General features: G+C 37.3%; 2 protein-coding genes across 11 annotated transcripts; one reads left to right on the top strand and one right to left on the bottom strand.

The window, feature by feature from the left end:
* The first annotated feature begins 57,454 nt into the window (after window positions 1-57,454).
* Window positions 57,455-286,559, top strand: GRM3 (glutamate metabotropic receptor 3). 2 transcript variants are annotated; one of them, XM_017956995.3, is made up of 7 exons: window positions 57,690-57,773; window positions 110,047-110,116; window positions 184,432-185,039; window positions 208,042-208,897; window positions 260,212-261,278; window positions 271,892-272,066; window positions 285,997-286,559. In XM_017956995.3, exons 3-7 carry the CDS (start codon window positions 184,572-184,574, stop codon window positions 286,068-286,070), a joined length of 2,640 nt encoding a protein of 879 aa, XP_017812484.1. In that variant the 5' UTR covers window positions 57,690-57,773; window positions 110,047-110,116; window positions 184,432-184,571; the 3' UTR covers window positions 286,071-286,559. The 2 variants fall into 2 exon arrangements, with proteins under 2 accessions (XP_003896429.1, XP_017812484.1); XM_003896380.5 differs by lacking the exon at window positions 110,047-110,116 and having other exon boundaries at window positions 57,455-57,773.
* KIAA1324L (KIAA1324 like) lies at window positions 208,918-485,771 on the bottom strand. Of its 9 annotated transcripts, XM_031665965.1 has the most exons (25): window positions 485,404-485,767; window positions 403,495-403,615; window positions 379,148-379,343; window positions 376,326-376,473; window positions 373,365-373,451; window positions 371,347-371,452; window positions 370,165-370,317; window positions 369,485-369,573; window positions 357,210-357,390; window positions 355,993-356,121; window positions 349,347-349,437; window positions 348,530-348,632; window positions 344,735-344,872; window positions 342,625-342,888; window positions 341,735-341,908; window positions 338,097-338,286; window positions 336,727-336,823; window positions 335,988-336,089; window positions 326,013-326,139; window positions 321,461-321,639; window positions 320,237-320,402; window positions 224,864-224,984; window positions 215,737-215,839; window positions 213,563-213,651; window positions 208,930-209,317 (listed from the first exon to the last, which is right to left on the bottom strand). In XM_031665965.1, exons 1-25 carry the CDS (start codon window positions 485,590-485,592, stop codon window positions 209,238-209,240), a joined length of 3,423 nt encoding a protein of 1,140 aa, XP_031521825.1. In that variant the 5' UTR covers window positions 485,593-485,767; the 3' UTR covers window positions 208,930-209,237. The 9 variants fall into 9 exon arrangements, with proteins under 9 accessions (XP_031521827.1, XP_031521830.1, XP_031521824.1 ...); XM_031665964.1 differs by having other exon boundaries at window positions 208,919-213,651; XM_031665966.1 differs by having other exon boundaries at window positions 208,919-213,651; window positions 485,569-485,686.
* Between the last annotated feature and the right edge of the window lie 60,835 nt (window positions 485,772-546,606).

Consider the following 546,606-nt stretch of genomic DNA (forward strand, 5'->3'; position numbering starts at 1 on the left):
ACGATTTCAGGCCCAGGAACTAGGGACCAGAAGAAGTCACTGTACTTATTGAAGGTGGCAGTAACGATGGTAATGGTGGGGTGTGTGTGTGTGTGTGTGTGTGTGTGTGTGTGTGTGCAGGCGTGTGTGTGTGTGTGTTTGTTTTGTCTCCATGGCAATTTGTTTAAATATTCCAACTGTATGAAGAGAAATCATCCCAAATGAAATTATTTTTAAAAGAAAAACAAAGTGTTACAATTTTTCACATGCCTCTATAATTTTCATTCAAATTGTCATTGATCATCACTCCTTAATCAGCTATAAATATGTAAATATTGATAATAGTATTATCTAACTCAAATTTAAATATTTTAACCTTAAGAAATTTATAGAAAACATTTGTCAAAGGCTTTACTGAAAAGTAATCTATGTCATGAAATCCCCATGATTTCGTATTCTACCAATTATTTTTGAAAAATACATTATCTTTTTATTTACATATTCTTTTATAATTATTTACACTTGTCATTTCAGTAATACTTTCCAGTATTTCACCAGAAACTGGAACTTACTGGTTTTGTTTTATCTAGTACTTGCTATCTCCTCCTACCACATGTAAACACACTGGGGTATTTAAGACAAATTGAAGCTAAGACATATTATAAAGAACTATAATGAACCCACCTCTTGTCTACTTGTCACCCAAGATATTTAGAAATTATTAAACTGACAAAATTCAACTAAAAAGTATATTTTATAGGTACTAAGTCCTGGTAAAGGAGAAAGCCCTAGAATAGAAATCAAAAGGAAGACTTTTAGTTCTGGCTCTGACACAAATTAGCTACATGGTCTTCAGTATGCCTTAAATTTTTTTGTTTCTTCATCTGTAAGATGGATTAAGAAAAGATCCATCTTTTAATAACTCCAATTGGTGGAGTTATTTTGCATTTTTATTGAAGTTAATACATATGGAAATCTTTGGAAATATAAAAAATGTTCTCAAATTTTATGGTCTATCATTACATCAATTCTACTTAAATTTACTTATATATTGATCTTCTACTATGTTTTAATTTCTGTGCCACTTTCAGTTATAATTAGATTTACAATAATTTCAACCAATGAATGTGGGGTCAAGGCAAGATTATGACCATAAAACTGACAAAAATTCTGATGTTTTTGAAAAATCTAGTTTTCTTCCACCCTACTCCACAGAATCAGCCTGTGTGTGTGTGCATATATAAGTGGGGGGAGGGGGTGGGGTTTATTTTGGGAGGAGTACACTGAGAAATTACAGAATAAGGATCTACTTAACTTCTGTTACTGACAATGCTGGAGCATGCCCCCAGAAAGAGGTACTAGACTCAAGTCACCAACTATTATGACTCACTTTGTTCACAACCATATCACCAACTTAATCACAGCAACCAGAAGCAATTCATTAAAAGCTACATGGTGGTCGTGATGTCTGGCTATAACAAGTTTTTTTGTTTGTTTCCTAGTTTAAAAAATAATTAGAGTACCTTAACAAAAGCAAGTCACTTAGTAGTCCAAAACATACCACCACACTCATAACTGTTAGACAAGATAATGATTTGTGTTTCTCTAAAGACCAGTGATGATGACATTTTTTCATATGTTTATTGGCTGCATAAATGTCTAACAAACCTACATGTTCTGAACATGTACCCCAGAACTTAAAGTATAATTTAAAAAATAATAATACAAGATAATGCCATATATGCTGCTAGTAAACTATAATTAATTCTGGATAATAATCAAGAATATTAATGATGTTCCAGTTAAACACTGGCTCATATAATACTGTTTTTGAGTTTATTTCTGGTTTGTAGAGGACTAATGATCTGTATATGAATACAAGACTAAAATTTAGGATGAAAATGTCCCACTAAGACTAAAGACTAGTATCTGAAACAGGCTTTAGAATTTAAAATTGCATTGCTACATTCAGCAGTATCTGCTAAAGTGCAATTCTTTATTAATATCCACAATCCATACACACTTGCTTCCAAGAATACCCAATACCAAATAAAATTAGCCATCAATAAGTCTTCTTCTATTAAATTATATGCTAAACTCCTCTGATCCATGCTAAAATCCATGATCCCTAAAATCCTTTTCAAATGTGACCTGCTCACGTGGGCTGCTCACATTTGTCATCAGTAAGTTTTATTTAATAAAAGAAATTTTCTTAACACCTTTTGACTGCTCAGAAATAGATATGTATATCAGCGTTAGGTAGGTATTAGTAACCCTGTTCACTAGGCATAGAGCCTTAGACAAATTCAGAGAGATGGCAAAATTTTGGTATTTTTCTCCAGTAACATTGAATCCAAGAGGAAGGCAATATACAAGAAAATTACCTCTGACTGAGTCCAGACAGGGTTATCCATAGCTACACATTACTAATATTTTACAGTTTCATATCTATAAGGTTAGAGAAAAAACAAAGTGATCAATTAGAGAAATTTTGTCTTATAATTTAATATAATCAACATTTACCTCTCACAAAAAGTATTCACTGGGTTGTTTATAATGGTGGCTTTATTATGGCCCATCTGCTTTATTTGCAGCCTGGGTGACCAGATGGCTGGGTCAAGAGAGCTTCATCTTTCTTGCCTAAATACAAAGAACATTTAAAATAGATTGTAGTATGTGTGATCAGAAACTAGTTTACTGCTGACCATTATCTATGTATAATCAGTTTATTTAAATGTAATTATTGTAAAAGTAAAATACATGTCTTACGCATATATATTCCTAATTTAGCATTGCACTGAGCACACTGAAGCCATGCGCTAAATATTTACTTATTGTTGATTGTAAGGAGCAAACTTAGTACAATCCACCCAGTAATATTTACGTATGCATTTATTTATTTGAGATGGAGTTTTGCTTTTTCGCCCAGCCTGGAGTGAAATGGTGCCATCTTGGCTCACTGCAACCTCCACTCCCCTTATTACCTCCCCCAGCTGGGGTTCAAGTGATTCTCCTGTCTCAGCCTCCCAATTGGGACAATTGGCACCCGCCACCATGCCAGGCTAATTTTCATATTTTTAGTAGAGACAGGATTTTGCCATGTTTTCCAGGCTGATCTCAAACTCCTGACTTCAAGTGGTCCACCCACCTCGGCCTTCCAAAGTGCTAGGATTACTGGTGTAAGCCACTGCACATGGCCCCCAGTAATATTTAAATAACACCCAGTGGCCCAAGAAAAATCTTGCCACAGGCTCAATAATATGTATAACTATTGGTAACTCTTTTATAAATATTGTATAACTCTTTTATAAAAAAACAGCACTGATTTTTTACCCACTACTGCTATACCACTTAAGGCAATTAAGGGCCTGAAAAAGCACCCAAATTATTTCAAGAACTAATTTATAAACTAAGAATTTGTGTGATTAAGGAAATTTTATTTTGACCATACTTTCTTTTTAAAATTACCAATAGGTAACATATTAGAGAAACAAAAATGTCCAAGATGTGTTTGTGTATGGTGGTTAAATAATAAACACTAATAGACAAAATGCGGTAGTACAACAGGAATAATTGCCAGGTTATTTACAAAAGCTCATCAGATTGAGATCATAATTATAGTACTGCTTCAAGGTATAGACAGGAATCCTCATAAAGATGCATGTTTTAAATGGTGACAGTTATACTTAGTATAGATATACATTTTTATGATGTCCCATTTATTTTCAAAGCAATAGAAAATTTCTGTCTTCTTAAATGATCTCCTTCTCTCTCTCCCTCACTCTCTCCCTCCTCTCTCCTCTCACTCACTTTCAATTTAAGAAATAAAAGAGATCTTTGCTGTAAGCAAAAGCACAGACTAATAATTACATTCAGATTACATTTAGAGATTTCAATTTGTTTTCAAATTTAGCTAGTTCTCTTCCTTCCTATTTACTCTTGGAATGCAAATTAACACATGAGGGGGGCAAATATCTCTTCATAAATGTAGGTATCTCTGATTTATTAGCAATCTGATTATTGGTAAAATTTACCTTATTTAGTATCAGGAGTGCATTGCACTGACTTTTTCATCCCCTTTACTTATTTTCTTATACAAATTCAATATTTGAAACATCTTAACTTTTGTATAAAGTTTTATAAAAGTAGTCATTGTATATTTTAAGATTATACTGCTAAAGAAATTATCTTTTTTTATAGTAAAGACAAATAGGAGAAATAGCATTTACACATATGATACCAAAACAATTATTTGAAAACTGAAAAAATAAATCATTAGCATTTTAAATAATTTTTATATATAAAGTTGCTCAATTTAAAATACCAAGATATGGGTAGTGCTGAATATGTTATCATCTACTTGGGGTACTTTCAGAATGGCTACATTTAACAGAAAATGTGTTAGCTAAATGAAAATGGAATTTATTTAGTGGTTTTTATCTCAAAAAAAAAAAAAAAGGACAGAAGGAAAACACCTTTTGAATATTGCCCTTCTCCCGCCTCTGTAATAGGATTTTGCTTAAATTATCTAATTTAAATCTCACATACACCCTACGAAAAAATACTGGAATAATTATCCACATTTTGTATATGAGGAAACTGATATTTTCAGAAGCCAGGTAATTTTCTTGGGGTAATTTCTGCTGTTGTTCTATTGTTATTCATACACTAATTTTTTCCAATAAATTTAATAAATCTCATTAGGATACATAAATGTGGCAAGCTAAATTAAATTTAGAGTAAGTGAGGTTGAGGTATAGAAAAACTAAGTGAAGCCGGGCGCGGTGGCTCAAGCCTGTAATCCCAGCACTTTGGGAGGCTGAGGCGGGCGGATCACGAGGTCAGGAGATCAAGACCATCCTGGCTAACACGGTGAAACCCCGTCTCTACTAAAAAAAAATACAAAAAACTAGCCGGGCGAGGTGGCGGGCGCCTGTAGTCCCAGCTACTCGGGAGGCTGAGGCCGGAGAATGGCGTAAACCCGGGAGGCGGGGCTTGCAGTGAGCTGAGATCCGGCCACTGAACTCCAGCCTGGGCGACAGAGCGACACTCCGTCTCGAGAAAAAAAAAAAAAAAGAAAAACTAAGTGAAGTTATATATAGCTTCTAATGATAGATCACAACTTTAAGCATGCTAGCAGATAAAATTTAAAATATAGTTAATATGATATGTACTATCCACAAGTTAAAAACAAGCATTTGCTTAGGAAATTACCTTTTTTTTTTTTTTTTTTTTTTTGGTAAATTCATGCATGGTACAATTACTGTCACATGGGGAGTTTTATAAAACTATTTCTTAAAGCTCATGTAACTTTATTATATTACATTGTCCTGGGACAAAGAATGCGTAGTTCATCAGCGATCTATTGCTGGACATTGAAAGAAGAGGTGTTTCCTTTAGGAGAGTACTTTATAGCCATTCAAAATAACGTTTTTGAAAAATATTTATTACCATGGATATTGGTCACAATACATTGTTAAATAAAATATATAAACATACAAAAATAAAAATTTCTATTCTCATACCCTTACCATGTTTAAGTTTTTCCATATTTTCTCTTCAGTTCTAACATAAGTGCTTCCAATTTGTTACTACTAGGAACAGAAGTAATATTTTTAATTATTAAGTAGTAATCGGATCATACTTCTTTCTGATAGTAACCATCAAATGCTAAATAACATTTTTAAAATACCACCAAATATAAAAATATATTAAGGTAAGATAAACACTTTTAACAATTCTCTTTCCAGTGTAAGTGTTCTGTATTTTTTATTGCACCAAGAGAATAAAGTTGGCAATTAACCTGTTGTCATGGGATCTAAATTCAAACTTGTCTTAATAGCACATGACCTTAAAATGCACAATAGCATATTCTATCTTAAGGTAATGTATGTGTGCATAAATAAAAACAAAAATTTAGTAGAGTATGGAACACACCCTTCTACTCATTACTGTTTTTCTGACAGGTTAACTAGCTTCAGGCCAAAATAATTTATTTCAGGTCAACAAACTAACAATTTCCAGTTTCCAGTTCTCTAGTAAAAAGAATCAACACATTCCAGAAAACATAAAAATACCTTCAAAACATTTTGGAACCTGCAAAGATATAAACCAATCTTTTCATTCGTGCTATAACATTTAATGACACTTTCACTTATAAATGACTTTTTTTTTTAATTCGGGATTACATTATGTGGCTTCTATGTCTTTCTCAACTTTTATCTCTTCTCCACAGCTCATTAGGCAAAGAAGGAAGAAAATAGGAACACAAATTACATGGCTTTATTGTTGGTCCTTTAGGCATGATACACATCTATGCCCCTTAGAGAGTTACCTATATTCCAAAGATCAGTAGGAGTTCTTTCTAAGTTGTTTTCCATTCTACAGTATATTTAATATTTCCTAGTGTCCTTGATAAATCTTTCTTGGATAAGTACTATAGAACTTTTAGCTAATTACATGCTAACAGAAGAAAGGTTGACAAACACAAAAACTGTATCACCACTGCAAAACTTTAATGTATATCTCTTATTCTATGTAGGTTACAACATATGTATTTTAAAAGTTATTTTATATTATATAAAACAGTCTTGTAGCACTTCCTCAATTCTAGCAATGCATTCTGCAAACAAATTTTAATAGCTAAATATTTCATCATCTTGGTGTATTGTCATTTACTAAACAACTTCAAGGTTATATCCACTTTTTGCTATTGAAAGGAAAGCTGAGGAAGAGTCCGAGATGGCAGACTAGAAGCAGCTAACATGTGTTGGCTCTCAGAAAGAGAAACGGAAGGGGTGAGTAAATATAGCACCTCCAACAGCAACAATCAGGTACTTGCATTGGGACTAATCAAGGAAATGACTTGACCCATGGAGACAGAGAAAAGCAAGGCAGGACAATGGCCCACCTGGGGGCAACAAGGAGCGAAGGGAGCCTCCCTGCCCAAGGAAGTGGTGAGCGAACATGCAAGGCCGGGACCCATGATTCTCCCATGTATCTTTGCAACCCCTGGGTCAGGAGAACCCCTTATGAACCCACTCCACCAGGGCCTTCAGTATGACACACAGAGCTACCTGCAGTCTTGGCACAGCAGCCGCTCAGGCACACATGGAGACCAGGAAGACTTAGATACTCAGGCTTTCTGAGCTTCCTGGCAAAAGTAGCCGTGACTCTGGCAAAGTGGGAGGTTGGATCCCCACACATACCCCTAAAAAGGAGGCTGACTCCGCGGGGCTGAGCAGCGACCATCTGCAGACCCCACTTCCCTGGCACCTCATGGGATAAGACCCACTGGCTTGAAATTCCAGCCAGTCACTGGTAGCAGTGTTACACCTCTCTGAGATGGTGCCCCTGGAGGTGGGGGAGTGGGGGCACCATCTTTGCTGTTTGAGTGACTTAGCCATTCCAGCCTTCAGGCTTTGGAGTGTCTGAGCTGACTGAGCGCTCAGGCAGTGCCCCAGCACCGCACAGCTGCTCTACCAAATCATGCCCAGACTGATTTATCAAGCAGGTCCCTGATCTCATTCCTCTTCACTGGCTGAGACCTCCCAGCTGGAGTCTTCAGCCACCCTCACCAGTGATCTCCGCCTGATGCAGTTTTTTTGTTGTGTTTCTTTTTGTTTGTTTGCTTTTTGAGACTGAGTCTCACTCTGTCTCCCAGGTTGGAGTGCAGTGGTGCGATCTTGGCTCACTGCAACCTCCACTTTCCAGGTTCAAGCAATTCTCATGCCTCAGCCTCCTGAGTACCTGGGATTACAGGCACCCATCATGACACCCAGCCAATTTTTGTATTTTTAGTAGAGACGGGGGTTTCACCATGTTGGCCAAGCTGGTCTCAAACTCCTGACCTCAAGTAATCTGCCTGTCGCGGCCTCCCAAAGTGCTGGGATTACAGGTGTGAGCCACCACGCCTGACCTGATGCAGTTTTGAAACCTCCCTGGGATGGAGCACCCAGAGAGAGAGGCAGGCCACCATCCTAGCTGTTTGGGAGACAGCTTTTCCAGCCTTTGGGCTTTGGAGTGTCCAAGGTGACCGAGGGTTGAAGTAGACCCCCAGCACAGTACAGCTGTTCTATGAAAATGTGGCCAGACTGCTTTTTTAAATGGGTCCCAATGTCATTCCTCATAACTGGGAGAGATCTCCCAACGAGGGTCTCCAGCCACCTCCTACAGGTGCATTCAGTCTGGAAACAGGCCCATACATCCCTGGGACAGAGCTTCCAGAGGGAGGGTTAGGCTGCCATCTTTGCTGTTTCAGTTTCAGACAACTGAGAGCCTCTCTGCTACTGCCTTTGCGGTGAAACTGTCCTTGCTACCCTCAAACTAATAAAGGAGCAAAGACCTTAAGTGCCTTATCCACACCTTCAACAAGTTGAAGCTGACCCAAGGAGAGGAGGCCAGTCTGTCTCTCATGGAACCACACAACCCCAACTGCCTGTAGCCATACAGGGAGCCCCTGGCTTGAGTCCACAGCACAGACCCCCCAGTCCTGGCCTGAGTGCACTGAGCAATTGCTGACCTGCATCTCTCTGGGGTAGAGCCCCCAAGAGACAAGCATAGTGGTGGGGCAGTAAGCCAGCTGATGTTGAGTCCAGAGGGTTTGGTGCGGGAGCATCTGTAGCCGAGTATGGCCAGGGACGGCCATTCCTCAAGGCTACATTTGCTCCCATAAGAGACTTCAGTCCTAAGGGAGCTGTCAGACCTTATCTCTTCAGGGTGGCCTTGAACATCAGTAGGGCTACTCCAACCTGGGCACTCCTTGGTCAGCTGGCCTCTCATGGAGCCCCAGCCTGGACACACCTGCTTACAGGGCAGTCTTGGGTGCCCTGGGGACCCATGCCATAGCTTCTGTGCTGGCAGACCGTACCTGAATGATGGAGAGCTCCAGTGAGGCAGCCCCTATTACCACATACCAGCCCACACATTCCCTCTGCATACTGCAGCTTCCCCTGAGCCCACAGCAACTCCTCACACCACTTTACTGATGCATGTCTACACAGGTGGGTTTTGCTTTACTTGCCCCACTAACAGGCAGGAATGCATTACACTCTTCCCACCCCTGCTGACCGTCATTGCAGATGAAGCGTTGACAGGAGCAGAGCCAGCCAGCCTTCCAGCATCCCACCCATGCACTAATACTGTGCAGAGAACAGGGGATCCTCCCACACCCTAACTGATCACTCCTGCCTACAGAGCACAGAGAAGGCACCCAAACCTGCACTAGTCAGCACACTGCCCTAAGCCAACACCACCCCTAGTGCAACAGCACACACAGCTTCCAGCAGGGGCCTCCCACTCCCTACCAGCTGCCTTGCCTCTGCTACTGTGGTGAATGCCCACAGGGAGGCAGGCACCCTGGGATCCACTAGCACTCGGCTGCAGCTGCTGCTCCTCAGCCCCACCAGCACAGTGGACTCCAAACCCCAAGGAGATAGAGAACAAAGTTGGGGCCCAATACCAGTCCCCCCAAGGGAGAGCATACAGTCTAGGAGTTGGGAGCTGAGCGCTGGTCTAAAGCCTCCCAGAAACAAAGCCAGTCATCTGAGTCCACCTTATACCACAATCAAATCCTTAATGTCATCAAATCAGATAAAAGGAAAACAATCCAAAGATCAGCAACCTCAAAAAGTAAGGGTATGTAAATCCACAATAATGAGAAATAATTAGCATGAGAACACTGACAACTCAAAAAGCCAAAGTGCCCTTTTTCTTCCAAATGACTGCATCACTTCTCCAGCAAGGGTTTAGAACCAAGCTGAGGCTGAGATAGCTGAAATGACAAAGTAGAATTCAGCATATGGATAGGTACAAACCTCATTGAGCTAAAGGAGTATATTGTAGCACAATTCAGGGAAGCTAAAAATCATGATAAAACATTGCAGGGGCTGACAGACAAAACAGCCATTATCGAGAAGACCATAACTGACTTGAGAGCTGAAAAACACACTACAAGAATTTCACAATGTAATCACAAGTATTAATGCAGAATAGACCAAGCAGAGAAAGTAATCTCATCTCTTAAACACTGGCTTTCTGAAATAAGACAGGCAGACAAGAATAGAGAAAAAGAATGAAAATGAATTGACAAAACCTCCAAGAAAAGTCAGATTATGTAAAGAGATTGAATCCATAGCTGATTGGCATACCTGAAAGAGATGGGGAGAATGGAACAAACTTGGAAATCATATTTTAGGATGTTAGCCATGAGAACTTCCCCAACCTAGCTGGAGAGGTCAATATTCAAACACCGGAAATGCAGAGAACCTTAGTAAGATACTTCACAAGAAGACTATCTCCAACACACATAATTATTAGATTCCCTAAGGTGGAAATGAAAGAAAAAGAAATTAAAAAGAGCTAGAAATGTTAGGCTACATACAAAGGGAAGCCCATCAAACTAACTGCAGACTTCTCAGCTGAAATCCTAAAGCCAAAAGAGATTGGCAGCCAATCTTCAACATTCTTTAAAAAAAATTCCAACCTGGCAAAACTAAGCTTCATAACCAAAGGAGAAATAAGATCATTTTCAGACAAGCAAATGGTAAGGGAATGTGTTATTACCACACCTTCCTTACAAGAGCTACTAAAGGAAAAACTAAATATGGAAAAGAAAGCCCCTGCAAAAACACACTGAAGTACAAAGACCAGTCACACTATGAAGCAACCATATAAAGTCTGCAAAACAGCCAGTTTAACTTCATGATTACAAGATAAAAATCCATACACATCAATGCTAACCTTCAATGTAAATAGGCTAAATGTCCCAATTAAAAGACGTAGAATGAAAAGCTGGATAAAAAATCAAGACCCGTTGGAATGCTGTCTTCAAGAGACCCATCTCACATGCAATGACACACATAGGCTCAAAATAAAGGGATGGAGAAAAACAGAAAAAACGTAGGGGTTCCAATCCTAGTTTCTGATGAAACAGACTTAAAAGCGACAAAGGTCAGAAAAGACAAGGGCATTACATAATCATAAAGGATTCAATACAAGAAGATCTAACTCTCCTAAGTATATACGCACCCAACATAGGAGACCCAGATTCATAAAACAAGTTCTTAGAGACCTTCAGAGAGACTTAGACTGTGCACCTCTATGTACATAAACTAGAAAATCTAGAAGAGATGGATAAAATTCCTGGACACATACACCCTCCCAAAACTGAACCAGGAAAAAATGGAATCCCTGAACATACTATTAATGAGCTCTAAAATCGGGACAGTAATAAATGGCCTACCAACAGTAAAAGGCCTAGGACCAGACAGATTCACAATTGAATTCTACCAGATGTGCAAAGAAGAACTGATACCATTTCTACTGAAACTATTCCAAAAATTAAGGAGAGGGACTCCTCCCTAACTCTATGAAGCTAGCATCACCATGATACAAAATCCTGGCAGAGATACAAAACAAAATAAAAGAAAACTTCAGGCTAATATCCTTGCTGAACATTGATGGAGAGATCCTCAACAAAATTCTGGCAAAGTGAATCCAGCAGCACAATGAAAAGCTTATCCACCACGATCAAGTAGGCTTTATCCCTGGGATGCAAGCTTAGTTCAACACACACAAATCAATAAATGTGATTCATTACGTAAACCAGAATTAAATACAAAAACAACACTATTATTTCAATAGATGCAGAAAAGGCTTTTGATAAAATTCAACATTCATTCATGTTTTAAAAAACTCTTAATAAACTATGTATTGAAAGAACATACCTCAAAATAATAAGAGTCACATATGACAAACCCACAGCCACCATTATACTAAATGGGTGAAACCTGGAAGCATTCCCCTTGAAAACTGGCACAAGACAAGGATGTAATCTCTCACCACTCCATTCAACATAGTATTGGAAGTTCTGACCAGGGCAATCAGGCAAGAGGAAGAAATAAAGGGCTTCCAAAAAGGAAGAGGGGAAATCAAAAGATCCCTGTTTACAAAGTGATCTTATATATAGAAAACCCTATAGTCTCATCCCAAAAGCTTATTAAGCTGAAAACAATTTCAGCAAATTGTCAGGATACAAAATTAATGTGCAGAAATCACTAGCATTCCTATACACCAACAACAGTCAAGCCAAGAGTAAAATTAGAAACACATTCCCATTCATAACTGCCACAAAATAATAAAATACCTAGGAATACCACTAACCAGGGATTTGAATTATCTCTACAAAGAGAACTATAAATCACTGCTCAAAACAATCAGAGATAATACAAACAAATGAAAAAACACTTCATCCACATTGATAAGAAGAATCAATATCATGAAAATGGACATACTGACCAAAGCAATTTACAGATTCAATGCTGTTCCTCTTAAACTACCATTGTGATTCTTCACCGAACTAGAATAAACTATTTTAAAATTCACATGGAAGCAAAAAAGAGCCTGAATAGCCAAAGCAATTCTAATCAAAAAGAAGAAAGCTAGAAGCATCACACTACCTGACTTCAAACTATCCTACAGGAATACAGTAACCAAAACAGTCTGGTATTGGTACAAAAATACAGATAAAAACCAATGGAAAAGAATAGAAAACAGAGAAATAAGACCACACACCTACAACTATCTGATCTTTGACAAACTTGACAAAAACAGGCAATGGAGAAAGGATTCCCTATTCAATAAATGATGCTGGGTAACTGGTTAGCCATGTGCAGAAGACTGAAAACGGACCTCTTTCTTACTCCATATATAAAAATTAACTCAAGATGGATTAAAGACTTACTTAAATGTAAAAGCTGAAACTATTAAAGCTCTGGAAGACATCCTAGACAATACCATTCTGGCCATAGGCACAGGCAAAAATTTTATGATGAAAATACCAAAAACAATTGCATCAAAAGCAAAATTTGACAAATGGGACCTAATTAAAGAGCTTCTGTGCAGCAAAACTATCATCATATTAAGCAGACAACCTAGAGAATGGGAGAAAATTTTTGGAAACTATGTATCTAACAAAGGTCTAATATTCAGCATCTATAAAGAACTTAAGCAAATTTACAATAAAAAACAATCCTATTAAAAAGTGGGCAAAGGATACTATAAGACTCTTTTCAAAGGAAGACATACATGCAGCCAACAAGGATATGAAAGAAAGCCCAACATAACTGATCATTAGGAAAATACAAATCAAAACCACAATGAGATACCATTTCACACCAGTCAGAATGGCTGTCATTAAAAGTCAAAAAAAAGAAAAAAACAGATGCTTGTGAGGTTGTGGAGAAAAAGGAACACTTATACACTGTTGGTGGTAGTGTAAATTAGTTCAACCATTGTGGGAGACAGCATGTGATTCCTCACAGACCTAAAGACAGAAATACCATTCAAACCAGCAGTCTCATTACTGGGTATATACCTAAAGGAATATAAATCATTCTATTATAAAGATACAGGCACACATATACGGAACATAGCAAAGTGAAGCACTATTCACTATAACAAAGACATGGAATGCCCATCAGTGATAGCTTGAATAAGGAACTGTGGTACATATACACCATGGAATACTGTGCAGCCATATGAAAAATAATGAGATCATGTCCTTTGCAGGCACTTGGATGGAGCTGGCGGCCATTATCCTTAGCAAACCAACATAGGAACAGAAAACGAAATACTGCAAGTTTTCACTTAAAAGTGGGAGTTGAATTATGAAACAAATGGACACATAGAGAGAAACAACATACACTGAGGCCTATCAGAGGCAGAAGGGAAAAGATCAGGAAAAATAAATAATGGGTACTAGGCTTAATACCTGGGTAATGAAATAATCTATACAACAAACCCCATGACACAGGTTTACCCATGTAACAAACGTTTATATGTATCTCAGAACTTAAAATTTAAAAAAAGAAGATTCACTACAAAACAAAAAAAGAAAAGAAAGCTGCAATGTGTACCCTTGTAGATACACCTTTACACACATTTAAATGTTCTTATAAATTCCAGAGTTTTAATATTTAAGACAGAAGATAAGGTTTTTTTGTTCGTTTTTTTTGGAGACAGAGTCTCGCTCTGTTGCCCTGGCTGGAGTGCTATGGTGCAATTTCGGCTCACTGCAACCTCTATTTCCTGGTTCAAACAATTCTCCTGCCTCAGCCTCCCAAGTAGCTGAGACTATAGGTGCATGCCACCACGCCTGGCTCATTTTTTTGTATTTTAGTAGAGATGGGGTTTCACCATGTTTCCTAGGCTGGTCTCGAACTCCTGAGTTAAGGCAATCCACCCACCTCGGCCTCCCAAAGTACTAGGATTACAGGCGTGAGCCACCGCACCCAATCTGACATTTTTAATTTGATTTGTGTAGTTCTACCATTTTTCTACTCCTTATAGAAGTGTGAGAGTGCCCATTTCCAAGAAACCTGTGAAACAATATATATATTTTTTTACTTTGTCAGTTTTGTGGGTAAACATTTCAACTCATTAATCATTTTTAGAGAGTAAAAACCTGAAAGAATTGATCTCTACTATAAAAAAATTAAAAGAATTTCTATAGGTCAAAAGATAATAATATCACATAGAAACCTAGTTTATAAGAATGGAGAACAGCATAAAAAGTAAATTGGTCAGTAATCATTAGGAGCTGTTGAAATTATTTTTTCTATACTTATACATATTTTGTTGTCTTCTTAAAGACAATTAACATTTAAATAAAAAATAATAAAAAATATGTTTATAGAATATTTAGAAGTAAAATATCTGACAGTTGAAAAATATATTGTAAATTTCTATGACATAATAAGATTTTTTAATGTAGACTGTGAAAAATTATAAATGCATATTTGTTATCTAAAGAAACAACACTGGAAAACAGAAACAGGAATGACTAAAATGAGATAAAATGGAATACTAAAAATATATTTAATCCACCTCCAGAGACAGACAGAATATAACTAAGGAATAATGAACAAAAAAGACAAAAAAGAAATCAAATATCTGTATAATAGTTTTAAGTTCAAGCATGTGAATAATTATATTCAAATTTTAAAAACAAAACATTTCCATTAGATATACAAACTGTGAACCTGGATTTAAATTCCCAACTGTGTACTTAAAAAATTAAATATAAACATTAAAGCACAAAAAGTTTGAAAGCCTAAAGGATTTTTTTAAAAAGATTCATTATGTAAACATTAAGTATAAAAATACTGGTATAACTATAATAATACCTATCAAAAAACTTGAGGATAAATAGTATTACCTAGAAACTAGAAAACATATTTAATTGGATGATAATAAATACACAGCAAATTAAAATTAGTGAAATGCATCTAACTCAATTCTTAAAGGAAATGTATAGTTTTAAATGTAACATTAGATAAGTAGAAAGATGTAAAGCAATGACTTTTGTTTCCAAGTCTAGAATCTTAGAACAGTAAAAATAGAACCTAAAATAAACATAATAAACAAAATAATAAAATTAAAATATAAAAAAGAAACAGAAAAATAATAGAGAAAAATCGACAAAACCAGAAGTTAATTCTTTGATAAAATTAATGAAACTAATAAATCACTAGAACGACTTTTAATAAAAGAGACAGAGAGAGAAAAGAGCCAATCTAACACAAGGAATGAAAAGAGGAACTTCCTCAGAGATGCTGCTAATACTAAGAGTCTAATAATGGAATATCATGAACAACTTTATCCAAGTAAGTTTAACAACTTAGATTAAATGGAAAAAATTATTAAAGGCACAAATCACCAAAACTGATTGAAGAAAAAATAGAAATGTGAAATAGCCATATAGTCAATAAATAAACTCAATTATAATTAAACAAATATCCTCAGCTCCCCTACACACACACATACACAAATACACAGAGGAATAAACAAAAAATACTTTAGGCCCAGGCAGCATCACCAGTAAATCTCAATAAACATTTAAATAATAACCTATACTAATTTTATACAAAAATTTCAGAAAATACAGAAGAAAGAACGTTAACAACTCATTTACTCATCTTATGAGGCCAGTATTTCTCATTATCAATACAAGAACATCATAAGAAAATATATTATAGACAGATTTTTTTTGAAAAACATATTCAGAAATTCTTAAAAGTATAAATCAACTCCAACAATATTTAGAGCTCAGATACCATAATCAAGTTTAGTATATCACAGCAACTCAAGATTAGTTTAACATATGATTATCTATTGATATAATTTACTACTTTTGTGGTTTAAGGCCAAAAATGTTATATAAATGTTTAATAGATGAAATTGGCACTTGACAAAAAAAGCCCCTATAATTTCCAAGCCTCTTAGTAAACTAGGAACAGAAGGAAATTTCTTCAATGTGATAAGTGACAGTCTACACAAATTCACATTTAATATATTTAACAGTGAACTATTAGATATTTTCCTTCTAAGATGATATAAAGGGGAAAGAGGTCTGACCTAGTGACACCTACTGAACATGGCAGTGATTTCCTAGTCAGTGAAAGAATGCAAGCTGGTGAGGAAGGTAACCAGATATCAAAGAAAGTAACAAAAATGTCAGTATTTTCAGTTGACATAATTGTGCATATAAAAATTCCTGAGAAATTAGCAAAAAAATATTGCCACTAGAAAAGTTACAGAATCTTTGGGGTGTCGTTTCTCTGGTCAGAAACCTCTGTGGCCAGTAGCATCTTTGCCCAAGTTTGGTTCAGGCATGGTGGGTTCATTGTTTCCCTGGTAGGTCGTGCTCAGCTCATGCTACCAGCCTGGGTCCCACACCTGCCAAGGGCAAGTCAGTTATGGAACAGCAAGGGATGTATGAGCAAGCATGGGGTCCAGCCACTATGCACAGTCAAACATACCAGCTGCTACAGCAGGGTAAGCAGCTCCAGGTGCTGGTTTGGGTGCTGGTTCTCTGAGAGCCTATGACCAGACCAGGGGAACTGCAAGCAGCTTCCACAGCTGGCACCAGGGAACACAGTGGCACCCAGGAGCTTGAAGACACCAGGAACCACAGGGCCCCATAGAGGGAGTCACAGCCCTGGTTTGGGTAGCTACCAGGTCTGGGCTCCCCAAAGGGCCACAGATCTTTCCTTTTCACCTGCAATGTAATAAGCAAGGGGCATATCTCAGCCCTGCTAGTGTTCCAGCTTTTAGCTTTGCCATTCAGTGTTTTCCATGTTCTTGTCCTGCAACCAGGAAGAATGAGGTATGCAGACAAGTGCAGTGTGAGCAAGATGAAGAGGGGCTTTATTGAGTGATAGAACAGCTAGAGGAAACTCACAAAGGGTTCTGTTCACAGTCAGAATGTCCTGACATGTGTTCAGCTCCTAGCAGGGAGGGTTACTCCTCTCTGCTAGGCAAGTCATCCTGACAAGTACATAGCAATCAGCTATGAACAGAGAGGGTAGCTCCTCTGCAGCTGGTCATCTCATCATCTAAACAGCTCTCAGCAGAGAAGAGGCCTTAGAGTGGGTGGCTTGTCCCTGCAAGCAGGTCATCCTGTCATCTCTACCACTCTCAGCAGAGAGGAGGCCCTAGAGTGGGTTGCACCTCTCTGCAGCTGGTCATCCTGACACCTAGTCAGCTCTGGCTGAGCCAGTGGCTTTTATGGGCCTCAGAGGGGAGGAAGTGCACACCAATTGGTCCATGGGTGGCCATGGGCGGGCCCTGAAAAGGCACCACAAGTTCCCACTCTGCTCTACTGGACTGGCAGCCTGGCCCCCAGCCTTCAGGCCCTCCCTGGCCTGAAGTTGTAGCCTCACTGGGGACCTGCCCTTTCCTCCCAGGAACCTATCTGCCTTCTGCTGCTGTTCATGATGTCCATGCTGTAGATGCCAAGGGGTGCCTGCAGGCCAGTGCTGAGCTGTCCTCAGCAACCCTGTGGCTTCCCTCCTGTGCTCATTGGTGCCCACATTCTGGAGAAGGCTGAGGTGGCAGGAAGCTGGCATGTTAGCACTACCCCAAGCATGTGCACACCCAGCCCAGCTATGACAGCACCCGGGCTTGGCCTCAACTTTGCTCTGAGATCAGAATGGGTGCTGATAGCAGGGAGAAGTCAGGCAATGGGAGCAGGCACTTTCAAGTCTGTGAGGGCAGGGGGGGCCTTCCCGGGCTCCCAGGAGTGCAGAGATGCCTGGGTCCACAGCCTCGGTTTGGGAGATTGCAGCTGTTCTGGGGGTGGGGGAGCACCTCCTGCCTCCTCTGTGGAGTGGGAGGCCCAGGTCTGTAGCATTGGTTTGTAGTGGCTGTAGCTACAACTAGGAGGGCAGGGCTCCTGTCTGCTCTGGGCTTCCCCAAGAGCACATGGAGGCCCGGGAGCCACAACTTGGGCAGCTAAAGCTGCACCCAGGTTGGCAGGGCTCCTGCCTGCTTCATGGAGAAGGAGGCCTGGGTCCACAACTGTGACTTGGGAGGCTGCAGCTGCGTCCAGGAGGGTGGGAATCCAGCATGCTCCCAGCCTGAGAGCACAGAGATGCCCGAGTCTGCAGCCATGGCTTGAGCAGCTGCAGTAGCACCCAGGGAGCTCCTGCTCCAACTTGACAGGGATGGGGCTCCCGCTTGTCCCCAGCCTCCACCAGCTCCATGAAGCATGCAGCCCTGGCCACACCACCCTGCTGCAGTCGGTGTGATGGCAGTGGCCACTCCAAATGGCCCACTGCTGCCATCACTAATGTTGCAAGATATAGAATTAATAGAAAAAAATACAAATTCTATTATTAATATATTAACAATAAGTCTTTAAAAACAAAATTTTAAAATACTCAGGGATAAATTTAACAAAAAGAGATACAAACCTATATACTAAAAGTGTATAACAATGCTGAGAGCAATAAAAGATACCAAGATTAGTGATTAAATAAACTATTTTCACCAATAAAAAAACCAAGTGCTGTAAAGAATACCAATTCTCCCAAAATGTATCTATAGAATAAATGTGATCCCAATAAAAATTCTGCCATGTTTCTTCCTAGAAATTGACAAGGTAATTTTAAATTGTGTTTGGCAAAGCAAAGGATCTATGATAGCTAAACTATGTTGGAAAAAGAAAACTCAAGTTTTCAGAACTTTCTATAAAGCTACAATAATCAATACAGTGTGGTTATGTTGAAGAATAAACAAATGGATCAATGAAACAGAATAATATGTTCAAAAATAGATCTCACGTATGCAGTAAATTTACAACAACACAAGAGAAATTCAACCAGAAAAGGAAAGTCTCCTCCAATAATGGTACTGGAACAACTCAATATCCATATAGGACAAAAAAAACAAGTCAATAACAAGCATGCATAAAAATAGAAGGGGGATAAGATAATAGTGTGTGTCAAGTAGTTAACTATTTTAAAATTTTATTAATTTCTATATTTTATTTTTTATTGCTTAATATTGTTTCCCAGCTTTTTAAATTTGTAGCATTTTGTGATAGATTTTCTCATTCTCAACAAATACCATTTTGATAACAATTTTTTTTAAATGTTGTATTATTTTTTCTTAGAGTTCCAGGTCTCATAAAACTAATCTGCCCAGGTCCGAAATTCACCATGTATTCTACTGTAAAATTCACAGTCCAAAATTGGCTCTGTTTGCTGGAATACAAAGCCTAGTTACAATATCCTATTTGCCTGTTTATTAATTAAGAAACACACATCTTTGAAATATGATCCTTTCATAAAGGATGATTCACTGCAGTATTGTTCATTCTGTATTTTTACCTTTTCAAATCTTGAAGTGTTTTCTAGGAAAAGAAATGCATAGACATTAAATTAAATAATTTTGGTAACCAAAAAATTATAGTAGTTGTTGAGTCTGATATTTCTCAAGAAAAAAATATGGATGATAAAGATTTTATATGGGTGATAATGTCACATTTTAAAAGTATCATTCACATATTATCAACTTCTCTAATAATAAAAATGTGTCTCATGATAAGAATCATGAGTAATCTGAAGAAATATCACCTAAATATTTCCATGAAAAAATTAAGGACTCTACATATAATGTTTACTTATGTCATCACTACTATGATATTTTCTGATAAGTAAAAATATTTTTTAATTATACTTTAAGTTCTGGGGTACATGGGCACAAGGGACATATATCAATATATTCTAAGCCATAAAACAAGTCTCAATAAATGTAAAAGGATACAAGTCATGCAATGTTCTCTGACCACAAAGGAATCAAACTAGTAACCAGTAACTGAAAACACTTTAAAAAATCTCCAAATATTAGGGGTGAGGGTACGGAATGCCACATTTCTAAATAATTCACGAGTAAAATAATAAATTTAAAAAGGAAAGGAATTAGAAAACATTTTGAACTGAATGAAAATTTAAAAAAAACTATCAGAATTGACAGTATTTTGCTAAAGAGAAATAAGAAAATTATAGCAATAAATGCAGAAAAATAATAAAGATTTCAAATCAATGCCCTTATTATTCACCTAAAGAAACTAGAAAAAGCAAAGAAACCCCAACTTACGCAAAAAAAAAAGCAAAAATAAAGATCAGAGTGGTAGCCAACAAAGGGGAAATAAGAAAATAATAGAAAAATCCAATTAAAACTTTGAGAACACCAACAAAATTGAAGACCCTCTTGTCAGACTAATTATGAAAAAAATAAAACACAAATAACAATGTGAAGAATGAGAGCGGTGACATCACTAAATTTTTTCTAAATTTTAAATGGCAATCAAGGAATATTATGAATAGCTTTGTGCCAATAAATTCAAGAAAGTTGATGAAATTAACAAATTCCTTGACAAACTCAAATTTCCAAAGCTTGGTCAAGAACAAATAAATAACTTTAAAAGCCCTATATCAATTAACTATTTGAATTTGTACTTAAAAATATTTTCACAAAAAACACCTTAAGCCCCACAAAACTTCAATGGTGAATGCTAGCAGAAACTTATGAAAAAATACCAATCCCAAAAATTGAAATTTAAGTTAAAACTAAAATTTAAAGAGGAAGAAATTACTTTCCAACTTATTCTTTGATCCAGCATTACTCATTCCAAATCCAAAGTAACTACAAAACAAAACTTCATGCCAACATCCCTTTTTTAAAAGAAACAATACACCATGACCAGGTGCAGGAATAAACAACTGCTTTAACATTTAGAAATTAATCAATATATAATTCACCCTATTAAGAGACTTTAAAAAAAAAACCCAAGTAATAATATCAATAATTAAAGACAAAGCTTTGGACAACATCTCACAGACCTAATAAAACTCTCAATGAACTAGGCATATAAGGAAATTTTCTGAACCTGATAAAGTGCATATACAAAAAAATTTATTGTTTACATCACATTCACTTATTGTGAAAATTAAACACTATTTCTCTATGAACCAGATAAGGAGACTCACTTTTGCTAGCCTGAGCAATGAGACATAAAAAGGAATCAAAATTAGACATATTGGTGAGAAAGAAAGAAAAATGCTCATATTAGGAAGTGATCTGATTATCTATGCAAAAATCCTATGAAATCTATGAAAAAAAACTATTAGAATAAAGGAATTTAGCAAGATCAGTATATAAAAAGTATATTTCTATCTACTATCCATGAAAAATTAGAAATAGAAATTAAAAATCAGTAACAAGTAGCATCAAAATTATGAAATACTTAGGAGTAAATCTGACAAATAAATGGAAAGCCTATATTATAAACTATAAAACTATAAAACATTGTTGAGAGAAATAAAAACATAAACAAATGAAGAGACGTAGTGTGCTTATAAATTGGAAGTTCAAATATTGTTAATGTCGATGTCGACCCCCAAAAACTTGATCTATAGATTCAGCACCATTCCGATCACAATTCCAGTTAGCCTTTTTTGTAGAAAGTAACATTTATTCTGAAAATTAGGCACATATTATTTATCAAAGAACATGTATGAAGAGCAAATATGCTCATGAAAATTTGCTTAACTTCATTAGTGATTAGAGAAATGCGATCAAAACCCAAAAAGATACACTATTACACACTACTAGAATACCTGAATTTGAAAAGACTGACTATATCAAGTTCTGTAAAAGATGCAAGAAAACTAGAACTTTCATACTCATAACCACTTTGGAAAACTATTTGACAGCTTCTAAAAACTGAATACATTTACCTACCACATGACCAGACGTTCCACTTCTAGGTGTTTACTCAAAAGAAATGAAAGTATGTGTATACACACACTTAAACGAAATATTCATAGCTTCTATAAAACTGAAAACTGAAAATAATACAAATGTCCATCATCAAGTGGATGGATAAACAATTGTGATATATCCATACAATGAAATTCTACTCATCATTAAAAAGCAATGTCCCAGTGATATGCACATGAACATTCAAGAATTTTAGAATAATTATGCTGAGATCACAAAGTGAAATGAGAAAACTTTACAGTGAATGATACTTTTAACTTCTTGATTGTAGTGATGATTTCACAAGAGTCACAACTTAGCAAATTACACACTTTAAACTTGTGCAACTTATTATTTCAATTGTACCTTAATAAAGTTGTTAAAAACTAAAAGAAGATAGATAAGTACTAATATGAGTAGATGTATAAGAAATATCAAATAAAAAATATCAGGGGACAGCTACTCGGGAGGCTGAGGCAGGAGAATGGCGTGAACCCGGGAGGCGGAGCTTGCAGTGAGCCGAGATCGCGCCACTGCACTCCAGCCTGGGCGACTAAGCGAGACTCTGTCTCAAAAAAAAAAAAAAAAAATCAGGGGAATAATATATATATATTATAATCCTAATTTTGTACAAAAATGATACATATTTGTATAAAACTAAAAAAAATCTAAAAATAGAAATTTACACTCACAGTGGGCCACATAAGAGCGGTAGAGAAGGATTAGGGAATAGCAGTAACTAGGTTTTTTGCTTTATACATAACACATTTTCACAAAAGGCAAACTATTAAGTTGACATTTAATTTATATAAATAATGGCCTTAAAGGAATTAGGACTCCCTCATATATATATGTTTTAACTCGTTCTGTCCCATTCCTGATTTGTATTTCACCAAGAAAAAATATATTTTTATTTCAAGATGTGTAGCACAAAGCGAGTGTTTGCCTTTTCTAAGGTTATTTTTTAAATTTTAGAGTTTAGTCTTGTAGTCTTGACTACTCCAATACATGTATAGAGATATAGATAGATATATATTTAAATTTAAAAAAAGCTTTTGAACATCAGGTAAATAAAACCAAAATTTAAAATGATGATAAACTAAATCTCTATAGAAATATGTTTTCCATTCCAACTAGTAGTAAATTAAAATCTTGGTTAAATATTCAGACCCTGGTATATCTACAGATGGTCTCTCTGTGTGAGTGAAATCTAAAATAAACAGAAGAAAATAGCTAAAACAGTCAAAGTGGCAAACTTAGGACTCAGAAATCTGGCTGCCTCTAGGGTATGATTGCATTTCTTTCCAGGTAACCTCTCACCTTGAATTAATGAGAACATTTAGATATTGTTTAAAAACTTTATCTCTATTTTCTTAGTAATAGATCAAAAGAAAAGAAACCACCAAAAAAATACTCTCTGAATCTTTACCCATAACAATCCTAGACTGAACATTTTCAGAGATAGGTCAGTTTAAGGACACAACAAATTCTTTACATCTAAATAGCCAACATTTCAAATGGCTTACAGCCTGACAATGTTATATAATTCTTATAAATTAATAATGAGATTTAAATGTCAAAACACCCTATAGTCAATAAAAGAAACCTATGATAAAGAAACCTATAATTCCTGCCTAGACATGTTGTTATAGAAATCATTTTTTACTTAAAATAACCTTGCAACATGGTAAACTGCCAACTTAACAAATGGTTTGTAACAAATAGTTTTTGTTCTAAAAATTCATTTGCAAATCTTAGTATTTGGAAATTGAAATAATTTATTTGTTTAAAAAGCAATGGGGGATTTTGTTCCAGGCAAGATACTAAAGTTTAACATTACATAAAGTTTAAAATTACTAAGCTTATTTTAGTGCCTAACATATGTACAGCATATCCTATGATTACTAAGGAATAGAAACACCATTGCAAATATTGATTTTCATAAACAACATAATCCCTTGCTAAAGTGGTACTGAGGAGTTTCCATTTTCTACATATTCTTCTTTTTGATATGAAGCAGAATCAAAAACAAAACTATAAAATGCCTTTATAAAGCAAAACAAACTTCCTGTTCAAGATGGAAGACTGAACATATTCATTAATTTCATTGCCTTCAGAGATCTATTAAGATGAAAATAAGTTAAAAGAGCATTGACTCACTAATATTTCGATTTCAACAAAGCTCTGGAAAATGGGAAGAGGTTGAAGAGAAGTCAAGCAGAACAGAGGAAACATAAACTAGAATGCATGCTGTAGGAACTTCTTTTGAGTGAGGAGCCAAACTGTCTGCCAAACCCCGCAGAAGCTTTGGACTCAAAAATGGCGAAACACTGTAGATTGGAAATAAAAATTAGGACTGAAACATAGTTTATTTAAAATTCTGTGTACTGACATGCAACACTCACACAGAATGATGGACAACCAGGTATTTATTTTAAGCTAAAATTCAGGGGTTCTTTGTGCTGCGTAAAGTGGGTTAATTTGCAGTTAGATGAGAATAGCTCTGTGAGTATCTCCAGAATGCCTACCAGTGAGACATAAATGACGATTCATTAATTGCGCCATGGTTTCCCTGAAACCAAGATATCTTGTGCACATCTTGGTAGTTTGTAATGTGAAAATGAAGCATGTCCTGTAAAACTGAGAAAATATTCAAGTATTATGCACCTACAAATCTCAGACCTTTTGATAATTGCCTGCATTTTATCTCTTCTGTTATATGTAATTGCCTTTACTTTTATTAAAGCCTTACCTGAGTATACCTTGTGTAGTCTTAAGAGTCCTTTCAACTATCTGAACTTGAGCAGTCTCTGTATTTACTAAATGAATGGAATAAAATATATGGACAGAAGTTGGCACTTTACTAAGGGTATGGCATCCAAAGTGATGCACTCCAATTTTTACTGCTTAGTGTCTCATAAATTAATGTACACTCACTCTAAAGTAAAACCAACCAGTTTACAAATCCCTACTTATACAAAGCATATAATTCTTTCACTCTTAAATGAATTAGCAAAAAGGAATCTCCAGACATTTGCGGGGAAAATGTACTTGACTCGAAACACAAATAACAAGATAAATAAATAGGAAAACTGACCAAGAAGAAAACAGATATAACCTAAGAAAACAATATTTTTAAAAATCACCATTCTCAGTGAGACTCAAGAAAATACAATAAGTCAAATTATAATACTTTGTAATGAAGTCAAATGTTTGAAAATTAAAATTATTATTTGTACCCTAAAACATACTATTTCAGCAACAATTTACAGACATGTTTCCTTTGTGAAAAGTTCTGAAAATAATTGAAAGGCCTCTGTTCTTTAGAAGAATATGATACCACATTAACCAAAGATAGTAAAGAGATTCACATCTTCTTGCCAGAGTACCTGCCTGTGTCACAATGCCATGCATGCAGGAAGAGGTCTCCTAGCTCCAAGCTTCTCTGGGGTGAGGTGAAGACTTGCTTCACACATCCAGAGCCCCTACTTTTCTGAGAGAACTCTCAGAGGACTGGCTTCTGTATTGGCAATCTTGGAGCTCTAACAGTGATCGTACAATCTAGCTGCCTGAGAGAGAACGAAGACAACAGCTTGGGCTTGTAGACACTATAGGTCCTTTATCCTGCACAGCACAGAAAAATCAGAGAAAAAAAAAAAAAAAAAAAAAATATATATATATATATATATATATATATATATATATATATATATATCAGCTCTCAGCTTTCCCCCAGGGAGGGAAAGTATTGATCCATGTATCCAATAATCCCAACTTCTGTGGGATGCGTAGAAACCTAGCAACATACTTGTCATTCTTGAAACTCTGCTGGGTTCAGCACAGACTAACCACCTGGGAGAAAATGGAGATAATACCTTGGGATGGTGTATCCCATAGCTCTGCACCACTGGCTCAGTACAGAGTAAGCATGTTGATTTTGTATCCTGGCACTTTACTAAATGTGTCAACTCTAACAGCCATTTTATAGAGTCTTTAAGGTTTTGTGTATATATCTTTTGAAAACAGGAACAATTTATTTATTTTCAGTTTGGATACCTTTTATAATGCACTATAAATGAATTAACTGAATAGGAATTTTTTTTTAAAAAATCACATTTGTATTAGTACCAAAAAGAACAAAATACTAAGGAATAAGCTTAATCAAGGAAGTGAAAAACTTGTGTACTGAAAACTACAAAACATTAATGAAATAAATTAAAGAAGACAAAAAAATTAGAAAGAAATTATGTATTCATGAATGGAAGACTTAATATTTTTAAAATATCTATACTACTCAAAGGGATCTACAAATTCAATGAATTGTGTACTAAAATACCAATGACTTTTCTTTTTACAGAAATAGAAAATCAATTCTACTGTTCATATGTATTATAATCTGCTAGGGTTTGGCTGTGTCCCCACTCAAACCTCATAATGAATTGTAGTTCCCATAATCCCATGTGTTGTGGAAGGGACTCAATGGGAGGTAATTAAATCATAGGGGTGGTTTCCCCCATGCTGTTCTTATCAGAGTGAGTGAGTTCTCACAAGATCTGATGGTTTTATAAGAGGGTTTTCCCCACTTTGCTCAGCACTTCTCCTTCCTGCCACCATGTGAAGAAGGACATGTTTGCTCCCCCTTCCACCATGATTGTAAGTTTCCTGAGGCCTCCCCAGCCATGCTGAACTATGAGTCAATTAAACCTCTTCCCTCTATAAATTGCCCAGTTGTGGATATGTCTTTATTAGCAGTGTGAGAACAAACTAATACATAGTCTGAATGCTTATGTCCTCCCAAAATTCATGTTAAAACTAATCACTCATATGATGGCTTTAGGAGGAGGGGCTTTTTGGAGTTGAGGATGAAGGCTTCATCAATGGAATTAGTGCCTGATATGGTTTGGCTCTGTGTCCACACCCAAAATCTCATCTCAAATTGTAATCCCCACATGTCAAGGGAGGAACTTGGTGGGAAGTGATTAGATTATGAGAGTGGTTTCCCCCATGCTGTTCTTGTGACAATGAGTGAGAGCTCAAAAAATCTGGTGGTTTTAAAGTGTGGCACTTGCCCTTTGCTCGCTCTCTCTTCTGTCACCATGAAAGACTTGCCATGCTTCCCCCTTCAACTTCTGCCATGATTGTAAGTTTCCTGAGGCCTCCCCAGCCATGTGGAACTGTGATTCAATTAAACTTCTTTCCTTTATCAATTACCAAGTCTTAATAGCATCTTTATAGCAGTGTAAAAATGGACTAATACAGTGCCCTTATAAAATAGACCCATAGGAGCTTGTTCACCCCTCTCACCACATTAGCACATAACAAGAAGGTGACATAAATGAAGCAGGTTCTCACCAGACACCAGATTTGCCAGCAACTTGATCTTGTACTTCCCAGCCTCCATAACTGTGAAAAATAAATTTCTGCTGTTTATAAGTCACCCAGTCTATGATATTTTGTTATAACAACCTGAAAAGACTAAGACAATATGGAAATACAGAAGATCACGAATAGCCAAATCAATCCTGAGAAATAAGAACAAAGCTGGAGGCACCACAGTTTCTGATTTCAGGATATGTTAGAAACCTTCAGTAATTAAAACAGTGTGGTACTTGTTTAAATGCAGGCACACAGACTAGACTTATGTCATGGAATAGAAAGCCTAGAAATAAATCCAAATGTATACAGTCAATTAATCTTCAAAAAGTATGTCAAAAATACACAATGGGTGAATTATACTACCCTTGACAAATGGCATTGGGTAAACTGGAATATGCAAAATAAGAACACTGCATCCTGATTTTACCATTACAAAAAACTCAAAGTGGATTAAAGACTGAAATGTAAGACTAAAAATGTAAACTTCCCAGAAAAAAACATAAGGAAAATCTTTATGACATTGGCCTGGTTAATGATTTCATGAATATGACACCAAAAGCACAGTCAACAAAAACAAAAATAGACAAGTGAGACTACACGAAACTAAAAAGCTTCTTCACAGTAGAGGAAACAACCTACAGAGTAAAAAAACAACTGGTAAAATGAAAGAAAGTATTTCAAACCATATATCTAACAAGAGGTTAATCTTCAAAGTATATGAGGAATTTCTACAACTCAAGATCAAAAAACTTATAAACCAATTAAAAATGGGCTAAGGATGTGAAAAGATATTTCTCCAAATAAGTCATATAAATGACCAGCAGGTATATGAAACATGCTCAGTGACTAATAATTTAGGAAATAAAAGTTAAACTCACAATGATATATCACCTCAAACCTATCAGGAGGGTAAAAGACCATGTTGATGAAAATGAGAGAAAGTTAGAATCCTTGTACACTGATATAGTTTGGCTGTGTTCTTACCTAAATCTCATCTTGAATTGTAGTTCCCATAATCCCCATATGTAGTGGGAGGGACCAGGTGGAAATAATTGTAACATGGGGGCAGCTGCCCCATCCTGATCTCATGATAGTGAGTGAGTTTTCACAAGATCTGATGGTTTTATAAAGGGCTTCCCCCTTTGCTGGGCACTCATTCTTCTCTCTCCTGCCACCACGTGGAGAAGGACATGTTTGCTTCCCCTTTCACCATGATTGTAAGTTTCCTGAGGCCTCCCTAGCCATGCTGAATTTTGAGTCAATTAAACCTCTTTCCTTTATAAACTACCCAGCCTCAGGTATGTCTTCATTAGCAGCATAAGAATGAACTAATACAGTAAATTGGTACTGGGTAGTGGGGCACTGCTGTAAAGATATCCAAAAACGTGGAAGCAACTTTGAAACTGAGTAAGAGGCAGAGGCTGAAACAGTTTAGAATGCTCCGAAGAAGATAGGAGAATGTGAGAAAGTTTGGAAGTTGCTAGAAACTTGGAGGGCTCAGAAGACAGAAAGATGTGGGAAAGTTTGGAACTTCCTATAGACTAGTGGAAGGACTTTGACCAAAATGCTGATAGATAGTGATATGGACAATGAAGTCCAGGCTAAGGTGGTCTCAGATGGAGATGAGGAACTTGTTGGGAAATGGAGCAAAGGTAACTCTTACTGTGCTTTTGGAGACTGATGGGTTTTTGCCCTTTCCCTAGTACTTGGAAATTAAGGGAGATTATTTAGGGTATGTGGTGGAAGAAATTTTTGAGTAGCAAAACATTCAAGAGGAAGTAGAGCATAAAAGTTTGGAAAATTTGTAGCCTGATGATGCAATAACAAAGAAAAACCCATTTTCTGGGGAGAAATTTAGGCCAGTTGCAGAAATTTGCATAACTAATAAGGAGCCCAATGTTAATCACCAAGACAATAAGGAAAATTACTCCAGGGGATGTCAGAGACCACTGTGGCAATCCCTCCCATTACAGGCCCAGAGGCCTAGGAAGGAAAAATTGTTTCCTGGATCAGGTCCCCAGCCCTTCTGCTGTGTGCAGCCTCAGGACTGCCTCCTAGCAGCTTTAGTTATAGCTAAAATGAGCCAAGGTATAGCGTCACGGCTTGAGAGGGTGCAAGCCCCAAGCCTTGGCAGCTTCCATGTGGTGTTGAGACTGAGGGTACAGAGAAGTCAATAACTGAGGTCTGGGAACCTCCACCTAGTTTTCAGAGGATGTATGGAAATGCCTGGATTTCCAGAGAACCTCTCCTAGGGCAATGTGAAAGATAAATGTGGGGTCAGATCTCCCACATGGAGTCCCCACTGTGCCACTGCCTAGTGGAGCTGTGAGAAGAGCGCCACCATCCTCCAGACCCCAGAATGATAGATCCACTGACAGCTCACATGCCTGGAAAAGCTGCAGGCACTCAATGCCAGCCTGTGAAAGCAGCCAGGAGAGGGGCCATCCCTGAGAAGCCACAGGAGCAGAGCTGCCCAAGGCTATACAAGACCACATCCAGCGTGACCAGAATGTGAGGCACGGAGTCAAAGGAGATCATTTTGGAACTTTAAGGTTTAATGATTGCCCTATTGCATTTTGGCCTTCCATGGGCCTGTAGCTCTTTGTTTCGGACAATTTCTCCTATTTGGAATGGGAGTATTTACCAAATTTCTGTACCTCCATTGTATGTAGGAAGTAACTAATTTGCTTTGGATTTTACAGGTTCATAGGCAGAAGACACTTGCTTTGTCTCAGATGAGACTTTGGACTTGGACTTTTGAGTTAATGCTGGAATGAGTTAAGGCTTTGGTGGAATGTCGGAAGGGCATGATTGCATCTTGAATTGTGAGGACATGAGATTTGAGAGGGGCCAGGGACAGAATGATATGGTGACTGTGTCCCCATCCAAATCTCATCTTAAATTGTAGTTCCCATAATCTCTATGTGTCATGGGAGGGACCAGGTGGAGATAATTGAATCATGGGGGCAGTTTCTTCCATCCTGTTCTATGGTAGTGAGATAGTTCTCAAAAGATTGGGTGGTTTTATGAGGGGCTTCCCCCTTCGATGGGCAGTCATTATTTTATCTCCTTCTGCCATGTGAAGGATGTGCTTGTTTCCCCTTCAGTCATGATTGTACATTTTCTGAGGCCTCCCCCGCCATGCTGGACTGTGAGTCAATTAAACCTCTTTCTTTTATGAATTACCCAGTCTCAGGTATGTCTTTATTGCAGCAACTATGGAAAAATATATGGAGGTTCCTAAAAAATATTAAAATTGTCATACCATATGATCTAGCAAACCCACATCTAAGCATATATCCAAAATAATTGAAATCAATATCTTGAAGAGACATATGCATTTCTATGTTTATTGCAGCAATATTCACAATAACCAAGATGTGAAAACAACTTAATTGTATATCCACGGATGAAAGCAAATGTGAGATATACATTCAATGGAATACTATTTTGACTGTAAAGAAAGGAAATCTTGTCATTTGTGATAACATGGAACTTTGAGGACATTATGCTAATTGAAGTAAGCCAGTCACAAAAGACAAATACTATGAAGTATCTAACTAAAATAGTCAAATTCATAGAATCAAAGTGTGAAATAATGGTTCCCAGGGCTAAAGGGAGGGGAAAAATGGGGACTTATTAACCATTTTTTATTTATTTTTAATTGAAGCTAAAAAGTGTATATATTTAAGGTGTAAACATGATGTTTTCATATCTGTACGCATTGTAGAATAGCTAAATCAAGTTATTTAACATATGCATTACCTCACGTGCTTATTTTTTGTGGTGATTAAAATCTATTCTCTTAGGAATTTTTGAGTATACAATATAGCATTATCAACTGTGGTCAACATTTTATACCATAGATCTCTTGAACTTATTTCTGTCTAAATTAAATTTTGTTCAATAATAATTTTATTATTTTTTAATTAATAAAATCTTTTATGAATATCTCCCCACTCCCTCCACTCCCCACCCCCTAGTAACTATCACTTTACTCTCTGTTCCTAGGAGTTCAATTTTTTTAACACTCCACAATAAGTGTGATGTAGTATTTGTCTTTCTGTGCACCTCAGCCTCCCAAGTCACTGGGACCACAGACACATGCCAAATCCAGCATATATATATATATATATATCTGTAGAGCCTTGGCTTCCACAAGTGTTAGGATTACAGGCATGAGCCACTGCGCCCACCCCACTACGTTTTAACAAAACGTAATGTTCAGGTTTGTCCAGGTTGTCACAAATGACAGGTTTTCCTTCCTTTTTAAGACTGAATAGTAACTCATTTTGTATGTATTCCACATTTTAAAATCTATTTATCTGTTGATGGACACTGAGAATGATTCCATATCTTGGCTATTGTGATTAATGCTGCAGTGAACATGGGAGTCCAGATACCTCTTCCATATACCTATTTCATTTCCTTTAGATATATACCCAGTAGTAGAACTGTTGAATCACATAATAGTTCCATTTTTAATTTTTTTGAGGAATGTACATACTGTTTTCCATAATGGCTGTACTAATTTACTTTCCCACCAACAGTGTACAAGGATTTCCGTTTCTCCATATCCTCACCAACACTTGTTATTTTTCATCTTTTTGGTAATACTTATGCTAACAGGAGTGAGGCAATATCTCATTGTGATTTTGATTTACCTTTCCCAGATGATTAGTAATGCTGAGCATTTTTTCATAAACCTGATGGCTATTTGTATGTCTTTTTTACAGAAAGGCTTATTCTGTTTCTTTACCCATTTTTTAATTGGGTTGTTTTCTTGCTATTGAGTTGTTCGAATTACTTATCTTTCTTGGATATTAACCTCTTATCCAATGTACTACTTGCAAATATTTTCTCTCATTCTATAGGTTATCTCTTCATTCTGTTGATTGCTTCCTTTGCTATACAGAAGTTTTTAGTTTCATGTAATCTCATTTGCCCATTTTTGCTTTTGTTGCTCATGCTTTTGGGCCCATAGCCAAAACATCTTTGTCCAGACCAATATTATGGACTTTTTACCTTATGTTTCCTTTCTTTTTTATTCTATTTTTTTCAGAGGGAGTCTCACTCTGTCACCCAGGCTGGAGTACAGTGGCGACACAAACTCAGCTCAGTATAACCCCTACCTCCCAGGCTCAAGCAATCCTCCCACTTCAGCCTCCCAAATTCCTGGGACCACAGACATGTGCCACCAAGTCCAGCTAATTTTGTTGTTGTTGTTGTTAGAGATGGGGTTTCATCATGTTGCCCAGGCTGGTCTCGAACGCCTGAGCTTAAGCAATCTGCTCACCTTGGCTTTCACAAGTCTTGGGATTACAGGCATGAGTCACTGTGCCCACTCCCCCTATGTTTTCTTCTAGTAGTTTTACAGTTTCAGGTTTTGTGTTTAAGTCTTTAATTCATTTTGAGTTGATTTTTGTATATGGTGTGAAATGGGGGTCTAATTTTATTATTCTGCGTGTGGCTATCCAGTTTCCCTAACATGATTTATTGAACAGACTAACCTTTCTCCAGGAAATTGGGAGTTACTAATCAACAGGCATAAATTTTCAGTTAAGCAAGCAGAATAATCTCTAGAGATCTACTGCACAATATTGTACCTATACCTAATATAATAAAGTATACTTAACATTTTTTTAAGAAGGTATATCTCATTTTAAGTCTTCTTACCACAAGAAAGTAATACTTTTTGAAAAAAAATAAAATGTTCAATAGGAAGGGTAAAATAAAGATCTTTTTTAAATGAGAGAATTGATAGGATATCTAGTGGTTTAATCCAGGAGTTCAGCTACCTTGTTAATATTACTTTCAGGAAGGGAGAAGAAATTCAAACTCTTGGAGAAATCAAGCAAAGAAAAAAAGACAAAAAACATTTTGGAGCTAATTAGAGATGAGAATCTTCAAGATATAAATTCCAAATTCCAACAAGGATGGATTTTTAAACTCACCAAAATAAAGGTATTATTGTGAACTTTCAGACTACTAAGAATAACTAAAAGTTTTCAAAAACACAACAACAAACATTATAAAACAATGGATCACTCAAAGAATAAGGAGTTAGACTAGCATTCGAATTTTTTTCAGCAATATTAAAGGTCAGACAACAATTATACCAATTCCTTTAAAGGTCTATGGGAAAATAATTTTCAGTCTAGGATTCCAGTCATATTCATTAACAAGTATGAGGTTAAGATTAAAAACATTTTTATCAATAAAAATGATCAGATGTCTTTTTCTGCCATGCACTCTATATTGGGAGGCTATACCTGAGGATGTACAATGGCAATATTGGATTGGAAATCAAAAAAAGAAGAAATTATAGAATCTAGGAAACAGCCAAGCACACAATAGGGACAGTGAAGCGATACCCAGGATGGACAGGTTCTAAGCCACTTTAAATCACAATCTGTCCAGTACTGAGTAGAAACACTGAGTGAACTACAGAGGCAGTTCTCCACATAAAAAGAAAAGGGAAGTGTTTGAATGAGAAATTCTGATGTAAAAGATACAAAGTGAATGAGAAGCAATTAGAAACGGCAATAACTGGAATCTATACAGAAGCCAATGTACAAATATTAGGGAATGGTTTTAAATTAGATTTTAATTGAGAGGCTTTGATTGGGAGCCTGCCCAACTTGTGAATCATTAAGCCAGTGGACTTAAAAAAAAAAAAAAAAAAAAAATAGTTGCCAAGCATGGTGGCTTACAGTTGTAATCCCAGCACTTTGAGAGGCTGAGGCAAGAGGATCACTTGAGTTCAGACAAAGGTTGTAGTGAGCCATGATGTCACTGCACTCCAGCTGGGGAAACGGTGAGACATTGATTCAAAAAACATAACAAAACAAAACAAAACAAAAACTCACAGCTTCTAATTAACCCCATGTTATTTTAAGATACGTATTACATTTATTAAAGCAAACTAAATATAACCTGAGAAGGACTTCATACTTCTATATTTAAGTCCTTGTAGATGAACCATCACCTACCTTAATAGACAGACAATATTGAAAACCTAACTTAAGAGTATTTGCTTGTAACAATAGCTGAGTCTTGACCAATCCCAACAGCCAACCCCAAATACTCATACACTGCTGAGTGTTCAAACTGTGTTCAAATAAGGCAAACACCAATCTGTAACCCATCCAGCTATTTCTGTACTTCACTTCCAATTTCTGTATGTCACTTTCTTTTTTTTTTTTTTTTTTTTTTTTGTCTGTACATTTGTTCTGACCACAAGGTATATCTGGAGTCTCTCTGAATCTGCAGTGATTGGGAGGCTGCCCAACTCGCGAATCATTTTTTTCTTGCTCAATTAAACTCTATTACACTTAATTTGTCTGAAGTGTTATTTTAACACATTCAAGCTAAAAAGTTTCATGACTATATACATCTTTGTATTAAAAAATGTTTTAAGAAGTATTGCCAGAAATAATACTAGGTCAGAAAATATATTGTGACATTATCCACTTGCATGTTTATACCATTCATATCAGGATTCTTTAATCCTCATATTGAGGGGAAAAAAGGTGCAAAGTACAAAGAAAATACAAATAACTGAAAGATCAAAACCACAGATAGCATCTACAGGGTAAACTCAAGATCAGAGAATGGTTAATATCTTCAGTTTATTTTAACAAATATCCTTCGAAAGGGAACTACAATATACTATGATTTTACTTAAAATATAAGTAATTTTTAAAATATAAAATATAACTTTTAATCTGAATTATTCTACTTTTATAAAAATAAGATTTAAAATTTAATCCATTAAAATTATTGGCTTTGTTTTTTTAAAAGTTATTAACAAAATTTTATTCTAAGGAAAATATTTCTGGCCTCTTTCTTTCCCTTCCTGGTCTTTCAAAGCCAAATTCTCAAAGCCTAAATTATTTTCAAATAATTAATGAATTCTATCTTTTGAATGAAGATGGGAGTGAGTATCACTGGACTTCTCAAAAATTATAGCAATATCGCAGTTTCAACAACTAAGAGTCGTTAAAAATATATCATGAATCAAATGATTTAAAATCGTTTTTAATGGTTTGTGACTGAAAGTAGCAAAGTTACATTTATCTGCATTCCTAGCGTTCCTATAAACTACAAAACAAATGTTTAATGAGTTACCATAAGAGGAGAGGAGAAGGTCAGTCAAATTTAGATAAAGGGCTCTGACTTGGCTCTTAATAAACTTATTGTCTAGATCTTGATAAAAGATGGCACTCAGGCCAACATAACTAACAATGTTAAAGTGAGAGATGAAGTTTCAGTACGAACTCAATATTGAGGATAATGAGAGACTTTAGAAGTAAAAAGAGAGATTGTAGCTAAAGAGATACTCTTTAGAGACTATGACTCTACTTTTTAAAGTGCCTTGATATGAAAAATATTTTACAGATATTTTTATATATTTTAGTGTATATTTAATATATATAATTATGTGTCTAATATGTGTATTCTAGATTATATAAAAATAAACTTATTTCCTTTATTCCTACTTTCCCCATATATATTAAACAATATATTATTAAATTCCATCTTCAGTACTTCGTCATTTCCCACTAGGACAGAGTTGCTAGCTGCTCTGGTACTGGAACCCCAATTTGGCTGGGGGCTCCCAAAACACACCATCACTCCACTTCAGTTATTTTGAGATACTTAGGCATCCTGAGACCTGAGATCCTCAGGTCTTTGCAACTGTTATTCTCTTTGTCTTGGACATCACCTCCCACCCTCAGATTTCTTCATGACTTCATTCAAATCTTTACAATAAATTATCTGGATAAGCTATCTAAGACATCAATGCATTATCTCCATCTCTTGCTTTTATTCTTATTTCTAGTTATCTAATATACATGTAGTTTATTTACTTATTGATCGTCTTTATCTCTCAATAGAATGTAGGTTCCAGGAGGGCAGAGGGTTTGCTTGCATACTGTCAACTCTCTAGAATAGTGATTGACATATAATAGGCATATGGTAAACATCGTTTAATAAGTGGATGTTTGTAAAAATAATTCTGCTTTTATATACCCTTCCCTTTGTATCCATCCCAAGACATAGGTGCATAGGTGTTTAACCTGTTAATCAGAGACTTGGTTAATACTTGGTTCTAGTTTGCAATTCTAAAAGAACTGTCTGACCTAGGGTAAATAATATAGAGCTCAGGGATCAATAAATTCTGCATAGGTGTCTGAAAGCTGGAACTCTTATTTATCAGCAAGCAGGGTTTGGGACATAAGGGTAGATACTGGAGTGTCAGAAGCATGCACATTGAGCACCAAATTCCCCCAAGCTGAGAATTTTAAGGCCTTTATCTTCTGCTTCTCACAGAAAGTAGAGCTGATGCCTTCCAACAGTCCAAACACTGGGATACAATGATTCGTGTACTTTCAACACCAGGACAGGGAGTAATTCCCTATGGAATAATTGAGAGGTGGACATGTAGCACCTGGTATGCAATCAAGAAGACCATACTTCCAAAGAAGAACTTCCTGAAGGAAAAAAGCTGAATACTGCTAGTTGATTATCATATTCTCATCATAGGAGAGAGGCTGGAGCACCAAAGAACTGTGAGGAGATTGGCAGAGTACATGATGCAAAGGAGAGTGATGTGCTGGCTCAGGGCCCAAGAGAGGATGTGGTAGTACCCCAGGAACAAGACCACCGCAGATGCTGTTGGGAAGTACAGCACACACTGATAGTCAGTTGAAATGAGAAAATTTGGCCCTTAAAGTTTGTGATACAGTTGGTTGTGTCCTCTGAAAGTATATGGATCCCAGATAAGGAGCCTGAGGTCATTTTTCAAAATCAAAGCTAGGTCAGCAATAGAAACTAGAGGTCACATGGAAACACTTTTAGGCCTTGGTATAATGCATCTTTTTAGGTCTGGCTTTCAGAGGTATGGCTCTATTTCACAGCTGGGAGAGAAACACATGTTGGGAGGAAAACCTGACGTCAGGACATGTGACTTACATTCACACTAGGTCTGAGAACTGTTTATAAACACAATCACATGAGTATTGTAAATAGGGCTACCAAATGAAAGGCAGTAATTAGGGTGAGTGGGAACTTCGAGCAGTTGACAATTTGATTTGCCCTTTCTTATGCTTTTGTAAATTTAATTATTTTTACATGTATGCTGTCAAGAAGAGCACAGGTAAATTTTATTTAACAAATATTTATTAAAAACATACCATGTGCCAAGCACTGTATTCCTGTGCAGTACTTTGATTTGATTTTGATATAATTTTTTTTTCTTTTGGAAACAGGTTCTCACTCTGTTGCCCAGGCTGGAGTGCAGTGGTGTAATCACAGCTCATTGCAGCCTCAATCTCCCAGGCTCAAGTGACTCTCCTGCCTTGGTATCCCAAGTAGCTGGGACCACAGGTCCTCGTCATCATGTTCGACTAATTAAAAAAAAAAAAAAAAAGAATCTGTAGAGATAACGTCTCCCTATGTGTCCCAGACTGGTCTCCAAGTACCTGAATTTTAAAAATCCTATTTTTAAAATAAGGATAATGTATTGATGTCTTAGATAGCATATCCAGAGAATTTAATGTAAAGATTTGAAAGAAGAGAAGTAGGTGGTCATGCAGAAATGGGGGGGATCGTCCAAGGCAAAGAGAATAACAGTTGCAAAGACCTGATTATAGAGAATGCCTAAGCATCTCAAAAATAACTGAAGTGGAGTGATGGTGTGTTTTGGGAGACTCCAGCCAAACTGGGGTTCCAGTACCAGAGCAGCTAGCAACTCTTCCCTAGTGGGAAATGACAAAGTACTGAAGATGACTGTTTAGAGTAATCATGGGATACTTCTTTTGCCTTACAGACAAGCCTAATGTCTAGTTTCCTGGGGAAGAGGAGATAAAGGTAAACAGGGATCTCATTTACCCTTATGGCTCTTGACTGAGTCATGTCCAGTTTATGCCTGCCTGCTTGACCATCGCTTTGACACTGGGAACCCAACTTTGTTTTCCTCCATGAATCCAGGGGGAAACCCAGACTGGTGTAATTCCTGGTTATTCAGATGGAAGGCATAAATTTAATACATCACTGCAGAGAAGAAACAAGTTCAAAGATATTTAGTTATATAGATCCTGGTCAAAGGAGGGCATAATGAGTCAGGAGAGTAGTCATTCATCCCCAGGTCATGTGAAGCAGGAATGAAGAGTCAGGCAGAGAGAGAAGAGCACATGGCAGCTAGCAGTATGTGTAAGGGAATAGGGTGCGGGTCACTTTAAGTTCACAGGCAAATCCCTGAAATATCTCTTTGAAAAAATCAACAGCAGGAAAGCAGGGAGCCAGTTTGCTAGCCTGAAGAGATGCCTCAAATTCTTATTTCTGGCCACCAACTTTAGCCATTTGATATGATGTAGAACTGGAAACTGTTGAGGGTAACTGAGCCCTGCCTGTGGTATGAGAAAGTTAATCCTGCATTCAAAGATGGATACCGAGGCTATATAAACTTACAATCATTCACTACATGGTGGAAGGCAGTATTTAGAGTCAGAGAGATAATTTGGGGTGGTAGTGTAACTGGAAGGGTAAAAACAGGGCATACAGAGTCTTGTTGGCCATAGTTAAAACTTTAGGTTTTGCTCCAATTAAAGGAGAAACTTGGAGATTTTTGAGTGAAAGAATGACATAATGTGATCACACAGGGCACTGGATTGACATCATCTAAACATGGGCAAAAGCAGAAGCAGGGAGACCAGTGGTGACAATCAAAAGTGGCCAAATTCTGGTTTTACTTTAAAGATGGAACTGATAGGGGAGAAAGACAGGAGTCAAGTATTAAATCAAAATTTTCATAAAAACTGGAAGAATGAATTGCCATTTACTGAGATGTGGAAGACTCAAGGAGAAAAAGTAATGGAGGAGGCATGTCAAGAGCTCAGAAATACCTTTATAGAAAAATTATTTTTAGATAAAAACAGATCATATTCATATTTTTGCTATGGTGAAAATCTAGATTAAAATATTCTTCCCTATTTTGTTAGATAAAAACATAATCATTTTGAGATTTCTGAAATTACTAATAGAATCCATTTTTAGTCATTTGCTAGACCCATATCTGGAGTATTCTTCTGCTATCCAATATATGTATTACAGGAGAATATACCTGTAATTGAGTAATTAGGCCTGGAAATGAGCAGTTCATTTATTTTGGTCCTGAGAAAATATCATTAATCAAATTTATAAATGCAATGAAATCATTTATTTCATGTTTATTAAAAGACATTATGAAAATATTATCTCTAGTCTCAGCTGACAGTTTTAAACTTAATGTGACTTTTAATCAATGGCAACAAAATCAATTATGTCGCCACTGGGGGCACCTTAAGAAATGTAAATTACTACCAGTCAAAAAGTCTTTCCCTTTGGATTTATATCTTCACAGATTTTTTTTTTAAAAGAAAATTAGGAGCATAAAAAAGGAAACTAGGACCATGTGTTTCAAGGATGTAGTGCTGTGTGGTGGAAAGTGCCCTTGTTTAGGAGAGAAAAATCAGTTTGTGATTCATTGTCCATTGTATACTAGCAGTGCAATGTTAAAAAATTCAGCCGGGCGCGGTGGCTGACGTCTGTAATCCCAGCACTTTGGGAGGCCGAGGCAGGCGGATCACAAGGTCAGGAGATGGAGACCATCCTGGCTAACACAGTGAAACCCCATCTCTACTAAAAAAGACACAAAATTATCTGGGCGTGGTGGCGGGCAGCTGTAGTCCAAGCTACTCGGGACGCTGAGGCAGGAGAATGAGGTGAACCCGGGAGGCGGAGTTTGCAGTGAGCCGAGGTCACGCCACTGCACTCCAGCCTGGGCGACAGAGCAAGACTCCATAAAAAAAAAAAAAAAAAAAAAAAAAAAAAAGCCAGTGATTTTATTAAGTAGCAGATAGCACAATATAAATGTAAAATGGCATTGTTAATCTTTTCTTTTTTTTCTTTTTGAGCCGGAGTGCAGGCTGGAGTGCAGTGGCGCGATCTCAGCTCGCTGCAAGCTCCGCCTCCTGGGTTCACGCCATTCTTCTGCCTCAGCCTCCCTACTAGCTGGGACTACTACTACTCCGCCTGCTACCACACCCGGCTTTTTTTTTAATTTTTATTTATTTATTTATTTATTTATTTATTTTTGTATATTTAGTAGAGACAGGGTTTCACCGTGTTAGCCAGGATGGTCTCGATCTCCTGACCTCGTGATCCGCCCGCCTCGGCCTCCCAAAGTGCTGGGATTACAGGCGTGAGCCACCACGCCCGGCTGCGATTGTTAATCTTACGTTATATTTAAATAATGATTTGTGCTTATCACAGAACTCATTCATATTTTTACTCATTCAAATATTTCTTGCTTGCTCAGTGCCAATTAAAGCTTGAAGTAAGATCTTTATTTGCTTGGGAAACATAAGGCGTGTATTCAAGGCAAGCGAAGGATGGATGGTTGTGTGAATGAACAGACAGATAAATCAATCAAATGATAGTGTGCTTCATAAAATTTAAACAATCATTCCAATACTGACTTTTAATAGATGGGTAAAGTATCCACCTGCCATCATAATATACTTTCTTTTCTACACAATAATGGGAGATAATATATTTTGGATTTTAAATGTCTTGACAACGTTTTAATTTCAAGCCATATTGTCACCTTATGAGAAAATTTGGTACATTTTTCTATTCCCATCTCAAATGATATACAGACATGGTGTTTAGTACTTCTCATTAGAAGATCTACAATATGATTAAATGACATTAAGATGGTCTAATTATAAAATAGAACTACAGATATGTCCCAATCTAAATACAATGCTCAGTAAAATTTCTTAGTAGAAAATTACAGTATAAAAACAGAAATCTTCTTGTAACTTACGGTCAAAAGAAATTAAATTTTATTCATCCTTGTGAGTTAAAATCTCCACAAAATTAATAACCCAAAATGTATTATCCTCAATGTGTTATTCCCCTCATTCTCAACAGGGTGGATTCTTAATGCTGGGGAGAAGGAGCCTTCAGCAACTCCAGCCTTGGTAATTCTTTTGGTAACTTAAGACAGAATATACTTACTGGTAAGTCTCTCATGAGCTACATTTTTTAAAGATGAAAAACGTTAATAAGTTACACAAGATTATCACAGTATTTGCCCCATATCAATGGAACTTAGAAAACAAACCATTATTCAGCTCCTAAAAGTTATCACAGACAAAACTATGTTTTGAAACTCAACACAATAATGCCAGATATCACACAAGGTCTCAGAGATATCTGAGGGAAGGAAAGTGAACAGAAAGAATCTTGGTGTCAACCTTGCTAAGATGCCAATCAATCTGTGAGAGATGTGCCAAATCTTCAACCTGTGAGAATAAACTGAATTCCACAAATGAGATAATAGCAATAAGTTTATCAGTTTTGTACTGGACAGAAGAGTCACCAAATTATACCATTCCCTCCTCCATTTGCTTTTTCTGTGTGTTCTTATATTGTTTGAAAAATTGCAATAGTGGCTGGCTCAGTCATGGAAGGTATCTGTCCCATTTAACATATTCGAACGCTCTTAATTTTTATGTCTCCTTTGAGCCCTGAATTTCTGCCACCCTAGTGTTCAATTGTCAGCATTATTTAATGACACAACCTCCATAATGCTTGCAATGAATATTTTCAGTTCTATGGCACAGTCAATGAATATTTTCAGTTCTATGGCACAGTAACTATTTCTATTGCCTCTTCTTATAGGCTACTTTAAAATCTGTCCCTGAAAAAGAGGGTCGCATTTCCCACGGTTGTTTTAGATAAATAATCAACATCAGTGAACTTCCACATTATGGTTCCTATCAATACTTGTGCCCTGTCCTTCGCAGCCAACTGAGGACCAAGAGGGCTTCTCAAAACACTGTCATTCCTAACATTTCCCTTTGCAATTGCCCAAGGTCTTATCTTCTAACAATTCAATTGCTTTAAATAAACCTTTTTAATCTAGACTAGTTTGAGATTTAAAGTTGTAAAGATAGTACAGTTTCCATGTACCCATACCCAATTTCCCCTAATATTAAAATCTAACATTAATATGATACATTTGTCACAATTAATTAATCAGTACTAATACATTATCTAAAGTCCATGCTTTTTTACATGTTTAGTTTTTACCTAATGTCCTTTATCTGTTCCAGGCTCCCATTCAGGATATCGCATTACATTTAGTTGTGTTTCTTTAGGCTCCTCTTGGCTGTGACAGTTTTTTAGGATTTTCTTGTTTTGGATGACCTTGACTGTTTTAAGGAGTACTGGTAAAAATTTGATTTTTACTTCAGTTAATTTCTTTCTCTAGATGTAGGACTAGTGCTGTTTACTGAATTTCAGTGACTTCTGTTTGTTTTCGTTATGATTTTCTAGCCAAGAAGCTTGTTTTACTAATATACTTCTTTAGATTTTATCTTTTGGAAACTGACATAGTGAGAGAGATAAAACTAGTGAGTCTGGGTCTATCAAGAAAAAAATATTTATCTTCCCTTGTTGGTTAATCCCAATGTATAGAACATCCTCTTTAGACTGATGTAGAGATAAAGCCCCATTATATTATCATTCCACCTGCCTCATTTTGTTCCACCTTCCAGCAGAATGTGAATTCATAAATTCCTCAAGCATGTTCCCTCAGGACAATGGCAATATATGACTCCCCCCATAGTAACTGTCATTTTGAAACTCACTTACTAATGATTTATTTTGCAATGATCGTTCTAATTTTTCCCTTAAACGTGTCCAAGTTTTCTTGTAACCAAATGCCACAGACATCCTAATCTTCTAGATATATTTACTTAATTATTCTTACAAGGTATCTTCTATTTTCAGCTTTACAAAGACAACCTCCATAGTCATTTTTGGATCCTGGTTCCTTCCAGCACAGTTATTCAGTCCTGCTGTCTGAGACCCTGTGATTCTTTCTCTGTCAGAATTCTGAGTCCTAGTCATTATTTCTGTCTTAGCAACAACTAAACCAATCTCTCTCCTTTTCTTCTATCTCCTTTGAGCTGTTAGGCCTGGTTCAATTCTTTTTCCTTCTACATCTGACTAGTATTGTTTATCAGCTACAAAAGGAAATATTTGTCTAGTCTGCCAGCTAAAATATCAGTTTTTCCAATAAGCAACTCTCTTCGGCTTATTTAGCAGTCTTCTTTTATTTTGTTTTTAACTAATCATTCCAGTTGCTGTTCAATTTCCTGAAATAACTTGATTTCTCGAGTTAAAAATGTACAGGCTTTGTTTTGGCTAAGAATGTTTTCATTCTGTTTTTAAGTGATACATAATAATTGTTCACATTTATGGGACACTGTGTGATGTTTCAATACATGCATACATTGTATAATGATCAAATCAGAGCAATTAACATATCTTTCACAACAAACATTTATCATTTTTGTGGTGAGAACACTCAAAATCCTCTCTCGTAGCTATTTGAAATATACAATACAGTATTAATAACTATCATCCCACTACTGTACAAGAGAACACCAGAATTTGTTCTTCCTATCTAGCTGTAACTTTATACCTTTTGAACAACCTCTCCCCATTCCCCCTCCTCTATCCTCTTCAGCTTCTCATAACCACTGTTCTACTCTCAACTTCTGAGATCAAGTTTTATGGATTCCACATGAGTACGATTGTGCAATATTTGTCCTATGCTTGGCTTATTTCACTTAACGTAATGTCCCCTAGGTTCATCCATGTTGTGGAAAATGGCAGAATTTCATTCTTTTCATGGTTGAATAGTATTCCATTGTGTATATATACCATAATTTTTAATCCATTCATCTGTTAATGGACACTTAGGTTGATTCCATATCTTGGCTATTGTGAATAGTGATATAACAAACACAGAAGTTCAGATATCTTTCGACATTACTGATTTCATGTCTTTTGGATATATACCCAGTGTTAGGATTGTTGGATCATATGGTAGCTCTATTTTTAATTTTTTCAGGAACCTCCATATTATTTTCCATAATGTCTGATAGAGGACTTTTCAACTGCCTTGTTAGACTGGGTTTGCAACAACTCAACTTTGAGCTGTGTTTACTTCATCTCAAGAGGATAGCATATTCTGTTCATATAAGGGCTTTCATTCATTATTATTTATTTATAAAATTCTACCACACATCTCTGGGAAACCCATAACATGAGTCTCTGAAATTGGGATGGATAGCCAATGTTTAGTCACTTAATACAACTCAATCCAACTTGAGGCCACATAGTTTATTCCTTCTATACTTTTCTGTCTTTGTCTTAAAGACAGGTGACATGACATGAAGATGGACAGAATGTGAAGCAGCTGGTCTAGCACTACCTACAGAAACCTGGTACAAACTGCAAAGCCAGAACCTCACTAGTGTTCTATAGAACATGCAAAACTCGGCTGTCTTGCAGTTTAAAAGTAACAAATGTTATTCCTTACAAGTACTAAAAGGACTAATCTCAACTCAACTTTACCTAAAATACCAGGCCAAGCTGAGACTGTGAATTTTCAAGGTCTTGCTGTCACAGTCTCACCTAACGGTATCTGTATCCAAGATGCTGAGGTCACCTGTATGGCTAAAGTTTGTCTAAGGCACAGGTGCTTGCAGCCTTGCCTGAATAAAAACTGTCACTTTCCTGGGACAAAGTTAATATGCTCCAGTGACCCATCAAAGTCAAAATCCCACCTGGCCAATTTACTAAAGCCTGAGGCCTAATGCCACCCACCCAGGGTGCATGAACTAAAAAAAAAAAAAAAAGCAATAATAAATTGTAAAAAGTAGCCATATGGCATGCTATAGAAAGTTACCACCTACCAAAGTCAAAAAAAAAACATGACTCCCACCTCTATTCCTACTTGGTGAAACAAAACCCCAAGGCCATTCTTTTGGATCACTTAGGGTCTTGCTTCAACAGGATGCTTCAATCTCCACAGTTCCCTTTCTTACCAAATTCTGCTCCTTATCTATTGCCAAGTTGGCTAGTCCAATGTATGAGATTTGAGGGTTTAAAGATTTAATATACAACACTCTTCTCCTCCTGTTGAAGTTCAGAACCAACTGGTAGCTGATCAAATGAGTCAGAAGGATGGAGATGCCAGTTTTATTACTGAGGAAACTGTTGGTGTCATAGCCTAGATATGTAGCCAGAAAGCCTTCCTAATACAGCCCCCATAGTCAGATCATCTACAACATATTAGAGAAAAAAAACGAATATCATATTTTATCTAATAAATGACATCAGGTTCGTAAGACATGCCTTATTTTGTGCACCGAGGGAGATGAATCTTCCCTGTCATTTAAATTAGGACCTTCCATTAATCATAAGATACATGTTTTGTGTGGGCAGATCCCATGTGAAGTAAGTAAAGGGAAGCAGTTAAGTTGCACAAGCCCTGTTCCTTCTCCCATGTATGTTAGTTGTATGATAATTGACTCTTCTCCTGAGGAGCAGTGAATGAGAGGGCAAACAGGCCAGTTAGTGCTATGCTTATTCTTGAGTGTTCGGAAATATAAAACAAGGAAAAAAGAGATTCTTTCACACAATCAAACATTAATGTTGTATTTGAAAACAAAAAAGAATGCAACACTAGAGAAGATTATACTTCAAATAATCTCTAAACCTTTTTAATTGGAATAAAACCTTGTCTTTATAGAATAAAAGTTCCACAGAAAAAAATTCTAAGTATGAAGTAATATTTGTTTAAAAAATTTGAAAACCTTGTTACTGAAGGGGAACTTCAATTTTATGAGAATTAAAGCTAGTAAACATTTTGAAACTACAATATGCAATTTTCAGACATTGAATCAACATTTTATATAGTCAATGGGAATAGGATCTAGAACTTGATTTTACTGGAACAACACAATTTCATGTCTTGCCTAATAAGATTAATCAGTCTTGACTATTTATTTGTCCGAATTGTCTCATAGCACCTTTCCTTTTAGATCAGAGATATTACACTTTCAGTCTCTATAACAAAAGAAGATCACTCATTTTCTACTTTGTATTGACTTTTAAAAGCATGCTTACTTAGCATTGCGGACAAAAGGACATTCAAGGGCCCAGCAAAAATCAAAAACAAATTAGTAACCAAATGATGGAGACTGAAGGACTTGGCGGTATAATATAAAGGAAAGACCACAGCTGTTAAGGGCACCATCTTTGGAGTCACACAGACCTGAGCCTTAATCCTCTCCCAGCATTTATTAAGTGGGCAAGCTACTAAATTTCACTTCACTTCAATATTTTCATCTTTATAAAAGTAATAATAATAATCATAATACTTCCCTCCCAGGGTCATTGTATGAATTAATGAGCCAATATATGTAAGCCAATAACACAGTGCCTAATCCATAGAAAATGGTCAAATAATAGAAATGCTTATTTTTTCATTCTGGAATAATATATAACACAGAAACAGCTCCCACACAAGATGAACACACTTTTACCATTGTATCAATTCATTCGTGTTTTTCAACAGTTATTTCGGGCCCTATGTCTTCCAGACACAGCATAGGATTACACCTCTGACCTCTCCACCCACCTAATCCCCTGAGTGGTGGTTGCTGGAATTCATTATGCCATTGAGTTGTACATAGAATCTATGAGTGTTTCTTCCTGGAAAGAGCATTTAAGTGCTGATGTGAGATCCTGTATATCTTTCTTTCCCTTTGCCACAGCTGGCAACGTTTCAGATAGTGGCTGCTCCATCAGCCTGGGTCCCGGACAAAGAACAACATGAAACAGTGCTCCAGCAAACCCTCAATCAACAAGTAGCAGGAGTGTTGTTTTAAGACAAGAGATTTGTTTATTACCACAGCAGAATTTAGTCAGTTCTGACAGATACACCTAATCTCATCTCTAATACATAATTACATTATCACAATTTACATTTCAAACTTTATATGTTCTACGGGATCCATCTGTGGTGATAATCAAGCAGGGTATTGGCAATATTGTTGAAATTCACTCATTCAACAAATGTTTCAAATACTGCACTAAGTTCCAGGCAAAGAATATTGAAGAAATGGACATGATACCTTTCCTCCTAGTTTACTATGAGGTTGAGTAGAACATGAAGACAAGAAGATATTTCTCAGTAATGATATTACTACTTAAAGTTAAAACTAACCTTGGAGAGGTAACCATTATCTGGTTAAGTCCTTAGTAGAGATGAGTTTATTTGAAAACAATTTTCTTTTCACTTTATATGTTATCTTTTATTTTATTCTTTCCAACTTATTTTAGGTTCGGGGGTACACGTGCAGGTTTGTTACATGGGTAAATTATGTGATTACATTTTTAATATATTACAAAGCTACTAAAAATTAAGCCCTGTGGAAAAGATATGCTCAGCAGAATTCTGAAGCAGGGGGAGGTTTGGCTATAAAGAACAATCTAAATATAGAGTGCCCACAAACACAGAGTGGTTTTTAGTTGGGATAGATGCAGCTGAAAGGTATCATCCAGTGAACAGGGAGCAAGAGAGGTAGGGGGGAATATTGGAACACATAGTAGATTAAAAATCAATTCACTTGATTGAAGTTCTGGTTTGACTAACTTTGCTATATGACCTTAAAGTCATTTATTAAGCCACTTAATTTCTTTTAGCTTTAAATTCCTCATTTAGAAAATACATACAATATGATCTTGGCTCACTGCAACCTTCACCTCACAGGTTCAATTGATCCTCCCACCTCAGCCCCACAAGTTGCTGGGACCACCCCCATACCATGATCTGCTGCCTAATTTTTTTGTATTGTTAGAAGAGATAGTGTCTCACTATGCTGCCAGGCTGGTCTTGGACTCCTGAGTTCAAGCAATCTGCCCACATTTGCACCCAAAGTGCTAGGACTACAAACATGAGCCACTGTGCCTGGCCAATAGGATATGGATATGGAGATACATATATATGTATAAACTCAAGGAGTTTTGGTAAAATCTGTAAGTGAAAGCATTTTGAAAGCTGAAAAGTGCTATTCAAAGGAAGAATATTAATAATGTAAATACAGAAGTGTCTCTGAGGAAGACCATGAACTACAAATTTATCACAGCTATTCCTACAAGAAGAAAAAGCATGGAAGAAATTAGCATTTTTATTTTTTAATGAAGTGACAAGGCTTTTGAATGTTTTACTTTGCCTGAATGTTTTACTTTCTATGTAAACTAGCAGGGACACAAGGATGTTCCTAGAGGGAAGTTGCTCTTATTCACCTACATTTCAATATCCTCCTTTAGTAGCAAAAAGGAACAGAATTACAGATGACCATGGAATTTAAAATAACTGCAGATATACGTTTGGGAATGACTACATCATCTGCCATGGGTTCTGGGCAGAAAAAAAAGGCTGGGAGGCATTGTACTAGCTGACTTTTCCGTTCGCTGTTCATTGTTCTTATTCTGCAATTTTCTGATCCATACATGTTTCTCAAACATCAATTTATGAAATCGTACCCTTCTATAGAGATAGGATGGGTAAGAGCAACTTTATTATTGGAGAAGAAGGGCATTTGCATTTTCCTCCTTGCAAACCATAAGAAAGACAACTTCTCATTATACTCTAATCATTGTAACTAATAAGAGTATATTTATTCTGCAACTTTTAGAATCAAAATAATTATATTTTAGGAAAAATAATGAATCATTAAAATGAAGATGTGTGACTAACATATAATTTTAATAAATATTTCCCCAGAACTTCAGTCCAGTCCTTCTTTTCAGCCTGAGATATTCTAATTTGAGCAGTATGTATTTTTTTTCAAATTTTGTTGAGATAGTGGAACCATCATAAGTCGCTTCCAATTTGACACTATATCCAATTGAAGTATCATGCCCTCAGTGACTAAATATCCACTACTAAACTAAGCCAGACAATAGAAACAATTACATAATTAAATATTTTACTCAATTACTAAGATCATTTAAACTAAATATGTTTTTTCTGAGAAAAACACTTTCCTGAAATCTTGAATTTATTTTATTAAATTCTGGTCCAGAAATGATAGCAAATTCTAATGTCTCATATTTACATTTATATGATTTCTCCACCAAGAATCTTTCCTAAGATATCCTTGCACTAGACAAGAAAAAAATGTATTCATTATTAAAAACCTTGATTTTCCCTGTGGCAAAGATTTCCCAATTAGGTACATTCCCCTTCACATTGGAAAATAGATTCATTTATGAACCTAGAGAACTTATTAAATATTGTTTAAATATATGAAATGTTAAAGAAAGAAATGAGGAGATGGGGAACGGGAGATTTTTTGTTTGCTTTTGTTTTTAATGAAAAGAATATTTTCAAAGTACCAAAAAATATCAAAAAGCAGAATATTGTGAATTAGAGTAAAATTATCTGAAATACAAAACTAAGTGCTTGTGACATCTCCCAGTCATAAGGGCTGTGGTTGAAACATTTCTAAAATTAAAGTTCCATATTGATTGAAAACATTTTTCTGGCTGTATGTTCCATTACACCAAGAACTAATCTATCTTACATACCCAGAATATAGCACATTGCCTGGTACAGAGTAGGCCCTCAATAAGTATTTATTATTGAATGAAAACATAAGAACAAAACTAGCAGAGGTATCTCAGTGTGCAGTCATGCTTCAGACATCAATATCTAAGATATGAGCTAGAAAACTGTCTCCAGTATAGAAAAGGTATAAGAAGAGCTAAGTAGTGAGATTACTCCCTGAGTCAGACACTACTGGCTGTCTGGCTCAGCAGCCAATCCCATTTACTCTCTTCTTTGATGCCTTGAACTAAGAGGTTAAAACGCTATTTATACACTTTTCCAACCTAATTTGCAACTACAAGCAATCATATGAACTGATCTGGCCAGTGAGACATAAACAATACTATGCTACGTGGTTTTGAGAAAGATTATGCATTCTTGACACACAGGGCAAATATCGCTTACACGGCTGGTCCTGTTTATTTCTGTCTCCTGAAGTGATGTGCTAGCTGGACCTGTAGTAGCAATGCTGTGACATAAAGGAAAAGACAGAGATGCTGGCCTTGACAACACTGAGCCACTGAAGCAACCTCAAAATCTGCCTACTTTCATAGTCTTGGTCTGTGAAAATAAAGCTGGAAGACTACTATTTGTTTAAGTTATTGCTAGTTGGCTTATGTGTTACTTTCAGCCAAAAAGCCCTTCTAATCATACACTCCCTTTCTCAAATACACATATTTCAAAGTTGAGTCTTGAAGTAAAGCATTCATGAAACAGCAGACTCTTGCCTTGGGTCATCATAATTAAAGGCCTTTTGAGCTCAGGAGTTTGAGTTCTTTATAGTGGCCACTTGTACTAGGTCACTCTTCTTCATAAAGGACCTCTCTTATATATTTCATCATGTTATATTTTTAAAAAATTGTTGACATGTCTGCTTTGTATGATCAGAAGAGAAACCTTTGAGGGTAAAACTCTCCTCTTATCTCCCTGGTATTATCCCAGGTACTTGGCAGAGTGTTTGACCCATGACCATCTCTAATGACTGTTACTTGAATATATACACACATATCTAATCAGATATTACTTTGAGATGAGTGGCAGATTTAGAGATGATACAATTAGTAAACCATCACTTCTGGGTATGAAAAATAGATGTGAATTGTCAGGAAGAAAATAATCAATATAAGACCAAAATAAATACCATAAACATGTTATATCTAAAATATGCAATAAAAACCTATCCCGAAATCTCTGAGAATAAATTTGTGGGTGGAAAAGCAAACCCAGTTAACATGCTTTCCTGTCTTCTGAGCTCCTTCAGTGTTTGTACTCTGCATAATTTATTTACACTGGAGTCACAAACCCAAAGTAATAGCAGTGATTCTAACACACATCTGTATGAATTAACCCCTCTAAGCAAAAGACTGTGCTTAGAGAATTTGACTCCCCTACAATGCTGATAACCTTTATCAGATCATATTATTCCACCCCCAGTCCTTTAAAAAATTCTTTGAAAAACCTAAAACTAAAAAGAGTTTGCGTACTATGAATATACAGTTTGAGACAAAACCCCTAGAAGACCTTTCAGCCATTTAATCTTTCATTCATCAGATACCTACTGAGCTCTGCAGTTTTAGGCAGTCAAGATAGGTAGACGGGTAGCACAAACACACCCCTCCTCCTGAAGTTTACAGTCTGATGAACCAGACTGACACTTCTAAACTTCTCCTATATAGAAATTCAGAAATCCATGCTATGTCCACGATTCAGTTTCCTCAATAAAATATGTCAAGGTGAACTTTTAATCTTTAAAGTTTAACTCATTCACTCAACAAATGTCTACTGAGCAAGCTTTCCCTCCTCACCGCCATCCTCATCATTTCCATAAGCACAGGAATTATTAGGAAAAATATAACAGCCATAGTGCCTGCCCTTATGAAGCACCCGTATTATTTATAGAAGACAAATACACAAGTACTTCTATTACTGTTGATTCTTATTATCAAGTAATCCCTAAATTGTATTAATATTTATTTACATCTATTTTTATTCATATGTGTTTATAATCAAAAATTAAAATGTCCCAAAGCAACCATTTATGGGCTATAGGTACTTTAATATTTGAACATTCAAGTTTAGAACTAACCTTAATTCAGTTAACTGTACAATATGCAGAACAGAAAACAAAACAAACAGTAAATAGACAAGGACTACTCCTTTTATTTTTTCCTTGTGAGAATCAGGGGGAAAAATACAAAAGATCCAAAGCACTGATCAGAGCATTTATATACCTAACAACTGAGGCTCATAAAGCACCACAAAATAATTTTACTATTTCCCCCCATTTCCCCTGCATATCCAGCCTATAGGGATTGTCCATCTCTATACCCTTGGATATAACTCAAAATCAGTGACTTGACTTTCAGATTGTTCCCAGATAAAACATTCCTTCTTTCATTTCAGCAGGAAAAAAGAAAATGCTACAGACTCAAGTAAAATCGGGTCTAAGGCAGAGTAATAATTAAAACTCCAACATCTACCTGAGCTAACGCTTCTTCCCTCACCCAGCCTTGGAAGGCAGCCGGACGGCAGCCTGCAGAAGGACCTGGCTGGCAGGCTCTTCTTTCTGCCCAGCCAGCTTCCTCATCCTCATCCTCCCTCCACCTTAATCAGCAGCTGGAGCTTTTGATCTCTCTGAATTGAAGAGGTCAGACATAGAAGGTATAAGGAGACATGAAAAATCGTATTTGTCTAGCACTGATCTAGCATTCCATTTTCCTGGGCTTTGCAGGTGTTCAAAGTTGACTTTCCTGATCCCAATTTACTCAGTTCTTTGAAGACCCTCAGGTTCTGGGGATCTCTCACTGCAGACTCTGACCTGATTCTGGCAAGGCATTCATGACTGGCCACTGACTACCCTACCCAAAGCCTCTGGTTGTCTGCACTTCCCCTTCAGCCTTCTCCTACCACCCTTTATGTGAATTATAAAAAGGTGGCACCTCCAGATTGATAAAGTATAGACAGGTGCCCTCCCACCATGTTGATACAGCCCTACGCACGAGCCTGGGCAAGCAGCTCCCTCTCACCTCTCAGCCAGGAGCCTTTGTGCAGACCACAACCTACAAGGTGACATTACCACAGCTCTGTGCCCTTCACAGACTGTCTACTGGAATCACAGATTCTCCACCAAAGTACTTCTGTGTAGGGGCTAAGAAAACACATCTCCTGCTCTGTGCTCATTCTACCCACATACAGTATACAGGAAACCCATCCTTTTTGCCTGACATACAGGGAAGTGCAATTACGTGCCCTATTTTATTTTAATCCTCTGAAAGACAGATTCAGACAGTGTTTTACATTTCTCTGCTGTGAAGCAGTTCACTACATCACCCCAACTCCAACAGAACATAGCAATGGTTTTCCTATAGCAGCAGCACGCTTCATTAGAGTTGAAAAAGGAGAAAGTACACAAACCCTAACCCTGGGCTTGCATATTTAAAAGAACACCAAAAGCTCTCTATGCTTTTATTCCCTACCTTTCTCAGCTTCTTAGATTTTAACTCTCTTATATTCCACGTGGATTAGGGATACTCCACTCGAATCCAGCACAGGGGGTGTGACAACTCTCACTTTGGAATATGGAGTAATTGGCTCCTCTTTGCATGGAAGCTTCAGTCAAAATCAAGATTAGAATACATTTATTTTGATATAGTGCAACAGTAATTAAAATCAGAATTTACAGATGCTCTAAGGAGAAACATATTTTTGAAAGAAGTTGAAAAGTGAATGAGGGATGCTTATTAGCAAATTAAAGAGAATTTTAATATTACATATTTACAAGGACATATGTGTTGTAAGTCCCCAGAATAGATCAGTCAATCCTATTCTTTAAAAAATTATACAGAGGAATTTACAGTCACAGAGCAGATGAAGCAAGTAAAGGTTGAAGCAAGAGGTATGGCCAGATGACTAGAAGGTTTAGGCAGCCATATAATTTAATGACCGAACCTGACACTTTGAGAAATAAAATGAAGACTGTGAATACACTTAGACAACAGATGCAAACCAGAACTGTTCTGCATAAACTGGATGCCTGATCACCCTATGTGAGCAAAATAACAGTTCATTCCTGACTGGTAGTAGAAGCCAACAATGAAATTGATCTCTGAAGCAAAATGGAGGTTTTCTTCAAAGAGAATGCTAGTGAGAGTAAACTATGGATCAGAATGGGAACATGGAAGCCATTTTATTTGTAATTAATGATGACAGTACTTTCATTCTCAACGTTTATTCTGGATGAAAGATGGGACACTTTACCGGCCATATTTAATTGTTTTTTGTTTTTGTTTGAGGTGGAGTTTCACTCTTGTTGCCCAGGCTGGAGTGCAGTAGTGTGATCTCGGCTCACTGCAACCTCTGCCTCCAGGGTTCAAGTGATTCTCCTGCCTTGGCCTCCCTAATAGCTGGGATTACAGGCACCCACCACATGCTCGGCTAATTTTTTATATTTTTAATAGAGAGGGGGTTTCACCATGTTTGCCAGGCTGGTCCCAACTTTCTGGCCTCAGGTGATCCACCCACCACCTCAGCTTCCCAAATTGTTGGGATTACAGGCATGAGCCACCGCACCCAGCCTACAGGCCATATTTTTAAAATCACTATAAAGAAGTCCAAGTGTTAATGGTAAAGGGTCCTAAGAAAAAATATGATTTAGTCATTCAAACAAATATAGATGAATTAGTGAAGTTTAGACAAACTAATAAAAATATGAACTACAAGGGTGATCTAGATGACCAAATACATGTGTCTCACTTGAAAAATATTTGACAAACTTGCTACATCAGATGTAATTAAGAGAAGAAACTAGGATTGTTTAGAAATGGAGCCCAGCTAGAATACTTGGGGAGGGTGTGAAGAGAGAGAGAGAATGTAATCTCTTAATTGACATGTTATTTAGTCAGAGGTTTTCATTTAGACCTATCTCTTGAGGCTTTTAAAAGTAACTCAAACACACACACACACACAAACACACACACACACACACACACCCCAACAAATAAACATTAAAAGCTAATCTATATTCTCAATCAATGACGAATTTAAACAGTGAAGACTAATTGCTTTCAATTAAATATGCTCAACAATTAAAATACCATCAGTTAACTATTATATAAACCAGGGATTTATAATAGTAACTAATATTTATATGCTGCTTACATGGATTTACTACTCCTCAAAATAATTCTGAGGTATGACCAATTGTTATTCCCATTTTAAAGATGATGAAACTGAGATGTAAGGAGGTTAAGAAACTTGCCCATGTTCACACAGCTAGGAAGTGATGAAAATTCAGGATTCACATTGAGGTAATCTGTTTCTACCAGGCTGAGCAGTCCTTTCCTTCATTTCTTTGTGTGTATGGCATAGTGTGGGAGAGGAAAGAAGTGTCTCATCAGGCCATATCTGATAACAGGTTGATAATTTGCCTCAGCATTTCAGCCTCTACTCACCACAAGCCTTAGTTAACAGCTAGATATAGACTATGGAGATGCAGTTTATCAGCACTTTCCTTTGTGCAAACATTAGCTACTTTTGTGTGTGTGAGACAAAAACAACAGCTCTCTTCTGCTTCTCTCAATCCCAGCTAATTCTGATAAGGTCATGGAAGTGCAAAATGATGTCTTCTGGAATGTTCTGAAAGAGACCAAAATCTACCCACGCAGCTTCACGGGGATCTGAAGCACTGCAGTGTATAAATCTTTATCTTCCTCATGTTCATGTAATTGCCACTTGATATACAGTTGTCTATTGGGCAGACATTGTTAAAATTAAATAAATTCTTAAAATTAAAATTAAATTCCTATAAAGATCTTCTGGTGAACAATATATGCTAGAAAATACTAATGAAACACAAAGAACAGGAATTATGCTTGTATGTGGTCAATGCTATTGCATTCCAGAAAGAATAATGTTGAAAGGGGGACTTCTAAATTTTTAGCATTTTGCTATATAATAACACTTTAATTTTTAATATATTCAAATTTCTGGATTTTGTGCAGTTCACAATGAAATATATATATATATATATATATATAAGCACATGTGTCTTTTAAATATTGCTATCCCTCTAAGAGAATCAGTAGGTAAAACTATTTCTGTAGTTTAAAAGTTCTGGCTAGGTTACAAAAACAGCAATTGTTAAACAACTCAACATTAAATATTAAAGACTAAATGTAGCATTTAAAGCATTACGTTTAATTGTGTCTGGCTTCATATAATTCAGTCCTTGGTTAATACAAAGTTAGTATATTAGAGTACAAAAATTAATGAAGTTTCAATTTGGAAATTAAACAGTGTGTGTTTCTAGACATAGAGAGATGCCTGGAATTTTACCTTTAGGATTTTATCTGTAGCTTGCAGCCTATTAAAGCTATTTCCACGTGCCTTTTTCTCTTTTGTGCCTACGTCATCGATTTAAGGTTCCTATTTATTTATTTAATTTTAAGAAGAAAGAAGAGGTTCTGTAGGAAACATTGACTGTATCTGACAACCATAGTAGGACTAGAGAAGGACTAATGAGGGGGTGCTGGGGGTAGCTTTAAGAAGGCGAAGTGGTAGCACAAAAGGATAAGAAGATAATTCAGCAGTCCCCTATAATCTTATTCCACCCAAGAAATTTGGGAGAATGCGAAAAAGCAGCAGCCCAGCATTCCTGGATGGGCGTGGCTTCTCTCCAGGGGCTGTCCAATTGAATTCCTTCAGAGGAAGAAGATTGATAAGGGTTGCTAGGAAACAGGAGCGTCTCCCTCCCGCCTGACCCAGAGATTGTTCTGCACAAACCCTCTCCAGGGGCTCGCAGTGTGCAGCTGAGTCGCGAGTAGGGCTGAGCTGCGCACCGACCTCCCTGGCTCTCACACTCCCTCTCTGTTCCCGCTCTCCTAGTCCCCTCTGGCATGAGGTCAGCCCCCTGCCCAGGGACCACAGGAGAGTTCTTCTAAGGACTGACAGTTAGTCCCTGCTCATCTGAAAGCCAAGCGCTCTAGCAGAGCTTTAAAGTTGGAGCCGCCACCCTCCCTACCTCCCCATGCTCCTTTACCCCACTCGGAAATTCACCGACCTTTGCTTGCACTGCCTAAGGATTTCAGAGTGAGGCAAAGCAGTCGGCAAAGCTACCCTGGCTTTTCATATAAAAATCTTCTCATCTAGGTACCCTGGCTCATTGAAGATTCTGCAGATATACCCTTATAAAAGGAGGGTGGATGGGGGAGAGTGGGGGAGGGGGAGAGGGAAAAGAAGAGAGAGGGAGGAAAGAATGAAAAGGAGAGGATGCCAGGAGGTCCGTGCTTCTGCCGAGAGTCCCAAATAGATGCGACGGCTTCAGCCTGGTCAAGGTGAAGGAAAGTTGCTTCCGCGCCTAGGAAGTGGGTTTGCCTGATAAGAGAAGGAGGAGGGGACTCGGCTGGGAAGTGCTCCCCTCCCCTCCGCGGAAGACCACTGGGTCCCCCCTTTCCCCAACCTCCTCCATCTCTTCTACTCCACCCCTCCGTTTTCCCACTCCCCACTGACTCGAATGTCTGGATGCTCTGCCACCGGGCAGTGGTCCAGCGTGCAGCCGGGAGGGGGCGGGGGCAGGGGGCACTGTGACAGGAAGCTGCGCGCACAAGTTGGCCATTTCGAGGGCAAAATAAGTTCTCCCTTGGATTTGGAAAGGACAAAGCCAGCAAGCTACCTCTTTTGTGTCGGATGAGGAGGACCAACCATGAGCCAGAGCCCGGGTGCAGGCTCACCGCCGCCGCTGCCACCACGGTCAGCTCCAGTTCCTGCCAGGAGTTGTCGGTGCGAGGTAAGGGGCCCAGAGGAGGACGTGCCCCTCTGGAGGGTGCCCAGCCAGGGCGCGAAAGCTCGGGTGCCGCGTGGGGCAGGCGCAGCTGGGAAAGTTGAGGCAGAGCATGGACCAGTCCCTACAGTCCTGCCTGGAGTGGGAAGGGTGTAGGGCAGAGGCGATGTGGGTGTGCATGAGTGAGAGTCTGTGTGTGTGCGCCCACGTCTGTGTCTGGGAGGAGGGAGATTTCAGGGCACAGATCTGTGGTCAGGGTGCGAGAGGCGAAGGGACGAACTAGCACTGGCAGACCCCCAGAGAGACCAGTCTCATCAGCCAACCACCTCTATCTCAGCTCTGGGCTCAGAATTTGTTTCTGTTTGGGGGCTCCCTAAGGCTTTGTGCACAGGAATCCGTGCGATAACTGGCTGACATACGGGCGGTTTCATGTGGGTGTGGAGGTTGCCGGCAGAGGTGGGCAACGGTCAGCAGGACCTGGTCCGTGCAGCCCGGATAAGCTCCGAAGCCGGAGACGGCCAGAGGTTTGCCCTCCCGGGAGCACGGTTGGAAAGGAGCCTTAACTAGCTGCCCTTTGCTCCTTTTGACTTGAGTGAAAAATCGAAAAGCCAGACAGGGAGCATATCTTTTCATCAATCCTGTTCCATTTTCTTATCTGACAGTGAGATAACTCAGAGAGGGCGGGCGATTTGCGATCCAAAAATAGACTAGGTGATATATCCAATAAGCTTGTTTCTTAAGGATTTCATTTAAATTTCTTTGTAGTTATTCCTTGGGTTATCAAAGGTGGACAATTCTCAAAGGTATAACACTTTCAGGTAAATATATTAAGGAAGCATTCTCCCACTTTAAGTATTTTATATATTGTAAATTTTTAAAAACAAATAAAACTGTGCACCTCTAAAGATCTTTGGTTAAGGACTCAACTAATTTGCTTATAAAATATTTCTATTTGAACAGTAATAGATATGTTTTGGGTCTATATGTAGGTACGTATTGGAATATTCAAAGTTGAAGTTAATGTGAGTTGAGGTAGGTGTGAGTTAAGTACCAACAATAGTTCCTTAGAGTTTCTTTGCTTGAATTTCTTAGAACTGTCCAGCAGAGCTACAGTATGTTTCTTTGTGGTGGGTGGAGGGGAGGTTGGGGGGTGGAGTCTGCTTTGGTTTATCTGATCACACATTTTAAGATTCTTCTCTGAATTCTAATTGTTTGCAGAAGTATATTCAATATAGGCATTACTAAAATAATCTGCATTGCCACTATGCTAAACTATGGATAACAGTTCCTACCAAAGATGCTTAGGACACTCTAATGAATAACTATGATTCTATATTCCTATGTACCTTGTTTCTAAAAACAGCCCAAGAGAATTTGAATATATTTGGAAGCTATTGTACACCAGAAATTATTGTAATATTTTTCCTTTCACAATGGGTAGTGTTTTATATTTACACAGACTTCTCACACCTGTAGACTTTAGCTGTCCATCCTATTGGATTTTGATCACCCAGCAGTAGTACATAGATATTTAGAATAAACATGCCCAAAGGCTATCTTATGTTCAGAGTAACACAGGAGCTCAGGATGGAAAATGAGGAAAGGAAGTCTTGAAACCTATACTTTAACAAATAAAACAATGAAATTCCAGAATATCTACCTTTATTAGATGAAAAAGAATATGGCAACAATATCTTTTAGCATTGAAACCCCTCCTGCTCCTAGATATTATATATTTAGGTATAAAACTGTAGTTTTATGAGTTAGGCCCTTACCAATGAAATATGAAACCTAAATCATAGAAAATCATGCCAGCACAATGAATAGGCCACACTTTGGGGCTTGAAGGAAACAGATACCTTTCTATTTACTTAAATTGAATGGTATTTTTCAAACTTCAGGAATGATCAGTAACAAAATGTGTGGAAAGCCACACAAACAAAAAATATTATAAATAACTAAAATATACTCTGTGACCCACTCATTTTTGTACAATGGACTTTTTAAAAAGTTGTGGTATACATGTGAAAAGGAGTATAAATCAGATGATTTACTCCACAATTACACATATCAAAATGATGAGCTCATCTCGGATTTTATGTCACTGCAATTAAAATTGCTAAGTTGAATAAATGCAACTATAACATAAAATTAATTGATCTATGTTTAAGTTGAAATTAATATTTGTATTTAATAAAATAATGGGGATAATTGTCAAAAGGTCACTGCTTCACTTCTCTGTGACAGGTTATTAGCTGGAATCACACAATTGAAGATGGTCTTATTTTGAAAGACTCTCAGCAATAACATTTTTACAACTTCCCTGGGTACATTTTCCTCATTTTTATTTCATGTAATACTATCTTTTTTTCCAAATAAAACCGTTGTCTTTCTTGTCCATTCTTCTAATAGCGATCAGTCACAAAATGAAACATGATGTTTTTCCAGGATACTAGCTACCTCCTGCCAAAATGTAGCACATTGGCTTGGGGGTGAATTTTCCATTTGTTTTCCAGCACTAAACATCTCAATATTCCACTAAACAAAAGAAATGAAAATTAATACCTAATCACTATTGTAAAACAAGGAGGGCAGGATTCAGTTACACACATTGGAATGTGGCCAAAGTTCCAGCGTGAGACTTGTTTTCTCCAGGAGTAATTCTCAAAAACAAGAAGTACGTGTTTACTCACAGTTGTCTCACTTTGCTATTTTAAACTGAGTTTATTGTGCATTCTCACATCTTTTGAGACGCCACTAAATGGATCCAATACTGTATTAGATGAATTTGTTGAAATTGCTCCCGAGAAGGAGCATAAAATGATAGAAGATTATCTACCAAATCTGAACACATAAAATGAGTATCATCATAGTAATCACTGAGACGGCAAAAACGATTAGCTCATACCCCTCCTTCTACTTCTAATGTAGGCTTGGTCCCCATAGCCTACTCTATTTTGGAGTACTTCAGTCCAGTCTGACTTTAAATGGATCACGTAATGACTTCTTCCAGAGTCTTTGAAAGACTATTTCACAGTCTAATGGTTCTCCCTATTAAGAACTTTGTTGTGATATTCAGCTTAATTTTCCCCTGATTCTATTTTATCTTGTTACTTAATTCCTATTATAAGCCTTCTGGACTAGTTCATCCTCTTGTCTGATTCAGATTCTTCCTCCGACATTTCTTTAAGACTTATAAAATACAAAAGCTTCACACAGTTACAGGAGAGAACACAAAGATGGCAATTCTATGTCCAGACATCTTTGCTAAATGTTTAAGACATTTTTTTACACACTTACATGTGTGTATAACTATATGTTCCTAATAATTTACTAATGCAAGAGTTAAGAAATTACCTTCTCTGACATTAATGACCTATGTGAATATTAAGGTGATACCTTCTGAGTAATCTTCTATGTGGATGCACATTATAAGACATTTCCATTGCAAATTTGTTTGCAACAGAACCCTGTCAACGCCCACACTACAAGAGAATTTTGTGACATGCTGGTCCGATGCTCCACTGAACCCCAGAAGCTATTGTCATGTAAATTCCACTATTGAAATGAAAGTGATTTCCATAATTAATAGAATGTGCTAGGAATGTAATAGTGTACATAGTTTAGATGTGTATGTTAACACAACATAGTAATTCTGTTAGAATTGGCAATAGCCCCTTTATACTGAAACAATCTGAAAAACCCAGTAGAATTAAGGCCAAATTGTTCACCGTGCTGCATTATGAAAAGTAAGCTTACATCATGCATATATCAATGTGGAATGTATTTCGATATATATGGAGGTACCATATGTGAAGGTTACTTTAAAAATAGTAAAGCCTAAAAAAAACACATAAAAAAACAGGTTTTCACTTTGTTCATTTAAAATCTTGTTCCAAGACATCCGTGTGTAGGCTTCTTTAAGATTCTCAAGCAAATATCTTGGTAGACTCACCATCCCACTCAATTGTTTCTCCAAGTTCCAGGCATTGAAATACAAGTTCTGCTAGACAGTAGAGGAGTAAATGATATAAATCAGGAAATAAGTTCCTAGGTTACACTTAGCAAGTCAAGAAAATATAAAACTAAGAGGGAGGTGAATCAGCATCTAAAAACACCATTTAGTGCTGTCTTACTTACTGCTTGTTGAGCTTTCAACGGTATATAGAAACACTCATGTGGATAAGGTTAAAGAATCAATGAGGAGACAACTTTCTAAAACTTAATATATTTTTAAACAAATAAAATTAGACTGCATGAAATAAATAATTTTTAAACAAGTACTCTCCCTCCTGAGGTCCCAAAGTATTTTTATAGTGCTATTCATCACATAGTGGCGAGCAACCTCAAAATGATTTTCCTTAGAAACAAAAGGAAAATCAATTTTCTTGGTATAGAAAAGGTAGGCCATTAATATACCTATAGCTTCTCTCTGGAACAGCAAGGCATCCAAAGAATCTGTGCCTACACAGAATAAATATTTCCTCATCAAATTGAGCAATCTTTTTATGGAACTGGAAATTGTACACTGTACTTTAAGGAGAGAAATAAACTTGGAAAACATTCTGATATAATCTACGTAGGCATAGATTAAGGCAACAGTTTGAAAATAAAGCTATATATAGAGAAGTCACCTCCACAAAAAGCCCAAAGTAACTCTGATCTTTAATTCCTTATCAGATTTACTTCACTACCTCACTATCATTGACTGTACAACTACACACACACACACACACACATTTTAGCAAATTCAGTTGAAAGGGTACAGGTATCTAAACATAAATAATTCAAAACCATGATGCTAGATATATAGTTTGAAAAAAAACTTACAACCTATATATGTAGCATGGGAATATTCAAAGTATAAAATTTGAGAAGATTCCTCTAAGAAAGAGTCTATCATCAGAAAGAAAAGGTAGCTAATAGGGAAACAATTAGTCAATAAATATTTATTAAGTACCTAATTTGACCAAAACAAAATATAGGACATGCAGTGGGAACACACACACAAAAAAATGTTCACAAAGTTTCACAAATGTGTAAAGTTGAAAGTGCTGCAAAAATGAAACTTGAAATTTTTGACAAAATGTTACCAGAATTATCAACCAAATGAAACAGTCTGTTCCTTCATTTAACAGATGCATTCATATTTAGGATTTTAAATGTGTGTATATATTCTGATGCCTTGTGCAGACAGTGTTGTATGCTGTGAGGTGACAAAACTAATAATATATCAAAATAATAGATGATAATTATTAACCAACTACCCTGTGCTAAGAACTCTGCTATACAAGAACTCTGTGAAGTAGGTACTGGGATCCTTATTTTATACAGAAGAGGAGATCGAGGCCTAGCAAGATAAAGTAACTTGCCCAAGTTCAGGTAGTTAACAAGTCCGTAACTGGAATTCAAAACTTTCTTATTCTAAGACCTATTTTCTTTACTACCAATATTGCCTCACAATTTTATTTATTTTTATTTATTTATTTATTTTACCAGGCTTCATTGCATTCAACACGTATTTTCTGAGCTCCAAGTAGAGGGACATGCTTTGGTAAGGAAGGCAAACAATAATCAATGAAAGGGAGTCCAGAATAGACTTCCCCAGGCTCGAGGTCTTTCTCCACTCCACTGTCCCTTCTGAGAGGCAGAAACATGCAAATGGAAGAAATAAACTAAAACATTATTTATAATTGACTAGGACTAAGGACAAAATTTTAAAATAGAAAAGTCTATGAAGATTATAGATTAACAAGCTGAGAAATAAACACCAGGTCTGAAAATGTGAGGAAAATATATTTCTTGGAGTCTGATTTCAATGATGATTATCATCTGTAAAACTTAATACAGTGGCAAGAATATAGTCTCACAAAAAGCCAGGATAGAGGTGAAAAGGATTTCACCTGAGGCTAAAAATGCTGATGTTACTCTCCTCTTACAACCTACCTACTTCCCACCAGGAAAACAAGCTGTTAAAAAGGTTTCGTAGTCTAGTAAAATTTTCAAATTTCTTCACCCTGCTGAAGTAGTAATGGTTCATCTTTATGTTAGAAAACTCTCAGCATTTTACACATTGGGTCATTTATCCATAATATATACTACAGCATGAAACTCGAAGGAATCAGGGATTATGAATTTTAAACACACTAAGAATAGGAGATGCAAAGTGACCTGCTGGAGATTCCAAAGACTCAGTTTGTAGTGCTGCTCCAGGAAAACCCATATCTCATTATTCTCTGACCTCAGTGCCTTCCCACAGACAGGAAACCTGCTGTCTTAATTGCATGAACTTATACTTCTTTTCACACTTCTTTTCACACAACCAAAGGGCTGAAACAAGTCTTTCCTGGAGGGTCTTTCTCTGATTTGTGATATGTACTAGAGTAATTAATGGACATAAAAAAGGAACAGATATCACAGATCTGCCCCTCCATCTGGTGGAGCCTGTTTCTTTTGATTGTTAATACATAGCAGATAGATTATTAGTAATATTTGCTTAACAGTTTCAATGAACCATGTGTTGGTGAATACAACATAATGTAAGCTGCTTTTACAAAATATGTCAGAATACATGCCAATCTGAGAGATGGCACTACAAGGTCAAAAACAGTTGGAATTTATATCTGCCTCAAGGAGAAAATGATACTAGAGAATATAACTTTCTGTTTTGGAACATCTTGTTTTTCCTGAAAAAGCAGACCTTCTACCTGCTGATGCATTAATCCCAGTGATTTCTATGGAATCCACATCTATGGACTGCTAACCAGTCCATACTATGTTGGTCACTAGGACACTGGTAGCCAGACCATACCTAACTTCAAAATTGATTAGTAGGCAAGACATGAACTTAGATGTCTAACAAATCTCTTCCATAGATTTTGTTCAAGACTTCCCCTTGGAAAAAATGTTTTGAGGAATGCCAAAAGTCCCACTTCCCCCAACCCCCAAAATATATTTTTCACTACCTTTCTTGGTTCATAAAATATTCCAAATTTTAAACTGAAGTATTTCATCCAAGAAGTACTAAAGAACATATATTTCTAGAATCACATAGCGTACTAACCCTCCAACACATTCTGAATTTATAGGCTCATTTTTCAGAAAAGGTAACTTTACCAGTTTGGTAGGGAGTAGGCAAAATGAACCATTAATTTATTGAATTTTTACCTACTTCATGACTTTGTCGAAGACAAGCCCTTCCTTGGCTATGATTTCCTAAACACTCATAATGCAGTAATTTGAAAGGAAATAAGCCTTCTCTGTAGTTGTTGAACAAATGAAGCCCTGGTAGGAAAAAGATTGAAGTGTTAGAGTACTCACCCTCTCTTTTTTTTCTTCTAAGGTCCTAAATTTGTGTTTGTTGCTATGTGATATAACGAGACAGGAAGGAGGCTGATAATTTGGTTTTTGGGTTTTTTGTTGTTGTTGTTGTTGTTCTTTTTCTGAAATGGAGTCTAGCTCTGTTGCCCAGGCTGGAGTGCAGTGACACAATCTCAGCTCACTGCAACCTCCGCCTCCCAGATTCAAGCGATTTTCCTGCCTCAGACTCCCAAGTAGCTGGGATTACAGGCACCTGCCACCATGCTCAGCTAATTTTTGTATTTTTAGTAGAGACGGGGTTTCACCACGTTGGTCAGGCTAGTCTCGAACTCCTGACCTCATGATCCTCCCGCCTCAGCCTTGAAAAATGCTGGGATTACAAGTGTGAACCATGGCGCCTGGCCAGAAGCTGATAGTTTTAGGTCTGCTTCTTATATGGAAAAGGCTGGAACATTTGAAGTACGAAAGAGTAAGAAAATTGAAGAACAAAGAATAGTTAACCTCTCCCTTTCCTTTACACTCTCTCATGTATTGAACAACAACAACAAAAATCATCTACTTACCTCTGCTGTAAATAGTGTGTGAAATTATTGCCCAGAGAGTCTGCTTAGAATCACTTTGAAGTTTACTTAAAATGAAAAATGCTGGGACACATGCATCCCAGGCTAATTGAAACAAATACCATATAGATTGAAGTTTTGGAATCGGCATAGTAAATAAACTTCTTATTATTCTTGGTATTTGAGAAACATTGTTGTCTTAGTCTGCTCAGACGGCTATAACGAAATACCATAGATCGGGTAGCTTAAACAACAAACATTCATTTTTCACAGTTGTGGATGTTGTGAAGTCCATGATTAAGATGCCAGCAGATACAGTTCCTGGTGCGAGTCCTCTTCCCAGGCCTCTTTTTGCTCTGTGCTCCCATAGCTGGGAGGAAGAGAAGATGCTCTGGGCTCTCCTCCTCCTCTTATAAATACATAAATTCCATCATGAGGCCCAAACTCTGATGGCCTTTTGTAAACCTGATCATCTCCCAAAGGCCCTGTTAGTAATTACAATCACATCGGGAGCTAGGACTTCAGCACATGAATTTAGGAGCAACACAAATATTCAGTCCATGACCATTACATATAGAATAATGGTCATACACAGAATATCCAGTGAATTTCTTTTACCAAATTACTCTCCACAGCAAGTTCATTCTAATTGGATTAACCAGTTGTATAAAGTAAATTCTACAAGCCTGAGTACTAATTAAGCTCAACTAATAAGGCACAGTTTCTTTAAGTTGTATGAACAGATTTTCTAGAAATCTCATATTATCTTCGTTGTAAAGGAAGTTTTCCTCTGTTACCTATAGTAAGTTCCCATAAGATATGCAAACACATATAATAATACATATCTTTTGGAATATTCTTATTAGGAAACTTCTCATTTTTAATATTTTATCCTGTATTTTATCATTATATTAATATCAATATATTAGAAAGAGAAGTTACTGGTGTTTGAAGAAGTTACTGATATTAGAAAATCTTCTCATTTTAAATCTTTCATCCTGTATTTTGTCATTATATTAATATATTAGAAAGATAAGTTACTAGTGTTTGAAGAATATCAAATGAAAAGATTTCTTAGAAACTCTCCTCGATTTGGATAACTGCACTCTTAAAATTCTAATTGTCTTTATAGCTATGCCCTTATGAGCTATGGGATGTGGGAACACTTCTGTCACAACTCTCCCCCACTGCCCTCTAGATGTGCAGCGTGGGGGCAGGGGAAGGACCTCATTTGGCAACTTACACATTCTTCACTCAGCGTCCACTTCATTCAAGTGAATGGTTGCTTAGCTAAAGCTGGCAATCCTCACAAAAACTGCCAAAGATAGTTTCCTAAGCAGCGTTCAGAGCCACATGGGAAAAAATGCCGAAGAGGAAGTGAGGGACTGGCAGCAGGGAGGGGGAGGCTCAGCCTGGGCCACCAGCTTTACCTCCCAGGAGTTCTGTGCTCCCTCTTTGCCTTCACGGGAATGTCACACTTAGTAGCTGACTTCATGAAGAGAAAAGCAATAAAAAACAGAGCACACCCCACTCTCCCAAACATTTTAATGGTTTGAATTTTTTAAGACTCAGGCATCTGAGAGATGAAACTCTTAAATTGTTGAAAGTTACACCGTGTCTCAGCAGAGCCTGGCTTTTTTGACCACTCTGATGGTTACGGTACTTCTGCCTGAAGATGTCACTTCTACTGGACTGTCCCACTCACACAACAGTCTCTACATATCCAAAGCCAAAAGCCCACTGCCTCCCCCAACCAGCATCTTCCTTATTTTCTGATTCTAAGAGAAATATGATTATTTCTACATAAAATCATTCAAAATTTGGAACTGCCCATGACGTTTTTCTTCTGTTTAGTCCTCTGTTGATTCCTTCTTAAGTAATATGGCAACTTCTTTTCTCTCCTACCACTGCCAAAATCTTAGCCCAAGTTATCATCACTGTTCTCTCAATCTTTAACTGTTTGTCTCCTTCATTCTCTCTCTCCTTATACAATTACTTATTCATCAGAAATTTAATGAGTGCCTACTGTGTGTTCAGTCACTGTTCTAGAGATATTATAGCATGAACAACAATAATATAGAAAATGTTTTTATATTCAGCTTACACTACATAGATAATAAACAAGAGAACAAATAGGGTGTGAAGAAAATAGAATGAGGGATATACAAAAGTGAGAGAAGCTGGAAAAGTAAGTATTGCCACCAGGTTAAACTTGACAAATAACTGATATTTCCAGTCCATTCCCAGGTGTTAAAAGCATTAAATATAAATATCGCTTAAATGTAACTTCCCAGCTTGGCCATTAAGGCCTTTTACAACCAGGTCCCTGGTGTATCTTTCCAGTCTATCATCCTCAACATGAACACCTAGTCTACCCAGACCTTTCTGTTTGCACCAAATATACACCTAAGTATCTTTGTAGTCATGATTTCATTTAGAATGTGTTTCCTTCCTCCTTTCTACAAACCTATATTTAAGTCCAGCTTCAAAGTCCTGCTTAATCTAAGTTCATACTATGATTTTTTATCTGTTCTACCAAATAAATTTTTATTCACAACATACATGTGGTCCTTACTGTACGTAGGCCTAATTAGTAAAATATTGCTTTGGCGTAAGTAACAGGTAAGTAGAACAGTAACTTGTGGAATCAAATAAAAAAGCAAATTTATTTTTATTTCTCATAGCCCCTTTAAAAGGTATTCAGTAAAATATATTACATTTGCATAATAAAACAATAAACCTTAGCTTGCAAACAGTCTCAATTCAAAAATGAGTATGCCTAGACCAATATAATAATTGAAACTTTGAACACTAAAGTTGAATCTTTTCTCTATCCCCAGCAGGAGCCTCTTTCAGGTAAGAAGTTGAAAAAGAAAGCTTAAATGTCTTATGGGTTTCATCCACCCTTCTTTGTCACTCTTACTAACTCAAGTTCTGAATCCTCCGAAGTTACGAGTGGAAGGTAGGTTATAGGAAAAAAGTTCCTACCTGACAAACTTCACACTAGACTCCAAGATTTTTAAGGCTGTGTGTGTGTGTGTGTGTGTTTACTTCTCTCACTATTGCTGAGGGTCTGTCACCTCAGTTTCCTTGACACAAATTTTCTTTCACCTGACCACACCTCCTCAGTTCCCGCTCTTTCAGCAGCTCACTGCAACAGACTCTTACTTTTAGGGTCCCATTTCCCTTCCAGGCCTTTCAATTAGTTTGATTCCCTTCAGTAATGACTGACCTTCAGTCCACAGGAAACAGTGACATAATATTTCAGGAAAAAAATTCTAAGCATGTGGGCCAGTCCAATGCAGCAATCTCTCTTCTTCACTGCTCCCTGCCAAAGCATCAAAGCAGTTAGCTGGTCCTTCTCTCATCCTTTATTATTTCCTAGCCTGGAGTAAGGCCCAACCCATTTTGTGATGCTATGTGTTTTTGTTTTGTTTTGTTTTGTTTTTTTGAGACAGAGTCTTGCTGTGTTGCCCAGGCTGGAGTGCAGTGGCACGATCTCAGCTCACTGCTGCAACCTCTGCCTCCCAGGTTCAAGCAATTCTCATGCCTCAGCCTCCTGAGTAATTCAAATTACAGGCATGCACCACCACGGCTGGCTAGTTTTTGTATTTTTAGTAGAGATGGGGTTTCACCATGTTGGCCAGGCTGGTCTTGAACTCCTGGTTTCAGGTGATCCACCTGCCTTGGCCTCCCAAAGTGCTGGGATAACAGCCACCTTAACTGGGCTTTGTGATGCTATATGCTTTGGTACACATAATTATTTCCAATTTTTGTGAACATATTTGGACTACAGGACATATGAAATGTGATACACTCACTTGCTTAGATACCTGTTGTTTTCTACTTGACTAACACCAGGATTTAGCAAAGTACCTAGTTTCTAATACATTGATACTACACTCATATATTCAATGAGTAACCAATACAGCTTAAGTTTAAAAAATTACTTTTTATAACCAAGAAAAATGTTTCTATAGGGGGCTACCTGTATAAAGACTTATAGGAATCAATGTCTACATAATAATGTAAGATGTGGCTAAAACATTTACTGGTTTCTCTGACTAGAATTAGCTCCCAGTGAATAAAGATCTTGTCTGTCATTTTTAGCAGAGTCTACAACAGTGCATATAGCATAATATTTAACACATATTTAATGAGAAAACATAAATTATGTTAATATCTTCCATTAATATGTTGCACAATTTTTAAAAATTGTGATAATCTTAATTTTAATCCATAAATGGTACTATTTTCCTGAAGACATTTTCAATCTTAAATAGAACTTTATATAAAAATTTTAAAATTTATCTTTAAAAAGTGACATCAACTTAATGACATAAGTCCTTAATGATCATCTGCTACTTTCAAGGCACTAGGCAAGGTACTGAGGAGAACGAAGAAAAGAATAAGACACTGTGCCTGCCCTTAGAATGTAACATCTTACAGGAGAGATGAGATACGTGCATGTGTACCTACAGTAACAAGAAAATTCAGGGGCTTGGCTGTGAGACCCCTGAGTGGATAATAATACTTCTGTTTGACATAACTGTAGAAGGTATCATGAAAATTTACTTCTGACCTGGGCTCTAAAAATTTAAGATTTCAGGAAGTGGAGGATTTCATTCTAGACCTATGCAAAAGCAGAGAGCTAGAATGTGGGATTTAATTGAGGAGGATCATGTAACCTAGCTTAATTTAAGATTAGAGTGTATGGGGGTCAGGGCAGAAGATAAAGCTCTCAGAGCAGATACAATCATGGCTAACATTTCTCCTGTAAGCAGAGGAAAATCTCTGAAGGCATTTGAGCAGGGGACTCTGAAAGCACAATGTGAAGATAAATAGGAGGAAATAAAGGTTTGGGAGGCAGAGAGATGAGTTGGCAGGTTATGGCATCAGTCCAGGTGAGAGGTAATGATGGCCTAAACTAGGGCAGTGGCAATGGGAATAAGAAACATGGAATGAGTCTAACAGACATAAAGATGAATAGTGCCTGGTAGGTAGGAATTAGCTTCTGGGCAAAAAATACCAGCCAAAACAATTAAGCTAATCACTTTCCTTCTTCTACAATAGAAAAGGGCATGCTGCATAAAATCCTTAGTTTAATAATGGAAAATGTGGGAGCTGTCTTTCTTTTAAGCAATTTTTCACGAATTTGGGTCACAGGAAAATGTAACAATCAAAGTTCTAACTCTTTGAAAATAAGACTTAGAAATCAAATCAATATTTTCTATGTGGCTATGATTTGATTGCATTTATCTGTAGACGGGAGGTTAAGCCAACGTAGTCTCTCTCCAGGGCTCTGCAAGAGCCACCTACTGGCTTCGTTGACCCTCGTCTTACACCCACCTGTAAGTTCATCCACTTGGCTATAGTCAAAATTATCTTTAAGAAATACAAATCTAAGCATGTCATCCTTGCTTAAAACTCTCCAAAGATTTTTTCATTGCTCTTGCTATAATTGAAACATGGTTTACCTGGCCCACAGTGATCTGCACATGTGTGGAGATTCATGTCTCATCCCTTTTCCCTTATACTTCTTGTTCCATCTTTCCCTGTCACTCCCCAGGCCTTCCCATAGGCTGTGAAACTTCCCAGTGCACTAGTCCACTCCAAACCCTTCAGGGCTCAGCTTAAATTCTATACTACTTTTGATCTTCTATAGTAGGTTAATTCTTCTTGCTATGTACTCCCCTCTGTATTTTCCTTCATCACACTTTATTGTAATTGTCTGTCTCCCCACTATAGTCTATAAGGGCTGAAAAGACAGAAGCCATGCCTGCTCACTTACAGTTGTATATTACCCAGCAGAGTAAGTGCCACATACAGAAAATCAATAGCTATTTATGGGGTAAATTGAACAGGGGTTAATTAACTCACTCTGGAACAAATTTTCCTCATTTTTAAAACTGGGGTATTGTTTTTTATATTCCTTTTAGCCATATATTTTTATAAGTAAACTTAAAGATAAAATTCAGCATCCCAAGTCAGAATCAGTACCCTGTTATACTAAAAAAAAAAAAAAGTAATTAGGTCTTATTTATAAATTTAAATTTCTGTTTAATAGCAAGGTTTTTAATAATTTAATAATAATAATGCTAGAAATGTGTTTTGTTATTCCTCAACCTGTCCTCATTTTGGAAACATTTTATCTGTTCACCTTAAGTCATGTGGTATGAGTAAGAGGAAATAAACATAACCATAAAAACAGAGTTGAGTAAATGCCCCAAGAAAGTCAACTTTAAGGCAGATTTTGTCCTTTCTGAATTCTAATAAAAGAACATTTCAGCCACTTTCATGGAAGAGGATTCTTGAATACCATTTGTTAACACTAATTCCTACTAGTGCCAGTAAATAACACCCCAAGGTATTCCATTAAATGCAGTTTGTGGCAATATTTCTCAAAATGAATGTGATTAACACACATCCTCTACACCATTTTTAGAAGAATGAGAAGATGTTGTGAATAACAATTTTTATTGAAATGTTTACATATGCCAGGCACCGTTCCATTTGCTTTATCTATGTTAACTCATTTAATCTTCATGGTAGCCCTATGAGGATGATGCTATTATGATCCCTATTTTATGGAAGAGGAAAGTGAGGTACTAACACAAGGTAACACAGTAAGAGGACAGCCAGGATTTAGACCTGGCATTTGGCTCCAGAGCTCACGAATTTGACCAGTTGACTATATTTGCTTCTCTCAGGAAAGCATCCTAAAACGAAAATGTAAACTATGCAAAAAACAGTTGGAATAACCATCCTATATTCCTTGATTTGAAAATGAGAAACGGGTTAATGAAGTGACATTGAGCTCTTTTTTAGAAATGGAAATTAGTAGTATAGTTAAATATTGTATAGGTTGTTGATCAGAGTGTATCTAATTACTTATGCTTCTTATTTTAACATAAAATCATCTCATTTCTATAGCTGAAAGTCAGCTGTCATGATAATAATTATATTTTAAGGCTTTATTTCTTTACAAACTATTTGTTCTTTTGATCTCCAGAATTTGTCCACTCCTTGAAGATAATATTTTAATCTCCACATTAAAAGAGAACGGGGGGTCTGAATTTGAAGCAAAAAACAACAAAAAATCACTTTTCCCAGAAACAAAGTCTCAGATTCCTTTGTGTAAAACAAAAATAATTGACACATTGGTGAAAATCATTGGTCAGGAAGGAAAACTGTCCTACTTTATTCCTTTACCTGTCCATCTAGCTATCAGAATAGTATATTTGCATGTAGCTAATCCTCAAATTGATTAAGCTATGTTTACAAGTCAAAAAGAAAGAGGTCCTGAGGAGATAATTACAGGAATACAAATCAGGAGAGACAACTTTGAAAGAATAGTAATTTTGCTTCTTGAAACTGACCTTAAATCCCTAGGAGGAGAACAGAACAGCTTAAAGCAACCTTTTCTCTCTATTCAGAAATGATTGCGAATTAATTGTGCAGTTTAGCTGAACTTTGCCTTTCCTTGTATCCTAGGAGAAGATCTCTAATAGACTGGGAATTTTTGCTTGTTTGTAATGTAAACTCAATATCTAGAGATAGTTCTTAACACCACATGGGCTCTTTGGAAAACCCTAATTCCCAAAACAAAGAGGAAAAGGTGAGCAAAATAATCCACCAGCAAAAGGAAAACAAAAAAACAGAATGCTTGATAATCTTTATTTTGATAATTTGGTTTTAAATAATCCTAAAGAAAGATCCTTGGTGACATCAGAAGTCTGACTGCAATATCCAAACTTGCTCATCCATGAAGATGTGTAAGGCTTGTGGGTTACATGGATTCATTAGTTGCTTTAATGATAAAAAGCACTTAGTAAAAATTATTTCTATTTTGAATATCAACTAGGCTATGCAGTTCTAGCAAAGAGGCGGTTTGAGCATTTGCAGATTAATCATGATGCTAAGTATTGATTTTGATAGTAAGAATTAAAGCATACTCAAATTGGATATCCCCATGCACATATAAACTATTTCAGTTAGCTAGTTAATGTTGACCTAATGATCTTAATTAGCCATGCCATTTCTGATTCATTCATCCAACAGGTGTTAATTGAGCACACATATTAAATTTGGTATTATGCTAGACACTAAGTATAGAATGGCAAGCAGAAAACCAACAACAAATGAAAAATAATTCCTGTCCTCAAAGATCTTTCTTTACAGCTTTAAAACTCTACATTTGAAGATTAGAAAATGGAGTATAAACAGCATCATGGTCTCTTATCTAATATTTCAGGCAGAAATTAGTCAATAAAGTCTACAGGAGAATGGACTTCTTGGCTTCCCCGAGACCATGGACAGAGGCCTAAGAATCACCCAAACGAAGTACTTTTTCTATTCTCTTAGTAACTAGATTTGCTTAATGCTTTTTGAAAAAAAAAAAAAATATGATGCAATGTATGACACAATCATTATTATTTAGGGAATGCACTGGGAGTAGGCTACTTAACATCTTCATACATGTAAAAATGTCTTCATTTACTTTAACTTAGTATACTTTGGTACACCCGTCGATTCTTCCCAGAAACTTTTACTAAGCACTTTTTGTTTTGTTGGGCTATGTGTTAGGTGCTGGGGATCTGTCATTCTGTAGCTAATAGTTCTGTTGTACAGAACTTACAGAAAATAAGCTAGGTATAGTATTTAACTTATTAATGATCCTGTGCTTGGGATTTTAAAAAATTCACAAAGTACTCAATGGAATGCAGACTTAGAGAATCACATCTTCAATGTTCTTTTCCTAAGGTTAGAAAAATATATAATTATAGAAGCAAAACATTCTTGGATAATTTTTAGAATAAAAAAGTACTCTGAATCAAATGGCACTGGAAAATGTAGATGGAACCAATTCAATTTTAACAGAATAAAAAACATTTTTCCTGCCAATGTTGTTCTGAAATTAATTGCAAGATGTGTTTTTTAAATGACTTATCAAAAAACATGAAACCAATCAATAAGTCAAACAAGGCTAGAAACCACCATTAGCTAGTAAATTGATTTACTATCTATTATAATTCTTCCATAAAGCATAATAGGCACTTTACTTTCACAGTTTAATGCTTCTGTAATTGAGATATAATTCAATTTATTTGCACATCTTATATAATAATATTTTTTCCCAAAAAGCTACTCATATTTATGGTGAATCTTAAAATGAATGGTATCAGGGTTAAAAAACAAAACATATTAGTTGCAAGCACACAAACTGCCTATCTTATAAACTAAGTATTCCAAAAATAATTGCAAATGTCTTAACCAAATTTACTATTAAATGCTTTTTATTTTGCTACAAATGGATAGACAAACTCTCCTATTTCCTGTATTCTTTTAAGTTCAAAATCACATGCTTTGAAAACACCTCATTACCAGAATCACAAATTATCTTTCAATATTTTCATTATCCCTGCTTGAAAATAAGAAAGATATCTTATTAACCTCTGTACATTTACTGCAAGAATAGCCAAGTCCTGGTCATTTATTTATCACTGGAATCTATAATAGTGCCTTAAAAATAATGACTACTGAATGAATAAGTAAAATAATGGAAGAAAGAATGAAGGAATAAAGACCTTGGATACAATGAACTCTCAATAAATATTTATTAGATTATAATGAGCAGAGCATATTACCATAGTTCAGTGATAAAATTTTAATATACTTCTATAGTGTTTGCCTATCACCAAGAGGAAATTAATTTCAGAGATAATAAATTATTTTAATATTTGGTTTTATGTATATCTAAAGTCTGCATATTTTTAAGAGTCTTGTAATGTCAGTCATTGGCTCAAACATTTTTCTCATGTGACCAAATATTTTCATGATATGGCCTGTAATACATCCTTAATGCTTAACTTTTAGAGATCAATTTCTGAAGCTATGAACTTCATATGAAACACAACCTTCTTTAGTAATTTTTCCAAACATGTTCAAACTTTTGTGTATCCATGCCTTTATTCTTTAGCATCAGCATACCTAATTCCAAATACTGATGAGAGCCACCAAATGTAGCATGAGTTTTTAAAGTGAACTTCTCCATTTAGATCTTTTTTTTTTTTTTTTTTTTTTTTGGCTATAGCTTATTTCTCTTGTAGTCTTTTCTCTGATGAGTTAAAGCAGCACATTAAATTTTTTAAAAACTGCCCCAAATTTGAGGCCAGTATAAAGAAATATATCTTAATACAATTAATGAATATGAAACTTTTTTTGCAAATCCTGAATGATCTTTTACTAGAAATTCAAAATTATTTATAAACTATTATCTAGTAGCAGAGACCATTTTACTAGATCTCTCGGGGTATACATGAGAATAGAGAATCTCAAGCTGAGCCCTGGGGTACTTCTACTTATAGTTATGCCTAGAAGTTACAATCCAAAGAAACAGTAGTGGCCAATGAGATAAAAGGCAGGCCAAGAGAAAGTGGCATCATGCAAATAAAGAGAAGAAAGTTTTCCCAGAACAAGGCAGTGGTGAACTCTACTGATGCTGCGGAGGGCAAGTTAGATGAGAAAATTGATGATATCAGGCATTTAGAATCTTGATTCCAAAAACTGAGGTGGTCAATGTCTTTAACATCTTGTAAGCCATTGGAAGTTGCTATGTAGTAAGGAGGCAAGCTGTTTGGAGGTAACTGAGAAAACTGGATTCTAAGTAGAAATAGTGACTACTAATTTGTGTAGTTTTGCACTAATTGTGGCAAACCAATGGATTCTGCAGGAAAACTTGGGGCAAAAGAGAATCTATGATTATTTATTAAATTCAACTGAATTATGTCTTGCTTTTTTTTTTTTTTTTTTTTTTTTGAGATGAGACTGAAGAAGTAGTCTTGGGGGCAGATCAGAAGACTTTAGATACATTAAGAAGTTTGTAAGATTTTAGCTCAGAGCAATGCTAAGCCACTTAAGTCCCTGCCCGTGTGGAGCTCATCATCTTGTGAGGGAGACAGAATAATCATATGTCTCAAAGAAATATTAAATTAAACTTACGATACATGCTAAAGTTAAGAGATAATGTTGTGGGAACATAAAATAAGGAGTTTGATATCAGAGACATCAGGTTTTCATGGGAAAAATGACAACTAGAGGATAAGCAAACTAAGTGAAGAGAAGAAATCAAGAATGTATTCTTGAAATCAAGCTGTATTCAGTGAAATGAGCACAGATACTGTGAAAGAAGAGATAATGGCACGTATGAGCAACTGAAAGGTCAGTGTGGCTTGGAACCTTGAGAACAGTGAGCAGCACTATATTATGTCAAGGGTTGTTCTTATCCAAGAACAAAATAAAATCATTTTGGTACTTAAAGTAGAAATAAGAGCATCCATATTTTTTTTAATAAAAATAGACCCTCACTGGAATATGGAGAATGATGGGGGTTGAAGGTTCAGAATGGACCAGGTAGACCAGTTATGGGAATTTTTTGTATTGTCTACAAAAGATGGTAGCTTAGACAAAGATGGCAGACATTGAAATAACAGGTGAATAAAGAAAAATTTTAGTAGTTAAAAATTGCAAGGACTTGGTATATGGGTTAGGAATATTAGATACCATCTTGATGTGTTTACAGTTGCTCAGGACATATATAATGAATCAATTGAGGACTCAATAATAAGCATTTATTTTGAGTGCCTACTATTATGTCAATATATTCTTCCTTTTAGGGAAAGCTCAGAATTATTTATGTGTTAGAAGTAAAGATCAGATTCTAGACATTGTTTATCTCAATTGTTTTTAACACACTAAGAAAAACAAGCCAAGTGTTGATGAATTTCTATTGTATCCTAGGGATTTTGTAACAAAGAATCCATTCAGAAGCTACACTAGGCTCATCCAAAAGAGATGACAGAATTTTCTCTACCCAGTACAGCTTGCACAACACTGGTGCAAGCAGATGATAGTTATGTTTGGCTGAGAAGCCCATAGAGGGTGATTCACCAACACAACTGCAAGATTCAACTACATACCCACCTCCTCTTGACACATGTGTGCTAGTAAACCCAAAGTCAAACGTATCATTAATTTCACTCTTAATTAAACCTCCTAGGCCTAAAGGGTAGTGACAAACTTAAACTTGAGAAGTTCTGGCCAGTATTATTCAAACACCAGTGAGGAGATTGCTTTTAAGATACTATAAAGATGAACTTTCTTGTTTCTTTTTCTCAATTCTGAGGATAGCTAAGATAAATTTTAGTCTTGCAATACAATAATTTTATTGTAGCTATCATTATTGATTGTCGTAGCTGTGAAAGTCTGCTTAGAGAGATACAGTTTATTAGTCAAACTATTACCTGCTACATGAAGAAATCTATTCTTTTAGTTCCGTTTTATTCCACTGTTACCAAATTGAATATATTTGAAAATGAGGTAAAGTAGATGAACATCACACGTGCTCTAGGAGAACGTGTTATGAATTTCAATTCTATCACTTATAAGTTATACTATCCTGAAAGTCATATTAAATTTCTCCAGACTTCAATATACTATCTACCTGACAATGTTGCTCACATGAAAATATAAGTATAAAAATATATTTGTAATATGAACTACAGAAATACTAACTAGGCTCTGGCCCTTGATAGGTGCTCATTAAATATAAACTGAATTCTACCAATGCTAAACCAAATCTGCACCTAGAGTAATATCCACTGGCATAAATTTATTTTTCTTTGCCCTAGTAGTAACAATATCTTACTATCAATCTCATTAATTCAACTCTTTCATAATCCCCTGTGGATATTAAAATATATCCATTAATCAAATGCTTTCTACTTATTTTTATGGAATTTTCCTTATAGATCCTGCTACACATATTGTAGTCTTCTCTACAAACCATATGTTATACTTCTTCTGTTTATGAAGATTCTATGTGTGATCTAAAAGTAAGAAAATGAGAATTTTATATAAATTATCATGTGTTATAAGGAAGCCAAATAATGCAGAAAATTTCCTGGCTTCTTTTATGCTGAACTGTTGTAGCTTTAATAACTTCTGCACTGCAGTGATTATGAAACTAAAGCATATTTTTAAATGTTAACTCAGAGTGTCAGACGTTTACTTATATTAGGCAAAATCTTAGGAAGAACAAGTTTTAGGACTACACAATAATGTGGGCTGTTAGACACATTTTCTGTCATTCACATTTTGTGAATATTCTTACCCTCTAATCATTTTTATCTAAGTTATATTGTAATCATAACTTTCTGAGAGTCATGAAGTTAGAAATAAGATGTTAATCTTAATTACAGGAGCAAGTTGAAATGCATTTTAACAAAAGCATGAGCTATTGAAAGTCAAATAATCCTTTAGAGGTTTTAAGCTTCACTTAATAAGCAGAAGAATCTAGGATAAAATTTTTGGAATAACCCATTTTACAGAGGGAAAAAATGTTGAATCTCACTACAGAAAATGACCTCATTAGATTCCCTTTTCTCAATATTAACTTCGGAAAATAGCTTACTCATAGAAGCAAATGGAATGATACTTCAAGAAACCATGTTGCCTTTTTAACAGTCAAAAACTTGACTTCATCTACAAAGCATCACCTTTTTCAGGATTAACACACTTAACCTTAAAGATAAAATAGTCTTTTAGAATGAATATGTGGAATCATGAATATGTTTATGGTATTTTATCAACTAAAACCTGAGTGCTATTATGTAAGGGATTTTATATTTAAAAGTAGCTATCCCTCTCTGAAAGTTACATGAAACAGAACTTGATCTTTTAAAGCCAGATATTTTTTGTTACTGTTTATTGGTTTTCATTATTCAGATTCTCCAAATAGTTCTTCAAGTTTCAGAACCTTTTTTTTTTCCTAATGAATTATAGGATCCAAACTAGCTATTTTTTTTTAATAAGAAAATTGGCTTGTTTATGAAGCACATCTTACTAAAAAGATAGATTGAGGCACTGATGAGATTAATGATATTTTGTTTGGACAAATTAGGAAACTACTTCGAGATGCAGCCCCTGGTGAGCAGGTTCTTACCTATTCTCATGACTTCTGTTTATCCCATATGGATACCTGTTCCTGGCAAGTTATCCAGTTAGTGAATTTCTTGCCAAAATTTACATCAGATATTTTGTTGTATAACTTAACTACCCAGAATAAATCTTTGACGCTAAGGTTGTCATAGGCGACTATGAAATAATATGAGTAGGAACATTTATATAAAGCATATTTCTTTCCGGAAGTTTGATCTCATTTTCGAGCTCAGTACCTCTGACAGGAAGGAAGCAGCAGGAAGCAACTTATCAAATCAAAGACTTGTGGATCTTCTCTATTGCAAGTGTCAAAATCCCTGCAAATTATTTTGTAAAATGACTGATGTTCTACATAAACCAGGTAACTAACAATGCAGTACTTGCATATCTGACCTAAATAGTAGAGTTGCCTGACTGGCCCAGATTGTTACAGAATTAAGGGCATAGAATAGTGGATGATTCAATCAGGTCCCTAAAGCAGAGACAAGGGAAATACCTGTGGCTTAAGATATATGATATTATATATTGACTGCTTTGCTTTTAGTTAAGAAATAAAATTGTATATCACAGTAAGAATCTCAATTTATCCTTTAGAATTGTTTTTTAGCTCTGCATTTTTCTGATTTTATCAAGTAGAGTTAGGCTATTACAATAAACACTAAGCAAAGCTTTTACTCATATTATCTCTCTACTGACTAAGTTTTCAACATAGTCACAGCATCATATTCCAGCTACTCTTAGGAAGAATGGGGGATCACACTGCATTATTTTGTTCTCAAGATATTCCCTAGAGTGGGGATGGACAGCAAAGGTAAAACTGAGTGTGCTCTAGCAATAGAGCATAACTCTAGCAATAGAGCATAATAGGGCTAACAATCATTCTTGTGCATTGGCACCAATCTTTTATATTAGTCACCTTTGCCCGGGCCCAACCTCCAGGAAATTTTGAAGAACGTTTTCTGCTCTTCTAATGGTGTACTCTTGAGAAATGCTGGCTGGTGCACAAAGGCACAAAATCCTGTAATACCAACTGGCATTTCTTTTGGGTTGCAAGCCAATACAATTACCTACCAAGCCTTCTAGTCACTTTCACCCACTCAATGAACAGACGGCTCTTTAAGCAGACACTGGAGGGAGCCAAACTTTTGACTTAAAGGGAGATTTTGGGTAGCCAATCAAAGCTCTCTCCCGCTCTCCGTCCTACCCACTTCCACCCCAGTCTCCTGCAAGTCTGACCCTGTTTGGTGGGAAACTTTTGTCCAGTTTACGGATACAAATTAAAAGTGATTTCATTAGATTCTTAACTCAGGTGTGCCTAATCTTGTTGCTCTGTTTTTGAGTATCTTCATTATTTCAATTGTTACCACACTAGTAACAGTAGCGTGTTATAATAAACTGTTTCAGATATTCTCCTTAGCCTGCCCTGCTTCCTTAGGATTCTTCTGGTTTCCAAAGAACAGCTGAAATGTCAAAATATTTTTTTATTATTTAGGCCATCATTATGAACAAATTTAGGTAATCAAGTCTGTATTCACATGAAAACGTACATACATTCACTCACTTGCAGGCTAAATAACTACTAGGGAAATAATTATTCTTTCATTCACACTGGCTTTAAAGTGATTTAAATTAATTCTAACCACCCCCTCTCTCCACCCCATTGGACTGATTGAACACCCTTTGATGGTGTTGTTTGGGCTTTTCTCTCACATGCTAATGAGGCATTCTCTTCAGCTACCACAACTTCATATAATCCTTGGGCAATTCTCACACTTTCTAATGACCCTGTCTTTAGAGAGCAGGGAAACTTGGAGGGGAGAAGAGGGAAGTGAGTTACTGCCTAATACAGACTTACCATGAAAATACATTCTGAAAATAGAATTGTAGCTGACTGTTCCTACCCTGGAAGAGTAACTGTCACTGAGGAAGAGGCTCATTCCCACCTGCCATGCATAGACTGTCTACCCAACCAAAAGCAAACTATCATCCTTTTCTCTGCAGCTTGGTTGATCATCAGGTGGTGATTTTAGAAATGGGAGGAAGTCTATCTTCTGGGAGCCTTGCTTTATCCTTAGATTTCCCTTGGGCATGAAATTTACAACTGTCCAGAGAATAAGCTCCTGCTAGGGTTCGCTTTCTCATAACTGGGTGAAAAGCCTGGATTAAGCTGTTTAAAAGGAGAAATAAATGGAAAGTTCCTGTCTTACTATTCCAAGATAGTAAGTATTTCTCCATGGAGTCATCCAAGACTCAAGACTTTGGCTGGTGACCATGTCTTCCTCAAGCAACCTACAGAAACTAACTAGATGGAATGTGTAATCAAATCGAAGCCCAAAGTGAATGTGCTAAAACAGTGGTTCTCTACATTGGCTGCACATAACATTATCTTTAAAAACTTTCCATGCCCACACCTCACCCCACTCCAATTAAATCAGAATCACTAGGGCTGGGGCCCAGTCATCAGTACTTTTCAAATCTTCTCACATGATTGCAGGGGACAGCCAATTGAGAAACACCACACTAAGAACTAGGGAAAGATCGGGTGTTAAAAACTCTGAAATACAATACTTAGCTTCTGCTATCAAGAGTGCCTCTGCTCAGCAATGTCCATAATCATGTCTCTTTTTCTGTGACAAGATTTCAGCCAGATTTAAGACTGGAAAATCTTCACATTTGTCTGCTCTTCACACAGTACTATTTTTCACTGTTTTCTTATATCTCACAAGTAAATCCTTTTAAGACTTAGCTATGAGTTCCTGTCTTCATTGTAGAAGTGAGTATTTTGTTTTCCAAAAGTGCAACCATAGTTGGTAGTAACACTGAATGTGAAAATAATAACTGACATTTTGCAACAACTATTTTCTCTTATATATTTTGCTCCAAGTCCTTCTCTTCTGTCTAAAACCATGCCCAATATTTTAATTATGTAAAAAAAATCTTCCCAAGGCTGCATATTCCTTCAAATCTTCTTACCTTTATGATTAAGCTTAAGAACAGAATATACTTAGTCTCTCAATGTAATATCTCAACTTAGTCTCACAATCTATTTACTCCTTAATGCTCTCTGTAGTTTCATTTCTGTCCCCACCAGACTACTGAATATTTTCCTAGTCCTAGATCAGTAACACATTCCAAATCTAGTGATCACCAAATCCAACAACTTCTCCTCAGTTCTCAGACACTTGAAACACTCTGTAGCTCTAAATATTTCAAAGCATCTTCTAAAGCACCCTCATTACCCTGGTTTGTTTTCTATCACTGTGTCATCTTTTCCTAATTCTGTTTCCTTACTGTAAGTATTTTACAGTGTTCTTTTGTCAGCTCTCTTTTCTTTTGATACCAAGATATTTTAAACTAAGGCCTACAAAAATTTGTGCCTGTGTGTTTGCACATTTTCCTGGCAAGGAAATGCATAACTCTCATCATATTCACAAAAGAGTTCATAACTCAAATAGGGTAAAGAACTCATGATAAACTCAGATAGGAATCTTTCCTACTCATGTAGCTACATCTATCAACATCTAGGTAGGTAACTGATAGTGCTCTACCTCTAATCATCTTCCCAAATTCCAAGTTCACATTTCCAAACCCCTGTCAGGCAATTTCTTATGTCTTTTAATGGGACTCTCATTTTCTTATACATCCAGGAACATGACCTTGGAATGCCAAAAGAATTTCTGCCTGCACATCTCGAGTCCACAAATCCAACTGGTTCCATTTCCAAATGGCATTTTTGAATTTTCTCCTCTTTTCAATCCTCACATTCACCATCTTGCTTCAGAACTTGATTTCTTCTTGACTGTTGTATTACTGGAGTCTCTAATTGACTGATTTCCTTTTTTTTTTTCATCTTAATCATTTTGTACACATCAATCAGATCAATCGTCCTAGGCTTCCACTCTAAATTTGTTTTTCCTCTGCTTAAAACCTTCATAGTTGCCAATTTATTATTCAGGCTTTTAAGCTCCTTCACTGGGTGGCTCTAATTTACATTTTCAGGCTCATCTTCTAATTTCTTACACATTCTCTAAACTGAAAGCTGGACAACTCTCTATTCTTAGAAGATACACTGTGTTTTCTTGACCTTTAGATGTTGTTTATAGTACGTCCAAGACAAGGTATACTCTCTCCCATCAATTCCTTCAAAAATCCTGCTTGTCCTTGAAGGTATCTCAAATGTAGCTTTCATGAAATATGTTTGAACTACTAACTGAAATATGAAATATTTTTTGTTAGTTTGTTTTGGAGACAGTCTCATTCTGTCTCCCAGGCTGGAGTGCGATGGCACGATCTCCGCTCACTACAATCTCTGCCTCCCAGGTTCAAGTGATTCTCTTGCCTCAGCCTCCTGAGCAACTGGCACTACAGGTGCCTGACACCATGCCACCTAATCCGAGATAAGTTTTTTGTTTTCCCCAGTTTCATAGATGTGCTCTTCCATATATTTCTGCAACCATTTTAATAGCCCTACTTACCTCAGTGTATGGTAGTTATGTATTTCCATGTATGACTCTAATATGGTTTGGATGTCTGTCCTTTCTGTCGAAGTTTCAATATTCAAGGATAAGTAACTACTCTCTTTCATTCTTTGTACCGTGAAGTTAGCACAGCATCTAGCACATAGTAAAAGCACAATATTAAATGTCTCTCAATGATGTTATTTACCAATTTCTGTGCCCATATTTTGTTTCCAATAAAATGCATATGTATTCCCAACAAGCTATTTATGAGTAGGTTCCACCATCTTACCACATATCTATTAATATCTACTGAAATGAATTATATAAAGTTATTTGATAAAATTTAGGATGTGTCAACCTTGGAAATTGCTTTAATCTAGAGGTCTGACCACAACCTCCAGTGCTTTTGATTATCTCACTTTCTGGTTCTCATGTCAACTGCTCATCAACTACCTGGGCATTCCAACCCTTGATTCAATTCTCTCAGATAATTAGTCCTGCTTTGACCTCACATCATTTGATTCTTTACTCAATCTAAATTTTATCCTTAATTATCTGAACCATAGTTCTACTGGGACCCTTAATTCCCCAGTCTCCTTATCCGTTTACCGACCTTAACATTAAAAATCTCCATTGGACATCCAGTCAGTGTAGCGCTACTGGAAACCAACCAACCATAAAGAAGCCCACATTATTCTTTATTAAACAGGTTCAACTCAAAAAGAAATTAATTTGCCTGTTGCTGTCACTTCTCTGGGGGTTTTATTTTTATTGTTGCTTCCACTATTTTATTTTTTTCTACTCCTAAATAAAAACTCAGCCAAGTCACATAAATTAATCTCAGGTGATAAAAAGTCACTCCATTCTAAAGAGTATCCAGTCTAGTCTAGTGGGAAATCAGTTAGGCAAATGTAAAATTTTTTTGTTTTTGTTTTTCTCCAGATCAGGACTATTGGCTCTTAGGAGGCCTGTAGTGGAGAAGGGATTAAAACTAGCATCTTTCCCCACTTTGCCTTCTCCCCTATTCCATAGATACTGCTTTGGCCCCTCCACAATTGGGATAAGATAGGGAATATTGAGAAAAGAGATAAATGGGCAATAAAAGTATATCTTGACAGGCACAGTTGTGACTTTCCATCAGTTCCTTCTGTGCATAATACATATCCAAAGGCGACTTATGGGGCATGTTTATATTGTCTTCTTGCCTAACTTCCCCTCTCTTTGCAGTAAGAACATTTATAATTTTCTAGATATAGTAGTGTCTTTCGTCCAGATGCCACCTCATCTCAAGTGGTTGCCTGGGGCAGGGTTTTTTTCAGGAGACCATGGCTGGCTCCCTTGTGGAGGAACACATCTGGTGTGTGGGACACACCTTTACCCCCCCCCCAGTGGTAGATGCAACTAGATCCCAAAGCATCACATTGTCTTGTTGTTCTGCCAGCTCCAGCCAGAACCTTAACTTTTAACCATGTCCCCTAAACTTTAGAAGACTCATGTCAAGCTTTCCAGGTAGTTTTCACAAATGCTTTTCTCTGACTTTGCTAAAAATGCACAAAAGCATCCCCTCCCCTATGAGTGTGCAGAAAGGGGTGAACAGGTAGAAAACCAATGCTCTCTAAAAGAGTACCTCTTATTCAGTATCTTTTACATCAATATTAACTCCTCTCTATACCCAAAAAAGGTGATGAACTAAAGGTTGCAAAACAAATTTTACAATCTTTCAGTATGTCTTACATAGATAAGCTGTTATCTATGGGATTGTTATCAGGTTTAGGGCTCCAGGTGATCTGAAACAGAAAGATTCCCAAGTGTATATATTATCATATTTCCATACTGGTATCACTTATATCAAAGGCATGACTGAGCACTCAGCACAACCCATCCATTCCCTAATTGTCCTTGCTTACTTTGTTCCTCATTCTCCCCTTATAGCCAAAGACTTTCTCTCTACTCAACTGGCATCATCCTTATTTGTGGGGGAAGTAAGTACAGCAAGTGATCTTTCCTCCTATTACTTCATCTGGAAAACTAGAACTATCAAGAATGATTCCTCTCAATTATCCAATTATCTATCCACTTCAAAACTCACCAGAACACCCATTCTTTCCTCCTTCTCACCAGTGTCAGAGAAGGCAGTTTCCTATCTAATGCCTAAAACCAAGCCTTCTGTCTACACTTTCAAGTTTCTGTCACTGCCTATTCTAGTTTCCTTTATATCTTCCTGTTTATGCCAACTGCTTCCAGGTTGCTTCCTCAGACAACTGCTTTTCTCACTCTATATGCTTTCCCTAAATGATATATATGCTTATCATTTCAACTACCTCCTCTGTGCTGATGATTTCTTAATCCCTATCTCTTCATTGGTACATCTATTCAAGACATTTCACCTAGACATCTCAGAAAATTCAAACTGGATGTCCCAAACTGAATCCATTCTCTCTCCAATATGCTTCTCCTCAGGGCATCAGCAACACTCTCACCCTGGTTGCCCAAGTCAGAAACATGGGAATCAACATAGACTCCTTCCTCTATCTCCATATTTAATCATTCTCTAAGTCTGAGAAATTTTTGACTCCTACTCTTTTTATGTATCCTACCCACCTTTACCTACTCTAAACTAGACCTTCATGACTTTTAACCTCACCAACTATAGCAGGCTCCTAACTTATCTGCCTGCACTGAAGTCCTGTTCCCATCTAAAACCAGTATATTGGTTATCTACTGTTGTCTAACACATTGCACCAAAATGTAGCCATTTAAAACAAGCATTTATTATTCTTCCTCATGGTTTCTAATGATTAGGAATCCAGGCATAGCTTAGCTGGGTGGTACTGGCTCAGGTCTCTCCAAAGATTGCAGTCCAGCTGTTGGCTTTCTCTGATGTCATCTGGAGGCTTGACCAGGACCAAAAGTTTCACCCCCAAGATGTTTTCCTCATGTATCTACTGGTAGAAGGCCTCCATTCCTTCCACACAGGCCTCTCTACAGGTCTTCCTGAGTGTCCTTACATGGCAGCTGTCTCTCCCAGGGCCAGAGATCCAAGAGAAAGAGAACAAAGAAGAAGCCGCATGACTTCTGTGATCTAGTTTCTGAAGTTATACACTGTCACTTCATTTTATTCTCTTTGTTAGAAATGAGTCATTAGGTTTAGCCCACATTCAAGGGGAAGGAAATTCGGCTCTACCTTCTAAGAGAAGGAGTATCAAAGAACTTGCAAATAGATTAAAATCACCACAGCCACTATCCCTTTACAACTTTCAGAAAAATCTATTAAAGCTATAAATCTATTAATGTCATCTCACTTAATGAACACCTAAAAGATATCTCCCATTATCCACAGTTATAGTCAAAGTTTCTTTACATAGCCAGAAGACTCAGTAATCTGATCCCTGAGTATGTTTACAACTTTAAGTCCCCATCACTCTTTATCCATATATGATTTTCTAGAACACTAAACTGCTTATTATTCACTATATACTACTGTTTCTGGACCCCATGATTTTTCTCACACCTACACTTTCTGCATAGAATTTCTTGCTCTCTATGAGTGACTAAATTATATTCATCTATTAAGTCCCAATGCATTTATCACCTTTGCTTAACAAGATTTCTCAGAAATATGACTCCTAGCCCTAGGCCAAGGACTCATCTCCTCTTCCTTGCTTCCTAATGTATCTTTAAAATAACTTTTCTATTACAATAACTTGGACATATTCTCTTTATACAAATTGGCTGGAAGCTTACTGAGGGCAACATATTATTCATTTTGTATTCTTATATAAATTAGCATAACACTAGTTGTTATAATAGTGCCCCAAACTGGCCGGGTGCAGTGCCTCACGCCTGTAATCCTAGTACTTTGGGAGTCTGAGGAGGGTGGATCATGAGGTCAGGAGATCGAGACCATCTTGGCTAACACGATGAAACCCCGTCTCTACTAAAAATAAAAAATAAATAAAATTTTAAAAAATTAGCCAGCATGGTGGCGGGCACCTGTCGTCCCAGCTACTCGGGTGGCTGAGGCAGGAGAATGGCGTGAACCCAGGAGGCGGAGCTTGCAGTGAGCTGAGAGAACACCACTGCACTCTAGCCTAGGCGACAGAGTAAGACTCCATCTTAAAAAAAAAAAAAAAAAAAAAAAAAAGTGCCCCAAATCAAATTTCATATCTAAGTTTTCGTGACATATATGACATATTTCATGTTTAGGGTTTCTTGGAGAACCAGTAGTGTAATCAAGGTGGTCTGACAGTTGCTAGATACACTTTAGTTCTTTCTGGAAAGATACCACCATTTTTAAGTAGGATTTATAGACCCAGGACATCTTCCATAGCAGGTCAGAAGTGATAAGCTATGCTTAGTTATGTCTTTATGGAAAACACAGTATCCCTGCCTCCAAAGTATTCTGTGTCTGTTTTAGTTGGAAGCCTCAAGACAGCCAGAAATTAAAACTCAAGCAATCCTAGCCTGAGAACCAGCAAACAAAATCCAAGTACAGTGAGAGCAAAGAACCTACCAGTTGTCTTTAAAAAGTAACACTAACGCAGAGAATAAAGCTCCTAGTTCTATAGCCAGATCTGGACTTAACATGTTGTTGGTGAACTTGCAAATAGGGTTAAGAATGAAGGTGAACTATTGAAAGCAATGCTCTGAAACCATTATTCTAAAGAATTATACTGCAAGTAGAATATTGATCTGATTTATCTCTAGTCAAGTTTGTCTTCCCCATTTTCTAGGCAAAGACTTAAATCTGAAATAAAAATGAGGAAACCAAAATTCTTCTTGCTAAAAGAAGCATTGCATGTATTTTAAAATTTTCCATAGATTCAAATGTCTCAGAATTTTTTTCTCTGAAATATGTTCAAGAAATAAAAATACCAAGAATAATTCACAGTGTAGACTTTTTAAAGTATTTAAGTTCTCAATAACTTTAAAACTATCTTTATTCTGTTAATTCTTTCAATAATAAAGATGTGAGTGATAAGTGGTAAGAAACCCAAGCAAGAACAATAAATAAGGAAATAAATATCAAAAGAAGGAAATGATTGTATTCATCAGTGTATTGTCCCATAAGGGGAAAACAACAACAACAACAAAAAATACCTTAAGCCTTAGGCTTTTTTTTTCCCCCTCAAGCTAAAGCTCTTAGCAGAAGATACATGAATTTCATCAATATGTTTATATAATTCCAAGCCAAGAAATTCTATAAAGATTACCAAAGTATTTGATGTAGCTTCTGGCAAGGGATGAAGTACATCTCACAAGAACCTAGAAAAAATATCTGCTAGAAGAATTGCTGATCTGATCAAGAAGATTTTAGATTAAGATCAGAGGAAGACAAAAATATCTCAATAAAACTGTAAGACTGAATACCATGACAAACAATTCATTTATTAACAAAAAAATTAATAACAAAGGGAAATACCAAGTAATTCTCTGTAGAAAAACAGCAGGATATGAGGACTGTGAAAAATACATTCTCAAATTAATATACAGACAGAATATAGTCTAATAGACATAATAAATTGGTTTTTTTGTTTGTTTTTTGTTTTGTGGTTTTTGTTTTTTTTTTTTTTTTTTTTTGAGACGGAGTCTCACTCTGTCGCCCAGGCTGGAGTGCAGTGGCCGGATCTCAGCTCACTGCAAGCTTCGTCTCCCGGGTTTACACCATTCTCCTGCCTCAGCCTCCCGAGTAGCTGGGACTACAGGCGCCTGCCACCTTGCCTGGCTAGTTTTTTGTATTTTTTTAATAGAGACGGGGTTTCACCATGTTAGCCTGGATGGTCTCGATCTCCTGAACTCGTGATCCGCCCGTCTCGGCCTCCCAAAGTGCTGGGATTACAGGCTTGAGCCACCGCGCCCGGCCAATAAATTGTGTTTTAAGGCAGATATAATCTCATAAGTATGTTCTAATTTTAGTGGTATAATCAGTGACTAAAATATGTAAAAGTTATCTATGTTAAAACATTAAAATGGGCTCGATATTAGCCTCTGTTTTAAGAAAATGCAAATGATCACTAAAAATCATAAACATAACTACAGCAAATTTATTTGGTGGAAGAGTAGCAAAATTTGGGAGATAAGCATAAAGGAAAAAAAGCAGAAATACTGTGGGAAGTTGGGCAATCATGTAGGCCATATATGTAGATGAAGTATATGAATAAAGCTTTTCCAACAGACCCTTAAACAGAGGTGGGGTACAGTAATGGTATTTTTTTTTTATATATATACGCTTTTATTTTTGTTCTGCCATTATTTTCTCGTTTTTAAAAATAATTCATTGACAAATGAAAATTGTGTATATTTGAGGTATACAATGCAATGACATATGTATATCAATGCAGTGCAATGATATGTGTTTTGTATAATGGTAACCACTATCAAATTAATTAATACATCTATCACCATTCATGCTATATCTTAGATCCCCAGAACTTGTTAATCTTTTTTTTTTTTTAATTTATTTATTATTATTATACTTTAAGTTGTAGGGTACATGTGCATAACGTGCAGGTTTGTTACATATGTATACTTGTGCCATGTTGGTCTGCTGCACCCATCAACTCGTCATTTACATCAGGTATAACTCCCAAAGCAATCCCTCCCCCCTCCGCATGATAGGCCCCGGTGTGTGATGTTCCCCTTCCTGAGTCCAAGTGATCTCATTGTTCAGTTCCCACCTATGAGTGAGAACATGCGGTGTTTGGTTTTCTGTTCTTGTGATAGTTTGCTAAGAATGATGGTTTCCAGCTGCATCCATGTCCCTACAAAGGACACAAACTCATCCTTTTTGATGGCTGCATAGTATTCCATGGTGTATATGTGCCACATTTTCTTAATCCAATCTGTCACTGATGGACATTTGGGTTGATTCCAAGTCTTTGCTATTGTGAATAGTGCTGCGATAAACATACGTGTGCATGTGTCTTTATAGCAGCATAATTTATAATCCTTTGGGTATATCCCCAGTAATGGGATGGCTGGGTCATATGGTACTTCTAGTTCTAGATCCTTGAGGAATCGCCATACTGTTTTCCATAATGGTTGAACTAGTTTACAGTCCCACCAACAGTGTAAAAGTGTTCCTATTTCTCCACATCCTCTCCAGCACCTGTTGTTTCCTGACTTTTTAATGATCGCCATTCTAACTGGTGTGAGATGGTATCTCATTGTGGTTTTGATTTGCATTTCTCTGATGGCCAGTGATGATGAGCATTTTTTCATATGTCTGTTGGCTGTATGAATGTCTTCTTTTGAGAAATGTCTGTTCATATCCTTTGCCCACTTTTTGATGGGGTTCTTTGTTTTTTTCTTGTAAATTTGTTTGAGTTCTTTGGAGGTTCTGTATATTAGCCCTTTGTCAGATGAGTAGATTGCAAAAATTTTCTCCCATTCTGTAGGTTGCCTGTTCACTCTGATGGTAGTTTCTTTTGCTGTGCAGAAGCTCTTTAGTTTAATGAGATCCCATTTGTCAATTTTGGCTTTTGCTGCCGTTGCTTTTGGTGTTTTAGACATGAAGTCTTTGCCCATGCCTATGTCCTGAATGGTACTACCTAGGTTTTCCTCTAGGATTTTTATGGTATTAGGTCTAACATTTAAGTCTCTAATCCATCTTGAATTAATTTTCGTATAAGGAGTAAGGAAAGGATCCAGTTTCAGTTTTCTACTTATGGCTAGCCAATTTTCCCAGCACCATTTATTAAATAGGGAATCCTTTCCCCATTTCTTGTTTTTCTCAGGTTTGTCAAAGATCAGATGGCTGTAGATGTGTGGTATTATTTCTGAGGACTCTGTTCTGTTCCATTGGTCTATATCTCTGTTTTGGTACCAGTACCATGCTGTTTTGGTTACTGTAGCCTTGTAGTATAGTTTGAAGTCAGGTAGCGTGATGCCTCCAGCTTTGTTCTTTTGACTTAGGATTGTCTTGGAGATGCGGGCTCTTTTTTGGTTCCATATGAACTTTAAAGCAGTTTTTTCCAATTCTGTGAAGAAACTCATTGGTAGCTTGATGGGGATGGCATTGAATCTATAAATTACCTTGGGCATTATGGCCATTTTCACGATATTGATTCTTCCTATCCATGAGCATGGTATGTTCTTCCATTTGTTTGTGTCCTCTTTTATTTCACTGAGCAGTGGTTTGTAGTTCTCCTTGAAGAGGTCCTTTACATCCCTTGTAAGTTGGATTCCTAGGTATTTGATTCTCTTTGAAGCAATTGTGAATGGAAGTTCATTCATGATTTGGCTCTCTGTTTGTCTGTTATTGGTGTATAAGAATGCTTGTGATTTTTGCACATTAATTTTGTATCCTGAGACTTTGCTGAAGTTGCTTATCAGCTTAAGGAGATTTTGGGCTGAGACAATGGGGTTTTCTAAATATACAATCATGTCATCTGCAAACAGGGACAATTTGACTTCTTCTTTTCCTAACTGAATACCCCTGATTTCTTTCTCTTGCCTAATTGCCCTAGCCAGAACTTCCAACACTATGTTGAATAGGAGTGGTGAGAGAGGGCATCCCTGTCTTGTGCCAGTTTTCAAAGGGAATTTTTCCAGTTTTTGCCCATTCAGTATGATATTGGCTGTGGGTTTGTCATAAATAGCTCTTATTATTTTGAGGTACGTTCCATCAATACCGAACTTATTGAGCGTTTTTAGCATGAAGGGCTGTTGAATTTTGTCAAAAGCCTTTTCTGCATCTATTGAGATAATCATGTGGTTCTTGTCTTTGGTTCTGTTTATATGCTGGATTATGTTTATTGATTTGCGAATGTTGAACCAGCCTTGCATCCCAGGGATGAAGCCCACTTGATCATGGTGGATAAGCTTTTTGATGTGTTGTTGAATCTGGTTTGCCAGTATTTTATTGAGGATTTTTGCATCAATGTTCATCAGGGATATTGGTCTAAAATTCTCTTTTTTTGTTGTGTCTCTGCCAGGCTTTGGTATCAGGATGATGTTGGCCTCATAAAATGAGTTAGGGAGGATTCCCTCTTTTTCTATTGATTGGAATAGTTTCAGAAGGAATGGTACCAACTCCTCCTTATACCTCTGGTAGAATTCAGCTGTGAATCCATCTGGTCCTGACCTTTTTTTGGTTGGTAGGCTATTAATTATTGCCTCAATTTCAGAACCTACTATTGGTCTATTCAGGGATTCAACTTCTTCCTGGTTTAGTCTTGGAAGAGTGTAAGTGTCCAGGAAATTATCCATTTCTTCTAGGTTTTCCAGTTTATTTGCGTAGAGGTGTTTATAGTATTCTCTGATGGTAGTTTGTATTTCTGTGGGGTCGGTGGTGATATCCCCTTTATCATTTTTAATTGCGTCGATTTGATTCTTCTCTCTTTTCTTCTTTATTAGTCTTGCTAGTGGTCTGTCAATTTTGTTGATCTTTTCAAAAAACCAACTCCTGGATTCATTGATTTTTTGGAGGGTTTTTTGTGTCTCTATCTCCTTCAGTTCTGCTCTGATCTTAGTTATTTCTTGCCTTCTGCTAGCTTTGGAATGTGTTTGCTCTTGCTTCTCTAGTTCTTTTAATTGCGATGTTAGAGTGTCAATTTTTGATCTTTCCTGCTTTCTCTTGTGGGCATTTAGTGCTATAAATTTCCCTCTGCACACTGCTTTAAATGTGTCCCAGAGATTCTGGTATGTTGTATCTTTGTTCTCATTGGTTTCAAAGAACATCTTTATTTCTGCCTTCATTTCGTTATGTACCCAGTAGTCATTCAGGAGCAGGTTGTTCAGTTTCCATGTAGTTGAGTGGTTTTGATTGAGTTTCTTAGTCCTGAGTTCTAGTTTGATTGCACTGTGGTCTGAGAGACAGTTTGTTATAATTTCTGTTCTTGTACATTTGCTGAGGAGTGCTTTACTTCCAATTACGTGGTCAATTTTGGAGTAAGTACGATGTGGTGCTGAGAAGAATGTATATTCTGTTGATTTGGGGTGGAGAGTTCTATAGATGTCTATTAGGTCTGCTTGCTGCAGAGATGAGTTCAATTCCTGGATATCCTTGTTAACTTTCTGTCTCGTTGATCTGTCTAATGTTGACAGTGGAGTGTTGAAGTCTCCCATTATTATTGTATGGGAGTCTAAGTCTCTTTGTAAGTCTCTAAGGACTTGCTTTATGAATCTGGGTGCTCCTGTATTGGGTGCATATATATTTAGGATAGTTAGCTCTTCCTGTTGAATTGATCCCTTTACCATTATGTAATGGCCTTCTTCTTTGTCTCTTTTGATCTTTGATGGTTTAAAGTCTGTTTTATCAGAGACTAGGATTGCAACCCCTGCTTTTTTTTGTTCTCCATTTGCTTGGTAAATCTTCCTCCATCCCTTTATTTTGAGCCTATGTATGTCTCTGCGTGTGAGATGGGTCTCCTGAATACAGCAGACTGATGGGTCTTGACTCTTTATCCAGTTTGCCAGTCTGTGTCTCTTAATTGGAGCATTTAGTCCATTTACATTTAAGGTTAAGATTGTTATGTGTGAACTTGATCCTGCCATTATGATATTAACTGGTTATTTTGCTCGTTAGTTGATGCAGTTTCTTCCTAGCCTCGATGGTCTTTACATTTTGGCATGTTTTTGCAATGGCTGGTACCGGTTGTTCCTTTCCATGTTTAGTGCTTCCTTCAGGGTCTCTTGTAAGGCAGGCCTAGTGGTGACAAAATCTCTAAGTATTTGCTTATCTGTAAAGGATTTTATTTCTCCTTCACTTATGAAACTTAGTTTGGCTGGATATGAAATTCTGGGTTGAAAATTCTTTTCTTTAAGAATGTTGAATATTGGCCCCCACTCTCTTCTGGCTTGGAGAGTTTCTGCCGAGAGATCTGCTGTGAGTCTGATGGGCTTCCCTTTGTGGGTAACCCGACCTTTCTCTCTGGCTGCCCTTAAGATTTTTTCCTTCATTTCAACTTTGGTGAATCTGGCAATTATGTGTCTTGGAGTTGCTCTTCTTGAGGAGTATCTTTGTGGTTTTCTCTGTATTTCCTGGATTTGAATGTTGGCCTGCCCTACTAGGTTGGGGAAGTTCTCCTGGATGATATCCTGAAGAGTGTTTTCCAACTTGGTTCCATTTTCCCCCTCACTTTCAGGCACCCCAATCAGACGTAGATTTGGTCTTTTTACATAATCCCATACTTCTTGCAGGCTTTGTTCATTTCTTTTTCTTCTTTTTTCTTTTGGTTTCTCTTCTCGCTTCATTTCATTCATTTGATCCTCAATCGCTGATACTCTTTCTTCCAGTTGATCGAGTCGGTTACTGAAGCTTGTGCATTTGTCACGTATTTCTCGTGTCATGGTTTTCATCTCTTTCATTTCGTTTAGGACCTTCTCTGCATTAATTACTCTAGCCATCAATTCTTCCACTTTTTTTTCAAGATTTTTAGTTTCTTTGCGCTGGGTACGTAATTCCTCCTTTAGCTCTGAGAAATTTGATGGACTGAAGCCTTCTTCTCTCATCTCGTCAAAGTCATTCTCCGTCCAGCTTTGATCCGTTGCTGGCGATGAGCTGCGCTCCTTTGCCGGGGGAGATGCGCTCTTGTTTTTTGAATTTCCAGCTTTTCTGCCCTGCTTTTTCCCCATCTTTGTGGTTTTATCTGCCTCTGGTCTTTGATGATGGTGATGTACTGATGGGGTTTTGGTGTAGGTGTCCTTACTGTTTGATAGTTTTCCTTCTAACAGTCAGGACCCTCAGCTGTAGGTCTGTTGGAGATTGCTTGAGGTCCACTCCAGACCCTGTTTACCTGGGTATCAGCAGCAGAGGCTGCAGAAGATAGAATATTTCTGAACAGCGAGTGTACCTGTCTGATTCTTGCTTTGGAAGCTTCCTCTCAGGGGTGTACTCCACCCTATGAGGTGTGGGGTGTCAGACTGCCCCTAGTGGGGGATGTCTCCCAGTTAGGCTACTCAGGGGTCAGGGACCCACTTGAGCAGGCAGTCTGTCCCTTCTCAGATCTCAACCTCCGTGTTGGGAGATCCACTGCTCTCTTCAAAGCTGTCAGGCAGAGTCGTTTGCGTCTGCAGAGGTTTCTGCTGCTTTTTTGTTGTTGTTGTTGTTGTTGTTGTTGTGTAGCTGTGCCCTGTCCTCGGAGGTGGAGTCTACAGAGACAGGCAGGTTTCCTTGAGCTGCTGTGAGCTCCACCCAGTTGGAGCTTCCCAGCAGCTTTGTTTACCTACTTAAGCCTCAGCAATGGCGGGCGCCCCTCCCCCAGCCTCGCTGCTGCCTTGCCGGTAGATCACAGACTGCTGTGCTAGCAATGAGGGAGGCTCCGTGGGCGTGGGACCCTCCCGGCCAGGTGTGGGATATGATCTCCTGGTGTGCCTGTTTGCTTAAAGCGCAGTATTGGGGTGGGAGTTACCCGATTTTCCAGGTGTTGTGTGTCTCAGTTCCCCTGGCTAGGAAAAGGGATTCCCTTCCCCCTTGCGCTTCCCAGGTGAGGCGATGCCTTGCCCTGCTTCAGCTCTTGCTGGTCGGGCTGCAGCAGCTGACCAGCACCGATAGTCCGGCACTCCCCAGTGAGATGAACCCAGTACCTCAGTTGAAAATGCAGAAATCACCGGTCTTCTGTGTCGCTCGCGCTGGGAGTTGGAGACTGGAGCTGTTCCTATTCGGCCATCTTAAGTAATGGTATTTAACCATCTTTTCATCTGCTATTATAGAAACTTATTTTGGCCAAATTAGAGGATTTAATATAGTCATGCTTTGATTTTGGTTATTCCTACCTTTTCTCCAGTTTAGTCCTTTGCAACAGTAGGTGCCAAGTCCTTAAATCTGCATTCTAAGCCTTATATAGTCTTTAAGCCAATCTTAATTGAGGCACATCATGTATATTAAATACAAAGCCACCAGTAGCCCAAAGTCCTGTGTTGGTATAACTGGTTGGAGCCCTAGGCATCTGCCTGCTTTATTATCCCTGAGTCTTCACCAGCCTATTCTGCATTTTCTCATTTATATGACTTGACTTCCACTTAATTTCCATTTATCACTAAAGGCCTAATTAATTAGAACAAGATTCCTAGCTTAAGCACTAATCCACTTGGCACCTTGACACCTTTTTAAAAAGATGTCTGTTATGAGAAGTAGTTCCAGAACTCCAGATTTCCAGTTGCCAGCTGATGTCTTGCCTAAGTCTAATAAGCTGATCAGAATCATACTATTCTCCCTACCATCATCTTCTGGAGACCCTGTTCCCATCATCTGTCCAAATAATGCTTTCTACTTTCAGATTTCTCTTTGACCTGTTGGTCTTCTGCTGAGGTCAAGCATATTTGGTCACCAAACCTGTACAAGATATGTCACCATGCTGTTTCTTTGCTCTTTTAGAAGCCCACAGAAAGGTAACATTTACCTGAAAACAGGAGTATCATAAAAGAAAATTACGATTTTTATTAATTCTTAAAACTTTATTATTTTCAATTTCACTCTGGCTAAGAAGAACTTACTAGGAAATTGACAGGTGGTTTGGGAAAAGGTAAATATGCCTACCTAGCCAAATAAATAGAATCTAGCAAAGATTTCTCAAAGTTCAAAAAATAGGAAGGAGCCTTTAAGACAGGAGAAAATGGCCCCAAAAGAATGGGAAACTAAGATTAAATTATGGCTAATGATCATATGAGAAAGAATAATCAAAATAAATTATTGGAGCTGGTTAGAGGACCATCTGATAAGAAGATTTGAAGCATAAGACTATTCAACACAATTTTACTTGTAACAGCAAAAAAATTAGAAGAACCTAAATTTCCCAAAAAAGGAGACTAGCAAATAAATTGAAATGTAATGAAGTATTTTGAAATAATTAAAATGTTGTTGTATAAAAATATTGGATGTCATATGAAAAAATCTTACAAAGTAAAACTTCAGGATAGAAATATGAATATGGTTCTAACTTTAAAAAATATACCTGCATAAAAATGAAGTATATCAGACTATGAATAGTTATTTCTAAGTGATGGAATTTTTATTTTATTCTTTATACTCTGATCTCTGGTTTTCAAATTTTCTTTAGTAAATATATCTTTTATAAACAGAAAAAAGATTAAAAGTCACCTACAAAAGATACATAAAGGAGCACACAACTATGAATGTCAGAATTGCAGAAATAAGAACTCAGGATAATGAATAATGCTAAGAAAAAATGAAAATAATTTTTAAAGTTATGTTTAAAACAAGAAGAAAAGAATGGGCTGGGCTAACCCCCATTCCTGCAAGGAGAAAAAGTCATGTTAACACTGCCTCTCTTTTTCTGTCAGAGCAAATCACATTGGAAGTAGAACACATGTCTGAGGGTGATTCTAGGGTGTCTAAGAATATTGTAAAGGAGCATATAATTAGGTTAAATGATTTTATGTCTTTAAGCCCATGGTATTTATATGCTAGTGTCTGGAAGGAATTTACAGATATAATCATGGCATTTCAAACATGGTATCTGAGAAATCATAGCAATTAGGAAAGGTGAGGAAAATCTGCACATGGACAAGTAACGTATCCAATTTTCCAACAAGGACATAGAGATGTGTTAGTGAAACTAATCTGCTGATCCTAACATATTTCCAGAATGGACCTTTAAGGAAATTTTGATCCCTTAGAAGGTAATACAGAGCTCTTGAGTCAACATATTTGCAGTGTAAGGCATTTCTGCTTTCATAAGGTTAGTAGTTAGTACACCAATATTTTTTCCAAGGTGAGAAGGCTATGGTACATGGTTTTTAAGCTTCTAATTTTGAAATTTTGTGATAGCAAGGGTTTTTGTGATTTCACATCGTTTTTGGAAAAGTCTTTTATTATCACTATTGTCAAGATAGACTGTGTAGATTGATGAATAGAAGTACATATTAATAGCTAGGTAAATGGCCCATATCATATTGATTAACATGTCATGTAACCCTTGATTCATCTTTCTCTCTGCAGTGATTTGCCATGGAGCTGTAATCTCTTGTCTGACCATCTTATTAGTGATCACGATAATGAATACATAGGTGACAGGCATATTATATCTGTAGGTGTGATGAATGTGTAGAAGGAAAGATTTAAGTAAATGAATTTGGGTTATAAAAGATTTTGATAAGTTGTGTAATAAAACTGAATATACATACACAAATATATTTTGATTGAATATAGAGAACTACACTTTTAAAAGGAAAAAGTTTGACAAATACAGGATGAAGAAATCATTTCCTGTGGGGAAAAAAAAAGACCTATTAATTTTCATTATCTAAGTTCAATATAGCTAAAGTCATTCTGGGTGATCACACTGAGTTGTTCAGAGGAATCGAGGATAAAAGGGAATTAGCCACTTAGCCTAATCCTACTACATTCACATGGGCAAATAAAATTAAACACAGCAAACAGCCAATGTTTTAAAAAGGAAGAGAGATCTCTTTATTATGTACATCAGACTAGGAAGAAAATAGGGGTAACTTCATTGGTATCTGCCACCCACAACCCATTCCTATGCTCATTCCTCCTCATTCCCTTACTCATCCCCTTGATGATCTCCATCAGAAATGGAGTCTTTTCCCTCTGTCCTCTTTCCCTACAGCTTATACTTTATTGGGTCATTACTCCCAAAAACTGCCTGGGGAGGTTAGTTGCCTAAAAAAATAGGAATCAAATCATTTCAGTGGCTAGATCAAGATACCCAGTACAGAAAAATTTATCTCTAATCTGTTCACTCAGAGCCATGCATTTAAATAAAAATATATTCAACATGACCTTTGTTTTCTTTCTTGTTGTTTACAAATAAGACAATCACAATATTCTTTAGGAAATTCTCTATATTCCAACTGGAAAAATAAATCAAAATATAGACTTGGCCTTCACTAATTGAAATCAAGTGTACAGAACAAGGGATGTACCAGGTGGTCCGACTGTCCTTTGCAGTGTTCCAGCTTTGCTAGAGTGTGCTGAGAAGTTCAGCCTGTCACATTCTGAAGGGCACATGAGGTTCTAGAAATGAGCAATCATGATAAAATGCCTAGAAACCACAAAGCATGAGGATTACTGAAGGGACCAAGGGTAGTTTGAAAGAAAATATTTAAGAGGACTACTAAAATTGGAATAACATATTTTAAGACTCATGATGTGTATTTTTTAATGGCTTTAGTCACAATATTTCCAAAAAGATTAATTTGTGTTCAAGAACAAAACTCATAGGAAAGTTGTGAAGAACACTTTCAAACAATATGGCATACCTTAATGAAACTCAAATTTCTAAGATTTTGTCCTGTAGACACTGAGACCACTAACACTACTACCTCTGTCTTCTTAAGTTTTACCTTACCCTCAAAGTTCTTCACTATTGGTTGCCAGCTGCCTCTACTATGCAAGGGTTGGGTTTTCTCTCCCATTTCAATACCTCTCACTTTAATGTACAATACTGGACAAAATCTTTTGTTCTTAGTACCCTATAGAATAATTTAGACAAATTAAAGCTTTCAATAAGACTTTGTTAAATGCTAAATGATTGCAGGGGAAGAATGATCCCAGACAGTGCAAGAACTGTATAAAGAAGCCCAAGGTTTAGGGCTCACATAGTTGACTTGTTCTCAGTGCTCCCAGCCCCTTCCCATTTCACGTGCTCTCAGATATCAGCTACACTTTAGCCACCAAGGACAAACACAATTTCACAGGTGTCTCTTTTTGATCCCTCACAATTCCTAAATCCTGGCCTGCTCACATGTAATGTACTTTCCCCTTGGCAGCCCAAATCAAGAGAAACTAAGTTCTTTCTCTTCTCCAGCTAGAATCTCTCTTCCTACTCTCTGGTCCAATCTACAATATAGTTCAATGTTAATTATACCTTAAAGCAGCACAATTATCACAGCATTTCTATAGCAGAATTAGCAACATACCCACACAGTAAATAGGATGATTTTCTTCTCACAATATTTGCAAACACACGATGAGAATGTCTACTATCACTCCTTTTATTTAAACTTGTACTGTAAGTCCTGGCCAGCACAATAAGACAAGGAAAAGAAATAGGAAAAATGTTTTCAAACAATTAGAGCTGTAACAAAACTGATATAGCAACTTCATCAATGGAGTTTTTCAGCATAAGTGATGGAACCCACAATTCAGTGTCTCAGAGGGATTCTCCATACTGGCCAAGCGGGTTGGGCCATCTAGGTTAATTTTAATATGCCATCAGTTTCTAAGATTAATATACTATATCTCATTCACATTTTCTTTTTTCTCTATTTTCTATAACATGCCACTTTGATGAAATTAAATAGAATAAGATATTACTGTGTCCTAGCATTAATAAGGAATGAATATGCTCTTTTTTCAATGTGTCTACATTATTCATCAATGGCTCTGTTTTTAATTTAGCAAAGACTTTGGTGGCTGGGGGGTGAGGCAGGGTGTGGAATTCATGTCAACAGCAGCTGGCAATCATGAGCAGATGGAGCAACTATGCCTGAGGAAACAGTATAATGTCTCTGGTATATATTTGAATGCTGAGGTAACAGCTCACATATGGGTTTTCCTGGTTTGAACCCTATCATCTCTTCATACTCTTAGATTTCATCTTCATGATTTCAACAAGCACAGAAACACTGACAAAGATGAACTGCGTGTGGGACAAGTCTTGATTTTCAAAGAAATAATAATCCACTTAAAGTATAAACTTAGGTTGTATTCCTGAGAAAAAAAGTTCTTGTGATATGTGGGTGGTGTGTAATATTCACATTCCTGTGTTAGAAGTGAAGATTGACAGGTACTGACAAAGCAAGCTTTGTAGATCAGTTACATTGCCTAAAGTATATACCCTACACCTTCAGAAGTTAATTCATTAATTCTAACATGAGATTCCAGTGTTGGATTTTTCAAATAATCACATGGAGAGGTTAAACAATTCTTATCCTTAAACAGTGCATTTGGAAAGCAGAGAGGGAATAACACCACCAGATTAAATAGACAGATGATAGACCAACAGACATATTTATACAGGTTTTTCACAGTACAACCAAATTATGATTGTTTCCATAATTTTTCTTCTACAAAGGATCATAAGCATGTAAAATAAAAAATGTCCATAGAGCAGTATTTGATATTATCATAAAAATTACAGAAGTAAAATATAGTAGGTGTCATAATCTTATACATATATTAGCACTTGTATTTTGTGTGAATGCCACTGCAATACTAAATAATCCAGTTTGTAGGGTTCCAGGTCTATGTACCCAGTAAGATAAAAATAAATTACAAAGAAAGTGATGACCACTACATTCATGTTAGAACATACTTAAGAGAAATTCTGCATATTTATTATCATTGGTTTTACATTATGTTTTGGTTTACACTTGTATTATTTTTCGTTTGAAGATAATTCTGGCAGAGCAGTGATGAAAATTAAGGAACAGAAGGTGTATTGCCATGAAGTACAAAATCATCCAGCATGCCCTAAAACTTACCAATTTCAATTTTCACATTAAGAGAGGTGAATTATTTCTTTTCAGCCTTATTTTTAGTTACTTTTCAAGCATTTTTAATCTATTCATTCAGCAACTATTTATTGAGCTCTTGCAATGTGCCAGAGAATGAGATAGTCATTATGGTTCAGAGATAGAAAGCAAGATTTCTTTTTTCAAAATATTCATGTAAGAGTGAACATGCCAAGGAACAGAAAAGCACAATGCAATATGGACAGGCCATCGGTTTGAAACAAAGACAAGCAAGAGATAAAGTAGAGAAAAAGAGGCTGTCCATATTTGCCATGCTGAGGGACTTACTTGAATAAGAATTAAGAGCCAAGATATTGAAAGGGAGAACATTTTCAGATTTAAACTGAACAAATCATTCTGGACAGCAGTTTGAAAAAAACTGGATCACAAGAGAGCAAGCCTGAAGTCAAGGAGACTGTGAGGTGATCTAGATGAGACATGGTAGGTTTTGAACTCAAATAATGGCCATGAAAATTTATGGGAGCAAAGAAGTTGAAGAACTATCTCCTCGACTATGACAGAACTCCATGACTGAGTAGATGTAGATAAGCAAAGAGAGGAGAAGAAGAAAGAGTCAAGTGACCTGGGTATCTGGATGGTCCTGCTCTTAACATTCACTGAAACAGAACATGTAGAAGAGCTGAGAGTCTGGAGCAGAGGAAATAACAAGTTCAGTTTGAGACATGCTGACATTAGAGTGCCTGTGCACCACACAGATGGAGGTAGGTTGTACACACCAATTCAGAGCTCAGAAGAATCTGTTGATTGAAGAGGCATCAGCACATGGGCCATCACTGAAGTTAGGAGATTTCATGAAGTCCTTCAACAGGTGCTATGTGAGAGGCAGGTGCCAGGAGATTGAACATTAAGGACTCCACTTTCTTGCCTAAGAGAGCCTAAACAGTGTCCAGAGAGACTGAAAGTAGCCAGGATAGCATGACATCACCGACACCAAGGGAAAGGAGATCTTGAAAAGCCACTGCTATGTCACAGGCACCAAGTCAGACATGGTGGGGACCCATTAAGGAATATGTCTCCACCTTGAAGGAGGTCTTAGACAAAGCATATGCAAATTTAATCACAATATGAACTGGAAAGTGCCAGGTGCCTTTAATAAAAGGTTTAAATAAGAGTAGGAACAGCCATTTCCATATCCAGGACAAAAGTGATACTACAGTGACTATTATGTGACACATGATCATAGTGTATAGTTTACATGGTATCCTACAAGCCATAAATGACCACTTTCCAAGAACAGTTTTTTAATTATCACAACAGAAAGTAATCCCTCCCTCCTTTGAAGCTCTAAATATTATATCTCAATCAAGATTATGTATTGCATTCTTTTTACTATTAGATTTATATTTGCTGGGTTTGTTTTGTTTTGTTTTTTTAATCCCTCTATAAGATTGTAAAGCTCTTTGTGGTCTGAAACTGTTTCTCACCCTCTGGGAACTACCACTCCCTTCCCCAAGTCTTAGACCCACACCCTGCAACCTTATAGCCTTTCTCTTGGAGTCATTTAGTTTTCGACTCAAAGCCCATCTCAGCCACTTGCACAGCCGTTATCTCCCACAATGCACAAATTATCAATGCCCACTAACCCACACAGTTTTCTCAACTGAAAATAGGAGTAATAATACATTCCTCAGAGGGCTGTTGCATTAAATGTGATAATGTTTATAAAACTACCTAGTACATTATTTGGCACATGGTAAATATTCAATGGTTAGTTTTCTTTCAATGCACAATGTAGTAAATGTCTGCAGAATAAATGATTTAATGAATGATCAGATGGCAACCAGTCTGTTTCTAATTTTTAGACTTCTTTATAATTCTTGAAACTTTCACAACCTATATAACTAGTAATCTTCCATATCCATAATATCCCTCTTTCCCCTCAAAGCTTAAAATTCTAAGAAAATGTGTCTTCCATTATCCCTCTTGCTCTTTAGCAGTATCTGAAGAATATACTGCAAAGTGAACTTAGCAAAATTTCTAGCTAGTGTTAAAATCGAAAATATGGTAACTGTTTAATCACAGAATCAAGGAATAATGACATCCTAATCTTCAAGAATTCAGGTTAAGATTTCACTGAATATTAAATAAAGAGTTTAACAGCCAGATTTCAAATCTCATCTCTGCCACTTTCTAGCTTTGTGACCATGGGCAATTTATTAGACCTCCCTGTGCCTCAGTTTTCTCATCTGTTACATGTGGATAACAAGACGACCTGTATCAGAGAGATGGTATGAGGATTAATTGTTTAAAGTACTTATAGTAACTGAGATAAAGGGAGCATGCTATCCATGTTATCACTAATTACTTCCTATTTCTTTATTCAGACTGTTACTTTTGTTTTCTTATAGATTCAAAATTGTTTCTAGGTTCAATTTCTCATTATTTAAAATGTCTTAGTATCCTCATGTTTGCAGCATGCCTTCCAGCCTCAATTAATGAACTGCAAAAAATGAAATCGAAAACAATTAAAGATGTATTGAATTATCTGAAGGTTTTCAAATACCAATTAAAGCAGCAAAGACAGTTGGTATGGCATACATTGTTTCCTTAAAGGTATTCCTAAATAATGCTTTGAGAACATAGTAAGTTTTGTTTTTTGTGGTTTTTTTTTAACTGCTGTATCATATTATCAGTAAAACTTACAGATATCAGTTTCTAACCAGAAATAAAATAAGTCTATGTAGACAAGGCATCATCGATTAGAAAAAACAGAAAAGCAAGCCCTGGTGTCCTCGGTAAGAACCTGAAACAAGCTCTGACACCTGTGTGTGTGAGCAAGTGGGCTTTCTCTCTTGCTCAAGATAAAGGACATTCACTTTTGAAACAGCATGATGTCACCTCAGTGTCAGACAGATCTGGATAAGCAGCCAGTGGGACCTGGACTAGTACATTCTCCTTTCTCAGTTTCCTCATCTATAAAGCTACAAATGGGGGCCGGGCACAGTGGCTCACACCTGTAATCCCAGCACTTTGGGAGGCCGAAGCAGGCAGATCACGAGGTCAGGAGATAAAGACCATCCTGGACAGCATGGTGAAACCCCGTTTCTACTAAAAATACAAAAAATTAGTTGGGCATGGTGGGGCGCACCTGTAGTCCAAGCTACTCATGAGGCTGAGGCAGGAGAATCGCTTGAACCAGGAGGCGGAGGCTGCAGTGAGCTGAGATTGCACCACTACACTCCAGTCTGGGCAACAGAGCAAGCCTCTGTCTAAAAAAAAAAAAAAAAAAACCAATGACTACATCAAAGACCACTGTGGGAATTCAATGAGATAATACAATTAAATCATTGAGCACCATATCTGGCAAATAATGAATGCTTAATATATGTAGCTTAAAATAATAATCATCAGTTTAAATAATAAGCAAGGTAGAGTAGTTATGTCAGACTTTCACACTATAAACCATTAAACTCCTGGACAAAATATAAAAACTGAAACTGAAGTCCCTGAAGAACTATGAAAATAAGCAGCAAATTAAGGGGCTATGATCCTAAAGGGAGAGATATGCTTTAAGTGGGTATTTCTCTATAGACACTCTCCAGTTTGGCATGGGAGAATTGAGCTCAATCAGAATGAAAGCCTCTTGCTTCACTGAAGAGATAAATCTAAGAGTTTAGAGCTGCCAGAAAAGTGAGAAGGGGCAAAATTCAAGCAAGACGGTAGCCCCAGATGAGGGAACTCTAAAATATGGTTCCAAAATTTTTCTTATGTGATACACAGGGCAAAACTCCAAAAAAGAAACAATATAGATCACCAGGTGGTTGCAAAGATATTTCAGAGACGGTTTTAAGGAAAAATAGGTTAGTATTTGAGTGCCTCAAAATTACTTGGTAAAACTTCCAGCTTTCAGCTGAGAGCCTATAAAGTCTCACTCAAGAGTAAGGGCAAATATGATGTAATCAACCCTAACAAAGACTAAAAGCAATCAACTAAAAGATCAAGACAAACCATTACTGCTATAACTGACAAAAAACAAAAGAAAGCAAAACAAAAACTTGATGTTTAACTTGTTGTCTATAATGTGCACATTGATTCAAAACATACAAGGCTTGCTAAAAACAGAGACAAGTTCATCAGCAAAGAAAATAACACAAAAAATAGAAACAGATACCTAGGTATTTTAGATTAAAAAATTATAAAACAGATATTTTTAAATAGCTATGATTAATATATCCAAATGGAGAGAGGAAAGAATGAAAATTCAGTGGAAACCTGAAATTCATAAATGCATCACACTGAAATCCTGCAACTGAAAATATAAAAATTGAAATTAAGAATTGAGTAGATGGGCTTAATTACAGATTGGAAACATCAGAATAGATGATTTAGTGAACTAAAGACATGCCAATAAGAAGTGCCACGATTAATCCCTATAAAAGAAAAAGCAGAAAACCTAGGAAAAAAGTCAGGGAAATATAGGATTCCATGAAAAGTTCTGATATACATATAATCAGAGCACTAGAAGAGAAGATAGAATGCTACAACATAAATAATTGAAAAATACTGGTCAGAAATTCTTCAAAATTGATGAAAAGTATCTAATTTTATATACATAAGATCCAAAAACCTGTCCAAACACTAAGCACAACAAAGGTGAATAAAACCACACTTAGGTACATTATGGTAAAATTAGTTTAAAAAAAAAAAAAAAAAAAGCTAAGAGCATTTAAAAAGTGCCTGGGGTGTAGCCAGGGTACATGTTATCTTCAGTTTAAGAAATACTAATTTTGACAACCAATTCTTCAACAGAAAAATAGGGAAACAGGACAATGGATGCATATACTTAGATCCCTGAAAGAAAAAACTAATATTACCAACCTAGAATTCTGTACAAGTAAAAATGTTTTCAGAAAAATGAAAGCAAAATAGACATTTTCAGAAAAACAAAAGCCGAGAATGTTTTTGTGGGCAGACCTGCACTACAAGAAGTACTAAAGGGACTTCTTTAGGTTGAAGGGAAATTATCTCATAGAAATACAGAACTTCAGGAAACAGTGGAAAAGAAAGGATAAATTTTGGGGTAAACTTAATTGCATATAAGCTAGTAAAACAAAATATATAATGTCTTATAGAATTTACAACATATAGAAGTCTATATAAATAAAATATATTGTAAGACTAGTAGAAAAGGTCGAAAGGGAACAATGAAATTAAATGATGATTTGCATGTTTACATAGTACAAATTATTGTAATTAATAATGTAACACTGAAGAGCAATAAAATATAAAATTAAAATCTAAAGATTTTAAAATAAAAATGTCATAATGTTATGAATAAATAGGAAGCCAGAAAAGAGAAACAAAGGATAAAATAGTATAATAGTACTAATAGCAAGATAACATGTTTAAAAGAGTGGAATCAGTGATATTTAAAGTAAATGGACTCAACTCTCAAAATAAAAAAAAATCTGCGTTTCACTCAGTTTAAGTATATGAAAACATAACATTTTACACCTTGAATATAATTTGCCAATTACACCTCAAAATGGAAAGAGAATTCCAAGTAAAAAATAAAATTGTACCTAAAAACACAGAATTTGTCAGACTTGAAAAAAATGCAGTTTTATTCTGTTTACAAAAATAACAGTGTAAGCATATGTATGAACACATAGTTAAAGGTATAAAGACAAAAATAAGTCTACTATATATTAACAAAAAGAAAAATTATATGGTTAAATTAATAGTGAAAAAAGTAGATCTTAAGTAAAAGTGCAAGATATAAAGATGTACATTTCAAAGTCATAAAAGGGTTAAGACCATAGCAAGCTATAAAATCATAAAGTTTTCAATACCTAATTAGCACAAAATTTAATTGTATAAAGCAAAAGTTGAAAGAACTAAAGGAATCATATACAAATCTACAATCATAGGCTATGACTAATTTCAGTAACTAATAGGAAAAGCATACAAAAGAAAAGGACATAGAAGTTAAAATGACATTATTAACCAAATTGACCTAATTTGGCTTGTAGAACATTATATCCAACAACTGCAGAGTACTCTTTACCATGTATATATATCATATATATATATCACATATATATGATATATATATATATATATTCATGTGTTGATTTTTTAAGGGCTTTAAAATTAAAATGAAGATCCTAAGTCTTACATGTTCACAAAGTGTTAAGGAATACAAGTTTTAAGTCATTATTTTCAAGGCTGTGGTATCACGAGACATAGTCCTGATCAATTAATTTATTTTATATATAGAGAATTATACACTTATTATATATTCAAAACCATGAATTCTTAGGAAATAATTCTGAGTCATTGCCATTATCCTCATCCTGACAGAGTACATATTAGCTACACTATATAGAAAGTTGCCACAAACTACTAAGCTCCTGAGGTTAAAGTGTGGGGCAGCGAGCAGTAAATAGATAATTCATTTATTCAACAATTAGTACCATTTTCAGACAAATGTTATCCTGTTGTAAGATTAAAGTAATGAAATATAGCAGGAAAATTAATCATAAATAGTAAGAAGAGCCTAAGGATAAATTCCTAATGGAAAAAGGAGTAAGTTATTTCTCTTTATTCTCAAGAAAGTGTTTCCTTGCATTGTAACTTTATCTTTGAAGGTTTTGAAGCATAATAATGCTGCTGAACCAGCATAATGTTAATATTTTGCACTTATTTAGAGAAAAAGTTCAGGACAGATGTACTAAAATACAAATAGAATTTGAAGAAAATATAAGATACTGGCCAAGAATAATGTGAATAGCTATAAGAAGTAACTTTTGAATTAAAAGAAGGATACTGATAAGAAGTAAGAGCAGTAAGAATTATTTTACATGGGTGCCTTGATGGACTAAACATTACAATAGAAATTAGAAAATGTTGAAATTTAAATTTACTTAGCTTTCTCTAAGAAGTCCATCATTGGTCTATTAGATTTTCATAAAATCCCCTATATATTTGCTTATAAGTAAATTTTTGCTTATAAATAATTGTAATAATATCATTATGGACTATACCTTTCAAACACATCATCCATTCCTTCAGCAATCATTCACTAAGGGTCTTCCCTATTCTAGGACTGAACAAAAGGCTGGAAATAAAATGGTGAACTAGCTTTGCCAGTAAAGTAAATAAAATGAAAATAACAGAAATAGAAGGATAAAAAAGTTCCCACAACAAACTAACAATGGCAGGCAAGGGGCCTATTTTAGACAGATGGGTCCTAGGGGCCTTCACTTAGGAGGTGACATTTAAGTGAGAAGAGTATGGAGAGTTCCAATCAGAGGGATCAGGCCTGGAGTTAGGAGGGAAATTACAGGTTCCAAGAACTGAAAGAGACCTGTGGGACCTGAACATGTAGAAGCAAAAGAAGGAGTGGAACAGATGAATTCAGTGAGGAAGGTGAGGTCTTGATGCCAGGCTGAGGAGCTTAAATATTATCGTAAGTACAACAGATGGTTGTTGAAATGTTCTAAGAAGAGAACAGACATGATCTGCTTTATATTTTAGGATTTCTGCTGGTTAAATGAAGAGTGAATTTACAAGAGATAAGAGGTGAAGTGAGAAGATCAGTGAGAAGGTGAGAGATAATGCTTGCCTGGACCAGAGTGAGCCTTCACCATGAAATTAAAGCAAACATAGGTGAAATATAGAGGACGGAAATCTGCCTTACTGATGTATTGTATATAAAGGGTTCAGGGGCAAGGGAGAAATCAAGATGATCCCATAAGTCTATCTGGGTAGATAGTGACAACATTTACTGGGATTGAGAGTGCTAGCAGTGAGAGAACAAGAGAGAGGACAGCTCTGCCGAGTGGGAATCAAGAGTCTTGTTTTGGACATATTACACTTAAAATTTTGGAGAAAAATGTTAAATTTAAAAATGAAGAGGTTTGAGGGGGAAGATTGAAGAAGTTAACTGCACACATAAGATGAGAAATCATTCTAGGGATTTCAGAAGACATGATGTATAAACAGCATGTTCATAATTATAGATATTTGTTATATTTAAGATTTGCCTGGTTGTTGCAAAAATAAACATCTTTATTATAAGGAAATTTGCCAAAGAGGTATAAATTATGTCTAAAATTAACATATCCAAAACATATCTTTTAAGTTTCTTTAAAAATTCTGCTTTTCCTCTACCACCATTTCCTAGTTGCCCAAGCAGAAATCCTAGATTCTTCTCTGAATTTTCTCTGCATTTCACATTCCCTAGCCATTCAATCTTACATTCCCTAGTAATTTATCAGCAAGTCTTATCCTTACCTCCAAATCAAATATAAAATTTAATTTTCACAATCTCCACCACCACAACCTGCCCAGGCCATCTTGACCATTGCCACTGCCTGGATCTCTGTACTATCCTCCTCATTTGTCTTCCAGCTTCTACCTTGGCAAATTCTCCCTCATACTGTCACACATTGCATTCTCCATTCAGCAGCCAAAGTGGGCTTTTTTAGCATGTCAAGGCATATAATTTTCCAAATGCTAAAACCATAACTCTTATGTAAATACAGAAGACATGTCAAAAATGTTTAACTCATCAATGAGAGAACAACAAGGATTGTAAAACTAGTTCAAAGGATAATTAAAGAAATAGGGCATAGAGGAAAGGCATATTAAAATAAGTTTGTTGAGTGCTATGGTTGCATATGTCCTTCAAAACATGTTTTGCAAACTTAATCCCCAAAGCAACAGTGTTGGGAAGCAGGGCCTAATGAGAAGTAATTAGGTATTAGGGCTCTCGTGAACGGATTAATGCCTTTATCATGGGAGTAGATTTGTTATCACAGGAGTAGGTTCCTTATGAAAGGATAAGCTTGGCCTCCTTTTGACTCTCTTGCCCTCTCTTTGCCCTTCTGCCATGAAATGCCTTAGCAAGAAGACCCTTGTCAGATGCTGGCATCTTGATCTTGGACTTCCCAGCCTCCAGAACTGCGAGAAATAAATTTCTGTTTGTTAAAAATTAGCCAGTCTACGGTATTCTGTTATGGCAGCACAAAATGTACTAAGATGCTAAGAGACAAACTGATTAATGTCCTACAGGCAATAAAACTGTAACATTTGGAGTTATTTTTTTCTATCTTTTCTATAAGTTAGAAATGATTTGCCTTGCTAACAGACAAAATCTACAGGTTAACATGTGATTTCACAGACTCTGTGCCCGAATCAAAAATAAAGTGAATGTCAAACAAAGGTACTTTCCCCTAGAGAATTAAATAATCCTTGGAAGGGCCAATTAGACAATGTTCTAGTATAATAAAGGATGACACACATACCCGTACTTTGGGCTTGTTTCCAAGTACATAATTGTTCTCAACAAGCATAAGTCAGTTTCTAATCCTCTGTTTTCAAACATTTTTTCTCTTAGAATAACATACAAATTTCCTATCATAGACTATATATAGAGTCTGTCTACATAATTTGGCCCTTAATCATCTGACTATTTTTACTATCCTCGTCAATCATTATGATCCTACCACACTGATCTTGCTGTTCTTCAAACATTCAAGGTTCTCCTTCAGACCCGTTACTCTTTTCTCACTGCCTACTGCTATTATACCAGATTTAGCAATGACTTATGCCTTCACATCATTCAGTTATTTGCTCAAATCACACATATTCACCTATGCACCTGCCACATCTCTCTATCCCATCACTTTTCTTCATAGAGTTTATAGTATGACACAACAGTATTTCTTTATGTGTCTACTTGTTTTTATTGACCTCTTTTATTAAAATATTAATGAATTTTTACCTGTTTTATTCTTGAAGCTATCTCTGCTATTTTTAACAGTGCCTGGTACATAATAGGCACATAAAATATTTTTGAATTAATAATTGAAGTACATAAACACCAACATCTCAAAATGAAAATGTTGTTTTCTTAGAATAATTTCTGACTTTATTAGAGAAAAAAATTAAAGAAGTAATTCCAAAAACCAATAGTAGAGCAGGTGTCAGGTACGGGGCTCAGGATATGAAAAGACATTTTATTTGGGGGAGGAGGGGAAGGCAGCACATCAATTCCAGACCTACAGACTGGACAGATCCATTATGAAATGGCAGAAAATAAAGGCAGTTTTCAGATGCTGGTAATATGAGCAGGTCCAGATAGGTGGATTTTTATCATCAAGAAGGATGGTCTGGCAATAGGTAAGTAATGGATATCATCATAAAGGGTGAACATGGAATAAGGATAATTGAAGGGCAGACCACTATCATTCATTGATAGCTTGCTCTATGTGAGGCTCTATACCAGGCACTTTACCTATGTCATCTAATTTAATCCCAATCAAAACCCCTTGAGGTAAATAGTATAAGGCTTACTTTTAAATAAGGAGACCATTTCTTCAGGAAGTAGAAGTTGCATACAATTAGTAAGTGGCAAAGCCTACCTTAGGACATGGGTCAGTTAGAAGCCCATGTACTAATACTGATCTTTGCTGCTCCCCAATGCCTCCCCACACACAAACATAGCAGGAGACAGGTGCTCAAGTAGGAAGCTTTAACATGAGTAAGCCCACCTAAAGACTGCAGAAACAAAGACACACAGACCAGGATTCAATAGAAGAACTCAGTGAAACTGAGTGATTAAAAGAAAAAGGACAAGCTTCTAGCTACCAAAGTCATCAGGGCCAGGAGAAATGGCCAAATCATAGGAAAATAAGAAAACAGGATCTTAAATGGAGAGCAACATTTTTATGTTGTTAATCATAATGAACAACATAAAATCTCACTAACAAAAACCAACGCATGATGTTAGAGCAGAACCTTCTTGAAGCTAACATGCAATTGCAATTTAGAATTCCTGAAATATCTCACAACCATAACCAAGAATGATCCCTGGAGTGTCTCATGGTGTGAGAGAGACTATCTCAGGTAACAGAGATTATCTCAAAAAGAAAGAGTCCAAAAAGAGAGTTAGAGCAACTGTTATAGAAACTCAATTCATTGCAATGAGTATTTATTGAACACCTACTCTTTACAGGATACTGTGGTAGATCTGAAAGTACCAGAAAGTAAAAACTATCTCTTCTGAGTTCTTTGACCACAGCAAAGCTTTGAAGAGTAGAGCATTTAGTAACTGCATTGCCTACTTTCAACTCATTACACTGGAAATGAAAGATAATCTCCTTTTTACTACAATTTCATGTTTCACACAGGCAACTATGTATTAAGTTCATAAATCAGTTCCACACTATTAATTCCACAGTTTTTCATTAACACTGGGTTGTAGAAGACAACCCAACATTAACCCAGTATGGACTGTGGAGGTGAGAAGTTAATTGTTTGGATTGACACCAGAATTATTTCCCTCACTTAGATGCATACAGTTTTGAAAATAAGAATGGGAAGTCTCTCTAACAACTAACCAAATAACTCACTCAGAAATGAAGTACGAACTCATTGTTAAAAATCAAACAGAAAGGCCAGGCGCGGTGGCTCATGCCTATAATCCCAGCACTTTGGGAGGCTGAGGAGGGCAGATCATGAGGTCAGGAGATCGAGACCACGGTGAAACCCTGTCTCTACTAAAAATACAAAACATTTGCGAGGTGTTGTGGTGGGCGCCTGTAGTACCAGCCACTCAGGAGGCTGAGGCAGGAGAATGGTGTGAACCTGAGAGGTGGAGCTTGCAGTGAGCAGAGATCACGCCACTGCACTCCAGCCTGGGCAACAGAGCAAGACTCCGCCTCAAAAAATAAATAAATAAATAAAATAAAATCAAAGACAGAACCAAACCTCATTCTCATTTCTCTTAGAAGTTTGAGGGGGGAAAAAAATGACAAAGCATTTAATGGATTATATAAAAGGTATTAAGTACTAATCCATGGTATATTTATTTTAAACTATCTGGTTTCACTTAACAAGTGATGTTTTTATTTGGCCATGAAAGTTAGGTCATTTTTCAGGTTCTGCTCTTTTCCTGAGGAAAATTGCTAATGCCAAGACAGTACTCATTGTTTGACAAGCAACACAATGACTGGTGTTCTATGGATTGAAGGAGAAATAACTGTTATCTTCACTTCCTCACACATTAGGTTGTTCACAGTCTACTTTTATGTTAATTCTTTTCAGAGCACTTCTGTGGGGTAATGAAGGAAGATCAAGGGTTCCCTTTCATGGCTACAAAGTTAATTACTGCAATCAGAGAGCATTTGCAATAGTGGTTTGTACCAATGCTTATCAAGCCCTTAAAAGTAGTCATTTGCTTGATTCCTGGACAAATCACACGAAATAAAGAAGTCCATAAATGTACTTCAATTACCTTCCTGATTTATTTATCCCTTTCTTTCTCAACTGAAGTTCATTGAACTGTAGGCAAGAAAAGACAATGAACTTGTGGTAGATTAAAAATAGAGAAGTTGTCATGGAAAATGATCTATTTCTTTTCTCCTATAAATAGATTTAAGATTTTAGAAAGGTGTTCATTATGAAAAGAATATCTGATTTGATAGCTTTTTGAGCAGATTCTGCTTCAATTCTGAAAATTAAAGTTATATAAGACCTAGAATTAAAATCTTTCCATAATGTTCAGAATATGTAATATATAATATCTTTCCATAATGGTTTGAATATATATATTTCTTCTATCTGCTATAGTAACACCAATATAGGGAATAGGACAAAGAGGCCTAGAACCTAGTCCTGCTGTTATTTAATTAGCAACTTAATCTGTAACAAGTAAACGAGTCATCCACTCTATTAAGGTCAAACATTAAAGGAAGGGAAAGCTGAGCTTTGGCATCAGATACTACATGGCTTCAAAGCATGAACTCCCATTTACTTGCTATGAAACTGCAAGTAAGTTACTTAAGGCTTCTAAACTTTAGTTTCCTCAACAAAAAAGTAAGAGTAACAATGTCTACCTCAAATAACTATAAAGAATATTAAAGGAGATAACATCAATAATTTTCTAACACTTATTAGGCATTTTTAAAAGGTGGCTCGCTTCCCCTAGAACTCACAATATCTGGATTTACGGAAGATATCATTTAGACAATGATGGTGCCTTTTTAAGTTGTAGAAAAGCAAAAATGAAACTCCTAAGATAAACAGTGATAGCACTCATGATGAATAAAATTTTTCATATGAAAATATATTGTCTAGAAAAGTACAATTTGCCTTAGCTTTTACTGATAAATAACAAACCAGTTGGAGTAGGAGTTTACTTTGTTTCCTGTCAAAGCTGGCTAACCAATTCTTTCTGTAAACACTTGCTGTTCTTCTGCAAGTTAATTCCTGGCCTTCTATTGTTTTCTAAACATGCCTGTTTCCTTTGCACCAAAGAGCTCAGTCTGTCTGTGGAAGGCTGAATAATGCCCCTATAAAAGACATTCACCTCCTAATCCCCATAATCTGCAATTGTTACCTTCTCTGGCAAAAGAGACTTAGATATGATTAAATTAAGAAAGAGTGATGTGAGATTATCCTGCATTATCCAGGTGGGCTCACAGCAATTACAAGTTTCCTTATAAGAGAGGCACAGGAAGGTCAGAGGGTGGGGAAAACAATGTGACAATAGTAAAGATTGGGGGAATGAGGCCATAAACTAAGGAATCCCTAAAACCTCTAGAAGCTAGAAGAAAAATGAAACAAAGTTTCCCCAGTGCCTCCAGAAAAAGAGGATAGCCCCGCTGACATTGGTTTTAGCCCTGGACTTATTTCAGACTTATGACCTCTAGAACTGTAAGAGAATACCTTCATATAATAGCTTCTTACACCACTAAATTTGTGGTAATCTGTTAAAGCAGCAATAGCATACTAATATACCATCAGTACATTCTATGCTGTTGATAGCTCATCTGTTTTATAAAGCTGAAGAGTATTTTTTGCTTTTGGTTCCTCTGTAGTAATGGTAGTAGTAGTAACAGTGGTGGTGGTGGTGGTGGTGGTAGCAGCTCCTGCCTTTCTGTCAAACACTGGGTTAGATATCTTACCCACATTGTCTCTTGTACTTACACAATTCTATGCTATGAGGGAACCTCTCTTAAACCCATTGTACAGATGAGACAACTAAGACCAAGATTCCAACCCAAAACTATCTGTTGTCAAAGTCCATTGTCTTAATCACTCTGCTATTCTGACTCTCCTGACCCTATCCCATCTTTTCTCCCTTGTTCTCAGATTCCTATCCTATTGGGAATATGGGTGGTAAAAGATGCCTATTTCTTATAGTTTCTTACAAAGCAGGCTCTTCTAAAGAGAGAATGCTTTGACTTATAGGTATGTGTTTTAAAAAAATAAAGCTATTAAGAAACTGCCTACATAGAGAAGGAGAAGGGAAGTAGGAAAAAGAGAAAAAAATAGGGAGGGAATTAGAGAGAAGAATCTTTGAAACCACATACCCAAATTTGTTGTCTCCTCACATACAGGGGCTTTGAAAGTTGAGAACACCTTGAATAGAGGAAGAGAAGTAAGAACAATTATAGTATACAGTTAAACATAGGCCAAAAAAAAAAAAAGAAAATAATACAAAAGATACAAATATACATGGTTTGTATATATACAAATATACACAGAACCAGTGAAAAGAGCAGCCTGACCCAAGGATCAAATCTGAATTAGGAAAGGATGGAAAATATTTACAATAATAAAGCAAGGTCAGTTTTTGGAGATGCTTGACCGTCAGGGGGTGTTCAGCCCTGATTCGTCAGAGGATGGAAAGGCTTTGTTCCTTAAGAGAGAATTACGAAAAACAGACTTTTTTCTGAAATTTTTGCTTTCTTTCCCCACATTATCAATTTTCCTAAAAGTGTAAGCTTAGAATTAATTCCAAAATGAAGGTAATTTTCAGAAATGTTGACATAATTCAATAACCATTCTAAATTTTTAAGTTTATAACCTAGAGGTAATAAATATTACTAATTTTGAAATGATTTCCCTAAAAAAATTGAAATCCCTTGGCAAACTTACTTTCACAGACTATTTACAGTGTATTACATATTTACGCAGCTCTAAGAGGCAATAATTCCCTCCCTGGTGTTCCAAAGCTCTTCTAAAATAGATACCAAAACCCATCTCTGGTGTAAGAAATGTTTGAAGATGGACAAGCAAGGAACTGACCTGCTGACTCGAACTCTTTTAGCTACATTATCTCTGTCTTTTCATCAATCCTGAAAATGCTATGGGGTAATATTTTTAATCTCCATTTTATAGATGAAAACTCTAAGACTCATAAGACTTAAATAAGTTGACTGTTCTTATAGATAATAAATAGAAAAACGGTCTGAGCTACAATGTTGTCTATTCATTGGCAAGGAATTAAACTGAAACAGACATTTTAACAATAATATCCTTTAATCCATACATTTTCTATAGCAGCAAACATTTCAATTACATGGAAAAAGCAATTGAACTGGGGGATTTACCAAGGTTTCAATGGCCTCACCTCTTTGAACCAAGGATACCTTGACATTCTTATGACAAAGAACAACTGTGCCTGCATCACAATCTACTGTTAATACTCTGAGAGGAAAGGATGCCTCAAAGCACCCTTTCAGAGAAAGCTTATTAAAAGTCCCCTCCTGAAAAGGTAACTTAACTCCTTGTTTGGGGCTCAGTCCTTTGGATGTTAATCTGACTGGCCCGGTGCACCTAAATAATAAATATCTTCCTCAACCCCTCCCCCACCACCACAAATAAAAATGTCCCCTCTCTTTCTACAGTCCTTTTACCTGGTAAAAGAGTCCCATGTCTAAAAAGCCTTGAGACAGATAGATGTATAATACACACACACACACACACACACACACACACACACACACACAAAATAAATGCTTGGAACCCCAATGCACAAATGCACAACTTTCAAGTTCAATTTTCTATTTAAAAACTAGAAAAGTGGTGAATGTCTGCTGATGTGTTAATATCTAATACAGAGAACAAAACGAGTTACCCATGTGAATCTGAAAAGCCCTTAAGAACACTTTCCCAGAAAAGGGCCATGGTAGCAGTAGCTGCCTCATCTGAGTGTCGTAAGCCAGTTCCATTTCACATTCTGCCCTGTCTTCCTCATTAAACCACGTGTCTTAGACAATTTGAGGTTTAGAAAAACATGGCCCCACTAGCAGTATGTAGGAAGCTGTTCAGTTTTGCACACATGTTGAGGCTATACTCCAGAGAGGGGTAACTAATGAATTTTCCACAAGCCTCTGAAGATCTTAAATCACCTGTACAAAATCAGAGATTTTAAAGTAAAAAATTATAGTTTAACCATAAAAGCGAAATATAGGGAGAGAAGCCATTAGATTGTTTCAGGAGCAAGACCCTTGAGCTTATTAATTAGGAAAGGTTGAAATCCAGAAAGAGAAAATTCACTGAAATCAGATCAGCTACCTTAATAAAACAAATTCTCTCAATTTATTTTGAATAACAGAAGTTAACACCTACCAGCTTATATAGGAAATTAGAAACAATACGTATTAGCCTGAAATTTTTTCTATCCACCCCTTATGAGTTATAAGTCAATCCAGACACAGAATCTGGATGGTTCCTGCACTGTTTATTGTGGTAGTTAAATAACTTGGCAATTATTATTCTTAATGCCTATTCCTAAAACATCACCTTCTTTTCTAACTTTATTGTATTTCCCATTGATAGACAAAACACATTGATAAGAGTAATTAAACTTAACACTAGTCATAAGAAGCAAGCAATTTTCAAAAAAGCACCGAATACCTACAGGTCATGGTATTATAGGGAACTTGTGTTTTCCTAAAATATTCTTTGGTTTTCCACATTTTGAACATGGCTTATTTATTCAATCACAAAAAGTTTTACCATGAATATAACTTATACCTTCTATCATACACTGAAATAGAAAGCCAACAGATCTTGGTACAGATTTAGTTCATCCAGAAATTAACAAAATGGTTTTGAAATAACTTGGTCAAGAGGAAAGTTCATTGCAGAGAAAAAGTTATGCATCATGAGATGAGGAGAACTAGCTTTTCCCAGGAGATAAAGGGGAAATAAAAGGTCACACTTGTTATTACCATTATCCTTGCTCTGGGATAAGAAAAATTTGACCTGCATCCATGTAAATTTGAAAATTTTGAGAGACCTTAATGAATGTCTACTCTACAAAGATCTCTGGTTAATGAATCACACTAGTAACCCACACTAGGCTTCACAGCATGCTCTTCTTAAACTTTGTGAATTTTCCACACTCCAGAGGCTGGTAATATTCCTCAGATATTTCCAGCACACTGAGAACAGAACCATCTGTCTGTGAGATTGTCATTAACCAAGCTCATGAAACTGATATATAAAGGTCTGAATTCCATTTTATTGATTTGCAATAAGAAATATTATCTTGGAGGCAGGAATACCTAAATCTGCATAACTAGTCAACTATTTATTTTAGACGGATCTAAACAGGAAGCCAATTCATAATCAAAAAATAATTTGAAAAGCATGAAATTAGAACTGAGAGTTAAAATTAAGGGAATTCATTAAAAGGCAGTTGTCTAACACTCTCCAAAAGCCCTTTAGTTTCTGTTAAAGCATTCAATATGGGAGATTTTATTTCTGATTTTTAATTCTGAGGTGAAATGAGAGCCTACAATCTTACTTTCAAATTCTCAGAAGAAGCCTCACATCAGTCCCCAACCACTAACCGTGACTTTCATTTTTCACTGTAATTTGCACCGTATTTTAATTAACAACACTGCATCTGTCTTGGAAAGTGTTTTCTACCTTCTTTAGCAGGAGAAAAATTGCCCTACACTATTATTACCGAAGTCAGACAGTTATCTTAGTTATGTCCCAATATCTTGACCCAGAACACAATTAAGGAAGCCAGAAAGAGAAATACTGTGCCATATCAGGATATTATTCCTGATATTTTATAGAGAATACAAGTCATTTATATAAAAATGCAATGTGAATGGGGTCAGGTTAAAAGAAACCGTTTCTGCTGTCATGTGTTCTACTTGGTGGCTGGAAAAGATAAATACTAAAGTTCTGAGATACACTCATAAGCATTCAACTTATGTTAATAGCATCAAACCATTAACTTACCCTCTACTAATTTGAAACGTATCATTTCAAACAGATTAATTGAAGTTCATTGTAATTTTATTGAAAGTCTAAATGTAAATATTTTACACTTTTAAATTTTCATAATCCGAAACATAATCCAAATTAGCAAGGCTCTACTACTATTTAAACCACAATTGCATTCTGTTATCCAGAATTAAACTGGAAAACAGATTTTCATTAGTACTTTTTTTAAATAACAATAACCTGTAGCCTAATAAGAAACTAAATACAACCTGAAAAAGATAAACAATGTCCAACTGAAGAACATTTTATTACATTTTTATATATTGAATATCATGCATGGTAACTATTAACTAGATTATAATAACCAGAATAAACACCTACTAGTCTATTAAGCAAAAGAAACTTTACTGTACTTGAGAAGTTATTCAAAACAATAAATTTAGGGGTCTCAACACAGAGTCCTAATATTAAAGGTAAAAATCTAAGTTAATTTGAGAAAGTATGACAAATTCCTGCTGGCAGAGATATCAATAATGAAAAAGTTGAGAAATCTCTTCTGGTAGTTTTAAAGATTAAGGCAGTTTAAATTTTGTTTTATTATACAATATTGCTAAAACTGTTTCTCCTTTATTTTCAACATGTATTTCCTTTGTTTTAAACTAAATTGAAGTAATTCATTGTGAATCATCCATAATTTGCCCACCTATATTATCCTCTTGCTCTCTTTATTAAATCTAATTTATTCAAAGGGCACAAGACATCCAACTGTAACTACTCAAACTTATGTATTGACCTTCAAGTTTCAGACCCCAAAGGAATACTCTCATGGGAAATAAAAATTCATACATCTATAAATATTTCATAATTTCTAAGAGTGGCTTTTCTGAGGGTATTTAGGCAAAAGCTGAGGCAAGGCTGGGCTTCCCTGAATTTGAAAGTATTATTCATTTTATGTAAAACTGATACAATCTCATATTTCAGAATTTTCTATACATATGATTGTCACATCAGATCTTTACAACCATACTCTAAGGTAAGCATATTAGAGTCAATCTCTACTTCATTACACTAAGGAAGACACTAACAAGCACAGATTCAGGGCTTTGTCCTAAGACCACACGCCAGGAAATATTTGAGAGCCAAGACTAGACCTAGGTCATCTTAAGAAGCCCTTCTTAAAATTCTCATTCTAGTAAACAGAAGATACTAAGCTTACCTGAGTATAAATAAGTGTGAGGCCATATAATAACAGAAAATGAACAGGAGACAAATTCCTTCCTAGATTATCTGGGGATTATCTCAATCCTTCACTTTACAACTTGTCTGGAACATCATAGCCCTGTGGATCATCAGGGTTGATCAGCCTGGCTGGTTAGGCCTGCATCTCTTCATCCCTTGCTGCATCTTCTGTGGACACCGTGAATGATGTTCCTAAATCAGGCTTTCACATGTAGCTGCATATCCCCGCTAGATGCCCACAACAACCAGCTCTATTTAAAATCACAGAATACACAGAGCTATCACATTTTCAAGAATCTAAGACTCTAAAATAGTGCTTAAAAGAGTATATGGCTTATATTCCAATGAGGCTCTGATAAAGATCAGAAGTATGAGCTTCAGTTCAGCTCTAGAATCCCTAAAAGATCCAATTATGATTCCATCATTCTCGTTTTGTCCTTATTCTTTACAAAATTTTACCTTCTTTACATTGCAAATGAAAGACTAGGCAAGAGTAAACAAAAGGATCTCTATCTTCAGTTTACCTCATTTTTCTTTTTGTTGTTTTTAACATAGAATTTTGACCCTGGCAAACATTTGAGTACCTAGTAGTTCTAACACCTGAACACAGTTCTTGATTTGGACCAAGAGAAAGAACACAATGCCAGGTTCAACAGTGAGCCTGTGTGTCAAGAAGTAGCTGATCTTTGAGACATTAGAGTCACTCTTAACGAGAAAAAATAGGCAAAACAAACATAAAAGAAAACAAATCACCCATGTTGAGTCCTAGGAGATGATTTCCCACAAGCTGAATAAACTTTCTTCAGTTAAACAAATAATCCTAGAAATGAAGTTTTGTTTTCATACTTTGAGGACATATAGTAATGATTACCTGTGGTTTTTCTCACTGGAAACCCTGACAGTGAGACAAAATATTTTTTTTTCCATTTTTCCCAGATAAATGTCTTAAGACATTTCTAGAATATGAACACTTCTTAAGTCAACGTTTTACATTTAAATTTAAATTTTATAATCATCATATCTAACTTTATTCAAAGCACAAATCCTAGAGGCAGGCAAAGCTTTTGTTTATTAAGGACCATTTCACAATATCCCACTCACTAAGATCTCTTGCTTACTACCTCAAAGAGGTGGGGGAACCTTCCCTATATGAAATCTAGTGTGAAAGGTTCATGGAATTTCTATATATTCTGAGGACTTTTTTTTAGAAGGAACACCTTTGAAGTTCAATCTCAGGTAAGAGAGCAGAGAAATTGAGTAGACAGGAGAGAAGTGTACTAGAAGAAGTAGCTTACATTCAAAAGTCATTGAAACACATCAGAAGAGTGTGTTAGTGTCTAAGTAAGACCTTGGGCCTAAATCCATATGGATGTGTAAATGAGGATTATGTAATACTCATACCCTGTATTACAACTGCCAAAAGTATACAAGAAGGGAAATTTTCACTTTGTTCTCTAGGAACGTGTATTCATTCATTCACCCCATCTGCCTTTGACTAAACCAGAGCTCAGCCGAGTGGAATGATTCATCAAAAAAGAAATGGAAAGTTGATGGCACAGTCAGAACATCAGAGTTCCATTGAGTGTGTTCCACTGAAACACACAACCTGAGTCCCTTTTAATTAAAACAATTGAAACAGTAAAATGGGTTTATAACTTTTTAAGGTCCTTTCTAATAAACCTGTCCTAGACACCAGACATATGTTCAATGATCTTTAAAATTAAAATAAGCTTTGAGACGTCTATGGAATGCTGCCTCCCGTTCCCCAAAAAGTTTCAGATATGCCTCTATTAATACAGTTGCTTAATCCCATTATTTTATCTCTTTCTGTTGGTCTTCAATTATCTCTCTACTCACCTCAGGCAATGATTGAAGTTTTTTCTGTATTCCCTTAGTCTACTAATCCTGACCCTGCTAATATTTCACATGGCAGCCTCATTTAAACAGTAAAAGCAAGTATTTTCATATTATGTATTAATAAAAAGTACTAGCATTTTTCTCATTTCTTCATTGGCAGTCAAACATTTTTAAACTAAGCCTCTTCTTTATCAATAAGAAAAGTAGAATGAATTATTCTTAAGTTTTGATTACATGCTTTTTGGGTTAACTAGTTATCATAATTTATTCATAGGAATACATTAATAATCAATGATAGCAACACCAATATTGTTCCATTATCACCTGAATAATTCTTTAAAGATTCAGAACCTAACATTGGACCACAAAAGAAAATTGTCCTTTCTAATGCATTTTTTCTATGAACCAAAACATACTTAATATCTTCCTTTGTAAGTCCACTTCATATGGCAGTCTTTCAATACTGTTCACAAAGACAACATCAAACATTTGGAAGTTTGCAATACACCAAAGGAAAGAATGATGATTTATTCAACTTTAATCGGCTCAATATTAATTTCATGAATTTTATACCTAGAGGATTCTGATTGCTATAGTTCTTACCATGAATAAATTTTGCTCTTCGAAACTGGTAATTAATTCTTACACCTTGAAAGACTGAAAAACCTAGGCCTCTGAATACATTTACATGGAAATTAACATTCTTTTCTACTGTTTCTTTGAAATTTCTTTAGAGATTACCTTTTCTCATTCAGTTCAGACTGTATCAAACATCCATTAATATAGTTCCTTTTCCTTTAGATTCTCAAAGGCTTGGGGCTTAGAGAAACTTCAAGTGTACAAAAATCTAGAAACTAAGGACAAGTCAACCAATGTTAACTATGAACTAATTTCTTTAATCTTTAGAATGGTATGGAATGCTGTATCGTTAGGCAATACTGACATAGGCATCTAATTCACACATAGGTCTTCCCTCTATGATGTAGCATTTTTCTGAACAGTCAAAGGCAATTTTAATAAGGGAACTTATATATAAGATAGGTGATATTTTAATTTGAAAATAGAATCTGGTAGGTAATGCTAAAATATAAATGAATATTCTAAAACTATTCCAATGAGACATTTCCAACAGTTCTCCATTTTTTCCTTCCTTCTTTTAAATTACCTGCCTTTTTCTTTCAATGTCATTTATTTTTCAATCTTTAGACCACTTATTTTCCCATTAAAGTGAAACACAAAGAATGGCTTTCATTACAACTCAGAGAGGTGAAGTGCCAGTCAATTGGCACCAATATATAGGTTCCCTCACTGGAGAACTGAGAGAGTTATCTCTGTTTCTCAATTTTGAGACAGACTCTTCACAATGAATAAGTAATTTGAAAATCAAAAGGATATTTTGTTGAAAAAGGAAGCTGAGGCTAAACTACCTGCATGGTTTAAGTCATCCATATGCTGAGTTGTGAACAAGTAGACAAAGCTCTAGAAGCTTTTTAAAAAATTTTGTGAACATACTAACCCATGTATGCATACACTATAAAATCTGGCATTAAAAAGAACACAAGGGTCTTTTCCTTTGTTTTGCATACATAATTTTGAAAAGCACTTTTTTGGACATGCTGCAAACAAAAATAAAAATAAATAGAAACAGTTTAGTCAAGTTCTAATTTTTATTCTTGGGCTCTCTAATAATTTTATATCACCATGCTTATAGGATGTAAATGTTGCCGGAGCAGTCTCATCTCTCCCCTTTGGAAAAACTTGTCTTTGAACCACTAATTTTTATGTTATGTTTAAAGATCACAAAGTAAGATTATGCTGATGAAGTTTATTAAAAAATTTGGAAGGCAATTTCATAATAGCAAGTAAACACAAAAGTGTCAAAGCACCAGAAATGCTGCACCAGATTTTAGCCCATCTGCAGATAATCTGTCTAGGATGATAAAACTTGTGCTTTGTTTATACAAATCCATAGACTATTTGAATAGAAATTTTATAATATACACTACATTTCGAATTCTAAGGATAAATGAAAATTACTAACAGACACAATTTATAATGAATTCCTTGAAATATTAGACCATTTTCAATTCTGACTTTCCTATAGTTTGGAATATTCCCTTAGCCCTGAAGGTCAAGGCACAGTGTAGTGCTAAAAATATCCATTAGGATTTTAGAGTAGGGTGACCAGAGCCCCTCCTCTTTTACAACTTATTGTTATCTCCATAAACAAAGCTATATTGAGCATTTCCTCTGTTCCATAACAAAGCTATATTGAGAATTTGTACGGTATGATACAAGATGCTGAATTCAACAGAGACCAGAATCGCAGCTTTACAATCTAAAAGGACAGAGAGGATAGACACACAATAGGCCATATATGTCAAAAGGCAACTACAGATAATAAGCATTCAGAATAGGGGAGGTCACTTCCAGTTGGTGTTAGTCAAAACAGGCTTTATGAAAGGCTTTGTGGTGGGCAGTATGCTGATGTACAAGTGGTAAAACAGAGGACACTACAAATCAAGGAGATGACACTAATGGAAATGTAGAGTCAAAGGAGTGCAAGGCTCACATGGAAGCATATGGATCTGGGAGCTAAGAGCCAAGTGCACAGTTGAATGAGGGAGAGAGGAGAGGTTACTCTAGTATGCCAGGCACATGATCTTGAACTAGGAACACTGACCATAGGTTGATATTGACAAAATGGGCTGATTTTTTAAAGTTTACTTTAATTAGCAAAAAATAGCAATATTAAAATAAACATTTTATAATTCACAATTTCATCATATTAACAAAGCAAGTATTTTTATTACTTTGTATTTCCTTCCAGGGATTTGTCCATATGGCTGAATATTTTTACCTAGAAGTTGTCATACAATTTTGCACTTAGATATTTTTCAGTGAACATTATAACATTGAATATATCTCTGCTGCTTTTTAAAGTGTTCTTTGAGGAAATATACTTCCCTAGAAGACTGAATTAGACCGATAGCAAGAGTAGCTAAAAACAGAAGTAATTTCTTGTTGAGTTTTTATAAACACACTTATTTGGAAGGTCCTTAAGCATATCTACACTTGCTACATCTTGAATTTTCCAGACCAATCCTGATAACATTTTGTCCTATAGTCTTCCCCTCTCCACGACTGGTACACTCAGACATCAGATTTTTGTGATATATATTAATTTTATTCTGTAATTTTAGCAAACTGGTTTGGATCACAAATATCCTTCACTTACTTGCAAGTGTGAACTTAGGCAACTTGCTAAGTTCTCTAAATCTTAGTGTTGTCCTCTATAAAACGAGGCAAATAATGATTCCTCCTCCTAAGACTGCTGTGATGAATTAAGGAGGGCTTCCATGACAGACAGTATGGATTGTGGTTAAGAACAGAGACTCTGGGACCATTTTGGCTAAATTCAAAATTTAGTTCTACTCCTGGCTCTGGGACCTTGGGCAAGTTATCTAACATCAACTTGCTTCATGAGAACAATAGGGATGATGATAATAATGGACACATATGTACTCCTGTCAGGGTTGATGCAGGGAACAAAAGAGTAAAGTGGATAAAGTGGCTTGTAATTGTGCCTGGCAGATGCATGTGCTATGAACGGGTTCATTATTATTACATAAAATGGTTGGCATAATATTTAGATCATGGTACGCAGCCAGTAAGTGGTAATTATAGATATTACTTTTTACTCAAGCAGAATGCTTTTATCATCTCTCTTAATCAATGTTTGTTTTCATTCCACTAAACCTGGGAGACATAAACCTAGTTTATTTAACAAACAATTATGTAATATTTACCAAATGCCAGGCACTGGTGCAAGCACTTTACAAATAGTTCATTTAATTTTCATTAAGAACCCTATGAAAAAGGTACTGTGGTGATTCCCACTTTAAAAAATGAGCAGCGTGAATTACAAAAAGGTTATATAATTAGCCGAACGTCACTGAGAGACTATATGTCAATTAATCGACTCCGGTACTAACAGCAGATAGAACTGGGATTCTAAGCCAGGCTCTCTGGCTCTAGAGCCTACACTCTTAACTATGGTACTGTGTGGTTTCCAAGAAAGAAAAACTTTCAACCCATAAGCCCTTTACTCATTTATCTTCTGGGCCATATGCCAAGCACCATAAGCCCCCTTCTTGACACTTGAAGATCTATGGGAACAAGGCCTATAAACATTCAGGCTCCATGCCCAGTGGTCCCTACAGTTTGTATCACCAGTTTTCCAATCCCCCGCCTCCCCAACACATACCCTACAGTGGCCATACATAGAAGCCTAACAGTTCAGGAGATGTCTGGGAAATTCCAAAAACAGAAGGCAGATGAGAAGCAGCAGGGAGTTTTATCCATGAATGTCTTCACAAAAGAATCTAAATGCTGATTGAGGGCATGTTGCCCTCCATTGAGGAGAGACCAGCCCCTGCTGGCAGGAAGCTCAGCGTTGACAACAACCACTGAAAAGAAGGCGGAGAGCTTTGCCAGCTGGGGATAGACATCTGGCAAAGGATCAGAGGGATGCCACGTCAGCTAATCCACCCCAGAGCTGGATTTAAACACATTTCCCCTTGGTGCTATGCAAGAGCTTACTGAGTCCACTACTGGAAGAATAGAGCTAAAGAAATTCACCCAGAAGCAAATCAGTTTCAAAGTAATGAGGGCATAACTCCTAATTATGCATCATTAGAGAGGCCTCCTGACCAGAACATAACTGAGGCTGGCCAGAGTCTAGTCTGAGCATACCTTTAAAGTTTACAATATTGAGCAACTAGGTTTTATTTAAGATTCATGTCTCCATATAAGCAAGGTATAGGAGAGTTCCTTCACAATTAGCTAAGTAGCTCAAATCTCTGTCCTACACATACATACATACATACACACACACACACACACACACACACACAGTTAAAAAAATCTTAATTTTTAATCTCAGAAAAAGGTTATAGAGGCTATTTCACTTTGACACCTAAATTACAACCTACATACTCAAGGTCTCTTTCTTTCACTTACAGTCAAGTAATTACAAGCTTTGATTTCCAATGTGCCCCTGTTTGAGTGCATTTCAGTAGCAATGAGGGCTGAGTTTGGCCCTGAACTCGAAATTTCAGACCTTGAGTTTTTAATCTCAATTGTATTTTGCATTCCTAAATTTTTCAGTTATTCCAATTCTCTGCCTTCCTTAAGGTCCCTGTAACCACAATGAGTTCCCCTAATTCACCCAACTCTACCACACTGCTCCATGGCTCTCCCCAGACAACCTTACTCCCTACGCATCCTACCCCACTGCTTCATAATTCCCCCTCAGCCAGCTAATCACTGATCTTATAGGAGGCTGCTTCTGCACCCTCATTCTAATGACCCAAGTAAATTTTATTCCCTTGCATATGTACCTAACCAGGCTTCCCTTTGTCAGTTTTGTATGACCCCTTTATTTCAACATTCTCTCAACCTCAGGTAAGAAACGCCCCTTCTATCAGATCCAGCCTTGTGGTACCTTCAGGGGAGTAGGGGTGGCAAATGGAACCACTCGCCTCTCATCCCCAAAGATGGACACCTGAGATTCTCTGCTATTAGCTCACACCTGTCGGTGACCCAAGATTTCTTCTTTCCTGAGGGGTTACTTTAGACCTTGAAATGATATCTATTAGTATATACCAAAGTTCTATCAATTGTAGAGATCTAGGAATGCTAAAATTTATAAAATTAGGATACATATCTGAGTCTTACCATAAATGTCTGTAACTAAAAAAACCTATCAATGTATATAATAAGACTTAGTAGATGTAGGGAGACAAGAGTGGAAGAGAGGCATGCAAGAAGTATGAATTATCTTTGGATGACTTTAAGGAAACATTTGTTCTTGTAGGGACAGTTGCAAAGTTAAGCAATGGGAATAACCTATTTGAGGAACCAATATGATGGCATATCTTGCTATTAAAAAATGGAGCTAGCATTTCACATTACGCTCAAATTAAACCGAGCATTTTCTTCTATCTCAAAGCCAATTTTGAGTATGACTTTGTACCCATAGCCACACAATAATCAAGAGAATACTTGTTCATAATAAGGAGAATAGGCTGTAAATGTAACTTCTATTGTCTTATCTTTTCATTTTTTCATAATGCAAATATAACCAATTAAAAATATAAGTAATATAGTCCACTTATTTCTTTCCTATGAACTCCCTAATTTTGAATTTAGTTAAATTTAAAATGTCTAAATTTTTTTCATTTCAACTCTAGAATTCTTATGCTGTCTTCTGCCATTCTAAGTGGTTATTCCTCTTCATGTTTTTCCTAAGTCTTCAAATACAAATAGACTGTTATGCTGAAATTTCACATTTGAATAAATTACATTTATGTTTTATATTTACTGGCAAAGCAGATAGCCCAGGAAAAGTTAAAAAAAAACTTATATAAAATAACTATAGAAGATTGAAGTACTTGATGTGCTTTTCTGAATCTCTATGTCCAAAAGTAAACTGCTAGTACATGGGTGTGTGTGTGTGTGTGTGTGTGTGTGTGTGTGTGCGTGTGAGAGTGAGAATGAGAGAGAGAGAGAGAGAGAGAGAGAGAGAGAGAGAGAGAGAGAGATATTTCAATAACTTGGGGAAAGTCGTTTTAAAAACATACTAAATTTATAGTGGAATGAAGAAAGTCAAGTTTCTTTCTCTGTAATTCTCAACTCTAGTAAACAGTGTATTTTCTCAGAGTCCGTAGAAGACAATATAGCCCAGTGGCTAAAGTTTGTACCTTACAACTAGATAATATGTCTTTAAAGTGTTACCATGTGCCAGTCAAATATAACAATAAACCACAAGGTAGATTATTATTATTATTATCATCTGCATTTTACAGATAAGAAAACTCAGGCACAGAAAGGGTAATACACCAAAGTCACAGAGTTAGAAAAGTGTTAAAGCCCTTGTTCCTCCTATCCAGGTTGTCTGGCTCCATTATTCATGCTGTAAACCAGTCTTCATGTCGCCTTACTTAACCTGTAATCCTGGCCCTACCATAGTAGTTGTGTGGCCTTAGACAAGTACTCTCTCTGAGCCCCACTTTCCTCATCTATAAAGTAGGGACCATAATAAAATATATTTATTATAGTAGGGGCTCAGTAAATATGATTTGTCTTCTCAAAATTTAAAATGATAGAACAGTTGCCTGTAAAACATATATCACAGCTTTTGTGAACATTTAATAATGGACAACTTTGCAGAGCAAATCATAATGTGGCACAACAGATAACTGCATGCATATATGTACATAAATGTATATGCATATATTAGGCCATATTTTCCTGAGTTATTTTTGCAAAGTATTTCCACAATATTATTTGGTGGCACGTTAAATATACTAAGCACTTTTCTACCATTTTATATACTTTTCCAAAATACATTCCTTCATCATTTCCTTTTTACTTTCTCTTGTAGTCTCTGTTCCACTCCCATCATTGCACAACAACTACCCTATTCGTGATCATTGATATCCTTTAGTTGCCAAATATACTGGTCTCTATTGGTCTTCATCTGGCTTAGCTTTTCAGAGAAAGGAAGACAATGCATAATGGGTGCTCAATAACTATTCACCATCATCACAACTTATAGTTAATTAATTACACATACACTGTCCTAAGCCAGGCACTCTCTAAAGCTCTTTTTGGTTTTCTGGATTCCTCTTTTTCCACCTACCTCCATTACACATATAATTCCCCAAGGTTCTGTCCTCAGTCCTCTTTTCATTTCACTGTTTTATTTACACTTAGGGAGCCTAGATCCATCTCTTCTATTAGGGTACATATACCTTAAACCTGACGTAATCCTGAATTCTACACACTCAGTTCCAAACCTCTGGACATTTTACATGAATGTTGAGAAAATACCTGTAATTCAACATGTCAAAGCGGAATTCACCTCCTACAAAACCTGTTTCTACTTTTGTATGCTCTTTCTGTCAGATCTTCCAGAGAAAAACCTCAGAGGTAGTCTTAACTTGTCTCTCTCCTCAAAGTCTAGTCCTCAAATTCTGCTTACTTTACTTTGACTTGCCGCTTAACCTCCTCTTCACTCCTGCTCTTCTCTATAATTGGTTCTAATTACTTTTCATCTGAACCACTGTAGCTGTATTTGTAAGTCATTCTTCCTTCCTCCTGGCATCATTTTCAGTATATTCTGTTTGCTGCCATAGTGTTCTCTTCCTAAAACTCCTTTAGCGTTATGTCACTTCATCACTCCTCTACTTAAAAACCTTTAATAGTTGCATTTAAAATAAAGTATATTTGGGGGAAGATACATGAGATAATTTAAATCTTTCCAATAATGTACAAAGATCAAATCAGGGTAAACTGGCATATACATCACCTTGAATATTTGATTTTATGCCAGAAACATTTAAATTATTCCCTTCTAGGTATTTTGAAATGTACAATAGATTATTGTAAACTATAGTTACCCTACATATCTATAGAACCCTAGGTCCTACTTCTTTTTAAAACTGTACATTTGTATCCATCATCAACCTCTCTACATGGCCTTGCCCCTCTACTCTTCCCAGCCTCTGGGAACTGATCTACTCTCTATCTTCAGGAGATCCACTTTCTAGCTCCCACATATGAGCAAGAACATGTGATATTTGTCTTTGTGTGTTTGTCTTATTTTACTTAACATGATGATCTCCAGTTCTATCCATGTTGCTGCAAATAACAGAATTTCATTATTTTACATGCCTGAATAACATCTCATTGTTTACATAACATTTTCTTTATCAATTCACTCATTGATGCATACTTAGTTTATTTTATATTTTGGCTATTGTGAATAATGCTGCAATAAACAAACAAATGCAGATATCTTTGGTACACTGATTTCCTTCCTTTTGAATATATACCCAAGAGTGGAATTGCTGGATCAAATGGTAGTTCTATATTTAGCTTTTTGAGGAAAATCTATACTATTCTCCATAGCATCTGTACTAATTTACGTTTCCACCAGTAGTGTACAAGGGTTCTGCTTTTTATATGTCCTCATCAACATCTATTAGTTATTCCATGACTTTTTGATAAGAGTTGTTTTAACCGGAGTGAGATGACATCTCATTTTGGTTTCAATTTGCATTTCTTTGATGATTAGTGATGTATGTTTTTTCATATACCTGTTAGTCTTTTGTATGTCTTCTTTTGAGAAATATATATTCAGATATTTTGCTCATTTTAAAGTCAGATTATGTTTTTTGCTACTGAGTTATTTGAGCCCCTTGTAGTCTCATATTCAAAGTGCTCCACAGCTTAGCTCCTCTTTGTTAATCGTATTCAACTTTCAACCCATGTCTCATATAACTATCACCTTCTTCCACATATCCAGATATTCTGTGCTAACAGTTTCCCCCATGAAAGTCCCATCTTTTCTCCCTTCATATCATTGCTCATGTTATTGTCTCAGTCTGACACAACCTCCAGGCCACTCCCTAACCCCGTCAAACCTCACCTATCTTTCAAAGCAAAACGCAATTTAGAGCTTGTTTCCCTGTTCTTGTAGGATGCCTTTCTCTGTACTTCATTTGGTACAAAATATAGTCTCTTGTTTGAGTTACATGGCCAGGGCAGCAGAAATATGTCTTAACTCTCTTTATGTTTCTTACCACTTCTAGCAAAGTAGTTCTATGTATATAGAAAATGTCCAGATATTGAATAAATTAGTATATGTGACAACAATAAAAAAATGGGGCTCACAGACTTCCAAATACAAAGAACATAATTGACCAAGAGCCCCTACTACTGGGTTCAGAGCTCTATGCTGCATTTGTGCTGGGTCATGCCTCTTAGAACTCCTTCCAGCCCATAATGGGATGTGACAGGGACACTATGGCAGGTTCATTCCTAGGAGACAAGGGGACTTATCTGACAGACAACTCTGACACACAGCTGTGCTCTGACATCTCCTTACATCACACAAGAGTCAAGGGCACATCCACACGTCAGTCTCTCCTCTCCCTTACTGCTGCTCTTCCTATCAATGTCTGGCATCATTCTCATGCTCTCCTAGCTTTCTCCAGGTATCTCTCCATTTTTCTCACACAGATATTTCCCCTAATACTTACAAATTTAATCCCATTTTGGCTCTGCCTCTAAGGAGAGCAGGACTGACCCAATTTGACACAACTATACACTTTTTTTTGAATTTTTTAAAAACTTTGTGCTATGGAAACCTTGCCTTAGTCACTACTTTAACAACAAGCTCAAATAATAGTAATATTAATAGCAACAAGAATTAACCCTTTACTGTATGTGCACTTTCTCATTTGTCCACAATGAGAAAAATGTGACTATTATTCCCACCATACAAAATGAAAAAAGATTTAGAGAAGGTAACTTGCCCAAGTCACCCAGTTAATAAAACAATGGAGCCAGGACTTAAACCCATAAAACCTAAGTCCAGAATATAATACATCTTTTTAAACACTACACTATGCTGCTAAGTAATTGGCCTGCTAAATCAAATATGTTGATACAAGTTTGAAATCTTTGTATCCATTTAAAAAGTAATAAAGATTCAATTTATTATCTGCACAGCTAATCCCAAAGTGTCCCCAAACTCCCAAACAGTATAGGATAAGCATGGACATTATCCATAACTATGATTCAGGAAAATATTTTTGCTGCTACAGACATTCATTCATTTGTGAGTAACAACCTTGTGCCAGGCAATGGGTTATGATAATAAAGGGCACTATTCTCTCTTTAAAGAGGTGAAAATTATAAAAAGAAGAGTTCGATTTAAGCCAAGATCCAACTTCAAAATGATTCTGAACATCTGATGTGATTGTCACAAAACAACTCTTGAATAAAAATTTCACCTTTCTACTCATTCCTGTACATTTTTCTTGATTTAAAAGCATTGCTTTTAATGAGTGTCCCTCTGTCAGGACCCTTATGATTGTATTGGTCAGAAATGGCTAATTAGAACAGAAGGTCTCAAGCGTATCTCCACCTTCTGGCAGGTGTCATTCTATGTTTGTCAACACCCACATTAGGAAATGGAGTGGGTCATAATAAAGATCAAATATAAATGTGAAATGGCCAATTACCATTTCTTCATTACCTTGGTTGCACTCATGCACATATCAAAATATTCTATTAACTCATGAAGTAGCAGAGAATAGTGCAAAGATGGACTTTAACATAAGACATATTTGGGTTTACATCCTATGCTACCACTTACTGACTCAAACGATAGGCACGTTTCTTAACCTCCCTGAGCCTCTGTTTCCTTATTTGATATTTATTGAGAACTAAATGAGGCATTTTAAAGAAAGTTGCCTTGCATTATAAGTAGATGCTCAGTAAATGCCTTTTACTATCATTACAAGCCTATCTCCCTTGCCAGGCTGGCAGCTCCTTCCAGACTCATCTTAAGGCCATATATCCTCAGAACCTGACACAGTACCTAACACAAATAGATGTTTAATAATTATTAATATAATGAATTAATGAATTATTTGTGCTGTAGATAGTGGACTTTAAAGATACAAATTCACATGGGTAACCTTCTGGACCAAAACTACCTTAAGCCATATTCATAAAAGCAATTCTAATAACTCTTGAACCTAATTCCAAAATGCCGGCTTACTCTAAAAGGTCAATACATACAAGTTTAGAATACAAAGAGAAAATTTCTATCTGTCCTCTTGCAATGGCATTTAAACATGAAAGGCCTGGAAAGTAAGGGTGGGGTAGAGTATGACAATGGGAAAGCTAGAGAAATTATAAGAGACAAAATACGTGAAAGCAATGGTGATTTCATCTTTAGGAAATAACTCACCTGACGCACAGATTAATAAATGATAGTGGCAACCAGCTACATAGTACTCTTCATCTTCAAAGCTCTGGATCAACAATTAACATACCTTCTTTGCATGCAAATGAAGTACACAGATGTCATTTGACAGGTGGATGGTGGATAAGTAGAGATCGAGACCCTTAAATGTATTCCCAATGTCATCCAGAAAACTCCTAAGAAAGTCAAGGTGGGGCTCAGGGTTTATGGTCATCACACTTGACCTCTTTATTCATAAGATGATATAAAGAAAAAATTAATTATGTGACAGAATATGACAAAAAGATGGGACAGAGGAGAAAGATGAAGGAGAGATAAAAAGGAGTGAAAGAGAAGCAAACATTTACTGAGTTCTTATGTTACTTAGTATATGTATTATTCCACTTAATCCTCAAATCAATCCTTGGTTTGGATTTATCATAAGAAAACTAAGGATGAGAAATGCTAAGAAGTTTGTCCAAATCAGGCATCTGGTAAGTGAAAAACTTGGAATTTACACCCAGGTTTTACTGACTCTAGAGCTCAAGACATCCCAATATCCTTATCCACAAGATATCCACAAGGTAATGAAAGGAATCAGATGCCAGGAGGGAGTAAGTACATATGCAGGCATCTGCACACGTGAGTCAAACAAGATCATGGAAGGAAACACCAAGTGCAGTAACCCAATTGGCCACTATTCCAGTTTTTATATGTAAAAAAAAAAAAAAAAAAATTCGTTTCTGCTTGTTCTTTATTAATTACAGAATTATAAGCCCAATTTGAGTCTTATAATTTACATAAGATTATAAGAAAAACAATTTCCCTTGTTGGGATAGTTTGAACTATCGCAGGCAGGAAAAGTAAACATTTTGTTTCACCTTCATATCTTCAGTACTGTTAAAGGGATCAATGACTATTTCAGATTTATAGATTAAAGACTGATTTTTCCAGTGCAAGTAGACACCAGAACATAGTACTCTGGAGTTGGACTCCCCGGCTTCAAACTCTGACTCCTCTACTTATTAACTCTGTGTCCTTGAGCTAATCATTTGATACTTCCTGCCTCAGTTCCCTCATCTGTAAAATGGAGTATAATAGTAATATGTGTGTCAGGAGATAATAATGAAGATTGAGTGAGTCTAAGAATGTTCAAATATACAGCAAGTACAAAATAAATGTTAGCTATTTGTCTCATTACAAAATGCATCACTCAGTTTTTAAGTCTGGTTCTCTTATCACTGGACTGTGCTAACTGCCCATGCAGTCTTGTTCACAGAACAAATAGGATTCATTTTAGTTTTGATCAAAAAGAGATGCCATTGCCAAAGAAATGAACTTGATTGCTTTTAAATGTCATGTCCTCACAGTGAGATATACCAAATTGCTCCCTTTTACTTCCATTCAAGTATGTGTGAGCAATGACTTTTATTTAAATTCATAATGGCATTTACTACCTGCAATGTGATAGATATAGACAGAGCAGAATGATAATCAGCAAGTGGGTATCATTTGATCCTATTTTATTCTTCTGTTCACTTTTCTTCATCCATCTCTCTTTACAAACAAGAATCTTTGCCTTTGTCATTGATAAAAATTTATGAGACTATTACAAAGGTATTTTGAAGCTTTTATTGTATCTTTAAAATAATAAACAATAAAAAAGTATCAAATTCCCTAGAAATGATGCAAATTGTAGTATGTGGTTAGTCATTTTAAATGCCTTGCTCTAAAGGCAAACCACAGAAGTGGGAAATCCTCCGTGTTACTTGAAGACATGAAGCATAAGGGTTTGTCAAGGCTTACTAAACTCTAAGTGAAAAGATGGGCATCGAGGAAAGGGCTTTTGAAATATTAAAGAACAGGTAAATCTCTACAGCACTATTGATTTCAAAAGCACAAAGGGAATATTCAGAACGGGAAGAAAACATGAAAAAGTCATTGTGAAACATTGCGCATACAATCTCCACTGTCAGTGACTTTCAGTAGAAAATATGGTATCAGCTTTCAAAAAACAAATGCCTCACCAACGGTATTTTATTGATGTGTGTTCATTTGCTAGAGGCCTCTTAATTCTCATGGGTTCCTAAAACTGTCAGAAATCCTACAAGTGTGAATAGTGTTGTATAAGCAAAATTAATGTCTTCATTGCTGAATGTGATATTTTAGCCCTTAAATGTGCCTTATTAGCAGGGTTTTATAAAAATGGAAATGTAAATAAGTTACCATTTACATGCTTGAGCCTAGCTGACCTTAAGATATTATTTCAGTCTGGCATTTATCATGGTACCATAAAGCAAGCACTCTCATCCATGCATGAATTCCACATTACAATTTATCTAAACTAGCCACCACCTAAGATTTGAATGTAAAGACCTAGTCAATTAAATAAACACTGGAAAACAGGGCACTGTTTGCTTTCGGATTTATTATAATCTGACCCATTGAATAAGAATGATACATGTTGTATGTATATGTATGTGTATGAGAGAGAGAAAGGGAGGATTTGAAAGGACACTCTGCTTTTTCTTGGTTAATCTCAGATATCATTTCTACTAGAAATAGTCATTTTGTTTCCAAACACTTGAAGCTAATTGCTGGTTTGCTAGGGGAGGATAGGGGTGTTATTTCCAATGACACTGATGCTGAGCACAGTTGTTCCAATATTCTCTCACAGTCACCACCTGCCTCTGTAAGGCAAGTCCGCATAGTGGGAGAGATGGTGTAGAGAAAAGAATGTCAAACTAGAAATCACAACATGTGGGTGACAGTAGCATTAATGTTTATTACTTAATTTGTGGCCAAAGGCAACTCAACCCCTCAAAGCCTTGGCATCGTATATTAAATACAGAAAGTTGAAATAAACATTACTGAAAAAAACTTACAATTCTAAACTTCTCTGGTAAGAATAATGTGCTTGGCAGAAACAGTGAGGCCCACTTATATTTTATAAATGAGATTAAAACTGAGTCACCACTGCTTTTGAGCTCTGAATGACACTGACTGTCTGGCAAGGTAGAATTGAAAACATTTCTGAATTCATTCGGAAAGAAAACTAATATCCTGGACCTTGGAACAATATCTTTAATAAACAAGGCTGTTCTACTTTGGACTGACCAAGGAAAACATTTCAATAAACTACTCATCTATATAAAAGTTCTGATCCAAGCAATTCTGGGGGAAAAAAAATGCAGTGAAAAAAATACTTGCTTTCCTTATTTGTGGTAATACAAATATACAGAAAAAAAAAAATGAATTCCAGAAACAGAGGATAAGTACTTCTTTATTTAGTATAAAATCAAAGTCCCTAAATATTTTCAGTATCTTGAAAATTAAGAAACCAGTAGGCTACAAACAAAAAGTTTTTCTACTCTCCATTCTCAGGGAAATTTCTTCATATTATTTAGCCAAATTTTGATCATCTCAAATATTGCTGACACTGTACCAGGCATATAAAAATAAGTAACATGTGGACCTACTCCTAAAGAGCCAACAGTCCAAGAAAGCAGAACTGTGAAGAAATTATTATGCAATGTAATAAATGCTTTGATAGTCATTTATACAAAATGTAATGGAACACAAAGAATGGATTAAGGTGGGCTTATTGGGTCTGGAGTTCTCTAAACATGTAACATTTTATAACTTGAGAATAAATCATAAACAAATTGTGGAAGGAAGGAGAAGGGGATGCTATTCTTTCAGTACGACATAGCACTGACTATGTGTCAAGGAGTGAGGAAGACCAATACTGAGCAAGTAATTTAAGATTGATGAGTGAGGCAAAAGAGAAGTACGAAGTGATTGATAAAAGAGCATCTAACAGGACAATCTAGCTAGACTGGGAAATCATAGAGGACTATTCCATGAAACCTTTCAAGCTGCCTTAAGGAGGATGAGTAGGACTTAGCTGGTCATAAAGCCAATGACACTAGCATGACTGAGGTCATGAGGTGTGAGGAAGGATGGCTTGCTCACAAAACTCAATAAAGAATATGGTGGCTGTGGAGTAGATTACAAGGATAAAAGCAGTACAAACTATCAGAAAAGTCAACAAGCACCAGATCTGGAAAGATCTCATAGGCCACAGGAACATCCTACAGATAATAGATTGGGATAGAACAACCATGGAAAGAGATCAGTTATCACAATAGTCCAAAGGAGAGATGATGGTCTGGACTGAAATGGTAGAAACAAAGATAAGAAGATGATGATAAAGTCAAATAAGTCAGAAAATGGATTAAGCCTTGGTAGTTGAATGTGAGGGATAAAGAAAAAGGAGGCTATTCGGATAATTGCAGGGTTTCTTCAATGAGAATCTGGCAGGACACCGAGATAGAGACTATTGGAAGAAAACTAAAGATGAAAAGGAAGTAATATCAAGTGTACTACCATGTAGGGCATGTTGTATTTGAGGTGCCAGTGACACACTAAAATGAAGGTGCCATTGAGCAGTTAATTAAAATAGCTTTAGACATCAGAAAATGAATGAAAGTTGGAATAGAGATAAGTAAAGTCATGGGAATGGATAAGAGTGAACTTGAAACTGAAAGTGTAAAACACATTTACATACACTGATATAGAATACCAGGAAACTGGAGAAAGAGGCAATAGTCTGGATAACTTGGCCATGCCATGAGATATGTATGACAGAGCCCAGAGCCTCCTTCTGAATTCATCTACCCTATACCCTTACTACTTATCCCCTTCTCAATTTGCATCCTGCCAGAGAGCCCCACAGAGCAAAGCATCAAAGTAAATCAAATACGAACTAGCGCAGTGTATCACAGTGTAGATCACAAATATTCAATGCCTTAAATACGTCTACCCATTAGAATTTGTATGAAAGTGTTCACTCATTCATTTGTTCAACAAATATTAAGCACCTAACTATGGAGCAAGCACTGTTTTAAATACTAGAGATAGAAAAGTGAGCAAACTCTGCCTCTGAGAGTTTACATTGCGGTAGAGATAATCAGACAATAGTAAACAAACAAGAAACAGAGGATGAGAGTTCTCTGTGTGCCATGATAGAAATAAGTGAGGTAACAGGAGCAGACAGGAAGCTGATTTAGGTAGCTTGGTCAAGCCTTTGCTTGCCTCAGGCCCCAAAGGGAAACTAATACTCTACCATATCAGCTGCCTGGGCCACTAACACACACCTTGCTTATGCGATCTCATTCTTGCTCACTGGTGATAGAGACAGCTGTCCTCTCAAGAATCCCCATTGCTCAGAACCAAGTTGGTAACAAATTAATCTACTGAGCAGAAGAGTTCAAAAGGGGTTGCACAGGAGCATAGCATTTAACAGATGAAAGCTTTTAGCATCCCAGCCCTCACGCTGGTTTGTTGATGAGTTTTTAATTTCTTTCTCATGGCTTCTAGGATGAAATACCAAGTAAGAGAAAAAGCATTTGACCCCTAAAAACCTGGAAATTTTTACCCTTCTCTGACACAAATAAAGAAATTTCATCATATAATGCCTAAGTACTTCTATATCATATATTCTCCCATGGAAAGAATAACCTATTTCATAATAGATAATTGTATTATTGTTCTGGAATTCCAATTTGGTAATTCAGATCTTAGGCCACTGGATTAATCCTAAAGTTAAACATGAAAAAATATGTAAGTACTTGGGTTGGAGTCCAAGACTGTGCTTTAAAATAAGATCTGAGAGGAATCACAAAATCTCTCTATCATTGAGCCAAAGGGATTAAATGTTCACCACTAGACCTTTGTTTTAGTGTTATCTCCATAGGATCTCTATTAAAGTGTACTTGTTACCTTGTCAAGGGGATGACACTGAGCACCAATGCATTTTGAGGCAAAAATGAAAGGCTGAGAGAGCATTGGGAGGCACTTTATAGCAAGAACAGATTCAGGTAGCAAACGCCACAGACTGTGACAAGGCAGTGTGAGGTCATTGGCACCTTGAAGAAGGAATATCACTAGGAAGCATGGAAGATACCAGGAGTAACATGGACTCCTGGAAACTAGAATTGGCAGAACCTTAAAGTTCAGAAGGTCAAGGCTCTTTCTTGAGGAAAACTGGGTCCCTGGGAGAAAAGGTATTTTAGAACACAGAAACTGAAAACTGAAAGAAACTTTTGAGATTGGGCACAGTTCTCAATATTAGTCATAATAGACCCCAGAGAGGCTTCTGAAAAATACAGATTCCCAGCCCCTTCCCCTTCCCACCACCAGCAACTTTGATTCATTATATCTTGGGTTATTCTGAGAAAACTATTTTTAAAAAATGAAATACCATTTGACTCAGCAATCCCATTACTGGGAATATACCCAAAGAATTATAAATCATTCTACTATAAAGACACATGTGCACATATGTTTATTGTAGCACTGTTCACAATAGCAAAGACTTGGAAACAACCCAAATGCCTATAAATGATAGACAGGATAAAGAAAATGTGGCACATATACACCATGGAATACTATGCAGCCACACAAAAGGATGAGTTAATATCCTTTGCAGGACATGGATGAAGCTGGAAACCATCATTCTCAGCAAACTAACACAAAAACAGAAAACCAAATACTGCATGTTCTCACTCATAAGTAGGAGCTGAACAATGAGAACACATGGGCATGGAGGGCGGGTGGGGCATCACACACCAGGGACTATCGAGGGTTGGGGGGCTGGGGGAGGGATAGCATTAGGAGAAATACCTAATGTGGTTGATGGGTTCAGCAAACCGCCATTGCACCTGTATACCTATGTAACAAACCTGCATGTTCTGCACATGTATCCCAGAACTTAAAGTATAATTAAAAAAAAAAAAACCACATACAAGCAAAAAAAGAAAAATGACTTATCTAGCTAATTTGAGAACAATTCCTCTTTATGATGGAAGAATTCTATCTATTCAGTCCTTTATTCATCATGCAGCCTTTGGTAGTCTTAACATGCTAGTTCTAAGGTCACGAGCTCACTAATTAGAGGGCTGGAATTTCTGATCTTAATATAATGTATTTATTCCACCTTTTCACTCATTTCAAATATATCTGGAGTTGACCATTCTTAGTGCAGCCCTAATAGCCTCAAATGATATAACTAGTAATATTATTCATACTATAGAATTTGATTTTGTGCCTGGTACAATTTGTTTTTTTCAATGACAATTAGAATTAATAAATAATACAGAAACTGTGTTTCCTGAATGAATACCAAGAAGGTATTTCATTCCATTATTGTCCATATGGGCAGAACCCTAGGAATTATAACCTCTCCTCTTGAGTTCTACATCTATTAAAAAAGAAAAAAGAATATAGCTCAGGTGATAGATATAATGATGATTAAAAGGAAGGAGAATGACACCTGTGAGAAAAGGTAACAGAAATTGGAATTACCTACTCTAGACAAGGCTGGGAAATGATATTCTTCTAGTACATAGAGATATATTATACATAATGGTGACTGGCTGAGCCCGATTTTAACTGCCAGGAAAGTTTTTAAATGGGCCTGATACTCATTTCTTTCTCTGAGCTAAACTTAAAAAGAATTAAATTGATGGTAAGAAAATGTTGACAAACACATGATCTGATTAGCAAAGATGAATTGTCATCCACTAAATGATTTTTTAGCAAAGGAGTTAAAAAACAAGAACTAAACTAAAATATATTTGCAGCTCATTGTGATGATGTAGGTTGTGAGACTATTCAGTGGCTGAGGCCACGGGGCAGTTCTTTGAGGGAGTGTGATGGTGTTGCCTGGGACACTTAACAAAGCTAATTACAAAAATGTCATTTAATTAAGCAAAGAGAACTCTGAGGACTTTAAGAGTTTCTCTTCCCCTAGTTGCAGTCTTCACCTTGTTCCCCAGCTGCACCCTCATACTAATATGAATCACAGGAGGCACAGATTGTACTAAGCTGTAGTAGTTTGTTGAACCCTCCTGGCTGAAGCACAATGCAAGATCGGTGTTAAAGAACATGGTAGTAATGAATACATTTTAAATAATATATGTTTACAATTATAAACACTGCAGGCTCATTAACTATAAATGAGGTAAATCTGAGGAGAAATGCAGTCTTGTAGACCTCCTGGAAGAGGTGTTTTGGTGACCATTTCACAGGCTTTGCAGGTATTACTTAGAAGATAAAAGTGGGGTCACTAACATTTCAATTAACACTTTCCAATAACATGAGCGGACAGTCACTACTGTGTATAAATCAACTGTATGTAAGATGATGTGTAGATAAATAGGTTAAATAGAACATTCTTATCATTCCTGAAAATAAAATAGGATGGTTGCTGATTCCCTTTACAAACATGACATCTATAACTTTCTTCCTGAGGACTCCTCAATAGGAGTACCTGGGAAAGGGCTAGGAAATAACTTTCCAGGCAAGGCACTAATAGTAGAATTGAACTTTCATTAGTACAGACTGTAACCACAAGGCTTCAGCTCATGTTGTCTAACGTTACAGCTTCCAAAAGGCCTGAATTAAAGAATCAATTTCCATATTGTAGTCATTTTTCTAGGAGCTCTTTACATTACTTTTTTTTACAGTAATATACTGGGGAACTCAGTAGGAAGTAGACCAACTGTCCCATGGTTGGAAAGTTATCCTAAATGAGTACCAAAATCAGCTGAATCAGTGTTCCTCACATTCTAATGAACATCTGAAACACCTGGTAATATTGTTTAAACTATAGATTCTGATTCAATAGGCCTGGGATGGAGCCTGAGCATCTGTGTTTCTAGGAAATCCTAACTGATGTCTCTGCTGCTGATTCATAAATCACACTCTTGAGTGGGAAGGATTAGATCGTTTGCAAAAGCCTATTCAGTTTAGCACTCATTTAATGATCACTTATTCTTTGCCAAACACTCTGGGTGTGGTCTTCTAAAGTTGCCTCACTAAAAGACTACAATATTATTTATAGAATATACTTCAGTTTGTGTGGTGGAGTTTAATAGTGTTACTAAACTTCTCCATAAAACAACAACAACAACAAAAAATATCTCCTGAGGTTTATTTAGGGTGATTTTGTGGAATTAAGGTGGATCCTGGACATTAGCATTACCAGATAATTCTTATCATTAGCCTGGAAACACTTCTTAGTATTAACAGGGGTTATATGCATTGGAGTTGCCAAGACCTTGATTTGAATCCTCATTCTTTAACTTCATGGCTATAACTTTAGACAAATTTCTTAAGTTCTCTCTTCTTTGATTTTCTTATCTAGAAAACTGAAGAAACAGTACTAATCTTTAAGGATTGAGGATTCAGCAAAATAATGTACATAGAAGCCTAACCACAGTGCCTGACACATAGTAGGTGTTCCAGTTACTATTGCTGCACAAAGATCACCTCAATCTGAATGGTGTCAAATAACCAATCTCACAGTATGCCATGGATTCTGAGAGCCAGGAATTTGGAAAGGGCATGATAACCTCAGGGTAGTCAGACTTTTTATGTGGTACCTCAAGGCTTCAAGCAGGAGTATAACAACGCCAGAGGAAGGCTGCATCTTTCATAACCTAGCCTCAAAGGCCACATAGCATCACCCTCACCACATTCTGTTGGTTACAGCAAGCCCTCCTATAGTCAGGAGTAGGAGAATCAGACTCACTATCAACAGTACAGCAGCAAAGTCTCACTGTAGAAGAACATGTAGGACAGCCCTCTTTGGAAAACAAAGTCAGCCACAGTAGGCAATTTTCTCCTCCTTTTGGACTGAAAACTTTCTCTTAGTTGGCTTGGGCTGCTGTATTACTACAGACTGGGTAGCTTATACAACAGAAACTTATTTCTCATGGTTCTGAAGACTGGGGAGTCCGAGAATAAGGTGCCAGTCAATTAAAGTCCTTATAAGAGTCATCTTCCTGGTTATGTCCTCACATGGCAGAAGAAGGGGGAAGGGGGAAAAAGAGGAAGGGGAGAGGGAGGGATTGTTTCTTTCTCTTCTTAGAACACTAATCCCATTTCTAAGACACTGCCCTCGTGGCCTAATTACCTCCCAAAGGCCCCAACTCCAAATACCATCACACTGGGGATTAGGCTTCAGCCTGTGAGTTTTGGGGTCACAAACATTGAGACCATAGCATCTACCAAATAGTTGTGCGAGAGTGACATTGTTCACTATCTTTGCCTGGCAAAAACTATCTTGGGTCTTGGGTCCTCCAGAGGTCACTCTTTTTACTAATTGCATCTATGTCTAGCTCTTAATACAAGAACATCTCTACCAGGTCTTAGTTTACAATCATGACTAAGTATATTCACCGAGGTGTTGGCCCTCACCCCAAAGTGTGGGCAGAGGCCATCTCCTTCAGTCATGGGACCTTGTGATCATTACAGAGATTTTTTAAAGCAAACAACAGCTCTTCTTCCTGAGACTGAATACAATCTAATTTCTCTGGATAAGGGGAAATGATGGCAAGCTCCCTGATGGCAAGAGACCTAACTCTGATTATCCTCATTTCTAGATTGAAATTATATTGCAACATAGTTCAGAGTTAGTACTCAGTACTCTTTCATGAATTCAGTTCAGTCCTTTGTGTTCTCATACAACTTCCTTCCCACTCCAGATTCTTTTCTGAATCTGGTCCACTATCACTAACCATTTGCCCCATATTTCCCCCAGTTGGACCTTTAAAAGCCTATTTCCATGACTCAGAGCCATATAGAACACCACCAAAGAAGTACCACCTTTCACTCTTTTTCCTCACCTCAAATAGGTTACTTTTCAAGCACATAGTTAAAAATGAAAGCACTAGGCCATGCACAGTGGCTCACACCTGTAATCCCAGCACTTTGGGAGGCTGAGGCAGGTGGATCACGAGGTCAGGAGATCGAGACCATCCTGGCTAACTGGTGAAACCCCATCTCTACTAAAAACTACAAGAAATTAGCCAGGCATGGTGGCGGGCACCTGTAGTCCCAGCTACTGGTGAGGCTGAGGCAGGAGAATGGCGTGAACCTGGGAGGCAGAGCTTGCAGTGAGCCGAAATCGCGCCACTGTACCTCCAGTCTGGGTGGCAGAGCGAGACTCCCTCTCAAAAAACAAACAAAAAAAGCACTAAGAATTCCTTCAAAGTCCCATTAACTTTGTATTCACTGTTCACCTAATCTGAGAATCTATTGCCAATTAATGTAGTCAGTTCCTCTTGTAACACTATTCTTAACAGAACTGGTCAATCTCCATCATTCAAGAGTCATAACTATCTGTCAGGAGAGGTCTCAGTACTGGAAATAAGGAACAAGTGTGAAATGGACAACTTTGACGTTGCAGGCGGGATAGAGGCAGGGGGAGAAAAGATCCGAGTGATAATCAAATACAAGTAATAAGCAAGGTCCCAAGACCCAGCCAGGGATAGAAACTACAGATTAGGAGACAATTCAGGTTAGAATAAGACACAGTTCTCTTTCCAAGGGAAATTAAATAAAATGGGCAGGAGGAAGATAAATACAAGATAACTACAACAAAAGGCAGAAGATGATAGAGCACAAAAAGAGACAACAGATTCATAGGAAATTTGTGGAAGATCTTAATGGAAGAAATGTCATTTTAACCAAATATGACCCTATCCCTCAGGAGAAAAGCAAGCTCTTTAGAAAGATACACAAAGTCCATTATGGTTTAGTCCCTAGCCATAGCTCCTCTCCCAGTTCCCCCACCCCAGCCCCATTTGTATATGTTCCATCTGCTGTTTTCCCCTGGTTAACTCCCAAATCCCAAAAGTTCTTGAAGACACCCTTCAGTTGTCTCTTTCTCAGAAAAGGGAATTAGTGACTAAGTCTCTGTTTCTGTCAGCCTATTATAGCTGAACATAAAGCTCTTCTGGCACATAGTACAGAACATTTGTATTTATCATATATACTCATCTTCTTCACTAGCCAGTAAATTTCTTGAGGGCAGAAACCCTTTTTTATCTTTATCCTTGTATGTTTAGTACAATGCTTGACAGATTATAGCACTGGCCAAGTAGATGTTTAATATATGAATGAGAATCTGAAGTCAAATCAGAAGTCAGATCAAGTGAGAAATATTTTAAGAAAGAAGATTCAGTGAGAACTTACTGTTTTTCAGTCCCCATATGTATGAGTGTAAATGTGTATGAACTAAACCAGGAGTCCATAAACTTTGGCTTTTGTACCAAATCTGGTCCGCCACCTGCTTTTCTACACAAACTTGTAATGGAACACAGCTACACTCCTTTGTGTGTTTTCAATGGCAGCTTTCATACTACTAGGCCAGAGTTGAGTAGTTGATACAGAAACCATATGGCCTGCAAAACTTAGAATATTATCTGACCCATTACAGAAAGTTTGCCATGAGCTAAACATCAAGAGGTGGAATATTTAGAATAAAGTGTATTGTCGCTAAATAGTATATTATATTCTGTAGATAATTTATATTGGCTCAAAAAAGACCATTTTTTTCCTATGAATATCCCTCCATGTACTCTCTACTTTTTATTACCACATTAATACAAGGCTCAGCTCCATGCCTGTCTCCCCCATTGCTTAGTCTCTTACAACAGATGCTGTACAATAGCATGCACAGGAGCCTAGACTCTACCCTCTAGGAACCTAGAATTAAGACAACAATGTAATTGGTAGGAGCATTAACAGTCCCTCTTCATCATGTAAACCACAGACTATCAAAGACAGTATATGTGGCAGAGGGGCATAGCCTATGGAATATACAGAAACACATTACTCAAAGTCAGATATATTTGAACTATTCATAGTTTTGACCCATCATTTTCTTAGTCTCCTAGAAAGTTTGAACAAGCTTGACTGTCTTAAGAACTTAGTAAACTATAGTCAGCTCAGCCTCATCCCTTCCTTCTCCAGGCAATGGGGCTGTTAAGTAAATCAATGGATTAAACCAGGCAAATCAGGTATCAGATCTGAAGTCTTCCAAAGTCCTGGCATGGTGCCCTACAACTGAGTAACTGCCCTTCACCTCATCATCTTCCCTTCTCTTGACAGGCTCTGCTTGTCCTACCACTTTGGAGTACTCAGGTGTGACTTTCCCCATATATTTACTGTCCTTCATTTCCCACACACAGAGCAGGGCATCTATGTCCATATCTGATATGTTGGTTGGGATTTTATCATTTAGCTAGTGAGCAGGTAATGAAACTGGTAAAGCAACTGCAATGAAGTTGAAGCCTCCCACAGTGTAATGCAGTGGTAAAGATACACAATTGTCATTACAGGGCTTGTGGTGATATACGGTCCAGAGACACTTAATTCCTTTATTTCCAGGGGAGTTGTTGTTGATATACCAACTTTTGTTGGTATAAAGAAAGCACCTTCCAAGATAAGGAGTTTACACTTGACATGGTGAATTTATCCCCAAAGAAGGTGGCACTCTTTTGTCTACTCTGGTTCCACCTTTATAGAATGAGTCCAGATGCAGTCACCCCAAATCATTTCTGATTAGCTTCCTGTTGTGAGATACTTTCAAGCAGATTTCTTTTTTAAGTTGAAGAATGCTGATGACCCTTAGATGTAGCAGGGTGCAATGGTTAAGAGAAGGATTCCCAAGCTGGACTGTCTGTTCAAATTGCAGCTCTCCTGACTATAGCAAAGTAATCTCTTCTTATCTTTGTCATCTGTAAAGTGATGATGATAGTGTTTACTGCATGAGGATGTTAGAAGGATAAAGTGAATATATCTAATCTAACATTCTTAGAATAGTGCCTGGTGTATAACGTGTTCCATTTTTTTAAGAGAGTATTATTGTGCTACATATTATTCACCACAGAAGTGACACTGTCACTTCAGAAAAATATTTTTGAACAAAATGTTAGTTTATGCTTCTGATTCCAAACACATTTTTTACTAACATGGAGAAAAACTAAGATTTCTAAATTGTTAACTTCACCATTTTTCATTAGCAATAAAGGAAATATGACTTATGTATTGGTTGTAATTTAAAGAAAATTAATATGTGTATGAAATTATATATGTACATATATAAACTTTTCCAACAGAACCTGAGTGAATTCTTTGTATGTTACTATAGAGTAACAAATAATTTACAAATCACACAGAAAAAAGTCCCATATTTCTCTCATTGCTTTGATCATAAAGGATTAATTGCATTCTTTCAATAACCCAGCATATCTACATTGCTATTCAAAATGGCATAACTCGGCTGGGTACGGTGGCTCATGCCTGTAATCCCAGCACTTTGGGAGGCCAAGGCGGGCAGATCACGAGGTCAAGAGATCAAGACCATCCTGGCCAACATGGTGAAAGGCCGTTTCTACTAAAAATACAAAAAATTAGCCGGGTGGGGTGGCAGACTACTTGGGAGGCTGAGGCAGGAGAATCACTTGAACCCAGGAGACTGAGGTTGCAGTGAGCCACGATCTCACCATTGCACTCCAGCCTAGGCAAAAAGAGTGAAACTCTGTCTCAGGAAAAAAAAAAAAAAATGCCATAACTCAACCGGGAACAGTGGCTCACACCTGTAATCCCAGCACTTTGGGAGGCTGAGGTAGGCAGATCACTTGAGGTCAGGAGTTCGAGACCAGCCTGGCCAACATGGTGAAACCCCACCTCTACTGAAAATACAAAAATTAGCTGGACATGGTGGCACATGCCTGTAATCTCAGCTACTCAGAAGGCTGAGACAGGAGAACCACTTGAACCCAGCAGGCGGAAGTTGCAGTGAGCCAAGATTGTGCCATTGCACTCCAGCCTGGGTGTCAAGAGTGAAACTCCATCTCAAAAAAAAAAAAAAAAAAAAAAAACCAGTAACTGATAGCCATAGAGGAAAGCTATTAAGAAGTATACAGGGCTTCACTAGAAAGGATGGCCCGGCAGTTGACTTCTTAGGAGCTCATTTTTCCAGCATTGAACCTGTTACTTCATTTATTTTGTGCACATTCATAAGGAAAAGTAGCTTTTCAGAAACATATTCCCAAATTAACTTCCAAAATAATAACAAGTATTGGTCAGACCAACTTTCTTCCACCAGTTTTAGTCTCCTAGATCTTAAAAACAGGCCATTTTGCATGTCAACCTACATTCCTCGTTTTAACTCTTTCACCATTTATTTTCTAAACCTTAGCATTATGTTTTCCACTGCAACTAGTACACAGGGAAAAGGAAACTTTGAGGGTCACTTCTAATGTTCTACTTGCCAAATACTCACAAAATGGCATTTTCTCTTCCCTCGTTTTCACTGCATCTGCTAAGACAATTTAATAGTGTTAGCTATCACTATGTCTTGACAAACCTGCTTCTATGAGGACCCTTTTTTGAATGTCCCTGCTCTGCCTCCTAGCCTGGCTGTGTTTTCTGTATGTTTCCCTCAAATCTAGGCATTCTTAAGTTTCTATCCTTGGCTGCTATTGTAAAATGCCACCTTTCTCAATGAGCTCAATTAGTGCTACGATTTCAATCATTACGACAAGCTTGACTCCATTCCTAACCTCTTAGAGCTATGACCCATATCTCCAGCTACCTTTTGGATTCTTTTAATTGAATATTGGCTGCTCAAATTCTACTACTGAATTAATCATATTACCTTTCCTTTCTTAAATAAGCTCCTCCTCCTAACTTTCCACTTTCTTTAGTAGCTCTTTCTTTTAGTCACCTGGGTTTAAATCCTAGGAATCATCTTTGATTTTTCTCTCTCCCTAGTCATTATACAAAATCCATTACCAAATTATCTTGATTCTTCACATGAAGTGGCATTAAATTCTACCTACATGACTCTTTCCATGTCCCTGTGAAACTACATAGACCTTGTTTTTATTAAACCATATGAAAATAACAATATTCAACCAGTTTTGATGAATAAAAAAGTTAATTTTACATGGTTTAACCTAACATACTGCCTGATTATTTGGTGTTAGAGATTTGCCTTCTCATATGATCTTGGAAAAATTACTTTATCCCTTTAATTCTTAATTTTATTATTTGAAAATATTGTCAAATTGGGTTCTCTATACCTCCTAGGATTTTTGAATGTGCGGGAAATACGTTTGAGAGCGTAAAGGGTAACAGCATCATGTATGCTAGAATGCGAACATTTTGATGGTTACCTGTGTCATGTTCCAGGAATAATTCTTCAGCTGCCCCATAAGGAACATAATGGTATTCAAGTAACTAATAAATGACACTGACTGACTGAATGAGCACGTCTAAGAGTCTGAACCCACATCTTAATTTTTTTTAATCTTAAATGACCAAGGCTAGTGACTGAGTCTGCTTTTTATTTTTTTATCACGAAAGCCTAATACAATGGCTAGCTTATAGGAAATAATATTTGTTGAGCTTAATTTAACCGTATTTTTCTAAAGTATTGAGGATTGGTCATTTATAAATACTGAATGAACCTAGAAGTAGAAATAAAAACGTTTATTTCTAATAGCTACTTTGACTTGAAACACTGAGGGGTTAAATTTTATAGATGTGAATTATATTCTATATGGACTATCTTTTGGTTATTCAAAATATATGTATTAATAGCCTTCCACTTTTAAGAAATATTTGGAAACACAAGAGTATAAATGACAAGGTCTCTGGCTATAAAAAGCATATGAATTAGCAGAAGAGAAAAAAACAAGTTTTAACACAATGTGTACTAAGTGCTTTAAAAACAGAAATATCAAAGGCCTATATTGTCAGGACTCAAGCACATACAAGTAAGAGGCAGATCCAAGGTAGAGCAGAGGAAAAGTCTCAGACAGATTAGAATGGGGGCTGGAAAATGAACCTGGCTATACAGGCAGTTGTTAGTGTTCAAAAACAGTATAGCAAGTTCAGATATGATTCAAGCAGAGATTTTAGTTCAGAGACTAAGGTTCAACCAATACAACATAGTAATAATGGTGTTAAGAACAAAAACATAAAACAGCTAATATTTTTGAGCATTTACTATGTGGTAGGCAATGTTCCAAGGATTAACTAAGTTCATCTTCACAACAGTCCTATGGACTAGATATTAACACTATGCCAATTTCCACACAAGGAACGTAAGGCTTAAAAAGATCCAATAACTTTCCAGTGGTCATACGGGTAGCAAATGGGGAATAAGTGATAGCTGGAGACTAGGAATTAAAGTTAAGTGGAAAATAATTCTGGAAGATCATTTATTTCACAGAAGAAGAGAGAGAGAGAGAAAAATACATTTAGCACCGCACACAGCAAGACCAGGGGACTGACATGATCGAGATCAGTTCTACAGACTCCAAACATAGTGTTGGAATACAAATCCAGCAGGAAAGTAAAAATTCTAAGCAGTAAAACTGAGGCAGAAAAGTGTTATATATAAACAGAGACACTGTGGGGGAAGAAGTGATGGGGACATAAAAAAGGTTGAGGTGGCTGGGCGCGGGGGTTCACGTCTGTAATCCCAGCATTTGGGGAGGCCAAGGAGGACGGAGCACGAGGTCAGGAGATTGAGACCATCCTGGCTAACACGGTGAAACCCTGTCTCTACTAAGAATACAAAAAATTAGCCAGGAGTGGTGGCAGGTGCCTGTAGCCCCAGCTACTAGGGAGGCTTAGGCAGGAGAATGGCGTGAACCCAGGAGGTGGAACTTGCAGTGAGTCGAGATCACACCACTGCACTCCAGCTTGGGCTACAGAGCAAGACTCCATCTCAAAAAAAAAAGAAAGGCTGAGATGTAGAAGCTCTCCGTAGACTACTGGATTCCCACTGATGAAAGAAGGGCTGAGCTTAGACTCAGGAAATGATGGGTTTGAGGCTCTTGTCATTCTTCCTTCCTGAAAGTACCAGGAAGACTGGGCATGAAATTGGGAATACCTGTAACTCCAAAAGGGATGGGCCAACTCCGAAATTTAAGAGTGGACAAATGTTGAAGTATAAGAGGACTTCATGGAGAAGATAAGAGTTGATTTGAGTCTTCAAGGAGTAGGAAGACTTACAAGGACAGGGAAAAAGATTTTTGATGAAGCAAAGATGCAGCAGCAAAATAGGGAGTTTCAGGTTCTAACTGAGATCTGGGGGGAGTTAGTGGGTGAGTGGCAGATAGCTGGAAAAACACTTGAATCGTAGACAGTTTTGACATGACTTTACCCTCTCTCTGGGCACAACTGAGCCTAGGTGTGAGTAAACCCAGACAAAAGCCTGGGCACAAGTTGTATGTACAGTGTTAGCAGAGTAATTATACCTTTTACCTACAACAGTGGCTCCGAGTCAAGCACGAGCTCACATGGGTGATCATCTAATACGCCTCAAGTGGCATGGTTACATAATGAGCAGAGCTGTGTGCCTGTACTCCAAACTCGCTGAGTCATGCTGAACCAGATGTCTGCCTTGGCCTATTCTTGACCGCAGGGCATCCATTTTCCTTACAGGGAGTATCCAGTTTTACTGAGACTGTATTTATTTAGGAAAGTAGCCAAAGAAAGTAGGGGGAAACAAAGACATCAGATTGGGGACTCCAAAGAATACTTGATACAATATAAGGATCCATATTTAGTCCTGAGACAGTGGGAAGGTATTTTCCTCTACTTCTAACTGTCCAAGTTTGAAAAAAGAGTGGGTCGAAAATCAGTTAAGCATCAATATACCATGTATATTGTTCTAAGCCCTTTTGAACCCTCCATCATCCCCACTGCTGATTTTGGCCATTCATTATTGAATTAGTACCTTTTCTGGGAGATGTATTAGGCAACACTCAGTCCGTCAGTTCTGCTACTTATTAGCAATTCTGCCATTTGAAACTATAGGTTAAAATGAAATTTGGAGATTACTTCTGGATCCCATCTCTCTTCCCTATTTCTGCCCTTCAATAACATAGAATTAGTCATAAGCCACTAATCTCTTCAGACATGTTAGGGTTAGATAATCCAAATATTTACTCGTAAAGAAAAATATCCTCGTATTCCCATAAATGTCACACAGGAAGTCTCTCAGCATGCAGCCTTAAACCAAGCAAAGGCCTCTGGCAACATAAATGTCCTTCACAAACATACGCACAGACAGATGTATTTCCATTCCCTGCTAGTTTTAGAAACCTGATGAAACCCTTATTACCCTTGTCCTATTTTCCTGTATCTTTCTCTGGCCTATCATTTTTATTTTCATTTCCACTTCCATAGTCCCCTCCTCCTCCTGCTCATTCGCCCTTCATCACATATACCAGCTTAGTCAAATGAAGTCACAATTTTCTTTTATACACACACCCCAACTTTTTCCACTGTAGTTGGTAGAGAATAATATGTAAATATTGTAAAAACTCTTTTCTCAAATTTAAAATGTGTGAAGGCTTGTCGTTATTACTATTAGTAATGGTCTCACACATTTTGTTAAAATGGTTGGAGGGAAGGCAATAAATGGGGCAAGGAGAATGGTCTTTATTTGCATATGAAGCTGGATAAAAGTTTAAATGTGATAGTTAAACTTAATCCACAAGAGACCATGCGTTTGAAGAGACTGTCTTAAAATAGCTGGAATGGGAAAGAGCGACTAGATGTGGTTAATGATAACAGGATCTTCTTTGCTGTTATCCTGCTACTTCAGCCTTCAGTCCTCACTTATCAACAGCAGATATACCTGCTGTAGATCCCCACACTCCCCAGTACAAGTAAATGCTCTATGCAACACATTTGTTCTAGACCTCACATAGAATTTGTAACATCAAGTAGAAATTTTTGAAGTCAGACAAAAAAAAATCCCACTTGTTGGCATTATACTTTTTAAGAAGCTTTATCTAACCTCCAATTGACTGTTATTTCTAATTCTTCATTATTAAGTTTGTCTACTCCCTTATCTCCATTGTTAAATATTTGCTAATATGCATGCAAACAGTTAAAAATACTGGAATGATCTGACCAGCAAGTTTTTTAAAATATATTAAATTTTTCAGTGCTCCATTTACAGGCACTCATGTGGTTCTCATAACAACTCTAACGTGGGTACTATTGTCCTACACTTATAAATAAAACCACCATGTAAAGGAGCTACTAGTTCATACAACTACAAGTGGATGAAAGATCAAATAAAGCTGTCTACCAATTTGTTTTAATACACAACGCTGTGTTTCACAAACAAAAAGAAGCCTTTTATAATGAGACTAAGTACCGTTTTACCATAAAGACTTCAATATTCACATTATTAGTTTACATAAAGTTATAATACACTGCAGAGCACTTTCTAATTTAAAAACACTCAGATTGTATGTCTATCCTCAAAGCATTTGAGAGAAGCAGCACAGGAATTAATCACATTCTGCAGATGAGAAAACTGAGTTCAAGTGAAATGTAGACTTGCCCAAGGCTGTATGGTCATTAAGCAATGAGACCAGAACTAACCCCGGGTCTTTCCAGCTGACTTTTACCACTGTATTTGAAGCAGTCAACTTTGAGTGCTGAACTGTGTTTCAAATTATGTCTGAAATGTACTGACTACTACATACAGAAAAATATTCATATGGTACCAGAGACAGCTGGTGTAGGGGAGAAAAGCTAATGGATACATGGTGATTGTTGGGGAAGGTGTGTCAATATCCTCACAGGAAGGCAGGTAGGCAAAGGAGGAAAAGATCCAAGGTGATCTTCAGGGGCCAGATGCTGGTTCATTCTTCCTGCAGGTGGTGTGCCTTAACTCAAAGTGGGTGAAAAAGGCAAGAAGTACTTATTCAATTAAATGTCAATGTGATTAATGTAGCTGCCAAAGTTCATGAAACATTTCTCTATTGGTTTGTAACAAACAAATCCCAGAAGAAATAATGTCTCAACACAAAAGAAAGTTACATTTTGCTCAAGCAGATTCCACCTGGGATTTTGTTTTGTTTTGTTTTTCGAGACAGAGTCTTGCTCTATTGCCCAGGCTGGAGTGCCACTTGGGTATTTTTAAGGGAAAACTAGCAATTCTTCAGGCATAATCCAAAGAGACCAGGTACTTTCCATCTATGACTCTGCCATCTTCCACATGTGGTTTCCAAGGCCTTCCGCTTGTCAGCAGTTCAGTCAGGAAAGAAAAAGAGCAAAGAAACCTTCCGGGGAAGGTTTACATGAGACATATTCCGCTCATATCCCACTGGCAGAATCAGGCCACATCTCTTCGTAAAGAAGGCAATGAACTATGATCTTGCTGCATGCACTGAAGAAGAGAAACCAGATTTAGTGAAGATCTAACACTCTCCCACAGCTCTGCTCATAGTGCTCTCTTTTGTAAACTAAAATTTGCAGATGTGTGTTTCCTTAAAAGTTAACCCATATCTAACGAGATTCTCCAGACAGGCTCATCAAAAAAAAAAAAATATTTTTACCATTGTGTCAGAAGTCCTACATCACCAGTCCTAGGGGCCATAAAGGAAAGAAACCATCCAACCCCACTTCAGAAATGATCATTGGTGTGATTGCTTCATAAATGGCCAAACTTAGCTGCTAGGCAAGATTTTAATTCAGCATGAAAACAGAAATAAGCAAAACCTTGAGCTTGAGGGGATGGACATAGGAGATAAAGATCCAGGTCTGAATCCTCACTGTGTCTTTTGTTAGTGATAGCTAATGTTTAATAAGTGCTTTCTAAGGGCCAAAACCCAATGTTTGCCCTTCATATACACTATCATAGTTAACCTTCAGAAACTCACTTTGAGAGTGAATTTTATGAGTGAGGAAATAGGTTTAACATTTGTTTCACTTCCAAGAACACAAGAGGTTACAGAAGTAGACTCTGACCTAGGTCTGATATTCCAGTGCTATGCTGTTTCTGGCACTGACTGAATCTCTCTGAACACTGGCTACTGTATTTGTAAAACATGAATTGTACCTTTCAGATTTGTTGCAAGCAGTAAATGACAGCATGAATGAAAGGTAACACAGTGCCAGGCACATAATGAAGTACTCAATTTGTTATGGTTATTATTAAACATATTAAATATCTATTTTCTCAATATGAGCTTTAGTCCACCATAGTTTACCTCCAAAAAATACATCTGAAAAAAATAAAAATACTGTTTGCCACACATCCATTTTGGACACATATCTCCAGAAATTTACCAAAGGCCGGCATTGCTAGTGATTAATAAGGATTTATATAGCCTCTGCAGGGGCAGAGTCTAATACAAAATAAATATGATCTGTAAAGCAGCAAAAAAAAGGAATGAAATATAATGGCAAATTCATAATGAAAAATCCCATCTGTCAATCTATAAGGTGGCAGACAAGAAGGATAAATACTTATTATGATTTTAGCATGCCCCAATTAGATCTATGTGAAATCTATTGTGCACATTCCCTTCACCATTTAGATGTTCCTTTGCCAGATTTGACATGAGAGCATTTGCCAGATTTAGAGGTTTCACTCTGCTGGGGACATTTTGTAGGCAGCAGCGTGGCCACACAGTTACCGGCCCTGGTTGAAGGACAAGGAGAGACAGGCAGGAAGGGGCCATGTATTTATTTCTTTGGGATGCTCCATGCCCACCATAGGGATGAACCGCAAACAGTGATTCAGGAACTAGTGATTTAATGATTTAACATAGGCCGTGTATCCACAGTCATCTCCCCTCTTCAACTAACTCCTCTGCTCCCAGAAAGAACAGAAAATGGAGCTATACTGGAAGATGTCAGATTCACACATGGCTCAGCAAGTAAAATGCATGGATGCTTTTGAGCAAAGTCAAGGAGAACAGAATGGCATATTCACAGGATTGTGAGGAATAAAGTCTAACAGAGACGGAAGTCCCTTTGGAGGATGTGAGATATAAAACTGAATTAATTGTGACGGCCAGATATTGACAGCACTTGGAAGTCAAATATAAAGCCATATTCTACTCTTTAATACATTATCTCACTTAACTTATTTAATCTTCACAAGTTTCCTGTGAAGCAGATGCCATTTCCTCATGTTACAAATGAGGAAACTGACACTTAGGCAAGTTAAATGACAAGCCAAAGATCACACACTTTTTGAACATCAAAGCTCAAATCATTTTTGCCCTGAATCAATTCTCCTGATACAGTAGATATTGGGATGCAATGGAAGGTTTTTGAACTAGTACTGACTTGATGAAAAGAGATACTTGTATAGCGAAAATGAAATTGAAGTTTAAACCCAAGTAATTATTTTTTAATTGATAAATATTATGCACAATATATAGTTTTGAAATACGTATACACTGTGAAATGACCAGATAGAGATAATTAACATATCCATTACCTCATATACCTGGTTTTTTGTGGTGAGAACACTTAAAGTCTACTTTGTTCTCAATTCAATAACACAATACATTGCTATTAACCATAATCACCATGTTGTACAACAGGTCTCTTTTTGTTCTGAGAGAGTCTCACTCACTCTGTCACCCAGGCTGGAGTGCAGTGGTGCCATCTCGGCTCCCTGCAACCTCTGCCTCCTGGGTTTAAGCAATTCTCCTGCCTCAGTCTCCCAAGTAGCTGGGACTACAGGCACCGCCATTATGCCTGGCTAAGTTTTGTATTTTTAGTAGAGACGGGGTTTCACCATGTTGGTCAGGTTTCTCAAACTCCTGACGTCAGGTGATCTGCACACCTTGGTCTCCCGAAGTGCTATGATTACAGGTATGAGCCACCGCACCAAGCCTACAACAGGTCTCTGGAAATTATTCCTTCTACCTAACTGAAATTTTGTAGCCCTTGACCAGCACCTTCCCAACCTTTGTACCCCTCCCTCCAGCAACCACCATTCTACTCTCTGCTTCTGTGAATTCTACGTTTTTAGATTCCACATATGGATAAGATTATTTGTATTTCTGTGCCTGATTGATATATATAAACTTGTTACTTTTGGATGGAATTAGCTACGTAGAAAGGCCTTACCTCTACCTGAAGGGAATGAACTAAATCAGTGGTTCTCAGAATTGTTCCAGACCAGCAGCATTCACATCAGCTGGGAACTTGCTGGAAATGCAAATTTATAAAGCCCGCCCCAATCTCCTTAATTAGAAACTCTGTGGGTGGAGCCCACCAATTCGTAGTTGAACAAGCCTTCCAGGTGATTCTAATCCTGCTTAAGTTTGAGAGCTATTGTAATAAGACAACCTGAATGTACCTTTTAGAAACTTAAGAGAAGTAAAATGAGAGAAAATGTCCATTTGGAAGACAGGAAAGAAAGATTATCTGAGGCTCAAGAGTAAAATAATTAAGCCCTTTCTACCAGTTTTGTAATCTTCAGCAACTTACTGATCCTCACTTTTTCCTTCAGTTTCCTCATCTCTAAAATGTAAATAGTATCTTCTAGCTCACTGGGATATTGCAAGGATTAAAGAAAATAGAGCTTGTGTTAATAAGATGTGCGTGATACAATTGTGAGCATTCAAAAACATTAGCTACTATAAATTTAACACCAAAGGCAAAGCTCAACAAAATGCCGAAAGCAATAATTGAACTTAAGAAAACTTACAAATCAGAAGAAAAACCAACCAAATATAAACTAGGAAGAACAGCGAACCAAATGTAAATGAGAATATTTACTAAATGGAAAAAAAAAATTCCATTTGTGATGTAATTAACAACAGAGGTAGTTAATGAAATCAGATTACTATTCCATATGTCCAACTTCCATTTTGAGGAGGAACAAGTAAATGTATCTAGTCCTTAGAGTAACGCATTCTGGGGATAATGTGTGTTCCCTTAATCCGGAAAATCTGGAAAAGTCAAGGCTGGGGAGAAAACTGTGACATAACAAGAAGCCCAAAGCAATACTTCCTTAATTCAAAAAATGGCAACTAAGTCAATTTAAAAGACAACTGTTTGACAAAAGAAACATTTCAAAGAACAAGTTTGGCTACCAGTAAGAAAATGTAAAATAAGCCTAACCAAAATAAAAAGATTAACTTCTTTGCCAATTCAAAACATAATTTCAGGAGAATGTAAACCCAAAACCAACTAAATTTTTAAAAATCCATAAGAAATTCTCAAGAAAATATTGAAGATTTAAAAGTCTAATTATGGTAAGAGACAGGCTGAGAGATAATTTCTGTGAGTCAAGACCCTCTTAATTAAAACTCTTGAGTCATTTCAAAAATTAATCTGATAACTTGTTGAAGACTAAAGCAGAAAGAGGCCCTTGGCAAGGGCTTCCAACTCACTCACTTCATTGCAAACAAAACCTGCCTTGGTTGGTCTGTCATCTTCCTACCAGAGTAATGGAAATGATTTTCACCATATCCATTTTTTCCTGCGGTGGTCTATTCTTTAGCACATTGCAGAGCACGTCTGCTGAAGATGTAGAGATTAACCTGTATGCTTTATGTCAAATTCAACCTTTGCAGATAGATAAAGGAAGAACCACATATATGTGTGGATCAACCTTCGCAGGCAGGCAAAGAGAAAACAGTCGTCTCTCTCCCACCATGTTGTCCTATATAAAATGTTTTCCTGGACCGTCTCCACCCAGACCTTATGAAAGCATGGAGACATTTTAACTTTAAAAAAATAGAGTCCCTGTTTTGGGATGTTGTGTTTGGCCTCAACTAACTCCAATATGGAGGGTACTAGGTTCAAGAGGCTGAAGAAGAAACCTGGAGCCAGTGAATGAAACATAGGGTTTATAGAGGGGAACTTACGTACAGGGCATTCCAGTGACAGTGGGCCGGCCGTACAGGAAAACCACGACTGCTTGTAAACAGCATTCAGTTTATATAGCACTTTCATTTAGCACTCTCCCCCAGCAACCTCCACATGGCAACTTTAATTTGTTAAGTTATTGCTCTCAGGTGCATGTTCCACTGTGCTAATTTGCTTTGCTACACAAAACAAGTCAATTCCTGCCTCTGGGTCCTTCTCCGCATCTTTAAGGTTAAAAGATTAAACTTATCAGATATTTCCAAAATGCTCGGACATCACTCTAGAACTTTTAATCAGAATCTCAAGAAATAGGGTCTAACATATCTGTTTTCAAAAAATTCAACTCTGGAATAGTTCGTAAATTGCTGGATTAGATGATTGCTAAGGACCACTTCTTGCATATGGTTTTTACCTAGCATTGATATTTTATTTACATAAAGAACAGAGAATGTATGGTTTTTAGCCTTAAAAAACTTTAAAATATAAATGGAAAGTAGTACTTCTCAGTCATTCCAGTTGTTTATTGCTTAGTAACATACCACACCAAAATTTAATGGCTTAAAATGATAACATTAATTTTCTCGTGAATCTGCAATTCAGGTAGGGCTTGGTGGAGACAACTCATCTCTAGCCCACTCATCATCACCTGGGGCAGCTCAAGACTGGAGGCTGGAATCATCTAAAGGCTTGTTCACTAGCATGTTTAGTGATTGATGCTGGATGTCTGACGGAACCTCAGCTAGTGCTGCTGGCTAAAACTTTTATATGTGCCTCTCTATGTGGTTGCTTAGTTTCTTCAAGGCATTTTGGTTCCAAAGGTGAGCATCTTTAGAAAGAAGCAGCAGGAGCAGGAAGCCTCACCGCTTTTGACAACCTGGGGTCACTAGTTCACATTCAGCTGGCACTTCTACTTCCTTCTATTCATGAGGAAATCAAAAGTCCTGTCCACTTTCAAGGGGAAGGAAAATATACTCTATCTCTTTTTTAACTGCTTTATTGAGGCATAGTTGACAATTTAAAATTATATATATTTAAGATGTACAACCACTTCTCTTTAAGAGCGTGAAAAGGTCCTGAAAGAACATGTGGAATGAGAAATATTTTTGGAAATTACAATCTGCCATACCAAGAAATAAAATAGAAGATGTAAGAGGAAGGATAATGGAGATAGTAAGAAATTGGGCTAGATTGGTACAGTTTACAAGATTGTAAAAGAACTTGAAAGTCGGGCAGAAGAGTTTAGATATATTTAGGTAGGCAATCGAGCCATTGAACGGTTTCGCATAAAGATTTTTCTTAGCAAAAATTCTTATTGAATCATATCTCAATAAGAAGTATATTGTGATTAAAGGTGACCTTTGCAAAGCACTTTAGGGAAAGTACTTCACAGGCCTGTAGCACTGAGCTCTAATTCTTCTCTGTGACATTTTCACATTTTCTATAGTTATAAATTTTAAAACAAGGATAATGAAAGCACTTTGAGGTATTTACTATATGTGACCTGGGTTTTTAGTTCATTATTTTATTTAAGCATCATAAGAACAATAGGAGATTCTTATTATTATTCTCGCTTTACAGAGGTGGAGACTGAGGCTCAGAAGTATTACATAATTGCCTCAAAGTCAAATATCATATAATGCACAAAGCTATTATTAAAACCCAAGTCTATCTGATTATAAAGCAAGGACTGTTCTCGCTATGTTATATTACATGAGCATATCACTTTGAAGATGAAAACTATATAGCATGTTTTATGCAAAAATACAAATAATGTAGTAATCACTCAATATATATAGGTTTCAATATCAGGTACGGAGAATGGAAGCAACAGTTAAGATTCAGATAATACTGTCTGATTTAAACTTGCAATAAGGACTTTTTGGGAGAAATTGGAACATTGGCAGCTATATCCCATGATATCACAATATATCCTACCCCAGCCACACACAGAAACATACCTAAACAACACAATAAACATAGTCTCTGAAGAACTGAAAGAAAACCTCAATAAAGTGGGAAAAATGTATGGAGATTTTACGGCCCTTCCTTCTTCCCTCTCTATTTTAAAACATTTATCTATAAGGGTCCATGGTTTATATTTCTTCTCTCTTGCAGCTGCATATATTGTCCTTATTCTGAGATTTAATCTGAAACCCTAGCCCAACTCTATCCCTGTGACCGGGGAAAAATTGTGAGAATGACAAAATAGGTTTTTATACCTCCTAGATTCTAGTGTCCTATATTGATTGAAATAAAAAAGTTTCTGACATTATACTTGTCAGAGGAGTTTACATTACAACAAGGGCCTCATGGATATAAAGAAGAGTAGGATTGCAAACCTAGTGAATGGCTGGAGAGCAATATCCCTGTGGGCTAGGAAAGAGTATCCAGCCCCTCCTCCAAATCTATCATGTATACACTAATGCACTAATTTCAAGTCTGACTCAAACCACTTCCATATGTAATTCCTCAAGAAGAGAGCTGTGTGAGACTATGATAATAAGATATTACACTGAAAGGTTTTATATCCTTTACAAAGCACATTCACAAGCATGATCTCATCTAGGTTCACAAATGACATTCTGGGGTAGGTATTATTAGCATCATCTTACAGATAAGAAAATGGAGACACAAAGAGCTGTTCAAGACCCTAAAGCAAATAGGCAATGTTACCTCTCTAATCTAGCTCTTCTCCTTATAAATCCACTATACGAAGTATCCCCCACCCAGCTCTGGGCATTGCTCTCTTTTGTCTGACCATCAGTATAACTCACACTCCCCTCTGAGAGGATACTTATGACAGGCTAATGCAAGCACCACGTTAGAGAATGTGGAAGCTTTTCATGAAAGAGTGCACAGCAGATAGGCAATGCCAGAAACACTTGCCCTCATGAGTGACAGATATAGTGGAGATCATGAAGAACTTTCCAAGACTAGGCCCCACCAAGAGGAAATACTGTCCACAGGAGCATGAGGTTCAAGGCAGGAGTAGCAAAGATTCCCCAACAGGCCACATGCCATGGGTCTCCCCTTGGGTGTCAGGGAAGCTTACAACCTTTTGCTGGCATATCTACAATGTGAGGTTAGTGTGGGTGAGCACCACCATCTCAGAGGTAAGAATAAACTGCTACTATATATACCAGGCAGTCTGTCAGCATTCCGATGCGTGAACAGGTGAATAAGGAGCTGAATATACAAAAATACCGTTAAGAAACTTACAGGAAGTCCAGCATGGTGTGACTAAAACCAGTGCTGAGATAGATTCTCTACCGCACAAAATATGATATGCCTGCCTTACAAAAGATACATGAAAAGCACTCCTGGAAATATGTAGAAAGGCACCATCAGAAGCAGACATGGGCTTTCCTTTATTCCTCATACCCAGGCCCTTCGACTCCTAGCCAACTGCCCATGCTGGTTCCCTTTGCTGTGGTCAAATCTAGGTACCTTGTTGTCTCAGCATTTCATGATCCAGTGTGATAAATGGTTGATTTACAATGTGAAAGAAAGTTGGGCTTTCACATTTACATATTTTACCTTATGGAAATTTCCCTTCCATCTCATAACTCCCAGAGCTGGCATGTGGGTCATTTTCTTCTCCAGTTGGCTTTGTTAAACAGCAGCAAAATGTCTGGGCGTTTGGCCACAGCGGAGGGGCAGGCAATGCTTGACTGAGATAAAGCCTATTTGACTTGGCACATGTGCCAGAAACCCCTGAGGGCAATGGGAGGTATGCTTTATCTAATTATTCACAGCCGTGCTGCTGAGTGGAATGTGACATTGGCTAAAGGATAGGGATAGCAGCCTGTCTCATCTTAGCATAGCCCACCTTGGAAAAGGAAGGCTCGGGTTTGGAATATCACCTTCCAAATCTAGAAACATGGTCATCAATAAAATCTTACTTAAACAGTTGGGAAGATGAAAACAATATAAGTAGAAATCTTCTCTGGTCACCTTCAGATAGCTTGGATTCAGGGCTCAAGGCCACCTCACTCACTGACCTTGGAGAAGTCACATAGTCTCGCTAAGCCTCTGATTACAACATAATGTGAATGACTTCCTGCAGAGCTGCTCACCAAGAGCTTAGGAGACTAAGAAATTGGGCTTTGGGCTTTTGGAGTGAAAAAATTTTAGGTGGATTACGCTATATTACCATTATAGTAAAATGTATACATTCCTAATTTTTCTGTCATTCATGGCTAGGACAAATTTTTAAAAGAAGGGCCACATCACCAGAGTTTCTAAAAGAAATCTAAAGCTTTACAAAACCATGGGAATTTCTTTCATCTGAAGTTGAAGATAAAGTATCTACCTGATTAAACAAGCTCACTGAGGACAAAGACTACATCTGTCTCATTCACCTCTGTATCTTGAGTGTCTGGCATGTAAGTGTACAGATTAATATTTGTTTTAATGAGGTAATGATGGAGAGAACAGAATTAAAACTAAACAGATGTGTCTAGTCGCATACCTAGAACAAAATAGGTTCTTGATAAGTACTTTGTTTCCCCTTTTCTCCCCCCTTCCTTTTTATCCAACTTTGCCAAAGATACAAAGCTTCTTTCAGATAAGCATCAAGCATTAAATATCTTTCAATAGCATTAACTTCCTAAGCAGATTTTTCTAACGTTTTCCTCATCTGGTTCTATAATCTTTATTTTGCGAGTACTTTGTTGATGTTCTATTCTTAAGTGGAGGCAGGGAGTGGAAAAGTCAGAAAGAATGGCAGGATAGGTCAAATATATCCCTACCACTGAGAAACAAAACTCAATATATGATTAATAGAGGGTCAATCATGTTATGAAATATATATGTGTGTATATATATAATCACTTCAATAGAATTCTATGCTGCATTTAAGAGGAGACAGGAGTGTTTTGAACTTAAGTGGATAGACTGCTAGAATTCCAGAAATATTTGTCAATACTGAAATTAGAATGAAAAAAAAAAAAAAATGTACAAGTTAGCGGATGCCTTAGAGATCATTCAGCTCAATGCCTTTACAAATCAAAAAACTAAAGCTCAGGGACATTCAAAGGCCACATAGCTCAGCAGAATCCAGCCATGGCCTTCATCACCTCTGTCTCACCTTTTAAAATTCCATAAATTCCTAGTCCGATGCATTGCTAATGCCAAAATTCAAGAAAGCTGATTTCACAGGGTTTATATATCACTTCACTCAGAAGAAATATTGGACAGAGATGCAGTGGTATTTTTAGTGACTCTTGGGTACAGCAGCCCATTTGGAATCAGCTTTTTTGAATAATAGAGTTGGCAAATACCACTATGGGCTGATAAAAAGTAGAAGAAGCCAAGGGCCTCATACTGGCTTCAGATTTGAAAGTCAGCTCTGATTTTGCAGATCATGTGTAGCAAAGATGATTGACACCTTTCAGTATGGACAATATGTTCAAAGAGGATTTGGGAATCACATACTTAGCTCTAGTTCTGGCTCTTGACCTGGTAATCAAGTGACTTAAAGATGTAGACAAGGCTATTCACTACTGTAAGCACTCATAGGAATTGGAAGAGACATTTTATAAATTCCCTTCCATATATAAGTGTCCATGATCCCATTATACATTTAATTAGCCTGAGAGAAATTTAAGCAGAGAAGCCTTGAGCCATGCAGCGAAAAGTTAGCTGACACATCAGCTTTACTATGTTTCAGTATACTCAACAAAGCAATGTTTTATCTGTAAAATGTGTTTTTCATTGCAGTTTCTAAACCCTCACTAACATGTATCAAAACAGAAGTGATAATAGACTTTCTAATATCTTCAGGGTAACAGGGATTTCAAAGTCATTATTTTAGGAGAAAATTGATGAGATTTATCTTTTACATTTTAAGCCATATTTTCTATAAGCTCATTTTATTTTATAAAAAGGCTATTACACGGGCAATGGAGATATTTAATATCTTTAATCTTCTACATAAATCAAAGCCTTTGTTCTCCTTATAGGTTTTATATTTTCTCTAAGCTTCTGCCTAAAATACATTCAACAGATTCCAGTTATAATCTTCACCAGAAGTACACAAACAGATCAATAAAGACCTTGGGAAGACTCAATTGGGATACCTTGGCACCATCAGTTCTGGTTGCCTGTTTGACTGAACCCATTTCCTGCTTCTGCATCCTTACACTGGTAAACATCCAAAATGGTTAAGATCTAAAATACCAACAAAGTAAATGTAACTATAATCAGCTGTTTTTATTAATGATTTCTTCAAGAACACATCACAGTCCAATAAACATGGAGTTGTTCAATGTGGTTGTTCTAAAAGCGGCTAATAGCAGGATGTAATTTGAAGCAGCTTCGGCTCACTTACAGAACCCTTGCTCTGTTAATTGTGATTTCACACCCCACTAAACAGCACAGCCTGGAGCTAACATTTGTGCAGGGAACAGTTAGTATTCTGTAGTTCAGTTCTCTCCACTGTTGTTTTTTCTGTCTCCCTGTGGTTAACTTCTTCTTTTTTCAAAAGCTCAGTGGACTAAAGTTGTTCCCTTTCACAAGGAAACATTCTTTTTTTTCCCTTCACCTGGCAGGAGATAGCCTGTGGATATACCTATTATTTTGCTTTTCACTTTTGTTTTAATCTTTCACTTTTTCACCATTGTTCTCAGAGCATGCGGCTGATATATACTTTATGTTTTCTACAGCTGACCGTCAATCCCTGTTATTAAACAATGGAATATATATATTTTTTGTTTTGGCTCATCCACACCAGTACCCTTGACTCTTTATTTAACTAACTGTCCTTCTCAGGAAGTAAGAATATTGTCTGATGAAAGGAAAATGGCTGCAGGAATTCGAAGTCATTTGGAGGCAAGTAACAAGTCTCTGACTAGAAGAAAAATATATATTGGAAGAACCAAGCACAATATGTTACATCCACAGATGTTCCCAAATAGGCATCACATACAGACTAGATTTCATCCAGGGCAAAAGCTTTTAAATAAATTTTTAGCAAGACCCTAAAATAGAAATACTGAATAATCTCCTTCCCCAGGGACTTAATTCATAAGAAAATTAAGAAGATCAGGGGTCAGCCTGGATGATACCAGAGGCTTTCTTACTGAACCATTTTATAATCTATAAATACCCATATTTTAAACACAAAAATTTAGTCACAGTGAGGGGAGAGTGGCTATTTAGAGAGCGGAACAGTGGAACTATTACATGGAAAGGTATACTGTGAAATTTTTCATAAATTAGGGCTACTGTTCTGTTGTTCACTGATGGTCATGAAATTAACTCAAAGTCCTCAAAAGAATACTTATCTTCTCCTTTTGGCTCACTCGTGTCAAAGATAGTGTCATTGTTCTTGACATTCCATGTGCTAAGCCTCCGCAGTTGATAATAGTGAATTCCAAGACAGAGGTCCAGGATAAGTGCTGAAGAAGAATTCGTTTAAATCAATACCCAAAGATCATTCAAAACACACCCAGATGCTAACATCATAGTAAGATATTTTATGCAAAGTTGAGGCAACATTAGAAATATTTAAAGAAATTTTTGTGCTTATTCTTTGTACAGTTTAAAATAAAATATAAGGTGATATTTCACATGTAAAAATCAGGGCTTATTTCCTAATTCTTACTACTGGCATAGATTTTCTAGCTAATAAAAATAGCTTTTAAACAAAATCTGCTTTTCCCCTGATCTTCAGCTTTTCTCGGGGTGTCATGTGAAACACCATCCTTTGGGTGACATCTTGTGTGCCCCACCACAGGTCCTATAAAGTGGCAGCCCTCCCATGGTGAAATGGGTTTCTGGTAGGCTGTGAGAAGGATGCTTGGGTAGTTTAGCATCTACACTACTGAGATAATTTTGGCTACGTTTTGCAGGAATTGCAGTTCAGGGCTTTTGAAATTCCCCAAGGTTATTACCCCATATGTATGCTAAACAGCAAAGTGTAAATGTCTTGTGCTAAGCCACAAGTAAAAGAAACATCTGGACAGTGGATAGAATCAGCACCAAACACGGCCTTGATGAGAAGGCTAATGGATGCCAGATGTGGAAACAAATTCATGTTCAAAGGTCCCCTCTCTAGGCAGGATCATTTCCAAGTGTCGTGACCTAGAAGAAAAGTTCTCCTGAAACTAAAATGGAGCATGTATAGACTTCAGAAAAAAATATTTTTGAGGCAATAATAATGTAGAAATTTAAATTAAGCCAACACAAATATGTTCGAGGAAAGAGAAGCACCAGATAGACAAACAAGCCGCTGGAGGTGTCTAGATTGTTACACCTTCTCTGAGACGTTAGGACACAATTCTCAACAGATGGGAGTTATCAAAGGAGTTATCCCAGTCAAAAGCTGGGAATCAGATAATTCTATTCCACTACCCAGTGACTGAGGAGTCCTGAGCAAGTAGTGCTTAAGTTTGCCCCTAAGCTAGTCTTACTCATCTATTTATAACAGAAATCTTGGAAAGAGTAAATGAGCATATGTAAAGCAACTTGCATACAAGTTCAAAAAAATACTGCTTACTTTTCCCATTCGACAATGAAGAAACTAGTGAAAAAGAAAGCTGAGATTTATTGTAAAGTGATAAAAGGAGAAAATATGTATTCATTAATTTAGTCAACAAATATTTATTGCACATTTAATATATGCCTGGCAATGCATTATACATCAAAAAGAAAGATCATGCTAATCTACACAGAATTGCTGCAGCTCACAAGTTTAGCTATGCTGACTAATTTACACAAAGCTTGTCAGGTAACTTGCACTTACAGTTTACTTTGTGACCAATAGCATGCTTGTGTAATACAGACTATGACCAAATATGTAACACCAGTTTTCTCTAGAATAATGCAACTTGGACAAATCAAATGATGTAGGCTTTACTAGTTCTATGGGCTAACTAACTGAATTAGCTTGCCCAGACTTGGAAACATATGCTGTGTTAGGAATGAAAAGAAAAAGCACGAGGAGTTATCTTAGTGTTTCCTAGCCACTAAAGAAATTGGGCCATAAAAGAGAAAAGAAGTGAATGGATAAAATCATTGAAACTGCTGCTGCTAAGATGAAATTTAGAGTAACAAGAGATATTTGCATCTGTTCAAGTGACCACAGGTGAAGAATACAAGTTTAGAGCAATATCTTTAAAATAGACTAAGGTAGATTTAAAAAAAAAAAAAAAAGTGTGTGAAATCTGAATGGAAGAAGGTTGCAGCAATCAGAAACAAAGATTGATAAAAGATTGGTGTTATCTAAAAAATAGCAACAGAGAAAAGAAAGTCAAATTTGGAGCTAATGTGAGCAAAATAGCAACTAGGACTTGGTGAAAGCTGGAGTACAGAGAAAAGAATGTATACCTAAAATGTCGGGATAGAGAGGATAATTTAAACCAACTTTCAATACAATATTTGCGAACATTTTAAATATGAGAGTCCACTGTAACTAGAAATACAGGGCAAAAGGAAAATAATAGAAGTAGATATATGAAATATATTCTCATGGTTGCCACCTATTGATATTTTCATCTTAGAGTTGATCTCTGCTGTCATCAATTTCCCCGTTGTCTGAAATGGCATCAGGTATCACAGTGGGCAAGATAGCTGCACTCAAAGGTTAACTGCATCTGGAAAGAGCAGTAGTAATCCGAAACTCTTAAGCTCTGCCATGCAGTTTGCCCATCCAATTGGAAATGTAATCTATCCCAACCTTCAGGCTAGAAGCAACCAATTACGGCAATGAAGGAGGAGTCTTTGGCCCTCTTCAGATGTGTCACACTGGTGTGTGCTGCCAAAATAAATCTGAGTTATGTTTTGTTTAGCGTTAATTGTTATCAGAGTCCCAACGAATCTCATTTACTGTATTTTGCAGAGATGCTGTCCTACTGCTCCTTGTTATCTTTAGAACCTACCACAGGGCCTGGCACATAATAGACATAATAAGCAATTTTGTTTAAATCATTGAACAGATTTTTTTGAACACTGGAACATAATAAAACCACAGGATAATTTTGGTCACTTTTCAGAACTCAAACTGTGAAAGTAACAGTTGCCTGACTTAGAATCTTCCGATTGAAACTCACTCTTCACCTTTCTCTTCCCATGCAGCCTAAACTGTAAAGTTGCAAGTTCCAAATGTCAGGCAGTGTGTCACTGGTGGTATTTGTCATTTACACCCAGACTCATGGCTTCTGCTTGTGTACAGAAAGGATAACAAAGTGGCTGACTTGCTATTATAATGAGAAGGAGGCCTCTGTATGCCCATCACTCACTTGCGATGAGATCGGCATCTCATCTTCCACTAGGACTTCTCACCAGGCATTGCAGGATTCTCTCATCAGAGTTAGTGTTGTTAGTAAGCCCACAGTTGCAAATTCATGTCAATACCCCTGTGACCAATTTGCTATATACTGTCATTTTTTAAAAATGCACAGCCACACTAGCCATTCTTTTTCACTTCAGTCCTTTTTTTTCATTTTAAATTTTCACTGAAGTGTAATATACATACAGAAAAATGTATTGTCATAATTGTGAAGCTTTATGACTTCTCACAAACTGAACACACCTCATGAAACAAAAATCTGGATCAAGAAACACAAATTTACCAGCACTCAAGAAACCCTCTCAGGCTTCCTACAAGTCAGTAACGCCTCACATTCACAAGAGTAAAATCTCTCCGACCTTACAATACCAAAGATAACTTTGATATGGTTTAGGCTTTTATATAAATGGATTCATGCAATACGCACTCTTTCATGCCTAGCTCTGCCTTTATTACTCGGGGAAATGGGCCCTTGTGTAACATACGCATGCCATAATTTTATGGCCATAATTTGGGTATAACACTAAGAAAGGAAAGCAAACCTAGAAGCTGTGTTATATGAGGGCTTTGTGTTAGTCTTTTTAAAGCACAGGTAAAATCAGAACCAGTTTAAAAGTTGAAAGTTATACAAGAGATACTTTAGTCTTGTTAACTGAAAATCTGTCTCAAGTTAACAGCTACATGTTGGGAGCTTCCTACATTAGAATGTGTACAACAAGATAGTAGGGGTCAATATTCCCTGAAACTCATGAAGGACATGGACAAGAGGGCAGAAGGCAGCCCAGACTTACTGTCACAGGCACAGTAGTTGCCATGGAATTTAAAGACTAATAATTGTTATAAAGGACCCAAACCCTCTGTAACTAAGGCCTCTAATGTGATGGGATAGTGAAAATTAAAGTCAGAAACAACTTGGACACAAGAATTTTAGGAAATATTCTTCTTTTGACATTAAGAGCCAGTTAATGTCCTAGTCCAGACTGATTCAGGATAAGAGGTGCTCAGCCCCCTCCTAACAAAACTCAGTACAACAGGAGAAGATCAAGGGAGTAAGGATGCTAACATTTTCTGGAGAAACAGAATATATCAACTAGGTGTGAGCACATGTGTCTTTTTGCAGAGAAGGAGATGATGACTTTCCATCTTCTCCTGGCATATTATGGTATTTAGCACCCATAAACACTGAACAATCCAGAATTTACTAGACATCTTGGAACTTTGATTCCCTCCTTGTATCATCCGCACAGCCAGCAGTTCCCCAATATCACACATCACCTTACACCTCAATGAGAAGAAAGGCAGAATGCTAGCTGATGGGGATCACGTGGAGAGTACAGAACACCCCCAATTTCACTGGAGTCATTGATAAATTATCCTCTCTCCAACAATTTTAATAATAGCTGACAGTTACGGAGCTAATGTTATATTTTGTTTCATTTAATCCTAAAAAGCCATAAAATAGGTATTATTCTTGTCTTCATTTTACACGTATATAAAATGAGACACAAAGAGGTGGCCATGTGCTGATGTCATGAAGTAGATTCAAACATTTCACTAAAGAGGCCACACCCTAACACAGTGGCTTTCAAAATGTTTTTTTAACATGTCCCAGTGAGAAATTATTTTACATTGTAACCCAGAATAAATATTCATATACACATACATACACACCAAAATGTTTTAGAAAATAATATTCACCCTTTCTACATAAATGCCTTATATTCATATTTTGATATTTTTATCATATTTTAAACTCTTCTATTTCCTTTTAAAATGCTCATTGCAATTTGCTAATATGGATCATGACACTTGAATAGGTTGTGAAAATTTGATCTGCAGTTAGAAAATCTCTGATCTAAGGCATTATACCATATTGCTTTCCCAGGCTATTTCTATTTGATTTTCTAGGAATAGATTTTATAAGAGCATTGTTAAATTTACCACCAGTGGTGTGCTGGTAAATATTTAACAATCAAACCTTGAGAACTTATGGAGGGACTGATTTTTAGTGTTTGCTGATTTCTGTGATGTAAACGCTCTCACCATGGCCAATTTTAAGCTGCCAGCATGGTGACACTGAACACAGACTTGGGAAGAGATATGTGTAATTGGGTTTTGAGAGATCATACCAGCCAACTACAGCATACTAATGATTGTCCACAAAGTGTTCCAGCTAGGCAGAACTGAAAACATATTTTCTAAGGTCACTTAAATGATAGGAGAGTTCCATTATGCCAGGTTTAACTTATCAATGGCATTTAATTGTCTATCTGATGCGATCAGGATTATTCTAAGCCTGAAATCTCATAGTATCTGATATGTACAAGTTGACTTCTATTTGAGTATGGGGTACATATGTGCTATAACTTGAAGAACATCAATTAGGCCTTGATACTTTACCATCTGTACACAAAGGTATCGAAAATTCCGTGATTAAAAATGTTTCTCTCTTTATTGTTTTAACCCTGTGTTTTAGGCCACTCAAAAATTTGATCATCCCTAAGTGGATAACAAATTAACTTGCATTAATGTGCCATAACTGATGGTTTAATATATCAGGTGACTTGATTGTGGTAAGAGAATTGAGAAGATGGGACTCCTGATAATAGCATAAAGAAAAGATGACTCTGGAGTCATTGTATTTCTGGAAAGACCTGTCATTAATACAGTAGCACAGTGGGAGCCATCATGAAGCCTGTGGCCATCTGAGATGGCATCTGTGTAAGGGTATAAATGGGATAAAAGTTATGGGATTAAATAAAATAATCTATGTAGAACATTAACCATAGCTTTAGCACATAGTAGGTGCCCAATAAATTTTATTATCTTTAATGTGAAGGGTATTGGAAAGACAGAGAGAGGTTATTTAGGAATCTTTTAATGCAAGTTATATAAAACCAATTTCAAACTGACTTTAGCAAAACAAAAAGGGAATTTATTATCTCATGTTACTGGGAAATTTTAGCTGGATTAAGCAGCGCGGATCTCACTATATTCACATTCCTTGACTCTGCAATTCTGTGTGTTTATTCTCAGACAGGCATTTGTCTCATGGTGGTAAGATGGCCACTAGCAGCTCCCATACTTACAAGAGCTTACATGCATTCTTTTAAGCCACTCTACCAGAGAGAGGATGTTTTTCTCCTGGTAGTTCTGAAAAATGTTCTTAAATCATCCTTCTTGGCAATGATTTGGTGACAGGCTCATTCCTTAATCAACTGCAATAGCCAGGGACACTTGACTCTGTTTATCAGGTGTGTCGCCAAGCCACCCATCAAGCCAGGAATGAATTCACCTCACTTTAGAAACATATGTGTTGGTTCCCAAAGAATAACTGTGGTGTGGTTTCCAGGAACAACAAAAAAAAAAGGAAATGGATGCTTATCTTCAGACCAAAAGGGAAAATTCAACTCTGTTTTAGCTGATTGGGATTTTGCTTAAAAGTGAAACTTTTCCCAAGTGTTGAACATCTTATTTAGCAAGTCAATCCAGGGATGATATTCAAAAGGCATAACAACTACTATCAAGTTATCCGAATGGGCAGTAATCATAACCGTGGAAGTGGAACCTAAAGACCCTACTGTGCCAGAATCTAACACTTTAGTTGCTGGGTCATGAGGAAATTTGGTGGCTAAGGATGGGAGAGGGTAGGTGGAGATATGCCAGAGAGAGGACCAGAATAGCCAGGAAGGTGGAGGAATGCTCAAAGGGCTCGGTAGAACTGGCTATTCACCAACTGGAAGGAAACATTTAAATATTTTAACAACTGGTATGGCTGTACCAGTGTGTGCCAGCTAGGTTTAAGCTTTGACTAAATCTATTAGCAGCAATAAAGTTAAAGAAAAATATTCTCTCAAATGCTACTTTCAGAAACATAGCTGTTGAATTATGGGGATGGCTCTTTTGGTAGAAGTTTCTAGAAGGCCCAAGGGGGTTTCCAGCAAACAGGATATAGGATGAAGGCAAACATATGTACATAGAGAGAAGTGAAATCAAACCATAAAATAAATAAAATGGTAGTGGAACTTTTCTTTTAAAAAAAAATTGTGACAAATATAGCTTTTATGAAATTAAGCTAACAATATCTAATGTCTAGACTTACAGATTTTCTTTTATATTAACCCACATATTGGCCATTTTGGTACTGTTCATTCCTTCTCATAGGTTTGATTTTCCATCTGGTGTTGTTTCCTCTTACTTTGAAGTAATTCCTGTAGCATTTCTTTTGTTTGTTTGTTTGTTTTTGGTTTTTGAGATGGAGTTTCACTTCTGTGGCCCTGGACTGGAGTCCAATGGTGCGATCTTGGCTCACTGCAACCTGCACCTCCTGTGTTCAAGTGATTCCCCTGCCTCGGCCTCCTAAGTAGCCCACCACCAGCTAATTTTTGTATTTTTTAGTAAAGACGGGGTTTCACCATGTTGGCCAAGCTGGTCTCGAACTCCTGACCTCAAGTGATCCACCCACCTTGGCCTCCCAAAGTGCTGGGATTACAGACATGAGCCACCGCGCCCGGCCCTCCTCTAGCATTTCTGATTGTGTAAGTCTACTAATTATGAAATGTCTGTTCTAATTGTCTTTAAAAAGTCTTTATTTCACCTTCTTAAAGTGTAGCTTAACTGGATAGAGAATTCTGTGATGCTTGACCAATTTTTCCACAGAACTTCAAAGATGCCATTTCATTAACTTATGGCTGTTATTTTTTCCGATAATAAGTCAGCTATCATTCATATTGTGGTCACATTACATATATGTGCTGCTTTATTCTGATTGTTTTCAAGGGTTTTCCTTTACCTTTGGTTTTATCAATTTGGGTATGATTTAACTACATATGGTTTTATTTATATTTATCCTGCTTAAGAATTGCTGAGCTCCTTGGTTGTGTAATCTTATGTTTATCACCAAATTTGGGGGATTTTCTGGCCATTACTTCAAGTATTTTCTTTCATTCTTTCTTCTCTCCTTCTGAAACATTAAATTTACATGTGTTAGACTACTAAATATTGTCCAACTGTACACTGAAGATTTGTTGAATTTCTTTTCCATCTCTTTTTCTCTCTGATTGGATTGGATAATTTCTTTTGGTCCATTTTTACGTTTATTATTTTGCCTCTCCAATCTGTTGCCTCCTAAATCTTTATTTTAATATTGTACTTCTGAGTTCTAGAATCTCCATATAGTATTTTTATAGTTTCCTTTCTCTGCTGAGATTCCCCATCTATTCATTCATTTTCTTATGTTTTCTAACATATTTATAATAGTCCAAGTTCTTGTCTGTTAATTCCAAAATGTGCACCATTTCAGGTCTTATTTCAAATAATGCTTTCTCTCTTTACTCTGAGTGCTGTTTTTCTGTTTTCTTATATGTCAAGCAATTTATACATGTATGCTGGTTATTATAGAATGTAGGCATTCTGAATTATGTCATCTTTCTTTAAGAGTTTGAGTTTTGTCCTAAGTGGCACGTAAATAAATACTGGTGGATCATTTTACTTTTGTTAGACTTAATTTCTTTCTTTATAAGGGCAGGTCTGTTTTATACTTAGTCCTGTGACATGCCCCTAATTCCAGAGCTTGGCCTTTACTAATAGAATAGAGCCAGTCTTTCTAACATTTTAATAAAAAAGCACAAAGTGCCTAGTTTGATCTCTGCACTCTGGCTGGCCTGGAACTCTAATCTCTTTCAGATATGTCTGCCAGGCCTCACTGAGTCTCACCCTGTGGATAACCACTCAGATCTGCCCACCAACTCCATGCAGCTCACTGCCCCACAAATAGCGACCACTTTAGCAGCTTAGAATTCTATTAAATAATCCCTGCCTCCTCAAGTCAGAAAGACTGCCACTGCTCCATGGCAGGAAAGTACCCTGTGCAGAATACTGGGGAATCTATGGGGTAACCATGGGGTTTCCCTCATGTGTTTTTTTTTTTTCTCTCAAAGATCATAGTTTGCTTCATATTTTTTCTCCAATTTTCTAGTTATTTTCAGCAGGAGGGTAAATCCAGTAACAGTCTATTATCTGTACCTGACTTCTCCTAGTGACCATGTCATAGGAATAGTCACCAGGAATATGTGAATGATAAAAGTGATATTTTGGTAAAGATGTGTGTGACATGTGTTCTGTTTTGTAGACTTGTTTGAGCAATAATGGTAAAGTCTTCCTAAATCCCAATTCTATATTTATTACTACCAACTACCATCTTGAGCAATTTGCTTTACTCTTTCTCTCTCTCTCAGTCCCTCTCTCACTCTCTACTTAGCAATAGATGATATAGTTCTTTCTCACCAGGAAATAGAAGAGTTAATTCACTATGCAGAATACTCTGAAATTATATAAAAAAGGCACTGCATACATCTAGGAAATTATTAATAATAGCCACTTGATGGGTCATATTGCCAGTCAGTAAAAATATCCTCCTAAAAATGGTATTCCTCCATTTCTACCCCTTCACCATTTCTTTGTCAAAAGAAAGCTTTTGACAAACCCAGTTTCTACATTCTGTTTATGTGACAAACTCGAAACTTCTATTAGATTTTGCAGCTTTGAAGAGGTAAAGGACAAAGCTGGATCACAGGGAATTTGGGGAGGCTCTAATTCAGAGGCTTTGTAATGAGGGTAAGGAACTTGAGGATACTAAAGCAGCTGAAATGGCAACACACACATGTGCACATGCACACACAGACACACACATACCATGAAAATCCTGTGCACTTTGATGCTTAGGAGAATAAAGATTGACTTTGAAGGGAAGCAAATAAATCTTCAATATATTCTATATTGAGTCACTCAACCAAGTGAATACTGTTGATGGGAAGTAAATTACTAGCAATCACCAAAGTTTAACATAATCTGTTTGCCTACCTCATAAAAATCATTTTCCTCTACATTCAGAAGATAAAGAAAATAGGAGATGAATAGGAGATGTGATTTTTATTTTTTAATTTACCTTACTTAGTTTTTTTGGTCCGAGGTCAAATAGTGAAGTGGGCCCTTCTCCTTTTGGCCTCATCACCATCCGTTTCTCAGCTCCAACATGCCAACTGGCAATGTCCCTCTCTTCATCATAGTTACTCGGGGTTCTTGGGTGTTTTCATTTTATCTATTAACAAAATAGGTTTATATAAGAGGGTCTTATCAATTAATTCCCACTATTTGACCTAAAGTTTTGGTTGTTTAAAATTTCACACACATTGTGGGATTTCAAAAAGCCTTAAACTCAGAAAATTTGAAGGAAAGAAGAACTCTTCTCCTTAACTTTAAATCTTAGTGCATAAGTCTGGCCTCCTCTATTCTGCCCCGTCCTTCATGCTTTGAAGGAACTTAACCTGTCATTTGATGTGTTGTTTTCCATTCCTCCAAATCCCTCTCAGACCCATAACATGTATTCTAATTATTTTTTCTCTAAATGCTCTCAAATTTTCCAGTTTTAATTTATGTTTTTCTTCCTGTAAAAAATCAACCAACAATTCAGCATCACAAAGTCAGATCAGAGATATTTGAGTGAAATTTATTTAGGGCCGAAGTTGAATTTTGACCTAGTATAGTATCATCTTGAAAATGACAGATTTTTTTGGCGATCTTTGTTCTCTGAATGAAATTTCCAAATTATGTTTTCAATCTCCTTATCAATCTTTCTAAAACTTGCATGCTACTTGGAATTTATTATTTAACCAACTTTTGACAACTGTGTCTGAGGCACTGTGGAACATACAACAATATCTAGAATATGGTCCTTGATATATAGTAGTTTACAAACTAATAGGAAAGTAAGAATAATTTTCAATTTAAACTTTGCAAGTAAAACACAAGACAAAATATGATCCTCATGATAAACATAGCACAAAGTATATGGGAATTTAGCAAATGAAGGAACCCCTTACAGTGGAGTAACATGGAAGGCTACAAGGAAAATAAATTTTAAGGTAGATCCACTAAAAATGATTGGGTTTGAAATGATGAGCTACTCATAATAGCTTCCTAAGACTTGTGGGGGAAAATACCCTTTTTCTCTAGTAAAAGAATTACAGTCATGCAATGGCATATCTCCTACCAAAAATGCCAATATAGCTACAGCTTCTGTTTGTTTACCCAACTGAAAATGGCAATCTAAGAGCAAGGGTTATGCCTTTTGTTGCCTATAATACTGACAGCTGAAAAATTACAGAATCATAATCAAATTGCACACACTAGGACTAACCCTAACTTTGCTCCAGATTCATTGAGTGTGCAGGATTTGAGCACTCTCCAAAACCCTTCAGTAACTTAAGGATTTATTTCTGGGAAAGAGTATGTATGGTTTCTGGCATTTTATCTCCCAGATAGACCCTTTCCTTTCCCTGGGTAAACTACTTTTACGACTAAAAGTGCATTTCATTTCCAACACCAAGTCCCCGAGCAAAGAGTGGACGAAAATACATATTAGCATATGCAGAGTACAGAAATGCTTTGAGTTCAAATATTCCAGGGATTATATTCACAGCAAACCTCTGAGATTCTATTAATGCATCGATTAATAAAACATTGGTGAGCAGGTTGCCTACGGAGAGGGTTACACATGCTTGTTTATAGTTGACACATCACTCATCATCCCTGAATGGAGAACTTTGACTGTAGAGATGCAATTCTCCAGCTGCATATGAATGTGGCTGCAGTAGGGAGCCTGTTTATCTGAGGAATGTGCTGGTGATTTATAATGAAAAGAACCTGAAAAGAGGTGGTTGGTGCCCTTTCACACAATCCGATAAACTGTTACAAAGAGATAACAGTGGCATTGAATTAAACATGTTTGTCTATTTTTCAATGTTACTTTTTTTTTCTACTTTCTTAGGGCTTCATTTTAAATAATGCTAATTGTCTCTGAATCATGCATAGTGCTACAGTATTAATCATTGTAAGTTCTGCTATAAAGAAAAAGTAAATAAAAATACAAAGATAGTGTATTTAAACATTAATTGATTTTTGATTTGTAATTCTCTAGGAAGACATTAAATGTTACTTAGATATGCCCTGTCAGAGAGCTATAAGGAAAAAATATTTTACATGACATTATCATCAGCCAACTTATTTTTATGGTCTGCATATCTAATTTTTAAATTTATATAACACAAGCAATATGAATAAATCAGTTTTTGAGTATAGCACTTAACAATTATGTTGAAGGAAACCAATGGTCTACAAACTTTCAATATTTTCACTAATGATGAAAATAGTTGGTAAAAACAGAGATCCTTACTTTTCTATCACTCTTTATATAAAAATGTGTAAGCATTGAGAATGTTATTTGACAGCAGGGATGATGTTCATTTGTTTACAACTAAAGTATATATCCTGGGTATCCAACTCGTAGCCTAGTGCACACATAGTAGGTGTTCAATAAATATTTCATAAGTGAATGCATCTCTGAGGCTTTGAGATAGAAGAATGTGCATGTTCCTTATTTAGTATTCTCCTGACCAAAAACTTAAGCAGTAAATGTAAGTCAGTTCAGGTCTACATCTCTCCTGGCTTCCTAGATGCCAATCTCCGTTGCAATATTCAAGTACAAAGGCAGTATTTTTTCTTGCATAATACAAAGTCATTACTATATGTATACCTGTTGGTGATCCTACCATCAAAGAGTGCAATAGGGGAAAAGCATCTGATGTGACCAGGTAGGTAATGAAGCAAAAATAATGCATTTTCTTATTTAATTCCCATTTCCCATGCCATAAATAAAATAGTAAAGAGTCATGTGCAAACATAGATAACATGTCTATATTCCTTCAAAAAACATTCATTGAATTCTTCTACTGTGCCAGAACATAGACAAACAAAGAGAAATAAAACACAGTCTTTACCTGTGAAACAGGTAGACTGATAGACACTGTTGCTTTCTTTATCATTTTTGTTCATACAATTTTTATCTCTTTATGAATTCTGTGACAGGCTCTATTAATCTGTTCCTTCCCTATTTGAAGGACAGGCCAAAGATCCCGTTTGGACATGAAAGACTGTTACTTTCAGTGTAATGCAGTGTTTTATTTGAAGTCTTTTCTGGCTAAGAGCCCTTTCCCAATAGAGAATTAAGCTTTCTATAGACTAAAAGGTAATCTTTACTCTTTGAGTAGCCAGACTTTCTTTACATTCAAAAGATGTCTACACTTTTTGCAAAGATACATGGTAAGCCTGTGTTGATGGCCTTCTTTTAATTAGCCATTCTCTTTAACTAAGCACATAAAACAATTATTTTATAGAGAAATTTCAGCATCTTTATCATTAGCGATAATGATCACAGTGTCTTTTGCCTTCCATGGCAGTTTTGCTTCAAAGGGAATTGCGCATAAAGATCAAAGAGACCAGAAATTGATATGAAACAAAAAAATTCTACTACAGTATCAACTTTTTAAAAAAAATATTAATATTAGACTTTCTGTTGCCCTGTGGCAGATCTCCCAGGGAGGCTCTGAGTTAATCCTGAGCATTCCAATGGCTGCTGCCATCAGTGCTGAGATTCACACTTAAACAAACAGACAAAACATACCCCAGCTGACAGTGTGGCTCAGGAAAACAGCCCATCATTCGCTGCATGTGAAAGGAACAGAAAGCAAGTGGAAATCTGGGTTTTAAAGGGCACTGCTAATATGAAAAGGGAGAAATGTCAAAAATGTTGAAGTAAATACTGGACTAGCTCCTGTCTTGCTTGTTTCATTGAGAGTTTTTTTCTTCCTTGGCACCTGAAAAATTCTAAATGCTGTGCCATTTCATTAATTCCCAATGAGCACAGAAGAAAACAAATATAAATCAAAATAGCCATAGAAAACATTTCTTGAACAAACTACAATAGGAATATAAAGCCAGAAGTCAACAATTTGATTGGGGAAGGGAGATAAGACAGAATACTTGATCTTTCCTGGCAGTAACTGTTGAGTCTTGAATCATAAGTGGCTGTTTGCTGGAGAAATTGGTATAGAAGGACATTCTTGGCAAAAGGGAACAGCATGAGCAAAAGCAAGGGGTCATCAACATCCTAAACACCTACTGAGTGCACATAGTTCAATATATCTGCAGCTTAAGATCTGAAGGCAAAGGTAGGCCTACGCAGATGAGCATGGTGAGCAGTAAGGCTTTAGAGCTAGCCAGGGACAAGATCATAAAGCACTGAGAAGAGATTTATAATGAGTTAATTCTTAAACCTGTGGGCAAGAGAAAGTCAGTGTACATTGACAGAAGATGGGCTACTCTGAATAGTAATTGAGATTGTGCCTTAGAGGGTCTTCCCCAATGAGACATCATTCAAAGTGCTAACATTTGCTAATTTATCTGAGAGCACATGGATGACGTGGCTTTCAGGCATCTTTATTGAGTCTTGGACGAGCTAGGAGAGCCCTTCCTTCATAAAACCCTTCCAACACACAATCATGCGTGAAAGTTGAAGAGAAGACAGGCATGCTCAACTGCACACACAAGGGCATGTGGCTGCAACCTGTCAGAAGGATGCTCCAAGAGCCTGATGTGGTCACATCTCTCACTTGACTCTGAAAATAATAAGTTCATCTTATCTAGGGGGATAGAAGTAAGCAAGCAGGGTGAATGTGCTGACCAAGTGTTTGTTCTAGTGCTAGAAAGCTGAGTGTCAAAGAATTCAACAACAGGTACAGGGGTTCATGCGTGCATGCAACTAGACTGTTCCACACCAGAGTTTTGGAAAGCTCTCTAGAAAGATCCCAGACTACTGTCAAAAACATGATCCTCACAGCAAGGCTTTGCCTGATTCTCAATAGATTCATGTGTTCTAGCCTAGAATGTAAAAAGATGCTCAATTCACAGTAGCTAGAGTCTACTGTGTACACCCCAGCACTAGCATTCATTGCACTACCTGAGATGTGAGGACAAAATGAGGAGTTGCCTCACTCTGGATAGGGGAGGCAGCCACCAGCAATCACACTTGCCCCATCATCTATAGTTGTATTGGTTATACAACAATAAGTTGAGAAATTGTGTACTTTTAAAGGGGGTATCCTTTTCTAATGTTCAAAACGGTGCTTTGTGAGGTGGTAGCAGCTCTCTAGGAATTTATTGCTAGGGTCCTGCTACAAATTACAAGAGCTCAGCATAGTGGGGATAAGGAAGAATTGGTTGCTTTGGGAGATGCTACGTGGTTAGATTCTGCAGGGCATAGTGGCTAATTGAAAGACGGTAGCAGTGGGTTAAGTGGAGAAGACTCTTGGGTGCAGATTTCTGGCTTGAGAGCCTGGAAACAGAGAAGATCCATTCACAGCCACATAGATTTTGAGGTGTCTGAGGGATGTACGGGAAAAGCTGTTTAGCAGGCAGTTGACCTAAGAAGTATGGAGCTCATTTAAGGGTAGCTGAAACTATGAAAATAGATGAGTTGGCCCAGGAAGAGGTAGAGGGAGGATGAGGGAAGGCAGGTGTTAAACAGTGGAATTTGAGATGTTGTCAAGATGAAGCATGAGAACAGAAACTAGGAAGTTGTAATAGGTAGGAATAGTCAAGATTTCAATTAAGGTCAAGTAAAGTGAGGACTACAGTGAGTTTATAGTTTATTCAATTTAGAAACTAGTAGCAGCTTTTTCCACAACCCTTTTGTTAGAGCAGTCGAGGCAGAATCTTAACCTCAATGGGCTAGGAGAGTTCATCTGTTAAGGGCGGGACAGAGATGCTGTGGTAGAAATGTAGAAATTGTAACAGAGTTCATTGTGTTTTGTTGTGTTTAAAATGGAAAGGGGAAGAATCCATTAAAAAGGTAAGTTTACAAATGCAGCTTAAAGAGAAGGGATATAAACTCATATCCACATTACTGACCTACCAAAAACAAAGTAAATGACTCAGTAGAGAGAGTACTGGATTTGGCTTTAAAAAGAAAAAAAAAATTGGAGTCCAAATCCAACCTGCAGTAAGTACACTTTGTAAGGTCACCTCCTTGACCCTCTGTGCCTGTTTCTGTGAGATGGGACCACTAGGAACTACATCATAGAGAGTGTAAGGATGGGGTGAGAATACCTGTGGGAGAGTGCCTGGTGCTGTGGTGTACTGTGTGTTTGGTAAATGGTTTTCTGAGTCATCCCATTAAAGGTCTGATAGGGCATGATCGATGTAATCACTGTTGCTTTCTTTACCATTTTTGTTCATATAATTTTTATCTCTTTAGGAATTTGATGACAGGCTCTGTTAGTCTGTTCCTCCCTTATTTGAAGGACAGGCCAAAGATCCAGTTTGGAAATGAGAGAGGACTAGCATGACACATTGGCTCCACCATTGATATCTCCCAGAGGTACAGAAACAGGATTCATGAAGATGTTGACAAGACTCCAAGTTCTTACCTTAGCTTTGTTTTCAAAGGGATTTTTACTCTCTTTAGGGGACCATAACTTTCTAAGGAGAGAGATTAAAATAGAAGGTGACCTTGTTTTAGGGGGCCTATTTCCTATTAATGAAAAAGGAACTGGAACTGAAGAATGTGGGCGAATCAATGAAGACCGAGGGATTCAACGCTTGGAAGCCATGTTGTTTGCTATCGATGAAATCAACAAAGATGATTACTTGCTACCAGGAGTGAAGCTGGGTGTTCACATTTTGGATACGTGTTCAAGGGATACCTATGCATTAGAGCAATCACTGGAGTTTGTCAGGGCATCTTTGACAAAAGTGGATGAAGCTGAGTATATGTGTCCTGATGGATCCTATGCCATTCAAGAAAACATCCCACTTCTCATTGCAGGGGTCATTGGTGGCTCTTACAGCAGTGTTTCCATACAGGTAAGATTAGCTAATGCTATTGCTAAAAGGCTATGTCTCTTTGCTTTTACGTTTTGGGGGAACAAAAGGGAAATATCGTAATAACTTCATCAATAGATTATATCAACAATGCAATTATCATTTTTTCTGGTTATAATTTGATAATATAGGTTTGCAGGCAGAAAATTTTTCTACCAATGAAAATTGTTTAGAATCATATCAGGTTGCTATTGCAACATTAAATGGAGGCTGGGTTTCACTGGGAGCAGCTATGGTTGTCTCTTATCCTCCTCCTGGAATCGATCATCTATAGAGCCCAGGAATGTTCTCTGAGTGATGGCAGAGGTGCAAGAGAATGCAAACTCAGCTGTACAAAACTCCTTCAAGTTTCTGCTTGCTTCACACCTGCTAACATCCCATTAGCCAAAGCAACTCACAGGGCTCAACCCAGAGTGAAGAAGCTGGTAAGTATGCCCTGCCCACAGGACAAATGCTGCAGCTACATAACAGACTGTCAAGGTAAAATGAAATAATAATTTGAAGCCACTGATACAATCAAACACAAGAAGGCATAATGTCATGGAACTCCATTTTTCCCATTAAATTTTTACTAAAGCATTTTTTTGTTCAGAGATAAAATATAAATAATTCATCAGGATATAAACCTAAAATGTATGCAGAGAAGCCAGAGGATGCTACCATTAAAAAAAAAAAAAGAAACATTTAACACATAACTTAAACTAGATATAAAGCTAATAATTGGCTGTCATAATTTTGTTGGAAAGAAGAAATATACAAACTCTTGCAATCCTTACTTACAAGGTTATACATTTTATAGAAGGAAATAAGTGAGAAATCATCTAGCTCAACTTTGTCATTTTCCCAATCCCCAGAAAGATTGGTTTCATGAAAACTCCCACTGGTAGAAAGTACAAGAACTAGAACTCAGACAGATCTTTTGTACTTCTGTGCTCTTTTAACTACCCCATGTGATATTTATATGTTACTTTAAGTTTAGTATTTTTTCTGATGAGAGCACTAATGTCACAGTAATAAAAGTCCATGATTCTAAGAGTCATACACTTCGCCTCCCACCAAATTACTATAACCAAACCTCAAGCACTAAAAGAAACTATACTACACTCATGTTATCTTTTTATGTCAAGAACCACTTAAATTGACTATATTTGCACTGGAATAACCTTCTTTCTCTAGTTCACATTTGTGGCATCTAAAATTCTAGGTATAGGCTGGGAGCTATGGCTAATGCCTGTAATCCCAGCACTTTTGGGAGGCTGAGGCAGGCAGATCACCTGAGGTCAGGAGTTTGGGACCAGCCTGGCAAACATGGTGAAACCCTGCCTCTACCAAAATACAAAACATTAGCAGGACATAGTGGGACACACCTGTGTTCCCAGCTACTCGGGAGGCTGAGGCAGGAGAATCACTTGAACCCAGGGGGCGGAGGTTTCAGTGAGCCAAGATCAGGCCACTGGCCTCTAGCCTGGAGCAACTGAGCAAGACTTCATCTCAAAAAAAAAAAAAAAAAAAAAATGTAAATAATAATAAATACATAGATACATAAAATAAAATTCTAGGTATAATTCTGTGTGATTCTCTATGAGCTATGTGAAATTTATTTCCTTCTTCAGATTACACCATCATATTATGAGTAATTAGGATAACTGGTTTTAAATAAACATCCTTACATTTCACTAGATGGATAGAAAATATTGCACATATGAAAGCACATCATATTAGTTTTGCCACTCTTTCTATACTTGGATCAAGAGAGATGAAAAATGTTATTTTATTTGAGAAAAGAGAATATATATATATATGAAGTATGACAGATTTCATATATGTGTATATATAGTCTGTCATACTTCAATCATAATTTCCCGATGAATGCCAGTCATTTCACAAATTTGTATTATACTCAATATTACCACTAGTAAGGGTTTATATATATATATATATGCTTTTTCTCACCTTAGTTTCTCCTAGTGCAATAAATGGTACTCTACAGCAGATGTGTAAATATCCCACTTATCCAAAGTAATTGAGAAACTGTGCCCTGCAAATGGCCTTTTTACAATCTAATTTTACTCTTTTACTACCTATGTATTCCCTGAAAGAAGACAGACCAGTTTAGAGGGAAAAATGTGGGCTACTAAAACCCTGTACTAGTTAGTTCCCAAGGGCAGAAGCCACTTCGTCCTCATTGAAAGACCTATCTCATTATTTCATTTATCTGGTCAATATCACCATAAAGTCACAAATGTTGATAAAGTTCTTATCTTCACAGCATAAATAAAAAACCCCAGACTATCATGCTATAATTGAAAGAGTATAGATTTTGGCACCAGAAAGACCTGTGTTTGATTTCCAACTCCACCGTTTACTGGTAAATCTGTAAAACGAAGAAAATATTGTCTACCTCAAAAAGTTAGAGAGGGGATAAATTAAGAAAATCTATGGAAATGCCTCACCAAAAACTGACAGATTCAATAAATGGTAACTTTATGTCCCTAAAGTTATAGGACGGGTCAGTGGAAAGCCATATCTAAAGCCAATTATGTGGACTTCTCTGGTGCCCAAGCAGTCTCATGAAGTCATTGTTGGTTTCCCACATGGTTAATCAGCAAGTCAGTCTCTGTTAAGCTCCTACTGTGTGTACTGCACTGTGATAGGAGTTAGAGCGAACACTAAAGTCATATAGAACACAGCCCTGATCTCAAGAAACTTAAAATCTGGCTATGGGTACAATGTGCTCTGAAATAACAGTGACTATAATTCAGAATATGTTCATGTAGCTCAGAAAGTAAGAAATGATCTTTAGAAAGGTTTTGAGGATGAGTAAGAATGAAAGTTGCATTGGAGAAAGGCTAACAGGGTGACAGTGTAAATGAGATGCTGGATCTGAAGAAGCCAATCAGAAAATTGTGGGAGACGTCCTTGTACAAGAGGATAAAGGCCTTGACATGAGTAAGAAGGGACAGGAGAGAGGGCCCCATTCCCTCCTCCACGACTCCCACGTTTCCTGACTACTCAGACTCTGATTAGACTACAAATTCATCCAGGCCGAATCAAGCAAAGAGTTGGAGCAATTAGTCTATACACTGACCCCCAGGCACCCTTCCAAGGAACCCTCCCATACAGGGTCCTGTGTTCAGCTAGGCATCACGAATAGTAAGAGGTGTTAGGTGGCTGTTATGTAGCTAATAATTAAATTGTATTATTCCTTTGAAACATATATGTCCTTTAATAAGAATTCTAAAAAATATAGTCAATGGTAATCCAAAGCCATAAATTCCTGATGGTGAATTTAAGGCCCTCTTGTACACTAATGAGGGAAACATTTTTGGAGAGAGGATTTTTCTGGGTACCTCTCATACTCACATGCTCCTGCTCCTGTGACTGATTCTGGTCATACACCTGGTGTGTGGTAACCGTGGTGACAGTGTGCAGCCTGTGGCATTGCCATCCATTTTTAACTGCTTTTGACTTCCTACATATGTACCGGAAATTGTCTTTGCTTGAACTGAGCCGGGGGAAAAAAGAGGGTGGAAGAAATAAATGAGTATGAACCTGTCACAAAATTTTAAAAATTCCTGCTGTCTAATTACAACATCTAGTCCCAAACCAGAGCTCAGGGTTTTCCATTACAAATTGCCTGTTGAGAGAGAACTTTAGAGAATGACAGCATTTTGTACATCTTCCCTTTTGTGGTTGGGTCAGTTTAGACATTGCAATCTCCCCATTTGGGCCTGGATTTTTCCGCTGAATTGCCTCAGGACGTGCTTTCTCTCCAGCTTCCTCTTCTTTTCCTATCTTCCTACTAAAGGAGAGAAATTTTTCCGGAAGGCAGCACAGGAGATATCACCTGCTGTGTTAGTTCATACAATAGGCAGTTTGCTGATAGGAAAACTGCATGGAGCGGAATTCTTAATGACTTGCTGGGTTAAGCTGTATCACCACTGATGAAGAAACTGGATACTTATTTTCCCAATGCTCTTATTAAGTACAACAAGCGAGTCTGTGGTGGTCCCTTTTATAAAACAACAGTATTGATTTCTTAATTCAGTAATCAATGAAAACTAACATCAAAATCCTTCTATTTAGCAAATATATGTGGGAGTCTATTCACCCTCCCTGGTGAATAAGTTTCTTTCAAAGCATTTTTAAGACTGTATCCTGCTCTTCTCCATAAGCCTGCAATCCACCCACTTCAGGGAAAACAGTATTTATTCAAGAAAAGAATCAAGTTGGTTGCCGTTAGGCAATTGTCTACCTGGTACTTGTTTTGAAACAGTGATAATGCTTGCGATTTAAAATAGACTGTAGTTAACTGCTAAGTTGTTCAATCAAAAATGTTCCTTGAAATGACCCTCACTCTTTCCAGAGAACATGTCATTTCTTCAGTCTTTCTTGCCTAGATGGAGCAAATTTTAATTAGAACATAGCAGATACAAGTTGACCCAGTTATTGTTTTGTCCCTGAGTGTTAAAATGACTTCAGGAACAAATGAAGATTTGGCTTAGATGGTATGTAAAAGTTAAGCTCAGAGAAAGTGCGGAAGAGAGCCTTGAAAGGACTTTCCTATCTCTTTCCCACCCCTGGTATAGAAATTTTCCAGAATTTCTAGCACTATTCACATCCCAGGAACACTCTAACTCAGGAGATGGTTATTATCACATAGTGTATCACGACATGACACGCATTGTTCACATTATATCCCTGAGAAGACTAACTCCTGAAATTAAATCCCTTGCAGTACATTTCATAGGTTTTAGCTGTATGGGGAAGAGGGAAGAGCATATAAAGACATCACTCTATTATACCCCCTCCACTCAACTCCACAGTGCTCAAGGGGACCACTGCTGGTCAATTTGTATTAAGCATTGGTTTCTTTCAATGATTCATTCCTCCTTTAAATTCAAATGTTTTGGGGAAAAGTCACACATTAATTGCCAGTTTTCTTATAGGAGCATAGGAAAAAATAGTTGCAGAACTTGGGAGTGTAGTAGCCTTCATACAGTTAGCTGTCTCCAAGTATCTGATAGACTGCTGAATGGAAACAGGTACACTCTCTCTGTGGACAAATTGGTTGACTCTAGAGCAGAGTTTCTCAAACTTGGCACTACTGCTGTTTGGGGCTGGATATAGGGCTGTCCTGTACACTGTAAGATGTTTGGTAGCATCACCAGCCTCTACCCATGAGATGCCACCAGCACCCCAAGCTTTGACATCTAAAAATGTTTCCATACATTGGCAAGTTACAAAATTATTCCCTTTCCTCACTGAGAATCACTGATCTAGAGCAAGGTATACTTAGAGTCAACATAAGGAAAAGTTCTTAAAAAGGAAATAGCCTGGAAGGAGAAGGGTTGAAGGAAGTGAGTCCTCTGTTTCTGGAGTTATTCAAGCAAAAGTTGGCCTGTTACTGAGGAGACTGAAGCCACATATTAGTATTTGAATGACATGGCATTTAAGGGTATTTCTTAATGTTATAATTATATGTTATTCTGTGAAAATACTCTACTGTTAGGGTTGAAGTCGTTGCAAAGGAAGTATTTAAAATATGGAGCAGAAAGTTTACATAATGGGCTCTTTTGTATCAGGATCACTTTGAAGCAGAAGTCCAGTCAATTGTTATTTCACTTGATTATATTAGTATTTTTGCAAATTTCATGAATTAAGCATCTTATTTACCTATATATTATAACTAGGGTTCTCATATAAAATCATTTTTATCAGAAAATAAGCATTTATTAAGCATGTATATATTAAGCACAGCAAGAACATTATTTTACAGAACATTATCATGTAGTCTTGACATGGAGTAGAGAGAACGTAAAATAAAATTTTAAAATAGTAGATATCTTACAAGCTTCTGAGGGATGTAGAAGCAAATGGAAATATCAAGACCATACATAAAACAGGTCCAAGTGTAGAATCTGAGTATCAATTGACAACATAAGTACAGGGAGATCAGAAAGAGAACAGAATGAGCAGAAAGGAATGGGATTGAACATCAGAAAGACCTAGATATACATAAACAGCAAACCTGCCTTTGAAGCCTTCCTGGAAAATTGCTTTCTCATAGTCTACAGATGATATCTGCACAGTCTTTCATATATGAGGGAACATAGTGTTTCATCCACCTAGAATGCAATGTTCTTCAGCTGTCTGTATGCCTTGCAATTCCCACTTTCCTTCAGTCCTCCCCTCAAATCCTATCCCTGTGAGAACCCTTTCCCAAGTACTCACCTCATAAACATGCACCTCCATTACTAAGTACATATAACTGTTCATTTGCATATTTATTCTTCCATGAACTATAAACCACTTGAGTTTAAGAACGACGTCTTTTTTTCTTCATATTACTGATAGTTAGAATAATGTCTCAACCAGGTAGACAGTAAGTCTTTGTTGAATGAATTGAAAGAATTGATTACCTATGTACAATTGATAAGAACTGAAGGATGTTAACCTGCTATACTTCCAGAAGGCTGAAAATCTTTACGGGAATCTTGGATGAAGGGTCACAACCATCACCCACCTATTCTAGATCAGTCTGGATGCTCATAAATGAGAAATAAGCACTTTCCCGCAATGGAAGATTGGTTTAGATATAAAAGACAATTATGTTGCAAGGCGAGCAGACAGGACCAAATTGCCCCTATCATCCTCACCCGCATTCTTTACACATGTGCCACAGATGCCTTGATCTGAGAGAAGTTCTAGGGGTTCCATTACAATTGTTCTTAGACCAACTATTCCAGAGAAGACAATCCAAGGCTCAACACAACTAGACAGTGCCATTTCGAATGTTAGAGCCTGCCTAGCTGTCTGCAGTCTCTCCACAGGAAGAATATGCAGGAAAACATTTTATGCCAGATGCTGTGCTTGTAGCTAATGCAAAGGCAAAGAGAACATCATCCTATCCTCAAGAAAAGCAGAGTGACAGTATTAGAAATCCATTCACTACTCTATCACCGGTGTCTCTATCACTAGAATAGTAAAAATGATAGTTGCATTTAGGGAGTTTCATACAATGATTATAGCATGGATATGTTACAATTGTACATTTTTAGTGTGCCTTTCTTGAAAAATTTCAACACAATGATTAAAACTGTGCAGACTGACTAGGATTCACTTAACCCCTCATTGTCTCTTTACTCATGTCTAACATTGAGATTTTTTTTTTAATGATTTCAACTTTTATTTTCGATTCAAGGGCCACATATGTAGGTTTATTACTTAGGAATATTGTGTGTTTCTGAGGTTTGGGGTACAAATGATCCTGGCACCCAAATAATGAACATAGTATCCAATGGGTAGCTTTTCAGCCCTTGAACCCCTCCCTACCTTCTCCCCCTATTAGTTCCCAGTGTCTACTGTTGCCATCTTTATGTACATGTGTACCCAGTAACATGGGGATATTAGTAGTACCTCTCTCATTGGGTTATTGTGGGAATTAAATAAGAAAATACATGAAAAATGAGAAAATGGTGCCTTGTATACTTAGCAGTCAACATTTTAGTAGATATTATTATCTATTACCTTTTATTTATTATTTATTTATTTATTTATTTATTTATTTTACTTTCAACATCTCCAGCCCAAAAGGTACAGTTTAAAGAGGAATTCAGACTCAGAGGTCAAGTTCCGAGTTCAAGTTTCTATCACTTCAAAAGTAGCAGAATCAACATGAGAATCCAGATAGCTTGCCTCCCACACCAACCACCGCCTCACATAGTCTAAGCTGCAGAAAAACCTGACTCAAAAGTTATCTCAGACAGAATCTTTTTTCATTTATTTCCTTCCCAGACATTTCATTCTAAAGCAATCTCACAATGCTGATTGTTTTGAAACCTCCCTCCACTGCTCCTGCTTCACCTCCTCCAAGAAAGGGCAGTGCTATTCAAGGACTTTATCACAGGGAGGGAGGCACCAGCAATAACAATTAAAAATGCTTTTGTTAGCATTGCTTCATTGTAGACATGTCTCATCTGAAGTAATTATCTGATATGCTATTTTTTTTCCTTTGCATTGGGGTTAATTTGTTTCTTAATTAATTCCCCTTCTTTCATGTGTTTATTTGGAAACTACTCTAGTGAAAGATAAGAACTTACCATCAGGACCACTGTTCACAAGGCAATAGATGGTCCATGCTCTGAACCAGGCTTACACTGCAGGTCAGGTGTCTATGATGGAGGTCATGCAATGAAAAGCAAAGAATACAGACATTCAGACATTCCTAAGATAGCAGCGGTGTTTTATGCTATGATTATAGATTAATAGGTAAACTTTTGAAATAGGACTCCTGACACTTCTGGTTAAACCTACAATATTTTGCCTTAATGACGCAAAGTTCTCTTTCCAAATTACCGTTAAATATGTGCCTTTTTTGTGGATTGATATTTACAATTTCAGTATTTCAATATGGAAAGAGCAACTGCTGGCAGTTTATAATAAGGAAGGTCCATGGATCTCATGTAGTGTAAGTACTTCTACTGATCTATGGAAAATTCAGTTGAAAATTCACAGATTACCTTTCTAATTAGCGGACTTTGGGAATTTAAGAATAGTGTTCCAAAAACACCTGCAGTTAAACTCCAAACAAACGATACTCCAGGAGGTTTATCAGTGGGACTTTGAACATTAAAACTGTAGTGTGACTATTTTTGACAACACCACCTGGTATATTGTGGAAATCTCTTTGTTATTAGTAACAAAGTTTTGATTCTTGCCAACACTTTGGCTTCACATTCCAATAAAGTGAACTGCAATACAGGGGAGAATTCAATAGAAGCAACACCTTCAAAAATTATATTTTAAACATAGACCACATTTCCTTGCCAAGCGGTCAGAATGGCAAAGCATCCTGACAGATTTGCCATCACTTAATAGGGTTGAATTGTCAGGGTGTTTACCCAAGGGACTAGCAGTTTTTTCCCAGGCACAGTGCCTCCAATTTGGGTAGATACCATAAGGTTCACAAATGAGGCCTCATAGAATGCAAACCAGGCAATTAAGCTTTTCCAATATGGAAAACAGATGTGGTTGAACAAATGAACTGAAATTTGTTCTGAATTTCTCAATAAAAAGTAAATTCCATCTAAATAAAAATATACATGTGCATTAAGTCTACATTACCTACATTTACAAAGTAGTTTTAAGAAAGATTATTTATACAAGATTTAAAGGAATGTAACATCACACAATATACCCACGTAACAAATATGAACATGTATCTTCTTGCGCTAAAATTAAATTAAATTAAAAAGTAAAGGAAAGTAACAATAAATGCAGGTTGGTACCACCCAGAAAATTTCAACTGTTACCAATGGCTATTTAACTGACTCTCAGCTCTTATTTTTACGTTAAATAAATATTTTTTGTATTATCTTTTCTAAGATGCTTCTAGGAATTTAAAAGTTCTTCATCTTTCCTAGAGACCTTTCTCCAACAACCATTATTATTTATGACCTGCTTTTTTCCAGGAAGGATTCAAGGTGACCTGTTATGACACAAAGAGGAGAACAAATAAAAACATGAGTACTTGGGTAATTACTACCAATGAAATAAAATGGTTTTAAGTAGGCTCCATTTGTTTTAAAGCTCCAATCTTTATATTTATATTATCAACTTACTCAGCATTATTGAGATGACATCGTTCCTAGCTTTCAAGAACCCATAGCCTAAGTCAGAATGACTAGTTTGTTCATCTGATTGCCCTTCCCTGACTCATTCCTTTCAAGTTGGATATCACCCACTGTGTCTTTTTAAAACATAACTTTGGTCATGTCGTTTCCTTAATAAAAAATTTAATAGCTTTTTATCTCTTAAAGAACAAAGTTCAAAATACTTATAATGCATATAAAATCCTAAGTGGTTTAACCACCATCCTTCTATCCTTCTTTACCTTCTACTAATCCCTGTGAGGCACTGGATACCCTGAAAATAGGGAACTACCTGATACTATTAAAGCAAATATGTACTTTCTCATCTTTGTCTTTGTGTTCTCTCTTCTATGTAAAAACCTCCTTTCCTCTTCCTCTGCCTGGAAAACTTCCACTTATTCTTCAACATCAAGCCTATATGTTACCTCTACATGGAGGTCTGTGATGACTCATCTGAGTGTAATTAGTTGCTCTTCACCTGTGTTTTTGTATAAGTTTGTATACATACATATCTTAAAATTTTATCCTCCACTATGTTTCTTTGTCTCCCATCAAATTACGCCTTCCTGGAGGACTGTAGGGGTACATTGCTCATCCAGAAAAAGAAAACTAGATTTTAGAATAGTGCCTTGTATAATCGACATCGTCAAAGTTTGCTGAATGAGTGACTATGAATTAGCTATTATCACGCTCTCTATTGCTTATTGAGCATTTACTATGTGCCCATCGGTGACTCAAGTGCTTCATATGTTTTCAGGTAATCTTTACATAACTTCCTAAACCACAGATTACTATCCTTTCCTTTTGACAGATGAAATTGCAGCTTAAGGAGTTAAAATAACTAGCTGAAGGTCACAGAGCTAGTGAAAGGAGGAGCTGAGATTCCAATGCTGGCCTGTCTGATTCCAACCCTGTGCACTGTTTGCTTCTTTTGCTTCAATACCATTTGCGTCTTTTGTGTCTGACAGCTCTATTGAAGTAAAGAGCAGTTAATAAGAAAACAATGAATAACACAATTCTGTTTGCTACAATATGGTGAATATAACTTTGCCCTAAATTATTGCTCCAAGACCTCAAGAGTAAATGATAATCATTTAAGGAAATATTAGGCTATAGCCCTCAGCTATCCCCAAGCGTACCCAACAGCTTTTGTCCTTTGGTTAACAACTGACAAAGATTGGCATGCTTTTTGTTATTGATAAGGCCATATTTTTTGTATTATTCTTATACAAGTGACTTCAGGGACCACAGAAAAATATAGATTAGTTCAACTTGTGGCTCTGTTAAAACTTCAAGAGACATTGTCAAAAATCAATACCTGAGGCACTAAAGAATGTGTTTCTAACAAGTCTTTTGATGTCAAGTCACCCTGGAAGTCAGGTTTTCGCAGGTGTTGCTGGCAAACACAAACACACTTGACACCCAATATGACATAGACTTTTTGATCCTGTTGTTAGGAACTGGAACACGAACCACTTCACTTCTGCGATTTCTCCTGAAAACTAATGCATAGGGGAAAAGGGCAGCAAAGAGCAGATGCAGACTAATTCAGTGGGCAAAATACCTTCTTGTTTGTCTTGTAAGTATCTGCTAAATCTGGATGGAAAGAAAGTTACTCCCGAGATAGTTCGTTGTTAGTGAGGGAACAAGCTAGGTATTTGAATATGGAGTAGCATTGTGATGGTGAGAAATGACATGTCTTATAATACCAGTCTCCTGGAATGATAGGATTCGAGGAATCCTTTGTGGTCTGCATATCATTTCAGCCTAAATGATGAGTCATGAAAATGCCAAAATGAATAAGCTTACTATTTAAGAAGTCCTTCAGTTTCAAATGAAGAAAATAAAAGTGGATGACAATCTTGGTTACAAACCACAGGAATTGAGTGCAATGATTTCCAGAGAGACTTGGGATGGAAAGCAGAGTGACTTTGAGCCATTTTTGAAGGTTTCCACTATGATTAGGGGGTCCTTTGTTTGGAATGTCCACGTGAAATCATTGGTACTGAGCCATGCTGTTGAATGGTGATAACCAATATGGATCTTTGACTCAAGTGTTTTGGGGGCCCATGGCACATAGGAGTTGTTGACTTCTTCAGATTATACTGCGTACACTGGTATTTGCTATACTTCATTATACGATTTCTTAAATCAACATTAATTCCTGGTCTTGGGATGGGCGTCAATTGTTTTCATGCAAAATATTCCCAGATGTGCTACAGGTAATGTGGTCAAAACAAAACAAAACAAAAAAGGTTACTAATCCTTTTAGCAATAACAATATGATTGGCCTCCTTTATGGGCAGATAACGCAGCTGATGTGAACAGCTCGAATTTCTCAGGCAGTTTTGTCAACTATATACCACCCCCAGTTCCAGTTTAAAATACAGGCCAATCTGGGATTTTGTACAGCTAATGATGCAACTTGAACAAGCTGAATAGGAGCGACACCGAGGTCTTTGAACATCACAACTTCTAGAACTTGTTTTTATGTAATAACCTGTGCTGTGAGGTAACAGATGGTTCAAAGTGCAGCAACTCAATGATTCTCTTCCAGGCACATATATAAGCATTTAATTAAAAGAACTAAACAAAACATTCAGTACTGCATGTGTGACAAAGCAATTAAAGGTGTAGACTTATTGTTAGAAAACAGCCCCAAAGAGATAGGTGAACAGCAGAGAATAAACATGAAGGTTATTATCAAGTCTCCTGATTACAGGACAGTAGCAATGGTTTATTTTTTAAATGTATATAGTTCAGCTCTGTAAATAGCATTCTTCTTGGAAGTGGGCATCTGATGCCTCTTTGCCATCTGGAATTTTTGTAGCTAAGTATAGATTCTCATAAAAACTATTTATTATTGTTCCCTTTAATGTATTAGTACAAATTCAGAAGCCAATAACTGTAAAACTTCTGAAAATAATTCTCATGGCAAAAAAAACACTTTAGTGGGAAACCAATTTCTACCAGATTCTACATGTCTACAGTCCTTTTGTCTTCTGTTGAAAAAAAATATTTGGCATTGTGTCAGCATAGAAGGCACAAAGCTCTGTTTGAAATTGATACATCATGAAATTGTACACCTGAGTAGAAATAGTAAACGAGGAACTGATGTGGGGGCTCGCAAGTGACTGATATTTTCCAGTTCACATTCTCTTTTTTCAGAACACAAAAAGAATAGAGTAAACCGCCTGAGATCTTTCTCATAGCTTATATTCTTTTGCTCCCATGATCATAGCATATTTCATGATAAGCAATGCACAACACGTGATAAATCAACACACAGAAATAGAAGAACACTATGTCAATGTAATAAAAAGCCATATATTAAAAATTCACAGCTAATGTCACACTCAGTGGTAAAAGATTGAAAGTTTATATTCAACATAATATGGGAAGTTCCAACCCCTAGTACCTTAGAATGTGACTTGATTGAAAAATGGTGTCATTGCCTATGTACTTAGGTTAGGATGAGGTCATACTGAAGTAGAGTAGGTTCCTAATTCAATATGACTGGTATTCTTACACAAAAGCAAAATTTGGATACGCACACACACACACACACAAACATACACACACACTCATCATTGAAATAAAGCATGGCACCTGGGATCCTAAAAAGAAGGCTCCGTGGCTTGTTAGAAAAGATCAGGAGAAAATAAAACTTCCAAATAAATTAGTATTGAACTAAAAATTCCCGTCAGTGAATGAGTATGGCTTGGATGCCTACAGTAGCATCATTCCACAACTGGCTATTGATTGTGGGAAAAAAATAAAGTTTTAAACATTCGCAAAGCAAGAATAAGTGAGCAAGTGGTGTTAATTGATTCCTGAGAGTCTAAATCAATTCCTTGTCTTATGTGTCATCTCATTTTAATTAAAAAAGAATACGATTAGTTAAGGATCCACACTGCACAATAAAATTGTTTCCCAGTCATACTTTAGAGTAGTTTCATATTGCCTGCTGGTGGTCAGCTTCCCCCCATGTGTGCACGTGCACACGTGCACACACACACATAAACTCATCATTATAATTGGAAAATGTTACATGGTAGAGCAGCAAAATATCAATTCACTCATCAATCCATTTAACAAATATTATGGAGCACCTCTATACTCTGTGAGGCATTGAGAATTCAGAGATTAACAAGAGTTCTCACTCCAGTGGAGAATTTAGTGAATAATCTAGAAATCACCATATATTTTCATTAGTACCATGAGAGAAACACATGAGGGAATGAAAGAGGTTCAGAGAATGGGCACACAAGTCATTCTGAAGTCAGGCATTAAGAATGGTTCCTTAGAGAAGAAGCCCTTGAATGGATTAGCTGAGCAGACAAGTAGTAAAGGTCATTCTAGACAGAAGGAACATCATAGTATGTCAGAGCTTCTCCATAAAGTTGAGTTTATTTGGAAGAAAAAAAAAATTGGGAAAATGGTGGCAGATATTTAATAACATTTAACAACGGTTTGTTGGACAACTACTGCAAGTAAAGCCCATTTTAAATTACACCAGCTTACAACTACAACAATGGAAAAAAGACAAAAATACTAATTTTATAACATCACACCTGCTGGCAAACATAATTGTATCTGGCCAAGTCCAGCATTTCTTCTTGAGCAAAATTAGTCACATCTGTGACTTGATAGTCTGCAGTGAAAACATTGCAACACCTAAGTCCTGGATAAATTCAAACCACCAGGAAAATGGGTACCTCATAGTATTTGAACATTGAAAATCAAATGACAGTACATGCTACATATGGAAAGAGCTTCCGCTAAACATCACTTACTTGCATGCAGACTCTCAGGCCCAATGGGTTCTGCTATAAGGTCATTGAGTTTCTCACATAAATCATAAAGCCAAATCTGACACTGATATTTATGGCTTGAAGCTTTCATTCCCCACATGGAAATTTCCCAGTAGATTCTTAGACTATCGTTGTTATCTCTGTTGATGGCCAGTCAGTAAACAAATGTTTATGGAGTCACCACAAAGCACAGACTGACAAATGAAAAGCATACTTTTGATAGCAAGGGATGATTGGTCATGGTCCTCAAATAAAGGAGTTTATGGCTTCAGAACAAAAAACAGACAAACGTTATAACCTGAAATATATCATTGCATCATTATAGTGAGAGGAATCCATTACGAGCTTGGATTGCAGAATGTACTGAAGAAATAGGACAAAAGTGAGTATAGTGAGTGGTCCCAGAATACCTACCACTCACGGGTTCCTTAGTAAGCTCTCTGTGCACCCTTTACCTTCGTTTCTCAAGCTATAAAATGGGATAACGGTAGTATCTACATCATAAGAATGCCATGAGGATTAAATAAGAAAATACATCTGCAACAATTAGAACAGTAGCTGGCACAAAAATATTAGGACTATTGAAAATACTAGGGATCTTTAAAAGGCTTCCCCAAAAAAGCCTTGCCCAAAAAAGGTAGTTTGAAAACAGTAACTTAGAGAATAGGAAAACTGAAATAGCTCTTCTTTGTTCACTTTTGAGGAATTCTGAATTGGAATCTAAACAGGATAAACCACTTAATAATAATTCTTTGACTTTAGCCACCCTTAGATTTCTGGCACTTGCTGAACTGCAATATTGAATTTTGCATTTATAATCTCATTTTTTCTAGTTATTTCTTCTTTCTTCACCTGTGTAATTTTAACTTAAACTCAGCAATTTACATCTCTTCCTATATAATATCACCTTGTTTCCAGAGAGGGAGCCTAGTCCTCTGAGAAAATCAAGAGACTAAGCTCTAATCCTAGCCTTTCTGCCTATTGGTTGTCTAAATTTTTTTTTAATTTAAACAGATTTATTTATTCACTTAATAATCAAGAAATCCATTCCGTATTATCCTTATGAAAAATAGCTACATTGCCCAACCCTAAACATAAAAATTGAAAAAAGTAATGTGTTTTACATTTTTGCAAATCTCTCTAATCTGCAAATACTGATGCCCTGGCATCAGTATTTTTTAAGCTGTTTTGGTGATTTCAGCATGCATCCAAGTTTAAGCACCAGTGATATAAGTCTGCTGTCCTTCGCATTCCTATGGTGTATTAAATGAAAGACGTATGACATCTGACTTAAAAGAATACATTTGGATTCTCACATTGATTTCTACATTCAATTTCTTTGGATATATTGCTTTATTTGAAGGACATGAAGAAAAACTTTTACAGATATGTAACTGGAAAATGGAGAAGTATTTTAATAGTCTTTTCAGAGAACTGTGTATAGTCTTCTTTGATACTACACCAAATTTCAACAAGTGTTGGTTCCTTACAGGTTAATTGCTGTGGAATCTAGAAACATATCATTGTGCTTATCATACTCTGTTACATTAAAATCTATTGGTTTATCTTGCACATTGAATGAAACTTTAACCCATTCATGATCTTCTATCATGTATCAATCGTTTAGAAAATGTTGATTCATTGTTTTGAATATTAACATATCATTATCTACTATCAAAAAAAACACTTTTTAAAATATTTCCATTGATCCTTTCAGAAATGTTTTTAAGTATGAGGAAGCAGCCAAGCTCACAGTGGCAGATGCAACTTTTAATTTTCACTTATAAGATGAAATTTTGTTGTGGCAACAAACAAGGAAAATTGTCCTAGTTGTTTCCTAAAAGGGAGAGTCTTACTTTGTTCATTTTTGAGGAAATATCTGCCAAATACCCAAGTTTAAACAACCATAATTTTTCTGGCCATCACACTTTCAAGTAAAAAATACTGTCCCCCCAAAAAAAAGAGAAAGAGAAAAAAAAGTCTATGCTGGTTTAGCTCTAGCATAGAAACAATTGCGTAAGTGCTTTTCCCAAGACAAGGCAGCCTTCATTATTGCAGCAGTACTTTACATACTTCTTATTTCATCACCCAGCATATGTAAATGATACATACTCAAGGTTCAAAGTTTAATAAAATTAATATCTCTTACTGCTTCACTGAGGGAATTTTTCAACAAAACTGATTTTTTTACTGTGTGTGGCAGTGAAAAATACAATATTCCTGTAAAATTGGCATTGCAGCCTTACTTCATGCTAAGGCACCAGCGCTTTTGTTTGTTGTTTGTTTGTTTGTTTGTTTGGTAGGGTCCTGGCTCTGCCGTAGGCCTGGAGTGCAGTGGCTGGATCAAGCTCCTGCAAGCTCCGCCTCCCGGGTTCACGCCATTCTCTGCCTCAGCCTCCCGAGGCAGCTGGGACTACAGGCGCCCGCCACCTACGCCCGGCTAGTTTTCTGTCTTTTTAGTAGAGCCGAAGGTTTCACCCGTGTTAGCCAGGATGGTCTGATCTCCTGACCTGCGTGATCAGCCCATCTCGGCCTCCCAAAGTGCTGGGATTACAGGCTTGAGCCACCGCGCCCGGCCTGGCACCAGCGCTTTTATCCACCATTGGTTTTGCGCCATCAGTACAAATGTCAACATAGTCAAAAAGAAATCTAGTGCTTCCATGTTATTATGAAAATTTTTATTTTCATATCATTATGAAAATAAATTATGGACTCCCTGAAAGGACTTTCTTGAAGTCTGTAAAACACAGTTTGAGAACTACTGATCTAAGTCATTGGTTCTCAAACTTGGCTGCCTATTAGAGTCACCTGAGAAGATGTTTTAAATATTGATGCTCAGGCCACATCTTTGACTAATGAAATCAAAATCTCTGGGTACAGGGCCCTGACATCAATATTTTTTAAGCTGTTTTGGTGATTTCAGCATGCATCCAAGTTTAAGCACCAGTGATATAAGTCTGCTGTCCTTCGCGTTCCTATGGTGTATTAAATGAAAGAGGTATGACAGCTCTGAGACCCCAGGAAGCACCAGCAGGTTCAGTTCAGAATACTGTAGGTATAGGCTGGCATCTATGCAGAATCCCAAAGGATAATTTTCATGCCTGGATTCCCAGTCTTTGGCCCATTTATCATCACTGTTGCTAAATACAGTAGCATGTGTTATAGAAGAATGCATAAAGCACTGGCCAAGGATTCAAGCTGAGTACTCTACAGCTAACTCTAATATTTATTAGCTTTGTGGTTTGGCCAAAATACTTAGCTTCTTTGCTTCCTTACCCTAAAAATGGTGATGATAATAACAACATCTATTCTCAGTGGGTGGTTAGGAGGATTAAATGAGCAAATATATGGAAACTCTTACAACAGTTCTTGGCATACTGGAAGCACTAAATGTCAGCCATTAATACTATCCACTGAAATGTAACTTTCAGTGATACATCAAAAGTGCCTATCAGACAATAAGCACTTCTTGAATAAACGAATGCAGAAACATCACAATTAGAGCAAAGGAATGATGTCATGAAGCCTGGCTTTATCACTTACTGTGTTCACTTGATAAGTTATGTAAACTTTCTGAGTTTCAGCTTTATCCATACTTTACCCTGTGCGCTTCTGTTTCCTCACATATAAAACAAAAGGTTTAGATCATCTTCACGGTTTCTTTCATCTCTACAATGTAATGATCTTATTGCTTATTTATATTTTTTTCAATGGCATTCATACAAATTAAATTTTATTTGGCCACTATGAATATAAGAAATACGACTTTATATAAGACTTATATAAAGACTTGGAAGAAATATAAGACTTTCTTCCAAGCTGCTGTCTTTGAGTATATTTAACTGTATTATCCAACTCCTATCACTTTCTCTTTTCCACAAGAGTCCAAGTAATGTCACCAATAACTTACTGAAGTCATGGTCCTCCAGGCTGCAACTCTTCCTTATATAATGTTGAAAAGATGGCCCCCTCATAAAATATACTCTTATTAAACCCATGCTGATTCCTAGTACTTTCCTCATTCAGTTCTAAGTGTTTCCATGCTCTCTGTTAGCAAACTTTGTTCTAGAAGATTGCCAAAGCACATCATGCTTATTTATTTATATTTTTTCATGATTTATATATCCCAAATTTGTCCTTCCTCCTCCCCTTTCACCCTCTGGGAGTCCTCCCATTATGTGTTTTTCAAGGATTATTGATAGTGATTTCAAAATGTAATCTGCAATTTCTTCCAGAATTCATTACTGTGGACAAACTCCATCCATCTGATTATGGGTTTGTGTGTGGTGTTTGTTTTTTTTTTTTTGTATTCTCTCCTAATTTTGAGTGTGGTAACATTTTCACATTATCTGTGCTACCATTTCCATGTTAGAAACCATTCCCAATGGAGAGAATGAGAAAGCAAGAGGGATGGAGCAGCATCTTTCTTTTATTCATATAGAACCAACTTTCCCATCTGATGATTCTATATCTTCCTGCCACATCTTCTCCTGAAACATAATTTCAAATCAAAACAATAGCAATGACAAAAATCACGTTGATGCATTTTCACATTCTGTGCTTTAGTGTCCCTTATTTTTACAGGCTGATGTCAATCTTTTATGTTGTATATGGGGACACCCCCAACCTACATACAGACAGCACCCATTCTGTGTTGCTAGTTCTAACACCAAAATCCCTAAAAACGTAGCCTAGTACCCAGGGGATTCTTTAGAGTCTTCATCTTCTCTTTCTTGTTGAGACTATTCTGTATTGTAGGAATTATTTTTTAAGTCCTCCTGTATTCCATTTTAGAGTCTTAATTTATGTGAAGCATATCTCTTTTAAAGTATTTTTTTCCAAAGCATATATAACTACATCCTGTTTTTCCTTCCTCCACTCTATCTAATAATAACATAATTGGGTAACTTTCTTCCAAAATTTTACATTACTTCTCCATTCTAAAACATTTTTTCTTTTATCATTCAAAATGATGTCCAGTGTAGGAGTTCCTTTATTTCTTTATGCTTTCTCAGAGAAACCATATGGCCAGTAAAGTAAGTCAAGAATATACCAGAACCAAGCTTTAGACAAATGAGACAGGAACTCAGTTAACAACTACCTGGATATTCCCCAACCCTAGTTTTAAATTTGTATTAAAAAGAAAGTTCCTGCTAACAGCAACTAGGTAGTCTATGGTGTATACCATAATATTGCTTCTGTTCCTCTTATTCTTTCTACCTGGATGCCTTTCTGTATTTGAAGGCTCAGGTTTATAGTCACACAGTAGAAGGTAGAGAGGAAGCTGTCAGGGGATAGCCATAGTACTTGAAGTCAAAACACCTGGTTTTACACCTTGATTTCACCCACACATTCTAACCATATGACTATGAGCAAGTTTCTTCACCTAGCAGAACTGTTTTTGCATATCTAAAATAGAAATAATATCCACCATAAAGTTATTGTGACTATCAAAAGAACAAAATATGTTTGTGTGTGTGTGTGTGTGTGTGTACATACCCAGTACATTGGTACCTGACTTTACAACAGAATAAACACATTTTTTAAATGAATAAACCAAAGTAACATTCTTCTGTACAGATAAGGCTGGGGTGGATGAGAAAGAGAAAGGAGAGAGACTTATAACCTACTGCCTCTCATGGTATTTACTTTTAAGCATTTTAACCCTTATAATCTAAATAAACTAATTTTATAAGGAGCAGCTCACTGTGATAAAATTACTTCAACACTTCACTCCATCATTCATTTGTATAACATGTGTTTCTAATGTAACTCTGAATATCAGAAGTTTGACTATATTATCACCCCATGCTATTCAATATAGGTGATACAATTCAGATAATACTTATTGTGTTCCAATCTCATGTTTCAACTCACTAAATGTGCGGTTTTTGGGGGTTTTTTTGTTTTTTTTTTTAATTTTAGACGGAATCTCACTCTGTCACCCAGGCTAGAGTGCAGTGGCCGGATCTCAGCTCACTGCAAGCTCCGCCTCCCGGGTTTACGCCATTCTCCTGCCTCAGCCTCCCCAGTAGCTGAGACTACAGGCGCCCGCCACCTCGCCCGGCTAGCTTTTTGTATTTTTTTTTTTTTAGTAGAGACGGGGTTTCACCGTGTTAGCCAGGATAGTCTCGATCTCCTGACCTCGTAATCCGCCCATCTCGGCCTCCCAATGTGCTGGGATTACAGGCTTGAGCTACCGCGCCCGGCCTGTGCCTCCTTTTTCTAGAGTCGATTGTGGTATCCTCATTAAACACACACGCACAGAAGAACATAAAATTATTCTTAAAATGCGGGCAATAGTTGTTTTATTCTAGCCCACAGCCTTCCCCAAAGCTACAGCTCATCGTGCCCCTTTCCAATGCAGAGAATCTTTTCCACATTGCTGTTATTTTATGGCTAGTTCGTTCTCTTGCAAAGCCTGCCTTGATTGTAAATTATTCTCATACATCCTGGAGAGTTAGACATGAAGCCTATCATTGAAAAACAAGAACTTTTTTTTTTTTTATTTTTTAGCAGCTTCTCATTACTCCTACCCCTATGGGAGAGGAAATTTCAGCAGTTTAGGATCGTTTCACTGTGATTCTTCGCTGCCAGAAAATAATGTCCAGATATTTTTTAGGTCCTTTCATTCTCTGTCTCCCTGAGGGATTCAGGTCCTGATTAATATAACTTGATGATGAGAAAATTATTGTATCAAGAAGAGATGGCCTCTCCAGTGCTAGCCAGAAACCTCTTAACAAAGTCAAGCTATTGCACAGACAGCGCTCCTATTACCAAGCCTTCCATAGTGGTACATAAATCCAGTGGAAGCCAGGCACTCATTCGAGAAGTAATGACAGTACCTGTTTGGTGACACCTGCCACTTCAATCAGGTTGAGTGAAGCAATATCCCTATGCCTAAATAAGTCAGTATAGGCCATTTTGTCCAGAGTCTCCTAGTCCTGAGAAGGGAAGAAATAAATAATATATTAGCCTTTACCCCTTCATCCACCCATTCACCTCCATTCCCCCGGATTCAAGAATACTAAATGCAAGAAAGATTTGGGGTTTTAATTTTGCATTATATTATGTGTTAAGCCCTGGATTTCTAGCTGTTTTATTTGTGGTTGAGAGGTAGCAGGATTGGAAAAGATACAGAAATATTTTTGATAGCTCTGGGCTATATCTAGTGTTGATTTTAATAGCAGGCCAGATATTCAAGAACATGCTGTGTAGCTGTGTATGAACTTGGCTGTTGGTTTCTCTTGCCAGATGAAATTATGATTAATCAGGGCTCAGATGTCAGTTGTTTTATATTGCTTGTGCTCTTTGCTAACAGCTGCCTATTTCAAGCTGTACTTCCTACATGTCAAATATAAACGTGAAACCACAATCTCCAAAAGGAAAAATTTCAAAGTACTAATATTCATGCCAATGTAGATAAAGCATACTGTAATATTCAATGTCATTTCTGATTAAAATCCACTTAGTATGTTACATAATTTAACTTAAGTCAGTATAGAGAAAGAACTCTCCTACACGAGGTAGCCAGGAGAAATTCTTTTTAAAACCTTATTATTCGGTATGCATATAATCTGCTTAGATATTTGTAAATATATATCTCTGCAAATACTCTATGCATAAAATGCTCCTCAATAAACAAATGTCACTTTCCTTTTTATTCTACAATAAATAAAAACAATAAATATGTTGATAGGTCAATTATAAAAAATTTAAATATTTGATTCAGATTTAGGTTTAAATACTTGGAAGTAAGGTGGTCTGTTCTTGACAAGGTCCTCAATACCTTTTTATTTGATTTGTTTACTCAAAAATGACATAAGAATATAATTCTGTATGATTTCTTTTCACATAGTCCAAGCAGAAAAATATTTTAAAAAGAAAAAGAAAGTAAAGAAAATATTGGTCAAGATTTTCAGGAGTTTAGAAAAGTGTATGCCTAAAATGTTGGGAGGTGGACTAAATATAATTGATTTTTTTTTTTTTTTTTTTTGCTTAACCTAGATGATAAATGTCTAATCTGGACTGCCCATGTGGCATGCAGTTTCCAAATTAAACTCTTTCAGAGACTGCTGTTTTTAGCAAAAGAGGGGGAAGTGAGAATTAGACAACACCCTTGCTCTTTCTATACAAGTGCAGTCAAAAATCGAGTTTGGCCAATTCACTGTAGTTCATTGACCCCAGAAACTTAAAGCAACCTTAGAGCCCCTGAACAGGTTTATCCTAGTCTAGAGTCTAGCACAGAGTATAGAAGAGAGTGTGGTGCCCTTCTCATTTCTCTCCTCTGTCCTTTCCTGATGCACACACTACCTGTGTGAGACCTGCTTCCCAGTGTCCGAAATACAGAATCCAAGGAAGCATCTGGTATTCATCTGGAGAACTATCAGAAAAAATGTAGCCATCTAGAGTAGAGGGGAAAAGGGAGTCAGTAAAAGGTGTGGATGCTATTATTCATTTTCATGTCGTCATTTACCTCTGGGTTTCTAACAAAGGTCCTTCTTCTCCCTCCCCCAGGTGGCAAACCTGCTGCGGCTCTTCCAGATCCCTCAGATCAGCTATGCATCCACCAGCGCCAAACTCAGTGACAAGTCGCGCTATGATTATTTTGCCAGGACCGTGCCCCCCGACTTCTACCAGGCCAAAGCCATGGCTGAAATCCTGCGCTTCTTCAACTGGACCTACGTTTCCACAGTGGCCTCTGAGGGTGACTACGGGGAGACAGGGATCGAGGCCTTCGAGCAGGAAGCCCGCCTGCGCAACATCTGCATCGCTACAGCGGAGAAGGTGGGCCGCTCCAACATCCGCAAGTCCTACGACAGCGTGATCCGAGAACTGCTGCAGAAGCCCAACGCGCGCGTCGTGGTCCTCTTCATGCGCAGCGACGACTCGCGGGAGCTCATTGCCGCTGCCAGCCGCGCCAACGCCTCCTTCACCTGGGTGGCCAGCGACGGCTGGGGTGCGCAGGAGAGCATCATCAAGGGCAGCGAGCACGTGGCCTACGGCGCCATCACCCTGGAGCTGGCCTCGCAGCCTGTCCGCCAGTTCGACCGCTACTTCCAGAGCCTCAACCCCTACAACAACCACCGCAATCCCTGGTTCCGGGACTTCTGGGAGCAAAAGTTCCAGTGCAGCCTCCAGAACAAGCGCAACCACAGGCGCGTCTGCGACAAGCACCTGGCCATCGACAGCAGCAACTACGAGCAAGAGTCCAAGATCATGTTCGTGGTTAACGCGGTGTATGCTATGGCCCACGCTTTGCACAAAATGCAGCGCACCCTCTGTCCCAACACTACCAAGCTTTGTGATGCTATGAAGATCCTGGATGGGAAGAAGTTGTACAAGGATTACTTGCTGAAAATCAACTTCACGGGTAAGCCAACAGCCTTTAAACATCTTCTCAGGTGCATACAGGTGAAATCAAATAGGAATCAAATGCCTCTGTGCCCAACTCAGAAATAATTGTTTCAGAGCCATAAAAAGGGTTCAAACTGTTAACCAAATATTCCAGGATGCGATAGGATGGTTCTCTAATATTCTTACTCATTTCTGAATGAACGTCTCGGCTGGTAAACGACATGGCAACGAAAGGGGCCTCAGGTGGGTCTGACAGCCCACTGTGGTAGCTCCCTAGATTAGGACCAGGCTAGATTTGAGTTCTTTGTTGTTGTTGGCTGCAGGATTATGGCATGTGTGATATGGGCATTTAATCTTTAGCAGAATTGGGAACTCTCTAGGGAACATGAACTTCCAAGCCTTCCTTGTGGGTGATTTGAGCAAAGGAATCTCATAACTTTCACAGTGGGTGAGAGAGAGAGAGAGAGAGAGAGAGAAATAGTCACTGATCTCCCAGAGCCTAATTAGGGACAAAATAGAAAAGATACTCAGACCACAGTAATTTCTAGGCATTCAGTTTCTTTTTCTGCTATACCAAAACATTTATATATTATTAATAGTTGGGGATTTTCTCAAAATATGAAATGAAACTCTTTTTCTGGAAGCTTGAGTATAAGCAGGTTGAAGACTAATGGAAGTCATTCTGATACAATAGTGAACATCATACAAAGGTGTATTCAAAGTGACTTTTGCTGCCTCTTTATTTATTTCTAAATACAGTCTAAATATTTCTCTAACTCTAGTATTGCATTGAATACATTACTACGTAAAAAGCACAAAGTCTTTAGGTCTACATTCTCTACTAGGGTACATGGGATATCTGCTTATTAAAGCACTTGTTCTGGGAACTGTAGCTTAATCCCAAATCATAAAATAGTAAGTAATATTTGGGGGCACAAAGATTTTGATACCAAAAAATTACAGTGATAAAATGCTTTCATCAGCCTAAATTACTAATACCTCTCATGCCACTCACGCATCGCTCCAGTCTGCACAATGTCTAGTCTGCTTCCATGGAATTATCATCCAAGATGTGAAAGTTTATAGGCTCAACTCATACTACCATTGGTGCAAATGGCAGTTCTCACATCTCCCTTATAAGTGGTCACTCAGAAGTCAAGTGGTCTATGAAAGCACAGGTAGTAATGAAAAAAGACCTCATGACCATTGGCTTCTATTCCATAATTCTTACCTGCAAGGCAGCCTTGAAAATAAGCACAAAAAAATTACCAGCCTGCATGTTGCATAACTTCTTTACTTTCCCCAGAGAGGGCCAAAAGTGATCAAAATCAATCATGTCAGTAATTCCTCCAATTCATCTGATGGATACCACTTCTTATCATTAGAATGACTGCTAAAAGTGGTAAAGATTAAACTTTTTCTGTGCCCTGTATTCCCATAAGTGTATTTCATATAGAAATAACAAATAAATAAGTAAATAAATAAATAGAGTAATAAATCAGCATTCATCTTCAAATCCCAGGTCAGTTCCTATTGACATCTCTAAAAAGTGAGAATGGACCTTGGAGTCAGTAAAAAAAGAATATCTTTACTCTAAAAATAAATGAACTCTCAGGTATTCATAAAAGCCATCTGCAATGCACTTAATACTTAAAGATGAATAAGAATTCAGCACATACTCCCCATCAGACTACCCTTCAGGATATTATTTGTCTTTACTGACCACATATATTAATTAACTTTGTTATTCTAGTTCATTTCTTACTTTTTAGTATGCAAATATACAAATATATTCACTCATCAGCAGCTAAAATAAAAGGAACTCTTAGAATTCAGAAAGCCATTGCAAGGTGTTTTATGTAACCAAAACATGTTCCTTCATTCCAGTGACTTCTTGGGTCTTAAAAGGCAAAGAAAAGTAAAGAAATAAGGGCATTATTTGGATAAACAAAACAAAAGTATCTTCTTTTTGTCTATCTTGTTCAATTACTCGTTTCAAGTCTACCATTCAGTTTGGCTGTGCAAACCTGACCACAAAGTGCTATTTTAGCCTTCTCAATTTGTCAGACATTACCAGTCATTCTCCATCTCTGAAGAGAGTAGGAGGGTGAAAAACAGATTTAAACCACATAAAAGAGAGGGAATTTAGACCAGCCACAAGGTAAATATTCTTAGCAGTGAGAATTGGACAAGAAAATACATTACTAAGGGAGGATACCACAATGCTAAGTTAGCTAACTAGTACATTTTAAAAATAAGTCAAAGAACTGACTATAATAATAGAATGCAGATTTCAGTTTACAGTAACCTGTATATGGCTAAATATATGTATATTTTTAACTTAGAACTAGGTAAAAGATTATAAGTATGTATGCATTATTACTGCTTTAAGCTTGAGATGCACTATGGAATATTTTTTCCTAGCTATTGAAAAGCAGATTTGTTTTACTTTTTTTCTGAAACAGTATCGTTGTTTTTCTAACTTGAATATTGTGGCAATAAACTAGGCACAATACTACACACTTAGCAGACACTAAACAATCTGTTAATCTGTTCAATTAGGCTGAAAAAGTATTCTTCTGGCCATTTGCATGTACTCAATATATTTACTTCAAGATTCTTCTGACAAGGGACACTTTTAGCCAATTCCCCAATAGCTCTCATCATTATAGGATTAAAAAACTAGGCCTCCTGAGAATTTTAAAATAGATTAAAATACTTCCTGGTACTCAGATGTGTTCCCACTAGGTAGTTCCAGCATTGGTCAACATGGATCTTATTTGAAGCTAACCCAATTTAAATATTCCTTTTGAAAAACAGATTTTTAGAGCTATGCCTTGCTAAAAATTATTCTAAATAGTAATCTCTCCTGGCATAGGAGCTAACCACTGCCCAGGTCTCTAGGTTCATTTCCTGCTGTATGCTCCACATTCACTCTTCCTTCCATTAACACTGCTTGCAGTGACCCAAACATGCCATGCCTCTATTTTTGCCTGCATACTTCCTGTGAATGCTATTTCTTTATCTAGAAGACTCTCTTTCCACCCCCACCTGCCTTATCTGGCATCTTCAGTTATTCCTGTGTCTCTTCGAGATTCAATTTAATTGATAGTTCCTTTAGGAATCATTACTATACTTCCCAAATTGAGATAAATGCCCCTTCTTATTCCCATATCCATCTGGGATTTTGCCTTCCTTCATACTTTATATCCAATCCACCAAAATCTCTTGTTGGCGCTACCTTCAAAATAGATCCAGAATCTGATGACTTATCATCATCTCAACTGCTACCACCCTGGTCCACACCACCATCTCTAGCTTATATTTCTGTGATAGCCTCCTAATTGATTTATTGTTGCCTACCTCCAACCTAGACAATCTATTATCTGCATAATAGCCAGGATGCCCTATTAAAATCTAAGTCGAAGTCCTTCCTCTACCCAAAACCACTTGAGTTCCCTTGTTTCACTCATAGTGAAAGTCAACATCCTTACAATGTCCTGCACGACCCCCCTGCTCTGCCCCTACCTATCCTGACTGCTCTCCTTTCCTAACCTTTTACTCTCTTTCTTTCTCACGTCACTCCAGCCACCCTTGTTTCCAACATTAGGGCTTTTCCATTGCCAGTTCTCTCTGCCTATATTGCCCCTACCGCAGATATTTCTGTGGTTAATCCATTCCCTACTTCTTTCAAGTCTTCATTTAAATGTTATCTTCTCAGTGAGACCTACTCTGGCCATTTTTAACAGCGCAATGCATTACCCTCAACGCCCACTACAGATGCCCCTATTTCCCTTGTAACCTGCTCTACCTTTTGTTTTTTTACCCCATGACGTTTTCCCCTTCCGTCATACTACATCGTCTATTACTTTCGTATTTATTCTTTATTGTTTGATCCTCACACTAGAATATAAGCTCCACAAAAACAGAAATCATTATCAATTTCGTTCACAATGCATCCCAAGCATAATAGGCATTCAGTAAATATTTGTTGATTTTGAATAGCACTTAACACTCAAACTTATGTTTTCTTCTCTATCTTTATTACTAGATTGTGGTAATAATCTTTCAAGGCATAATACATATATTTCATCTCTGATCTCAAATACTCAGCATGGTTTCTGGCATAGAGCAGACATTGTGTAAATGTTTACTAAAGGAGTGAGAAATTATAAAAAGCAATCAATCAATTGATTTATAATATGATTGCTTTGGAAACATTTTAACGTATAAATTTTATTAACAAATGAATGTCAAGAAAGAAAAGTGTTATAACTTCTAGAGTGACTTGCTTTTACCTAAGTACTCTCCTTTAGTTATATTCTATCATTTCATTTGAGATAATTGTGACCAAATATCATTAAAGCTGGAAGAGACCCATCACTGTTTTACAGATGAATCCCAAGAATTGAAAGTGATTTGCCCAAGGTCAGTCAGCTGGTTAGCAACAGGGGCCAGGACTGTTAGCCGGTTAGTAACAGGGGCCAGGTGAAATTCATGTCACCTGACCCAGTGATGTTTTTGTATGTGCACAAGGACTATTGGAAATTGATGTATTTGATCCCAAACATCTACCACAGTTTCTGATCCATTCTAAATATTAAAGAAATGTTGTTGACAGAATGAAAGATAATCAATAGGTTTGTAATATGTTCCCTTTTCTTATTTCTTTTTAACATACCTTTAATGCTCCTGGTCCACTTTTTCAGTTGACGCAAAGGTGGTTCATCAAACAGCCAAACTTTGAACGCTAAGCCTTGGATTCCAAACCTTAGTATATTTAAAAATAAATAAAGTTTCAAATCATGTTTAATTGTTCAGTAAAATTATTTCCATGTGTAAGAGTCATGTCATCCAGAATCCTTAAGTAAATATTTAAATGAGAATTATGTTTGGTGTCACGTGAATTTTCAAACTTACTTTGAGTAAAATTTCATGAGTTTATGATGTAAAAGAAAGTTTAAACTATGCAATACAGTTAAAGAAAAGGAAGTAGAGAGGTCTGTGAAACATCTAAAGAAATGGGATATCACTTGATTATGTTCACAGTACAGTACATTCTCTCTCACTTTTTATTCTGAGACCAGTTCCAGAAAGTCGAATAGAATCAAATCATAGAGTTACAAAAGGCCTTCCTCAAAGATGAGCTTGTCCCTACTTCTCACTTGACAGAGGTGAAAATTCAGGATGTCAGCATTATTATCTTCACTTACTGAAGCACACAAAAGTGAACTCAACTGTCAGAGTGATGTGGTAACTGGAGTACACCCAGTTTGAAAGAAAAAAAAAAAAGAGCTTCCATTTGCTAAACATAACTGCCAGAAGTGCCCCAAGACACATCCAATGTCACGTAGGCATTATCTCAGGAATAACATTTATGCCATTCCTCTCTGCAATTCTCAGGGTTAGGCTAAACTGTTTGAGAATGGAGATACTTAGAACGTAACACAAAAGAAAATTCATCCAAGTTCACATAACGAATAGGTGACAGAGTAAACTGCCAAGGTCCTGATTTAGTCATTCATTCCAAGGATACGTTTAGATGTCATGCTAGGACCTGAGGACCCAACAGTAAATAAGACAGATGCATTTCCTGCTTCATAGAGCTTACACCAGCATTTAACTACCAAAAACAATTCTAAGGTATAAAAGCATGATTATTATAGCCTATAATGTTAGGTTGTTGCCCTAGGATTTTTGTTCTGCTTTGGTTTGGATTGGGAAATTATAATGTATCTTATGCCCAGAAAAGATCTAGGATCCCTGAAGAAATCTTACTCCCAGGGCTTCACTTATATGTGAAGAGGACAATTCCCTGTTACTGATGGTCTGGTGACCATAACAGGATGGAATAGTATGCACAGCTAAGCTAAGACAGTTTTCTTTTATATTTGTTTGCTTGGTTGGCTTAGTTAGTTGGTTGGTTGCCTTTTTTTTTTTTTTTTTTTTTTGGTACCAGTGAAGAGACAGACTACTGAGATCAGAGACCTAGAGCGTGGTGGAGACAGTCCAGCCGCCTTCTTATGTTTACGATTCTCTACACCTGGAAGAGGAGAAGAGGCAGAAAATGGGTAGTCCAGCCTTGCCACCCTACTCACCTCTGTGTCTGATTCATCCAATAGGAACAAGGATCACTCCTGGTTGGGACTATAATCACAGAGCACAGGCCAGTAAGGGCAGATTTTCTGGGACACTGCACTCCAAGGAATAACGTTTTAGCTGGCCCCAACTCAGCAAGTCTCTCCTCTTGAAAAGTACAGGGCCATCCAAGGCACAGTGAGGAAGCCAAAATGGTAATGGCCACATCTTTAGATGAATGGGCTTTGAAGTCCCTGAAAGAGCAAACTGCTCTTGATCTTGCTTCCTCCCCTGGAACATTTGTAGTTCCCACAAAAGCACAGAAACTTGTTCCAGCTCTGCTGATCAAAAGCATTTCCCAAATATAAAGATAAATATCCTGTACTTCTTTCTTCCCCTTTCTCTCTGGTCAGCTTCCTGGGGTCACAAGAATAAGATTTAAACCCCCAAAGGGCACCACTAATGTGGTCACTTATTTGTTTATGCACCGTGCATCTGTGCTTTGGTGTCTTAGAGGCTTGAGAAATGATTCCCATTTTAAGGTCATGCAGTGGAGAACAGGAGCCTCTAGGAAACCTAATTTTCCACTTAGGCCTGTGCTTTCTGCTGCTGCTGCTACTGCTTGTTATTTTTACTATTATCATTATAGTTGCTATTATTATTGTCTTTAATATTTAATAATCCTTAATTTATTATGAATCGTTTAAACATCCTGTGTGTGAGGCAGAAAAAAGTAATCATCCCCAATGAAGTATGAAAGAAATGGATCGTACCAACCTGCTAGTCAGAAAAAAGTATAGTAAATATACTATTTCCTTGTTGTTTCCAGACTTTTTTGGACACTGTGGTATATTTACAGGAATATCACTTGCAAAGGTATCTGGAGATTGGAAAAAAGATATTCTAAGTATTTTTTTAAACAACTAAAATCCTGTTTAAAAATCAGTTTACCTTATCTATGTTCCTCTCAAGATAGCTTGTATTATCCCAACAACAACATAATCTTCTAGAGGTTTCTAATCTCTGGAAACTTTGTCACAGTAAAGTTGAAAACAAATGTTTTTTCCACTTCTGTATACCTTTATGTTATTACTCATCCTGAGCAGGACACTGAGAAGCCAATATACAGAAGGAAGTATTTTCAGTGTGTCAGAAAAGCTATCAGATTGCTGTACTCACTGGGATAGCAATCACATACTGAAATAGAGGAATGTTCTCTAAAGAAATTTAAAAAATTATACGATTATCCAATGGAACATGAGAGTATGGGAAGTCTATCCTAAAGTTGAGTTTAGTAAGCCTTCACAGAAACTTAGTAAAATTTTCATAATGCCTGAACAATGAGCATACATCCTAAAGATTAAGGATGCTGATGTTATACTCTGAGGAGCAGGCATTGAGAAGGATGGCTAAAGAACTTGAAAACTAGTCACCATTTTCACCTGCCTCTTACCATAAACACTTAGCAGGGGTCCACAATACTCCTAATCTCTTCATGTGACATCAGCAGGCAAGGTTAGCTAGTCAGTCTTTGTGTTTCTTCCCTGAACCCTTAGCACTGTTCCTGGGGCTACTGTACCTACGCTCCAAACTATGATAATCAAAGGATTCATTCAACTGTCTAAAGTATTTTAGAATTTGTTAACATGGCAAAGTCCTCCAAAGTTATAGTAATAACATTCCAGAATATTCAAAGATTCCATTCTCTTTTTTCTTTTTTTAAAAATAAACAATTTTACCAGCACAGAGTTGACCATAACTTCAATTTACAAATTAACATCTCAACTACCAACTACAAAATCATATTCATACACACAAAGCTGCTGGACCAAGTATGATTAGATATTCTAAGACTTCCACTAATATTAACCTACTACTTGTCCAATTCATTCTTCCTAGCACACAAGAAGTAAAGTAACAGAAGTTTCTCAAATGTACCTTTTTTTTTTTAATTAAGGCAGTTTAATGTATTACTTTAATCAGCCACTTTGGAAAAGATGATTATTTCTCTTTTAGTTTTAGAGTGGGGTTGACACATACAGAACTGAAGTATAGGAGGATAATTTAAGAGCCATTGGTCTAGGTTATTTATTATTTTATTTTATTTTATTTTATGTCTCAGGATGCATGTGCAGAACATACAGGTTTCTTGCATAGGTAAACGTGTGTCATGGTGGGTTGCCCCACCTATCAATGCATCACCTAGGTATTAAGCCCCACATGCCTTAGCTATTGATCCTGCTGTTCTCCCTCCCCCAATATCCCTGACAGGCCCCAGTGTGTGTTATTCTTCTCCCTGTGTCCATGTGTTCTCATTGTTCAGCTCCCACATATAACTGAGAACATGTGGTGTTTGGTTTCCTGTTCCTGTGTTTATCTGCTGAGGATAATGGCTTCCAGCTCCAACCATATCCCTGCAAAGGACATGATCTCATTCCATTTTTTGGCTGCATAGTATTCCATGGTGTATATGTACCACATTTTCTTTATCCAGTCTATCACTGATGGGCATTTGGGTTGGTTTCATGTCTTTGCTATAGTGAATAGTGCTGCAATGGACAGAATGATTTACATTCCTTTGGATATATACCCAGTAATGAGATTGCTGGGTCAAATGGTATTTCTGGTTCAAGGTCTTTGAGGAATTCCCACACTGTCTTCCACAATGGTTGATCCAATTTACATTCCCACCAACAGTGTAAAAGCATTCCAATTTCTCCAAAGCCTTGCCACCATCTGTTGTTTCTTGACTTTTAAATAATGCTTATTAATAAGTTTAAGTTCCTTGTAGATTCTGGCTTTGTCAGATAGATAGACTGCAAAATTTTTCTCCCATTCTGTTTGGTCGTTCACTTTGAGAATAGTCTCTTTTGCTGTGCACACTCTCTTTAGTTTAATTAGATCTCATTTGTCAATTTTTGCTTTTGTGGCAATTGCTTTTGGTGTTTTAATCATGAAATCTTTGCTCATGCCTATGTCCTGAATTGCATTGCCTAGTTTTTCTTATAGGGTTCTTATAGTTTAGGGGTTTACATCAAAGTATTTAATCCATCTTGAGTTAATTTTTGTATAAGGTACAAGGAAGAGATCCTATTTTAATTTTATGCATATGAGTAGCCAGTTTTCCCAGCAGCATTTATTAAATAGGGACTCCTTTCCCCATTGCATGTTTTTGTCAGGTTCATTAAAGATCAGATGATTGTTGATGTTTGGTCTTATTTCTGAGATCTCTATTCTGTTCCATTGGTCTATGTGTCTGTTTTTGTACCAGTACTACGTTGTTTGGGTTACTGTAGCCTTGTAGTATAGTTTGAAGTCAGGTAACATGATGCTGCCACCTTTGTTTTTTTCTCTTTCTTAGGACTGTCTTGGCTATATGGGCTCTTTGTTGGTTCCATATGAATTTTAAAGTAGTGTTTTCTAATTCTGTGAAGAATGTCGATGGTAATTTAATGGGAAAAGCATTGAATCTATAAATTACTTTGGGCAGTGTGGTCATTTCCATGATACTGATTCTTCCTATCCATAAGCATGGAATGTTTTTTCGTTTGTTTGTGCTGTCTCTTATTTCCTTGAGTAGTAGTTTGTAGTTCTCTGATATGGTTTGGCTGTGTCCTCACCCAAATCTCATCTTAAATTATAGCTCTATAATTTTCATGTGTCATGGGAGAGACTCAATGGGAAGTAATTGAATCATGGGGGCAGGTCTTTTCTATGCTGTTGTCATGATAGTGAATAAGTCTCATGAGATCTGAAGGTTTTATAAAACAGCCAGTCCCCTGTGAATGTTCTCTTGCCTGCTGCCATGTAAGATATGCCTTTGCTCCTCCTTTGCCTTCTGTGTTGATTGTGAGGCTTCCTTAGCCATGTGGAATTTTGAGTCCATTCAACATCTTTTTCTTTATAATTATCCAGTCTCAGGTATGTCGTTATTAGCAGAGTGAAAATGAACTAATACAATACATTGGTACCAGTAGAGGGGGCTGTTGCTCTAAAGATACTGAAAATGTGGCAGCGACTTTGGAACTGGGTAACAGGCAAAGGGTGGAAGTTTGGAGGGCTCAGAAGAAGACAGGAAAATGTGGGAAAGTTTGGAAATTCCTAGAAACTTGTTGAACGGTTTGACCAAAATGCTGATAATGATATGGACAATGAGGTCCAAGTTGAATTGGTCTCAGGTGGAGATGAGGAACTTGTTGGGAACTGGAGCAAAGGCGACTCTTGTTATGTGTTAGCAAAGGAACTGGCAGCATTTTGTCCCTGCCCTAGAGATTTGTGGAGCTTTGAACTTGAGAGAGATGATTTAGGGTATCTGGCAGAAGAAATTTCTAAGCAGCAAAACATTCAAAATGTGACTTGGGTGCTGTTAAAGGCATTCAGTTTTATGTACTCACAAAGATATGTATTGGAATTGGAACTTACGTTTAAAAGAGGAGAGTGTGAAAATTTGGAAAATTTGCAGCCTGACAATGCGATAAAAAAGAAAAACCCATTTTCTAAACAGAAGTTCAAGCCGGCTGCATACATCTGCGTAAGTAGTGAGGAGCCAAATGTTAATTGCTAAGACAATCGGGAAAATGTCTCCAGGACATGACAGAGACCTTCACAGAATCCCCTCCCATCACAACATCCCCTCCCATCACAACCCAGAAGGCCTAGAGGAAAAAAATGGTTTTCTGGGCTAGGCCCAGGGCCTCAGTGCTTTGTGCAGTCTCAGCACTTCGTGCCCTGCATCCCAACTGTGGCTAAAAGGGGCCAACATAGAGCTCAGGCTGTTGCTTCAGAGGGTGCAAGCCCCAAGACTTGGTGACTTACACATGATGTTGGGCCTGCATGTGCACAGAAGACGATAATTGAGGTTTGGGAACCTCAGTCTGGATTTCAGAGGATGTATGGAAACACCTGGGTATCCAGGGAGAGGTATGCTACAGGGGTGGAGCCCTCATGGAGAACCTCTTCTAGGGCAGTGGAGAAGGAAAAAGTGGAGTGTGAGCCCCCACACAGATTCCCCATCTGAGGACTGCCTGGGGGAGCTGTGATAAGAGGGCCACCATCCTCCAGAACTGAGGATGGTAGATCCACCTACAGCTTGCACTGTGTACCTGGAAAAGCCACAGAAAACACAGCCCATGAAAGCAGCCAGAAGGGGAGTTATACCCTACAAAGCCAGAGGGGTGGAGCTGCCCAAGACCATGGGAACCCACCTCTTACATGAGCTTGACCTGGATGTGAGACATGGAGACAAAGGAGACCATTTTGGAACTTTAAGATTTTACTGCCCCGCTGGATTTTGGACTTGCATGGGTCCTATAGCCCCTTCATTTTGGCCTATTTTTCCCATTTGAAATGGGTGTGTATACCCAATGCCTGTACCCCCATTGTATATAGGAAGTAACTAATGTACTTTTGATTTTACAGGCTCATAGGCAAAGGGACTTGCCTTGTCTCAGATAAGACTTTAGACTGTGAACTTTTCAGTTAATGCTGAAATGAGTTAAGACTTTGGGGGACTCTTGGAAAGGCATGATTGGTTTTGAAATGTTAGGCCATGAGATTTGGGAGGGGCCGGGGGTGGATTGATATGGTTTGGCTGTGTCTCCACCCAAATCTTATCTTGAATTGTAGCGCCCATAATTCCCACATGTCATAGGTGGGACCCAGTGGGAGGTAATTGAATCATGGGGGCAGATCCTTCCCATGCTGTTCTCCTAATAATGAGTAAGTCTCACAAGATCTGATGGTTTTATAAAGGAGAGTTCCCCTCTTCTTGCCTGTCACCATGTTTATGTGACTTTGGTCCTCATTCACCTCCTACCATGATTGAGGCCTCCCAGCTGTGTGGAACTCTGAGTCTGTAAACCTCTTTCCTTTATAAATTACCTAGTCTTGGGTATGTCTTTGTTAGCAGAGTGAGAGCAGACAATACATTCTCCTTGAAGAGGTCCTTCATTTCCTTTGTTAGCTGTATTCCTAGGTATTTTATTCTCTTCCTAGCAATTGTGAATGGAAATTCATTCATGATTTGGCTCTCTGCTCATCTATTGTTGGTGCATAGGAATGCTTGTGATTTTTACACACTGATTTTGTATTCTGATACTTTGCTAAAGTTGCTTATCAGCTTAAGAAGCTTTTGGGCTGAGATGATAAGTTTTTTTAAAGATCATGGCATCTGCAAACAGAGAAAGTTTGACTTCCTCTCTTCCTATTTGAATACCCTTTATTCCTTTCTCTTGAATGATTGCCCTGGCCAGAACTTCCAATAATATGTTGGATAGGAGTAGACGGAGAGGGCATCCTTGTCTTGCACTGGTTTTCAAAGGGAATGCTTCCAGCTTTTGCCCATTCAGTAGGATATTGCCTGTGGGTCTATAATAAGTGGATCTTATTATTTTGAGGTATGTTCCATTAATACCTAGTTTATTGACAGTTTTTAACCTGAAGGGATGTTGAATTATATTGAAGGCCTTTTCTATGTCTGTTGAGAAAATCATGTGTTTTTTGTCTTTAGTTCTGTTTATGTGATGAATTATGCTTATTGATTTGTATATGTTGAACCAGGCTTGCATTCCAGGAGATTAAGAAACTCACTCAAAACCACACAACTACATGGAAATTGAACAACCTGCTCCTGACTGACTCCTGGGTAAATAATGAAATTAAGGCAGAAATCAAAAAGTTCTTTGAAACCAATGAGAACAAAGAGACAATCTACCAGAATCTCTGTGATGTAGATAAAGCAGTTTTAAGAGGGAAATTTATAGCACTAAATTCCCACATCAAAAAGCTATAAAGATCTCAAATCAACACCCTAACATTGCAACTAAAAACTAAAGAGCCAAGAGCAACCAAACCCCAAAAGCTATCAGAAGACAAGAAATAAGGGAGACAGAGAGGAACTGAAGGAGATAAAGACTTATAAAATACCATTCAAAATATCAATGAATCCATGAGTTGGTTTCTGGGAAAAAATAATTAAATAGATAGACTGCTAGCTAGACTAGTAAAGAAAAGAAAGAAGAATCAAATAGACACAATAAAAAATGATAATGGGGATATCGCCACTGACCCCACAGAAATACAAACAACCATCAGAGAGGTAAACACCTCTATGCAGATAAACTAGAAAATACAGAAGAAATGGGTAAATTCCTGGACACATACATTTTCCCAAGGCTGAACAAGGAGGAAGTTGAATTGCTGAAGAGACCAATAACATGTTCTGAAATTGAGGAAGTGACAAACAGCCTACCCACTAAAGAAAGACCAGGACTAGATAAATTTACAGCTGAATTCTACCAGAGGTACAAAGAGGAGCTGGTATCATTTTTTTCTGAAACTATTCCAAATAATTGAAAAGGAAGGACTTCACCCTAACTCATTTTATGAAGCCAGCACATCCTGATACAAAAACCTGGCAGAGATACAACAAAAATAGAAAACTTCAGGTCAATATTCCTGATGAACATTGATGCAAAAATCCTCAATAAAATATTGGCAAACCGAATCCAGCAGCACATCAAAAAGCTTATCTGCCACAGTCTAAGTTATTTAAGCTATTTAAATTGCACTTTGAGACAAGATTATACTTTCTACCCCTATAGTAAACAAGTTGGCTAGCAACTAGTCTCTTGTTTTATGTTTTACCATAGCAAACTTCTTTTTTTGTTTGTTTGTTTTTTTGGTTTTTTTTTTTTTTTGAGACAGAGTCTTGCCCTGCCACCTGGACTGGAGTGCAGTGGCATGATCTCAGCTCATTGCAACCTCTGCCTCCCGAGTTCAGGCAGTTCTCCTGCCTCAGCTGGGACTACAAGTGCATGCCACCATGCCCAGCAAATTTTTGTATTTTTAGTAGAGACGGGGTTCCACTGTGTTGGCCAGTCTGGTCTTGAACTCCTGACCTCGTGATCCGCCCACCTCAGCCTCCCAAAGTGCTGGTAATATAGGTGTGAGCCAGTGTGCCCAGTCACCATAGCAAACTTCTTACAAATTTGTTCTTCATTATAAAGCAAAGACAGAATTTGGAATTGATTGTTTTAGAACTAGTGCTGCTAGAGAATTTTCCTTTTTAATATGAAGAGGATTTGTGGGCAATGGTGACATATGTACATAGAAAAAACAACACAATGCTATAATTATGAAACTTTTCAGAGAATCTTTAGTATTCAGTGTGAAACAGTGTCAGGTACTACAAAAGATGAGATAAAAAGAGTAAAAAATTCTTTCTGCCATCAAGTATCTTAGCAACTAGTAAGGGCAATAAGAGAACATAACTTTTACAATACACAACAGTTCATCACTGGCCTCTTAAGAGAGCTATAAGTTGCATAGTATTTGGATACAAAAGAGGGATCACAGTGAGCAGAGGGTCAGAAAAGGCGTCCTAAAAGTTGTAATTTTTAGAATACAATTAAGATTTCATTAACAAATTCAGAGTTCCTTGGGAAATTAAAAATTAAATTGAAACCATAAAGTGTTGTTTTGATTTTATAGATTAAATATAAAATGTGTGTTTTAGTCCCCTTGTATAAAAAACATATAAACTTCTCTAAAACCACATTGGCTGTGATCGTTGGTCTATCATTTTCACCCTGAATTTAAGTTAAAACCAATTAAATTTTAATCTGAAAGGAAAAGAAGAAAAAAGAAAACTAGCATTTATTGATTGCCACTGGCCTGACATAACCATTTTATATATTTTATTCATTAATTCTCACAAAAATCCATCAGGTGGGTAGATATTATTTCCCTCTGTTTTATAAATTTAAATGAGTCTCAAAAGTGTTAAATGTCTTTCTCCAATTTGCAAAACTAAGGGGCTTCAGAGACTTGGAGACCCAAGTCTATCTGTTTCCTACTCACACATTATTTTCCGCTCCTGCTTCCTAAACAGAAAAGAAAAAAAACAAAGTTTGTATTTAGAAAAAGGATCCAGTCTCATTGCCATTGGGCTCAGCTCACCTATGTGCATTTGCAGTAATAATAAAACATTGTTTCAAAATCTTAATAATCCAAGAAGGTATTTGCTAACTCATTAATTGTTATAATAATGTCTTAAAGAATGACTCATAGGAAAGGCCTCCAACTACATACTTCACTCCTTCCTCTGAGAGCATCAAATTGCATCAGATCAATATTTGCAATATCATACTGTTATTGCCGAGAATCAATAGTAAATTGAAAAAAAATAATAATAATCAGGCTACAGATCACCATGTCTTCGGTGCTGTTGAAGACCACATTTCTCTTCCCTATCACCCCATTCTCTCGCTCTAATTACAAACCTCCATATATTTAATTAAAAGTAAATTGATTGAAGAAATGAGAAAAACATTGGGTCTGAAACCCTTCCAGGTTTCCATCCAAGATCAAAATAGTTTTGTGGGTTTGTTTAACGTGTTTAAAATCTTTTATTGTTGGGTTCATGTTGTTAAGGGGTAGTAGCAGTAGTTTGTTTTATAGCACACATCACAAATCAAGTTAAAAAATTTTAAATACAGTTAATACCTTCATAAGTTAGAGCATCTTCCGAGTTTTCTATCACAAAGTTCTGTTTATAGGCTATTCAGTCACCAATTATCACATTTTAGCAATATACCAGTTTCTTGGGGTACTTAACAAAATCTTCTCTATTCCTAAAATGCTTATAGTCTAATAAAACCTTCAACCATGATTATCTCAATTGTAATAAAAGTAGAAAACAAAGAGAATTTATCATTTCTCAGTCATCAAAAAGCAAGCCTTTAGATAAAGAAGACATTTATATCTTCATTTCTATTCACTATGTGTAATCTTTAGCAATATTTTAAACAACAGATATATAAACAAAGTATGTCTAAATGTAAAGCCAACTTCCAGAGATGAGTTCTTTATCTTTTGCCTACCTCAATTCACCCTTAAAACTTACCCTGTGGCAAATCCTTCCTCAATTTGAATCCTTTCTTTTCAGTAGAGAAATTTGTCAAATTCCTTTTCTGCCTTTTTGTGTTGCAAGGGTCTTTTAAGGCTGAATTAATCCAATGGCTAAACTGTAGAAAAGAAATAGGAAAGTATACTTTGTTTTGTTTTACTTGGGAGCATGATATCATGGTTTTATTTAAAATATCGTAGCAATATTTAGGATGCTGATAGACACTTTTAGAAATAAAGTAAGAGTAATTAATTTGACAACAGAACTAGGAAAACAAGAGGCTGCCTTCCCAGCCTTCTACTTTTTGCTGCCACCTACAGTTTAAAGTCATCCAAGTTACTTAGCTAAGGATTGAATTAACTAGTATGATTCCCTAAGCTCAGGCACAGACCTTTCTTCGCATCCCAAGCCCCAGTGTGGCAAGAAGTGTTTGTTTGTTTGTCCCTCATGTTTGACGGCCCACCACAAGAGCTCACTCAGTCATGAAGCTAAAATAAAGATATTATCAAAAGTTCAGAATCCTAAAATTTTAGTAATAGTTGTGAAGATGTATGTCACTTAACACTTTATCATTTTTAAATTGCTTCTGATCACAGTCATTTGATCTTTACCACAACCCTGTGAAGCTGGTCAAGCAGATATTATTATTTACCATTTTATAGATGAGAACATAGAGAATGAGGTGGAGTCACTCAACTACGGTCAAAGAAAAAGAACCCCTCCTGGAGTAGAATTCACATTCTTTGATCCTTGCACAGTGATATGTCCCTTCAACTTCCAAGGTTATAGGCAGTATAACGACTGCTATCTCATAATGCATAAAAATTGCACTGGAGGCAAAACCAGTCCCCAGTTATGATTGTTACTGGAGATTCTTGAGAGAATATTGCCATGAATAAGAGTAAGAGACACTGAACCAGCAAAGATCATATTCATTCTAGATCTGCCACTGCATGGCTCAGTGGATTAGGGCAAATCACATCGACAACCCAGGATTCATCTGCTAATATTTCAGAAACACAACCCATATGCTCAGTACCAAATATTAATAGAATTATCAGATATGATATTTTTATTTTTATTTATTTTTCTTGAGATGGAGTCTTGCTCTTGTCACGTAGGCTGGAGTGCATTGGAGCAATCTCGGCTCACTGCAACCTCCGCCTCCTGGGTTCAAGCAATTCTCCTGCCTCAGCCTCCTGAGTAGCTGGGATCACAGTTGCTCACCACCATGTCCAGCTAATTTTTTGTATTTTTAGTAGAGACAGGGTTTCACCATCTCGTCCAGGCTGGTCTCGAACTCCTGACTGCAGATGATCCACCTGCCTCGGCCTCCCAAAATGCTGGGATTATAGGTGTGAGCCACCACGCCCGGCCCACATATGGTATTGTTGTCCTTGCTTTTCATACACAGGTATTTCTGTTTCTGGGGAAACATAGAGCTGATTTCTATTAGTGATAATAGGATATCCTTCTGTATTTAAAAAGGACTGTAGGTAGGAGTGTGGTGGCTCATGCCTATAATCCCAACGCTTTGGGAAGTTGAGGCTGGAGGATTGCTTAAGCTCAGAGTTCAAGAACAGCCTAGGTAACATATTGAGATCCCATCTCTACAAATTTTTTTTTTAAACTAACTGGGCATGGTGGAGCCGCCTGTAGTCCAAGCTACCTGGGAGGTTGAGGTGGGAGGATCACTTGAGCCCAGGAAGTTGAGACTGCAATCAGCCATGATCGCACCACAGCACTCCGGCCTGAGCCACAGAGTGAGACCTTATCTCCAATAAAAGTAGAAAAGAAAATTAAGAGGATGGTCGTATACATTCCACTCACACTGAGATTTCCTGAAGGAAATTGGATTAGAAATGGACTTTGAAGAACCAGAGAAAATTCATGTAGTTGTTCAATATATATTGCAGACCTTTTTTTTTTTTTAAACTAGACTTTATTTTTTTTAGAGCAGTTTTGGATTCAGAGCAAAACTAAATGGAAAATACAGAGAGTTCCCACATACTCCTCCCTGACCACATATACACAACCTTCCCACCATCAACATCCCAATCAGTGTGGTGCATTTGCTACAGTTAATGAACCAACATTGACACATTATCAACCAAAGCTCATGTTTTACATTAGGGTTCACTGTTTGTGTTATATATTCTATGGGTTTAAAGCGTAGAATAACATCCATTCACCATTATAGTACCAGAGAATAGTTTCACTGCCCTAAGACTCCCCTGTGCTCCACCTATTCATCTCTTCCTCCTCCCAAACCCCTGGCAACCATTCATCTTTTTACTGTCTCTACAGTTTTGCCTTTTCCAGAATGACATATAGCTGTAGTCATATAGTATGTAGCCTTTTCAAGTTTGCTTCTTTCAATTAGCAATATGCATTTAAGATTCCATCATATCTTTTCTTTTTATTATTATTATTACTATTATACTTTAAGTTCTAGAGTACATATGCACAATGTGCAGATTTGTTACATATGTGTACATGTGCCATGTTGGTGTGCTGCACCCATTAACTCATCATTTACATTAGGTATAACTCCTAGTGCTATCCCTCCTGCCTCCCTGAACCCCATGACAGGCCAGTATGTGATGTTCCCCACCCTGTGTCCAAGTGTTCAATTCCCACCTATGAGTGAGAATATGTGGTGTTTGGTTTTCTGTCCTTGTGATAGTTTACTCAGAATGATGGTTTCCAGCTTCATCCATGTCCCTACAAGTCCCTACAAAGGACATGAACTCATCCTTTTTTATGGCTGTATACTATTCCATAGTGTATATGTGCCACATTTTCTTAATCCAGTCTATCATTGATGGACATTTGGGTTGGTTCCAAGTCTTTGCTATTGTGAATAGTGCCTCAATAAACATACGCGTGCGTGTGTCTTTATAGCAGCATGATTTATAATCCTTTGGGTATATATCCAGTAATGGAATGGCTGGGTCAAATGGTATTTCTAGTTCTATATCCTTGAGGAATTGCCACACTGTCTTCCACAATGGTTGAACTAGTTTACAGTCCCACCAACAGTGTAAAAGTGCTCCTATTTCTCCACATCCTCTCCAGCACCTGTTGTTTCCTGACTTTTTAATGATCGCCATTCTAACTGGTGTGAGATGGTATCTCACTGTGGTTTTGATTTGCATTTCTCTTATGGCCAGAGATGATGAGCATTTTTTCATGTATCTATTGGCTGTGTAAATGTCTTCTTCTGAGAAGTGTCTGTTCATATCCTTCACCCACTTTTGATGGGGTTGTTTGATTTTTTTTTCTTGTAAATTTGTTTAAGTTCTTTGTAGATTCTGGATATTAGCCCTTTGTCAGATGGGTAGATTGTAAAAATTTTCTCCCATTCTGTAGGTTGCCTGTTCACTCTGATGGTAGTTTCTTTTGCTGTGCAGAAGCTCTTTAGTTTAATTAGATCCCATTTGTCAATTTTAGCTTTTGTTGCCATTGCTTTTGGTGTTTTAGTCATGAAGTCCTTGCCCATGCCTATGTCCTGAATGGTATTACCTAGGTTTTCTTCTAGGGTTTTTATGGTATTAGGTCTAACATTTAAGTCTTTAAATCCATCTTGAATTAGTTTTTGTATAAGGTGTAAGGAAGGGATCCAGTTTCAACCTTCTACATACGGCTAGCCAGTTTTCCCAGCACCATTTGTTAAATAGGGAATCCTTTCCCCATTTCTTGTTTTTGTCAGGTTTGTCAAAGATTAGATGGTTGTAGATGTGTGGTATTATTTCTGAGGGCTCTGTTCTGTTCGATTGGTCTATATCTGTGTTTTGGTACCAGTACCATGCTGTTTTGGTTACTGTAGCCTTGTAGTATGGTTTGAAGTCAGGTAGTGTGATGTTTCCGGCTTTGTTCTTTTGGCTTAGGATGATCTTGGCAATGCAGGCTCTTTTTTGGTTCCATATGAACTTTAAAGTAGTTTTTTCCAATTCTGTGAAGAAAGTCATTGGTAGCTTGATGGGGATGGCATTGAATCTATAAATTACCTTGGGCAGTATGGCCATTTTCAAAATATTGATTCTTCTTATCCATGAGCATGGAATGTTCTTCCATTTGTTTGTGTCCTCATTTATTTCATTGAGGAGTGGTTTGTAGTTCTCCTTGAAGAGGTCCTTCACATCCCTTGTAACTTGGATTCCTAGGTATTTTATTCTCTTTGACGCAATTGTGAATGGGAGTTCATTCATGATTTGGCTCTCTGTTTGCCTGTTATTGGTGTTTAGGAATGCTTGTGATTTTTGCACATTGATTTTGTATCCTGAGACTTTTCTGAAGTTGCTTATCAGCTTAAGGAGATTTTGGGCTGAGACGATGGAGTTTTCTAAATATACAATCATGTCATTTGCAAACAGGGACAATTTGACTTCCTCTTTTCCTAATTGAATACCCTTTATTTCTTTATCCTGCCTGATTGCCGTGGCCAGAACTTCCAACACTATGTTGAATAGGAGTGTTGAGAGAGGGTATCCCTGTCTTGTGCCAGTTTTCAAAGGAAATGCTTCCAGTTTTTGCCCATTCAGTATGATATTGGCTGTGGGTTTGTCATAAATAACTCTTATTATTTTGAGGTACATCCCATTAATACCTAGTTTATTGACAGTTTTTAGCATGAAGGACTGTTGAATGTTGTTGAAGACCTTTTCTGCATCTATTGAGATAATCATGTGGTTTTTGTCTTTGGTTCTGTTTATATGATGGATTACGTGTATTGGTTTGTGTACCAGCCTTGCATCCCAGGGATGAAGCCAACTTGATCATGTGGATAAGCTTTTGATGTGCTGCTGGATTCAGTTTTCCAGTATTTTATTGAGGATTTTTGCATTGATGTTCATTAGGGATATTGGTGTAAAATTCTCTTTTTTTTTTGTTGTTGTTGTGTCTCTGCCAGGCTTCGGTATCAGGACAATGCTGGCCTCATAAAATGAGTTACGGAGAATTCCCTCTTTTTCTATTGATTTGAATAGTTTCAGAAGGAATAGTACCGGCTCCTCTTTGTACCTCTGGTAGAATTAGGCTATGAATTCATCTCGTCCTGGACTTTTTTGGTTGGGTATTGCCAACCTTTTTACATAAGTCCCAGCCCTAGACTCTGAAAATTAAGCAGTGAAACCTAGCAATGGCCCCACCCTCCTCTATAGCTTTTTTTTCCCCCCACAAATAAGCTAGTACAGATATAGAATGCCACATGCTGATCCATACAATGAAGAAAAATATAGCATGCCAAGTGGAATAAGGAGTCCCAGGTAGAGAGGGGTGTGTGTGTGTGTATGTGTTAGAACTGCGGTGGAGGGGGTAGAAGGTTAATGTTTTATATAACGTAATCAAAAGAAACCTCACTGACAGTTTGAGCCAGAGGTCAAATGAGCAGAGACCTGAGGAGGTGAGGGAGCAACCCATGAGGAAATATGGGAGAGAGCTTTTACAGCAAGGAATAACAAGGCCTAAGGTGAGTGCTGCCTGTTTAATATGTTTAAGGGGAAGCAAAGAGACCAGTGTGGCTGGATGGAGTTAGCGTGGAAGAGACAGAAGAGATGAGGTCAGAGAAGTGCTGAGAGCCTCGTAAGGATTTTGGACTTTACTCCAAGTGAGATTGGAAGCCACTGAGAGACTCTGAGATGTGATAGGAACAATATCAAAGATTTCGAATAAGGAACATTTTAAAATTATGATTATATATCAGAAAAAGCTAATAAAGAAACCTAAAGAGACTTATCAATGTTGACATTCTAATACATATCTTCTATAAACACTGAGGATTCCTCTGCCATTTAAATTTTCAGAGAGAATAAGATGTTTTAAAGTCTCCAAGCCACTCAACTAGAACCAGAATCAATTCTCTATTATACAATCCAAATTAAGCACAGGTAAAGTTACTTCTCATGTTAAATTGTAATTTTTATATTCAAGACTCAACTAAACTCAAATACAGTACTTATCAAAATAATAAAGGGTTTCTATAGAAATCTGTATACTTCCTATCCAGACTTTCCATCGTACAATTGCAGATCATGTTTTTAAAAATTCACTGAGGGATATTTGCTGAGTCCTGAATGTCGTGGTGATAATAGGATATTCTTCTCTGTGTAAATCTGCCTTCCTCACAGCGAAATGTCTCTAATCTAATTGTGTGACTTCAGGCAATCCTCGGGTTGCTTTAGCCTCTTGCACATCCTGTTCATAATAGGGGTAGTAAGGTGGCCTACTTCTTTCCCCATAATAATTTATTATTAATGATAGAACCATCATGAAATGTTGTGGGCTTCATTGATGAATGTGTTATGTCATTTCACAACAATTACTGAAGCACCATTCTTATGTCAGATATTGGGAAAAGTACAAAGGAAACGGTTGTTGAGGAGACTACCCTCCAACAAGCGCTAGTCTCCTGGGAAAGGCAAGCATGTATTTTGAAAGGTAACGTGCAGAATGCATTACAAGCTGTCACAGGATTATTAGGGCAATAAAATCATCGGTTTGGTACTTTAGATTTAAAAAAAATTCTTTCATAAACAGCATCTCATTTGATATTTATACCATTCCCAAACAATGCTTCTTAAACATAGTCAAAGGGAATGTAAATTTCAACTAAAGATTAAGGAAAGAACAAGAGTAGCTCAAGGAAGACCTCATGACAAGAACGTGAAGGATAATTTTTTTTTTAAATCGGATAAATATTTGCATAAGTGTAAAATGTAGAAAACTCTAATGATCCTCAAAACTAGCACTGTTGCCTTTTCACCTGAAGGTGGGACCTCCTGCTCTTTGGTTTGTGATGACCTTAAATCGTCTTTATTCCTAAAGAAAACCACATAAATTCTATCACAGGATGGTTTATTCAATCTCATTATTTGTCAGAAGGTCAAGAAAATAGAAACTTTGTTTCAATATTTCCAAAGAAAGAAAATATTGAAATCCACTATATAGTTGTGGTCATCATTAATATTTAGGAACATAGCAACCACAAACTTTTTTAAGAATAACATGGATATAATATGAAATGAAAAGATGGCATTCTGCTAGAACTTCATGAATAGTTACTGCTTTTATTCTGAAAATAAAAACGTTGATATACTTCATGTCATCAGGAGTTTTATACTTTTGTTCCACTTCACTGAAAATAACAAGGTAATCTTACGTGGTTCCTCCAAATTGGAAACCACTTCATGTAATATATTGACCAAAAACGTTCCCTTTATAAGTTTAAAACTGTATTCTTTCTTGAATCTAATCTTTGCTTAATGGCTTTGCATAGAGGTAACTCCAATTCAAGGTAACTTGCATGCAGCCCAAGTATTGCAATATAAATAAAATACACTGGACAGAGAATCAGGGGATGTGAGGTCTGCCCCAAATGGTTATATTGACTAGCAAGTCACTCAAGTTATTTAGGTCTCAGTTATGCCGTCTATCAAATGAAAGAATATTTCTTTAAAAGAATTTTGTTTTTTCTTGAAAATTTGTGTTTAAAATACTCATTTGTGATAGACATATCTACATATATACATTGCATGCAAATATACACAATAAAATAAATTCCCATACTTTTTCACAAAATCAGCATGGATCATTTTTCCCACTTCATCAAAATTTCATCTAGTCAATAATGTTTCTTGACCTGGGGGACCATTTTTAATTGACACTGGCCAGAGTGTCATTTTTTCCTGTTTGTTTGAAGTTCATAATAAAATTTCCCAAAACATCAATTTTCATGTGAATTTCTCCGTAAGGGAAACATCAGGTAAAAAGTAGGGAAGGCAGAGCAGGAACTGACAGCAACTCATGTGAACCATAAATTTTTGTTTACAGCACATGAAGTGTCATCCAATTGCTTCATATGCCATCATTAGAGTAAAAGTTGAAGATAAGGAACAACAATAAAGTTTTGCTGAAGGGCTGGAAAAAACATTTAGCTGTATTTCTTTTCACATTTGTTTTTTCAGATTGCTAATATAAAGAGTCAACTTTTGAACCTTAAGCCATTTTTAGACCAGCCCTAAAAGAAGCAATAAAAGCAACTAAATCACTTCATGGACCATTTTGTTTTTCTCCATCCTAGGTATATGATTTTCCTTTCCTGCAATGTCTCTACTCACCAGGAAGTATCATCTCTAGGGGTACCATACAGCATAGATGAATAGAGATGCAGCAGCTTAGATGACAGTATTTTCCCCACCATCAATGACAAATATTCCCCAAACCCTAAACTGTGTCCTTGTTGTAACCTCACAACCATCTGACCCCATACACTGAGAGGCTTTCAAAGAGCTCATTGGATGAAATATTTGGGAAAAAATGAAAGGAATCTTAGAGATTACTTAGTCAAAATTTGCAATCTATTTTTTAAAGTAACATAACTATTTGTTAAACAATATTATATTAAGAATAAAAATATTTAAATCTGATCAAAAGTGGAGTCACTTTGATTGAATTCAGATGTGGAAAACCTTGATAATCATCTATATAATCCTCTTTTTCTTCTCTTCCCCTTCCTCAACCTATTGTACTCATTTGTTAAATGAGAAAGCTAGTGTGATATTTCTATCCATGTAACAGAAAGTTTATGTAATAGATTTATAATTATCTGTTGATATATAGATTATAATTTATATGTAATAGAAATTATATAATAGGAGTTTCTCTACTTACAGACTGCACACTTAGTAATTTTTATTAAGTTTAGCAAAAGTATGATAAAGAATAAAAATTCTACCCACTCGACTGAACCAAATGAGGGTATGAGCAATTGTCTGTAGTCATGGTGTTCACAACCATTGCAGTTTGTTAGTTTGAAATGTTTTTATGAAACTTATGTACCCCATTATGAGAGGTAAAAGTAATGAGACTATTAAAACTGCAAGTAAGAAAATACATATGACTATCAGAGAAAAGAGATGTGAAATAATTTTAAGAGCTGAGAAAAGTGATGAATTTTGCAATGCATATATTAGATTAAGTTTTGGAGAGCTTAGTTAATTCTCAAGGCAAGGCAAGGGATTGCCTGATACAGTGTGGGACAGGCCTATGAAATTGTGCAGATGTGCTTGTGCATTAAGAGACAAGAAAAGCAACTGAAAAAAGGGAGAAACTTTAGAGTATGTGGCTACAGAATCAGTATTAACTCTGATGCCTGTTAACCAGGTGTTAATTCCAAAAAAAGGTTGGGATTAACTTTAAGAATTTAAAATCTACTCTCAGTAAAAACATTACTCCTGAGACTTTCGTTCCAAGCCACTGATGATCCAGTGGTTTCAAAGCCCGTTAGAATCTGAACAGAATTAAAGTGAGCATCGAGGTTGTGAAGGAGAATGTAACTGCTGAGAAATTCCTCACAGCATTTGCCGGGCATATCAAAGGTAATTCCATCTTGGCAGATTTTGCTTGTGGAAAAATTGGTCTATTTGGGAAGAAAATAATATTGTCATTTTATCACTTCATATTTTCAGTGGAAATGATAGGATGGTTGGCACAAACTCCTCTCAATCTCTTAGGACTTAGGAACAAAGGAATATATGAATAGCTTTTTAGAGCCCAGTTCGTTCATATCTAGAGACCCAGTTTGCTCTACATAATGAACAACTAAACTTCTCAGTAGCACCACAAGTTTCTTATCGTGAATGAGTTGGCCTATTTGGAGGGCACTACACTTAAATTTTTGTTTTCCTTTGGAGATATAATATGATTGAGAGAATGATGTCTAGTCACAGTGCCCTTCATTGTTATCAGACCTTCTAGAGTTATTTCAGAGTTCCAATATTGTTTTTCATCTTCTATGTTAAAAATACAACATAAAAATAAATTGTATTGTGTTTCAAGTAATAAAATCTATATTCATCTGCTAAATGTGCAAAACTCTCCCCGTAAAGCTAATTAACTAGATAAAAGGTTCATATCAGTCTTTTAGCAGTTCCTGTCTCTAAGGGCCTAAATCAGTAATTAATTATGTTTCTGGGAGTCTCTGAAAACACTTTTCCAGCTTCATGGGTCTTTAGAAATGAAACATCTTGCACATCATCCAAAATATCTTAATCTTTCAATCTGCTTAGAGTCCAGTCAAGTTCCTACAAGGAGCAGAGTTAAATGTCCTTGGAATGAAGCCTATATATTCTCATCGCTTAATCAGTCATTTACCTCAGGATACAGAGGACAGCAGTTGAATTTTTAATCAACTTTTATTTTTAAATCATTGTCAACATTAGCCTGATCTCCTGAGTTCACCTTAGCATGCTGGTTTGGTTGAAATCAAAGAGAGTAATGAAGTATTGAATTAAGCACTGAAGGAAGTTTACAGCAAAAATGTATAATACTACACGGATGTGTTGTTTAACAGGCCACACATTGGTTCCTATTAATGTTCCAGATGTTAGGTAAGATGTGTATGGATATGTCATGGTGGCAAGAACTCTTGGGCATCATCACCTGCTATACAGTCATGTTAATTTTATTCCTCTCTTAAGGAAAATACCTTGGCAATTTAAGACCTCCAAAGAGAGGTGACATTTTATCAGCTAGAACCCTAATTGAACAAGACTTGCTGAGAGCAAAAACCTAAAGGATGCATACAGAGACAGGGTGTAGAGGAATTGGCACCCAGGAGAAAAGGCTAAGAACATCTTTCCCACTACTTCATTTTGCTAGCTTCCTGCCTGGAGCTTATCCCCTAATCCCCAATTTTCCAGACTAGACAGCTTTTTAAACTTGGAGGAAAGTAGACTAAAAATCATCTACAAGCACGATCAAAAGATATACAGAGAAGACACTGATTCTTCATAGGGCTATGCCTTGGAGTTAGCACCCCCAATTAAATGGTTCTGCTGCAGTCACAGTCTGAATGTACTCACCTCCTGTATATGCAGTTCTCCAGTGATGGATTTGAAAATACTTCAAGCTATTCTTTTTTCTTTAATTTTATTTTTCCATAAGTTATTGGGGCACTGGTGGTATTTGGTTACATGAGTAAGTTCTTTAGTGGAGATTTGTGAGAACGTGGTGCACCCATTAGCCCAGCAGTAGACACTGCACCATATTTGTTGTCTTTTATATCTTACCTTCTCCCACTCTTCCTCCCAAGTCCCCAGAGTCCATTGTATCATTCTTATGCCTTCACATCCTCATAGCTTAGCTCCTACATATCAGTGAGAACTAAAAACCAAGGGTAATATAAACTTCAAAAAGACTAGTAGAAGATGTGGTAGACAATATCAGAAGAAATACACTCTCTTGAAGACACAAAGCTAACTGCCAAGGACTTTTTGAAATGAGGCTTTCTTCACTTTTTCTTGGAATTTTATAGTGTCACTCTAACAAAGCTGAAGAGGGTCAAAATTTTTAATTACACATTTTCTTTAATTACAGGCTCCTTTGCTATGTTTACCAAATAACTAGTAGCCCTGAGGGTGGAGTTAGGCTCTTTAAAGTCATGTTTTAATTTCTTTGTAATTGCAATTTGATTGCTGGTGTAAATTACCTAGTAGGCTTGCCACTTTCAGCGCCAGTCATTTCCCAGAGTGCATAATTTTGAATTAAAAGGCTGATATCCATCCAAAAGCTTCCCAGAATGTTTCATGGGCTCAGTGAATTATGCATTAAACAGAATTCTTTAAAAAGAAGGCAAGAGGTTTCTTTGATGTCAGCTGGGGTTTTTCATCATATTATGTACTAGTAATTTCTAGACTCTTTTAGAGGTAGTTTCTTGAAATCTATGTTCAATTTAGGACTTATTACTGATCTTTCTCTAACCTTTATATTTTATTTTAACAGCATCATATGTCACCCTGAACATGGCAGGTTCTGGCAGAAAGCTGGTGGTTAATTTCTTAGGGGGAAAGGAGGCGGGGGATGGAAAAAAGAACAATTTGCGGCAAATGCACCATCTGCTGGACAGAACACGTATCTACTTACAGGAGCTTGCCTTCACATTAGGAAAATGCTTTAGAAGCCTCATAAGGACAAAACCAATGAGAGGGCTGAGATATATATGGAAGCTCATCTATGGATACACCTACACCATATTCAAATGCCAATGTCCCCCTTAGATGATTTTGTCAAGCCATGCAAGAGATAACCTTTGGCTGGTATGTTTGATTTTGAGCTATGTTCCCTTTGCAAATGTAACACCATAGATTGTTAAGGAAATAAATACCATTCCCCAAAGTTATACAAAAGAAAATAAGGGTAGTCAAGTTTCTACCATGATATGCAAATACAAATTCTGGGGAAATTATTTACATTATACACAATTTCATATTACTATTGTCCTTTTTTATTTTCAGTACCCAATGCACCTTGAAATTTGTCACAGGCTGTGTTTTACTACACCCTTATAGATTAAGTAAACATATACTTTATCGTCCAACCCAGCCACTTATGAGGGTGAAAAGGAGCACTATGAATAATTATGCCAGAACATGCACGAACTAGTATTTTCTTGGGCAAACCAGACTTTATCCTATCTCCTTATTTTATGTATCTTTATTTATAGGTAATCAAATATCAAAAACAGAAATCAGCTCTTAGTCTATATCTACTGCCAACTCATGTTACAGAAGAACAAACATAAAAAGATGAAATGATTCAGTGTAGCAGAAAGATTCCAGACTGGAGCAGTGAGGAGTAAGATGTGCTTTTCATCGCAAATATGCTCAGCATGGAGATTATTTGATTCGATTATTTGTATATTAATTCATCCATGGTTAAGTACCATAAGAATGGCCAGGTAAAGTTTCATGAGCACCTAGAAGGTTTAAGTCATTCTAGCTAGAAGAATACATAGTTTCGTGGAGAAGGTGTCCTCTGAATTAAGCATTGACAGAGAGGTAGCATTTGCAGAGTAGGCACTCCAGCCAAGGCAGATGCATTCAAAAATTAAACGGGTAAACAAAGAAAAATATAGTGCTGCCCCATCCAGTAGCTATTATTGCCATTCAACAAACATTCCTTGAAGCTTACTAAGCATCAAGCACTTGTTGCTTTTTTTTTTTTAACCTTTATTTTAGTTTCAAGAGTACATGTGCAGATTTATCACATAGGTAAATTGCATGTCACAGGGATTTGGCATACAGGTTATTTCATCACCCAGGTAATAAGCATAGTACTCAATAGGTAGTTTTTTGATCCTCTTCCTCCTCCCAGCGTCCACCCTCAAGTAGGCCCAGGTATCTGTTGTTTTCTTCTTTGTGTTCTATACGTACTCAATGTTTAGCTCCCACTTATAAGTGAGAACATGCATATTTGACTCTCTGTTTCTGTATTAGTTTGCTTAGGATAATGGCCTTCAGCTCCATCCATATTACTGCAAAGGATATGATCTCATTCCTTTTTATGACTGTGTAGTATTCCATTATGTATATGTACCACATTTTATTTATCCAGTCTACTGTTGATAGGCATTTAGGTTGATTCCAGGTCTTCGCTGTTGTGAATAGTGCTGCGATGAACATACACTTGCGTGTGTCTTTATGCTACTCCAGACATCAATTCCTACCTTCAAGAATTTACAGCCTAATAAGCAGTAAGATTTATGAGTCTGTATTTGAAAGGCCATTTCTGAATTAGAGATAAGTGTGGGAATTAGCAGTACGCTGTTGTGAATAGTGCTGCGATGAACATACACTTGCGTGTGTCTTTATGCTACTCCAGACATCAATCCCTACCTTCAAGAATTTACAGCCTAATAAGCAGTAAGATTTATGAGTCTGTATTTGAAAGGCCATTTCTGAATTAGAGATAAGTGTGGGAATTAGCAGTATCTTTAAACTTACAGGAAATACATTAAGATCACTCAGGGAAAAGATGAAGAGAGGAACGAGGAAAAGGCACAGAACAGAACCCTGAGGTTCTCCATATTCAGAAATAAGAGGAAGAAATTCTCAGCCAAGGATACTGAAAAAAACAGTTGGTATGGTAAGAGTAAAATGAAAAGAAAAATAATCTTGTTATTTTCTCCAATTTGGGAATACGGGCAGAGTTTAGGGGAAATGAAGCTTGTCAAGGTGTAGATCAGATGTAACTTTAAGCTTCCTCATTATCCAATAATTATCACAATAATTTAAAAATTATAAATAGCTTTCTCCAAGAAACCCTAAATGCTTTACGTGTCCCTTCTAATGTTATCTCCCTACAATTGTTATTAAATTATAAAATGAAAGTTTTATTTGAAAATTATATTGAAAGTTAAGCAAAAACACCATTATCATCTATGCTGTATTCAGTTTTAGATTTCCTGTGGGGAAATGCTCAGTTCTCCCTTTTCACTTTCAATGAGGTGGATCAAAGCCGAGCTACAATTCCAATCTTATTTATGAATATAAAATTAACTCAAAATATAGCTCATTTTCCCCAGTTCCATCCTATATAGAGAACTCTGTTTTGTTGTCCATTTTTTTTTAAGTGAATGCTATTCAATGAGCTGTTTAGGACTAGCTTTTGATCATTTTTCATGTTAACTATTACGGAAAATTTAAAGAACAACTAAGGCTGAAGATCAGTGCAAAAAAGAGAAATTATTTCTCAGATTGTCTGAGCCTTGTCAAGTCTCAGCTGTCATCTGGTTGAGTTTTGGAACTCATTTATTCATACAATAATATTAAAGCACATACTACATGTGAGGCCCTATACCTTCTAGCATATATTAAAACTAGAAAGATTTCAGCTCTGCCGTCATGGAAGTTACAATCTGTTAGGGAATACACATGAGTAAATGAAATTATCAATACAACACCACTAAATCTATCCAGAAGCAACTTATACCACAAAAGCAACTACCTGGGGTGCAATCTAGAGGCAGAAAGAGAATTTGAATCTACTGCAGTAGATCATGCAATACATGCACACACACATGCACACATATAACACAACACACCATGAGCCTACCTCCTTAGACATTATCTTATGTTGCACACCAGGGCATTCCTTCTTGTCTGGATCACTGCTTTGTGTAGTAACAAGAAAAATGAATTCCTTCTCAAATGATCCATCTACAGAAATCCTCACATCACACTGCGTTCATCTCTTTTGCCTGAAAGACCAGCTCTGCTTGTCATTGCTAGTTGTTCATTCACAAAGCAATTGTAATATGCTTACTATGTGCCTCTTATTGTGCTATATATTGATGATAAATAAAACATGGTCTCTACCTTCAAGCCAACTAAATCAACATGTGATAATGACTATGGTACATGAACTCACTTAGGGCCTATGGAAGTACCAGGAACAAATACATAAATTAGACTGGGGGATCTAAGAATCGGAGTAGGGTAGAATAGAACACACCATAGTTAAGAACACAAGTGCTGGAGTAATGCAGACCTAAGTTTGATTCTGAGACTCACTTACTAGTCACATGGCTCCACCTTTTGTATGCTCGGTTTTCCCATCTGTAAAATATCAGTAAGAACCCATTTTATTGGGTTAAGTTAAATGAGATGATGTATGTAAAGCCCAAGCACTGATACATAGTAGGTACTCAAGTAGATGCACATGCAGCAATAATCATAAATATACTTTATGATTTATTCCTTATGTGATTAGAAGGAACAATTGAGAAGGTATCCAGTAGACTAAAGACATTATTAAGTAAAAAATTAAAGTGTATATATACCAAAAGTGTCAATAGCCAGCAGATGCCTGCAGTCTTAGTTACTTCCTAGCAAAATTCCCCAAATTCCCAAAATTCAAGAAAGTAAATACAGCAATTAGCAAGGGAAGAGAAATATCTAATCCAACAATGCCACACGATGTGGGTCAATTTCCTGGACATGCAGATGTACACTGTTGACCTTAAACTTCTTTTCTGGGTTCCAAATTTAAACCTCCCTGATTAGATCTCTGATCAGAACTGGGCAGAGAAACGTCATGTCTTTCCCAGTTGTCAAACAGTGAAGCTCTAATTTCCATCTCAGACATCTTTATTGTAAGATGAATATGCTTGTAAAATGTATCCCCACAGAGTCCTCCTGAACAGCTCCAACTACTTCGCTTGAAAGAGTACTTCCCTTTATACTGCAATTATCACAGCCAGAGATGCTTGAAGCCATTTGCTGAATTCATAGGATGAAAATAAAAAAGAAAGAAATAACCATCATTGTTTGTATGTCTTTGTGGGTGTGTAGTAAGTCATAAATCTATGGGAAAAAAATAGTTTTTCACCTTTCTCCTTAATTCTGCAACAAAGTTTTTGCAAATTCCTTCCTTCTCAAATCACTCATTATCAAGGAAAGCTTTGAAAAAAAGGACTTTACATTTATTCCAATTGATGTCCTAAAACTGTTATCGCTTGTGCTTCAAATGAGTTGCCATATAGTACATTCAATAAGGACAATCATACATTCTAAAGCCAACAAAAGAAGTGCTCCAAGGACAATTTTGAAACTGTTTGAAGGAAGGTACTGAAAACTGGCCACTGTAGCAGCAACAATCAGAGATGAAGAGCCCGAGTTGAGGCTAATGCCATGCTGCCCAGCAGGCCTAGGGGCACAAGCACATCACAATGGCTATGATCAGCAACAAAAGAATGGATTTGTGTCAAAACTGCAATTTCTGCAGTGCAGTTTCTCAGGGGCATTTGATTCAAGATGAATGAAATGAATGCCAGAATCACAAACCATCTCCTTCTCCTTCCAAAGTTGTCCATCCCTAGTCCTAAAAGGGAAAACACTTGCTACAGTGAAAATAGTCAAAAATTCTCTTTCCACTTTACAGAAGGTACTGTGAGATCAGAATAAAAGGGGAATAGAAGTTGGATATGTAAGGTTGGTGTCTGCCAAATTCTAGGTGAACCTAGATATGGGGAAGACTCCCTGCTACCCTCGAATATATCCTTTCTACCTTTCCAAAAAGTTTCCGTTCCCAGATGGCCACATTAAATTCCACTAACTAGAACAAAGCTTTCATTTTTGATAGTATGAATTCAGACTTGTACAAATTGAACCTATACTTGACCTCTTACAGTGATTTAAGTTTATACTCTGGTCTCTGGAATCAATTGTCACACTGTAGTTTGTGGGCAGTTTTTGATGTAAAGAAGACATCTGGCTCATAGCATATAGAAAGGATGGCAATGTTGTGGAAAAGGAGACTGGTTATTTGAAACCCAAATATTGAATACTTTTGCCTAGAAATATCTGTAAGTATGTCTTTTCATGGTTGGAATAGCCCATCCTTGCATTTACAACAGACAGGGTGCACCCTTTGACTTCCATCAGGATATTGGATCACAGTGCTTGGGTAGAGAGGTGAGAGGACATTACTGTTATCTCTAGGTCATTATTTTTAAAGAGATAGTAGAACTGAGTACCTAAGCTTGAGTATTTCAAATATGCAGCAAGTAGTATGTATTGAGTACCTTTTATAAGTGGACAATCTACTTCACTTGCAAATGCTTTTCAGTTTTCAGATGAAAGCTTTGTAGTATTAACCCCAGAGGTACTGGGTCCCTTTAGAGTGGTATGATAATATTTATAACACAATGTGTTATATCTTTATAAAAATGTTATTAACTTCAAATAACAGCTGATATTTAGGGAGGCTCCTTGCCTTCAGTCTCATATTAATCATTCTTTCTTTTTTTCAGCCCTTTGTTCATTCTTCCAGCATACATTTATTAAGTGCTAGGCACCAGAGTTAAAATTAACAACACAAAATCCCTGCTATCAAAAATCTTTTATGTTCCCTGAGAGGAAAAAAACATAAAAATAAAATAAAAAATTTAAAAAACAACAGGAATAGAAAACCTTGTTCAAGCTTCTTGAGACCAGAAACAAAGTAAATGCTTCCAGCCTCCCAGGCTCTTTCCCCTTCAACATCACCCAGTGCCCATCTTCCAGCAGAGACGACCCCCAAGGTGGAGAAACGCAAAGTCACAGGTTCTTTCTTTCTTACTTCAAAGCCAAAAATATGTCCTGCAGACAAATTCCAATACTTCCTCACTACTTATAGCTTTTTACTTGTGTGTATGTTTTGACACACCCCTGTAGCAGAGGTAGTAGTCAGAAAAATTTAGGGTTGGGGCAGGGCTCAGTTAATTCACAAATGATTTGCAAAAGTTGGAAAGGGACAATATTGCAGATATTGTGCTCCATGGAAAAAAAGCAGAATAGAGTTTTTTTTTAACTAGAAAGAAAAAGATTATGTCATAAACATGCAGTTTAATTTTACTTAGTCTAATTTAGGTAGATGAAGTCTGCAATATAAAGAACTGCTATAGCTCATGTAATTCTGTGAACCTACACCATTAACCAAAGCTCAGAAAACCAGCTGACTAACAGCACAGTGGTTACACAGTGGTGGACACAGAGTCACTCACTCATTCATTTATTAACTCTTTCATTCAATAAACATTTATTGAATACCTGATAGATGGCAGGTACTCTAGCAGTCACGCTAACAGTCATCAAACACTTTCTATATATTAGACACTGGACTAATCACTTTTAATTTAACATTCACAATAACACTATGGGTAAATGAGATGCAAAAAATGAAGTGGACAGTACATGGTAAAGCTGAGATTCCAACTCAAGCAGTCGGACTCCAGGGTAAAATGATGCATGACAGCCCCAGCCTTCAAGGAGCTCGCTGTCTAGATGGGGGACCCAGAGAAAATAAATGATTCCTCAAAGGTGAATCATATTCTGCTGGAGGTATACAGCAAAGGTCCTGAGATCCCAGAAAAGAGGTTATTTATGGTCAAGCATCACTTGTTTACTAGCGTTCTTTGTCACCACACTTCCTCAATTTTTTCCCTCTCTCGTCATTTTTACAAGAAAATCAAATTTAAAAATCATTCCCTTCATAATTTTCTAACTAATGAGATTTTTCCCCTCTTCCTTGATCTTTTTGAAATAATTACATCTGGCTTAGAGCAACATTTTTTTTCGAGAACAGATTTTGTATAAAACACTGTTCAAAGAAGTGAAAATTCAAGTAAGTCATGAAACAGGTTGGTCTGCTTCAGGTGGGGACCAGGCTAACTACAATGCCAATTGTGCCCGTGTTGAATCACAGCACAGTGGCACCAGATCTTTCTCTCTTTCAAGAGAAAATGACATCTATTTTTTTTCTTTCAATATTTTACTAAAGGACACTAACACAGATATTTTGAATATACAGTGCAGGATAAACAAAACAATTCTCAGTATCAATTTCACTTATAGCTCCCAGGTTACAATTTCTGTTTGAAAAATAATAAAGTTCAGTTTGTGCCTTTAAGGAGCTTACAATATAGTGATATGAAGATAGTAATAGTAAGAGATATACAGAAAAAATATACATATAATGTGAGAGAAAGATAGTAAATGCCAAAGAAATTGAATGTGGGATCACGGTTAGCAATTTCAGCTGAGACAGAACAAGGGCAAGCAGAAGCAATATTTGTGCTGGCCTTGAAGGATGTGAGTGATTTTACAGGTAGTACAGAGAAGAAAGGGCATATAAAGCAGCGAACAAGATGAAATAAAGCACAAGTGGAAAAAATGCATGTTGCATGTGAGCAAAGAGGAAGGGGGCACTTAGGTTCTGTCATGGATTGCAAAGGGATAGAGCGAGAGATATGAATGGTGAATGGGACGTGGGCCAGATTGTGTGGGACTGTGAAATTCATATTTTGTGATACTTGATTATGTAGGATGTAGTTCCATGATACACCAATATAGTACATGTTAGATTTCTTTTTTAAAAGTAAATCAATTAAAATAAAATTTGATAGTCCAAAAATTGGGGAAGGCTACATACCATATCAATCTCTGGATGATCCTCAAAGCTGACTCACAAAGAAGATAGTCTAAGAACTAACCCCTATTCAGTAACGAAGTTACTGTTTAGCTTTGTTAATCCAGCTTGTTATACTGTTGTCTTTTCTTAGAACATTTATTTTTATCCTAAGGACAGAAATTTCAGCTAACATCACTAAATGCAACAGGAGAGCCACTGAGACCTTCATGCAGTGAAGTGATGGGATGCTGATATCTGTGGTACCTTAGACATTTTTAGAGAATTGTGAACCAGAAAAGAAGGGGACAGACTAGGTAGAGAAAATCAGCTGCAAAGCTATCACAATAGCCCATAGAAATAATAATGGCTTCCTATTACACAGACCTGCCAATATTCTGGACATATTTGAGGTGCTGCTCATGTTGTATATGTTTTGTAATGAGAACCAAAATTGGCATAATAGCAACAATCAATATCTAGTTGAGAGGCAAAGATGGACAAGCCAGCATCCACCATTCCCACTCTCACCCTCTGCGATTCGTCCCCTTTTTTTTCCTCTTCTCTGTTTTCTACTACCCCTACTTTTCTTTTGTCGAATCCTAGTACATACGCCCCACAACTCCAATTTAAAAGAAAACAAACTTGAAATTTGAATGCTGCCACTAAATCACTTTTCAAATTAGTGAAAAGTGATCTCATCCCCCTGACCTTAGTGCTCTCTGCCCTTTTCTAGAAAGATATGTTATTAGCTAGAACTAACAGAAATTCAGCGGTTAGCTGTGTGAGGTATTTTTTTTTTGGGGGGGGGGGGGGGGGGGTGGGTGGTGCGCTCTGGGGGCTGTGGGGTAGGATTTAGTGCCCAAATCCTACTTTCTCCTTTTCTTTTCCCAGGTTCTAAACATGTAAGGATCAATAGCCAAGAGGAAACAAATTTCATTTCTTGTTAACAACTGAGCTAATGCCTGATCTTTCCCACCACCCTCCCTTAAAAAGACTTCTCTGATATGACAGCTAGATCCCTAGCATAGGCCAGGAGCTAAGAAAGCTTTGGTTTCCCACAACCTGTGTCTGAATGGCTGCATCCTTAGAGCAGATTTCAAGCCTAATTACCCAGGTGTCCTTATGTATGAGGAGTGAATGGCAGATCTTCTTTCCCCACCTGTTGCAGTGAGGAGAGAGAGCCTGGAGCAGGAGCAGAGCTGCTGAGGCAAGACCCACTCGGTCTGTATAGCCTGGAGACTGGAAGTGCAAAGGAGTGCATGAAGATGACCAAGGCCAGTTCTAAGTTAGTTCCTCTGTCAGTCGGCCAGTGAAGGTAGAACTCCTGCCTTATCTTTTAATAGCTATGATTCTGCCCATTAGGGAGGAAGGTTCAGTGAATGTTAGATTCACCAGTCAGACCTGCTGCTTCTCTGAGGGGAGGGAAAATAAGATGGTGGGAAAAGAAGGAAGTTAGGAAACAAAAGTTCCCTTTCCGTGGGACTGAGGCTAAAACTTAATCTAAGAACAAAAGTATTCCTACTTCTTCAAAAGATATCATTTTAGGAAAGCGAGACAAAGCTCCTGTCCAAAATTCTTTCTGCACTGAGATATCAGATCCCATCATCAATAGTTAATTTGTGATTACATTTTATATGGTCCTTTGACTATGATATCTTTTAATATGACTGTTCCTGAAAGGGATAACATATACAGTATGTAGTACTTTGATGAGAATTTGTTTTGCTTGGAGTTACAAGAGAGAAGTGGGCATCAGGAACAAGGTAGGCTAAGAAAGAAAGTGGAAGAGCCTTAAAGATAACTGTGTCTACTTCATGATTACACACCTAGTTGGATACATGATTACCATAATTCTCACATGTACTACTAACTTTCTCCATCTATTTCAAGGATGACTGTGGGTGAAGTTTTGGATGTTAACAATGCCCCATCTCCTGGTTTTTCAGTAAAAATATCATATGAGAAACGTGGAAATTTATGCAACAAAGTTATATATATATATATATATATATATGCATATATATATATGCTACCCGTATGGTATTATATTCGGGTACTATAACCAAGTTAATTTTATCTATCATATTAATTGAGCACAGTTGGAGGAATAGTGAGACTCATATGAGCTAAAATGATTTCTGGGGTTGATCAATTTCCAGGGAGATTTTCTACAAAGGAACAAAATAACCAGTTTATCATAACCTTAACAACATTATTTTCAGATTAGTTCAAAATAGAAATTATGGTGAAGAGGAGAAAATTTTTATTCTTTTCATTTTTTTGAATTTCATCCTCACCCTCCTCCCACCCTCCACCTTCTAGTAGACCCTGGTGTCTCTTGTTCCCCTCTTTGTGTCCATGTGTACTCAATGTTTAGCTCCCACTTATAAGTGAGAACACGTGGTGTTTGGTTTATTCTAAGTAAATTAACCCTTACATTAAAAGGGAGAAAAAGAGGAGAACATTTTTTAAATCATAACTTTTTAAATTTTATTTTATCACCTTAATTATTTCCAGGGGAATAGAAACCCTTTCAGGATGATGTAGCTTTGGAATTTCTTAACGATGTGTGGATATGTTTGAAGATTTGACAAGGTCACTTGAAATCTTGTGGTTCAATAACGCAGCCTTTTCTGTGAAGACAGAAGACTAAGCTATGCTACAGTGGCTTAGGAAACACATGACAACTTAACAATAGACCAGCATGCTGGCAGGAGAAGTCATTTATTTTACCTTGTATTCTCTTTACGTGATACTACACAGAAAGTCAAATGCATGTCCATGCATTCATAAAACAACAAAATAGAAATTAATTTGCCTTACCCGTGGAAATTTCAGTTACTGCATGCTTAGCTGCTGTGCTTGTCTTTGGAAAGTTCATCCTTGAAGGCTGAATAAAATTTTGCTGTTCTGCTTCTTTATATAAAGAAGTCTTTTGTTTGCTTAAACATAGGAAAGCTCGTTTTATTAAGTATCCTTGATCCTGTGATTGCATTCTTCAGAATATTAACCCTGGTACGAATTTTCAAGTACTTTTTAATAGTTTGCACGGTTGGCTTCTGAGAGCATCTCTGAATGGGATTTTCCCAGTCATTTTCACACCTTCTGTCCATATCACGTTTCACTCTTCTGCGGCACTTAGATCTTTAGCACAGCAGGTGGAAAAGTGATTTAAGGATAGAACAATGGGACGCTTATGCCTTTTTTAAAAAGTCATGGATATGCATTTCTAGCCAACTTTGGAGAAAGCCTTTTTTCCCCTTTTTAAAACATTTTAAAATCTATGCTGTGCTATATGACAGTCACATTAAAAAATGAGAACAGATTAAATTGGTCATCAGAATTCACAATTTCTCTTCACAAAATTGGAAAATTTTGAAGATGGTTGCAAAGTCACATAGTATTCTTGGGTGCTCAGGTTTGTTCTGGGGATAGAAATTTAAAGGGAGAAAATTTGCATACAGACCTCACTTAATTCTTACTAATAACAGATATTCTTGCTCATGTGTTAGCTCTGGAAGACTATATATCTCCTGCTCCTGCTGCAGACAAGAATTTGCTTCTTTCCTAAGAGGTGACTGAAGAGAAGGATATGTGCAGCTGGGTAACTGGTTTCTTAAAAGGGGAGAAAAGGAGACTGTGAAAATCTGTGTGTAATGGGCCTGTAGTGACTGTTGGGGTAAGTTGGGAGGAGTGAAACGCAACTGAAACAGCTGATGAACGGGGAAAGGAGAGGACTCTACATACTGAAGGAAGTGTATAAGCTGGAAATGACTATAGTGAGAAAACAAGACTAGGTAATAGTAACCTCAATATGGTGACACCATAAGGAATTTATCAGGCATAGATATTTTCCATTTTCATAAAGGATTGAGCTTTTCAAAATATATCTAGAAATACAAATATTTATTACCCTAGACCAAGGTTTCTCAGCTTCAGCACTGTTGACATTTTGGGCCAGATATGTATTTGTTCTGAGGGTGTGGCTTGCATATTGTGGGATATTCAGCAACATGCCTGGCCTCACCCACTAGAGGCTGCAATTCCCCCGCCCTCTTGGCTACATAATAATATATACAAGTGTCAAGGCCCTTAAGATTCACATTTAATTGGCCTGTATTATGACTCAGGTGTCAGCATGATTTTTAAGTTCCTGAGATGATTCTAATGAGTCTAATTGTTTAGGAAAGCGTTAATGCCTAGTATGTGTCCAGTGTTCCTTAATGAGAGTACAGAGTTGAATGAGACATCATCCCTGTTCTGGAGAGGCTTAGGAATAGCAAAGAGATGGGCACACACTGAATATTTTTCCAACATATTATAGTCCATTTCCTTAAGGTCAAACGCACGGCATACTACGTCAGCACAAAAGGAGAGCTGATGCCTTAAAGATACAATATTCTTCTGAAATGTTTTTCAGTACCTGAAATCCTCACATTTTAGAATTATGTATTTATAACCTTAGAATAGGTAAAGATTTCTTAAACGGAATGCTAAAAGTCTTAGCCATAAAGTAAATAATTCATAAATTGGAAATGGGCATTAAAATTAAGAATTTGGGGGCATTAAAAATAAAGACTGTACTGGGCATTAAATTTTAGAATTTATGTTTATTGGCCAAAACTAAGAAGCAGGTGAAAAGATAAGCCACAGAGTAGATATTCACAACACATATCTGAAAACTACTCATATCTGGAAAATACAAAAAACTCCTATAAATCACTTTTTTTTTTTTTTTTTTGAGACAGAGTTTCGTTCTTGTCCCCCAGGCTGGAGTGCAATGGCCCGATCTTGGCTCACTGCAACCTCTGCCTCCCGCGTTCAAGTGATTCTCCTGCCCCAGCCTCCCCAGTAGCTGTTTTTACAGGCGCCCACCACCATGCCCAGCTAATTTTAGTATTTTTAGTAGAGACGAGGTTTCACTATGTTGGCCAGTCTGGTCTCAAACTCCTGACCTCAGGTGATCTGCCTGTCTCCGCCTCCCAAAGTGCTGGGATTACAGGTATGAGCCACCACACCCACTGTCAAATTTTTAAAAGAAAAATTCAATACAAGTGGACTGGAAAAGGTACTTTATAAAAGACTACTTCTAGACATTTGATTGACTTATGAAAAGGTGCTCAATATTATTAGGCATTGGGGAATGCAAATTAACTACCAAAAAAATCACAATGAGATACCAGTACGTTTTCACTCAAATATCTAAAATTAAATGACATCAATATTAAGCATATGAAGCAACTGAAACATACAATTTTACTATTATATACAAATACATACACACTATATACACATATACACACTTGTGCACATACACATACAGGCATATTTCAGAAATATTTTAAATTCAGTTCTAGGCCATTGAAATAAAGCAAAATTCACAATAAAGAAAGTTACATAAATGTTTTGGTTTCCAGTGCATATAAAAGTTATATTTACACTATACTGTAGTTTATTAAGTGTACAGTAGCATTATGTATTAAAAACAATGTATATGCCTTAATTTAACAGTACTTCATTGCTAAAAAATGCTAACAATCATCTCAGCCTTTAGCAAGCCCATACTTTTTTTGCTGATGGACGGTCTTGCCTCAGTGTTGATGGCTGCTCACTGATTAGGGTGGTGGTTGCTGAAGACTGAGTTGACTGTGGCAGTTTCTGAAAATAAGAAAACAATGAAGTGTGCCACAATAATTGAATCTTCCTTTTGCAAAAGATTTCTCTGTAGCGTGTGATACTGTTTGATAGCATTTTACCCACAATAGAACTTTCAAAATTGGAGTCAATTCTCTCAAATCCTGCCACTGCTTTATCAACTAAGTTTATGTAATATTCTAAATCCTCTTGTCATTTCAACAATGTTCACAGTTTCTTCGCCAGGTGTGGATTCTATCTCATGAAACCACTTTCTATGCTCATCCATAAAAAGCATCCCCTCATCTGTTTTAGTTTGATCATTTAGTTTGCAGCAATTCAGCCACATCTTCAGGCTCCACTTCTAATTCTGGTTTTTGCTATTTCCACCTCATCTGCAGTGACTTCCTCCACTGAAGTCTTGGGCCCCTCAAAGTCTTATGAACCATCCTCTCCTAGCTTTTTCTTCTGCAGGTCCCTCACCTCTCTCAGGTTTCAAGTAATTGAAGATAATTAGGACCTTGAGCTGGAATAGGCTTTGGTTTAAGGGAATCTTGTGTCTGATTTGATCTTCTATCCATACAAGTAAAACTTTCTCCATATCAGCAATAAGACTCTTTCACTTTCTTACCATTTGTGTGTTTGCTGGAGTTGCACTTTTAATTTCCTTCAATAACTTTTCTTTTGCATTCACAACTTGCTTAACTGGTACAAGAGGGCTACTTTTGAGCCTGTCTCAGCTTTCCACATGCCTTCATGACTAAGCTTACTCCTCTCTAGCTTTTGACTTTAAGCGATTCTTTTTTTCACTTGAACACTTATAGACCATCATAAGGTCATTAACTGGCCTAATGTAAATATTGTTGTGTCTCAGGGAATAGGAGGCCTGAGGCGAGGGAGAGAGATAGGGGAATGGCCAGTCAGTGAAGCAATCAGAATCAGCAATCACAACATTTATTAAGATCACCATCTGATCTGGCACCTGAAAACATTTAAATAATAGCATCAAAGATCGCTGATCACAGATCACCATTACAGATATAATAATAATGAAAAAGTTGAAATATTGCAAGAGGAGTTGCCAGAAAGTGACACAGACGCATGAAGTAAGCACATGCTGTTGGAAAAATGGTGCTGATAGACTTGCTGGATGCAGCGTTGCTACAAACTTCCAATTTGTAAAACAAAACAAAAAAGTAATATCTGTGAAGCACAATAAAGCAAAGTACAATAAAATGAACTATGCTTATATATGTATGTCCCAAAATTTATACACAAGAATCTTCAAGGTAGCATGTAGAAAATGCTGTCAGTGCTTCACGTGTATCTTCTTACCACTCACTATTCTCAGACATGCCAATAGCTTCTCAATAGAAGCGTCTGTGACTCTGCCAGAGAGCTCTGTCTGGTCTGACAGGCTCTGCCTATAGAGAACAGACCAAAAATGCCATGAAGTTACCACTCCACCACAAGCCAATGACAAATGAGAGTTGTCCCATCCGAGCTGATGAGTAAGTTGGGGTTTTATTTCCCAATTTCCATTCCACTGTCTCCCACAGGGCCCCAGTGAGGCTGAGACCCACTTGCCCTCAGCAGTAACTTGGTCATTGACACATCCTGTATTGGATTCATTCCTATTTGTCTTATTTCTCCATTGCCCTATAACCTCCCAAATCAACTACTCAAACTCAAATTTAGTCTTGGGGTTTGCTTCTAGAATAACCCAGCTAAAGACATTGTTTATATAAGCTAAAAATTGAAAGAAAAAATTTTTTTAAAAGTTCATCAACAAAAGAATGGCTAAGTTGTGGCCCATCATATGATAGACTACTATGCATCAATAAAAATAAACTAGACCTCATCACTATGTGACTGAATTTCATAAAACTTAATTTTGAGTAAAAGATGTTAGAGACAAAACAATACACACCTACATTAATATGAAGCTCAATATCAGGCAAAATAGTTTGTGGTTGTTATGGGTTGAATTGTGTTCCCCAAAAACAGATACTTTGAAGTCATAACCCTAGTATCTCACAATGTGACCTTATTTGGAAATAGTGCTTATAGAGGTAACCAAATTAAAATAAAGTCATTAGCATGGGCCCCAGTCCAATATGGCTGGTGTTCTTACAAAAAGGGAAAAGATAAACACAGAGACACAGGGAGAACACTGTGTGAATGTGGAAGATCAGAGTAATGCATTAACAAGCCAAGGAACACCAAAGAGTCCTGGCATACCACCAGGAGCTAAGAGAGAGGCATGGGAGAGATTCTCTCTCACAGCCCGCAGAAGAAACCAACCTTGCTGACACCTTGATTTCAGGCAGACTATGACACAATAAATCTGTCATTTCAGAATCTCTGTCATTTCAAGTCACCCAGTTTGTGGTACTTCGTTATGGCAGCCCTAACTAATACAACGGTTGTAGCAAGTAAGATGGTGATTGCCTTTGGGGCTGAGGAAGGGTGGAATGATAGGGACAGGAACAAGCGAACTGGTAATGGTCTGTTTCTTAACAGTCACAATGTTACATGTGTGTGTTCACTTCATGATAATAATCCACTTTTTCAAAATACTTTTTCAGTATGCATTAAAATTCAATGAAAATTTTTAAAAATCTAAACACTTATTAGAGCAGATGAGAGAAAAGCAGTACACTGCGTAATGAAGAGGGCAAGAGTTGGGGAAAAGAAGGTATGAAAAAAATGTGATAGTATCTGTAGTTCACATTAAAGAAGGTCCCTAAGCAAAGATTCAATGACCACTATGGACTTTCAGCTCAAATAAATCAAGTTAGCCCTGTCCCCTGAATTGCGGGTAGGAGGATTGGAATCTTCATAATTCCCACTCATTTCTATTTTCCCTATGCCCCTACCTCCCCATTCTTCATTCTTAGTCTGAGAGTAGATTGTTCCTGAGTTGCCTGGAGTATTGACAATTTCAACAATAATATGTAGAATATAGAAAGGAAAACCAGTAAAATCTATAATGAAGACTAGCCATGCTAACATTTCAGGGGAACTGAAGAGAGTCCTCTGCAAAAGTCATAGCACCGTAAAAAAAAAAAAAAAAAAAGAAAGAAAAAAAAGAAAAGAAAAGAAAAAAAGCTATTTCAGTATCTTTTCTCAAACATTCACTTTCACTGTGGCATGTTAGGTATTTACTGAGTGTTTTCCACACATAAGTCTGAGCAACGAAGACATCTAAGTCGTGCTTTGTCCCAGCTGTTACACTCAGTTGATGACTGTGAGAAATGCTTCGGTGATTTTGTTCCTAATCAGTAAGTAAACTAATTACCGACGGCCAGGGATTCATTCTTATTCTTTCCTATCTTCTTGCTGCATGAAGTTTGTAAAAGATTTTGTTTGCTCTAACCGAAGGATTTTGATTTCCTTGCCTCTTGACTTCTAACACAGTCTTTTCAGGGAGATGACACTGTCTTTCACCTATATCTTAATTCTGATTCATCAGATTAGTTCACAGAAACATTAGTAAGGCCCTGGTTGTAAAACTGAAGCCATGTTCCTGCTTGTAGCTTTTTTTTTTTTTTTTTTTTTGAGTTGGAGTTTTGCTCTTGTTGCCCAGGCTGGAGTGCAAAGACGTGATCTCAGCTCACTGCAACCTATGCCTCCCGGGTTCAAGAGATTCTCCTGCCTCAGCTTCCTGAGCAGCTGGGACTATAGGCATGCCACCACACCCAGGTAATATTTTGTATTTTTAGTAGAGATGGGGACTTCACCATTTTGGCCAGGCTGATCTCTAACTCAAGTGATCCGCCTGCCTCAGCCTCCCAAAGTGCTGGGATTATAGGAGTCAGCCACTGTGCCTGGTCACTGCTAGTAGCTTTTGCAATCTTTATCAGTGTTTATGAATGTGAATCCAAGTAGTGGAGGTAATATTCCCTTTACTGAAGGCCAAGAGTCACACTATTCTCTTACCTTAATTGGACTTCTGTCTGAGAAGAAAAAAATAAAGAATGAATTTAATTTCCTCCTGCCATTGACCTATGATATTTTTAAGGTATAGACTTGCTGACTCTCTATGAAATGATTCCTAGGAGGATTGGTCACCTTGGTATTCAAGCCAAGTTCCCATTTGAAACGGGTCAGAACTAATTGGATAATGAGCTAACCTGAGAAACGATTCTCCTGACCCAAGGCCACATCTGACTCCTTCGGAAAGTGGAGACCTGATTTTGAAGCACCCGAGTGACAAGGAGCTTGAAATTAGATTTTGGAGAAGGTTGTTTAAGTCTTTATAAAAAATTCTTCCATCTTTCTGGTTGTTCTTTTTTTTCTCCTTCCAGTTTGGGTTCTTTCATGCTGTTGCAACACCAATGAAAGGTGAAGTGATATATTTTTCCGTTTCTAATGATGCTTACTCCCATGGTGAGACTTAACTTGAGAAACAGCAAATAAGTTTCTTCACACTAAAGAACTATACGGCTGATTGCTGGAGAATCATGGTTTTGGTTAACTGGGTTCTATTTTCCTAGTGAGTCATTTGACTTAGAGGCAACTCTAAATGCACCAGGAAGGCAACAGCATCAATACACTAGAGCTTCAAGCTCTCTGCCACTTGAAGCCACTCCAGCAGCACCTAAGAGCTTGCTTTTCTTACTTGCCTCCTCATTACCCAAGTCAATATTGCCATTGCATTCAGAATAACTATTCAAGAACAGGATTTTTTCTCACACGTGGAATATTTGTGGTTCACCTTTTTCTTCTTGGTTCTTATTTCATTCTTTCTCATTCTAGTACAGACACAGCAACCTAAGGATCTTTATTACAAGCCAAGGAGCAGGGCATTTCTTCTGAAAAATGGATTTTTTTTTTGTTTAGAATTTGTAATGTATGCGTTTGAAGTAATTTGTTTTATGTGTTTGAAGGATTTAGAAACTAGACTGAATTTTGTTACATATTTTACACATTTTACAAAACAAATTTAATAAAAGGTAAATGTATTAAAAAAATTAAATTATACCAAAAGTAGCATTTGTTTATTCACCACCCACTTTTCAAGCAGTTGTTCCAATATTTGCAGCATTATTTTTGTAATTTATTTACTTTAAAGCTACTCTGCCTGACCTTGCTTAATTCTTATATTATTTAACTTTATAATTTCTTCCTTTCTTTCTTTCTTTTTTTTTTTTTGAGACAGAGTCTTGCTCTGTTGCCCAGGCTGGAGTGCAGTGGCGTGATCTCGGTTCACTGCAAGCTCTGCCTTCTGGGTTCACGCCATTCTCCTGCCTCAGCCTCCCGAGTAGCTGGGACTAGTGTTTTATCAAAATAATACACGTATGTAGTTTTTACATGAATATAACACACTTACAACAAATCAGAAAAGTTTCTTGCTTTACCCTTTCCTAAGCCAAGTCTACTCTTCACTGGTGTTTATTTGCCTTTCAGTAATGTTCACCCTCTATTTTCTCTTTCTAAAACTTTTGTTGGTTACAAATTGACATTCCACAGAGTAATTCTTTTCCTGTTATATTTTCTTCTTGCCATCACAGCATTTTGGTCAAACTTTGAGATTTTTCTCAAATTTATCTTTCAGTCTTTATATTAAATTTCTATATCTGCTATTTCCCTTCCAAAAGCTCATTCTTGTTCTCTGAATATTCATTTTTAAGGATATTTTGTGCCTATCTCATGGATGCAATACCTTCACTTATCTCTCTTGAGCATATTAGTGTTTTGAAGACTTTGACTTTCACATCCTGCATTGCTCTGCTTTCTCCATTTTTTTTTTAAGTTTTCTGGTTGTTTTAGTCTCTTTCAATCAGTTTTATTGTTTGTTAAATATACTAATTTTAAGAACTTTATATTCAAAAATTTCTATGAGAACAGTGAAATATTTAAAGATAAAAAACATATTCCTTTAGAAGTGTTTTCCAGAAACTATCTAATAACATCAACTGACCATTGGTGGAGGTTGGGTGCATACTTGAGAGTAATTAAATTAGTAACACAGTGAGAACCTGAGGGTTCTTATTCTTACATCTGATATAAAATAAGTTAAAATATTCAACATTTTTCTTATTTGTAACATATGAAAGGAGTTCCTAAAATTCTTAATTAACTTTCTCTAGTCATAGATTAAAGAAAGTTAGTTTTATGTGACATGAGAATTCTGATATTGATCACTATACCTGAAAATACAGTAATAATGTTTCAACTCCTATGTTCACTTGTCCTAACCAATACTAAAATTTAGTATAATGCTGTGGTAGTTGTAAAATGACCATACAACTGTGGAAAGAGACCAAGAGAAACAACAAATAGTATAAAGATTTGAGTATCAGGGAATTTAATATATGACAAGTATTATAAATCAGTGGAAAATGATTAACTTATTTAGTACTTTATAATTTTCACTTATAAATTATTGTATGGTAATATACATTTTAAAAGTTATACTATATTTTATTTAGTATTTAAATTGTTAGCCATTTGAGAAAAAATGAATTGAAATCCTAACTCATTCTTTAAATTTGAAGTGCATTAAATTTTTCAATATAAAAAAAGCAATAAAAGTAATAGAAAAAAGTTTAGATAAATATTTTAATAATCTTGGAGTAGGAAAGGATTTTTTGAACTGATAAGTAAACTGGTAGTTATAAGAAAGAGATCGATAGAATCAGTTACCTAAGATTTTAGCAATCTGGGAAAAAGCACAAAGTTAGAAGAATCTTTCCAACATATATGTACATATATGCCAAGCAGTTAATATGTTCAGTTTATATACAACTCTTAATTTTTTTTTTTTTTAATTTTGAGATGGGATCTCACTCTGTCACCCAGATTGGAGTACAGTGACACAATCCTGGCTCACTGCAACCTCTGCCTGCCAGGCTTAAGTAATCCTCCCACCTCAGCCTCCTGAGTAGCTGGGACCACAGGCATGTGCCACTACACCCCACTAATTTTTTGTATTTTTGGTAGAGAAGAGGTTTCATCACATTGCCCAGGCTGGTCCTGAACTCCTAAGCTCAAGCGATCCACCGATCTCAGCCTCCCAAAGTGCTGGGATAACAGATGTGAGCCACCGTACCTGGCCTACATATTAATTTTTTAAAATATATGAACACCCCAAGAGAAAACAGTGAAGAATGTGTGAACCAGAAATTCACAAAATAAATATGTATAATTTTTAAAAATATTAAAACATAACCAGACCCTTTAAAAGTCAAAGAAATAAATACAGATTAAAATAAGGTATGTTTCCTATCAGTTTGTCAATTATTAAAAAGACAAAAATACTCAAGGTTAGTAAGATTGTGGAGAATGCACATTCCCATACAATGTTCATGGGAGTATTAGTTAGTAAAACAAAACAAAACAAACAACAAACAAAAAACACCTTTCCTTGGCAAGCCGGTACTCTGTAGCTAAATTTTTAAAGAACCTACGCTTTGACCCAACAGTTTTTCTTCTATGAATGTGCTCTAAGTAAATAACTAGATAATGAGGTTTATAAAGGGAAAACCTTAGAAACAACCTAAATGTTAAAACTATAAGAATATTTAAGTAGCTCAGTACTTATGTACAAGGTAATAGTATATAGCTATCGAAAATGAAGATACTTTATTAAAAGATATTAATTTTTTAAAAAATTCTCAATATTTCACTGCAAATATACATTACAAAACAATAGCTAAGTATAATCACGCTTACTAATGGGGAAAAGGATGGAGGAGCAGGGTCTGGATTGGGTCAGAAGTGAGGTCTGGATAAAGCAGTAGGTAGAATTGAATAACATCTCCCTCCTCCCATCTTCTCCCTCCCTGTCCCTCAGTAGGTCTCACTTTTATAAGCAGCTTTCCTTTTCTATGAAGTTCTTTTTATTATTTTTATATTCATTATCACTAACATATATGTTAAGTGCTTACTGTGTGCCAGGCATTGCGCTTAACATGTTATGGGATTTATCTCATCAAATCTTCAATAGAACTCTTATTCCCAATTTGAAAATTAGGAAACAGAGTCAGAAAGGTCCTTGCTGAAGGACACACAATTATTAAAAGACAGAAACAAGAATCACACAAAATCCATCTAACCCCAAAACTACACACTCAACTACTACATCACCCTTTCTTACAATTAACTTGAAACCAATTCACAACTAGAGTACAGACAGAAACAGATATATGTGATGGGTTTGTGAAATGTGGCAGAAAGGAAGTGGAGGTTGGTAAAGTCAAATTGCAGGGTGAGATAACAAGAACACTACAAAGAAATAAATAACAACAAGTGAATAATAAATTTGGCATAGTATATTTCTAACAGAACTGGTATGAGGTTTTATTGTAAACTACCCAACCCAGCCCTCTAGGGGCACCTATATCCTTCAGACAAGAGAGGGCTATTTTGCAAAATATAAAGTCCTCTTTTACCAAGAGCCCAAGTAATTCATTGAAGGATCATTTTACCACATACAATAACTGGATCCAGTTTTCCCTAAACAGTGTTTCCTGGACGTTGTTTCCCTATAAACGAGAGCAGCCTGAACCTCAGAGAAGGTGGAATGAAGCTCACAGGGGAGGCAACAAAGACAGCCAATACTCACAGGGTCAGACACTGCAGCATCCTCTAAATTCCAGTCTCTTTTTCCACAGTACAGAAGTAGCTGAGCACATTAGCTAAACTACATTTTACAGCCTCTTTTAAGGTTGAGTGTGTCCTTGTGGCTAATTTCTAATCAATGCAGTATGAATGGAAATATGTGCCATACCTTCTTTATACTCTCTTTCTCCTTCTGCTGGGTGGATGCTGACGAAGAGGAGGGCCTAGGCAGTGGCACAGCTTTCCTAAGCAGTGGTACAGCTTCAAGATGGAAGGAATCTTGGTTTTTGAATCACGATGTGAAGGACAGACACCCAGCAACCAAAATCTTAGACTGCTACATGAGGGAGAAATAAACAGTTTGGGGTCCATTTACCAACACAGGCAAGCCTACCATGAGTAATAGAGTTTCTCTATGTATCACATAGGTATCAGCAACATTCGTCTTCTAATTCTAAGAAAAGAGTAAAGATCGGCAGTGAAATAGAAGCACACAGTAGTAGAACAGAATACATGGCACAGAAATGGGTGATCAGAGGGGTGGTTTATGTTGGCAAGACAGACATGATGAGCAGCAGCTGGAAGAGAGGAAGCATGTATGCTCAGAGAGCTTCTGCTCTTAGGGACTTGCAGAATGCTGTAAGAAAGAGACAGGGTTGCGGGTGACCCATTTGACTGAGTGCTACTGACCCTGTTCACTTAGGAAATTTCAAAGTCTGCTTACCTAGATTCTACATACAGCTAGGTTGTATGTATTTGTGTGAATATGAGCATGCTGTATATAGACACATGCATATATGTAGTCAGAATTAATGTCAATATTAAATTTAATATCCAAAATATTAAACTATTGAGTTGAAGTATGATAGGTAGTTTAATTTTTTTTCTTTATGAATCATCTGAACTTGAAAAGAATCATACCATGCATCTGTAATGAAAAAATGTTCTTTATTTTGAAGGAGAAAAATTCTTCCTGTTTTATGTTCTCATGAAAATATTTAAGATGGGAAACATTTTATTGGCTGTATATAGATAAATATGTAATAAGAATGAGACACAATGTTTTGTCCAATTCTTGTCATGAAGTCTTTCAAGAAGAGGATACATGCCCACCATAAAACATATGACCACATGTTTGTAAATCCCACTGTTACATAATAAGCATTGTACTGTATTCATGATTATCACTGGTACTTGGCACCCTTTGACACTCAGTAATGGTAAGTGAATGAATTTATGAATGCATGAGCACTTTAGTAGCTTTTGAAGTGTAACTTTCAACGGTAACTGATAAATTATTTCAGCCTTGAATCTCCATTTCCTGTTATTTCAGTGTATGACATAAAGTAATTGACTATCACACATAAGACACCTAAACAAGTGTTCTTTTTTTTCTTTCACTTTACATATCACAGCTCCATTCAACCCAAATAAAGATGCAGATAGCATAGTCAAGTTTGACACTTTTGGAGATGGAATGGGGCGATACAACGTGTTCAATTTCCAAAATGTAGGTGGAAAGTATTCCTACTTGAAAGTTGGTCACTGGGCGGAAACCTTATCGCTAGATGTCAACTCTATCCACTGGTCCCGGAACTCAGTCCCCACTTCCCAGTGCAGTGACCCCTGTGCCCCCAATGAAATGAAGAATATGCAACCAGGGGATGTCTGCTGCTGGATTTGCATCCCCTGTGAATCCTACGAATACCTGGCTGATGAATTTACCTGTATGGATTGTGGGCCTGGGCAGTGGCCCACTGCCGACCTAACTGGATGCTATGACCTTCCTGAGGACTACATCAGGTGGGAAGACGCCTGGGCCATTGGCCCAGTCACCATTGCCTGTCTGGGTTTTATGTGTACATGCATGGTTATAACTGTTTTTATCAAGCACAACAACACACCCTTGGTCAAAGCATCGGGCCGAGAACTCTGCTACATCTTATTGTTTGGGGTTGGCCTGTCATACTGCATGACATTCTTCTTCATTGCCAAGCCATCACCAGTCATCTGTGCATTGCGCCGACTTGGGCTGGGGAGTTCCTTCGCTATCTGTTACTCAGCCCTGCTGACCAAGACAAACTGCATTGCCCGCATCTTCGATGGGGTCAAGAATGGCGCTCAGAGGCCAAAATTCATCAGCCCCAGTTCTCAGGTTTTCATCTGCCTGGGTTTGATCCTTGTGCAAATTGTGATGGTGTCTGTGTGGCTCATCCTGGAGGCCCCAGGCACCAGGAGGTATACCCTTGCAGAGAAGCGGGAAACAGTCATCCTAAAATGCAATGTCAAAGATTCCAGCATGTTGATCTCTCTTACCTACGATGTGATCCTGGTGATCTTATGCACTGTGTATGCCTTCAAAACGCGGAAGTGCCCAGAAAATTTCAACGAAGCTAAGTTCATAGGTTTTACCATGTATACCACGTGCATCATCTGGTTGGCCTTCCTCCCTATATTTTATGTGACATCAAGTGACTACAGAGTAAGTCTTTGATTGTTTCTTATTTTTCTTGTTCTTTCTCCTGCCAGTGTTTCTTGTGTAGTATTTAAAATAGACTCCTTTTATTTCATCTCAACGAGTTGGGTAATTTCAAATGCCATGATGAGCCTGTATATTATATGTTAAAATTAATTCTACATGTAGAGAGCATTTAATTCATACCTACCACAGAGCACTGTGCTAGGCACAGAGGGGAAGATAAATATAAATGATATGGACATTTACTCAATGTATAATCTAGTGGGATATAAAATGTAATACACGTACACATAATATTAATTAAACTTAAAAAGTGATTGACAATAGAATAAGACTTAAACTAAGAATCTAATTGTGAATCTATTTGAGAATACTTTAAATTAGATATAGGAGGACTTGGCTACCATGGATCAATCTGTAAATTAAAATATACTTGCAACATTAAGCCAGCATAAGTTTAAAGATAGAAACTTTCACTCATGCTTCATTACTTCTCTAAAACAGATTAAAATACAATGTTAATTTGCTATGTCTTTTCTATAGCTTTAGTTATATATACATGTATATTTTTCTTTAAATAGTTAAAAACTTTACTGTGCATATCCAGGTAACCTAATTAATGTTAATTAATACATTATTAGTAATATACAGTTCAAATTTCTGGGCTCCCTTATAATTACTATCTCTTTTGAAAGAAACTTCATCATTCCATTATAATATTCCAAATTGTTAAAATGCTACATAAAATGTAGCATTTTATAATTCTGATTTCAGTATCTTACAATGAGTGGGTATAAGAATGTTTCTCTCTTCAGGCATTTGTTTTTTATTCTCTATGTTTCTTAAATTGTCAGAGATTAAAGTTTTCCAGAAACATAATGGTTTACTTGCTGCACCATGATTTCACAAAATGAATTGCCTCCATTGGTTGTAAAAATCCTCAAATCTGTTGTTTACCAGCAATTCCTACATTGCCAAAATCTAGAAAATTGCAGCCCAAAAAGAAGACAGAGTGGATATAAAATTTCAGTTAGATAGGAAGAATAATTCAGGAGGTCTGTTGTATAACATGGTGACTACATTGTATTCTTGAAAATCACTGAGGGTCCATTTTTAAGAGCTCTTACCATAAAAAATGGTAAGTACGTGAAATAATGCATATGTTAATTAGCTCCATTTACCCATTCCACAATACATACATATTTTAAAACATCATGCTGTACATAAATGTATACAATTGTCATTTGCCAATTAAAATAGACAAATACTTTTGTTAAAAAAAATGGCAAATCTGTTTAAAGCATGGGATCAAGATGTTGGCAAATTATACTGTGTCTAATCGCTCTAAGTTATTCACAACCATGTGACTGAAACCTATGGGCTACGTTAAGGGATGAACAATAATGACGAAGAACATAAGTTCAATGTTGTGGGGCAAGACTACCTATAAAAATTTTGGAAAATTTTAAGAAGAAGAAACATCAGAGCTGGATCAGCAAAGTCAAAGAGCAGAGTATATGCACCACAGGGGAGTTGGAGTGTTAGAATTTGGGGATTAACATGGAGAACTATAGTTAATGTATTGTAATGCCCCATCTCTATCTTTTGCCTTTATATATACATCTAGTCCCATAGATCTGCATGATTTTTTTTTTTAAGTTTTTAGGAAGCCAGTCTTAGCAGACATGATTTGGAGTACTGGGATGGCAAAATAGTTATAATACTAATTATTTTGTCCTGGACATATGATTTGAAATTCTTAATTCTCAAAAGAGCTGGTTAAAAAAATGACAAAGCAGAAAATACTACTGAGAATAAATAACATTATAAAAATTTAATTTTATTCAGTGAATTAGCATTTACTTCTAAGACATACAAAAAAATGACTTTCTTCTTTACATGATAGCAATAGAGTAGAACAACGGACTGAATGGAATTAGCTGAAGACACCAGAGCTTTCACCACATAGAAGAAGTCATAAGGCAAATGAAATGGGATAGAGGTTGTGGAATAGAGTTTTTTAAGGTCCATGATAATTAAGGCATCCAGCGACGCTAAGATGATCTGAAGCCTCACAAATAATACCAATCCTAAGTTTACAAAAGAAATGAGAAAGGTAGACGGAAGCCTCCAATGTAGTGTTTTTCAAATTTGGCTGCGTATTTAATCAACTGGGTAGCATCAGAAAAAAAAAAAATACCTGGGACACAGCCCCAGAGATTCTGATTTAATTGGTCTGGCCTGTGGCTTGGACATCAGGATTTTTCAAAGCTTCCCAGGTAACCCTGATTTGCAGCCAGGATTGAAAACCTCTGCCCTAATGAATCACATGCTCTTCTTGTCCCACCAGTATGTCTAGTTTGGCCTGCACTGTTTTTGAAATACTTGTCAAAGTTAGAAACTTGAGAAACTTTACATAAATATCCATATTCTCGTTTCTCTTAACAAAGTAAAAACATGAGCCCAAATTCCTACACTCAACAATTAGCTGGACCTGAGCAGCGCTCACCCCTGAAGACAGAGCACTCTTACTCCTGTTGCCCCTATCTCCCACTGATCTCTGAATTCTCACACGTGGTCCCTTTCACTTACAAACTTTCATAGACCCTGCAAGCATTTGAACTTGGGACCCTTGCTCTAGAAATTCCAGAACAAGACTGAGATTTAAAATTTCCCAGAGGACAATCATGTGGTTCAGACAGCAGCAATAATTGAAGAGCAGCTGAAAAAATTTTGAGCATCAAACAGTCAACAAAGTTTATATCTCAGTGCTTTGCCACCCATTGTGAGTTATAAATAAACATAAGGCAAGATTCCAGTCTTCACAAAGTTTATATCTCAGCTGGAAGAAAGATATTAAACAAGAAAGAATTCAAGAATTATAAACACAGAATAGTTTATGATTAAATTGGTGAGATAAACTCTAAATACCTGTGGGCTCCATAAGAGTTATATGGGTAAGATCATGATCTTTCCAGGATTACTTCTTGAAGACAAGATTTTTACCCCATAACCTTGGTGGGCAAACACAACTAAGGTATTTAGAGAATATAGGGAATATTCCGGAGACTAGACAGGAATGAACCAACCAGAAGGAAGCCATATCAGTCTTACTCAGGTGGAAAATGGGCCAGGGGCAAGGCTGGTTCATTTAGATGTTTAAGGGCTATGAGGTCTTGAGTTTGTTTTGTTTTGGTTATTTGCTTGGGCAAAAAAGTGACATGATGAAAGGCAAGAGGGAAAGAAACCTTCCTGATCAACTTACTCTCCTAGATGCTTTAAACACATGAGCTCACTTATCTTCATTTTGATAAAATTTGGAAGCAAATTTTATTATCCATTAGAAAGATGAGTAAACAGAGGATAATGAACTCCCCAGGTGGCCAGTTAAGAAATAGTAGTTTTACCTGATGTAAATGACGAGTTGATGGGTGCAGCACACCAACAAGGCACAAGTATACATATGTAACAAACCTGCACGTTATGCACATGTACCCTACAACTTACAGTATAATAATAATAAATAAATTTAAAAAATAATAAAAAATAAAAAAAATAAAAATAAAAATAAAAATAAAATAAACAACAAAAGCAATCCAAAAAAAAAAAAAAGAAATAGTAGTTTTTCTGATTCAAATCCATGCCCTTCGTACTGTAACACAGACGTATCCTTAATACGAAGGATGAATTTGAAAGGGTGGAGTCTAGATCAAGGAGGACTAATTGAAGCTATTATAGGAATTCAATACAGAGCAAACAAGACATTCAGTTAGAATAAAAAATTCAAAGGATTTTTGAGAAACTATCCAAGTCATCTCCTGCTATACTGCAACTAACCATTCTCAGTTTAAGAAGCAAACACTGAGTCATTGGGATCTAATACACAGCTTAAATTGTGTAAATAAAAATTCAGCCATGTTTGAGTGGAAAGTTATCCATAAAGAAATTCATTTATAGTAATTACTGAGTGTTTTGTTCATGTCTTCCAAAAAATATGTGAGGACTTATTATAGGCCTTGGAGATAATGTTATCAACATAGGCAAGTCTCTCCTCTTTTGTAACTTACAGTCTAGTGGGAATAAGGTGAAGATGGAGATGGAGCATAAATAATGAATGAATGAAAATGCAGGCTCATTCAGTAGTGAATGCTGTAATGAGATTTTTTTAAATCGCCTTGAAAAGTGGGTTACTGAAGTTTATCTCAAATTTTAATGTGCATGCGAATCACCTGGGGATCTTGTTGAACTAAAGATTCTGATTCAGTAAGAAAGGATGGGGACCAAGGATCTCCATATCAGTAAGCTCCCAGGAAATGGAGATGCTACTAGACTAAGACCATACTTGGAGTGTCAAGACTCTAGGTTCTTTTGGGGGTTGTAGCACATGAAACAATTTACTTACAGTAGGCAGAGTCTTGGAAATTGACTCTAGAATTTTGACAAGGTTCAAATACTTACAAAGAAATTCCTATTTTCCCATGCTGACTATTTTGAAGATTCAAAAATATATATTATATCTCAAATTCTGTAAAAAAATTTTTGTCACCCCTACTCTGCTGGTACCTATTTCATAATATTCCACTGAAGAAAAAATTCCACTGAAGGGAAGCAGCCAGACATTGGAATTCTATGTGCTATGCAGATGAAACAGCAAGTTCAAACACTCTTAAACAAAAATATCTTAGAAAAGAAAAGCATATGGCTACAGTTTAATGACTAAATGGAAGAGTGATTTGATATGAGAAATAGGCAGGAGAGTTAAATCATGTAGGACTTTATAAGCCATAGCAAAGAATTTATATTTTATTCTATATGGAAAGGAAAATCACTGAAAGATTTTTAAGCAGGGGAGTTTATGATCTCACATTTTAGTAGAAAAAATCAGGCTGCTGTAAAGACTCTATTACTATATGGCAAAAAGGCATAAATGAGGAGACTGGTTAGGAAGTTGAGGTGGGTACTGGGGTCAGAACCATCCGACAATAGGATGTTAACAATGGAGATGGTTAGAAGTAGAGGTAGAACCTGTCAAGAACTGTGAAAGGATTTTACCCTGTTGCAATCTACCAGGTTAGCCTGCCACAGTTTCAGAATCCTTGTGTCAGAAGACATAAGACTCCTGATTCAGAAACAAAGAACTTTATTACCTCGTAGTCATAGCAGTAGCCAGAGTATCAACACTTGTGTAGGGTCCTGGAGTCCTGATTTCTTTCTTTCTTTTTTTTTTTTTTTTTTTCCAGACAGAGTTTCGCTCTTGTCACCCAGGCTACAGGGCAATGGCATGATCTTGGGTTCAGGCAACCTCTGCCTCCCGAGTTCAAGCGATTCCCCAGCCTCAGTCTCCCGAATAGCTGGGATTGCAGGCGCGTGCCACCACACTGGGCTAATTTTTGTGTTTTTAGTAGAGACAGGGTTTCACCATGTTGGCCAGGCTGGTCTCGAACTCCTGACCTCAGGTGATCTGCCCGCCTCAGCCTCCCAAAGTGCTGACGAGAGCCACCACACCCAGCCAAGTTCTGATTTCTACAAGGCAATGCAGAGTGGGCTAGGACACCTGCATAAGCAGTACTCAAAAGAGGATCAGTGTTACTTATTTTCTTTTTGCCTTAGGATCAAATATACAATAGCATAGTGCTGTTATTGATCCTATCCTTATTTAAAATGTTGACATTGTGTTCATCATGGACTTGGCATTATTTTTGATATTTTAAATATTGCATTATTGTCTTGATTAATGCATTTTTGATGTCTCCTTAAATTTGTATCTCAGGCAAGTGCCTCACTTGCTTTACACTAGCCCCAGCCCTGCCTTTCCCCTAATAGGTTAGGGTGGTGATTTGGGTGTCTATCACCAACAAGGCTTAAAATTTTGGGTTCCTCCCCTCTCTGAAGTTCCTCAGCATACTTAGGCTGGTGTGTATGGACTTCACCCACCCTTCAGGATGGGGAAATTTTAATCTAACCTTAAGTAGTATTTTCCTTAAAGCAGCTAAAATTAGGATGGGGGTAGGGCAGTAGGGCAGCACAGTGAGAGAGCAGCTCCTTGCCAATAAATAAGACACATTTGTTTTCAGTTTTAAGCACTCAGCAGCTACCTATGGCTCAACCATATAAGGTCCAATATTTTTGTGCACCTAAAAGACTAAATTATGAAATAAGATCATCATTACTGTCACTATTCGCTTCAACTTTGGTGACCCATTGACTAAAGCCAGAGCCTATAGCTTTCTGGCTGGAACTCATGGCTTGCGCACTTTACTAATTTGGCCTTGACTCACACAGCAAGTGTGACTTGCTTCTTTTTGATACAAAATTAACAGGGCGTTTGCTCTCTCATCATGATAATATCTCTTAGGGTCTTGCCTTGTTTTAGCATAAGGGTTGGGGAAGTTTTCCAGGGCTGTCGCTGATGGTAGGAATTTGTCTAGATTTCTTTGCATCCCTTTCTCATTCTTTGTGAACACTGTAAACCAATCCAGGTGAGTAAGCGCCCAAATACAAATCAGTGCCTCATCTATAGCTTCCCAGAAAGCTAAGTTCCACTGAAAAACAAAACAAAACTCTGAATCCTTTGACTGTCATCTTGGAATGAATCTAAGTTTGGAATAAGAGACTACAGCTGGGGATTAATCCTTTAAGGGCCCAGCTGTTGCCATTCTTCCTTAACAAGCATATGTGCCCTGATGTCTCAACCTCCCAAGGAAACCAGTCAAAGTTCGAGTGATTCACCTGGCTTCTACGTTCTCTGAAAATCTCTCAATGCTCAGCGTAGGTACATGTCTCTGCAATTTTTGTGTAAAAGACAGTGGAATTTTATGCCTACCCAGGACAAATGTTAGTACTAGTTACTAGAATCAGGTGGATCTGAATCCAAACGGGGAGGAAATTCACCCCACTCTACCCTCCAGAGAAGAGTTAACGACAGCCAGGGCATCAGTCTAGGAGCTGTGTTTAAACCTACTTCCTGTTACTCAGCCTTCAACCACATCTCCAAATCCTCCCCCTTAACAGGCAATAAAGTGGAACAGTATTTATTCCTGCTTAACCATACAATTTGGTCAACATGTTTGCTACTGATTCCCACGTACTTCCTCAAATCCTGTTAATCAGTCCTTGAAGCCCTCATATTTTCTTTCTGAAAAAGCCATGTGTCTGTTGGCATTCTTTCCTCATTGTCAAAACTGTCAAAGACTGTGGTGCCTGAGATTTTACTATACTTACAAGGCAACAAGTTAGCTTACCACAGTTTTACTAATGCTAGCAAAAAGAACTTTATGACTCACAGCAATAGCAGTAGCCAGAGTGTCAGCATTTGCACAGGTTTCCTGAGTGCCACTTCTCACAGGGCTACACAAAGTAGTCCAGGTGACCCCTGTACCATCAGTGGGTTACATCACAGGAGAGGAACTCTGAGACTAGGGAACCTGAATCTTTTATAATGAGTAGTATGCTGCCCTTTGTTCTAGAGGTAGTCACTGTCTCTATCTTCTAAAGCTCTTTGCTACACAAAATCCTTGAAAACACATTCTGGAACAAAGGCAGAGCCTTGCTCACAAAATAACATGAGAAGCTCATGTAGAATAATTTCCCAACAGAATTTGCTGTTGGACTGGATGTATGGGTGTAATGATAAAATCAAGGATGGTCTTTAGCTTGCACACTGGGTGGCATCTGGTGTCACTTACTCAAACAGTGACACTTGGGGAAAGGGACCAAATTTTGATTACATTATTATGATATGCCTATTTCATTACCAAAAGAATATGTCATGATGGCAGTTGAACATTTAATTCTAGAAGCCCAAAGTATAGGTCAAAACCAGTAATAATTGATTTGGACATCATCAATATTTAAGCCATGAAACTCAATGGGATGGTGAAGAAAGAGAGTTCACAACTGAGCTCTGGGCAAGTCCAGCACTTAAAGTTCAAGTAGAATAGATGACTAAGACAAAGAACAACCACTGAGGGAAAGATGTGTCCAGGAATCCAAAAGGAAGGAAGTGATTAACTGTGTCAAGCATTGCTGCGAGTTCGACAAAGATGAAAACAGAGCATCGTGAGCTGGTAGTATTCAAAGGGTCAGAACACAGAATTACAGACAAAAGCAGACTTTTAATAGTGTGACTTACTGATGGAACTGGATAACTGAAACGATGAGACTGATATTTGGGGCTTTGTAGTAAAAGGTATTTCAAATTTATAACAGGTATGCTGAATAAACATGGTGCACAAACTATGATAAAAATACAACTTTAATGCTCCTTCCGTTATCTCTTCAGTATTTAGCAGGGGTAATCATCCCCCACCCTGGGATGGAAATTCCTGTGCACATATTCAAACACCAAATGTTCACCACATGTGAGGCTCCATTCTGGTGCTGGGGATAGCACAATGAGAAAAAACGTTCATGACCTTGGTAGACCCATGAATTTATATGCTTTTAGGTAACATACGGTACTACCATCATTTTCAATTGAAAATTGTCTTTATTAAGAAATTAAAATATCTAGTCCTATATAATGATCAAAACTATGTCCTCTTGGCATCTTCCTTGGTGTTCATGTTCCCCAATCCACCAGTTGCTACTTCCCTCTCAGCCCTGATTAAAGAGTAATAAGGAAGCAGTAAGATAGTTCTTCGTGGCTAGATGACTTTATGATCTCTAAGTCCACACATGGAAAGATACATCCTTCAGATGCCTGGAAGATGACTAGAGGGTGTTTTCATTTTTCACATGATCTTTAGAAGTTACCCTCTGGCCTTTTCCCCTGAAGGACCTTGAGTGAGTTGACAGGCAGTTCTCTTTTGTGATTTGTCTCTGGTGGCTCCATGCTCATTCTCAGGGCATCCAGCTATCCTACCCCAAGCCTCTTTCTGTGAAGGTCTCCAGGCCAAGACATAGGCCCAAGACCATGCATAATGGCTCTTGTGTGGCCCATCTTGTCCATGCATACCATTCACATAGCCTTTGCTTTGATAAATTCTCAGAACAAAGGACTACCCCAAGACAGTTGCAAGTTTTATGCAATGCCCCTAAAGCAATGAGCCTTTCCACCACCTTCTTGATTTCCAAAGCAGGAATCAGGTCCCAATTCAGGGCATCCTCTTCCTGCAGAAACACCTGACTTTTTGTAAACGGCCACATTGAAGCATTCCTTGCTTCAGCGAGGAGACAAAAATCACAGTACAGCTTCGCCCAAGATCCCCTCCTCCTAAAAGCCCCTTCTCACCTCTTCTTGTAATGTCTTAAAGTGTGTGAGTAGTTTCAAGGGTTATAGAAATGCTTTCAGAAAAGGTTTGCTGGAAATCTTGCAAATTTGGATTTGTCTTCCCCTCCCATGATCTCTGATATCCTTCACACTGGCTTCAGAGTCAGAGGCAGCAACTGAAGCAGAAAGAGGACAATTCTAACATCATATTGTACATATATGTAGAAAACAAATTCTCCCAGATTTATGAAGACTTTTGCATCACAGAGTCAGATAGCAGCTTGTTTTCTGAGAAAGTGACAAGAAAGGAGCCTGCGATTAGGAGCCCCAAAGTGGAGAGCACTGGGATAGTTAAGAGAGACAAGAACTTTAAAATGATGAGGATGGATTATGCTTTCAGGATTCAAAGTAAACAAGGTCTAAAGAATTATGCCACAGGGCAGCCTGAATTTTTTTAAAAAATCAAAGGTAAAATGAAGCCTTCTAAAATTATATGGTTTCTCTAGTTATGTGTTCAGTCTTCAGCTTTCCTTGGTTAGAGAGGAAGGTCAGAGACTTTACAGAAATGTTTCATAGATGCCTAAAGTCATTTGGGGCATTTGAAACCATGCTACTTTATAATAGCATGTGCCTAAGGGGAAAGGAAAACAAATCTAAAGTTACTCTGGGATGAGAATGAGAAGACATGATAAACCCTGGTTCTGGGGAACTTTCAGGGAAAACAGTGAGGGAGAAGTGAAAATTATCTGTCAAGAATGGGTGTATAGAAGCCTAGAGAACATGAAGATTGAACAGTGAGTACCCGATGAATCAAAATTCCAGAGAGATGCCAACAAGATAAGCAAAACAAAGGTACCACAGAAGAAAGCTGATAGTGATCCCCAACAAAGAATAGGGTAAACCAGTAGTTGATAGGCAGAGCTTCCAGCAAGCAAGGGAGATACAAAAATGTAAAAAAAAAAAAAAAAAAAAAAAAAAAAAACCAACAAATTTGTTTATAATAACCTTAAACCTTAAACAAGCCAAGTTCATAGACTGAAATCACCAGCAATCTGGCCACTTCATCATTGAACATGTTTTACTATTTAAGATTCCAACTTCTGTGGTTTTACAGAAATATCTTTATAAAAATATAAAGAAAATAAACAAGAAAATCCATGCGAAGTCTTGGCAAGCATTCAAAAGCACCCCACACAAATGGTGTTTGCTTACAAATCCTAAGCAATATTTCCAAGACCCCAAACATAGAAGATTCAATATAATTACTGTACTGATTTGGCTATAATCAGAATAGAGCTGTCGATTATTCTGGGTTTTTCATTTTGGTCTTGTTTCAGCACTCTCTTTAGTTGGCCATTTGACTGAATGTACAGCCAGACACTTACTAGCCAACCTTCTCTTGTAGGTGCAGACGACAACCATGTGCATCTCTGTCAGCCTGAGTGGCTTTGTGGTCTTGGGCTGTTTGTTTGCACCCAAGGTTCACATCATCCTGTTTCAACCCCAGAAGAATGTTGTCACACACAGACTGCACCTCAATAGGTTCAGTGTCAGTGGAACTGGGACCACATACTCTCAGTGTAAGTATGGAACTCAGCACTAACTCCTTCATATGTAACACTGTAGTCAGGACCAGCCTGCCAAGAACAGGCAACACATGTCTGTCCCCATGAACAATCTCAATTCGATTTTACTAAGTATGGATTTGAACACTGTGAGTCAGGTATTGTGCTAGGTGCTGCGGATGCAGTGAGGAGCAAACAAGTCAAAGTTTCTGTTTGGGCAGTACATACAGTCTGGCAGGGAACAAAGACATTAAATCCATAGCTGCGATTAGGGGTTTAACCATGTTGTGAGGTTAGATAACCTGGTCTCTAGTCCTGTTTTGGAGTCAATTTAATCAATAACTTCGAACAAGTCACTCTATTGCTTTCTGCCTCATTTTACTAATTAAAATAGGGGACTGGACTAGATTGGTGTTTTATAAAGTATATTCTATGTCACACAGATGCCAAAGGAGCTTCATGAAAAATTAAAAGAGGAAGATAATAAAATACAATGAAAAATGCTGCATTCCTAATTCCCCCTTGGAAGTTTATAGCATTTCCTTTAACATAAGTGTGTTATAGGTTTTGAGAATCTCTACGCAAGAAAACCTGTTTAACTTTGTTAAAAGTTAACAAAGTTAAAATACTTTTAAAAATATTTTATCACAGTAAAACTAACATCCCAAGGAACACACCTTGGAAAATGCTGGAATAGATCTTCCTCCTACTTCAATGACACAATGTTTTCTCAGCTGAGAAGGCAGTGTGAACTGAAGGATACTAGAATAGTTCCCAGTCCCAAATTCTCTCTGCTACTGGCCTGCAAATGTCTGAAACACTATCCACAGAGAATCATTGATTTAATTCTTTAGAGTTCTCTAAAGCACAAATGTACCTGAAGGGGAAAACCTTTTAAGCCATTTTCAGCTAACTTGTGGTGTGAAGTAGAAGCAATTCACTGACACTGGATGAGGGGGAAGAAAAGAACTGGAGCCATGAGACGGGGAAGGAGGACAGAAAGTGACAGAGACAAATGACTGCTTCAAAATTTTGCCTCGAGTTGATTAGAAAGGATACTTCAAAATAACTCAGCATCACAGGGTCAGCAATCACATTAGTGCCCCAATTTCTCCACCAAAGTACAGAATTTAACAGGGCAGCCCTTCCCCCAGGAAACTGAGGAAAGACTGACAGGCTGAGAGCATGTGTTCCGGGATAGGCTGCACATTCATGTCTTTCCAGCTAAACTCCAACGTGTCACAAAAGTTGAGTTTCAGGGCATGGCAAAGCCTGTGAGATAATTTTCCACGGATCTTAGCAAAATATGTTTATTTCTTGAGCAAACAAAGCTCTTCTTTAGCAGACTAATCTTAACAGCTACCTAGTCCAGACCAGAGAGAACTGTCAATAACTTATAAAAATATTAACAACAGTTAACAGGAACTTTCATTTGTTGAGTGTTTTTCATATGCTGGGCACCGTACTAAATACTTTACACATGTGTGTGCATGTGTGTGCTGTTTTATTCAATGCTCTAACCCCTTAAGGTAAAGAAACTCACTCAGGGTCACACACTTTAAAAATAGCAGAACCAGAATTTAAAGTCAGTTCCTGTGATTTCAAAGCCAGTGCACCTAACCACTGTATCGTGCAGCCTCTCCTGGAGAGGAAGCTGGAAAAGTTCTCATGATGCTAGGTCCTTGGCAGGCTTTGCAGAGAGAATAAAAAGAAGGTTATCCCAGCAGAATTGTCTCATTGCTAGCTCAGAACTTTTGCTTGTTATTAGAACAATTTAGCAGAGTTCATAAGTCTTCCATATAGAAATTATTCAAAATTTCATATATCCAGACCTCAGTAATTTAGAAATGGCAGAATTTTCTAATGCATATGCTGGGAATTAATAAATTCCAGAAGGGATAGCAAGGGCACTTTCTCCAATCAAGTCTCTTGTTAGAAATTCAGAAATATCCATTTACATAAAACCAATATACTGCAACCACAGCAGAACTGTTAAACTATTGCTCAGTATGCTAATCTGATAGTGACCCAATTAGTACTTGAAGACAGGTGTTTGAACAACATTTTTGGAACGTTTTGTTAATAAAATTATAAACTTTTTTTTTTTTAAAAAAAGGTCTACATTCAGACCTCATTGTTTCAGCAATATTTCCCAAATTAATCCAAATCAATGAAGTAGTACCATGTAACAAAGTGAAGATTTTATATAACATCTCTTGGCATTTTAACGTGCATAAGTAACAAATACATTCACCTGTTATTTGCATTTTTACATCTTTTATTCAAAGTAGTTATATATTCATGAACTCATTTTATCCTCATGAGTACCAGACATCACAAGTTCTATTTTATAGGTAAGAAAATTGAGAATTGAAGTTACTTCTCAAGGATATACAATGATACAAGAGTCAAGAGTTGACCCTGGATTTCCTGACTTTCAGTTAAAATCCTTCCCATTTTAATAAGTTGGGAGTATTTCATAGCAAGAAATGTATTCATTCATTAAATTACTGAGTACCTACTACACACCAAAAGTTTCTAAGCACTGTGTACACAGTAATGAATTGGACAGAATCCCTGGCCTCATGAAGCTTGGTGTCTAGGACAGTGGTTTTCATACTGTAGACTGTAAGCCATTATTGGGTCATGAAATCTAGTCTCTTTGGCCAGTGTTTTTTAAAAGAAAAAAATAGAAAATGTTAGAGTGCATTGCATGTAATAAAGGTAAGGCATGAAAGGTAAGTCATGAAGAGTTATATGTATACATGTACCAGGTCTGGGTAAAATGTATTTATTTCTATAGATCACAATCAAAGATGTTTAAAGGCCAGTGGTCAATAGAATTTAGTTCTGTGTATGAACATGTTACTGACCCACTTTGGTAGGAATTGAAGCAATTATTTAATATCTTAGTGTCTGTTTCCTCTGTTGTATATTCAGTTCAATTTATATCCATTTCCCTCCTAAATACTAGGAAGTGTATTGCTTTAGAAATCAAGAACATTCCTTAAACTGCTCTGAGTTCATTAGATAAAGCATATGTTTTTCTTGGGTTGTACACGATTTATGTTCTTCCAGTGAGTATAATGTTAGCACTTTATTTCACTGGACGATTGTTAATATTGCTGCTGGTTTCCTGACTTTCTCTTCAGAGGTAAAAACAACCCGCTGTAGAGATGAGAGTAAGCTAATATGGAAATAGGGTTATCTCGTTTCCTCCACTTTATCTATTCCTGCATAACAAACTTCTCCATAACTTAAAGGCTTAAAACAATACCTCTTTTTATTATTATCTCTCACAGTTTACAAGTCAGGAATTCAGACAGGGCTTGGTTCACCTGCTCCATGAGGCTGAGGTTCTTCCATGGTTTTAAGCAGAGACTGAGCTGATCTGGAAGATCCATGATGCTTTCACTCTTATTCCTGGCATCCTACCAGGAAGCCTGTCCATGTTGGCTCCTAAAGGCATATTCCACGAAAAAAGGAAGTAAAAACTGGCTTGGCCAAGAAACTGGTATAGCATAATTGGTACCATACTTACTCATCAAAGCTCAGATTCAAGGGGAGGTGCATAGACCCCGCCTCTCAAAGAGTCTGCGACCATTTTAATTATGCCACACTTTCCCAATCCCCAATTAATCCAGTGCTGCATCTTATCAAGAATTACAGTGACTTGACACAATCCTGTATGATACCAAGAAGTCACCCCAACTGGAAAGTACAGCCATATCAATTCCAAGTTAGTTCTCTGGCAAGAGAGTAGGAGAAATACCACATTACTTTGGAACCTAGGAGAGCCTTCTGATGGCAGCCAAGGTGGTTGATAGCAGAAAGAGTATTGGTGTTGAATTTTTAAAGCTGACTGGTTGCTCCAAAAAAACTGGAAAAGCATAACCAAACTCAGTAGCAGACATGAAAGAATGAACATGGTTAACAATATATTGGAAAACTGAAAAGTTTTACATACTGCTATGTGCAAGAGTATAATTAAAGTTGTGCCTAATTAACTATAAATAGTAGAAGTAAGAGTAACAAAAAATGAAACCTTAATTTTTCTCCATTAAGAATACCCATGGATCAATGATTCCCAGATATTTGTGTATGAAAAATAACTCCTTTGAAATGGAGATGCCCTGGTCCCACCCGTAGATATTCTGATTCATGTGGTCTGGAGCAAAGGCCAGAAATCTGGCTTATAACAGATACCCCAGTTGTTTCAATAGAAGTGGTCCAAGGGAAATATTTTGAGAACCTCTACCCAAACCATCCTTGTCTGCTTCATCCACTGATATCAGTGCAGTCAGTGCAGGGAGGGTCTCTAGCCCATCAAAGAGGAAGCAGGGTTTCAGAGACAAAGTGGCATTCTGAATTTCCACCCTTTGCTTCATAATGCCAATGGCCATATCCCTATGCAGTGATTTCCCAGGCTCCCTCTGGAACTTTCAGGGAAGGCATTTCCAGCATAGAAGAACCTGGCCACTCAGAAAACACTTACTAAAAGTGGGCATGCTCTTTCTAATGGCAGTATAACTCAGACACCTTGAAATCCTAAACTCGTACTGTTAATTCTACTCCCACACCCACACACATAAGCAAATATCCTTTCTATCTGGATGAAAAAGAGGTCATTTTTATTCTCTTCTGCTCTAGAAGCAAAAGGGATTCCCAAAGCTAGTTCCTAAGGACAGGCAATCAAGAACATATGTTGGGAATGTAAGTAGAACTGCATAATATTTAAAGAGAAAAGCTGGAAGTACACACGAAGTTACATAGTATAAAACCCTATAGCAGTTATGCAGGTGAGAATATTGACACTAATATGATTTTGTATCAGCATAGACTGGGGAGAGAGAGGTGAAAAATGAAGTGTGCCCCATAGTCTTCAGAGCTATTATGTACCCAGACTCGGTCCTATAAGGATATGTGTCTCTTGCTGTAATCGTTCAGATGTATGTATGTCATTATCATGAAAATCAGTCCAGAAACTTCAACTCTGTAATGATGCCCAGATTTTGGTCCCCAAGGAGTTGTAGGGATATGGAGATTGATTTTCTCTGCCAAGAAAGTCACTTGTTTAGGTGGTAATGTGTGAGCCGTTCAATTAATACAATTACTTATTATCACAAAGTTTTTTCACATTATAAAAAGAAAGTGATGGCATAAAAAGATTAAGTGAACACTCTCCTAGAGTCATGGCTCATTTTCCACACAGCTACAACCACAGAAAGCAAGCACATGAGACCAGACTTTGGCCTAGTTAAAAAGGGGCAATGGCCTAGTTAGCAGGGGGCAAGCCATTGTTGAAGTCTGAATATGACTTTATAAAATAAAAGCATAACACATAATGCCCAAGCTTCTTCTCTATAGTTCAGCTCCCGAAAAACAGCATCATGTCCTGTACTCTAAGTTCAGGGAGCCCCACATGACACTATGTACTAGCCTGACCAGGAAAAGTAGCAAGGTATTTAGCAATACAGACTGAATTGATGGTCTTTCGTGCCACAGGTATCTCATAAACATAAATCTTCAATGGGCAGTGCAGGAAGAACTAGAGTATTCAGCAAGTCAAGCCAGCTGCTTTTATGGAGAATATACCCAAAGCATCCAAACCAGATAAATGTTAATCTATTTTTCCCTTTAGAAATTTCACAGAAAAGAGGCCAGGCACAGTGACTCACGCCTGTAGTCCCAGCACTTTGGAAGGCCGAGGCAGGTGGATCACCTGAGGTCAGCAGTTCGAGACTAGCATGGCCAATATGACGAAACCCCATCTCTACTAAAAAAAATACAAAAATTAGCCAGGCATGGTGGTGCGCACCTGTAATCCCAGCTACTCATGAGGCTGAGACAGGAGAATTGCTTGAACTCACAAGGTGGAGGCTGTAGTGAGCCGAGATCATGCCACTGCACTCCAGCCTGGGAGACAGCAAGACTCCATTGCCCTCCACAAAAAAAAGGTCCACAGAAAAGATAACTATTGGGTACTAGGCTTATTTCATCACTTGAAATCTGTATAGCAAACCCCTGTGACACGCTTTTACCTATGTAACAGACATGTACCCCCAAACCTAAAATAAAAGTTAAAAAAAGAAAGTCCACAGCATTCCTGAGAATCTCATTGCATTCTCTTTTACTCCCTTTGTCATTGTCAATGGAAGAATAGAGTCTCCAGCTACAATAGGTAACTCTACATGTATTAGGGAATTGATGTTTAGTTCCTCTTTCTTCTATTTAACACTGTCATTGTGTTTGTCTCACAACTGCTTTTTTCCATCCCTTAAATCATTTTCTCTTTATCTCTAATATGTTGCTAGGTTTTCCCCAAGTAAATATAGCTCACCTTCTTTAATAACAGTGACCACAAGTGTCAGAGCTGGGAGGGCCACTTTGGAACATTTATTCTAATAACCACATTTCTAGATGAGAAAACTAGGGCCCTATCTACTAGATACTTTAGGAATTTGGTAACTGGAGTTATAGATGAAACTCTCAAAAGCTGCTGTATGGCTCCTCTGGCCTCCCTGGATTTGCTGCCTCAGCTCAGTTACAAAATTCAGTTCATAGACTATTCTGACAATGAGAATGTTAGCATCTGCAAATTCAATGGTTTTTTTGTTTGTTTGTTTGTTTGTTTGTTTGTTTTAAAAGCTTACTTTTCAGCTCTATACCTGATGGCATCTCGTTCTATCAGCCTGGGTACAGACTTGTTCATGTAGTCCCATAATGTTCATGGAGTTCCATAATGAAACTACATAGTAGCCTGGCCAAGCAAGTTAGGTTTGAATGTGGCTAGAGGAAGGCGAATAAAGGTGAAAATAAGAGGTGAGGAGAACAGAGAGGAAGTAGATCACGTAGGTCATTATAAGGATATTTGCTCTTTGATTGAAAGAAATGAGAAAGCACTAGAAGGGTTTCATCAGAGTTGTGGTATGACCTGACTTTAAAAGCATAAATTTTGGCTGTGTGGGCAAAATATAAAAGGGAACAGTCAAAGAGATCATTTAGGAGGCACAGTCCAAATGGTGGTGGTTTAGACCAGAGTGAGAGACAGCAGTAGAAGCTAATAAAGTGTTCTGATACCATACATAATTTAACGGTGACACTAACAGTATTTGTTCCACTAGAAAGGAGACTAAAACTAATTTTATTAGAGTTTAACACTTTTGGTTTAGACTTTTGTCCCTAGGCATAGTAGCACATGCAACTCATATTAGTTATCTGAGCCTCAGGATGAATAAGTTTCTGATCCTTGTTTGAAAACATATTTTGATAGAAAAGAAAAGAAACCAGTGATGTTGGGCAACTAAGATAGTGAAAAGAATGCAGAATTGATAGAAAAGCACAGAAAAATGAGCCTTTTCATTTACCAATTATTTATTGGGCATCTCTCTTTGTACTTTCTGAGGGAAGGAGAAGAGTAAATTTTTATTTTATTTTATTTTTTTATTTTTTGAGATGGAGTCTCACTCTGTCCCCCAGGCTGGAATGCAGTGGCAAAATCTCGGCTCACTATAAGCTCTGCCTCCTGGGTTCACACCATTCTCCTGCCTCAGCCTCCAAGTACCTGAGACTACAGACACCCACCACCACGCGCGGCTAATTTTTTGTACTTTTAGTAGAGATGGGGTTTCACCGGGTTAGCCAGGATAGTCTCGATCTCCTGACCTCGTGATCCACCCGCCTCATCCTCCCAAAGTGCTGGGATTACATGTATGAGTCACAGTGCCTGGCCAAGAACATATTTTAAAGTAACATGATGTGGCAAAAATGGAGGGAAGTATTTAGTTGAAGACTGATGGTTTGAATGTTTCCTCCAAATTTCATGTGTTGGAAACTTAATCTCCAAATTCGTATCCTGATTGGAGGTAGTGTCTTTGGAAGGTAATTAGGATTAAATAAGGTGATCAGGGTGGGGCCCCCCATGATGGGACTGATGGCTTTTAACTTCAAGGAGACAAAGAGAGACCTGAACTAGATACTTACTCTATCTCACCATGTGATGCCTCTCACCATGTCCTGAGACAGCAGGAAGGCACTCACCAGATGCCCGGTGCCATGCCCTTGGACTTTCCAGCCTTCAGAACCATGAGCTAAATAAATGTTTATTCTTTATAAATTATCTAGTAAGTGATATTCTGTCACAGAAACAGAAAATGGACTAAGACCAAGTGCTATTTCTGTTGGTAAGGTAATGGGTCATTAAAAAGGGTCATGACATACTTCTTTTTCCATAAATCTTGTCTCACAAGAAAAGAATCATTGAATGAAGAAGTCATTGCTTTCATATAGTTCTACCTCCCCATTTGGAAACTAAATCTTGGATTTGCAGATTTTTATCCCACAGCATAATGAATATGATGATCTTAAATCTACTGTTAACAATTTAAAACCATTACTTGGGTCATAAAGAGGAAGCAGTCACTGAGAATTCAGTCTATATTTTTTTTCTTTTTTTTCTTTTTTTTTTTTTGAAACGGAGTCTTGCTCTGTTGCCCAAGCTAGAGTGCAGTGGCGCAATCTCAGCTCACTGCAAGCTCCGCCTCCCAGGTTCACACCATTCTCCTGCCTCAGCCTCCCAAATAGCTGGGACTACAGGCACCCACCACCACGCCCCGCTAATTTTTTGTATCTTCAGTAGAGACGGGGTTTCACATGTTAGCCAGGATGGTCTCCATCTCCTGACCTCGTGATCCACCCGCCTCGGCCTCCTGAAGTGCCACCATGCCCGGCCTCTTTTTTTTTTTTTTTTTTTTGAAGAGACCCTTTTTGATAGACAGGGTCTCATTCTGTCACCCAGGCTGCAGTGCAGTGACATGATCCTAGCTCACTGAAGCCTCAAACTCCTCAGCTCAAGTGATCTTCCCACCTCAGCACCTGAGGCACATGCCATCCTGCCCACCTAAATTTTGGGGTCTTGCTACATTGCCCAGGCTGGTCTCAAACTCCTGACTGGCCTCAAATGATCCTCCTACTTTGGCCTCCCAAGGTGCAGAGATTACAGGCCCAACCCACTGCACTAGGCCCAGTCTATATTTCTTAATAATGAATTATTTGCCTTCCACTGTGAAATCTCTGACACAACCAGAATACCAAGCCAATGGGTAGTAGTCGTGTCTTCATCTGCGCAGATAACATCTATTAATCAATTACCAGATACAGTTCTCCTGAAATGGAACCAACGGACTCTAGCACAAGTAAAATTAAGATGATGAGTAAGAAAATAGATGCAATGACAAAGCAGGACACAAGAAAACAAACAGCTGGTGGAAACTGGATTTCACGACCATAATAGTAAAATATCTAAACAAACAGAATTCCTGGGAAAAAATTATTTGGGGTCATCAGAAGCAAGGAAATGGAACAGATGAAGCAAACTGGAATGTCTGTTCTGTTGAAATGTTTATTTTTTTTTCTGAGACTGATGCAAAGTAGCACTGCTAAAGTAATACTGATTCTCAGCAACCAGTCTCAGCCACGAAATTGACTAACAGACTTGGCATCCATAAAAATCTATTAAATAAATATATTTAGCATTGATTGAGGGTCTAATTGCCTGAAAAAATACAATAATTTTCTCCAAAGTCTGGCTAGCCCATGCATTACTGGTGGAAGAGAAGTGGATTTCACAGAGCAAGACAAAGCTGCCACTTGGTTACACTGATCTTCAATGTTTCACCAGTTTGTAAAGCAAAATATGCCTTTTGATAGCAGTGAATTACCCTTTTGTGATCAATAGTGGAATTTATAAGGTCCTTTTCCATTTGCCTTAAATTTTCACTTTGAATGGCAAAAGCACACCTTATCCTAGAGTATCCAATAGTTGCTACTTACCCCAAGTCCCAGGAAAGCCAGAAATAAGACTACATGCCTCTTATGTCTGGTAGAAAGGATGATTATAGAAATCTGCTTAACCATACTTAAGAAAATGGGCTAAACTTACGCCATTAAAAATCCCATGAGTATTTCATCAGAATAATAGAAAAAGCTCCTCACAAACATACACACACAAATGATAGTACTTTGCCCTTCTACCTATTTTACTACCTTGGTGAATAACAGATGGGCTAATATGGGAAGCATATGTAAAATATTTATGAAAAGCAAAGTAATTGAGATAGTAAGCTCACAAAACAATAATTTTCCTTACTATATTCAACAGCATGTGCAAAAATGAGAATTTTTTTCATAATAAAATGCACCAGCAGAAGCTACCAATGAAATAATAAAAGAGAAGCGGAAAAATACAAGTTAGAGTTCCCTTCGACAGATTAAAAAGTATTTAGGGGAAAAAGGAGTTGCAGAAAGAGTCTTGTGGGTTTTTGCTGTTGCTATTTCTTGTAAGACTTTGAATTTGTATTATCTTCCTCTCAAAGAGTTTACACATTCTGACGTAGGTTGCTCCTTTGAATGTCCTATGAAAGGGGTAGATGAAACAAAGTTGTGCTGTTAACTTCCATAATGATGTCCATGGGGTCATAGTAGATGACTATTTTATATTAGAACTTGAGGATTTTCCATGCAGCTATCTTTTGCAGACTCTGTCCTTCTTACCTAGGCAAGAGCTACCTAATTTTCAAGAAATTAGAATGCAATAGGCAAGCCGACTATACGAGTACACTCCAAAGAATAGCATTACATCAAGTTCCATAAGAGAACAGGGAATATCAGAGTAGGTTTCAGATACAAACTTAAGAGGGGGTATTTGAATCCCAGGCCTTAGTTCTAGACTTATCCCTGTGACACATTATTCCTCTTCAATCACTAAAATTGCATTTTTATCCTGCACAGAAATAATACAACTTGATCCTGGAAAAGATAAAGAGATTAGTTAAAATGTCAAAGGCAGCATGCCTGAATGGGGAGCTCACAACCTGAGTCAGTTCTCTTGGCAAGGGTAGTTGACAGTCATTGTCACAATGTGGCTTGAGAAGCACAAGCCCACCTGTCTCAAAATAAGACTGCCCATAGGCTTCACGTTTGCCGGTCATTTCTTTAGTTTAAAAGATTATTTCCTTCTTGAAACTTCCATTGGTTTCCTGATTCTTTGAAATGCAAACATTTATATGATCATTCAGGAAATATTTATAGACACTCTATTCCATGACCAGCACTAGGGATAAAATAATGAAACAGATAAGTAAAACCCCTGCATATTTTCTAGTTAAGGGTATAGGATGATACACCAAAAATAATAATAAGCAAGAAAAAACTCAGGCAGCAACAACTGAGCTAGGCTGAGTTTCAAAACTGGGTGATGTGACAGTAACTGATTGGCTATTATTTTAAATTAAGTGGGCTGATGACTACCTTTCTGAGGTAACATTTCAGATGTGGATGACAAGGAGGAGCCAGACATGAGTAGATCAGAGGGAAGAGCATTCCTAGAGAGGCAAAGGCTACTGTAAGGACAGAAAGTTGAGAAACAGACTTGCTGTGTTTGAGAACAAAAGCAAAAAGAAGGAAAGAAAATTTGGAATGAGGTGAACACCAAAAGAGAGACATGGTCCAAATTATGATGGGATTTATAAGCCAGAGTAAAGAATTAGAGCACACAGGGAAGCCATTGGAAGTGCATATATAGGTGACTTATATTTTAAAATACTCTCACTGCTGTATAGAGAATATACTGCAAAAAAGCAAAAGTGGAAACAGACAGGCCAGTGGCGCAGCTCTTGCAGTGATCAGGAGAAACATCATGGTGGGTTGCCCAGGGTGGTAGATGCAAAGAGATCTAGTTAGACATAAATCTAGAGTTGATTGAAACTGATGATAGGTTTGACATGGGGCAGGGTTGAAACAAAAAGGAATGAAACATACATTTTAGATTTTTGGTTTGGGCAATTGGCCAGATGGCAAAACCATTCACTGAGGAAAGGAAAGCTAAATGGAGACAGGTTAGGGAATCAAGAGTTCAGCTTTGGCCACTGATTTTGAAGTGGCTTTTAAACATCCACATGAAGATGTCAATTAGGCAGTTGGATACCAAAGGCTGCAGAAAAAGCACATATTGAATGACCTAGAGTGCTCTCCTAGGTTTCCAGTAACCTATTTTGAATCTCACTTTGCCTTGCCCTTTCTCTTACCTTACCTACATTTGATGAAGCTGGAATTAGATACAATATATGGAAATAATTTTTCTAATTAAAGTATTTATAAACAATAAAGCGCTCACATTTGGAGTTATGATTATGACCGCTTTCCATCAAGTATTTATCTGGCACATACTGTGTTAACTATTTCTTCATTGTAGAGCTTTTAATGGGCTCATATTGTAAAGAAAATTGAACCTGATCCTAATAAGATGAAAAAATATCTCCAAGAGTTAGCATGTCGCATGACTCCAGTGTAACTTGAGGTAGCCATACAAACTTGACTTCATAGATTTTCTTACATACCTAGCCAAGTAATCAACATAAAATTGAGGGGCTGTAGATTCCCTAGTGGTGGACCTGCTGATAGACTTCGGTGCCCCAAGTATAGTGAATGCTCCCCCACTGAATGCCATATAATCTCATATTTCATAAATAGTTGCTCCTGTTTAAGGAAATTAATAGGGATTTTGCCTAGGTAAAATGAAAATGTATGGGTCAATTATATATCCACTGTCAAGCATGGACATTCAAACATGAAGCCAGTTTATCTGCATGTTAACTTTGAGATATGTTCTTAAAGAATGGGACAGATGGCAGGTCAATTTGATCTGAGCTGTGATCAAGTACCCCAGAGGATCAGCTCCCACTGGTCAGAGTATATACAAATAGACAGGCCAAGGGGTTGTATGAGAGAGATCTTAAATGTAATGGAACACCATCTCTTCAACCTATTCTCTTGGCTACATGGTTTCATTTCATGGAGAATGGGGCTCCTTGCTTTTGTTCACATTCAGTGCAAAGAAAAAGCATTAAGGGTGAAATATATATATAACTTATCTGTACCTAGACTTCTCATGAAATAAAACTTTACCAAAAACAAGTTAATAGCTAAGAATTATATCTAGGAAAACTGAGTGCCATAAAAAGAATGAATATAAATCCATACTATATAATATGGCTAGGAAGTACTGTAGTTTCCTATGACTGGCAAAAGGAATTAGCACAAACTGTGTGTCTTAAAACAATACAAATTTATTCTCTCACAGTTATGGAGGCTACAAGTGTGAAAGGAAAGCATCATCAGGGCCATACCATAACACTGTTGTCACTACTTGTCATTAACAAGGGCACCATCCATTTGGAATATCTTTTCTGAGACCTGTTATGAAATTGAAGCTCTTAGCAACCCAGCCCTTACTAGTGTTTCTACCGAAGTTATCCACTTGAACAATGAAAATATATCAAACCATTCTCTAAGGCAGTAGAGTTCATAGATGACTCACGGACTATATAAGGCTCATCCCTGTATAGACAGAACAAAACTAATTAAGGTACTGAAAACGGTAAATAATTACAGTGAGCTTTTGATTTTGCACATTGTATTTTAACCAGTTTATAGATTACCAAAGCTAATTTTCAACCTGCAAGTGACTTCCTTCAACAATGATTATATTTATAAATTCTCCGCCAAGAGGTATGTTCCAAGTTGCAAACTAATTTTGAGCAGAACATATTTAGAAATTGACCTACAAGAGCATTTTAACAATTTAGCATTTTCCAAAGCTAAATTAAAATGAGTTTTTAATTTAATTTTATTTTTTCACATGTTTTATTTCCATGGGTTTTTGGGGAATAGATGGTATTTGGTTACATGAATAAGTTCTTTAGTGGTGATCTGTGATATTTTGGTGCACCCATCACCTGGGTAGTATACACTGAACCCCAATTTGTAGTCTCTATCCCTCACCTCTTTCCCACCCTTTCCCCCTGAGTCCCCAAAGTCCGTTGTATCCTTCATGCTACAACTTTTGTGTCCCACTTGACTAACTTTTCTGTCCCACTTTGTTTTCCAGCCTCTGCAAGCATGTATGTGCCAACGGTGTGCAATGGGCGGGAAGTCCTCGACTCCACCACCTCATCTCTGTGATTGTGAATTGCAGTTCAGTTCTTGTGTTTTTAGACTGTTAGACAAAAGTGCTCATGTGCAGCTCCAGAATGTGGAAACAGAGCAAGAGAACAACCCTAGTACCTTTTTTTAGAAACAGTACAATAAATTATTTTTGAGGACTGTATATAGTGATGTGCTAGAACTTTCTAGGCTGATTCTAGTGCCCCTATTATTAACAATTCCCCCAGAACATGGAAATAACCATTGTTTACAGAGCTGAGCATTGGTGACAGGGTCTGACAGGGTCAGTCTACTAAAAAAAAAAAAAAAAAAATACGGTGGCAATATTACGTAACTTTTTTTCCTAAGAAGTTTTTTGTAGGTCCTTGTTGTAACTAATTTAGGATGAGTTTCTATGTTGTATATTAAAGTTACATTATGTGTAACATTGATTTTCTCAGCACAAAATAAAAAGCATCTGTATTAATGTAAAGATACTGAGAATAAAACCTTCAAGGTTTTCCAGCATGGTGGATAATGGTTTGTTCTTTTTGAATAACTCAAGGTAATTTGAATGACTTCAAATCATTTCCACATTTAATTTTAGAAGAAACTGTCTGACTGTGCTTTTGTTCACATCTATACATACTTCAAACTCAAGTTGTTACCCTGCTGAAGAGTTGTAAGCAGGGTCATACTTCTCTATGGTCCACAATGATCAGAAATTGACTGGTAGCAACACCATATATATTAGACCATTTCAGCAACAATACACATTTTGATCTTCTAAAGCCACATCTGTGGGGCAGCCGAGAATTGCCCAGATAGAGATATGAGACAACAAGAGAGTTGCTATGTTCAGAATATAGAGACTGTGGCTGCCAGGGAAGATTTGATGGCTCTCATTTCCAAAAACAACCTTAATTACTATGAAATTGGCAGAGTATCTCCTCATTCCATTAGAAAATCACTCTCACCATTCACTGCTGAATGAGGCAATAAAATGCAGGATATCTTATTTTCCAATTTTTCAGTAGCCATGCTCAGGCACATTGGCTTCTTACTAACCTTGAATATTTTACTAACCTAAGTAAGGGAGTGAACAGGGAAAACATGGATAAGCTAAAACTGGCTTATTCTTACTAAATAGTGTCCTATTTTTATCAACCTTTTACTCACAAATCATTTATGAATGTAGGAAAATTTGCTGAGAATCTATGTGTCAGATCCTGTGCCAGGGGCCATGGCTAGGGAGTGCTTTAGTTTCCTATCGGTGGTATAAGGAATTAGCACAAACTGGGTGTCTTAAAACAATAGAAATTTATTCTTGCACAGTTACGGAGGCTGAAAGTCTGAAAGGAAAGTGTCAGCATCAGCAGGGTCACACTCTCTCAGAGGCTCTAGTGGAGAATTCGTTCCATGCCTCTTCTAGTTTCTGGTGGTTGCTGGCTTCCTTGGCTTGTGGCCACATCACTCCAATCTCTGCCTCCATCATCACATCATCTTCTCCTCTGTGTCAGTTTTGTCCCCCGTGTGTCTTACAAGGACACTAGTCATTTGATTCAGGGCCAATCTAGGTACATACTATAGGATGAGTTCATCTCAGGATACTTAATTATATCTGCACAGGTCCTTTTTTCAAGTAAATTAACATTCTCAAGTTCCAGGGATTAAGATGTGGACATATCCTTTTAGGGGCCACTTTTTATCCCACAACAGAAAAAAAATGAGTAAGTTGTAGCGCCTGCCTCTAAGAAGCTTAAAGACTGGAAAATATTATGATGAGAGGACGTTTGTGACCCAAAGAAGACAGTGAGAGGAAAGATGAGGAGAATCAGGATATGAAGTATCCACAGGCTAAACAGTCAAGGCCTGAATAATCAAACATAATTATACTATTTTAAAATGCCTGAAAATAAGTAACAGGTACACAAAAAGCCAACAGGACTGGCTTTGGAGGAAATAAAGGAGTCAGATGTAGAAATTCTGCTCTTTCTTCTGGATGCATTTGAATCAGCAACCTAATCAAGCAATCCAAAACTCACCAGATGCTCAAAACAATAGTGTTCACCAGTGTCTAATTTCCATATTCAAATAAGAACCTGGAATCTGGGGAGGGGGGCTTAGACTGGATAATAGATTCAACAGCACTAAATGACAAAAATGAATTCTGCTGTGACTGAAACTGACAGGAGTGCTAGATAAGTGCGTTAAGAATGAGCATCTGCTCAGGATACAGGCTGAGGCAAGGCTGATGGGAGAGAAAATAAACTCAGTCCTCTGATGGAATGTGACAGTCTGAAGAAGGCAATATCAGATGGGTTGTTCAGAGGCATGGCTGATGCCTCAGACAATCAAACTGATTATGTATCTTTTCAAACAAGACAATTAGGTTTGCATATAAGTCTTCAGAAAACTCTGTTTTTGAGAGGGCTGGGTTTTGATCTATGCACACTATATTTCATGCCCTGAAAATATAATTTCATGCATTAACTGACAGTTCTTGTCATTTTCCTTTGCCTTGCCACAAGCTTTATTTCCAACTGGAAGTGCATCATCTAACATGTGATCTTTGGAAATATTTTTCAAAATATTCAACATATGTACGAAAAATAGCAGCTATGAAATCTTTTACATAAGCCATTTCAAGCAAATAGGTTTTTGGTTGATTTTTTTGCTCCAGTAACATTTCATCAGTTCACAATATAAAACTGGTTGAGCCAGTCCATCTTTGCAAAAAACTTCCTGAGTTTAAGAAGCCCAAGCAAAATGATATATCCCACTCATTAAAAAAAAAATATCAAGGTGACATCAGCAATATGGCAGAATAGGAAGCTCCTGCCTCTCCCTCTACCCACGAATCCACCAAAAAAAAAAATCATCTATTCACAGATCAATTCCCTCTGAGAGAAAGTTGGATACCAGTTGAGAGACTCCTACCCACCAGGCAACTGAGAGAACACCCACATCAAACGAGTAGGAAAAGCTGAAGCATACTCAGACACAGACTCTCCCCAGGCACGGAGCCATAAAATCTTGAACGGAATCCCCAACATCCAGCTTCTCCCTGTGGAGAGGAGGATTTGGACCCACATATAACATCCTAACTCTAAGATTTTCCTTGGTTTGACACTAAATTCACCAATTCTGGGAGCAGAAGGGATTAAATGTAAGAGTCTCACTAGACCACAGTGAAAAAGCATCGATGTTACTCAAGCAGGCAAGCACGTCCAATGGCTTCATGCCCCAGGAGAGGTGCAGAAAAGAGGCTTAAAAAATGTAGCCCTTCTAGTTCTAGATCCTTGAGGAATCGCCATACTGTTTTCCATAATGGTTGAACTAGTTTACAATCCCACCAACAGTGTAAAAGCATTCCTATTTCTCCACATGTACCATATGACCCAGCCATCCCATTACTGGGTATATACCCAAAGGATTATAAATTATGCTGCTATAAAGACACATGCACACGTATGTTTATTGCAGCACTATTCACAATAGCAAAGACTTGGAATCAACCCAAATGTCCATCAGTGACAGATTGGATTAAGAAAATGTGGCACATACACCATGGAATACTATGCAGCCATAAAAAAGGATGAGTTTGTGTCCTTTGTAGGGACATGGATGCAGCTGGAAACCATCATTCTTAGCAAACTATCACAAGAACTGAAAACCAAACACCGCATGTTCTCACTCATAGGTGGGAACTGAACAATGAGATCACTTGGACTCAGGAAGGGGAACATCACACACCGGGGCCTATCATGGGGAGGGGGGAGGGGGGAGGGATTGCATTGGGAGTTATACCTGATGTAAATGACGAGTTGATGGGTGCAGCAGACCAACATGGCACAAGTATACATATGTAACAAACCTGCACGTTATGCACATGTACCCTACAACTTAAAGTATAATAATAATAAATTAATTAAAAAAAAAAAATGTAGCCCTTTGTCTCCCTAGAAGGGACACATTCTCCCAGTGTTTACTTGGCAGCCTGACTTGTAACTAACTTGCTTCAGGGAGTTAAAGGAACAAATAGCTCACTGGCAGTCTGAGAAGCAGATCAGCATTTCTTGAGTTTTTCCCCCAGTTCACGCCAGCAATAACTCCAGGTCTATTAATCTATCCTGGAAGGAATTTGTTCATACACTGAGCACCCCAACTTTTACAGCTTTCAGCCAAGGGACTGCATCCTAAACCTTCCAGCTCTGGGAGCAGAGCGGACTGGCTTACATGTCTCTGTGGACCACAGGAAAAGGGCAGTGTTTTATAAAAGTATGCAAGCATTTCCAGAGCCTTTGTCCCACAGGAGCAGTGCAGAGAATGGGGCTGAAATGCAGCCCTGTTTCTCTCAAGAAGGAGTTTATAGCATACTTTTCCAGTGGCTACTTGGCAGCTTGGCTTCCAACTAACTTGCATCAGGGAGTTAAGGAGGCAGATAAATATTAACCCATCACCACACTGAGAAGAACACTGGCTCTTCTGGAGCCTTCTCTCCAAGTTCACCACAGTGATAACTCCAGTTCTATTAATTTTTCCTGGAAGGAGCTTGTCCATACATTGAGTGTCCCACTTTTATAGCTTCTATCCAAGGTACTGCATCCTAAACATCTTACCTCTGGGAACAGAGGGTACTAAGTATATGTGAGTCTACCTAGACAAAAGAAAAAACTGGCATTTTATATATATGTATAAGCACTTACAGGGGCTTCATTCCCTAGAAGCAATGCAGAGAAGGGGTTCTAAACATGCAGGTCTTTGTTTCTTCCTGGAAGGGGTTTATGCCTTTCATTAAGTGCCCCAGTTTTTATAGCTACCACCCAAAGGACTCCATTCTAAACCTCTTAGCTATGGAAAAAAAGGGACCAGGCATATTCAAGATTCCATAGATCACAGAATAAGGAAGTGTTTTTAAGTGAGCATGCAAATACTTTCAGGGGCTACATCCCCTTGGAGCAATGCAGAAAAGGGTGAGAACATACAGCTTCCATTTTCTCTTCAGAAGGGGCTTATCGTACACAGTGACAGTGGCCACTTAATGGCCTGACTTCTAATGAACTTGCATTGGGGAGTTAACAGGGAAAAAAAACACAACAGCCCTCAGCAACAACCAGAGTCAAAGCTTGAAACTTCATATTCCTTTCTTCTAGCTCACCCAGTAATAAATCCAGGTCTACTCATTCTTCTTGGAAGGAGTTTGGTCATGCGCCAAGTGCCACAACTTCTATATCCCACTCAAGTGACTGTCTCCTTAATGATCCAGCTCTAGGAGCCAATGGGGCTTTGCATTTATGAGTGGTCCTAGACCACAGAAAAGAAAATGGTCAATATACAATGGGCCCACTCTCAGCAGCGATCTCCCCAGAATCAGAGAGTGCAGCCTGAATATGAGTTCAAGCATTTGCCACAGATCCTCTCCCTGGCTTACTGCAGAAAGAGTGGGAGATAAATATCCATGCCCAGCTTCACAGTGCAGAGAGAAAAAACTGGAACATATATTCAAATTCAACACCCCAACCTTTCCAGCTACATCTAGGGAGTCTGGATTCTAACTTACTTGTCTCAGAGTACTGACAGGATATGACACATCTTAAGCTCCAGGGGCCACCAAAAACAGAAATAGCAGTCTGGACAAACACATAGATTTGAGAGGTAACTTAATATCTCCGGCTAGATGGACTGGTGAGGTACTTCTACAAGAAGCCAATTTGACAAGACTTGGAGAGGTAGTTGTTTTATCTCATGTACAGATACCAACACAGAGGGTCAAAAAAAAAAAAAGTAAAGGTGAATATATCCTAAATAAAAGAACAAGATACATCTGAAACTGACCCAAGTGAAGTGGAGCTATGTGATTTACCCACAGAGAGAATTCAAAATAATGGTCATAAAGATGCTCATTAATGACAGGAGAACAATGCGAGAACAAACTGAGAATTTCAACAAACAGATAGAAAATATTAAAAATTACCAAACAGGGGTCCTGGAGCAAAATGGCCAAATAGAAACAGCTCCAGCCTCCAGCTCCCAGGCAAGCGACACAGAAGATGGGTGATTTCTGCATTTTCAACTGAGGTACAGGGTTCATCTCACTGGGGAGTACCGGACAATCGGTGCTGGTCAGCTGGTGCAGCGATCAGCAAGAGCTGAAGCAGGGCGAGGCATCGCCTCACCTGGGAAGTGCAAGGGGGAAGGGAATCCCTTTTCCTAGCCAAGGGAATCTGAGACACACAACACCTGGAAAATCGGGTAACTCCCACCCTAATACTGTGCTTTACCAAGGCTCTTAGTAAACGGCACACCAGGAGATTATATCCCACACCTGGCTGGGAGGGTCCCATACCCACGGAGCCTCCCTCACTGCTAGCACGGCAGTCTGAGATCTAACTGCAAGGCAGCAGCTAGGCTGGGGGAGGGTCGCCCGCCATTGCTGAGGTTTAAGTAAACAAAGCCACAGGGAAGCTCGAACTGGGTGGAGCCCACAGCAGCTCAAGGAGGCCTGCCTGTCTCTGTAGACTCCACCTCTGGGGACGGGACAAAGCTAAACAAAAAGCAGCAGAAACCTCTGCAGATGTAAAAGACACTGTCTGACAGCTTTGAAGAAAGCAGAGGATCTCCCAACATGGAGGTTGAGATCTGAGAATGGATGGACTGCCTGCTCAAGTGGGTCCCTGACCCCTGAGTAGCCTAACTGGGAGACATCCCCTACTAGCTGCAGACCAACACCCCCCACCTCACACAGCGGGGTACATCCCTGAGACGAAGCTTCCAGAGCAAGAATCAGACAGGAACACTCGCTGTTCAGCAATATTCAATCTTCTGCAGCCTCCGCAGCTGATACCCAGGCAAACAGGGTCTGGAGTGGACATCAAGCAATCTCCAACAGACCTACAGCTGAGGGTCCTGACTGTTAGAAGTAAAACTAACAAACAGTAAGGACACATGCACCAAAACCCCATCAGTATGTCACCAGCATCAAAGACCAAAGGCAGATAAAACCACAAAGATGGGGAAAAAGCAGGGCAGAAAAGCTGGAAATTCAAAAAATAAGAGCACATCTCCTCCTCCAAAGGAACGCAGCTCATCGCCAGCAATGGATCAAAGCTGGATGGAGAATGACTTTGACGAGTTGAGAGAAGAAGGCTTCAGTCCATCAAACTTCTCAGAGCTAAAGGAGGAACTACGTACACAGCACAAAGAAACTAAAAATCTTGAAAAAAAATGGAAGAATGGATAACTAGAATAATCAATGCAGAGAAGGCCATAAATGAACTGACAGAGATAAAAACCATGACACGAGAAATACATGACAAATGCACAAGCTTCAGTAACCGACTTGATCAACTGGAAGAAACAGTATCAGCGATTGAAGATCAAATGAATGAAATGAAGTGAGAAGAGAAGTCTAGAGGAAAAAGAGGAAAAAGAAATGAACAAAGTCTCCAAGAAATATGGGATTATGTGAAAAGACCAAATCTACATCTGACTGGGGTGCCTGAAAGTGAGGGGGAAAATGGAACCAAGTTGGAAAACACTCTTCAGGATATCATCCAGGAGAATTCCCCAACCTAGTAAGGCAGGCCAACATTCAAATTCAGGAAATACGGAGAATGCCACACAGATACTCCTCGAGAAGAGCAACTCCAAGACACATAATTGTCAGATTCACCAAAGTTGAAATGAAGGAAAAAATGTTAAGGGCAGCCAGAGAAAAAGGTCGGGTTACCCACAAAGGGAACCCCATCAGACTAACAGCAAATCTCTCAGCAGAAACTCTACAAACCAGAAGAGAGTGGGGACCAATATTCAACATTCTTAAAGAAAAGAATTTTCAACCCAGAATTTCATATCCAGCCAAACTAAGTTTCATAAGTGAAGGAGAAATAAAATCCTTTACAGATAAGCAAATGCTTACAGATTTTGTTACCACCAGGCCTGCCAGCAAGAGACCCTGAAGGAAGCACTAAACATGGAAAGGAACAACCAGTACCAGCCATTGCAAAAACATGCCAAAATGTAAAGACCATCGATGCTAGGAAGAAACTGCATCAACTAACGAGCAAAATAACCAACGAATATCACAATGACAGGATCAAGTTCACACATAACAATATTAACCTTAAATGTAAATGGACTAAATGCTCCAATTAAAAGACACAGACTAGCAAACTGGATGAAGAGTCAAGACCCATCAGTTTGCTGTATTCAAGAGACCCATCTCACATGCAGACACACACATAGGCTCAAAATAAAGGGATGGAGGAAGATCTACCAAGCAAATGGAGGACAAAAAAAAGCAGGAGTTGCAATCCTACTCTCTGATGAAACAGACTTTAAACCATCAAAGATCAAAAGAGACAAAGAAGGCCATTACATAATGGTAAAGGGATCAATTCATCAGGAAGAGCTAACTATCCTAAATATATATGCACCCAATACAGGAGCACCCAGATTCATAAAGCAAGTCCTTAGAGACTTACAAAGAGACTTAGATTCCCATACAATAATAACGAGAGATTTCAACACCCCACTGTCAACATTAGACAGATCAATGAGACAGAAAGTTAACAAGGATATCCAGGAATTGAACTCAACTCTGCACCAAGCGGACCTAATAGACATCTACGGAACTCTCCACCACAAATCAACAGAATATACATTCTTCTCAGCACCACATCGTACTTATTCCAAAACTGACCACATAGTTGGAAGTCAAGCACTCCTCAGCAAATGTACAAGAACAGAAATTATAACAAACTGTCTCTCAGACTACAAACTAGAACTCAGCAATCAAACTAGAACTCAGGACTAAGAAACTCAAACAAAAACACTCAATTACATGGAAACTGAACAACCTGCTCCTGAATGACTACTGGGTACATAACGAAATGAAGGCAGAAATAAAGATGTTCTTTGAAACCAATGAGAACAAAGATACAACATACCAGAATCTTTGGGACATATTTAAAGCAGTGTGTAGAGGGAAATTTATAGCACTAAATGCCCACAAGAGAAAGCTGGAAAGATCCAAAATTGACATCCTAACATCACAATTAAAAGAACTAGAGAAGCAAGAGCAAACACATTCAAAAGCTAGCAGAAGGCAAGAAATAACTAAGATCAGAGCAGAACTGAAGGAGATAGAGACACAAAAATCCCTCCAAAAAATCAATGAATCCAGGAGTTGGTTTTTTGAAAAGATCAACAAAATTGATAGACTGCTAGCAAGACTTATAAAGAAGAAAAGAGAGAAGAATCAAATAGATACAATAAAAAATGATAAAGGGGATATCACCACCGACCTCACAGAAATACAAACTACCATCAGAGAATACTATAAACACCTTTACACAAATAAACTAGAAAACCTAGAAGAAATGGATAATTTCCTGGACACTTACACTCTCCCAAGACTAAACCAGGAAGAAGTTGAATTCCTGAATAGACCAATAGCAGGCTCTGAAATTGAGGCAATAATTAATAGCCTACCAACAAAAAAAAGTCCAGGACCAGACGGATTCACAGCCAAATTCTACCAGAGGTACAAGGAGGAGTTGGTACCATTCCTTCTGAAACTATTCCAATCAATAGAAAAAGAGGGAATCCTCCATAACTCATTTTATGAGGCCAACATCATCCTGATACCAAAGCCTGGCAGAGACACAACAAGAAAAGAGCATTTTAGACCAATATCCCTGATGAACATCGATGCAAAAATCCTCAATAAAATACTGGCAAACCGAATCCAGCAGAACATCAAAAAGCTTATCCACCATGATCAAGTGGGCTTCATCCCTGGGATGCAAGGCTGGTTCAACATACGCAAATCAATAAATGTAATCCAGCATATGAACAGAACCAAAGACAAAAACCACATGATTATCTCAATAGATGCAGAAAAGGTCTTTGACAAAATTAAACCACCCTTCATGCTAAAAAATCTCAATAAATTCGATGTTGATGGAACGTATCTCAAAATAATAAGAGCTATTTATGACAAACCCACAGCCAATATCATACTGAATGGGCAAAAACTGGAAGCATTCCCTTTGAAAACTGGCACAAGACAGGGATGCTCTCTCTCACCACTACTATTCAACATAGTGTTGGAAGTTCTGGCTAGGGCAATCAGGCAAGAGAAAGAAATAAAGGGTATTCAGTTAGGAAAGAAGAAGTCAAATTGTCCCTGTTTGCAGATGACATGATTGTATATTTAGAAAACCCCATCATCTCAGCCCAAAATCTCCTTAAGCTGATAAGCAACTTCAGTAAACTCTCAGGATACAAAATCAATGTGCAAAAATCACAAGCATTCTTATACACCAGTAACAGACAAACAGAGAGCCAAATCATGAATGAACTTCCATTCACAATCGCTTCAAAGAGAATAAAATACCTAGGAATCCAACTTACAAAGGATGTAAAGGACGTCTTCAAGGAGAACTACAAACCATTGCTCAGTGAAATAAAAGAGGACACAAACAAATGGAAGAACATACCATGCTCATGGATAGGAAGAATCAATATTTTGAAAATGGCCATACTGCCCAAGGTAATTTATAGATTCAACGCCATCCCCATCAAGCTACCGATGACTTTCTTCACAGAATTGGAAAAAACTGCTTTAAAGTTCATATGGAACCAAATAAGAACCCGCATTGCCAAGACAATCCTAAGTCAAAAGAACAAAGCTGGAGGCATCATGCTACCTGACTTCAAACTATACTACAAGGCTACAGTAACCAAAACAGCATGGTACTGTTACCAAAACAGAGATATAGACCAATGGAACAGAACAGAGCCCTCAGAAATAATACCACACATCTACAGCCATCTGATCTTTGACAAATCTGACAAAAACAAGAAATGGGGAAAGGATTCCCTATTTAATAAATGGTGCTGGGAAAATTGGCTAGCCATAAGTAGAAAGCTGAAACTGGATCCTTTCCTTACTCCTTATACGAAAATTAATTCAAGATGGATTAGAGACTTAAATGTTAGACCTAATACCATAAAAATCCTAGAAGAAAACCGAGGTAATACCATTCAGGACGTAAGTATGGGAAAGGACTTCATGACTAAAACACCAAAAGCAATGGCAACAAAAGCCAAAACTGACAAATGGGATCTAATTAAACTAAAGAGCTTCTGCACAGCAAAAGAAACTACCATCAGAGTGAACAGGCAACCTACAGAATGGGAGAAAATTTTTGCAATCTACTCATCTGACAAAGGGCTAACATCCAGAACCTACAAAGAACTTAAACAAATTTACAAGAAAAAAACAAACAACCCCATCAAAAAGTGGGCAAAGAATATGAACAGGCGTTTCTCAAAAGAGGACATGCAAGTAGCCAATAGACACACGAAAAAATGCTCGTCATCACTGGCCATTAGAGAAATGCAAATCAAAACCACAATGAGATACCATCTCACACCAGTTAGAATGGCGATCATTAAAAAGTCAGGAAACAACAGGTGCTGGAGAGGATGTGGAGAAATAGGAACACTTTTACACTGTTGGTGGGATTGTAAACTAGTTCAACCATTGTGGAAAACAGTATGGTGATTCCTCAAGGATCTAGAACTAGAAATACCATATGACCTAGCCATCCCAGTACTGGGTATATACCCAAAGGATTATAAATCATGCTGCTATAAAGACACATGAACACATATGTTTATGGCGGCACTATTCACAATAGCAAAGACTTGGAATCAACCCAAATGTCCATCAGTGACAGACTGGATTAAGAAAATGTGGCACATATACACCATGGAATACTATGCAGCCATAAAAAAGGATGAGTTTGTGTCCTTTGTAGGGACATGGATGCAGCTGGAAACCATCATTCTCAGCAAACTATCGCAAGAACAGAAAACCAAACACCGCATGTTCTCACTCATAGGTGGGAACTGAACAATGAGATCACTTGGACTTGGGAAGGGGAACATCACACACCGGGGCCTATTATGGGGAGGGGGGCAGGGGGAGGGATGGCACTGGGAGTCATACCTGAAGTAAATGACGAGTTGATGGGTGCTGACGAGTTGATGGGTGCAACACACCAACATGGCACAAGTATACATATGTAACAAACCTGCACGTTGTGCACATGTACCCTAGAACTTAAAGTATAATAAAAAAAAATTATCAAACAGAAATCATAATTGCTGAGGAATACTACAGCTGAATTGAAAAAATTCAATAGAGGGATTCCATAGCAAAATAGATCAAGAAGAAGAAAGGATCAGCAAGAACTTGCACAATCTGAGGAGCAAAAAGAAAAAAAAATTAAAAAGAGTGAGGATAGGTTAAGAGACTATGGGGACACCATCAAGTGTAAAAACTTGCAGATTATTGGTGTACCCAAAGGAGAAGAGACAGAGAAAGGGAAAGAAAACATATTCAAAGAAATAATGGGAGAAAACTTCCCAAGCCTGGGAAAACAAATAGAAATATAGATCCAGTAAGTCCAAAGGATACCAAATAAACTAATCCAAAGAAACCCACACTGAGACACATCATAATCAAAAGGTGAACACAATATATTTTAAAATAACTTTAAACGTATAATTGGATTATTTGTGACTAAAAGGGTAAATGCTTGAGGGGGTGGATACCCCATTGTCCATGATGTGCTTATTTTACATTTCATGCCTATATCAAAACATCTCATATACCCCATAAATATATATATCTACTATGTACTCACAAAAATTAAAAATAAAATAAAAGTTAAAGACAAAAACAGAGTGCTGAAAGCAGCAAAGGGAAAGTGATTTGTTACATACAAGGGAACCTCCTCCAGATTATCAGGGGATTTTTTTAGCACAAATCTTGCAGACCAGAATGGAGTAGAATGATATTCAAAATGCTGGAAAAAAATGTCAAAAATACACTACTCAGCAATCTTATCTTTCAAAAATGACAGGGTGATAAAGACTTTCTAAGACAAACAAAAGTTAAGAGTTTCTCACAATTAGAACTACCTTACAAGAAATGCTAATAGGAGTTCTCCCAGGTGAAGGAAGAGGATGTTAATTAGTAACATGAAAAAAATATGAAACTATAAAACTCATTGGTAAAGATAAGTCCATTGTAAAATTCAAAACCCTCTAATACGGTAATAATGGTGGGTAAACTATTATATCTCTAGTACAAAAATTAAAAGGCAAAACTATTAAAAATAACTAAAGCCACAATAATTTGTTAAAGATAAAAACTATTTTTAAAAATACAATTTATTATATCAAAAGCATGAAAGTTGGCAGAAGGGAAAGTAAAAGTGTATACAATCAAATTTATATTTTATCAGCTTAAAATACACCATGATAAGATGTTTTATAAAATCCTCAGGGTAATCACAAAGCAAAAGTCTCTAATACATACACAAAGCCAAAAGAAAGGATGCAAAGCATACCATTATAAAAGTCCTCAAATCACAAGGGAATAAAGTAATAGATGATGAAAGGAACAAAGAACCTACAAAACAATGAACAAAATGGTAGTAGTAAGTTGTTATCTATCAGTAATTACTTTGAATGGAAATGGATTAAATTCTCCAATAAAAAGGCATAGAGTGGCTGAATGGATTAAAAAAAATAAGACCCAAGTATATGCTGCCCACAAGAAACTCACTTCACCTTAAAAGAATATTCATAAATTGAAAATGAAGGAATGGAAAAAGATATTCCAAATAAATGGAAACAAAAAGAGAGCAGTGGTAGCTATACTTATTTCAGACAAAATGAACTTTAGGCTAAAAATTGGAAAAAGAGACAAAGAAGGTCATTATATAGTGATGAAGGTGTAAATTCATCAAGAGGATATAACAATTATATATGCACCCAACATCAGAGCACCTAAAAAAAATACACATATATATGTATAAAAATATATATGTATATGTATATTTTTATACAATATATGTATAAAAATACATATATATGTGTGTGTGTGTATATATAAAGCAAACATTAAGAGATCTAAAGGGAAATATAGATTGCAACAGAGTAATAGTAGGAGATGTCAATACCACACTTTCAACATCAAACAGGTAATCCAAAAAGAAAATCAATAAGGAAACACTGGACTTGAACTACACTTTAGACCAAATGGACTGAAAAGACATATACAAAACACTTCATCCAACAGCAACAGAATATACATTTTTACCAAGTGTACATGGAATACTGATCTTATGGGTCATATTCTAGGCTAGATCATATATATTAGGCCAAAAAATGTGTCTTGACAAAAGATACTTCAAGTATCTTTTCTGACTAAAATAGTATGAAACTAACAATCAATAACAGGAAGAACAACAGAAATGTAACAAATAAGTGGAAATTAAACAATATGCTCCTGAACAACTATTGGGTCAAAGAAGCATTTAAAAGGGAAATTAAAAAATACCTTGAGGCCCAACGCAGTGGCTCATGCCTATAATCCTAGCACTTTGGGAGGCCGAGGCAGGCGGATAGCTTGAGCTCAGGAGTTCGAGACCAGCCTGGGCAACGTGGTGAAACCCCATGTCTACAAAAAATACAAAAACAGCTGGGTGTGGTGGTGTGCATCTGTGGTCCCAGCTACTTGGGAGGCTGAGGTGGGAGGATTGCTTGAGCCCAGGGAGTGGAGTTGTAGTGAGCTGAGACTGCACCACTGAACTCCAGCCCGGATGACAGAGTGAGACTCCATCTCAAAAATAATGATAATAAAGAAATAAAAATATATCTTGAAACAGACAAAAATGGAAACACAATATACCAAAACTTAAGGGATGCAGCAAAAGCAGTTCTAAGAAGGAAGTTTGTAACAATGAACACCTACATCAAAAAAGAAAAAAGATCTCAAATAAATAACCATGTTACACTTCAAGGAACTTAAAGACAAAACAAAACAAAAACCCTAAGCCCAAAGTTAGCAGAAGGAAGAAAATAACAAACATTGAGAAGGAATAAATGAAATAGAGACTAGAAAAACAGTAGAAAAAAATTTAGGAAAGCTAAACAAAATTGACAAACCCTTATTTAGGCTAAGAAAAAATAGATAAGACTCAAATAAATAAAATCAGAAATAAAAGAGGAAATCTTAAAACTGATAACACAGAATACAATGGATCTTAAGAGGCAACTATGAACAATTAGACATGAACAAATTGAACAATCTAGAAGAAATGAATAAATTCCTAGAAACATATAACCTCCCAAGACTATATCACAAAGAAATTTGAAATCCAAACAGACCAATAATGAGTAAAGAGATTGAACCAGTAATTTAAAATCTATCATCAAAGAAAAGTCCAGAACCAGATGGTTTCACAACTGAATTCTACCAAACATTTAAGGAATTAAGTTTCAGTTATTTCTCAAACTCTTGCAAGAAAACAGAACAGGAGGGAATATTTTCAAACCCTGTACTATAAAGCCAGCATTATCCTGATACTAAAGCTGGAGAAGGACATTACAAAAAAAGAAAACTACAGGCCAATATCACTGATGAACATAGATGCAAAAATACTCAACAAAATACTAGCAAACCATATTTGACAATATATTAAAAAGATATTTTACTATGATCAAGTAGAATTTATCCCTGGAATGCAAGAATGATTTAAAGTAGGCAAATCAATAAATGTGATTCACTATATTAACAGAATAAAGAACAAAAACCATATGATCATCTCAACATATGTTGGAAAAAAATTAGAGAATTAAAAAATATTCCTCAACACAATAAAAGCCATATATGACAAACTCACAGCTAACATCATACTCAACAGTGAAAAAGTAAAAGGCTTTTTCTTTGTGATAAGGAAAAAGACAAAGATGGCCACTCTCAACACTTCTGTTCTACATAGTACTGGAAAATGCTAGTTAGAGCAATTATGAAAAAGAAAGAAAAGGCATCTCAACAGGAAAGGATGAAGTGAAAGTATCTCTATTTGCAGACGAAATGATCTTACATATAGAAAATCCTAAAAACGCCACCAAAAAAACTATTAGAACTGATAAATGAATGCAGTGAAGTTACAGGATACAAAATCAACTTATAAAAATCAGTAGTGTTTCTATATACTAATAATGAGCTATCTAAAAAAAGAAATTAAGAAAATAATTCCATTTACAATAGCATGAAAAATGTGAAATACTTAGGAGTAAATTTAGACAAGGAAGTAAAGGATGTTCATAGTGAAAACTATAGAACATTGAAGAAAAAAATTGAGGATGGCACAAATAAATGGAAAGATATTCTGTGTTCATGGATTGTAAAAGTATTGTCAAAATGTTCATACTACCCAATGCGATTTACAGATTTGATGCAATCCTCACTAAAATTCCCATGTCATTCTTCACAGAAATAGGAAAAAAAAAAAATTCTAAAATTTGTATGAAACCACAAAAGACTATCCAAAGAAATCTTGACCAAGAAGAACAAAGTTGGAGTAATCACTCTACATGATTTCAAAATATAGCACAAAACTGTAGTAATCAAAATGGCAGGGTACTGGCATAAAAACAGGCACATCAGCAAACAGATTAGTATAGAGAGACTATTAACAGAAATAAAATCACACACCTCCAGTCTTTTACTTTTCAACAAAAGTGCCAAGAACACACCATGAGGAAAGGACAGTCTCTTCAACAAATGGTGTAGGGAAACCTGGATATCCCCACACAGAAAAATGAAACTAGGCTTTTATCTCACCTCTTATACAAGAATCAACTCAAAATAGATTTAAAAAAAAAAAAAACATAAATTTAAGACATGAAATTGTAAAACTGCTAGAAGAAAGCATGGAGGGAAAGTTCCTTGACACTGGTCTGAGCAGTGATTTCTTGGATATGATCCCGAAAATATAGGCAATGAAAGTAAAAATAGATAAATTGTATTGCATCAAATTAAAAGCTTCTGCACAGCAAAGGTACAATTAATACAGTGAAGAGAAAAATCACAGATTAGAAGCAAATATTTGCAAAGTATTCATTGAATAGGGGTTAACATCCAAAATATGCAAGCAATTCAAACTACTCAAGAAGAAAATAACCCTATTAAAGAATGGACAAAAGACTTGAATAGACATTTCTCAAAAGAAGACATACAAATGGCCAATATACTCAGTATCTCAAATTATAAGGGAAATGCAAATTAAAATCACAATGAAATATCACCTCACACCTGTTGGCCTGGCTATTAGCAAAAGGATGAAAGACAAGTGTTGGTGAGGATGTGGAGAAAAGGAGAACTTTGGTAGTATTGTAAGTTAATATAGCCATTTTAGAAAACAGTATGGAAGTTCCTCAAAAAATGAAAATTAGAATTACCATATAATCCAGCAGTCCCACACAGGGTATATGCCTAAAGGAAATGAAATCAGTACGTCAAAGAGATATTTGCACTTCCATGTTTATTGCAGCAGTATTCACAATAGCCACAATATGTAAACAACCTAAGTGCCCATCGATGGATAAATGGATTTTTTAAATGTGATACATATGCACACAAGACACACACACACACACACACACATATGAAATACTATTCAGCCTGTTTTAAAAAATAGAAAATTCTATCATCTGTGACAACATGGATACACCTACAGCATGTTAAATGAAATAAGGCAAGCAAAAAGAGACAAATACCATAGATTTCACTTATATGTGAAATCTAAAAAAGTCAAACTTATAGAAGCAGGGAGTAGAATAGTGGTCCCCACAGACTAGAGGGGGGTGAACCAGAAAGGAGAGAAGTTGGTCAACAAGTAGAAAGTTTCAGTGAGATAGGAGAAGTTCTGATGTTCTATTGCACAGCACGGTGACTATAGTATAGTTAATAATAATGTATTGTATATTTCAAAATGGGTAAAAGAGATTTTAATGATTCTCACCACCAAAAATGATAAATATTTGAGGTGATGGGTAAACTAATTAGCCTGCTTTCATCATTCCGCAATGTATACATGTATCAAAACACCACATTGTACCCCTTAAGTATATGCAATTGCTTTGTAAGTTAACAAGAAACTTAAAAAAAATCAAAACCTTACTACATGCTTGATTTTCTATGGCATTTTTGAGTGTTTACAGCTTCTGAGGTGTTCCATTTTCCTCTCCAGTTTAAATATTAGATTTTCCAGCCTGCTCATGTTTATCACGGTAACATAAAATGGTCCTTATTTTTAAACTGTGAGGCCAGCTGGCTTGTAGACCACACAAAGGAGAGATTGAGAGAGTGGTTGAGAAAGGAGGTAATTTATCCAGTGTACCTTCAGTCTTTAGTTCTGCGCTTTCTCTCAGCAATCCCCGCTTTATTCGCCCACCCACCATGATAGCTTTGGGCCCCAGAGTTCTTTAGTCAAGCGCTGTGAGCATGGAGAAGCCAAGAAAAGTGAGGTGCCAGGAAGATAGAACACCAACATGGATTATAACCACAGCTCTACAAAGGCAAAGCCTATGAACAAGGCAATTATCACTCCTGCTCTGTGATAGGTTTACATGTGCATAATTCCCACTAGTTTAATGCTTTTATTTGAAAAGCAATCAAAGGTAATCTGAAATCAGTCATCTAAGATAAAGAAAACATTGCCCCCTAAGCCAAATTTACCAATATCCACATGCATCATTAATAAGATGAAGAAAATTTCAGCAAATTAAAAGCCTTACTGGGACCATTTGTTCAAGGAAATTGATCTGTTTCTTGAAGCACCAGTCACTAAAGGAATCCTAAGTGTCTTTCGCAGCTTAATCAGTCTTAAAATAGGATTGTTGGCAAATGTATAAGGATTGAAGTGTGCCCTGACTAAACAAATGCAAACAGACAAAGAAACTCTTCAGTGCTGGGGCTGGAAAACCTATGCTGACGCTACTTTTATGCATCAACATTCCCTACTTCCATATGGTTACTTTAAATGAAACTGTATTTAAGACTGAGTATCTCCAAATTCAGTTACCTTAGCAGTGAATATTATCTAAACCCCAATGAGAAAAGGCTTTTAAATCAATCTTGCTAATTTACTTTTAACCAATTCACTGCTTTAATTTTATCCTTTGCCAATCAATATCCATAATGGAGTCCCAGAACTACAAGGACAACTCAGGAGAGTATCTGGCTTTGTATCGGGTAAGTGATTAAATCATCAAGTGCATGTGATGAGCTATTTTCTTTTTGAACAACTCTGAAGACTTGACAAACTTTTTAGGTGGTAAGCTTCTAAAGGGAAAAGAACCTGTGTGCAAACAGATTCTTCTGAATAGTGTGTGGTAGATTACAGTCATCTAAACCAGGGGTCAGCAAACTGTAACCGTTTGGCCAAATCCTAGCTCATCACCTGTTTTTGTAAGACCCGAGAGCTAAGAATGCTTTTACATTTTTAAATAGTTAGAAACACATCAAAAGATTTCATGATACATGAAATTTAAATAAAACTCAAATTTCAGTGTCCATAAATAAAGTTTTATTGGAATGCAGCCACGCCCATCCATTTACATTTTGTATGTGGTTGCTTTCATATTACAATGACAGAGTTGAGTAAATGCAATAGAGCTCACATGCCCTGCAAAGCCAAAAATATGTACTATCTGACCCTTTACAAGAAAAATGTTTGCTGGGCTCTGATCTAGACAAGTGTAATCATAATAGCGATTAATATCAATTATAAGAGTAAATATAATTCTTTTTTCAACTATTCATTCCCATCTTAAAGTTTTACTGCCTTCATTTGTGATTCTAAAAGGAACTCATGTAAAAATGTTAAATCAAAATAAGTAAAATCCAGCAAGAGAATAATCTGTAGCCAGTTACTATGAAGGTGAATTCCATTTTAGCTTTGAAGGAATGAGTCAGGTGCTGAGATTTCTAAAAGTTTACTCCCCTAAGGACATTTTCTTTGTGGCAAACTTAGTTTAGGAGTTGGGCCTGTCAACTGCAATCATATTCATGATTACTATAAACAGATATGAGGGAGATTTAGTTTCTCTGAAGATCAATTCTACATACTCTTAGTGTACAAAGATAAATGTGAGCAGTACACTAACTTTAAACATGGCTAATGAAGTCATCTGCCCACAGCAACCCCCAGAGAAATTTATTTCCATGAGGAAGAGAGAAATTATGTACACATTAGCCTCCCATTAGAAATGACCATGTGCCACAGGAAGTCGTTCTATTGACAGACATCAACTGAGAGTTGGCCAGATGAGTCTTGAAGAAGCAGTCAATCATGACCCACTTGGGGACCTGGAGACCCCAGATGCTAACGACTGGACCCAAGCAATTCTTCTACTTAATCCAATTTAAACAACTTTTTTTCTTTGGGAAGAAAATAAGGACAGACATCTACACAAAAATACTAAGAAATATTTTTAATCCTAGAAAGGATGTGATTACTAGTAACTAAAGAGGGGAAAAGCCAACAATAATGAAATTCAGGTTTTTTAATTCAGTGAACATATATCGAAATGCTCAATGTTGTTAAATGACATAATATAATTTATCATAGAAGACATGTTCTCATCCATTGGAAAATTGATTTAAATACGTTTTGACGAGTGCTAAGAGATGTTATAGGCAACAGTTGACTTAATGAAGTAGTCAAGGCTTCAAAATTGTGCCTTTTAGAAAAATAACAAATAACTTCTTCTACCACTTAGGGGGGAAAAGGAACAAGTGTTAATTAAAAGTCACAGAAACATGATTAATTTGTTTATTCCTTTCAACATTTCACTGAGCTTTGCATAGGCCAGGCATAAAACTAAAGGGAACTTTATAGCCAGGATTGGTCTAAATATTTTCCCCATAATATGTTTTCCATCATACTTCTTCAGTGCTTGAAATAAAATGACAAACCACTGGAATCCAAAGGAAAAAGTCAGCTCCTTCCCAAAGATGGGACTGTGCTGACGAAATACATTTAATATCTAAAATTAGAAATAAAATAAATAAATTCTTCAATATCAACTACATTTTCAGAGAGTTCATTAAAATTTAAGGCATTTTTGACATGTCAGAGATTTTAGTCCAGTGACAGGAGAAGAAAGAAGCCACCTGGGAGCAAATCCCAATTATCTCTATGGCTTGGAACATACATATTGAACACAGTGGAAGATGAGGAGGAAGGTGACAGGTGTCTGTGGAAGTTTTCTCACTCTGTCCAGTCTATACAGCTTTGCCAAGGTTCCTCTGAAAGGGTTCATTTCAAATGTATTTTCATTCTTCTGTTTAAATTTTGATCAAAATGGTTAAATTTTGATCAAAATTTTGATCAAAATGCTCATCAGCACTCTGTTGGCGGGATAAAAATGAGGAATGCCAACATAATGTCTTCTTTATAAGAACATTCAAGAAATTAAATGCAAAAAAAAGGTTTATGCAAACTGACACCCTCCCTGAATCCTACAGGAAACAATGACAACCTCACCTATACTCATATTTGCAACAGCAGAGATATACACAAAACATTCATTCAATAATAACCGAATGGTCTAGTGTATTACCAAATAAACACAATTATTCATTTTTCTCCCATTTTCCACAAAAATAAAGACACCACCTTCAGACACAAAGTTTCAAGTCATACTTCGTTGAAATGCTTGGGGCAAATCATTTCCCTACATATGTGTCCTGCCTTTCTCAGCCAATCACAACTTTTAAAAAAAATCTTCATTAAGGTCTGTAAAGATTACTGTTTATTGGAAATAAATAAGAGCACCTTAGATCAGCAATGACCAGGAAACCCCCCCTCTTTCTCAGTTTTAAATCAACTAAGGTTTACACAAAATTGGTCAAATCCAACTTCATTCATACTTCCTTCAACAAATAATATCCAAGTTGTGCTAATACCAGCAGCCTACCATAGAAAGTATCACAATGATCTGGATCACTTTTGAATAAGAACAATAATTATTTCATAACTGCTTATGGAACAACCACATTCTTATTATGAATACAATTATATGTAATTTTTCAAAACTGAATTCCTGCCTTATTGGATTTTCTAAGAAAGTCATCATCCTCAAAGTCTTGAGCAGAAAAATAACCATATAACCTCTGGTGCTTGACATAGAGCAAAAGTCCCCCTGACATTTTCTGGAGACCATGAAATTATCCCAGTATTTCATACAGTCATCTGTACTTACAGACAAACCATCTCACTTTCTTCTTCATGATTTTGCCAGTGATTTGATTGACAAGCTTTCCTATTTACTTTAATTATACTTTGAGCACTACATAAACTGTTTTAAGTTATTTGACTTCTACAATACTAGCAGCTAGTTTGCACTGACAGAGAATTAGGGTTTCTCATTACCTTTCCTACTTTTTTGTTTTTTAGTTTCCTTCAAACTTTCAGTCAAGCCCTTCTTACTAGTTCCAACAAGGATGGAATTTCAAAGGCAATTATAAATCTAGATAACCCCAGCATATGCTAACTCTTCCTGAAATTTAAATCAAGAGAAGATACCCTATGGAAAAATGAAAAATTTATTGTCTTCATTGCTCATGATTTTTTAGTAGAAAAGCTGTTTTAAGGTCAGGAAAATAAATAATGGGAAAAATACACCTTAAAAAAATTTTAATTTTCCCCAAAATATAAACAAAGAAAAAACATAAATTGGATCATAATGCATATGCTCACATGTGCCCTCCAAATCACACTTGTTATGTAGACATTATAAAGAATAAAAGTTACCCATTAATTATATGGCATGCATCAGCAGTGCACTGGTGGGCTTAAACTTGGTTTTCAGTTACGTGTATATACAGATAAATCTCTTCCTGAGTTGAGCTTCATCTTCAGTTGAGACCCAAATCATTTGCTTTCTTTTATTTGGCAAGGTACTTGACCATGTGATAAGGCAATCAAATGTTTCAATCTCCTTCCCTTTTCGGCGGCATGGCCCTCCTCTGTGAGATCACCAATGTGACAGGTATGAGGACAGACCCTAAAATATGGTCCTGTAAAACTAGAGCAGGTTTCTTTGTTCATTAGTCTCAAGGCTACAGCACTGTCTCTTCATATATTTGGGGATCTTGAGGTTTTCAGTTGAACAGATTCAAAATGGTCTTCTTTTTCCTAAGAAAAAATATTAAAGACAAAATCAACTCACTGAAATTCTCGTAAGATTTTAGGATCTTATATGTCCTGAAGGAAAGTTCCAGAAATCATTTTAATCTATCTAGGTGCCACTTGTGATTAGGATTTTACAGTTAAAATTGGATGGCAGATATAAAACAAGTAGCATGCCTACCCTGAAGGGCACTTTTGATGTCCAAGAGATAAGACACACAAATTCAAAATAGAAGCAAACCGTTGATTGCAATAGATACAAAAAGATGTAGCTGTGATTCCTGCAAAGAAACCACTGAGACCCTTCCTGAGGGCATACCTGACCTGAGTGCTGAAATCAGTGACCTAGCCATGCTAATTGTGGGCAAAACAGAACTGACAAACTAAATGTTTTCAAGATAATATAGGCTGAATAATAAGAAAAAGGACAGCAGAAATAAATAAGGAGAATGCCAGTAAGACATTAGATCAGTTGAGTTCACTAATGTTTTAGGAAAATTTTTTAGGTAGATGCCTATTAAAGATATTAAACAAGTCATCTTTGATAATAGGTCAAAAATTTCACTCAAATGTATCATTGCTGGCATTACATAAAACATTCAAAATATAGACTATTAAAATAAATTCATTTTCTTTAATGAGGAAAGGAGAAAGAAAAGGTGGGATTTCTTCCAACCTTTTATTGTATTTTTGAGACGGGGTCTCTCTCTCTCTGTCGCCTAAGCTGGAGTACAGCGGTGCAATCTCAGCTCACTGCCACCTTTGCCACCCAGGCTCAAGCAAGCATGGCTTTTCTTTCTTTCTTTCTTTCTTTTTTTTTTTTTTTTTTGAGTCGGAGTTTCATTCTTGTTGCCCAGGCTGGAGTACAATGGCATGATCTTGGCTCACTGCAACCTCTGCCTCCCAGGTTCAACCAATTATCCTGCCTCAGCCTCCAGAGTAGCTGGGATTATAGATGCCCGCCACCACGTCCAGCTAATTTTTTGTATTACTAGTAGAGACGGGGTTTCACTATGTTGGCCAGGCTGGTCTCGAACTCCTGTCCTCGTGATCTACCCACCTTGGCCTCCCAAAATGCTGGGATTACAGGCATGAGCCACTGTGCCTGACCACCTGACAAATTTTTATATTTCTTTGTAGAGACGACATTTTGCCATGTTGCCCAGGCTTCTTCCAATCTATTAATTGTTAGAGAAAGCTTTCTGAAGGCTGCTGGAATGGGATAGGGAGACTATGCTAATACAAAGAGTAAAAATGAAGAGAACTATGATTATTTTTTAAATAAATGAAATAAGAGGCCAATCAGTCTCATATGCAAATAGATGTATGTCTAAAGTAGAATAGTGACATGAGAAGATAATAGGAAGTCGACAAGCTGTCAGGAAGGATAAGTTTGCTTTTGTGTTTGCTTTCATTTGGGTGGATAAATCCAAGAGCTTTAGGGCTACAGGGACAGGGTTATAGAAAAACGTCATAGCATACACACCAACATATCACTTTTTCCCTGCCTCTGCTGAGCTGACAAGCCTCTAGAAGAGCAGACTGTGGATCTCCTTGGTTCTCCTGCTGACTGGCTCTGCAAGAACTGGCCTGAGATCTCACGTTTAACAGCCTTAACAATCTTTTAGAATAATGATTAGCAGTTGAAATATTTATTAAGCACTGTCTCTGTTGCAGGACCACGACTAGACTTTAGGGATACAAAGATGAGTACAGCAAAATGTCTTCCCTCAAGGAGCTCATAGGATATTAAAGGAAAGAGCTCTAGGGTATCAGCCATAAACTCAAAAGAAAACATGAGATTTCTGCAGCGTTAGCTTGAGAAAATTTGATTCAACATCATGTTGTGGGGAGGGAAGGGAGAGACCTGTTGGTTATCTTCGAGGTAATATTTAATGTAAAACACTGAAAACCCTTTATAAAATCATTTTGAGATAATAGGGCTTTAATAGCCATGTCCTCTGCATTCGCATGGAATTGTGCTCCTATTGCTGAAATGGTGGGATATATATGCATATGCATGTGTATATAATTAGGTAGGTAGTGCCACTAACTGACTGGGACTTCCTAATGGCAGGAACTCTATATCTCATTCATTTTTTAATTTCCAAGATATGACCCAAGTCTTACCACTTGGTAGGTTGTCAATCAATGATTATAAAAATCTATTGAAATACCACATTGGAGAAGGAAAAACACTGGATTGGAACGTGGGAGACATGGCTTCTAATTCCTATCTAACCCCCCCGGACCCCCCCGGACAAGTAAGTGAACCTCTCGAGGTCTCAGTTTACTCATGTATTAGACGAAGGTTCCAAACAGGATTATCTTTTTCAACTCTAAACCCAAGAATCTATTCCAAAGCCAACTTCCCCCAGAAGGTTTTCCTCACCTTGTCACTATCTACCCTACTGCACTCCCTTCTCCCCTATGCTGCAAGAGATCTTACTTTTGTTCTTGACATACTGGATGATCGTGTGAGAGGTAGGGGTGTGTGTGCGTGTGTGTGCATGTGTGTGTGTGTGTGTGTGTGTGAGATATGTGTCCTCCCCTAACATTCTAGATGGTATCTGAGTTGAGAAATTGTGTCTAATTTGACATAACCCCCAAACTTGGCAAAGTGTCTTACAATGTCCCATAAATGGTAGTGAAATAAATAAAAGAAACACATAAAAATTGATTTAGTTTTAATTGCTGAGAAAAGTCAAGAAAAATAAATCTATACATAAACCCGAGAACTGCAGTGCAGTGCTAGGAAAATATCAAATAAGGTATGGCCTTTAGAACATGAATGAGCATATCTAAGATAAAGCAAACCCTACACGACATAATAGTTAATGAACATAAACATTTTTTGCTCTCTGAAATCATGCATAACAAACTTCTTAAAAATAGACACACAATAAGATATGTGCAATGATATTTATAGCAGCTTAGTTCATTGTGAAACACTGGAAATAGCACAGGTATCAATCAACAGACTGGATAAACAAATTTTGGTATATCTACACAATAGAATACCACTGTGGAATAAAAAGGATTCTACTTCTGTTAAGATGAGGTGAATGAATCTCAAAAACATCTTTCTGCGTAAAATAAAATGTACACAAAATACTACAGATACTGTGTGATTACACTTATATGAAGTTCTATAACAGATAACACTAACCTATGGTTTAAAAAGATCATTACAGTAGTTTCCTTTGGGAGATGAGGGATTGACTGCATGCAAAAAGACATATTACTCTCAGGGGTGAACTAGTGTTCTATAGCTTGATAGAAATTGGGGGTTATAGATATATATTCATTTCTCAAAATTCATTAAATTGTATATTTGTAATGCGTGCATTTCACTTAAAGTATTGAATTATTATCAATGATATGTTCCCTGAAGTGTTTTGAGGTGAAGTGTATTGAAGTCTGCAATTACTTTGAAACTGAACAACAGAAAAGAATATGGGTTGATGAAAGGATGGAGGGGCAGATATGTAATAATACAAATATAATAAAATTTGGGTGGTGGGTATATGACTATACCACTGTATGATTCTTTCAACTTTTCTGTACTATTTCAAAATTTCGTTTTTAAAGTAAAAAAAATCATTATGCTAACTAAAATTGCTATTCAAAACAAAATTCACTACACTGAATCTTGTCAGGGAAGAAAACTTTTTTATACTCTAATTGGGGAGGTGACTGCTGGTTGAGTACTGACTGGGAAATGGGTTAAAGAATTCACAGGTCAGTTGCCTCAACAGTGCCCTGGATGCTTTAATTATCCTCCAGCCCAAAAGACTTCCTCACTCACCAGGCAATCAGCCTTAGGTGTACCCCATGATAAGAACTACAGTTGACCTTTGAAAACCACAAGTTTGAACTGCACAGGCCTACTTATCGGCAGATTTTACAAAACTGAACGTAGATTGAAAATACAGTATTTGTAGTAGGTGAAAGCCGCCTAAATAGAGAGCTGACTTTTCACATAGGCAGGTTCTGCAGAGCTGACTGCAGGATTTAAGTATGCTTGAATTTTGGTATATTCAGGGGCCCTAGAACCAATTCTGGATGACTGTACAACTAAAATTCATCCTGGTAGGCAAAGGAGGTTTCACCCTCTTTTAGACAAAAATTACAGAGACATGCATTTACAAGGAGTACTAAAAGGGAAAAATGGAAATTACTTATAGGAAGAAACCTGAGAGATTATGAAAATTTTGACTGACTCACTTTAAAGATGATTTGGCAGGACTCAATGGCTGTTCAGTAAGCAATTCAGAATGACAAGCAGTGGGGCCATTTTTGGGCTCAACACCTCTTGCAATCTATCCTGTCAATTTTAGATCTATTCATAGATGACAGTAAAAAGGTCTCAGAGATTTTGAAGTGGGTCCTGACTGCAATACAGAGAGCTTTCCCTGAGACTAATTCCCATAGGAAAACTTAGTGAAACACTGACTCATATTTGGACTCTTATTGTCACAGATTGGGTTTACAACACGGAAGAAGTTCACTAGAGGATGAGAAACTGACCCAAAGGACTCTATATAAATTAGTATGGTCAGGTCGACCTGGAAATTTCCCCTACTTTTGTTAAAACCAGGAATTAAATTAAACATTATTAACAATAGCAAGAAATACTCTGGATTAAGATAGATTCTTTAAACATGTCTCCAATATGCAAATCAAGTACAAATCAACAAAAGGACATAAAACCTGCAGCCTCAGAGAAAAAGCAATGTGACTGTGGCCTCTAAGTTAAGGGGTCCCCAAAGATCAAATAAATGATGTTGGTAAACAGAACCTTGTTGTTCAACATAGGCCTTTGGGTAGACCAAAAACATTGGAAGTTGGCTGGATCGTTAGCAGTTGATATGCTGGTCAAAAATAAAAGTGAATGCAAACATCTTGTCTGCTGTCAAAGATTCTTTTTCTCTTCAGTCTTAATGCCTCCCTCCCAAACTACCCCAACTTCAGCTGCTTCAAGAAAAAAGATAATTAGAAAGGAGACTAAAGTTTTCCTGTTACCAAGAGGGACTGGACGATACACACCCATCTGAATCTGCTAGGAAAACTTAGGGAGGGTTTCTTAAACATTTACCACTCTGTTGGTTGCAGACACTCAAGTCACCATCATACCTACTCTCCTGTGAGAAAAGAGGAGCATACAAATAATGGGGTTTGAGCAAGGTTTAGAGCAGAAAAGGGAAAATAATGTGACCTTTGGAGGGGTTCTATGTGTCCATTCAAGATAGTGTTATTGTTGCTTCTACATCTGAATATACAGAACTTGATGTTATATGCTTGTACTTCCCCGTCTCATACATGCTAAAGGAGATCCCCTGACCAAGAACAGTCACATGTAGAGAAGGGCCAGTAGGCAGTAGGATACCCCAGGAGTTCTCAACTCTGTCATTTGCAACAAACGGTGAGTAAGGGTTTCACACAAGTTAAACCCTCTACCTTCTGATGCCCAAAACAGTCACTATATAAATTAAGTCCTGTTGGTATCAAGTCAGAAGTCTCCATATCAACAGCCCTGCCTGAATTATCACACTTCTACTAGCAGAAGTGGTTCATAAACCCCCAGAACATTCAGGGACCTGCTACCTAAGTTCATTGGAACTATGTAAGCAGATTTACAATGCTAAATCTACCCAGTGGTTAAGGAAAAACAGCCCAGCGCTTTACTTGACTCTGCTATTGGGACAGTGTTGGGCCTCACTTGAGTATTCCACTTGTTCTTTTATATCAGCTAGCCTACAAAATAGTATCCTTTGAATTGGACCCAAACTAACAGGCTATATGTTAAAAGCTGTCCAGAAAGCTGGGGCACACTCTTTACCTTTATGGCCTCACAATCATAATGAAAACTTTGTGATATGATTCTCTATAAGTAATGATTTTGCCAATTGGAGACCCTGGCAAAAGGAGACAGAGGCACCCTTTGAGGTTTTAGACTCACTACCTCTTGATATGGCTACCACCTATAGCCATTAGTTGGTCACTGGCTAGTCAAAACTAAATGTCATTCCCATGCAGATCTTGCAACTCTACACCTTGACAGTCCCATTTACAGTCGCTCAACAAGGTGGAAAAGGCTGAATAAGCCTCACTTGTCAAATACAAATGGCATATATTCAAGAATGCAGTTGGTCTGGCCCCCGTAGCATGTGGGTCTCACATGAAAATGTGGCAGCATACCCTTTGGGGGAAACTTTATCCCCTACTCCACTGCTCAAAACAAAACCACTGACTCAATGAGACCTTCAATTTATCGAGGTTCTACTACATGTTGGGCCTGGTTCACTGATGATTTTGTTGAGCTGAAGCCCAATGGTATCCACTGGCTGCTACAGATATTCAACCATCTATGAATAACTGAAAACCGACAAGATTGCTCAGCTCAGTGGACAGAACTCAAAGGCATTATCAAGACCTACACATTACCTCCCTTGATAAACTTCATTATATTTTTACTGACTCAAGCTATTGCCAATGGCTAGCTGTTTTGTCTGCCACTTAGAAAACTAAAGACTGGCATTTCAAGGTTACCCTTTTTGGACACCACTAAAATAGATCTTAGTTTTGGATTAAAATATGTGTCACTCATGTAGACGCCCAAGTAAGGATCCTTCCTATGAAAAGATGAAATTGAATCAAGCTCCTGATAGAGACTACACAAGACAGACTGTCACAAATGAGTACATGGATCCATCATCTCACCCAACATGGCAAAGCATCTGCCATCACAGGCTGGACACAAGGCAAATGATTCTATTTTTCTGATGCAGAGGTTACCACAGATGCCATACTTGGGACTCATGCAAAAAGTTGACCAGTTCTTCCCTAGTAAATTGATTACAACATACCTTTGACCACCTCTTTGGGCTATTGGTGGTGCCTCACCACTATTTACACCTGTTCAGGGTATGGTGTTGCTATTCTAGTCTGATCAGCTAACTCTACCCATACATTGTGAACCTTGAAACAAATCAGTATAAAGTTAGTAGCTTTAAAGACCATTTGCAGTCTGACAATAGAGCACTTTTTATCACAAAAGCTACCCATAAATTAGTTGAGAGTAGAGGTATTCAGTGGACCTTCCACATTTCCTACTGTCCAAAAGCATATGGTATTATTGAGCGTTGTAAGACCTTCTCAGAAAGTGACTCAAAAAGATTTCTGACTATCTCCCTTACCGCCTCCTGACCCACACATTTTAATATGGCAGTTTGGTCATCAAATATGGCTGCCCATGGAAAGGGATCATCTTCTTTCGGCCACTTCATGGAAAATGATCAGGAAGAACACATATACACATACATACACACAGACACACATCTACACCTGCTACATAAGGTTATTTACACTTATCTGAACATCCTGGATTCTGCCTCACCAATCTAGGGCATGATGTGTTATTTACTCCAACAGTAACCCTGAGGCTTCCTGGGTACAACTTCTAGTGATAGCCCACACAGAAGGGGGTCTAGGAGATTCAAATATAATTCTGGTTTAACCACCTGTATTGTTGTTTTGTTGGCTGTCATGATTATAGATGAAAGGGATAATGACCACTTGTTGAGTACACTGCCCCCCAAGTCCCCCAACCATGGCCCACATGGACAAAGGAGGGGTGCACACTGAGTCTCTATATGTTTTTATAAAATGCCTTTGTCCCTCTTGCACATGAATGTTCTGGATAGATATGGGTAGAAATAAGGTGAAATTATAGTTACTGAAATGAGACAAGCTGGTTTTTTAGCACTGGACAGACAATAACACAGTCTGATAATGGAGGAGACAGCTTAGATCCTGAGAAGTATGAAGAATTAAGGGACATTAATACGAATTTCAGGGTCACCCTGTCACCTTTCTATGAAGAAAAATGCTCTGATGTGGCTCTCTCAAATCATGGCAAGGGCCTTTAATTTAACTCACTGCTGGGTCTGCCATACCCACCACATGCTCTCATCACAGTTCATTTGCCATTCCCCTTAAACTAACCGAGAAATGTATCCAAAACAGCAGGAAATAGCCTCAGCCCCTGCCCCAGAGTAACACCAACATCTCATTCCCATAGCCATTATTTAGTCATTTCATTAGGTGAACAAAAGTCACTAGTTTGCAGTGTGGACAAACAGGAAAAGTTGAACTGACTTCCCTCAAGCAGTCTCCCTGATGACAACAAGGAGACATCATTATATGATGTGAACTGGAAACCCTAAGGCTTACTAGCCAGCAGAGAAGCCACCTACAGGCACAGTCAACCTGTGCTGCCTGAACAATGTAGGTCCCACTTAATGTACCCAACAACTGTGAATAACACTTTCTTTCCAGAGACACCATGTCTACCTCCAGGACTGTACTTCTTGTGTAGAAGTCAGACACTAACATGCTTCCTCACTAAAAACATGGTAACTTGCACCTTAGGAGTAGTCATAAGAGATATTCAACTGTTTAGGGAAATACTCCTACTGTTAGGGATGTTAGAAAATGTGATATAAAATTTGCCTCTGACCTTAGCTTGAAGTAATCAATTACACCACCTCAGCTATCAAAGGCATTCAGGTCAACATCAACTCACTGTCCATACATTGTTATTCACAATATAATTACCCTATACTTTCTCCTTGAGAACCAAGACAAAGTCTCTGTGCAATCACTAATATATCCTGTAGTACCTGGATTAATGTATCTGAATTGTCTTGTTGGATTGCCATGATCCTAGATCAAAAGGATAGTAGCCACTTGATTGAATTTACTGCTCACCAAGAGTGTGACAAAAATTGGAGACACAGTACTCCCACCCTATTTCCAGGGGATACGTTCCAACTCCCCCCACCTCCAGTGGATGCCTGAAACCAAGTATAGTATCAAACCCTATAATACTGGGTTTTTTTATCCAATCTAATAATCAAGATTACTACTAAGTAACTAACAAGCAGGTAGTGTATACGGCAAAGAAACGCTAGACAAAGGGATGATTTACTTCCAGGTGGGATGAAGCAGTACAGTAGGAGATTTCATCATACTACTCAGAACAGCACACAATTTAAAACTTATTGTTTACTTCTGGAATTTTCCATGTAATGTTTTCAGACCACAGTTGACTGTGGGTAACTAAAAACACAAAAATAAGGCCATGAAAAGTGAAACTGCAAATAAGGGAGGACTTCTGTATATTGAGTCTCTGTTAAGATTTTGAAAATTTCCTTGTCCCCTTTTTGTCTGAATCTTAAGGAGGAAATATCTGAGTGCCAGTGGAAAGGTCAACACAAGAAAGCTACCTAGCTTTCTAAGGTCAACCCTAATGGCTCATAGCATTTGTTCGGCTAGTTGAGTCTGGGACCCTGAGGGTAGGGTTGAGGTTAACAATACAGATTGGCCTCATCTTGGTAAGGACCTCTGCTTGGTGTCCTATTGGTAGTAGCTTTATTTAAATGCTGTATAAAGCAAATTGATCAAATTTAATCCCAGCCTCAGTCAGTCATATTAATCAGAATGGTGCATGGAGTGGGAAACTAAAGGGAAAATTCATCAGAAACCAACATGGTATAAAAACGAGGTTTGGATGTTGTTGGAGACAATTCTCCATGGTACTCTTTCATTTCTGTACATCTTTAAAGTGAGAAACTGATTACCCTTTTTTCTAGACTATCTTTTCAAGAATCTTTGTATAGAAAATTGCCTTGGAATATAAAGATATATTGTCTTATTCCTGAGCAAAGGGTAGGCTTGCTTACAGTCTTGGAAATAGTGTCTCCCTTCGGAGCAATGGACAGGTATGCTACCTGTCCAAAACAATGAAGACAATAGCCCCCTTTGAGGCAAAGGATGGATATGTTTACATTTAGGTTCCTAAGGCCTAGAGTCCCTTTCCTGTAACGCAACCAAGTGATTTCATTTCCTCTGCAATTAGCACTGTGGGAACACAGACTTGTGGGCTACCTGTAGCTTTGGGAGCTGGTATAAAGGTTATTACTCTGCTAGCACTATTCTGTGAATATAAAACTGTCCTTCATCTCTGACAGGAGTCTCATGTCTTCTAAACTGTCCATGAAACTGTAGCAGACTTACTTGTTAGCTTGCAAGTAGGGTAAAGATCTCCGTTCTTAATAATCACTATATTCTTGTTACTTTATGGCAATAGTACCCTCCTTACATCTTCATATTAATAAAAGGAAAAATTAACCATTAGTAGAAGGGAAAGATGGTTTTTTCATTTTACTCTTAAATAATTCTCTATATTTATGTGCCTAAATTAGGAGAGTACAAGGAAATGGTTACTATATACTCTTTATAAATGTAAATTTTGTCTCTTGTCTATCCTGTTGTAAATAATTTGAAAGTCATCTTCTTTCTTCTATTTTATTCTTTTTTAATCTTAAGTAAGCTGATAATTTCTCATCTTTTAAGTCAATGGTGAAAAACGTCAAATAAAATGTCTTTTCAAACAATTTATGGTTTCATGTTATGTTTGGATATGGTAGTTGTTCCAAAATCCAAAGCCAACAATATGTTACCTCATATACCTCAATAATTTATATAACTTTTATTTTCTTTATGTAAAACAATCTTGCCATAAAAAGGAACAGTATGAATGAATGTAATATCTTTTATTAGCCCCCATTTTTAAATTATAAAATAGTATCTTTGTGAATATTCCAATATCACAAAAATGTATTGCTTTCAAAGACTAAACACTCTCATTAGTTCACCACTCCCAAAAGGCAGCTACTGTTAACAGTTTTCTCTGCAAATACAAACATAAATGTATATTTAATATAAATACTATAGTCCATTTGTTTTCACTCTATCTTGGACCTACTGATTTATCAGTACACATAGATATCTCAGTCTTTAACAGCTGCAGAGTTGCATAGTATTCTATCACTTTGACATATGAAAATATCTAACTCCTTATTGATGATGTTTGACAACCAACAAAAACAATGCTGCAGTGAATATTATTGTATTTATATCACGTGCTTCTAAGAGTATTTCTGTTGAATAAATATCCACTGAGATATAAACATGCAAAATAACAGCTTGTATGAATGCTATTATTAGGTTAATATGCCCCCTACTTTATAAATGCCCAGTAACACCAGGTTAAAATTCTACTCTCACCTTGGTTGCCAAAGATTTGAGTTTTCTTAGTAGTGACTGTTTATTGGAATATACAACTTCTTCTTCATTATCTTCTCCTTCCATGATAGCACAACTGTCTGCAGCTGGGAGTTCACACTCTTTTGAGTTAGTCGTCATTACTAACTTGGAATATTTGTATTCCAGTCTAAATAGTGATAAAATAAACAAATAAATATCCATTTATGTTAATATAAATACATACTTATTTTAGGTGGTCATATACTAGCTCAGTAAATTGGCTTGGAGTATAATTGCTCCACCAACAAATTTCCCTAGCCTACAGCCATAGCAATATGTGTGTTATCATGTATCTACCATTTATAAAGAAATATTTCCCAGGATTTCAGAAATCAGTTCAATAGAGTTAATTCTACCACTTTACATTGAATTGTTCAAAAATGAAAAAATTTGGGGGCGGGGACTTTGAGGCCTGCATGCATTTTCTTAACATGAATATTTGGAAGCCAATTCACTGTAAGGTTTTCCCAGTATTTCGTTTGTAAAGATAAGAATATCAAACAGGCAAGTAATTTGGTCTTTATCATCTCTCTATATTATTTATTCCTTTATACTATCACCCCAGATATTGCAATTGTCCCTAGATATTACAATATAGGAGTTCCACAGTGCCCCTGAGGTGTAAATCATTCTAAAAGATTCAAGTCCTATAACAGATCAATATACATTCAGGAATTAGGCTCCATATTCAATTCCAGATCCTTGAAAACCTGGAGCAAATAAACATGATATTTGCCTATACACTTAATCTGTTTTTTTCTTTTTTTCTTTTCTTTTTTTTTTTTTTTTGCAAATGTCTTCCCACAAGAAATTTTAAAAAGAAAAGGTGAAGTAAGAAGACAGCATCATGTCATTTTTTAAACAGGCAGACACTGAGAGAATATCTGCCTTCCAAATCTCAGCTCTGCCATAATCTACCTGAGTAACATGGAGCCTCTTGTTTTCCTTGTTTTCTAATAAATGACTCTAACTCAATGATCTCTAATGTTCTATGATCTTTCTACTGTCAGAATAACAATCGTTTCCTCTGCTTGCTTTCTCAAGGCCTTTCCTATGATTTCTTCACAAGGAGAAAATTCTTGTGTCTCTGAAGAATCTATTTATTGGATATAATGATCAAGTTTAGAATTTTCACAACAAAATAGGCTCTCTTGCTCTCTTGTGATCATCTCAGAGGGTACTTACTTTTGATTCTTTTTCCAGAAGTAGCAGGTCAGAGCCACCAGCAAAACAGCAGTAAAAGCTCCCACACCGGCTCCCACCTTCAGCCAAAAGTCAACTGTTTCACAGGTTGCCAACTTTTTCTCAGGCAAAGAAATTCCTTTAATGCACCATTTAGGTTCATTCCATACATATAAGGTTTCCTTTAAAAAAAAAAAAAAACCATAAAACCATAGAAGACATGAGAAATGAGATTCAGACTCAACTGTAAAAGCTAGATTTGTCACAGGTCAATTTCTTACATAAAAGAAGAAAGGGTTTTGCTAACCCTTTACTTACAGTAGGCATAGAGGATTATTCAACATTCATTTAATAAAAGCTCCAGAAATACAGGAAAAAAGATACATGAATGAATAAGGAATTAATTAATGAAAATGCAAAAACCAAACAAAGACATAGATTGCCACCTCAGAAGGGTACAGTACAGTACAGTGCATGCCAAGGAGGTTGAATAAAAATGGCTCCATATGAACATACCTCTGGGCTTTCTTTTTTTCCAATTTTGATGCTCTTAGACATCTTAGTCATGTTTTTGAATGAAAGCTTAGGTTGCTTACTCTAAGAAATGGGTTGCATCCACCCATCATGTAAGCCCATTTTCCCAATAAGCCTGTCCTCCGAGTGGAAGAACAGACCCTAGACCCAGGACATATAGGTGTACCACGACTGGGTAACTGGTGTAAGCGGGCACATAGTCTACACCCTTCTTCCCCATGCCAAAATAAGGAAGGCATTATTCTGGGTCATCACTACCCACACCAGTATTTTCATCCTCCCAAAATAGATGGCAATTCCTTTAGGGCAATGTTTTTCAAACTGCCTTAATATACTGGGTCTCAACCAGGAATTTTAAGAAATAGATAGATCAAATAGGCAGATCAAAATAGAAAATCAGAGTACAGTGCATGGTTCCTTATATATTTCAACATATACAGTGACCAGTAGCAATCTGCATGGTGATTCTATCCACCGACATTAAATAACATAGGGCACTAATCTTTTAACGTGTCTCATTAAACTTTCTGGTGTACGATGGTCACTTTATCAACACTCTAACAGAAGAATAACACCATAATGTTAATTTTCATGATTTAAATACACAAATATTTTTGCAGTTAGTCATGAAGTGAAAGGGGCAGGAGACTCTTCTTCACTTTGAGGAAAAGTCTGATTCAAGTTTTGGACAGGAACTTTCAGCATGTTTATTAGAAAGGATATTAGTGACTGGATTTTTTTGTTTGTACATTATAGCTGTAATGTTTTTCCTAAACTTAGTGCAAATAAATTTCTTTTTAAGTGGGTCATATTTTTTATAAAAATGGTAATATGGGAAATGCTGAGGCATGTTCAAATTCATCTGCTGCATCTCTAAGTGTCAATAATGACAATACAGAGAGAAACAAATTCGTTAGCAAATGTTGACTTTATTTGAAGTGCATTCTAACAAGGAAAAAAGACTGTACCATCTTTGATATGGTTTTATCAAATGTGCAATACCCAATGAAAATAGCAAGCTCTACTGTCTGATGGCAGTCTTATAACAAAATCTTAAAACTTCAAAATTAAAAAAATACTTGCAAACCCAGAATGCTTAACTTTTCAATAAGCTCCTCAAATACTGACATGGAAAAAAAAAATCAAGCTATTGGCAAATTATCTTAGTAATTCTGTAACTATTAATTAGAAAGCCTTATTCATTCAACCACACATCATTGGAAAACAAAATGGCTGACACTGCAGCTGAAAAAATTATTATTCTAGTATGTAGAAATATTTTGTGAGCAGGGTAAAATAAATTCAAAGATAAATTTTAAGATAGTCCCCTTAGTAATAATACAGTTTCTCTTCAAATCTTTAGTGTTGCATGACATACATAAGTAATGCTTAATACACACTTAGAACCTGGTATAGATTTCACAGATCCCACTTGATAAGAGCACTTTCATCACAAGTTGTGCAGTTCTTTTTGTTTATATCAGCTGTATGTGGAGGACCTGTATAAATTTAACGTATGCATCTGTATTAGATATATCTAAAGAATTAGGAAAGTGAATGCTCAATCAATATAAAGTAAAAAATTATAAAGATGGTGTTGGAAATAGGACTGAAACACAGTGGGATGGTTAAAAAGATTAAATATACCCATTGCAATATTTCACAATAACTATTTTTCTTCCATTATGAAGCTTTGGTATCCAAAGAAATCCACACATATTCACTGACAATAAAAAACAGCAATAGCTGTCATTTGTATCTGAAGCTCACAGAGGAGTTGACTTTTTAAAATATTTTATTCCGTGATTGGAGGTGGCTATTCCCACTTACTGTATCATACCCATTTTTTATAGTTGCAATGGAATACACTAAGTAAGGTCTATGAACTCAGGAATAATATTCATAGTTTTGTAACTGAAGCTTAAGCTCCTTAGACAAATATTTCCAACACAGGTATCTAAGCATAGTAGAAGAATATATTTAACTGCTTCCAGTATTTCTCAAATTAAATATGTAACTATAGGGGGATGTTATAAATTTCAACATGTCAAGCACATCAAAGTGATCCAAAAAGTATCATTTTAAAGGCAAAAACAAATACTAAATAATCAGCCAGCAACTATCTATTCTCAACAATCTTATCATATGTTGAAGTGACCCTACCAAGGAAGACAGTTTGAATGAAATAAAATTAGAGAACTTGTTGCAACTTTACTGTCTTAACCTTCTCATCATTCATTACCTTCCAGGAGAGAAATATTAAAGAATGTTTGAACAAAAGATCATTTAGTCATTCAAAAACCTTTGAATTAAACTTGGTAGCCAAGGAGAGTGCAGCTTCGTTTTTCATTTACTCTAAAAAACAATTATAAGATAAGCAGTTTGTCATAATTGTAGAGTAAAGGTAAAGAAGAATTTCTATTGTGAAGTAGAAAAAGCATTATCATTATTAAGAGGATTAACAAAAAACTATTTTTGTGAATCTGGAATTTTTATCCTTGACCTACTTAAAAATATTAAAAAGAAACTGTCTCAGCAGTGTGCTAGCTGAGTGAGCGGCACTGATTCTGTGTGCTCTGAACTAGAATAAGCCATCTACAGGGAAGCACATTTGACAAATTAAATAACACATTTCCTAATTTTTGTTTTTGTGTTATCTGCTTATTTTTTGTATACTGCATTAAATTATTAATAAAAATATACTTTACATTAACTCTGTGCTTGTACTTTATCATAAAATACAAAATAAATATTGTTCCTTGAAACTTTATCTCACTTTTAGGCATATTTCTGTGTGTCTAATCTGTGTGTGTGTACTGGGTTTGATGTACAATATAATTCTTAATATAGGTTCACTGTCATTAAAGTTTGAAAAACACCAACTTAGAGAATAGTTCTGTATGGTTTTTTCTTAGGGGTGAGGTGAACTCAACTGCTGTCAAATACTTGGAATGCATGGGATTGGGTGCAAGCATCCTGATTTCATTCCTCTCAAGTTCCTGCCCTTCATCCTGCTAACTGCAAGCTCTTCAAGACCTTCCTGGGAAAAACTGCTTCCCCTCTCTAATTCTCTGCTGCCCACTCTCCCTTCAGGTTTCCAGAATTAGTGTTGGTTTACTTTCCTCTGTGCTTCTTTATTATGATTTTAATGGAATCTGGGCATGGAGTGGTGGTAAACAAGTGGTCTTGAAGCAGATTAAGTTTTGTTTTGTTTTTTTTCATATGATACTACTCAAAGTTAGTGCAGTGAAGCAGGCTCTCTCAAACACTATTGGTGAAAGTGAAAATGAAGAGAAAGTGAAAACTGATATAACCAAAGTAATTTGGTAATATGCATTAAGCCTTAAAAATGTCCATTCTTTTTGGATTCAAATAATCTCTTGCTAATCACAAACTAACAAAATCAAATCTCCTTCAAAGGTGTTTGCTACAGTTATTTATAAAAAGATTGTTTTCCATTTTCTCTCAAATGTCTAACAAAGGTATTATTAAACACCAAATTATATAAAAAATATTTATCAATAAATAAAAATGTTTTTAAAAATATATTTAATGAGAAGAGAAAGTTTTCATAATGTATTAAATATAAAATGGAAATAAAAAATATTTAAGTATGAATGCAAGAAGCTATAGAGTAGGATCTTAATTTTACGTGTATATGCTTTACTGTTTAGGCACGCTTCTTATAGTGAGTCAGTTATATTATCCCCATCTTAATTATACCTAACCTGCATTATATAAATCACATCTTGGTTTAATGATATCATTCCCATATAATCCAGGTAAATATTCAAAGCCTGTGACTCCCTTATCATGATTCATTTTCCTCAATCCCAGTGCACATCTCCAGCTACCCTAGCATCTGAAAGTTCAGCTAACAAACTTGATTTTAAATGCCTACCAATGTCACATTAAGTTAACTACAAGGTTTTGCCATACTTCTGGACCTTGGTTTCTATGATGTGATACCAGACTAACCAACTATAATGCCAAAGCTCTGCTTTGAGAGTTTGTCCCTTACCTGAAATCCTCTCTTGCAGGCTCCCTCAATCTCATGAAAGTCATGCTCCGTGCACAGAGGGCAAGCTTCGGCACTCTCCCACAGGAAATAGAATGTACACCCATCACAAGTACCTGCTGGGCACTTGCTAAAATCATAAACAAAACCAAAAACACATAAATGACAGCTTTTTAACCCATTCAAACAACATCAGAATACCTATCACATGCTGGGGAGCACTGTGTGGATGCTGAAGAAACACAAGTGGAAAAAAATCTAAAAGATATAAACCACTATGAGGTAACAGTTTGTACCTAGTAGGATGGCTGGAATCAAAAAGATAGTAACAAGTGTCGTGAGGATGTAGAGAAATTGGTGTCCTCATGCACAGCTGATAGGAATATAAAATTGTGCACCTACTTTGAAAAGTTTAGCAGTTCCTCAACCAATTAAGTGTAAAGTTACTATTTATTCCACCAAGTTCACTCCTAGGTATAAACCCAAGAGAAATGAAAACATATCTTCACACAAAAACTGGTACACGAATGTTTATAGCAGCATTTTATATAATAACCAAAAGGTGGAAACAACCCAAATGTTTATCAACAGACGAAAGTATAAACAAAATGCAATATATCTGTATAAAGGATATTATTCAGCCATAAAAGAAATGCAGTAAGGCATGTCACAACTTGGAAGAACCTTGAAAATATTATGCTATGTGAAAGAAACCAGTCACAAAATTTCACAAATTATATGATGCTATTCATATGCTATTCAAAGTCCAGAATAGAGAAATCTATAGAGACTGGAAGTAAATTAGTAGTTGCTCAGGGCTGGGAAGTTGACTGGGGCATAGGGGACTGGGAGCTAAAGGATATGAGGTTTCTGTTGAAAATCTTCTAAAACTGACTGTGGTGGTGGTTGCCCATATCCCTGAATATTCTAAACACCACTGAATTATATGCTTTAAATGACTGAATCGTATGGTAGGGGAATCATATTTCTGTAAAGCTTTTTTGTTTTGAATTTAAGAGAGAGAGAGAGAGACAATGACCAAAAAAAAAAAACAAAAACAAAAAAGATTCCGGAAATGCTTCTTGGTAGAAATGATATCTAAGCTGAGTCTAGAATATTTGGTAGGAGTTAGCCAGAACACAAAAGAAGAAAGCAAAGGAATTCCTGCAAAGGAATGAAAATGTATTATTAATTGGCAGGAAATTACAGCTGGGTCATTGTTGCAAGTTTCAAGAGCAATGCAACGCATGAGTGCTGGGCATACGGAGAGAAACTAGGTAATGAAAGGCCTCATATGTTACAGAGGTTGTAACTTCTGTTTAAGGTAATGTACTTAGGCGAGATGCTTTAGGGAATAGAATGCTGCACAGGACCCTGGTCTTTTAGAAGTAGGAGAAAGGTATCACCACAAAATTCTCTAAAGTGAAAAACCAACCATGAGGTCAACATGCAACTAAGTGATGCAAATAACATTGCAATCTTGGGTTTCCTTGGCCTAATGACAACCTGAAAAGTGGTTACCTTCACTACTCTGAAGATGATGGATGTGGATGGGGCTTAGACGCAGGGATAGGATCACAAAGAACTAACCACTAGGGAGGCTCTGGAGACTTTTGGAAACTGTTCTTTCTAGTGGGTGGGGCCATTACCTCAGCTTCCCTCTTTCATTCTGGGACAGCTAAACACAGCATGGCTGAAAAATTAATGGCTGTTATGGTATACAGAATCCTTACTGATTGATGCCAGAAGCTACTTGGACAGATTCTAGTAAGAACTGCTGTTTTGTTCATGAATGCATTAAAACTAGGGGAATTTAAATTGTCTACCACTTTCGGCTTCCTTAAGTCAAGCCACATAAATATAGGCTTTGCCCTGAAAACCTTCTTCAGACCTCAGCTGGTGCTGAGGACAGGTGTCCTGAAACCATTAATAGCAAAAGGATAGCCACAAAATAATAAGGAAAAATAAAAAAACACTTTTTGAAGCTTTAACTTCAAACACCTTTCCAGTGATACATGGTCCAAAACTATAATATTCAGTCTAACAGCAAAGTAAAATTTCATACTGTTAGTTAACTAAATGTATTCTAAGACACCTTAAGATATGAACACTAAAAAAAAAATTTACATGTCTATAAATTGACTGCATTTTTACATGCCTATCTTTCCAAAGTGTCCGTACACTAAGCAGAAGTGGTGGGATGTGAATAAAAGCAATGTTGTTTATAGCATGCTGTAACTGAGTCCCTATGCCATATGTCAGGGCTAAGAACAATGACAAATAGTGACTCTGGGGAAAATGGCTTAACTCTTATCTGCCTTAATTTCTCTGTTTCTAAAAAAAAAAAAAAAAAGGTAATGAATATACTCAGACTGAAACAAAGACAGGTTTTTTTTTTTTTTTTTTAAATCATGCCACATAAAATATCCATACTTTCCCCCTTCTAGATTAGTAAAAAGCAACTCAAATTTTTTCTTTTTTAAAATATTGGGTAAACAATGAGAAAAATACTCAAGAATACAATTTCCTGTTCATTTAGTGAAAATAGCAAAAGTGCTCTCCAGTTCAAATCTTCCTCCCCAAATTATTCTATATTTTATTTTCCAGAACAGTGAAGTTTTGAGTAAGAAAAAAAAAACAGTTTATCTTGGGAAAATAGAAGAGAAAGTCTGTTACAATCTGAGAAAAATGAACTCTATAAATGAAAAAAAAAAAAGGAGAAAACTAATCAAAGTTGCAAAAACTTCTAAAGAAAAGATCTGGGTTACAATTCTAACTGGACACTCAAATGATTATGTTTTCCTACAAATGACTTAACTCCTTCTTTCCCCTGCCACTTTTTTGTAATTTGTCAAAATCAAATGTCTGCTATACTGCCTTCACGAGGTAGTTATAATGGATAAAATGAGTGAACAATTTTGGAAAGTTTAGAGCAATGAAAAATATAAAAGACTATTAGCAATGCATATCACTTTCTAAAGAACTGCTAGAACCACAGAAACTGCAACAACAAAATCACGACACTGATGTAATTTATAAAGCTGCTGTTGGGTGTCAAAACACTATAGCGCCTTTCCTTGGTAGACTTCATTTTTTAAAAGATACTCTTAGCTTTACTCAAAGTAGTTTACCTTAGAGTCAATTATTTGATTCTTTTAACCTGATGAATCATTTAAATTGTGGAACATCCAAATTTAATTCTTTGTTATAAACCTAAATGTCATAATTTAAATCAGTCCTTCCATATGAAACAGGGATGTATGAAGCAATAATAATTTGAATAGCACTTATTTTTAGTATGAAAATAGAAAAAAAGTATAAGAGAAAAACAAATATTTTCTCTTACCAAGAAAACAGAAAAACAAACAGTAAAATAGATAAATGTTTTATTGCCAAGTACTTGAAATACTTTTCCCTTTGATTACTTGTCCTATCATCATCTCCAGCCACCTCCTCCAGCTTTTTAAAGCTGGAATGCAGAGGTACCACAAATTGTGCTTCTTTTATAATTTTTGGTTTATGCAGTCACCATAGGAACCAGTGAATAAATATCTAAAGAGACAGTACACTGTCATGGATAGCCGGGGCATTCCAGGCTAGGATTCTACAGGATTGCTGGATGTGCTATGAATTCTAGGTAAAGACCGATTCAAAGGACAACCAGGTGGACCTTGATTTGGTTTTATAGGTAAGTGAATAAGAGACTTCCCGGTTTTCTTATTTTACTTCAGGATTGCCTTATGAATCTGGGTGGCCCTGGCAATATGTAAGAATTCACATTAACTTTTTTTAGGAAGTTAGGTCTTGGATTCTAAAACGGGATACATTCCCTGAGAGATAACTGGACTGAGAGATGAGCTATTAGTGTCTTCTTTTAAATAAATCTTTCCTAAAGTAGGATCTACTTGGTTTGTGTTATGAATTCGTGGAGAAGAATCTTTTCTTATGAACTATTATTACTTAATACTGAACCTGTTATTAACTGTTTGCATAGTTTATAATTCAGTACAAATTTGTTTCTCCAAAATAGAAAATACAAAGGTTAAAACACATATATCTATATTGTCAATATGTTTCTGATCCCTCTGGATTTTGTCTGAGGAGACTGAGGGGAACGTTTTGTGTACCTAGAAAATTTGTCAATTGAGTTATCCTCCAGGATAAACTATTGTTGCTGAGTTGCTTTCGCATGGAGCTTTTCAGTGAGCTCCCCATGTTGGGGTATTCAAACTGGCTTCAGTGCTGTCTCTAACCTGCTGCTGGTAATTCCTCTCACCTTTGGCATCTCAGGAGACTCAGACTTTCTCTGCTGGGGATGGCTTGTCCCCTCTTGTATGGGGCCCCAAAAACACTACTGCATCTTGTTCAAAAATTTTTTTGCCCTGAGGCTAGAGATTACAAATTGTTTGTAAATGTGTCTTAGTCCATTCAGGCTACTATAACAAAATATATTAAATTGGGTAGTTTATATATACTTCTTACAGTTACAGGCTGAATGTCCAACATTACAATGTCAGCAGATTCAGTGTCTGGTGAGGGCTTGCTCTCTGCTTTATAGATAGCGCTTTTTTGCTGCATCCTCATGTGGTGGAAGCGGCTAGCTAGCTCTCTGGAGTCTTTTTTTTTTTTTTTTTTCCTTGAGACAGAGTTCTGATCTTGTTGCCCAAGCTGGGGTGCAATGGCGAGATCTGGGCTTACCACAATCTCCTCCTCCCGGGTTCAAGTGATTCTCCTGCCTCAGCCTCCCGAGTAGCTGGGATTACAGGCGTCCACCACAACGCCCGGCTAATTTTGTATTTTTTAGTAGAGACGGGGTTTCTCCATGTTGGTCAGGCTGGTCTCCAGCTCCCGACCTCATTTGATCTGCCTGCCTCCGCCTCCCATAGTGCTGGGGTTACAGGCATGAGCCACCGTGCCAGGCCTGGAGTCTCTTTCATAAGGGCACTAATCTCATTCATGTGGGGAGAGCCATCATGATCTGATAACCTCCCAACACACCATCTCCTACTACTATCACCCCAGTATTAATGGTATTTCAGCATATGCATTTGGGGAGACACAAACATTCAGACTGAGACAACCAAGTAAAAAGGGCTCCACAGAAAACCTCCAATCAGCCTGGCACTGGAAGAAAGGGGTGGGGCCTTGGGAAGTTTGTGCCCTTTGCAGGGGGAGGAGCCTGGCCCCTCCTGTTCCTGGGTGGTAACCTAGTGTTCAATCTGTGAGATGGGGGCTTGCTAACAGGAACCCCTCTCATTTGGCTGAGTCTTTTTCCTTTTCGCCCAATAAATTCCATAGCCCCTCACCCTTCAAAGTGTCTGCAAGCCTACTCTTTCCTGGATGTGTGACAAGAACCCGGTGTTTTCTACAAGAATATCACAACAGATTGAGTATGAATGTAAGATTTTTTATGCATAGTTCTTAGATCCAGGTTTACAAAATTCTATCAATCTCCTGCAAAAACCTCCCTGTCTAAAGACTCTATCCTGAGTTAACTATCAAAAGCCAGCATCAGATCAAAACTGAGATAAACTAAATTAACTGACTTTCCCTAGTTTTATCTTCACATTCTTTATCTTGTTTAATGAAATAATTATCATCCTTATCTCAAAATTGATCTGAAAATTTTATGAATGGTTTCAATTTTTATATCATGTCTTAAGATTATTTATTAGTGTCTGAAATGTATAGTTTTAGCAATTCTGTTTTAGTTTTTTCATTTCTTGATCATAATGGATTTTAGCTGTTTTCACTTATGCTCATAATGCTTCTATATGCCTTTTTACTTTTTAATATTCTAGGAACGTATTTAGTTTTAGTCTTTTGAGTTAAATTGTCTTTTTAATTTAACTTGCACAGACTTAGGTATCTATTATCTGTCTATAAATTGTTCTAGGGAAAAAGAAAACAAGAGAACTCATTTTACCAACCATCCTTCCATGTCTCTTAAGAACTGAAAATGGATAATTTGGTTTTAACAGTCCTCCCCCAAAGACCAAAGAAAATACTATATTAGCATCCAATAGATCTGATGAATTTGATAGAGAGACTCTAAATTGGAATCTGTGAAATAAACCCCTGGAGTGTTTGACCCTTGATTATAACAGGACAGAACAGTGAAGCATTCCTTTTGTGAGATTCAATATTCCCAGAGGCTACACTGATAATGAAGATGAATTTGGATTTTGAAGGAGGTTTTGGCAAAACAATTTTAAGCTGATTTATAAACTACTCAAGCAGCTATATATAGTCAGAAGTGGACAGAGAGAAAAAAATGATTTTCCTCTAACTCGTGGCATCAATAAAGACCCTGTTTGAGGAAAGATGACTCATTTAAATGAAGGCACCAATAACTTGTAAATCAGTTGAGTTATCCTCTGGGGTAAGTGTGATATTTGCCTCTAACTTAGTGTGCTTCTTTGCAAATCTCTGCCCAGGAGGAATCGAATGAAAAAATGGCAAGATGAAAGCATTATGGCATGAAAAAAACACACACTTAGAAAATTATTCCATCTTGGACTATGCCACACTGCAGCTATACAACCTGGGCCATCAGTGTTTCCTGCTCTGTAAAGTCAATGTGTTTGACTCAAGGATCTTGTAGATGCTGTGGCACCTCTATTATCAGAGTAAAAATGCTTCCCTTTGTCTGCTTTTTAATAAGTCCTTTTTATACCCTTTTCACTAACAGAAATTTCTCATGTTTTTAAAAGAACCCTTTGGACACAATGCTTAGGTCTAAATTCTTCCCAATAAAAGAAAAGCCTTCAGTTCCTCTACCTACCTAAGGTAATGATTAGAGGTTTAAGAAGCCTTTTAGGCAAAGGCTAGGGGGCCATCTACTTAGGGGCATCTATTAATATTTAGGAACATCAGCAGCCTATTGTGCTAGCAGTTTATTCTCTGCTCAAGGTGCAAACTACACTAGAAAATCTCGTAACTTCACTCCAGCTGTCAGATTACATCTGCCATAAACACTGTACTGTTTTTATCTAAAATGTTTCATACCCTCCAGACACTTTATGGAATTAGAAGTCAACTACATTTGCCAGACCAAATAGACAGGCTGGTGTTTCCAGCTGCAGATGAGAAGGCAGCCCAGATAATTTGCTGCTCCCTCTAATTTCTCAGGTGATACACAAAGAACACACATTTCCCCTTTTCTCTCTTGCCCATTTCACTTTCTATTAAGACTTTCTCACTTTCCCAGGTCTGGAGATCTTAAGACATTTTCCCAGGACACCAAGATATAGAACCCCAACCAACATTGCTCCTGCTAAAGTAAACTTTTGCCTGGCTTGCCAAGATTCTTGGCCAAGCAATGAGAATTCCTGAGAGTGGCATTCCTTCTGCACTACCAAAGTCTCCTTCTGACACTTTTTGGTCAGCATATGAAGCTTCTCAAGGCAAGCATCTGGTTAGCATCTCCCTCCCTCCACTCTGGAGATCTTAAAGCTGAAAAAAAAAAAAAAAAAAAAAAAAAAAAAAAAAAAAGAAAGAATGAATGAAAGAAAGAGAGAGAGAAAAGAAAGAAAAGAAGTTCTCTTAAAAAGCAGCCTGAGAAACTGGGCTATGTTGACTTTTTTTTTTTTTTTTTTTCCTCCTGTTAGTAGGAAAGAGTTATTCAATCCCACCACTAAAAGAAAGGAAAAAAAAAAAAAAAAAAACTAATAATTTCAGGAAAGCTGCTGTTTCTCGTGTTCTGATCTCCGAGCTCCCTCTTGTGCCCTGATGGGAAATTGATTCAAGAAATAAATAAAGGTCGGCACGTTTAGGCTGTAGTGTTGAAGCAGCTCCCTGAAGCAATGGTCAGCACACTTCAGTGCGCATCACAACTCTAAATGAAGATTTATCAAACATGGGTGAAGGACTACACCCTTTAGACTGTCACATTTTAAATTAGCTTTTCACAAAACTAAAATTTGGAATACATTTTGAGAATCTGTCTCAAAAAACAAACAAAAAAAATTCCAAAATGCGAGTTAGGAAAATATCTGGTTCTCAAATTTCAGTAGGCATCAGAATTGCCTTGTGGTTTTTAAAAATGTTCCTGTGCTCAGCATCTAAGATTCTGTATTTTTAGAGACGGCCCAGAAATTAATGTTTACAATAGATATCCCAGGGTATTCTGCTGCAGGTGATCTTGATAAACCCTGGGAAAGATCATTTACTTCCCTGAGTGGCAGATTCCTGGAGGTCAAAGGAGAAACAAGTTTTCCTCTCCTCATAGGAAAAATTCAGTTTCTGCATGCCATCACTTAACTCCAGGAGACTATTTTCCTTATCACAATGAAAGCATCAGAACACACCTTATGAGAGAGTGACGTGTTTCCTAAAGGACAGACCTAGTCTTCATTAACATCATCTACTTGAGTTAGAGGCCTAGAGGAGGCTTTGGAAGCTATTCAAGTAAACTCCTAGAGACTAGAAGTTAATTGTCAGGGTCATAAAATGACCCCCAGATGTGCTATAGTAAATAGATTAAGCACCTGAACTCAGAACTGTATGGTGGCATATCAGAGAATGATGAAAAACACACGCTTTTATTGCGAGAATCTCTGACCACATCTTTTCTTGGACGGTGGTTTTCTGCCTTCGTTATAGTTTGGAGGCTGGGAGAGGGATCCTCCACCACAGGATGCCCTTTTATTATTATTAGGTACTACTCTTGTTGCATCGGTCTCTCACCTTGAGCAGGTGAAAAGAATAATTAATTCATAGATCTACGAGAAGTGGAAACACGGCAGTTGGTGAAAGAGAATGTCAGTGTGCCTTTATGCCCAAAAATAAGCCCAAAATACTGTGTTACCCCTGTAAGTATTTTTAGGATACACAAGTATTTGAAGCAATGCTTACACCACTGATTTCCAATCCTGATGTGACATAATCAGGACAGGTTAAAATCTCCCAAGGGTTACTGTGAAACTATCAAAATCAAAATTAACACGATCATTTTCTTTTTAAAAACATATACTTTTGCTAATTTGATAGAGGAAAAATATCTGCAAATCAAGCTATGATCCAAAGGTATCTTAACTCAGCCAAGATTAGAAATAAATAATCTGGCTGGGTGCAACGACTCACACCTGTAATCCCAACCCAGCTTGGGAGGCTGAGAAGAGAGAATCGCTTGAGGCTAGGAGTTTGAGACCAGCCTGGGCAATGTAGGGAGATTCCCATCTCTACAAAAAAAAATTAAAAAATAATAATAATGTTAAAAATAAAATATAAAGAAATAAATAATCTTCATACTGAAAAGTGAATATCTGAAAAAAATCAGGAGGCATTCAAGTGTCACTCATGCCATTAAAGCAGTCTGTATTTAAGTTGACAATTCTGAGTCTATAAATTGTTTTCTTGTGTTCCCATCCAAGGTGAACTGCATTATTCAGATCTTGACTATAGAGGGCTATTGCCTTAATGCTAATCTGTGTTAAATGAACCACATTCTATAAGTCAGACTTAACTTGGTAATTCTGCCACCATTAATCAATAAACTGAAGAGTTAGAAATCGATAATACAAATTATCTATCCTGGGCCCCATCCCCTTCCAGAAAAAAAAGCTATGACTCAGAGGTCAGATTACTTGATCACCCAGCTAGTTAATTGTTGATCTAGTACCAAAATCAGGAAAGCTACTAATCCAGCTCTCAAGGAAATTGAGGCTAAACAATAAAATAAATACAGGGACACAAGCAGAATAATTTTATATTGCTTAAATAATTTTCAAAAAAATTAGACACTGTATGCAAACAGGACAAGAATATGCCATACAAGAGGCTAGGAAGTATTTAGATTGTACAAGGACCTATTCCTCTTAATAGACACTCAGCACATCCCTATAAAAAAAAACAAAACTACAGATTCTTCTGTTTTCTTTCTGCTTTATGTTCATAGATAATGTGTTTTAAAATTGTAATGTTCTGGAGAGTTTTTCTTCCTCATAGTAAACACAAATCATATGGAAATAAGGATACCTGGGGACTGAAATCACTCCTGCTCCAGATTTAGTAGGATTACACCTCATTTTCACAGCAGTTGATCGGCCATTAATACAAGATGTTGTCGTTGTAGAAGACCTATTGTAAGCCAAATAATATTTTTAGAAAACAGATATAATACAGATTATAAAGACAAAAATATGTGAATAATTGCTCTCAGGCTTCATGAACAAATGAAAAAGAAAAATGTATTAAAGTTCACTAATTTACAATTTTAATACAATTTCACCTCATTTACTTTCATTGCCTATGAAAAGTTGACTACTTTCCCAGGTGATGTTATCATCAAAGTATTTAGTAAAGATATTATCATTTTAATAAATATTATAATCAAAAATATTCTTAAGGAAAAAAGGACCATATCTACTTACGCTGATGCTTTGATATGTGAATTATAAATAATTATTGCCTAGTGAAATAGTCTCTTTATTGCACACACACACACACACACACACACGAAACTATATAAGGCTTTCAAAATATTCCATGTTTCCTACTTTTTACTATATTTCATTTAAGAACCAGTTACTAGTTATTAAGTATAAGCTACATTCTAGGAACCCTCAGGTGACATAATCGATCTTCTCTGCCACAGGAACTCACATCTGGTATATGATTACATACACACAATTATAAATATGTGAGTATTGGTGTTCTGTATATACTAGTTTCTTTTGATTAAAATATAGTCAAGGGAAACAGCATCTTCACTTACTTATAAAAGAAATGCACATCTGGTATTTGGCTTGGTGGAACTGGGAACATATCTTCTTTTATATTAATATTTTGCAATGTGGTTTCAACTGTAACTCCTAGATGATATTTAGAAAGAAGCTATTAAGCAATATGGAAAATTGGTTTTATTTGGTCTCTGTAGATTTGAATAGAAAATAGCTTTAGTGACTGTCATTTTACAGTATTTACAGAAATGCTGTATTATATTAATGCATTCATGGTAAAAATAAGAAATTTTCCAAAGTCTCCAGAATGAAAGAGATAAGATTCTACTCCCTAGCTTTATAATTTTGCTTAAGTCTTTTCACTTCCCCGGGTCTTGTTGCCTGAATCTAATGCAAGCAGTAATTCGATAATCTATGAAGTTCTTTTCAGTTCTCTAACATTTCAAAAGTCCTTTAAAATTTTCATTCTCCAGTGACTTTTATCGAATGAATTGGGCTGCTTTGCTAATACAGCTTTTTACTCATATTCAATACAGATGTATTTGAAAAAGCAAAAATTTTGTGCCCTAATAATTTCCAGAAAATAACTCTGAAATTTGCTTAATCTAGTAAGCAGAAAACTAAGGCTTTTTTTTTCCCCCTGCCTCTTGTAAGCAAAATAACAGAGCCAAAACACAAGCAATAAGAGCAAACTTTGCTTCAGAGTTCCCACTCTGAGCAACCCCCACCGGCCCCAGGAACTGACCTTGGTGCTGAAAGTCAATGCTAAATTCCTCTGGAGTCTATACTACAGCAATGTTCTCACATCTGGCCACACATCCGAATCACCTATGAAGCTTGTTAAAACCACAGATTCCTAACCCCCACCGTAGAGATCATAGTAAATTTGATCCCTAGGAGTCACTCATTAGAGAGCTAGATTCTTCTTGAAACTTTCCTATGGCTGCCAGGACTACAGAGCCAAAAAGGGAACATGAGGAATGCAACTCAGCACCTTTGCTGTTTGTCACCTGCTTACTTTTGGTACGATAAAAGATGATGGAAACTGGTGGCATATAAATGATTTAGGTGTAGATTGTGTTTGTTTACTATTCTTATTTTGTTTTTAGTTTTGGTTTTTAAAATTGGTCTGCCTCTTAAACTTCTAGAAAATCTGATGCCAGGCACAGACCCTCAGAAAATGTCATACTTATATATGAATTAACACATAAATGCAGAAGCTTCTCAGAGACTATTCAATAGTCCCCACTAGTAGGAGTTTTTTCACCATCTTACAAAGCGATAATGTAAAATTACCTGTGGGGGCCTTAATCATCTTTTGCAAACACCAATACAATGACAAGTTATCCACAGCATAATTTAAGAATAAATGTATGCATGCATATATGAACCAAAGGAAGCTTACCTAAGAATGTATCTGCCAGAATGATGGATTGTGATGACAAGGCTGCTCGGAAACCCTTACTTTCAGAAGGAATAATTGTTGACTGGCATACAAATGCCCCTACCAAATTTGTGTAATCATCTGACCCTGCCACTATTTCTTTTACTGTAAAGTCTGTTATATTGTTGGTACAGAGAGCCATCTTCTTCCCCTAGGAAAATAAAGTCATAAAAGAAAGTTTTTATTGGATGTCAATCTCTAAACTTAGTCCCAACTAGCTAGTGACCCTAGAACAGCAGTGGCTCTCTCCTCACTGCAAGGATTCTGATTTAGTTGATCGGGTGTGAGCCTTAGCCATCCACTAGTACTTTTTCAAAGCTCTCAAGGAAAGTCCAATATTCAACCAAAGTTCAGAGTCTGAAGTTATAACAAATGCAGTAATTCAAGACTATACTGCTCTTCCCACTATAAGCATCATTTGTAATAAATGAAAGTTATCAAGCTTAATACAAGTAATCTATGAAATGTTCAATTCCTAGAATAACAATGCATGCAAAGAGACCAGCAAACTGCCGTTTAAAGCTTTAATGCCAAAGAAAAAGAGTTGGTCTTCCTTTTCCTTTATGATCCTATGTGTAGCAGAAAGGTAACGTGAAGGCTAAAGAAGAAAGCAAGTCGTACTGCAGCAAAATTCTAGAAAAACACCTGAATTCTAAATAGTTAGTCACTACAAGTGTCTTTATTCACCTACTCTTAGATTCAATGATGTGTATCTGTTCAACCATACAAGTTAAAGGGAATACAGAGATTTGGTTTTCTAATAATTTAGAAAATAATTGAAGATATAACTTATAAAAATGGAAAAATTGTTTAAATATACTATAGTCCCACTGCAAAGGACTATAGCTTGCTCCATAATTTCTACAAAGTAAATGTAAAAATAGGAAAACCATTTCACTGTTGTTAGATATAGAGTGTACACAGATGTGTAAAAAGAAAAATATAAAAGATTCTCTTTCTTAATGCAGCTAGCAGACCTAACCTATACATTTTTCTCCCGCTACCTGGCCTCCTCACAACAATAGGCCTTCTCACCACTATATATTTTTTTACTAGGCTTAAATTAAAATGTTGAAGCCAATAACAAATAATGAAAAAGAGCAAAGAAAAGGTACTTAGGAAAGAAAAAGGAAAATAGTGGAAGCTAAAAGAAAAAAAAAAGAATAAAAAGGAAAGAAAGAGATAGAAGCCAAAGGGGAAGAGAAGAGAAGGTGGAAAAAAAGGTAGTGCTAATGTAGGATAAGATTGTGATAGAAGTATGATAGATAATGGAATTAATCTTATTCACTGCTTCCCACACTATCTGGCACATAACAGGTATTTATATTTATTAAGTGAACTAAGTAACTAATCTACTGAGTGTCTTGGATCACCCCAGGTAAAATCAAAACAGGACAACTGTCATACCACGTAAAATGTTATGGATCTTTTTGTTTGAAAACCTCTATGGTCATCAGATCTCTTTTTGTTTCCTTTGTGCAAAGCTTTGCACAGTATCTCATAATGAAGACAATTGAAAATATAGGAGTTAATATAGGAAGTGACATGGAGGAAATGTCTTATTCTGTTTCTACTCTGCATGCATATACCTGTACATACTTCCCAACACTAACCTCATATGTCCATTAAAATATTGGGTATTATGGTCCTGTAACCTCTCACCATTGCCAGTATCAATTAAGATTCCAGGCCGGGCGCGGTGGCTCACGCCTGTAATCCCAGCACTTTGGGAGGCCGAGGCGGGCGGATCACAAGGTCAGGAGATCGAGACCACGGTGAAACCCCGTCTCTACTAAAAATACAAAAAAAAATTAGCCGGGCGCGGTTGTGGGCGCCTGTAGTCCCAGCTACTCGGGAGGCTGAGGCAGGAGAATGGTGTGAACCCGGGAGGCGGAGCTTGCAGTGAGCCGAGATCGCGCCACTGCACTCCAGCCTGGGCGACAGAGCGAGACTCCGTCTCAAAAAAAAAAAAAAGATTCCTCTTCTTCTCACAGAAAATAAAATCCATTTGTATGATTTAAGCCTACATTATCAACTGATATTTTGCCCTGCATGTCTCCTTTTTATTTTGAACAAACTTCCTCTTGAAAGTCTGTTTCTTTCCATAATGGTTGAACTAGTTTACAATCCCACCAACAGTGTAAAAGTGTTCCTATTTCTCCACATCCTCTCCAGCACCTGTTGCTTCCTGACTTTTTAATGACTGCCATTCTAACTGGTGTGAGATGGTTTCTCATTGTGGTTTTGATTTGCACTTCTCTGATGGTCAGTGATGACAAGCATTTTTTCATGTGTCTGTTGGCTGTATGCATGTCTTCTTTTGAGAAATGTCTGTTCATATCCCTTGCCCACTTTTTGATGGAGTTGTTTGTTTTTTTCTTGTAAATTTGTTTGAGTTCTTTGTAGGTTCTGGATATTAGCCTTTTGTCAGATGAGTAGATTGCAAAAATTTTCTCCCATTCTGTAGGTTGCCTGTTCACTCTGATGGTAGTTTCTTTTGCTGTGCAGAAGCTCTTTAGTTTAATTAGATCCCATTTGTCAATTTTGGCTTTTGTTGCCATTGCTTTTGGTGTTTTAGTCATGAAGTCCTTGCCCATGCCTATGTCCTGAATGGTATTACCTAGGTTTTCTTCTAGGGTTAAATGATCTAGAACTAGAAGTACCATTTGACCCAGCCATCCCATTACTGGGTATATACCCAAAGGATTATAAATCATGCTGCTATAAAGACACATGCACATGTATGTTCATTGCAGCACTATTCACAATAGCAAAGACTTGGAATCAACCCAAATGTCCATCAGTGACAGACTGGATTAAGAAAATGTGGCACATATACACCATGGAATACTATGCAGCCATAAAAAAGGATGAGTTTTTGTCCTTTGTAGGGACATGGATGCAGCTGGAAACCATCATTCTCAGCAAACTATCACAAGAACAGAAAACCAAACACTGCATGTTCTCACTCATAGGTGGGAACTGAACAATGAGATCACTTGGACTTGGGAAGGGGAACATCACACACCGGGGCCTATTATGGGGAGGGGGGAGGGGGGACGGATTGCATTGGGAGTTACACCTGATGTAAATGACGAGTTGATGGGTGCAGCACACCAACATGGCACAAGTATACATATGTAACAAACCTGCACGTTATGCACATGTACCCTAGAACTTAAAGTATAATAATAATAAAAAAAAAGAAAGTCTTTTTCTTTTTAAAACACAAAATTGACAACATAAACAACAGTACCACTTTCTCAAATAACTTCCTGCCTAAAAAAGAGGTAAGATTGACAACCCTGACCCATTTTTATGAAAACAAAACGTCCTCAAAGCACTTACACCATAGCTCCAAGCTTCAGGTTTCAACTGACTGCGTAAGTGATTTGATACACTGAGAACCAGACAAGGTTGCCCCTGGTGGAGAAATCTGCCAATATTCTAGGAGGCAATAGAGGATCTAAGCAATCAAACTTCAGTTTCTGATACTTGGTTGATATCCATAGAGAATTCACGGGTCCATTAACACAGAAAATATCAACTCGATCAGAGCTGAAATATAGGTCCATCTCACCTTGACAGCCAGAACTCACCTCATGCCCACACAAACTGATATTGAAGAAATGGAAGTATTTTGTTCCTTTGGAGGTGAAGCTGGGGCCATTCATTAATGAGCCCACACTGCTGAGGTTGCTAAAGTCATAGTGCAAACTCTGATTTTCTTTTTCATGGTAGAAAAAGCAGTCACTATAGCAAACCGAATGGTCCTTTGATTAAAGATAAAGAAACGATATAGCAGGAAAGAAAATATTAGCTGCTACTAAAATGTGTTTGAAAAAAGTTCTAGGTGTAAAAACTATTCCAGTAATTTAATCTTAGCTATAATATACTTTACCACACTAACATCAAGAATTTCTAAACTCTAACTAGATTTTTCTAGCCAGAGTTCAGAAAATTCAGAATCTTTTAAAGACAGAGTAAAGTTATCCTCAGGTTTGTTCCTCGTAGAAACTTATTTCTTCAGAGTGAAGAACAATAGTAAGAAATAGCCAAAATTCTGTTATGTAAATTTAAACAGACAGTAAAACTGCTTTGTCCTTCACTCATAATATGGCATCAATCTTTGCCATTAAAAATTGTAAGAAACACTAGCTGTTCCCAGATGACTGCTACAGCCAGCCTACAGATAGGTAGTTTATTTGCTGTACCTAAACAATACACAAGAAATCAGTTTTAATATTTTGGAAAAGCATTCTTATTTGGGAGCTTTTAATATTTTGTGTCACCAGTAACTAGTACTTTCATGACATACAGTAAGTGTTTAATAAATGCAAGAAGGGAGAAAAGAGAAACGGTAAATTGAAAGTCTTATTTCAGAATAAATAGCAACCTCATAGCTCCCAAAGAAACGTTAAGGAGAACCCTTGAATTTCTCTATTAAAATGTGCTTTCATGCGGATACCTGAAATGCAGACCCACTTACCTGATTGCTTTTACTCCCAGGCCCACATGGAATACAAGCCTCTTTGCCATAGACCTGATGTATAGACAGGTAGGTGTCAGGTGGACATTCCTTGCACTGGTTGGTTTCTTTCTCAATGTAGTGGCCTGGAGGGCAGGGGACACACGATGAACCCGACTGTTCAGAACCGAGGGCACAGGCACGGCATGAGGACGCCACCCCATCAACTGCATTAGTGGCTGTGATAGAATAAATCTTCACCATGTCATTGATGAATCGTCTATTCTAAAAAAAGAGCAGAAAGTAATGACTTCTGCCTTGGGGCTTAGTTGTACAACCAGATTATGTCTTATGTTGATATCATCAAAATAACTAAATAGAGTGTTCCAGCCTAATAGTTTGTAATTGACAATAGATTAATATCACTGCTATTTGGTTCTTCTTTTTGAAAATCTTAAATCTTGACACCAGAAACTAATTTCCACAATAATAGAGTCCCAGGAGTTTTGTCACAATTACTGAGAGATCTGTCACAATTGGTAGAAATTAGGATGCAATTATAGACCTCATATCCAGAAGAACTAGTATAGTTTAAAGACAGGAACAGTTTTTTATCTCCCAACATTGTTTATTCACATCTTAGCCTAAATCAAATGATACAATAGGATGTTGAAAGTGTGGCAGGGTAGAAATGCCTTGGAATGGGGATTAGAAAATCTTGGAAGACTAGGACCTCTAGTCACACACAAACATTAACTGTGTTAAATCAATGCAATCACACAATTTGACTGAGTCTTCCATTCCTTCTCCAGTCCTTTCCCTAATCAACATAAGAAAAGATGTGAACTAGAGAGCAAAAACCTGGGTCTTATTATGATTTTCCTTCTTGTAACACTGGGTCACTTTAAGGCCTGGCTTTAATTAAGCAGTGGGCATCACTCTATCAGCACAGAGCAGTGTTACCCCAGACTACTTAATGCTTTTTGTCTGGGACAAAGATAAATTGAAGGCAAGGAAAGGTTCATGCCCCACAGGACGGTAATCTTAACATTCATAAGGAATAACTAGAGTCAAGTACAATCTGGGGAATTTGTTCCCCACTGAAAGCCTGAAGAGAAGAAGAGAAAAAGCCATACATTTGCCACCATAGCATTACGGCCACTTTTGAACAAGTGGTTTATCTTGTTCTCACCTTGGGAAGGTTACATCTATGGAGATCCACAAAATAAGTCCTGCTACTATTGAAACATATGGTACAATGGAATATACTTAGGGGAGGAATAGGTCTATTCTGGCAGGGAAAATAAAATAAAGGAAATGATTCTGTGTGTTAGCTCAATAGTGTGTACATACACATTTTCCAGGCTGTAAAGGAAATATTACTGTAATGAAAAAATAAAAAAACACTAGTTAATGGCTCTTAGATAAACATCAGATGACTCAGATGAAGAGGAAGAAAGTTGCCCATCTTCACAAAGCCTCAGAAAGCTTTAAAAACAAGCTATTTTTAGAGAACTGCAAAATTAGATTTTCCTTCTCATAAGTTTCCAAAAACTATATTTGTTCAGAGTGAAGAACAATTCAAAGACATGTTGTTATTTTATTCCATACATTCTCACTCTCAAAAAATAAAAAAAATTATCATTTTTATACCACTGACTCCATAACCAGATTATTCATTCTATATATATATATATATATATATATATATATATATATATATATATTGAGAGGGACATCTGCTCTGTCGCCCAGGCTGGAGTGCAGTGGCCGGATCTCAGCTCACTGCAAGCTCCGCCTCCCGGGTTTACGCCATTCTCCTGCCTCAGCCTCCCGAGCAGCTGGGACTACAGGCGCCTGCCACTACGCCCGGCTAGTTTTTTGTATTTTTTAATAGAGACGGGGTTTCACCGGGTTAGCCAGGATGGTCTCGATCTCCTGACCTCGTGATCCGCCCGTCTCGGCCTCCCAAAGTGCTGGGATTACAGGCTTGAGCCACCGCGCCCGGCCATCATTCTATATTTTTAAAGAAGCAGTCATTTCTTCCAAATTGGAGTGATCACTTTGTATGTATCTCCACAAGGGGGCATCATTAGTGTATTTAAAGAAAAAAAAAGTGCTTGGAACTTACATCTTGACCCTGATTAGTTCTCTGGAATGCCCATGTAAATGTAAAAGTTGCATTCTTGAAGATGATATGGGTGTAAGCTTGTTTTTCTTTGGTTCCACCCCATGATTCTACCACATTCGTACTTTTTCTATTAATATCCTAAAACACAGTGGAAAAAAAATATTCAAATAAAACACAAACTCAACATTAATATACCTGTGTATATATTACAAATGTATTTATATTTAAAGTAAACCAATTAGAGTTTATGACTATTTACAAACAGAGCATGTAATCCCAGAAGTTTATGACTATTTACAAACAGAGCATGTAATCCCAGAACTCTTAAAACTTACCTTCAAGTCTGCACAAGCACCTCACTCACTCAGTAATCACAATATATCAACCACATTGTTCATGTAACTTGAAAGAGGTCTCAAATCATAGTATGTTAAAGGGTTGGGGTTTTTTGTTTTTATTGTCTATTTTTGTTTCATGTGTGTGATCTGGCTTGGGATATATACTTAGAAGAGGAAACATAACTCCTCAAACTTCTTACAATAAACTTCTAAGATTATCATTGAATGGAAAGGCTTGCAATTTTTTATCTTTTTCCTTCAGAGATTCTGATAGGGAGCTCTTACATAGGAATTCCAAGTTCCCCTGAATTATACTTTCAAGTTTCAGGGTTACTTTATCCAAGTGCATGTTAAGCAGAACGTTATTTTACGTTCATGAAATCCTCTCTTGCTTATACTTGACTTCCAAAAGGTTTAATTTATATTTTATTTCTTATTTATTTAACTAAATTCAAGATAATATTAAAATCACACAAATTTGTGATATTCCAACTGATATGCTGTCGTCAACATGACTAGAAAGCAAATATTAATAAGGTGACCAGATAATGTAACACACATCTAATTTACATAAAAAGAAAACCAAGCCTAAACCCTGAATTTTCTAATTTTCCTGGCAGAAATTCTGATAGATCACTTAGGAATTTGAATGGGCTTCCATTAATTATCTGGGATGCTGGCAATAAGGTTTCATGAGCTCAAGACAAGTCTCTTTGTTTTTCATCCTTTGATAATATAGGAATCAAACATGTGATAAAGTAATCAAATATGCTCTAAAGAGACACATCCTGAGTTCACACCACAGACAGGAATAACAGAAAATGCTCATCATACATTATAGAAATCCCATGCAACCAAACAATGAAATCATCATTCCCAAAAAGCAGCTCACAATATATCGATAGTGCTTCATTAAACATCATTATGGGTTATAATAAACGAAATGTAATGCATTAGTGCACATAATAACACCTTAAATTTGTGAAGCACTACGTGATATTCAAAGCATTTTATATATTATTTAGTTTGAGATCTCCAAAAGTCCTGTGAGAAGATCAAATCACACAGAGGAAAAAAAAAAAAATGGCAGACTTTGCTAAAAGCTAAAAGCTCTAGGATTGATTCAACAATATAAATATCATGAGATCCCTACTCTCAGGGATGCCTGGTTGAGTAAGAGAGACAAAAACATAAATAAGTTCACATAACTAAAACAGGGATTTTTCAAAGGGTTTTAGAAGCACACAGGAGAGAGTGGCTAACTTGACTGAAAGGAGTAAGAGAGAGCTTCTGAGAAAAGGTGAAGTCTGAGCTGCCACTGAAGTATGATTGGGAGTTTACCAGACAAAACAGCAAAAGGAAGAATGTCATTCTAGCTTAGAGTGTTAACACATAGGGAATGAAAAAGTACAGAGTGTTCCACTAACACCAACAAATTCAGGTGACTAAAGAAAGGTGAGTCATAAAAGCAGGTTTGGAAACAGAGGCTGGGGAAAGAATACAAAGAGCCATAGAAACACCATGTTACAGAATTTGAAGTGTATTCAGAGGCCGTTGGTTCTCAAACTCTAAAGTATTTCAGAACCACCCTCAATGCTTTCTAAAATACAGATTGCTGCGACCATAGAGTTTCTCATTCAGTAAGACTAAGCTGAGACCCAGAAATATGCATTTCTAACAATTTCCAAGGGGACCCAGGTGGTGCTGGTCCAGGGGCCACACTTTAAGAATAATTGCTATAGGCCATAAAAAGCACCAAGGGAAGGGATAGCTTTGTTCTTCATGCCTCTACTGTTCAATTTTGGGGGGGTTTCTTTGTTTTGTTTCGTTTTAGAGATGGGGACTGTTGCTCAGGCTGCAGTGTAGTGGCATGATCATGACTAACTGCAGCCTCGACCTCCCGGGCTCAGGTGATCCTCCCACCTCAGCCTCCCAAGTAGCTAGGATGAAAGGTATGCACCACTGTGGCCAGCTAATTTTTTTTTTTTTTTTTTTTTTTTTTTGTAGAGATGAGGTTTTGCCATGTTGCCCAGGCTGCTCTCAAACACCTGGACTCAAGCAATCCACCTGCTTCAGCTTCCCAAAGTGCTGGGATTACAGAAGTGAGCCACCACGCCAGCCTCTACTGTTGTTTTTCTGGTTAAGGATAATTTTGGCTGGGCGCAGTCACTCATGCCTGTAATCCCAGCACTTTGGGAGGCTGAAGTGGGTGGATGACCTGAGGTAAGGAATTTGAAACCAGCCTGGCCAACATGGTGAAACTTCATCTCTACTAAAAATACAAAAATTAGCTAGATGTATGGTGCATGCCTGTAAATCCAGCTACTCAGGAGGCTGAGGCAGGAGAATCACTTGAACTCAGGAGGCAGAGGTTGCAGTGAGCCGAGATCACACCACTGCACTCCAGCCTGGGCGACAGAGTAAGACTTCGTCTCCAAAAAGAAAAAAGATAATTTTGACAGCAGTATAGATGAAAGAGTAGAGATGAGAAGAATGTATAGGAGACTACTGAATATTCCAGTTAAGAAATAATATTAGTCTGCATTTCAGCAAAGGCACTGAGTATAAGAAGAACAAACTAAAGAAATAAGGAGGCAGACTTGGGAGAATTGAAGACTTGTGGGTTATTTGTGATACAGATGGCTGTACTGAAGATTATTCATGATCTTTTACTGCTACAAAGTCGATATTTTTTTTTTTCAGAAAAATAATCTGCCTTCATTTAAGCTATCACTAATCACAAATAAATGTTTAAGTCTCCTCACATTTTGCATATCCCGGAGAAAACTGTTAATAAACTGTTAACTAGCTACTAAAAGGCATTGGAAAAAAAAAAAAAAAACACAAACAAAAACAAAGCAGGTCTGTGAAGTAACTATTTAATTGTAATGTTAAACTCTTAGCCAACAACCTTCTAACTCTCACATAAGGTCTTAGTAATTTTCGTGATACTTTCCTCAAGCTAAGAGTTGAGATTTGTATGACATCTAGAAAAGAAATGGGCAACATTATGACATGGAATAGTGAAGTCTTTTTTCTAAATGCTCTCTTTCTTCTTAGTGTTCTACATCTCCATTATTTTCTGCCCTGACTTATTAGTACAATGTGTTTTCCTTCCAGATAGTTTGAATAGCTGAATGGTTATCAGGGGAGAATTTTCATTCTGCTGGTGACATTTTCGTGAAGGAACTTTTTTTTACCAGATTAATATTCCCTGGCCTCTATCAGTCACCCAAGCTCCCTCACTTAGTCTTTCTCATGAGGAATAAACAGGTTATTTGTGGACTTCATTGCACAATTCTTAATTACTTTAGATATTTTTTAATGTTTATGAAAGGTGCTAAGAATATCAAAAAAAAAAAAAGGATTTATTATCCCAACTTGCCACAAATAAATTTACACTTGAAGGGGAATGCTAAGCTTAGAAATCTGCCCTGAAAGCTGCCCATCCACTTACCACCATGAAGTACAAAACACAGTCGGCTGAACAGAGGGTCTCAAAGACAAACGTTATTCTTCCTAGTTCAGAACCCATGGCTCCAGTCATAGATGTTGGTGGTCTATTTGACAGATTAAAATGGCAGTATTCATAGTATGTTCTAAATACAATTTACAATAAAATTAAGCCACTATTTTTATTAAACAAAAAGCCATGCTCTTCTCTTCCTCTAATCTACCACTTCCCTCACCCAAAACTCCTTCCTCTCTTCTCTTCCTCTAATCTACCACTTCCCTCACCCAAAACTCCTTCCTCACTTAATCCTACCTGACAACACCCTTTGTAGACACTGAGTCCACATAACCATGGTAATATGCTTGAACCTCCTGTTGTAAATGATACCATCCATCCTAAAGGAAAAGACTCCTACTGGGTAATTTCAACATGGGGAACTAAAATGAAATGGGATTAAGAAATTTCTAACATACTATTTTACCAAGAGAACTGAGAAAAAATAGATAAATAAACCACAAGATATTCCTGCAAACAACTTGGACTGACCTCTTCATTAAGTATCCAAGAATCAAAGTTATTGTAGCATTTGGACACACTATTGTTTAAATTTTTCAGCTTTATCCAAGTAATATATAACTAACATTTATAGTTTCTCAATCACTAATTCTACGGATACTCTTCAATACATTACCCTGTGACAGCTTGTTATTTACTAAGTATTTTTGCAATATTGTTCCATAAAGTAGCCCTACTTCTTTATTTATGTGGGGAAACAGGTGTGAGGATTCTTATAGAAAAGAATTAGAATCGTTTTCCTTACTTAAATCCTGGGATATGCAAGTTTAAGATCAGGTAATCATTGTCAGAACCTCCAGCCCCACTCTGGATATGATCTCCAGCCACCTCCCAACCTAGAAGTAATAAAAGTTATTTTATTAATAAAAATTCCATGAATGATTTCCAACAATCCATTTAAATAAGGTAAAAGTAAGAAGAAGCATTAGTGTTTCCATTCAAAGTTAGAAATGCTACAAATGAATTCCCTATTTTTAATCACAGTTGCAAATTTCATGCCGAGGTAGATGTTCCAAGAGGAACCAAGTGACACATCATTTTGAATAAAAGATACTTAATGGGATAACAACAGTTTTCTCAATGAAGCATGATTTGTATTTTAACTAAAATAGATGGTCTCTATGTAATCTAATATATTGAGACTAACAACCCTAGTCTTCAGGCAACAAATGTGCAATAGAAACTTCAAATTACTTAATAGAAAAGATTTGGGACCTGAGGTTCATTCTTATAGTTTGTTGTATTGTTCCCTAATTTAACCCCTGTTCTGCATTCATTCACTTATTTATTCAGCTAGCATTTACTGAGTGCCAAGAACTATGATATGCACTGGGATAGAAAGGTAAGACAAAGTCCACCTTCACTGAGGAGTCAGTAGAACATGAGAGACAGACACACGCAACTGTCAACAGTTGTTGAGCTGTGCACAGAGAACCATTATGAGGTCCGTCTTCTGCAAAGTAACAATCAATATAAACTGAAATGGCCACAGTAAAATGAGGAAAAGAGAGGCTTCTCCAACATACCATCAAGCAAGGTTATTAATTAATGGCAGTACCTCAGCATTGGCATTTCCATCCCTAAAAGAAAATATCAGTATCTGCTACTGCAAGAGGTATAAGAAAGAAACTAAGGAAGAGGCTGATTCAGTGCTAGATTGACTTGGTGATTTTTGAAATGTTTTAATCAACAATTTATACAGAGGTGATATGTTGACTATACATCAATCAAGCTAATCTTAAAAATAATACGTACTAATGTACATACTTATAAGAGAGATGTCCATTGTTTGGCTATCTACTGTGGTTGAAAAGAGAGATAAGCGGGTATAGAATTCTAAGAGTTGAATAGCCATAAAACAGTCTGACCCGGTGGGACAACAGGCCCTTGACTGCAGTGTAAGCAATATGAGAGGCACTTAGGTTTAAAGAGACTGCAAACTTGCAATGCGGATAAAATGCAGAAGGATATTCCCACTTGGAGCAATTCTATATTAAGAAAGGGAGGACTTTATGAAATGTTTCTCTGAGAACAACTCCTAGTGTTCAGAAATGCCATGAGGAGGGATAGAATAGGGAAGGACCAAGAAAAGAAGGCAGTACTAGGATGGTAAAGAGAGCTAAGTTTGGAGCACTAATACCCCCGCAGGAGGAAATAAACATTTCCCATGTTTGAATACTGCTTATTGGAGAGTTCCCCAATGTCCTCCACTTTTTTCTCTGTCCTGAGAAACAGAGTGTTTTGACCCCTTTGAGACCTGGCCAACTGCATGTCCTCTCCACTACCTGAAGGCTTGACCCCAAGCCAGGGCCTTGAACGTTCCCAGGCACTGATAGAGCTGTTTAGTTTGTTGTCTAAAATACTGAAAGAAACTAGCCTTAGCCTTGAGCCAAACTCCTCAAACCCTCATCTAAACTCTACAACCGGACTCCCTTCATTCCAGACATACCTCAGTAGAACATTCCTTGTCTTACTGTCCATTGTGAGGTATGCTACAGGCCCCTCTGTAGGTAAATTCCCCTAATCAATGCTTTGGACTGATCATCGTGGTGTTTAGTGCTTCTTTTGTTGAAATCCCAACTGGCCCTGTCTCAGGACAGTTTGGGGAAGTCCCTTTTGGGAGCGCTCCTGCCAGCCACTTTTGGGGCAACTCCAGCCACAGGTTCGGCCAAACAGAACACTTGTTGTTATGGGTTGACTGTGTCCCTGAGAAAAGATATGTTGAAATCCCCACCACCAATACCCATAGATGAGACCTTATTTGGAAATAAATACTGTATGCATATCATCAAGTTAAGATGAGGTTATTAGGATGGGCCTTAATCCAAAATGACAGGTGTCCTTATGAGGGGAGGAAAATATGGTCACAGACATAGACACAAAGGGAGAGGATCATAGGAAGACACAGGGACACACAGACCCAGAGGGAGGATGGCCCTGTGAAGATGGAAGCAGAGACTAATGATCTCACAAGTCAAGGAATTCCCGGGGCTACCAGAAGCTAGAAAAGGCAAGAAGGGATATTTCCCTAAAGGCTTCAGAAAGAACATAGCCCTGCCAACACCTTGATTTCAGACTTCTGGCCTTTAGAACTCTGAGAGAATACTTTTCTGTCATTTGAAGCCATCCAGTGTGTGGCACTCTGTTGTAGGAGCCCTAAGAAATAAAACACTGATGATACCCTTAGCAGGAAAAACACCAAGGAGAAGAAATAAAAGAATTGACTGCGCTGAACCCCCTGACTCGGAACTCCAGACTGCCAACGTGGCAGCAGAGCTGTGTGTGGAAAGACACATGCATGGTAATGTACTGGACAAGAAAAGCAGGAGGACAGTGGCCTCAAAGGGAAACCAGAAGGCTAGTATCAATATAAGTGCCTTAAGTGATAGACCATTGCTGTCAAATGTGAGAAATATGTGAGCCTCACCTGTGAGTTTAAATGTTCTAAGGACCACATTTTATAATGTAAAAAGAAAGAAGTGAAATTTTAATATATTTTATTTAATCCAGTATACACAGATTATCATAATTTTGACTGTCATCAATATAAAAATTAACACTTTTTTTCATATCAACCAGGGCATACCAAAGTCAGTAGAAAACCCAGGAAATACTGCCTTTTACTGTGCCCTAGTTGTTATTTTTATCCATTCTCAAGCATAAAAACTATATGGAACAGTGTCAACCAGAATATTGATTTCAAAAACATTTACTGCTAACCTAACACCCGAACAGCTATTATAATTTTTATACATTCCCTTCTAGTCTTTGTCCATATGCACAGTTCAATAAGGGCATATGCAATTTCGTATTTTCCTTTTTCTGTAAGAGTGACTCTCATATTTTCCATGTTTCTACATATGTTTTATATTTTAAGATTATTTTGTATTTAAAAATCATACTTATATTTATCATAAAAATTTTAAATTTTAAAGAAAAATTTAAAAGTTGAAACCTAAAATTACTTATAACTTCATGACCTAGAAAAAAACACCATGTGCTGTGATGTTTCTTTTCACTTTATTTCAATGCATACATGTTTTTACATCACTGAGCTCTTATTATAGATAATTTTGTATCATAACATTATATGTATATATATGTATAATTTTATAAATTAACATTATTTCATAAGCACTTTTATAAATACTTCATAAACATGTTAATGACTGAAATAATATTTTATTATTCAGCTAAATTTAATTTGCATAATTCACCAACTCCCTCCCACTACAGGACTTACCTACTGTTGATTACACACCCATGTTAACCATTTGGTTTGTTTTTACCTTTAAGTAATATAATAGAAACTATAATAAACATTTTTTTGTAAAGCTTTTCTGTATTTTCAATATTTTTCTAAAAAGGAATACCAATAAAAGAGGTATTGGGTCAAATGAATATATTTTTAAATCAATATTCTGTGTTACTATTCTGATTTTGAAAGCAACGAGTGTCTATAAGGAATATTAAATACAGTAAACCAAATTTAAAAACAGAGTAATTCATACTTCACATAAACCTCCCATCTAAAAGGAATAGACTTTTAACATTCTTTTTAGTATTTTTCTAGTGTATGCTTTTAAAATATATGCCTTAGATTTTACCATATAATCTACTTTATTTTCTGTTTTCTTTCATTTAGCATTGTCTTCTGATTTTTCTAATCATCATTCTATCAAAAATATTCTCCCATTGAGATAAACAGCAGTTCATTAATGGATACAAAAATACAGTTAAATACAAGAAATAAGATCTAGTGTTCAATATACAGTAGGGTGTAGTTAGTAGGAATTTTTTGTGTTATTCAAAACAGCTAGAAGAATTAGAATGTCCCCAACATTAAAAAGATCAATGTTTGAGATAATATCCCATTATCCTTATGTGATCATTCCACATTGTATGCATATATCAAAATATCACATGTATCCCCAAAATATGTACAACTATTATGTATCTTTAGAAAACCACTAAAAATCCTTTGTACATCTAATTTTAACAACTTAACAATGTTATATAGTTATATCATAATTATATTTAACCATATCCCATTATTGAAAATTTAGTTTGTTTTCTCCTATTTTTCACTCTTATAAATAACTCTAAAATTAATATTTTTGTGCATAATTTTTCTTTACATCACACTGTTTCCTTGGTATAATCCCCATAAGTTGTATTTTTGGCTTGGAGAATAGGAACCTTCTAAATTTCTGAAACATTGCAAATTGTTTTCTGTACAACTTGCACATAATGATTGCATAATATTGCATTCCACTAGCATAATATAACTTTTGTAAACATTATCCTATTTCCGGATATTTCAATTATTACAATTTTTGTTGTTATAGATAAGGCCCAATGAACATCTTCATGAATAAAAAGTAACTTGTCTCCAACTTTGAATTTCTCTTAGGCAAAATTTTACCACATGAAGATTTACTTCTACATACCTGTTCTGTAACTGTGTGAAAATCAGACCAAGACTACATGAATCTCAAAGCATTCCAAATCATATAGTCAAGTTGGTCAAAGCACACTCACTTTAACTCCATGCCTGGGTAGGTGATTATCCCAGGAGACAGGCTGCCCCTGTGCCTCTCCATTTCACCTTTGTTCTTGTGAGTACTGCTCCTCACAAGGTTGGCTACTGCACTAGCCAGTCACAAAATATACATCACCTTTGAGTTTTTATGTTACTGTTTACTATTTCAACACTACACACTAATACCACACACTAATACTGCACAGATTTATAGGTTTCAGTTAATCATTGAACATTACTGAAAACTCAGAAAAATTTTAAAATAGACTCTCAGTAAATGAGTAAGCAAGTGGGTAAATCAACTATTTCCAGAGTTTAAGCTATGAGTAAGGTCTCTATAAGATCAAATTAAAGTATCAGATAATCTTTACTAGTAAGTGAATACACACACACACACACACACACACATTAGTACTTTTATAGAGTTATTCAATGCCCTTGCCTTCCCAATCTTACTTTTCCAATAGGTCTTAATTTCCTCAACTTAAAATTCAATTATAGGGCATTTTAGGAAAAAAAAAAAAAAAAAAAACCTTCATGATCAGGTAACAGCTATTATATCTTATTCTTCTTCTCCCGGAGGACAATTTTTATTTATTTATTATTATTTTTTTGAGACGGAGTCTCGCTCTGTCGCCCAGGCGAGAGTGCAGTGGCGCGATCTCTGCTCACTGCAAGCTCCGCCTCCTGGGTTCACACCATTCTCCTGCCTCAGCCTCCCGAATAGCTGGGATTACAGGTGCCCACCACCGTGCCTGGCTATTTTTTTTTGTATTTTTAGTAGAGACGGGGTTTCACCATGTTCACCAGGATGGTCTCGATCTCCTGACCTCATGATCCGCCAGCCTCGGCCTCCCAAAGTGCTGGGATTACAGGTGTGAGCCACCGCACCCGACCTCGACAAATTTTTTAAAGTGGGATTATTGGTCAATAAAGAAGATTATCTCACATTTAATATATAGATTGAGGCTTTGTCTTTTCCTCTTTCACTCACCTGTTTAACATTATTCAAAGATCTATTATTTGTCAATCTCTGTGCTCATGTATACACCTCATTTCCTATGACTCAAGCCTTTTTTTGAATAGGTATTGATTTAAAACATATGTGTTAAAAAGCACACACATGTGTGTTTGCAATAAGTAAACATAATATAGAGAAAAGCAAGCAGATAAAAAATGCCAGTGAGGTGATAAGTAAAATGCATTTTAGTGTAAAGGACTGGTATATACAATACCTATCCCTAGCATCAAGTTTAAAAATACATACATTCATTCAACCATCACATACTGCAGAACACGTAAGTTCCAAGCCCTCTAAGCACTTAAAAGGTAAGAACAAATACAACTCAACAACTGTCCTGTAGAACTCTGCCACATTTTCAAAATGTCATTAGGTAGAATTCATATATACTTTGTAAATACAATCATAGACTTGACAGGCAAGGGGAATTTGAAGTCAGTTAACCCCTCACCAGGGCACAGTACTGAGCCAGACTAATCAAGACAGAAATCCCATCATGCTACTCTTTAAAATGGTAAAGAACATAGATTTAATCCCCCTCCTTGGTAAATCTATTCTGGCATTTATACCATAAAAAATGATCCTCAGTATCTACTTCAATATTACCTCCAAAAAATGCAAAATTAATAGTTTGTTCTTGTATGAACATCATCTGGCTGTGACACCACATTTACTATTTTTATGGTACAACCAGAAGATGGGCAAGTAGCCAAATGATAAGATTAAAGTTCCTCATACCCATACTTGGCATGTTTTAGAGAGCTGAGTTCAAGAATGAATGATGTCTCTATTGCTGAAATAGATCAAGTAGGCTGATTTTGAACTTACCATTCATTCCGTCACACTTTGAATTCCCAACATTGAAGCAGGAAGTTTTCATGTTGCCAGGAAGGACATTCCACCATTTATATTCAAAGCCAAGTGCAGGCTCCGTTCCTGCTGGACATGGTCTACAATCTACAGGAGACGAGTAGGGTCAACAATTAAAATTAAACTGCAACTGGAAAACTTCCTCTTTCTCTGTTCCAAACACTACTACATTACAATTAGCAGGGAGAGAAGTGGAAAAAAAGATATTGGACTACCAGTTCCCTCAGGATGTAATAACTTTTCAAAAGAAATCTGGAAAGAACAAAATTCTAGATATAGTATACATATATACATATACTTGACTAAAATGTAAAAGGAAAAGGACAGAAACAAAATCTTTAAAAATAATTTTTTCCTTCATGTCTGGGAGTAGCCGTTAACACTTAATCACCCTCCATAAAAAGACTAATTATGAGACGAGTTCAAGTTCTCCTGCATGTGACCTTAGAATCAGTTCCTCCACCTTATGAATAAAGAAAGATTTCACTCTTCCTATTGGTTATTCAACTTAACAGAATATTAATACCATTTATGAACTGATTAATTGAAATTCAAAATATTGACTATGTTGAGAAATGGTTGGGAGTTGAGGGCTTGAGGGGCTGGGAAAGTGCTGGGTTTATAAATAAGCCTGATTTAAATTGACATCTGCAAAATTGAAAGAGAAGGGTCTTTTCCAACCATTTTTAAATGTAGCCACTTTGCATCATCACATCAGTAAAAAAAGGAGTAGGGAAAGAAAATATTTTGCAAACATTTATACCTGCTGCAAAAGTACGACAGACGACATTTTTAAATGTCATTCTCGATGATGAGCCAGATATTATCCACCATCCTACAGACAAGAAAATTGAGCTTCAAAAGGTTTAAACGACTTGGATAAATCACACTGTTGGTAGCATGGTGGATATAGATTCAAATCCAAGTCAATTTGACTTCAGAGTCCTTTCTATGCTATCTCTCAAAGGCTCTGGATAGTAAGCATACAACATGGCTATATTCAAGCCATCTATCTGCAACTAAAATATTACAGTTGACTGTAATTTTTGTCTACTAAAACTAAAGAAATTCTGTAACCACTTTCCATTAAAAAAAAAGAATTCAGAAAATGGTCACAGTAGTTCAACAAGATCATTTTGCTAAAGGCCCAGTTATTGGACCAATTGACATCCTACCTTTGGTTCCATCTGAAAATGTTCCGGGAGGACAGGGATGGCAAGAAGATGATCCATTGTTATAAAATCCAGGGTTGCAAGGTGGACAATCCTTCTTCTCTCCAGAAGGGGGCAATCTAATAGCATCTGTGAGATCCTCCCGGCAGATTTTGGGCTCTATCCACTTGTACATTATTTGTGTCTACAAAAAAAAAAAAAAAAGAAAGTCATATAACATGCTTATAACAAAAAATCTTAAACTGGCAGCATAGGAAAAGTGCAAATGAATAGAAGGGCCAACCGAAAGACGCTAAAACATCAGTGACAAAATGAGAGAAGAGAGAGAACTTTGGTGGGGAAATGACTGTTACTTCCAAATGTTTTTACCCTAAGCTATAGGTGGCCTTCCTCCATACATAGCATATTCCTCATCATGAAATAACTGTTTAAAATATAGGTAACCTGCTTATCACCCTTACTCTTCTATCCATTCATTCCCTTTATTCCATAGCTGACATTAAGTTTCCATGCAGTAACTTGTTTTTATTCATTTTGAGACTTCCACTACCCTCTTCCTTTCCTCCAACAGCACATTTCATTATGCTTTGCACATAGCAATCATGAAAGGGTTATTTTTCAAAAAGAATACATCAAGATTCACATTTCAATCCTGTCAGTTCATAATATTGCTAGTGTTTCTCTGAGTCTCTTTCAATAACCTGATGTTAGACTACAAGAGCTGTAGCTAAAAATATTTACCCCAGAGGCTTCTAGGTCCTGAGTCATGTGCTCTGAACATCATGATTAAGATAGCCTCTGCCTTCAAGGAGAGCAGTCTTTTAAACTCTGCCCTTTTATTCTCTCACACACATGCATTCACCCCCACACAAAGCAAAATATAAGAAAACAGCTGTAACTCAGCCAAACCCCAAAAGCCGATATTACCAAATTTTTATTCTCATTTTTAAACCAGAAATACCAAATGGGTTAGCCATTCCAAAACAAAATTGATATCTCAGTGGAGGAAAATAGAAAAGGTATTCTAAATGCAAAAATATAAATAAATCAACTATTTAATAACTAAATACAGCATTTTTAAAAGATACTAAAAGTTCCTTTTCTTAAACTCATAATCTGCTAAAAGTATTTTTTATCCTTTAAAACAACTTCTGCAATAGGAAATCTACTATTAAAGCTGGGGAACCAAAATAAAAGGCAATTGTCCATAGCTATTTCCAGTTAGTAGAAAATCACGTATAGTAGCTCCTTTAGGCACCCAGTTTTATTCTCAAGTATTCTTATGGAAGAGTAGATTAACTTATCTGAAGAAAGATGCTTAAGAAAATGATTTAAAGTAAAAGTCTCAAAATAATTATAAATAACATTTTTTCTTTTTACAACTCTATTTTTCCACATTCATTTTATGACTTGCGTCATGAAACACTTTAGCCATCCACTTCACACACCTGCCTTTCTTACCATCTGTAAAATAATGGCTGTTCCTGCTGAGGACTCCTAAATAATTGGAAAAATACATTAGATACTATATCCATAGGGGCCCTCAACTCCCCTTAAGAAAAGCAATATAAAATTCAGAGAATCTAAGCAAATGAAACATCATCATACTGGGGAGATTACTTTCTTAAAATTCTGGTTTAACAAGCATATAAAACAAATTTCAAATCCTACTTAATTCACTATCTTGATGATTTATTTTGACATTAATAAAAATGGATTGTGTTATGTGTGAGCTACTGCACTGTTGACAGTAGTTGGTTCCCATGTGGGAATGGAGGGTGGTGCTGACACCCTGTACTAGGTAATCTTCTCAAACATTTTAAGAGGTACATATTACTATCCTCAAGTTTATAAATGAGGAAACACTCCAGATTAGAGCTCTTAATTTGCCCAAAAGTCAAACACAACTAATAAATGGTAAAGTAACACCAGTCAACAAGAGTCAGTTTGGTAAAGGTAAAAATAATAAAATATGCAAATATGTTTTGAGAAGTCAGCTAACTACATGACTTTCAATACGTGCAAACTAATTTCTTAAAAATTAAAAAATGTACACCACTTTAAGATACTTAAAAATGTATAAATCAAATTTCAAATGCTCTATAGTAAAAGTTTTATTTACAAAGCCTCTTGTTTCACATGGCAGATTGATTCTCTGCCTCTCTTTCTAATGGAGACAGATGTTTTCAAGTCTGGCTGACTAGGTAAAGATAATAATATTAATGATACTTAGAACCAGAGGGCTCCCAGTGCAGGTGAAAAATCAATAATCAATTCATTTTTTGGCAAGTTGAGATAAAATTATGAAATGTCTTATAAAACCAAAACCCTAATATAGCAAAATTTATCAGGTTATTATTAAGATCACAAAAGAGACCCAGTACCTGTATTCACATATAGCATGAAAAAAATACATTTTAAAAATCACACACAGTTTAAGAATCAACTGGAAGCCGATTCTCATATAAAAACAGAACTCAAAACTGGGAGGACTAAAATTTAGGCAAATTTTGAGACTGGCTTTGTCCAAGGTTGCCTGATTTCTTACTTCAGTTGTCACTTCACAAAGGTACTAAGTCTTTATACATTGGCTGAACTCATCAGGGCTAAATTACATGTGTTTTTTAGAAAGTCTACCAACTGACCCTAACCTAACTGCCTTGTGCTCCATGATGTTCTGGCTCAGGTGGTCTCAGCCAAGCAGGCAATTTCTTATCTCCCAGCCGGTCTCAAACCTTGATCTTTTCCAGTTGCAAGCCACTGGGCACTCATCAATTGTCTCTCTTGGAATTACCCACACCATGCTGCCAATCTGTATCTGACTCCTCCTTCAAAGCCATGCTCAGCATGTACAGTTGTGCTAAGTAGGTCGTCAGCCTGCCCAAATACATACCAGCATTCACCTACCTTCCTTTTCTATGAAGGCTTTGCTGCTTTTCTCTTTTCCCATGTGTTTACCTCCTTCCCCTCTGATATGTTTTAGATTTCTGTCCCCATGCAAGTCTTATGTTGAACTGTAATCCCCAATGTTGGAGGTAAGGCCTGTTGGGAGGTGATTAGATCATGGGGGCAGATTTCCCCCTTGCTGTTCTTGTAACAGTGAGTTCTCATGAGACCTGGTTTAAAAGTGTGTGGCACCTCCCCCTTCTCTCTCTTCCTCCTGCTCTGTCCATGTAAGACATGCCTGCTTCCCCTTCTACCATGATTATAAGTTTCCTGAGGTCTCCTCAGCCATGTTTCCTGTACAGCCTGCAGAATCATGAGCCAATTAAACTTCTTTTATTTATACGTTATCTGGTCTCAGGTACTTTTTTTTTTTTTTTTTTTTTTTTTTTGAGACGGAGTCTCACGCTGTCGCCCAGGCTGGAGTGCAGTGGCGCGATCTCGGCTCACTGCAAGCTCCGTCTCCCGGGTTCACGCCATTCTCCTGCCTCAGCCTCCTGAGTAGCTGGGACTACAGGCGCCCGCCACCGCGCCCAGCTAATTTTTTGTATTTTTAGTAGAGACGGGGTTTCACCGTAGTCTCGATCTCCTGACCTTGTGATCCGCCCGCCTCGGCCTCCCAAAGTGCTGGGATTACAGGCGTGAGCCACTGCGCCCGGCTCAGGTACTTCTTTATAGCAGTGTGAGAATAGACTAATATATCCCCTAAATACTTAACAGCTTTGACCATCTTCTGCCTTTATGTGGAAGACACCATGGAAATTTAACATTTTACTGGCAGTTCAGGGCTTTAAGCAAGAAAATGTTCTAAAATTAAATTGTGGTGACTATACTAAAAACACGGAATTATTATACTCATTGAATGAATGAATGATATGGTATGAGAAGTATATCTCAATAAAGCTGCTTAAAAAAAAAGAGTGCTAAAAACAGACTATTCAAAAAATTTTATTTTAAACAATTCAGAAATCCCTAGTCTCTGAGAAATTCCATGTTCTCCCATCTTCCTAATTAAGAAACATAGGCTCTAAGTATATTTGACTTGCTTAAATCCTGTGCACAGAAAGGCAGATCTAAAAACTGAATCCCTTTACACCCTATTTTTAATATCCCCTACATATTTGTCCTGCTATATAATTTAGAAGTACTGTGTTACAGACATTGAGCATTTGGAATAATTTGCAACACTGAAGATCATTAAAAGGCAAATAAAATATCAGACATTTGAACACTAGCAAACTCTCTGTGATCTGGAGTTCACCTCTCCAGAGATGAAGAAGTTGTATAGCCTAATGCTTCCTTCTAAGAAGGCTCCCTTTTAAAATATCCTCCCTGCCAGGCACTCTTCGAGCATCAGCAGAAAGTTCCCTAATTGAAAAAACATGCCATTCCAGTATTGGGCAGCTCTGTTTGTTAGCACATCACTACATCCCACTGGAATTTACCTTCTCTAAGTTCACCTGAGTTCTTCTTTTCTAAAATTTCCCTTCAAATACTTGAAATACCCTATTAAGGAAATTCTCACTGAGTACCTACTATGCATAGGACAAAGTACTATGGGAGATTCAAGAATTAGGCAAACTGCTCTGAAAAAGGTTGTAGTCTAATAATGATAAGACAGGTTCACAGCTACTATAATGTAAAAACTAAAAAACATGAAAGGGATACAAAGCACTACAGTTTGAAACAGACTATTTGAGTTAGAATTCCAGACCTAAGACCAGCTATGACCAGCTATGATCACAGGGAAGTTAGTTAACCTCATTAAGCCTCAGTTTTCTTATCTGAAAACTGGGTACAGGAATGTCTAAATTACACAGATGTTGAAAGAAATTAGAGGCAATGTTTGAATACACATACATATACACACATATGCACATATGAAGAGAGTACGTTCACAAATATGGAAATGATAGCTGCTCATGGTATTAACACTACCATTACTGTTACAATAATTACTGTCTCATCATTATCTTCTCCAAGAGAAACACAAAATGCCATGTGACCAAAGGAAAGATATCAAATCTCTGTAACACAAGTAGGAAACATCACAAAGATGATCACAATTTTCCATCCTTTGCTGTTTTCCTTCTACCTGAAAAAATATTTCCAAATATTTCAGTCATACTTTATACAAAATATCCTGGCCTCTGTCCTCTAGATTCTTCCCCTTTTGTCAAAATTTTCTCAAACTGTATGCCAAAGACAGAACACAGCACTCAAAATGTGATAATCACTCATTCATTTACTAATTCTCACTAATTCAATAGACGTTTCATTACCTTCTATGTGCTAGGTACTACACTAGGCTTAGAGATTTTTTTTTTTAAATAAATAAGAACCAGTCCCTGTATACAGGAAGCTGAGAATCTGGTAAGGGAAACGATCAAGTATTTGTGATAAAGTGATCTTTTAATCTATAATCACTATGTAAGTATCAAGAAGGTATGTGCAAATTTCCATGGAAATTCTCAGTATACCAAGACAATCTCGCCAGATTCCCTGTTATGATTTTTTTTTTTTTTTTTTTTTTTTTTTTTTTTGAGGCCGGGTCTAAACTCCTGTCGCCCAGGCTGGAGTGCAGTGAAAGTGAGACTTCGGCTCACTACAAGCTCCGCCTCCTGGGTTTCATGCATTCTCCTGCCTCAGCCTCCCGAGTATGGGACTACAGGCGCCGCCACCTGGCCCGGCTAGTTTTTGTACTTTTAGTAGAGCGGTGTTTCACCCGTGTTAGCCAGGATCTCGATCTCCTGACCTTGTGATCCGCCCGTCTCGGCCTCCCAAAGTGCTGGGATTACAGGCGTGAGCCACCGAGCCCGGCTTTTCTATTTATGATATTTAAGAGTATATGCTTTCTATGAACCTGTGCAAAATCATTGTCTTTTTATTCTGGTAACTGTGACCATCTTTTTTTCTTTGGGAACTGATCTGTGTGATGCTGAAAGGAACTGGGAATTACAGAGTTTGGCCTCCCCAGCTACAGGAATTTGCAGGTGAACTAAGACATGCAATCAGAGTATCCAACACTCCTGGAGAGAACGACTGATTGGCTTTGGGCTCATGATTCAAGAACCCAATCAGTCTTTTCTGAAGCTTCAGTCAGTGTTTGTAGTATCAAGAGCTGTGAGGATAATAATGGCTTGGGTGGAGATGACAGTGAGCATCTTGCAACACCGGAAAGGGCTTGCCTGAGAAGGAAATCAAATTGAGCCAAGAATATTAGCATTACACAGCAAGATAACAACGTAAAATAATTTGTTCTATATTGACTTCCCAGTTAAACGAGTCAACAGGCTCCTGCCTCCTCCCCTCTCTGTTCCTCAGTTTTACATTGGTTTGAGTCAGGGCTTCCATCCAATTTCTGAAACATATTTTTTAAATTCATTACTAGAGAATTTATAATTATCCCCAAGCACCCATTGAAAGGAAACATGTGAATCATGTCCCACAATAGGGGAGTGGCTGAGGGAGACAAACACCACACAGGTTACTCTGCCTCCGTGTAATACCCACAATAAATAGAAACTTAAGTCTTTTCTGTCTACTAACTCCCAAACAAAAATAACCTTTTCCCCACTCCCTTTTGTAGTGGATATGAGACAACCTTTGTGGATATGATAAACAAATGAGGAACTTGCTGTTTTTAACCATGAACAGCTTAATTGAAAACTATTCTTTGTATTCTTGGGGGGGAAGAATTTTCCCCACTTTAAATAGCTGTTGCATTTTTTATTTGGTGAGCTAGGTCTTTTAAAGCTTGGATTTCCCTGGAAATCTTCTTTGCAAGTAATTATTTTCTCTTTTCTCAATGTTTTTATATCTGAGAGTTTATTTCACACAAATAAATTTTGATTTTACTAATTTGAGCTCATTGTTCAAGCACACTGGAGTCTTTCTGAATCTTAATTTTATCATTCTAATCTTTATTGATTCACAAACTGATATACGTATTCTTAATGTCTTTATGAAGTTAATGATTTTTAAATAAAATGTTGAAAACTCATCTGACTTATATTCTTCTTTGTATGAGTTACAGTATGTATAAATGACTTGCTATATTTATATTCCTATGGCAAATATATAAATATATCAATATGTATTATACTGTACTCTAAGCTGATAATCATTTATCAAATCAAACATTTTATATATGATTCTTCAATCAGTCACATATCTACTTAACCATATCATTTAGTCCACAATTCATCTTATCCATAAGGAAATCATGAGATGCTCTGTCAAATATCCTGCTAATATTCAACACATCTTCTCTTGATTAACTCTTGCCCAGTGTCACTGTTACCTGGTGTAATGCCTACATAACATAGCTGAATTTCCACCCTGCCCTACCTGTGTTTATCTTTAAGAAACAGGATGCCTGTGATAAAAAGTTCCCTTTGTAACCAGACCAGCTGAGACTGGTTAGAACCAAGATAGATGACCAAATGACTTAAAGGATCTCAGGTTTCATTATAATCTCACAATTTTATTTCCATACTAAGTGACACTTCCACCAGTGCTATGACAATGGCCAAAAGAAGCCATAAAAGGACAAAAAGGCAGGCAGCACTCTAGTTCCAGGAAGTTTACTGCCCATTTCTGGAAAACACATGAATATTCCTCCCCTTGCTTTTCATGTCCAATCACTTCATTAGAGAAATCCTACATTTTAACTCCCTCACCCCTCACTAACAGAGAAGTTGTGAACCGTGCTCCTACTTCTCAGTTCATGACCCTTGAATAAAGCCTGCATTGCTTGACATTCACTTTCAGTTCCATGTATTTGTTTCATGACACTGAACAGGGAAAGACCCCATCTTCTAGGGGACTAGGTTTGTTGGTAAAATCACTGATCAGTATTCTTTTGAGTTCAGACATCAAACACTGAATTTGTATATGTGCTTGTGTGCACCTATATGAGTGTACCTCATTTTATGTAAGAAGTAGGCACTAATTTTTTTAAACAAAGCATACATAAAACTTTCAACTCACTACTTAATTTTGTAGTGAATGTTTACTGAGAAGTGAATATTCTTTAATTTATCTATGTTTTACATCTCTATTTTGCATATACTAAGTTTTAATTCAAGTAAGCCACATTTAGGAATCTTCATTTATTCACCACAGGGAATGTCATATAAAAATGTGTTGTCTCCTTGAGACTTTCATAACCTAACCATGGGCAAGAACACCAAGTAATTATCCATGTTTGTTTACTTCTTTGCATCTGTATAGGGCCTTACACAACTTGATACATAGTAAGTCCCACAGATATTTGGTGAGAGAATGCCTTACTCTCTATATTAGAGGATTTAAATCCTTATATCTCTTCACCCAATTCAACCTGGTTTCCATTTTTTAAAATGGCTCTTTAAAGCCACCATTTAATTCAATGTTGCCAAATCCAATAGATACTTTTCAGCCCTCATCTAGGGTGATTGTTCAGGAGCATCAGCCTTCTTAACCACTCCAATCATGCAAATACTCTATGATAGTAACTCCCTTGGTTTCTCCCACTTCTCCAGCCATTTTCCTCAGGCACCATCCCTGTTCATCTCTCCTAGCTATGGCTGACTTCTAAGCCCACTCTATGATCTCCCTGAAAACTTTTACCCAACCCCAAGGCTTCAATTACCAGCTATTTGCTGTAATTTCCAGATTCACATAGCTAGCTCAGATGTTCTACTAAGCTCCAGACTGATGTACATAATGGCCCTTCCAACATCTCCTCTTGCCCCATCTCACAACATGGTCAAAACTGTACTCACGGTCTTTCCCTCCTTGCCTCTAGACCTTCTCTCTAACCAAATAGTACCTCTACCAACCCACCTTTAATACTTTCCTCCCCCTCCATCTTATTAACCATCACATTTTGTGAACTTTGCTTCCTATTTCTCTAATCCATACTCTTCTGTCTATTCCCTTTACTATCATTCACTTCCTTCTTCTCTCACCTGGAGAAGGGCATTATGAGACTTCTAAGTGTTCATTCTCTCTAGTCCCCTTCTAATCTTGTTTATAAAACACTGCCAAAGGGATCTATATGATGTATAAATCCAATCATATTGCATCACTCTGATACCAAAAAACTTGCAGGGATTGCTAAATGCTCTTAGGATACAGGCCAAAATTCCTAATGTGGCCCTGTGAAACCATGCCTTTTCTAGCAATAGCTTATGTCATTAGCTGCACCTAATGCAATCCCTCGCCCACATCCCCACATTCTAGTCACACATTCTTTTAGTTCTTCAAATACAACATGTTCCTTCCCATGTCAGGTCTTCACCATCCCGCTCCTCTATCAAAAATGCTCTCCTTCCACGGCCTTGCCCAGTTTTTAATACAGCCCTGAGGCCTTCCCAGACTGGGTAAGAACCTCATAAAATTCAAACTTCTCTGCTGTAGCACTAATCCCAATTGGAAATAATAATTCATTTTCTATGACTGACTATTTATCTCTTCCTCTAGAGTCTAGACCAATGGTTCTCGAAATGCTGAGATTCTGGACCAGCAGAATCAGAATTACCTGGCACTGTCCTGGAAATGCAAATTTTCAGGCCTTCCTCCAGACCTACTAAATTAGAAAATCTGGGACAGGGCCTTCCAGGTGAAATTGATGAACACTAATATTCAACAGCCACTGCTCTACATCTATGGAGACATTTACGTTTTTCTTCTATCCTTAGCTCTGCCCTCCTTACCCAGTATTCTATAAATAACCAGTGCTCAGTAAAGATTTACTAAAAGTATGAATGAGCAAGCCATTCCATATTTTTCACGATGTTTATAAGAATCTCTTAATTAGAATAATTTCAATTACAAATTAAAATTTTCCTGAAAAACTTCCCCCACGGGCAGAAAGAAATTTAAGCAATCTATTTTAAACTAAGATTCAAAATAAATACAGAAAACTTGTAACACTCCTATGTCATATCGATGGTAATGTTTGGAATCTATATGCCTCAATAGCTGATTTCCTTGTCAATCAACTTGATTCTCTCCAAGTAGGGCAAAATAAGACAAAGAGAACATAACAGGACAGACAGAACCAACATATAGTCATTGAACCACCTGAGAAACATCATTAAACCACTGGCAAATCACCAGGCTATTCTCAGCAAGAATTAAACATCTATTTATGTATTTATTTAAAGAGACAGGGTCTTGTTACACTGCCCAGGCTGGAGTACAGTGGCTATTCACAGGTGCCATCATAGCACACCGCAGCCTCAAATTCCTGGCCTCAAGCAATTCTCATGCCTCAACCTCCTAAGTAGCTGAGACTACAGGTGCATGCCACTTCACCAGCTAAAATGCCATTTTAAAAGATGAAACCAGAACAAATGAAAATGTTACCCAAAAAATCTCAAATTCACATGTGCAATCTAAACTTCATTACATATATTATTTCACTAAGTCCCCATTGCTTTACTTTTGAAGCTAGAAACATTTATCTTGAAATATCTTAAATCACTTTTCTTTTAAAAAAAAACATGCTAGCACATTGTTTTCTTCTATAACAAGAACATGTTCAAATTTCACTCAGACACAACAGAAATATAATTTAATATTATTATATGTGTACTAGCGGCCATGTGTACACCCATATACACATATGTGTCCTCTGGCGCTATTAACCTTATTCTGCATATTACACATTTAACATAAGGTCTTACATCCATTAGGCCCAGGTCAAATTTTTGTGTACTACTGCATTCTCCTTGGATGCCAAATGCCTATCATCTCTAGCTTTGAGACGGAGTCTGGCTCTGCAGCCCAGGCCTGGAGTGCCCGTGGCCCGGGTCTGAAATACTGCAAGCTCCGCTTTCAGGTTTCAGAGCCGTTTTCTCACTGAGCTCCAGAGTAGCTTTGGACTACAGGCGCCCTTCACCTAAACCCAGCTAGTTTTTCAGTATTTTTAGTAGAGGCGGGGTTTCACTGTATTTAGCCAGGATTGTTCGATCTGACCTTGATCCAGCCCGTCTCGGCCTCCCAAAGTGCTGGGATTACAGGCTTGAGCCACCGCGCCCGGCCAAATATACAGCTTTTGTATATTTTCATTGTAGATTAGACAAGATCCTATTATACATTAGATCCCATTCCTTTAAGCCTCAGTAACATTGAACTGATTATTATATAAAATAAACTAAATTTACTTTTGCTTACTTATTAATAAGGCAAGTTTAAGAAAAGTTTACCTAAACAAACATAATGGAAATTACTTTTCAATTCACCTTAATGGTACCTCTCTGCATATATTTTCTAAAAAAAAAACAGCCCTTACTTGGCATCATGATAGGACTATCAGGACCTTACTTTACAACTCCTTGTCAGTTAACAGCTGTTAGTTTGAGTTACTGTTCTTACTGAAAGTAATAGTTGTACTTCTTATCGTTGCAATTTGCCACTAATTTAAACTAGAATGTACTTGCTCTTAACCATTCCAAATAATATTCCTTAAAGAAAACTTAAGGACCTAAGGTAAGATAAATAGTAATATAACAATCTAGATTAGAATCTAGGGATGCAAAAATAAGAGAAGAAAGTAATAAATTTCCTGACATCTATATGTGCTTTCCAAACTAAGTCAAGAAAATAAATGTCATTATTTCAAAGATGCAAACATAAAGAAGCAACGATCCGTCGCAGCCACTTTGATCTCAGATTCCCCTCACTGACACAGGCTGGTGTAGGCTAATTCTTTAATTAAGAGGAGAGCAGGTCAACTGCAGAGCTCATGTGTGCATTTTTCCTCTGGCTATGTGCCGTTTATATGGTACTTACTTTGCATTTTCTCATTGCAATTACACAGTAATCTGCCATAACCGAATAGCCCATGGCTGCATGGTTTTTACTGACAAAATCTACTGAGTAACCAAATAATTAAAGAGAGGTTATAAGAACTTTCCATCCTGTGAGTCACACTACACAAATAAGGCTGTGCTCTCTCATGTTATTACTTCTGGAAAAAATATAACTGTTAAAAGTAGCAGTAATTTACTGAGCACTATGCGCCAGGCACTGGGTTAGGAACTTTACATTAAATATCTTGAATGTTCTTATAGCAGCTTTATAAAGTAGGTGCCAATATCATCCCTATTATACAAATTAAAAAATTGAGACCTAGAGACATCAAATAAGTTACCCCCAGGACTTAATTGTATATTTGAAATTCAAAGTCAGGAAGGCAGACTTCAAACCCTAAACTCTAAAATTTCCTCTTTACACTTACATACGTGTGTCATAAATCTCTCTCATGAACAAATTAGAGTCTGCTCAAATTGGAAAGAAGGTTGCAAAAATATGGGATGGAGTTGACGCAACACTGCTGGTACCTTTCCCTCTTCATCACATGGGGTATGGATCTGGAAATAGTCTTTTGTGGTACAGGGAGGGCGCTCTGTACACTCACTGGATCCTTCCTCTGCAACATAAAAAAAGCGTTTCAAAAATGGGTCAATTATTTTGCGTCTAAGAAAAGGCAAAAAGCAAAACAGAAAAAGTAAACTAAAAAGTACAAATAAACTTAACAAGGCAATTTAGGTAGAACTACCTAGGTCTAAAGAAAATAAATGCCTACATTTTTATTTTCCCTAGAGCAGTAAGTGTTTCTATGATACACACGGAGTAGTATATCACAGTTTTTCCCAGAAGATATTAGATTTCTTCCATCATCGCTGTACATTGGAAATTTGGAACAAATCAAAAGTTTCTACGTATGTCTCTACACCAACAAATCATGTAAAAGTATAAACATTTTTAGATGAGTCTAAACATATCCATAGCAGTTGCCTGTGGGGTGTGGAAAAGAAAAACAAATCATAGACCTATATAGGGGAAAGTCATGCAGAAAGGGAGAAGATGTCATATTTTATCCATTCAACATCAATTCACTTCAGCACTTCGGTTTCAGCCACCACTGCTGTCATACTTTATGGGTGACTTCTGGCTTATAAATATACACTTGACCAACATACATTTAGAAAGAAAAAAGCAGAGTATAAACTAGTTCTACCTGAAAATTGAGAGTCCTCTTTACACCTTATACATTCTTTGGCTCCCTTCTCAGAATAGGTGTTTCTGGGACACACTTGGCAGTTGAACGAACCTGGTTTGTTGCTGAATGTGCCTGGCTTGCAAGGAAAACATTCTGATGTGTACGCCACCCCTGTGCGGTAATGAAAAACAGAGCATGGGAGGAGGACCCAATACCAACAAGCAAATCAGCACCTACTTCTGCATTTACCCAGAAGTGAGGGAGAAATATTTACAGTAAGGTCAGCCCAAATCTTTTATCTTATTCATCCAGCACTAAGAAAGCATTTACTCTGTGCAAGGAACTGCACAATCAAGTCAGCAAACAAGTGATAAGTTTTGATAGAGGTATAGTACTTGTATTAACTGAGCTGTCAAAAGACAACTCCACTAACTCAAAAATGAGATAAACCCTAAGGTTCCCTCTAATTCTATAGGCCTGTAATTATCTGATCCTTATGATAACCCATTCCCTTTTTTTTCCCACTGCTGATTAAGTCACAGGTAAGACCTAGGAATGGCTTGACTTCTCCTCTGGTTTGTAATTCCAGCCTTTGCCAGCAGATGTCCTTATGACTAATGAGTTAACACATTGTTCACAGGAACAAGCCCACATTGAATATATTAAAATGTAAGCCAAAGTTTAATAAAGGAGAATCACTGCTTTAATTAAAAATACCCTTAATTGAGAATGAACCATGCCAGGGTTCATCAGCTGCTCTCCTGGGCCAGAAATTGCCCAGTTGATTCAGACAAGCACAAAAGGTTTAGGGAAGAGTCAGGTCAAGATGTTTACTGTTATTTTTATGGATATAGCAGTGACCAGGTCATCAGTTCCCTGAGTAAGCCCAATGTCTGGCACAATAGACATTTCCCAGAGGAATAATAGGGTCTTATTAACACAGAGACATGTTTTTTGTTTACAGACATCTAAAATTGTCATCATGTTTACTCTTTTTTGCAATGATTAAATAATTTAGTTCAAGTGTACGAGAAAAAAAGAAAACAACTGCCGATTTCTTGGGAGTAAAACCAGGGTCTCCAGACCTATATGATTTCCTAACATATTAATTTCTGTTCTATAAACCTTTGAACCAGCCAAACCGAAACATTAATATTTAGTAGTCACTAGTGACTACTAAACCAGACTGCCATGAAATACCTTCAATTGTGATATTTTTTACCAGCACAGGCTTGACCGCCTTAGAACCCATAAGGATGCCTGTAGTTCTCCAGTAGAGTATGTTTGTACCTGATTTCAGCATTACCTATAAAGAGAAACATAAAGGCACTCAGGTCAGATAAGCCATGCCATTTCCCACACCTAAAAGCTACTCCCTTACATACTTTTTCAATCCATACAATAAAACGCCATTAATTTAAAACCCACAGATTTAAGTCCACTGTTAATTCTGACCTAACCTCCGCTGAAGTTTACACTTTCTTAAAAGAAAAAAAAATGGAGTTTGCTAATCCACAAAATATATTAAATAGAAAAGAAGAAATCTTCAAGTCTAAACAAACACATAAAATGATTCTCAAACCATCTGCATGAAGTCTTAGTTTATATTTAAAAAGAATCCATTTTAGAGGGTGAAAGTCCCTCAGCCCACTTGTATATTTACAGGTTGCCACTATTTATAAGATCTTTGAGTTCTGAAAACAAAAGGCAACAGAATGAGTTTGTTTATTTTAAAAAAATATTTAATAAAAATACAGCAACAATAACAAGAAAAAATAGGACTGTTCTTATGTGATAATCTGATTTAACTCTCTTTCTCTAGAACATTAATACTACTATATGTAGTATTGGTTTCCTTTGCTACTGGAATATTTGCTAATTGTAAAATCAAATTAATTTTCTTATAAATTTCATGTTTATACAGGTAAGTGAACTAATTTTAAGAGTTCCTTGCTTTCTTATTTACCCCCCTTATTCTTCTATGCAGTCTCTGGCTGGACAAATTCAAGCTGTATAATATTACAATCCACCCAACTATTTCAGTGAAGTAATAAATTAAGTAAAAGTAGTGCATTAAGCACTTTCCCTTGTATTAAATCTTTTTAAGTGAAGAAAGCATATTTGTTTTTAAGGGTTACTTGTACCTTCAAAGCCCAGCTAACTGGGTGTTAAGGTATATGGATCTTAAATATTATTAATATTATTATCAGATATACAGATTTTTAAAAATATTCTGAAAGGGTACATTATATTAATCACCCAAGGATGAGGTACCTGCTACAACCACAAAGACAAGGATTGATGGTCACTTATTGAAATAGAGCTCGATCTACATTGTAGGCACCATATTAGGCCCTTCCCACATATCTTCTGATTTAATCATGCAAAGATTATTCCTATTTTGCAAATGAAAACATCAGACACAAAGAGATTAAGCAAATTGCCTAAAGAAACACAACTATAAACCAGAGTTAGATATTAAATCTATGTCTCACTCCAAAGAGACAGTGCCTCAAATAATAACAGATTCACTGAATCGTTACCTGATAATTGCCTTCAAGCATTTAAGGAGCTGTCCTGTAAGGAAGCAGGCAGTTACTTTACTTCATGTAACCAGAGAAGGTAGAATTTCAACCAATGTGTGGCAAATAGGGAGGAGGCAGGTTGAGGCTCCAAACATAGATAAATTTTGTGATAAACAGAGTTGTTCAACAAATGGAGACAGCATAGTGCCCAACAAAACAAGCTTGAATATCACTTGTTGGGCACAGTGCAGCAAAAGATAAAAGGAATTCACAGATCCTTCTGATGACAAGAGCCACTAATTTGATCACATATGACAGGCACATTTACAAACTTAGAAACTCAAATGTTTTGTATATTAGTTTTGAACAGCCTTCTTTCTCATGGATGCCCCTTTGAAAGGGAGGAAAATTAGACTATGATGGGAAGGGGAAGGAAAAGGAAACTAAGAAGAAAGAAAAAGGTAGGAAAAAGACCCTGAAAATTGGAAGCTGAGTCCATGAAACTAGGGGTAATTTTTTCCCTAACCAGAAATCATCTAAATTAATAGTTAATTTTGATTTTTTTTCTTAAAATACACTTTTTTTTAAAGTTATGAAAGGAAGGGGAAGTTGGGAAAGAAGAAGAAAAGGTTGGAAAAAAAAAAAAGAAGAAGGAAAAGTTGGGAAAGAAGAAGGAAATACAAAGAGACTTACAGAATGAGAGCCCCATTCTCCATTGTCTGTAAGTTTTACCCACTTGTCAGTGGTGGTGTCCATCTCCTGGCACTGATCATTTTGAATCTGTGGATTAAACACAAGGGCCCTAGTAAAGTGTCTTGAATAACGGCTTTAATTAAATTTTGTACCCAGCACAGACTGCAAGAACCTCGTTCAATACATTCTAAACAATGGCCATGAGTAATTCTCAGTAAGTAAACATACCAAGACCTCTGGAGCCTAAGTGACAACTGCATATGACTGAGTGGTTCTAAGTAAACTACCTTCATTATTGTAACAAAAAGCCTAGCTCATTAGAGAGAGGAATGTGGGAGAAGATTCACAATGCACACTAACACAGTGACTAACGCTGACAACGCACAGAAAGGAGACAAAGTACAAAACAACTACCCAACTTACCCAAACTTTTTCATAGCTTGCATTCACCATGTAGGCCCAATAGCATAAAAATCAACAAAGCTGTTCTTTATAATATTTGCAGCAGTAAAATTTTAAATTAAAAATAAATAAAGTATACTTTGTTTTCCATTCCCTAGGACCTAATCCAAATGCAAAAGCACAAGGTGTTTGGCGTTAAAGATATCTGTAGACATTTGAATTGGCATGGCAAATGATTAACATTTACCCCCAAATAAAAATTTGGCTATGACCAAAGTCAAAGTTCCAAATTTTTATTTGGGGATAAACGTTAATCATTTGCCATGCCAATTCAAATGACTACAGATATCTTTAATACCAAACACCTTGTGCTTTCCAGGCAATTCTTCCAAAATGTCAAGGAGTTGGGACACTACTTTTCCAGGTCTACAATGAATACAGAGACATCAAAAAGTTAGGCCACCTTTCCAATATTGCAAAACAGCAACAGATTAGAGTTAAAATAAGATCTCATCACCTATATTCCCACCAAAAGAAATGGCTCGCTCTTTCACCTCTAAATCATTTTGCTTCTTCATTCATCTTCCCAACCAATCTACAAACATTAAAATGTTCTCCTTAAGAGCTATTCCCTAAAGACTTACTAACTAAAAAATAGACCCTATTGCCATCCAAATGCCAGAGAATATCAGCTACTGAGAGTACTTACTTTAATTGAATTTAAGTGTCATATTCATATTATAAGCATAATGACCATTCTAATGCAAGTGTTAACCTAATTAAAAGCAGATATGGACCCTGAATATACCTTTAATGGTCAATGTGTAGATAAGCTGAAAGCTTTTTTTTATCACTGAAAGCAGATGTCATATGTTATCCTGACATTCTACTGGCATTCTGGAGACCTGTAAAACCTAAGTCTAATCACTTAGTCTCTCTAGGCTTCAGTTTCATCATTATTTAAAAAAAACAAAAAACAAAAACAAAAACAGAAGGGCTGAATGAAAGTTTCATATAATTCCAAAATTAAATACTTTGTTGTTGTTAATTATGTAATGCCCATATGTACAACTCTCAGAGAACAGCATATTTCAATCTGCAAACACTTCCTTTCCATTAACCATTAGTATGATGACCATGAAGTTTTGACCTTCTGAATCAGTAAATTGCAACCTCTAAAGCTGCAACATCAATAGAGGAAGGAACATGATTTTGCCATCCCTTTTCAGATTATAACCAGAACAAAGGCATCGCTGAAAGGAAGTAATGAAACTTTACTGACATATCTCAAAGAACTTATTGGGCAAAACAAATCTAAACACTTATTCTAATAAGTAGATAACTGCTTTGCTTCTTAACTTTATTTCAGTTTTAGCAATGTTGCCAAAAATGTCCAACGAAACAGAATTGTTCACTTCCAGAAGGATTTTGCAAACAAAATGCAGCTTAAACATAAATCTGTTTGAATGTTGCTTAACATCTTAAACTCATCAAAAGATATTAGTACTAGGAGAGTCCTTGAAAGATATTGTCACATAATCTACTTTATAGAAGTGAATGCTAAGTGCCGGAAGGTTTACTTAATTGCTCAATAACACAGTGTTAACAATTGCAGAGTTGGGACTACAGCCAGAATCTCTTGACTTCAAATATAAAGCTCATATTTTCATGAAAAATCTCTCTTGCTACCAAACTTCTGATTTAGAAATTCCCATTTCCCACAACACAAATTTGTTTTAGAATGTTCAGTACATTTGTTTCTGAAATCTGGACTGCAGAAACATTTTTCAAGATGGTCTCCCATTTATAAGCACAACACACACTTGGTTTGGCGTGAGAAGTCAATCTGAGAACATTTGCTCAAGCATTTGTGTCATGATAAATATTTGCTAGATTAGATACTGTTTATTAATAGTAGTTAAGTAACTTTAGTGGTGACAGCTTATTTTGTTAGGTGATTATCTTATCTTCTGTAATGTTATTTAATTTTTTTCAAAGGCATCAATATCCCATTCATTGACGTTTTTAGACTGTACAAAATTCACAGAATCAGAAACATGCAGCCACTTCTAATTTTAAAAAAAATTTCTCGTAAATGCACTTAAATAATTCTTGTTAGCAAACAATATTTGAAATTGCAAAGATAAAAAACTTTTAAGTGAAAACTAAAATTGGTTTAAAAAACACAGTTTTGACAGAATACTATCTGTAACTACAAAAAGGTAAAGTAAACATGAATCTTGGAAGAAATATTTGTCACACAAAAACTCAAAACCAAATGGTTATATAATGAGCATAACTAACAGTTAAATAAGCCCAGTGTTATGCTGCAAGGTGAGATCTCGGAGGTAAAGAAATAATATTAACCAGGAAACAAAATATTATAGAAAAAAATTAAAGTTTTCTTTTAACATCAAAAGGTTCAGTTAACACACACACACACACACACACAAAAAAAAAAAAACTGAGGGAGAATAAAGTAGAATGGCAACAACTGACTAAGGGAAATTTACATGAATGTCCCTTAAATAGTAAATTCCAGAATGTAAAAGGTCTTACAAAGAACTCAAAGAAGATGTTGTTGTCGACATACTGGTACTCAAAGAAGACATAACCTGACTTCTTAAGGTGCACAGCATAGATCAAAGACACCGTGCAGTCATCACGATTAGATTCTATGTAGTTTCCACGAGGGATCCAAGAAGAGCTGCGGAAACAAAACCAAGAGGCACTTTACATTAATGTTCTGAAACCTCTTCTGTTCACAAAGCTACGTAACTCAGATTCACAAGCAGTTCCATCAGCAAAGCACAGCAGAAAACACCAGAAGCTTTTCCAGAACTCAAAGGCCAACTTTATTACTGAGAAGAGGTTCATTTCTTATGGCAAATAACTTCCTAAATCTTTTTAAGGTTATATGATTAATCTGCTATGAAACTGTTATTTTTCACCCAAAATTTGATTATCAAATAGATAACTAACTTTAGTAGCCTTAGATGGAATTATTCTTTCAGACATCTGCAGTTTATTTGTAAACCTATACACATGGCAAATCTATAGAAGGAGAGAAAGAGCACCACTAATGATAAATATGTAGATTAACATATAAAGCTATATTTTTTCACCTTAATTTTTTAGGAAGTTGTGTGTCATATGAAATGAACTTATCAGTGATGGACTTGGCTTTTGAGTTCCTAAATCTTTGTAAGGTTATTTTAAAAGCAACTAACTATTTAAAACATAATACCATTGTATTGTACAGTTTATAACATGTTTCTAAATATATGGCAATAGTGTGAAGATAAGGGTATAGATGTAACTATGCTGTTGTAAAATTTAACATTATATAAAGGTACAATAATAACTCTATGTTACCATAAGGATGCATACAGTAATTTCTGGCCTTTGCAACCTGGGGTTAGCAAAGATATCCTAACATATAACCACAGCAGAAAAAAAGGATAAATTGTGTTCTTTCAAATTTTAAACTTCTGCTTTTCAAAGGACACTATTAAGAAAACAAAAAAGGCAAAAGCCACAAACTGAGAAGAAGTGTTACACACATGGAGACGTGCGTGTGTGTGTGTGTGTGTGTGTGCATATACTATATATTTATTATAAAAATATATACACATAAGAACCCATGCTCAGAAAGTACAAGGAACTCCTTTAGCTTAATAATCAAATGACCAAAAAAAAAGTAGAAAATGGATAAAACAATTTGACTTCACAAAAGTGAATAAACACATGAACAATAAACACATGAAACATGTTTGACATTATCATCCAGCAGGGAAATGCAAATTAAAACAAGGAGATATTATTTCACACAAACACACGTGTGCATACACTGGAATGGCTAGGGCTAGAACAAAACAAGACTTAACAATACAAATGTTGGTAAATATGTAGAATAACTAGAACTCAAATATACTACTGGTGGGAGTCTACGATGACATAACCATTTTGAAAAGCTCGGACTTTTTAGAAAGTTCAACATACATCTCCTATATGACCCAACCAATTAAAAAGAAATAAAGAGTATGCAAGCGTGGATGGAGTTTCACTCTTATTGCCCAGGCTGGAGTGCAATGGCACAATCTCAGCTCATTGCAACCTCTGCCTCCAGGATTCAAGTGATTCTCCTGCCTCAGCCTCCTGTGTACCTGGGATTATGGGCACCTGCCACCATGCCAGGCTAATTTTTGTATTTTTAGTAGAGATGGGGTTTCTCCATGTTGGTCAGGCAGGTCTTGAACTCCCAACCTCAGGTGATCTGCCTGCCTCGACCTCCCAAAGTACTGGGATTACAGGCATGAGCCACCAAGCCAGCCCAGACTGAAATTTACACCGAGAAAATCACACTAGAAGACATTACCTTGAAAAACTTCCGCTTATTCAATTTCTTTTATACATAAACTATTCCAGGCAGAAAAAGAAGTCTTGTCAATATCTCCTGGCCACCAAAACAAAGATCTGAGGTCCCACAACATCCTACTAGTACCATCATCTAAGGAACTCTTTTACTGAAAACACACACTCTCTCAAGGAAATAATCCTATTATCGAGAGATTAAAATAAAGAAATTGGTGTCATTTGGCAAAAAGGTAGAGTGAAAGGAAGGAAGAAAAGAAGGGAGGGAGGGAATGAATATGCCTTTCAACACAGCTAAATAATTCCCCAGCATCCTTAGCTTACGGTAAAAATGTAGGGTTCCTGAGTGGCTACTCTTGTCAGGGGGTAGCCAGAGCCCTAAAGTTGAATCCTCCTAAGCAAATCCATATGAAAGGAAATGTTACATAGTTAATACAAGATAACAGGAAGGGATATAGCTCAAAGACAAACATTTTGTTTTGTTTTTTTCAAAACAGTTTAACATTTCGCCAGCTTTGTGATATGCAAAGTTAATAATCCCCTATAAAAGAGGTAGGAATTAAGCAAAGGTGCTTTCCACCTTAGGTACTTAACCCACTCTCTTTTATAGGAGATAATCAAGTGTCTAAATGAAGGTTATTAATTCTTCCTGTCAGAGGAAAAGAAAAAAACCTGAAAGTATCTGTTAAAAATCAGAAAAAGGTTAGTACAAACACCAGCGGCTTAACTGTAGCCATAATATGAGCCATAAATATGAGAAAAATTAATTTGCTTCTCTAACAGCTTTATTGCATTTTTGCATACAGTGTCTATTATAACCTGAGGGCAATGATTTTAACCTCATGAAAACTCATTGCAATGACTGTCCAAAAAACATGATTCTTTGCAATTAGCTTATCTATCACCACAAACAGTACCAAGAATATCCTCATCTTCTTTCTGGAAAAGAGCAACTACTTTCTTCTCAAATATTCAGTTAAGAGCTAAAGGCTGCTTTGGATTCTTACTTGTTACAGCCGTCTGGCCTGCTGTCAGAAGGGCCCACCACAGTGTCCATGAATGTTGCGATGTTAGAAAATCCTGCCGGCAATTCATCCCATTCATCAAATTTGATGCCACTGCCCAAGGAATAGGTGCCTTCACCACACTTACTGCATACCTGGTTCTTCATTTCTAGATACTCTCCAGAAGCACAGGAGAAAGCTGGAAGGCAGAAGAATGGACAACCCATTACTTAGTCTCCCATCAATTTCCTCCCCTTCATGCCGTCACCAGAATTATTTTCATAAAACTCTGATTGTGTCACACCCTAATGAAAGCGTTTCAAGTCCCCCTTATCACCACATGCATTTCAGAATCTGGTTCCAACCTATTTTTCCAAGCTGACCCCTTGCCCCACCTTCTTCCTGCCAAAACAGAATTCATATCATTCCCATAATATTTCATCTTCTCTCCTGCTGTTGTGGTCTTCTTTCCCAGAGATGTTGGCCAATCCTACCTTCTCTACATGGAACACTCCTGTTCTCAACTCAAAAACCACTCACTTCATAACAGATCCCCTCCCCTGGCCCAATGGGAAGTCAGCTGCACCTCCCTTCATGCTCCTACAGTGCACTTGTTATAATACCTCCATTAAAGCACTTAATTTATGCTAATCAGTGGATAAGCACATATTAAGAATTTATAAGTTGATGTGAGACTTTGAGTGTTAAGAAAACAAGGATCATTATTTTTGGATTCCTAATTGTATTGGGCACATACTAAGTCCAAATAAAATGCTGATGCAAAGCTGATTAGTTGTTTAGAGTGACAACTAAATATAAAAAGGGAAACAGGAAAGCAGTGCAATAGCTGAACAAGTTATCTCCACTCTGAAAGCATGAGCCCACTTTTTCAATATTCACACCAACCTAGTCATTTCCACCACCATCTTATTTCTGATGTCAAGCTTTCTGCAAACTCTGAGAACTGTACTCAGAGATATTAGATACAGCAATGTGAAGAATAGTTGACACATTACCAAAAAGAAAGCTAAGTTAGTATTCATTCAACAAATGGAAATCAACATCCTCCAAGTACATGGCTCTGTGCAAGATAGTATTAGTGACTCCAACCTGGAAAAGGGCTTTCTAATCCTTTAATCAGGATAGTAAAGAAACAAGGACAAAATGAGACATCCAAATTACCCAATGAAGAAAATCAAATCTCCCAGCAGAATGTAAAGCAGCAAAGCCCCACATTTAGGTAGACTCTTCTCTTTTAAAATACATTAGAAAACTTAGCCAGAAATAAAAATAAGCTAATTTTTGAAAACTAATTAAAGAATTAGAGCTAAAATCCACACACATCTACTTATTCATTGAATATAATGCTTTTCTTGAGAAAACCTTAAAGATGCCGTACAATGAACTTCTAACATTCAAATCAACAACCCCAAATCAGTAAAACATGAGAAAATAAAAAAAGATTATGCAAAGAATGTGGCATTCTGGCTACACAGTCAAAACTGTCCTAGGACGAGGCTGTACCACTTCCTAATTCTATGACACTGAGTGAGTTATTTCACCTCTCTAGGCCTTAGTTTCTGTCTCTAAAAAAATGAGATAACAATCACAATAGGTACCTTTAAGGGCTATAATGATGGCAGCGGCAGCCCCCCGGAGTGACCACTACCATGAAGCCGGCTACTGTGGGGGAAGTGCGGACCAGGCTGCGCATTCCATGGAGCCACTGGGGCAGGAGGAGGCAGCAGCCCTGCCCTTCCAGGCAGACCCAAGTCTCCCTGTGCTCTTGGGGGCCAGAGTAGGCAGGAGCTCCACCATCCTGAGCACACCTGCAGCTGCCCAAGCCATGGCTGTGGACCAGGGCGTCTTGGCACTCTCAGGGGCTCAGGAGAAACCCCTTCCCCTACAGGTGTGGAGATGTCTGCTCCCCCTGCCCCTGGCCTCTCCCCGCTCCTGGTACCCCTTCCGATCTCAGATCAAGGTAGGGGCTGAGCCCAGGCACTGTGCTGACACATCAGCCTCCTAACACCTCAGCCTCCTCCAGACTTTGGCCACCAACAAGCACAGGAGAGAGACTGAGGCATGGGCTGAAGGCAGCTCGGCACTGGCCTGCAGGCACTCCTTGACCAAACAGCCTGGGTGCCCAGAACAGTGGCAGGAGGCAGAGAGGCTCCTGGACAGAAGGGGATGGGTCCCACAAAGCCCCACCTTCAAGCCAGGGAGGCTCTGAAGCCTGGGGGCTGGGCTGCCAGTCAGTGGGCCAGAGTGGGAACTTGTGGTGCTTTTTCCAGGACTGCCCATGGCCTCCTATTGACCAATCAGCACATACTTCCTCCCTCTGGCTGAGTCCCAGGCCCATAAAAGCACTGGACTCAGCAGACTCTAACAGATAGGGAATGTCCAGCTGCAGAGCCACTCCAGGGTCTCCTCTCTGCTGAGAGGTGAACAGTAGCTGAGACACCCTGCTTACGAAGAGGAGCTAGTCACTGTGGGTCTCCTCTGAGCTGTTCTGTAGCTCAATAAAGCTCCTCTTCACCTTGCTCACCCTCCACTTGTCCGCATACCTCATTCTTCCTGGACATAGGACAAGAACTCAGGAACCACCAAATGGCAGGGCTAAAAGAGTTGTAACAAACAGGGCTGAAACATGCCCCTTGCTTGCCATGTTGCGGGTGACAAGAAGGAGAGAAGAACTGTGGCCCTTTGGGGATCCCAGACCTAGGAGCTCCCCAGTCAAGGCTGTGACAGCCTCTTTGGGGCTCTGTAGTTCCTGGTGTCTCCAAGCTTCTGGGTGCCACTATATTCCCCGGTGCCAGTGCAGAAGCTGCTTGTGGCATGCCTGGTTCAGCTGCAGCCTCGCAGGGAACCAGTGCCCATGCTGTCACCTGGAGTTGCCCACCCCACCGCAGCTGTCATGCCTGGCTGTGCATGGTAGCCCAAACCCATGCTCACTCACACACCCCTTGCTGCTCTGCACCTGGCTAGCCCTTGGCCAGCATGGGACCCAGGCCAGTAGAGTGAGCCAAACACAGCCTGCCAGGCCGAGTAGGCAGAACAAGCCTGGTGGGCCTGAGCAAAACTCAGGCAAAGGCACCACTGGCCACAGGGGTTTCCAGCTGGTGAAGTGACACCCCAAGAATCCTGTGGCAATACTGAGAAAATATAGTATAAGGTGGTTAGCGCAGTGCCTGGCATGTAACAAATGCTCATTAAAGCTATTATCACTATCAGCACAACCAACAGAAAAACACAGTTATGGAAAACTGTTTATTTTCAATGGTCTATGGATCATCTAGCATACTCAGAATCAGACATTTGCCTAATATGATAAATAATAATATCATAAACCAAGACCCTACAGTACATTAAATCAGGGGTCAGCAAACTACAACCTGCAGGGAAAATCCAGCTTACCGCCTGCTTTTGTAAATAAAGTTTTATTGAAACCCAGTCCCGATCATTCATTTACCTACTGTCTATGGCTGCTTTCACACCACAATGGCAGAGTTGAATAGTTGCAACAGAAACTGCATTGCCCACAAAGCCAAAAATATTGACTTCCTAATAAAATAAAGTTATCTTGGAAGACTGTTTAGTGTCCAAAATTGTATTTTAAGTTGATTAACTATAACGTAATAAAAGGTAATATTTTATGATATGTTGTTATAAAGAACTCTAAAAGCTAAAAAAGAGAAGACTGTGTTTGTGAATCTTGTCTTCTAAATATAATGATGCCATTTCAGAGTGTTCACTGCCCTGTTAATTAAAATCATAAAGAATATTCCCATCTCTTTCCCAAGTGTTTCCATGAAGTCAGAAGGAAAACTGAAAGAAAAAGTTGAAAGTGAATATAATGGATATTTGGTATATACCAGGTGCCGTGCTTGATACTTTACAAACACAGTACATTCTTGTTATTCACACTAGTTGTGTTATATGAATTTACCCCAAACACTAAATTAATGAATACTGGACCATCACTCCTATGGAAAGTATAGGGTTAGGTTCCTGAGAACCTCTGGTCACATCACCTTTGTCAATCAATCAACACCTAACCTTGTTTAAGTGTATTTCTCTTTAAAGACATCTGATTTAGTATATGTTGTTAATTCATTAATGTTGAATTCATGGTCAACAGAACTATAACTCATGCCTGAATAAAGCTCACCTAACACATGTATTTTCTCTGAAAGGCATAGCACAGCCCTCTCCTACCTAGGGACACTAGCCTTCACATTGGCACTGTACTTGGAGGGCCATTTTAAGCAGCAAAATCACCCAAAAAATAACTAAAATATTAAACACATAGCACTAAATAAGCCACCAAAAGGACATTTGTTTACAGTATGAGAAAAGCAATAAGAAGTCAAAGTGTCACCTTGTTCATACATGTAGTTGGGTGACTCAAATATCTCACCACTCTGCACATGTCTGCAAATAACTATGAAAGCATTGAGTGTATTAATTTGGGGGTTACAAATAAAGTTTAGCAAGTAGCCAAATTTGCAAATATTGAATCCATGAATAATGAGGATCAACTGTGTTTATAGTAGACTGGTGAGGGAGGAAAGGATTATGCCCATATACCAGATGAGGAAACTGAGCCACAGTGCATTTAAATAACCTAATTAAAAAGGTTAACTGGTTAACAGTTAACCAATGGCAAAGCTGAAACTCAAATTCTGATCTGATTCCAAAGGTGGTGCCTCAAAGAAAATTCAGTTCAAAAAATTATTACAACCGATACAAAAAGGGCAAACAATTCCAACCAAATTAATCACCATACATCACATCATTCTTCATTCCTATCCTGAACTGTTAAAAAATGTTCATGTGCATTATACAGCAATAACTATTTTAGCAAAAACCTCATATTTCTTGTGGATTTTTAATGTACTACTCCTAAAACACGCATTAAAAATATTTTTGCAAGTTTCTAACTCCCATAAGTCTAATGACTTTGCCTACAAAAGGAAAATAATAATAATAGCTATCTCAATGAATTCTGGGAATAAATGAGATATATCATATCAAGCATTTAGCATACACCTGGCATGCAGCACATAATAAATATTAAATACAATTATTAATAGTTTAGACTGTACGCAGTGGTTCACACCTGTAATCTCAGCACTTTGGGAGGCTGAGGCAGGCAAAGTGCTTGAGGTCAGGCATTTGAGACCAGCCTGGGCACCATGGTGAAACCCCATTTCTACAAAAAATACAAAAACTTAGCTAGGCGAGGTGGCACACACCTGTAATCTCAGCTACTCGGGAGGCTGAGGCACGAGAATTGCTTGAGCCTGGAAGGCAGAGGTTGCAGGGAGCTAAGATCATGTCACTCCACTCCAACCTGGGCAACAGAGCGAGACTCTGTCTCAAAAAAAAAAAAAAAAAAAAAAAAAAAAACCCCACACAATTATTGATAGTTTACTTTAGGGACATGGGACATACATTTCTATAAGAACTCTGCCAATAGATTTATAATATTACATCTCTTTAGATTAATTATGCAGTCAAATTAGTTGAATAAGAATAGGGCCTTTAATTAATACAGAGGAGCTAGCAAGTCTAAAGCTTTTCATAGTTTAATCATTTGCTACTCCTCAATCTTCTTCATCCTGGAAGTCAGGTCTAGAGACACCTGTCAAAGGAAGAAAAGAGCCACACTTTCTTGGTAAACTTACTCCACAAGATTAAGTCAACAGAGTTAGCACTGCTGACTTCCTTTGACGGCCACCAAAACTACCTGCTTTTCCTTTTATCTTCCATCCTAGCCTCATCCACTCTCTATGTCAATACTGCTACCTTGGCATTTGTTCTTTAATTAGATTATCAGGTTTTGTAATAATCTTAAAGACTATACTATTTTCATTCAGATTTTTTATCATACAACATAGGAATCTTTCAACAAGCAGTATGATAGACAGTTATTATTAATAGCTGTTGTTAGCTGTTGTGATCGTGAATTTACCATATTTACTTTGAATCAATTAGTCATTTCTAATTTTTCTTCTTCAACAACTTTGAAGTCTTAGAGAAACTGAATTAAAGATAGGCAAACTCCAAAGTTTTTAATGAGAACAGAAAGACTAACTTATTTGCCTAAGGTCTTAGGCACTACTTAACAGTGGCCTCAACTATTTCACAATAGTTTACCTAAACACCCAGTGAAAGAGTGACATTTAAAAACCCAGCATCTTGAAGTCTAAACTGTAACCAAGAGGTCATTTGCTGCACTCACTGTTCTTTTTCTCAGCTTTATGCCTCTTCTTTTCTGACATTTATTTCTGCTACTGTGAATCTGTAAAGGTTCAAATATGCAGGTGTGAATAATCAGATATGGAAAAAGCACTTATATTAGTCCTTCACCAAGTAGCAAATATCTTAGGCAATTTACTTAACCTCTGTGCTTCCACTTATTCATACTTCAGCATCCCTTTCTCCCTCCTACGACTGCTTATAATAATCCACTGAGACTACAGAAACCACTCTGAAAATAAACAGTGTTGAAAATTCAAAGCACTGCTATGATCATGCAACCACCAAGCACAATATGCCAAATAACTGTTACTGAATTGAATCATTTATAGCTGATTATCATCTATTATTTATACCTAACAATAAAGAACATCTATTTTTAATCATTGTACCACAGGGCTACGTAGTTTTGCTTTTTCTTCCTCCAGAGACCTCATGTTTTGAAAGACTGGCTGCCTTACATTTATTCATAATTTACTCATTTTTGCTCTTTTTAATCAAAGTTTTTATTACTAAAATATGTTTTCTAAACAGTAAACAGCAATAGTAAGTAATAATAAATGGATTTTCAATTTAGTTGTTTAATGAGATGATGATACAGTGAATCTATGCAAACTTACTACAGATAAATATCTGGGAACAACATTGTGGCTTTCTCAGAGCTTCCATGATAGTCTAATCTAGACCGATCTTCCTCAAAATAAATCAAATTTACATCTCACTAAGTATAAATGCACTGTAATCCATCTTGTCAATTAATATTAGCTAAGTATAATTATATACATTTGTGGGGAAATATAAAGTAAATCAATTCCAGAATCAAGACAAGCCAATATGTCTATTTTTCTTCAATGGGTTAGTCTTGTTTAAATAAGATAAATAAGGTTCAAACCACAGACATTCTTATATTGACTACATGCTGATGCTCTTGCAACTGTTCTTACTATTACTCACTGCCATTAAGGGTAACACAAAGAAAGAGAACAATGCTTAGTGTGTGTACCTCACAAATAAGTTCTATTTCTATCTCTCATTTAGCCAATTAATTATGATTACAGATAATTAAAACTTTAAGTGCCTGCCAGATTTATTATCATTCTTTTCACACACACACAAAAAGCAGAAAATGGCATCTAAGAGAGACTGAACAGCATATTGAATCCAGCAAATCTCAGAGTTTCTTCCTCCTTAAGTACCAGTGATAAGGACAGCACTTGAACACTGTCCTTTTAAGTTGTTATTTGTGAAATTCTTACAGAGGAAAAAGTAATCTATAATTCTCATTTTATAAAAATAAAAGTGTGATAGGGAAAGTCAAACAGTACACTAAAACAGGCCATTTCTTGCTGATATTCTCTTATTCACAGTAAGACAGATTTGTCCGCTGGCTGAAGGGAGTTCTTGTTCTAATTGGGATTTTTTTTTTTTCAATCCTGAGGGTATTTTTCATGACAAAATATACAAGGCAACAATGAAAGCTGGTTGTGAGTACATCAACTATCTGTCATGTTCAATTTAAGGCTGGAGGAGGAGAAAGGAAGGTAACACTGTCCAAATACTAACAGTAGCAGACATTGCAATATTCCTATCAGAAGAGAATATTCATTAGCATTAGAAGATATATTAGGATATATTAGTATTGCACTATAATTCACAAGTTATGTGATTTGAAGCATGATTTGATCACAGAATGAATAAATCTGTGACATGTAATAACAACAATTAAAACCATCAGAATCACCAAAAGAGACCTTTGACATTATCTGATCTAAACCGCCCCAATTTAGATTCCAAGTTTCTTCTTCTGTATAATCATAAGCAATCCAGTTCAACTTTTCTACAGTTTCTAGTAGCAGACTTTCTAACAGACTCCATGACTCTCTACCCAATAACCCCACGGTTACCATGAAGTCAGAAGATTTTACTATAACTAAACTGAGAAAAATCCACTGTCTTCAAGTGAAAAAGAATAGCATTAGAAAAGAACTTGGCAGAAAAAAAGAAAAAAAATAAAACAAAAATAAAAGGAAAAAAATCAACTCTGCCTTAAAAGTCACAGACGTGAGTTCTAGCTCCAGCAGTCACTTAGCCATCTGAAGTAACAGATACAAAGCTGCTACGTCAGCTCTGAAGTGGCATGATAAAATTATCAGAACTGAAATCTTAAAGCCCAATCCCACCAATAACAATTTTTAATTTTTCACTAAGAGTTGGGGGTGAAGTTGTAGGACATAGGGATATAATTTGCAAGTTATTTGTGAAATTCTCAGAGAAGAAAGAGAAACCTGTTTTCATCTTTCATTTTACGAAAACAAAAGTGAGATGGAGATACACAGAAGAGTACAGTAATATGAACCCGTTCTAGCTAGCATTTCCTCACTCACTGTTCCCTGAAAAGACTAAATAGTGAAAAGTACTGCCTCTGTCTCTCTGAAAACTAATTTCACATCCAACATCCTTTCCAGTGGGTCTTCACATGGCCCTATCAAGTGGAAGTATATGATTATCACTGCACTTCTTAGGACTTATCAGCCAGAAGCTCGAGAATTTAAAAGCAGAAGCCAACTCCTGGCAGGAAAACTGATCCGTGTGACACCACAGATAGTAATCCCCATTAAATTAGCAGAGGCTAGATTTAAAGCTCCTATCTTTTTATAAGAAAAGCTAACTAAGGAATTTTCAATCTGCGAAAGAAAAAAATAGAAACGTATTTTATTGCAGCTTCTTGACGTCAATGTTTGATGGGGGAGGGGACAAATCTCAGTTCCCTGGGCACAGGATGACACAAGGCTTACAGAAAAAAAGACAACAGCGAAGGTCAAGGGAAGAAAAATGTTCAGAGTACGTGATGAGGTCACCCAAGGGGGCAAAACAATGCATCCGTGAAATCAGTTTTCTCAAGTTCCAATTATGCCGTACCACTTTGGTTCTTATCATCCTAAACTTTTCCTCATCCTTAGAAAGTGTCAGTCACCTTCTACTTCTTGATAGTCTCTGACTTTGGTTCTGCAGTTTTGAGGGCTGAGTTTTCTCATCTCCTCATAAAACACTTTTTTCAAAGAAGTTCCCTCAACCATAGCTCCCATCAAACAATACGATTGACCTAAAGTCTGATTTTCAGCTTTTCTCAACTGTTTTCATCTCATTTCCCAATCTGATTAATTCTAACCTTTCAGCTACCACTTGTGTGTTACTGAGGAGGTTTAACTTTGTCTTTGCACACTTGGAACTCAACGCAGCAACATTCCAACTAAGCCTTCTGAGGACAAAATATTTGACAGCATTTTGTATATCAATTTGTCCCTTTATGTATAGAATAAATTTTTACAAATCTGATTAGACCTTTGTGTTTCACCTACAAAAATAAAACACTAAAGTTAGTCTCTAATTTGGTGGCACAAAAGTTATTCAATCTATAAACATTCCAGTGTCCTGCAGCTTTCTAAGGAGCCATGAAAGGATTACATATTCTATCCATAAGGAGTTTATTCTGCTCTAGGAAGAAATTCTATAGTTGGAAAAAGTGTCATTTTTTTCCTAATACCGATTAAACAATGAAAGGATATTCTGTGTATCAAGTACCAAGCAATATGCTAGGTTCAGGGGGGAAAAAAAAAAACCACAGGCTAATCAACTTATTATATATGAGGATATAGCAACAAACATCTCCTAAATTCTAAATGTCACTCTCTCATCTTTCTGAAAAATATAGACAATTAAGAATAAAATCTACTACCAGGTATGGTGTTAGGTACCTAGCTACTCAGGAAGCTGAGTCAGGAGGATCACTTGAGCCCAAGATTTTGAGACTACAGTAAATTATGATTGTACCTGTGAATAGCCACTGCACTCCAGCCTGGGCAGCATAGCAACACTCATCTCTAAAAAATTATTTTATTTTTATAAATATTTAATAAGAATACAATCTATAAAGAGAACATTAATCAATTAAAAATGACCTATAAAACAACATATCTGAGCCTTTAGATGTCATCTTTTAAAAAGTTCATTTATCACTCCAGCATATCAATTTGTGTCACATTTCTATCAAGAGGTAAATGTTAGGGGCATGCAGATGCCCCAGGATGGGGATAAGCACTTGTTCAATATATACTAGCAGTGTATTCCAAAGAGACAGTCCCCATAGACATTAAGAACATAGACCCAAATTCTAGGCTTCCTGGTTTCAAATCTCACTTCCCCCTTTGATCTAAATGTCTGACTCTGAGCTATTGTTTTAGTTTCCTAACTGCTTTTTAAAAAGTGGGGGGGAAAGGCAAGGTAATAAAAATATCTATTTTACAAGGATGATGTAATGACTAAATGAATTTGAATGAATGCAGGTAAAGCATTTACAGTTATACCCGGCATATAGCAAGTAAAGATTGGCTATTATTTTTTATTATTATTTCAGCTATTATTATTACTGTTGCTATATTATTATATAATTATGATTCCAGGACTGTAGATCACATTTATCACCTCACTTAACCCCCTTAACCACCTGTGAATGGCTGTCTCCAGGTCAAAGTCCAGAGTCCTTGGTAGGACAGACAGGAGTCGGCCGATTGAGTTGCCAGAATCTCTGGCCCTTCCCACATTCTCCCTGAGTGCCAGCCATCCAGATCTCACAGAGCACCCAGGAAAACCAGATGCTGCTCCACTTGGCACCTTCATCCTGTTTCCAACATCTGGAATGTCGCTTGCATCAGGTTAAAGAACTTCTTCCTTCAGAATTCACCTCAGAGAGCCTCAGAGAATTAACATACATGGCTCAGGAAGTGTGATGCTTCCAGCTTTGTTCTTTTTGCTCAAAATTGCTTTGGCTATTCAGAATCTTTTGTGATTCCATATGAGTTTAGGATTTATTTTTATATTTCTAGAGATTCTTGAGATTTTAATAGAGATCGCATTAAATCTGCAGATGACTTTGGGTAGTAAGAATATTTTAATAATACTAAGTTTTCCAATCTATGAGCATGGGATGACTTTCATTTGAGTCTGCTTTCTTTAATCAGCGTTTACCATTTTCAATGCACAAGTCTGTCACCTCCTTGTTTAAGTTTATTCTTAAGTATTTCATTTTTTTGATGCTATTATACATAGGATTGTTTTCTTGATTTCTCTTCAGATAGTTCACTATTAGTGTACAGAAATGCAACTGTTTAAAGTTTATTTTGTATCTTACAGCTTTGCTGACTTTATTTACTAGTTCTAACAGGTTTTTGTGTATGTGTGTGGAGTCTCTAGGGTTTTCTACACATAAGATCTGCAGACAGAAATAATTTTGCTCCTTCCTTTCTGATGTGTACGCATTTTATTTCTTTTTCTTGCCTAATTGCTTTGGCTAGGACCTTCAGTATTATGTCGAATAGAAGTGGTGAAGGTGAACAGGCTCCTTGCCTTATGCCTGATCTTAGAAAAAAAAAGCTTTCCATTTTTCAAAACTGAGTATAATATTAGCTATGTGCTTGTCCTATGTGGCCTTTACTGTGTTGAGGTAATTTCCTTCTATGTCTAATGTTAAGAGTTTGTATCATAAAAGAGTACTGAATTTTGTCAAATGTTTTTTCTGCATTTATTGAGATGATCATGTGACTTTTGTCTTTCATCCTAATTATGTGGTATATCACATTGATTGAGCTGCATATGTTAACTCATTCTTGAATCCCAATGATAAATCCCACTTGGTCATGACATATTATTCTTTTAATGTGCTATTAAATTCAGTTTGCTATATTTTGCTCTAATCTTTACTTTTTCCCTCCTTAGGCCAGTTTTTAGCTTAGCAGTTTCTTCTTTTGCTAGTTCCTTGACTTGTAATGTTAGGCTGCTTGAAATATGTCTTTTCTTAATGTAGGTACTTATGCTATAAACTGCTTTTGCTGCATCAAATAAGTTTCAGTATTTTTTTGTTTCCATTTTCATTTGTCTCAAAATATTTTCTAATTTCCCTATGATTTTTTCTTTGACCCAATGGTTGTTTAAGAGTGTGGTTTAATTTTCATGTATTTATCAACTGTCCCATTTTCCTTTTGTTGTTGATTTCTGGTTTTACTCCACTGTAGTCAGAAAAAAATATTTGGAATGATTTCAGTCTTCTTAAATTTGTTAAGAATCATTTTGTGACCTAGTATATGATTTATCCTGGAGAATGTTTCATGTGTTTTAAAAGAACACGCATTCTGCTAGTTTTGGGTGGAATGTTCTATGCATACCTGTTAGGTTCATTTGGTCTATAAAGCTGTTTAAGTCTGCTGGTTTTGTTTTTGTTTGTTTGTTTGTTTTTGAGATGGAGTCTCACTCTGTCACCCAGGCTGGAATACAATGGCATAGTCTCAGCTCACTGCAACCTCTGCCTCCCAGGTTCAAGCAATTCTCCTGCCTCAGCCTCCCAAGTAGCTGGGACTACAGGTGCATGCCACCACATCTGGCTAATCTTTTGTATTTTTAGTCGAGACAGGGTTTTACCATGTTGGCCAGGCTGGTCTGGAACTCCTGACCTCATGATCCACCCGCCTCAGCCTCCCAAAGCACTGGGATTACAGGTGTGAACCACCGCACCTGGCCTGCTGTTTCTTTACTGATTTTTCTGTCTACATGATCTGTCCATTATCGTAAGTGGGATATTTTATTCTCCTACTGTTATCGTATTACAGTCTATTTTTCCCTTCAGAACTGCCAATGCTTGCTTTACATATTTAGATACTCTGATGTTGAGTGCATATATATTAATAATTAATTCTCTCTTCATGTTGAGTTGACCCTTTTATCATTATGTAATCAAACTTCCTTGTTCCTTGTGACAGTTTTTGACTTAAAGTCTATTTTGTGCAGATAGTGTAAGTCTGCTTATTTCTTAAGGTCCATTAAATATGGGTTATACCAATAGATTTGAGGGGAAAAAAGTCTGTATTCGATTTTTTTACTTGTCTGCATACAGCACTGTTTTATCTAAAACAACTAAATATTAGAAGTTTATAACCAATTATTCAAATACTAGACTATAAACATTTATATGCATAAATATATAAAAGTCATGTTTGAAGCCACATTAATTTACTATACTCTGTATGAGAAATACAAAAATAAACTATGCACACATATATACAACACATTATACACACATATATACACTTCTATATACATTTATATTTATGTATTACTTCATATGAATTATTGATTCACATTTTCTAAATACTGAAGCACAAGATTAAACAAAGTCCCTAAGACTATGACTGATCTGATGCTTTCCTACCAAATGAAATTAAAGATATCTTAGTCATCTTCATTTAGAAAGTGGTGTGTTATATAGCTGAAGAACAAATCAATGGAAAAAATAGGAAAAGAACATGGTATACTAAGGTTGTACCTGAAATCATGGACTCAGATATATTTTAAAGAATAAGCAATTGAAGAGATAGACTCCCCAAATAAATGTGAGAATATAAAAGGAAGAAATATATTATGTTTATTTCCGCTTCAGAGTTCCAGACTTGTCGGAAAAATATGTAAAGGAACTCTCTCCCTACTTGTATCCCAGATCAGACCTTTATTTCTAAGGCTTGGTTTGAAGCAAAAGGGCTTTGTCCCAAATGAGAAAGAAAGAGAGAACATAGCCCAGGAAACCGCTCTATCCTCTCTGATGATCTAAGAACATCCAATGAACCTGAGAGGTTCAAGGAAAGATTTTAGAAGCCATTGTTCTTCAAGAATAAATGAGGAGAATGACCCAACAGTGAAGAAGAGATGGATTGGAACAGGGGTTATATCCCTTTGGTTTGAGATTAAAACAAAGAGTGTTGTGGTTCAGAAACGGCATGCTACTTGCAAGACCTTGAATGATGGATGATGCCCACAGATGCTAAACTCTTGGCACCACAGCCTTGAGAGAAGTGCCAATGTTTCCCATGGCTGAGCCTGGAGCTAGCAGAGAGGAGAGAGATGAGATCATCTCAGTGGCCTGCCACAGCAACTGATGAGTTCTCCACAGCAGAGAGGACAAAAGGACAATGGGGAGCAGTGTCAATTAACAACCAGAAGCCTCTTCATGCTATTTCCTGAGCCCTGTAAGCTTCAGCGTCACATATACCCCAGGGTTCTAGAACAACAAAAACTGATACTTGACTTCTCATTAACTTCATTCAGAGGAGCCTTGCAGCCAGATCTTATGTAATCATTAAAAAACAAATGTATAATATAGCTTGCCAATCAATTCTCTGAAAAAATTTACAACTGCTTCATAAACATTCCTATAATCCCTTTCCTCAGGAAAGGCCTCCCCTACTGCTTCTTCCTGAGAAAGAAGAAAAGAGATACTCAATTACATTTTAAAGAATTTTTAACAATTCTCACAAAGGTCAAATTCTGGGTTTCATTTTATTTTGAGACATTAAGATCTGTGTAAATCATGTTGCACACAATCACTCTCCTAAATATTCTTCACTTACTTGAAGCTGCTGTGTTCCACTACTTAATTTTCTTTTTCTGTATGAATCAATTGGTGGGTCCACCACTGAGTTTTATGTCACCCTTATGCTGACGTGGAAGTTTCTCCAGGCTGCCATCTTCAAGTGGCAAGTTAACTCTGTCAGGCCTCTGAGCCAAAGCTAAGCCATCATATCCCCTGTGACCTGTAGGTACACATCCAGATGGCCAGTTCCTGCCTTAACTGATGACATTCCACCACAAAAGAAGTGAAAATGGCCTGTTCCTGCCTTAACTGATGACATTACCTTGTGAAATTCCTTTTCCTGGCTCTTCCTGGCTCAAAAGCTCCCCCACTGAGCACCTTGTGACCCCCACCCCTACCCACCAGAGAACAACCCCCTTTGACTGTAATTTTCCTTTACCTACCCAAATCCTACAAAACAGCCCCACCCCTATCTCCCTTCTCTGACTCTCTTTTTGGACTCAGCCCACCTGCACCCAGGTGAAATAAACAGCCATGTTGCTCATACAAAGCCTGTTTGGTGGTCTCTTCACACGGACGCGAGTGAAATTTGGTGCCGTGACTTGGATCGGAGGACCTCCCTTTGGAGATCAATCCCCTGTCTTCCTGCTCTTTGCTCCATGAGAAAGATCCACCTACGACCTCAGGTCCTCAGACCAACCCGCCCAAGGAACATCACACCAATTTTAAATCAGGTAAGCAGCCTCTTTTTACTCTCTTCTCTAACCTCTCTCACTATCCCTCAACCTCTTTCTCCTTTCAATCTTGGTGCCACACTTCAATCTCTCTCTTCTCTTAATTTCAGTTCCTTTCCTTTTCTCCTAGAGACAGGAGACACATTTTATCCTGGACCCAAAACTCCGGCGCCGGTCACGGACTCAGGAAGACAGTCTTCCCTTGGTGTTTAATCACGTGGGGACACTTGCCTGATTGTTCACTCACATATCAGAGGTGTCTGACCACACAGGGACACCTGCCTTGGTCCTTCACCCTGAGCGGCAAGCACCACTTTTCTGGGGGGGCAAGAACCCCCCAACCCCTTCTCTCCCTATCTCTACCCTTTCTCCGCTTTTCTGGGGGGCAAGAACCCCCCAACCGCTTATCTCCGTGTCTCTACCCCTTTCCCACTTTTCTGGAGGGCAAGAACCCCCCAACCCCTTATCTCCATGTCTCTACCCCTTCTCCACTTTCCTGGGGGGCAAGCACGCCACACTCCTTCTCTCCATGTCTCTGCTCTCTCTTTTCTCTAGGCTTGCCTCCTTCACTATGGGTAACCTTCCACCCTCCATTCCTCCTTCTTCTCCCTTAGCCTGTGTTCTCAAGAACTTAAAATCTTTTCAACTCACACCTGACCTAAAACCTAAACGCCTTATTTTCTTCTACAATGCCGCTTGACACCAATACAAACTCGACAGTGGTTCCAAATAGCCAGAAAATGGCACTTTCGATTTTTCCATCCTACAAGATCTAAATAATTCTTGTCATAAAATGGACAAACAGTCTGAGGTACCTAACGTCCAGGCATTCTTTTACACATCAATCCCTCCCTAGTCTCTGTTCCCAATGCAACTTGTCCCAAATCTTCCTTCTTTCCCTCCCTCCTGTCCCCTCAGTCCCAACCCCAAGCGTCGCTGAGTCTTTCTTTTTCTTTTTTTTTTTTTTTTTTTTGAGATGGAGTCTCGCTCTGTCGCCCAGGCTGGAGTGCAGTGGCCGGATCTCAGCGCACTGCAAGCTCCGCCTCCCGGGTTTACGCCATTCTCCTGCCTCAACCTCCCGAGTAGCTGGGACTACAGGCGCCCGCCACCTCGCCCGGCTAGTTTTTTGTACTTTTTAGTAGAGACGGGGTTTCACCGGGTTAGCCAGGATGGTCTCGATCTCCTGACCTTATGATCCGCCCATCTCGGCCTCCCAAAGTGCTGGGATTACAGGCTTGAGCCACCGCGCCCCGCCGTTGCTGAGTCTTTCTGATCTTCCTTTTCTACAGACCCATCTGACCTCTCCCCTCCTCACCAGGCTGAGCTACATCCCAATTCTTCCTCAGCCTCTGCTCCTCCACCCTATAATCCTTTTACCACCTCCCCTCCTCACACCCAGTCCGGCTTACAGTTTCGTTCCACGACTAGCCCTCCGCCACCTGCCCAGCAATTTCCTCTTAAAAACGTGGCTGGAGCTAAAGGCATAGCCGAGGTTAATGCTCCTTTTACTTTATTCAATCTCTCCCAAATTAGTTAGCATTTAGGCTCTTTTTCATCAAATATGAAAAACCCAGCCCAGTTCATGGCCCATCTAGCAGCAACCCTGAGACGCTTTACAGCCCTAGACCCTGAAAGGTCAGAAGGCTGTCTTATTCTCAATATGCATTTTATTTTATTACCCAATCTGCTCCTGACATTAAATAAAGCTCCAAAAATTAAATTCCGGCCCTCATACCCCACAACAGGACTTAATTAACCTCACCTTCAAGGTGTACAATAACACAGTAGAGGCAGCCAAGTAGCAACATATTTCTGAGTTGCAATTCCTTGCCTCCACTGTGAGAGAAACCACAGCCACATCTCCAGCACACGAGAACTCCAAACTCCTGAACCACAGCTGCCAGGGGTTCCTCCAGAACCTCCTCCCCCAGGAGCTTGCTACAAGTGCCGGAAATCTGGCCACTGGGCCAAGGAATGTCCGCAGCCTGGGATTCCTCCTAAGCTGTCTCCCATCTGTGCGGGACCCCACAGAAAATTAGACTGTTCAACTCGCCCAGCAGCCACGCCCAGAGCCCCTGGAACTCTAGCCCAAGGCTCTCTGACTCCTTCCCAGATCTTCTCAGCTTAGCAGCTGAAGACTGACACTGCCCCATCGCCTCAGAAGCCTTCAGGACCATCACAGACGCTCTAGGTAACTCTCACAGTGGAGGGTAAGTCCGTCCCCTTCTTAATCAATACGGAGGCTACCCACTCCACATTACATTCTTTTCAAAGGGCCTGTTTCCCTTGCCCCGATAACTGTTGTGGGTATTGACGTCCAAGTTTCTAAACCTCTTAAAACTCCCCAACTCTGGTGCCAACTTGGATAACATTCTTTTATGCACTCTTTTTTAGTTATCCCCACCTGCCCAGTTCCCTTATTAGGCCGAGACATTTTAACCAAATTATCTGCTTCCCTGACTATTCCTGGGCTACAGCCACATCTCATTGCCACCCTTCCTCCCAACCCAAAGCCTCCTTTTCATCTTCCTCTCGTATCCCCCCACCTTAACCCACAAGTATAGGACATCTCTACTCCCTCCCTGGCAACCGATCACATTCCCATTACCATCCCATAAAACCTAATCACCCTTACCCTGCTCAATGCCAATATCCCATCCCACAGCACGCTTTCAAAGGATTAAAGCCTGTTTTCACTCACCTGCTACAGCATGGGCTTCTAAAACATATAAACTCTCTTTACAATTCCTCGATTTTACCTGTCCTAGACCCAGACAAGCCTTACAGGTTAGTTCAGGATCTGCACCTTATCAACCAAATTGTCTTGCCTGTCCACCCTGTGGTGCCAAACCCATATACTCTCCTATCCTCAATACCTCCCTCCACAACCCATTATTCTGTTCTGGATCCCAAAGATGCTTTCTTTACTATTCCTTTGCACCCTTCATCGCGGCCTCTCTTCACTTTCACTTGGACTGACCCTGACACCCATCAGGCTCAGCAAATTACCTGGGCTGTACTGCCACAAGGCTTCACAGACAGCCTCCATTACTTCAGTCAAGCCCAAATTTCTTCCTCATCTGTTACCTATCTCAGCATAATTTTTTTTTTTTCTTTTTTTTGAGACAGAGTCTTGCTCTGTCGCCCGGGCTGGAGTACAGTGGAGTACAGTGGCCGGATCTCAGCTCACTGCAAGCTCCGCCTCCCGGGTTTACGCCATTCTCCTGCCTCAGCCTCCCGAGTAGCTGGGACTACAGGCGCCCGCCACCTCGCCCGGCTAGTTTTTTGTATTTTTTAGTAGAGACAGGGTTTCACCGTATTAGCCAGGATGGTCTCGATCTCCTGACCTCGTGATCCACCCGTCTCGGCCTCCCAAAGTGCTGGGATTACAGGCTTGAGCCACCGCGCCCAGCCTCAGCATAATTCTTATAAAAACACATGTGATCTCCCTGCTGATTGTGTCCAACTAATCTCCCAAACCCCAATCCCTTCTACAAAACAACAACTCCTTTCCTTCCTAGGCATAGTTAGTATGGTCAAAATTCTTACACAGAGCTGGGATCATGCCCTGTAGCCTTTCTGTCCAAACAACTCGACCTTACTGTTTTAGCCTAGCCCTCATGTCTGCATGCAGTGGTTGCTGCTGCTTTAATATTTTTAGAGGCCCTAAAAATCACAAACTGTGCTCAATTCACTCTCTACAGTTCTCATAACCTCCAAAATCTATTTTCTTCTTCCCATATGATGCATATACTTTCTGCTCCCCGGCTCCTTCAGCTATACTCACTCTTTGTTGAGTCTCCCACAATTACCATTGTTCCTGGCCCAGACTTCAATCCAGCCTTCCACATTATTCCAAATACCACACCTGACCCCCATGACTGTATCTCTCTGATCCACCTGACATTCACCCCATTTCCCCATATTTCCTTCTTTCCTGTTTGCTGGCTATGCTATAGTATCTTCCACACCTGTCATTGAGGCTACGGCTCTGCCCCTCTCCACTACCTCTCAGCAAGCTGAACTAGTTGCCTTAACTCAGGCCCTCCCTCTTACAAAAGGACTACGTGTCGATATTTATACTTACTCTAAATATGCCTTCCATATTCTGCACCGCCATGCTGTTATATAGGCTGAAAGAGGTTTCCTCACCAGCAAGGGTCCTCCATCATTAATGCCTCTTTAATAAAAACTCTGTTCAAGGCCACTTTACTTCCAAAGGAAACTGGGGTCATTCGCTGCAAAGGCCATCAAAAGGCATCAGATCCCATTGCTCTAGGCAACGCTTATTCTGATAAGGTGGCTAGACAAGCAGCTAGCATTCCAAATTCTGTCCCTCACGGCCAGTTTTTCTCCTTCACGTTGGTCACTCCTACCTACTGCCCCGCTGAAACTTCTACCTATCAATCTCTTCCCACACAAGACAAATGGTTCTTCCAGCCTCACAGGCCCATTCTATTCTGTCGTCATTTCAAACCTCTCCCATGTAGGTTACAAGCCGCTAGGCCGTCTCTTAGAACCTCTCATTTCCTTTCCATCATGGAAATCTATCCTCAAGGAAATCACTTCACAGTGTTCCATCTGCTATTCTACTACCCCTCAGGGATTGTTCAGGGCCCCTCCCTTTCCTACACATCAAGCTCTGGGATTTGCCCCTGCCCAGGACTGGCAAATTGACTTTATTCACATGTCCAGAGTCAAAAAATTAAATTCCTCTTAGTCTGGGTAGACACTTTCACTGGATAGGTAGAGGCCTTTCCTACAAGGTCTGAGAAGGCCACCACGGTAATTTCTTCCCTTCTGTCAAACATAATTCCTCAGTTTGGCCTTCCCAACTCTATACAGTCTGATAGCGGACCGGCCTTTACTAGTCAAATCACCCAAGCAGTTTTTCAGGCTCTTGGTATTCAGTAAGACCTTCATACCCCTTACAGTCTCAATCTTCAAGAAAGGTAGAACAGACTAATGGTCTTTTAAAAACACACCTCACCAAGCTCAACCACCAACTTAAAAAGGACTGGACAATACTTTTACCACTTGCCCTTCTCAGAATTCAGGCCTGTCCTGAGAATGCTACAGGGTACAGCCCATTTAAGCTCTTGTATAGACGCTCCTTTTTATTAAGCCCCAGTCTCATTCCAGACACCAGACCAACCTAGACTGTGCCCCAAAAACTTGTCATCCCTACTATCTTCTGTCTAGTCATACTCCTATTCACTGTTCTCAACGACTCATAAATGCCCTGCTCGTTTATACTGCCAGTTTACACTGTTCCTCCAAGCCATCACAGCTGATATCTCCTAGTGCTATCCCTGAACCACCACTCTTAACTCCCTCTTAAAGTACATAAATAATCTTTGCTGGCAAGGCTATGCTGAACCTCCTTAGACACTGTCTAATTAGATGTCCCAGGTCCTCCCAATTCTTAGTCCTTTAATACCTGTTTTTCTCCTCTTATTCAGACCTGTGTCTTCTGCTTAGTTTTTCAACTCATACAAAGCCGCATCCAGGCCATCACCAATCATTCCATATGACAAATACTCCTTCTAATAACCCCACCATATTGCCTCTTACCACAAAATCTTCCTTCAGCTTAATCTTTCCCACTCTAGGTTCCCACGCCGCCCCTAATCCCTCTTGAAGCAGCCCTGAGAAACATCGCCCATTATCTCTCCATACCACCCAAAAAAAATTTTCGCCGCCCCAACACTTCAACACTATTTTGTTTTATTTCTCTTATTAAGAGAATAAATAAGAAGACTTCTTCTAAATAAGAAGACAGGAATGTCAGGCCTCTGAGCCAAAGTTAAGCCATCATATCCCCTGTGACCTGCAGGTACACATCCAGATAGCCAGTTCCTGCCTTAACTGATGACATTCCACCACAAAAGAAGTGAAAATGGCCTGTTCCTGTCTTAACTGATGACATTACCTTGTGAAATTCCTTTTCCTGGCTCTTCCTGGCTCAAAAGCTCCCCCACTGAGCACCTTGTGACCCCCACCCCTGCCTGCCAGAGAACAACCCCCTTTGACTGTAATTTTCCTTTACCTACCCAAATCCTACAAAATGGCCCCACCCCATCTCCCTTCACTGACTCTCTTTTCCGACTTAGCTCGCCTGCACCCAGGTGAAATAAACAGCCATGTTGCTCATACAAAGCCTGTTTGGTGGTCTCTTCACATGGACGCGAGTGAAAAACTCAGTGGGTAAGACACAGGCTCTAGAATCAGACATGTCTGTTTTTGAATCCTAGACCTGCCACGTCTGGGCTATATGACATAAAGTAAATTACTTCACCACTTGAAGTCTGAGTTTCCTTTTTAATAAAATGGAAACACTGATCCTAGTTATCTGAGAGGGCTGTTGTAAGGATACAATGGGATAATGACATAAAGCTCCAAGCACAATGTTTGGCACATAATCAGTACTTGAGAAATGGTAGTTATTGTTAGCAATAGAAAACCTAAGCTCCTGAAGAAATATCCAGTTACTATGATACTGCCTTCAGCAGCCAAACACTAATGACTAGTTTAAGTGACACAGTTAAAGTTATGAATTGTGCTTCTAAGTTGCTTAAGCCTATTAACTTACTTGTGAGTTTTAAAACAATTTGTCTTTAACACAAGCAAATGTTCACAGATCTAAGGCCAGACTGACAAATTCCAGATCAAATGTAAGTATACTATACAGGAATACATGGAAATTCAGATTTCAGACAAATACAAAGATAAAAAATGTACCAGCCAAAAGTATTATTATTTTTGAAGTATTATCACAAAAGTATTATCATTTTTAAAGCAAGAATCATTTTTAAGGTAAGTAATAACTAATAGTGACCTGATTAGTAGTCAGAATTTTCACAGAAGTGCTTGCTAGAGTGTCAGATTCAAAATGTTATCTGTGGAACCTTACTGTATATAATGAGCAAAAATGTCTCTGGCAACATTTAATTAAAACTAATTCCTATGCAGGCATCAATTCTGTAACAGAGTTGACCCTTAGCCAACAAATGTAATCAGTGCTATGCTGATAAGTATTTAAAATCCAGCTCCCAAGGGAAGGGAGACCCTCAATTTGTAGTGTTCGCTAGTTTTTATGGGTACAATACTCCACAATGGCCTATTTCCAGCTAACGATCAGTTCTCAAAAGCCAGCGCTAGCCAAGACCACCATACCACCTAGATATGAAGTTGGCATTCAAAATGGTTAGGCGGTCCACCTGAATAGGGCTGTTTACAAGGAAACCAAGGAATTAGCCCACAAATGAAAAGTAAACATAGGTAAATGATATATAGATTTTTCTAGGCAAGTGACTGAAGCAAATTCACAATGGGCTAATTACATAGGTATGATTCAGGCTCTGTTTCCCTTTCAACCACATTGCTCTGTCACTGAGAGCTCATCTGCCCTCTGCACTAGTGGTTTCACACACCTCAGTCTTGTAGCAGCTTCTTCTATACAGACCCTCTTGTCTTTTAAGACTGTTGCTACACTGAAGCCTTCACCTGCCCACTTGAGGGCCTCTCAGGTTCTCCCTGAATTCACTCATTAATATCATTCACCAGGAAATAATGGTATTTTCTCTGACTTTCCTCATAAGATTATTGCAGTTTCCCTTTTATCAGTAAATCTACAAACTATGCTAAAAACTCCTCCAGCTAGTAACAGAGGAATGCTCTCTATGAACAGGAAGAAATTAGTTATCCACTTAACAATTTGCTTACCTGATCTTTTATTTGGGAACAGAAAAACTGAGCTTTTAAGAATACTACCTGGAAGACTGCAGGAAAACCCAAATACATTCCCTCTCTTTTATTTCCAGCTTCGAACTTTAGTCCACCCCCTCGACTATTTTGCTGCAGGAACCCCTAACTCACTAAATTAAAGGATTTTTAAAAGTAAAGTTTTAAATGAAAATAAATTTACATTTATTTCATATTTCTCTGTTAATTTATAATGTTGTACTTCAAACCTGTTTAACTCCCAAAAGACAAGCTGTTGAATGTGAAATTCAGCAATTCTATAACCTCTCTGTAGGTTATACTAAAAAAAAAAAATTAAGTTATTTCTATGGCTAAAAAAAATATCCATTGCAAGATGACAGAGTTCTGTGGATGGATGGTGGTAATGATAGTAAACAATATGAATATATTTAATGCCCCTGAACTAGACACTTAAAAATGGTGATGATGCCATGGAATACTATGCAGCCATAAAAAAGGATGAGTTTGTGTCCTTTGTAGGGACATGGATGCAGCTGGAAACCATCATTCTTAGCAAACTATCACAAGAACAGAAAACCAAACACTGCATGTTCTCACTCATAGGTGGGAACTGAACAATGAGATCACTTGGACTCTGGAAGGGGAACATCATACACCGGGGCCTATCATGGGGAGTGGGGAGCGGGGAGGGATTGCATTGGGAGTTATACCTGATGTAAATGACAAGTTGATAGGTGCAGCACACCAACATGGCACAAGTATACATATGTAACAAACCTGCACGTTATGCACATATACCCTAGAACTTAAAGTATAATAATAATGATAAACAAATTTAAAAAAAAAAATGGTGATGATGGTCAATTTTAAGTTATGCGTATTTCAACATAATTTTTTAATTTTATAAAAACATTTTTAAAATAAGAACAAATCCATTAATAAGAAAGTCTGCCACTCTGCCCTCCCATGGTTTCAAATAAGAGAATAGATTTTTTAAAAATAATAATAATATTCTTTAATATTGCCTTTGTCTCATTACCGACTTGAGATATAAGGGCATCTAGTGATGAGAAAGGCTGCATTTATTCTGCTAGATATCAATGCCATATGCTCACTTTTGTAAGGTCTCCTACATTCATTATAATTAACACCTAGGGCTAATATGAAGAGGTAATTGTTTAATCAAGAAAACAAATGGTCAAAAAGACAAAACATACTGCATTCTTTGCCTCTCACTGGGTCAGGCAGGCCAGAGCAGTCCACTGCAGAATTTGGAATGGCAACTCTCCACCTGGAGCCACTGCTATCACATTCCGTATATTCAAAGTGATAATCTTTCTGCAAACAATCACAAAAACAAGCCTTTGTTAGAGCCAATTCTAACGGGACAACTGTGCTTTCTCTATCACCCCAAGCCCCTGTTTCCAAGCTGTACCCTCTCCTTGATCCTCCCCCAACCCACCCACACCAAGCAGCTTATTGATCAAAGAGGTATGCTGCTAGACACAGAGTAGGTGCTGAGGAGATGATGCAGGACAGGACAGTCAATGCTGTCAGGTTGTGACCATTATCCTTTCACCTCATCCATCCAGAAAAGCTACAGCACACTTCCCTATCTCTTGCAGGCTTTTTAAGCTCTGAAAAACTGATAGATGTGAGTAGGAGAAAGAGCAGAATAACACTAGGAATTTGACTACTGTCACTGTCCCATGTGTTTCAACGAAAGAAACAAGAGAACCATTTCCATTGACCTAATTCTCACTCTGTTTAAAATCTAACAGAAGGTGTAAAAATTAATCATCAAATACTAATAAAAGACTACAAGTTTTTAAAGTAGCTCTCCCAGTCTTAATAAACATGTACCACAGCAGGCTGCCATCAATTACAGACTATTAAAATTGACCATTAATTACAACTGCCAAATTAAAACCAACCCCCAACCCACCTCTCTCCAGCCTTTAGTTGTTTTGAAATTCTCACAATGACCTCCCTTGGTCAGAGCACATTACACATAAGTGATATTTGAACTGAGTGGAACCCAAACAAAATATTATTGGAGCATTTTAAGAATGTGAAAAATTCCAAATCTACCCCAAATTATTTTCAGTTCAGTACCTTACTTATTCAATTCAATATCCTGCATGTGGCTATTCTGCTGCATCCACAGTTTTGCCTCCCTCACTGTGTCAATGACAAGTGAGAATAGAAACATCAAGCCACATCACCATGGAGAAATCAGGAATGAGAAGGCCATTGCCCTTGACCTTCTCTGCACAGCACACTTTGCTAACAATGACTCTCCTAATTTTAACATTTTTTGAAATCTAGATAAGCTGAGATTTCCCAAATCATCAAGTCTGGGTTCCCTTTTGTTTAACAGTTCTTCCCTCAGTGCATGTTGCTTCTCTCATAATTACTATAAGCAACAAGAAGAACCCACGCCATTCCTTCAGCACTTTGCTTGGAAATCTGCTCAGCTAAATATCCAAGCTCATCTTCTAAGTTTTGCTTTCCACAAAAACATAGGACCTCAATTTTGCTAAGCTTTCTGCCACTATATTAAAGGGGTCACCTTTCCTCCAATTTCCTGAAGGAAATATTGGAATAAATATTTATTTATTTATTTATGAGACATTCCTCTTTTCTTGCTGGGCCCTCACTAGTATCACTTTTAATATTTTTAAAAATATTCTGCTTATGACAATTTACATATTCTTTAAGATGATACAGACATTTTCTGCCATGCTTCTCACTTCCTCCTGAGCCTTCACGGGCAGTCTCTAAAATCCACATTTCTACCAACAATCTGTTCAAGGCCATCTAGACTTTACTAGCATGCACCTCAAAATTCTCCCAGCCTCTGCCCAGTTTATCCAATTCTAAAGCCACATTCCCATTTGTAGGTGTTTGTTACAACAGCACTTCCCTTCCAGGTACCAAAATCTGTATTCATTTCCCATAACAGCTGTAATAAATTAGCAGAAACTTAGCAACTTAAAACAACAGAAATATATTCTCTCACAGTTCTGGAGGCTGGAAGTTCAAAAGCTGTATTACAAGGCTGATCAAGGTATCGCCAGGCCGTACTCTCTTAGGCAGCTCCAGGGGAGAATCCACTCCTTGGCCCTTCCAGGTTCTGGTGGCTGCCTGCACTTACTGCCTTGTGGCTTCATCACTCCTGTCTCTGCCTCTGTGGTACCATTGCCTTCTCCTCCTCTTGTGAAAGCATTCAGGGCCCATCATAGTAAACTCACTTTCTCAAGATTCTCACTTTAAGTCTTCAAAGTCCTATTTTGTCATATAAAAATAATATTTACAGGTTCTGGGGATCAGGACTTGGATTTTTTGGAGGACAGGGGCAGCAGGAAGGAGTCTGACTCAGCCTACCACACCCTCCCATGGCAGAATAGCCTTGACCTGCCATGTATTTGCATAATGACTTTCTTGTTTCTCTTGTTCCTTGTTATTTGTATTAGAATGCATGTCTTGGCTAGGGGCTGTGCCTCAGCCCTGTAATCCCAGCACTTTGGGAGGCCAAGGTGGGCGGATCACTTGAGGTCAGGAGTTTGAGAACAGCCTGGTCAACATGGTGAAACCGTGTCTCTACTAAAAGTACAAAAATTAGCCTGGTGTGGTGGTGTGCGCTTCCCAGCTACTCGGGAGGGTGAGGCATGAGAATCCCTTGAACGCTGGAGGCGGAGGTTGCAGGGAGCCGAGATTGAACCACCGCACTCCAGTCTAGGCAACAGAACGAGACTCTATCTCAAAAATAAAATAAAACAAACAAAATAAAATAAAATAAAATAAAAGTCTGTCTTATTTCCATGTTCCACTGAGAAGATTCTGGCCCCTGTATATCAAGTTTAGGTGATTTCTTATCATCCTAGCAAAATAATGATACTGTGAAGTCGTATGAATTTCAAATAAAGCAAGGTCTCTGAATAAAACAGGTAAGCTCCAAAAAACTTTCCTCCATCGCTGCCTCTGTTATTCAGCCTGCCAGTTGAGAACAGCAGTCAGAGAATAGCAATCAGAACACGGAAAAGGTATTATGTTTTCTGGCTGTAATGTTGGATGTCATGTGCCAATTAATTTTCCTAAGACTCCTTTATCCTATCTGCCTTCTCTAGATTACTCAAGGACTCTAAAAGGCTATTGTTACTATTGTTACCAAACTCTTAGGAGTTCAGCAGGAAGCTTTAATTTATTTCTTTATAATTTAAAAATACTGAAATGCAAACCTATTTCATGCAAAGGACAGACCTTGGGGTCAGGGATTTAGATTGCAGCCCAAATCAAATGGGTTTTATTTTAAATTATTTAATAGGCTACTTCATTTGGGCTGGCAACAAATAAAAAAAGAAAAATTTGCTTCTAAACTCAATCCTTAAATCCATAGAAAGATCTAACAAACACTGTGGTACAGTAAAATTGCTAAAGGTACAATGTATATTTTCCAAATATTCTGAATGGCATTCAGGGTACTGAACAAAGAGAAGTACAGCACATATGCTTTCAGATTTATAGGTAACACCCCAAAACTCTAACCATAGATGCAAATAAACATTGAGCACTTAAAACTGGTCCCTTGGAAATGGAAATTTTCTAGTATTAAAGGATAATTTAAAAGAAAAAGTAGATTATTTCTCATACAAATAGAAAATTAATACATGTCAAAAATGTTGTCATTATTTAGCAAGTCAGTCAGTAAGATGTTATCACCAATTCAAAGGAGAATTTGAAGGACACACCAAAACAGGCAATTAGGAAGGTGAAATGAATTTATTGGGAGATGCAAAACTGGTAAATATCCAGAGGGTAATAATCAATTGCATTTCAAAGGATAAAATACATTTTCATTTCTATGGACAAAAACTATTTGTATTACTATCAGTTACCTACAACACAGCATTCTAAAATAATCCAAAGATAATGAAAGGTGCAGGCTGCTATAGAAACTGATCATTCTGAAAGGTGCACTAAAAAGCACATCCAGTAATCTTTTCCACCTATTTTAGCATGCTTCACAGTTTTTCTTGACAAGAGGAAAATTCTTGACAATTTTCCCTACACTTCAGGGCTTCTGACAGTTTATCAACAAACACATTGATATGAGTCAGAGCACACTCCAAACAACAGAACCTCAGCTCACAAGCCACACTCTCCAAATTATAAACTGAAAGAAGTGCCTGGGCCCATGCCAACTCAAAGGATGGCAGTTATTTAGACATTCTGCAAAGCGCAGAATGCTGGGGTGTGGAGACACTGCCCCAAATAATCAAACAGTAAAATTCCCTATAAACCTTGCATTGTAAATATATGGAAACCAGGAAACACTCCAAGAAGAAATAGAGCATGGAATTACTCCTGATCACAAAACACTTAAGGGAAAACTACTCTTCCATATAAATCATGGCACACCACACAGACACGAACTTGCACACACTGACATGCACATGCACAAATCAAAGTACAGATGTGAATCCTTGAATAACAAAAATTCAAATTGTGCTATCTTACATCAAAAACACAAAAATTCAGTATACATCCAAGTAAATACTGGATGTCATGGTACCCCCTCAAACACCAAAGTCATCCAAAAACTACATGGTGCTTACTGAAAATACCAGGGAATCACCTCCCAGTTCTGATAACAATACTTACAGTTAAAATATAGACTAGATAATTTTTCAAATAAATCTCACAAATAAAATAATATGTATATATGTTGACATATTGATCATATATTTTTTATATATTGACATTAACATATATTGCATATTAGATATGATTTATGCATATAGCAATATATCATTTTTATTTATATCATTCTTTATTTCCCAGCACTTAATTATTAGATAATTATGATGGCCTAATGGCCTAAAGGCTATGGGAGAAATTTTTTTATTATTATTATACATTAAGTTCTAGGGTACATGTGCACAATGTGCAGGTTTGTTACATGTGTATACATGTGCCATGTTGGTGTGCTGCACCCATTAACTCGTCATTTACATGAGGTATATCTCCTAATGCTATCCCTCCCCCCTACCTCCTCCCCACAATAGGACCCGGTGTATGATGTTCCCCTTCCTGTGTCCAAGTGATCTCATTGTTCAATTCCCACCTATGAGTGAGAACATGTGGTATTTGGTTTTCTGTTCTTGCAATAGTTTGCTGAGAATGATGGTTTCCAGCTGCATCCATGTCCCTACAAAGGACACGAACTCATCCTTTTATATGCCTGCATAGTATTCCATGGTGTATATGTGCCATATTTCCTTAATCCAGTCTGTCACTGATGGACATTTGGGTTGATTCCAAGTCTTTGCTATTGTGAATAGTGCCGCAATAAACATACGTGTGCATGTGTCTTTATACCAGCATGACTTATAATCCTTTGGGTATATACCCAGTAATGGGATGGCTGGGTCGAATGGTATTTCTAGTTCTAGATCCTTGAGGAATCACCACACTGTTTTCCACAATGGATGAACTAGAAATTTTAAGTAAAACATAGTTCCTGTACTCAATAAGCTTATGATTTTGTTGAAGTAGACAACACACACACAAAACTTTATAAGAAAGCATAAAGAGTAAGGGCTCAAAGTGGAACAATGACATCACAAGTCAGTGTCCAAGTAAAAACTCCCGTCAAAATTTCCAATAAAATTCCTTAACTCTCAAATTTTCTAGAAAAATAGGGACCTTTAAATGTTAGAATCGCATTCAGTAGCGTATGTGTGTAAGAGTATACAAAACGTGACCCTATTTTATTATGATTTCAAAGTCAGAAGAAATCTCTGTGAGCTGGAACAGTGAGAAAAGGCTTTGAGGAGAAGACCCTGAAATATAGGAGGATTTGTAACTATTTTAGCACTTACCAGTTCCTTCGAAAACAGCTAGTTTGATAGGATGTGGTAAGCAGCAAGATCAAGCCTGAAGAAACTATGCCTAAAGGTGTGCAGTGAAATACATCAGCCTAGGGTGGATGAATAGGTGAATGACTGAATGTAGTCTCCTGGTCTTCTGTACTCAGATTTGCTCATATTAGTAAATTGCCAATGAGAAAATCAGCTCCCTGATGCTCCCTGTCTATCTTCTGTAGGCAGTTAAGAGTTGACCGCAGTTAATTATCAAGATACAGCAGATGACCACAAATTCTAGTAAAGAATCAAAAGCAGCAGAGGCAGTAGAAAGCCTCTATCTTCAAGGCAGAGAAAATGCTGGTACCTAGAACACACACAAATGGAAAGGACAAAAAGAAGCAAATGTAATTAATTTTCTTCATTTCATTTTGTTCATGTAAAATTCCTTCCCTTTGAATTTTTTAATGTGAAATGTTGAGAACAGCGTAACCTTGTATTTGATGAGACCGCAACTCCTCTGGGAGAAAGGCTTCCGAATTTAAGTGCTCAGCAAAGCACTTGGCACACTTATTTGAGAGAGCGAAATGGCAAGAGGAAAAAAGGGAGACAGCACGAGATTGCAGTGGCACTATTATATTAATTCCAATTGCAATGAGTGTGCACGCCTCATTATACTATGTGGAAAGGCCAAAAGCAGAAGAATACTTAACGCAGAAATACATGCAACTTATATGAGCTTCTTTAGCCTACATTATTAAGTACATGAGCACAGAACTGTGCAGCAATATTTATATTCAAGTTTTTCTTTTATAAAAGGAACATGATGCTACCATGGAAACCTGCTAAGTAATATGTATCTGATCTATTTGTGACACATCCTTTTCACTGTGGCCACTGTATTTCTTTTTAGAAATTATTTTGGAAAAAGTTCATATTTTAAACCTGAGTTCAATGTCTATCTTTGTAAACAGGTGCTCAATTCATTTTTGAAATTTTTTATGTTTATTGAGTAACTCCCACATGCCACTGTGTAGACTCTGGGGATATAGCAGTGAACAAAATATCCAATTCTCTGCTCTCCTGGGGCTTACATTCTAGTGTTAATGAAAGTACATAAGGTTTCTTTCTTAGAAAGATCCAGCTTAGACTATTTTCTTTCTATGGCTCTCAATCCCTGCCTGTAAAAGGACAGGTAATGAACTGGTAACAACAAACCTAGATCCCAACCTCACCTCTGCCATTACTAAATTTAAGACTAAGTGATTCAACTAACTCTTTGAACCTCAGGTTCCTTTGAATCTTTGAAAGAAAAAGCTATGCTTCACATCTTATGGTCTATGTTCCATATTTTCACTGTTCTTGGTAAAGAGAAACCAACCACGTTCTGTAATCACATACTTCTCAGGAAATTTTCAAAAAATGAACATTCTAAAACACACCTACCTACGAATAAATGAAAGAAACATTTCTATTTTCTCAAGAAATCTGCAGCTAGACAAGCTACAATAATATTAATATTAGAAATATGAACTAAAACCCTCATCGAAGATGAGAAAAATATTTTTAAAACCAGTTTTCTCAGATTGAAAGTATATGTTATTGTATAAGACAGTCTTTAAATACATGCATCATTTTATTATCTAATTACAGTTAAACTTATTGAATTAAATATATGTTTATCTCTGCTCCTCGCCAACCTGCAAAAGAATGGAGTTTCTAAAGAGAGCAGAGAGTAAAGGATTAAAAATACCAAAGAGAAGTGAAAACGGCAATAGATGCAGGTGGCAACAATTATTTCTGGAAGATGAAAAGCATAGGTGAGCTCTAATTGACTTATCAAGGCCACAAAAGCTGAAAGCCAAGGATAACAGAGATGGTGATTTGAGCTGCAGAAAAACCTCAGAAATCAGAGGTGAAAAAAAAAATCTATCTAAAAACAGAAAGACTGGTTGAAAATCTGTTTGAGAATTGTTAAAGTATGCCCCCAGCTGACAGACAAAATGGACTCCCTGTGGCTATCTGAGGTGGTCAAAGTTTAAAAAGAACCAGGCAACCATGGCTGCGTGAAGAAGCAGTCACGCATTCTGTGTTCTCAGAAAGATGTAAAAGTGTTAGAGAACCTCCCTTTCTACAATCAAGCCAAACCATTTCTTATCGTCAGTGCCGAGATAAACCATGGCTAGAAACCACCACCCAACAAGGCCATTGGAAACAAACACCTGACAGAGACTTCTGATTTGAGGCTTGGAACCAACCAATCAAAGCTCCTCTGCCCCAGCCAATCAGGGCTTGGTTGTATCGCTCATCAGAACTCAGCTGCACCACCCAATCAGAAACAAGAGAGTGTCAATCCTTCATTTGCACAAATGAACCTGATGGGGAACCCGTGCAGTGAGTTTTGCTGTAAAACCCTAATCCTCCTTTGTTCTCAGGAATTCAACTTCCTTTTCATTAAAGGCTGCATCTCCCTGGTTTGCAAACTCTTCACTGGAATAAACAAACTCCTCCAAATTCCTTTTCAGAGAACTTACGCTCACAGAATGTAAACCTTTCAGTTTCCCTTTCACCTCATGACAAGAGAAGAGTTATTTCCTCTGGGAAAAAAAATCAACTAGGGAGGTTATAGATTCAGGGACATAAATGGACCTATGTAAACAGCTTAAGTAATGAAAGATGAGATCCACCTCGGGCACACATCCCCAACACTGAAACCCCAAGTCCAGCTACCTTCAATGCCACTGTCCTTTCTGCTTGAACCACCGCCCCCAAAGACTAGAAGAGCCATCTTCCTGCCCTCCCAAAGGTGCCTTCAGCGGATGTTACACCCTACACTGGTATCCTTTCCCACATCATTTCAGCTGATTTTCACACGTGCTTACCTTAGAATTTAGATTAGCTGGAATGTAACCTTTATCCATAATATGATCATTACTATTGTCATTAAAAACATTAACAACATTTGCATAATTCTGTAAGCTTTCCAAAATAATTTTCATGACATTAACCCACGTGAATTTGTCCACAGTACGGTCCGACATAGTAGGCAAGGGTCATCCTCATGGCTCCTGACCTATCTCAATCTCATCTCCTGCTGTCCAGATGAACACCACCATCAGTCTAACAGGCCTCTTTGCTTCTGCTCTTGCCCACACCCACTACACTCCACAGCCAGTTCTAAATGGAAGATCTCATTATGTCATGTTTGCTCAATACCCCAGAATGACTTCCCATCGGCCTGAGGATAAAGTCCACAATCCTGCATTGCATAAAAAGCCTTTTTCAATTCATTCTCGATCTGCTGCTTGAAGCTTCATTTCTTAACATTATTCATATATGAAATGTTGAAGCTACAGGATCAAATATGCTATACAATTCCTCGCCTCCAGAGTCCAGCACGTAAGTGACTTTTTCTCTGCCTGGAAGGCTCTTTCTGCCTACATCTTGTAATAGCATGTGGAAATCTGTATAACAAATCACTGTGTAACAGATTCTTTTTCAGGTCCACCCCTACTATTTGCAGGACCAAGGCCAGGAGTATAAATTGATGTGCCTCTTCCTCTTCAATACCTACCCTGCACCCTGAGAGGTCTGCCTCACATACAAGAGGCAACCCCAACCTGCACATCCAACTCTAGTAAGTGTTCGTGCCACAATGGCATGCTCTATTAATACATCAGGAGGATGGACCTGGGAAACCTCACAAAGGCCCTAGAAGCAATCTTGGACCTTTTAGGCAGGTAATTTCAAGGTCATGTTAGCAGAGTATGATAAAAAGAAGTTGGGGCATGAAATGCAGGTGGCCACAGCTCCCTGGCCCACAGACTGTAAAGCAAGAGGAGGGACACAGTTAGAGGAGGACCCTCTACAATGGAGACCAAGGCAGGGGCCCCTCTTGCCTGGTCTAAAGGTAGTATTGGTCTCTATTATATGACAACATCCAAACATAAGAATAGCAAGAAAGATAGTTACCACTTTATAAAGTAAAATTTAAAATTTCTTAGAAGGGAGGGAAGATCCCTCCCTCTACCTCTTGAAGGGTCCTCACGTAACTAGGTAATAGTAATTTTCTTTTTTTTTCCAAGCCCAAATTAAAATCGCAGTGGTATATGAAAGTATAATTTTCCAAAAAGGGAAAAGGAAAATCCTTGGAAACCCATTTGTTTTGTCTAATTATATATGGTTAAAACTTACCTGTATATAAGCTATAAATTCTTCTAAATTAATCAGGCTGAAACTAAAAGGGCATCTTTGCTTTTGCAAGATTTGAGCAACTACTTACTATTTAATAAGCACCAAGAGAAACTACATCAAAATTTCAGAATATATTATATATACCCCATGATACATCAATTCCACTTCTAGGCATGTAATCCAAGGAAGCCACGTTTGTATCATAGCATTATTTAAAATAGTGAAAACTTTAAAACCATTGTGCAACAATAAGAAACTGGTTAATAAATTAGGGTATACACACATAATAAGTTTTGTATAGTCCATTTTAAAATAATATGAAAAAGGTATATTTAATAACAAAATTATTTCTGACATATTTAAGTATAAAACACAGGTTATAAAGCAATATATCTGAACTCCTGTAGAGTGAGTGTGTGTGTGTGTGTGTGTGTTGGATACATGCAAAAAAGGCTATAAGTATATATACTAAAAGATTGACAGTAGTTAACTGAGTGATGTGACTATTTTTATTCTATATAATTATGTATTTTCAAAATTTTCTACAGTTAAAATATATTTATTTCCTTCAATTCAGGTAATTTTTTTGCCAAGACATTTAAAAAATTCATATTTCTCCTTACTTTAGGATAAGATATCTGGTGGGACATGAGAAAATTCAAAGGATACCACTGAAGGATTATTCCATAACATTCATTAGCTCCTCAGTCTAAATCACTTTCTCTGATGGGTGGCATTCACCTAGCAAGGCTTTAAAGTCAAGGTCATAAGTAAGACACAGGTCAGATAAGTTCTGAAGAAGGGATTATGGAAGGGAAAATTCAACACTTAAGTACTTTTGAAATGAGCAGATACAAGAAGGATTCTGCTACAGAGTGGATAAAGAAAAGTGGAAATAGTCAAATGAGAGAAAACAGAACAAAAAAATGATGGAGCACAAACAGCACATTTTGCTGATTTCAAAATTTGGCTTCAGAAGGGGCAACTCCACATCTGAATTCAGCTAAGCCCCTGGCAGATCTCAGACAGAAAAAAAATTATAAAAATTCAATTTAAACGTAAAAGCTAATTCTTGCCAATGCTGCCACTTGAAATTGAGCTTTACTTTGTACAGAAATAGCATAGGTGATAAGTGGCTTTGAACATTAAGACATCCAAAATTATGTTTTTGTTTGCAAATTGTGAGATAAATAAAAATAAGTGAGTTAAGTTCTTTTGCATTCAACTGACCCTGTAAGAATATCTTAAAATCAATAACTTTTTTAAAAAAAAATATATAACCCTAATAATACCTCTGTCATAACTATACTTTCTAAAATTAACCTTAAAACATCTATTAAAAGGTTTTCTTCTTAACCATAAACATTAGACACCTGCTGTTCTGTCTGCCTGGCATGGCTTCCTATTCCTTTAGGTAACAGCATGTCCCCTGCTCTCATTACACTTTGCAGTTCTGAGTGGGCCAATCCCTGGCCAGGCCCTAATATGGACATGCTATCTGGACAGTCACAATAAACTATTCACAGTGGTGCTAACCAAGATGAAGAAAGTCCACTATAGTTTCTTGTTCCCCTTTTGCCCAAAATATAAAAGCAAGATTCTGCAAAATAAATAATAGCAGGTAGTCTGGAAAAGAAAGTGAGAACTTTCTAACAGCTAATACAATGGTAGGGAGTTACCTGGCTTCTTTTCTTTCCTTTTTCTCCTTGAGCTGAAGGTGGGCCAAATCAGAGAATTGCACAGTGGGTGCAGAATGCCAAAAACTACAAGAGAGGCCCATTTTTCTGGCCAGAGGAACAAGAAAAAAGATCTCTATGGTTGGAGTATTGGGAGAGGGGAAATGGGATCAGAAAGTGAGAGGCAGATCCATGTGCTTTTTTATGTTAATGTTCTTTTTCTCTTCCAGTCTTTCCCCAAGGCCAGCACCAGTTTGGAACAGCACGGATGCCACCACAACAATGCAAACACCTAATACCCCAAGAGAAAACCTCTCTCTACATAAAATAACTAGAACAGGGACTTCAGCTGTGCAAAGGGTTTAGGAGAAAATCCTTATTATTTTTTTTCTTCCTTCTTTGCCTTGTCACTTCATCCCAGTCAAGTGGAATTGCACAAAAACATGCAAGCTAAAACTATACAATAATCCATCTTTCTGGCCAGAGGAAATATAAAAAGCAGTCCTGAGAAAATATTCAGAGAGTAATGGAGAAGAGAAACCTCTGGTTCAGTCTATGAAGTGACAGTGCCAGGCTCACCTTCAAACTGTGCAAATATGGAATATACTCAGAGAAGTATAGCGAAAGCATGGAGAGCTGAACCACAACATAAACCACTATCTGAACTAAACCCTGAGTATTGAGCAAGGGGCAGATGATCCTACCCCTCAACTCCCCTCTCCACACACACAAAAGATAAAAATAGCCAAAGCTTTGAAAACTGAATAGACACTGGAAGGAACCACCACACACAAAAGGTGAGAAAAAACATGCGGTCTGAACCTAACCAGGTCAACTGCCTGCTAAAACAAACCAACCAAACGTCTACAGAGGATTTTACAAGGATCTAGAGATTTGCAACAAATATTAAAAATATCCAGAATATAATCAAAACTCACTTGGATATACAAAGAACAAGGAAAATCTGACTAATGCTCCAGAGAAAAGACAATCAACATATAACACCACCAAAATGTCATAAATATTAGATTCTCTAAAAATGCAGAGCATCTAGTACAACCATCATGCATAAGGTTAAGGCACTCTAGGGCCTGGGGTCCTCAGAACTGCCCTGCATAAGTTCTGTGTTTTCAAGTTTAAACTGTGTGAGTCAGGTTGCTGGCACTGCAACTATAGGTGCTAACAGATACTTGAGATAGGCAATCATTCTATAATGCCAACTCATATTTATGTATGTCTCAAATCTCAGTCAAGGTTGATGAATGTGGTGATGATGATAGCTGCCACTCATTATTGATACATATCAGTCATTGTGCTAAGTTCCCAAGATCTTAGTGCTGCCCACCACCTTATAAGGCAGAGTTTTTAAAGACAAGGAAACCAACAAAGATTTAAGTAACCTCCCAATATCATACAGCTGATTTATAGGGGTTCTGGGAATAGAACCTAAGTGCCTAACTCCAAAGCCTGTCCTCATGACCATTATAGTTCCCTTGCTGGATCCTAAGAGCTAATGTTAAATCTAAAAACTTCATAAACATAAATCAAAATAAAAGCTGATGCCTCACTATTCCTCCTTGTATATCACAGAAAGCAGAATTTAGTTAGCAATATCCCCTTTCACTCAATCTCTCCCTGTACCTCTCAATATCATGTCTCTCCCCATATCATACCTCTCCCTGTACTCTCAATACCATAACACCACCCTGTCTCCTGGGGAATCAATAACCTCAAAGTAAATTTAAAAATAATTCTTCACAAGTTATCTGTTCCAAAATATCTTTACTTTCAACCACATTTCTTCTAATTCCTCAGCTTTGTCTGTTTTCCTATGTCAGTTTTAAAACAATATTTGATATTTTGTTTTCTGATTACAAAGCAATACATATTCTGTATGAAGAGTTTAGAAAATAGGGAAGCACAAAAAAACCTATCATAATATCATCAACCAAAAATAACCACTGTTAGGATGTCAATCATTTTTCTAAGCACATTTATTTAAAAAATTAAGATACCATTTATCATATCAAGTTTATATTTTACAAGTAATAAGTATTAATATTTACTTGAGAAAATTAGAAAATATGGATAAGGATGGCTTTTCTATGGCATTCTCTTAATTAATATTTTTAAAAGTTATATATTAATATGTCATGGTCACTTCCTCACATGGTTTGGCTCTGTGTCCCCAAATTTCACCTTTAATTGTAATCCCCATAATTTCCACCTGTCAAGGGTGGGACCAGGTGGAGATAACTAAATCATGGGAGCAGTTTCCCCATGCTCTTGTGATAGTGAGTGAGTCTCATGAGGTCTGATGGTTTTATAAGCATCTGGCATTTCCACTGCTTGCAGTCATTCTCTCTCCCGCCACCCTGTGAAGAGGAGGCCTCCCCAGCCATGACTGTAAGTTTCCTGAGGCCTCCCCAGCCATGCGGAACTGTCAATCAATTAAACCTCTTTCCTTTAAAAATTACCCAGTTTCAGGTATTTCTTCATAGCAACATGAGAACAGACTAATATACTTCCAGTAAGAAAATTAAACATTTATCTGTTCACAAAATATAATACACATCTCTGCATCTAGGAATAAATTAAGAAAAAATATAAGGCACACTGGTTGGGAACTATGAAGCCTATTTGCCTTACTCTTTTCACCAGTACCTATGGATATCTTTCCTTTGTGGGAAAAATAATGGAACATTTTCTCAGTGCTCTCAGACCCTTCTCCATGATTCACTGCAGAAACTTCAAGCAGGCAGATTATTTATAGTCTAAGAAGGAGTCTGAGGCAAGAACTTGATTCTCATCCCAGCACCATCATTTTTCCAACTGTGTGCCTTAGGAAGAGGCACTCAGTACCTCTGAACCTCAATTTCCTTGTCTGTCTGTAATAAGATTGTAATGTCTTACACCTCTTTATCTTGTAAGGCTATAGGAATAAATACACATGGTAATATTTAGGCTTCAGTGCCAGGAAAACTCTTACTCAATTATTGTATTTCAGGTCATAAACTATACTAGACACCAGAAAATAATGACTGTAACTGTATATTTTCTGATTTGATCCTTGTGGCAACACTGTGAGGCAGGTACTGACACATTTCCTCAATTCTGAAGTGCAGATTTGAAGACTTTTGAAATGACATCAAAAGAAACTTATCACTAGCTTTGCAGAATAAGTGTCAGAGCCCATGTCTATGCAAATTTAATAGGCCAACTATACACTCATTTTGTTATCACTTTGGTTACCTGTATCACAAGAGTTGGATTTATCTTTAACTTTCTGTTTATAGCAACTGAATAAAGATTGCACAATGATGCAGCAAAGAGACCAAAAGTTAGTGTGTACAAAAATTACCTCTGCCACAAGAGGTAATATAATTAACAGGACAGAAGTTGCCAACTCCCCAAGAAAAGACCACGTTAAGTTTAAAAGCTAACATACAACCACTTCATGCATCTTGAAGGACTGTCACTCAGATACTATCAAACACTTCTGAATAACTCCAAAGAGACAGAGGTTAGCTACAGGTGACAGAATCATAAGTGTAACCCAGTAGAACAAAGAAGCTCTTAGGGGTATTAATAAAAAGAGCTCAAATTATTCACAGTAGGGAAATATAAATTAAAACCTAACAAACAAAATCAACAGGAAATGTGAGACACCAGTCCAGCCTTAACTTATGGGATGCTGTTAAAACTAATGGATTAAGTACCTTAATTGGCAGATGCCTAAACCCAACTGAGCCAGAGCATGAGTTCACAAAAGACTTGACATGGGTAAAGCCATAATGTGGAGAGAATGCAAAACAGGGTGTAGAGTAATAAAAGAAGAAAATTGGGGGATACTAATATGGAAGGCAAGACAGAGGTAGTATCAGGTCAAGCCAATGCGAGCTAGGATCCCAAGCAAGGTTTAGAAAAGAAACATGTCACCCAATCTCACAAACTTCCCATGGACAGAAGTAACTCATGAGACTCCCAGGGGTATCCAAGGGAGAGAATACAATCATGGGTTCTTAGTTTCTGTTTCTGGTTGGGCCACTAAAGCCCCTTCCTCATCCCTCTTTTCCACTTATCACTAAAGACAGAAACTGAAAATCATGGTTTCAGGCTGCTAAAAGCCTAAAACAAAACAAAACAGAACAACAGCAAAATAAGGCGGGCTGGACAAGCTTGCTAGATATTCCAGGCGAAGGCACAGACTTGGTCTTTGACAGAAATATTAAAGAAGAAATTATACAAAATTAAGTGGATACACTTACACTATTGTCAGTTGGAAAAAATTGGTTGGTGGCAATTTCTCTCACTTACCAAAAAAGGTAATAAAACTCTGGTATATTTTAGAATAAATGGTGCCTTAGAACTGAGGAAATATGGTATTGAGACAAATCTGAGATTCCAGGTTTCTGACATCAAACATTATGGGTGAGGCAAAGCCAAGTGCCAAAAATAGCACAAGCACAATTCTGTCTTTGCTGTATTACAGTTACTAACCTTAGCAATTCACTTACTAACATACATTAGAGGCAGTTCCCTCTTTTATTACTTGCTTTTAGTACTTCAGCACTTCCTATCTCAGCTGGATCCCCATCCACTTTCTGCAGTCTTTATGGACACCTTCCCTAGTCAGTTCACCTTCCCACTCTCCTCATGACAAATCTAAAATTTTTTCAAGCTCAGTCCCTTCGCTCTCAACAAATAACCTTGCATTCTACCTTGACAAGAACATAAAAGCTCTCTAGGCATTAGTTTCCTCAAATTGTCTCCCATCTTCTGTGTTTGGGCATGCACAGACTGACATGCATGCCTCCTTCCTGTGGGTCTCAAGTACTAATGGATCCTTCCTACTTTCCAAAACAAGTATCTCTGCCTGTTCTTCCAATCTCATCTTCTCCTTAAATGTGTTCCATTCATTCCATTAATTATTCTGCCTCTTTCTTGCTTTGGTAATGCCTATCTCTCATCTGGCTCTCCCCTCAACAAATAAATGATTAACATTTCCCCCATTATTAAGAAAATAAAACAGCATCTCCACTGATCCTGCATGTTGGTGGCTCACCATTTGCTCTCCAGATCCATTCTCCAAGGCAGGCCTGGAAAGGTTGACCTTTCTGGACTGTATCACTCAGACCCCTTTGCCCTTGGATTCTGGGTGTTCATCAGATGGGAGGCATCAGCAGGAGATTAGAGAGAGAGTTCTCTATCTCCTTTCTGCCTTCCACAGCCACTGAGCTTCCAGAACACCATTTCCTCCACTTGAGGAAGGGTCAGACTTACAAGTGCTAACCAGTTGCTACTAGCTCTTCATGCTTCTGTTGTTGGTTCCCTTAAATTGGTCCATACCTCCATAAAAATTTCTTCATTAAACTCTATTCAGTTGAACTTTTGCATAAGCCATCTGTTTCCTGTTAGGACTCTGTGATACATCTTATGCCCCTCTCTAGCTCCTTTCCATTTCTTCCCGGCTATGCTTCCTGAAAAACTAGTCTGGACTCACTAACTGCCATTATCATCTCTCATCTATACTTCAACTAACTGTGATCTGGCTTCTGCCCCCCATGAATCCACTAAACTGATCTGTCTACTGTGGCATTCTAGACCACTTATGACCTGGTCCTGACTACCATCCAGCTATACCTCCCACCATCTGCCATTAAACCATGTGCTCAAAACACAACAAATGTTTCTAGCTGTCTTGGAGGACCTTACATGGTTCCCTCCACTTGGAGAATCCATCTCTGCTTCAGGCACCTAATGAACCCCTAGTCATGTGCAAGCCTCAACTCAGAAAGAACCTCTTTCTGGGAATACTTACTTCCCTTATTCTCCTATTCTCCACCAACTAGAATTAATTGTTCCACATGTGTAGTCCCAGCTCCTGTATACAACTCATACTCATCACTTTACAATATCATTGTGATTTACATTGTCATCCCACCAAATAGTTATGTCTTCCAGAGCAGAATGAGACCAGACTCCCCAGAAAATAGGTCCGGAGGCAAAATCTTATGTGATAACACCTTTTTGGGAAGTGCAATTCCGAGGATCCAGAAGCAAAGCAGGAAAGAAGAGAGAGCAAGCGTAAGAGTGGCACTGAGGCTGGGCGCAGTGGCTCATGCCTGTAATCCCAGCACTTTGGGAGGCGAGGTCAGGAGTTCAAGACCAGCCTGGCCAACATGGCAAAAGCCCATCTCTACTAAAAAAAAAATACAAATATTAGTCAGGTATGGTGGCACGTGTCTGTAATCCCAGCTACTTGGAGACTGAAGCACAAGAATCACTTGAACCCAGGAGGCAGAGGTTGCAATGAGCCACGATCGCAACATTGCACTCCAGCATTGGCAACAAAGTAAGACTCTGTCTACAAAAAAAGAGAGAGAGAGAGAGAGAGAGAGAGAGAGGGGCACCGAGCTGGCCACAGCTTCCTTATAAAATGATTGTTCAGATTTGCAGAATTGCAGAATGTCTTCAGAGAGAAGGTATAAAACTACTGAGTCTCTGAACAGCCAATCTAGGAGTAGGAAGAAGAAAAACTTTACCCCCCAACTCCCTTTTCTCATTGGTCAATGTTTGGCCACATGAGATGTTAACTCCTTGGAACTACCAGGTTGCATATGTGAGCACTGAACAGGTCCCACAGTGTTTTAGTGGCAACAGGGAAATCTGAGGACAAGAGGCACATGGCATGGACATGAAGCAAGATGCTGTTGGGTTCTTCCTTCAAGCAACATGAAGGACTGCTCCTGCAGCAACCCAACAATTATGGGAAGCAGAAGTAGTCAGACAGCAAGATAAGGGTATAGATCTGCCATGATGTATAAACCAAATGTCGCCAAAACCTAGAATAGTTCTAGAAAAAAATAACAGGAACTTGGGAAATATTGACTAACTTATTAGAAGAATAAGTTGATTCTTGTCTAAATGACACATCTCAATTGAGAGGTTCTAAATGGGTAGATCCATATAGTATTAGTATCTTAATGGTACAAAGTTGCAGCAAATTCTGAGGCTCGTGAGCCGTTTTAATTCAAAAATTAGAAGAAGGAGTCCAAAGGGTGGCAATAAGTTCAACATTTTTATTATATCTTCCCTTTTAGAAAGAGAAAAGACTGGCCCAGCACGGTGGCTTACGCCTGTAATCCCAGCACTTTGGGAGGCCACAGTGGGTGGATCACCTGAGATAAGGAGTTCAAGACCAGCTTGACGAACATGGTGAAACCCCATCTCTACTAAATACAAAAAATTAGCCTGGCATTGTGGCGCACACCTGTAATCCCAGCTACTTGGGAGGCTGAGGCAGGAGAATCGCTTGAACCCAGGAGGTGGAGATTGCAGTGAGCCAAGATTATGCCATTGCACTCCAGCCTGGGCAACAAGAGCAAAACTCTGTCTCAAAAAAGAAAAGAAAGAGACAAGCCTAATGCCTAAGGTTATTTTATTTACCAATCAGTGTTTCTCAATTATTTGGATGGGACAATCTTCATTGTGCAACATTGTCCCCACCTGTCTGATCCAAATTAATGTTCTAGTTTACAAATGAGAAATATTGCCATTCAACTAAAATGACTTTTTCTAACAGTAATATAATGCTGTAGAAATGAATAATTAGGAAATGGACTCAAGGGTCTCAAGTTCTACTCCATATTTATGAGACGCAACTAATCAAACGTTCATCCTTGAAACCAAAACAAGCATTCTCTAAAGAACCAAAGGAGCTCTCCAACAATGTTAATGCTTACACTCCCCCTCCCCCATCCCACATACTCTACATCTGCCTCACTAGCATCTACGGAAGCCAAAACATATTTCAGTGGATAATTTTGGACAATCTGGACAAAAGAATACAAAGAACTCCCACAGCCCCAATTTAGACAAGAAACAAGGAACCTAAATCAATTGTGGTCATGGTTACCTAGCCACATGTTTAGGCAAATAAGGTAGGATCAGCAATTAGTTATTTCAACCTTAAAGCAGAAAAATTAGCCTTTGTTCACAACTCAATTTGTGAATAATCAGGTCTGTCAGAGTTCTTGCTAATAATGAGTGAAAAAGTTATGTATATGCAACTTCTACACCCTGGGTTTAATTCAGTCCCCCATAGGAAAGATTATGGTAGCCAAGGAAATAATTGTAAATACATGGTTTCCTTCAACAAAAACTGGAACATTCAGTGCAGAGAAAATCAAACAAACACATAAGGAGAAGCATTTTAACGAAAACATTAAGGGACATATTTACTTTTAAATTTGATTATCAATGGTTTCCACGGTATCAACTATGAGTCAAATAGTTAAGAACAAATGTAAACATAAGCCTTTATTGAAAGATTGCAAAGCCTTTATTAAAACAGCATGTCATCTAATGAAGTGATACTACAGAAAAATTTTGAACACCCCTTTGAGTTCATTATGATGAGGTTTGGGTTCTCAATAATGGAACCCAGGAACAAGGCCATGACCCTAGAGGAGAATGCATGCTCATCACAGCTCACCTTCCCTAGGAGTAGAGGCTTCTCTGCAGCAGGGTGTTTCTTTTAGCCAGCTCAGGCTGCTATAATAAAATATCATAGACTGGATCGCTTAAACAACGGAAATTCATTTATCACAGTCTAGAGGCTGGGAAGTCACTTGGTTCCTGGTGAGGGCTCTCTTCCTGGCTTGCAGAAGGCTGCCTTCTCCCTCCCCATGGCCTCACATGGCGTTTCCTGGGAGCATAAGGAAGAAAGATCACTCTTCCTCGTTTATTAAGGCCACTAGTCCCATCAGGAGGGCTGCTCTCTGATGACCTTATCTAAGCCTAATCACCTCTCTAAAGCCCACTGCAGGTTAGGGCTTCCACATAGGAATTTGGAGGGGACACAAACACTCAGTCCCTTACCATGCTGCTCTCTGGTATTAGGAGGAAGAGACCAACTATTTGAGTTCTGAAGGTTCTTCTGGGAATTTCAAAGGAAACTGTTATCTTTTTGATATAATATTTCAATCAAGAGGCAAAATTGTGCAGCCGATGAAAGTACAGAACTCTGAAAGTAGGCCTGGTTTGATTCATGAGCAAGTTGCTTAATTTTTTGTTATCTGTAGAGAAGAGTTAATAATAGTAACTTCCTCAAAGGCTGTTGTGAAAATTAAATGAGTTAATGTGAATATGAAAGTACAGTAGCCCTCTTTATCCATGGATTCTGCATCCTTAGATTCAACCAACCATAGATTAAGAATTCAAGATATTGAGCTAGCAGTTACTCTTCTCTGAAAGATTAAAAAAAAATGGGTGAGAGATTATTATTTTCTGAGGACCACAAGATCACACAGAACAAAGAGCAAAGTTAGAGAAATAGTTAGTAGGCCAAGAGCCTTATTTCAGCTTAAACTTATACAGTTTGTGATTCTCATCATAAAATATTCCTTTCTTCAGTGTTCACAGAAAAGAAGCAATAAGCTCTCCAACTGCTAACTACAAGAATTTATTTAATCTCCCTGGGATATATGTTTCAACTGCAAAGCATCTTATGGCCACAAAGTTTGGAAAGCAGGTCTGTCAAAGGAAACTGGGTTTGTTCCTTTAATCTATATGGTATGTTTGCCACTAAAAAATTGAATTTATTTATCTGAGCTGTAAATGAACACACCAGCACTGTGTTTATTAATCTATCATTGTATATATAGATGGACATATTTATTTATAAATGTATATTTATATCCATCCCATATAATAACAAGCAATGAGCACTACAAGTAAGATACAGATTAAGGGTTATCAGTCCCAAGAGCTAGCAAAGTGCCTTCACAGAGTTGGCACAGCGCAACTTTGTGGGTGATCATATCAGGTGATTGATGTATCAGGTGAATGATGACGATTCATTTTACAGTTGAAGGAACAAGCATATCCATGTTACTGAATAGCTGGCCAGTGACAGCACTGGGGCAAAAATTCCAAGACACCTTGCTCCCAAGGCTGAGGTCTCATCTAGTAGACCACATTGCTTTTCTTTCCAGTAAAATTGGTTCTCACCTCCAGATTTCTTTGTTTCCAGTGATACTACTATCATAGATGTGGTCTACCAGAAGAATTTACAGTCTTCTACTTTCAAAACACACACACACAACTTTTCTGATTATGAAAGTAATTACTAAGTTATTGTTGACAGTTGAGAAAATTTGCCCCAGCTCTATTACACCAGGGAAGTCACTGGCATAAGCCAGGCAGTTCAGAGCCAGTTCGTTCAAGCAAGAAACAAGCAGTCCAGAGCTTGTTTAAAAGCTCTATGAAGTCATGAGTCTCCTTCTGTCTTACTGCTTCATCTCTCTTGGCTTCCATCCTCCAGGTCACTTCAGCATCCAAGGTGGCTGCTAATGTTCCAGCCATTATATTCATGTGACAGTCAGCAAGACAAAAATAACTAAAGAGAAAGTAGAGAATGTGTGCTCTCCGTCTTTTAAAGAGCCTTCCTGAAAATCCCATCTGAAGCATCTGTTTACATTTCATTTGCCAAAATTTACTCAATGATCACAAGCTATAAAGAAGCCTGGGAAAGGGTGCTTTAACTAAGCACGTTGCCCAGGTTTCTGTCACTAAGGAAAATGGGGATAATAGATATTGAAAGCAAATTATATCATATGCTTTTTCCAATGTGTAAATTAAAATAGTGTCATCAATAAAGGAAAGGGAAGTAAACTGCTGCTACAACAGGAAGCTGATTTTTTAATAGCTCCTGGCTAGGCCTGGTAGCTCACACCTGTAATCCCAGCACTTTGGAAGGCCAAGGTGCAAGGACTGCATGAAGTCAGTAGTTTAAGACACCCAACCTCCAGCCTGGGCAAAATCCTATCTCTATGAAAAAAGTTTAAAAATTAGCAGAGCATGGTGGTACATGCCTGTAGTCCCAGCCACTTGGGAGGGCCGAGGCAGGAGGATTACTTGAGTGTGGGAGTTCAAGGCTCCAGTGAGCTATGATCATGCCACTGCACTCCAGCCTGGGCAACAGAGCAAGACTCTGTCTCAAAAAAAATTGCTCCTAATAAATTTCTTAAACTGAGTATTCCAAGATATCAAAAAATAGCTCCTAACAAAAGAAATTCCTAAAACTGAGTTTTCCAAGTTATAATTCTAGAATCTTCAGTGGAGATCAAATCTACATAAAATGGATATTTATCATGATCTTATACTAAATAAGTTGGACCCACATTATTTCCTAAACTACATTCATATGAAAAAAAATAGGAAAAAGCAATGTTAACCACCCCTAATCTGTCCTCTCTGTCTTTCCCAGTAGAGTCTGATCACATTAAATGAAAAAGTGAATTTACTTCTATTTATGCTACTATGGGGACAAAATTATAAAAAGAAGTTTGTCAAATGTCTTAACTGATGTTCTGATTCAAAATAAACAGAATGTTCAATTTTGGAATCCTTCATCAATTTGAAAATAGTTAAGGAATGTCATGATCATGATCCTCTATCATCTTTAAAAATGCGACAACTATAAAAACTACAGAGATTCACTGGAAATATAAAGAAAATCTTGCCGGGCGCGGTGGCTCGCACCTATAAGCCCAACAGTTCGGGAGGCCAAGGCGAGTGGATCACGAGGTCAAGAGATTGAGACCATCCTGGCCAACATGGTGAAACCCTGTCTCTACTAAAAATACAAAAATTAGCTGGGCATGGTGGTGCGCTCCTGCTGTTCCAGCTACTCAGGAGGTTGAGGTGGGAGAGTCGCTTGAACCTGGGAGGCGGAGGTTGCAGTGAGCTGAGATCGCGCCACTGCACTCCAGCCTGATGACAGAGCGAGACTCTGTCTCAAAAAAAAAAAAAAGAAAAGAAAAGAAAGAAAGAAAAGAAAAGAAAAGAAAAACGAGAAAGAAAATCTTACCAAACGAGGTGACTGGAACCCAGAACTGAGTTCACTTAACCATCCTGCAGTAATCCCATACCACACAATAAGCACTAGAATATGACAGTGAATGAGACATAGCCCTGCCCTCTAGAGGAACAAATAGAGCAATCAAAGAGATGAGTTATTTCAATACAAGACCATTATTACTGAGTGAAGAAATACAAAAGGAGGAAGAAAATTAGCCATCTAGGTTATTAAAATGAGAGGAATCTTGCAAATATTTGGAGGAGAACAAATTACCTACTGATGCTGATAAATCTCTTTTGAAAGACTGTTTTACATTAAGTTTGAGTTAAATTAGAATTATACTACTGCTTTTCATTTTCTTTTACCAAAAATGGATGATAAAACTGTAATTGAAACTGTTATGTCCAAACCACGTGCTGATCATTCCAAATCCTCTATAATCTAGTCCTTCTCAAAATCCAACTTGTACACAATCCCAACACTCCAGCCAAACTAGTCTAATTACTAACTTCTAAATGAATCACAAGTTCATCTGTTCCCTCTATTATGGACAAGTTTCCTCTACTCACCACATGCAACATGCACATACAGCCCATTCAGCTAATTTCCTCTCTTCCTATGAATCTATTCAATACCTCTTCTCAATTGAATCTTTTCCAAATCAAAACCTCTCTTTGATCTTTTTGAGCCTTTAACCTATGCCACTGACATCATTCCTCATATTTCCTTTCTTATTACAAAATTTATATTCCTGGACAAATTTTAATCTCTGTGGGAGCAGGTATTTAGTCTTATATCTCTTTGTAATCCTCTGAGCCTAGTAGCAGATGTGTTTAATGAATATTGATACTTTCAATAATTATCTGTCATATCCCTTTACTTCATACACAGAGGGAAGGGCAAAAGCATAACCCTCAAAATGAGATGCCCACTTGAGAAATGAAGAAACAACATTAGAGTTTCCTTTCTTCCAAACACGCAGAGTTGACAAAGATAAGCTTAAAACAGTCTCTTGATTTAGGAGGTATAACAATGAGTAAATAAAAGTCATTTATCAGGTGCCTCAGAATTTCTAGATAAAAATTGTCAAGTTAGTAATGTATAAGATCATCATCAATCCTCTTAGATGCTTAAATCATGTGGCAAAGCATAAATAAAATGCACATGCCTGAGGAACAGCCCCACTAACACATATACTTTTAAAAACTGAGTTGGTTAAACAATCCTTGTCTATTGTCTAAAATATTATGAAGTTTTCATTCATGGTTCCCTAACATCTTGTAACAAGAAAGCCATTTCTGAAGAATTTCTCTAGTCACTGAGCTTCGGGGGGTAGTTTCATTGCTAAGCCAGTAAAAGTAAACTGATTGGTGTCTTAGGAATTGATTGGAGGAGTGGTGGTAAGAAAAAGTTGACTTAGTACTTTAGCTGGTACTTAAAAGATATCTTAGTTTTGTAGACACGTATAGGAGTCATTCAGCCTAGAAATCAACCCCTCTATGACCCAAGTAGAAGAGACAGGGCTACACTTCCTGACCCATACTTCATTCATTCTTTAAACATGATAAGTATCACTGTATCTGTTAGAATACCTTAGGTTACAAGTAACAGAAAAAATCCCACTCAAAATGATTTTAAAAAGAAAACTGAATTTTTTTATATAACAAGAAATTACCAAGATAGGAGAGTTTCCAACATTCACTAATTCAGTGGCCTACAGATGTCCTCAAGGACTCAGAATCTTTTTTTCTTATCAGGACTAGTTTCATCCTTAAACCGGCAAAAAGATAGTTGTAGCAGTTTCAAGTGTCACCTTCAGGCAAGACAGTAGCCAGACAAAATAATCACCTCTTTCAATTTTTCTTTCTTATAATCAAGAAAACTTCCCCTCACTTCTAATTGGCCAAGACAGGGTCATGCTCACCTCTAATCACTGCAAAGGAAAAAATCTCCATGATTAGCCTAGACCAGCTGTGAGCAAACTATTACTTAACTCAGCCATTCTAGAGGGACAGACAATACATAAATGAGTAAGAGTGGCGGTATTACAACTTCATTTATAAGAACAGGTAGAAGGCTGGATTTGGTTTTCTGTAGTTAGCTGAATTATAGTTTAGACTAACAGAAATTACTAGAGTTGTGTACAAAATATTTTCCTAGAATCACATAGTAGACACATAAACAAAATTGAGGTAGAAGAAAGCACGCTGGAAGGGCAACTGGTTTAGCTATTAATATAATGTGTTTTTGCATGCTATGTGATGCACTAACAATGTAAGACTTGGCTGCCTGTTATCCTCCTGTGATTTATTTTCCTCTTTCAAGGGTTATAAAAATATAAAGTGACTTGCCCCAGTGATCTGGAAATGGGACAAGAAGAGTGTAAGGTAAGATTAGATTCAAGAAAAGTGATATAACAAGCAAATAAACTTGAAGGATAGGAGAGGAGTCATTAAAAGAAACCCCCCCCCAGCAGTTTATTTTTATAGATTATGCTATTTTTTGAAGAGATATTAAGTATATATTACCAGTTAAAATTCACTGAGTACTTACTAACATGCTAGCATAGTGCCATATGATTTCCATGTATTATCACATTTAATTTCACAATTCTATAAGATATATTCTCCATGTTACAGAAGAAGAAACACAAGTAATATGGTTACGATGATAATGCAGGGAAGCCAAGCCATCTGCTTCCCAGAGCCAAAACCTTAACACAATGAAACCAGCCACCGAGTTAAATGAAAATGTGAGGCAATTGAAGGAGAATAAGAGAGAAAAGATTTTCCCATTTGGGAAACTTACATCCTAGTTAAAGAGACAAAAAAAATTGACAATTAAAATAACAGAATACCAAGCTGTGGAAAAACAGGAAACAAATTAGGGTGCTCTGAAAGAGAAAAGAAGGAGAGCTCTATTTTAAATAGGGTGCCCAGGGAAGGAGGCATTTAAGATATGACCTGGAAGATGAGATGGCACCAGCCATGGTTGGGGAGGAGTTGCCAGCATAGAGGAGAAATGGATCAACAGGAGGAGAAGCCAGCCACAGAGAGAAGGAGCCCAAAGAAGAGCATTCCTGGCAGAGGGAGCAGCCACTGCAACAGTCCAGAAAAGGAGGAATGGATATTTGAGGAACAAAATGGTAGCTAATCAGACTACAGTCTTGCGGAACAAGAAGAGTATCATGAAATGAGAAGTGGAGAGGCCAAAACATGTAAGGACTTAGAGATCTTAAAACAGAGATTGGATTTTATCCTCAGTGCAATGGGAAGCCATTAAAGAGTTTGAAGTAGGGAGATAATTTGAAATAACTTTCATTTCTTGAAAGACCACATTGGCTGCTATACAGAGAACAGAAGTGGGGTATGAAAGTAAGGATACCAGTTAAGGGGTTGATACAGTTTTCTAGGTAAGAGATGAAACTGGCATGACCTAGGCTAGTGGATTACAAGTGTATTCTGTCTTTGGAAACGCCTTACCCCATGGCTATCACTCCTCATCTCTCCCTCCTCCCATACCTGGTAAATACTAATCTTTTTATCCTAGATAGATTCTGAAGTTAGAACAGAGAGAAGCCCAGGAGCAGCACCTTAAGTCAGAAGTTTTGATTGACTAAATCCTGAAGTAGTGCCAATGCTAAGTATGAAACTAACTTCATTAAAATCCAAACAAAGTCACAAATTTACCTATAGGCAGTGTTTACTTTTATAAGCTTCTAAAAATCACTTATATACTTTACATGTCCCTCTCTCTGATCCTGTCACTGATTTTTCCAAGTAGCTATCTATCCCTATGTTTAAGGAGGGGGAAAAAATCTTAAATTTGTTACATGTTTCATGCTTTGTGTAGATTTAGAATAAAGTATCTGGAGGAGAGGGGACTGGACAGATTTTTGAAGAGTTGTTGTGAAATTAAAGAAACTGGCAAGTACCCTAAATACATTTCAATAATATTCTGCCTCCTGAATGGATGGCATTCATATAAAAACTTAAATGAAAGCAGATGCCCATCACAAAAAGAAGCCACTATATTTCTCCAGGGATTCTCATATAAGTGCTAAATTTGATTTCAACTTAAAAAGACGATATCAGAAACTATCAGCCTCCCCCTCTGCTCATCCTCCACCTCTCATATGGAATTACCAGACCTAAATGACCCCAGGAACAATTTTAATGTTCAGCATTAAAACATCAGTAACATTAGATAAGCATTACTTATCTACCTATTTCTCCATACTTTTAAAAAAATTAGGCAGAAGTAATTCAACTGGCATGGGAAGACATAGAGCCATTAATAACACCTTCACTTAACCTGCAAAGGTGATAGGTTTTCAGATCAAGTCCAGAAATTCAGATCTTCTCCAGAACTGATTACAAACCTGAGTCTGACTCCAGAACCATCATGAGCATTCATTCCCAGCATGGTCTCCAGACCAATGATATCTTTGGTTCTGTTCTAGATCACATGTGTTCTAGATCCCTCACAGGTTACAGAAGTACCTCAGTCAAGTGTTCAGCTAGTCAGTTGTATCAAAAAGTGATTCGCCCTAGACATCCTAACCTGAGTGGTTAGCTATGATACTGAATTGCTGTTTATAAAAAGCCTTTGTTATGTTTTCACATAGGAAACACATGGCATGTGGCGGGCATCCCAAGAAGCAAATTAGAGGGTAGCCAGACCCACTCTCTGGGAGCTGAATGAATTAAACAACAACATGTAAAGGTAGACAAATAAAAGATTAAATTATTACTAATGGGAAGTCTAGAAAATGCATGTACATATTTATCAAAAATGTACTGTTTCCTTGTATACATGGCATTGCACTTGAGGATATAAAAGAAATGTAAGTATAAACGCTACCCCTCAAGAGATCACAAATGAATACAGAAAGTTCTGAATTCATCAAGAAGAAAGTATTCTAGTTAAACAATGGTAATATGAAAACACTCAAATTTATCTTATTACATTCTCACACAATTTGCACATACCCTTCCTTTAGCATTTAAAGTATTTTATCATCCATTAGCTCACAGTGATTTCCACTGTAAGTCTTAAAAAATGGTGAATGACAAAGAAGCATTTTCTGTATTTTTATGAAGAAGGACACAAGGTTCACAGATGTCAAGCAATTTAACTTAATGATGGTTATAGAGTTGCAGAGCTAAAATTCAAATCCAGGGCTTCTTAACCTCTGAATCTATTCTTGAGTTTCTCAACAGTGAACTTCTGGCATTTTGTGGCAGATAGTTTGTTGTAGGAGGGTTTCCCCATACGTTGAGGATGTTTGCCAGCATCCTTGGCCTCCACCCACAAAATACCAATAGTTGCATAAACTTCACCCCGGTCATGACAATGAAAACCATCTTCAGACATGTCAAATGTTTGTGGAGCATCCTCCCAGTTGAGACCCATTCAACTAGTTCACTTTGAGGGATCTATTCAAATTAAAAGAAACTATGCATTTACCATATATGGCAATGCTGATCAATTTTTCATAAACCAATTTTTTTAAAAAAATCTATTCTGCCAATTCTTTTTAGAATTCCATACATAGTTCCATTTTTTTTCTTTTTTTTTTTTTTTTCCAAAGAACCTGAGAAACTATAATGCCTCGTGTCAACAGTAACATCAAGCTCTAGATATAGGAAAATGGCAGTTAATAGAGTTTCCATTAATGGAGAGCTATGGAGCTTTCAAGGATTAAAACAGCTTTTTTCTGAAATTTATTTATATATTAGTCAGGTAAAGAAAAAAGTATCAAACTGGTTTCTTCTCCACCCTATCTCTTCCTACTTCAGGTAGTATCCATATTTTATAGCTGCAGAAGGGAGGTAAAAGGAGACAAGTTACAAATTACCCAGTCAATATCACTCAAATAAAAAAAAAAAAAAGATAACAAACTCCCCCTGCTTTCCTTGGCATTTTCTAGTGGGCCACATAAGAACATCAACCATGTAATCCACTTAATTTGGGCAAGGTTTTCCATATTTTGATCTTCTATCATTTTTTTAAAAATAGGTTTTGTTTTAATCACTATATTATGTATTTTGCTTTGCTGTAGGAATAAAGAAACCTTTCCAAGAAAAGCCCTAGAAGGGAAATAGTAAAATTAAAAATGTAATACCCCATCAGTAATTTTTCTAGGGTAACTCTTAACTAATCTTAAATGAAATATTCTATCAGTTATCATCTTGACAATTCAACTATAAAAATGGATTGGGTACATAAAATGCAGAGTAAAGAATAAAAATGATTTGAAGTAGAAAATTAGGTCAACTCCAACAATCATATACTATGGGTCTCCATTCTGCTTCTATTCACTAGAATTATGCAACAGCTTTTGGAGGCAGCATACCCAGCTTTATCCATAATATAAAGTGGATAAACCCTCTTCAGGGAAAATTAAGCAATAACTAGCTCTGTCTATGGTAGAAACCTTCAGTGCAGTTTCAGCCCCATATTTTACCTGTATGAATCTAGATTATATTGAACAGATTCTATTCCTCCACGTGAACTCATCTGTGGCTTGAAATCATTTGATGGCGTAAAGCACTAAGGATAAACTCTCTGCATTTCCCAACAAAGACCCATACACATGCGACGATTCTCATTCATATTTCATCTGTTTTAAGAGCGGACTAATTTCGGGTCTAAATGTCAACACCTAGAAAAGATGATGCAAGAATAAAAACAGTGCCATATGGAGCCCCCTGAATTTAACTGAAAAACACCTCCAAAGAGCCAGATTAACCTCACAGAGCACACATTACTGCTCATATCCAAAGCAAAAATGCTGCATGAACTATGGAAAGTTAAATGTGGCATTTGATGACCATCCCTACAAACCATCACACCGCTCTTTGTGAAACTGTCCTGGTTAATATGCAGGACAGTTTCTTAGGAAAGGACATCTTTAAACACACACACACACACACACACACACACACACACAAAAGCAGACATATGCAGATGAAGCTGTAAGGCAAAAGTGGCACATCCAAGGTAATTGTAGCCTTCATAGCTGGCTATTTAGGAAAAGCCTTTCCTTGCTCTCAAACCATAAACTGAAAGGCTTAAGCCTTTTCTCTGGGTGGCTTTCTAAGTCAGAAAAGAGAAAGCTCCCAAACCCCTTTCCCAGTAAATATTAAGGTGTCATGTAAATACAATTCCTGCCAGAGATGCCTGAAGGTGTCTAGAAGAGCAGTCTGGATTTATCCTCTGGCCCAGACTCTGAGTCTGACTCAACCCTGCAATGTCACCAATTTGCTGGGGATTCTGAGCCAGGCATTTATTTTGCTGCTGCTGCTTTCATTACTCTGCCTTTGCTATTAACCTAAGCAAGTGCCAACTCCACTCCATGTGTTGTGCTGAATATACAATATGAGACAAACCCCACATGCTGGCTTCACATCACAAGCTTCAGTTTGTTAAATAAAAACACAGGAAAAGCATTATCATTTCAGTGTTTTCAATCACAAAAACAAAACATCATCTACTGACCCCTATCAAAAAGTAGCTGTATTGCTAAATTTCTGGCAAAGTTGGTGTGTCCTACAAAGAGAGCTGACCTAGAACAGTTGCACATTCTGGAGAGAAGAGGGGGTAACATAACAGAATGAGACGTTTAAATCTCAGTTCTGTCTCTGACTAGATGTGTGACCTGGGAACTTTCCTTTACTTCTCTGAACTTCTTCTAAAAATGTTTCTTCATTTCTAAATGGAAATATTGTAACTCAGAACTGTGGGGAGAATTAAATAAGATCATGTGTATCAGGGATAATACTGCATCGTGTATTCTTATCCTCCGAAATGAGGCTCCCTGGAAACCATCCTGACATAAAGGAAACCTTGGTCCACCTGGAAGAAGTAGAAAGCCTACTACGTTAGACCCCCCACTGACTGTGAGGAAGAAAGGAGGGAGACTCAGTTATGAAAAACGAAGCTCTATTTTCCATGCACATCTGAGCTTAACAGTATAAAATGTGATCCAATAGAGCTACACGTCAATGCTGATCTGCTATTGTGTCAGGTATGCCTGCAGAGTCTCATTGACAGTACTTTACATTTTTCATTATTACCAATAGTATGTCAAGGAATCCAGCCAGCTGGTCAGCAAACTTCAACTTGCCAATTAGAGATATCTCAGTCCAAGCCAATAATGTTCCTAGTCACCTTCAGTTTAAATTATGGCCCAGTCCAGTTCGAAGTCACGGTACCCCTCTAGCACAGATTACACTTATGCACAGTTACTAGTTGTGGCCTGAGGAGGGGAGAAAGTGGCCTTCTCTCTTTCCTCTATGCCCGTGCACTGGCTCTGTTGAAGACAGCAAGGAGAAAGCAATGGGGTAGAGGGAAGATGGGACACACCTGGCTTCTGCAGCAGCAGTCTCCTTCTGGTGGCCATTGCTAGTTCTCCATCTGATGCCAGTGATATATAATTGTTACCATGAGCATAGTCGGCTACCCCTATATGAGTGCTTAAATACTAAAGCCTTCTATCACTCAACTATTCTTAGAGTAGGCAAAGCATGCTACCAGGCATCATTCCCTCCATGAAGGCACACAAGATTCTGAAAGGGGAATTCTGGGGACTCTTCCAGACCCCAGCATGGGTAGGCAGAACACTCCCTCATCAGGCATGTGTTTCCCACTTCACTGGGGGTAGAGCTCCCACTCAACTACCTTCTGTATCCTTAATACTGAGTACTTCAGGAAATTACAGCCCCTCACTCCTAGTCTTTCAGGATTTTGTGAAGCTTTGGCACATGTTGGGCTAGATACCCCATCTCCCAACACTTCACTCTAGCAGAGCACGGGACACTTCTGTGAGTTGCCAGCCAACAGTAACTGCAGGTAAGATATGAACCGCACTCCTTCAAAACCTCCCATGCTAGATCCTGGAGTAGATATTCCCTCATTTTAGGGCTTGATTTTGGAGAGGGAAACAGGATGAATGGCCCTCTTAAGAGAAGGAAGGAGGTAATGACTACATCATAAATTTGCTCTCCCAGAAATTCTTCAGTCCTTAGATGGAGAATTTGTGTGTGTGCAGAGTCTCATTTACAGTACTTTACATTTTTCATTATTACCAATGGTATGTCAAGGACTCTCCCTGTCAGGGAGGGAGAGTCACACAGGTTCTACAGGTCTGCCATCTCTTAGCAAGCCCTTCTTTATGGGATTGATAACACAAAGGGCATTTCTCTTATAAGAAAGAAAGAAGATGTTGAAAGAACCCTGCCCTACATTTTCACCAAGGCAAAGACAGACTAATATTGCAGGGGTCAGCTAAACCCACACTTTTCCCAAGGCCATAACGTATATGGTACCAGCCAAGAACCCCTTTCCTTGGATCTGAGAGCTTCTGACATTATGGTTTGTGATCTGGTTTGGCTCGGTGTCCCCAACAAAATCTCATGTTGAATTGTAATCCCCAGTGTTGGGAGAGGGTCCTGGTAGGAGGTGGTTGGATCATGGGGGCAAATTTCCCCCTTGCTGTTCTCATGATAGTGAGTTCTCATGAGATCTGGTTATTTAAAAGCGTGTAGCACTTCCCCCTTCGCTTTCTCTCCTGCTGGCCATGTGAAGATGTGCTTGCTTCCCCTTTGCCTTCTGCCATGCTTGTAAGTTTCCTGAGACCTCCCCAGCCATGCCTCCTGGACAGCCTGTGGAACTGTGAGTCAATTAAACCTTTTTTATTTATAAACTACACAGTCTCAGGTAGTTCTTTATAACAACGTGAGAACAAGCTAATACAACGTGCAAATATGGCTTCCAAAATCTCAACATTCATCAAGGAACCTCAACTTAGAGCACAAGAGTGCCTGAAAGCTTATTGTGGTTCAAATGCCTTATTTTAAAATAAAGAAGCTCAGCCTCTGAGAATAAGGCATTTTCCCAACAATGCAAAGGAGCCACATGAAGTAACTTAGAAAGCAATCTCTGTTACTTTGGCAGAGTCAGACAGGATTAATTGTGCTGAGAAAATAAGCACTTCACTTAGCTGCTGTGAGACTTGAACACAGCTCGAAGGAAGCCTGCACACTTCCAGGCTTCCCTTTCTGCTGCAGAGGTTCTGATCTACAAAGCCATCTAAAAAGCCAAGTGTCAGGTGCTGGCTGTGCCATGAACTCACTAATTAAAACGTATTAACAGCATCGAGTCCTATTATCCTTTCAAAAGGGAGAGAGCCAAGGCAGGCCTGCAGCAGCAGAGAAGATAATTAAGTAAAACTGTTTCTCGCAGATAAATAATGGATATAACAACAGATGCCTCTCTTTCCTGGATGGGTGGGGACAACAAAGGGAGAATGTGCTTGTTTCCAAAATGAAGGCAAAATAGCTGCAGGCTAAAGATCAGCCCCCATTCAAACACCAGAACAGAGAACAGGCTTGGCCTCTGTGCCCCAGTATGAAACAAAATCAATGTTTCTACACACGTTACTCATTTCATTATGTACTTTCACTTTGCCTTAGAAAAGAAGCTAATACAAATTCAATACATGTCCACACACCAAACATAATGCTGCTGCCTTGTCAGCCATGTGGAGCTCTCACCACCAACTCTAAGCATCTTTGACAGGCTGTTGTATACAAGATGCTGCAGAAAGCAACTCTTCGTGGGAGCTTTCAGCCTGCCTGCCCTGTCATCTGCCATTATTCTTGCTCAGCTGTGGTGGATTAGAGATAACAGCCACCCAACACTTTTTTTCCTAACACTTACGTACTATCAAGGTCACATGCTAGTGGCTACTAGAGGCACATCATCAGCTGCACAGCTAATTACAGACAGTGCATTCTTATCATGAAGGCCATCAGACATATTAACAGAAGAGGAGGCCCTAAACTGCTATGCACAGAAGAGAAAGAACAGAGAAAAATGATCTACAACTTTAAGTATTTTCCTCTAAAGAATATCAGACCACAAAGAAAATTGCTAACCCTGGGAAAATAAATCCTATATAGTAAGCAGTAGGAAGGAGAACTATGACCCCTCTTTGCAACAGCCCAGGGCTACCAATAATGAGATCTCCGAGGCAGCTTCCTAATCCTTTCAAGGAGTAGGAGAAGGGTACTTCTGTGCATATTGTATGGGCTGAGTTCAAGGTGCCCATCATGGCAAATTTTGGTCCTGTCTATGTGCTAAAGGTCAGCTAGTCATGATTTATGAAATGTGATCACAAAAAACGAACTGTCCTTCATCCTTATGGGCCCACAGTGAGACCGTTTGTAATGGAAGCTCAATACATATACACTAGACAAATGAACAAAAGGAGAAAAAGAAAGGCATGTCAATTGCCTTTATTGTATTTACTATAAGCATCATAGCACATAATGCTTTGATAAAAATGAAGCACTATTTTATGACATTAAAGTCTGTATTTCCTCAGTAGGACAAAAAGAGAACTACCCAGGAAGCCTTCTATATTGGCAAAAGGACAATGCTGAGAGAAGAAAATGGTATATGTGCTAGATCCACACATGACATAGTTCACCCAAGAGCAAAACACACAATGATTTGTCCTGGCATTTGAAGAAAAGAGTATTCAAACCACAACAGGATTTCCCTAGGTAAAAGCTGAGCGTAGGTTTTTATGAATACTGCTTGAAATATAGAATAATAGTTCAATGAAAATCAAAGCCATATTTGTAATTAAAATTATTCAGAGAACTCTCACTTATGTGGACAACTGATTTTCCAAAATGGTGCCAAAATAATTCAGTAAGGAAAGAAAATGTCTTCTCAACAAATAGTGTTGGAACAACAGAATAGCCACATGAAAAATATACCTCAATTCCTACCCTCATACCTATGTACAAAGTTTAATTCAAGGTGGGTCATAGACTTCAATGTTAAAGTTAAAATTACAAACATTTTGAGGAAAACAAGAGACTATCTTCATGATCAAGAGTAGGAGAGATTTCTTTGACCAAATACAGAATGCAATAATTATAAAAGAAAAGAAAGGTAAATTAGACTTTACTGAAATTTAAAATTCCTGCTTACCAAAACACAACATTAAGAAAAAAGAACTGGCAAGTCATAGACTAGAAGAAAATATTCTGAAAACATACTTCTGGCAAAGAATTTGCACTCAGACTGTATTAAAAGCTTCTACAATTCAATTAAAAATTGGCTTTTTTGTGTGGGGGGGGTCACATTTCATAAACCATTGCTAGCTAACCTTTTAGCACATAGACGGGGCTAAAATTTGCCAGAATGAGTTTTAGAATTTAGAATCAGCACAAGACTTCAACAGAAACTTCCCAAAGAAAGATATACAAATGACCAATGTGCACATTAAAAAGTCATTTAATCATTTAATTATTAATCAAGTACAGAAGTCCCTTAATCATTGGTTGCCAGGGAAATGCGAATTAAAATCGCAATGAGGCACCGCTACACATCCATTAGAAGGGCCATAATGAAAAGGCCTGTTGGGGAATGGGGAGCTAGAGGAGGGATAGCATTAGGAGAAATACCTAATGTAGACGACAGGTTGATAGGTACAGCAAACCAGCATGACACACATATACCTATGTAACCAACCTGCACATTCTGCACATGTACCCCAGAACTTAAAGTATAATTAAAAAAAGAAAGAAAGAAAAAGACTGAAAATTCAGGATGTGGACAAGGATGTGAAGCAACTAGAACACTCATCTTGCAAACAGGAGTGAGAACAACTTGGAACATGTGTTTGGTAGCTTCCTATACAGCTCAATAAACACCTATCCCATGGTCCAACCATTCTACTCAAGATTTTACCCAAAAGATATAAAACCATAATGTCCACAAAGCAGACGTGTACAAAAATGTTCACAGCCACTTATTCTATTCAAAATAGCTAAAAACTAGAAACAACCCAAATGTCCATCAACAGAAAAATGGGTAAATTGTGGTACAGTTATACAAGGGAACACTGCTCAGCAGTAAAAAGAAACAAACTGCTGATATGCATAGCAATGTGGATCAATCTCAAAAAACATGATGTTGAATGAAAGAAGCCAAACACACACACAAAAGTATGTACTGTATAATTCCGTTTATATAAAGATCTAAAACCAGCAAAACTAAACTGTGCTGAAAAGAGTCAGAAAAGTGTTTGCTTCTGCGCAGCAGAGTTGGAGAGAGAATTAACTGGAAAGAAAATGGAGTGTTTTGAGTGATAGAAGTACTCACAGATATGTGCATGTGTCAAAGGTGAAACTGTATGCTTAACATTTGTGCACCTGATTGTATGTACACTGTACCTCAAAAGAGTAAACAAATACAGAACCCTAGTTAGTAGGTTTGCTTTCTGCAGTGGTATGGGCCAACAATTCTGAAACTAATTTCCATGTATTCTAGACTTGAGTAAATGAGTATATACACTGAGTATAACTGAAACCAGGTTTCTCACTGTTGGAAAAAGTAGTTACAAGTATAAGAAATATAAAGACATGAATGTACGTTGTGCTGTTCAAGTGGAATTAATGTTACCAGCACAAACTTGTAGTTTTTAATACAAGCAGATATGGAATGAAATAAGATAAAGAGGTAGATATGCACACATTTATATATACACATAAACACACATTTTCTAGATGTATCTACTTGGAAGATCTAGGGGAAAAAAGAACACTCAGTAAAACAAACATGCTTGGCTCCCACATGCCAGTTTCTAAATATCATCTTTGGTTCAACGAATCAGGGCTTCTCGGAGAAGAGAATAATTTGAGGGATGGGCAGGAAAAGTATATGATAAGCCTGGAACGGACTGTGCCAAAAAGTAAAGAAGTGCTCAAAGAATGAATGAAACAAGTAAAGGTATCATGGCATCTAGCTTGAAGGGGCCTCCAATAGCTGAATATAGGCTGATTTGTGCATCAAAATAAATAATCAAAACTATTAACTAAAATAAGAATCCATCTGTGCATATTGACATAAATAAGGAAGAAGGGAAAGGCTTTCTTTTCAATAGAAGGTCAATTAATATGCAGAGAAGGAATGACAAAGTTAGAAACCCATTTAAGGGTTGCTAAAACTAGTGATTGAAAGTTTAATGAGGACTGGGATATTTATACAGTCTTATTATATCGCCCCACAGATTGCTAATTATTACAAAGGGAAATCAGTAGTTTTATAGTGAAAGTCCTCTCATACTCAACCAAATAATAAAAAGTTACCTTCACCAATAATGGAACACACTGCTATCATATGCCTCCTGGTATCATGCACTGGAAAGAATACTACTGTGTTATTTGTGTCAAAAACATAAAATGTCAATCTAATCATGGAGAAACATTCCACAAACCCAACTGGAGAGACATTCTAAAAAATAACAGATTTATACTTTTCAGAAGTATCAACATCAAGAAAGACATAACTGAGGAACTATTCCAGACTAAAGGCTAAAGAGGCATGATAAAGAAATGCAACGTGAGATCTTAGGCTGCATCCTGGATTGGGGAGAAAATAGTAATAAAGGTCATCATTGAAACACTTCATAAAATTTAAATATGGACTATAGATTAGACAGAAATATGCCTCAAAGTAAAATATTCTGATTTTAATCATTGTGCTATGGTTGTGTCAAAGAATGACCTTGTTCTTATGGAAAGATGTACTAAAGTTTGTTTGTTCGTTTGTTTGTTTAGAGACAAGGTTTCACCATATTGGCCAGGCTGGTCTCAAACTCCTGGCCTCAAGAGATCCACCTGCCTCGACCTCCCAAAGTGTTGGGATTACAGGCATGAGCCACGCCATTCAGCCTAGGAAATAAGTACTGAAGTATTTAGTGATGAAGGGCCATAGTGTCCCCAGGTTATTCTCAAACAATTCAAACAATGAGAGAGACAGAGAGAGAGAATGAGAATAAGAAAACTGGAGCAGAATGTAAACAATTAGTGAATCTGGGTAAAGGATGTGCAGGAGTTCCTTGTATTAGCCTTGCAATTTTTCTTTAAGTTTAAATTTTTTTTAATGAAAATTTCCTACAAAAAAAGTAATTGGGAAAATTAAGTGAGCCATAAAAATACTATTTCGTAAGTGGAAAACAATATGTAAGAAACAGTAGTACACTGGATTTATGATAATTTGGAGGATAGAACATATCTGAATTCACTGATTCATGAATTCAAAAAAAAAATTCGATCCTCAATTTTGTTAAGGAATGCTGAGCAGAAAACAAAACAACAACAACAAAAACCACCTATGAGACTTGGGTATTTACCTTCATCACAGAATAGATAAGACATGAATGCAACTAACCATCACGCAAGGTGAGTTTTGATAATTACTACAATAACTGTATGAAGTTTTTTTTTGTTTTGTTTTGTTTTTTTTTTTTTTTTTGAGACGGAGTCTCGCTCTGCCACCCATGCTGGAGTGCAGTGGCCGGATCTCAGCTCACTGCAAGCTCCGCCTCCTGGGTTCACGCCATTCTCCTGCCTCAGCCTCCCGAGTAGCTGGGACTACAGGCGCCCGCCACCTCGCCCGGCTAGTTTTTTGTATTTTTTTTTTTTTTTAGTAGAGACGGGGTTTCACCGTGTTAGCCAGGATGGTCTCGATCTCCTGACCTTGTGATCCGCCCGTCTCGGCCTCCCAAAGTGCTGGGATTACAGGCTTGAGCCACCGCGCCCGGCCAACTGTATGAAGTTTATAGGGCAAAGAGCACATTTAGCTCAACCTGAGAGGTCCCACAGTGGCTTGGAAAAGGAAATAGAGATTCAATCTATGGAAGGGATTTCAATATACATAATAGAAACAGGGAATGAACTACAAAGGTGTTTTTACACAGAGAACATTAGGAAGAAGGACACTAAGAAACAAATTACAGGATTTACCATAGCAACTGAAAGGAAACAGTTTGCCTTGGGAATAGAGCGTAAGAGAAAATACTCAAAAAACAGTTTGAGGCCAGATTATTGAAGAGCTCTGAATGCCAGAGGTATATAAATTTAATATAGTCAGTGGAGTACCCCAGTGTTTGGGGATTAGGAAAGGCAGTGAAATAATGGCTATCTCAAACAGAAAATCAAGTGAGAGGCTAACCCAACAGTACAGAGAAGCAGGAATAAGGATCTGCAGCAAAAGGAAACAGAAGAAGACCGTGTTCCCAAATCCTTTCTCTGGTTTTCTCACCTCTAGCAATAAAAAGGCTCAAGGTAACCACTGCTTATCAAGTACGCTAATAAGTATTTAGAGTGCTCACAAAGCATTTTGTAAGTTCATCTTTAAAGAAACCTATTAACGCCCTCCACAGCACAATGAGGGTTATTTCCATGAATTTATTAGCTCTTCTGTTTTTCTCCAGTAAACCTCGAAAAGCTTTAAAGAACATCCTCTAAAATCTGTATATAAAATTCCTTTTATAAACACTACCTTTGAAGGTCTTTCCAGGTAAACTCATTATGAAAGAAAGAAAGAAAAAAGTACAAGTTCAAAGCATTTCATTTCTCCAGAGGTCTCTTTTCCCAGATTCAGAAATAAAATCTGTGCCTGTGGCTATTGTCAAACTTTACAGTGGAATTTACATTTAACATTTGCTACAAAGCTTCAGTCTACAACTGGTTATAATTCTTAGAAACAAATACATTCTATTCCAACAGGAGAAAAACTAAAAATCAAAATTCTTAATACTCTCCACCCCCACCAATAGTTTTGTCAGCTTTCTAGTTGGAAATCTTTGAAACTGGGATTCAAGTAAAGCTAAACTGATTTAGCAGATACAAACGGAGTCAAATAAATCTCCAACATAGGAAGTGAAAATATACTATCAGAAATACTATCTATGTCTTTCATCAGTGTTCATATTAACACAGAACTAAAATTATAGGCTGCATAGGGGAAGACTAAGCATCCTCCAGCATTTCAGAAAAACCAAACAATGAATTCTGATACATTTCTATGCATTTCTATTGAAGGACCACTAAAAACTTAAAATTTGAGTTTCACTAAGAATTTCTATTGTTTTTTGGAGCTGGCAGGAGAGATGACCCTTCGAGTAGAACAGAGAAGACCTTGTTCTGCTGCTGTCTTTACCATTTCTCTAAGGATATTATAGCACAATCTGCACAATTCACAGACAGATACTATTACAGTTTACAAATATAAAGCCAGTGAAAATTCTATGTTAAGACAATACCTGCATTGTTTAGGGAATAATGACAAAAAAAATCCATACGTGTTCAGTACAGATGCCAGTTTTTTTCAAATATTTTCAATCTGAGGTTGGTTGAATCCATAGAGGTGCAGCCCACAGACACACAGGAACCACTATATACACAATTTTACATTCTCCAAGTTTATATGAGTAAAATGTTACTTTTAAAATAAAGACTTTGGAAAATAATTTTTAAAAATGTCAGCACTGTCCTGGGTTAAATTTTAAAGAAGAAAATATACCGGCTGGGTGCGGTGGCTCACACCTGTAATCCCAGCACTTTGGGAGGTCGAGGCGGGCAGATAATGAGGTCAAGAGAGTGAGACTATCCTGGCCAACATGGTGAAACCCCATCTCTAGTAAAAATACCAAAAAATAACCCGGGAGGCGGAGCTTGCAATGAGCTGAGATCCGGCCTCACTGTACTCCAGCCTGGGCGGCAGAGCGAGACTCCGTCTCAAAAAAAAAAAATACAAAAAATACAAAAAAATTAGCCGGGCGTGGTGGCACGTGCCTGTAGTCCCAGCTACTCAGGAGGCTGAGGCAGGAGAATCGCTTGAACCCGGGAGGCGGAGGTTGCAGTGAGCCGAGATCGGGCCACTGCACTCCAGCAAGGCAACAGAGTGAGACTCCATCTCAAAAAAGAAAAGAAAAGAAAAAGAAAATATACCACCACAAAACATGTTTGCTAATGAACAATGGACTTCAAGCTGTATTAAAGAAAGTTATAAAGGACAGAACCTTTCCTAGACTGACTCCATATCTAGATACCTGAAAGTAGCATTCAGCTTTTTAAAACTCCTAATACTACTGAACACTCCGGTAATATTCAGTTCTTACTGACTGATAGTAACAAACTTTAAGATAACTCATACTTGAGCAAGAACTGCAGATATTTATAACTCTTTTTAATACAAATTCTCAGTACAATTTTTAAGTTTCAGTGAGTTTGCAAAATTGCCAATTGGCTTAACATTGTCATATACAAAATATGGTCTTGTTTATCCAGCTTTTACCGACTTGGTATCTTGGGAGCTTTCACAGAAGCACGTAACAACCGCCTATAATGAGAAATGTGTTGGTGGGTCACTAGGGAGTTGATCATTGAATAAGCTTTTCATATTTCTTTACTTCCTAATGATATTACAGGTATATTTATAGGAGGAGAAGAAAGATGAGAGAAACAAAAGACAGGGTCTATATGTTTTAAATATTGAGCATAACATCTGTACCAGCTATATATTATATACTCCTGAATAGAAATTAAGCTATAAATGCAAGTCACATGTGTAATTTTAAGTTTTCTAGTAGTCACATTAAAATGATTTTAAAAACAGGTAAAATTAATTTTAATATATTTTTACTTGATATCATTCGAACATGTAACAATATAAAAATATTAATGAGAAACTACTTTCTTTTATTGTACTCAATAATCTAAATCCAATGTGTATTTTACACATGTAGCACACTTCAATTTGAAATAGCCACATTTAAAGTGGTCAATATCCAGACGGGCGCGATGGCTCACACCTGTAATCCCAGCACTTTGGGAGGCCAAGGTGGGCAGATCACGAGGTCAGGAGATCAAGATCATCCTTGTCAACATGGTGAAACCCCGTCTCTACTAAAAATACAAAAATTGGCTGGGCATGGTGACGCACGCCTGTAGTCCCAGCTAGGCTGAGCCAGAATTGCTTGAACCTGGGAGGCGGGGGTTGCAGTGAGCCGAGATAGCGCCACAGCACTCTAGCCTGGCAACAGAGTGAGATTCCTTCTCAAAAAGAAATTTTAAAAAAAGTAGTCAAATCCACAAATGGCTACTAATCACAGTATTAGTCTAGATCTACTCTTTCTACATTCAATCAGTATGTTTTTATTCAATTATATCATATCTCTCCTAAGGTAGAGATCATTTTTACACTTAGAACAGGCATTACACAACAGATATCTGTAAACAAAGTATCTGTACTTTCTGTTCAGATACTTTTTAGAAGTACTTTGTTCAGTACTCTGTTGGGTGCTTTTCAGAAAGTTTCTGAACAGATACTTTCATTACAACAAAAATAAGATAGGAGCTAAATCTCATGTTAGCAGGGCTTAAAAGAATATTCCAACTGGAATGAACAAAGTATAACAAAAGTCATATCTGCAATGGGTCCTTTGGCAGAAGGTAGCTTTAAATCTGCAACTGTTCTAGAAGAGAAGAAAGTTCACACAGCCTGCCACTGCTGTGTGACCAGCGAAGCACTACACTAAAATCCAAGAAATTTAATGACTAGAAAATCCTCTAAAAAATTGACCATAAAAAATGTTAAAGCTGGCCCAAATAGGTTGGAAATAAAGCACAAAATCATGCTATTATAGTAACAAGCCATCAAACAGAACACAAAGAAGCATTTTGCAAACTTCCTCATCATTTCTGCTATTACTCTAAGGTATTTATCTTGTGTTTCTAGACCTCAGCCTCCAATCTTACAAAATGAAGATAATATACCACAAGAATATATGCAAAAATGACCAACAAGGGTCTGCTTTATATCATGGTTTATATTCATTTCCAACAGAAGAGAATGAAGCTCAAGATATTAACCCGAGCTTGAGCAATTGTTCCCAGTGATCTAGTGGCAAAAGCTCTAGCACTATAAATTATTCCATACGTGCATCGGGGGAAAAGAATGTTAACAAATGCCTTAAAATCAAAAGGGAAAACACTGTCATAAAGACAATGTATTCAAGTCCCTCATACTAAACTTGAGTTTAACTCATATCAAAAAGCTATTCTTAATCACATAAGGAGCTTGGTTTCTGGTTATTCCTAAAATGCCCAGGGTTTTCTTAGGTAACAGGAGACAGCAGATTAGGCAAGCAAGACAGGTTGAGGAGAGTATTAGATACCTAAAAGTTGCCACATTGAGAACTACCAGCAGGGATGGAGTGAGGAAGGGCAGGTGGTGAAGAAGATAATGGTGAATTACAGTGGACACTGATGTAAAGTCAAATACACCGGGAGCAGCAATGACAGACTCTCAGTAAATGTTGGATTCTCTTCATAAGCATCTCCATAATGATTAGCTTACATCATCAAATTAACTTATGTTCAATTTCATTTCATTTTATTAAGCAGAAAAATCTCCCTCAAAAACCAGCCACAGTTGAGACTCATTATTGGTGATTCTATATTTGCAAATTTTACTCGCTAAAATTTACTTATCACTGCAAAATCAATACTCATAGTAATTTCCTAGTTATGTGTGAACATGCACAGTGCAGTGAAATATTGGAGTCACCTGACACACACATTCCCAGCTGAGACCAACAGGTGATGCTCTGCCTTCTTGTTTCAGCTCTCATACTGTCACTGAGTGTCCTTTTCCTGATACATTTTGTGCCTTGATTTTCACTTTTTTTTTTTTTTTGGCTTTATGTTGCTTTAAAATGGCCCCAAAGCATTGTACTGTCTAGAGTTCCTAGAAGGCTTTGATGTTCCTTACAGAGAAAATATATGTTAAGCAAGTTTCCTTCAGGTATGAGTTATGGTGCTGTTGGTTGTGAGCTCTGCATTAATGAATCAACAACATAGATTAAATAAGATCTCTTAAAATGGAAACACATATAAAACAACATTGTATTTCAATCTGCTGACAAAAATAAGACCAAAGGCTCTTGTATTTTCTTCTAGGACCAATTGTTCAGTATTGGCTAATGTAGTCTTCATGGCAACTTTATAGACCATAACTGCAATGAATAACAAGAATTAACTATTTATGGTAAAAGCTTCAGTGCTTACAAAAGTGACATTTCTAGTAATACTGGATTTCGTGAAGATGAAGCTATATAAGAAGCTAAATGTAATGGCCAAACACGGGTTTACATACAGAATTTCAAGCACATCTATATCAACACCACATCTACCCTATAAATAAATATAATCACAATGTGATTCACAAACCATGTGAAGCTTAAAGAAATAACTAAAAACCATTTTTGCCAGATTAAGAGAAGCAAATGTGAGTGCATATTTTAAAATTTAAATTTTGATTTATACAATCAATAATTTAACATAAGAAATTTGCAAAATTTTTCTCTTACCCACTATAGAGAGCTCGATTCCTGTAATATATTATAATTATACAAGAACACACTAAAACACTTCATAGAAATGAAATATTGTTCGATTCACTTCAAAAAACAACTGCCATGAGAGGAAGATTTTAGAGATAGTAAATATGTTTATTACTATGATTGTTATCATGGTTTCATGGGTATATGCATCTGTCCAAACACATCAAATTGTATACTTTAAAGATGTGCAGTTTTCATATATAATTATATCTTTATTGATTTTATACCAATAAAACTGGTAGAAAAAAAAAGAAGTGGTGCGCTGCAGGAAAAAAAAGCAACTGCTATGACTATAAATTATCACCATACTAATAAATAAATCTGCACATGCTAATAGAATGACAGATTTATATTCACAAGAAATAACCATTTAGAATATGACAAAGTCCGTCTGTAATTTTTTGCAAATATTTTTGCACTATATTCAAAAAGTACCTTTTAACTTTAATCTTTTATCAAAACAACTTTATCAATATTCTCTATCAAAATATAAGACCAAAACTAAAACTGATAAATTTGTTGTGAACTGCAACACTATCTGAAGGTCGTTTTTCTTATTAGACACAAAAATAGGTTATTGACTTTAGACATTATCTGACACAAATTTTAAGCCCAGTTCTTTCCTACTCTCCTGCCTAAAATTTCTTCAGCAAATATAAACTATTTTTAATTCCTCACTAACAAAAATTATAAAAGCTTTTTATTAAAAGGCCTTCCGTTATAAGTCCTTCAAAGATGAAAAATCTGGCCAGGCACAGTGGCTCACACTGGTAATTCCAGTACTTTGGGAGGCTGAGGCAGGCAGATCGCATGAGGCCAGGAGTTCGAGACCAGTCTAGCCAACATGGTGAAACCCTGTCTCTACTAAAAATACAAAACATTACTTGGGCATGGTGGTGGGCGCCTGTAGTCCCAGCTACTCAGGAGGCTGAGGCACGAGAACTGCTTGAACCAGCTACTCCCAACTGCTCCCAGCTACTGAGGGGGCAGAGGCTACAGTCAGCCAAGATCATGCCACTGCACTTCAGCCTGGGTGACAGAGCAAGACTCCATCTCAAAAAATATATGTATTTTTCCAATGATAATGAATATTCCTGTATTTCATATTTCAGATTGGGCTCGTTACACAAATTTTCTTAAAGTAGGTTGTCAGTTAACAGGCCAGTTTCTTAATTAAAGCACTGGAAATAATGCAGCAGTTTCCTTTCCAGGTAACAAATCTCTTTCTGAAGGTGTGATCACCTTCACACTCTCAAGTCTTCCCCAATTAGTGTTGTGTCCTTTCCTGTGCTTAGTGATTCACTGTGAAACTGAAACCTGAGACAAACGAATCTAAACACATGAAAGCAAACAGAAAATTCTTAATCTTCAAGACAGAGAAATGAGTCCTCATTTCCCAAAGACTTTTATAAATGAAGCTGTTCTGTATGTTAGTGTTTATGTGTATAGGGATATTTTAGACTCAAATGTATCTCTGTTTTTAGAGTGAAATGATTCATTGCTGATAAACTATAAGTCCTAGGTTAGAAAGTTTTAGGACTTACAAGTAAGGGGATGGGTAGAAATCGGGATGGGCAAGACTCCATCTCAAAAAATATATATATTTTTTCTAATGATAGTGAATATTCCTGTTTTTCATATTTCAGATTGGGCTCTTTACACAACAAATTTTCTTAAAGTAGGTTGTCAGTTAACAGGCCAGTTTCTTAATTAAAGCACTGGAAATAATAGAGTAAGGGGATGGGTACAAGATGGGTAGAAATCACAGGAAAAAAGGGCAATGCCTAAACAACTTACAGCTAATGTTGCAACTGCTTTTATCAATGAGGTAAGAACTGACCCTACTGAAGTATTTGCCACACCCAGTTACGTAACTATACTGAGGTAATGAACCTATCTTCTCTCTATACCTGTAATCTCACCCAGCAGCTACACAATGTGGGTTGTGAATGTCCATGGAAAAGGAAAAGGTAAAAGTTGATAACAAGGTGAGTCATCATCAGCAAACAGCAGCACCCATAGGAAAAAGTTCTCTAAATGTCAAAACAGACTAGACATGATCAAAGAAATCTCCTTTCCAAAAATCTGCCTTCAAAAAGTAACCAAAATCCAACTTTCCAACAAGAATAAAGATAGAAAAGAAAGCTTCTAGATTTCTATCCTATTCATTGTCTTACATTCATTTTCCACAGTTGGAAAAACAAATTAGAGAGCAAGATGAATTATCACAGAAAAAGAAAAAAAGATAAATGTCATAATGTTGAAGACAGAAATGTGTATTTGATTTCATGTATTAAATTTGAAAAGACAACAGTCCTCAGCTTTTACATTCCTGACAATCTCATTTCTCTCCCCAAAAACTTATAAGATTCAAAAATTAGATACATTCCATTTTGGGGGAATTTATTCAAGGAAATATCTAAAAATAAATATCTAAATACAGCAAAGATTTTACTATCACGATGTTTATTATGAACTGTAATGGTAAGAAGTAGAAAACATTCTAAACGATCGACAATGGGGAACCGCTGAAATATATTTTGATATATTCACACAGTGGAATTCTGTGCTGATTTCAAATTGTATACATCTGCCCCTGACATGGAAAGATGCTCATAATAGGTGAGTATAAAAAAGAATTTTTATTAAATGTGAATGAATGCATACATATGAAAGGGGAATGAATATATGCTAAGGTATTAACAGTACTCATCTTAGAATGCTTGGTTTACTTACATTTCCTAATTTCTTTTATAATAAACACATATTTTTTTGTTTTTGTTTAAAAGATCTACCAGAAGTAAAACACAAAAATAGGCCGAGCATGGTGGCTCATGCCTGTAATCCCAACACTTTGGGAAGCTTAGGTGGGCGGATCGCTTGAGCTCAGGAGTTTGTGACCAGCCTGGGCAACACTGCAAGACTTTGTCTCTTCGAAAAATACAAAAATTAGCCAGGCATGATGGTGTGTGCCTGTAATCCCAGCTACTCAGGACGCTGAGGTGGGAGGATCATTTGAGTCTGGGAGGCAGAGGTTGCAGTGTGCCAGGATCTCACCTCTTCATTCCAGCCTGAGTGACAGAGTGAGACTGTCTCAAAAAATAAAATAAAATAAAATAAAGCAGATAAAGACTAAATAATTGTCATTAACATCATCAGTCTAAAGTAAACAGAAGTTCCATTTCACACTGGCAGAAAAGTCACTTCTTTTTTTGTTTTTATTTTTGTTTTTTTGAGACGGAGTCTTGCTCTGTCACCAGAGTGCAGTGGCACAATCTTGGCTCACTGCAACCTCCGCCTCCAGGGTTCAAGCAATTCTCCTGCCTCAGCCTCCCAAGTAGCTGGGATTACAGGCACCTGCCACTGTGCCCAGCTAATTTTTGTATTTTTAGTAAAGACAGGGTTTCATCATCTTGGCCAGGCTGTTCTTGAACTCCTGCCCTCATGATCCACCTACCTAGTCCTCCCAAAGTGCTGTGATTACAGGCGTTAGCCACCGCGCCTGGCCAGAAAAATCAATTCTAATTTCACATTTAATGCAAGAAAAAATGATAGATACTCACATAGGTTAGTATCAATTCATATAATTTATTTCCCTGACAGGTAGGAATATTTTGCCTCTTTATAATAAAGGCAAATGATTTGGATTTTCTAAGAAATGAGGCAATCTAGCCAGATGATTTTCAAAAGCCGAAAATTTCACCCAAAAAATGAACCAGTTCAATTTCCTGTAGGTAAATGGAGTATGATGAACAAAATTTAATACTTACTTGATGAATGAGGATCTTAATGCCTGAAAGGACAATGCAAGTTATAAAGCTGTGGAAACAGACAAATACAGAGAGAAACTACATGAATGAGTTTGGACTCAAGTACACATTGTGGAATGGGTTCCCTGAATAAATCCCAGACATGCCCTTGTTTTCTTGTGATATGTGTCTGTCTCTGAGCTTACAGTTCAAATTCAGATCCTAAACTTAGGGTACTAGTAGCTTTGAGTTAACTGCGGTTTTTTCTAAGTCAGTGGAGAAAGTTATGTAGCAAAAAAAATACTAAGGCAAGCAGCATTCCATGTTCAAACAAGACAATATTAGAATGTTTTGCTCATAATCAAACATATATACCAATCACCTAAGGGAGACTTAGAAAAACATGTGAGCAAGGCAGAAACTGAAAAAAGCAAAAAATGACAGAGATCACTTCGTTAAGACTTTTAACTTCCCTGTGACCAAAATACCATAGATAAAATAAGAAGACAAACAGCAACGTAGAAAAAATAAATATTTCTAACAGATTTTCAAGATTTACATCTTCATTATATTTTTGTATTTCTGTTTGTTTATTTTTGAGACACAGTCTTGCCCTGTCACCCAGGCTGGAGTGTTGTAGCACAATTGCACCTCACTGCAACCTCAACCTCCCAGGTTTAAGCCATCTTCCTGCCTCGCCCTCCTGAGTAGCTGGGACCACAGGCATACGCCATTATACCAATTTAAGTTTTTGTATTTTTTTTGTAGAGACCGCATTTCACATGTTGCCCAGGCTGGTGTTGAGCTCATGGGCTCAAGTGGGCTGCCCGCCTTGGCCTCCCAGAGTGCTGGGATTACAGGAATGAGCAACCATGCCCAGCCCATTATATTTTTCAAAAATCTCTTCCAATCATTAGGAAAAAGGCAAAAACACTAAAAGTCATTAAGCAGGCATTCACAAAAGGAAGAAAACAATATCTGGTAATGTTTTATATAAATAGAACTTTAAAATATGAACTAGACACTATTTGTGTTAAAGTAACAATGATTATGAATAAAATTATATTGGCAATCAAAATAAGAAACAGACACTCAAATATTGCTGGTAGTATGTAAATTAGAATAATATTTCCATAGGGAAATTTGGCAGTGTGTCAAAAGCCTTAAAAGTACACACTTATTGACAAAACAGTTCTATTCCTAGGACTCTATCCCTAGAAAATAATTAAGCAGTATTTTATATAAAGGAATATTCATTGCACTTAATACAGGAGTGAAAAGCTAAATTTTTATCACTTGATATCGGTAAAATAAATTCCTTTCATTCAAAATTCTGTTATACCAATATAACAAATTTTTAATTTTTCATTTAAAATTATGTTATACCAATATTTTCTTATAGACATCAGAAAGTGTTCAGAGATGTTAAATGGTAAACAGTGCCATAAAACAATGTGTACCATCATCCCAATTGCTCTTTTAAGTATATTTTTGTACACAGCTATGTGTTTTAATACATATATATGCACTTACATACACACATATGTATTTGTGTATATATTTTAAAAGACCGAAAGTACCACACCAAAACATAAATTTGAAGTACTTGTAATTCTGTATTTTCTAAATTTTCCATGATAAATATACAGCTTTGATATCAGAAGAAACTATTATTAATAAAAGCAAACATCTACTCATAGCAGCACTGTTCACAATAGCCAAAAAGGTGAAAGGACCCAAGTGACCATCAATGGATGAATGTAAAACAAAGTGTAGTATATACATAAAATGAAATATTTTTCAGACATAGGAGTACTGATATTACCACAATGTGGATAAACCTCTAAAATATTATATTGTCAGAAAAGCCAGGCTCAAAAGGTAACATATTATAGAATTCCATTTACATGAAATGTCCGGAATAGATAAATCATATAAAATGCAGATTAGTGGTTGCCAGGAGCTGCAGGGAAGAGAGAATGGAAACTGCCTTATGGTTACAGGGTTTTACTTTGGAATTATGGAGATGTTCTGGAGTGTTACAATGCACACTTTATAAATATACTAAATGCCACTGAGTTTTTACTTTTAAATGGTTAATTTTATGTTATATGAATTTAGCCTTAATAATTTTTATATTTAAAATTTAGAAATTGTAAATAAAAAAGTAAACATCCAATCATCACATTCCTCTTTAAAATTTACCAAATCAAACAGAACAGAGTCCTCAGAAATAATACCACACATCTACAGCCATCTGATCTTTGACAAACCTCAGAAAAACAAGAAATGGGGAAAGGATTCCCTATTTAATAAATGGTGCTGGGAAAATTGGCTAGCCATAAATACAAAGTTGAAACTGGATCCTTTCCTTACTCCTTATACGAAAATTAATTCAAGATGGATTAGAGACTTAAATGTTAGACCTAATACCATAAAAACCCTAGAAGAAAACCTAGCTAATACCATTCAGGATATAGGCATGGGCAAGGACTTCATGTCTAAAACACCAAAAGCAACGGCAACAAAAGCCAAAATTGACAAATGGGATCTAATTAAACTAAAGAGCTTCTGCACAGCAAAAGAAACTACCATCAGAGTGAACAGGCAACCTACAGAATGGGAGAAAATTTTTGCAATCTACTCATCTGACAAAGGGCTAATATCCAGAACCTACAAAGAACTCAAACAAATTTACAAGAAAAAAGCAAACAACCCCATCAAAGAGTGGGCAAAGGATATAAACAGACACTTCTCAAAAGAAAACATGCGTACAGCCAACAGACACATGAAAAAATGCTCGTCATCACTGGCCATCAGAAAAATGCAAATCAAAACCACAATGAGATACCATCTCACACCAGTTAGAATGGCAATCATTCAAAAGTCAGGAAACAACAGGTGCTGGAGAGGATGTGGAGAAATAGGAACACTTTTACACTGTTGGTGGGATTGTAAACTAGTTCAACCATTATGGAAAACAGTATGGCGATTCCTCAAGGATCTAGAAGTAGAAGTACCATATGACCCAGCCATCCCATTACCGGGTATATACCCAAAGGATTATAAATCATGCTGCTATAAAGACACATGCACACGTATGTTTATTGCAGCACTATTCACAATAGCAAAGACTTGGAATCAACCCAAATGTCCATCAGTGACAGACTGGATTAAGAAAATGTGGCACATATACACCATGGAATACTATGCAGCCATAAAAAAAGGATGAGTTTGTGTCCTTTGTAGGGACATGGATGCAGCTGGAAACCATCATTCTCAGCAAACTATCACAAGAACAGAAAACCAAACACCGCATGTTCTCACTCATAGGTGGGAACTGAACAATGAGATCACTTGGACTCGGGAAGGGGAACATCACACACCGGGGCCTATTACGGGAGGAGGGGAGGGATTGCACTGGGAGTTATACCTGATGTAAATGACGAGTTGATGGGTGCAGCACACCAACATGGCACAAGTATACATATGTAAGAAACCTGCACATTGTGCACATGTACCCTAAAACTTAAAGTATAACAATTTAAAAAAATAAAAAATTAAAAAAATAAAAATTACCAAATCATTTCAATCACTTGAGACCATTTCCTCTACCAGTAGATTCTAGCTATGCTAGTATGTGTGTCTCTCTTGCATGTGCTACTTTTATTACAGAAATAATAAAAGCTAATATTAACATAGTACTATGAACTGTTCTAAAGAGTTCACATATATTAAGTACATTTAATCCTCACAATCTATGGGGTAGGTATTATTAATTTCTATTATGATTATCCCTACTTTACAGATTACAACAACACAGAATAAAGTGACTGGCTAAGGATTACACAGCTAGTTAAGTGATAGAACTGGGATTTAAATCCAGCCAGACTGAGTTCAATCCTCTCAACTGCTTTAACTGTTATGTTTTACTTCCTCTCAAAGAATCCATGATCTCTGTAGAAAAACTAGAAATAAAGCTTTAAATGTGAAATAGAGGATGACCAGTCATACATAATCTTGCCACCCAGGGATAATCACAGTTAATTTGTTGCACTTTTTCCCAGGTAGATACACAGGCATATAAACCTACATGAATGTCTTCACAAGATGTTTCATAATCTGCCTAAAATATTGTAAATCTCTTCCATGTAAATAAATATACTGCCATATCAACACATTTAATGACCCATGGTATCCATTTCATAAGGAAACAATATATTTAATCAGTCACCTCTTAAAAATTTGGGTTGTTTACAAATAACACTAAGATGAGTAACAACCTTCTATATGTACCACTGTTCAGTTAACCAATTTACTTAAGATAATTACAGAAATAGATGCAGAATACCTGGTAAGAACACGTATTTTAAAGCTCTTGATAAATATTACCCAACTGTTTCCAGACAGTCTTTAATCATTTATACTCTCACCTGTAAGTTATGAGAATACTTCCCTTTAACACATTTCTTTTTCAGCATTTTCCCAGCTGATCTCAGAACAAAGTCTATCTTACAAACCTGAAGAACATTTAAATTTCTACCCTATACCTTCAACAGACACACACTCCCAAGGAGGCAAAACTATATTTGGATTGGGGGCGATTCTTTTAAACGTATAAATTGAGGCAAATAGACATCTTTACAAAGTTAAGCTTTTGCCAGCTCAGAGTGTGATATATCTCTATTCAGGAATAATTCTTCTTATAAAACATCCCTGTGGAATATGATCATTTTCAAATGATTAAATAAGGCCTCAGCAGTTGACAGCCATAGGTTAGTGAACAAACTAAGCTAAAATTTATTTTTTAGAATAAAAAGCAGGTATCACCCAGACCTGCCTTACGTCACTGACCTAAGAGTCTTTTCCTACAGAAAAAAAAAAAAAAAATCACAGGCTGTCATGGATGTAATTTATAACATTATGAGTCCTCTGTACTCTAGGTCACCTGATAAACCAAGTCAGAATTACATAAGGCTAATACATTCTATGGCCCCAAAACCTTGTCTTGAGAAATATTAAGTATTTCATGCTAAATGTCTAAATTCAATTGGCTTAGATGACTAAATGAAATTGTAGAAGCAGTCATCTGTTGGCAGATTCACCAAGCCTTATTGTTGACTATTTTCAGACGATGCTTATTTTCTAAAAACCATCAAGCTACATTCTCTGCCCAATATGACCATATTGGACAGGAAAAATCCCCATTCAGTCAAGAGTATCCAACAAAAAGCAAAGACCTAATTCCTGTTTTATCTAAAAATATAAAACAAGAAGAAATAAAGTCATAAAATGTAAAGCTTGGAAAGGACATTAGATGATCTAAACCAGTCTCTTTCTTGGCCAAACAAGAAGATGAAGTCCAGCAGAAAGCAAGTTACTCAGGTCACACAATTAATGACAAGTAAAGTCCCGTAACTGGGTCTCTTGACTCACAAGCCAATGCTTATCCCACCACACTCTGGTGCACACATAACCAATTGAGCACTACCTCCCAATCAATTCATTTCCAAAAAACTGTGATTAAAAAGTTTTCTTCTGAGCCAGGCGTGGTGGCTCACGCCTGTAATCCCAGCACTTTGGGAGGCCGAGGCAGGTGGATCACAAGGTCAGGAGATCAAGACCATCCTAGCTAACACAGTGAAACCCTGTCTCTACAAAAAATACAAAAAATTAGCCGGGCGTGGTAGCGGGCGCCTGTAGTCCCAGCTACTCCGGAGGCTGAGGCAGGAGAATGGCATGAACCCAAGAGGCGGAGCTTGCAGTGAGCTGAGATCGCACCACTGCACCTCCAGCCTGGGCGACAGAGCAAGATTCTGTCTTGGAAAAAAAAAAACAACATTCTTCTGAATAATTAAAATTAGATTATGCTTTTCAAGCTACTCTAAATTAAGGCCAATTCTATATATAATATTGAAGAACTATTAAGCCACTAACATTAAATAATGTTACTAAATTTAAAACATTTCATTTGAAGTAAAATCAAATTTGAGCATAATTCTTCAAAATTCCTCAACATGTTAGACATATGTTGTATTTTTCAAGGAGCTACTTAATTGAATGAAAAAAAATTGTCAATCAGAAATTTTTATCAAATAGTGTAGAAATAAAGGTGTGTATTTCTGGCAGGCCAAAAGACAGAAACACCACCAACTGGCACAAAAGCAAACCTTAAACAAACATATTCTCCTGTTGTATTTGCTTGAATAAACCAGTCTACCAAAACACAAAATCAAGACCTACGCACATATCTGCTTCCATATGCTGTTTGTATTTTTATCAGTACAGTCACTAAGAAAGCACTGAGAAAAAGATGCCTTTCCAGAATAGCTGAACAAGAGAAAGTAAGGGGGAAGGCTGGAAGAGTTGTGATTTCATGGGTGCAGAGGAAGATTGAATTTAGGTTTCATTGGGCTGTGGTCATCAGTGAGATAAACTGTGAAGCCTGGACATAAATCTATCATTAATAAATTGGATGTTTAATATGGTTAGTATCGGAACTATCACTAGGTTTTATCTGTGAAGAAACCATGGAGAATATGTTTGCTATTTTCTCTAGATTAAAAAAATCTGGTCTCTTGTTGAATCACTTTTTTCATGTTTAAAGTTAAACAATATGAAATTTTTAAAAAAGTATTTAAAGTATACAAAGTTAGAAATTTAAAAAAAAAAAGACTCTCTCAAGAGAGTCATTCAGTGGCCATTTTAGGGAACTGCTAAACCTTAGAATTCCCAGTTAGAAAGTAATTTGGAGAACATCCAAATTTTATTGGATATTTTAACACTAATTTTTACCACAGTTGTTTTGTTCTTTTTAGATCTTGTATTCTGCCTTAAGCCTATAAAGAGTGGTAAGCCCATAAAAATACATTTTCTATTCCACAGCTAAATTTACATTATTTCTTGTCATTAAGAACTTAGAGATAATGGGGTCTCTACAGTCATTAATTATGATCTGTATTTTACATTTGCTAAATAAAATCCATAATAAGTATGATCCGTATTTTACAGTCTCCAAATAAAAGCCAACTGTTTTATGAGGATGCATCATAATGGCCTGTATCCCAATTAAAACCTCATGCTGAAAAAGAAGCAACTCTTTAGGGAGAATGGGATACCCAAAAATTAGCTGAAAACATTTACTTGGATCATACACCTAGATATACAAATATGAGCCAATTTCTATAATATTTTTCTTGGTGCAATAACAAAATTCTTCTAATAAACCTAACTTCTCTCTATACTAAAAGTGATATACTATGGGGTCAGATGTTGGCCTTTATTTAGAAGTAGGCTGTGCTGCCATCTTAATAAGACCAGGGAGATGGTACATACATTTAATGTAGGGTTTTTTCCAGAGAAGGCACTTTGATTTATCTCATATTCCCAAAGTAGAGAAAGTTTCCATATACTAGCTTGCTGGTTCTACTGTTTTAAACATGAAATTAAATGAGAAATCTAAGAAAAGTCTGACATCATATTCATTAAAAGTATTACAAGACCATATCTCTAACTCATTTTATGTTTTATTTTTCCAAAAGGCAATTCTTTTTAATTTGGCAAGTGTTCCTTTTATATCAGGAAACCCACCTCCCACCCCAAATCATCTACAATGACATGTACGACTGGATTGAGTAACTGGTAACTGTGCCTAAATATTACCTAGCAGAAAAATTTTAAGTGTTATTAGAATAAAACTTCAGAAATAAGCCTATGGGAAAGTAAAGGTGTTATGGGTTGAATTGTGTCTCCCAAAAATTCACATGCTGAAGTCCTAACTCCTAGTACCTCTAAATGTAACCTTATTTGGAGATAGGTTCTTTGCAGAAGCCATCAAGTTAAAATGAGGTTATTATGGTGAGCCAAATCCAGTATGGCTGCTATGCTTATAAAAGGGACACTTGGACAAAGAGATAAGCATAGAGGGAGGATAGATATGAAGAGATACGCAGGGAGAAGATGGCCATCCATGCCAAGGAGAGAAGCCTGGAACAGATCCTTCTGTCATAATCCTTAGAAGGAACCAACCCTGCTGGCACCTTGATTTTGGACTTCTAGCCTTCAGAACAATAAATTTGTGTTGTGTAAGCCGCCCAGTTTACGGAGCTTTGTTATAGCTGTCCCCAGAAAACTAATACAAAAGGATATCCATAAAGTAGAAAGAAGGGGGGAAAGTCATGTGCTATAAAGAAAATGGATGAGCTTGATCAAAATGTCTCAAATTAAAAGACTGAAAATTATAAGTATACCTCATTTTAAGAGATTCTTAAACAAGATATCATAATAAAACTAGAGTTGCTATTCTTAGAACAAAATCTTGCATTTAGAAGAAATTTTGAAGTATACTTTGTTAGGCATTACTCTAACTATTTTCACTTCCCCCTTCAGTTACTGCCACTCTTCATCTCTGACTAGCAAAGTTCTTCAAAACATTTATCTGTTCTCACTGTGTTGCCTCCTTTCTTCCCCTTCCTGAACCCACTCCAATCAGGTTTTTACCTCTCTCCCTCAGTCAAAACTACTTTTTTCAAGATAATTGAAAAGACCTCCACCTTGCTAAATAAAAACATTTGTTTCAATATTCTTCTCACTAGATCTAACAACTGCGTTTGATTTCATCCATCAATCCTCTTCTTCAACACTTTCTTCATTTGGCCTCTGGGACACCATCCTCCATTTGTTCTACCTCTCCTGATGTGCCCTAGCACTTGGTCCTTGACTACTTCTTTCTTTTTAGCTAAACTCGCTTCCTAGGAGATCTTATTAAAGCCTATCATTTCTTCCAAAATACATATATATAAATATATTTTATGTATGAAATATATAAAAAATCCAATTTCTTCTCACCATTCCACACCTAACACCTTAATCTAAGCTGCCTTAATGCCTCACCCATATTATCGTAATATCCTAACTCCTCTGTTGTTACCCACATCTCTGGCAGTCTATTTCCCACACAGCAGCTAGTTTGATCTTTTTACACATAAATCACATCAGATTACATCTGTGCTCAAAAGCCTCTTGGCCTTCATCTCATTCAGAATGAAAGGCAAAGTCTTTCACACACCCTAAAAGGCACCATGTGATCTGCCACACTCCACCCACATGACCCCTGTGGTCTCAATTCCTGCCATGTCCCTCTCATTCACTCTGCTCAAGCCACAGTGAGTCACTCTCCTCTGAACACTTAAAGTGCATGCTTACTTTAGGGTTTTTGCGTTTGTTATTCCCTCTTTCTGGAAGATCCTTCCCCAGATGTCTGCAGCCTTGAACCCTCTTCACTCAGGCATTATTCAAATGTTGTAACATCAAAAGCCCTTTTCTGACTTTTTAGATAAGATACACATCGCTATACCCTCACCTCCCTTATTTTCCTTCCTACATTTATCACCACTTGTCATGTATTTGTATAATGTCTATCTCTTTTTACCATTTCATAATCTCCATAAGAATGAAAACTCTCTTTTTATTCTCTGATGTGTTCCTGGTATCTAGGCCAGGGGTAAACATAAAAGAAGGGCTGAAAAAATATTTGTTGAAAGAACAAATGGATACCACATGGCCTGGCATAGAGTAGATATTAAATAAATGGCACTTTGAAACATAGCCATTACCCAAGGGATTCTTAACCCTGGTTATGCACTGGCATCTGGCTCCTGGACCCTGTCCTCAGATTCCTAAATGGGAAATAAATTGTTGGTCTGTGATTCTAACTTGCAGCCAGACTGAAAGCCACTTCACTAGACTATGAGTTCCTTAAAGAAAAGGATTGTGCTTTTTCACAATTCTTTTTATAATTAAAGGAGCCATAAATATTATTTTGGAACTTGATGGAAAACTATGCAATGGAGGTTGGATTTAAGAGTCATTTAAACGAAGGTTGTAGGTAAGACAAGCAGTTGGATAAATAATGTAACAATGGTTTTCCACAGGTGTTATGACAGGTGATTTTATAATAAGTATGTATTACTTCCATTTACAGAAAAACAATGAAAGAAAATACGGATAAGATCACTCAGACAGGATATCTACAATGCAAAAAGACAAAAAGCAAAAACCTGGGGCAATCGACATTTAAAAAGAGGTCATAGAAGAGGTGCTAAAGAAATAAGCACATAACAATGACTGACACAACATTACAGTATCAGAAAGCAAGAAAGAAGAAGCCTGGAGGTAGAGTCAAATGCCTCAAGAGAGATAGAATAGGATGAGGATTAAAGAAACCACTGATAATTAGATGATTACTAATCATGACAAGAGATTCAGGAAAATAAGTGGGATAAAAGCCTGACTCTAGTGAATTGGAAAGAGAATTGAGGAAATAAAGGTAAACAATCTAATTTTGAAGGAAGATCGGGAAAAACAAAGCCATAGCTGAAAATGTCAGGTTAAGGATGAGCCTGCCTTTACCTGTGTCCATCACAGAGAGTGCAGAACGCACTACTATGATGCCAAGTGAGTCACATTTATTCTCCCTGTCCTGTTAGGGTGATCATCTACTGCTAAAAAGGATGGATTCTAAGATGAGATAAGCCTAAATGAGACATGTCAGTCAGTCATAGTACATACCAATACCTTTTCTTTTCCTGGAACAATATAAGAAAAACATAAGTGTCCTCAAAAGTTGCAAAAACACTATTAGTCTAAAAGAATGCTTATCTTGTTCTAAATGTAAACATGTTAGTCAACAGAATTCTCATCAGCTCCCACCAAAAGAAAAAAAAAAAAAGAAAGAAAGAAAAAATACAACTAAACCTAGCTATCTTGATGGATTTGTGATTTATGGTGTTAAACTGAATTAAGTTTGGCCTAAAGCTGCCACCGTACGTATTTTGAGTTTGACATAAAGGTTTCTCCATACAGTATGAACTATAACCTAACTTGTGTAAACAGATTGTAATTTCACAAAAAGTAAACCCTTAAAACAAGTAGCTGAGTCTCAATCACAGTAGCTGCAGACAACCAGAGGCTGAAAGCTGCTAGATTACAACCAAAGAAGGTAAATGCTCTCTGTATGTCATTTCTTGTTTTCTCGTTATATAGTCCACCAGGTTTGTAGATGGGGGTACTCTGTTACCCCATGCTGCTGATGAAGACATACCCGAGACTGGGTAATTTATAAAGAAAAAGAGGTTTAATGGACTCACAGTTCCACATGCTGGAGAGGCCTCACAATCATGGTGGAAGGCGAAAGGCACATTTTTCTTTTTCTTTTTTTTTTTTTGAGACGGAGTTTCGCTTTTTTTGCCCAGGCTGGAGTGCAATGGCGCGATCTCAGCTCACTGCAACCTCCGCCTCCCAGGTTCAAGCGATTCTCCTGCCTCAGCCTCTCGAGTAGCTGGGACTACAGGCATGCGCCACCATGCCTGGCTAATTTTTGTATTTTTAGTAGAGACGGGGTTTCTCCACGTTGGTCAGGCTGGTCTTGAACTCCCGACCTCAGGTGATCCACCCGCCTCGGCCTTCCAAAGTGCTGGGATTACAAGCATGAGCCACCGCGCAGGCCAAAGGCACATTTTTCATGGTGGCAGACAAGAGAGAATGAGAGCCAAGTGAAAGGGGTTTCCCCTTGATAAAACCATCAGCTCTCTTGAGAGACGTATTCACTACCACGAGAACAGTAGGGGGAAAGCAGCCCCATGATTTAATTATCTCCCACCAGGTCCCTCCCACAACATGTGGGAATTATGGGAGCTACAATTCAGGATGATATTTGGGTGAGGACACAGCCAAACCATATCACCACCTTCATCAGGAATGCTGTCTGGTTCTAGAATTTTGTTCTTACTCAAATGTTAAATTTAACTCCTCTCAGTTTTTCTTTAACAATAGAAACATAATTTCAATTAGGAATGAATATATTTAATAGTTCTTCCAACTGCACACACACAAAGACTGTTTTCATTTCCATACAGTATGTGAATGCTTATTACCGTGAACTAAACAAAGTCCTCATTTTAGCCTCTGAATGAGTGGCATGAGATCCACATTCCTCACCTGCACTCCCAGAGACATGCATTCATTAACTGATAGTTAAATGATCTACAGACAGGCAAGCAAGTGAAAGTATTAACAGTTCTAACAGCAGGCACATCTAATAGACTAACTGAATGGTTAGCTTCAAAAATCAAGATTTATCAGAATAGCATTAAATACCAAATGAAACAAAAAATCACCTATAGGAATATCTCAGACTGCAAAAAGTCCTTTAGTACTTACACTCACATTTTTAGACTGCTGCTGCTAAACTTTATAAAGAACTTACTGGAGTACTCACTAGTTAGTATTTAATGATCATAGATTACATTATCCTATTGGAGCTTAAGAATATCAAGTGCTATGATTACAACTCTGCTATGTTAAAAATAAATATATTAAATAACAGATTGTGGTATAGCCATATAGTAGACTACTACTTAGCAAAAAGGAACAAACTTGATACACACCACTATGTGAATAAACCTAAAAATCATTACACTAAGTGAAAGAAGACAGCTCTCCACACACAAAAAAAGAGTACATGCCATACAATTCCATTTATCTAAAATTCTATAAACTTCAACTGAATCTCTAGTGACAGCAGATCAGTGGCTGCCTAGGGACAGAGTAGAGGAAGGGTTAGACTACAAAGAGAAACAGGAAAATTTTGGAGATGTTGAAAATGACTATCTTGATTATGACAATAGTTTCATGAGTGCTTACATATGTCAAAACTGATCAATTTATATACTTCAAATATATGTATCTGAGTGGACTTCAATTAATCTTCAATAAAGATTTTTTTTAAAGATTGAGGCAATTATTTAACTTCTATATAAAATACCTGAATATCACTTTAAAGCAGTATCATTTGCTTATGAATGATGGACTAATAACAAATGATTGTTATTAAATGGGCTAATATCTGTAAAACACTAACAGAGATGCCTGAGTCATATTAACTGATAAGTCTTAAAGAGGTGTAAGGAAAAGAACAAAAACAAAAAGATATTGTAAAATGATAGAATTACACATCAATTTGTCCATCAATTTTTATTCTGAAGTTTCTTTGGAATATAGTTTTCCAACAACAGAAAAAGGCTGTCTGTTTTTGAAGTTTTACAGACTTCTGGTTTAAGATGACATCAGACTAACAAATCTCACTCTCACCTCTTCATATACATCCTTCACTCCCAGAACTGTACAGATAAAGACGGAGGCAGAAAATGCCCCAGGTCCAGTACCTATCATGTGCTTCTTAACATGGAAGAACCACAGACAGCTCTGTTTCTTTAAAACATTCTCCTAATCAAGAATTCAGTAGACAGAATGAGATCCTCAAAGTTCATCAGCATAGTATGAAAAGGAAGTTTCTCAGACAACAGAAACTGGACTAGGAACTCTGCACAGACATGCTATCCTCAAGACAGGAGGACCAGTGGCTACCTACACACCTTGTGTGTGAGTAAAATACAGCAGTACATAAAGCTTTCCATGTGAAAATGTGGAATTAACATCTACCTTGGAGGAGATGAAAGATTTCTGAAACCCGTGAGAAAAGGATCTCTACCTTGAAAAAGAGAAATCATGTGAAAATGATTGGCTACTGGGCAAAACTGTAAATAGCTGCCTGGTGCACCTAATAAGATTCGATCAATGGCCTCTAAGAATCAGTCATGGAGAACTGCAAGCATAATAGATCAGTTCTGTGTAGGCAGAGTGGGAGGTAGTGGAGTTCAGTGGAAAGTGAGATCTCTGGAGACAAATCTATCCCAGCTTTATGGCTCACTAGCTTTGTCATCTTTTGTAAGTTATTAATTGCCTTTGAACTTCAGTTTCTTCATCTCTGAAAGCATTCTGAAACACTTTTCTTCTGTGAGAAAAATGTTTCCCACATTAACTACTCAATAAATGGAACTTGTTATCAAAAAAATCAAAGATAATTAGCTGACAAAATGTTAGAATTAACAAGACAGCTCTGTAAGAAACTAGATATATAATTAATTTCTAAAAACCAGTGGCTTTTCAACATACGAGGGAAAAATCAATTAAAAGGTAAAATGGTTGGGGGAAAATGTCATGGAAAACAGTAACATAAAATAGTTCAGAATACAAAGATTGTGCTAATGAGAAATATAGAATGCTGAATAAATGCTAAAAAGGACTGTATTTCTTTAAATGTGAAGATAATACTAAAAATACGACATTTTTTCCAAATAAATGAAAGAACTTAACAGAATCCAAGAAAATTTTTAACTTTTCAAAATTATTCTGAAGTTGAACTGAAAGACTAAATGAGTGAGAACAGCTGAGAAATCTTTGAATGAGAGAAAATTAAGTGCCACCATATAAAACTACATTATAAAACTCTGCAATCTTGGCACAAAAAAATCAATAGTGTAGAAAATAGCTCAAAAGAAACTGAATAAATGTGCATATATATAATATAGCACATATTATATATAAAATAGCTTATAAATTTTTATGTATACACATACACAATAGATGGTATAGAAAACAAATCAATAGAAAAAGGATGAATTATGGATGGTTCAAAATACTATTTGTAAAAACTGGTTATTCAGGGAACAAAGTCAGAGACATATCAAGCACTTAATAAAATTATTGAGGAATCAAAATAGGGGAGTAAGTTCAGGTCATATTTCTAAATGCCAAAAAAGATTACCTAACTATATGTACATAATATTGCCATTTTGTAACTATATGTGTCCCTTGATAATGAAATACATGTAAAGGACTTTTGATATATGTAATAGAGGCAGTATAGTCTGACAGTGAAAAGTATGGGCCCTGGTGTAGCAGCTTGGATTCACAAGCTGGGGGGTTCAAGCTCACCAATTAGAGTCAGGGAGATGAGTGAGTTAATAAATAAAAATGCACTTAAAATTGTACCTGGCTATTGTTATTATTTATTATTCATATTACAAATACTAAGATGTTAAAAGTAGCATGCTTATTTAGTGAGATTATGGGTGCTTTTATTGCTGCATTTTTCTGGAATGCACATATATTGCTTTTAACTTTAAAAGGTGACAAATGTAAAAAAAAAAATGAGACCATAAAAAGAAAACCTAGAGTAAATGATCTTGATATTTATCTGCTCTTTAGATAGGGAAGCACTTCCCTAGCATAACAGGCTCAGATATGTTTAAGCATCAATTATTATTTTGGTTGAGTTATTTTAGTTATGCATTATTGATATACCTAAGAATTATCAAATAGAAGTCTGCATTAAATTTTCAAAGGGTCAGTTCTGTCTGCTCTTAACTTTAGGAGGTTGGCTTAAACACCAAAGGGCATTGTTTTTTTACACTGTAGCAATCTTAGAATAAAGTGCTAAGTATGACAGAATGAGAATATGTGCAGCCAGGCACAGTGGCTCACGACTGTAATCCCAGCACTTTGGGAGGCCAAGGTGGCTGGATCACCTGAGGTCAGGAATTCAAGACCAGCCTGGCCAACATGGTGAAACCCCACCTCTACTAAAAATACAAAATTAGCCGGACATGGTGGCATGTGTCTGTAATACCAGCCACTCAGGAGGCTGAGGCAGAATTGCTTGAAGCGTGAACCAGGGAGGCAGAGGTTGCAGTGAGCCCAGATAGTACCACTACACTCAGCCTGGACAAAAAAGAGCGAAACTCCGTCTCAACAACAAAAACAAAAAAGAATGTGTGCTAGCTAAGACTAAAGCATCAAGGTCAAATATTTATCTTCTCACCAGTTACAGTAGGTATGGATATAACCGTGAGCAGTCATTGAACTGCGCCTCACATCCATCATAGTACAATAGTCAAAGTGCAGTAAATTAGAACTCATGGCTCCTATAGATGGAACCTAGGTTTGCAATCCATTCAAAGCAGCAGCTCTGCAATTTTTAGAGTATAAAGACACAGCTCATGGCTTCTGCATATGTAAAACACCTTCTAAGACGAACTAAATTTTGCATCCTTTTGTCTACTACTCACTAATCCAAATCTTGTCCTCTAAATGAGCATTATGGCAATGCATATTATATATGACTGCACTTAATATATTTGAAGCTCATGTCACAGCCCCCTCAAGTCTACTGTAAGCTAAACAACCCCAATTTCTTTGGTTAGTTTCCACGTGACATACTTTCCAAAAAACTAATCTTCCTAATTCACAACTCAAGCCAATGTCATCCTTTGTCAATATCCCTCTTCAAATATTGCACCTAAGTTGAATTAATTACCTAATTTAAAAGTCTACCTTCCACAAACAAGGCATTCTGCTCATATAAACAGAACCCAAGACCCTCCATTATTGCTTTTGGCAGCCATAGCTGCTTTTGGCAGCTATGGTTTCAGAAGTACTTTTAAGTAAAATTTCCCCATTCTATGCTTGAACATCTAATTTTCAGAACCAGAAAAGAACAGTCTACATTCAAATCAATTATGTTGGATTGCCCATTATTCTAGCCTTTCGAATCATTTTGAATCCCAATTCTGTTTTCCAACTCATTAGGAATCCTTCTCAGCTTTCTGACTGTACAAAATTTGGTTATGCCTTCTCAAAACCCAAGTATTGTTTAAAATGGTAATAGTAAAACAGTAAAAGGACAGAAATTAGATATTAAGCCCAAAAGTATTGTATTGGAGATGTTCTTTCAGTTTAGCATCACATACATTAATAATCTTAGTGTACATTTGTTCAAATAGCCAAGAATCTGCCTAATATTCCATCATTCATCCCATACTATGCATTTTGTCCATAAGAATATGACAATTCAAATGTCTCACTGTAGGCCAGGCATGGTGCCTCACACCCGCAATCCCAGTACTTTGGGATGCTGAGGTGGGAGGATTACTTGAGGCCAGGAGTTCAAGACCAGCCTGGGCAACAGGGTAAAACCCTGTCTATACAAAATAATAATAATAATACAAAAATTAGTGAGGCATGGAAGCATGTGCCTATAGTCCCAACTACTCAGAAGGCTGAGGTTGGAGGATCACTGGAGCTCTGGGAGGTCAAAACTGTGTGAGCTGTGATTGTACCACTGCACTCCAGTCTGGGTGACAGAGGGAGACCCTATCTTTAAAGAGGGTTTGCTGAGCTATTCACAATAGCAAAGTCATGGAAGCAAGCTAGGTGCCCATCATTGGTGGATTAGATAAAGAAAATGTGGTACATATACCCCATGGAATACTATAGAGCCATAAAAAGAACAAAATCATTTATTTTGCATCAACATGGATACAGCTGAAGGCCATTTTCCTAAGCAAAGTAACACTGGAACAGAAAACCAAATACCATATGTTCTAACTTACAAATGGCAGCTAAACATTGGATACTCATGGAATTAAAGATGGCAACAACAGACACTAGAGACTATTAGAGAGGAAAGGGAAAAGGAGGGGCAAGCGTTGAAAAACTGTTGGGTATTATGGTCAGCACCTGGGTGATGGGATCATTCATATCCCAAACCTCAGCATAACAAACCTACAAACATACCCCAAATCTAAAAGTTGAAAAATTAAAATAAGCAAACGCCCTGAATATTAAAAATCACCCTGCCTGTATCATACTCCAGATTTATGGGTCTCCTTCCCATCAACCTCCAGTCTGCTTCTATGCTAATGCTAATCATTCTCTACTAGCTGTACCTTCTCAGTTTCATCCTCAAATGCTTCTCACTCTGTTTGCTTCTTAAATGCTGTTGTTTCCCTAAGCACTCTCCTCATCACAGTGCTCTTGCTATATGCTCAGAGCCTGTGACCTCATCAACATCAATGGCTTCAATTACCTCTTATGTACTCATGGCTCCCAAGTTGTCTCTCAGCTGCACTCCTGTACATCCACCTGTCTTCGGGAGAGCACTGTTTGTGTGTACCTGGGGTACTATAAACTCAGGATGTCCAATGCTGAACTCATCCTATTTCCCGCCTCGCCTCCCACACCATGACCTCCTCCTTTTCCTTCTCTCGATTTTTTTTATCTCAATAAAAGACAGCAGCATCTACTTAGACCAAAAACTTACAAGTCATGGTAGTCTGAAATGTATCGCTCGGTTGCAGATTCCTGAAAATAAGATGTCTTTAATAGCTGTCAAATCCATCTATTCTCTCCCTCTCCATTCATACTGTCATGTGTTTAGTTCTGTTTGTTATTTTCTCCCCATGAGAGAGGCAAGAGTCTCCTAACTGATCTTCCTGCATCCAATGTGATTTCCCTTCTATGTTCCTTCATTTGCCAACAGAATAATCTTTCTAATTTGATGTTAATAGCGCTTCACAGCTTGCCTCACAAGACCTTCAGTTTCTGACACCTTCTGCCACCACTGCCCATGTGTCCTTCAAGTTGGCCTTTGAAATTATATTATTATTTAATTCCTCTTTGATGTTATACATGTTATTTTCTTTGAGTGAGATGTGGTGGTCTCTGTGCATCCTGTAAAGCACTTCTATAAATCCTTCCAAACTCAGCTGAAACATCACTTGCTCTGACACCAGAGTTCCTTTAGTCTGATTTAGTTGCCTCTTCTCTGTGCTTCTATACAACCCTGTGAATGACTCCATCATAGCACTTAACCCATCTGTACTATCATCATAGACTATCCTATAATTTTTCCTATGAGAGAGGTACATGCTAGATGAGCTAATAAACATATGAATGGCAACTGAAAAAGAAGTAACAGAGAATGAATAGTCATGAAATATCTAAAACACAATCTTAGAACAAAGAATACCAATGCAAGCACAAGAATTCTTGGTAACTTTGTAGCTGCTTCCATATTTTTCTCAGACAAACACCTGAAAGCCTTCATATATTGTAACAATTTAATAAGGTATTATGTAACAAACATTCTTTTTGGAAATTAAAATGTATTACTGTTTGATATGTTAAGGGAAGTAATTCCATATACCTTTTTATGGACTAAATAATTGCTTTCTCTGGATATTTTATGTCTCAAAACACACAGATAAGAAAAAGTCTAGGGAAATATATATTATCCTTATTATACTAAGAGCTTGTATACATAATGGTGCAAACACCTACATAGGAAATCTCACAAAAAGTGAAATACAAAAAGCTAAGTGACACAAAAAATATTGACTTTCATAAGTGATTAAAGAAATGCACGTTAGGTCACAAAATAAGTCTTAATACATTCAAAAGACTGAAATAATATCAAGCAGCTTCTGTGACCACAGTGGAATAAAACTAGAAATTAGTAACAAGAGGAATTTTGGAAACTATACAAATACATGAAAATTAAACAATATGCTCCTGAATGACCAGTAGGTCAATGAAGAAATTGAGAAGAAAATTGAAAACAAATAGTAATGGAAATACAACATACCAAAACTTACGGGATACAGCAAAAGCAGCATTAAGAGGGAAATTTATAGCTATAAGTGTCTACATCAAAAAAGAAAAAAAAAACTTCAAATAAACAGTCTAATGATGTATCTTAATGAACCAGAAAAGCAACAGCAAACCAAACCCAAAATTAATAGAAAATAATAAAAATCACAGCAGAAATAAATGAAATGAAGAAAATACAAAAGATCAATGAAACAAAAAGTTGTTTTTTTGAAACGTTAAACAAAATTAACAAAACTTTAGCTAGACTAAGAAAAAAAGATACAAATAAATAAAATCAGAAATGAAAAAGAAGACATTATAACTGATACTGCAGAAATGCAAAGGATCATTAGAGACTACTATGAGCAACTATATGCCAAAAAACTGGAAAACCTAAAAGAAGTGGACAAATTCCTAGACTCATACAACCTACTAAGACTAAACCAGGAAGAAGTCCAAAACCTGAACAGACCAATACCAATGAGATCAAAGCCATAATAAAAAATTTCCCAGTAAAGAAAAGCCTGGGACCCCATGGCTTCACTGCTGAATCCTACCAAACATTTCAAGATGAAATAATCCCAATCCTACTCAAGCTATTTTGAAAATACAAGAGGAGCGAATACTTCCAAACTCATTCTATAAGGCTAATATTACCACGATACCAAAACCAGACAAAGACACATAAGAAAAAAAAACTACAGGCCAATATCTCCAATGAATATTGATGTAGAAATCCTCAACAAAAGACTAGCAAACTGAATTCAATGACACATTAGAAGGATCATTCATCATGACCAAGTGAGATTTATCCCTGGGATGCAAGGATAATTCAACATATGCAAATAAATCAATGTGATACATTGAATCAACAGAATGAAGGATAAAAGCTACAAGATCATTTCAATTGATGCTGAAAAAGCATTTAATAAAATTCAACATTCCTTTATGATAAAAAAATTAAAAACTGGGTATAGAAGGAACATACCTCAACATAATAAAAAGCCATATAAAACAGGCCCACAGTAAGTGTCACACCAAATGGGGAAAAACTGAAAGCCTTTCCTCTAAGATCTTGAACAACAAAGATGCCCACTGTCACCACTGTTATTCACCATAGTACTAGAAATCCTAGATAGAGCAATCACATAGAGAAAGAAAAAATGGGCATCCAAATTGGAATAGAAGAAGTCAAGTTATCCTTGTTTACAGATGATATAATCTTATATTGGAAAAACCTAAAGACTCCACCAAAAAACTATTAGGACTGATAAACAAATTCAGCAAAGTTGTAGGATACAGAAATCAACATACAAAAATCAGTGGTATTTCTATATGTCAACAGTGAACACTACAAAAAAGAAATAAAAAAAAGTAATCTCATTTACAATTGCCATGAATAAAATACCTAGGAATCAACTTAACCAGAGAAGTGAAAAATCACTATAATGAGAACTACAGAACACAGATGAAAGAAATTCAAGAGGCCACCAAAAAATGGGAAAATATTCCATGCTCATGAATTGGAAGAATATTGTTTAAATGTCCATACTGCCCAAAGCAATCTACAGATTCAAGGCAATCCCTATTAAGTACCTATGATATTCTTCAAAGAAATAGAAAAACAATACTAAAATTTACATGAAACCACAAAAGACCCAGAATAGCCAGAGATATCTGATACAATTTGGTTTTGTGTCCCCACTCCAATCTCATTTCAAATTATAATCCCCATGTATTGATGGAGGGACCTGTAGTCCCCACATGTCAAGGGAGGTAAGTGATTGGATGTTCAGAGCAGTTTCCCCCATCCCATTCTCATGATAGTAAGTGAATTCTCATGAGATCTGATGGTGTTATAAGTGTTTGGAAGTTCCTCCTTCACTCTTCTCTCTCCTGCTGCCTTGTGAAGGTGCCTGCTTCCCCTTCACGTTCTGCCATGATCATAAGTTTCCTGAGGCCTCCCTAGCCTTGTGGAACTGTGAGTCAATTAAACCTCTTTCCTTTATAAATTACCCAGTCTTGGGAAGTTATTTACAGCAATGTGAAAAAGAACTGATACACTATCCTAAGCAGAAAGAACAAAACCGGAGGAGTCAAATTACCTGACTTCAAATTATACTACAAAGCTATAGTAACCAAAATAACATGGTATTGTCATAAAAACAGACACGTAGACCAATGGGAACAGAATGGAGAACCCAGGAATAAATTCACACACCTACAGCGAACTCATTTTTTACAAAGGCACCAAGAATACACACTGGGGAAAGGACAGTCTCTTCAATAAATGATGCTGGAAAAACTAGATATCCATACGCACAAGAATAAAACTGGACCTTGATCTCCTGCTGTATACAAAAACCAAATCAAAATGGATTAAATACTTAAATCTAAGACTTCAAACTATGAAACTACTAAAGGACAACATTCGGGAAAATCTCCAGGACATTGGTCTGGGCAAAAATTTCGTGAGCAATACCACAGAAGCACAGACAACCAAAGCAAAAATGGACAAATGGGATTACATCCAGTTAAAAAGCTCCTGCATAGCAAAGGAAACAATCAACAAAGTAAAGAGATAACCCACAGAATGGGAGAAAATATTTGCGTCTGACAAAGGATTAATAACCAGAATATATAAGGAGCTCAAACAACTCTGTAGCAAAAAAATCTAATAATCTAGTCAAAAACCGGGCAAAGGATTTGAATAGATATTTCTCAAAGGAAGACATGCATGTGGCAAACAGGCATATGAAAAGGTGCTCAATATCACCAATCATTAGAGAAATGCAAGTCAAAACTACAATATCATCTCACCCCAGTTAAAATGACTATCCAAAAGACAGGCAATAACAAATGCTGGTGAGAATGTAGAGAAAAGGGAATCCTTCTACACTGTTGGTGGGAATGTAAATTAGTGCAACCACTGTGGAGAAAAGTATGAGGTTTCCTCACAAAACTAAAAATAGAGTTACCACATAAACCAGCAATCACACTGCTGGTTATGTACCCCAAAGAAAGGAAATCAGTATATCAAAGACATATCTGCATTCTGACGTTTGTTGCACAACTGTTCACAATAACTAAGATTTGGAAACAACCCAAGAAATGAATGGATAAAGAAAATGTGGTACAGCTGGGCGCAGTGGCTCACGCCTATAATCCCAGAACTTTGGGAGGCTGAGGTGGGCAGATCACAAGGTCAAGAGATCAAGACCATCCTGGTCAACATGGTGAAACCCTGTCTCTACTAAAAATACAAAAATTAGCTGGGCATGGTGGTGAGCACCTGTTGTCCCAGCTACTTGGGAAGCTGAGGCAGGAGAATCACTTGAACCTGGCAGGAGGAGGTTGCAGTGAGCCAAGATCACATCACTGCACTCCAGCCTGGTGAAAGAGCGAGACTTCATCCAAAAAAAAAAAGAAAAGAAAATGTGGTACGTATACCCAATGGAGTACTATTCAGCCACAAAAAAAGAATGAGATTCTGTCATTTGCAACAACATGGATAGAATTGGAGGTAATTATGTTAAGTGAAATAAGCTAGGCACAGAAAGACACACATCGCATGTTCTCATTTGTCTATCTAAAAATCAAAACAAGTGAACTCATAGAGAGAGTAGAAGATAGTTACCAGAGACTGGGAAGGGTATTGGGGGCGGGGGGGCTTGGAAGGGAGGTTGGATCATTGGTACAAAAAAAGATAGAAAAAATAAATAAGTCCTATTATTTGATGCCACAACAGTGTGACTATAGTAAATAGTAAGTTTAATTGTGCATTTTTAAATAACTGAAGGACTGTAACTTAATTGTAACACAAAGGATAAATGCTTGAGGGGACAGATAACTCATTCTTGATGATGTGATTATTTCACATTGCATGCCTGTATCAAAACAATCTCATGTACCATATATATACCTACTACGTACCCACAAAAATTAAAAATTAAAAAATGTTTAAATGTCAATTGTCCCAATGAAATAGCATTTTTTACCATCAAATTAGTAATGATCATAACAGTTTTCAGTGCTGTCCAGGGGATACAGTTTATGTCCTTCAATCTAACTTTTCTGCTACAAGTAATCATCTCAATTAATTAGAAATTCAGACAGTGTTTTGCATTGTTTTTGATTATAACAAACACTGATTATAACACTGTTTTGATTATACAACATAAAATTAAAAACAGCCTACGTGCCCAAAATTAAATTTACACATTCATTCAACAAGCATTTATTGAATACCTACTAAGTTCCAGGCACTCTTCAAGGTGCTAGGGAAATAGTAGTGTCTTTTTAAAAAGAAAACTATTATCTGTATGGAGCTTACAATTTATTGACGGAATGTGAAGTCATACAAATCAAATAAACAATGAAAATATATATTATTATGGATGTTAAAAGGGCTATAGAGAAAAACAAAAGCATGAAATGTAGATTGAGAGGACGGGATTGCAATTTTAAATAGGTAGCCAGGGAAAGCCTTACCGACAAAATGACAATTGAGTGGAAACCCGAAGTGTGTGAGGGACAAAGCCAAGTAAATACCTGAATGAAAAGAGTTCCAGGCAGAAAAAACCCAGTACAGAGGCCTTGAGAAAGGAGCATACATAACACATTCTAGAAAGAACAAGGAGATTGGGCTGGCTGAAGCAAAATGAAAAATGGGGAGTTCTATGGTTTGAATGTGTCCCTGAAGGTTGATATGTTAGAAACTTTATCCCAAACGTGGTGATGGAGGTGGGGCCTAATGGGAGGTGTTGGTTCATGAGGGCTCCATCCTCATAAATGACTGACAGCAAACTTCAGGAATAGGTTCCTTATAAAATAGAGTTCAGGCCCCATCTTGCACTTGTTCTCTTTCTCTTTCTTTCTTGCCCTTGGCCTTTTACCATGGTATGACATAGCAAGGAGGTCCCCACCTGGATCTTGGACTTCCCTACCTCCTGAACCTGGAGGCAAATAAATTACTGTTCATTATAAATTACCCAGTCTATGGTATTCTCTTATAGAAGCACAAAATAAACTAAAAGAGGGAGAGTAATAAGAGGTGACATTAGAGGCTTCATGGAGGTCAGATTAGGTTGGACCTTTGATATAGTTCGGATATTTGTCACCACTCAAATCTCATGTTGAATTTTAATCCCCAGTGCTGAAGGTGGGGCCTGGTGGGAGGTGTCTGGATCATGGGGGCGGAATGCTTATGACTTGGTGCTATCTTTGCAATAGTGAGTTCTCAGGAGATCAAGATCTGGTCATCTAAAAATATGTGGTACCTCCCACTCCACTCACTCTTGCTCCTGCTTTTACCATGGGATGTCCCTGCTCTCCCTTTGCCTTCCACCATGATTGTAAGCTTCTTGAGGCCTCCCTAGAGGCCCAGCAACCACCAACACTGTGCTTCCTGTAAAGCCTCCAGAACCATGAGCCAATTAAACATCTTTTCTTTATAAAGTACCCAATCTCGGGTATTTTTTTACAGCAATGCAAGAACGGCCTGATACAGTCTTGTATTAATGAATTCTTGGAAGGGTGTTGAGCAAACAAATGACAGTTTTAAACTTATATTTTAATGCTATCTCTGAGCTGCACTGTGACATCAAGATGGAAAGTTACAGTGATAGTCCTGGCAAGGCACAATGGTGGTATGGTCCAGAAATTACAGGAGAAGTGATGAGAAGTTCTGATTCAGCTATTGTGATGAGGATTTGCCGATAGGACGGATGTAGGATGGAGGAGAAAAGACGTCAGTGGAGATTCCAGAGTTCTAGACATGAGCAACCAGAAGAAAAGGCATTGCCATTAAATGAAATGGAGAAAACTATGCAAGGAGTAGGTTTGGGGAAAATGTCAGGAGTTCAGTTTGGGACATATCAGATTTAAGGTACTTACACAAGTGGTGATATCAATGCTATGCCTAATAGGATTCCAGGGGATGGTCCACAAAGGAGGTGTAAATTTGGGAGCTATCCACGTGAAGTGATATTTAAAGCCAAGAGACTCCCGACATCACTAGGAGTGTGAGGATGACAGAAAAGACAGGAGGGCCGAGAATAAATTGCTGGAACATGGTAATGTCAAGATGTCAGGAGAAACTGGCAAAAACTGAGAGGGATTACAATGGATTAAGAGAAAAACCAAGAGAGTTTGGGGTGCTTGAAGCCAAGTAAATTTCAGTGATGACAGAACAATCAACTGGGTCCAAGGTTTCACAACGCATAACTTTTATAGTTAGAAAAAGTTCTCCTATAAAATATTTTTGAAAGTAAACAAATTTCCCTATCCATATCCCATGTCTTTCACACTTCAGTGCACCTCCTGAGAAACACTATTCTTCACTTACATGAGAATAATAACTAATATTGGCGACTGCATTAGAATTTACAAAGCGCTTGCAAATGCATTAGCTTGAACTCACAGCAATTCTAACATAGGTAAGACAGGTTTTACTCTCTCCATTTTCAGACGAGAAAAGATTTAAAGGGGCTAATTTGTTCAAGGTCACATAAACCAGTGGCAGGGCTCACCTTTACATCAGATTCTTAAATACCTTCAATACTGCTTGTCCTATAACAAGACACTACTTTGCAGTTGGACAAAAATGTAAACATCATTCTCCCATAAGTAGCAAACATTGGAAAACATTTACCAAGAAGGCTAACCATACTTTCTTAATAATCCCATATTTTTCTATTTTAATGTCAATCTCAAAGAGGTGTTTATTAATTTCCATATTTGTGACTTCTATCAGGCTATGACCTCCTGGCGAACGATGACAATATTCTCTGCATCCTGTTTTATCACCAGCATCTTGCATAATTCCTGACATATAAAAGATAATTAAGAAATGCTTGCTGGTATACTTCATGGTAATGAGAGAATCTCATGGTCCATTTGATGTGATTATTTAAGGAGTTTCTAAGACATCCTACAGAAGCAAGAAGTAAGCTAGGGTGACAGTTTAGGGAATTTTAGCAATGAAATGGGTCCCTTCAGGCAACTAAACTGCATTTCTGTATTAGCCCACTTTCACGCTGCTGATAAAGACATACCCAAGCCTGGGCAATTTACAAAAGAAGAGGTTTAATGGACCTATAGTTTCAGATGGCTGGGGAGGCCTCACAATCATTGTAGAAGGTGAAAGGCACATCTCACACAGTGGCAGACAAGAGAAGAGAGCTTGTGCAGGGAAACTCCCCCTTACGCAACCATCAGATCTCATGAAACTTATTCACTATCATGAGAACAGCATGTAAAATACCTGTCCCCATGATTCAGTTAACTCCCACCAGGTCCCTCCCACAACACATGGGAATTCAAGATGAGATTTGGGTGGTGACACAGACAAACCATATAAATTCCTTTCTTTATACTGAGTGCAATGGTTCTTGCTGGGCTTCAATCCCAGGGTTTCTGTTTTAGTAGGTTGTGTGCAGGAACCAAGCACTTACATTTCTAACAAGTTCTTAACTAACGTTGACACTGCTGGTCCTAGGATCTCACTTTGTGGACTACTAACCTAAAGAAAAGAGCTTATAAAAGCAACATTTTGAAAAAGGATAATAAATGTACTTTCAACTTGAGTTGTAAACTAAGTTGAGAATCAACTTCAGTATATTCTGATCACAGGGTATGTTTTGTTTTTTTGAGACAGGGTCTTGCTCTGTCACCCAGACTGGGATGCAGTAGCACAATCACAGCTCCCTGCAGCCTCAACCTCCCAGGCTCAATCGATTCTCCCACCTCAGCATCCCAAGTAGCTGGGACTACAGGCCCACGCCACCACACCCAGCTAATTTTTTTATTTTGTATAGAGACAAGGTCTTGCTATGTTGCCCAGGATGGTCTTAAACTGCTTGGCTCAAGCGATTTACCTGCCTCAGCCTTCCAAAATGTTGGGATTACAGGTGTGGGCCACTTTGCCCGAACTGACCACTAGGGTTTATTTCAGGGTCTTAAATCTGGCACAACCAAGAGGAGATGTTTATTAGAATTAAATGTAGCATAAAGATCAATTCCTGTTTATAACTGAAAAAGCAGAAACTATTCACTTACTATATTTTTAAGGCAGTGATTAGTGCTCCCAGAGAGAAGGACATATGTCTTACTCATTTTTAAAACCCCCAAAATGCCTTAAATGAAAAGATACTACTGTTTCCTAATAAGATGATATAATCCCTGCCCTCAATGAACATATCATATACTAGGGGAGAGAGAACATTTGTGTATTCAAAGCCTCTGGTAAAACAAATGGTGCCTTTGTGTGATTTAGAAAATAGTGACCCCCCTCTGGGAATATGAACTAGAAAAACGTATCCCTTCTTCCAGGTAAATGCAGACCTGTGCCAGGACATATAGCTAAGCATGCTGAGAAATGGATGGATTCTTGCTCTTACAACCCTTTAGCTGGGTGCTCTTGTAGAGAGCACAACTCATTCATCTATATGGCGGTGGGGGGGGCTGTGTGTGCAAAACACTTGTGGAACAGCATATATGTGCCAGTGAGTAAACAATAGGCTGTGACTAGAATTCAAAGAAGAGAAAATATCCTTTGTTTTTACTAGTCCAGGAAAAGATAGGCTATAGGGATGGATCTAGGTCAGGAGGCTTCCTCTGTCAAGAGATGTTCTCTCACCATCACCCACAACCTACATCTAGCTAACTCCTACTCATCCTTTGGATCTTACCTTAAACATCTTTTCCTGGTAATCCACCTGCTCCCAGCCCTAACTAGGATGGCTATTCATTCTCACTGCACACAGAAATTTTCCATCATAGTACTTATGGCAAATGTAATTGCATGATGTGTGGTTTTGTTTTAAACCTACTCCCCTGAGATTACAAAGCTCCATGGAGCCGGAGCCTATGTTTTGTTCATCCATTCACTGTCAATACCTGCTATATAAGTCCATGATAAATATATGTTGAATATTGAAATATTACATAGAACACAGATGATGAAAGGCAGAAAGGAAAGAGAATAATCCATGGTTTCTTCAAGAGAAAAGAAAAGCAACCAAAATGTGGCTGGTGTTTTCTGACAATAAAGAATTATTATAAGATGCAAGACTCTGCTGAAGAAGACACTATGATAGGAAAACGTGCCACTCTATACTATGCTCTGCTATTTCCATCCCTTGTGCTAAAATATGACACTTCACAGATCTGTCAACTCTTGGTTTTACATTGTAAATATTGATGGTGTGAATACTTGCTCTCATTTGCCTAAAACATGAGAAATGATTCTAAGCATAAGAACTTGAAATGGAAAATTCACCTCCCCAGGCATTAACAGGCAAGAATAATTACGTTAACTGCTTGAAAACCGAGGCTGAATCCTAACTCCTTCAATAACAATGTGAGTCTAGAACCTCTGACAGCTTCACCCATAGCCCATGACCTTCAGGGACTTCCTACAGAAAGGATGTTTCTCAACTGTGCCCATCAAGTTCTGAAACAAAAAACATGACCATTACAGGTCTTGTGGTTTATATGGATTTTGAAGACCCAGTAGCTTACCAAATCTAGGAAGGCTCTGTAACACAATTCTACTCCATCGCCACCATCTCACCTCCCAGTTAACACTCAACCCATCTCCACCATCCCACAGGAACTACTCTGGTGCTGAGCACCAATGACCTAATTGCAAAATTCAATCTTCTCTCTTTAGTCGTCATTATTTGGATTTCACTGGGCAACTGACACAAAATGAGCCCTATCTTCTTCTCAGACTTTTCTTTTTCCCACAACTCCACACTCACATTTCTCCTTTACCAACCATTGCTACATGTCTCCTTTGTGAACTCCTTGGTTTCTGTCCCCTTTCATGTAGGTAAAACCCAAGTCCTATCTTCAGCCCTCTTTGTTCTCACTCCCTGCATGATCTCAGCCAATCCAGTAATTTCAACAATGTCTTTCATTCAGGTTATTCACAGGTCACCACACCAGCCCACACCATGCCCCTGAGGGAGAGGGCCTAATACCTAACTGCCTACTCAACAGCTCTACATAAAAACAGCTCTACTCAACAGCTCCACATAAGAACCAAGCTCCTTATCCCATCTTTCACATTTCTTCTCAGGGAGGTTAAGAGGCACCATCCTCTAATCAAGTTAGAATGTTTCATTCTCTCACCCTCTGCATCCATTCACTGCCAATTCTATCTAAAGCATACTGCTCCTCTTTTTGAAGTCCTACTACTGCATCCGATTGCCTACCAAATGAAGACCAGCTTCTTAGTGTGATATAAGGTCCCTTATGATAGGCTCCTGCCTGCCTTTCAGATTCATCTCTCATTAAGCTTCTCATTGCACGCTGTACTCCAGTTAGAACCAATTACAATACAATGCTGTTTAATGTTTCTGCCCTTTTTCAATCTGTGCTCTACACCTGAAATGTCTTTCCCCCAAACTAGCCTACACTCACATCTGACCTTTGTCTGCTTGGCAAATTCCTACTTATCAATTAAGTCTCATTCACTTCCTCCATAGGGCCTTTTCTGATTCCCCCCAGTAGATATGATGGCCCCGTGCTTCTTTCATGGCTTCAAATCACTTAATTGCAATGTTTGTTTACATCTCTGTCTCATCCTTATTCAATTAAATTATATTCTTTAAATCACTAATTTCATATCTGACATTTTGCCTAGCACATGGTATAAACTGAATGTGGAACAAAAACTGTTAGCAAAACTCATCACTCAGTAGTCAACGAGAACAGCAGAACTGCATTATGTAAGATTTTAGAGCAGTGAACTAAGAATCAGCTATTTGGTGATTTAATTTACCAAATGTAAATAATACAGACATAATCCAATTAGTTCTGTTCTTTTTACTCTCATGCACTCGTCTATCTTCTGATAACTTACTGCAACTCTGAGTCATCTGTTGGCCTTTATGATTTTTTGCTCTGGCAGCCCCATTAAGTCCTATTATTCACTGAGTCAAAAATGTCATGCTAAGTCTTGGATGGGCCTATCCTAGGAACCTCTGGAGTCTCACTGTAGACTCTTCCCAAAACATCAGGATCTAGCTCTACTAATCCAGCACTAACCAACCCTCACATTTATATTTCTCCTTTATCTTATATTAATCTCATTTCATCCTCATAATACAAATAATTGGTCATGTTTTATTAATAACATTTTACAAGTGAAACACAGGCCAAGAAACCCAAAGAAGATTTACCTTTTATAAGTTCACCCCATACAAAAACCTGAGGAATTCTATACTTTCTGATGTCCAGGCCTCATTTTTTTTCTTTGAATACCATTTTCCAAAGTCACATCCTATTCTTGTACTTCATCTGCCGGCACACGGACTTTCCTTTTATTTCTGTCTCCCAAACGCGCACTTCCTGTTTGTGCGTGTGCTTCCACACTGCTGATCTGATCACCAGCTGAACATTCCAACACAATTTTTCTCCCCCTTTCGACTCCATAATCCAAAGACTTTGACGAAGGAACCTACATTTTATGAGTTTCACCCCAGAGTCCAATCCTCTGCAAAAATCTAAATGTAACTTTTACCCATAACCTAGTTTTTGCAGGGCCTTTTTTCTGAACTCAGGCAATTATAACTGGATGACTCCCAGGCCAGTTCTCTGCACTTCTCTTCCTTTAGTTGCTTTCCTCTAAAACCAGGCAGGAAAATCAGAGTTTATGTAACTTTGTTAAACATGACTACTTCTATAAAAGTATTAATAAATGAGGGTGACGCAAACTACTGGGGGAAAATGAGGTTCAAAATGGCCTATAGCTTTTTCTATACTCCTCAGAATTCTCTCATATTGAGAGTTGGTTTTAGCTTTCAGCCTAAAAACCACTCACTTTAACTGCCCTCACTCTATTCCCCACTGCATAATCTGTCCTTTGTGGCATTTGTCTCCTTTAATGTTAATAAAAAGTGGGAAACAACAAACGAGCAGAAGTGAACACAGAGTAGTTACTTCAACTGTGTCTTTATTCACAGTCGTTTAGCCCACAATCCCATTAACTGTATTCAGAGGAAAGGGCTGAGCTCAAGAGGATACACTTTCCCCACCCCCGGCACAAACATTCCCTTACCTTCAAAGCCTGAAAATAACTTGCCCTCCCCACTTTCCTCTTAAAAACAATGTCAGAGAAAAACAATGACCAATTCTGTAAATTAGTTCCACTGGTTAGATCAGATATCAAATAGATTCAACCACTGGGAGGTCACTAGGCCTCTTCTACTTCCAAGGAACCTCTAACTCCCAGCAGGTCCTCTTACTTGTCAGTCATCAGGAAGAACATAAATGGATCTGTGCATTACCATTTATAAAAACATACAGCCAAAGGCAGGCTCAATAGCGTCCTCCTATATATTTTATTTATTTTCATTTTTCTGAAAGAAAATGTAAATTTCAGATCTCAAAGGATGAGTCACATGCAATTTCTAAAGCCAATGCAATAAGGACCTGGGATTCAGTGAACCCAGCCTTCCTGAACCTTCTGTCATCTATCTGCCCCTCCTTTCAATCTTTGTTTTAGATTGCAGACTCTTCTTTCTAGGTATACATGTGTAGGACATGTGTTCATCTAAAAGATTAGTCTAGTTGTAGAGACCAAAGGCATCATCTCTACTGGCTCTGACCTTCACCTACTTCAAGCAGATTTTCATTATTAAGAATCGATGTTATGAGAAGCTTAAGACTTTTCAGTTTAGAAACATACATTCTGCATATTAGAAGTTGGGGGCTGGAGGATAAAATTTATCTGGTCACAACTGTTCAATCCGAGATGTCCAAGAAGCAGCTTTCTGTGGAAACCTGGAATAATGGATTATTCCCAGGTGATACATAAAGTTGTAGAATACAAATTAAGCTCATTATACTACTAAAAAAAAAAACCCTAGAATTAAACACAGCTGTTTGTTGAGCGCTTGCCCTGATTTGCCCAATTACAACATTGCTGTGTGTTCACACACAAGCCTTTGATCCGATTCTCTTTCATTTCAGTCTGTCCTGGGACCTGTACTGTAGGAGAGAAAGATGAAAATCCATAGATGATGGACGATGTCTAGAACACAGATACTCTGTAATTCAAGTCTCGGTAAAATTCGGAAGTTATAGCAACATACACAAAGAACAGGGTCTGGCCTTTCTTCCCAGAGGGGCTATTGGCTAATCTATTTTTGCTACATTAATTAAAATGACCCATCGCCCTGATTCCTAACAATCTTCCTAAAAACAGTATCTATTCCATATATCCTCCCAACACAATCAAATTAGGTCAGAAATGTTGCTTCCTTCCCCTCACTGATTTTCATTAAGAGGATGCACTTTCTGGAACACTAAATGGAAAGATAAACACCCAATACAAGTACCAATGATACCCCCTGTAAATTTTTGGCACACTGTCTCGTTCTTCTAAAAACCAGAGAAAAATCTCATCACCCATAGCTTATCCTTTTTGTCTGTAAATCAACAATAATCTCAAGCTATAAAATATATCGCGGCAACACTTCAGCCAGGTGATAAAGCACCTCCCAAAAGGAGCATATTCACTTTGTCTTTTCTAATTTTCCCCATCATCAACCTGCCTCTTCTCTACCAAATACATACTCTTTTTCTTTTTCCAAATTCAAATCCACATTTTGTCAGAAGGATGCTAAGTGACACCACACATTGGCTTAGCAAACCCACAGGGCCTGAATCAGGAAGCTGAGGGCAGGGGAGTGCAGGGACGAAGGCGTTTGCAGAGACAGAGGAGTGGAGACAGCGGGAGGAGGAGCGGGAAATCCTCCGGTGTCTGTGTCTGGCTCTCTGGAAAAGCTGTGATGAGATGGTTCTCCAAATCCCACTGGTGGGGCTTCCCCAGTCTCCTCCCCTTCCTGAAATCTTTCCCTCGACCCCAGGTCCTCAAACCTGGCTCTCCAAAAAGGACGCCGCAAAGTCCTGCAGAGCCCCCAAAACACACGAGCGCAGACAGAAAAGCATCCCCCGAGAGACAGCGAAGTCACACATCCTCTCCGGGCCAGCTACCGGGCCGGGCAACTTCACCCCTCGAAGCAAACGAAAGCCCCTGTTCTCCAAGCAAAGGAAAAGGGGATGGCAAACAGAAATAAACAGGCACCGCTCTCAGCCTTCATCTTCCGCGCTCTCCCCCCGCCCCCGCAAACTCCAGGTAGAGGACCAGGTGCTGCTCACCTCCTGGCAAGGAGGAAGCGGGCGGCTGGAGGCGGAGGGCAGGTCCCCAGCCCAGGCCGCCTGGCAGCCGGCGAGCGCCCAGCAGCAAATCCAGGCGGGGCTCCAGGGCGGCGAGCGCCCGCGGCGGGGAGCCTCCGCCGGCCGCCCCCGGCCCCTGCCCCGTACCGGCCCCCGGGAGCGGAACAGCATCTTCGTCCCGCCGCGGTCGGCAGGCCGGCGGCAAGGCAGCCTTCCCGGGGTGCAGCGGCAGCTCCGGCTCCCGGGCCGCGACTGCTGTGCTCTCGGCTCGCCGCTCCCCCGCCCCCTGCCTGTCCGCCCGCTGACAGCTCCGCTGCGCTCGCGGCCCGGGCAGCCAGCGCTGGTGCTCCCGTCACGCCGGAGGGAGGGACCGCCGGGCGCGGGCGCGGCGCGGGGGCGGGACGTGGGGCGGGGACGCGGGAGCTGGGGAGCAGGTGGCGCGGACGGGGGCTGCGGCCCAGCCCGGCGGGTCCCCAGGGGATGCGAGGCGCTCGCCTCGCGCTAGAGGGCGAGAGAGGCTGGGGACCCCGTGGAGTCGGGTATCTCAGGTCCCCTTGGCCCACTGGGAGCGGCGCTCCCGGGATGAAGCTAGAGTAAATACAGGACATCAGGACATTGTTTTCTGGCGGCGGGTCTTTAAAAAGCTCCCTACTTTCCTCATTGCACACAAACACGCAGATGCGCCCTGGGAACGTCCCTTGTAAGGATCTGTGCTGGCTAGCGTCAGATCGAATTTCTAGGTGATTAGGGTGTGCATGAAATGGCGGGGAAGAAAGAGGACTGAGGTGTAGACGTGGTGTGTGACTCAGTTTTCTCACCTATTTAATGAAAATAATACCCATCACGTAGGATTATTATGAGGATTAAGTAAGTTGAGGTACATAAAGCACTTGGAAGAGTGCCTGGCACATAGTAGGTGACATGTGTTGGTAGTAGTAGTCGCTGTAATTATTGCTGCTATTGGTGTTATTTCGTGGAGATGTGTAACATTGGGCATTAAGCCCTGTGTTTTCTGGAGGAAACAGTTTCTCCATCTGTACAATGATTGGGGTGCTCTTTTTTTCTTTCATTCAAAAACATACTGAACTAGGTGATGGGCACCAACTGGTGAACAAGATGGACACAAGGCCTTCCTCAGTGGCAGGGATCTCAAGATCCCTTCTTGATCTAAGATTCTGTAAATGGGTGAATTATCGTGTTTTTCAAAAGAAGCATCCAAATTTCTGATTATTGAATACCTGGACAAATCCACCTGGCCCACTCATTGTAAGTTGGCCTGTGGCACATTTGTTTGTGGCACTATCTCTAATGTCCTTTTAACGAAATTTTCACATGACAGTCTCTGTATATGTGTTTGTGTGTATGTATACACACATAGATTTGTGTATCACACCTATATTCTGATTATAACAATATATGTTCTTTGTAAACATTTTGGAAAATATTGAAAAGTATCAGGAAGAATATAAAAATAACTAGAGATCCTACCACCCAGAGAGCATTGTTAATGGTATTAACATGTTGAGGAATTTCCTTGCCTTTTTTTTTTTTTTTTTAACTCTGTGTGTACTGCAAAACTGGACTAATAATTTGTAACCTGCTTTTTTTTTTCTTAACAACATAAATATTTTCTCAAATCATTAAAGTCTCCAACAACACAACTTTAATAATAGTATAATATTTTCTACTCTTTAGATATATGTAATTTACTATTAGATATTAGACATTGAGGATTCAGTGTTATTAATAATTCTGGAAAGAATGCCCTTGGAACATAATCTGTGTGCATATCTTTAAATAATTTGTTATACCTTTCTAGAAGGGAAAACATTGGGTCACATGGTATGTGCATTTTTAAAGTTTTTGATGAATAATATAGAAATTCCTTCCAAAAAATTTGTAGCAGTTGTTACCAGCAGTTCATGAGTATTTATTTCACATCACCCTAGATTATAATACTTCTGATATTTACTATTTTGGTAGAAGAGAAAAATGCTATTATTTTTTAAAATGTATTTCTATTATTAGTGACATTGAGTTATTTTTCATATATATCTACTAGCTATTTGCATTTTTCTTTCTCATGTCAGGGTGTGAGAATTTTTCACTGGCACACTTTAGCCATTTTATTGAAGTTCCATTTTTTATCGATTTGTTAGCAATCTTCATAAGCTTTGTGTATGTTTATCATATATCTTACAAATACGTTTTTGTAGTCTTTTAAATTTATTTCTGGTAGCTTTTCTGGCAGAAGATTGTCATCTTTAGGTATTCAAATGTAGCATCATTTTATTTTGTGATTTCTTCCTTTTTTATATCTAGAAGTACATGTATCTCCGCAAAATCATACAGATGCCTATGTTTTCTTATTTTGTTATATTTTGTTATTATTTCTTTTTTATATGCTTTATTATTTAATTCATGTGGAATTTTTAGGAGTCAAATTATGTTATTATTTTTGTCATCTGAGAAAGAACAACATGACTATTAAATTGAAAACAGCTTCTTTCCTTATAAAAATAAAAGTCGTCCAGTCAATGCACTTGGATCAAATGACAATTGTAGATTTTCCAGAGTGGGACAATTTGCCATTTTCAATAAATAATTTTCTCATAGTTGTCCCATCCATAAAAAAGATCTGTGATTATCTGATCAATAAATTTACTCTTAAAATTAATTTTATAAAAAAATATACTTTAATAGAAAATTCCTAATGAAATTTTTGCAAGAATGGGTTTAAATAGCTTACAATCACTAGGTAATAATCATTTTTCCACTTTATTTATGCAGTGTTTACCTGAAAATTGAACTGAATTTGGTTAAAAAGTCAACAAAAGCCTTAGCTGTATCAACAAAAGCCATAGCCAAAATGATGCTATATACATAGATTTATTTTCTTTTTTAACTTAAATCAGATTGTGGTATAAATAACCCCAATTTTTAAAAGACTGTCTAAGCACAAACAAAATTAGAAAAAAAAAAATCTGAATGAATTCAAGTAGCAAATTTTTAAAATTAATTTTAAACCATCAATGAAGCCATCAATGTAACATATTTTCTGTATCAAATTATCAAAGAGATAATAATTCTGGCAAATGTATGCTGTGGATTATACACTCAGGAGAACATGTATTTCTGGAGGATAATTTGGCAATATGTATTAACTGCCTTTAATATGTTTATGCCTTAACCCAGTAATTTTTCCTTCTAGGACTCTAAGGAACTGGTAGGTAAGGAGCACAAAGTTTCTGTACAAGAATATTCACTATCCTTTAATATGACTAAAAATGAAGTAACCTAAGTGCCCCAAAATAGAGGAATGGTTAAATAAATTGTATTGCTTCATGTGGTAGGATTATGTATATATTAAAAGTTACATTTACTAGAGAATACTAAATGAATTGAGGAAATGTGATGATATAATGTTAATGGAAAAAGCTGGAAACAAATCCAATAAACACATATCCTCCACAAAGGCATAAGAGTGATATAATGGACTTTGGAGACTGAAGGGGAAAGGTTGGTAAGAGGGTTACGGATAAAAGACTATATATATTGGGTATAATATACACTGCTCAGGTGACAGGTGCATTAAAATATCAGATATCACCACTAAAAAATTTATCCATGTAATCAAAAACCACTTGTACCCCCAAAGCTATTGAAATAAAAAAGTAAAATAACAGTGTATCCTCAAGTATGATGTGCAGGGGGTTGGGGAAGAGTTTAAGTGCGCTTTATGGAGGGAGTATCACTAGAAGAAAATAAATCAAAGTGTTGGCAGTAATTGTCTTCTAATACCAGCATAACAGATATTTTTCCTTTCATTTTTACAGACTCTGTGTTTTCAATTTTTCCATAATTACATATTATTTTTATAATCACTACAAATTACTAAAAATGTTTGTATTCTTTGATGCCAATCAATTCTACCTAAAGAAATCATCAAAGATGTATACAAATATGTAAGAACAATATTCAAGGACAAAATATTCACCCATGTTTTTTGTAAAAGAAAATGAATGAAACCTAAATATTTAATACTAGGGAAAGTAAATAATGTATATTATCCTGACACAAAGAATTATTTTATGAAAGGGTCTGACAGGGAAATGCTTACAAAAATGCTTTCACTTAAGTGGGGGAAAATCATGATATAAAATTTATACACAATTGATACATCCAATGTAGTAAAATTATAAAAACGTGGACAGCAGGTACAAACCAATTTCAGAATAGTGATTGCCTCAAGGAGAAGAAAGGAGAATAATATTAAGAAGGAATATAAAAGGGGTTTCACCAGCATCATTAATACTTTATTTCCAAAAGGAAAAAAGGATGAAGGAGATGGAGAAAAGAAGAAAAAAGAAGAAAGGAATATCTGAAGCAAATATGAACACTGTGTCATTGTTTTGTTGTGAGTGTTGAATGGCAGTTATAATAGCTAACATTTGTTGAGCACTTAATGTATGCCATTGCTGTTCTAAAATGTTTACAAGTTCTACTTCATTTAACCCTCAAAAACAACCCTATGAGATAGGTACTCTTATCCCCATTTTACAGATGAGCAAATAAAGGCACAAGTTTCTCAGAAAAGACAGTGTTGGGTTTCAAACACAGGCAGTCAGATTGTAGGGCTCCACCCCTTAGGGAGTTTTATTACCCTCTTCTATTTTCTTGAAATATCATTTAAATTATTAAATAGAATATAGTCTTAACTAGGTTTTAAAAATCATATTTGAAAAACTGAGGCTAGGCCAGATGACTAGCAAAGGTGGTGTTTTCTGGACAAAATGTATGGATAGTTTTTTTCTATTACACTTTTCCATACTTCCAAATTTTTTATAGAAAATATATATTAATTCAGTTTTTAAAACAAGAAAGGTGGGCTATATTAAAAAGAAGTATGATACTTAAGCTATTATATTCTACCTTTTGTACCTCCATTTGGTCACCATATTTTAAATAACTGTAGGGAAAGAAGAATGGAGAATTGAGGAGGATAAATAGGATTCTAAAGGAAACAAAAGAATGATTTCAACAAATGGAAAATGGGTCATATGAGGAAAGGCTAAATTCGGGTGTTTTGAGTTGCTTTCTCTGAGTCCATGAAAGCCTCTCACCAGAGGGATGTATCTGCCTTGCTATCCGTTTTCCTCAAGGATCAAAACAAAACTATTTATAGTTAAAAGAGAAAAAATTTCACTTGGGTATAGAGTTTAACCTACTGTGAGAGGTTGTGGAAATATTCAAGAAGAATGTTGTATTAGTCAGGTTTCTTCAGAGGAATAGGACAAATAGGATATGTGTGTGTGAGAGAGTGAGAGAAGGAGAATTGGCTCACTCTATTATGGAGGCTGAGAAGTCCCACAATCTTCCTTCTGCAAACTAAAGACCCAGGAAAGCCAGTCGTGTAATTCAGTCCAAGGCCAGAAGACCTGAGAACCAGGGAGTTAGTGGTGTAACTCTAAGTCCAAGACTGAAGGCCTGAGAGCCAAGAGCTCTGAGGGCAGGAGAAGATGCATAGCCCAACTCAAAAAGAGAGACAGCTGGTTCTTCTTCCACCTTTTTGTTCCATTCAGGCCTTCAATGAATTGGAGGATGCCCACTCATTTTGGTGAGGGCAGATCTTGACTTAGCCTACTGCCTAAAATGCTAATCTTTTCCAGAAACACCCTCAAAGACACACCCAGAAATGTTTTGCCAGTTATCTGGGCATCCCTTAGCCCAGTTAAGTTGATGCATAAAATTAACCATCACAAATGTGATGTCAGACAAACCTGCATTTTAAGTTGAAACTCCACTTACTGACTGACTGTGTGATCTTGGGAACATAACCTAATCACCCTTGACTTAAGTTTCTTCACCTGTAATTTAGAGCTAAAAATACTTGTCACTATAGGGTTAGTGTACAATGAGTTAATGTATTAATACATAATGAGTTAATGTACCTAAAGCATCTGCCATGTTTATTCATATATTTCTATAAATGTTCCCTTCCTAAATTATTTAAGCCAGTATATCCCCAGTAGAGTCCAAAACCTCCAACGAGAGGATGCACCTCCAGCATCTTCCTAGATCAGGAGTTTTCTTTGAGAACTTTTACTAAAAGTGGGATGGAATGAGTGTAAAAGAGTCAAACTGCAGCCTGGGTAGGGTGGCTTACACCTGTAATCCCAGCACTTTGAGAGGCCAGGGATCACTTGAGGTCAGGAGTTCGAGACCAACCTAGCCAACATGGTGAAACCCCGTCTGTACTAAAAATTCAAAAATAAGCCGGGCATGATGGCACATGCATGTAATTCCAGCTACTCATGAGGCTGAGATAGGAGAATCACTTGAACCCAGGAGGTGGAGGTTGCAGTGAGCCAAGATCATTCCACTGCACTCCAGCCTGGGCAACAAAGCGAGACTTTGTCTCAGAAAAAAAAAAAAAAAGTCAAACTACAATTCCGCAGCACTTCACCCTTTTGCTACTCAATATACATAAACATTCTTATTCCTGCATTCAAATTTCCATATCTGGATGATGTTCATGTCTCTTCTAGTTCAGTGACAATCCATCTTGATATTCTGAAATCTATTGAGTAAATTATGAAGTTCACTATCACCAATCCATCATATATTAAAAACTAGAGATTTGCAGTACTATTCAGCAATAAAAAGAAATGAACTATTGACACACATTATAACTTAGATGCATCTCAAAGGCATTATGCTAAAGGACAGAAGCCAATCTCAAACTGTTACCTACTGTATGGTTCCATTTATATGGCATTCTCAAAAAGACAAAACAGTGCTACAAATCAGTGGTTGTCAGGGATTGGGGTGACAGTGGAAAGATGTAACTAGAGAGAGATAACACAAAGGAAATTTTTAGAGGTAATAAAACTGTTTTATATCTGAATTGTGATAGTAGCTACCATGTGTGTTAAAATTCATAGATTTGTATACCAAAAAGTTAATTTTACTTTATACTCATTTAAAAATTAAATTTTTAGAAAAGAAATGAAACCTAATGAACACTAAAGTTGACAATATGTTAGGTTTCGTAGGTATTAGGAAAAACTAGGAAAACAAAGGAGGAAAATCATTAATATATTTATATGCATAGAAGAACCAGGAAGAAAATTTGAGCAGCTACAATCATTTTAATTTGTGCAATTGCTTTTGAGATCATCTTTGGTATTGATAACTTTCTTCCCCCATGATCCCTTTGTGTTCAGCTAGCATCTCACTTGGTCATGGTTCTTTATCTGGTGGGATTAATTGCTGAGTGGTCTGAGTCTTGGTGGACCTAACTAAAGGTGTCGCTGTAGTCTTCCCTTAACTTTTTTTTATTTTTTGAGACAGGGTTTCCCTCTGTCACTCAGGCTGGAGTGAAGTGGCACAATCACGGCTCACTGCAGCTTTGACCTCCCAGGCTCAAGTGATCCTCCCACCTTACCCTCCTGAGTAGCTGGGACTGCAGGCATGCACCACCATGTTCAGCTAATGTTTTTAATTGTTTTATAGAGGCAGCGTTTCACTATGTTGCCCAGTCTGGTCTTAAACTCCAGGGCTCACGTGATCCTTCTGCCTCAGCCTCCTGAAGTGCCATTAACTTGTATCAGTTTGTTACAATACTGGGTGGTGCTCCAGAGGAATCCCTGAGCTCCCTCGTAGAAAATCATAGTAAACCATCACTGGAAACTGTTTTTTTCCTTCCTTGCCCATTGGCAAGAGAAACTCCAAAAGGCCAAGTAGCACACTCAACCTCCAGTTCAACTGTGTCCCCTGATGAAACGTTTCACTACTAAATACTATGACCTCCAAACTAGCAGCGTACAAAGTAATGGATTTGGAAAGCAAAAATGTTGTGCATTGGTCAGTCAGTGTTAAAATGAGGAATACCACCCTCACTTCACTGCTCAGTTTCTGGCTTTGGGAGAAAGAGCATCATATATTAGTCATTCGTTCAGATAATGTACTTTATTCTAAAGGACAACTCCCTCCCCCCCCCCCCCCCCCCCCCCCACCCTCCACCATGTCAAAAGATTTCCCAGCTGACACAATAAACAAGTCTTCCTTAGATCATTCTGCTATGCCATAAGCCAGTTGTTTCTGAGTGAAGGTTTTCTGGAAATACAAGGGAACCCCAAGAGCATTGGTCTTAATTATTTTGCTGTAAAATGAGTCTCTTGATTGATTAAAAGAAAATAGTGTGAAAATGCATACTGTAAATAAGATATTCATTAAGTCAACAGAAGCAACATGGTAGCCCAAAAAGAATGCCCTGCAATAACTAGTTTGTTTGTGATCCATGCAAACCATATCCAGATTAAGTGTTTATTTCAGTGAGTACAAAATACTGTTCACTCCATAATGGAGGGAACCCAATATAATCAACCAGAAGGCAGGCTGGTCCCCTCATTATATCACACACTACTGACCATTCACTACTGGTCTCTACTGCTGGCAGATCGGGCATTCAGTCTTAGTAGCAGCCAGGTTGAAGAGAGGCAAGTGATTTGTTATTGAGGCATGCACAGTCTTCATCACTGCTATGATGGAACATTGTTTATGAGCTCACTGACACAGTGAGGTGAAGGAAGAAGTTGACTGACATCAACCACATGGGTCATCTGGTTGACCTGATAATTGTACACTTGGTGAAAATTCACATGGGACACTAATATTCTCACACACTGGGCCCATTTCAAGAGGTTCAATCACATAAATTTTTTTCCAATCTTCCTTATCAGCAAGCTGACAAGCCTATTCCTTCAAACCCCTTCAATATATGGAGAGACATTTAACTACTACCCAGGAATTGGTATAGATTTGACCTTCTTCCAGGCAAAGTACACCTGGTTGTACTCATTAGAGGACTCCCCTTCTCCATTTTCCTTCAGTGCCACTCATGATTTGTTCATTTATATATATAAAAACAGGGAAAAATTAAACTACTTGGAAGCAGCATGCTATACTGAATGAGATAGTAAATATCAATACAATTTTTTCCTATGACATACATTGTTCAAAGAATGCCCTGCAATAACGAGTTTGTTTGTGACCCTTACACCCAATATGTGCATGTCTATTAACTAATACTGACCTTAGTTGGGATAGGAACATTGTGGGATATTAAAGCTGAGCCATCAGAAATCCTGTAACTTGACAATTCTTTAAGCATCTTATCACCTTCCCAATTTGTAAAGGAAATGCAAGCATGATTGGCATGCAGAGATTCTGCAAATCCATTTACCTGGATATATCAGATAAGAGCAATGAAGGAAATAAATATTAGTCCTTAAAGGTCAGGGATATTCAATTCTTACTTAGTGTGGAATATTTCAAATAATCTGAAAGAAAAGACTAGGTGACTGGACACAAGTTTTGCAAAAGGTTTTAAATGTTAAACACTGTGAGGAAGTCAACAGCTACAGAGCCACAGAACCTTAGAGAAGGATTGGCCTTTAAAGATCACTGAGCCAAATCCCGTCTCAAATCCCTGAATCCTCTCTGCAACTCTCCATCAAATGGCTTTTCAGCCTTTAAAAAAAATTCGGTGACTAAGAAATCATTATTTTCCAAGGCAGTCATCCTAACTTTGGACAGCTCTCAGTTTAGAAAAAAAAAGTCTTTCTTCAGAGGAGCCAAAAACCTGTCTCCTATTGTCATAATTCTCACTCTAGGGTCCACAGAGGACAATCCTCATTTCTCTTCCAATGATGACCCTTCAGAGAGCTTCCTCCCTTCTTAATCTTCTCTTCTCTGGGATAAACATCCTCCATTTCTTCCATCGTCTTTCACATGATTTGATTTTATATGCACCTCAATTGTCTAATATTCCTCTTAAAATTTACATTCTGACATAACAACACAGCTTTAGTCTGTAACACAGTAGAGTAGAAGTACAATTTCCCTTACTTTACAGAGGTTATAGTTCTATTTTTGCAATGCAATGTCAAGGTGGATTTTCTAGAAGTCACACTAATGTTCAGTATAATTGCTAACATTCATTAGGAGCTCCCTAGGTGCCAAGCACCTCGAAGATGCTTCACATGCATCATCTCATTTAATTCTCCTGACAACCACCTATGAGGTAGGTACTATTTTTATCCCCATTTCCAAATGAGAAAAATAAACCTGAGAAAAAATAAGCACCTTACCCAAGGTCAAATACCCTATAACTGACAAAATTTGGATTCTAGCCCAGGATTTCTGAAAAAGTGGTAGCTAGCACCTATTGAGCACTCATGTGCCAGCACTGTGCTAAGCCCTTATTTCTAATGGGAAAAATTATTATTCCCATTTTATACAAAGGGAAACTGAGGGAACAAGAGGTGTAGTAAAGTGGTTAGAAATCAGTAACTAACTTATCCGAACAAGGTTACTTTATGTACGCAGGTTCAGGATCTTATATTTATCTCCTACAAAATTAATCTTACTGCATTCAGTGCATCACTCTACCCTGTCAAAATTTTTAGATGCTGATTTCATCATCTAAAGTATTTTTATCCCTGCTACTTTTTTTACAACTGCAAATTTCATAAGAAAGGCTTCCATGTGTTCAAGTTACTAACAAATTACATTGCATAAAAGGGGGCCTAGGAAAGATTGATCCACAAGCCACTAAAACCTCTTTCCAGGTGCCCTCAATCCACTCATCAGACCTCAGCAGCACAGTCATTCAACCCCTAATACACTATCATCCAGTCCATATTTCTCCATTCATCCACAAGGATACAAGGAATTTGTTAAGTATCCTACTGAAATATAGACTTGTCATCCCAGCTCACATATAGTAACTCTATCAAGAAAGAATATCATATTAATATGAAGTATTTAGGGATAATATTATAAATATATCTTAGATATTGTGATTGCCATTTTTTGTATGTATTCATTATGTTTTAAGAAACAAAATACTAAATTAGATATACATTCAATTGTCTCCATACTCATAATACCATGTATTTATTCATGTAATCACGTATAACACTTTCTGCATTTTCAAAATTGAATTTGAGTTCCAGTATCTTCCCACTCAGTCTTACGAGTCTTCTGAATTGATTTTGGTAGGCAGCATGACATGTTGCTTTCTGTAATCCGTGCTTGTAAGATTGACCTCTTGGGCATCTTTAAGGTCAGAAGTATAATTGTTAGGTTTTGTTTGCATTTCCCATTTAGTTAAACTGAGTTTTATTTTTTCCTTAATTGAATTATTAATCAATGCAAGTGAATTACCTTCCCTTGAAAGTTGTCCAGAAGCTTTTGATAGATAGATGCTTGGCACCTGAATAATAATCCTTTAAGACCACAAATCTGTCGTGTAGTCTTTTCTGTCTTTGAAATGCTATAATATAGACAATAGATTTGGCAATTTTCTACTACCTTTGATTTCGTTTTTGGCATTTACTAGGTCTTCTTTGTATAAAATAATGTCTCCTTTCAGCTCTGCATTACAGTGTTATCTCTCTGTAAAACAGCTAAAGTAACATTAGGGATTCAAACTTAAATGCAAGCATCTGAATGCTACCGCATATGACTGTATTATCGCTTACAAAAATAATGACCATGAAGAAGCACAGAAGCTAGGGCGTGGTTTTTTTGTTGTCGTTGTTTGTTTGTTTGTTTGCTTGTTTTGACATTGCTTTCTGGGAAACACCCAGATGTCAGGTATGTCAAAATGTGAAAATGCATAACTCTGACAATTAAAAAAATACAATAGTTACACATATTATTGAGGAGTTTAGGTCCCAAATTGTGACCATTTTTCAAAGCAGTATCAAATTGACAATTTTCAACAGTAGATTTCTGGACTCCATTCCCTATCTACAACCTAAAACAGAATATGAAGCTGTTTGATTAAGAAGAAATAAAGGTCATACATCTAAATCAACCATTATAAAATATTTTGTTTAAAAAACTTTATATTTTCAAACCGAATACCAAATTTCCCCCAGGTATTTTTGCAAAGCTGGTGTTACTGCTATTGTCCTGTCCCAATTAGTTTTATTTTAAATATATCTGTAGTGCTATTATCCCCTTGAGAGATAAAAAAAGGTCACTTTCCTTTTCGAAAACACAGAATTATTCAACAGAGCTTAATAACTGCACTGTTAATGTAATTCTTACTATGCCTCTGAGAGAAAATGCTTCTTGAGATAGATTCAGACCAAGTTTCAATTGTAATGTTAATGTATTTTGACTGAGAAAGACTCAGCTGTGCCATTTCTTCACATGTTGGCCAGATCCTAATGAGGTATTGGTAATAGAGTGGAGAAAGACATGCGTTCTCATTTTTCATCTCAGTCTAGAAATAAAAATGACATTAGCCATTTGTAGTATGCCTATTCGTGTTCCTTTGATTATTTTATGATTCCTTAGCATTTATAAAGTAGTCTTTCCGTTTTGATACCACATATCCTGATTGGCATTTAATGATGTTTTTGTTGTTGTTAACAAAATGAGGTGGCCTAAGAAGTTTATTAATATTATAACCTAAAAAATAAAATTACCAAAGTGATTTGAGCAAGAGCCAGCCCACCTCTTTCTTTTTAAAAAGTGGAGGCTGGTGGGGAGAGTTCCTAAATATTTGTGGTTTTAGGGTAACAACTCAGGTTTGAATCTTACTCGGGGAAAGAAAGAACAAGATGTGTTTTCAAATCTATTCAGGAAATAAATTTTTTCTAAGCACTGGAAGAAAGTAATTACGTAAACGACATCAAGCCATCATCAAAGATGGAGGTTATTCATAGCAGAAACTTAATAAAACAGTTTTTACACAGTAACAAATAGTTATTTTACTTGTTTCACACTCCCATACTTCATCCCATTCTAATTATCTCTGTTTATAATTGCTAGTTTAACTGATAAGAGTTTAACTGATAGAGTTTTGATTCTACTATCAGTCTTCCATAAATGACATGTTGTAGATTGCATAAAACCGACAGGTTTATGCATCTATGGATAACTCAAATTATTATTAAATAATATTATATTAAATATATTTATTTAAATAATACATTAAGTAATAAATTAGTTCCCCTACTAATTCAACTTCAAATTGCTTAGCCTAGAATTCATGGCTCCTTCATGCTCTAGCCTCAGGCTGGCTTTTTATTTTTATCATTAACTATTTCTTTAAAATCACCTACAATTCAGCCAAACATACTGTTCTCTAAAGTCAGTCCATGTTTTTTACCTCTATACCTTTGTTCATGCTCTTTGATCTTTCTACCTGGAATGACCTTCTACTCATCCCCCTGTGTCTATCCTATAGATTGAGATTAAAAATATCATCTTTTAAAAAAAGTTGTGCTTTATTTCCCCAGTGAAGTGTGAACATTTAATTTACACCATTTTACTGAATTTATCACTTATATCATTAAAGTCTTTGAAATCCAGAAACCTTTCAATATACTTATTGGTATCTTCTGCAGTATAACACAACACCTCACATAATAGAGTACCCAGTAAATATATAAATATATATACATGAATAAATGTCTAGTCTACAATCTTGTATTCATACTCTCTCATATTCATAAAGGACCCCCTCATTCTTTCCATGCCGATCTTAAATTTATTGTAGGAATAAATTATATTCAAAGATTCTAAAATTTCACTTTCCGATAATATGACACATTTACTGGAAATGTGACCAACCCTCCCACTGAAAACAAATAAAATAATAAAAGTATGTTTAAATACGTTGATGTGTTAGAAGGAGAGGGCTCTCAGAAGTGAAAAACTATTCACATTGCATGCCTTATCAAAACATTTTGTGCGTCCCATAAATATGTATACCTACTACGTACTCACAAAAATTAAAAATTAAAGAATTTAAAAAATAAAAGGTAGTGAAAAACAAATTGAAAATAGAAATCTAGAGAGGTAAGCTGAACTTTCAATCTGATTTCACCTTAAGGACATTTGCCCATGAAGGTGAACTTGAGCTTCTGTATTCACAGGTAACGGGAAATAAATCCTGAGAGGAACATGCCCAAGATGAGGAATCTTAAAAGAGATGCCTTAATAAATCAGGAATCCCAAAGGCCTAAACCCTCAAGGTACATATAAACTAGAAATAAATCCAGGGAACAGCAGGGAAGATTGTTTATTACAAAATACGGCATTGGGTAGAAGGAAACATGAAATTGCCCCCTTGGGATTCATTTGCACAAGCTGACCCTCATCTGAGCTTATAGGCCAACCTCATACTACCTGAGGATATTCAAAAAACCTCAGAGAAGAAAATTTAAAATGTTTCTGTGTTGGTAGACTCCCTTCCCCCGGCCACCAATGTTCAGCAGAAGCAAATGCAAATAGTCACTGAGGAATAAATTATTAATATAGGGCTCAGGAACATTCAACAGATAAAATTCCAAAATCTAAACTAATAGTTAAAACTTACAAAATGCACAGAGAAGCAAGTCATCTTGGGTGAGAGGTAATAGAAGTAACAGATAGCAAAGTTAAATACATAAAGACTTCAGATGTTGGAATTATAAGACAAACAATAAAATATATATTTCATATATTTTAAAATGTAAAAAACCCTGAAAATATAAGGGGAAAAGAATATAAAAAAGACAAAATTCGTTTTAAAAAAAGAAACACAGAGAGAGAAGGGAGGAAGTGAGAGGGAAGGAAGGAGAGGGAGGGGAAGGGAAGGAAGGGAGTAAAGAAGGGAAGGAGGAAGAGAAAAGGAAGAAGGACGACTTAGGAATTTAAAATATAAGACTGGGCACTGTGGCTCACACCTGTAATCCCAGCAATTTGGGAGGCCGAAAGGGGCGGATCACTTGAGGTCAGGAGTTTGAGACCAGACTGGCCAACATGCTGAAATCCCATCTCTACCAAAACTACAAAAATTAGCCAGGCATGGTGGCGGGCACCTGTAATCCCAGCTACTCGGGAGGCTGAGGCAGGAGAATCATTGGAACCTGGGAGACAGAGGTTGCAATGAGCCGAGATAGTGCCACTGCACTCTAGCCTGTGCAACAGAGTGAGACTCTGTATCCAAAAAAAAAATACAAGAAATTTAAAATACAATAATTATATTAGTCCATTTTCAAACTGCTGATTAAAGACCTACCCAAGACTGGGCAATTTACAAAAGAAAGATATTTAATGGACTTACATGTCCACATGGCTGGGGAGGCCTCACAATCATGGCAGAAGGTGAAAGGCATGTCTCACATGTCGGCAAACAAAAGAAGAGAGCTTGTGCAGGGGAACTCCTCTTTATAAAACCATTAGATCTCCTGATACTTATTCACTATCACAAGAACAGCACAGGAAAGACTTGCCCGCATGATTCAGTTACCTCCCACTGGGTCCTTCCCACAACACATGGGAATTCAAGATGAGATTTGGGTGAGGATACAGCCCAACCGTATCTATAATAATGAAATCCAAAACTCACTAGATTCTCCTTTTCCATTCTTTGTCTCTTTCCTTTGGTCCAGGCCAAGAATTCAGGGTTGATTTTTTTTTTTTAATTAAATAAATGTCTTTACCTGACATGGAGGATCTACAAAAATAACTATCATTGAACATTATGCTTAAGGGTGAAAACATTCCTTTTCAGATCAGGAAAATTATCAGAATACCCATTTTTTTCAACTTTGGGTTGGAGTTATTAGCCAATACCAAAAGGGGATAAAAGGATATAAAAGTAGAGGAATAGAAGAAAATAAACTAAATTATCAATAATTGCAAGTGAAATTACTTTGTTATAAAAAAATTCCGACAAGATCTACAGAAGATTATTAGAATTAAGAGAAGAGTTTACTATGCTTACAGAATATAAAAATCAACATGTAAAAATCTATTGCATTTCTGTGTACCAACAATACAGAGTTGTACAGGAAGGTTTTCAAACTAAAATAAAAACCTATAAAATACTCAAAATAAATAAAATAAAACTGTGCAAAACCATTACTGACAAAAATACAAAACTGTAACTGAAATTATATACATTAAAGAAGGCCTAAATAAATAGAGGCATACAATACTCATGAACTAAAGGACTCAATGTCATAAAGATGCCAATTCTATAATTGATATGTAAATTCAATGCAGTGCCAATAAAAACTTCGACAGGTTTTTTTTAATCCTGTGTATGTATGTGTACAAATTAATATGTTGAGTCTAAAATTTATATTTAGGTTTAAAGATCAAAAAATTGTTAAGACATTATTCTATTGAGAAGAAAAAAATGCTTTGTGCATTTTCCTTATTAGATTTCAAGATTTATTATAAAATTAAAGAAATTAAATTCAAGTGCTACTGACATGGATTGATAATTACAGAAACAGAATAAAGAGTTTAGAAACAGACTCATACATTTATTACTTAATATATGACCAAAGTGGTATTAGAAATTTGTGGAAGATAAATAGACTTCAACAGATGGTGATGGGACCACTGTGCATCCATGAAGGGGACAAATGATATTGTGTCTCTATCTAATACCATAAGCAACAATCAATCAACTTCAGTTGTATTAATAATCTATATGTGATTGCAAAAAAAGCTACAATTAGAATACAATCCAGGAAAATATTTTTGATGGCCTCACTATGGAAAAATTTCCTAAATAAAATGCACAAACATAAAGGAAATTATTGACAAAATGGACTACCTAAAAATTAAGAACTTTTGTTCCTCAAAAGACACCAACAAAAATATTAAAAGTGAACAAACACAAAGATACAAACCAGAAGAAGATAATCCTGGGAGAAGGATTTGTATCCAGAATATGTAAAGAGTTCTTTTTTGTTTTTTTCTTTTGTTTTGAGACGGAGTCTCACTCTATTGCACTCTATTCACTCCCAGGCTGGAGTGAAGTGGTACAATCTCAGTTCACTGCAACCTCCACCTCTTAAGCTCAAGTGATTCTCACATCTCAGCCTCCCAAGTGGCTGGGATTACAGGTGCGTGCCACCATGCCTGGCCCAGAATATGTAAAGAGTTCTTATAAAACAATAAGAATAGAGAAACCAGCAAAGTTTTTTTATAAAAAATCCCTTCAAAAGATTTAACTTGTTAACTACATACAAATACTTCCTAAATCTCTACTTCAATGTCCTGTAACCACATTAATTTTAATACATTTAAAATTGAAATAATCTTTTTCCTAAAGTCATCCAGCTCAAACCTTGTAGTAATGCTTAACAATTAACTTACTTTGCTTTCCACATTGAATTGTTCACTAAATACAGTCAGTTCTTCCTCTGCAAAGTTTCTCACATTTTTGTCCTTTTTATTCCTATGTCACTGTCAACATTCAGAGTCTCATTTTCTTGAACCTGTGATGAAGTTCTAACTGGTCTCCCTGCCTCAGATTTATTCCTTTTACACCTTTCCTGCTTCCTGCTTCCTGCTCACAGATCTAGATTAATCCACCTTTTGTGTTTTAGAAAGCAATCTAGGAAAAAATAAAATTAATCCACCTTAACACAATTTAATTTCAAATTAAAACATGTTTAATCATAACCATATAATAAAATATTATTAAATGTGATCTAAGAATGGAGAGTGGCTTTTTGGTTATACAAGTCACGAAACAATATATTACAGAGTTAGCAACCCAATTTGGTGAAGAATATATGAACTCTAATTGGTTAACCATATGAAAAAATAAAATTATGTGTGTTTTATTAGGAATATAATAACATACAACAGTAAAATTTAAAGAACTACAGCTACATAAAGCAACATAGATGAATCCAAAGAACATAGTTTCAAACAAAAAGCAAGCTATACAAAATGCACATAGTGTAGTTCTATTCATAAAGGACAAAACATGTACCGCCTATGTGGATCGTTTTTTAATTTATCAATACTGTTGGTTCTTTACAATCCGAAGGCAAGCAATTTAATTAGGTAGAAATTTGAAAATAATTTTATTACATTATGTATTTTCTGGGGGTCAGCCACAGAGCTTTCATCAGTCCTTTTTCAGAAATTGGTGAGGTATAAATTAGAAAGGAAGAAAAAGAGAATAAAATGTGAACAGCAGAATGAGAGAGGTATGCATATTTTTCTCTGGTGCCAAAATGAATACATTTTAACATTTCAACTTCACCTTTCTTTTACCTTTTTTCAGAGCTCAAATAAGCAATCTTTTATTCTGCCTTTCATGCCTTATAAAATGCTCAATATATCGACCAGAGGCTAAAATAATCAGTTATATTAATATCAGTGTCACTATGTAAAGCAGTGAACCATGTCCAAAGACCTGGTTTCTACATACAGTTCCACAATTTGTTAACATGTCCTTCATCAAGTCACATAACTTCACTGGGCCTCAGTTTTCCCTTCTGCTAAAACAGAAATTATCATGCCTGCCTCAGAATATCCTCCTGAGAATTAAAATACTAAACACACATTTTTGTAAAGTTCCTATGTGGTACCCAACATATGATAGGCATTCAACAAATATCAGTTCCCTATGACCATTACTGTGCTACGTGATCATCTGAGTCATTTAAAAACAAGAGGGGGAGGGGCAAAACTGGACCTCAGAAGACAAGCAGCTGCTTAATTTGCTCCCATTCCATAATTATGAGGTCACTAAATCTACTGAAAATACATTTATTTATAAGTCTTTTGTGACACAAAAAGAGGTCGAGGTAACTAACTTATGTTTGCTTTTCCTTAGCTAGTAATGTCAGTAGGTATTCAGTATTCCCACTGGTTTATTTCCCTCTTTATTTTTACATAACAGTCCTTTGCCAATTTGATGACAACCAACATATCCTGTCATTTGTTTCCTGGTCTTTTATATAGTTTTCTCAGGACCCAGATCCCAAACTCCTAATCCCATACTCCTTTAAGTTGCATCTGACTGATGAATGTGTAGTCTATTTTTATGCTTCTGAAAATAATTAACCTGTTATTGGTATATTCAATTTCCTACACTGTTGAGCCCCTCCTTCTGTTGCTTCTGCTGTTGAACACGGAGGACTGTCTGCAATTGTCTATGAGGAATCTGGACATAAATTTGAGCCCAGAAAATATGCTACGATAAATACCATAATGTATACATTATTCCTAGGGTTAAACGTGCCCCCAATGACTTACTTAACCAGAATGAATCCAGACTTCCTGCTTTAATCCATTTTCTCTGTGTGTGTGTGAACTTTTAACTCTCTTTTTACTTTCGCAGTGTCTAATACAATGATATGCACCAAGCTGATCATCAATAAATCTTGTTGACTGACACACTCCTTTCAAAGAATGTGACATAGACAATAGAAAGGTCACATTTCCCCACCTTTTGACTCTAAGTCAAGGCCTGTAACTAGTTTGGCCAATGAAATGTAGGGTGGTGATATACCTCAGTTTCTGGCTTGACCCCTGAAACATCCCATGTGGTCTTCCACACTCTGCTTGTCAGCTGGTCAAATGAAGGGCACTCAGTGAGGGAATCTGGAAGTTTTCCTGGAAAGCAGAAGCACTCAATGGAAGGAACCTGGGTCCCTGACTCAACACCGGGGAAGAAAATCTGTAGGAGAGCCACCTGGTCTCTTTTGGTCTGTGACATCAATAAGAAATAAAACATTTCTGTATTAAGCCACTGCAACTTGTGAGTTGTTTCTCACAGCAGCTAATGTTAATTATTCTGTCAAGTATCATGAACCACCTTACTACCTGACAGTTTACATGTGAGAATAAAGCACAAAACAAAGCTATGGAATCTTCTCAAAAGTAATTTTGATAATTCAGATAATTCCCAAAAGTAATTTTTTAATAGAATTGTTCAGATTTTCTATTCAAAACTTAGATTTAGTACATAAATCCCTGAGCCTCCCTTAACTATTTCATGTAATCACTTTCAACTTTATTTATTTATAACCAAAACAAATCTGCATCCACTACTTCTAATAAATTATATTCCAAGAAACAAAAACGTTTCTTGGAAAAAAAACTAAGCTATCCTCAAGAATATTTTCTCATATATTCTGGCTCTGATCTGTCAGTATAATTTAGATTGCAACTGGCCTAGTCTACTCAAGACCATACCTGTGTGTTATAAGCATCATGTAAGTGTGACCTCTCTAAGTATTAAATACTAGGAAAGGCATAAGAATGAAAATCAATAGATAATTTGGGCAATATTGGAGGGACATCAAACCAATTTATTTTATTCTTAATAATCTCTAGTTCCTAGGCATTCCAAAGCTCTTAGAATGGCCAGCGTCTTGTCATAGTTGACTTCTAGCATAGTTTCTTTCATAATATAAAAAGAATATCCTTCTTACCCTTAACTGTAAGTTGTGAAACTTAGAACTCATAGGTTAAGAATATGTGTGTTTGGAGACAATTCTCCATGAGTCTTTCATGTTTCTTGACATCTTGTGGAAAGAAGCTGACAGCCTTTCCTTCTGCACTAGCTGTTCAGAGATGACACACAGTGAACAGTCTTGGAAAGCAGAGATAGTATGTCCCTCTGAAGCACACAGTAGGTTTGCCGTATAGTAAAAGAAAAATAATGTCTTCCTCTGGTTAAAAGTTTGTGCAAGTTTGAGGTTTTTTAAGTTTAGGGCTTCTCAGCTGTAACATAAATCTACTGTGTGCATAGCACCCATCTAGGGCCATTGACATTGCTCCATGGGACTTGAGGGACTTGGAGAATGGGCACTAACATGAGGGCCATGCTGCCTCATGTGCCATGAGTAATAAAGTCCTCAGTCTGATTCAGGAATCTCACGTCTTCTGCCAGCCCTCAGGAAACTGTAACAAGCTAACTTGTTAGCTTGAAAGCAGGGTAAATCTCAGACTTTTCATAATCCTTGATAACATGATATAGGAGATGTCTACCCCCCCCCAAAAAAAAAAAAGACAGAGAGAGCCCACAGCTTCCTGTTCAGGGAGAGTGTAGAAAATAGAAATGACAAGGAAATCCAAAAGTAAGATCAAATGACTATGCCTTTCCTTTCTCTCTCAGGATGGAATGCCTAGACAGAACAGCGGGAATGGAGACACATGCCCTGATAAAGGTACATGAGGTGCTGAGAGAGCTGGAGGATGAGCAAAGGCCTGAGGTTGGGATTGTGAGGCCGTGATATGTGAAAACTTCACATCTAGAAACATATGACTGGGATCAGGTATATGCCAGCCAAGTGTCCAAATGACCACATAGGCCCAAGTACACCTCACTGGACACTAGCCAGAATAGTCACTTCACAGCAGAGACCGGCTAAAATCTAGAGATGTCTCTCTCCTCCTACAATCATGTGGTCACACAACCTTACCCCCAAATACACCCAGATACCATTTTAGAACGTTATTGAAAGAAGTTAAAGAAATTTTAAATCTAAGAATCAGAATCATTCAGAAGAGATTATTTTAAAAAGATGATACTGTTTACTGGCAAGTTTAAAGTCTATGGCTCATCTCCTCCTCCCCCATTTCTGCCACAAGAAGGTACAGGAAACTTTAAAGCTACATTGTATTGGCACATTATATGAGTAAATTTACAATCATTGATAAATATAGGTCCACAGCAGTTGCATAAAGAAAACATCTGGCTTTTAAATCCTGATATCTATAAATCATAGTACAGGGACAAAGAATTAGAAAGTACGTGACTGGTTTGAAAGTCCTCTGATCCAATAATATGAATTCTAAATTGACCAGACTGTCATATACTTGAGAAGTGCAACTGAACCTTACTTATCTTTGGATCCCTCCCTCCCTCAGTAACTAGCATAGCATATAATGAAGAAATAGTTGAATATAACTTACTGGTTAATTCCCAATCATTTTAGAATTTAGAATTCCACTGTGTCTTTAAGTCTTTTACTTTTCAAAACATTTTGATTACATGAAAATACCTTCAGAAGGGTTACTTCTTTAGCCCTTATTACAAAAAGACCTTATCAGGATTAGTATAAGACTGGAAGTAAGAGAAGTGAGCAGAGTTCTGAGAAATAATTAGGAGTAGGAGTAAAGGGGAAAAAATTGACAGGTCAAACAAAATTCTGCTTCACAATTTTGCCCTGGACCAGCCCTGAAAAAGAGTGTGCAAAAATAGTCATTTTACTCCTGAAAGGTATTTTATCACTCTAACAGCTAAATTAGTAAACAAGCATTATTGAGAAATAGCAAAAGGAAAATGGTATCTCCCCAATGATTGATTCTCATTTCAGATACTATCCACAGTTCTGAGTCAAAGTATTTGAGAATAACGCACCCCTCCCCTCTAAAGGTATCCATGTTCTACCCCCAGAATTTATGAATATGATACCTTACCTGCCAAAAGGGACTTTGCAGATGTGATTGAGTTAAGACCCTTACAAGGGGGAGAAGGGAGAAAGTCCCAGTGTAATCATAAGGAAACTTAAATGTGCAAGAGGGAAGCAGAAGAGTCAGAGTTAGAGTGATATGATGTGAGAAAGACTCAACAGGACATTGCTGTCTTTGAAGATGGAAGAGGGAGGTGGTAGACCCTTACAAACTTGAAAAGGCAAGAAAATAGAGGCTTTCTTGGGGCCTCCAGAAAGGAGCATAGCCCTGCCAGCTCCCTGATTTTAGCCTAATGAGATCCATTTGGGCATCCCACTTCCAGAACTGTAAGATAATAGATTTGTATGGGTTTAAGGCACAAATTTTGAGGCAATTTGTTACAGCAGCAATAGGAAAGTAATACAATAGTCATCGAAGGCCTCTTTTAAAATGTAAACATAATATTGGGAGAGGGAAGCAAGACTGAAGTAAGAATCAAATCATTATTCAATCAACATAGTTGTTTAATCATGTGAGAAAAGGCTTTTGAAATCTGTCTTAAGACTGGCACATTTTCAGTTGTTATGTCCATCAGGAAGAATTCAAACATGGCATGTCCTCTGCAGTGGACTAAGAAGCCAGGATGCAGTTCTGTAAGGAATATAAGAGCTAGACAAGAGCATGGGGTGACTGAGGCACTGAAATGGAGAAGGATTCTGGAGTTTTTAAAAAATATTTCTGTTTCCCTGAGAGGTTTTTAAAACATGAATAGTAAAAAAGAAACACAGTAGTAAATATCCAGGCTTGTGGGATAATGAAAAAAATCAATCATCTCAAAACAACTTCATCTCCAGGACGACTTTAGTAATTTAGGGAGTAATGGCCTGTCCTAGATAGGAGTATGTTTCTTGGTTTTTGGAAAATAGATACAACCTTACATTCATACCAAAAAAGAAGTAGATGGCAAGTAATTATTTATTGACTAAATACGGTATAAATAGTACATTAGAGGCTAAGCTAGAAATAATTTGAAAAAAGTGAATGCATCAATTTTATTTACTTAGAATTTTTTGAATTAAAATTAATGCTAAGAATGAAACCAAATTGTTAACAATGGTTGTCTTTAGGTGATGAAGCTAAAGAGTTATAATTTTTTCTTCATTTTACTTTTTTATCTTTTTCTAATTTTATATAATGAACGTGTACTACTTTTAAAATTATTTTGTAGTAAGAACAGTTAACATCAGGTCTACTCTCTCAACAAATTTTTAATTATACAATACATTATTGTTACTATAGGTACAATGATATATAGCAGATCTCTAGAGCTTATTTATCTTGCTTTACTGAAACTTTATGCCTGTCGACTCGTAACTGCCCATTCTCCCTTCTGCTCAGCCCAAGATAACACTATTCCACTCTTTGAGTCTATGAATTTAATTATTTTAGACACCTCACATAAGCAAAATCATGCAGTATTTGTCTATCTGTGTCTGGCTCATTCAACTAGCATAATATCCTCCAGATTAATCCGTGCCATCACATATTGCAGAATTGCCTTCTTTGGAAGGCTAAATAATATTCCATTATGTGCATATACCACATTTTCTTTATATATTCATCTGTAAATTAACATTTTGGTTATTTTCACATGTTGGCTATTGTGAATTGTGCTGCAATGAACATGAGAGTGCAAATATCTCTTCAGGATCCTGATTTCAATTCTTTTGGATAAATACCAAGATCTAGGAATCTTGGATTATATGGTAGTTCCATTTTTAATTATGGGGGGAATCTCCATACTGTTTTCCATAGTATCATAGCACCTACACCAGTTTGCATTTGCGCTAACCATGTGCAACAGTTCCAGTTTCTCCACATCCTCCTCAACACCTGTTGTCTTTTGTGAGATTTTTTTAAAATAATGACCATACTAATGGGTATGAGGCAATATCTCCTTGTAGTTTTGATTTGCATTTCTCTGATGATTAGTGACGTTAAACATTTTTTTATATACTTGTTCATTTGTCTGTATTCTTTGAATGTGTATTAATCTTAAATTTGACAAATTAATAGACCTTTAAAACTTAAGGTCTTCCTTCACTAATTTTTTTTAGTGCAGGAAGGGTTTTTATAACATAGTGCATGTTAATAATTAAAAAGTAAAGTTACGTCTTTACAATCAAAAAAAGAACTTCTTTTTTTGCTTTCATGATTATTTTTAGTTGACACATAATAATTGTACATCTTTTTAGGTACAGTGTGATATTTTGATACATATATAATGCATAACGATCAAATCAGAGTAATTAGCATATCCATCACTGTAAACATTTATCACTTATTTATGTTGGGAACATTCAAAATCTACTCTTCTAGCTATTTGAAAATATACCATAAATTGTTGATAATTATAGGCAATCTATTGTGCTTCCTCCTATCTAGCTGGACTTTTGTATCTGTTAATCAACGTTTGGCTACTGCCCCAAACTCCTATCCTTCCCCTGCCTCTAGTAACTATTCTAATCTCTACTTCTGTGAGATCGACTTTTTAAGCATCCACATATTGGTTACATGTAACTAATTGTCAAGAGGCAACTTTGCATTGTATCAGTGACCTGTAAAAGTGCTCTGCAGTAATTAAAATCTTTAAAATACACCTTTGAGGAGGATGCAGAGGAAAGCGAACTGTGATAGCACACTGCTGGTGGGAATGTAAATTAGTGAAACCTCTATGGGAAACAGTATGGAAATTTCTCAAAGATATAGATAGAACAACCATTCAACTCAGCAGTCCCCACCACTGGGTATCTACCCAAAGGAAAAGAAATCAACATATCAAAAAGATACTTGGACTCGTATGTTTACTACAGCATTACACACAATAGCAAAGATACAGAATCAAACAAAGTGTCCATCAACAAATAAATGGATGAAGAAAATGTGATACGTATATCTCAAGGAATTCTATTCAGCCATAAAAAAGAATGCAATTATGTCTTTTACAGCAATATGGATAGAATTGGAGGTCACTATTTTAAGTAAAACAAGCCAGGCACAGAAACATAAATATCACCAGTTCTTACTCATAATTGAATGCTAAAAAAATGTGTTCACACAGACATGGAGAGTGGAATGATAGATAATGGAGACTCAGAAGGGTGAGGGAGTGAGTGGTTGGATAATGATGATAAATTGGTTAATGAGTACAATGTACGTTATTTAGGTGATAAATAAAAGCCCTGACTCAACCACTATGCAATCTACACATGTAATGAAACTGCACATGTACCCCATAAATTTGTAAAAATAAAAAGGAAAAAAAAATACACCTTTGAAAAGGGAGGCCAAGGAGCCACCTCCTCAGGAGAGTCATTCCAATCTTTTGGAAAATTTGCTCATCTTCCCTAGCAACTAGAGAAATGATAGATTATTCAAATCTATAGGTAATCTACAAAGATTAAAACATAAAACTATAGAATTTATACTGACAAAAAGAGGACTGAGCTCAGGGAACTTGAGCTTTATCTGCAGCGTTTTTATTTTTCAGAACAGCAATAGGCAAACTTTTTCTATGTTAAACCAGATAGTAAATATTTTAGGCTTTACACGTCACAAGACTGTGTTGCAACTAAACTGCTGTTGTAGCTTGAAAGTAGCATAAACATGCAGTTACTGTAATGAATTGCAATTTTCATTTTTTTATGTTAGAGTATTGTCCCATTATTTTCTATCCATGAATCATGTGTGAGAGAAAGAATAAGTATGCATGAATACAAATATGTAAAATCAATGTGACCTTGAAGACTGAAGTACAAACAAAAGTAATCTAATGGATTCGGGCCTAAGTAAAGTACAGACCAATAAAGGGGAGTCTCAGCCTGGAAGTTAAGAGATTGAGCACTGGTTCTACCAACAAACTTAAATTTGAGGCTCCTCAGTGTCTTCCTGAGTAAATTTAAATCAAATCATTCTGATTCTATTTTCTTTCTCCTGCCAACTGTAACAATTGTGCTACCTTATCTCTGGTGGTTAAGTACTGCTAACTACCCTCTTGCCTTTTCAGGATACCACCATCACCACTATTTCAATGGCAGCATCTCTCACTATCATCCCAAGCCTCCAGAGAACAGTCACCACAGTTATTTGCATGGAGGCTGGAGCTCCTCTTACTAATATATTTTTCAATGCCTTACTGAAGGGAGTAATTGCTAAGATCTCTTCAGTAGTATAGTGGAGGGGATGGGGTAGTACAAGATTCCATATGATTAAGTCACCCTAATGTTCCTACCTCTTTAAACCCTTGAATTCCTTCCTCAATCTTATGCTCAGAAGCTTCACCATCTCAACCTCATTGAATGTAGACCATCACTAAGTCCAGATTTTATTCAACCAAGAAAACTGTTATGGCTACTTGCAGCTACTGAAGCTAGTACATTAAATCCAGACTCCTTATGAATTCATATAAATACATTTAGCCTAATACAGTATTATATTCTAACTACTTTCATCTAACCAGAAAATCCATTCCCACATAAATTCCACAGGTTTCTGCCAACATATATATTAGCAAAATCTTGCAGTTATTTTGTGTATACATTATGCCCTCCTATGTCATACCTGGTATTTAATCTGACTCAGGTTATGGAACTACAGGCCACAGGAAATGGTGCTGATGGATCTTCACAAGACTAGGCATTCCATTGTAAAGCAACTGCCTCATGCAAGTTTATTACAAGATCTTCAAATAAGGGAAGGCCAGTCTTCACAAATACAATAGAAGGAACTGATTCTGCTGCAAGGGAGGTTCAGAAAAATTCAGGGGCTCAAGACTCTTAGCTTTGAGTCCACTTGATACCCCATTCCAAGTCTCACTCCTTCCCAATCAATGTACTAACTTTCAAGTCTGTAAGTTCAACTTGTAATTCTGCAACCTACACAATTAAGTTCTGGACTGACCTGAAAAGTCATCTCAGTGGCTACAAAAAGTAAAAGGTTCTTGTATGGCTACTATAGAAACACTCTGGTTCTCCTACAATGTCTTTAGTTGAGAGTTTAAAGACCTGAACTTGTCACCTTTTCTCTGTAAGCTCTCCAGTGCAATTAAAATCATTTACCTTAACCTCTAGTTTTTGTGGTTTTCATTACTACCAAAAAGATATGACCCTGCCACTTTATCTCTAAGGCATTTGTTTCAGTAAACACTTCATCACAATCAGCAACAGGAGATCATTTAATTGATTATGATATCAATATATGTCATGGATTATTAATAGCTCATTTTTATTAGCAAAGGGTTGACCAGTACATTTAAGGCTAAGAACATAACTGAACCAATTCTAGAATTCCATCTTTTAAGATTTGCTTTCTGGGACCACTCTCATTACTATGCATTAGAACCTGTCAAGAAAACAAGCACTATAGTGTTTCAACAGAGAGGATTAAATACAAGGAACTGGTTATACAGGTATTGGTGACCTGAAAGAGTAAAATAGAAACAGGGATGTAACCCAGAGATAAGTACAGCTAACATTCCTTACGCCAGGAGAAAAGAAGAGTTTAGATTATCAGAAGAACCTAGAAGCTCTAAAAAGGTGGGACCTGGCTTCTCCAGGTACTCCTGAGGAAACAAATGAGGCTAATTATGCAAGTACCAAAAGCAGCAAGAGCCTGAAACAAAATGCTGCTGCTAGGATCTCACTGACAAGAATAACAAGCAAACAGGATGAAAATCCCTTCTCTTCTCTGCCTAACTTCCACTATTGCTGTAGGGCTAGCTACTGGCTGAACCTAACAGAAAAAGAATGCTAGGAAATGTCGTTTGTGGAATCCCAACTACATCATTACTCTGCAGAGTAGAGATGATTTGGAGTGAAACGGCAATAGCTAAGTAACGGGTGCACTGCCAAAAGATGTTTCTCCTTGCATTCATTGGCCAGAAGTAAGTCACTTGGCCACATCCTACCTTCTAAGAAAGATGAAGAACATTATCTAAAATCTGGGCATCCTGTATCCTTCCACAAAGAATAGGGAAGTAAATGTTGGGGACAACTTTCTGTTTCTGTCAAAAAGAAAACCCATGTCTGGCAGGCAGGTTCTGTTCCTGATTATATCAGACGGAAGAACTAGGTTATTAGAAACTGTTGAAACCATTCACTTTCTTACCTAAATGTAAGTTATTATTTCTACCCATTGTGACTCTGATTTTTTTAAAGGTAGGCCTCTAGTTATTCCATCCCAGGCCCTATACCAAAGACTTGAATCATTGCAATAGTGCAATGATTATAAACAACAGTGTAATGTAAACAACAATGCCTAGGTTTTATGTATAAATCAAATGTTAGGTCATACCCAAATCGTTAGACTCAGATATGAGGCTGAGATAAAACTTTATCACACGAGAAAAACACTTGTATTATTTCTATGTAAAACATTCCCACTAAATTGACAATATAAACTGGAACTCTTAGATATGGAGGCTAGAAGTGTAAAATAGTACAATCATTGAAGGAAACCTGCAGTTTGTTACAAAGTTAAAGATACGCCTAAGCTGTGACACAGCAATTTCTTTTCTAGGTAATTACTCAAATGAAATGAAAGCATATATCTACAAAGAGACTGTTACAAGAATGTATAGGGACACTGTATTCATGATACCCAATACCTTAAAACAAACCAAATGTTCATCAAGAGTAGAATGAATAAACATATTATTACTCAGCAAAAAAATGTATGCACCTGGTGTGTGCTACATTATTTAACATTATATTGAACAACAACAACAAAACACACATAAAAGAGTGCATATTGTGTATTCCATTCAAGAACAAGAAATGATGATAGAAATCAAAATCATAGTTTCTTTGGGGTGTGGACTTGGAGATTTACCAAACATTTAACAGACTTGCTGAATTGTATACTTTGTGTTTTTCACAAAATGTAAATTTAAATTCTACTTCAATTAAAATAATGGCATCTTAAACATCAGAAAATTAACAAACTTCTTTAAGAGATTAAAAATATCATGTGTTTTTTTTTTTTTGCTGCATTATGTGGTTCTATATACTTCCTTTTTTACATAGTAAATGTTTTACTCTTATAATTAAAAATATATAATAAAGTTTTCTAGAGGGAAAAACAGATGATTTATAACTTTTCTCCTGCAATAATATCTTAATGACAATAATTCTTACTTATAAAAGATCTAAAATATCATTTTTACTTATAAATTATCTGAACAAGATCTGGGAAAAAAATACAGGTTCGTAGGCATATTCTTAAAAATGCAATTTCTTAGGCATATAGCAATATCTTTATGTCTCCACCAGGTAGTAAGCCCAACAGACCAACCCCTATTTACTTGATGGATTTGTCACAGCTGGAAGTCTGGTCCTGTGTCTTGTACTCAGGGACCTGACTAGTCATCATACTGAGAGCACAGCCATCTCCCACAGAGACTTATATTAACCAACTCAAAAGACTGAGGCATGAAAACCCAAATGCCAACTTAGTATTATAGAATTTTTTTAAATTGCATTTTCTCCACCTAGGTTCTGTTGGCTCTGTTAGAGAAGGGGTGAGCATACGTTGCAGGGTCTGTTGACTTTCTTGGGGTTGAGAGTAGAAAGATATGAGAACTCTAGCTCTGTGGGTAAAAGAAAACAAATTTGGGAGAGGATCTTCTAAAATCTAAAATCAAGGAATCATAATAATAATTGCTAACACATGTAGTATTTACTATGTGTCAGACACTGTTCTAAGTATGTTATAAATATCAATTCACTTAATCCACACAGAAATCCTAAGTCCCTCACTGCTATGGGTTGACTGTGGTTTGTCCCCTCCAAAACTCATCTGGAAATTTGGTCGCTAACAGCATTAAGAGGTGGTAGAACCTTTAAGAGGTTTTTGGGTCATGGAGGCTCCACCCTCATTAATGTCATTTTAGTGAGAGTAAGTTAGTTCTAAGGGTAGGGGGATTGTAATCACACGAGTGGGTTGTCATAAAAGTGAGTTTGGCTCCCTCAGTCTTCTCTTGCTTCCTCTCTTGACATAGGATACCTTTCTCCACGTACTGAAGCAGCTCAAGGCCCTCGCCAGATCTCAGCACCATGCTCTTGAACTTCCCATCCTCCAGAACTGTGAGCCAAATGAACTTATTTTCTTCATAAATTATGCAGCCTCAGTAATTCTATTACAGAAATGAAAAATAAGAGAGGCACATACTTATTAATACTAAGTCCCCACATATCACTGAACATTAGCTGTAAAATGACAATAATAAAGTTATGGACCCTATGACTCATGGATTTATTATGAGGATGAAATATGAAAATAAATAAAACATTTGGACCTACATGACACACAGTCAGCACAAAAAATTGTCGTTCTAAAAATAAGTCATCCAGTTATATTTTATACTGGCCAGATTAATTTTTTCTGTAAATCCCCACCTCTTTCTCATATGATTTGTACACCCTCCCACTCCCCACAGATTCTCCACATTTCTCCTGGGGTCTTGTCCACTGACAAAGGGATGGCAAAGGGCAGGGGTCCTCTTGGGGGCACAGTAGCATTGAGGCTACAGTGGAAATTATGACAGAAAATCATGTTATCAGAAAACAAGTAATTGAAAATATTTTACAAAGAAAAGACTTAAGTAAAGTGTGTATAATAGTAACCTATAAGATTTGATTTTGTCTGTGTGGCTATAGAAGATAAGTTAAATTCTAATTCAACAGATATTAATTGAATATTTCCTTAGTGCTAAGATCTATGCCAGGGACTTTTATATATGTCTTCATTTGACTAATTTAATTCTCATTTAATGTTATTCTTACTACATTATTATCAAGTAGGTGTTAGTGTCCCTGTTTTACAAATGAGGAACGTGATGTTCAATGGAAGTGGAATATTATGCCCAAGATTAAGTAACTATTAGTTACAGAAATCAAGATTCAAAACAAGTTATTCCAGGTATGTGTTCTTTCAGTAACTCCCTCCAAGAGTGAAAGACACAAAAAGGCATATTTGAAAGCTTATAATACACACACACACACACACACACACACACACATATAATCATTAGAACTTGACTGAGAATGGCATGGGCAGTCGTGGGATGTAGTTTGTTCTCCATTATTGGAGGTAATCAAGTAAAAGCTAAACGACTACTTAACAAGAATATTATAGACAGGTTTCAATGTCAGATAACACAATAAATGACAGATATCTTGAGTTTCTTCCAACTCCGAAACCCTTAAGTCTGTAACTTTACGTACACAAGTAGATTCCATAGATTCCACTCAATTTAAAAATAAATAAATACACAAGTAGAAAGTTAAATAACACAACTAGTCAGCATACAATTAAGAACCAAATATACCAGTGACGTAGGAATTTTTAAAAGGAGAGAGCTCCATGGAAAGTGTGCTCCAGAAATGACTCCCTGGAGGTACCTCAAGGAATGCAAAGAATGACTTGGATTTGGACAGAGCATTTCAGGGGAGAACAGCATGCTCAGAGGCACAGAGGCAAGAAGGCATGCTTGGGAGACAGTGATGATGCCAGCCCATCTTGAGTAGAAAGCTTCTATACCGATAAGACTGAGTGATAAGAGTAGAAAAATGGAAATGGCTAGAGGGTTCTGGGAGTTTTGTTGTTGTTGTTGTTGTTTTAACAAGGGAGAGTGTTTGGAATACTTTTTTCAAGGGAAGACTGTCCTGTTAGCAGCAAAACAGAGGATTAGAAAGAAAGATACAGGAAGAATTCACCACAACCCTTACACCAACAATAATTTTAAATGTATAAATAGCAAAAACTGTGATCATACCAAAAGAAAATCCAGGTAAATTATTTTATCATCTTGAGGTGAAGGATTTTCTACGTATAATTAATTCCAAAGTAAGAAATAAAGAAAAATACAGAGAGATTTTACTACATAAAACCTAAAATTTCTGGTTTGGTAAATACAACCTGAATAAAGTTAAAAGACAACTAAAAAACTGGAGAAAATATTAGCTATAGACATAAAATTAACTAAGAGTTAATATCCAGATAATAATCTTAATAAAACACCTCTGTAAAACAAGAAAAAAACACTAAAAGAGCTGAACAACCTCCAAAAGAGAACCTACAAAATGGACACGATAGGCAATTCAAAAAACAAGTGAAATATTCAAAAGATTAAATGATACTCAGGAGGAAGAGACACTTCTGTAAACCAAGGGTGAATGTAAAATTTTGTTAATTGAGCAATTAGTATCAAATCAAAAGTGTTTATTTTTGGCCCAATAATTCTACTTCTAATAATTTAGCCTGAGGAAATTATCAGGCAAGTGTATATTTTAAAATATTCATTGTGGTATTGTGTGTAGTAGTAAAAAAAATAGATATGAGCCTAGTATTCTATTATATGAAAAGACATTGCTTAAATGCACTATAGCACATTCATTTATTTGGATTCTATGAAACCATTAAAAATCTTTTGCAGATCTAGATGTAGTAACAGGAAAAGACGTCTATAATTAACAAGACAACTAACAACATGTTAACAAGGTAAGATTACCAAATAGCACATATAATATAATACCATTTTTTGAAAATATATTTTCAAGAACAGATAGAAGGTATCTGGAAGACTATACACTGAAATATCAAAGAAGGTATCTCTGGACAGTGAGATTACTGATAATTTTTTATTCTCTTCTTTAGACTTTCTAAATATATGAATTTTATATATCAATGTATTCTTGAATATTTATTGGACATAATAAAGGGACAATAAGGTCATTTTATTGACAAAAGGACAATAAGGTCATTTTACTTCAGAGCTAGAGAAAGAATTAGCCTGATTAACAACTGGGTATGAGTAACAAGAGAGACTGCAGAGTTAAGAATGATACTGAAGTTTGACCCAGAATCAATGGGAGAATAACTGAAGACAGAAGGACAGCAAGGGAATCATTTTAGAATTGAGAGCTGAGTTTTATATTAATCCTTGTGTTTGAGATGACATGAAAGTTCAGAAGAAATATCTGGCAAGCACTCTTTCTTCACTTTGTGGCCAAAAACAAAATGATGAGTGTTGGAATCACACAGGTTTCAGCCTCCTGTGTGTTGGGTCCTAGCCTCAGCTGGTTTTGAGGCAGAGTAAGGAGTAGGGTGAGGCAAGTTAGGTGTTCACCTCAGGTATAAAATTCAAGGGGGCCAAAAATCACAGTCATCAACATAAACGATACTTTTGTGCAATATTTTAGAAAATAAAAATTAAGACAAAAAATCCATGATAAAATATCGAAAACTTAACTAAGAACCGGATCCGTATTACTAATTTTTTATTACTTTTCACTCATCCTTTAATATACTTAGCATGAAGCCACTATTAATCCTAACTTTATTTGAAATTTTGATATTTTGATATTTTATTCAGCATGGATTTTTAGCAAATGCCTCTAGAGCCAGAGCTGTTTAAGAGAAATGGAGATAACATCACCCAGGTGTGCTAGTTTGCTAACTAACCCAGGGCTGCTGTAACAAAGTACCACAAATTGAATAACCGAAATTCATTGTTTTATGATCTGGTAGCTAGAAGTTTAAGATCCAAGTATGTGTCAGCTGGATTGTTTCCTTCTGAGAGCTGTGCTCAAAAATCTGTTTGATGCCTCTCTCCTAACTCTGATGGTTTGCTAGAAATCTCTGGTATTCCATGACTTACAGATGCCCCCAATCGCTGCTTTCTTATTCACATGACATTCTTCCTCTGTGTGTATCTGTCTCCAAATTTCCCCTTTTTATAAGGACACAGGCCATACTGGATTAGGGGCCCACCCTACTCCGGTATGATCTCATCTTAGTTTAAATCATTACATCTGCAATCACTCTATTTTCAAATTAAGTCACATTTGAGGGCTCTAGGCATTGAGATTTCAACATATGAATTTGGAGAAGGCAGACACAACTCAACCCATAACATCATGTTTAGTAGAAGTTTGAACACAGTTAATCCCAGAATCTCTATCCTGGACTCAGTGATGAACGGGGTTGACCTATAGTCTCTGGCTTCCTTTTGACTTCATTTAATTCTATATCCAGAAATGAATATTTTATAGACTGGGATAGGTATTCACCTGAGTACCACCTACTCACCAGTCCATTATTTCTGACTCATAACTCAGGTTCTGGAAGCGAAGGGAGCAAAGAAGAGTCAAGGAGAAGCCAGGGAGCAAAATGTACCTTGGGAGTATGGGAAATCCTAGGCAGTGTCCCCAGGCTATCTCCTAGCTACACACGCATTTTCCACTCCCTATTACTCATATCCAGTCTTTAGGAAAGAACGGAAGCATCTGTGACTTGGATTTTCACTTTCAATTTACATCACTGAAATAACAATAGCCAGCCTTAATCTCACCTTTACAAACATGACTTCATTTAATCTTCACAAGAACTCTAGAAAGCAATATAGATGTGGAATCCGAGGCTTAGAGTTCACGCAGACAGTAGGTAGCAGACCCAGGACTTAAACTCCTATCTTGTCTGACTCATAACTTAGGCTCTGGTAGGGAAGGAAGCAAAGAAGAGACGCTTGAAGCTCCACACTGCACAATGGAATAAATCTGGGGCCCATTTCTAGGGCTTTGTCACACCAGGGTAGGCTGATCACTACACAGAAGAGGACCCTCAAACAAACCTCGTGCCCACCCTTTTCTGTCTCTTACAAAGATTGCCCATGTGCTAACCTCCCTTCCTTCTACAATTACCTACAATATAAATTTGGAGCCCTTTGTAGAGCACTCCTGCAGAGTTCAGTAACTTTCTAAAAGAGATGCTATAACATAGATGCTCTTAATAGGAAACCAGTATATGTCCCCTGGTCAGGGTGAACACAGTTTTCTTAAAGGTCAACGCCAGAAAGCTCTGGCCATATTCTCACCCAAACTATATTTGAGCACTAGAGGATTCACTGTGAGCCAACAACTACTACGGAATTCATTGCTTATTATTTTTTCCAGAGACTATGGCTTTTCTTCTCTGTTCTCATCAAGATCTTTGTGCAGATGATTATTCCAAAAGAGTTTGCAAGGATAATATACAAATGTGCAAAAGTCGCAAATTATTTTCATGCTGATATAATTTAATGCATTACTGAAGCCACTTAACAATGTGCAACAGGTAGCAGGACTTGTATCTCTATAACTCATGATAATTAATTCAAGGAGTAAACAACTGGAGAATTGAATAATATTGTCCTAAGGCTGAGCAAAAGGGAAAAAGGAATGAGAGAAATGTAAAGCCTGAGAGATCTCAAACCATGTTATGGTATCAGTCATTTTTTGAGGGGACATGCAGGAAGAAACAGCAACAAAATTTAGAAGAAATAAAAAATTAGTCCATCTCCTTGTTATTTATTTGTTGCCATCTTTTCATGACCACATGAAATTAGACATAGCAGCCCTCAGAAAAACTTGGTCTATGTACTGAGGGGTATCCCATGCTTATTCAATTACTCGTACCACTCTGGATTGTGTTAGTTTTGCCATCATTGAAGTCTCAATGTTGTCGTCCTTCAAATCATTATTTCCAAATTTTCTAGAAAGCATTTTCCTGGTATTTTCAGGGTAGGAAAATGAATTGTCCCCACCCTAAAGTACTCTTCTTTCCAGTCACTGTCACCTCCTTCAGAGGTTTGCAATAGTTGCTTGCCCCTTCCCTTATGCTATCATCTCCCAATCTAATTTTGATCAAAGCTAGAGAATGCTATGTCATACATTTGGATCATTTTATCACTGTCTGCAGTGATTTTCCAGTTCCTGTCAGACTCTGACTCTAACCTTCCAGAGATGCACAATTTGTCTTTCAAAACTTTTAGCGGAATATAATTTGAGTCATTTTGGAGCTTAGAGCTCCAACAAAGAACCAAAAATTAAGCATGAAAATATGTCTTTGATGTAGAATTGTATTCCTGTTCCCTGTGTACTGTGTTCATCTCTGCTCATTACACTGTATTATTTCTGATGGGATATCTGCAACCAGACTCAAGAAATATCCTCTTTCTTGGAACAGTAGATCCATCCTTAGACTATATTCTCTAGGTTCTCTTTGTTTCATACAAAAAGGGTCATGTAACTCAATCTACTCCTGTTTCCTATAATTTTCACCTCTTTACTACCTTCCTTCTAAGATAAAAGAGATAGGATTTTTCATTTCCATAGTGGAAACTACTCAATATGAGCACAAGTGTATGTGGCTCTAAAAAAAATTTTCAAAAACACACTTGATACAATACAATGGAATCTTACGCAAAATAAAAGAATTTACCATAGAGCTTTAATTATGATTCAGCTTACAAAATTACATTTACAAACAAATGTTCAGTTATTAATGGAAGGAATGTATCTATAATTATGGGAGCAAGGTTCTGAAATCTTCATACCCTGCCCCATCAGTAGCAAGCAAAATATTTAGTGACTTACAAATAATTAACACTGATAATAGGTTTTCCATGGAACAAAATTCGATACTCTTTCTTCCTATTTTGAAAGAGAAATGCTACCTTACCATGTAATGACTAAGCACCATTTAAAAGAAACACAGCAAATATCTTGGTGAAATAATGGGAATTTCCCCAAGCAGATAATTAACATATGCCTATAGTCATAACCACTATCAGAACCAGCTATCTATCTCTTAGTATTCCGGTCCTTCCAGAGTCTTCTGGAATATAAGATAAAAATAGACAAGAATCTGCCAGGTAGAATATTTGAAATTGTTATACAACCCAGTCTACTGGCATCATGGAAATAAGTAACGAGATGCCTCAAATCTAGTCCAAAGGAAAACATTCTAGAAAAGGTTCGTTTATAGGTTGAAAATCTTCCCACATTTCATTATTAGCTTAAAGTTTAACACTACACTCATTACCATTAAACTCCACAGTAACCACTGGGATATAAAAAGATGGGAGGAAAAAAAAAAATCAAACAATGTGGTGTTCATCTGCAGTTCTGAGATACTGTCCTTGTTGGGGAGTGCTAGCCAATGATTTCTTCTTCTTTCTGAGGTGTTCTGGCCTCTCATGGACTCTTAGCCATTAGCACTGGCAAAGGTCCCCAGATCAAAACACTACTGACATCATATCAACAGGTGTGTTATTTAGATCTATATGTTGTCTTCCCAAGATCTAGTTAAAAAGTAAAAATTAAAATATGTAAACAAATATCAAAATTACATAAAAGAATACAGAAAGACAAAAGGGAGAGGAATACAGACCAAAGTGGATTCAAAATATCCTTTATCTTCAGACTTCTGTTGCTTAAACTGAGTTCTAGCATTTCTACATTAAAAAATCTATTTTAAAACTTAATCCAGTTACACAAAAGAGAAAACACATCTGCCGTTCTACCCACTTTATGCCAACCCTTTCCTCTTCTTCCCAAGGTAAGAGAAAATGCTAACCAGATTGATAAGGTTCAAAATACTCCTTTGGCCACACTTAAAAGTGCAAGAATTCACTATGCACTTAAAGTGCAATATCTGCACACGGATTCGCTCTTGGCCTTCTTTCTTGGGGCTGAGTGTGTAAATCAACCTGGAATTGCCACCAAGGAAAGCAGCATCTTCCAGGCCTTAGGAAGCTGGTAATTGTTCTTACAACTGTAACTTGTGGCTGCCCAGAGGGTGCTTAACATGCCAAAATAGATACTGGAGTAGGGAGCCCTGCTTAGGTTTACATGAATGCTTTTAAAATAAACACTGATAAATTGGAATGTGTCTGGAGGAAGGTAACCCTTTGAGAAACACTGATCTAGGATATGTGGATCAGATAAATCGCCCTGGGCTAACTGCCCCTCCCTTTCTCCTCTCCTCTTGAAAGATAAACTGTAATTCAAGGAGACAGACATGGGATGAGGCAAAAATTGATTCTGCTGGCAAATCAGACTTGAGTCTTATGTATGAGCATTCAGTCCATAAAAGTGCATTCTTATCCTCATCCAAAAAGCTCAGCTGAAGGAACTGTTTCTCCTTCATTTCCCTGCACCATTCTCAGGTTATAGCAGTTTCAGAAACTCCTCTCCATCGAGGCTGCCTGTGTTCTTCATAACCTAATAGCACTAAATTAACAGGACTGGTGGAGCAGAGAAGGGGGCACACGATATAAATTGCCCCAGGTCCTGCACCCTCCACCCCACCCCAAAGGCTGCCCACTTCCTAGAACTAATTAGGAAAAGTTCAATCAGTAATGCATTAGCCTTTTGAAATTACTCCTTTGGCCACACTTAAAAGTGCAAGAATTCACTATGCACTTAAAGTGCAATATCTGCACACGGATTCGCTCGTGGCCTTCTTTCTTCATCCTTTTGAAATGCTTCATGGGTCAGCAGCCATGGGTCCTGCTAAATTTTACACTTGATAAGTTAACCAATTCTTGATTTTATTTCAAAATTCAGAGGAATAAGGAAACTGCTTCTTTCTTTTCCAGGAAATTCATTTAAAAATTGGCATCTCACATACAATAATATCATAGTAAGTCTGAAGCTAGAGAGAGGGGAGCAAGGTTTTCTCCCTAAATTTCATCCTACTAATCTTTGAAAATCCTCAGGTATTAATCTTAATTAATAGTATTAGTAATATCTCCTAGCCGGGCATGGTGGCTCATGACTGTAATTCCAGCAATTTGGGAGTCTCAGGCAGGCAGACTGCTTGAGCCCAGGAGTTCAAATCCAGCCTGGGAAACATGGGAAAACTCTGTCTCTACAAAAAAAATATAGATATAGATATAGATATAGATTTCCCTTTCACCAGCAGTAATCAAGGAAGAAGTCACGGAAACAAACGTATTCTAAGATACAAGTGTCAAGATACTCACTGCCACATTTTTAAAATGGCAAACACCTGGAATCAACCAAAATATCCAGTTTGACAAAGAAAACTAGTTTTAAAAAACCCTTGGTGAATCTGTGGCATTTTGGGGGGGAATATCTTCATGATATATACTTAACGTTTTTTATTTAAACAAAAAAGATGGCTCTCTTGCTCTTGTTCCCACCATGTGAGACATGCCTGCTCCCCCATCACCTTCTGCCATGATTAAAGTTTTCCTGAGGCCTCCCCAGCAGCCAAGCAGATGCCAGCATCATGCTTCCTGCAAAGCCTGCATAACGAGTTTGGCTCCTCTTTACTATCTGGTCTCCCAATTATCTCCTGAGGTTTCTAGGACAGATTTCCACTGCTCCAGTGCATACTTGTAGAATAGTAGAATGTTGAATGTGGACAGGCCCAGGAAATCTCTTCTCTTCTCCAGTTTTCAAGAGGGGAATCCAAGGCATTAAGAAGGAACTGGTTCAAAGTTATTGAGATGGTTATTAGTGGAGACCTGATTCACCTTGAAACTCCTATAACCCCTACACCAGAACACAGCACTTAAAACTAGATTATATAGTTAATCTTGAGATATTCCTGTCCTTGTGTAGAGAAGTCAACTTGAGGAGTTTAATTTCTATCCCTACCCAACTTGTGAGGCATTTCTTTACTGACATAAGGTCTCATTTAGATTTTGGATACTCCCATCCCCACTGACACTACGAAGAAGACTCCTTAGGGGTCATCCTCATAACTGTCACATTGGCATCTGCTGACCTTAGGTTTTTCTTTCAGAATCCTCTGAGTTACTTCGTTTACATTCTTTCAATCTTAACATGTTCTGTTTTTAGTATTAAATGTCCTATCATCTATATGCATTTTTGTGAGCATAGTCTTTAACACAGCAATAACCAGGAAAGAATTCAACAAGCCCAGCCAGCAGCCATGTTACACAGTAATTCAGGTTAGTGCTTGAAATGTTAATAGTAATTCATGTCAGTACTGTGTTCATTTAAATGGAATTTATGTAGTTTTGACTTAACTCTGTATTGTTTTGGTGCTCAGCTTCACAAAAAACTTTCCCCTTACAATTAATTACAAAAAGTTTTCACAATATGAGGAATAATTGTATGAAGTATATTTTCAGTGTGGAAAGGCAAGAAGAATTCATCTTCTATTCATCCTGAGTTGTCTGTCAGTTGTCTTCTGTGAAGCCACCAGTCAGCTCAGGGGTCTTGATTACAGGCTTGATTCTCAAGCCTCAAGAGCAGCTGATCACATGAAAACACACACTTCAGGTTCTAAACAAACCAGACAGTAATTCTGGGAGAGTTTTAGAAACATTTCTGCATTGCAGATGGCTTCAATCACTTAACCCCCCATATTAGTTTGTTTTAAGTGTTTCTTCATATTATTTATTTAAATTTACAAATTAAAATGTATATATTTATGATATATGGCATGAAGTTTTAAAATATGTATACATTGTGAAATGGCTAAATTAAGTTAATTCACATATGTATTACCTCACGTACTTATTAATTTGTGGTGAGAATACTTAAAATCTACTCTTACCAATTTTCAAGTACACAATACATTGTTATTAACTATAGTCACCATGTTGTATACAATAGCAGCCTCTTTAACAAATGGTGTCGGAAACCCAAAAAAAAAAGAATGGCATGACCCCCATTGGAGTAAATTTCTTTAAGTGTGTGTGTGTGTTTGTGTGTGTGTCCCCATAAAGATATATTCATTCATTCAACAGACAAGCACTATGATCTATTATGTGCCAGACACTGTTCTCTTCTAGATAGTATGGAAACAGAGGGGAAAAAGACAAAGTCCCTTTTCTCATGGAGTTTACTTGTGAGTGGAGGAGAAAGACAGTAAACAAGTAAACAGATAAATAAGATAGTTTCAAGTAGTTATCAATGCTCTACAGAAAATAGAACAGACTAATTGACAAATCACATAGATAGGGTGAGCTAAGACCTGAAAGCCAGATTCAGTTGGGGAAGAGTCTTTCAGGCAGAGAAATTATCTGATTAAAACTCTCAGACAGCACAAAGACGTTGAGGTGAAATATGGTCAAGGGAGATGACAGCCAAGGAAAGAGTAGGCAGAGCCAGATCAAGAAGAGTCTTGTGAAGCTGGGGTTCAGGGGAAGGTGACCCAGAATGACTTATATATTTTTAACAATGCATAAACATACACATGCTGGTCCCCTAGGATGTATTAGAAACAGCTAAATATTGAGGGGAAAACTTTTTCTCTATTTTTAAAAAATTACGTGCATACAATTTTTGAATGTTTAATGAAAAGCGAGCTAAGAAGAGAAGGTGGCAAACTAATCCTAAGAATTCCTGTGTGTTTCTTTGTTGTTTAATGTGCAATACTTTTTTTTCTAAGAATACCTGTAATGTTATCCTCACCAGACTCTGGACAAGAATAATGTCATATTAACATCAACTAACATCTGCAAGCTTTTAAACTCCCCACCAATTCAGGCAGAGGTTACTTTTTAAAGTTCCTCCCTCTCTTCCAGCCCAATTTGAACCAATTACTTAAACTCCCTGCACCCTAGCTTAGATTTCTTTAAAGAAGAATAATATCTGCCACAAAGGTAATGAGTTAATGCACTTGTTCTCAAACAGGTGTATATTGAAACCACACAGAAAGTCCATACAGGACAGAGAGGCTCAGAGAAATAGAATAAGACTCAGCCCTCTCAATAGGTGCCAGTGTATGGTATTGTATCTGCTTTAGCCTCCCCGTCCCTACCATGGGACAGTGATGTATTGGTGTCCAAACCTGCCCATGCTGTTGGCAGCATCTCCCAACACCACTGACTGACTCAGCAGCCCAGAAGTAAGGGCTAGGCTCTGGCATGGCAGCCATTGTGCCTACCATGTCAAAGCCATCTCAGTTCCTGTGTCCCAGCCAGACTGACAGGACCATACTAAGGCTCTGGCTCTTACCTCCAGCTCAGAAGAAGAGTTGCATGGGATCTGGGGTCCCACTGCAGCAACCAGGCAAATACAACTCACAGGTCTGGAGAAGATTACATCTTGTGAGAGATGAGACACAGAAAAGAACCAACAGATAAATTCCTTGCCCTTCTGGTTCCATCCCCTACTCTCCTGCCCACATCCTCAGCCCCAACCATACCTTCACACTGGATTGATAGTTCTATGAATCAGTCCCTAAAGCCATTTTCCAGGTCCCCAAATTCATGCCAAGCCAAAGTGCACTATTAAAACTAGTTATGAAATATAGCAGACAAGGAACATACCCTACATCCATGCACTCCAAAAGGTACGAAAGGCTGTGGAACACAGCTCACAAGACAGATTTCCAAGAAAACAGAAACAGACTCTGCTAGGCTAGCAGCAACCTCCTTGATACAACAGAGAGTCCTTGCCACTCCTGTCCATCAGGGCTTGATATTTGCTGTGGACCAGTGACAGCTGGATATTTTTCACTCTGTCACTTTCCAAATGGAAGCTTATTCTGCAGTTTTTCCTGCTTTTTAATCATTGATATGATTGTGTTGGGAACCAGTAACTTGTATTTCAGTTTACTTGTCATCTGGCCCTAGGGAAACACAAGGAGACCTAATGGAAAGGAATGAACAAAGATCCTGAACTTTGAGAAGAGAGTAAGAGAATTAGATAAATAGGAACGAAAATGTGACATTGGGTGCCAAAGAGGTGGACTATGAAAATTCTTTACCAGCATGATACAACCGTACTCTAGTTCCTTTTTCTCTGCTTGCAATATCTGCTATACCTTAATTTTTTTTTTGATATTTGCCACTCTGGGAGGTACAAAGCAATATGACAATGTTAATTTAGTTTTCATTTTTATGACTACTAGTGCATTAGAGCTTCTTTTTAATATATGTATTGGCTATTCAGATTTGCTCTTTTGTGAACTGCATATTCATATCATGTGTTTATTTTCCCACCAAGTTGTTTGGGTTTTTTGGTCAACTTGTAAGAGCTCTGTGTATATTCATTATAGTTATAAACCCTTACTAGGTCCATCATCTACTTTGCAAATATTTGTTCCAAATCTAATAATTGTCAGTAAGCATTGCTTACAGTTTCTTTTGCCATACAAAATTTTTAGTATTAAATTCTCAGATATATTAATTTTTAAAAATACCTTCCATGCTTCTTTAATTTAAGGTTTTTCTTTCCCCTAAATTGTCTCCTAGATTTTTTTCTAAAATTCTTATTTTAATTTTTATGTTTAAGTCTTTTAGCTGAAATTTACTTTTGAACATGTGAGATGTAGGAATCCAATTTTCTTTTTCTTATAAAGGGACAGTCAGTTGTGTCAACACCAATTATTAAATAAACATTTTTCCCTAAATTGAAATAATCATGTCAACATGATAAATTTTCATCTTTCCTGGTGTGGATAGACTATTTGTCTACTCCTGTGCCAGTTCCACATGACTTGGATTATAGTGGTTTTATGTTCTGATAGGCTGGGAAATCCTCCTCATTATTCTACTTCTAGACACCTGTATTTTTCCTGGCTATTTGTAAGTACATTTTTCTTCTAGCTGAACTTTAAAGCCATTGTATATAGTTCTGATAAACAAATCCAAGTTAGTATTCTAATTGGAATTGCAAGAAATATATTGAGTTGAGATAATTCGTTTTTTTGTTTGTTTGTTTGTTTTGAGACAGGGTCTCACTCTGTCACCTAGGCTCACTGCAACCTCAGCCTCCTGGGCTCAAGCAATTCTCATGCCTCAGCCTCCTGAGTGGCTGGGATTACAGGTGCGTGCCAACATGCCCAGATAATTTTTGTATTTTTTGTAGAGACAGGGTTTCACCATGTTGGCCAGGTTGGTCTTGAACTCCTGGGCTTAAGCAATCTGCCTGTCTCGGCCTCCCAAAGTGCTGGGATTACTAGCATGAGCCACCATCTCTTGCCTATAATTAGCTTTTTCATAATTAAATCTTATCCAAGAATTTGGTATGCTTTTCAATTTGTTCAGACCTTGATTTTTATATTGAAAATATTATAGTTTTGTTCATGTTGATCCTTTACTTATTTTGTTAAAATTTTTGATAAATTGATTGCATTAATGACATCACAGAGGGAGACTACATTTTTCCATCTCATGTAACTTGCTTTGGTCAAAAGAATGCAGAAGTGACAATATGCTATTTCTACTCCTAGGCTTTAATATGCCTTATATGTTTCTGCTTATTCTATTTTATCTTTGCCATAGCCATGAAAATAGCTTCTCCCATAGTTGCTGCCCCTTCAACCTGGATACAGGTCCTAAAACACAGTCATCAACTCAAGCCCAGCCAAGAATTATGGGTGAAAATACCTCATATCATGATCCATGCAAAGGTATTATTTGCCACTCCCATTGTGCTTTTATGAGGAAAGCAGCTCCCTGTTTTCTCTGCACAAAGTTGCTGTGACTTATGCCATATACATCAACTATAACCAACCCTGCCATTTTGACCACAGCAGATTGGAATAGATGTTGTTGTATACTATAAAGGCAGACAATGTAAGTTGAACATTAGGAAGAACTAATCCTTCAAGAAACTTGGAGTAAAACTGCCCAAGAGGGATGCTCTGTTTTACTCTGATGCTAACATCAACACAATCCATTCTTCTTGTTAAGGATGAAGTCATATGCACACAGAAGTGAGTCACCACAGCAATTGCACGATAAGCAATTGCTCCATTTCTCCGTGTAACTTGCTCACATGCCTATCTTGGAAGTGCTGAATATTCTCTTTGGGTCTGACCTATGAATGTCAACAAATCTCTACTTTCTCCACATGTTACTTGACTATTGTTTAGCCTTTTATTCTTCAACAATAGTAACTACTTTTTAAATATTTACCATATAATAATAAAAATAATACTGAAGGGTTCCAGTATTTTATATTTACATGTCTTATTTTGTTTAATCCTAACAAACTAATCTATAAGGTACTTACCGTTGTCTCCTTTTTTCAGATAAGGAAACTGAGGTCTACGGAGGCAAAAATAACTGCTTCAGTGTCATATAGGTTTTAAGTAGAGGAACTGGGCTACAAATCCAGATCTGTCTGGCTCCAGGGCCAGACTCCTACACTTCTATACAGCAGTGGTTCTCAAAGGGTGGTCCCCACACCAGCAGCATCAGCTTTACCTAGGAACTTGTTAGAAATGCAAATGCAGTCCCACTCAAACATACTGAATCAAAAACTTTGAGGGTGGGGCCCAGGAATATGTTTTAACAAATCCTCCTTACTAGGATTCTGGTACCTGCTCAAGTTTGAGAACCACTGCTCTATACCACACTGCCTTTACATAATAATACAAAAGGAAGTAAATAATTCTGTGAGCAGAAATTATCTGAAAGACTTCCTGAAGAAGGGATGCTGTAAGCCAAGCCTTAGAGAACAGAGAGAATATAAGTGGGTATAAACAGTGGCTCTGTTTCTAGCATTTACTCCTGTCTTCTTTACTGTACTATGAACTTCGAAGGAAGTGTAATACAATGCTCAGTTCAGTACTGATACATATAGATACTCAAGGCATTTTGTTCAATGAATAAAATTTTTGATAAAGGATACCTAAATATACCAAATAAAATATTGTTTCAGGCCTTAACTGAGACTGATTTTTATACTTCTGGATAATCTATGTATCGCCAATTATATTTCAATTTTCTTATCTTTAATGTCTGTCTCTGAACTCTTAAACCCCTTAGCACAAATTGTTCAGGCCCTTATCTCATATGGCTCTCAACATGAGTGCCATGTGCTTCTGTAACACTGTGAAGATAACACAGACAATTATGGTCAATGAGCTTTACAACAAGTAGATTATTGTCTGAACAGATGAAAGAAGACACTTCAGATTTACTCCTGTTAAATTGAGAATTTTTAAGAATGGGAGAAAAAAATTAAATCCTATGAAAAAGAAAAATGATACATTTTATAGAATATGAGATATATTTAATTCATTAAAATCTGAAGTGGGCCCCATATCTAATAAATAGAAGATTGTAAGTGGTATTCCCCTTCTAATTCGTACAATGCTAAAATGTTAGGATTGTGAATTCTTTTGTATTAGAGATAGTTCCATTGGTACAGATCACATAATAAAAATAAAATATATTTATTTTTCATAGTAGCAATGCCCTTGCCATAATTTTGATAAGCATTCTTTAGATATGCATTAGCACATAAATACTTATATAATTTTGAATTCATACAGTGTTCCCTAAAAGAATCTTATGTCCTAAAAAATTATACCCAAACTGGCCTGAATGATAAAAGACTTTTCACTGTGAAAAAATTTGCTCCTCTCCCAAAAGCAATTGGGAAATGAGAAGCAACAAGCAAACAAGAGGCAGATAAGGCATGTCTTAATCAAATATATATGGAGTCTTAAATATTCTTACATACTTTCACTTTCTTACATCTACAGAAAGATTTCTTTAGGAGGATGGCTATTTTTGTTGATATATATATGTGTATCATACCTTCCTCCAGGACATTTTAAAATACGGATCTCATTTGACTGAATCTAGACTGCTGGAAAAGAAGGAGTTCACAGCTAAGATAAATAAAATTTAAAGGGCAGAGATCAATGTCTGTGGAATTCAAAATGCTTTGAGCCAACATGTAAAAGCTATATTATAACCTATGGCTTAGGACAGAGAAGTCCTATTTAAAGCAAATAAAAACCTGATCCAGGCAGTTAACGTTTATAATCTCTCTCCCTTCAGTGTGGGCTGGACTTGGTGACTTGCTTCTTACAAATAGAATATGGCAAAAGTGATGGCATGTCACTTCTGAGATTTGTTTTCATAAGTTGTGGCTTTCATCTTAAATGCTGTCTCTCTCTCTTGCATACTTGCTCTGAGAGAAGTCAGTCTGCTATGTTCAGGGCCCACATAGCAAGGAACTGAGGGAGGCCAACAGCTAGTAAAGAACAGACACGTAAGGCCAACATTCCAAGAGGAAGTGAATCCTGCCAACAACCACAAAAGGGAGCTTGGTAATGCATCTTTCCCCAGTCAAACGTCAGATGAGATTGCAGCCCCATCCAACAGCTTACCTACAGCCTCACAAAAGACCCATAGTCAGGACTCATAGAAAATGTGAGATAATGAATATTTCTTATTTAAATCATTAAGTTTTAGGGGTAATTTGTTAAGCAGTGGTAGAAAACTAAAACAAAGGGTGATTTGGAGTCCTGAAGAGAAGCTAAAATAGAACTCACAACTATAGCTCAGCATTGACTCAAACTTGAAAAGGGGAATGTATTTTTGATGTGTGTAATGCAAAGGTCAATCCCTAAATAAGAGAAAAGATCTTGAGACCCAGGTAGTAATGACAGCAGAAGAGATTGGAAAGATGAATCCAGGTTCTATATCCTTCTCCAGTAAAATGAGAATTTACTTTTAATTTTCCTTAAAGTATATGCCGCAAAGTTTCTTTGTGAAATATAAACATTTGGTTGTACATTAGAACTAACTCTTCTGGATTATATTAAAGAAAATGTAGAGAAGAAAGTGGGGAACTGATATGGTTAGGTTGTGTCCCCACTCAAATCTCATTTTGAATTGTAACTCCCACAATTCTTACATGTCATAGGAGGGACCTGGTAGGAGGTAATTGAATCATGGGAGCAGGTCTTTCCCCTGCTGTTCTCATGGTAGTGAATAAGTCTCATGAGATCCGATGATTTTAAAAAAGGGAGTTTCCCTGCACAGGCTCGCTCTCTCTTTGCCTGCCACCATCCATGTAAGATGTGACTAGCTCCTCCTTGCCTTCCACCATGATTGTGAGGCCTCCCTAGCATGTGGAACTGTAAGTCCATTAAACTTCTTTTTCTTCACAGTCTTGGGTATGTGTTTATCAGCAGCATGAAAATAGACTAATACAGTAAATTGGCACCAGTAGAGTGGAGCACTGCTGAAAAGATACCTGAAAATGTGGAAGCGGCTTTGGAACGGCATAACAGGCAGAGGTTGGAACAGTTTGGAAGGCTCAGAAGAAGGCAGGAAAATGTGGAAAAGTTTGAAACTTCCTAAAGACTTCTTGAGTAGCTTTGACAAAAGTGCTGATAGTGATATAAACAGTAAGACTAAGGTGGTCTCAGATGGAGATGAGGAACTTACTGGGAATTGGAACAAAGGTGACTCTTGTTATGTTTTAGCAAAGAGACTGGAAGCATTTTGTCCCTGCCCTAGAGATTTGTGGAACTTTGAACTTGAGAGAGATGGTTTAGGGTATCTGGTGGAAGAAATTTCTAAGCAGCAAAGCATTCAAGAGGTTATTTTAAAGCCATTCAGTTTTATAAGGGAGGGAAAGCATACAAGTTCAGAAAACTGGTAGCCTGACAATGAGATAGAAAAGAAAATCCTGTTTGCTGAGGAGAAATACAAGCCGGCTGCAGAAATTTGCATAAGTAATGAAGAGCCAAATGTTAATCCCCAAGACAATGAGGAAAATGTCTCTAGGACATATCAGAGGTCTTCACAGCAGCCCCTCCCATCACAGGCCTGGAAGCATAGGAAGAAAAAGTGGTTTCATGGGCAGGTCCCAGGGTCCCCATGCTGTGTGTAGCCTAGGGACTTTGTCCCCTGTGTCCCAGCCACTCCAGCTGTGGCTGAAAGAGGCCAATGTAGAGCTTGGGTCATGGCTTCAGAGGGTGCAGGCCCCAAGCATTGGCAGCTTAAACATGGTATTGAGCCTGCGAGTGCACAGAAATCAAGAATGGGGATTTGGGAACCTCCACCTAGATTTCAGAGGATGTATGGAAATGCCTGCATGCCCAGGCAGAAGTTTGATGCAGGGGTGGGGCCTTCATGGAGAACCTCTGCCAGGGCAGTGCAGAAGGGAAATTTGGGGTCAGAGCCCCCACACAGAGTCCCTACTGGGGCACCACCTAGCGGAGCTATGAGAAGAGGGCCACCATCCTCCAGACCCCAGAATGGTAGATCCACTGACAGCTTGCACTGTTCACCTGGAAAAGTCACAGACACTCAACTCCAGCCCATGAAAACCGCCAGGAGTGAGGCCATACCCTGCAAAGCCACAGGGATGGAGTTGCCCAAAACCATGGGAACCCACCTCTTGCATCCGTGTGACCCAGATGTAATACATGGAGTCAAAGGAGATCATTTTGAAGCTTTAAGATTTGACTGCCCTGCTGGATTTTGGACTTGCATGGGGCCTGTAACCACTTTGTTTTGGCCAATTTCTCCCATTTGGAATAGCTGCATTTACCCAGTGCCTGTACCCCATTGTATCTAGTAAGTAACTAACTTCCTTTTGATTTTACAGGTTTATAGGTTAAGAGACTTGCCTTGTGTCAGATGAGACTTTGGACTGTGGACTTTTGAGTTAATGCTGAAATGAGTTAAGACTTTGGAGGACTGTTGGGAAAACATGATTGGTTTTGAAAGGTGAGGACATGAAATTTGGGAGGGGCCGGGGATGGAATGATGTGGTTTGGCTATGTCCCCACTTAAATCTCATCCTGAACTGCAACTCCCACAATTCCCATATGTTGTGAGAAGGACCCAGTGGTAAGTAATTTAATCATTGGGACAGGTCTCTCCTGTGCTGTTCTCATGATAGTGAGTAAGTCTCACAAGATCTGATAGTTTTAAAAGGGGGAGGTTTTCTGCACAAGCTCTCTCTCTCTCTCTGCCAGCTGCCATCCATGTAAGACATAACTTGTTCCTCCTTGTCTTCCACCATGATTTTGAGGCCTCCCCAGCCATGTGGAACTGTAAGTCCATTAAACCTCTTTTTCTTCCCAGTATTGGGTATGTCTTTATCAGCAGTGTGAAAACAGACTAATACAGGAACTATAAGAGGAAGAAAAAAAGATTAGAGAGACATTTGACCCTACAAGTTTAGCCTTTGAGAGAGAAAATTTCCTACTTGGGCTTTAAAAAATATCCAAGACTCACTATAGCACTTACTTTGTAGTACAATTATTAGTTTATCTGTCATATGTACCAGCCAAGAAAAACTTGGATGGAAATTGGGCCTTATTTAGATATGTATTCTAACACATTTTTCAGGGTAGAACAAAATAGGCATTTATGTATTTAGTGAATAAATATATCAGTAAATAACTCTAATGGTTAGGGTTCCTTATTATGGTGTCATATTGAAAATATCAGATCACACAGAATGAGATATCTCGATTTAAGACATAACTGAAGAAGTTCTTGGTTCCATTTAAGATGGTGTTATCCAAAAGCAATGGCAACAAAAGCCAAAATTGACAAATGGGATCTAATTAAACTAAAGAGCTTCTGCACAGCAAAAGAAACTACCATCAGAGTGAACAGGCAACCTCCAGAATGGGAGAAAATTTTTGCAATCTACTCATCTGACAAAGGGCTAATATCCAGAACCTACAAAGAACACAAACAAATTTACAAGAAAAAAACAAACAACCCCATCAAAAAGTGGGCAAAGGATATGAACAGACACTTCTCAAAAGAAGACATTTATGAGTCAACAGACACATGAAAAAATGCTCATCAGCACTAGCCATCAGAGGAATGCAAATCAAAACCACAATGACATACCATCTCATACCAGTTAGAATGGCAATCATTAAAAAGTCAGGAAACAACAGGTGCTGGAGAGGATGTGGAGAAATAGGAACACTTTTACACTGTTGGTGGGACTGTAAAATAGCTCAACCATTGTGGAGGACAGTGTGGTGATTCCTCAAGGATCTAGAACTAGAAATACCATTTGACTCAGCCATCCCATTACTGGGTATATACCCAAAGGATTATAAATCATGCTGCTATAAAGACACATGCACATGTATGTTTATTGTGGCACTATTCACAATAGCAAAGACTTGGAACCAACCCAAATGTCCGTCAATGACAGACTAGATTAAGAAAATGTGGCACATATACACCATGGAATACTATGCAACCATAAAAAAGGATGAGTTCATGTCCTTTGTAGGGACATGGATGCAGCTGGAAACTATCATTCTCAGCAAACTATCGCAAGAACAGAAAACTAAACACCGCATGTTCTCACTCATAGGTGGGAATTGAACAATGAGAACAGGTGGACACAGGAAGGGGAACATCACACACTGGGGCCTATTGTGGGGTGGGAGGAGGGTGGAGGGATAGCATTAGGAGATATACCTAATGTAATTGATGAGTTAATGTGTGCAGCACACCAACATGGCACATGTATACATATGTAACAAACCTGCACGTTGTGCACATGTACCCAAGAACATAAAGTATAAAAAAAAAAAAAAAGGTGGTGTTAAGCCCACTACACCCTAACTCTCCTATTGTACAGCACTGAGTTTACCAGCTTAGACGTCAGGGCAGCCCAAATCCTAGAACTGTGCAACAAGTGTGGGCAGAAAAATCTCCAAAAGAAGTTATTATTTTTATGAGATCAGATGACTGGGTAGAAGCATGTCTGAGAGTGTGGAAGAAATCTCTGAGTTTTGGTTTATTTATTTTTTTGTTTTCTCTATTCTGGCCCTACCCCAAAGTAAGCCCCAATGTGAGGGCAGTGACAATGGTGGCTATACAGATTGTGGAAAACTTCAGAGAAAGCCCTTATCTATAGCCAGAAGACCCAGGAAAGAGCCCATTCACCACCCCGAAGGGCATGGCAAAAAGCCAGGTTATTCCTCTTTCCTCTTGCCACTGTGTGGCAAATGAAGACTCAGTTATAGGAAAGGCACAACAGTGTGAGAAGGTTAAAACTCAGAGAGAAACTGCAGCTTTCTAGCCAGAGTACTGGGATAAGAGATTCCTGGAAGCTGGGGAAATCACAGAAGAGGTGAAGAGCTGAAGGAATCACAGAAGAGGTGAAGAACTGAAGGAGATTCTCTAAATCTGTATACCTCTATATGAACTGACAGAAGTCTTAGGCTCACCCGCAAGATGAACATGCTCAAGACAGGCCAAAAGGAGCAGCATGAAGTCTTCAGAACTGCCCTAAAGTGAAGACTCCAAGAGGTCCCAGACTGGCACCCAGCGGCACCCACATAGGATAGATACAAACAGCTGTGAAAGCTTTAAAGGCTGAACCACTGCCTACAGAAGGTAGTCAGAACACACAGTCTAAACCTCTCCAGGTTAATTATCTGCTGAAACAACCAGAACAACAAAACCAACAATTTCCAGGAGATTTTTACATGACCCAAAGACTCATAACATAACACTCAAAATTTTCAGGATAAAATCCAAAATTACTTGGCATACAAAGAACCAAGACAATCTAAATGGCTTATAAGAAAAAAGCAATCATGAAATGCCAATCCCAAGATGCCACAGGTTGGAATGATCGGACAAACATTTTAATTCAGTTATTATTATCATCTTCATATATAGTCATCTCCTCTTGCTAAGGTGATTGTTGTAATAAATTGTCTTTTATCTTTGACCTGGAGGCTTCATGTTTTTCTGCCAGTATCTATGAAACTGTGACAGACAAACTTGTTAGTTTACACGTAGAGTAAAATCTCAGATTCTTCACAATTCCTGACGTGAGAGTTTAACAAACATCAAAAATGAAAGAAAGAATATCACCACAGATCCTAAAGACATTTAAAAAATAACAAAAGAATACTACAAAAAAATTATATGTCCATTAATTCAACAACATACATGAAATGGACTAATTCTTGTGTCTTACACAGAAAGAGGATTCAGTACTATATGAAAAGGACAGTACACCTAGCCAAATGTGGTTTGAGAAATGCAAGGCTGCTATAAAATTTGAAAATCAATCAATGTAATTCACCATATTAACAGAATAAAGAAGAAAATATACATGATCTTTTCAGTAGATGAAGAAAAAGTATTTTACAAAATTTTATGAAAGATTTTCATCCATCTAGAATAGTAACAGTTTGTCTTAAAACAGATGAAAAGATTAAAGAATACAAGGTCCCTTGTTAACCAATAATTATGCAAATTTATTTGATTATAGAAACACTTTGACAGACCAAGAACCATGAGATGACGATTTTAGATAAGAAAGCCTCTGGGCAAAAAGTAGGAACCCTTAGAAACCATCAAAACCTTGAAATCTGCTCTGAATACACTCACATTCCATGGACACTGACAGCACAGGACAATGATCAAGAATACAGACTCTGATGCCTGGCTGACTGGGGTCCATCCTGGCTCCGATATCTGTCCATTTGCCAACTTTGTAATCTTGGAGATACTCAAGTAACTTTTTGGTGCCTGTTTCTTTTTTTATTTTTTATTTTTTTTTAATTTTTAGTGGAGACGGGGTTTCACCATGGTGATCAGGTTGGTCTCAAACTCCTGACTTCAACTTATCTGCCTGCCTTGACCTCCCAAACTGCTGGGATTACAGGCATAAGCCACCACTCCTGGCCTAGTACCTGTTTCTTAATTTACAAATGGAGATAACAATAGTGCCTAATTTATAGGACTGTTGTAAGGATTAAGGGAGTTAAAACATATAAAACCCTTAGAGCAGTTGCTTGGGAGGCCTTGAACTCTGCAGGAAAAAAAGGCAAATCGATAGCATTGTTTATTTACTCTTGGACCTACTCCTTCCTTTTTCACTTCCTCTAATCACAGTGAACATTTACCGACCTCTTATAATGCAGCAAGTGCTATACTAAATGATCTACATTCATTATTCCATTTAATCCTCCCAGTACTTCCGTAAAATAAGTACGATTATTATTTACATTTTTCAAATGATAATATTGGATTGTTTCACTTTAGAGACAGAAGAACAAATACAAACATATGCACAAATCACCATTTAGGTTATCTTTATGTGTTACTTTTATTTATGAGTCTTTCTGTCTTCTTGGGTGATCTTTTATGTCTGGCTCATCCAGTAGATATTAATTTTATAGTTTAAAACTCTGAGAAAAAAAATCTCATTTCATTACAGGTGGCAAACTACTATTTCGCTCATATACCACCTACCTGATTATTGACTACTTTTTGCTTTAAATACGTTATTTTATAACTTTTTCCAAGGGTGTGGCTATTTTGGTCTAGCAATAGGCATACCATGGTACGTGCACAGAAGCCTGAGCCAGCAGGGTGTTTACTGCACCCAGGAGTAGGCATTCTCAGTGTGGGAACAGCTCTCAGTCATCTCATCATGTATTAATAACAGAAACATAGTATTAATGAACAGATCAAACTCTCCCTGATGTTTGGAAGCAGACCTGACTCTTTTGGAATGTTTTCTTAGAAATAAGTTGATCAATTTTTTCTGTACTTTATGCCAATGGCTGTGTCAGCATGGCTGATTTGGAGGCTAATTATGTGATTTTTATAGCTATTCTGGGAAAACATGAACATACTGGAAATAGAATGGGGGAGGATATGAGAGTGTTGACCTAAAAATGGAGGCAAGCCAGACTGTTAATGATTTCCATGCTATTCAGCAGAAATCATCTTCCATGGTCTCTGTTGATAGAGTTTGAATCTAGAGATGACAGATTTCCAAAATATGGTTGCTTAAGAAGTGATTATAGGAAGTCATCTCTTCCTGTCGTTAAAAAGAAAAAAAATCTATGATCTACTTTAAAATAGATCATTATTGGGCCGGGCATGGTGACTCACGCCTGTAATCTCAGCACTTTTGGAGGCCGGGGTGGGCTGATCACGAGGTCAGGAGATCAAGATCATCCTGGCTAACACAGTGAAACCCCGTCTCTATTAAAAATACAAAAAATTAGCCAGGCATGGTGGCACATGCCTGTAATCCCAGCTAATCACGAGGCTGAGGCATGAGAATCGCTTGATCCCAGAAGGTGGAGGTTGCAATGAGCCAAGATCATGCCACTGCACTCCAGCCGGGGTGATAGAGCGAGACTCTGTCTCAAAAAAAAAAGTCATTATTAATTACCCAACAAACATTTTATTGACCAAATTTTTGCCTTGGTCCTTATGTGAAGGAAGCATAGTAGATTTCACATAAGAAAAATTAGATGTAAGAACATAATAATCTCAGGCAGTCCGTCAAAATTATATAGGAGGAGGAGGTGGAAGTTAGAGAGCGATGAGAACGGAACTATTTATGAGAGTTAAGGCATTGAAACCATTCATTTAAGTAGCTCCTTCTCATTCCCAAATTCATATACAGGTGAAATCCTGTAAAACTATATTATATATACCCTTTAAAATAATTTAATTGTTGAATCTGTTAACAATCATTACATGTGAAAGAAAAACTGGCTCAAATTGGCTGTAATGATAAAGGTATCTGTGTCATCAAAGACTCAGTTTCTCTCCATCTCTCCATTTTGCCTTGCATAATGTAGGCTTTATCCTCAGAGTCTATATAGTGGCCTTCCTGGGAAGCTTTAGGGTTTTCCTGATGGTGACCACAATAAAACCAACTTTCAAGCTATACTTCAACATCTTGGAGAAAAGAGATACCTCCCCTGGCATTTTCCATAGAATAGAATTTTTTTTACCTTTTTTTTTTTCACAAGATAGCTCAATAATGTCACCTTAAATATCATTGCTCTTATCCAGTTATGCACCTGTGTCTGCAACAATCACTGTGATCAGAAGGATGTGATAAACAGATTGGCTCAAACCAGCATGCACCACATATTCTACAACAGCACTGAAATAAAGATATAGAACATGACCACTGGCCCGGTAGTCTCCCCACCATATACCCTCCAAGTTACTCAAACTTATTCACCAAGACTAATCAATATCCTGTCTTCTAATACTGTAGACTGGTTTTGCCTAGACCGACTTTATATAAATAGAATTACACATAGTATCTCTTACTGTCTGCCCAGTTTCTGTAGCTCAACATTATATTATTTTATACAGTTATGGTTTCTTTTATTCTTGTGTGAGAAAGAAAAATAACTGATGAATATATGAGTTCACTTAGAGGAATACACAGGAGAGCCTTCAAGTAATATAAACTTCTTCCAACGATGTAGCACTAAGCCTGATTCTAGAGCTCCACAGGCTACTAGGTAGTAAGACGGCAATGAGTGCAGGTCACTCTATTCAAAGCAGATGATAATAGTGAACATTTATTAAGTGCAGCCAGAAACTGTAGTAAGTGCTTTACATGGATTATTTTATTTAATCCTCACAACTCTATGATGTTTGATGTTTTATAGACTGACGAAATTGGAGCTTAAGAGAGGGTATCAGATTTGTCTAAGGTCATGGAGCTATTACATGATACAACTTGGATATGAATCCAGAAAGTGTCTCTGGAGCCCGTGTTCTTTGCCATAAAGTCATGCTCTTCTCTGAGATACTAAGTGACATAACACTTTCCCACCATTCAATCCAAAGTACAAGCTTATCTCCACTACACTACAGATGCTACATCACATCAGTAATAAAAATAAAAGAAAAACTGCCCTAAATGAATTTCCACTGCTCTAAAAATAATGCATGTAATTTCAAAGATGATATTTGATTAAATCAATCAACTTATTAAATAACTTACAGACTTGGTTTTTTATCCTGTAGTGGACATTTCCTCTTTCTTCCTCCTCTTAGTGCACCACAATTCTCACTTCAATGTCTTCCTCCTCCCATCCAGTCCATGAGTATTGGTATATACTGATGAATTTAAGCCAAATAACACACCCCATCACCTGGTCACAGGAATTAATACAGAGAGGGCACACAATCCAGTTCAGGTCAATAAAACAAGAGATGTTTGCTGGAGGCTTTTGGGAAGAAAGTTTCACTGTTCTGCTACTGAAGCCTCACTGGAGAGATAATCTTGATCCTTCTGATCAGTGGGATATTTGAATGTGAGGCCTAGAATTGCAGTTGCTTTACTACGATAAGGGAAGTCAGCCTGAATATGAAGCCAAGATATGGAGGAAGGAAGAGCCAAGATAATCACTCATGAATGAAGAGCCCTGATAAAACCATTCCTGAAATCCCCCTCCCAACCTTTCAATTTAAAATATTACATAAAATTTCAAAACTACAATACCAGGGCTATATATGATGAATCTACTCAGTCACCACTTCCAGTAATATCTCTTAACCATCATCCACTTAACTGCCCTGCTGGAAAAGTGATACTGTCTATATCTTCTGTAAAACATACTTACTAAGGCCCTTGTACACAGAACACTCATGTCTAATACTTCTCTGCTTTACACCCACACACCTATGTGCCCATCAGTTAAAGTACGCTGTCACCAAGTCAGTTGGGTTTGCTCAAACCTGTCTACTCTATTTGAGCATATTATTATAAATATGTAATTCAAATAAATATCTCAAAAATCAATGAAATACAATTTTTAAAGTTGTTTTAATAAAAACTAAGTTAAATGTTTTAGAGAGGGTAAGTAATAGAATCATACTATCTATTAATCATTTTAGTGATTGTTGTCATTGAATTAAGTGTTAGCCAGGCACTCCTAAAGACAGGTGAAAAAAAAATTACCATAACATAGGAGCTTTCTCTCAGTTTACTACACAAGTATTTTAAACTTTCCATTCCATTTTAAAGAAACATAGGTGATAAGTATTGCGTATATACATTATATACATATATACAAGTAAAATATATATATATATATACACGTAAAAGATTATAAAACTCCAATCATGAGAACCACGTGCAAAAAAAAAAATGCCATGACTATTTTGTAAATTTGGCATGTAAATATACCTTTTCTTTTCTTTTGAGTTGGGGGTCTCACTGGTCACCCAGACTGCACTACAGTGGCATGATCATGGCTTGCTGAAGTCTCAAACTCTTGGGATCAATAAGTTTGATCCTCCTACCTCAGCCTCCTGAGTAGTTGGGACACAGGTTTTTAAAATTTTTTTTAGATATGGGGTTTTGCTATGTTGCCCAGGCTGCTCTTGAACTCCTGGCCCCAGGCAACCCTCCTGCCTTTGCCTTAGGTATACCTTTTTAAGTTTGAATTACATATATAATATATTAAATTTAAGGATATTCTATAAATAAAAAGAAAAAATATTAAGAAAAGATTCTAGGTTTTTAGTCACATTGCTGATTAGCCAAGCAGCATCAGTCCTAGTTGTGTCAGGTAAGTATGTTTCCACCATTGTTCAAAAACAAGTAAGGTTGTCCAGTAGACTCCTTTCTGTCCCAGCAAGTATCTTAGGCCCAAAGCGAGATGCAGCAACAAAGTATGGATTATTAAATTAAATCGAAGCTTATATTGAAAACAATGATGACTTAGGGAGTCATGCTGTTTTTTCTTTTTCTTTTTTTTTTTTTTGTTTTTTTTTTGAGACGGAGTCTCACTCTGTCGCCCAGGCTGGAGTGCAGTGGCCGGATCTCAGCTCACAGCAAGCTCCGCCTCCCGGGTTTACGCCATTCTCCTGCCTCAGCCTCCCGAGTAGCTGGGACTACAGGCGCCTGCCACCTCGCCCGGCTAGTTTTTTGTATTTTTTAGTAGAGACGGGGTTTCACCGTGTTAGCCGCTGTTTTTTATTATATGTCTAAGAACTGGAATGATATCTCTTTCATAATAGGTGATAAAAAATTTCTTCTCAAATAAATATTTTGTTTAGAAGTATGCTATTTTTATTAAAGACTGCCATTTAAGCAGCTGGACATCAGTAAATCATTGAACTTTTAAATCTTTCTTCATATTATACCCTAAGGGGTCTGAGATTTTTTTCCTTACCACTTTTTCCAAAAACTAAAGTATTAAATTAATATTGAATTATTAAATAGCCACGTATTGGTTTGTCTGTATTTCCGAAAAGATTTCATTTAACTGATTTTTACCCTGAAAGGTAAGGGTACATATAGATAGTAACATTTACTACCATGCACAAATTGCTAAAACCAAATGCTTTTCCTTTGTTGTTTTTATCATCTATTTTATGTATTTGTTTTTTCCAATGTATTTAAATAAATTAAATACTTGAGTTAAAATTTTAACTTCTGGGATAATTTTCAAAGTAACTAAGATAATATAGAATTGAATATGAAAAAAAGCAGCTCCTTTAAAGGTAACAGTATAATTTATATTCCTGTTCACATTTTTTCCTGGTTACCTAGAGTTATAAATATATTTCAACTTTTTAAAATATATCATTAAAATTTGTCTTTAAAATCTATGCTTCTCAAAAGATTTATCTATGCTTCCTATTTCCACCTCTATACCTCCCATACACATTTTTTCAAACTCCTAGAATCTGGCTTCTGCCCCATCACTAACGTCACCAATGAGCTGTATATCACTAAACTCAAATAATATCTTTCAGTCCTCAGATTTCTCAAAGCCTTCAACATTTCTACCAATTACACTCCTTTCCTTGGATTTTTTGACTCCACATTTTCCTGTGATCCTCAACCTTTCTAACCACTCTATCTGTGTCTTCTTTGCAGGCTTATTCTCTTCTACCTGGCTATTAAATGTTGGAGTCCCCTCAATATCAGTCCTAGGCTATCTCTTCATGTCACTCCTCACTTTGTTTCCAGGAAATTTCACATCCGCGCAGTGGTTTGACACAGTCTATTACACCCATCCTTACACACAGATGGATTGCAAATTTATATCTTTGGCCTGGACAAGTCATTTAAACCCCAGACCCAGTTATCCAATGTCTAATTGTGGCAGACACTGAGAAGTACTGCTTAGACCTCACACTTTTCAACAAATGACCCATCATTCAGCTGCAAATAATGTGGCGAGCTGACAGAGCTTGACTATTGGCTTCATCAGGGTCCATCTCAGGTTTCAAGACAAAGTCAAACTCCTCAGGAAGGCAGTGATGGTGGAGCAAGGTTCAAAGGCCTAACCATGTCCGCATAATCCAGGTCTCCTCTAACAGACAGTCTTTGCTCCACACTACCCACTGGACAGAGACTTGTCAGCTCTGCGTCATCAACTAATGGCTCCCCTGCCCAATCCTGCTTCTTCCACTTTTCTTTCAGAAATGTTATTCCCCAATAAACCTTTAAATTTGTAACTCCATCTCAGCATCTGCTTTCTGGAAAAGCCAATATTTTGTACTAGGAGTCATCCATGAAAACCTATATGGATAGACATGGGAATGGGTACAAAGAGTAGATATCTTGGTAGCACATTAACAACCACTGGAAAGCACCCACTGTGGAAAAGGGACTACACAACTTAAGCAAAATGAATTGACTGGTTGGTGGTAGCCAGACTCTCAGCAGCCACTCCAGTGCTAGCTAATAGCTCTAGCGATAAGTAGTCAGGGTAGTCGACATGGAGGCTATGCATGGGTCCTACACCACAGATTCCCATGGCTACCTCTGAATGTCTTACCTGCCAGCAACAGAGAACAAAGCTGAGTCCCTAATATAGTACTAGTCTTTGAGGAGACCAACCGACTACTTGGCAGCAAGTTGAGTGTATTGGACACCTTCCATCCAGAAAGGCAAGCAATTCTTTTTCATAAGAATAAATAGACACCTGTGAATTTGCTTTTTCTGTCCTCAAAGACTCAACCAGAACCACTATGCCTGATCTATAAGCATATAATCTCACACAACACAGCTGACCAGGAAACCCACTTTATAGCAAAGGAACTACAGGGATGGGACAATAAGCATAGGATATACTGGCCATATCACATCACTTGCCCCCCAGAAGCTGTCCACCAGATAACATAATAAAATGGCCTTCTCAAGGCACAGCTGAAGCACCAGCATGTAGGCAATGTTGTGTTAGAATGAGGCACCATTTTTCTAGGACACAATATATGCTTTGAGTCAGAGATCTTTACATAGTTCTGTGTCCCAAATAGAAAAAGAATACAAGGGTTCAGAAACCAAGTGTGGAAAAATAAATGGCCTCAATTTCCATTATTCCCCATGACCTGCTGGGGGACTTTGAGGCTTTCCATTCCCTCCACCCTGTAGGTAGCACACTCTTGCCAGGGGACACAGCAAGGATCCTCTTGAACTGAAAGCCATAAACACCACTTAGGCTTTTGCAGCTCTTTGTGTCTAGGGAGCAGCAGGCTTGAAGAAGAGTTACTTTGGCATCACAAGTAAATGACCATAATCTGCAGGAGATATAGAGTTCTGTGACACATTCACAGGAGGGAGAAATAAATGTGAA

Source organism: Papio anubis, chromosome 4 (genome assembly GCF_008728515.1).
Source record: "Papio anubis isolate 15944 chromosome 4, Panubis1.0, whole genome shotgun sequence".
Lineage (NCBI taxonomy): Eukaryota > Metazoa > Chordata > Mammalia > Primates > Cercopithecidae > Papio > Papio anubis.

What these genes read in the sequence shown, in the direction of transcription:
- KIAA1324L (XM_031665964.1), bottom strand. Translation starts at nt 485,592, where the DNA reads ATGCTGTTCCGCTCCCGGGGGCCGGTACGGGGCAGGGGCCGGGGGCGG. An exon ending in AGTGAGAGGCAAAGAATGCA is followed by an intron (nt 379,344 to 403,494) that starts GTATGTTTTGTC and finishes TCTGCCTTCCAG; the next exon opens with CTTTCTCCTGTGCTTCTGGA. An exon ending in AGGCCAGACGGCTGTAACAA is followed by an intron (nt 376,474 to 379,147) that starts GTAAGAATCCAA and finishes TTGTTTCCGCAG; the next exon opens with CTCTTCTTGGATCCCTCGTG.
- GRM3 (XM_003896380.5), top strand. Translation starts at nt 184,572, where the DNA reads ATGAAGATGTTGACAAGACTCCAAGTTCTTACCTTAGCTTTGTTTTCA. An exon ending in ACAGCAGTGTTTCCATACAG is followed by an intron (nt 185,040 to 208,041) that starts GTAAGATTAGCT and finishes TCCCTCCCCCAG; the next exon opens with GTGGCAAACCTGCTGCGGCT. An exon ending in TGACATCAAGTGACTACAGA is followed by an intron (nt 261,279 to 271,891) that starts GTAAGTCTTTGA and finishes CTTCTCTTGTAG; the next exon opens with GTGCAGACGACAACCATGTG.